Here is a 487,587-nt window from a genome sequence, read left to right as displayed (position 1 = left end):
AATTTCCCTTGGTCCAAGCTGACAGGTGTCCCACATGTGCCTGGAACATTTCTTGGGTACAGGTTCTTCATCTGTATGCTGATGTATTAACAAATAAAGCTGTTAGCAATTTCAGAACAGTTTCCAGTTCATGATTTGTACAGGCATGTTCTTCAAATCAACAGAAGAAACAGACTTAAATATCCCTTTTCAAAATACCCACCAAGCTATTCAGTTTTCTTCAGTCAGCATAAGAAATGCACAAACAGATTTTTTTCTTCTCCAATAATTTTCATTCCTGTTTTCTGAAGAAATGAGTTTGCTAAGCAGAGAGTGAAGGAGAAATTCACATCAATTCCAATATGTTCAGTATTTCATTCTGATCAACCCAGCCACATCGGCTATGTCGATACAATTTTCCTTACAGATCCTGCAGTTAAGTGTGTGGACAGAGGCAGCTCTGCTTTCGTCTCTATTGTACTTAACATCCTCTGCCTACTGAGTTGAACTGCAGAATTCCCAAGCGAAGGACAAGAAGAAAAATATTCTAAGGCTGGAATTAGTAAGGCAGGATAAACAATAGGGAGATTTCTTTCCTTTACAGGAAACTTAAGGAAAATTGAAATTCTGGAAATTAAAAATACAGTATTGAGGGACATGCTGCTAAAGTAAAAACTCAGAGTCTCTGAAAACCTTAGGAAATAAAAATTCATGACTGAGAAAATAAACCCAAATTAAGAAATACAAACTTGACAGGTGCTTCCTGTGGATACAGAGATGAGGGAAGCAGAAGTGGGTTTTTCAAGTAAAGGATAATGAAGTTTCAGGGAATCAGTAATTTGTTTCTTCTCTCCAAGGCAGCTCAGCATGGAGGGGGGAACGTGGGCCCAGCTAATCAAGCTGTACCACCTGCTACTTGTGATGGGTGCAGCTTTCGCAAAGAGGTTATGTAAGTGAGTCTCATTTTGGAAAGCTGCAAATTACCCTCCTCAGATTGCTGCAACTTTCTTCATTCACAGGAGACTTTCAAGTGGATCAGTCCATTTCCCTGCTTTCTAGCAAAAAATACGAGTTATTCAGGAGCCCCTATTTAGCTAGGAATCTCAAGAGGTAAAAGACATGTTTAGTTCATCTCCCCACTGATACAAGCTAGTTTCTCGTAACATTCAATGTTTTGTCCCGTCTCGTTTTGAAATGTGTCCGGTAACAGGCTCCCTCCGCTTCTCCTGGGAGTTTAGCAGCATTCACTGCCAGGAAGTTTTCACTGATACTGAGTATCAGTTTTCCTCCAAGTCAGCACTTCTTTCTTAGTTGTATTCTGATAAATTAGGTTCACTAATTCCTTCAGTCTTGGTGCTTAAGTATTTCAAATATTTTTTACTGGAAAGTAATGGTCCCCTTACCTTAAGCCAGAATTGTTAATATTAACATGTTGATAAACACTGTTATGTCTGTTGTCCTTCTCTCTTAAATCAGCTGGTCCACTTATTAATTAATATCTTCTGCTGTTTTCCTCAGAACTCCCTGCAGTCTTGTTATACATTACTGCTATGCACGAGGACTTACATTTTGGGCTGCTTCATCTCTCTAAACTGGGAAATGGGACACCACACACCTTGAAACATATAATGTGAATGTCTGGGTTTTGCTGGCCCCTAACGTAACACAGGTTTATACTTACCGATGGGGGCTCTCTGTGGAGAACATCCTTCCTTTTTTCAAAATCTATTACTTCAGAGAACTGTTTATTTTAGAATATAATGAGATCCACCTCTTTTGAAAATGAGGATAAGTAAGTAGGGTACTCTACACCTTTCTCCATCTTCCTACAGGCTAACACTTTAACAGCGTTCACACATACTCTTCCTTCCTTTCACAGGTTTCAATATTTTTCAGTATGTAAAATGTTTAACCGGAGCGGGGGGAGCCATACAAATCCCTACTGAATTACAGTGCACTAGAGCAGAAAGGCAGAAGCAGCAAGATGTATCTGTGTTATCAAAGTTACAAGACACTTTTTTTTTGTTATAGTTTTCAGCTCCGCAGTGCTATTCTAGCAGATTTCATACCACTAGCAGCACTTATTGTAATAACTAGCAGGAATTTAATGAAAGAAGAGTTCAGAAAAGCACAAAACACACACACCATCGTAGCAAGGGCAATTTAAATAGCCCTGCCGCTTGGTGAGATGCTAAATTCCATGATGCATCTTTCTATCATTACAGATCTGACTCCGAAAGCAATACTGGCAACCTGTCCAAACTTGTAAAATTTAACTTTTCACACTTTCCTTCTTCTCTGACACCCCCAAGAAGCTTATGACACCTGAAAACTTTAATCCACCATATGCTTCAGTTGATTCCTAAATTATTCTTCAATTCTCTTGCTCATCCTTCAAACAGAACCTCAGCCAATAAAGGATGCATCAGGAACATATGAGTTTAGGCCAAAACAACTCATACGAATTGTGACAGATTCACTTCTCTGAACATTAATCCACTTTAATCCAATTGGATCACATTCCAAAGTAATACAAAAATCCTTGAGGCTTTGACAGCACCAGTACTGTTAATATTTAAAGGTTAACAAATTCAGCAGAACCTGTACTACTTTTATCTATATTGAGAGCTTTGACTGAGATTCCGTAAAATGAGTTAATGAATATGAAGTAGAGACCACACACTGATAGGACTCTGTTTTTCTTTCATTAGGATATATTGGAGCCCCAACATCTTGCATCAGAATGCAAGGGCTGTAAGATTATCATGCTTCAATAATCCAGTGATTTCAAAGATATCAATGTTAGAGAAAAATACAAGAATATTCAAAATGTGCAATTTTGATACAACTCCCACACTTCTTAAAGAACCTAATTATCCCTAAATCTCTAAATGCCTCACACAAGCACCTCAAATAAACATTTGTGGTGGGAGATGACAATCTCTAAGACCCAAGAGAACAGGGTAAAGATGCTGAGAGCAATAAAGAAACTATCAAGTGTATCATCTTGCTGTTGCTCTCTTCTTTTAAAGATACAAGAGCACTTGCAGCTGTTAAATACTGAAAAGGAGAAAAGGCTTAACATCCAATGTAGCCCTCAAACTGGATCTCACAGAGCAATGAGATTTTTAAAAAGCTAATGAAAAATTGAAGGACACCAAAACCAGATTAGTTTTTAAGAAAAGATACCCAACAAATACAATTTCATAATGTATAAAAAATATATACCAAAGTCTTCTTCAACGGCCTGAAGAAAGAACAGATGCTAATTCATATACATGACATTTGTATCCAATTCAATAAACTAATGTTGTGACTGAGGCACCCTGCACTCAAATGCAATAGAAAACCAAGGTCTTGACCTGCTGCAGTCTTGAAAGATAGTAAGGCTCTCAAGAAGAGCAGATATCAATCTGTGTTCGGGATGACTGTACCCTGGCTATTTCCCTTAGCTTCAAATTTTCTGTGCAAGAGTATGCTAATCCACTCTGAGCCCTGCACAGTATAGTACAGTACGGGAAACTGGTTTATTCCAAAAGATGCTGCAATGACAGAAATAATAATAAAAATTAAAAAAAATATATCAAAGGACCTGAGGATCAAAGGCATGATGTAAAATGTGAGACCATGAAAATTTAACATTTTCTGCTCTATCTCATCCATACAAAACCTATTTTGGATTCTGTAATAATATAAGCAGCCGTTTCATTTAAATTAATTTATTTTGAGAATGTCCCTTTTAATCCTGCATGCAGTTTTTAGCACAAAAATTGGATTTTATCACAACCTCCTTTGTAAAACTTAATTTTGTATGTTTGGTAATGTGACTGTTTCAACAATTCCTCATTGGAAATCCCATAACTGTGAAACCTTGGCAACACTGTCAGTCAGTGACCTACACAAAGTTCAATAGAAAAATTTTACTGAATATCCTCTGTTTAATGTAAACAAGGCAGGAGGCAAAACAAGGAGTATATATTTTTATACAGTTACACTATTTTACAGGGCACAGAAAGTATTGGGGATCATGGTATGAAAATCCTGTATGATATGCAATACCTGATACAGTTTTTCATATAACCCAAAGTCTGTTACATAATCCATAGATTTTACCTAGCGCTTCGGTTTTAGCAAGACAAATAGTGATACTAAAATGGTATCTGTGAATTCATACTGCAAGTTATGGTAAGAAATTACCATGCATTCACAAAGCCATTCCATGACTACTTGCGCCCTGTAAAATCAAGTGCGACAAACTTTACACTACTAATAGTGTAAGCAAGCTCGGGATTCTGGTCCTTATACATATATACAAAGGTGATGTACAACCAGACTCAAGCTGTGTATCAAATCACAGCTTTTATATTGCACAGACAAATACATAATAAGAACATTACATAGACAGGATCTGAATACTAGGAATATTACAGTCGTAAGAGAACTGACTGCAGACAAACTTGTTCTACCAGAGCTAGCACATTGCTTATTATGAAATGTTCTCTATCAGACTCTAAATCAAATACATACAATAAATGGAAAAAAGTAAAAATGTGTCTATTTACACACATGTGCATCAGGGTTAAAATGCAGTTTGGATCTGCTTTTTGAAACCAAAAATTATTCTAGTATTTCCTCTCAAGTATTTCAACCTAATACTAGTGGCCATACTTTCCAAAGTGGCAAGCACTTGCATTTCCCACTGACATCTAGAGGATCTGCATATGCTGTGAACTTCAGGCCATATATTTCTCAGGTGTCCACCTGTGGGTAATAAATAACCACATACAAACACAAACACACAGAAACAAAATGGGCACCTCAATGACATGCATAGATTGGAAAGGTGAAAACATGGACTTGAACTACCTTTTTACCTTTTTTCAAAAAAAGTGCATGAAAAAAAATCACAAGACAAACTTAAATGAATTCCATCTCTTAAGGAACATTAAATCACCTTTACAAAAAAACCTAAAGGTCACTGTCATCATGTATGGTAATTAAGGGTTTTTAGGCAGCACTCATATTAGCAGTTTAGGCAAAAGAAAATTTAAGCATTGTTTCACTTGCTATCAGGATGGATCCATATCTTACAAATTTATCAACTGAATAACATTTGGTTTGCAAGACATCACCAATGTTTCTGAAAACTGAACAATTATATCCTGCATTTAAGAGTACTTATTATATCTACTTATCTTTTCATGGGCAAGCTTTAAGGGATTGTGCTTGCACCTTGGTAGATGGTTCTGCGTTAAAATGCCACAGACGTTGCAGCTCTCCTAGAAACTGACTGATACCATTCCTTACAGTGTAATGAGCTCAGGTACCAATGGCAACGTCAAAAAAAAAAAAAAAAAAAAAAGCCAAAACAAGCAAAACAACCTCCAAAAACAGGTGATGTTAATAATTTCATTTGAGATTGGTCATCTCTTGAATGGCTTTATAAATTGTTATATTACTTGGAATGCTCTCGTGTGAGTTTTGTTTAACATTTCTCTCACTTTCATTTATAGCAGTATTATCACTTCCAGTTTCCACTGAAATTGGGACATTAGAAATATTCTAGAACATAGACTTTTAAAAATAAATAAATAATGAAAATAGGAATTCTGAGGAAAAGGTAATTAAGCTCAAGCAAAAACAACAAAGATCCAAATTCAGTAAAGCATCAGTATTTGTGCTCCACAGCTTAGCTTCATATATCTAAGTGACTGCGATTTAGGAAGCTTCTTGAAATTAAGCTTATGTTTAACTGCTTTGCTGAATTTGGACCTAAGTTATCACAAATATATGTACTAAACATAACTCTGCATAGACGTTTACATGTTCTGAACTATGTGTCAGATATGTTACATTAATGAAGCTTCTAATACGGACTGACCGCAGTACAAATGACTTTAAAAATTATTTGCTACTTTCAAGGTATATTTCTAAAAAACAAAAATGAAAGCAGTGTCATTCTTTAAACTTTATCCTACTATGTTACTTTGACCAGAAAACATTATAGGGCTAAATTCAGGAAAAAAAGGAGGTGGAGAAGTAAACAATGCTTTTGTTTCCCAGCGAAATCAAACAGTGTAAATAGAAGCCTCTCAGTACAGGGAGCCATTCAATACAGATTTTATCTGCAAAAATATTTCCTCAGTTCCAGAACTGCTCTCAGCTAGCCTTCCTTCCCAGCCTAACCTGTACTGGAAGCTTTTATGGCAGGACTCTCTTCACTGTCGTGACAGGAATAAATTTAGCCCATTAACTGTGCCATTGTTCTAATTAACCTGCTAATTTAAAAGGCCTCGCAACATCCAGATTCCATAAATGTAAGAAAAAGGTCTCGAAGTCATGGATTCAGGGCAAAATCTGATTCCAGGTACAGTCAAGTACATCCAGAGGAATTCTAGTGACTGAGTAAATTAGTCTATATTTGCATATGAGTAATCACATATGAAATGGACACTAGCTGTGCAAATAGGACATTAGGAAAGACAAACAAAGAAATACAATATAAACACAAAGAACTAAGCTCTACTTTGCCTGCCTATGCTACAACGTCCGTAAGAGAATAAAAAGGTACTGTGCAGATAGCAGGGCAGGTCTCTCATCAAAATCACTAAGCATGATTTGAAGGTTAAAGCACAGCCTGCTGAACCTGCTAGTGCATATGCGGCAGTGAGCAGCAAGTACTATCTGAAGTGCAGGCTGCCATCAGTCTAGAGAAGTAGAAGCAAAGCATGCTCAAGTCAGAATGGCACTCAGCTTGCAATGCCTCACCTGGCTATAGCATCCATGTTGAAAAAGATTCACTGAGATACACTTCTGCATCACAGCACTATGAAAAAGGGTGTAAATTTTGGTCCTACATATGGTATCAACGCTTTAACTGAACTGACATCAGTCAGTCTTTTGTTGGGCGCTACCGCTAGCGTTAGATAAGCAATAAAAACATTTCTAAAAATGACAGAACTTTTATGCAGAAAATTTTCAAGGCACAGAAGATTCTTAAACCAATTTAGCTATTTAAAAGGAGTTAAAAATACTGTTTCAGTAACAACTACTGATGACCTCTAATTAACTTCCCTGTAAAGATGCTGTGAGTCAAGCAACTAGAATTCACATGCAAAAACGTAAACCAAATCTTGTTACACAGATGATCTGAAGAGAGATCATTTGAAAACACGGACAAACATGCTAGAAACATGTATACTTCGGATATATTTTTTATGGATGCAATGCTGAATCAGGCTTAATTCCATTAGTATCGATTTTATACTGATGTATCTCCTGGAGTAATCCACTGGGGAATCTAACTCAGTGTTGTCTTTACAATTCACCAAAATAAAGATGATCCCTCATGAATACGTCGTACATCATGAATACACGGTATATGTAAGGGTGGATCTTCTCAACCTCTCTTCATTTTTAGTAGTATCCATTGCAACCATGGTTGTGATTTCCTTTTATATTTCCAATTGAAAAGCAAAAGAGTTAAGACATAAAAATGTTACAAAATTAACTTGCCATTTTAGAAGTAATAAGGTCACAAAAAGCGGACTGGTGCAAGTGAACCCAAGAACACACGAAAGACCCAGCTCCCTAAACATTGTCATTACAACAGAATGATAACCAAGGTCTGATGTCTGTGGTTCTTCATACAGTCTTTGCAGCTCTTCAAACAATGGCTAGAAATGCTATGTATTGGTTTCTCCTGAAATCCCTTCACTTGTATTCTAGGTCCACTTGAATCCATCTCTCTTGCAAGGTGGCAAACACCAACAACTGGCAAAAGTAACCTGTCTTCCAATTCTGCCAAAATGTCAGTTGACACTTCACCAGGAGGTGCCACCTCTTTTTAACTAGGTTTTTCAATAGTCTTTTTAACTGAAACAGGCTAGGTGATTTTACAGCCCCACCTCTCAAGGCTGCTTATGGTGTAGACGAGGCATGGTACTTCACAAATGCAATCGCTGCCAACTCTTTGCAGAATTCTTCCAGCACAATCACGCCCTCTAGCAACGTCATGTGGTCAATGCTGAGAAAGGGGAAAATAAATCAGCAGAGAAATCAGAACTGTCACACAAACAACAGCAGTCTTGGAGAATATGCAATGTATTTACTCACATGGGCCCTTCAGGCTCCAAGCCCAGCAGGCGTTTTCTGACCAGCAGAAGTTTGGGAGTGAAATCTGGGATGCGCTGGATTCTAACCATGAGGTCCCCAACAACCTGTAAAGCACGGTGCCATCAACACTCAAAGTAACATCTTTGCAGAGTGGCTAGCAGCATGGATTAAAAGACAGCCTTCAGTGCCTGAGCTACAGACTTATTTCAGAATTCTCACGGACTCATAAAACAATATGCAGACTAGCCATTATGTGGCAAAGAAGAGTAAGAGGTCATAAACACTAAAAATATTAACAGGCGCCAAAGATGTGGGCACAGAAAGTAAAGATACAAAGGGACAGGAACTCTTAGGCCTTACTTGCTGTTGCCATAAATGGGTATTACTCACTTACTTTAATGACGCCAATGATTAGTTTGTCTTAGTAAATGTTAACGAAGGCACACTGACCAGGAAACTTGTGGGTTTAGGAAAGCACAAAGGGAGAAAGTGAAGATAATAGTTTGAAATGGAGGAGGCTGCTGAGAAAAAGGGAGCTAGGCCCTCTGTCAGTATGGGGTAAGTTAGCACCAATAACAGGCTCCTGACCAACTCAGTAACAGCTGGTGCGTGGGGAAGGCAAGGGATCTCTGACTGAGAAGACGGCAGTGTGACAGGCAGCCAGCCAGCATTTGTAGGATAAAGGCCTGACAGGGAGTGATGATCAGAGAGCGAGAAGAAGGGGACTTTTGATAAGTCCAGGATTTTATTACTGAGCAGACTCTACAGGAGGCCATTCGAGAACAGCCTTCCTCAGAAGGAAGAGGCTGGGCAGAGGCATGCCATCCAAGCAAACTGTGTTTAGGAGCGTCATTTGCTTTTTTGGGAATCAAAAGCCAACTCTTTCCCATTCAGGTGCAAACCTGTACTTTGCCTGTATTTATGGCATTAAGTGGCACTGCCTGCAAATGACAACAATGTGACCAAGTCAGACTTAAAGTAACATCATTGCTAGTGGGGATATTTTACATCTACACAATGAAACTAAGCAAACATGGTAGGGGAAATAATTTTGAAGGCAGGCATAAAGAAAATGTGGGAAAAATATTTTCCAAAGTTTCTGTTACAAAAGTCATGGTTCTGATTTTCAAATCAAGATCATGAGTACCTATTTTCAGTAACAAGTCCTTTGCCAACTTCATTACATTACAATATTCATTACAAAGTTACTAAATTTATCACTGCTGTATAGCCATATGTAAATATCAACTGTGTGTTTACTCACCCTGACAATAACAGAGAAGAGAGACCTACAGCCAGAGGCTAGGTTTACATAAGGATCCAAAAGGTATTCATGTATATGAGGATGAGGAAACAAGGAGAGTTTGGACAACACTGACGTAACTTGTAAATTTACATCATAGGGCTGCAAAAAAACAAAAAAAACAAAAAAACAAAAAAACCAACAGAGTTTATCTATTTTCATGCTGGCTTCTTCTCATCTAGCCTGTATTTATTTAATTACTAGAACCTTACATACTAGGTTATGATTAGATAACGTTAAAAAACTAGACCAGAAGGCAGGCCCCAAACCTGTGCTTTCTACAACAAGAGTGAAGAGAATGACATGGCAGCTAGGTATTAAATATTATTATCTGTATAATTACTACAACCACATGAAGTACTAAAAGTTTCCAAGCAGGGCTACTGGCAAACTTCTAGTTTGTTGAAGGATAAGTCTTTTTGCTACAAAATACTTATTCTGCTCAGTAGCTAAACAAATAGCATAGGATCGACCTAGATTAAACATCTGTTTGCTTCTCCTGGATAACTGCAAACTATATGAGCTCAGGGAATTGAGAGAGACAAATCCATGTTTGCAGCTAATATGGTGTATGTCTTATTTTCAGTTTGCTTGGAAAGAATCATTGCAGCAGGCCTGGTCATCTTGTGGCAGCATGCAGTAACTGCTATGGGAGATGAGACAATCTTGGCCTGGGAATGCAGTATGAAATATTCTGAGCTTCTTCTCTACCTCCTTTCCTCAGATCAACTAAATGCAAGAGGCAACACTGTCAGATGTCAAAAGAAGCTGCATCAATAGTAAGGGCTGTCCAGGAAAGAACAGAAACAATACCTTGCTTAGCGGTTTGCCCCAGCCTAGGGAGAAACTCATTTCTGTAAAAGCAAACTATTTTCATCACAGCTTCTTTGTGTTTCATGCCCTTTTTTTCAGCTTTGATTTTCTCATCAGGATCACAGTGGAAACAAACTGACATTTTGGTTCAGCTCAAAATCTCCAGACTAGTGGAATTTCTCTCCATGTATTCAGTGGTGGAACGGACAGTGTAGACAAGACATGGACAGACATTCCCTTGTTATACGGCTATGCCTGTCTCTCAGGTGAGGTACTGGACTTGAGTAGCTCTCAGAAATGAATTTTATGATACTGACTTCTCCTGTAAGGTTTTCTGATATCTGCTGATAAAAGTGGCTAAATAATAACTAGCTAGAGTATTATGACAAAGTAAAAAGGACATTGAACACAATCTGCAAGTAGTACTGTTTCCCCAGTGAATGCTTTTCTACATTTTTCACTTTGCCTGGACATTTACATTAGCACACATTATGTCAAATTTGTCATGTGAACTGACAGGACCTAGCTCTTTTTTTCTTTTCCTATGTGATTTACCTGTTTCACTATAAATAACCCCTAGGAATCTCAGTTTGATTTTTAGGACGAGATTTGGACAGGATATAGTAAGAATTTACCCCTGCTGTCTGATTCATGCAGTTTGTTTTAATTCTTCTGGAATCCAGTTTCATTTTAGAAACCACAGACATTAACATCTTGCTTGACTAACTCAGAATTTCTATCATGCTGACAAGGAGTGTATCAAAATGGGCATTGTGCTTCAATGCCAGATGCTGCTTCTGTTATAATCATAAGTATCTGGTATTTCTTGGGAAGATATAATTTACTTTCTTTATTTACATATCATTGCTCAGACAAGGCTTTCATATACATGAGGCTTGTCTTTCCCAAAAGTTGATGATACTCAGATTTCTTCATGACTCCAATCTACAACCATTTCAGCTAGTGAAGTATGCAATACATGTCTACTGGAACCAAAAGCCTGAGAATATACAACATAGCAATGCAAGCAATTGGGCTTCTCTGACTTCTGAATTATATAAATTGGTATCTCAAACATCCTTTTCCCCTAAGCACTCACAAAACAGTCCTAGAGGCTACTGCTGGCTTCCTGCCATGTTTCCTGAGCATTCATACGCTCTTTCTGTCGTCTTGTTGTGCTTATCACCAGGAAATCTGACACCACCACAGCTAAATGTTTACTCTGTAGATAGCTCCACATGTAAAACTGAATGAAATTGTACAAACTTCCCCAAAACTGCTGCTACTGCATCTACAGCAACTTCAGCTGGCATTTCACGGAGGGCAATCTAGACTTTCAAGCCTTGCTTTCATTAGCAAAAAAAGTTTTCTTGATCTGAAGCAGCAATGCTGACTTCGCGAACTTATGGCCAGAGTTTAGTGAAGACAAAAAACAGGAAGTTTTCACACAAGGTGATCTCCTTTGCACCTCCCTGAACCTTCATTGCTCTTCTCCCCAGAAAGACTAGGTCACGCAGAAAGACTAAATACAGAGACACAGAACAGGCAAATTAATTTTTTTTTTGAATTCCTCTGCAAATCTGCTAATTTGGATCTGCTATGTCACACCTTCTTTTCAGAAAGAGAAACCAGTCAGATCACATCTCATTTGTTTGCCCTTCTCAGCTATGTTTTCATTATTAGAATATAATGAAACAGAAGAAAGAAAAACCCTTTGTTACATTGCAGATGGAAAAGGATACCCTCTAGAAACTTTCCAGGCATCACTCATGCAACGATAAAAGTTTTTTCTAACGGTGAAAAAATTGAGGGAAATGTTATAGTGATACAGTAAGTTTTTTTCAGCTTACAAAGTGATGTAAAGTGCTTCCCGAACAAGATTTCAGACTGAAATTTATTGAAACATTGTAGAAAGGAACTGTAAAGTATTTTATTTACTGAAAAATCTGCATGCCTTCTAAGCGTAAATGCTGGAAAATGAAAACAGAACCAGTGAAGCTAACACCCAAGGATTCCTAGGATACTATTTTATCCTCATCTTTTACCCTAAGGATATTCCTATTGTTCACTATATTTAGTAAGTTAAGAGTGCTGATCACTATAGCTTCCTGCAATCTACAGAGACATACACCAAGCACGTGGGACATTACTCAATTACTCCCTGCTACAGGTCCCTAGACACCTGAATGATAGGCTTTATGGGACCTTAAGCAGACTAGCCATTTAGCAACGTTTAAAGCATCAAAGAATTCATAATGTGTTTTTTTTTTTTTTTTTTTTTTTTACCTGATCAAGAATCCTGCCCATTCTTTCAAACAGTACTTTCAAGAAGTGTCCTTCAAAAAATGATGCTTCTAAATTGCACTTTTCCAAAGATCTGGGAGATCCGGGCCACTCCCATCGTAAGCAAATGGCACAATAATCCCGGAACTAGAAAAAAGTAGGTAGGAAAACAGATTCAAACAACTTCATGCAAAATATATCGGGGGCAGAAAAAAAGATACCAACCTCCATGGAAACCATTTAATTTCCTTTTATTGGCCTCCAGTCCTTAAGACTATAAACTGTAGCTATCTGAGTACTCTGAACTCAAAAAGAGCAGTCATTCCAAAATAAACATCATCAGTCTCTACGCAGACACTTCATTTTCTTCTTGAATTTCACGCTGTTAAGGGGGTTTCAGAAACACAATGAGCAGACAACAGAGCTCCCAAAAAGCAACTGGGACCCAGACACAAAGCAAAGCCAGCATTATACACATCCTGATCAGAATTCTTCTAAAGCAGGAATTGCATTCCTATATGGTGGTGTTGTAAATAAGTTATCACATTTTTATCATAGGACATGCAGCTTATCTACTCAACCCCAATTCCTCCTGAATTCCCAGGACAGGGAAGACACATATATGCACAGGTGGTACAAGTGTACTTCAGGGCTTCCTCGTCCCTCTCCACGAAATACTCACTCTTTCTCAACAGCCTGTCAGCTTCTGCCTCTGATTTGTTTTGGGCTGCCTGATGTCTCACTTTCAAGGAATTACACCTTGAAAGGAGCACAGGTTATAGGAGTGAAAATATGGAATGCAGGAATAAACTGTAGCAAAAGACAGGTGAAATAGGCTCAGAAATTCTTTACTGCATGCAGCTTTCCTATCTGCGCAGGCTTTCAGGAATAGGAATACGTAAGCAGAATAGCTATTTGGATGTAATAACAGCAATAGGCAGGGCTATTCTTAGGGGGAAATGTTTTAAGAGTAGCCATATCCTTGTCAGAAAGTGACAGAAACCCATTCTGTTCTCTAATAACTCCCAGAATACTCTTTTCCCTAAGGCATGAAAGAAATACCAAGATGATATGAGTTTTCTGGCATCCAAGAATAGAACATAGGGGAATTTTACATGAACCTTTGTTTCTTTATTCTCTACTTTCTATTCTCTTTCTTTTCAGGACAGACTACAGGTAAAACCATATAACAAATGCAGAAATCCAAGCTTCCTATTTCAAACTGCTCATATCATAACTCAGCGATTATGGAACTTTTCAAGTGCCTACTAAAAATAGTTCTCTCCATTATCCTACTGCTTTCCATATTTTTTCTATTATAGAAGATTCACAGGGCCTCATTAGGAAAGCTGCAAATAAACGGTGATTGTCCTCTGACCAAGGAGACTTTAGATTACACTTGTAAAAACAAAACCTGCATTTATTTCAAAATAGTAAACCATAAAGCTTTCCCACCAGAATTCTCAACTTCAAACCTGAATGCCTTAGGCTGCATATTCCCTGTGATGAGCCTTTATTTTTGAAGTCCCAGATTGCATAACTCCTATGCAGCATTTTAATTTCCCTTTAGTCCTTTCAAACAGCTTGGCAGGCAATTCTCCAAGAGAATGCAGATAAATGAAAAAGCAAATTAAGAACCTATCTGCAGTTCAGATTTTCTCTCAGTGTATTTGTTATGTGAATGTTAATGCATTTAATGTCATCTATTATTCCTGCTAGAATAATAGAAGGTGGATTTACCCTCAAAACTCTCTGAAGGCAAGTTTTTATAAGAAAATAAAAACTGAATTTTCCCATCTTCCACTACCAAAAACTACATATAGTAGGACTATTTATAGAACCATTTATACATTCTCATAAGCATTTCAAGTTCTCAAGGACTGATTAAAGAAGACTTCAGTGACTTACTTGTCTGTGGGCATCTCTGAGGTAAGTATCATAACCTGTACCCTCCACGTGGTATGATGACTTAGCTTCATCAGGTACAAGACAGAGAAAACTAAAAAGAGATAAAAGTACATTAGTGTTTAACCATAATCCATGGAGCAGCAGGTCAGTACTTTTTCATCATCTGTAATAGTGGACACAGTACTGAATCAGATGCCCAATTAATCCAGGCATTTTACTGTAACTTCATATGAAGAACAGAGAATACAAAATCTGCTTATGCAAGTCTGTTATAACTACTGTTTTAATAACAACATATATACTTCAGAACATGTATAACTCGCACTAGAGGTAAAAACATCAGTGGAAGGCTAGCAGTTTCTGAAAATGAGCAGACAAAATGGAGATGAAAAGGAATAGTCATGACCAGTACAGATATTTACTAAAGGTCAGACTCCATCTTACCAGACCAGATGGAAAGTTAACTGAGGAATAAATGAGTTGAAAGAGGAGAATTATAGTTAAAATTCTTCCTAATCTATTGCATAGGCACTTTTATTTGCCACAGTTTGCTGTGGCAATAAACACGCAGGAGCATACAAGAGTATTTGTCCCAGTTACAAATGTCTTTGTCTTTATCAGGTACATAGTGCAAATACTGTATGTCCTTATTACTTCACTGATATCTGGCCTAACTAACACCTGGAAATTCTAAATTTTATTAGAGAGAAACTGCCTGTAAAAAATAAATTCAGAAAATCAAAATTTCTGGAAAGCAAAAGACCATTCAGCTTTTGGACCCCCTTTCCAAAGCTCAGCTTTCTCCACACACAAGGAACTGATGAGGCTCTTGAAAGATTTTTATATAGAGAGTCAGAAATACAGAGTAGTTTTTTCTTATGTTCATATCATCTGAAAAAATAAATTTGCAAAACACTGCAAATCCTGAAAACATTTCTGTTCCCTGATGGAGATTATACGGGGTGAATTTTGGAGACTGTTCTTTTTGTCTTTGCTCCAAACCATGTCCACCATAAACTATACACAGCATTACTGAGGGAAGAGGACAAGAAATGACTATTCAGTTCTACGCTGACAGTCCTTAGGCTGTTTGCTTCCTTTGGCTAATGCTGATTATTTCTGGTTAAATAGGTAGGTCAGCAAAGAAATACCAGTGCTGCTTTGCTAACGTATTAAGAGAGCAAAGAGCATCTGTCCTCATATTAGCAGCTAAGAGAATTACCATCACTAAGTTGCCTGGAGCAGAGACTGTCCTCTTTGTGGTATAAAATTTGCAGTATGCCTAACATGCACAAATATATGTTACAGGTGTTGGAGGTGCCCCTTGTGTTCCTGGGAACAGAAGGTTATCTCTAGCTTGGCAATTATTTCATTTTAAATACGTGTTTAAGGAACCCTGGGAAGCTAGCAGTTCTTTCCCCCCATGAAACCATTATGGCAACACTCCCCAGACTTCTCCAGAAAGGTCAAGCCCTATATAAGACTAGTTTAAACTTAGCAAATGTTTTGAGAAAAGAATGTTTTATACTCAATTAGGCTTTCATCCAGAAGTCTGAGTAATAGACTGGAAAATTAGCTGTAAAGTTTTTCTATTTTTTTAGTTTCTGTTGAATTCTTTTTAGTTATTGTAAGGTCTAATCCTTCAGGAGTAGCTTTCTGGTAAAACATCACATAATTTTCTTCCATGGATTCATTTTGCCAGCTGGCAGAGAACAACAGACCTACACCTGTTACAGAGTTCATTTAGTTCACATAGTGTGTGCAGACACCTACACATTCAGAGATTTCTTAAGTATTTGTTTCAGCTCACCTATTTACAATTTTATGAACTTCAGTCTTCCCATCATTTTTTGGATGTTCTGGACTGACAGGTGGAGAAGCACTGAGCCACTCTTGAGCTGACAATGTGTTGTCTGGAGACAGATCAGTAAATAATGGATCTTCCTCTAGGTCTCTGTGAGATTATAATAGACACAGACAAAAATTTACAGAACGTTCTGGAAGGCAGGAAACTTTCTGGATCAAAAGACGTACTTTCTATTTTTCTATTTTATGTAAAGTGCCCTCGAAATGTTCTTCCATCCAAAAATATGATTCAAGAACATTAATGTAAGCAAGATACCTAAGTGACTGACTTCAAGAACAATCTCACTGAAATCAATACAAATATGCAGAGACTCAAGCTAGATAGACATGTAAGTAAATTACTAAATCAAGACCTTAGAGTGCCTATTGTTTAGAAAAGAGATTTTTGTTAATTTTAGCTCTTGTTACTGTTCTAACAATTTCCATAAGTTGCTGATGGAATAATTTGTGCATCACTTTATAGATGCTCATTATGTTTATAGATTAACAAACAGAACACTCAATGATGTGCTGTGCTGACTTTTCTTTCAATTAATGAAAGAAAAGACTGTTTTGTTTTAAAAACAAGAATCCAAGTTAGCTGTTGTGAAAACTTTTCTTAAAAAAGAAACTTACACTGCTCCTGCAATCTGTCCATTCTCTACCACATCTTTATCTTCTTGACAGAGAGGCTTGTATTCCATATAGTTTCTTTCTTCTAAATTTCTCAGAACCAAATTATAAAGAATGTGCTCATTGGGTTTTTGCAGAAGGTGCTCAAACATTCGTAAAGTCATTATACTGATCTACAATGTAAAAAGTAAAAATTCAGTGAACTCATGCACAGTTGCCTTCTGTTACACGTCTTCTATCTGTGTTTGTACAACCTAGAACGTTGCTCTTATTTATTTACATTATAGTAGGAACCAAAATCCCCAGGAAGAATTAGAAAATCATTACGCTGTGTGGTATATAAACATTGCTCCAAATGCACTTGAAAACCAGCACGTGCACATATTTTTTCCTATAACTTCATATAGTACAACTCCGTAACAGAAAAACTTCTAAAACCTGCCAAAATAGCAATACAAAGAACATTCAAAGAACTGACAATTTAGCCTTCTGTCTTACAATCAGATCCATGTTGGAAGATAGTTATCACTGTGCAAACTAGACATACAGTAGGACTTAAAGGTTGTAATTCGTATCCAGAATAAAAAATAATAATACTGGGATGTTATGGCTAGAACTAGAGGCTAACAATTTTACATGGCGATACTATGTAGGCTTTTAAAAAGGGCCTGACTTTAAGCAACATAGAGGCCATTTTTAGAGACAACTTTAGAGTGCTCAGCTTTGCAAAGATCAACTAATTTATACAGTTATCTGATTCTGAAAGAGTGAGTAGGTAAGCAGATTGAAGAAAACGGGTATGTCAAGGCATAGATCCGTATTTCAGGCAGGCTTGAGGATTTTTTGAGAAAGTAGAGGGTAGAGGCTATTTCATGGAAAGACTGGTTACACAAGCAGCTCCGTAGAAGGGATTTCACTGAAGTCAATTATTTTTAACAAGGTTTATGGTGTGTAAAGTGCTTAAAGTTACTACATCATCTTTTAATTGGCACTGTGTATATTCTCTAGCCAAACCTACTTTGTGTAATAAAAAAAAAAAAAAAAGTTTTTAACTACCCCTTAGGTGATAACATGACCAAATTGGCACAAGGAAAACAACAGTGATGCAACACACAACATACTGCCAATTAAAATGCAATCACACAAACGGATTTTGCCATCTTTTACAGATAAGCAAGCCCAAATAGATATGCATAGATTGCAAGCAAATTTAGCACAGAATCTTTATTACTAGAAAAAATGTACTAGTTGGATAAAACAGTTTGATTTACACTTTCTAAGAGGAATTTCCAGGACTGGTGGTCAGAACTCTTTTCCACGGCTAAAAGAAAAAGTTAGCTGACACAAAAATGAGATGACCTCACAACGATGTTTTTATAGTCTCTATGCAAGATGAAACTGCCCAGCAGACGTTCTGCCATTACTATTTCTCACCTCGTCAGAAATATGATCACAGTGCTCGATTAGTCTGTGTCGCAATGGATGTCTGTTGATGTCTGTCAAAGTTTCTGGCTCTCTGTGTTCTCCAAGCATAAAATAAACCATTTCCTGCAGCAGGACATCTGAAGTCACTTGACGAACAATGCGATGCAATAGTGCAGTTGATGTGAGGATTCCAATCTCCGAGCTGAACAATAAATTTAACATTAGATATACACTGGATTTCAGCTGAAAAATATCCACCTGATTCAGATTCTGTTCTGTGGCTGGCTCTTGTAGAAGGATGCTACTCACGTTTGCATCAGCTGGGGTTCCATAACATCAACAAAAAATCGATCCCGCACAGCTTTTGCCATAGCAACAGCAGCAGTCTGAAACAAAAATACAAAATGGTATGTCTCACTCTGAAAAGCTAAGAAACAACTTGAACTATTTATTTTCTGAATATGTTTGTATCATCTATAAACATTTCAAACCTTTTGTGCTTCTTTGATGAGTTGATCACAGTAGTCAAACCATGAAAGAAATGAAATCAGGGCTCTTTTCCCTGGAAAAGCAGATGCATCTTCTTTGTGGCTGTAGGAATCCAAACTGGAGAACACAGAGAAAAATATTATTTAGTCTATTTAGGAATATTTGAAGAACATTGGATGCTCTCCTTATTAAACTTAACAGCATAATTAATGATCTACCCACAATGAAGTGAACATCAGAAGAGCTTTTCTGCACACAAAGGTTTTCAATGGCATATTAAAGGATTCATAGCATGTCCAGTGGAAGATTTCTGTGTGGAGATACTTAGCTTAAGTATTTCTTAACTCAGAAGGGAGTAATGATCATCTAGTCTGTTCTCTCAAGAAACAGAGACCATAGAAACTGAGTCAATAACTCCTGTAGTCAGAGAACCATAAACTGAAGGGAATTGTTCTTCTCTACTCTAAGTGACCTCAATCAAGATCACCGAAACCACACAGCATATACCTGAACTAGATTGCACCTTTCAGAAAAAAACATACATCTCAATTTGAAAGCTCTAAGGAATGATAAATTCACCATGTTCTGTGCTACACTGGCCCAATAATTATTTATCACACTATTAAAGCTTGCATCTTTTTTTCTAACTTCCAAATCCAGCCACCAGAAATTAAAATATTCTTTTTGCAAATACCTGCTTTTTGTCTAAGTACTAATAGATAATGATCAATTCAAAATAATGAAGGCAGAGTGCAGAACAGTATTTAAATATATTTAGAATCTAACACACAAGCAGGTAGGATAACAGATACATGACCTTTTGCTTTGTGCTGATGAACTATGCAACAATTCTTTCTTCTTTCTTCACTGCAAAAATGTTGCAAAACAGTCTGCTATCAAATACACCCTTCCTGCCCTTTCTGGTAGCTTAGAGCTCTATGCTCACTGTGTACAGTGAAAGTTTTATGCATATATTTCCGATATTCTTGACATCCAAACAGAAAAATAATCTGTGTCTGATATTACAGCTATATCAGCACAAATTGCTAACATAATTCAATGGAAAACCTTGCTTCCTGAGGAATCTCTGCAGTGGACTGGCAGTCAAACCTGACCTGATGTCAAAAATAATGAATACATTGGATGTCTGAAGTCTTACCACTCTATTGCAGCTAGTATCTAAACTCTGCTCTTGAAACTTTTTTATGGGAATGTAAATGTATTTTACATCTTATCTAAGTACAAAAAATGAATTTCAAAGAGAAGTGTAAAATTACCGCAGGTATCAAATACAAAAGTAAAATTCTTACCCCCAGTTAATTGCCTCCACTGTTTCAATGTCTAAAGGATCCAGTGACTGAGGCAGGGCTTTGTAAAGGGTGGCCAGCCTGTCTGTCAACAGCTCACATAAACAAGTGCTTTGAGTCAGGCACTTGGCAGCTGCTGGCTCTGGCAAACTCACCAAGAGCATGAGGCCTTCACAGGCCTTCACTGCTATCCGGCCATCCTGGCAGAAGGGCATGGAAAAATTAATTAGAAGGTGAATGAAGCTCACTTAAAATCAAGAAGCAAATATCTCCCAAAAGAAACCTCTCCCCTCCCCCAGAGTGAATGAATACATTTCCTTCTGTATCTTTTTCAACCATTAAAAGTTATTTCTCCTGAAATTGGATGGTATGAAATAAAGAACCTCATCTGAATCCATGTCAAATACTAAGAAAGTAACTGCAAGCTTAAGGCTCATAGCCCTAGTGCCATAGGTCAGATTAAGACCAAGACATTAGACAATGTAAACTATCACTTAACAATTGCAAGGTACATAGATATATAAAGCTTTCTGCTCTCAACAGTGCTGTCATAATTACGGGCTTATCCAACTCTCCTTTAAGTTTTTGGAAAGAATGTCTCTGAGTATGAATTCCGGGGTGGAGCTGGGTAAGACACATAGCAGTTGTTCTGAAAAGAAATCAAATTCCTACATGTATGCCAGTGCTTTTACAAAAAAAAGTGGGTTTGGTTAAGTCAATATTATAGCAAGTAGCTTTTAAAAAATCCTCTTGTGGTATATTCAACTTAAAAGTTATCCTATTCAACTTGTTTGTGAAGCATGCAGAATCCCACACAAATTGCTCCAGAAAAACTTCATGTTACCAACAATAAAATGAATATTAATTTTCCAAAAGAGTCCTTTAATTTTAATCTGAATTTGCAAAGCAAATTACCAATTTACAAAAGACACCTGCAAAACAAATCCTCATCTTACTCTTTATACTTAAAATACAATGTACATATATCTATATTCACTGCCTCTCCCTGCTTCACACAATATCCACTATATCACATTAAAGAGAATAAAAAGAAAAACTCACTGGACTTCTAGTGAGATTTAGCAGAGAATTCACTAAATTATAGTCTTGATTTGGACGAATGGTTGAGGGCTCAGATGATGATGTGACATTTAGTTCATCCAGACTGAAAGACAGATCATCTGCCTGTCGAGGGAGGTCATCTTCTTTCTCCATTTGCTCTGCTCCAGCAGCAGTAGGTATTTCTTCGGTTTGAATGGGCTGTCCTGTGTCTCTTGTCAAAGAGTCTTGGCCTTTTAGCATGTCCTCTGTGATTACACTCGCTGATCCTTTGGAAGCCATTGCTTTTAACTTATTCTGAAAAGCATTTTGTTGGAATCATGCAGTTGAAATTAATTCATTCTAAAGCAGAAATTTACTAAAAGGAAATTTTGTACATTGACATTTGAAGCAGTTCTCTACGAGGCTGGATGCAGTAACAATGTAGAATGAAATCGGCTGCAAAAGCATGCGAGTTTTTAAGCTTAGTACATTTCTTAATCTGTTTAAATTTTTCTTAAACCCTAAACCATTTTGGTTCAAGGCTGAATCCACCATTCACAAAGAGATGGCGTCCTTTTATCTCCACCAATGGAGGCACATATTCACTTGACGTGTCCAGTATCAGATATGTATTTTTCATTTTCCTTATGAGGGCACCTTTTGACCCTAGCACACACCACAGAAAACGTTACTTTCCCTAGAAAGGCCTCAAATTCTTTTAATTTTGAGATGCTATTTCCAGTCAGAGTCATACAATGAAACTCATTCTTAACTTCTGAAGATTTTACCTTCAAAGGAAAGGGGGGGGGGGGGGGGAAGCAGCTTTTATGACAGTAGGATAACTCTTAAATTGTATTTGTTATAAAGAAAAAAAGTCAGTAGATTTAATGGACAGAAGACTGCTCTAAGCACTGGGTACTGTAACAGATCATAGTGGACCTTCTCAGAAGCTGCAAAGCATCTCTACTTAACCTGAAAGAAAGCAGCCCATTCATCTTTCTGTAATATAAATCTGACTCCAGCACATAAAGAGACATTTAGAGTCATGCTCTGCAAGACCAAGAAGAAACTCACAGTAAGGCAACAATTCTCTCTTCTTCTGGCATAAGCACAGGTGAATAATACTGTATTAGAACCATAAATTAGATGTCAGCACAAGACTCATTTTTTCAAGTACAGTAGTGAGTTTAAAAATCCCAAAGGTTTCCCTCCTGTATGATAACACCACAACTGTTACAAACATATATCTCAAGTATTAACAATTGAAAAGAGTAACCATTCGGAGTTAACAGTGTTTAGTACATACAGACCAGCAGGGACTAACTACATGACAGTCTCAGGCAGCAAACTACAGAACTGCTGCGAATGCTTGCTGAACTGATGTGTGCTCTTTGTGGAGAACCTGCACTGAATGCTATGATACATTCACGTAACAACGTCCCTTGAGGGGTAACCCAGTGGTAAAAGCAGCATACTGCAAGCTATAAAATAAGTATAATTTTTGACTACAGTAGAAGAATCACTCATTCAACATACACCTTTTCCTCCTATATATCTTACCAACATACAGGAACAGCTGGATCAGAACTGTAACATTCGCGGAAGAAGCAGAACTCCCATTATGGCTGTGGTGCATCTAAAGGTTGTGCTACCTCCTTGTATTTTAACTATTTTTCATTTATAATGAAGTGCAATCAAAATGGCAAAGAATGACTCAAATACTTGTTTTTTCTTAGCTGCTACGGCTAAAACTGCATTTTCAATCCTGGATTAGGCACTGTTACTGGTACCACTCATGTACCAGGTAGGGCTGCCAAAGATAAAGGCTACTTTTTGCAAAAATTATATATGATTTTGCAAAACATTCATTTTACATTGCACCAGCTTACTACCTCATACACGGACTCTCCTAGCCACAGTTTACACTTCAGCTAAGGCACCGATGAGACCTAACAGTATAAATCCCCCTTTAAAATTGACCACAGCTCGTTATTCTTACATTGGCAGGTGACACAAAGCAGTCTGCACACTGAACAACACATATGCAGAGTTTCTCACGTATTTAAGCTTCCTATTGACTATTCATGCAATTCTGCAGCTTAGCTGCTCACCTGCCTCCTGTAAAGGTGCAAGACAGGATCCTGAATGACCTGACAGAAAAGGTTACATAAAATACACACTCAGTGTTTTCTAGGCAAAGCACTCCTTTAAGTGAATTCATCAGCAGCGAAGAGTAGACAGTATAAAAATACATTTTTTTATTTTCATAATAGGCCGCTATTTGAGTGTCAAATTCTGTGGTGGGTGTTGCCACATCAGTCTATAAACTCAAACAGATTTAAAGAGAATTCTGTGAAAAATCAAGTGGTATCACAGCTAATGAAAAAATCCACTCAACTCATGGTGAAAAACATAAAGCTGCTGCTTTGTAGTAATTTAAGTAGAAGTGAATAGTGAAACTATTGTTCATTTGATAAAATGGGGGTTCTCATTTTATATTATCTTTTTAACGGATGCTGTGTTCAAGCTTCTTTAAAGAGCAGAAACTGAATCATAGGGAAGCAAGTGTCCCTTTGCATGGAAGGATGAGTTGCAAGAATACCTCTCATAAGATGAGTTGAGATGTGGCTAGCTAAAGAGGAAACAAATAAGGGAAAAACATGAGTTAACGTTTAACATAAAATAGTGACTATGATAGAGGTGGTAATTGAAACATTCCTATGTATGTTCTTTCTCTATACACCAGAACAAGGAAAACTCAGTTTAAAAAAAGGAATAAATTAAAGCCCAAATAAAATTAGCACATGGAACTCAGTGCACAAGATGCTTTGGAAGCCAACATCTGAGTCAGGTCTTAAAAAGAATGTGGTTCTTCCAATTCTTATTTCCTTAAAAAAGTAACTTTCCCAAGAGATACCGTTATGTCGTACTGCCTTATTGGTTAAGCAATACAGGTGAAAGATTTAAAAAATATATAAATAGCTTTGTAATAACAAAGAACAGACTATTTAACGTGGAATCATATAGGGGACATCTTTGGGGGTTTGTACCTGCTCAGTTTTCTAAGTTCATGACATACTGTAGAAGCTTATCAGGAAAAGTCAAAGGAGGAAGCAAAGTTTACTGTAGAGATACAAATGGACTGTTTTGGAGAGATGTACCTGCATTTCCGTTTGTAAGTATTAGAGATAGATGACAAATGCCACAGAGTTCTGTAAGTTTACCCTTTATATGCATTTGAAGGCCAGAAGCAGATATCAAGTCATGACAACAGTGCCTCCGAGAGGCTTGGATGCAAACGACCAGAATATTGTATCCTAATAAAGGACAGTTCTGCATCCCAAATATGTTATATGAAAATTACCATCAGAAGTTGTAAAGACATATGTCTTAGACTACAACATTTAGAACAATCTCCTGATGAAAACAGGAGCTACAAGAATCTTCTTTGGCTTCTCTGAACTCTACAGTCAGCACTTTGTGAAACTAGAGCTCTTGCTGAAATTTGGAGTCATCTGGTTTTCCACATCTGATTTTTAATATTGTAATTTTGCTATTTTGAAGCAAAACACTAATGTTTGACAAAATACTTCCACTTCTTACAATTGGTGTTCTCAGATTTGATTTCAGGGGCATCACTTGAGTGTAAGACCCATTCAGAGGGTCTTATTTGCTCTTTTTAAACCATACGATTTACACAAATACATTAAAGGTTACCCTGGTGTGGGCCTATATCATATTCTGCCTGTAATATAGCTGGTAGCTTGCTTCTGAGTGCCTCTAATATTTAAACACTAACTGTTTAGTCCAATCATTATACCAATCTTCTTGCTTGTACAGCTACAGTGGATACGATGGCAATCTGGGCAATACTTAATTAGGTAAGAATAAACTGAATGTGGATTTACTAATGAAAGTTTAAGCGACATTCAGAAACTTACAGGAAAAGATATCTTTGCTGTATAGAAAAACAGATTCTCATTTTGGGAAAGCCTGTAAAATATTCGTGGAGTATGCTATATCTACATCTTTTCACCTACATATCATATATAATAGATAGCATGCACCATAAGAAACATCAAAGCAGGAGCAGGAAGAATTTCTAAATGGATTTTTATAAACTAACCTTGTATATGTTCCTCCTAAATGGGAACAGAAAGTCAGCCTAGAAATTCTTTCTCCTCCCACTCTGATTTCATCAATGCCACTTGTTAAGTTCCAAGAAGAGAATAAAGATATTTGGCTTTCTTACAGATAGAAAATAGTCCCACACTGTAGACTGTGAGCTGGCACTGCAGCTAGACCATATGTGCCACTACCAAATAAGGGCCCAATCCTGCAGAACACTTAGCATTTTGCAAAATTTCAGTGCCCCATGCAATCTGTCCCTTAGCATTTATGGGGCTGAAGACAAAACAACTTAAGAAGTCCAAAGTCTCTCTCTCACAATGTTCTAAGTTAGATCTATATCACTATTACTCCCCTCAGCTAAAAATTCTTGTTTTCTGATTTGGAGAGTGCCCTCTAAAGGCTGTACAATTAAGGACCTCAAGCAGGTAAATCTGTGAGCCCTGAATGAAATTCTAGTAAAAAGAATTAGATGTATCAAGTATCTAGAAGCAAAAGAAAAGACTTTCAATACCACAGGAAAAAAATGACAAAGTGAATTAAAAGTCATCTGTGAATCTTGCTACCTCAAGTTTTCTATTAGATTTCGTGTGAGACATAGTCTTTTAGAGATAAACTCGAAAAATGCAGATTTGATTTACTCACTTCAAGGAAGAAGTTGACCAGGTATGGATCCTGTTTCAGCTTTGCACATACTATACAGAGAAACTGAATTTCTTCATTTTCTGTTGGTGTTGCCAGAACTTCACCACATAGCCTGATTAATTTCTGTCACATAAAGAAAAGTAAACAATTAAGACTGGAAGTAAGTAATAGCTTCTTCTAGGAATGATGGACTGATTTCTACAATTATTGACTTAAACAGTTGCTCTAGATTTAGACTGCCATGAACAAGATTTATTTATTACTTACAACTTGCATTGCAGTGGCAGCTCAAGGCTCTAATCAGCAATACACTAAAACTGATATTGCACTGCAGCAATAAAAAGAACTGGAAACAGTGGAGTTTTTAACTCTCACAAAACCAGAAAAATTTAAGAAAAGATGCCATTAGTCACAACACACTAAGAGAAACTTGTCATACGAAATAACATTTATTTAAAATTCAAACAGTACCTGCACTGGCCTGTGCACATTTATATGGGGAAGCAGAGGCTGTCGTATTCTTCCTAGGAGTTTTGTATAAAAAGCCAAAACCTGCTGTTTCATTCCTGGAGGACACTGAAACAAAAACAGATGAACAATAATAAAAAATAAAACAAATGTGAAGGGAAATGAATATGCAAAATTGTCTTTTAAAACTAAGATTAAACAGCAATAATTTAATCAAAACTATTTTAAAACATCATCTGTTAACAATTACTTTTATCAATATTAATTGAGCCCAACAAAAAATGTTGCATCTCACAAACTGTTTTCTTTTTAAAATTATCTATACTTTCAATTAATTACTCCAGTACACACTTTTAAGTCATTCCAGGAAATATGCCCTACCAATATAGGTAGAGGATAGGGGAAATTAACTCTGAATTAATTGGCTATAGGCAAACTGTCTTTTATGGTACTGTACCATTTCATACAAATATTAACTTTTAGCCAGAGTTCTCACAAAATCTAGCAAATCAGTGTGCAGGTACCTACAAATAGATGCTGATAAACTCATCGTTATAAACACCTCAATGTCTGCTAAGGGGTTTTTTAATTGATGAGCAATTAACCTCAGAAAAAGTGTTTATAAGTGCACAGATGTTCCAGGACACAAAGAAGCCATTATTTACCCCAAGATTCAGCAGAATATAAATCACAGATGTCTATGGAACATACAGGTCCATGTTCTACTCTCTCTCATGCACTATGCCACATGAAAGTACTTTCTCATCTCCACAAGATCTGGTGGCACATGATCCTGTATGTACTAGCCTTGTTTCCGCCTAAATTCTCCCCCAAGCCTAATAGTTCTAACACGCTAATAAATGCTGTTATTCCAGAGGTTAATTTTAACCCACATTAATTCCCTGATCTGGTTTACTGCACCGGCTTACCAATAGTTCTACCAACAGACACAGGCGAATGGAGCACAGGTGGCAACAGCCAGGAATGAGAACTGCCTAACCTGGTTCTCCTGACAAGGTAACTATCCCTAAAGCTATAGCCTCATTATTACTTGTCAAGTAATCTGTTAAAAAGAAACATAAGAATTGTACCATCAGGGTGCATCTACAAGGAAGTAATAAATCTAAGTCATTGCTGCAAAGAGGTATTATTCATTTTGCGACAGATCTTTGCAACATCTTGCAAGCACTGAACCCTGTGTTTATTTCAGATGTATCTACTCACAAGTGGCAAAGTATAAAGACAGGCTGTACAAAAATTGCTTGTACAGGCATATTTGAGTGCAAAATGACTTCTCTCAACTCTTAGAAACATACTGCTAATTACTCACTTCACATATCTCTCCACTTCAGCCCAATTTCTTGACAGAGTTTGCAGATTACTGACCCAGCTGTATTTCTGAAAAAAGTGAGTATTTTCAATACATTTGTATCAGGTATCTTAGCCTGATGGAAGGACAGCTGGTATAGCAACAGGAATATTAGAGGTCTGGTCCTTCCAGAGCAAGGAGCATCCCAGGCTCAGACAGCTAGTATCCTACATTGTCTACATAGGTAAAACCAAGCAGATTAACAACTCATGACAACATGCAAGAGTCTGGCTGAGAATGAAACCATGGAGAGCTCCATTTATCCATAGAACAAGCCACAGCATGCTTTCCTTACTGCACCTGCACCACAATATAAAAGTTCTAGCACAAGGGCTGACAAGTTAATTCACCCCATGATCCAACCATTCCCTTACCTTTCAGCTGATATGTCTGCCAAGAAAGATATCAGTAAGAACAAATAAGATTGCCTTGAAGATGCTGTCAACAAGAATGCACCAAGACCATGAAGCTAATTTCACACGCATCACAAAGCAGACATGAGAACTAAAGAAGATTGCCCTGGGCTGGATGCATACAAAAGACCAGATGAGAAAGCTAAGAATCAGCTTAAATCAATGATTTTTGACATGTTAATCTTACCACAGTCAGAAAAATTAAAAAATAGTTGTATTTAATATGACTGTTTACCAAGAATCTCCAAACACTTTACAAAGCAAGGAGTAATGTTACTGTCTTGTAGAGGACAGCAAACTCTTAGACAGAATTAAAATGTTTTCCTGCTTCTAGCTTCACAGTCACCATCGGAGTATCAAATCTCAAGCTCCTGCTCTAACTAGCATACTCTCTGGTTGTCTCATTTTGACCACACTTGTACAAGACTGTTATTTGTAATACGTTGGTAACATAAGCAAACAGCTATCTGCTAGAGTTCAGTGTCCCACCCTACCACCTACTGTACAGTTTCAGTCCCTACTACAATTAGGAGCTCACACCAAAGATAATCTGTTCTAACGAGAAGTACATACATCAGCTTTCCCTAGTGTGTAGAGTGTCTCCAAAATCTTGTGATGCAGCAAATATTCCATACATGGCCCTGTTTCACCTGATTCCCTCTCATTTTCTTCTTGAACTAGAATATCCAACATCTGTTCCAGGTGAGAAGGAATGTTGGTGTCAGTAACAGGAGCTTTGTCATCTAAATAGAAGAGATGTGCAATTAAGAATGATAAAAATATCTTACCCGTTTTTCTTAAGTTCAGTTACACATTTAAGATTTAAAAATATGACTACTCATTCAAAGAATCTTACATATATAAGTACCAAAATAATGATTAGGATGCTAACAGACAATTTATATGTATGCATATATTTACATCTATATATATCTCTTTCAAGCCTATATGAACATATATCAGTCCAAATTTTTAAAAGACATTGGTGGTTTTGGATGCTCAGCTTAAGACATCTTACTTAATTAGCCAAAATTGCAGAGTACCTGAAAACCAAGTTTTTTAAGATGTCTTAAATTAGTTTTTCAAAACAACTTCTGAAAATGTAAACTGGAGTATGTATTAGGCAGATATTTAACCTTATAATGGTAAAAATGTGAAACGCTAAATTACAAAACCTGTATTAATTACACAGTCCAAAAGGAAAACTTTTGCAGCCAGAAAGCAAACTTAGGGAGAGAAAGATTCATGTCACAGTCTTTGGTTTAGTATCCACCCTGCTTTGGTAATTTCTTCTTTGCCTCTTCACATACTATGCTGGAATTTACAAACAGCCTCTAAGATCAGATTAATTTGCAATTGATCAGTTCCTTTACAAACTAGATAAATAAACAAACAAACAGCTTTTCTAACAACAACAACAAAGTAAACCCAAACTCTACACTGCTTATTCTTCAGAAGATTTTAGATTTGGCTTTTATACTTTCTGCATTAAGATAGTATGCTGTCAAGCTTTATGAAGGAAAGAGTAAGACTGCAATCTCATTATACTGAAGTCATGAGACTGCTCTGAATTTATGCCACTGGCAGTGGGAGCTGGCATTAACTCAAATGTTGCACAGCACCTGTGCAAGTGTAGAAATTTTGCTTTATATTTTCTTCGGCTAAATTCTAATTGAACAAGTATCCCACTACGGAAATAGTTACTTCTTCTTACGCAATAATCTAAAAGTAACTGCCCCTTGCCTGCAAATGGCAAAAAGCTCTTAAAAGAAAACAGCTGTATCAGAGTGTTTTTTGTCTCTACAATGTCCAGTTAGCTTACAGTGTTTTGTTGGAGTTTCCTGGGCATAACGGTGCTCCTACTGTAGAAGAGGGAAATATATTCTGCTTCAAAGGTGGCACAGGCAAACCACCAGTTCTGAAAATTTCTGACAGGGTTTTTTGGGCGGATGTCATTGGTTATAAGGAAGAAGCAACAAAGAAATTGGAAAACTGTTTTTCACAAGACTTATGAAAGTCTGGGAGAGAGATCAGCCTTTTTTTTTTGCATCATGTAACACAGGTATCAGTTTTCCTCTACCACTCTGTCATTTCTACCTTAGGAAACATCACATAGCATTCCGAAAGCTGGCTATTTAGAACCAGGGGTCAAGTTTCGGCCTGCAAGAGTAAACATTGATATAAATCAAAAGTCCCAGACATCAACAGAGATTCAACAGCTACTCTAACAAAAACACAGAACTAGTAAGCTTGAGGAAAGCATGATAACATTCACTTTTAAAACTATTAAACTGGGACCAAAAATTAGAATGGTAATTGTTGCATAACTATTGTAAGAAACCACAGGAAAAGTTAGGAAGGAGCCACTATAGCCATAACTCAGAATACCCACTTTTTGAAGAAGAACAGAATAAGGTCTGGACAAGTTTTAATAAAACATGGTTTAAATATGCTCACAATTTCACTTTTCGGAGCTATGGTTTCAAAATACCTTTCACAGAGACAATACACTGAAAAAAAGCACACAGAGTTCAGATATGTCTGGTCAAATGTATGGCCACAAAATTACTTTGTGAAGGCTTTTGTTAAAAGCTTGGAAATAGAAGGAAAATCCCTGATGCAAAACAATAAAAAAGGTTATCAGCAGGGACTACATTTCTGTAGATAACTGTTTAGATTAAACAGAATAGACGAAGATAGAAATTGGGTCCGACTTAAAAAGAGACAGTTCTCCACGTGGTACTCAGGAGAGAAGACCTTCCTTCCATCATTGTTCATGCTCAGTTTTTAGGGATGAATGGAGGTATACAATACTTTTTAATCAATAACTATTATTGTTGGCATTTTGATAGAAAAAATAACTCAAGTATGACTATGTAGTATTTTCTTAGTCTTTACTTTTTAACAACACTGAAATTGGGAATTCCAGTTTTCACAATGAAGAGATAAAAGGTTTTTTTTCTTTTACCTGAAGTCTCTATGTAGTAATGGGTGATTGCTTTCCAGTGGTAAACAAAATCTTCTTGTAATGGGAGGGAAGGCGCGAGCTGTGGAAAAAAGAAAAAAAGAAAACTGGTGAGTAATGACATAAATGTATTTTCTCAGGGATTAAAGTGAATTTTATCTTACACTTTGAACAAAACTGCCAGCTGACTAGTGCTATTCTGTGTTCCTTTACCTTCAACAAGGACTCTATAAATTATTCATGGCATAAGCCTCATGCCATACTGACTGGCTTGTGAACATCACTAACGCTCTCTGGGATGTTTCCATGACCAGACAATCTACTTGAAGCAATAACAGCAATTGATCACACAGGAAAGTAGCACTAGTAGCACAAATGAGGTTTTGATTCATTCAGATTTCATAGTTTTGTCCTTTAGGAAACAAATCATGTTCTTTTGCATTTGCTCTTGATGCCATCACCCTTTCAATATATGCTGTTCTCCTCTCTCCTTCTGCTCCCTCAAACATACTGTTTAGCTCCTTGCACAGTTCCCGCCAAGATGTTTTTTTCCTATTAGCTGCAACTTTTAAAAGGAGATCTTTGTTTCCTCCTTTCTGCACAGCAGCACCATCCCCAGAGTCTGACAAGCTATTCCCCTTCCTTGTAAATGTACAAGTAAATGTCTTTTTTAAGAAATGAGAAGGCTAGGAACTGGGATGGTCGGTTGTGTGTGGCTGGCATCCAGCAATAACATACTGCAAGAATGAAACACAGACTCCCATCCGGTCAACCAAAAGTACTTGCTCCTTCCTCACTGAGCTTAGTAACTCGGTGCTCTACAGGCTCCGTGGCCCATTACACCACATGCACACAGGACTGCTACACCACAGACAACAGGCGAAAGCAGAGAAGGCCATGAGCATTTTACCACTCTGCTCTCCACAGCACCTTAAAAAAGCTGAGGGAAGCACTGAATCTGTGAGAACAATATGAAATGTTCAGATCCACTAAAATCAGGAATCTTACAGTGAAAATTCTCACAGCCCCACAGATAATAGGACCTGTTATTACTGAGGCCTAATTCTGTATGTTTGAGGGGTTTTTTGAAGAATGGAGTCCCCAAGTCATTCTTTTAAACTCAATCCAAAAATAAAAGATTATTGCTTAAGGCCATGACAGTGGCAATGAGATCATAGGGAAAGAAAAAAAAACCCTGAACCCTGTATAGAACTAGGCATGCTCACGTTAGAAGAACAAACAGCTGCGCCATCCCCAAAAGTGATGGCCTCCAGTCCTGCAGAAGCAGATCTCACATTCGAGATTAATAGTCCTGAGCTCCTCTAGCATCTACCCAGGGCCTAAACAGTGCTGAGCTGCCTAAGCTCTTGGACAAAGAGAAGCAGAGGGCTCAAACTTTCGTTTACTCTGTATCACGTAGTGCTGGTCTCTTTCAAAAAGCCTTGGAAGTTTTGTACTTTTTTTTCCCCTGAATTTAAAGACATTTAAATTCATCTTGGTAAAGACGTAAAGCCCCGTCTGTGAACAGCAGGCCACGTCCTGGTAAGCAAGCAGAATTCGAGTTGTTACTGACCCTTCGCACACAGGACTTTGAAATGCCTGGTAACGATCTATGCCTATATCTTGTAGTGAAACGTGCCCTCACAAATGCCACCCAGGCAATCACATCTATATGGTTTATCCATTCCCTAATACTCTGTGGACTGATTAAGTTTTCCATATTTCCATGGCTGGGCACTGAGAGTAACATTTCAGCACACCAGCTACCACAGAGTGTCAGGACACCTGTCACAGTGGACAAAACTAATTTATTTTACTGTTCAGTTTACTAGTTTACTGAAATTCAGAAGAGTAACTGAAGAAACTGAAGCCGGAGAACAAAGATATTTTGTATCATGTCACACTTGCTGTAGCTGTGTATTTCAAGCAATGTAATGATCATTTTGCATCTTTCTATAATAAAACTATACTGAAAACTCAATTTTGTTTCATGAATAGCTCAGAGTCCACTCCTGAGGAATACCAGGCTTTTCAGACCACATTATTTCCAAAGTAACACAACAGATAACAATAAAAATTTATCCTTGACTGATGTGATTTTGCTCTCCACTTCTGTTCTAGCGTTATCTGTTTTGAGATGAATTTAGTGCCTCTGAGCAGTGCCAGGAAAAGGATTTCACTTTTCAACACCATCAATAATTTATCCACAGAGATAGAGCAGTGGACACTGACATTCTCCCGCCCCCAAGGAGCACCTCCAGGGACTGCTCTCAGAGGGGAAAAGGTAGTTCAGGGACAAGTCCTGCCCTTTTTTATTAAAAATACTCAGTGATTTCAGAGTTTTGTCTGCCCAAGGACTGCAAGACCTGTTGTCAGCAGCCAGCCTCGGAGCTCCTGAGATCCTTTGCTCATTGTCTCTAGAGCTGTTTTTTCAGACACTTTCCTATCCTGCTTTATTTAAGGTGCTTTCTTTGGCTTCACAAATGGTTCAGTGTTTACAAAACATAAAGTCACAGAAAAGGGATGAAAAGAACACGCTAAGGAGTGAATATGTGATAAAGCAAAGCAGCATCCTACGGGCAAATCTTTCTCTTTACCTTCCCTTTTTCTCTCTTTTTAAAAAGCACAGCTTTTGCACTGACAAAAGGTGCCAGACTGATGTCCCAGGCTCTGAACATTAATACATATTAGGTTATGTGATTAAAGGCTAATCTCCCTAAACATGAAGGGGCAGAGGACCAATGAGAGGCAGAGGAACTCCAGTAATCTCATCCATGCCCTGGAGCGCCTGACCCAGCTCTTCCCAGGCTGGCCAGCACACTTGCTTGCTCACGTGCAGTGCCTATCGCTGAAGTATGTCTGTTTTCTTAAACGAGATTTCTACTAATTTTCCTGGGTGAGGGCACTCCATACTCTTTGCACGTGTGCACGTATGGTGACACACACTGGAGTTTGGGGTATAGACCCATATGTACAGGGTCATAGGATATCGTGTGCCAGGGTGCCAGCAACCGGAGAGGCTGGAGCCTGTGCATACTACGTGCAGGTCTGTGTGTTGGTGCGTGTAATCGCTAGCAAACGTCAGGTTAGATGCAAGCTCCCAAGCACTTGGTTGACATGCTTTAACCCTACTAGGACAGGTCATTCTAGGATGCAATTGTAGTTCCTAACTTAGGACAAATTATTAACCACCAGCAGAGATTAAATAAGTATTACAGTTGCCAATCTGAATAATCATTCTTTTCTAATAGCACTTGTATGTATGATTCTGAAGCAAAACAGAATTTATTGTGATTTCTATTAATTACTGCCATTTGACTAATTTGAAGAAATTACCTTAAAAGTGCAGTTACTTTCTCTGTTATATTCATGCATTTTGATGTAATTACATATGTTCTTACTAATTTTGAGCTACTGATTCCTAATTTCAAAGTCAAGTTCTCCTTTGGGAAAAAAAAAGAATCTCAAAGATTGCAGTGTGGGTGTAGGTATATCAAATAGCCAAAACTCACTGAACACTACTAAAAACAGCCCATTAGAGCAGGCATTGATTAGCTTATTCCATCTGGTCTCCAATTGCAGCAGTCAAGTGTCCTGGGAGTGAGTGAATGAGCGTTCTCATGTGCTAGCTAAACTTTTAACACACGTTGCCGATATTCTGGATAACAACACTCGTGATTGAACCTCATCCCTTCCAGGAAGACTGTTGTTCTCAAGAGAACTATAGACCTTTGATCAAAACTATAGTCTGCTAATTATTAAATATGTCTAAAATACATTTCCATGTAGTTTCCAAAAGCATACAGAATTTCTGTTTAATCAGAAAAAAATTTCAAGATCAAAGAAACCTACAAACATTCAGTATTTAATAAAAATTTCTTTATGCTTTTAAAAAATAGCATTGCATTTTCCATATATGCTTCTCAGAAGTGCAACTCAGATCTAATAAGAATGAAGTTGGTGATATCCCTCAGTATCATTTGGACAAGTTCACAAAGTAAAGAAAACACTGTACAAAAGAATAACAGGTACTGCTTGGTCAGATGCCAGAGTAAAAAGAAAGAGGAAGCTGAGTCAAAGAGGAAGTAAACGGAAGTGCATGTTCACTCCCCTTACTGCTAATTGAAGCAAGGAAAACCTACAACAGTCGCTTGGTATTTTACTGTCTTACTGCTTTCCTTGCGTGAATGCTTGCCCCAAGGGAAGGTCTGAGAAAGGACTAATGCTTGATGGTTTATTTTATTTCTTCAGTTGATGAATGCACGGAGGTTATAACAGCCACTGATTTCAAGCGTAAAAATTAAGACTGCATGTGTTTGCAAGCCATACATTAAATTTTATCCTTATAATTTTTAATAATAGCACAATGGTAAAACAACCAGTAATGTGAGGTGATTGCATCAACTAAAGTGGGTTCAAAAAGAATAAATCTTGTTCTGAGTAGGTACGCAATTAGGGATTCTGGAGCAATAATCCATAACAAGTGACTTGGTTTCTTTCAAAGCTCAGTTTTGCCTCAAAACACGAACAGAAAAGAAGCTAGTTAAAAACGAGTAAGATATCAGCCTAAGATACACAGTAGAACGATAGGCTTGTAGAGAGAGGACCCATAAACGTAAACTCCTGCATCTAATGCCACTCCCAGACGTCACTAGAGGGATGCAAATAATCTTGTTTGGCAGCAAAATTCAAAGCAATCCAAATCACAATTTTCCTGCTCAACATGCACAGCTCAAAAAGTCTCTTCGAATTCACTATGGAAAAGAAACAATCTTATGGAAGCTCTATTCACACACAAAAGTCCTTTAAACACCGAGTGATCATTTCATAGATGAGCAATTTCCTCTAGGGAAACACGAGTGAAGAACACAAGATAAGAGAAAAAGTAAGTCTAACTTGCAGCTTTGTTATTGTACACTACAATTTATATCTTCCTGAGATTGCAGCACTCCTGTGATACTTTTGAGATAAAAGTATATGAGAAATACATACCTAAGCAAAACATCTCAGGGATAAGCCAAACAGAAACTGTTGCAGATTCAATAATATTAATCCCATAAAGTAACATTTCTATTCTGTCCTAAAGTAACCTAACAGAACAAAGACTGCAGTCCCCTCCAGCACTGTCACCAGCCTTCCCAACACAACTGAAGGGCACCTTTGTCCTTGGCTGGTTCCACTGTAATTCCATACACTACAGATGATCACTCTGTCAGAACAATGTATGCCACAATGGTGCTTACTTATCCGGAGGCTACGCTTTTTTGTGCACAGATCTGGAAAAAGAAAAAATACCCGAGATACTGGCAGGATTCACATATGATAAGTGGTTACAAAAATTAGGATTCAGTTATAACAAAAAACAAGAAATACAGAGATATCCCACACTTGGATAATTTGGGCAGAAAAGACTGAATTATTCACAATAACAGAAAGTCTTAAAGGAAAGCAACTGGTCCCTCATCACGGTCCTCTCATGAAGGCAGTTAATTAAGAAGCAGTACCTTTGAAACAAATGACAGGCAAATATTCCTACACGTATTAAACCGCCAACCTTTGGAACTCCTTGCCACGGTTCCAAGAGTTGGCATACCGAAGGTAAGATAAGAAGGATGAATAACTATTATCCAATAACATATAAACTCTTACTGTTTAAATACATGTCTCTGAAGTCTTTTGCCTTTAGGCCCTGAGGGAGGGCAGGAGCATTACGTAAGCGATGTGCAGGGGAAATGACAGGGCAGAAGGGCTATCTGAACAATTCTAATTTAAAGTAGTCCTATCAAGGGAAGCTAAGCGTTGACATGTCTTCAAGTATATTTAAGCACCCAAATCTGCTGAAAACTGTTCAGCTGCAACTGAATACCTGTGGGAGTTAGGCACTCAAAACCTTTGAGAATTCAGATCTTAGTTACCTGTTTGGTTGATGATATTGAGAGCTGGAACAGAGTCCAACTGAGGCTGCCAGAGCTTTACTTGCTCTGCAGCAACAACGGCAATTCAAAATGATACTCTGAATTATCTAGGTTCTAAAAACAGCAGACAAAATCAAGATGAACTTAATTAATATTTAGGATTTATATCAGTTGTCATTTCATAGCTAAGCTAAGCAGCCCACATACTTAAAAAGAGAATGAAGCAATGATCAAAAGTCATGATCAGCCCCAGAACTGGTTCTCAGTCCTATGTTTGAATTACTATGTTATAAATTTCCTGCAGATAAAGCAAAACTCATTCTTAATATCCTCCTGTTTTTGTGATTCCTTGTTTCATTCTTCATGTGTGGTGCTCAATATTTGTCTCAAACCTGTAAATACCATTTAGCATAGCATTTATTATCAGGAAGCCCATCACAGTGGTGTTAGCAGGCTGAGGCAACTCTAAAAGGGACACTAAAGTTGAGCAAGGATGTGTAGAGTGTTGGCCCACAGCAGTCACTTGCAAAATGATGTTTATCATTTTTTTTTTTATTTAAAAAGATTGTCTAGTCCCTATTAATTTTTACTTGTATTCTTGTCAGTGGAACTCATAGATTTTTCCTAGATGTAAGCATAGTTCTATGAATAACTTCAGATATCTTGAATTAGTAAACCTGAAAGAATAACTTTTCTTCCACTCTTGCATCACTTAGTCATCTGTTCTGATTCAAAATATGGCACAGCTCACCTTAACAAGATTTCTTTAGTCAGGTGGCCACTAATTTCTGTTTATCCTCCAATGAAAGTGCTGTTGAAGGTGCTTGTATGTGGTCACAGACGTTCAAATAAATCATTTCATTGTTATTTAAAACATAATTTCTCTTAAATTGCCACTCTACCACTGAAAGAGCAAACTAGGATGTAGAACCTACAAATAACAGATGCTTAATTTTAGCATCTGAATAGTCTTGCTAAAGATTATGGAACTGCAGGCATGGATAAAGTTAAGCATATGCTTAATATTTGCAGCATTATGGGCTGCACTTATATATATATGTGTATATATATATAGGATGCACCTCACACAAGACATTAGTTCACATGCAGCCTTCTTTTTGAACTGTTAGGAAATTCTGAATTTTCCTTCAATACCTTCTACATTCATTTCCACATAATTTCACTGCCAGTTTTTAACACCTAATCAAAGTTGTACCTCTTCAAACTCAAGGTTGTAGATGTCTCGGTTCACTGAAAAAGCTGGTGCTGAAAGCCAGATACATGTCTATCAGGCCCCCAGCTCATTGAAAAACAAAAGCAAATCATGTAGACAGTAAACGGGTCTTGATAAACAGGCGGCCAAACGCGGCCTACAGAAATCGCAGCTCTAGATACAGGCCCTGCTGCTCTCTTTGCCCCAGAGCAGCAGTGGGCACAGATGTTTCACTCCCACCCCAACGAAATCTAATTATGCATACACAGCTTCCGACCACCTCAGGTTGCTTTTTCACCCTACCCCATTAAGAGAGAAACCTCTGATGAAAAGCATCAGTGTGGAAACTCGCACATCACACAGAAACGCCGGAGCCGGCCAAGGCCGGGGCCCGCAGGCGGGCAGGCCGCGGGCCTGGTGGACAGGCCCCCCCCGCCGCGGGGAGCCCCACGCCGCCGCGCGCTGCGGCCGCGGCCGCCACCCCTTCGCCGCGGGGCCGCAGCGGGCGGCCGCTGCCGGCGGTGACGGCGGCTCTTCGCTGGGGCGGCCGGGGGCACCGCAGAGGCCTCCGGGCCGCCGCAGCGCCCGGCCTGTCCCGGGGGCAGGCGGGCTGGCTCGGCCCGGCCGGCCGCCGCGCCCCTCGGGGCTAACCGCTGCCTCGGCCGGGCGGAGAGCAGGCGGCCGCCGGCCATGCCCCGGGCCCGGGCTCGGGCTCGGCTTCGCGGCCCGCGGCGGGGACGAGCCGAGACCGGCGGCGCCCGGGGGGCGGGCGCTGTCGCGGCGCGGCGGTGGCCCTGCCGCGGCAGCAGGCCCGGCGGCGGGGCAGGGGCAGGGGCAGGGGAAGGGGCGCCGCGGCGATGGGCGACGGCAGCGAGCCGAGCCGAGCCGAGCCGAGCCGAGCCGAGCCCCGCCGCGCCGCCCTGCGCCGCCGCGACAACTAGGCCCAGCGCGGATCCCCGGCGCGGCGTGGCCGGGCCCGCCGGCGGCCTTACCGCCTCCACGGCGTGCTGCAGGATGGAGGTGAACTTGGAGAACATCCTGTCCCGCGACTGCAGCAGCCGCTGCCGGGAGCACCGCGAGAGCTCCTCGATGCGCCGCCGCCGCTCCAGGGTGAGGGCTGCATGCGGGGCCTGGCGGCGGGCGAGGGGGCGGGCAGCCGCCGGCGCTGCCTGCTGCTCCGCGGCGGACACCGTGGCACTGACACGGCCGGCTGCGGCGCCGGCTGCCGAGGCGCCGGGTGTCCGCCCCGGCGCGGCCTGCAGGGGCCGCCACCCCCCGCACGCAGCCAACCGCGCCGCGGGCAGGCCCGGCCCGGCCCGGCCCGACCTAGCGCCGCGCAGCGCGCACCGCCCCGGGTGAGGGCCTCCCGCAGCGCCCGAGCGGTCAGCGCCTCTGCGGCGCCGGCGGAGCGAGCGGACCCGGAGCCTGCGCGGGGGCCGCGGCGGGGGCGCCCGGCGTCCTGGGCCCGGGCCGGTGAGGGGCTGCGGGGATGCCCTCGCCCCCGGCCGCAGCGGCGGGATGCCGCGGCGCTGCGTCCGCCCCGCTGCGAAAAGCTGCTGCGGACTCGCCGGGCCAGCCCCGCTCTCCGCAGGCGGCCCCTGGGCGAGGAGGGGAGGCGGGCGGGGGAGGGGGCGCTGGCCGGCCCCTCCTCGGTGCCCACAGGCCTGACAGACGCCTCGGCGTTCACTGCTCCGGTTGACGCGGCGGGGAGGCTGCCCCCGCTTGCCGGGCGCGGTAGGCCGGAGGCCCGACCCGCTGTTTCCTGTGGCAGTCGGGATCCCTCGGTGCCTGCTCGGACTGGGAGAGGCCCTCGGGCACGGAGAGCCGGGCTGGCCGCAGGGCAGGCACCCGTGTGACTGGGTCGGGTCGGGCCTGCGGGCTGGGGCCGAGCACGGCCCGGCTGCCCCAAGCTCTGAGGAGGGGGCTTGTAGCCCGGTTCTGGTGCCGACGCCGTGGGGAGGCTGGCGCGCGCTGGGTGGCCGGGGTGCTGTGCTGGGGCTGGTCCCCACTGTGGTGATGCGAATAGAAAGTCGCTGACATCTCATCGCTGGATGACAGGCCGGACTGGGCTGCCACCATGGTCCTGGCTGCCTGTGCTCCCTCTGGGGCTTGCGACCTACTGTGGGGGAAGAGGGCTCGTCACTGCGTGCAGCTGTTCCACTGCTGGTTTTTCTGGGAGGACTGATGGCATGGGACTGTTTTTCTTCTCTTCCAAGGAGACAAAGGGTGTCTCACTTTACCTCCAAACTGGATATTGCAGACAAAAAGATCATCATTGCCATCTTCCCAAGGCACAGGAAAACCAGAGGTAGGGGAGGATGGGCAGCCTTTATAGGTGCAGCTGGTGGGCATTATGGTATTTGGGAAACAGCTACCATTCACAGGATAGTGTTTGGGCACTGGGCAGATGGGGGTAGGGGGAGCAGGATCGATTTGGACACTGGGGAAGCTAAATGAAATGTTGGGAAGGTGAAAAGAAGGTAGGGGAAGAGCAACCTGTAGTTGCAAATGGGCAAAGTTTTCTCTCATGAATTCCAACTTTCTCATATGGTAGGAGCAGGCAGAGGAAGATAAATCAAAAGACAGGACAAAGTACTATTTAATTACTGTTTTAAACTGTTTTTTGGGAAGTCTGACTAGGACTGTTGATCTTGTCATAGTCTTACTCATGATTCTGGTATACTGACTGTTGTTACTGCCTTCATGCTTTGCAGGCATAGAGACCTACAATCAAAGCACTATATAGAAGTAAATACTAGTTGTATATGGACAGCTTTGCCAAAGTGGTTGAGGAACAGAGTTACCTCCTTCCTTTTCAGAATCCAGATATATCAAATAACATAGATTTAGAAGGTTATAGATATATTTATATTTAATACTGCTTATTTTGGGTTCATCAAGTTATATTCTGTAGCTATTCTTACGATATGTGAATTCTCTATATCTCTGGGTGATAATATGATGAAAAGTTTGTCCCACCCCTACATTTAAGCAGTAAATCCATTGGATGGATGTGTCAATGTGCTCTAGGAGGCAAAAACTTCTTCAGATGTGTTTAAGGGGCATCTACTATGGTTTTGCCATACACCTAAATATATTATTAATAATTAAATATATTTTAATATAGGAAGTACAGTTGGAGGGCCAGATCCAGGCTGCTTATATTGTTTGTATTGCAGGTGTAAGCTCTGCTTTAACTGAGAGAAGAAAAACAAATGACTGGAGTCGTAGGTTTGAACGCAATGTGTTGCCAGCAGGTGGGCTGAGTAGTGGTAGGATGCATACCATATTAATGGGGACCTTCCCATTCTCCCGCCATAGACTTCCTGTTTTGGAGCCTGCATCATTTCTGAAGAAAATGTGGATCTAAGGCACATATACTTGACTAAAGTGTCTAGGAGAACATGGTAATTTCGAATGCTCTTTGCAATCCATTTGTTCTTGCAAAAGTGTGTTTTGGGGTATGTCTTGACCTTCCCGTCTCTGAGCAACACAATGAATAAAGAAACAGCTGATCTGTTAGGTATCATGGAGATATGAAAAGGAGACTGTTTTATAACAGTGAGAGTATTCCTAGGTGTACCTCACAATTTATGAAATCACAGATCGCTTCTTCACAGATGGTGAAGCAAAGCTTTTCTAATGTTTGAGGGCTTATTATTCTATGAGTGCCTGAGGCACATGAAAAGAGTTTTTAAAACAGAACATTTCAGTGTGCAGAATTCAGTTTTTGGTCATGCAGGTGACTTCCTATTAGCATGCTTCAATTTTAAATGCCTTGCAGTAAAGAAAACAATGAGAGTATCACAGTTATATGATTATCATAAGCCTATTACACATAACAAATTGAGTTAGTGTGAATAATTCTGCATTTACTCACCAATATATTGAGCTTGAATTTGTAGCCATACTGCAGAATCTAGTCTACGGTGCATGTACGTATTGCATATTGTAGGTATGTGTGGGTTTTTTATATACTCTCCTAAAATAGTCTCAAATCTATCAGGTATCTGAAGGTATTTCTCAATGCTGGAAATACTAGACAAATACTAGCAGAACAATATTTCTATAGTAATAGTTCTGTAAGTAATGGGGAGGAGGGAAATGATTTCATCGATGCCAGTGCAAAAAAACTCAACTGAAATTACATCCTGTTCAGATACTTGATGTTCTCACTGGAGATAATTCAATTATAGACAGAGTACCAATGTTGTATCATACAGCAATACATTTTTGCCTGCTCATGCTTGATACTGTTTCCCCTGAAATAAACACAGGTATTACTACCTATTTTAATACTATTAAGAAAGTAACTCTGCTGTGTTATGTTTGTAGACAAGGTAGTTGTTGGTTTGTGGGTTTGGGTTTTTTTTTTTTTTGGTGACACATGCAGTACTTTCATGTTTTGCTTGAATGTGAGTTAAGACACAGCTTGAAAGTCTGGGTATTTAAATTGATAGAGTGTGCTTTTGGGAACTAACTTTTCTCCTTACAAATTAATGAAATTGGCTAGATTAAATCAATTTAAATGGAGTGAGACAGTGAAATAATGTGCTAGTCTTTCTATCTGAAGATCTCTATGCTATGTAGATTGATGGCACCAGGCCAGCCTTTAATGGATATATCTGTCTGCATTACAGAAGAACTTCCTGCAGTCTGGACTTTTGCTTAAGGGAGGTTCAGGATTTGGAAGGTACGTTGTTGTACCCCGCATGAAAACGTGCCAGTAGAGCTGTGCATAATATCTGTTTATATTCTGCACAGGAATTTATTGTGTCTCATAATAATCAGATTGACATATATGTCTGCAGTGACTACTTGGATGAAATAAAGAATGAAATGTTAGAGGCTCATCGTGATCTCTGCTTTGGGGGAGGGCTAAAGAAACTTTAAATAATCTTCATACCCTTTTTATTCTGTGCTTTATGGTAGAAAGCAAGTGTTCTGTGTATTGGTTACCAAGCAGCATGCACTGGGATTGAAGTCCTAACTATAGTTCTCCTAAGTTTAATCATCTTCTATCATGAATTTTCTGGTTGTCTATGCTATAAGCTTCAGGCAACACCTCCCTCCTTGCTGCTTCGCTAGTAGTAACATGTAGTCAGCTCCTGCTGTATTTCTTTAAATCACATTTTTCAGAATTTCCTGGGCTTAACATCCTTTTACACATCTGCACATCTACTCTTTGTGTAGAGATACTCATTTGTCTTCTGATGGGTTACAGATATCCTAGTCATTAGTCTATTTTCTAACTGCTACCAGTCATACCCACAGGTTCGTCTTTACTTCATCACTCATTGCTACTGTTGAAGACAGAGTACTGGGCTAGATAGTCTTGCCCAACAGGGTATTTCTTGTGTTCATACTTGAGTTGTCCTGTCTTTGCAGCATTGTTTTAGGTTACATAATGGGTCCTAAAGGACACCACAAGGAGGTCAGAAGTTCATATTGTCAGTGAAATGTGACATTTATTTTTCAAATATGTCATGTCTTCCTCAAATTTCTGTTCTACTGGGAGTGTTCTGATCCAAGCTTTTCTCTATAAATAAATATATGAATTTTCTGTCATGTGGTATCTGCAAATATTAATATATCATAAATTATTGAAACCAGATAAAATACTCTCAAATATGATCTGCTGGCACTTAGCCATTTTCAATGAAGTATGCAGGTTAACATGACCACAGGTTTACTTGTTCCTGTGGCACTAGAAGCTGAAGCAAAGTGATTAAGGATAAACTTCTAGGTGTATGTTATATTGCAACTACAGTCCCTGAAAGAGCTTAATGCAGTGTAAGTATAAATAAAACTGGAATTTGCCCCAAAATAATAGGAAAAAAAAATTGAGCACTCCAGCTGCTATAGGCTGGCTCTGTCAATCATTTGCCTCTGTACCTGCAGAGATGGAAGTCTAGCAACCAGAATCCGCATGCATTTCAGGGGAGAATATAAATGCTTAGTCTTGACCCTGTTAAGAGATTCCTGACTAATTTTAAGATCAGCTCCGACTGTATGTATTTGCTTTCTAAGGTGTAATAAGATTTCTTTGCTACTTTATCTTTGGATTTAGGGCTGTCATCTGTTAATCCCCAAAATATTGTCAGATAATCTGTTTAATCATAAGCAAATGCTGATCTGGATAGTCAATAAAATATAAATCATGCAAAATAATTCAGGCTGGTTTACTGCTATGCAAGTTTAGAAACTGTCAACATTTCTCTTTTACTGTTAGTCCACAACTAAGAGTAAGTTTTTGTCTGAGTTTCAGTTCAGATATCTTTGTTCTGAGACATAACTGAAATCTTTCATGGTGTCTGATACAGAATTTTGGCATTGTAAAAGTCTTAATTCTGAAACAACTGTCTAAAATGTTTATGATGTGAAGTATTTGGCAGTGGCTTCATAATTAATATTAAATTATTAATGATAGCACAATTTTCTAGAAAGACCCAAATCTTAGCGTCATAAAACTCTCTAGTGTTCACTGTCCATAGAGTTACATGACAGAAGTCCAGGTGTCCTTTAATAGTTCATACATAGTAGTTATTATCACATAGTTCTTGTAGCCAGGGGTATGGCAAGTATCTCCTGTGAGTTTATTTCATGGTTTGTTAATAGAAATTGTTCTCAGCAGCAGAGGGCATCGATGACCTGATTTTATCTATATTGCCTACTTCTATCCGACATTAAGCAACGATGTTCAAAGAAATCTCATATCTTTCTTTGAGGAAAAAAAGAAAAGAATAACCCTGTGAGTCCTGTGTGAATGAACTAGTATACCAAGTAGTAATGTTACCTCTGGGCTCGACTGTTGTGTGTTACTTGGCTTGTAAAAGCTTTGGGTACTACACATGACAGCCCCATCACTTTAGCACTTCACTGTCTCTGTTGGTTCTCAAAGGATGTTTTCAGCTATAGGACTGGTTTGAGTTCACTAAGACATTGACTCATCTCTGAGGCCATCACATCCCACATATTTACGCCTTTGGGACAATTAAACCCTAATGTATTTAGGGAGAGGCTTGGGTTCAAAGACAGCCCCTTCTTGGGAACTCTAACCAAATTCTTGTGTACTTCCTGAAGAGATGCAATTACTACATACATCACCATTGCACTATTTTACCTATAGGTGAGGATAGAGGGAGTCATCTTACTAATTCTTGTTAGAGTTTCATGCTCAGAACTGTACTCTGAGCCAAACTGCTTTTTTAGAACAAGTGTGTACAATTGTACTTCTTTGCTCTGTGCTTCTAAGTCATCAGCCCTGTAGAAAAGAGCATCTGCAGTCGGATGAGGCCTTTAATGAACTGAGCTAGAGCCCCTACCAGCAACAAGAAAAGAAAATGAAATCCGATGTAGACCCAGGGTCATTCAGAAATGTTTCTGTTGCTCATCTCTATTCTTTTGCCTCAGGCTGCTTTGGACTAGTTTGGCATTCAGTCTGTATGTTGGGAAATGCTGAAGTAAGCAGATCTGGTTTCGCAATATGCCTCATATAATGGAGCCTGTTCCTGATTAGATCTTTGAGTGGTGCTGTAATATGCTTTGTTTGATTCCTGCCTGGCAGCTGATGTGTCCAAATTAAGTATTTCCATATTTTTTTTTTGATTTTATGTTCAGAAGCTGTTATTCCCAATCTCTAGGTATCTTGGGAATTCTCAAGTGGTATCATACCAAGCTGTTCTTCACACTTGGGGTGCTTGACTGCTGAAATCAGAGCTGTGCAGTCCAGCTAGGTTCTGTGCTTGGTTAACATAAATTTCATGTTTCTAATCTATATTTCATATTTCATATATTTCATGTTTCTAATTCTTGAAATATTTAAGGACAGTATTTTCTTATCATTGTAACGGTGATTTCTTTTTTCTTTTTTAATGGGAATTTCTTAACCATGTCTGAATAATTGAAATATAGGAAGACAGCTATTGTTAACCATTGTTATGGCTTAATAATGGAAAAACAATGAATATCGATATATTTAAGTTTACTTGGGTTTCTACACAGCTGGCGTATATATCCTCATTTCTGACCTGTTTGTTTTGATATTTATTATAGAACTTTTTTTTTCTGTATTTCCTCCAAGCTCTCCAGCAGCAATAACCAGGGAACAGAAAGCAAGTGTTATATACAGCATTACATGTACACGGTACATAGAAATTGTATGTTCAGAAATAAAAGTCTAGTAATAGCATGGATCAGTTTCCGGGCACTGTTGAACATGTGCCATCTGCCCTAGTGCTAGACCTTGGCCTGCAGAGGGCAGCCTGACCTAGCGTGTTACTGCAGCAGCCTGCTGAGCAGGAGAGTTCAGTAGTGTGCTGGCATCTCTGGCTACTACTGTGGCTTTATCGAGAATAAACAGGAACATATTGGGGGGGAATTAGTGTCAGCCCTAAACTGAAATGGATTCAAAAGTGGACCACCCCCTCCCCAAACTCTTGACTAAACCTTTTGATATTTTTTTCTTTAAAAGCATATTGAAAGGATAAAATTACATGAGAAAACTCAGCTGAGTCTGAGCTTTAAGTACCTCAGATAGGCAACATGTTGGTTTCTTGGTAGGTATCAGTAGGTAAGAGGAAGGAAAATATCTGCAGACTACAGGTACCTGCATGTATTGGACAAGACTAACAGGGGAAGAGAATTGTCTTTCTCTTATTCCAAACCTCTTCAGGAGTCTTTCGAAATTCATTTAAGCTACTGTTAACAGGACTGTAAGAGTGTGCCTTTGCTTGAGTGGCCTATATCCTTTCCTTGGTCTGTCCTGAGCCCTTGTGAAACAAACAGCGCAAATTCAAGGGGATTTTGTTGGACAGTGTGTGTCTATGCACAGATGTGTGCCTTATCTGTAAAACGGATCAGTGCAGGTGGGGTGCTAGGGGCTGCTATCCTGACATAGTATGACAAGGAACAGGGCATTCAGTTCCCGAAAAAGAGCCAGTACTTTGTGTCTCTCAGATCAAATTTCATCCAGCAGCTGATTAAGGAGTAATCTTGATGTGCTCTGAAGGAAGTCCTGTCTGTTTCTATATTTTTTAGCCAGAGGGCCCTGCAATGTAGTCTTCAGTGTAGAAAGTAAGTATAAAGAAAAAGAGCATCTGAGGAATTAAGACAGCACTGGTAAGGTCTGAATTCCAGGAGTATAGGAAGAAACTTAAGTATCTGTTATGATCAGATATTAAGTTACTCACTGATGCACTTTTACATTGATTTAGGTAATTAATTTCTTTGGGTCTGAACACTCTACCCCACATATGCATGGCTATTCATAGCCAGAGTTTGGTTTGGTTCATTTTAACTGTTGGTGAATTTTTGCCTCTGATTCCTAAAACCTTCTCCACGTATAGGAGTCCTGAGAGATTTTGATTCTGGTTTATTTGTAATGTTCTTGGCTATTCTTTCTATGTTTTCATAAACATCCTTTGTAATGTGAGCTTTGACCAAGAAAATAGCTGTCACAGTTTACACTGATAGTGTGATGTAAAAGATACACTATGTAAAAATGCTAGCACATTTAACCAACATGTCATAGAGAACTATTTATTGTATGCTTATTAAAATCCTGTCTTGTTTTAGAAATGTAGAGGTGTGCAGCAGAAGAGAGAAATATTACTTGGGCTTGTATCCTTTTTGCTTTATGATCTCTAGAGAAGGCTTAGAATAATGCTCTTTGTTTCTAAAAACAAAATCAAAATACAGAGTGAACAAATGCACACGCAGCCTTTCTTGGTTGTGTTGGGTTTCATTTGGCTTCTGAGACTCGAAAGAACGCTTACTTCCTGATTCCCTGATCTGTCCTAAAACAATGATGCCTAGAAACAGTTTTAGAAGCAAAGCCAAAATTCTCCTGGCGTCTTTTGATTTCAACAGTTGCAACTTTTAGAAAAATATCTCCTATTGCAAAACACCTGATTAAATTTTAAGACGTAGCAATACTGTAGGTTTTGTCCCTTTTTTAGTATGACTGCTATAGATCTGCTTTTCCTAAGAAATGAGCTAGAGGAATTACAGTAGAACGTATGATTAAAAGCTTTTAGAAAAAATCTATAGCTTCTAATATTCTTCAGCACTGTAGTATTAGTTCAATGAAATACAGTTAAGTAGCTTATTCAGGCCATCCTCGCAGTTTCCTTTGCCCACAAAAATTTTATAGTTTATAAGGATTTTTCCTTTGTTCTAAAAAAAACCCCAAACCCCTAATTTCTATCATGATGATCTGATTTCCAAGAGGGACATGTGTTGTGCAAAGACAGATATGTGCTGACTGACCTGTTATCTGCACCAAACAAAGGTTGATTTCTATCTGCCTTTTCCTCAGCAAGTGCACTAAGTCATTCTGTCCTGGATTTAATGAAAAACTAATTTGCATGCAACTGATGCAACCTTAATTGTATTTAAAATTATCATCCTGCTGTGATATTTGACAAACTGGTTCAAAAGTGATGAGGAACAGACAGTGAAATTTATAAACTTCATTTTCCTAGGAATCCATGCTAAAAATAGTCTTTTCTTTTTTGAAGAGGTGGGGTGAGGATGGGCAGAAGGGCAAGGACTGCAGGGACTGGTATCAACAAACCATTGGAAAGCCAAAGCACAAAACTTGAGGCGATGTACTGCACGTATATTGCATATGACAAAGATGGTACACTGTCTGGCATTAGGTATATGGGTCTTGGTCCAAAACTTACTGGAAAAACAAAAGGAGAGGATCTCACCTGTGTTACTGGGCAGATCATGAATGGCACAATGTATTGCCTATAAGAGTTCCAGTACAAATGATTAATGTGTTCACATTTCAAACCTGCCTAGTCCAGCCATCATTGGATTAGCTGGACTTTATCATTCTTCTAAGAATTTTCTCTTTGTCTAAACAAAATTTACTTAATGAATGGAAAATTAAATCTTCTTTTATGTTAGTGGCTAAGTGACAGCAAGGTATGTTGTGCAAAGAATATAGTCCAATATATAGGATACTTCACTTGGAAGATGCAGGTCCTATTCTTTGCTCTGAAATAAATTTTCCATGTGACCTTAGACCAACAACGTACTTAGCTCTTTAAGGGTATTTAGGCATCTGAAAATACCAACAGGGGATTTGAAAACACCTTTTGGTTGGTAAAATCCTTTAATCTGTTTAGGCACCTCTAAAAAATCCCTAGGTGCCTGTTTACATCTCTCAAAGCCCGAATACCTTTAAAAATGTTGACCTTAATGGAGCTTTTCCTGGTATCTAATTTGAGTTAGAAACCAGGACTGTCTTTATAGTCAACAGGAAAGTGTAGGAGGTAGGATCTTGTTCCTCAGTTGACTAATTCAGAAGCCTCAGGTAGATGCCTGCAATAAAGCAGTGTCAATCACGAGTCCTTAATGGCCCTCTAAGGCAGTCAAGAGATGGCTCAGTCAACTGAACAGCTCAACAGGTTGCTCCTGCTCAAAAGAATTACCTCTTTTCCCTCTCATGGTCACCTGTCTCTCCTCACCCCTTCCTGACTGGGCAGTTCTGCACTCCCCTTTTGACAGCTCCAGTGTTTATCTAGGCACTTGGTTTCTTTGTATACCCTTTAGTCTCCTTAGCTGGCAGAAAACTAACCCCGCAAAAAGAATATTGGGCAATTTTCTGCTGATTAAAGAGCTAAGCAGTTTGTTGAGGGTCAGACCGGTGGTGATGCTGGTGCAGTGAAGGGGGCAGAAGCACATGGCTTGGAGTAGAAGAAAAGAGAGTACATAGGAGAGCACATGACCAACCCTTTCAGGAGCAGCAGCAAACTGTTGGATTTGCTCATCCATTTTGTCTTGTAACATTTCATATTTAAGTATCTGACTTCTTCATCTCTAAAATAGGGATAATCATATTTACCTTTCTCTCAGTACCTCCCTCTTCCACCTTCTGCTTTCTCTTCAGTTCCTTTCCACATTTGCTAAGTATTGGCAGGATATGAGACAGCAAGCGCTGAAGCTAATTCAGCTACGCGCATGCTGATTGCCTGACTGGTACTCGTGGCTAACGAAGACCTGGCCTCCAGAACTGGTAACTGTTGAGCACCCACTGCAGCTTTTCTCCTTAGGTTTAATTTCTCTTCTTAGAGAGATTTATCCAAAACTTGTAAGGATGTAATGTTTCTGAGTTCTGTCTTTTAGTCAAATTTGATTGAAATTCTCCAACTGCAAATTCTAAAATGGCTGGAGGGGAGTTGGTGGATGGACAGAAAAATATAACTATCAGCCTCAATTCCTTAGGAAAGCAGGCTAAAAAGCTCCTTTTAACAAATGGGTACTATATATCTGCTCCATGTTAGTGTTTTCTGATCAACATATCTCGTGAACTTCTCTGCCTTAGAGACTTTACACAGTGAATGGAATAAATTCTTTGTTGTACTATACAAAACCAAGTTACAAATGCTTTTTCCCTTCCTACTTCCTAGGAGTATAAAAAAAGGAAATTTTTAATTAAAAGGCTAACTTCTGCATGTTCCTGAACTTTCTTTTTAATGCCATCTATTAAATATCACACAGGAGAACCCTTGATAATGTTAGTCAGAAACTCGCCGAAGGAAGTGCACAGGAAATGACTCAATTAAAAATACAAAATGCCATCACTACATTGACTGAGGAAAACCTTGGTTCTTTTGGTAGAAGAAGGAAAACTTGAGTTGTTTGCAAGTGGAGAACTTTACTCATTTCAAAAAACAAGACAGGGAAAGGAAGTGTTTTTCAAATGGATGTCAGATCAGTAACTGGGGATAATGCCCACAGGAGTTGGGAGAGAAAACAAGAATTTGATATTTTTTTCATTCCTGCTGCAGGATTCGGAAACATTTGCCATGGACGAGAAAACAGAATGACATAATGAGCATGATTGAACTGAAATGTGGACAACAATGGGGGAACGCGTGGGCAATAGAGCTGGATATGACTAAAAGTCATTGCTGCATGTGAGCATGAACACAATATCACAGGAACAGATATGCTAATTCATTTTATGTACATATGTCATCTGCTGAGGATGGATGTGTGTGTTAGCCATTGTGCTGCTGCTTCCATGTTTTCTTGCACGTACACACTCCCTACCCAGTTAACATGATGGTGATCAGCAAAGAAACAGTGCCAGAAAGTTAGTCTCAGATAAAGCAGATATATTAGTTAGGCTGCACTTCCAGACTGCGCTGGGAACATGTTTGATATTCATATGTGTTACTAGCATCCATGTCTACTCTGTGGACTTAGTGTGATGCAATCTCTATTACCTCCCTCAGATACCAAGATTTTGGTAACTGTTTTGTCGATAGAAAAATCCTGTAGGATTCTTGATAATAAGATGCATCGTGTATGGTACAGCAGAGTGGAGGAGGGTGATTCAGTCACTCCTGTCATTTAGTTTGCCTGCTGGCTCCCCAGTGACCATAAATTGTGCTTTCTAGCTCTTAGTTCATAGTTGCCCATTCTGAAATTGATGACTCTGCTCTAAGATTTTAATTTCACTATTGCAATGTGGTATTCTAACCTGCAATTCTTGATAAACTGGATTGTTGTTTTGCTTAACTCTTGCCAGCATCTAATAAGCTGGTGGCATAGGGTTTTTTTTAGTGCAGCTTGGAACTATTTGGCCCCATTAAATTGGGGGCTAGAGCTACAGTGGGAAGGGGTGTCCACTGGATACTAACCTGGTTCTTCAGTGCTTTGCAGCTGGTTGCTTGCTGCTCTTATTGAGGTGCCGGAGGAAGCAGAGTCCTCTTCTGTATGCTAATGACAGCACTGTTCTGCAGCCAAAATTGCTGTTGGTTCTGTGTTTATATACTATTTACATACAGATATTCAGATGTATAGTTACTATGCTCTGTTGTTCAGGGGATGAATTTCAAACTGAATCACAGACTTCACTGTCAGGTAATAAACTAAGTTAGTTGAATTACTGTCGAATAGTACTGTCAATGCCTCTAGAAGAAGATTAATCATCTATGCAACAGTTTAAGGAGCAGAAGCTCTGACACTGCTTTCTCTAGCAGCATAAGGTCTGGCAGTGCTTTCTCTTCCATTGCTTTTACCGCCCATGTGCATCTTCCCAAGAGCATCACCATGTGACGAAGCACGCATTGCACAAAGCATGGGAAATGTCCCTGTATCAGAAGTGAAGATCGCCTTATTTATCCCCCCCCCCCCCCCCCCCCGAAGGAAGCAGAGGACGGGCGCCGCTTCTGCCGCACAGTCACGCCTCGCCTCACCCCTCGCTGGGGCGCACGCACGGCAGCGCGGCGGCCCCGGCAGCTCGGCACCGCCGCCCGGCAGCCCCGCTCCGCAGGGACGCCCGCAGCCCCGGCCGCACCGCACCGCGGCGGGCGGGGGGGAGCGGGGGGGCGGCGCGGACCCGCCCGGCCCGGCCCGGCCCGGCCCAGCCCAGCCCAGCGCGCCCCGCCCGCCCCCGCATTGGCCGCGGCGGCGCTGAGGGCGCAGGGCGGTGCGGGCCGTGCGCCGCCGCTCCGCGCCCGGCGCCGCCGCTCCGGCTCGCCGCCGCTCCGGCTCGCCGCCGCCTGAGCCATGTCTGCCAGAGGTGGGTCCGCGCCGGGGCCGGGGCCGGGGCCGGGGGCCCCGCCGCTGCGGGAGGGCGCGGTGCGGGCGGGCTGCGCCTGACCTTGGTGCGCGCTGCGGGGCCGCTGCTCGGTTCAGCCGCGCTGCGCTGGGCGGAGGTTGCGCGGGCTCCTGGAGAGCGGGGTGAGGCGAGGTGATTTTTATTCGCCCTCCCCGCCGCCGTCTCCTGCCCGGTACCATTTTGCAGCTGGGCTGTGGCAGTGCTCCGGGCGGGCTGCAGCAGGGTTCAGCGCCGCAGAGCATCCTTTGGGGAGAGGCAGCGAGCCGCACCTGGCAGGCGAGGCTTAGTGACCCCGCCTCGCCCTTTGGAGAGCCCCCAAACTGGGGGGCTCAGCCTCTGGGGGCAGGGGAACACAGGTATAAGGTGTGGCAGCTTGGTGGGGTTGTAATTATAGTGGGAATACATGCACATGGAGAAAGGAATGTGGTGGTGAGGATGGTTTCAGGGTCAGAACCCAACATTTATTATTATTTAGGAAATATTAACTGATTAGTACTTTGTGTCTGCTGAGCACTAGTAAGGGATCTGGCCTGTTCTATCGCTCATAAAGCAAGTACGCATGTTAGGGCGTGGTGTGCAGTCATCAGGCTGTACCTTTTGTGGACATTTGTTTCTAGCTTGAAATGAACATTTTGCTCTAAATTTGCATTTGTTTTAATAATGGCCTAAACTTGAATAGCCTTTCTCCTTTGCATGCGTTTGTGCATAGGCTCTGACTCCTATGTTTGGTAAATCTGGACTGCAGGTGAACAAATAACCCTCATTAAATGCAGAGCATACCTTGTCCCTAACTTCTGCTTGTGGTTTGATAAACTGATGCAGGCATGGCCTAAAGACCAATGGTTTCAGTTTGTCTGACTACAATTACTGACAATTAAAGAAACAGAGGAATGAAGGTAAACATTTTCTTAATGTTGTCATAACAGAGCAAAAATATTAATAAGCATTTTTTTTTCTGAAAGGAGAAAACTATCTGCACAATAATGGCAAGTCAAACACTCCCTGGTTATCTCTGCATCAAAAAGTACTTTGTCAAAAATACAGATTGCAAATGAATGAACCTCACAATGTAGGGATGCATCCTATTTGTTCATCCCCTTATTTCTCTGCATCTTCAGGTATATTGCTAGGCATGGACCAGCTCTTTTATTTCCTTGGATTCCTATTGATGTCTAAATGAGCTTCATGCACGTGGAATGCATTGTGTGACTACGCTGAAAGGTTATCAGTACTTTGCGGTTATGACCATATTCCTAAAGCATCACACCCATTTTAGATATAAATAATAAATGGTGTTAGATAGCAGAGTTCTTCATGGCACAGTAGAATTCTTGCTTTAGGAAGACATGGGATTCCAAAGAATCCATTTCTTAAAGAACTCTAATTATATCAGGATTCAGTGCTATGGTAAGGCTACGTTAGTACCTTTGGGGAAAATCCTGACCTCACTGAACTTTTATAATACAGATTATTTTCGTTGTCTTTAAAGGGGCACCTGGATTGAGGAGGTGATGGAAAAACTTTGCAATTTCAGCTCTGCAGGTGACTCCCAAAACTGAAATGTAGAGAATGGGAACCCAGGGAACATTTTCACTGGCCATACCCATTCTGCTTCCCCCACTGTCCCTCTTTCGTATTTCATCTGCACAACATGCATAACATCTGATGCCTGCTTGATAGTGCTGAAGAGCTGCCTGGAGTTGAAGGGTGAATTCTTTCTCAGCCTTTCCAGTGCCATCTAGTTTTTTCAGAGTAATTTATCGGAGAGAGAGAGCATTCATAGAGAGGTACTGAATAAGATTCATAAAAGAGATTAAGATACTAATTTGTATCGTTACAAATTAGTTTTAATGGATGGACTTAGTTGGAAAATCAGCATGTCTGTGCAAGTAAATTGTAGAGTTACTCAGTACTGACCAAAGGCTGTTTTGGTATAAAGCAGTACAGAACATTTTTATTTGGAACTGTTTTAAACACTACTGCTGTTAAAAACTTATATATGTATTTACCTTTACATACTTATGTGGTATAACAGGTCTTAATGAGGTTACTCAAAAGGATGGAGCTCAAATAAGAAATATGTCTTTGTGGGATCAGGGCTTTGTTTAAATGTCATATATTGACTCTTCGCTTCATGAAGGCGGAATTACTTCATGTGCACGGAGTCTCATTAAAGCTATTGTATTATTGGGGTCTGCATGTTCAGCTAATGTTGATTGTTAATATTTTATGTTGTGCTGGCTGTCTGAAAGGTGACCATTATTATTCTGAGTGTGTCAGAGACAGAGAGCCATCTGCCTGCTGATTATACACCAAACTTAACAAGAATAGCAAAAGAGTTAAGCATTTACCTGTGCCATTTTTATTACTAAACTGCTGAAGATATCCAAGACATAGTAAAAACCATGACAGTATCAGCTGTGTTTTCATCTGTGCAGCAATCTTTATTCATCACTTCTGCTCCAGGAGGCAGCATGGTTTAGTGAACTGACTCCATCAGATGACAGACGAAACTCCTGAAATCTAGCAGTAGCTCTGTAGTTTTGGGCAAGTCCTTGTAACTCTTCTGCTCTAGTCCTCATTTGTTATTCAACCATAAATACTCATATAGTCGATGGTATTATGGTAAATTGTAAAACAATATGTGAAGTATAACTAATAATTTAAATTAACATAATTTTGCCTTAAATGGAACTCTGGATGAAGATTTTTTACTTCCCTACTTGCACAGTGGAATTAATGGTAGCTAACTTTTCAGAGGGGTTGTTCTGAGGACTAGTGCGTCACTTGTGTTTTAAGATCAATTTTTTGAAGTTTTCCTTTTTTTTCTACCACCCTTCACAGACGCAGTTGTTGCAGTCCGACACTCTTGTCCAACCCGCTCACTGTTATGAAAATCTAAGGCCATTCCTTTGCTGCTTTCCTCATCATACAGCTCTAGCTGATGTTTTAACCAAATGCCAAATGAAGTAGTTGAGTATTCCCAGAAACTTGCATGAATCATCATTTTGGAAATGGGGCAATTTAACTGGGAGCTGAACTGAACTTTGAAAGTCCCTTTTCACTTTCCTGTCTAGCTGGAGTCCTTCCCAGAGCACTCCCCTGAGCTCTTTGGAGGCCTGTTCGAGTCAGTGGAGGGCTGCCACTGACTTCAGTCGCGCTTTTCAGTTTTGCAGGCTGCAAAGGTCTTCGTGCTCTACTTTCCGCTGCAATGGTACTGAGAGTCGTTACGTAGTTACTATTAGTACTCATCCCTGACTGAATTTGGGTGTTGGAGTAAGCCTAATAGGTTGTTACTTACCTAAGGGCTTGTTTGTAAAGAGCTGTAAATTCTCTGGATGAAAGACAATTTTCTAAAGCCAAGTATTGCTGTGACCTACTTGTGCATGTTATCTCAAACTGCTTGAAAACTGTCAAAACTACTTGTTATCACAAAGGTCTAAGTTAATGGAAAAACGGCTGTTTTTAATTCCTGTAATCTTTAGTTATGCTAGGGCAAACAGGTATGATTGGTGGTACTGTTTGGTGTGGTCAAATAAGATCTTTGCTAATATTTTTTTTCTAAATACTGAAAAAATTAGCATGAACTATTTTTAGTCCAGTGGGCAACTTCTTCAGGAAAACAAAGGCCCATGAAATAGGAGTTTTATCAATAGTGGCGTCTTCTCAGCCTTTTTTTGTGCCACAACAACAATCACTAGATTTTGACAGAAGTCAGTAGTAAAAAAATATTCTTCTTGTCTAATAGGTTGTATTGTGCTACTCTGGTGCTGTGAGTGTGGGTATTGTAGAGAAGATAATTATATTTTTTAGCCTACTCAATAGTCAAGATAGTAGGTTTAGTTAGTTTGAGAATTTATTTTGTACAACAATCCTTGTCTTTACCTTTTCCATTTTCTAGCAAATGTAGGTCAAACACTTCTCATTTCAGACAAATCGCCATAATACTGATGGGAGGGAGGTTTTGTCCTCATTTTGAGGACAAAGTGAGAGAAGAATTGAAATTTTTTTTGTTTTCATTGAGTCTTAATGCTCGGGTCAGAACAGGGGAATTCCTGTTGTCTGGTCTTGTTCTCACACCACTAGTTTGTAGTCGTACAAGCTGCTAAGTGAATTCTAATAGAAGATTAAAAACTTTATCTCATTATGTTTGCTCTAGTACTGGTTCTTTTCCATAGGCATTGCACACATCACTTGATTGATCTGTCCCACAGCTGTGAACTTTTGCATGAGGAAATCACAGGTCTTTCAGTGAGAAATTAAATACTAAGGCTTGAGCCTTACATTCCACAAATTACTTTTCTGTTTCTTTTTCAAGTGTTCTAATCTCCCTCTAATAAGCACTGCTGTTGCTGGCAGTGATGGTTCTGCTAGCTGCTGAACTTTTGGTCAGCATTGTATTCTGGTCTGTGATTTTCACAATCACTTGCTCATATCTAAAGGAACTAGCCATTTAAGAGGTGGCAATGTTGTCTGCCATATCCTTCCTGAAATCAGTTGTCATGTTTTTCTACTCGTTGTCAGAGGTGTTTCTTTCAAGCATGTAGCTGCTCTCCCTAATAGCTGTTTGTTGTGTGACTAGTGCATGTCTATCATAAAACACTCTCAGGCTGAGAGACCTGCTGAGTGGGGTGGGCAGAAACATGTCATGGGAGAAGGGTGGAATATATACTAATCATATCCTGAGATCAAAATTGTTTCTTGTAAACTCTCCAGTTCTGCAAGGGAAGAAGAACTGAAGCTAGGCGTCACTGATAATTTACACACTCTCACCAATCTGAAAAGGAGTCAAATGCAGGGTGATGGGTTTGGTGTTTAACCTCCACTCCTGCTGTCTGGTCCATAGCGCTGGAGGCTTTGTACCGAGGAGCATAGCAGTAGTGATTTAGTAAAATGGAGGAATAGGCTGTTTTATGGCATTGAGATCCCATTAAGTTTATTTTCCATATATACGTTCTGCACAGGTCAGTCCTGGTATGCTGTTTGGTTTGTGTGAAACATTGCTTTTTTGTTTAAGTCCCACTAGAAAAGCATCTGTGTTTACAAAGAGTGTACTTCTGTTTTCAGCATTACGTCCAGGTCTTTTTTGTGTACTTGATGCACCTGTGCAGCCTTTGGAATGACTGCAGTTATATAGTCTATGCTAACTGATCAGGCAAGTACATAAATGATCTTTTTTAAGTTACATTTTGGGACTCTACCTGCGCCTTTCAGTAATATTAAATGGCACAATCCTATTCAATTATTTGGTTCGTCTTCCAAGCTGACTAGACATTTCCTTAATTTTAGTATGTTTGGAGTAGTAGTTATTCTAGCTTCAAGTGCTCCTATGGCTAGTGATTTCCACCATTTTCCTTGGGATAGCGCTCCGTAGCTTGAAGGAAAGCACACTTGGCCGGATTCAGTGCTGTGCAGCATTACCTGAGACAAAACTCTGTGGAGTCGTGCCAACACAACTGCTTGCTGGTTTTGATACCTACACAGTGCACTGTATAGAACTGGCTGTGTTCTCTTGCTAGTTTTCACCCTGAGTTTCTTCTGTATTGACTTCATACTGTTATTTAATCCGACCTATCCTTTCTGTTTATTTCTTCCTAATACAGGTAGTCAGTTATGTTTTTCCTTAGTTACTCCTTTCAGGGCTTGAACCTCAACTTAGTGGTTTAAATAGCTGCAGATCAGGAGCTGGATTGTCACTGTAAGCTGTACTTACTTGTCTGCACTTGGGAATCTGCAGCCTAATCTTTAGGCCTGGTAGCACTTCTGTTCTGATGGGGAAGAAGAATATTTTATTGAGGTATCTGACTTAAAGAAAAATCTCTCTTTTAAGCTACTCTTATGTAAGTTTTGCCTCCCCTTCCATCTTTTTCCCACCAGACAGGATTAAAGTCTGTGCTGTTTAACTTTTAGGATTAATGAAAATTAGTCCTGAATGCATGGAAAAAGTTGCATAGGCTAATGGCGACAACAGGAGGAAACTGGGACAATGAGGCAGAATCTATTTTAGATGTACAACTTTGAATGGAGTTGCACAGAAGGAAAATAAGCATCAGCTTATGGATGGAAAAGCAGACAAAACTGCTTTAAGTGAAAAACACCAGAACCTCATGTGTTTTGCAATCTCTGAAGACACTTTTGGGGGGAATTATTTTAATGGGTTTGAATTTAATATTTTGAATAATTTTAAATGAAACCTGTAAAATATTGAAAATGAAAACCAGATGTGGTTAGTTCACATACTTCTATAATATTTCTGATATTTTGCAGTGTAAAAGCAGAAACACATAGTAGAAAGCAGATGTTGATCTGTAAGCTCTGAGACCAGCAAGTAGACCCTTTTTTATTGCATGCTATTTATGCTGTGATGTCTTTATGAGTAGGTGTTCTTCTTAACTAAAACCAAATCAAAATTACTCCTAGACATTGTAGAGTAATAGAGGAAAAAACTCAAGTGATATTCTCTTTTTTTTTTTCTTTTTTTTTTTTGATGTTCAGCCCTTACTGTAGCATGTTTTCAGAAAGGACTTGCTTGTTTGAAGATCAAACCCAGTTAAAAGCTGTAATCTGGTAAACATTATTGAGCATTATATTCATTATGTTTACTAGTCCCATATGTTATATAAAGAAGTCCTTAATTCGTGAACAGAGTTGGACCAGACAGACTTCAGTAGGATACACCTACAATGAAAGATTCTTATATTCTCCTTTTCTCGTTCGTAAGCTAGAATTAGTGCTTTCATTGAGTCAGGCTGCAGCTATTTCATGTAAATCATGAAACACATCCACACTGCAGTGCCTGCTACTTATGTGCACACAGCTAAGTTAGACTTAAACTTCGTATGGCCGTGACTGCATAGAGCTCAGTGAGAGCTGAACAGGAGCTGTCTGCCCAAGTCCCAGTGCAGCTTCATGTGCGAGCTTTGCCGTCTCTGTAGACTGCTGTGCTGCTGTGGTTGGTTTGCTGTAGCCAGCCCAAACTCAAATGTGTTGATGGCTATGATGTAATTATATAGCCTTGAAGTTACTTCCCCGTGGCTACAAACGATTGGTTGCACTTCACGTTTGCTGAAAACTATGAATCTGTTCATGTAAACTCTACACTTTAAAGTGAGGGTCTGTTGTCCTGACTGTAAAAAGCAAGACTGAAGTGCGAGGTAGTAGAGCGTTTGGTGGCACTGGTATGCTTCCTGCCTGCAGAGAGGAGGTGGTGTGCTTTTCCTGCTGTATTTGTATTACTGCTGTAAGAGGTACATTGGAGACACACCTGCTCTGCACAGCTGTCGCTGAGCGGTGCTCTGGAAGGAAGCATGAAGCATCCAGAAGACAATGCACTCAAAGGTGAGGGGGAAATGTATTTCCTCCCCCCCCCCCCCCCAGCATATTTGCAGCTCCAATTTAGAGGAGGGTGGAAGAAGAACAGTCCAAGCAAGTCAGTGAATTATGAGGTTCTGATTCACTGAAGCACTTAGACTTGTGCTTAACTCTTTTTGGAGTGTGCTGAAAAACGCAGTGAATGTTGCTTTTCAATGGCTAAGTCTTTTGTGGCTTTTTCTGTTTCATGCACATAGACTTTTTCTTGATAACTTATGGGCATAGCACTTAAAGGCTGTCCTTTTGGAAAAATGTCAGAGAAGTGAGTGGCCTAATCACAGTAGGCTTTCAGAGGACAGCATGATAAGAAGCTTTAGTTTACTGCTTTCTTACTAATAAAGATGATAAAGATGATATGGTCTGTTTCTGGAACTGCACAGACAAGTAATGTGTTATTGTAGAAATGGACATATTTTAATCCAAGGTGGCAAGCAGCTGAACTAGAAGAGTTTCTGTAACTTTCTTTTTTTTGTACTTATCATTCCCTTTGCTATATCTGAGACCTTAACTTAGTCATTTTTAATGTGCTCTCATTTTAAGTAGTTTCCTCCAATGTAAGTCTTCTATGAGTAAGGACTGTGGGATTTCACTCAATGAAAGGATTCTGCTTTAATTATTGTTATTATAAAGCTGATTTTGTTTCTATCACATCAGGCTCTTACGAAGCATCTTTGATCAAGAGAGAAATCAGCAAAACTGCTGTTCAAATTACAGTTTTCTTTTAACTAGTGATGAAAGCTTTCACTTTATTTTTGGCATTAAAAATTCTGGCAGTCAATCAGGTTAGATAAGTGCTGAAACTTAGTCTGACTGTAATGGAACATATAGCTAAGAGACAATGTAATACAGCCCTAAAAAAGGTGCTTGCTCCAGCTCTAACTCTCTTTGAGCCTACTCATACAGAAGATGCAAAACAGCTTAGGTTAAAGTACTGTCTTTCTCTGGTGTCTTAGGTTTGCACTTTTGTTAATCAACGTTTGTGGAAGAGCTGTCTCTAATAAATACTATGGAAGGTGAATGAAGTTCATAGAATTAGAGTGTAAAAGAAGAGATGGATCTAGGACTTGGCATCTCACTGAAGATTGTAAATCTCTTTTTCAGTTTAATAAGAATATAGCTGACCCTAACTATGTTCAGTAGACAGTGTGGAAATGAATAGTTTTTTCAGAATCAAAACCAAAGGAAGAAAACACCTTCTTTTCTATAGAGTGAAAACTATGGAATTTTGCTTCAGAGGTTGTCTAGAACTCGGACTTCCTGAAGTGTGCAGTCTGCTGCTTCAAGTGCCTGTGAGACACAGAAGTGAGAAATTGGTTACTGCCCCACATGCAAATTTTGGGCTTTTCAGCTTATGTTCTAGAGTCTCATACTTCAAGCCATCACTGAGGGTCTTTAGTTTGACTCCTGCCATCTTAACTGAGATGTTGACTGTGCATGTTTAGCACAAATCTAAGCACCACAAGTTTCACCTTTAAAATTAGATTTAGTTGCAAAAGGAATTGTGGTGACACCCACAAAGTAATATTTTATGCCTATAGATGAAAGCTGACATAGTGTAAGTATAGTAATTTTGCTGTCAGAGAACTTACTTTCTTCCAGTCTGAAGGGCATGTACATGCATGAACATGTAGTGCCAAGGGATATGTGAATCTTTCTGTTCCACAAAAGGAAACCTACAGGTGTTTGAGTGGTTTTTAATGAGCAGAGCTTTAAGACCTGTTGACTTTCACAGGAATTGTGCCCAGTTTCATTTCTTTAATCTTATTTTCACCTGTACTTGTTAATATTCTCTTCATAAGAATGCAGAAACTCAGGACAGGATTTGAATGTTTCTGTGGCCTTTTGCTGCTGTTGTATAATTTTTTTTATTGCCATAGCAAGCCAATAAAACAATTAAATGATAATCAGGCAATCCATTAAAAACATGTGACATGTAAAAAGAAAAAAACTTACTACAAGAAGACAATATAGTTATATAATAATGTAGTTGTCCAAAACTAATGTTTGTTCTACTTTACGAGCTGGAGATAATCCTAAAATGCTGGTCTTTGATCTAGAGAAGAATGATAAAACTTTGATCAGCATTGAATCAACAGCTACTATAAAAAGTCTATGTCACATTTCTCTAACACAGGCTAAACCCAGAATAACTGATAAAAGAATTTGATGATTGCAGCTTAGGGATGCTTTCTGACTTGACCTGAAGTAACCTCTGTCCAAAAATGTCTATAAATATTTTTCTATTTCCTGTTGCCAGATGTTTTGTTATTTGAGATGAATGACAAAAATGTTTTGTGTACACACACGTGTAATGCACATTTGGAGTCTAGTGTTTCAGAGAAAGAGGCCCTAGTTAACTGATTATGTTCATACATAACATAAGATTAATTTATAATGAAGTTCTGATGCCATGATCAAGATGCCATTAGCTTGCTTTCTATCTTTCTGAAAGTCATTTAAAATCTTAAAATAAGTGGCTAATATCTGTGAATATATTACAGTTACTGCAGTGATGCTGTAATTCGCTACATGCTTGCAACACAGTAAATATTTTCCAAAGTACATTTGTGGCACACTTGTGATGTCCTTCCTTCAGAATTTCAGCTGGACAGTGGCAATTAATTTCTAGGTTTAATATTGTAAAACTTAAAAAAAGAATGTGAAGAAAAGCCACCTAACCTTTTACTGATCATAAATTGGGCTTTTTTAAAATTCCAGAGTTGTATGGATCATCAAAGTTCACAACCTTGTAAAGTTTCTTTGGTACTTCTGGAGTTCTACCCATAGTATACTCAATAATTAAAATGGCTGAAAATATAGTGTCAAATGGCAGTTGATTTTTGGCTCCTTATGATGATTTGGACACTTAAATATAGTTCCTTCACAAGCCCTAGATACTGTCAGGGATCTTTAAAATCTGTAGGTAGATCTGTGTGGCAGGGATGCTGTGAGGTCAATGTAATGTTTTGTATAGTGTGTCAAGAGTAAAGTGCTATGAAAGGGCTTAGTATTGCTCTCCCCTCCATCAAGCTCACAGTACACCACATTCTGTTTGCTTTGTACAACGTGTTGTGGTTGAGAAGTTAAAGCAGGACAAGATTCAACCTTACCCTTCTTTTGCTTTGCATCTTCCTCCCATCTGGCTCTCCTCTTGGTGTAGATAACCTGCGGATCTTCAGTTTTCTTTAATACATGGGCCCTTTGTCTTGGACAGTAAATCCTATTGCATTAAACATGTCAAAAATCTTGGTTTGGGAGATTTTGGGACTTTTTGCAATAGCAGTTTCCCCTTCCTCCTATTCTCCTCTGGTGACAGTTTTTGCAGATACTAGGAGTTCTCATTTTTCCTTTCTGCAAGGCAAAGAGACTAAACAGGCCAGTGCTGTGAGACACTCTTTATTCTCTGTGCATTGTTGCCACTCAGTATTTACCAAAAGCAAAAAGACTATGTGTCCCAAGGGGGATTAAGAATTCTTCCCATCTTGCTATTTGTGATGCTTAGGAGGTATTTTTAGTAAACATTGTTGGCAATGATGCCAAAGGGTACTCCTGATGTAGATTAATTCAGGAGGCAGCCAGCTGAGACTCAGAAGTACTGTGGTTGGAATTGCAGGGAAGTGGTAACAACAGCAAAGACCCTTTTGGTGGTTTTGAGTGTGTGCGTGAGTATGTATGTGTACACATATGTACACACAGACATGCACACACACGCTGTAGTCATCAGTGTTCCCTGAAGCCATTTGAAAGAAGAGGAGAGGGGATTAATTCATACTCTTTCTACCTGATACATGTTCCTGAGAGATTATCAGAGTTGCACAGAATGGTTTTACAAGATATTTAGATGCCATACCTGAATCTTCCCACCAAATATACGGATCCAGCTGATCTGATTTCTGTTACTCTTCTGATCTTGCTAATACAGGTTATGACTCAGTTTTCTAAGGGAGCAAGGTCAAGACTGAACTTGTTCTGCCCTTGTTAAATTAGCTTTCTACACTTTTCTTCTGAAGACTGAGAAGTCATAAGAGCAGTGGAGTAAAGGACTGAGTAAGAACTGGAGAGAGTGGAAGCAGAATAAAAGGTTACCTGAGAACAGTGAGCAAAAAGGAAATCTTTAAAGCAGAGTGAGGAGAGAGAGCGTGTGTGTGGGAATCCTCCTTCGAGATGGTACAGACAGATCAGAACTGGCTTTGAGTATAAAAAAAGTGCCTTAGAATAAAAGAGATGGAAGTAGAGAACATTTGGAGAAGTCAGTTACAGAGACATCTCTTGTGAAAGGAGTTGTAATTGTTCTGAAGTCAAAAAGTTTCTTGTTTTCTTTTGTTTTGGGTTTTTTGGACACCCCAAACAGGACAGCAGTGCATCTAGGGGAGTGTGTTCCAGAGTAACTGTCCATTGAATTGCTCCAAATATTTTGGTGTTTTTCTGGAGAGTGCGAAAGGAAGTACTGTTTTTTAATAATCTGAGAAAAAAGCTGCCTAAAAACTCTGATTTTTTCACAAACTCCTGTAGGTGCCTGTGCTCTGTCAGATCATATTCTTAAGCAATTAGTTTTTTTTCCCCTAGCTTTCTGAAATTAATGCTTCTTTAGCGCTAACACACAAGAGTGGAGCCAGGGGAGGAGGGAGTGCTTGCACAAGCACATGACTCTTGAGAAAAATATAAAACTTCTAAGTTTGGTAAATCAGGCTTTGCATAGCAAAGAGCTAGTCTTCAGTTTGACTGAACAGCTCCAGTGCTGGTGTGTATTCCTCCTGTAGAGTTATACAGATTTTGTTGCTACTTAAAGGCAAAATCCACAGTTTTCCTTGAACATGTTTCTCCTAATGCTTTACTTGCACTGAAAGTTGAAGTTTCAAACAGAAGTACTACGACTTCCCTGATGAGGTTTCCTGGGGCAATTAGGAAACACCATCAGCTGGGGCATGTAAAGTAACTGTGTGCCAACAGAAGTCCAGTGTTAACTCATTGGGAGTAGGTAAATCATTAGATCATCTAAGATGTCTTTTTGCTTTCTGACATGTCTGAAAAGCCCCACCGATGCAGCCAGAATAGACTGTGTTTTTGTAAATGTCACAAGTAGTTTTTCTGTTTGCAAAATACACTTCAAGTAAGTAAGTAAATGAAATTGGAAAGACAGAAAAAAATATTTGGAATAGAGAATAAAGTCTACAAGAATCACCACTGCTGTCTAAATGCTAATAATGCTATTAACAGTTCCAGACTTAACAGTTTTAGTCAGAATCTCTTCCTTCATTCCTGCAGGATAGCTCAGTTTACCTAGTATGTTCTAGTTTCCTGCTTTCCAGCAATACATGTTGTATTGAAAGTGTGGCAAATGATTCACACAAAGATTGAGTGCCTGAGATTTTTCTTGGTTCTGGGAACAATAACGTCTTGAAACCTACAGAACAAGATTTTGGTGAGGCCAGTATGGGAGATTTTTGGTCCATTTAAAATGCGTGTTTGTGTGTGTCTCCAAATTTCTTTGAAGTGTGCAGTTCTTAGTAATGCATTCATTGATATTTTTCCCTAGCCTGTATTCCAGAAACAATATTCATCATAGACTGAAATAAAATAGTTCATGGCTACTAGAATCTATTACGTTTCATTTTGCCCCCTGCTTGACTTCTCTAATGCAAGATAACCTGATAGGAAAGCTTTAATTCAGTTTTAATTCTGTCCATTATTTACTGCTAATATTGGTTTGTTCTGGAGGTGTGTTACGCTTAATATTGATAATTCGTCTTGAGAGTGCAAAAGTTTAGAACCAATTTCATTTTCCAGTAGGAAATTGAAGTAAAAAGCCTTTCTAAAATGGTTATTTTCCTGCTTCATATACATTGAAAATGTCAGTCAGTAGTGTTGGCGACACTTGAGCATAGTATTCTGCAATATCAGAGGGAGAGACAGAGGCATCAATTTGGTCTTTCCTTTCATAAGTGCTTTAAAAGTAATTAGCATGCATTTTATTTCTCATCTATTTCTGGGCTGAATGGCTATTTAGAAACTGCAATACTTACTTTATGGACAAAGAATATATTGAGGGCAAAAGCTTTTTCTTTGTAGCAGAGCTCTTTGAAGACAAGCTATACTCTATTGTGTTGTGTAAAACTGGAATAACTGTGGAGGCTGGCAGAGTAATTCCAGATTTGTGTCAGTTGAGAGATGAATTGGCTGGATTTTGGTAATGATTGGAAGTAGTGGAAGACATGGAGCAGAGGGGATAGTTCATCCTGCCTTGCTGCAGGAAGAGGCACATAGCTTTTTCAAGTCCCTTTCCCCCTTACTATTCTGTGGCTTCTGAGGTTCTGTGCTATTGGACATAAGGGCTTATTCAGCCATGCTCAATCTGAACCCCTATTTTGTAGACTTTGTTTTTAAAAAGCATTTTTTATGCATGTACATTAGTATATGACAGCAGCACAGATAGCCTCAACTTGTTAATATGTATATAGTTATTTAGCAGTTTAATTGGTAACAAAGTTGGAGTTATCCTTTGGCATGTATAGAAGACTGTTAATTGTATATGGTGTATATTAATTGTATAAGCTACATGAAGCTGAATAAGTATTCCTCTCATTTGAAAGTAGGAAAACTGGTGATTTGGGGGGAATAATTCGTCTTGACAGTTAGAGTTGGTGTAAAATCTGTATTTCATCCACAGAAGAGTTGGTGTAAAATCTGTATTTCATCCACAGTTGCGTGCTTTAACTGATGTGGGACATGCTAGAGCACATACTTTTCTAGAAAGAAGGTGTGAAAATTGCTTTTAGCTGTTTCTAGGGTGTTAAGTCAGGTGTCAGATATAAGCTGGTGCAGGGAAGAGAAGTTGTGCAAAACTGGAAATTGATGCTATCCCTAATGAGTTCCAGTTCTGTAAGTTAATCAAAATACTGCTCACCCTCCTTCCCTCCCTTTGGGCTAAACCTGCTCTGAGCTGAGTAGCTCTAATGAATTCCCTTGCCATCCTGGCAGCTACGTTGGTAAATTGCTGGAAACATGAGGAACTCTGCAAATTTTAAGTGCTGCTGGTGATCATGATTTCTGGATTAGCTGAACTGTAGGCAAGTACCTCTTTTATTTTCTGCTTGGGGGGTGGAGGGGGGACAGGCATTGCCTAGTACACAGTTTGTTTTCCAAGCAGTCAAGCTTCACCTTCTCTAGAGAAAGTGCACTATCCAGACATTGTTGTTACTTGGTTTTAATACCTCTTTGGAAGAGCTCGCATGCCTGAAGTGGTATAGAGGGTATTCTGACAGAGCACGGTGGCTTTCTGTCTTGGAGGACATAAACACTCTTAGCAGGATGAAGTGAGCTGCGAGGTTGTTCAGTGGCCAGGGACAGAGATCTATTGCATCTTTTCATTATTTTTTGCCTTATAAGCTATGAAAGGGAAGGCAGCATGTTGATTATATTTTCTGATCCTAAATTCACATTCCCTCTGCTTTCTTCTGTATTCTTTTTTTTAGCAGAGATTTGGCAATGGTTGTATTTTAATTTATTTGACGTTTGGCCATCTGGCGCTGAGCAGGGCTTTAGTCACACACGTTAGCTGTGTTAAGTGGGGCAGTGTGGAAACTAGGGGCCAGTTTCAACTCTAATGTAAGCACAGTGGAATTAGCAAAGTTACATCAGGACTGGGCTGGGTCTTTCAGGTGGCCATTTGCTGGCATATTACTGAGAAATTTCATCTTGTTTTCTGCAGTCTGAGGCAGCTTGGTGTGAACATGCTTGCAATGTCTGTGGTAACTTGGCTGACAAGTAACCTGTCGGTACCAGTCAAATAATATCCAGTGCCTAGGTTCTGTTCAGTCTGAGTCAACTGCAGTTAAAACGGATAATAAGCAATTCTCTCGGGGTAATGCAGCATGCTCTGTAGGGCACATGGGACCTGCTGACAGCCAAAGAGCTAGCGCTTACAGAGCCTATACTTTTAGACTGCATTTAGAGTACATCTTATTCCCTGGATTTCTCCCCAGGCTCTGTGCTGCTGTAGCTCTCTGCCTCAGCTTTCCCAGGAGGGATGGCTCCCACTGCAAAAGAGAGTACATGCAGCCTTACTAGCTTCTCGGATGATTTACTGCTGTTGGTGGGGGGTTTTTTTTGCTTTTTGTTTTTTTTAAATTGAATTGTATGTTGAGCACAGGGAATGGTATTGGAGGCAATGGACAAGCTCCCCTATATAATGGTATTTCTACTTCCTTAGAAATTAGGCTGTCAACACCTTTCTGGGCAAAAAGTTTAAATTTCACAAACGTTATTATTGGTGATTGTTTCCTTCTTCCATAACTGTGCTGTCCAGCTTCCTTCTGGGGCTCCATTAGGAGCTCATAACAGGTTTGTGTGCATCCCATAACAAGGCAGTAAGGGATAAAAGTCTCCAATCTACCTACTTGAAGAAAGCATGTATTTTCCTCCCTTTATGTTATGATCCTGAATCCTTTGGTATCAATTCTGTGTTTCAGGTATATCTCCATGTAGAGCAGAATATTACTTTCATGACATTTCCCCTCACTTAGTAATTAGCCTTGTGAATGCTTGGTTAGGACCAGAAAGAGATTGTTGTGGCTTTTTGAAGACAGGTATTTAGGGCAGTTAAGAGTAGCTATATTTGTTCTCATTCAGAAAAATAATAGCCTTATCGGCGTAACTTAATTTTTCTAACTTTTCTGAGCCCTTGTGTGGAAGTCATCTTTGAAACGAAGGTTTCTTTAGAGTGTTTGATCAAATTGCTTTTGACATGTATGTAATAGGCCAGTTACTGATTTTTCACATTGGGCATTGTGCGCTGGAGAAAGCAACTTGGTCCGTCTAATGGTGCTAGCCATGAAAGGTGCCTCTGCAGGTGCAGGCACAATGAATGGTGTCTGGAGGATGGCTTCTCAAAAACCCCTTTGAGAAATCTGGTCAAAATACGGGTTGTGCAGTAGAGGAGAGCGGTGTATCAAGGCTGAGCCTAGTTAGCAGTCTGGAAATGGTGCTGTATACAGGAGTCTGTGCTAGCTGTGTTTGTTGCTGAAGTACAGGAATGTGGAAATCAAAGCCTTCCGTTGCTTCTTACCTGCAGATGAGGGGTGTGATTACAGTTTGCTGTATAACATGATGTAACATCTTTAATTGGGATCGTTTGGGTACCAGTATGAGGGAAGTCATGGTGGCTTGAGATTTAGGGAGGGCAGAGGGACTCTGCATGTTTTGGTGGTTAGCCTGAGCTGACATCCACGTCACTGTGATTTAATTGTTGCTAGTTCCCAAGCTAAAGATGAGTTCAGCTATGGCTACTGCTGCTGTGGTCATGCTCTTGACGTGGTTTTAGACAAGCCCCTGAGACTGATCTTAGAATTCCTCCATCCTATTTTGTTGTGTTGCTGCTAATTTCTTGCCACTATGTTGCCCAGCCTCTTGTTGAGCTTTTCTCCTTATGTGGCACAGCTGGAAAGAATTAAGGTCAGCGGGACTATAGATGTATGTAGCTTCAGGTACTATCTTTCTTTTGTCAACATGTAGTCTAGCTAACACCTAGTGACTTTATTTCCTCTTGGACTTTGGTTTCTATGCTGAAGACAGCTGCTCACAACTGTGTTGGTTCATTTTATAAAGCTTTGATGATTAAAGATTTTAATGCACAATACAGTCAAGGGACTACTTTAGTGCTCCCCCATTTGGTGATCAAGCTCTTTAATACCTCAAGTGATTGCCCATGGTGGGTCTCTGCCTGTCCTGGTGTCTGGACCTGCTACTTGACACAAGTGCTTCTCTTGTTATGCAGGTGAGCGGAGGGCTGAGCCTCATAGCTGGCGCAGGGCGTCGTCAGGAGCTGCCCAACAGCCTCCCTTTCAGCTGCTCTGGGAAATCTCCAGGTGCATAGTGGAAACTGGTCTGCAAAATCACCTCACCTGTATTTACAGGATTTTCAGAGCTGGTATAGGAGAGATAGTTAAGAAGCACAAATTATGGGAGATCAAATATCACATAGCCCACATGAAGAATCACTCAGGGAGAAAATGTGCTTACACTTGTGTTACTGTTAGTGAAGTTCATTGTAAAATGTTTAGTTAGCAGCTGTTTTCTGAAATGTACGTGCACCATAATAATTTGATTGCAGAACAGACTGTGCGTAGAAGCCTTAAAATGCATGAATTGTGGAATGAAAATAGAGGCGGCAGTCATGGACCACATTTTGAGTTTGACTTGTTACCGTCCCAGCAATCAATTGTCACCTATAGCTCAGTCTTCTTATTTAAGTGCAAAGACAAAGTGTCATGCCGATTGAGGGGACTGGACTTCTTGTTGAGGGCATGGGACAAGTGAGGCAGCTCAGTGCCCTGTTTGGGATATTGAGGAAAGCTTGGCAACACTTACAGGTAGTCCAAACTCAGACTGGATTTTGCTGTGTGAATCGCCTTGCTCGAGAGCAGAATGTATTGCTAGATTTGGGGGATTTTATTTCAGAAGCATTTATTCCTTAGTGCTCTTCACTTCCTAGATGAGTCTGGAGATGTGGTTTACTAAGCAAGTTTGTAACTTAAAATAGTTGGGGTTTTATAGTAACTCATTGTTGTTAGTGTGTTTGATGAGACTCAGAGCACTAGAATTGGGAAGTTTCTTGCCTTTCAGAGAGATTCTCAGAGCTAGCCCCAGCTTTGTACTTCTCCACTGCTAAGTACAGGCTCAGACTTTCGTAGTCTGCAGCTTCTCTTCTTCTCTGTGATGCCACATACCAGGTGCCAGCAGTCAGCGTGAGCTATGACGGCAGGTGCAGGTCATGATAGAGGAGAGGGTATGTAAGATCAGATCCTTGTAGTCAAAGGGACTAGAGAGCACACATGATAGCATAACCTAATAATACTATGTTGTTCCTTCCCTGTCATCTAGTTCAGCCTGCTAAGCATGTGTCCTGTTACCTAACCCAGAGTGGTGCTGTCTCGTTTGTGCAGGAAGAACGTTAATGGTATTTGGAATAGGCTCATGTAGGATGCAGGTGTCATGCAGGTATAGGCTAATCCTTTGCATGGGGTTGTAGTGAGCCTTTTATGCCAACACATAGTTAGCCTTTTTGTGCAAATGTAGACAGGTACAAAAATTAACAGTTCTGAATTACAAATCCAATTCTTTTAAGGCCACATGGTAGCCCAGGGAGTATCTCAGTAGCTCTAACATACTGTCCTGAAAAGAGGTAGCAGAAATTTACCACAGCATTTCAGGATGCAGCTCTAGTTCTAGTTAAGTGTCATGTGATTACAGGGTAAAAGAGAGAAGTTTTTTTGTCTTTGAGCAGGCTGAGTTAAAAGACAAAACCAAGTTTTCCAACTTTGCTGATTTAAAAGAAAATATCATTAGGAAAATCTCTGTAAATGGTTGTTTGCTCTTACCCACCCAATCATAAATTGAAATACCAGATGATCAACTTGGAGGAAAAAAGGTACAGGATAACTTACAACCAGAGGCTTATATTGAGGCTACACCAGGGAGCAAAATGGAGCAGGTTTAAAGCTGTGTTTGGATGACCTTCAAACCCCATCTGCTGAATTCTTTTTAGCTTCAGATTTCAAATGTCAGCTGCAAGTAGATCATTGCACCGGAAACTCTTAGGCAATAAAAGATCAAGGATGTCCTCTCTTTGCATTTGTTTTAGAGGAGAGAGAATTGTGTTGCCCCATTAGGAACTGCTGTCCACAAGTAGACTGATGTCTCTGGAAGGAATTGGGAAAACTTGCTCACTGGGTTGATGCATTAATCAAGGGTGAAAATGGCAACATCTCCACCAGGTAAAGCATAAACCTTAAAAATCCACCATGACTGCAGATTGCTCAAGTCTGGTGTTCGGGTTTTGTGCCATGAATTTTTTATCAGCTGTTGCTGAAGAAATGTAAGGGAAATAATTCAATAATTCTCTGTTAACAACTGCCCTTGCTTCTTAAACAGGGGTTGTACTAAAAAGAGCACTGTGTGGTCCCTGGTTTCGCCAATCAATTTCCAAGTGCAACTGGCTCAGTTAAAAGCTCTATAAAAGCTAATCCTTACATCTCCACCTTGGATTACGGTGTTGTTTGATTGCTCTCCATTGGCTTGAATATCTTTGTCAGTAATAAAGTTGATCTAGGCTTAGTTATAACATTAAACTAAAAAATCACCCTTTGTAACATTTGAGTAGTACCAAAGACAGAAATTGGATGAGACAGACTTTTGAAAAATGGGGTGACTTTTGGGACATGGTGCAAAAATGAGGACGCAAACAGGACAAATTCAGTGGTAGATGTGAAGCTGAGGGTTAAGAAAGTGCTTTGTGGAAAAATGCATGGTATGAGCTGTAAAGATTGAGAGTGTGGATGCTGGGGGAAGAAAGCCAAAACAATATGTATAAGGTATAGCTAAGTGTATTTAGCCAGCACTATGATCTTATGCTTCCTTGAATGACAGAATTTACCAACAAATCTGAAAGGCAGGCTGAGGGAGGAGGTCCCCCTGTTTCAGCTGTGGACTTTAAAGGGAGAGTATATCTAAGATACTGTTACTTTGGAAGCAAAATGTTAGCTCAGAGGTTTCTGTCAGCTGGGATGTTCTGTGAGCCCAGTAAAAGCCATACAGAGCCTCCAAGGGGCCTTTGGCAGAACTGAGAGAACAAGGATTTTTCAGAGAACTATGAAGCCTGTTCAGCAGCACTGTAAAAGCTGCAGGAGCTTTAATTGTTATCATTGCTGTCGTTCAAGCCTGAGTCCCACTGGAAGTTCCTCTGCATTAATTATGGTCCTGAGGATGATAACTTGGCAAACGCAGCTGCAGCATTGCTGTTGCATCACTTAATTAATCATCCAGGCTGGACTGGAGAGAATATGTGTTTCTCTACCCTCAATACAAACAGCTGTACAAAAATGAGGGCATGGTTTTGAGGGCAAAAGGTCCTTTTTCATCTGTGTTAGGGTGTGATGGCTGTAGGATCCTAATATTAGTGTGCAGTTTTGGGTATGTTCATGTTTTTGAAGGGGTAGTTGTGCTTTTTCCCCAAAAGGAAGTATGAAATGCACCAAACTTGCAAAAGCAGCTCATTTTCAACTACGCAGTACAGCTATAGAAAACCTTTGTGTTTGAAATTAATCCAGAAGTAATCACTTTTTATAATTTCACAGGTACAAGGGATAGATCATATTAGGAATAAATTGAAGATATCCAGAGTGGCTTGCTTAGACAAATGCCCAGAGATTATCTCTGAGATGGCTTTGGGAATAATTTGTGTGTTCTGGTGATATTGATTTCGGTGTGGGGTTATCAGTCTTTCTTTAGTGCAGCTCTCTGACCTGCTGCTGAACAATGCAAACAACATTTTAAATATACAGTTCATAGGATTCTATAGCAGAGCCTCAGCTGTAAGAACCTGGCCTTTTAAAGGACCTCTGCCAGTTTACGCCTACCAATGATCTGAACTTCTCTTTATCTGTTCCTGTTAATCATGAGGAATATTTATGGAATTTATTGTCTGAAGTGCAAGCTATAGTATCTCAACATAGCGTTCAGCTCAATGTTGGAGCTAGTGAAGTGGCATGTACTTAGCATAGACTTGACTATATTGCTGAACGGAGTCACTCTTTCTGTTTGTGAAATCTGATTCTGAACCTGCTTGGGAGCAGAGGTAACCCTTCTAACACCATTATTTTGTTGTTCGGGCAGATAAAAGTCTCAAACGGCTTTGCCTAACCTACCTCATGGATCCCTCATGTTGGCTTTTTCTAAGGCAAAAATAACTTACAGAAATGTCAATAGCGATGACAAGAGGTTATTCTGGAGCTATTAAACTAACTGCACTGAACACACTCCTTGTACATGATGACAGCAAATACACATTCACAGTGATAAAGTTATCCTGTAATTTGTAACTGTATGATTCCTAATTCCTAATAAACTTTTTTCTGTGGAATTTGTGTGTGTTGTGAGGGGATGGGTGGACTGTGTTATCAGTAGGCCTTTGCAGAATTTGGGTTGTGTCCAGTGATTTTCAGGACAGGCTTATGGCTAAAATAATGGTTTACACTGCCTGTCTTTAAGGAACAAGCATGAGACTGGGTCTGGAGTGACCTTGCTGGTATTACCGTGGGAGACCTCTTGCTGTGCCCTGTCCTTGGAGTATTCCCCAAGGTGCACTTAATCATACTGCAGATGACCTGCCTTTGTGGTGATAAATTTAAATAAAAAATGGCCTGGCATCTTGTCTTGTAGGGTGCTGAGGTACTTGCTAGAAAGGCCCTGGTATCAGCTGCTGTGAAAGAACAGTAAGATTTGTAAGAAATCTGTATTTACGTTAAGTTCAGGCTCCCAAAAGAATGGGGTGGACAGCTGGTGCTGCATATTGGGAGCACCTTGGAATACACAGCTAACTCAGAAATGCTCACCCTGCAGCCCTATTGCTTTAGCTATGCCTCTGCTTGGAACAGTAAGTGTAATTTCAGTGTTTTAAGATGGACATAATCAATCATTGTCCCTTCCTTGACACTAGTCTGATCTATGAAGGTAGTGGTTTCTTGAGCATTATAGTTTTTTTTTTTGTTTGCATCCAGTCTAGAACACATTTTACTAGATCAGTAGTAAAATTGTACTTTATGACAGACTGAAGTAAACCTGCCTGCCTTTGGCTGCATTCATAGCATCACAGAGGTTATGACTGGGCAGTGTGAGAGAGCACTTGTCCAGCAAAGATGAGGCTGAGGATATGCACTGTGTGAGGATGTGCACTGTGTGAAAATGTTGCACAGATTGCTTTATCTGGCATGGTCAGGCCACCTTGAGAGCCTGCAGCCACATATGCTCCATGGTGGTCCTTTGCCTGAGCAGCGTTTGGAGGCATCGGTTATGGTCAAAAGTGTTGCTGCCAATCGTGTCTAGTCCCCTAGACTTTTTTTTTTTCCTGCTTGCAGTAGCCTAGTAAGGAGAATGGACTGGAAAAGCTTTTCCTTTTGCTCCTGAGCCTACTATCTTAAAATGTATTTTCTTTTAGTCTTTTACTGTAGGCTGCTTTATGGTTTGTTGTGTTTCCTTACAATAAAAACCATCGAGTCTGAAAATGTCAGTTGCTGAATGGAGAATTAGTTGCAGTGATTAGATTTTAAAAAATGGCTTTTTTTAAAAGGTCTGGATTTTGATCAGCAGAAATATGTTTATGATCATGAAAAAATTGCCTTGTGATTTAAGAATTCATTACAGAGAGTTGGGGAGGAATAACATCATTTTGCTGGTGTCACAAAGTTTAGGTTTCGAGGAAGAACAAGCTTGTTTTGGGAACATGATTTAAGCTGATTTAAATCTGTCAGAAGCCATTTTTTTCCATTGTTAAAACTGTAGAGGTTCTCTTTAACAGTACTTGTGTTGAGTTAACCTAAGGCAAGAATTTAGGTTGGGGGCTATAATAATTTAATATGTCTGGTTGGAGCAGTTGCTGAGAAATAAAATGTGGAAGTTAAGTGCTTAAGACAGGGGGGATGAATTGCCCTCTATAGATACTTTTTTCTGCTGATTGTAGAGAAAGCCTTGATGATTAGCATTGAGAAGATGCTTATCTTTTGGTCAGCTAATGACAGGTAAGGCGAATCTTGCTCTAAGAATAAATTCATATTATTAGAATTAGATTAGCACTGGGAAGGCCAGCAGGACTGGGGCGAATGATGGGCATTGTGCCAAGCCCGCTTACACCTAGTGAAAGATCAGTGTCTGAGGAGTTAGTGATACAAAAAGACAGGATATCTAGAAGGCAGAAACAGTTTGTAGCCTTTTTTTTTCCTTTTTAAAATCGATGTAAAGCTTTTTTAGTAGTTCAGACTGTTAAGTTATTGTAAAGAAGCCAGATTAGCAGGCAAACGGCAGAGAGTTCATCAACAAGACACAAACACACACAGTTCATCAAATGGATTTAACCATGACATATATACAGGTACATGTAAGATGTTGAAAAATGAGTGACAGACCCAGAATCAAGTTAATAAAATTTGCTTTGCATGGCAGAATAATGTATTCTTTGTTCTAGATAAACAGAGACATGTCAGTTTTCAGGGAGTACTTTTAATCGGAGGTACATGCTGGCATTACACTATATTTGGAGGATCATGAAATAGACTTTAATATCCATCTGACGCATTTTTAACTTTGTCCATTCGAGCCTGATACACAGAGAATCTATGTAAAAAAGGTATTTTAAATGAGTCTTTTTACTGACTTTTATTCATATCAGAAAGCTGAAATAAAGCTACACCTCCCATGGTTATAGCTATGGTGATCTATGCTAGCTCTTTTACTGAGATCTAGGGATCTTTATCAAAGCTGTAAGAACCTGAATGACAGGATTAAGAGCATCACTTTTAAAAATATTTTCCATAAAAACTGAAAGCTGACACTGGTGAATGGAGGCCTTTTACAGTCCCTGGTTGGTGGCCACAAATCTAGGTCACTTTTGAGTGCAAGGCTGTCAAGTTTTTAAATATTATTTGAACTGTCAGCAGAATGGGCAGAGAAAACTGCGGGGTTTATATTAGGTGTATTGCAGGCCAGCTTGTGTCGTGTGGTGTCGTGCCTCCTTCAGGTGGACGCTGCGGTGGGCGCAGGGGGAGAAGGGCCACCGGGACCCCGAACGGCCGCCCCGGGAGCGCTGCCGCGGCCGTTGCCGGGCTCCGCAGCGGCCGCTGGACGCCGATGACGGGTCCCGCCGCCAGACGCGTGGTGCCGCGCGTGAGAGAGGGCTCGGGCCGCCGCTGGCCATAACCGCGCGGCTCGCACCGCGCCCAGCCGAGTCTTAGGGCCGTTTTTGTCGTGGTCTTAGAAGGCGGGAGGTGAAAAAGCGCGGGCTCGGGGGCTTTGTGGGTGGGAGATGAACGCAGCGGGCCTCGGAGCGGGCTGAGACGCCGCGGCGGCGGCCCCTGGTGGCGGGAGGCGGGCAGCGCGCGTGGCCGCGGGGCGGCCGTTGGGGCTGTTGGGGCGGCGGCTGGGGCCGGGAAGGTGCCGCCGCCCTGCAGCTCGCACGTCGTCCCGGGCCTGTCCTGAAGGTCCGGGCTTGGCGGGCGGGCTGCGAGGCAGGTGCGGGGAGGGCGTGAGGCACCGGGCAGGGTGGGAGGTGGAGGTGTGCGGTCCAGGGGCCGCGGATGGCGGGGAGCCTGCAGGGGTGCAGCTGAGGGGAGCCAGACCTGCGGCCCAGTCTTTTACTTCTGCTGGCTCTTTGAAGATGGGGCTCACAGCAGGTTCGAGCTTCCCTATACTCAATGCGATGGGTGACAGTTTAGGACATTACCATTGTGGCCCTCTAGACAGAGCTACACAACTTGTACAGGCTCTGAGTGTGTTTGTTGCTTTTTGTTATTCAGATGGCTTGCAGGCGTGCGGGGTCCCGTGCTGGTGGTAGTCAGCCATCCTCTGCTGGGATGCTGTTTGGTAACCGAGCATGTGTCTGTGATGCCCCCACGCCTGAGGAAGCAGAGGGTGGGAGGCACTTTGTTTGCTTGCTCTGGATACTACATCACACTTACTGACCTCTCCGAGTGCTAGATCAGACTTTTGGACCACTCCTTGCTGGCTCTATCTGTGGTTACTCTGAATAGGCTTTCAGGGTTGAGTACTTACATAGATCAGTATGGAGCATTCATATCTAAGATGGGTTTTTTTACCCTGGCTTTCAGTTCAGATTCCACATAGTTTTCTTATGTTTGTATTGAGTCTCAGCCTCCTCTGTGTGAATCTGCAAGGTTTTGAGATCTCTTGATTTCACTAAGTAGTTCTCTTAGTTTATCAGATTTGGACTTCTGAAACTAAATAGTTCCAGTCCTGTATTTCTATTTTCACTGAATTTAATCACCTTGCTTTCACACTGTTCTAGTGTGTAATGAGCTTACCCCTTAGGGGGTAAATAAGGACCTTTGTTGATGGTTTGTTTGTAGATACTGATTTGGCTGGCATTAGCCATCCCAGAATTCTTGTGAGATAAAGTTTTGCTTTCATAGTTGTAAAATGGGCTTGAGTGAGACAAAGGTGCAGTGACTTAAAGCTGCTGTCACTCATTCTCATGTCCTAAGGGTCTTGCTGCCTGTAATTCTGCTTGCAGAGTCTTTTGGAACCACATCAGCAGCTCTCCAGCCATGGGCCTAGCCCTGGAGCAGGTAAGCTTTGGAGTTTTTTTGAAATTATAGAGTGGCTCCAGACATCATAGCACCATAATTATACTGTGTGGCCTCCCAGGAGCACCTTTATCCTTCCAAATGATGGCTCTGGAATCCAGGCTTCACCTGTAAAAAGAGACAGGCAAGTCAATTCTTCCAGCAGTAGGTTGGTTACGTTTCACACTTTAGGTATAAGAAGTTTTAGGCTCTTCAGATCTTGGTTAGTGTCATCACAAGTTCAATTCAGTCACAGAGTGGAGAATCTACATCCCAGAAACTTTCTTCAGAACCATACTCCCTCTCTGCCTCTCCCAACCTTTTTTCTCGCTTTTCATCTCCCCTGGCAAGGGGATCATTGTCTAAAGGTAGTCGTCTTCTACAGCATCTCTATTTCTTGTCTGTACCTAGTTAATATTAAGTGTCAGTGGCGAGTAGCCTGCCTGTCTGGGGTGGATTGGTATATTTAACTCTTCTTGGTTGTGAGACTTCGTGTGCTCTCAGGGGAGAGACTAAGGGAATTGCAGTGAACTTAAAGCCAAACGCTAACATACTCTTCTATCCGTGCTAGACACCCTCAAGGCTGTGATATAGAAATGTGTGTGAGGGGAGCTGGGAGTGGGGGTAGTGTTCGTCCTCTGCTCTCCCAGTTTCACATGTGCTGTCTCTTTAATGGTTTCCATCATCCTGAACTATAATGCTTTCACAGACCAGTTTTGGGGAGGAAGTATTGACACTATCTCTCCTTACATAGTTTTGAAGTGTCAATTATATTTACCTGTAGAACTTGGTTCAAGGTTATCTTGAAGGTAACTGGAGTGCATATATTGCAGCAGTGTTACGTGAAAATCTGTGTACTCAATAATACAATGAATTACATTAGCTTTGGCATGTCCTGTTGTACCATAAACTTTCTGACCCTTGTGTGCTGGGAATGAAACTCATGCAACTGCCTTTTCTCTCATGGCCTCTGCTTTTGTGAGGCCTGGCTATTATTTATTAGCAGAGCAACTTTACAACCTCTTTTCACCCCGAGTCACCGTGCATCGTATGCAGTTGATAAGTCTGGTCTGCAATTTGACAGGCAGTCATACGTAGTATGTGGGGTCCCAGAGCAGCAGTTAGGCTGTGGCGATGCCTTGCCGCTGCAGGAACGCCACATTGCAGGACCTGTTCAGTGAGCGGGCATGCCTGGTCAGCAGCAAGCCTTACGTCATCCGACTGCACGTTCCACAATCTCTCATTATTCCCCTGCCCCCATCCATTTGCCAGTCATCCCTTTTCTTCACCCACTGAGTTTGTTTTTAATGTGCTGAAGTAGATCTGAGATACCAGGTAATGTCATACTAAAACAAAAGGGGAGAGAATCAAAGTGTCTGCTTCTCTGTTGCTGCTGTTTTTTTTTTTTTTTTTTCCTCCTTGTACCACTTCCTTTTTCCTGTTACTGTTCTTTGGAGGAATAAAAGTAACTGATCTTCAAGCAGAAGAAAAAAATCCTGAGTTTAAATAAATAATTTAAAGCAATTACAGATTTGATTTGGATCTGTGTGCATCCAGCCTCTGCTGCCTGTGGCAGAAAATAGTGTGAGAGGGATTATTAAAACCACACATGGTGCTTTTTCTGTAGGAATGTATGCCATTGGCCTGCTGGGATCCTTTCTGCTTCCACAGCCTCAGTCCTATGTTGTGGGAGAGAAATAAACAGTATTTTTTTGGATCCATCAGTTTGGCCAAACATTCTGGAATGGACAGTCTCCCTTTTCCCTGTTTTGCAAGCATTTAACACTAACATGTTCTTTCATTCCTCTCAGCAGTGCAGCCTGAAAATCTCCAGCTGATTTGTCCTATTTTCCTGCCAGCATGTAATTTCAGTGGCAGTAAGGGAACAGGTCCCTCTTTGTTTTGGGTAGGGAAACTCAAACTGCAAGACACTTTCACAGTAATATGTTACGTAATACTGCGCAAACCGAAAATTAATTAATATGTAGGTGGAAAAGATACCCTTACTACTCAGTGTAAGGCTGTTTTGCCTTTCTGACAGAGATAGTTACCTCCTACCTCTTCATTTCTATGAGACTCACGCTCAGTATCCCAAAGATGAGAGAAAATAACTAGAAAGTTGTCTTTAATCTTTAGCAGAATCTGGCAATACAAGCAAAAGGTGGAGGCTACATTATTCTGTCACCTTAGCCGCTTAGTATTTGGAAACAGTGAGCAAATAAACAGCTAAATGAAAAAAGACAGAGTGCCCCCTCCTCAGGGCTGTGGAACACCACATTTCTTATCAGACCAGCCAGATTACCATTTCATGATGCACTTGTGAAAATTCAAAGTAGCCTAGTGAAATTAATGACTGCCCAGAACAGTTGAAATCACAGGGTATAAAACCTAGCAAAGCATCAGACTAGCTCCATTTACTACTGGCTTAGCTCTATTATTGCAGAGTGTAAAGAGATGAAAATCTCCTGCTTATGTTCGCTGCCCTAGAAATGGTAGGACTGCTGAGTTTTCCCTGTTACAGCCTTTCTTACATGGCCCTTCATAAAGATTTTTGTTTTGCAGCACTCTCAAGTTACATGAGAATATGACAACAAGAACATAGTGTGTCTAACCTCCTAAATGATTTTCATCTTAATTAGACAATGTGTAGTCATAGATTAAAAATACCGAGCTTGGTTACATCCTAAAAATACTATTCAAGGTTCTTAGCCACTGTTACTAGAAATAGTTTAATATTGGGTGGGAAGTACAGTAGAAGCAGAAAATAAAAAAACTAGCTTTTTTTTTCTCTCTTTAATATTCATTATGACTTAAATACTCTGCATTCAGATTAATATCTTAAGCACTTGCTCTTAGATGGCTTGCAAGGACTAAGGGGGCAAATGAAAGGGGATAGAGAATGTGGCATATAGAAAATACTGTACATTTATATTGATAAGTGATGAAACTTTTCCTGGAATATTTTACAGTTCTGATTATTCCAGCTCAAACTAAAGACAGTTCAGAAAAGGGTGACTAACATGATGTATGCTGGAAATCTATATGATGAAAGATTTAAAAAAACTGGGTTTATTTGTCTTAGGCTCCCTTCTTCATCCCCTTTTTATGTCATGAGAGTAGCTAACATCATAAGCAGTATAGAGAAGATAGATCAGGACTGTCTACTTTTTCCTCTTTAACAAAAACATCAGGGCACTCGGTGAAATATAAATCGTGGGAAATTCAAACTTCTAGAGGGAAAAATGAGGGTGCGGTTAGACTTTGAAGATCATTGCAACAGGCATTTGTTGAAATAGAAGAAAATAGCAAAATGGTGAAAGAGAATGAGCTCCTGAGAAGTGTCCAATTTTATTATAATTAGAAAACTTTGCTTCAGAGGTCATGGGTATAAGATAGGTGGGTTGAGGGGGGTGCCTACATATTGCATCACAACAGCATTGTGAGACTGAAGAAAGTAGATGAAGGTGCTATAACTATATGTGGCAATGCATTTTTTCTTTTCTTCTTCTTTTTTTGTTTTTTTTTAATTAAGAACATATGCTGGGAAGCAGTTTTTAGATGCCTCTACCATGACCAGCACTGGGCACAGCACTTCTAGGACCGTATTCTTCCCTGGAGCCATCTTCACATTAGCTTTCTTGGTGGGACCCTGAAAACTGCGCAACTCTCTGCGTCACAAAAAGTGCAGTCCTAGGAGTGTGTTTATTTGCAGAAAAACTTTGTGTCCTTTTAAATGTACAAAGAACTGTCTCTGTAGTATCAGCATCTGAATAGTATTTTATTTTGTCTGAAAAATTCCATACATCTTGCTTTTCCCTTGAAAGTAAGTCTTTGCTTTTCATTGCAAGAACTTTCTTTAAAATCCAAAAAAGCTTTATGTTATATATTTACATATTATTGCCTCTTTAAAAATAAGTTTCTTTTTTTGTAATTGTCCCTCAAGACAAAATTACTGTATATGTTTTGCAAATGTCACCCCATACAATTTTTCTCTCATGCTGTATCTTTTAAAATGCTATATACTGTTCACACGTGTGTGTGCGCGCGCGTTCTGAACGCAAATTCAGTGTACTAGTAGACTTCCCATAACCCTCTCACTTGTCAACCCTTTAAATATTCTAAAACAAATCGTATTTTGTGGAAGTCTTGGCAGAAGGTGCCTTTCATGTGCAGTAAAAGCAGATGGTGGCAGGCATGCTAATCACCTTAGAGAACATACTCATCAGTCAGTGTTTTGAGGTATTCTGAAGAACAAACTTACCAGGAAAACCCCTTGGTTTTGACACACTGTATCACGCTTCAAGAATGTGGTAGTCATGCCAAGCACCTTCAGTCCTTGAGTATATCTAATCTTGGAGTGTTGCACAGAAAACACTGCCAAAGCCAGACATGCAGATTCAAACGTATAAAGAAAAATAATTTGTCATTGTCTTGCTTTAGGTGATCATTTGATTCTGAATATTAGAACAGAAAAAAGAGCTATAGTTATCTATATCTTTTGCCTTGTCAGGGCTCTTCACATTGTGCATGAGATCTGAATTTTCTAACCAGTTTCACATGTGTCTCCTGTCAGGAATCATGAATGCAGTGCTTGGCATTTGTAGAATAAAATGTGTTGTTATAGTACTATTTCATTGTGCTTTTAATATGCCATTTTCGAATTACCTCATTGAAAGCAAACACAAAACCCCGAAAGGTTCATGAAATAAACAAGAATCACATGCTTGCTTACTTTTTCCTGCTTGTCCTATTAGGCTACATTTCGCTTGAGATGTAAAATACTTCCTTTAGGATCGTTACATTTCCTATTAGCCTTTTTTGAAGGAGTAGCAGCATTAATCTTGTTATCACCTTCAGATTACATTCTGACCTTTTACCGATGGAAGAGATGCTTCTGGTTATAGAACATAGACGTGGTGTGGACGTGAATGTGGCATACTTCACATAATGATCTAAGTGGTTGAATCGTATTGCTTTGTGCCATTAAACGACTGCTGTACAACAGTCTATAGGCAGCTGCATTTGCCCTATGATTTCTCTTTGGGCAGGAGCTGTGAGAATGATGGTGCTGTGTGTAAACAGGGTGCATGGAAATTAGAGATGATCAGCTGAAGGCTTGTAAGCCTCCTGGCTCTTGCTGACAGTCTAGACTGTGTTTTGGCAGCTGTTGCATTCTTCAGTCATCTCCTATGTCTCCTTTCCCTTGCTGTGCAGTGGGAAGGTATGCTCCAAGCTATGTGAAACCTTTAATTTAACCTACCTCCTAGGATTAGGAAACTCAGCAAGCCCACCTTAGATAGTCACTTGTGCTTTGAAACAGAGGTGGAGGAACGCTGTAAGAGTAGATATTTTCGTGGGTTTTTATTGCTTCTGATTCCAGACTAGTCTGAAAAGTATAGGAGACATGAACACTTTCAAAAAAGGAAAAACTAACATAACTGTTCATAATCTCAATATATGTCTAGCTATGACTGGGTAGGTGGAACAGGCCGATGCCTATTTTTGCTCAGACATAATTTCAGTGTGTTCTTTCAGGTGTAGACCCATTTCCCAGTTCTGTCTGTGATTTGCCATAACTAGGTTTATTATTCTTCTAGTTTTACTTGCACTCTTTCTCTTCCTCAAATATTGTTTTAGTTCTTCCTTTAAAGCCTTCCTTAATCTTACAATTTTCTCTTTAAAGTATTTTGTGAGTCTTTGTAGAGTGCACTACAGAAAATAAGCTGTATTGGATCTTGTGCTGGATGCTCCCTGAACAGTAGGTACTTCACTGAAAATCAATATCTCTCAGTGACTTCATTGTGTTAGTAGCATTTGAGAGTTTTTCATGTAGGGATTCTGAACTTCCACATGCAGTCAAATCAAAAGCAACTAAGAGCTTAGAAAAAAAATACAAAGTCATTTTCAGTCAGTTATGCGCTCAATTAGAGGATGAATCTTGCTGGAATTGTTATGTGAAACTTGTTTGTTTATTTATTTTTTTCTTTTAGCTGTTGATCTGTCTCTATGATAATGTAGATTGTATCATATGTCAAATAATTGATGTTGCTAATGGTAGAGGTGAAAAGAACAGGCTTGGAAATGTAGATATACCTTTGGTTTTTGGAAGGAGTTCTTTTGAATCCAAGGGGTCTAGAATTACAGATATGTAAAGCAGCCATGTAAATTTTTGGTAATCTCTTATTGGTGTTAGATTAGTAGAAGGGAGCAGAGAAGAATGCTTTTATCAGGGCTATTTCTGATGCAGAATTATTTCTATATTCATTCCTCTTTCCTAAACCCAGTCAAGTGTTTTAGTTGAGTATGTATTCACTTTAATGTGGCATATGTTAAGGTCTGTTACGTTGTCATACTGTACCTGTACCCCTTGGCCTGGAGGAAGCCTTTAGTGGCAGATAGTTTTATGTTTTTATACCAAAAGATGGCTAGCAAAATATATGCAAAATTTGGGGCATTGTTCAAATAATTACTGAAATTTATAATGCTTTCTGGGATTCATTTGACTGAAAGAGTATAAGCATTACATCCTGCATTTATATATATTCTTTGTCATTGCAGTTTATTTCTATCTTTAAAGCAGAGTAGAAGCTTCATGACAACTGGGACCATGGGAGACCTATCTCATTATAAGTACCTGCAATATCTTTTGTCTAATTATTGTTATCTAAAGTATATTAATTAATAATATCTAATCTGTTCTTATTTTTAACAGTATTGAGATTGTATTTTTAAACTATTGTGTTTTATTTTGCATTCAGATGATAGCGAGAAGATTAGCTGCTTTATTTTTGCAGCTGCATGCAAAATGAATAGTAATTCCTTTACCATTTGTAAAAGGGATTTGGTGAAAGGCAGAGTGGACAGCAGCCAGAGGGTCACCGGCAGCATGCTTAGATGGCAGCTGAGACTGACCTATTAGGGAGAGATACTGTATTCAGTGGTTTTTTTTTTTTTTGATATATTTATAACTTTGTTTCACTTATGTCCTACTTCTTCATTTTAGCTTCTGAGTAATTATCAAATTTGTAAATGAAAGAGTTTTAACCTTGTCCAGTCTCTTTACAGCACATACTCTATAGCTGTAGAAAACTTAGGACAAAAAATAGCTTCTCTTTTAAAGACAGTAATCTTCCTGCCAATATCTTTTTCAAATATAACTTCAGTAATCTGTTCCATTTTATAAGCTCAAAAGTCTGGGAGTTGTGAAAACTGTGTTTAGTAATTGCCTTTCTGTTTTGAAAGCTATACTGTGTTACTGCAGTATAAAAACCAAACAGAGTAGACAACAACAAATGTTTTAGTATGTAGTCAAGTTTTAAAAAATTCGTAAAAGAAGCTAAGGTAAAACCTCCTTACAATTCATACAGGAAAAGCAGTGCACTAAATAGGCAAATAGATGGGGTCAGCTGAGGAACTGAAAACCAGGAATGCTCAGAACTGTTCCCCCGACTCTTGGCTGTCTGGTTAAATTAGGCCAATACTGCTTATGTGTCTTTGTGTCTGCAGTGACTAATGTTATTTCATCTTGTCTGGGTAATTCACCTGATGAGTGAAGATGTACAGGTTTAATGCCCACATTTATAAGACTTTTCTTTCTGATGTTAGAATTCCCTTTGCTGCTGCCCCACAGAGTTCTCAGAATGCCTGTAGCTGGGAAGGGGACTGGGCAGTTCCCTGTCAGCAACGCTTTACTTCATTTGAGAATGACTGACTTGCTGTCGTTGATGACTGACTTCTTCCTCTCGTTCTGAAAATTTAAATAATGGGTGGCTTTTAATTAAATTAACTGTCTTTGTTCTCTGGATCGTGTGACACATATAGCGACTATGAAGTGTCTAACACTAATGTGTGTGTGTGTGTGTATATATGTATGTATGGGGTTTGGGTATTATATATAAGCCTGTTTATATTTTCTCCAAAGATTCTAGGTTATTTTGCAGAATTTAGATTAGTATTGAATGCTGCTTTGAACAAATCTGGGTTCTATGGTAGTTGGATACTGCAGTGACAGTGCTATATGAAGCTGTAAGGAAGCAGAGAGGAAAGTGACATTTTACGAATGAAAAAAATGGAGTACTAGAGAGTTTAAATGGATATTTGAAAATATGTTTCTGTCAGTATATGAGCTTTTTTGCCTTGAATTTTGATATAACTGAAATGTAGTGCAGGGAGAAAAGAAGTCTTTTCCATCCCTTAAAAAGGCAAAAAAACTTTCGAAAAACACTTCTGGCTAAATTTTTAAGGTACCTACTAATTTTAGGTACCATAGTTTTTGGGTTCCTATTTCTGATGTTTAGAACTTCATTTCTGAGAGGTGATACACAGATCTTTAATCAGGCAAAGCAGGATACTCTGTGTGAAGAATTAGCGTTGAAATTCTTTTCCTCAGTTCTTTGGCATCCCTGTCTTGTTCCTTTACCACCTTGTACTGTCTGTTTTAAGCAGTACCAGGGACTACCCCAGAAATATGAATATTGTGTTATATTTGGAATGCTCTTCAGACAGCCTTCTCATCCAGTCCTAGTTAAATAGTAATTTGCATAAAGAAAATGGTTTAAATCAAATCAAATAATTTAAATTAAAAGTTTCAAAAATATAGCCTAGGTATCTGGATCTGCCAGACTTTTCTAAATAAATAATTCTCTTTCCACTGAAACTTTCTCTCAGAAACATCCTAAGATGAGTCTATTCAGGTGAGCAGGTTTATTTGCCAGGTATGCCTGAGTACTTGCTGAATGCTTACAAGGGGGAAGAAAGAGCAACATGAGATCTGTTTTCATTATGCAGATAGACCCGATGCAGTTTTCCTTTTTGCCTATGAAGGTGATAAGAACAGATGACTGATTTTGAAACTGATGATTTCAGCAGTGCTTAGAAGAGCTTTTACAATCTGAGAGTCATTAGGAAATTACTAATGCAACAAGGTGGAGGAAAATAAAACTTACCTTCTTCTCCTGAGGCTGCATGACAAACAGCATTTTAGTTTTTCCAGACTTTCTTTTCTTTCTTGTTTAGTCTTTTCAGAAGAAGAAAGTTACCATAAAGTACTAGTGCACCAAAGCCAGTCAGTCTGGAAGCAATACTTTTAGCAACTGTTTGCCTGTTGACAAGACTAGAAATACAATATAGAATAATAGAAATAGAAATAGAAAAATAAACAGATGTGATAGGGGAAGGAAGATATAAAATTCATTCCACTAAGCAGAATGTATTACCATGGGCTTTTTATTTTTAGCTCTCACCAAGAAACTGCTGTCAGTAAGAAGTATGATGGATGTTGGCCTATCAGTGACAGTGATGTTGAATATTTTTCAATTATACACTAGAAGTTTTGAAGATGTTTTCTTCTGTGTTCTGTAGATCTCTGCTATCATGACCCTTGTCAGCACACTGCTTCTTCTACAATTTTTATAATGTAATGCAATGCTAGGTTTGTATCACCCTTGAGTGAGCTTGGGCAAAGGAGTAGGGAGCTGACTGCCTGCAGTTCTGTGTGGGTGCACTCATATCCCATGCCAGGGCTGAGATGGCATTGCAGCATATCAGTATGTGAGCTCATGATGACGGTGCTGTTTCATACCTCATGAAATCAAGGTTCTGACCTCATTAAAGTGCCTGAAAGCATTTTAATAAGAAACAAAAATTAGATACAGATCGAATTCTGATGGAGTAATTATTATTTTTCTCTCTTGTCTTACAATCCATGTGTAACTGCTTGGTGTATTTTTAGATACAGAACTGAATAAGCTTTATTTACAGATATAATAGCCTCTGGTTACTTGGTTATGGTACTTTCCACTTCTTGTGTCTCAGTGCTGCATGAAATTGTTGCATTCCATGTAAGAGCTTCTAGTCTTAAATGTTACAGTTTGCTTATGTAATTGGTTCATGCTCCAGTTATTTTCCTGTTGTTTTGTTATCATTTTACTATTAGAAATCATCCTACACAAGACTGTCTTCACTAAGCAAGGTGTATTTGAATATGTGTGGGTAGAAAACTAAGCAAAGTAATGTCATTCTTACTTCTTTTCATCTCTGCTTCCCTCCCTGGCCTGTCTTCAGGTACTTTTTGTGTTGAAGGAGTTTGGACTACCTGCATGTTTCTGAGAGTCAAGATTTCACCTCTTTTCATTCAGTGAAAAAAATGTAGATGGTTAGTGAAACAAAGACTGTGCAACAGTTCAATAGCAAAGGGAAAAACCTGCTCATGGCTAAAAGCAATTCTTTCAATCACGCCTTGAAATTCTCAGGCTTCAGACAATCTGCTGTGCTTTTGGGGTTTAGGTTTATCCTCAAGCAGTTCTACTGAGTTTGGCATCAGTTTGAAAATCCTATCCAGCAGATTCTCTGAATGTGAAACCTCCTATTCCAGTAAAGGTTGCAAAGTGCTCTGAATCTTCTGGGACAAATGGTGCTACATGTGTAGATGTAGCACAGTGTAATTTAGAGCACAGTGTGAATGGTTGTCATACACTGTTCAATACAGCTTTAAGTTTGGTCTGTTCTTCATCTCCTGCATGGGTGTTACAATAAGAACTTTCAGGAGATCGACAATTAAAGAAGCCAAAGCACTCTTAAGGATTTATAGTTTTTGTCAGAGTCTCAGTGTTAGATCTAAGATAAATAAAGACAACCTTTGTTTTCCAGTGAGCATTCATTTAACATGTGTGAGAGAGAAGTGATTTGTCCAAGATTTCTCAGTAAGTCTGTGGCAGAGATGGGGTTTAAGCTCAGGTATCTTGGGTGCCATTGCAGGCTTTTAGTTACCACCTCCTTCTTGCTCTTTCATGCTTCACTTGTGCTGCCTTTCTTTTCAGAGCTATGTACAGATAATATTGACATTTCCAGAGCAGGGCTCAGTGAAGTAATGATAAAGACAGAGAGAGAGAAACACAGTCACCCCCTCACTCTTAAATATGTACTCAGGCACGCACACCACTAGTAACTTAAATAGGTGTTGATGCAAGGCCAAATTCTCCTGGGTTTGTGCCATTTCACGTTCCACTGGCAGAGGAACTCAAGTCTCTGGAGTCCAAAAGGTTTATATTTATCATAATTGCAAAGTACCTGGTGAAACCTTCATTTAACACGCTGCAGATTTTCTTTAGGCAGGTCAGTATCATGCTAATTTGATCAGTGAAACACTGCTCAACTTCTTTGGTGCTGACTGCTTTACAGAGATATAGGACATAAATACAGATTAACTCTTACCCTTTGTAATCTTGGTGCTTATGAAAAAGCTACTCTTCCAATTAGTGAAGGGCAGAAAGGTTGTCTGACTAATTCTGATCTTTTACTAATGCTGTATGAGAGTAGAAGGCGATTTAAAAATTGTGATCCTAGGAAAGATGTGATATTTTAGAAAGTAGGGAATACTGGTTACAGCTTGTTGTGGAAAATATTAGGAAGAGGCTTGGCAAGCAGAATGCGTTTCTTCTCGGTTTGTTTTGCCTCCCATCTGTCTGCTTGACTTTTTTCTCTGCACATGTAACTTCCTTGCATTGTTGACTGGAGAAAGGGTGTTGTTTGAAGGAAATTGGTCATAAAAACTCGTTAAAGGTTCAGGAGGAAACAGCAAGAGGGCTTGAGCAGTAAATCTGTCAAAACAGGTTATTCCTGTCCCCAAATGAGACAGCTGGCAACCCTGGTTATGAGGGAAAGTCTCAATACTCAGTGACTGCTGCCTGATCCTTGTGCCTATTTCTAGCTCTGAAAACTTCAGTAAAACGTGGGCAGTTTTGAGTCATTCGCTTTGAGCTTCTTCTATAGTCTTTCTGTCTAGTCTGCACTTGAGGAGAAGCTGAGGGCTGTCAAGTGCAGCTCGAATCACAGTTGGCATTATCCACAGCACTCAGTTAAAATTGCCTTTGGAGCAAGGCCTGGCAGATGCTTAATTTGCTGTTGCTGCTTTGTCTGATGTGAAGACATGGGACCTGTCGCTTCTGACACCCTATGTTGATCGTCCCGCACTGACCTCCAGCCATAAACTGCAGTAACTTTTTCAGGGCTGTAGGGGTGAGAGAGAGGCTGCTTCTAGCTATTGCTGGGGTTGCTCTTCCAGAGTATGCAAGGCTTTTGTTGCCAGGTATTCATGGGGAACATAAAAATAAATCCTGCTTTTCTGTAATGCTGTAACCACAGATGGTACCTAGATGGCAGTCCCACACATGCATCAATATAGTCACCAGTATAAAAAACAGCTCTGGTAATGGGCTTGAAAGGGTGGTGATATTGGATGATAGTAGGATTTTAGATATAACAGCTTCCTCAGCTGTTTGCTGCTCCTGTAGTTGGTCTGAGACCTTCCTGAGAAGCTTATCAGCTTCTCAACAAAATAAAACTAAACAAAAACTTGCGTGGATGCCAGAGCTCTATAGAAGAAGTAATGGTATATGAATGGGACAATGATTGTATTGTGTCCAAGCAACCCAGTAAGTGTTGAATCCACAAAGCAGCAATGTGCCTGTTTCAGATATCACTAGGAGATTTTCCCTTTTCCCAAACAGTGAGTTTTACAGTCACAGTTACTTTGGTATTAGAAACAAGCATGTAATAGCCTTGTGCAATAGGATGTCATGTTACAGGCGGCTCACAGTATGATGACCAGGAAGAAAGCACGGGAGTATTTGTTTCTTTCCATTTGCTCTCCAGTCTCAAAGTTTGACACAGTCCGATGGAAAGCCATAGGAACAATTAATCCAAATTAAGTAAAGATGTGAGTGCAGAGTTGAAGAGGCAAAGATTTATCATAACTTATTCCTGTAACAAACTAACTGAAATTGATCAAGGTCACTCTTATTTATGAGCAAGTGTGTCCACAGAAGGCTTTAAAGTTGTGTACGTAATCCATTTCAGAAGTTAATTTGAAATTTTTCTGAAATGTCTGCAGGCAAAAAACCCATTAGAGTCTGTGCTTGAAGACTGCAAGTACTCAAAAATAAATCTGCCTGGCTGCATGTCCTCACTGTTGTAACAGATAATTATTACAGAGAGAGTGGCACTGTAGTGTCCCAGTGGGTTGCAGGTGGCACGATATTACAGCACAATGCCTGGTCTCCAATGCTCAAGTCTCCCTTTGCAAAACCTTTGCCTCCAGCCTGCATCAGGGACTAAAGACTCTTAGTAAGTCTGATAAATTTTACCTACCTCCAGTAATTTATGGGGTTTTTTTACCCTGGATCTGGTGTATGTTGCCTTCACCCACAGCTGGGAGAGCAAGTCTTTAAACACTTTCTCCAACACTTAAGCCAGAATTATTCTGCGGTCAGCTCTTGGGTGAGACAAGTGCCAGGTCCCCGAGGAATGAACGTACCACCTGGCCAATGAGCTCCAGTGGTCTGGCTGTGTGCCTCGAAGGCTTCCTGTGCTGCCAGATCCTGCCAGTTGGTCACAGCATGTAATTTTTTGTTGTTGATGCTGTTCTTATTAGTGACTCAGACAAGATTGTTTTTAAAAAGCAATATCTCCCTTTTAAATTCAGGAAGGTTACGAAAAAAGAGGAACGTGGGCACATGGGAACTGCTCTGAGCTGTTTGTAATGTTCCTCCTCTAAATTACAGCTGGAATATCGCTTTTGCACTGTGCCTGTGCTACTCAGTCACATAGAAAAATTGTTCGAGACTATTCTGACAGCCTCGCTGCTGCTTAGAGCAGCATGTTTGTTGGAACTTCTCTTCAAATTCAGGGCTCTGTCATATGCTACTATTATTAATGGATTGTACTATTCACAGGCACTAAATCAGCAGCCCATGAGATCCCTTTTATACTCAGAACTGCCTGGAAAAGGCCTGTGCTTTTATGGGGTAATTCTAAGGTATATACAGATTGGGGGCTTTTTTGTTTTTGGGGGGTTTTGGGTTTTTTTTTTTTTTTTTGGTCATCTGTCTCCTCAGATGGTAAGTAAATTGCTTCCTCAAGAGTAGCAGTTCCTTGCCATTGAATTAGTTGTTTCTACAGTAATATGGCCATGGAATATGAAAGTAATGAGACATGCTGTAATAAGATGGTGCATTAGGATCACCACTGAGTAGCAGATCTCCATTGTGGTAGGTACTAACAAGTATAATAATGCTTCGATCCCTTAAAGCCTTGCTTGTGAAGCAGTAGTTACACTGGACTAGAACAGAGCCCATACATAGAGTTATATGTGGAAATCATCCAGGAGGTGAAGTCAGTGTAGACTGTGGCTGCCCACTAATTAAGTTGTTTTCGTTACTGCAGTACCCAGGATATGTGCTGGCCGGCTGTCAGCAGCTGCTCTGTGCCAGCAGTGGTCCAGGCTGGTTAATGCCTCTCTGCCTCCTAGCATTCTCCCAGAGCTTGTCAGTGCTTGCGTAGGTGATTCTCATGCCGTTCTGTGGCCTGCCAAATCTTATCTCACATGTTTCAAAGGTGGAGGCATTGATCCTTGTTTCTGGAATAGCTACTGTCATCTCTGAACACGGTGCTGTCTTCCTAGTTCCTCTGGTGGGGCAACAGGGGACATAACTTGGAGGTCACTTGCAACCTGGCGTTGGCAACAGTGGAAGCTTGTTTGTCCAGCCTTGTTCATGAGTCTGTGAGTATTTGTTTGCAGAGATCTTACTGCTCCAGTGTGTAGTGGGGATTACACAGGGAAAAAGTTCTTAAAGTGGGAATTCATTTCAGGAAAGATTTGGAGCCAGGAGTAGTTTTTCCTTAAACTGAAACTCATTTTGCTTGAGCTGCAGGCAAGAGTTATCACTACAGGCAGGTCTGGAACATGCATTTCAATAGCTTTGAAATAAGCATCTTTATTTAGTGCTAGCACAGGACAGTTTATCACATCTCCAAAGCACTGGAGCCGTATAAGATATTTCCAAGATGTTTGCAACTCTTATCTCCCTTCAGATTGGCCTATGATAGCTTTACTCACAGCATGTATTTCAATTTATGAGAAAATACCTTAACATCTTCTTATGTAGGTTTGTGTTGGAAAGGAGCATGTGTTGTCATATGGCAGAGCTGAGTAGGAAGTAGTGCCTTCTAGAAGTGCCATGATTTTTCACCTACTTCAACTGCATGATATGCTAGCAGTTTTTTTTTTTATTTTTAAACGGCTTCCACAAGACCAAAAGAAAACCTCTTAGGTTTTACTTTGTTTTTAATGTGGTTTTACCCAGAGGCAATGCCACTGGCATGGCAGAGCAGTGTTTTTAATTTCTGGCAGTGTGATTAAAATGCATATCAGGGCATAGATACCATTAATTATTTCCAGGATTAAATTTACTACTTTTTGTGCCTGTGGTTATAATTAAAGAACAGTAAGAGTGTTTTTCTGTGGCAGCACAGCTCATTCATTTAGTTTAGAAGCTGCTTTGCACTCTTAGATTTGCAAAAGCTGACTTGGAAAAAGAAGGGAACTCTCATTCTGCAGTTTTTGGAATGATTGCTTTGCAAATTAATTGACAGTAATAATGGAGCCTATGTTTAAGTTTGTTGAGACAAATAACTAGGAAGGAACAGGGTGGGGAGTGGAAGAGGGGAATTGGTACAGTCAGATCTGTTGGAGGTTAAATGACAGTTGTAGAATGCATTCTGGTGCCTCTCAGAGTAGGGGATGGATGTCCTGGAGATGAGGAAAAGCAAGTCCCTCACTTTTGATACAAATTTATCTCTTTTAAATTTAGAGTCTAAGACTCAATGCAGGCATTAAGGTTTTTTTTAGAATTGATGGGTAACACCATGGCTGAAGAGTGTTTTAGACTGATGAGAAAAGAACAGTCATTGTAAATTTAGTCCAGGGGTCACCAGAATTTTCCTGGCTCTGCAAAAGTGTGAGAACAATCCAAAATTAATCTTTACGTACACAGTGATTTTAAGCCTAGCAATGAGCCAGAGCTTAAGATGAAAATAGCATTAGATCTAAAGCTGAAAATAGTTCTGAGCTGGAAAAATCAGTGACACTATAATAAAGCTATTTGGAAACTCAGCTTCCAAGAATTTGTGATCCATGTGAAGGTGTCTGCATGAAATGGACAAATGCTCTAAGAGAAAGGAATGAAGGATTTGTGTTTCCAGTGTAGGTGTCTGTAAGGTATGTGTTATCCAGCCTTTCAAATCTCTAATCAGAGACACATACTGTAGGTGGAATTTGTTTTGAACTGCCTTCTTTGGCAACACAGTTGACCTTGAGTTAGGCTTCTGATCCCTTTAGCATACATAAACAACCTTCTAAAAGGCCAAACAATTTGTTATTTTTTTCTAAACCATTAATTTGTCATGGAACAAATGTGGAACTCATGACAGAAATTAGTGGAATTAGCATGTGGGTGTCAGCATTGCTGACTAAGTGTTCGGTCAAATGCCAGCTAAATCTCATTGGCTTGTATTAATTTCTGTTCATAAAGCTGTTCCATGAGTTCTCCTCAGATGCCAAAAGGTGGAATTGTTTTCTGATTCATCTGGGATGGATGGGTATCTATAACAGCTCTTTCTTTAAATAGAAAAAAACAGACTGAATCTTAGCTGCTTTCTGTTCTTTGCAGGATATCGGATAAATTAATAACAAGAGAATAAGGTGTTCAAGAGCTTGCTAGTATCCTTTTAGTGAGTATAATAGGAAAAAATAAACCAAAGAGAAAGTTGTTCCTAGGAATATAGGAGGAAAGGAGAAAATTGCAAGTGGTAAGCCAAACTTTAATCATTTCCATTTGGGACAGGTGCATGCAAACATCTTGAACTTCTGAAATGATGCAAGAGGTTTTCTTAGAGCTGAGTTTCACTCAGCTTCACTCCCTTATAGCTGTTCTGTCCAGGCATGGGTGTGTAATAGGGGTGCAGCTTTGAACTTGCGCATGCTTGCTGTTCTCCAAGCCAGTACACAGTGGAATTAATCTCCCATAGCATTTTTGTAGTCAAAGTGGGAGGATATAGACTGAATGGCTGAACTACAAGGTGTGTGATAAAACTGGCTGTGCTGTCAGGCTCAAAGGATCAGTGTCTAACTAGCAGCCTGTGTACCTCAGAGTTTGATACTGGAGCTGGTACTGTTCAGCATCTTCACCAGTGACCTGGATGGTGCCTCCTTAGCAAGTTCACAGATGATATCAAACTGGAGGGAACAGTCAACACACTGGAGGGCAGGGCTGCCATCCAGAGGGACTTAAGCAATCAGGAAGAATGGACAAACAGGAACATTATGATATTTAGCAAAGATGAATGCAAACTCTTGCACTTTGGATGGAATAACCAAGCAGACGGGGAGTGACTGGCTAGTTAGCAGCTTTGCAGAAAAAGACTAGTGAGTCCTGATGGACAAGTTGAATATTAGTCAGTAGTATGTACTTGTGACACTGAAGGCTTAGGGCACACTGGGATTCATTTGGAAGAGTGTGGCCAGCAGATCAAGGGAAGTGATTACTCCCCTCTATTCAGCTCTGGAGTCTTCCTCTGGAATACTGTTTCCAGTTTTGCCCCTCTGAACGCCCCTCCCCCCCCCCCGCCCCGCCCAGTGCAAGAAAGATGCTGAAAAACAAGCAAATCTAGCAGAGTGCTACCAAGACAATGGGGGAGCTGGAGTATGTGACTTGCATGGAAAAGCTGACAGAGTTTGGTTTGTTTAGGTCTTTGTTTCGCTTTCTCCTTAGGAGAAGACAAGACTCAGGGTGAACGTAGTTGCTGGCTTCAGCTACCTGAATTCATCCATCTTCTCTGACTCACCTTGGAGGTGCACAGTGAAAGGGCAAAAGGCAACAGTCAGAAATCGCAGCAGGAGAAATTCCAACTAAATACAAGGAATTTTTTTCAGAATGAGTGTGCTTAAGCCCTGGATCAGATTGCCCAGGAATCTTGTGAAATCTCCATCCTTGTAGATTTTCAGAAGTTGTCAAAACAAGGCCCTGAACAACCTGATCAAATTTTGAAGGTAGCCATGCTTTGAGCAGAAGGTTGGACTAGAGATCTGCAGAGGTCCCTTCCAGCTTGAATTATTTTGTGATTCTCTTCATGAATCAGTGATTCTAATCACGCTGGACTGTGAAACACAGGGGCTCCTGCTCTTCAGTCACCCAGTCCACGCACTGAGGTCTGGAGTAGGTAGACACAGGCTGTTCTTTTTTTGGGCTCAAATCTTTTCATCCTTGCTCCTATCTTAATGTACAGTAAGGTATCAGTGGGCTGCTTGTAAGACAAAGCGCTGGAAGAGTTTCAGAATTCATATAACTAATTATTTCCTCCATCCCCCAAGCATTCATTGCTCTTGCTTGTCAGGGCTCTTCCCTTTAAACTCTTCTGATGGTGAATGACTTGACAAATTAATGATGCGCAATGTGAATTACCATATCCTGAGTCTCTTGACCCACATGTAAGTCCTGGCTAGCATTCTGCTTACTCTAGCTGAAAATTTTGGCAGAAAGGGGAAAATAATTGTACTCAGGTGAGCTCTCCGTGCTCCCAGCGTGTGGTTTATAATGCATGGAACACTGAGTAGTAGAAATAGCAGTGTTGACTATTGGTTAAATATTGCGTATAGCAGGCCTTTGAAATAAAGATAATTAATAAATAAATAAATAGAACAGCTGATTCTGCAAGGAACACCCTTACGCATTTCAGGTAACTAGATGTAAATGTTGTTTCCTCACTTCTACATAAAACTTGCAGATAAAAAGGCGTGTGAACGTGGGTTAAGATAAGAATAACTCTCCCTCCTTTTTGACCCAACAACTTCTACTGATTTTAATCCTGCATGTTTCTGATTATTTAACATTGTTCATCATTTATTTCTTGGATAAATCATGTGCAGGCACTCCTGAGGCTTACTATACTAGCACTTTCTGTTTTTTCTACTTACTATAACAAAATGTATTATTTTCTCAGATTTGCTAGTGGTTGGCATCATAGTATTTTCATAAAGGCTGTTGCCTAGACAGCTGTTGAAGTTAAGGTTGTACTTACATTTCATGCTCTTTTATAGGTGTCTGCACTACTTTGCTTTAATCATTGCAATAAGAAGGAAACTATTTTTGGTCTAGAGTCACATCTCATACATAGTATTTTCAGTGGTAATAAAATTTTAATGAAAAAATTTTAATACAGTCCAGTAGGCTATGATAAAGATTGCCTTGCAGCAAAAAAATAGTTTTAAGCTATCATTTGATTTTTTTTTTATTGATCTTTTTTTTTTTCTCCCCTGTCAACTGTGCTACATACTTAAAGCACATGGAGTACTATAAAGGCCTTTTAACTGTTTTAGATTTGCACCTTTAGCATATTTTTGAATCTTGGTTCTTCAGATACACTTGCAATTTATTTAAACAACACATATCATGAAGAGAGACACAGAATTGTTTTTTAATTTTCCTATATTATTCATTTGTTGTCATTTTTAGTAGCCACATCAGACGCATCTGTACTAAAAAAAAAAGATAAATAAAATTGTCTAGTGGGTTCCTGCCTGGAGTGTTCTAATATCTAGGTTCCCTTTCTGACTTTGCCTCTAGTCTGTGGTATGCAAATTCAGACAAATTAATTTTTTTCTCTCTCTCTCTCTGCTTGATTTCCCCTCCTGTTATCTCACCTGTTCAGATTATGAATTGATACTGGAATGTTACAGTGTTACTGGCCCTAGTCCAGAGGTGTCTTAACTTCAGTAGGAGCCTGTAGGCATTACAGAAATAAAGATGAAAGTGGCTACACTTCTTGTTTTCTCATGAAACAATGGTATGGCTATTCTGGAAATGTAGAGTATGTCACCTGAATTCAACACTCATTTGAACAAATTCTTAATGACCTAACTTAGCTATTGGGTTTTTTTTTGGTTTTTTTTGTTTTTTTGTTTTTTACTGTGGGTACAGAATGCTTTTGACCGCAGTTGAACCAACAGAACAGCTTAGTGCAAGAGTGACTGATGAGGGGTGGTCTTTGACATGCTAGTATAAAACAGGGCAGATGGAATACAGACAAAAATCCCTAAGCTTGAATATTCGTTATTGAGACATTACTAGTTAAGGTGGAAGAGACTGAGGTTCATATATGAGTTGTGAGGCGGGCAAGAAAAATAATAGGGGTCTGCTAATGAAGTGTACAAGTGACAGAGTTGGGAGGCACATTCAGTATAAGTGGAGATTAATGTATTATACAGAGGTGTTTAGGGCAAATCATAGAAATGTAATGAAATTTGGTTGTTCTAAGAGATCTTTGTATACTTGAGGACTATGAAGAATGATTTTTGCTGTGCAGTAGTTCACTGGTGTGGGAATGGCTGTGGAGAAGAACGATGATGCCTTGTTTGTTGACAGGATGGTGGCAGGTACATACTTCTCTAGGTCTCTAAACAAGCATGTGTTGTTTCAGACTAACAAAAAAGATGCTGAGAGATAATACGGTACCTCAGTATGTAAATTACGGTAAATCAGTACATACATCCAAAAGTATAAACACTAGTGAGGGGAGAAGAGCTGTTTTAACTAGTGGATGGCATTGTCACAAGGAAAAATGCTGAGGAACAATCCATTAATAATTTAATATGGGAGCTAGAAGAAAGTGAATTCCTAGCCCAGCCTTCCAGTGGGAGTTGCAGAGGTTGCTAGTTTTAGGTTGGAACTTGATCAGGTAGTGTAAGGAGCTGGGTGATGTGATAGATTGCTGATGGCTGAACTTGATACACTGGAAGGTTGCATCCATTCCTGCCATCCTGATATGATATTTTTCTGTTTTTTTCTATGCTCAGATTTCTTATAAAGAAGAATAGTGGAGTCTTTTTTAGAGTTTATTTTATTTTATTTTATTTTATTTTATTTAGAGATTGGAATAGCATATGCTTTACATTCATGCAAATGATGTAATATCACAAAGACACTGGTAAATTAAGTAAGACCCCCCACCCCATTTTAAAGACTCCCACCAGGTTGTGGGAAGCCTGATGCTGAGAATGGACACAGTGTCAGGTTCCCAACTTCTGAATATTGTTCACTTTCTGGTATATCATATCACAGCTTGCAGAGTTGAGTTTCTGAGCTGACAGATCTGTTGTATTGTACTAAAAATCCTGACATTGATAATGCCGCATGTGTTGATGCTGAAGGAGAACATCTGCAATACTTTCTTCTGTCTGTCACTGTTTATGCTATGGGTTAGTAACCACTACATTTTCATGCACTTTTTTATATAGAAAGTTGACTTTGCTTCTCTATTTTTCTGTGTCTCTTTGGAGTGCATTGACATAATCCTGCCTCATTCCGAACAATACTCTCGGACCAGAAGAAACCAATTTTTGCTGATATAAAAGGAAAAAAACGAATGGGGAAAATGGAAGCACTCTCTAAATTCTCATCTTTTTTAAAAAAAAATGCTCTTGTGCTTGCAGTGATGTATATCAAAAGTATTCTGTTGCATTACTCGTCTGTTTTAGCTACTCTAGCAAACATTCACAGGTGCAAAATTCATGCATGAGTGTCAGTGAGTTTCCTTTCATGTACAGTGCTTACAGGCCTAGGCTTTATTTTAGTGAGTGCAACTGAAACCAATTTTTGCTTTCTGTCAATCTAATTTCATATCTTTATAGCTATTCTTCATTGTAAATTAATCCTTCAACAGTTCCTTTCATTTAGACATCAGCTGACTTCTGTGGGAGTTAAATAAGAGTCATCCTTGAAAAAATCAAAAATGTAAATATTCTTCTGTCACTGACAGAGGGTCTTCCTTGAGAATTGTTTGGAAGGTGGATCAAAATTGCAACCAGATTATGTCAAAATTAGGACCATTCAGGAAGATCTCTATAGTAATTTTTGAAGGGCAAAGATTGAAACAACAGGCCAGTATTTCACTACTGTACTGCAGCATTTAGTAACTCCCCAGAGTGAGTAAGTTGAAGGAAAAAGACTGGCAAGAAATTAGGATTCAGACTCTTAAGTGGTGTAAACTGATGCACTGACACCATGTTTCTCAAAGAAAAAGGTTATTTGTTAGTATCAAGGAGCAAAATCAACCATCACTAGCTGAGGATCTGGCCCCAGATTATTTATTGTAGAGATCTGTTAAATGCCAGCTGCTGGTGGTAATAAATGTCATTCCTTAAACTAACACACTTTTCTTCTGAAAGAAAAAGCATTTGCTTAACCAACACAATGCCAATAAAAAATAGAGTTATAGAAGATTTAATTGATGAGATGATTTTAATGGGTCCTATTTTGTTTCTTGGCAACAGAAAGCGTATGACAGTCAAGTGGCTGCCAAACGTTTTATCTGCATGTTATCCATTTGTAATCCGTTGCTTGGCGCCTGAGTTCAGAGCCAAGTCAGGGGAAAGTAATCAGTATCAGTGAGTTCCCAGGCTACATATGAGTGTGGAAAAGCACAGAGGGAGGTTGCACATTATTCTAGCTTTGCAAACACTTAGGTTAGCTTAAGAAAAGACAAAATTGTTAAGTAAATCTTTAAATGAAGCGTAATGGAAGACTGACATTTTAGTCTTAGGAACTATTTAAAGCTCAGCATATCACAACTGAAATATTTGCATTTCTTGGAAGTCTATATTGAAATCCCAGTAGAATTGACTTGGCCTCCACCATTTTGCATAGATATGTTGGAGAGCGTGCAGTTTACTCCCTCGCTTCTTTGCCTTCTGAGAAAGATTGTGGTGTCCAGGATGCCTGGGCTCTTTCATTAGGCCTGTCACTAGCTCAGTGTGTGACCTCAGAAAGTGACTTGGCTTCTCTGGGCGGAATTTTTAAAGCTAGGTGCCTAAGATTAGGCATCTAAATATAAACAGCTTGTCTTCTTGCAGAGGACCCAAATGGCTGCAGCTTCTGCTCACTTGTCTTTGCCTTTCACTTCAAAAATACCCCAACCAACCAACTAACCAAAAAACCTTAAAAACAGATGTAAAGGTCTTGTTTGAGATTATTTTGTTGGAAAAATTTGGCTTCCATGTTTGTTTACCTATATATAGAATTGCTCAGTGTTGAAAAATATGATAAAATTTTCTAAAATCTTGGTTCAGAGAAAGCATTTAGTGAATGAGTATACATTCCCCCTGCCCCGGTGTAAGATTTGTGGCTTCAACCTGATAAAATCAGCAGGTAGCAGGCTTAAAAATAAACAAAGTTATTTTAGAAGTGTTTCTTTATACAGCACTGGGCTACAGGATGGAGTTCACTACTGCAGAATGTAGGGCAATGAAAAGGAGGGAGATAGTCCAGCAGGAATTAGAAAGAATTGTAGATAACAGGTGCATCGGTAGTTGTTAAACACGGGTCTGGTGGCAGTCTCCAGCTAAGCCACTATTTTGCTGCAATGTGGGAGAGAATCTACAAGGATCACTTAATATTTGTCCTAGTTCATATTCTTTTTCCCCAAGTTAGTTAATGTTTTTTAAACATTGAGACCATCAAATGAAATGGATATGCGGGAATTTCAAATGATATCTGAAGGGGGAGGGAAGGTCTTTTTCTGACTACAGAGATTTGCAGTTCTGCTGTTGGCCCAAATAGCTTTCATAATGTATTTATCTACGGGGTGCTGCACTGGATATTAGTAGTTCTGTATTAATGTAGGCCTGCTTTTAAATCCCTGTGACAGTCTACAAAGTGCTGTGGGATATGTTAGGATGAAAGGTGTATAAATGCATGTAAAATGCTATAATTAGGATGCAATTAGCAATGCAAAAGAAAGGAGTGTTTTCCAGGGTGCCCTTTATGTCTATAAAGTTTCATTATTCTGAAGCACAGAATACATGGCATAACACTTGTTCTAAGCAGTTACTGGAAAATAATTGCTATGCACAAGCTCTAAGGAAGCTATTGTAGATTTGTTTTTGGTGTGAGGCAGAGGCACTGACAGTGATGCAATAGTTTCACAGGACGGGGAAAAGAAATCTAGAAGGATCATCACTGGAAGCAGTAAATGAAAAGGAGAATTACTAGCAATCAGGAGTCTCAGGCCAGACTGGGAGGTGAGGGACTTGGTTTACTGAAGTACCAAGGAAGACTCTCCTTGTAATTTTCCTCCTGTGACCTGTTGGTTCTGCTGCTGTCACTTGCGAACCAGCCCTGGTGAAAAGACTGCATCATCCACAAGGACTGTGTAGGTGCAATTTCTGTTATGTGGAACTTGAAGTGAGACGAAATAAGGAGGAAAGCCATGAAAGAACAGGGTAAGTTAATTTCCTTACGATAAGAGCTCGTTGGTCTCCTTCAAAGTCTCATTTATTAATATTCTTCTTTAAACAGAAGGTTGAATGGTTAGGCCACTGGATTGGGACTCAGGAAACCTATGCTCAGCTTCTAAGTTGGACACGGGTTTTTGTGATCATGGACAAATCACTTTGCCCAGTGTTTTGGTTCCTCATCTGTAATATGGAAATAATATCTCAAGAAGGAGAAAATCTTCCAGGGCTCCGTGAGCCCCAGCACACTGAGCTAATATGGTCAGTGTTGTCTGCTAAGAACTGCTTTGGAAACACAAAGAAGCAACAGAGTGATTTCTTGCTGTCTCCCCCTAGACGCAACAGGAATTTGCTGCTTCATGAAGCTGTGGTGCTCTGAAGAGTTGCTGGTAACACTCTTGATCTGTATGTTTTCTGATAGCAGGTAGTTTGTGATTATGGGTGCTTCTGTTTGGATTACATGAAGTCTGAAAAAAAAAGTGTTAAAATAAAGATCATGCAAACAAGCTCTAAATTTAAGCTCTAAATTTAAGAAATGTCAGGTTGTTTGCCTTGTGTACTGTAGTCATTAAGAGCACTGTTGCTTTTCTGTTTTTCTGACACTGGTGTAGGTCTGCATAGCCCTTGCAGCACTGGGACTGATTATGCTCAGCCACTTTGGAGGAACTTTGGTAGTCATGAGAACTGTGTAGGATAGAGTAAGCTAGGTCCAGATGAAATTGTTGGAAAGCTTGTGGAAAGCTGGCCCCATAGCCAGCATGTCTCTGCTGAGCTTTAATAGCCAACAAAAACATCTCTCTGCTGAGCATAATAGACTGTAGTCTTTCAGAGTCTTGTCACTTGGAGAGATTTGCATGTTTTTTCATGGGAACAACGTGCATGGTGTTTGTGGCAGCACGCTGGTGAATTTCTCATTCTTTCTCCAGAGTCTCTAGAGGCTAGACCGTCAGCATGGGGAAGGGTACAGAAATTACTGGGAGGAAACTTGGGACTGCTGCAACATGCAAGGAATCGTTGATCACTTCTTACATGCTGTACTAAATTACTAGCTAAGATCAGTTAATTTAGCATAGATGAAAATCAGCATATAGTCAGCTTACATTACAGAGGGGATGTACATCGATACATAGCCATGTAGAACACTTATGTTAAAATGTGGCTCTAAAATATAGCCTCTAATACTATGGCAACTAGTAATATAGCTAGTGCGAGCATGCTGACCCATACAATATGTAGATGCGTATCGAATCATTTTCATCTTCTCTCTCATCTCTTCCCCTAAGCAGAAAATACATAAATGTGGTTAACTGCATGCATCACAGTGGCATACTATGTAAATGTTTCTTAATGATGATAGAAGAACTTATTTCTGGATCTACAAAACTCCTCTTTACAGTTGTATCTGAGACTTCATTCCTAGGAGCAGAGTAGCTATAAATAAATGCTAGTGGCCAACACTTCCTGGGAATGTAGTGCTTTAATTTTTTTTGTCTGTAGAACCAGAATAACTATATCTGTCTACCACATGAGAGTGGTAATAATGGTAATTAATATGTGGGATGCTTTGATTATTAAAAAATACAGTGGGAGCAGAGAGAAAGCAGTATTTCTGATGAGCTAATCATTTTCAGTCAGATGTGTTAAAGTCCAAAGTGAGTGAATGCCCTGTCCTGCACTAAGCTTAACTCAGCAGCAAATAAAATGTACAAAGCCAGAGGAGGAGAATGCCAGCCTGACAATAAATGCAGAGACACCAAATTCTGTGCCTGTATATCTGTCTGTGTGTGTATGACAGTGTATTTTTAACAAGTTGGCTGAGAAGGTGGCAGTTCAGTGTAGAGAAAATGAAGTCGAGAGTTCAGGAAATTAAATGTGTGATCTAGTCCTTGAAGCAGAGAATTAAAAGTCATTGGCCAAAATTTGGATCTAGCTCTTCCTACGCAGGAAGCCAGCATGTCATGCATATTTCAGGCACCTCTTCATACATGTTTAGAAGAGAAGTAGTTTTTTTGTTACTTAAAGTAAAATCTTCGGGAGAAAATGAGATTCTTGATACAGCAGCATCTCTTGGTCCGTAAAATGTACAGGCTACAGTAAATGTAGTCTGCAGAGGTCTCCAGATTGCAAGTTGTCAGCTTCTGTGTCTTATGCTTGGCTTTTTTTTGGTCTCATTTCCTAGGACGTGAGGCTTACACAATTCTGTCGTTTTTCCTTCTCTCCCTCTTTCATGCAAACAACCTGTGGGTCAGGTTGAACCGTGGATCTGGCAGAGGGGAAGAGAAATCAAAGATACTCACTGGTAGCTGGGGTGCAGGGGAAAGCAAAGAGGGTAGTGTGCAATTTAGGAGGTATGGGAAGTAGTCAAAGATATTGAAGCATTTAAGGGAGACAGCTAGGCATCCTGTGGAAGGATTTAAAGGGCACGGAGAGGATCTGGGAAAGCAGATGAATGGAAAGGAACTGAAAGTGTTTCTGGGAATGGTATTGCCCAGGGGATGTTAGGTGGAGGTAGGGCAGACCTCATGGGTGTTGAGGATGTTGGCTGCAAATCTGTCAGAAACAAAGATTCATTAATTCAACTGCTTATGAAACAGTTTGTCTCTTGATAATATACAATTGTGTAGAAGGAAATGCCTGGAAGTCTGCACTTATGGTCTGCCTAATCATCTCTGTCAGAGTGGGGCATTGCGGGAGCCTAGAGAAGATGCATGGGGCTTTGGCTTCCCTGCCATGGGAAAGAGGGAACTGGGAAAGTGAGGACAGTGTTTCTTTTATCCCCATCTTACACGGGCTCTTACTCCTTTACTTAGGCACAATAAATGCATAAAAGAAAAGCAGTAAAGTGGAGACACAGATTAAAATAGAAGTAAACAGTCATAGGGCACAAGTTTGTTGTTTGCAATCAGCTTTTGAGGCAGGTTAGGATCTTTTTGTCTGAAAAAGAAAGTTATCAGTGATAGCAGCTGCTTTGAGATGATCGATATATTGAAAAATTTCACTGTTTGAAAGACAACGTAACATGGTCCAGATGACTAATGGGATATCTAGAGGAAAATACTCACTCTTCCTTTAAACTATTTGGGAACACAGGCACACCCAGTTTACCAGGGCCACTCCCTTCAGTAATGCTCAGCCCAGGAAATACTAGGAGTAAAGCCATAAAATGAGCCATTGCTGAAGGATCTCTGTTGTTCCTCCGGCTTGTCATCTCCTTACTCTGAGAGGCTATAGCTTTTGAGGTCCAGAAACTTTACAGCTTGAGAGCACAAATGGAACTACAAATACATCAGAGCTCTGCAAACAACAAAGGTTTGTCCTGGGCTAGTTCTGCTGTATAAATCTCTATAAATAAATTATATAGGTTAAACCATCCACAGGACATTCATTCTAGGATTTACAGAAGGAAAACAGACTGAGGAAGTTCAGTTGGATTGAACTGGGGATGTCTGGAGCAATTTCTTTATTTTAGTTTGTTTATTTTTACTGAATGAACAGTGAACCACCTTCCCAACCTGGTGTTTTTTTATGAACGGTGGACTTTGTGTGGCCAGACAGCCTGTGTGTACATGCACGTGTTTCTCCCCTGAACTGAATTTTTTAATAGGGGAGCATAGCTCAGTGGGATAACAGCTGAATTCTCTTTAATCCAGCTCTGACTCCATGTGTATTTTTGTAAGAGCTACTTCACTGCTTTGTTTTGCAGTTTCTTTATTTTTTGAGTAAAGATAATGACAGTATGTTGTTGGTGTGATCTAGTTTCTGTATATTCTTAAAGAGTTCTTTTGTAATGGAAGGTGATGTAAAAGTTCAAGGTATTGTTAATTAATGCTTCGACTGAAAAGCTGATAACTGAGCAGCTTTCTTTGGAATTTATCCTGAGGAGACGTTGTTATACAACCTGTGACTTACTGACTAAGCACACCTACAAGCTCTTGGCTGTCGTAGGACTGTCTGTCACTTCTGTTTGTTTTTTGTATAGAGAGGGAGGTTGCAGGATGTTGAACAGCGATTGCTGGGAAGCACTGCTTTTTCCTTGTTCAAAGGTGCTGCAGGTATGACTGTATGTACAGTACAGAATGCCAACATGTAGCAACCTGCAAGCAGTTACTAAGAAATAAGACTGAAAGCACCTAGCTTCTGAACACCAGAAGAACAGTCAGCAGAGTTTTGGTGGTAAGTTACAAAAAATGATACAAAGGGGATGCTCCTTGCGTCCAAGAGGCCTGCAAATCTTAACTCACTTATTAATTATTTCTCTCTTTTAATATCAGAATTTTGAAAAAAGCCAGGGGCAGGGGGAAAGAGGTGTAATTAAAAATACATATTTAAAAGATGTATTTAAAAGATGTATTTAGCTTTCTTGGTAACTCAGGTGTGGGTAGTTGCTGCACTTGCTTGTTCTGTTCTGCTTGCAGAAGTAAATAAGACCTTCAGGGACCCAGTTGACTTCAGGGGTTAGAACTGGCAGAAGTAGAACTTTATTTTTGCTTTGTATTGTCTAATCCAATGCTTGCTGCTTAAAAATAACATCTTACACAGATCTATCTTTATAAGTCTGGCACTTTAAGAATGTGTAGGTGTACATATTAAAGAGCTCTGTGCATCTGCTTCTGAAATGTTTCACTTTACCTTTAAAAAAAAAAAACCCTTCTACCAGCTGTTTATAATAGCAAAAAACCCACATTTTTTTCTATTGCTAATTAGCTTTTTTAGACCAAAGACATAACATAATATTGAGCTGGATACAACAGTCCTGCTTTTGTTGTTTCTTTTAATATGTGCTGGATTAGGCACACAAAATTGTTTTTCCACCCTATTTTTGTAATATTTTCTTATTTTAACTCCATTTCAGATTGAATGAATATAAATTTATCCACAGAGAAGTATGAGATGTTAGTGTTCAGTTAAAACTGGATATTTTTATGCTGTTGTGATGTGGGAAACTGCGATACTATTACGTGAACATACTAATCAAATGAACATTTGTCCAAGGCCAGCGGGGACTAGACTGAATGTCTTGTTCTCCATTCCTGAACGCAGACGCTGAGAATGGGGGAAGCCTTGGTTATAGCTCTGCCTGCTTTGGCTCGTGCAGGTGAACTCTTGTGTCGAGATGGAAATCTGTTCTGTTGGGTCCTGGCAGATAAACTTCTGACTGCCACATTGATAAAGAGCAGGAGAGAATGATTGCCTTTCACTGCTACTGAAGATATTTGAATTTTCTCTTTCCTATTTCCTGATTTAGCAAGAAGTTGAGAGTCCAGCCATTTTGAAATGTAATATACACAGATGCTCTTTGTGAAGCTTGTTCGTCATTTCATTAAAGTAATGAAAACAGATTTTTTTTTACTTTTGTTTTTATTTCAGTTTCATGTGCTGCTTTTCACACTGTAGAAAAATGATTCGCTGCTTGCTTTTGTCAGATGTCTATTTTGAGTCTAAAGGCCAGACCTTATTTTGATGATGATCCTGTAAGCAGCTGGAGAACTGAAATTTGACTTCAGAATTGACTGACTCTAGGAAAAGTACTGGGAGGGTTTAGTTTCCAAAGAAAGCATAAATGTGGAAAAAAGCCCCAAACAAACAGAAAATCACTACAAAATAATGGATTAGCTTGTAACTCATTCATAGTTAAAAAGGAAATAATTGGAAGCTGCCAGCTGGTTTCAGTCTGAAAATATGCATAACACATGTTTATAACATAAGGTTTTTTACTGATAAATCCCGTGGTGGTCAACACCTGTTTTAACTGATTCGTCTGAAAATGCTGCGCATTGCTGCTAGAAGTTCATCAGTCAATTTTCACTAGCACAGCCTGACAGGCTGGTTGGCTTGCCTACTTTTTTTTTTCTTTTTTTTTCCTCTTTTTTTTTGCTCTTGTCAATTACACAAATATTCCTAAATCATATCAGGGAAAACTCCTACTGAAATGTATGAAGACCCTTAGAGAATGTAAATACTAGAGGGCATGATGAAGCTGAACTTGGAAAGTTTGTACATTGGAAAAGAATTTTTTTTTTTCATTGATCTATGTCAGTGATAATCTGTAAGTTGAAGAAGTACCACAGTGATAATCATAGCACAAATAAAAGAAAATTAAACTTTTTTCCTAGACTAAGGGAGTGCTTACACTTAAAAAAAAAAAAAAAAAAAAAAAAAAGAAAAGGAAAAAAAAAGAAAAAAAAGAAAAGAAAAAATTCTAATCTGCACTAGTCGTAGTCCTTTGCACTCTACGTAAAAACTGAAGAATCAAAGCTCTCCTTGTGGAGTGAGTAACTGTATGGATTCAGCATTTAACGTCTCTTAAGTACCAGGAGGTATAGAGAGACCGTGGTGGTGACTAAGCGTGCAGCAGGAGTAGATTATCTCTCAAAGATGGCAAGGGCCATCTTAACTTTAAATTATGTTTTAGCTATAGACTATTTCTTTTTTAAAAAGTCCCTTTGTTGAATATTCACCTGGGACAGCTACTTTTTCAGTAACCTTAGGCTCACGTGACCTTAACTGGCAAAAAGAAATAGCCTTGTTAGATGGCATCTGGTCAGGCAGTGACAAGATAAGATCAAGAATTTATTACTGAAGAAATACTGCTGCAGATCATTGTTGTATATATAATAAGGTAAATATCAAACAAGCAGACTGCACAGTGATCTTAGATTTCTTTGTAGCTATTCCAGTTGACTCCTTCTCCCTTCCCATAGTTTATGATATCACTAGGATGACTTTCCTGATCTGGTGAGACCTCGTTTCCTGTCTTTTATTCCAAAACTGTAAACTTACTAGAGGCTGAGTGCCCTCCACTTCCACTGCTGGATCAAGACTCTTTTTCTGATTTAGTGTCATCTGGGAATAACTCTCGCAGTATTGGATAGGCAGAGCTGCACAACACTCTGCCTGTTAGGGAAACAGAGTCAGATAAGGCCTGTTTTGTGTTGAGCACCACTGGTAAGAAACAAACCACTGGTAAGAAACAAACCAGCTGTATCTATGCCTTCAAGTCAAGGGCATGTTTCCCCATTTTAGTGTCCTGTCAGCTCTGGAAGTTTTGTGTGTTTCTGTGATTGTTGCTTTTTCTGTTGGTGTCAGTTTATAAACTTTATTTGAGTAAAGACTCCCCTTGTCTATCAAGATAAAACAGACTTACATTATCATCTCTGCAAAGGCCATGGAATACTCAAGAGGACTAAAACCTCAGTTTGCCAAATGCCACTAGTTTTTTTTGTATGTAATGTGTCATACTGCATCAGGAACTGACTTGAACTAAATTCTCGGAGTCTGTCTTCTGTTCCATCGATGTGTTTGAGACATAGAAGTGTCCAACCTCATCTCTGCCCGTACAGAACGTGATGCCTGTTTAAGCATGAGCTAGTAATAAAGACATAATTTTGCTTAACTGACAGTCATTTAGTTTATAATACGGCTCTCAATCACTTGTGTGTGCACGCGCTGCTGATGTGTTAACCAGAGGATAGTGCTGACCATGAAAGGAAGGGTTCAGCAGTGTTGTAGGATTTATTTAATTACAAAGCAAAGATTAGCCAACACAACATATTTAAAGCTGCTTTTAGTAGGAATGTTGGCAGTGATGAACTGATCTGATGTCATTTCTGGCATCCTGTAACAGTGCCATACATTCCACTATACTGAAAGGCAACCTCCTATTCTTAGTTTTGTTTTTGACGGACATTGACAAAAAGTTTGTACCAACTCCTGTTAGGCACTTAAATTAGTGCTTGGAGCACAGAGAAAGAATCTGTTTTAGGGCTTGACTGGAGCTGGGAGCGGCAGTAAGGCTGCAAATGTTCGCCCTTTAGGGTTATGCCACGCTCCAAGAATGGCTTCCATGTTGGAGACGACGAGAGTTTGATGCCCCAACAGAAGCACTTAACTCTTTTAAGAGCATGTGTGCTGGTCCTTCACATCTGCAGTAGAAGATCCACAGTGGTGAGAGAATGACGAATGTTTAACTAAGATGTTCAGCAAGTTCTGCAGTGAACTGAGACACCCTTTTAATTCTAATGTAATTCTTTTTTCAGTGTTTGAGTAAAGTTGCTGTGTACACTTCTGTAATCATGAGACCTCTCAAAAGAGAGGATACAATAATATCCAGGTTATTTTAGTACAGAACAAGAGGAGTGGTGCTTTCTTTGATGTCATGCTTATAGCACATCACACTTTAAAGAGGTACAAGGAATAAATATGAGGATTGAAAGAACAGTGAGCTTTCAACTTCGATCTCTTTGCTTCCCAACTTATTTCTGTCTCAGGTACTATGAAGTCTCCATTATGAACACAATATCACAAAGAATTTCTTCTCTCAGCTGGAGACAAAAGTGTCTGAGTTCAGGAAATGAAAACTGAAGAAAAGTCTGATTAAAGGAATTACATTTTTCTTGCATGTCTGTGTTGAGTTGATGCCACCTTTGTGATTGTCTGAAAAAGCAAGATGAATGTGAAACACAATGTAGTGCTATTTTAATGAACCGTCTTTAGATCTTGGGGCCTCTAGCTAACATAATTTAGTTTCAATTTTTGGATTTATTTTGATTGTTATTCTTTAAGTAGGTCTTTACAGGCTTTACCTGTTAAATAATAATGACCACAAGTAAATAGAAGAAAATTAAACATTTTCTTCACTATAAATGTTCTTCTGTAGTAAGTATTTTCACCTCAAGTATCTGCTTAAATAAAAGACATTTCAGCATTGTTGATGAATAGAAAAAATTAGTTTCATACTGAATATCTGAAGGAATGCCAGCTTTTGCCATGATTCTTTTTGCTAATTATTCCCTAGGGTTGCTTAAACATCTGTTCAACTTCAAGCATCGTGAGTAGCCCTATGAAAGTTGTGGGCTAATTTATGAGCCTTGGGATAGGCAAGCACTTGAATTGTATTGTTGAGTCAGTTGTTCAATCGTAGAGACTCTTGGGAGTGCAGCGGTTTTTATATTTGTATTGCATATAGCTGTGACCATATCCTACCTACAAAATTGCATCAGTTGTCAGCAATTACAGTTGTTTCTTTTCCACTAATAAGTACAATGGATTGCTTTTGCTATAAGAATATATGGTGCAGTATGCTTCACAATATAGATTAATAGATTAGTCTTTAATTGTGCTGCCAGGAAATAAAATGCTGAGCCACCTCATCTTGTAATAATCCAATAGACCGAACCATTAATGCACACACTGACATTTTGTGTCTGAAAATAGTTGAGGGCAGAGATATTCTTTTCCCAGACTAGTCTGAAATACACTTCTGGATTGATAAAAAGGAAGATAAATATCCTTTGGCTGAATCACACCTATTGCCATAACCTGACCAACTGTGCACGCTTCTAGTCACAGTAATCAGACTACCAATGATTTTGCTGTTTGGGGCAAAAGAATTTAATTTTGATAAAAATGGAATTCCTGGATCAGAGATGACATACAGAATTAGTTACATTTGCCTTACTGATAACATGTTTTTTTGCTATTTATTTAAATGGGGTAGAATAGGAAGTCCATGAGCTGTTCTGGATGCAGCAGTAATTCATTTGAATGTTGGTGATAGTTTTCACCAGTACTTACCTTAATGGAGCACCCTACCTGAGGCCTTTGATAATTAAATAAGATAAAATAAAGTCAGCATTGCAGGTGCAGTGTCCCAGAAACAACACCTCATTTTTGGCTAATGGCAGCAGGCAGTGAGGAAGCTGCATAGTAGTGAATGGAGTGGAAACCTCAACAAAAAATCTCTATAGGCATAGGTGTTAGAAAACATCATGGACTCTTAAAATTTGGTCAAGGCAAGTATGTGATCTTTGTTATGGCTGAAGGATGGCTGTATCCAGAATTCATTGCAGTTTTGCATGAGAGTCAAATGATAGAAAGAAGATGATGAAGTCACTTAGCTTGGTTCCTTTGATGGACCCAGCTGCTGTTCTCAGTTTTTGTTTTTGGTTTTTTTTTTCCAAGTTTCACAGTACTATAATGTAGAATGAATAAATATTTTGTTACATGTTAGTGAAATCGCAGTTTTTCAAAGAGGTTTGTTTGTTGCTTTTAAAGAAGCAGTAATAACTGCTTTTTAAAAACAATTTATGTTTATTTATTTGTAGTATTCATAATAGAAGTGGATTATCCAATACAGAAACAGTGTAATTATGAAACTGATTTAAATCATTCTTTCATATCCAATGGATGTGTATCTGATCTCTGACAGTGGCCAATACCTGGTGCTTGGGAAGGATGTTTTAAGGCCTGCAAAGGCAGCAGACAGTACTAAGCTGACCAACATTATTATTATTTTTTTTCCTAACATCATGCAAACATTTCATTGGGTACTTGATTTTCTGTGTACTGTTTGAGCCCAGCTAATAATTGCACGTGATGGAAGATGGCTCTTGATCTCCCTGTTGTCCCACACAAAAAGGTGATTAGCTGTAATCTCAAGCGTATTGTTTTGGTATTTTTGTATGTTTAATCTTTAAGATGCACTGCTTCACTGGGGGATAAACTTGGTGGATGCCCGGGTTTAGAGAAGAGAGTCAGATTCAGTTTCTGAAACTACAGCAAAGGGAAAAGCATTCCTAAAAGCGTGTTTTGCTGCCTGTCCAGCTTTACAATGCTCTACAAAGCTGATCTTTTGTTATCAAGGGCTCATGTGCCATGAAAGTTATCATACATAGTTGGTAACAGGAAACTGAGCACAATGCTTTAATTCAGCTGAAAGATTTTGCAAATGTCATCAGTTAGGAAGGGAAATTGTCACTGTGTGGTCTTCAGTTAAGTCCTGAGATAAAAATGTGATAGTGTTTTCCTTTATGTTTTCCCTTGATAATAAATTTTACAGAAGAAATAAAGGAAAAAACAATGTTACATGTGTTTTGGAATGAACACCAAGAAAAAAAAATTAATAAATTCACTTACATATTTCTGAATTAGTTTAACAAAATGTAACATAGTTTGTAAATATATAAAGCTGATAGCCCATTTGCTCTATGCCTTGGGAGATCCCAAGATGCTTTTTCAAAGAGTTAGTTTGATGCACTGTAAGATGATATAAACGTGGCTCCATCTTATTCAACCTTCAAATTTAATTCAGTTTCTTGACTCTTCCTCAGTACCACATTTTGCATGTGCGTGCCCCGCAAAGAAAGGTGCTTCTAATGGAAGCTGGCTAACTGATTAGCTAAATGTCAGTTGTAATAGCAGTGACAACAAAATCTTAGCAGCTTGATAACAAGCCTTTAGAGGTGGCTAGTGCTTAACTGGGTTGCTCAGCTGAGTTATAGCACAAATTATTTTACCTTTGATATCACTTTAAGCTGAGTTAGCCCTTTTCAATAAACCATTCTTAGCCAATCTCCATATTTTTTGGTACTATAGACACCCTTTGTCTTTGTCTGTGGGCTATATGTTTCTCCTATCACAGGCAGTAGCCTAGGTTATCTTACACAAAGTTTACTTTTCGTAAGTTTGGATGTATCACCAAACTCCTGCTACCTAAGGAGTGCCATCAACACTACCGTAAAAAGCCAGGAAAGATCTGTAAGAGTGTTGCTTTGTTTTCTGTTATGTGGATGGAAACCAATAAACTGACTTGTTAGAGATCTATGGTCTGTTGGGCTTACTGCTTCCTCTGTCTCCATAAGGTAGGAACCCCCTATGCTGGAGAGCATTTTTGTGATGCTTGTTGTTGATGCTTTTCTTTTTAAGATTTGTCTTCAATCTGATTTTGAAAAAAAAGGTGGAAAATACAAATTCAGAAAACTTACCTACGATCAGTAGTCAGGAAACAAAAATCCCTGGCAGAGCAGAGATTGCTCTTAAAATGACTGTCAAGTGAAATCACTTTGGGAATATGAAGAGTAATTTACTGTGGTTGTTAAAGTTGGAATTACATGTTTTAGTTGGCTTCTTGTTAATATGGATTTGGTTAACTCATATTAGAGTTCAAAAAAGTGACTGTGTGATGTATAAGTCTGTTCTGAAACTATACTTTGCTAAGTTTTGGGAGAGTTTGGGACAGTTGTAACTGAGTATAAAATAAAGGCAAATTCAGACATCATAACTGAATAGCAGTAAGATACCATGCATTCTTCTGGGCATTTTTTTCCTCCTCACTCTAAATATTTTGTATGATTCCATAGAGCATGTATCATTTACTCCTTTACTCTACTGATGTCCACAGGTATTGTAAAATATCGATCTTTTCCTACTTGACTTCTTACTTGTCACCTAGACACTTGCAAATCTCTGATTGTTTCATTATATCCCACTGAATAACTCTTTGTACTGATAGCTGAATTTGGCCACCTAACAGTATAATAACTGTTCCAGAAGTAGCTTCACAATTTCTAACATGTGGCATACAACTTAATACTAAATGTAACAGAAAATAAGGTAGTATAGTAAAATCTTCAGATCAGAAAATCTTCTAGAGCATGGAGAGCAAGAACATGGAGAATTGGACAGGTTATTCCTGTTGCCACTTCTCTAAATAGCTAATTCAGTTATCTGTTTACTATGTTTATGTTCATGATACAGCTCCAGCATTGTTCAGAAGCTGTAAAATTCGTATCTGTATGGATTCTTGAGAGCTTTCAGTGCAGTAAAATATAGCAATGCCCCTGAGTGCTTTCTTAGATGTATCTTTTGCTTTTATAGACAAGAAATTGTTGAAGTAGCATTAAATATAAAAAAGAACCCTAGGATTTTTGATCTGTTATGCGTAAAATTTGCATCTTGATGTACTAACATAGATCTTTTCCAAAAGTTGCTTGAGAGTAATAATAGTGCTTAATATGGTCATTATATGACTATTAAATATTTTTTCCATGGATGAATGGGATCTTGGTGAAGAAGCAGCAGGCACTGAGAGGAGAAAGAACACTGTGGTGTCCAAGGAGCATATTTGTTACAAGGAACCCCTGTGCTTCGCTTGTAATGATCACCTGAGACAAGAGCATATACCCAAAGCCTTTCTGTAGTTATTTAGCTAGGCAGACATCATTGATTGGGTGATTTGTAGAACACTTTCTCACCCTCTTCTTCTTCTGGTTAGGTTAGTCTGATACTGCTGTGCCTTTGTGGGAAGCGAAACACAGATGGGTATATGTGGTCTGCCATGGCTTTTGACCCAGAGGAGGACTGCGGAGTCAGTTCTCATTTATCTTCTTCCCAACTTTTGACCATTCCTCTTATTGTTGAGGTCAGCCCACCTCCCCCTGCTTGCCAGTGGAAACAGCAAGGATCCCGAGTGTGTTCTTTGCAAATTTACACAGTGGGTTGCTGTTTCAGTTTCTCCTTGCCTAGCACGTGTTAGGCAAGCTGGGATACCCAGAAGGTTAGATTAGATTCATGCTCCAGTGCATAAGCTGACACACAGTACCCTCTTTCCTGTTGTTCAGGGCTGTGGTACCTTAGTTCTTTTGAAATACCTTGTGCTGGAAAGTACCAGAAAATATGATGATGCTAGTACTTGGGCTCTTTTGTATTTTTAATCCCCAGAAAATAGACAACATTTAGGATTGGGGTATGGTATATATGAGGGACTAAAAATCCTTGTACAGTAGTGGACATGTCTGCTTTTTGGAGTGTAACACACTTTCATAATGGTGGTAATTTTGCTCCTGGTTTTGAGCTGGGTGAATATGTTAAATGTTTCCATGAGCTGAACGTTAGCCCAACTATATTTTCTGTTGTGCAGCAAGAGAATGGATCTTGTTGCAATTTGAAAATACTGCCTGTAAACTATGGGAGTATAATAACCTGAGATACTTTCTAAGGACTAAGACATAATTACTTCAAAAGCCACAAAGTAGCTTTGCACTACCAGTTTTTAGAGCTCAGCAGATTTTATGTAGTGCCTGAATTATTAATGGAGATAAACTGGAAGAGAAAGCTCCGTAGTCTTATCTCTCAAGCAAGCAGTAGCTGGTTGAGTTTGCAGAGACCGACAATTCCCTCTGAAGAAATGAGTGAACAGGCACCTGCTGAGGAATCCTATGGTGAGAATGGCTTGTGTCAGTATGCCCAGAAGATGACTGCCTGTTTTGGACATTTAGGTAAAGGAATTTAAAGATTTGCATATGAGATGCATGAAAAGGTGTTTTTGAAACAGTATTAATTCTGATGTGCAAAAGCTGTGAGTTATGATTTAAGTGTGCTTTTTAATCTCTATTATACTAATGAGCTGTTTCTTCTAGTTTACAATAAATAGCAAAGTATTTTTGTACTTCAGCCAGCAGTCTTCAGTAAGTAAATTGCATGTGGCAAAACTGAAAAATGTAGCTGTGTGTCAGACATATATAGAATCATTTTACCGTAACTGGAAAGTTTTTGTTTCTTTAGTTGTGAAAAATTGATTTTTAGAATGATCTTTCTGCTCTCTCTTGCTGTTTTATTTATTTATTTCTTAGAATCACTTGGATAACTGTGTTTCTCGGTATTATGGGTGCAGTCCTTCCGCAATTTCCATCTGTGTCAAGGGTTTTTCTTTTTTTATCCTTGGTGTCTGTGAGAACTCTTACATGGGAGAAGAAGATAATCCTGTCATCTTGGATAGCTCCATGAAATATTATTTGGGGCTGTCTAACTATGCAGTAAATGTGCTATCTTCTGAAGTGGTATGAGGAGGGAAAAGGAAAATTTGGTTTGGTTTGAATTTATTTCCTGTTTGCTTTTTATTTTTATTTTTCTTTGCAGCAAGATTTCATTGAGTTGGGGTGATTGACTTCAATTTATTGATTTTTTTTTTTCCAACACCAAATTAAAATTACACTAAAATGCATCTGCGGAAAATTTGATTCTGATGACAGAAGCAATTAAGGACAGCATTATGAGTGCACTCTGCATTTCTGTCTTTTATGAGCTAAAGGGCCAGTTTAAAGTTGCTGGAGAGGAGGGTGAGAGATTTCTTCTGCTATGACTTTAGCCCTTGGTGTGTAATCTTTGCTGTTATTCAGTGAATGCTATTCTGTTGTGCAGTTTGTTGATTCCACAGTAAAGGTTTGTTGTTACTCCTTGTTCTCGTAGCACTAGTATAGAAGACTCTATTCCTGGTTGTATACAAAACATGTATGTGCTTCATCATCTGGCCAGTTGGTTGGGTTGGTGAATTCAGAAGGGACTGAATATGAAAAAGCTTTGAGACGGATGAAAATTTTGGTAGGATGACGGTAGGCCCTTGTGAATCTACCAGTGTGGAAAGTGGTCACATCTGAAAATGCCTGTGAATCCCATGTGTTCTGTAAAGACTGGGGCACCCTGTCCCGACTGTTCAGATCAGCCATGGCTTAGAATCTGCCAGGGTTCAAACATGCTGTGTTACTTGGCAGACACTGAGAAAATTTCCTCAGTGCTGCTTCTGGGTTGGGCAGGCTGCATTCCTCAGGACATTTTTCAAGAATTTTTCTTTTCTCTTCAGTAAGCATATTAGGAATCAGCCTTTTCCATTTGATGGGGTGCTTGATTTAAGTGATCGGAGATTGCCACTGTCTTTTTGTTTCTGGCTAGTGCTAAATCCTAATACTCGGTAGCAGTTTGTTGTACAAGGCTGCCTCAGAGCCTGTCCTTTACGTTGGACACAGGGATCCGATCCTTAGAGCCAACTGCTCTAAACAGCCCTTAGCTGGACTAAGAAAACCTCTGTGATGCTTCCTGGTCTTGTTTTGGTCACTTCTACTTCTTGTCCTCTTATATTACATGTTGACAGGATGGAGGCTCTTGAAGATACACCTTGTACTTTAAAAACACTAACAAAAAAATCATACTGCTTTGCATTACAAGCAGTATCTAGTATCCGGCCCTTGAAATTGAATTGAATATCAGACAATGACAGCAATAGCCAGGGCTGGAAAGGGGCGTCAACACAGCAGGCTCCCTCGGAGCAAGGTGGCATTATTTGAAAAAGATTATAAAACAAGATGCTTTTGTGGTGCCATGTTAAAGTCACAAAATGCGCATCTAAATTGAGCTGTCCCCCAAGAACGCTGTGAGTCTTAGTGGCAGAAGGAGACTGGATTACACGTAACTATTTGGAATAACATTTGACCCTCTACAGCAGTCACAGTCTGACTCTGCTCCTGTGCTGGAGATGCTGTGGAGAAAGGGCGCTGACCTCTCTGCTTCTGTTCAAGTTAGCACCAGGGGCTGCTCTGTCTGCTGAAGTCTTGCCTAGCAAGTGCAGAAACAGACCCCCTGCATGGGTAAAAGCAGGTTCAGCCTCTCGTGCCTCAGCTCTGCCCCTTCACCTGTATCCCGTCATTGCTCTTCTAAAGTCATCCAAGAGTTAGATGTGCAGGGACAAACTGCAGTGTGTGATTAAGGGAGTTAATAGAGCTTTCATACCACTATTGTGGTGTGTGATTATGTGGCAGAAGACTGCAGCTTCTTCTGATAACTGCTACATAACAGATCTTACTAGTTTAGTACTTTCTGGTGTAACTGCTGTCTAGATGAATGTAGCTGGAAGGTTGGAATTAGCAGGGCTAGAAGAGAAAACTGTGTGTCAGTCTCAAATCTGTGAATTTGAACTCTAATAAATGACAGGCTCTTCTGCTAGGGTTCAGGCAGACAAGCTGTAGCAAACCTTGTTGCAACAGTTGAAAAAGTCACTGGCACAGCTTGCTGTTCTGCATTCTAAGCATTAACTTCAGCGCAGTTAACTTTTAGGTCGTGTGTGCTTTTGCCTCACCTACTTCAAAGAGCAAAGTCCAGTGTCCAGCGAAGTGCTGATGAAGTTGGGTAACTGGCACTGCTGTCGTCACATGTTCTGTAGCCTGTCAACATCCTTTACAGATTACCCAGCAATAAATGACACTGTTACACTAAACTGAGATACATGTGTTAGAGAGGGTGCATCCAGCCATCTCCTGTGAGTTGTTATCTGTCTACTTGAAGCACAGATTGGTGATCCACCTTCAGCTGAAGTGGTGGAAGCTTTTGGAGTTTAAGGAGCTCTGCCTTTTCCACTGAGTGGCTATGGTGTGCAGGTCAGTAGGCTGTGAAATCTGGGAGAGGCTGAGAAATGGCTGCAAAGCTTCATTTCTGTGGGGAATGCCGTGAAACACAGCATTTGCTGAGATCTGTGATCTCTGATCTGGTAGAATATGCTCTAGGACAGAACTCTTAATTCTTAGCTATTACACGTATTGAGCCAAACCCTCTTCAAATATAGATTAGCTTCACCCAGTTAAAATCAGCGCACTGGTGCTGATTTATACTGGCTTTGTCCCACGGTGTGTATGATTGGTTACAAAACCAGTGGCTGTTTAATAGGAACCATGGTTTCAGGCTTGTTTTCAAGATAACACTACTTAAAAAATAAAACCCAAATGATCTCACAGGAAAGGAAAACTGTGTAATAATAGATGATCCAAGACTGGATTGGAGAGACAATATGTTGTCTTTAAAACAGTAAAAAAAGCAGTCTTCTCTTCAAACCCTGTCACCAGCAGTAGGTAGTACTTGAACTCTATCTGGGTTTTGAGGGAAGAGTTAAATGATAGCTTCCCTAGCAGTTTCTCACTGTGCTTAGTAAGCTCATTATTTTGGTGTCTCTTCACCTTCTAATTTAGTGAAAGCCTTACTGGAAGCAGTGCATTTATTACCCATGGTCATTTTGTGGTTAGATATAACTTCTGTATGTTAAGGAAAACTGAAAGCCTGGGCTGAACATTGTCTGTGCTGTTATCGTGGAGAGTTTGGCTGAATAAGGATTCTGAAGTTGTCTCTGAGCAGGGGCCCAGTCTGGCTTCTACCAGTAACTTCCTGTTAGAGAGGATAATTTTTTTTTTTTTTTTTTTTTTTTTTAATGTTTGGCTTTGGAATTTCCTGTGGCTTTCCAGTGCCCAGTTGATGATTAACTCTGTCTTTACCCAGGGAGAAATATCCATTAGATGATTAGATTAGCTAGTTGCTAGAACTGGATTACTGTAAATACTTCCTGTGAGTGAAGCAGTGAGAGTTGGCACAGTGTCTGTGAAGCTTCTCCTGTCAGCCGTAGAGGTAAGTGGAGAGGAAGAGAGCATGAGGAAATCAGTCCTGTCAGCCGTAGAGGTAAGTGGAGAGGAAGAGAGCATGAGGAAATCAGTCCTCAGTATTTAGGGGAAAGCTTAAATGCTTCTGTTTGTAATAGACAGTGGAAGCAGCAGAACGGATTTTGCCAAAGAAATCTGCTTATGAAGTCGTGCTAGTCCGTCTTTGTGCATGCCTCAGAAAGGAGGACAAACATGCTCTGCCTTTCGTCTAACCTTTTCTCCATAATAAATACATACCTGGCATAGAACAGAGACATGGTAGATTAAATGCACAGGTGTACGTGTATAGCTTATGATGATGATTCTTCCACAATAAGATTTTTAACACAGCAAGGTTTTTGTTCTTGTTTTTAACTAATCCTCTTATATACCTCAGATATATTCTTTCTCTTGCCCTGTATAATTAATCCGATTTTCAGATACCCTATGTGGCTCTGCTTCAGGTTTATGCATTCCCAGGGATGAGTTGTAACTGATTACAATAGTTTTAGATGGTGGTCACCTGACCAAGCATACTGTCATAATCTCTTGAAGATAATCAGTAAAAATACATCTTCTTTAATCTCCTTTGCTGGATAAAGGAAAAAGAGAAGGATCTGTAAGGGCAGTGTGCTGTGAGTAGTGCCTGAATACATGCACTACAGGTTGCTCTTCCTGGCTTCCCGCTCGTAGAAATGCCTTCTTTCCCCAGTTTAAATACCTTTGGGAAGCTGTGTGGATCAAGTAAAAGTAAAGAGTTGGTTTTGGAAAAGGTGAAGTTCAGAAATTCAGTCAAAAGGATGTCAGTTATTGAGGATGGGGACATTGCAGAGGTCTTATATCTCATTCCCAAGAAGAGCGTACTGAAGCAGCTGCCCTACTTGAATCCAGATGACTACTACTTATGTGAGCGGTTATTTGACAGTCCTAAGGATCTGGGTAAGTGAGGACTGACATCAGATCTTGTTTTTTCTCAGTGTATAGATTGGATTGCTTTACAGCTAGCATATTTTTTGCTTAGCAGAAAGATGTTTATGACAACAGATGTGTTCAGGTGTGGATTAGTGACTGACAGGATGGAAAAAGAGTAAAAAACAAATCAATCTAAACAGTCAAAAGTAGCTGATGGATATAGATGCATCTCTGTCTATGGGGCCATCTTGAAACAAAGAGGATCTTAATCCGCAGAAGTACTCAAGCTGGAAGAACAGCTTGTTGGAAGTACAGCATCCTGTGATAGTGTTTTCCAGAGCCCAAGTGTGTGTTTTATGAAACTGTATTCCCTTTTGTTTGTTTTAAACCTGTTGCCTGTTAGTTTTGTTTGAAGCTGCCTAATTATTGAATCAGAAGAGACAATTAACAATCATTCCCTGTTCACCTTTTCCTTGTCACTTGTGAGTTTTAGAGCTCTGTCGTATCTCTTCTTTCCCAGGATAAGCAGTCATAGTTTATTTAGATGCTCTTTGTGCCTCTAAAGTCCATGCCTTTGACTACCCTTCTTTACCTTTATCTTTCTAGCTCTACTATAACCCTTGGAAACACGGGGAATAGAACTGCATACAGTATTCGAGATACAGCATGATATGGATATGTGCACAGTCATAATAGTCCTCTCTATTCCTCCCTGTAGTTCTTAATATTTGGTTTGTATTTTTTATTAATATTGAACTTTGTTTTATTCCTTAATAGAACTATTTATTGGTGGAGAGACTGGTGTATTCATCTGTTACGATCTGTTAAGAATTAAAAAAAAAAAAAAATTCTGAAAATGCCAGTCTATGAAATTGCTTATATGTGTTCATCTAAAGCTTGCATGTAAACTTCAAAGATATTGTCTTTTGTGATTTGCATTATGGACCTCAGTTTTGATACCCCAAATTGCTTATGTGCTGGCATTTTGCCTGTCCCTTGGCAGATCAAGCAGACTGCATATACTTGTCATTCTGTTCAGCTATTAAAAATACTAATAACAAGTGGCTGTATATGGCAGGCAAGTATTTTTCAAAGAACTGCTTTCAAGTTTATTACTCCTCAGTGATAGATAACATTTTTTGTTCTGTGCAAATAGTTTTTTTGCTAGTTAGCTTTGTACCCAATTAGCTTCATGATAGAATAGTAATACTGGCAAAAACCCACGTACTGTTTTGGATAGTTACTGCTTCTGAGTAATCAGTTGTGTTAAAAGGAAAATTTTAATTAAGCCATTGCTAAAACATGAGGCAAATAAGTAATACAGCTAGCTGGTAGTGTTTGCCTTGCCAGCCCCTCCAGTGTTGCACATTGGTTTTCTGGAGAAAACTTAGACAATTAGTCATTTTTATAAATCATAACTCAGAGTAGAAAATAAATTGAATGAACAGTGACAGGCTATATTATTGATCCGTGGAAGAACTCAAAAGAAATTCTTTGCCAGGGTAGCAGACTGGGAGTCCCCTTTTTGCACAGGTGCAGTTTTCTTCTAATTCACAGGGGGGTTATAAATCAGTCTAGAAATTTGCAACTGTGCAATTCTTCACTCATTTGTCAGCAAGCACAGAGGTAGTGGATCAGGTTCTGACTCACAGTATGCTGCTATAGATCATGCATAAATCCTTTGGGCCTAATTTTTCTTTCATCCATCAGTATGGGTGTGTTACCATTTTATTGGATGGTAATATGCTCCTGCTTTCCAGTGGCGTGAATAAGGCAAGCAGAGAAGTTGCAAGGTGTCTGGCCTCTGAGGTTTATTTAAATTACTGCAGTGGAATCAGAATAAGAACCCCAGCTACTTAGAACAAAAATAGTGAAATGTTTACTGGAAGTGAGCGAGAGTGTGCATTTTTTATTGGCCTGGTTGTAAAAGGTGCATGTGCCTTTAAGCTACAAAACGCGTGAATCCCTGTTTTAGGCCATTGGCCTGCTTGGGGATTATGGTGCCTCAAGTACTACAAGATTCAGCAGCTTATATATCCTGCTAGGAGAGAGTGTGTTGTCTGCATTTGATTTTACAAACAGGGATTAGAAATGACCCTGTCCAAGGCATTTGGAGACACAATAAATATTTCACTTGCTGCTTACAAGTGGAACGATAATCATCAGGAAAGGCCCATTTTTCAGATTTTTGGAAGGTCAGAAATTTTCTCAACAAGTGCGGAGCTATTTAATATTCAGGAAGTGAGTCTTTGAGTCTCAGGTTTAACCCTTGACACGCAGACTTAGGGCTCTTATCGTGAAATTCCATTGTTTCCCTAAGGGTGAGATTGGAGTGTCCTATCTCAGGCTAAATGGTGGCGTGGTGCCGTCAGTTAAAAGTACTCTGGAAGTTGAAGAAAACTTCAAAAAGAGAGTTCAGAAGAGTATTGCATCAGTGAATGGGAAAGACGGAAGGGTTGTCCTTGGGCTTGTTTGGCCAGCAAAGACTGATGGAGCAGTCTTCATTCCCGTTTCAAGGAGAGGTGATAAGCGATTGCTTTCCACGTGGCAAACTGCCGATCAGATAGTTTGCTGCAACCAAATGTGTGTTAGCCAAAAAGGCCTGATTTGGCACGTGGCTTTAAGCCTCTCAAGGCCAGACTCTGGTACAGGGGAGGGTATGGAAAAATGCTTGAAGTTCAGGACTAGCAAAAGTTGGAAGCTGGTTGCAAAAGAGCCGTGGATTTTCAAAGAGAAAATAGGCTTGTGAGCTGTGTTGCTTCTTGTATGTGGTACTGTCATCTATTGCCTCTGCATGTTTCCCTACGTATCCCTGCTCTGTTCCTACAAACCGAACGCTGCTCGGATGGCACAAGGATGTATACCTCACAGGGAGAAGTTATACACTGTATTATCTAAGCCAGCTGCTGTATGAGTTCAGTAATGTTTTATGTAACAGTCTTAATTTAAAGCAGGGCTTGTGAGAATGGCTGCTTGTGTTGGATCAGTTGGACATAAAGGAAGACAGAAGGTATCTGTGAGAGGATCACAAGGGCATGGCGGGAATAGAGAGAGCGTGGAAACGCCTCCGTGGGGAGCCAGGGAGCAGCCTGTGCTGGGGCAGGGAAACGTGCAAAGCCTTGAGACGCTGACGAGCGGGGTCCTGGGAAAAGAAGATCTGTTTTCTCTGTATGCATGTGTGCAGGGAGGAGGGTCCGAGAGATGAACAGGGTGACATGAGGGAATGTGAAGAGGTAGGGTGGGTTTTTTGAGAGGAATTGGTGTTACAGATTTGGAACTGGAGGTCTGGCTGTCAAATACTAGCTGCTGCATAAACATTTGAATCTTTCCCCACTATTTTATGTCTAAGATCCCACACATCCTCTTGCTCCCTCATCAGTAGGATTTTCTTGCTGTGCAAGAAAGCTAGAGGGTGTGATATCCTTGCCATCAGTCCCCAGGTAGGGAAAGGAAAAGGCATTATGTGCCTCATTGCCATTTTCCATGCTTTGTACCAAGAAGTGCCCAAGATCTCCCTGAAGTCTGCAGCTTCTTTAACAGCTGCCCCTGTTGTTACCTGGACAGAGAGAAGGAAGGCCCAGTGGAAAAATAAATTTGTATTTTAATCTTTGGTCTTACCCGCTAAAGGTGTTCATAGTAGAGGCCCCTGGAGTAGGTGTTCCCCACAGAGGCTGTAATTGCTGTGACCTACAGCCATAGAATTTTAATGGTGCTGTATGAGCGTGTGAAGTCTACTAAACTAAGCAATCTTGAGTGTGGCAAGTGGTGATATAGGAAAGAGAGAAATCCAGGTTTTGTTGATATTTTAGTAGGTAGTACTCTTCCTTTAGATGCTGAGCGGTGCTGTATAGACTACTTGTGCACTTCAGACAAGGTAGTTCTGCTTTTTGGTAGCCCTTCAAATGAATTCCTTCAAATGGTGATCTCTGCTGGCCCTAGTCCTATAATATTTTTAATGCTGACTTACGTGAAGAAACAGAGAGCATGCTCATAAAATTTGTGGTAACCCAGGTTTAGAAGTGTTGTGTAATTCTTCTGCAGGAGAAGATCTGAATTCAGAATGATCTGGACAAGTCAGCTAGATTAGATGGTTTGACATCATACAGTTGAAATTCAGTGAAGACAAGTATAAAGTGCTGGACTTGCACAGATAAGAAATGGAAAATAAGTAACAGTACTCCAGAAAAGAATATAGGGAATAACAATGCTTATCACAATGTAAATATGAATCAACAATATGATGCTGTTGCAGAAAAGTTGTTCTTATTCTGGGATGTGTTAGCAGGAGTGTTCTTTGTATAATAAGAGAGATAATTTTCTACTGTGCTTGTTACAGAAGAGTCCCCTGCTGTATACTGTCTCTGGTTTTGGATATCACCTTTTAAGAAAGCTACTAATAAACTGGAGGCTAACTAGTAGAAGGCTGTGAGGATAATGTGTTACTGAAGAGATTCCTAGGCCTACTGTGCTGCATGGACTGAGCATGTTATTGAGGTTAGATTTCCATCCTGGAAAGAACCTGTCTCTTCCAGCATTTCTGGAAACTGGTTGCAAACCCTTTGTGATACCCATGTGCAGCTGGGGTTTAGCATGAAAGGCCACGTGTCCCTGGTAGGGATCAGCCAAGCATAGCAAGCTGCTCCTTCCTGGGGCACCTCTGCTCACAGCGCCGTTCTAACCACCACCATGACGGAGAAAGAAACCTTATTACCCTAGTGTTAAATAACAAGGACTTTCCCACAAACAGCACTCAAAGGTAAAAGCCTTTTCTATCTCCTTTATTACAAAAACTGCTTTCTTCTCTGCCCCTTACCACAACATGTGATTGTGATTTTGATCCTGCAATGACTGAAAGATTCTACATGTATTGAAGATGTATTTACTTATTTCATCAGCTTTAACAGGATGGGGTTGTTTTTCACTGCTGTTCCATTAAAACTTAAATGTAAGCAAATGTTTTCGCTTGTGTTGCTCCAAGAGTCACAGAGAACAGCTGCAGTGGGCAGAATTCACCTGATGCAGTTGCTTCAGCATTGTCGCATGAGGAATAAATCTGCCTTTGAAACAAGCTGAGTAATGGTTTCATGTTTGAGAAAGAAGTGTAGATGAAACTCCTTGTCTGTGTATGGCCCTAAAAATCTTTGCTCTGTGAATGTGCACAGTTAGTTCTGTTTACAAAAACAAAATACTTCGAAATCCATAGGCTTCTCAGCTAGAACTAGTGCTTCATTTTCTGCTTATGTCTCTGCTCCCATTTAATCACTGATGGTACTACGTTTTTACTTAAAGTACCTGAACATTTAATGTCATCTTAACCCTTCATTTCCTGTTTCTGCCTTCTAGGCGCTGAGGGACAGGTTGTTGCTAGTGTCTTGAGTTCAGTCCAGACTAACTTGCGTCGTACTTCAGTGGTTAAGCATTAATCTCCTTTAAAGCAGCATGGTTTAGAGCAACTGGGTTCACCTCTGTGAGACTCTCTACTCCCTCTCTGTCTAAATTCTTTGTCAGCTGTTTCATGCAGTAATCAAGAACACAGTTGCAGTTCCTACTGTTACTAGATGCTGATGAGAAAGATTAGCTAAGTCGGATTTGAGTAGAAGGAAATAATGAAAAAAAATTTTTTTATACAGTGCATGGGAGTGTACATAGGTAGTAGCAACAGTGTGAAGATAATTAAGGGGAATTTTAAGCGAAGAGCTCATTTGCTCTGTAACTCCATAATACTGATGGGTACAGGCAGCTCTGGCTGGAAACAGCATACAGTGGCTACACATCCCCCACTGTTGTTTACAGGGAGTCCTGCTTTTATTCTGTATCTGATTACAACTTCCTCTCCTGTGTCCATCATTTGCGGTTGTATAATCTTGGTATTTTTATCAAACCACTGAGAGAGAAATGCAGTCTCCTTCCCGGGCAGGGTTGAAGTAGGAGAGCATGTTTAGCTTGCCCTCCACTGCTTAAAGTAGAAAGAGAGCTGTCCCTCTTCTGTTGGTTTGTGGGTGTTCAGAGCCACTACTCCTGCCTTCCTTGTAGGCGGGAAAGAGGAAGGCAACCTAGACAGATACATCTGAAAATGGAAGGTGGTTTCAAGCTGAGGAAGCCTTTCTGCCAATAGGTAAAGTACTAGCAGCACCGGGATGGGGAAAAGAGAAGCGGAAAATGCTCATTCTTCTGCTCAGAAAGCTATGTCTTGGGCCTACTCTCCTTTTCCAGAAAATGGAGTACTGAGGCAGACTTCAGAGCAGAGAGAAGGGAATAGGAAATGGCTGTCCTCACTCGCCCTGATTTTAACTTGGTGCAGGGAGGTCATGGAAGAGGAGAGTACATGGCCTTTCTTCTACTCCATCATGTTCCCATGTGCTGGTGGAGGAGTGGGATAATGCTAATTCCTGGTAGGCCCCTTCTCCTCCTTTATGCGTGAGAGGTGGGGATATCACTAAGTAAGCTTTTGTATACAAGGACCATAAAAGTGTCTTTTAGTTTAGGAAGATGACAGATATTTGGCGGACATCTGTGGGTTTTTTTGTTAAAATGGAAGAGAGCTAACACAAGGATAGGGAAGAAAGGAAAAGCAGGAATGTTCATCACCCATTTCCCTGAATGGCAAGTATGGGGACAAGCTTTTGTGAGGCTATCAGGGCATATTTCTTCTCTGCTCGAGTTCTCTTCTCCTTATACACATGGCCTCCATATGATGTTATGTCATGTCATGGTAAGATTGATAATGACAGTTGTCAAAACTGTTAAAATTCTTTTCATTTTATCTCACATAACCATAATTCTTGAACTCTTTTCTGCATTTAGGTGTATGTCATGTTGGCTTCTTGGGCTAGTAAACTTGTGTTTAATAGAGCCAACTTATTTCCAGATTTTGGAAGATGTACTAACAGGAGAGATTAATACTACACTACATAGCCAAGTTGCATCTACTCGGAAAGCATATTTTTCTCTTTCCTTTGAGAGCCTCTGTGGTTCTTTTGACAGGACACTGGATGGGGAAGTAACTGTTGGGAGTGAGATACATTTGCAGCACAGATTAGGTGCCTTTTTTAGATAGTCCTATTTATAGTTTAATGTGGAATCAGAGGAGGAAGCTATCATTTGACATAGTGAAAAATGATTAGTCCAGTTTAAATATAAGGACGGTATATATCCGTTGTCCGCATGATGGATTACCTCATCTTCAAGGATAACAGACTTGCGCAGTTATATATTGAGGTCTACACTAAAGGTTAATGCTATAGTGAGGTACTCAGTCATGTCTCTTGAGCTTGCAAAACAAAGAGATTGCTTCTATCCTCTGCACATTAACTGATTGTCAGGAAGCTGCTTCGATCTGTTATTTCATGGACCTCTCACGGAGCAGCTCTTCAGACTAGAGAGTCTTTACTGCACTCCTGCTGATTTCACTAAGCCAAAAACTCCCACGACAGGCTGTAGGAGCTATTCTGCAGTTAATCCAATTCTGAAGTGGATTATCAATAACAAATCTCTTTAACCTTAGGCATGTATAGGAAAGCATGACACTTGGATATAGGCTCTCCTGAAAGGGATTCCTGCCTTCGTACAAGTTATTTGCAGCAGTCAGCAGCAATTATCAGATGATTGCTGACAGTAGACTCATATTCCTATCTACAGCAGTACTGGTTGTGATCATGATTTGTCTAGACTACTAATTCAGATTTTAGCAGGTGGATAGTGATGATTTTATATAGTAGTTTTTAATTTTAAGAAAAAGTGTAAACCACTATCACTAGAGCACATTATTGTACTGTATTTCAGTTCACTGGGTGAAATGTAATATCAGGTATGTGTGTATAGTGTAAAAGTTCATGGAGGTATTAATAAAGCATAATCTCCTTTGTAAGGATTAACAGCAGCATAAGCAGTTTGGAAGCCAGTTGTTTTATCAGTAATATAAATCTCTATTCTCAGTTAAACATTTGTATATATTTACAGTAAGGACAATACCTGGCAGTGAAATTCATGTATTTTGGGGGCCACTGTAAGGAAATATAATGTAACACTCTTTTCTCATCTGTTTATAAAGGAAAAGATGATCTAGGGGCTTCCACTACTCTTTACATAAGGTTGTGTGTTACAGACTTCTGAATGCTTAGAGCAAAGCCAGATGTCCTGGTTTCTTTATTTTGTCTTTTAATAAATTAGGCATTACCATTTTACTATTTTATCTGTATTTTTGCAGACTACTATTGCTGTTCTTGAGAGTAGTAGCCTACTAACAAAATCTTGCTTGCAAGTACCTTCAGAAAATAAAATTTGTTTAAACAATCCAGACCTCTCAAAATCTGGGAAATGTTGTTATTCCTGAGGAATTTAATTTTATAGAATATTAAATGATTCTATTCATGAAAACAGTAAGCCCCCAAATCTTGATGGATCAGAATGAAATAGACTGTGTGTTTTGATGAATCATATTTGGTAAATTTTAATTTCATTTCATTTAAAAGAACGATGCCACACAGTTGTAAATACCGACATTACAGAATGCTTGAATTCAAGGTAGCATGACATAGGCTACAAAGAGAAGCACAGCACACTGAAAAAGTTATGGATAGGACCCAGCCCATCAGGCATAATTTGCCTGAGTATCAGTAAGGATAATGTGATCGTCACAGGATGTAGGATTACAGGACTGCAGTGTGTACCAAGGAGGAACCATGCTCCTCTAGACTGTTTAAAACTTGTGATAGGGCAATATAGAGATTTTCAAGTGGTGAGGTCGGACTGTGGGGTCTTCACAGCTCTTTGACATTCTGGTTCCACGTAGGGCAGTGTGATGAGGAGATGGGGCTAGAGGGAGCTTGGCTGCCTGAGGCCACTGGATACGCTGCAGTGTGAAGTCATCAGAGAGGAAAAACTGCGTTGAGGATATGGAAAGATTACGGAATGGAATAACTGCCACAGAAGCACTTCCTCTGCTGCTTGCCTACAGGTTTGGAAGACTAATACGTTTGCTGAGGGATACTGTAAGAACCTGCAGAGGCAACAGCAACTCATGCAAGAGCGATCTTGCTAAACACCTTATATCTTTCTTGAGGAGTGAACACCCAGCTATTCAGACCCAGTATGGGGGACAGTTTTGTGTCAGGTATAGGCTGAATTCTGTTCTGCAGTCTGTCTGGGTGAATCTGAAAAACTCCACTGAAGTCAGCTGTCTTCCTTCTTTTCTGTTAGAATCAGTAAGAAGCACTGCTGCTTGTGCTGGTTTCAAAGGATGGAAAATGTGTCACTTGAACAAGTGACTCTGGACACATCAGAGGAATAGCTATGTTCAAGAGGAACAGAAGCCAGGAAATACTTACCAGTATAGCTTGAGAATGCTAAACCTAGAAACCATGAGTTTTCCCTCGTGCTCAGAGCACCGAGACTGCTGCAGGGTGATGTGCCTGTTGCAAGAGATCACTTGTCGACATTAATGCTTTTCCTCCAAGCAGGTGCAGTTAAAACAGGATAATAACTAAAGCAGGTCACCTTCTGTTTAAGAGTGGGGGCGGTGGGGGATGGTGGTGGTGTTCTTGGAGGAGAAAGGATTTTGCCGAATGCCGGAGTCAAGACGTAATAGAAGTACTGGCTCTTAATTAACTTAGGTTGTACAATGGTTAAGCCTGTGGCAGGCTTTGTTGTCAAAACTTTGTGCCACGTTTATTGCCAGAAGCAGAAGCACATTAAATAGAGGGTATTTTCCTGGATGACACTTGCTAAAACAACTTCCACCCTTTCCCCTTTGTTTTCCATTTGTGTTTTCTGATAGATAGTTTCCTTCACTGGTCCATTAGCAAGAGATCTCAGTCAGTTGTGAAGAAATTGTGTAAAAATCTTGCACTGATTTGTATAAACCATGGTCTCATCTGTGAAGAATGAGACAAGGTAAAACTATGAAAGCCAGCTTTTAAAATGAGAATAAGAAACCTTAGATCGTCGTTAAGCTGCTTAATATCTTGCATGTACTTTTTCAACATGCAAGAAAAAGCAACACAAACTGGTTAAACTCTTTCCCTTTGTGGAGTAATCTCAGTATGATTCTCGTGTCTTTTGCTGAATGCACAGAGTATTTTTCACCATAAAGTAGGAGGTTTTGGTTACTATTCCCATAGGCCTGTTGTTTAGCTATTGTATACTCATTGTGACTCACCCAGATTGTGTTAAAAGAAAACTCTTTATTAGATTAAAGTTGTACAGTGCAAAAGGTTATTTAAAGAAAAAGGTTATTTTTCTTTCCTTAAAAATATACACCATTAAATAACAATAAGTCCCAGGGGCTTGTTTCCAGAATTGCTAGTTATTGCTCTTCCACCTCCTGTTGATACGATATTTGAATAGATTCTGAATTGTATAGCAGGGTGAATTGTAGTCTTCAGGATTAAAACAATGAGATTAAAACCACAAATCATTCTAGTGTAAAAAGACTTTATTTATAATGCCAGCATTTGATTTTCATATTCTTTTACTCAGGAGTAAATGACAGTTGATTCCTAAAATCTCCAGTATAATTTACTGCAGTCTGTATTTTTTACTCTATTTTTATGCGCATGCTGCAGCCTAACATTGCAGCTTTCCCTGGCTGAGTGATGTAAGGGAAGGCTTCCATCCAGCCAAGGGTGAGATGAGATACAGCAGTGCTAATCTCTAGCACATGTGAAAAATGGAGGTAATGAACTCAGAGAACAGAAAGTCCCGATACCAGCAGTCAGCTTCTGTTTCAGCAGCTGCTGAAGCAAAAAATGAATGCTAATCATTGATGCAGGCCTTCTGAGGGTGACTGAAGATCACAGAAAGGGTTAACAGTATCCATGCATGTAGAGCATAGACTGTGTAGCACATCAGAGCAAATATTTATGAATGAAGGTCAGATGCGCCCCTTTCAGGACCCTGTCATCTAACTGTTTACAGAATACCATGTGATTAAGAGCACGGCTAGGTTGAATTGCAGCCTGACTTTCTCTCTAATGTGTCAGAAATGTGACATTATGTATGATGTCCCAGCATTGGTGGGTTTTAGCCCAGTTCCACCAGTTGACACTCAAATGCTATTCTTAGTAGCAAAGTGAGTCATAGGAACAAGAATGTCAGGCTGCCTGGGTTGTGCTTCTCTTACATTAGACTGCTAACAATAGAAAGCCAGCCTAGATATGTTAGGGAATAGCTATCTTTCCCATGCATGTGCCTGAAAAAAAAAATATATATATATAACATACATATATACATGCACATACATAAATAAGTATAAATATAGCTCCCTTTTTTTCCTTAAGTAAAGAATGTCAGTAAGAAAAAATATCCTCTTATTGGTGAAACAGACTGGTTTGTTTAATTTCTTTTTTTTCTTCTGGGTGACATATATATGAAACACTTCAAATTTATTTACTACAAATATTTTTAACACTGGATGTGGGATCTGATTTTCCATCATGTATCAGCCATCTGCTGCTCTGAGTGATGCCTGTGGCTTGTCTGTTTACAGTAATTTCTCTCTCTGCTACATATAGTAGATTTGAGGAGGAATCCCCTTATGGTGGTGTGAGTTCCAGTTCAAATCCAGCTCTCAAAAGCCAGAGGATCATCTGCCTCTGGGCTGAAGATAGCTTTTGCTTTAGGAATAGGAATTGTGGTGCTGCGTAAATGCAGTTGTGCCTCTGTCACACAACCTACAGCACATGTTGCACTGAGTTGCGGTCGGGTTGAAGCAGTAGCCTTTTGAGTCTGCCCTTGATCTTGCCAGGAATACCATTGTTTTGAACTCAGTTCTCTTCTATGGATGACTGCTCTGTCCTCAGCAAGTCGATTCTTTTTCCTTTCTCGTTTTCTCCATCTCTGAAACACAGATACTAAAATTTACTGCCCAAGAAAAGATGTGATGGGGTTGATTAGCACCTGTGAAGTCACTGGTAGCTAGCTACAGTTAGAAATAGAGTCAGTTATAGAAGAAAGAAGTGGCATATAAATACAGTAGTGTGAACCCCAAATGCTTAAGACTATGACAGAGACTTCCCAAAGTCTTGATACTGGCAATATATGTATTTTAAAAATAATAAACATTAAGTGGCTTGTAGCGAGCATTCAGAGTTCTGAGAAACCACATTTCCAAGCTTTTTTCCATATCTGAACAGAAGGTTTCTTGGAAAAGCTTTGATTCTCACCTGACTCTGGGAGATTCACCAGCGGTGCTTCGTGTCGTCAGAGACGCGTCGGAGGGCGCAATTCACGGCAGCGCGGCCGTTTCGAGATACGGCTCTCTTCTCAGTTCCTTGAGTGCTCGTGGCTGTCGTCTCAGAAGGAATAACGTAAGGGGAGTTGGAGTCTACATTTGTTTGGTATCTCAGAATACAGTGGTTGCTTTGACCCACACCAAGAATTTCATTTGTTGTACTCCCTGATTATGCTTCTAAACGTGTTTGATTACTGAGCAGTTACAGTTCTGATTTTTATTTCTATTGTTATTTCAGGGTAGTGAATAGAGTCAGTATTCCCAGTTTGCACAGATTATGTAGGTTATTCTATTCTGTACCATGGTCAGAAGACATTGAGAGACCGTTTCTTAGCATGTTTTAAAGTCTGGTTAATGACATGTGATAACAGTCTTAAAGTAAAACCAGGAGTGGATAACCAGTGCTCACCAGAGAAAATCCTGTGTGCTGCAGCCTGCCTCCACATTTGCCTGGGTTCCTTGCGTATTTCCTGTTTTCATCCTGGCTCAGTTTGAGTAAATAAAATAATAAGAAACTCATAAATACCACTTTACCTGTGTGTGTGCGAGTGAGTTGGAACAGCCCTCCTGCTTTCGCACTTGTCCTCTCCCTCGCAGTCTGTTGTCAGTCAGGCGGGAGCACACCTCATTGGCGGAGCAGCTCGGCGAGGGCAGAGCAGTGCAAGGTGGTGTCAGTGGCTGGAAATTAGGGACGGTGGAGGTCTGCATTTGTTACACAGCAGCAGCTGTAGCTGGTCGTTTCGGCACACGGGGTAGAGTCCACAAGCAGGGTATGAGCTGCCATTAGCAATACGAGAAGATCAGAGTGGGAGAGAAGAGAAGAGACACAAGGCAAAAAGACAGTGACGAGCAATTGGACCGTATCAGATCCTGTGGGAAATCTAACCGAGGAAGATAATTCTCTGGAATAAGCTGCCTCCCTTTCCCCCGTCTGCTTTCATCTCAGCCAAACAGTGCTGGAAAAGAGATTGTGTTTAAATTACTTCAGCTAATCCTTGCTGCTTCCTCTACAAGAAGAATTTGTTTGCCATGGTGAAAGAAAAAGGTAACTATGTTTGTTGATAGGCTGGAGCTGAAATGATCTAATATACCAGCCATAATCACTCGAGGTTTAAACCTTCAAATTTAAAATTAAGCCTGTTTTGACTGACAGTTGCTTTTTTCTCTCTGTAAATGTGGTGTGCCAAGAACTGCAGTGGATTGTGCTGAGTATCTTTGTACCTGTTTCGGGAAGGGTAGAAGCTGGGACATACCTCGTTGAAAGTATTTGCACAACACATACCTCATTCATCTCAAGCTTGCCGTTGACTGTTTTTTATTTATATTTAATATGGTTCCAAAAGCTTTGACCACCAGAGCAGTTAGCTTAAAATTTTTAGTATAAACTTTAGTGTATTTAGCAACTCTGGATTTGAGAGGGACATATCTTGCTGTTTTTCCTTTTTATGAAGAAATGAGCTACATGGGATATTGTCTGATGTTTGAATTCTGCAGCAATAAATTAGATATCTGTTTCAGTTACTCTAAATAATAGTTTGTCTCCTGCCCAAACATCATCTAGTACAAGAATTCAGAACTGCTCATGGAGTCTTTCCTTGCAGTAATAGTGGTCTGTATTTTTTGTTGCATTATGAAGTTGTGAAATACATTCTGAATTGTATTTAAGTAGCTGTTTGGATTTAGTTTTGGAGCATTATATTGTCATAGATCTATTCAGAGTTAGTCTCTGCTTTCTGAAGAGGAGAATCTGTGTTCTTTACTTTTCTGAAGGCTCTGTAAAAGTTAATGTGGAGTAAATCAAAACTAAGGAAGAAATAGAAACAAAAAGTAGTCATGTTGAGCTAGAATAAGTAGATTTTCACCTCTGAACACCCACATTAAGACTTGATTAGTACTGTAAAAGAAATAAATGGAGTGAATTTAACTTCATCAGGTTTAGATTCAAGTGAACGTGACAGAAGCCTCAGTAGTCATCAGACATACAGAGAGAGTTATAGTCGTAACCATCGTACAGTCTACTGATAACTTTTGTTGATGAAAAGCACTTGTCCAGCATAGGTGCTCTTAGCTGCTTACCAGGTTTGAGGTCCATTATTTTAGATTTGCAGGATCTTTTTTATAGATGTGATAGATATAGATTTTATAGATGAGAGCTGTTGGCCTGCTATCAGTTATCAGTAAGCCATACCAGAGATGGGTGAAGAAGCGGTTTCACCCCAGTTCCTTGAAACTGTACGTCTCAAAATCATTTGTGTCAGCTGTGTCCCTCATCTTGCCTGAAAAAGTGTATTATCATTCAGCTTATCATAATTGTTTGCTTGTCTTTGAAGTTAAAATTTAAAATCAGACTGCCGATTTTCTTAAAATGTACATTAAATTTCTGTGGCGGTTTTAGCAGTGCATTCAAGTTTGCGTACATTTGATGTGTTTCCGCTCCCCGTGCAGCTGATGTTCAGCTGGCGGGGCTCCCCGTGTGTTGCATGGGGGGCACCGTGGGAGTGCTCTGTAACTACAGCTTTGGCATCGTGCAGCATGAAAGGTGCATACACTGGTAAAAGAATTTAATAAGCCTTAATATTTATAGAAAATGGGAGGGGGGAAACATGCTAGAGTAGTGGGAAAAGTTGACAATAAATGAATGGCTGAAAATATGCAAAAGACTTGAGTTTAAATCACTTCCTTTCCTCCTCCCCCCCCCCCAAGTTTAGCGCATTATTTACAATAGCTATTAAAAGTGATGTTAGATGTACAATTTGCCTTCAGTTCAGAGATTGTAGACTAAGAGCTAAATGCTGTCTTTAATTTTGTGATTCAGTTACTGATATTTTATATCTCAGGGCTGCAGAGTGAGAAGGATAATACTTTTTAGTATCTTGTTTTTATGCCTTACTATTTTGAAATAATTTCTCAGTCAAAGTTGGGTTTGTGTTTTGGGGCTTTTTTGTTTTGTTGTTGCTTGTTGATGTTGTTTTGTGCTTAAGCCAGAAGGTCAGGAGTTGCTGCTGATTTAGAGCTGCTATAAATGCCATTCTCTGAAGTGGCACATTTGCAAAATGCCAGGCTGGTATACTACAGCTGGTAACTTCGCTTCCAAGCATTGCCTGAATTGCCTGTTTTTAACATGCTGAAGATGCTTTCAGTCCAGTAACAGTTCACAAGCATGTTAACTAGGCACTGGAGAGGCTGGTCACAACTAGAAAAATGCAATCCCAATTCACTGAAGTGCAAAACAGTTGGTAACAGTTTTTAGCAAATTATCACGCTTCATTATACTCATATTGTAGAATGATGGCATTGTCTGCTTGGTCAGTTCATGTGCAAACAAAAAAAACTCCTGAGGCCAGGGTGTTTTCTGCTGACACCAAATAGTGCTTGCTAAATTGTTTGACTGATACCACATTTTCATCTCTCTGCGTACATATCTAATTCCAGTTATGAGCCCTTATTATCTGGTTACTCAGCTAAATTATTGTCACTGTGTTGCATCCAAGGACAGCCTGCCTTCTGTATCCTGTAACAAAAAGAAGGTTTACACATGCACTATCTGTTTTCCGCTATTTAAAACCCATAGTGTAGCCTGTGCATTCTTAGTGCGTCTGTGTTGAAAACCACGTTGTCTAATGACATAGATTGTTAAAGCTTTGTTTTGACCTCCATTAATTTACAGCAGCTGAGGATTTAGTCCTGATTCTTGATTTCTTGACCAACTGATTAGAAGAGCCTGCTAGTTTATCAAAGCATATTGGGAAATCGGCTCTATATGTGATATATGTGATCATATGGGCAGCTCTATATGTGATCATACATGGGCAAACTTACAGAAGGGCTGCTATCAGTTCATGCCAGACTCCTTCCTGCTTGGAAGGGTAAGAGGAGGAAAGAGGAAGGTTTCAGGACTTTTTGGGTTAAGGAAGCGGGTCCAGAGGCTTTAAGATTTCTATTCTGTTCTTCAGTTACTGTTCTCTTGATGGGTAGATTCTGGCACCTACTGGGTATCAAGCTGCAGTAAGCTGAGTTATGTTTGCATGTTCTTACAAATGTCAGTGTGGATATTCAGTTGGTGGTGGCTTGCCCAGTAGGCAACACAGGAAATGTTAAATGTATTTCACTCAAATGTTGACAGTATTTTCTGTATAATTTAGCTTCTCATCTAGTTAAGTGCTGCAGAGGGAGATTTAGTCCTCTGTTGCTTCTTTAATGCTTATTGACAAGATACCAATATCCCTTAGCTTCTTTCATGCCTATTGACAAGATACTAATATCCCTTAAACTTAAGACCAAGAAAACTCTTTATGCTTGGAGTAGCTCCAGTCTTGTCTTCTCTTCCATTCGCGTATCCCAAGAGCCAGTAAGTTTCAGACCTTTTTCCTCTTGAAATAAATTGGATTGCTTTAGATGGGGTTAGCCTTGAAGACCATGCAAGATGTTAGCTGTCTGTTAATGAAAAGGTTTTATATATCTGGCACACCATATCCGTAGTGCTCAGTGTACTTCCACTCTAAAGGTTGGTTTCCAGTGTGAATCAAGAAAATTTTGAACAATGGGATATGGGTGCTGATGTTGTCTGGATGTCATGGATGTTGATGAAATATAAGCTAAACTCATGACTTCAGAACTTTTATCCCCAGGTGACCTGGGAAAGTCTCCAAGTGTGTTGCTTTTGGAGCACATGACGAGATTGGGCCATCACACTTTGTCGGGGGAGGGAGTTTTCTTTTCTCTCTTTGGCTTTGGTTTATTTTGTTTTGAATTTATTTCTGCTTGACAGTTTGATTTTGGGGCTGGGCATTTCGGGTATTGTTTTGTTAAGTCATTGTGCTGCCTTGTAGAAGCCACAAAAAAGGCATTTTATAAATATGTATAGTAGTAGAGGTTAAAAGATACTCTTGTAGTTAAGTACTAAACTAGTGAACAGTTATAGCTGTGTTAGACTCTTAAGGTGACCTTGGGGAAGTAATCTGATCTCTCCTTGTGTTTGTTAATATGTAAAATGAGGATAAGAACATTCCTCTTGTCTGCCTTGATTGTTTGAATTAGAGGTCTTCGGAGCAGAGATTTTCTTTTACTTTGTGTCACAGCTATCGCAAAGAAATCTTAGTCTTGGCTTTTAACTACTACCACTTGACAATAAAATCCTAGAGTATGTGAGATATCTTATAAACATCTTATTACTTTATTAAGACAAAACACCTATAAAAGAATTATTTTTTTTGTTGGCAAATATGTGATGTTGCTTGTTCTCTACTTTCTCTGTATAAATTTATTTTTATTATTATGTTTCAAATTGCAGCTTTGGTTTGCAGCACTGATACTGAGAGAAACCAAAATAACCAAGAAGATACCAGCTCAGACACTTTGCTAAAGATTGTACTTTTTCTAAAATAGCACTTAATTCCCATTGGGGTGTGAATATTCCAATCCCAAGAGCTGGGCAAGCACACTCTGTGGTCCTGCCGTGCCTGGTGGCTTCCCATATTTCCCAGTAGTGGAATTCCATACCATCCTTGAATCCCAGCTGTATGTAAATGCCAGTACTCTCAAGAGATGATGGCAGCTATTTTGTGTGGAGAAACATGGAGAACTTTTGCCATTTATCTCACTGGATAGGAGGGTTTAATGATTTTAGTCATTAAATTTGGAACCCCCAGAATTCATGGGTTCAGATAGTGGTAGGAGCCTTTAAGCTGCTGCTCCTTCCAAAACAGATAAAGCGAGTAGAGTGCAACTGGCATTGTTGAATTTCTTGAGCGAGAATTCAGAAGATGCGGGTTTTAAGTGTCCTGGCACTTCCGGTAATAGAGCCTTTGTATATTGAAATTGCACATGTTTAAAGTATGTTAAGCTGGGGCAAAGAAATATTCTTCTGAGGGGAACTAGGAAGTGTGGGGTTACTTACTGTTTAGGATAATATTTTGGCCTGCCACTTTATAAGAGTCAGGTGTCCTTTCTGTGGATAATTAATGCATAGTGGAGGGAAAGACTGAGTTCTGGTAAGCAAAATGTGTTGTGTCTTTTGGGTGGGAGAACCTGTAAGACAGGATTTGTTTATGCCTGTGTCCCTAGTTATGTCCATAACTAATTTAAAAAGGATTATTTCTGATCAAGTTGGCTATCCACCTAGAGAACAGTCAGTATCCCCTAAAGGATGATTAGTCCTTGCCTTGGGTGAGCCTGGATAGCTTTCAGGCTCACTAGGCACCTGGCTTGAGGAGAACACTTAAGCATTGTCTTAACCCTATTCTGTTCAGCAGAGGATGTCATTAAGTCTAACTGAATCACTGGGATTTAAATTTAAGTAAGTGCTTCAGTGCTGTCTCAAAATCAGACTCCAGTTTTGGGGCTGTATGATGTTTTTGTAGCAAAGTCGTGTATTTTGTTAATGTCAGTTATTTTGTGTTGCTTGTTAGCTGCACTGTTGTGTAAGAGACAAAAATGAGAGAAATAATACTTTTATATGGGTTTGTTGTAAAATGCTATAAACCCAGAAATGATAGATTCCTTGTATACCTCAGTGGTGTATGTTATTATTTATAGACAGGGAAGCAGAAGCAAGGAAGCTGAGGAATCTCCTCAAAGCTGCAAAATGAGGAAAGTGCTAGAATAAGGATCCAATTAAGTAATGCACCAAAATTTCACTTCTAAACAGTGTACGGCATTGTACAAGAACCTAGCTGACATTGTTCAATAAACAGTGTCAACGGGCTAGCTCTCTACAGCCTTATCCCCAGTGCTGTTAGCACCAGTTCAGTATCAGGGATGTTAGCGTAATCCACATGGCAGTACTGTGGATTTATGTATTAGCTTAGGGTCTGGTACAGAAGCAGGATTTTAAAGTGATGCCACATTAACAAAGTGATCCAAATATAAATAAAGCTTTGCAGAACAGTGAGGACTATATATATTTTTTTACTATAGTGTTGAACAAGAATTGATCTAAGTGTCTTGTTTATTCAGCAAATTACATTTGTATTTTTTCTTTCTCCAAGGGCACCTCAAAGTGACATTGATGTATCTGGGATAGTCTGCTTACTGTCCACTACCTGTAGCGCTGACCAGGGGAACAGACTATGTTCAGGGCTTCTGTATCAGTCATTAGTATTTTCTCTACAATAGTCTATTTACATTATAGCATTGAAAGTTGATAGGCTTTCAGAGCTCACCATTATTCACTGTGGAAATAATATATGTTAAGGAATTGATCTTTCTGCTGCAAGTATTCATAAGACCTGGGTGCCAAGGAGGGCAATTAATCACAAGGCAGGACCTGTGAAATGTCTGTTTTATCCACTTTGTGCATAGAAAACCATCCAAGGAGTCAGAAACCACTTGGAGACCTGCATTGCTCAGAGTGTGGTTCTCTTTAGTTTTAGTTTGACTCTGTGGAGTTAAATGCTTGGCAATGCATGAGGTAGGGGAGGTACTGAATGATGGGACATATAATATCCTTAATTGAAGGAGAGGTTCTAAGTGTGATGAACAGAGCTTCCGTGATAAAAACTATGGCTGCAGACCCTTGGTGTGGTTGCTGGATGTAACTGAGGAAGATTATATTACATATTCTGTTTCAGTAGACCTGCTCTGTCATTCCTATTTCTATGCAGGCTTTCCTCTGTTCTTGATGTGCACATCAAACTACAGCAATAATATGCTGCTGCAAAAATACCAAAAGTTATTTGGGAGACCAGTGTATTAAAGGAAGTCAGTGGCTCAGCTCAGATGCTCGTTTCATGATAACCATTTTTTAACGTTAACACACTTAAATTGTATTCTGAGCTAGGTCAATATAATTCCTTTCGCCCTATGAAATACCTTTGGCAGCCTAAAAAAGGAAGCATAGAGGAACTTGACTGCAAGTTTATTGCTGCTGAGGGTTAAAATCCATAGGTGGATAAAATTGCTGTTAAGGTAACTATAGACCTGTTTGACGTTTTAGTCCTCTAACAGTTAAACACTGTACGTTACTAAAACAGATTTTTCATTCTCTGTGGAAAAAGCAATTGTGTTTTCTGCTAGCTTCAGCAACTTGCTTTTGTGCAGCCACCTTGAGAATCTGCAGTGAATAATTTGACCCTTCTTTTTATTTGATGTCCATACCTAAATCTTCCTCAAAACAAGAAGTGATGTGTATGAGATGGTGGCTCAGAATGCTAACAAGGGCTCTTGAATTTCTAATTACCCTTGTCCTGTGTTAGGCAAAAAGGACTGTTTTGAGATAATGAGCGGTTTTTGTGTGTATGATGTGTTGATGAAGTATATTGAACAAAGTGATTTTACCAGTTATAAGGCTGGTATGATTGGTGTGTGCTACAGATATGCAGATTTTAGGTGTGAGAAACATATATTTGCTATGATCCTCCAAACCTCCAATCAGGAGTTGTGAAGGGTGGATTATCTTGAAATACTGTCTTTTTAGTAAGTCAGTTGTATGAGTAAATGCAGACAACTTCTTGCTGATGTGGTAAGGATAAATAAGGGTGCTCTCACTATATTGGATTAGACAGTCTGGGTTCACTATCTTTGTATCACCCAATTTGTATCACAGTCTGTTTCATGAAAAATTACTCTGTACTAATGTAGAAATATGGCAGAGTAAATTTACTTTGTGCCTCTGCCCTTTGGTTTACTAAGTACTTACCAAGTAACTCCTCAGTTAACAATCATGTTGAGTAATGTAGTTTTTAATTCATAGACTGGCTTAGCTTAGTCAACATTTGTTTCAACACCGTCTGCTTCACAGCAAGTCTTAGCTTGCTGCTTACTTCATTGCAAGATCAGTGCCTTTTCATTACTGAAAATTGTATAAAAACGGCCGATGGCTTTTCCTGTTTCAGCTTCAAACAACACCTAATCATACTTAGTTAACACGTTGTTCATTAACTCGTCTTTGAAAGGATAGTAATTTTTCTTAAACCTTGGTTGTCAGATAGGATATATCATGTAACAAATCGAAATAATCAGAACAATTTGGTCAAGGCTTTGTGTGTCCGCAGTGTAGGCCGTGCTGTGGAGCGTGCTCTTGGGTCACTGGCTATCAACTCATCGCAAGCGGCCGAAGGCAAACATGTAAGGCCCTGTCTTGTGAGCTGCGATGTGTAGAGGGGCACGGTGAAATTTGTTGCTGCCCAGAAGATGAAGGACAGTACTACTGCAATTTCAGAGAACGTTAAATTCTTTTAATGTTGCCTCTCTGCTTTTGGATTGAGAACAGCATAGCGTAGCTGTTCTGCTTGTGTGTCGAACAGCCGAGGATTTGGCCCATAGGCTTGATACTACTTTTATGGTTTAAATGTGCTGTAGTGCTGAGTTAGCAAAAGCACGTGCTTGTACTCCGCAAGCGGAGAAGTGCACAGACTGCTGCCAGTTCAGAAGCAAGAGCAGAATTTTTGAAAAGGCCTAAGTAGTCAGGCATAAATGCGTATTGAAGGCCAGGAAGATTTGTGCTTTGTCGCTGAGAAACTGTTGCAAATTGCACAGGTAAGTTATATAAGATCAGAATCTGTGGTGTAATTGTTAATGAGGCCAGACGAGGTTGTAACTCTTAAGTAAATACAACCAAATTTTCTTAATCTCTCATAATCGTTACAAAAAACACTGTCAAACCAGATCCACCAGGCGCATTTATTCCAATCGCAGCTAGCACGCAGCATTTGTGTATGGTGTAGAAGATAATCAGGTTTCAGGTAGGGTCAGGCAAGTACTAGTATTGAATATTTCTGTTAGTATTGAACTGTTCATGTGTGTAAATCTGAGAGCCAAGGCCCAGCTCTTGCAGGTTGTTCTGTGTGGAACTGATTGCAGTATCAAAGTTTTAGGTAACAGAAGAGAGATGGGAGGAGGATAGGAAATAGCATGCAAAATACAGAGAAAATGAGCATGTTTTGCTCCATAGTTTTAGAATGCAACTGAAATATGATTTTTTTCTATTATGTTTTAAAGCTCATTATTCTCTAACCATTTTACTTGTATGTAAGTATTTGAAATAAACCTTTTATTTTTGTTTGTAAATAGCATTGGAGTCTCCTCAGTTTATTTCAAGTTATAGTTGTTAATTACCTAACACTTGTCTCTCTCTTTTATTTCATCCTGCAGCTTGCATCTGCTCTATCCATGTGGTATGCACATTTACAAATATTTAAGAAAATATTTCAATTCTGGCATTTTTATTTAAAAATAATACACATACACATACTCACCCCCTCTGTCTCACCCTCTCTCTCACCCTCACACGCACAGTTAGCTCACGTAATGCAGCCTTCTTTCTTGGGCTGTCCTGCTTGCTAAGCTCTGTCACCCTACACAACACCTCCCGAAAGGAGGGAAGATTAACGAGGGGGAGCGAGGCGGGTGCCTTGCCCTGTCAGTAGGAATGCATTGGCCAGAAAGTGTGCTGTTACATGTGTGTATGTACCATGTATCACCGTAATTAGGACACTGCTTTTTACTGCAGCAAAACATACTGTCCTACTGTCATCTGATTGCTACTGCTGTCCTTCCTGTCGGCGTCCACTGTTTCCAGCAGCATGCTAACTGTAATGGGAAACAAACAACCATTTTGTGGAAAATATCAAGAAGTAACAACATACATTTAAAGATCATGGCAAACAGAAATAAGTTTCAGGGTTTCTTCCCCCGCCTTTTTAAAGACAGCTAATCTAGTTATATGTAGACTGTCTCTTAAATTAGTTTTAAGCCAAATTGGCAGTCTATGGAAGTAATATAGATATATTTATTTACAGTGAGAGAGCATCTTAAATGTGACTCTTCAGATATGATTTGAATGGCAATAGCATGAGTAAGCCGCTGCCTAGGATTTTGCCTTCAGGTTTCGCACACATGTGTAGGCATGGAGCTCAGCGGTGTCGTCAGGGGAGTGCCGCCTTCAGGGTGCCCGGAGTTCCCGACCGTCCCTGTCTGGCAGCTTTAGCTAGGGACTTCAGTAACTTCCCTGTCTGTTCCTGATTGGGGGCGGGGGGGGGGGGGGTGATTTTACTCTCAATCATTATTTAGACCCCTTAGCTATAGGATTTTCACAGGACTAAGATTCTAGAGCTGAATCTGCAGATAAGCAGAATGATGCTGTATTTTCACCCATTCTGTTTAATAAGTATTTCAGTAACTCCTCAAGGTGCCAGTATACTTACAAAAGAGGTATTCTTCAAAGAGCTTACAGGCTATAGCCAGCCAGGCTTTACAGAACAGAGTTTACAGACACTTGCCTCTGTGAGAAACACTAAGGATGGAAGGTTACTCTTTCTCCTCTCTTTATAAGGAGGAATTAGAGGTTAAGTGATACACCAGACCTGGTTCTTGAGCTTGGGTCTCTGATGTCTCTCTAGTGCCTTTCCTCCCAGAGCAGCTTTTTCAAGCTCGTCGTCATGTGCACAGTGCTTACCTGCCTAGCTCTGTCTTGTCCCGAGCAGCCAGCTGCCCAGCTGGAGTTTTAGGACAGCTGCTGGACAACATCAGAGACTCGAGGAATTTTGGTTTTAAAATTTTAAGTTTTCAAATCCTGTAAATTAATTTTAAAACCACCAGACTGTTCCCTCTTCTCACCTGCTGTTTTCCTGAAGAGACCTGAACAGAAGACAGTAAACAGGTGCCACTCCTACATGTCCCTAATACCTTCTTTTCACTATCGGGTACTGATAAATAGCCGGTTTGGTGGGCTGATGACCAGTGAGTCCTGGAGCGGGCCCTTCTGCTGTGCTCAGAGAGACTGAACTGAAACAGTGTTCAGTAACAGTTTACTCTCAGATACGGCTATAGTCAAAATTTTCCTGAAGGACATGTTTTTTAGGTTTAAGATGGAGATTAACACTATGATTACTGAGTGCTATTGTAGCATAAGAGTAGCTAGGTTTTTGGTTTGAGACTTGTTTCTTGTTACAATTGTGATTCTGTCAAATGCACCATAAAGGAATATTCGTTTCCTTTATATGTGTAAATATCTGAGGAAATGATGGTCTGCAAAGCCACTTCAGGTGTTACGGAGAGAGAGGGCAGAGCGCACTGCTGCCTGAAGGAAGATTCGGTTGCATTTAGTGCTTTGGCAGTGCCTAGCACCGTCCTCTTACCTTAGTTCCAGGAAGTGAAAAGGAATGGGGCTGGGGAAGTTTAGAGCGTGTAGCAAAAAAACCACACAACAGTTGCACACTGTTAAATCTTTGCTTTATTTTTCCTTATTAAGAGTTCAGTTTTTAGCCGGAAGGGATTATTTTGCACAGCAGCCACTTGAAGAATAGTATTTCAAAGTGTGCTCTCTGAATGAGACCCATCTTAAGACATAAATGTGTCTGTGAAATTCTATGCAAAAAAGCCCAGAAGCTGTGGTGGTAGCAGTCATAAAAATTGTAAATCCTAGCATGAGGTTAAAAATTATGCCTGCCACAACATGGTTAGAGTTAGCTGAGCATAGCTCCAATTTTATTTGTGAGGCTGAGCATGTAAATATGAAAACTACAAAATTCACCTTTTAAAGAACAATAGCCCATATCCTTCTCCTGTTTAATTTTAGAGGAAGCTGCTTTTTCCTTCAGTTGGGAGAAGCGCAGCATATTTCACTGTGACCCCTCCTCTGCAGCATGCTCATAGCCAGGCGTTTCCCAGAAGCTTCTTCCTGACTTGCAGTAAAGAGGCAAAGTGTCTTGTGGCTTGCAGCAGAGACGTGGAGCCTTGCCAGGGAGACTCTGCAGTGTAGTCAGCATTGCCTTAGCTTGGGGCTTTGGCTTCCCGCTACATCTGCATTCAGGTCAGGTTCAGGGAGAAAATCATCAATAAGGGAGGCTGCAGTTTTTATTTTCTTTCATTTCTTGTATTCAAGAACTGGTACTCCTCAGGTAATAGCTGTAATTTCCATTTCAGAAAGGTTTGATATGAGTACTGAGGTCCTTTCTTTAGCTGAGACAGCAAGGCATACAATTACTGTAAAGCCTTTGTATGATGATCTGCTCCTCAGAATGCAGCACTGACATTACAGATTTAAACTTTGCATGGCAAATGAATTCTTTAGTTTTACTCAGAAAGTGCTTTAGGTTTGTCATGTGGACTTGAACTTTGGGTTCACTTTTTTTTTTTTTTTTTTTTTTTTTTTTTTTTTTTTAAAGCCTTCCTTTCTCTGTGTAGGTCTGGGATTATTTTGGGATGCTTCAATAAAATGCAGTAATGAGTCCTCTCAAGCCCTTGGAGCTGCTTTGAATTTACATCAGTGTAGTAGAGATGCAAAATGTAATGAAATCAGTATTGCATGATTCACAATGGAATGTGAAGAATGATGTGAATTACGATGATATACCTGTGCAGTGAGGTTAGCACAAATCAAGAATCCAGTGACAAGGACTTTTGTCTTCCTCTTACAAAAGGGTGCTATTGATTTTCTTAATGAAGCAATGCAATCCAGACTTCTCAGTTGTCCCAGTGAGTGTCCAATGCTACTTTGGGTAAATGAGATATTTAATGGGCCATTTATTTGTATTACTGGAAACCCGAATGAATGGAAGGAAGTGTTAATTATTCAGTTAAGCTGGTCTTGTAAGCAAGAGTGGAAGTTTTAACTTAGCCTTTCTTGAAAAGTTCTTCTTTGTTTGTCTATGACTACAGATTTTGTTCTTCATTTAAACAACCAAAAAAGTCCTTGCACAAGTCCAAGCAAGCTGCAAGTTGAAACTGTTAGAAAGCAACTTGAAACTATGAAAAAGTTTTATTGGGGATCTCTTGTAATTAGTCTCTGCAAAATTGTAAAGACTGTAACAACTTAGACTTTTACAAGTACCACAGCCTTGATAGTTAATCTTGAAAAATGTAGAAGGAATAAACAAGAAAAATATTCAAAGAAATTGTCATATCTTTCTTTGTTCTGTATGCCTGCTTCCAGCATCTCTTGGGGTTTGTTCAAACATAGACATTGCACTAATTTAACTAGAGCCAGTTTAAAAAATAGTGCAGTAGGAGTGGCCTAGGTGCTTTTGAGGAAATGATGTTTGTTTAAAGCTAGTTATATTGTGTTAGTAAGTATCTGTAGCTTACTGATGTGAGCTAGAGAGATACATTGTGTTTAAGCTTATACCAAAGAATGCAGGTACTTTGTAATAGTGGTTGGACTAAAGTGATACAAAATCACATCTCTAATTACTCTGGCATGATTTGTATGTAGACAAGTCTCAGTACACATTGGTATGCTGGAATTGGTAAATACTGCAGTTGCATTTCTATTGCACTACCTGGGCAGTAAGTATGCACTTTATGATATGAGGGCAATTGTGAGCCCCAGTACTGAACCAAGAATGCATTGCTCTAGTGGCATCTCTGCCTCAAAGTAGTTAGTTTAAGTTCTTTTAATTTGGAGGGGAAAAAAAAAACATTTCAGAGAGAAACTGCATAGTATCCTGAAACGGATCAGGTGGGTTTGCTCCTAGCTAGTGTAGATGGAAAGGAAACGTTAGTTTCCTTCTAGAGAGAATTATTTCCATCAGTTTCTACATAGGTATTCACTAAGGTAGATTAACACTTCTGAACAGCAGACTATAATTTGATTGAGATTTTGGTGACCTGGGTCTGCCAAATGAAGAAGCTTGAGCTGGCCAGCACCAGTCTTAGAGCTTGTGCTCACCTGAGAATAGATTATCGTTAGGACATAGCCGTTCTCAGTCATTTTGACATGCACATTGGTAGTCATGGTATGTTAATATATTTGGGTTTGAGACTTCATTAAAGCTGACACGACTCCTCAAGTGTTCTGTCATTCACTCACGTTCCAGTAAATTTTCTTCCAGAAATGTGGAGGGTGTATGTAAACATCACGACTAGCTTACTGTCTTAGGTGCTTATGTGAGTCCTTCTCCCCTAGTGTGTGGGAACTCTGTAATGTGTATTTATTCTCACAGTAAGGTGCTGTTACACTTGTTTTACAGCTGGGGACACTTGAGACAGAGAGAAACTAAAGACATATTCAGATAACCTAATTTTAACCAAATAAGATACAGACTGAGGGAATGAGTTGAACTTTACTCTGACTTTAGTCCTTTAGAGGTAAGAGCTTGCCATCCAAAGAGCCAGGATGTCTGTCGTGGAGCAGGGATTGGAACCTGAGTTGTTCAGATCCTAAACTGATGTCCTGTCTCTAGTCTCTGATTACACTGGCTGGAATCTTATATTGCCTCGGTCATGATTTAGAGTTGCACTATTCCTGCTAGTGCATGATGCCTGAAAATAAATCCTCTAGCATGCAGTTGATGTAGGCAGGGCTGGTGCAGGCAGAGCCTGAAATATTCAGCCTGTGTCAAGATGTGAAATGCCTGTAAGGAGATGAGCCTAGCTCCTAGCTGAAATCTCTGCTCGGTGTTTTCAGACCAAAAGCAGCCCACAATTTACATGTCCAGTAAACTGGCCGGACTGCAGTCAGAAACATTTAAGAAGAGTTTCTTGTAAAGGTATTTCCCTTTCTATTTAATTCCCTGTTCTGTCCTCATTGATGACTATAAAGAGTCACCTCTGGCACTGAGAAGCCTTGCTGTGTAATGCTTATATCCAAAAGCTTTTAAGTAACTCCATGCAGGAGAACAAAAGTCGATTACTAAGTCTTGACATACAATGCTAAATTGAGGCCAGTAAGTCAAGGACCATAATCAGCATCACTAAATAGATCGGTCTGGAAATAGCAACTGACAGTATTTGTAGCCATTTAAATGGCTGTAAAGACAGAACTTGAAAGAAGTAGCATCATTGGACCAGTCTTGAAACCATTTATTTACTTCCAGTAAAGAGCAAAAACTTGTCTTTTTGAAAACCAGATGATCTGGATGCTGACATGCAGAGTATGTTAGGATGCCCTTTACGTGTGAACTTGAGAGAGCAGAATATTGCAGGGTACGTATTTCCCTCTGCACCAAGTTCTAGGGAGCGTTTGTCCAAATCCTCAATCCAGTTCCTCCTTCGAGCAACTTTGAAAGTCCGTTCTGTTAGGTTTATGTTCAGTGGCCTTGGGATCAGGCTGATTTCAGGCTGTCTGGGTCTAAGAGGGAATTTTTCTCATAATAGTTTAATTTCCAGGCAATTGCCTGTATGTTTGTCTCTTTTTTTTTTCTTCTTGCTACATAAATAGTGTGCTACCTTGGTTACAAGTTAATAGTTAGTAGTCTTGCTTGAAAGAATAACAACCCTGCTCTTTACTCCAGAAATAGTATTACATTGCTGATTACATGAGGTTCACTCAAGGCAGCGCATTTCTTGGAGCCATATTTAGAAAGAACTGCTAATTAAAATATTAGTTGGCGTTACCAAGTGCATTCTGCTTACTCATATGGACTGAATTACTGCCCAAGGGAAATAGTTGAAATGAGACTACTGGAGGAGGAGATATACAAAACTTCATATTTGAGTAGATTAATCCAGGCATTTTTTCTGAAGGTTTTGCGGGGGGAAGGGAGTGAAAAAAATAGCAGCTGCCACATTAGTTTGGCTGAATTTAACAGCAGAAAATATTGTGTGGAATACTTACTATCCTCTGTGTTCGATGCATTTATTCCCCTTAACTCGTATTAGTTTTTTATTATTAATCTTGTATTTAATGTATATAGTGCAGATTGATTGCAGCATTTTTTTCACTAAGGCATTTATAAGGTATTGTAAAAGAGAAGACCTTCATGAAATTATGTTTTTGGTTTTTTTTTTTCCTAGAAATTTATTGAGGGAAGGGAAGAAACTGGTGCAGCAAGTATGAGCGAGGTATCTGTTCTGTTGCTACATGAGCAGTAACCTGAAAGAAAGCACAGTCCTCTTTGGGGCAGTGTCAGCAGTCAGGAAAGGACACTAGAAAAGGTGGGAAAAACAGAGCTTCAGGAAAAGCTGGGATGTGAAAATGGAGATGATTCTCAGTGATAGTGAGAATGGTGTAGGTGTATCAGCAGTCAGTCTTTCGCAGGCCAGGAACCGGGATGGCAGAAAGGTATCTGTTATCATGTTCTGATGAGTACCTCTACTTTGTAAAAAGTATAACAAGGAGGACAGCTGGTTCAACGTTTCTTTTCAGAAGTCAAATGTGGAACCATAAAACTTTTATTACCACAACAAAATATACAATAAAGCTGACACAACTCTTTCCTGTTCCTACCCGAGGTCTACTCAGGACTGTGGGGTAGCTGGTCATTTACCAGTACCTGAATCCTGTCTCTCTGATTACTCAGCAGATGCTTTGGTCATTTCTGTCTATTCGTAAAATCTCTAATTTACTTTTAGAAAGTTGTTTCTGCTAAAGTTTGTTGGGGGTAGAAAAAATAAATTCGTTTCTTTTCTGTTCAGACATGCTTTTCCTGTGCTAAACATGAACAAAAAGGAGATGGTTGTAGTTTTAATATTGTCATTTGCATGCAAAGTCAGGTTGCCTGGTTCATCTGTTTTTCCAAGTCATGTTTTGGAATTACTTTCTCTTCCTTCTTTTTGTTTGGGTTGTATTTGTTCCTCAATTAAAATAGTTCAGTTCTTTCTGCCCTTTGTGCTTATTGAGTGGTTTGCACACAGTCATGTTCTTGAAAGAAATTCTTACGGAGTCTGAAACACTTCATGGCACTGAAACTTTGAAGGGAATTTTTCCTTTTCTTTCTTGTCCATGACAGCCTGAGTGGAAAGAGACAGTAGTTGATGCAAATGGCTTAAACTACTGGTTTATTAAAAGGTTGTATTTAAAAAAACATTTGTGAGTTGTTAGAAAAGCCTGAAGCCTAAACAATGGAATCTGTATTGTGACTTAAAATGACTGAGAGCACAGATTTACGCATAGGAGAAAATCCTCTTTTTGCTTGGGGTTAAGTCATATTTTTTGTTTTGCAGTGGCCCATCCTCAGGAGCCTCACCACCCCTCTGAAAAGCCAGTCATCCACTGCCATAAGTGTGGGGAGCCATGTAAAGGTGAAGTACTCCGTGTTCAGGCCAGACATTTTCACATCAAATGCTTCACCTGCAAAGGTAACACCTTGATGTTCATCTGCTGTAAATGAGTCAATTTGTGCGAATGAACCAGTGAACCGCTTAGGAGAGGTCAAGCTTCCTGCGACCTGCCAGTTAGAAGATATTGTCATTGTTCCATATGTGAAGGATTTGTGGGTGGGGAAGGTAAAGAATGGATGCTGATCAACACCACGCAGAGCAAACTCTCTGTGTAAACAGCTATATTTTAATAGAAAAGAAAAACTATATGAAACATTTGATTCTTGTTGTTTGGGATAAATTGGCCACTATGAAAAGACTCAAAATAGCACGTTCTGCTCTGAATACTTACATATTTGTTCATTTTTCTACCATTCACTGGGTACAAGCTACACAATAGATAACTATACCTCAAAGAGATGAGAGGAAAAGGTCTTGCCTCTTTTTATTTTTTTTCTTGTTTTTATTTTTATTCTTGTTTTTGCTTCATACAGTTCTGTGTAGAAAGTCAGTTTCACATTTCTCCCAAGTGGTCACTTATGCCATACTTGGAATCTGAATGCTTCTACGATTTTGTCTGTTTATGTGGGAAGCAATGGAACAATACCAAGCACCCAAAATGAATTGCTTTATACAGAGTTACAGAAGGTAGGAAGAGCAAGTATAGCCCTAGCAGCCACCCAGAAATCCTGTGTAGATAGTGTACTTGGGTTTCAAATTAGTTGTGTTGTATATATTTTCTGTTATTTTCATATGTGGGACTAAGATATCTTCACATTGTATTGTGTGATACAGTAGAAGAGAATATGGCATAAGAATACTTAAGAAATTTCTGCTCTTTCATTGTTTTTGTTCTAAGTACTTTTCATGGATTTGTATAAATGCTTTTGAACGGGTAAGTGCAACCACTGCACTTCAGTAGGGATAGTTATGAAAATTAAGCTCCTTTTAACTGAATTGGTTGCTGAACAGTAAGTACCTGCATTCAAAAAGCTGGTGGATATGACATGCAAGAAAAACATGCAAGTGTGCTGGTTGAGGAATTTGAGCTGGGGGGGGGCCGAGGGCTTAGCCACACATTTTAGGAGAGATGCATTCTCTGAGAGAGAGAAGGGTAGTTAATCATTACAAAAGGAAAAGAAGCAGGTGACAAGGGACATCTGTAGCAGCTACACTGACACTATGACCCTGAGAAAAAGCCTTTAAGCTGAGTGGTAGAAAAGAATTTCTTTGCTTGTTCCAGTAGTCTGATTCTGCCCAAGTTCAAGAAACAGCAATACATTTGTATATATATTACCCCTAAATAAGTTGTCTGGTGCAGAAGATCACTGCCAGAGCTTTACCCTCATTGTGGTTTATTAAAAAAAAACAAACAAACAAACAAACAAAAAAAGGGTGACGGAGCATGGCTTCCTCCTGTTTGTAGTATCTGTGTACCCCAGTTTGAACTAAGGGCCACTGCTGAATCTTAAAGAGACCTCTCTTTGCTGCTCATTCAGTCTATGCTTTATTAACTGGGTAGGCCAGCAAGTGAGTGTCTTTTTGTGTGTATTTGTTTGCCTTTGAGAGGAAGGAAGAGTGTGTGTGCTTTGCTCCAAGACCTGGGTTGCAACTTCTAGGTCGTTTCAGGTAGAGCTGCAGAGCTTGTTTATTGTTGACCTCCCATGTTTAAGTGAGTGCACTTTTTATTATACCACAGTTACATTGCATGAGTTTTTTACTGTGTTGGTCATACAAGCGAGACATAGCTGTTCAAGTAAGCATTTTTTTCCTCTTAGTCTAACGGAATTTTAATTTGACATGACTGCTACTTTACAGGAGGTGGAGTTAGATGCCTTTAGCTTATATAGTATGTTGTTAGCAAGGGGAAGAGACTCTTGATACTGGGCACAGAATTCATTAGCTACATCTACAGGTGGTTTGGTTGTCTTCCTGCTTTCCGTGTACTGAAGTTTGCTCTTGATGCTGTAGCTCATACATTTACAGTGTGAAAGACCTGTACAATCTCATACTTGTCTGATTGCTGTCATACCTGCTAAAAACATTTAAGCTTTTACTCAGAGACTTTGATAGTCTAGTGGAGATGTGAGAAAAATCTGTTTCCTCATACAGCTGTCACACTTGTGTAGTAGCAGGGTTTCAGTGGGATTAATTCATTCTCTGTAATTTCGCTGTGTGTGGGGTTCCTTCTTTTACTCTTGTCATGCATGCTCTCAACTTTGTCTACATCATACTGTGGATTATATTTGATGTTATGGTAATCCTGCTTCCCTAGATTAAGTCAGAGAGGCATAGGCACTCTGATTGCCTGGCCTGCGTGCGAATGGTGGTTGTTGCACTGCAGGAACAAGGGGACTTAGGGCTCCGTGCTGCCTCAGCCAGCTCAGTACGTCATTATGTGCCGCGTACTGTGATCGGACAACTTTCTTCCCATGTAGTTTGGTGCTGCATCCATCTCTGGAATCTTTCCTGGAACAGGGTAACTGCTTCCTGACAAAGAAGACAAGTAAAACCTCTAGCAACTGATGTGTTCCCATACCCCCAAGATAATATGCAGCCAGCGGTTATTTCATGCCCATTGAGAACCAAATCTGTACAGCTCTTCTCTCCTATCTGCCCAGCGAGGCTGGCTAGTTCTATTTGTGGCTCCAGATAAGAACTAATAAAGGAGCAAAGCTGAAAACGGTGGTGCTTATCCTGCAGAAGGTGAGCTCGGCAGGCCTCTCGATAGGCCAGGAATCTCAGCAGTGAGCAGCTGACTGCGAGCTGCAGTTAACCAGAGAGTGACAGATGGGGGGAGGGAAAGGGGGAGTTAAAAGACCTTTAGGAGTGCGACACCGGTAACACTCTTTAAAGCAGTTGGTTTTTTCTGTTTTATAACAAAATCACTTGCCTTGCTAAGGAATTAAACCATCTTGGGTTACACATATGAGTTTAAATGGATTCTGCTTTGTCTCATAATTCGTTGATCTCCATTTTCGATAAATTGGTTTTAGATTTTAGTTTCTATTATACCAAAAGTATGCAGATCTTACAGTACGGAATTGTTGATGGTTACCTGGTAATGGAAGCAACAGGCTGAGTGGAAGGAGGGTTAGATGAGATGGCTGGAGGGAGAAGACACCGAGCTGGAGACATCTGTGTTTTACTTTTTGTTTTTAATAATCATTAACAATATCAAGAATGGATTAGCAGTTTATGAAGAAGTAAAGATTTGTTCTTGTGAACACTTATGCATGTGAATAACTTTTCTAGAAGAACTAACACTATGTCTGTTACATATGTAAATGTGCGTGGGATCTGGCCCTTAATGACGATGTGCCGTAGCAGAGATTTTAGTATCTCAGTTTAGATGGTGATGTAATGGTGATCTGTTATGAGTGGTCATCTTCTATCATTGTCAGTTGATTACGGTTCATTTTACCCTATTGCAGGTAGTAGGAGAGGAATCTTTGATGCTAGTAAATTGCTATAATAAGACTCAACAATAAAGCAGCCTGTGATTCATCCGCTGGGTTAGAAGGGAATGCTGGTTTCAGTACACAGAGTATTGTTTAACTGAACAAGCTTTAAGCTTTGCTAGTAACAAGGTAAAAGTTTACACAGCTTGATTCTGGTACATGTAGAGATGTGTTGCATTATCTTAGCAAGGTAACATAATATGTGTGATAGCAACATTTCAAGTAGTGGATAGTTTCCCTGTTCTTGATGTTGAATATAAGTTGGAAAACATAGTCAGCTTCTGTACGGTAGAGTCTAAACTAAAAAATCTCATAGATAAACAGTCCTGCCTTGTAAATATGGGTAGTACCCTAAAGTTCTCTTGTCCGTAGTACATGGCATGAATGGAAATGTTTCAGTGTGTGTGAATTTTTCACATGCAATAGCAGTATCAGGGATACCTGGTAATGGCAATTACCAACTAATATTCTTGTTAATTATAAGAGAAAGCCTAGTCTTGGCATACTGGAGGTGTCCCACAAACCCCGAGTATCCAAAGGAGAAGCAACTATTAAAACTTCTTCTATTAAACCATTGTTATAAGTGAGTGTGAAACAATTTCTTAATTATGGAACAAATAGGCTAACTATCCTCTTTTGAGTCAGATGTCTTTCAAGCTTATTGAGGAAAGGCTGCATCAGTACATACTGCCAGAGTCTTTTACGGTATGTTTAGGTTCAGGCACATGCCTCTTTCAATTACGTTATTACTTTTGTAATGCTATGTCATCTGTAGTTCAAAGAGCTTGACTGGGAGGGGGGAAGAGTTCCTAAGTTTAGATGCTCTGTAATCTTTGACTTTGAACTGAATCTTCCCCCCTTCAAGGATTGGAAAGAAGTTAGGGTCATGTTAAGCAGACACTGTATCAACCAGCTGGAATGTGTTTTAAATCATTAGTTCTTTGACCTTTGATCTGCTCAGATTCCATCAGTGGTGGCAGGGGAAGACTGCAAACCAACTACTGGATATTTTGTGTTATTAATAGCTCAATAGCATCGGATGGAAAGTTTAAATATGAGGACATTCTTGTAGCAGGTTTCCAGTGCACTGTTTAAAAGATTTTTGCTTTTTCACAAACATTTCTGAAACTTTGTCTGTGGACAAGGTAACATATCTAGTGTGTCCCTTCCCGACTGTCAGGAAATCCTACAGGGCCCCTTGATGCCCTGAATGACTGAATTAAAGAACCTTCTTTTATATAAAAACACTCTGGGCTTGTAATTATCTTAAAAATAAGATGGTTGTGTTTACAAGCTTGTGAACTCCCCTTTTCCGTTTGGTTATTAAAACAGCCTTTAGCATTATTAAGTTTGATTTTTCTAAAGGTTTTGTGTTTTTGTATACAAAAGTATATTTCTAGACATTGAAATACAAAACATTGGAGAATATGAACCTGAAATGCTTTAACATCAAGAATACAAATTAAAAGGGCAGAAATGTTATAATATCCTGGTGTGGATGGTCATGACTTTTGGGATCTAACTTGTGATCATGAAGGATGACGACTTTGCATCCTTCATCCATGGTAGAAAGTCCCATAGGAGGAGATAAGGAAGAGAAACTTGAGATTTTTAGCATGAAAATTAAAGAAAAGAAAGCACTTGTTGCTGAGAACATTAGTGCCTAAATCAGCAAGATCTGAAAAAGTGAAAGGAAGGCACCCTGTTGTCTATGTGCACTGCGAGACTTATGAGGGACAGAGAAAACATGTTTAAGGACAGCCAATCAGTTTCGAGAAGAGTTAGGAAAATCTGTGAAGAAATGGTATTCTGCTGTTCGTAGGAAGCCAATGCAAATTGGAGGTGAAAAGTTCTCCCGTGACAGGAAGTGGCATTCACATGTGAATTCAGGTATTCAAGTAGCATGATATGAAAACAAACCTCAGTTGCAGCAGTAGGAGTAGCTGCTGTTTCTGTGTTTCCGTATCTTAGCAGCTTTGTCTTGAAGCCTGTTCTTTTTCTTGAAGTGATTCTCAATACTGTTTCACTTCAGGTTCAGTGAAGGGCCTGGGAATTTTGCTTTAAGGTAGCCTGGTTTCTTGCAAAATGTTCATGGGAGAGCTTTACCACCCTGACAGGCTGTCCTTGTGGGAGTCTTCAACTGATGATCTGCTGGAGGATCAACACAGCACAGCGCATGCAATCCAGGAGGTTTCTGGAATGCATTGATGACAACTTCCTAACACAGGTGATTAAGGAACCAACAAGAGGAGATGCTCTGCTGGACCTCATACTTACAAACAAGGAAGGACTGGTCAGGGATGTGAAGGTTGGGGGCAGCCTTGGCTGCAGTGACCACGAAGTGACGGAGTTCAGGATTCTGCAAGGAGGAAGCAGGGCAAAAAGCAGGATCACAGCCCTGGACATCAGGAGAGCAGACTTTGTCCTCTTCAAGAATTTGTTTGGAAGAATCTCATGGGATGTAGCCCTGGAGAGAAGACGGGTCCAGGAGAGGTGATCAATATTCAAGGATCATTTCCTCCAAGCTCCAGAATGGTCCATTCCAACAAGCAGAAATTCCAGCAAAGGCAGCAGGAAGCCTGGAAGGATGAACAAATTGGTCCTGACAGAACACAGATATGAGAAGAAAGTGTATAAGAGGTGGAAGCAGGGACAGGTGACCCAGGAGGAATACAGAGACACTGCCTGAGCATGCAGGGATGGGGCTAGGGCCAAAGCCCATCTTGGGTTCAGTCTGGTGAGGGACGTGAAGGGCAGCAAGAAGGGCTTTTACAAGTACATAAGCAGTGAAAGGAAGGCTAGGGAAAATGTGGGCCTGCTAGTGAATGGGGCAGGGGCCCTGGTAACAAAGGACACTGAAAAGGCCGCCTTTGCGTCTAGTCAGAGGCTAGCCATTAGTGGTGTACCCCTAGGGTTGATGCTGGGTCCAATACTGTTTAATTGCTTCATTAATGACCTGGATAATGGGACTGAGTGTACCCTCAGCAAATTTGCAGGTGAGATGAGAGGCTGATACACCAGCTGGTTGTGCTGCCATTCAGAGGGACCTCAACAGGCTGGAGAAGTGGGCAGAGAGCAACCTCATGAAGTGCAGCAAAGGGAAGGGCAAAGTCCTGCAGCTAGAGAGGAATAAACCCATGCACCAGTACGTGCTGGGGGCTGACGGGCTGGAAATCAGCTCTGCAGAAGAGGACCCTGGGGGTCCTGGTGGAGAAGTTGAGTATGAACCAGCACTGTGGCCTCACAGCAAAAAAGGCTAGTGGCATCCTGGATTGCATTAGGAGGAGTGTTGCCCGCAGGTCGAGGGAGGTGATCCTTCCCCTCTACTCAGCCCTGGTGAGGCCATATCTGGAGCACTTGGTACAGTTTTGGGCTCCACAGTACAAGAAAGACATGGACCTACTGGAGCGAGTCCAGCAAAGGGTAACAAAGATTATTAAGAGACTGGAGCATCTCCCATGTGAGGAGAAGCTGAGAGAGCTAGGGGCTGTTCAGCCTGTAGAAGAGAAGATTTGGTGGGGATCTTATCAACGTGTATAAATATCTGACGGGAGGGAGTACAGAAGACAGAGCCAGGCTCTTTTCAGTGCTACCCAGTGACAGGGCAAGAGGGAACGAGTACAAACTGAAACACGAAATTCCACTCGAACATAAGAAAACACTTCTTCACTGAAGGCTGAACACTGGAATAGGTTATCCAGAGAGGTTATGGAGTCAGCATCCTCGGAAATATTGAAAAACCCAGCTGGATGCAGTCCTGGGCAGCCTGCTCTCGCTGACCCTGCTTGAGCAGGGGGGTTAGGCCAGAAGATCTCCAGAGGCCCTTGCCAACCTCAGCAAACCTGTGATTCTATGACCATAACCCAGAAGTAGAGGGAAAGGCTCTTTCTCATGAGTGGCTGCAGCTTCTGGGTGGCAGTGGGCTGTTTCAGGGATTCAGCAGATTTTAAATAGCATTCAACACATTGGCAATGAAATGGGATTGAAAATCAGATCCATAGGCTGAAACCAGACCCACAGTTCTGCCTCGCATTGTTCTCCTGTCCTCCGACTCCTGTCCTCTCCTGCCCTTCTGCAACTTATTTTCAACAGTAATGTCCTATTTTGTTTGGGTTATGGGTTTTTTTTTCCAAATGATTCTTTCCAGTTGATTTCTGGAGAAAACACCAAATTGTTAATTTTACTCTCTTTAGATAGGAAAAAAATCCCAAGGAGTTTCATCCCACTCTGTAGGGGATCCCCATGTTGCTCTTGGGGATTTAAAGCTGTTGATGGCAATCAGTTGACAGTGCTTAGTCTGGGTAGACCTGATGTTTCTTTCAGCAACCAACATTGACAGGAAATGGAATTAATTGCACTATGTGGCTGATATTAATGAATGTTGACAGATGCCATATCAGATTTTAGTAGACTACTGATCCCTTTGAAAGCAGAAGGCCAGCAGGATGCTTTACAGGTGCTTGATGAGTGAAGCACAGCATCCTTATGAGAATACAGAAATTTGCTTGGGTTTCTTGTCTCAATGAAATTTGATCAGATCCTTATTAAAAACATAGTGTAGAGAATATCTCATTTAGATAGTGCTTTTTGATGAGACAGGATCTTCTGCAACAATAACAAGGTATTAAGAATCTTTATTGTGGAGTAGATTTTTCTAGGTTGTAAATTTTATAGTATACATTAACTCAAAGTTTTATACAGTACATGGCCAAAGAATGAAATGATGGAAAAGAGCAATATTTAAATTGCCCTAGCTTTCAGTGATTTTTGCAAGAAATATTTCTTGATGTATCTTAGAATTCTTGACAGGTCAGAATAGGCAAAATATTTGTCTTCTCTTGCTGAGTACTTCATCTCACTTCCTAGCAGCCTTACCCACAAGTGTCTTGGGTCCTCTAAATGAGTTGTGTTGAAATCTGTGAGAAGGAGCAGCAGTCTTGCAGTGAGAAAAGAAATGTTTGGGAGAGAGTCAGTCTCTGGAGTATTCGATCAATGTGGAAGTTCAAACGGATTAGAGGACATCTGTGTAAAAAGCCTATTTGAAAACATAGAGGAAGTGAAACATTAACATCTGTAAGTGCATAATGCTTTTGTGGTCTTCACATGCACTCCTACTACAGTGCATTGCAGAAATCCAATGCAGAGATCACTACAGTTGTCCATGCCTTTGCCTGTATTGGAAAGAAAACAAACGTAATACTGGCCTCTAAACTATCTGTCCCAAGTTTGCTTCGTAGTAAAACATGCAAAGCCAATTGATAATTATATGTGATAACATGAACTTCTGTTTACGAATTTTCTCTTAGTGGATTTAATAGAGACATATTTATTACCTCCAGAGATAATTGCAGTTGTAAATATAGGAACACGTTATACCAGTAGGATGGATCTGAGCCTGTGTGGAATGAAAGGCAAAATACAGCCTCATATATATTTCTACATTTCAAAATATTCTGCGTGTGCACATTTCAATGCTAGTTTTACAGAGGGGCTTATCTAGAAAGTTAACACTATGTGAATAAATCTACATTTAGCATCACAATAACTAAGAAGCATATTCTGACATTAGGATCTCATCCAAATTCAGTTTACTGAGAGCTACTCAGTGGTATTTCTATTTTCTTGTGGCTTTAGATTTAGTAAGTCTTGCCCTCCAAGAAGAAAGGGTTGTACTTGTAAGCAAAATGTCTGTATTAACTGACATGTTAGATTATGTTATGAACCAAGTACTGCAGAATCTATCCAAGATATATAACCTTTTCTTATGGCAAGAAATAACAAAATAGGTTGTTTTGTTTTTTTAATTAAAGGATTGAAGTTAGGTTTGGCTTTGCATTCAGCATGATTTAAGTAATCATTTTCTCAGAAGCAGGTACAATTTAGTAACAGATTAGGTCTATCCAACAGGGAAGTCCAAAATTCTCTGTAATGAGATCTTTTTCTTTTAATGCTTTGTGCCATAGACTTCGTTGTAAGTATTGTCTTAAAAGCTTCCCCCATTTTTTAAATTGAAAAGTATTGAAAATTACAGCATTTTCCAGCCATTTTATATAGGTTTCTATACTTATGTTATTAATTGAAATGAAAGTTAGTTGTTTTTTCAGAAAGTAATAGACTTTCTGACTCTATCTGTATTTTTGGGTTCTTAAATCTTTAGGTCTTAGAGTAATAAGCGAATGATGAAATGACATGAATCCAATCTTTCCATTTTCTTTATGCACCTGCTATGAGTGTTTTGAATGTCATTGACTTCAGTGCTGTTAATTCGTGTGTCTGTGTTTAACATGCCAGATCACTGCTAACGATGCTGAGTCAGTGGAGCAATATAGCTGCTTGTCAAGCCTGAAGGGCCTCTGTCAATGTCTCCTTCATTTTCCTGGCTTGTTTCATAAGTTTAGCAATGAGGTGGATTTCTTTTTGTTCTATTCTTCTTGCATCCTTGGCTTGCTTATTTATAATCTTTTGTAGAGAGATCTCTCATCTAGATAATTACAGCCAAGCTATCCCAGGCTGAACTTTGACATTTTTCCACTGATTGCATTCTCTTCAAGGTTCATTTCCCACAGACCCAGAAATGACTTTGATCTCCAGCTAGTGCTTAGTTTAATGTGAAAGGTGTTTTAAATGGTTGAATGATTCTTGCCATTGTTCCCATCCTGGTGCACAAAACATTGATATTTCATTTGGGAAGCTGTCACATTGCTATATTACACGTGGCTGTTGTTTGCTTGCTGTTGAGTTCAGGTACCAGCTATTCCCTGTTAGATTGCCAGAAAGCCTGAAATACGTGAATGTCAGAGGAAGGCTTCTCCTGTGCAGCGTTAGGTCATTTGAAATATTGTATCTTCAGTGTTAAGGAGAAAACCAAAGAAAACTGACTGAGTAGGACTAAAGACAGCGTCATGGTTTTGATTGGGCAGCTGATTAAATTAAAGGTTAGAGCTCATCTGAAATTCAGTCATCACAATGGTTTCAGTTGAGTGAATATTTGCATTAAATGTTTGGGGGTTTCGCGTAAGTACCTAGCTGAGAATTATTTCTGTGATAGTAGCAGTTGGCTCAAAGTAGTTGTGTAGGCAGGATATCTGAAAGGGAGGGTCAAGATTTTTCAAGGAAAGAAGAGAAGGGCCTGGAGGGAGGCTGAGGGATGCTGGTCTAGGGGATCATAGACCAAGTTAGAGGGAGAGGAGAAAAATGCAATCTCATCCTTTGCTCAGGAGGTATCTTAGATACTGAACCTTTCATCCTATTCCCCTTGCGACTGACTTTAGTACTAATTGATCCCAGGACTGCTAATCTCTGCAGAGATCATCCAGAACTAAGGTTTCTAGAGACTAAATTTCCCTATCCTTTACACAACATCATGGCATGCTGTCTTGAGGATATGCCCGGGCAGTGTGGGGAGGCTAGCTTGCTGCCGTCTGTGTTGTCCCTCCCCTTTTGGAAACAGAAAGATCTCTGTGGCCAGGTTCTTCAGACAATACTCAGCTACATCACTGGAGTTGCATGTCTCTCTGCTGCTTTACTCCCAAACCTCTGAAGTGACTCTTTTATCTAAACCCTCCCCTGGATCTCTGGTGTGAAGAACTCTGGCTGTTGATGATGTATGCTGCTTTCAGCAGCTATGCAGAACTGAAGAAGCTATTCCAGCAAACAAACCTCTGGGCCTTCAGTTTGTCCTTTAAGGAGGGAAAGGACGGAGGAAACTGTCACTAGTTCTAGATTCTATCAAACGCTTGCGTCAGGGTTGATATGAGAAACAAGCATAAGCTCAGTCACAATACCTTGTAGAACAAAATACAAGGAACTGAGCTGTACTGCAAGAACAGATGACTATTTTTGGCACAAAAGAAATGAGTGAGAATAAGCTGTGGAATGAAATAAGAGACTGGCAGAAGTTTTCAAATGTTTGGGTTATACTTGGGCAGGAAAACATCTCTGGCCTTGATCTCATTATTTACAGTTTTTAATCAGTTTTAAATAAGTCCAAATGTATAAGTTAGAAATTAATGGCAAGTCAAATAGAATATACAGAATAGAAAACCAAAAGAAGGCACAGTTCAGTTCAATAGAAGATATAATTTATAAGAAATCACCAGTAAGCACTGGGAAGGAGATAATGTGAAAGCTGCAAAGAAAATAAACAAGAATTAGAGAAATTTCACAGCATCGTAGAACATATAGTGTGTGGGACACTGAGATTCCAGAACTATTGGGAATGCTGGTCACAGTTCCAAATAGCTTGGATCAAAATGCTTCTATCATCTCTATATGGTGAAGGAAAATCTAGAGATGCAGGAGTGTGAGAATCAGAGCCGTCATGATCTCTGTTACAGTTTTTGCAAAAAGCTGTGTGCTGTTTCTTAATAGTGCCTAGCAATCTTCTAGTAATTGTGATGCTGCCTCATGTCTTCTAAGATTCACCATCTTCATCTGGTCTCCTGTTGCTTCTTACTTTGACATACATTCATTCCTTAAATAACTCAAGGAACAGAAAGTTATGCCGTCAAGAAAAGTGCTGATAAGAGGAATGAAATAAAGATAGGGAAACAGTTCATTTGAAATATGGAAACTTTAATAAAAACATGAACCATACTTTCATCAATACAGGATTTATTAAGCACTGTCTTAGGAAAAAAACAAGAAACATTTTTCTGTGCATTTGCATAGATGTAAATGATAAACTGATAAATGCCAAATTCCTTTCTCCTTCAAACAACAAATCCATTATGTCATAAGAAATAAAGCACGTATGAGCATTTCCCTGCCTGACAACAGCACTGTTTTATGAAGCCTAGAAATATAAGAAAGGAACAAATTCCCAAATGGAAATTGCATTTGCATCTTGTTTAATGCATGGTGACGAAGGAGATCATTAGAGTTCTTAATGAATAGCATTCATATCTATAGATTGAGAGCTCATGTACATACAGTCTGTGTGGTTTTGTTTCTTCAAAGTTTTTAAAAGTTTTTAAGCAACTTTTCTTTACCGTGAACACAGGATTATTTCACTAAGGGCCCAGTTTTTCAGCTCTCACTGATGATAACCCTGTAGAAATTCCACATCATGCTGAGTAGGATCAAACCCTACTTCTGTTCACTTTTAAAAATTCTGATCTCCTCATTTTCACCATCTCTATTAAAGCCTAGAAGTAACTCAGCTATTCACTGAACTCAGTTTAAAAATGATCGTGGTCCCTTGGAGCCTGCAGGCAATTGGATTGCTCTTGAGCAGCTACATTTTGTCTTAATGGTTTAGGCTTGTATACATACACCTTGTAGCTTTGAAAGCTGACAGCAGCACTGACTCTAGTCCTTTTGTGTTCCAAGTATGTATAAGGGCAGCTCCATTATAGCTGAAGAGAGAAAAAGGTTGTAGGTCTGTGCTCTCCATACAGTGTGAAGCAGGCTCAGCTCACTCCATCCACGAGAGAGGCAGGATCCTATGTTCAGAATGTGTAATCCTTTGAGATACAAACTCTGAGACAAAGGCTGTTTGCCTCTGGGAGCCTTTTTTTTTTTTTTTTTTTGCTAATTTTTTGTCACTATGCTGTGAAACTCCAGGGAATAGATTTTAGTAGAAATGCTTCTCAGTGTCATCTCTTTCAGAAAGCAGATTCTGGTCATGTAAAATCAAATTTCTTCCATCCTGTCAAGCAGGAAAGGTTCTTAGGGGAGTGTTACTTATTCTGCTGTAGAACTGCTTGGCTGACATAATTCCTGATCACAGAACTATTTCCAAATGATGGATGCCTACAGAATGCCTGTTGCTTTTTGCCTTCTCAAGCATGAGTTGTGCATCATTATTGGTTCCGCTAATTAATTCCTTTGAAGATGTTTTTCCCATCAGCATAAAAAAAACCAAGGGAACATAATTTGATGTTTCCTATTAACTGTCATTGTCTTGGAATTCTTTTTTCATTGATGGCATGATATTTGTATCACAGTAATTGCCTAGATCACACTGTTGGGATTTGTTGTGCATATGTATTGATCACAGCTGTTTTCTCTTCCTTGCCTCTGCTGATGTTGGTGGCATGAATGATGCTGGGCAGATGGTCTTTCTTTTAAATAAAAACAATGACAAGCAGTCCATCTTTTCTGTGATATTTCTACAATGGTCATAAATAAGTGTGCTAAGGCATTATTTTTGAGATTGAGGGGATTTGTTGTCAGAATCATGACTTCAGCACAGCTACCAAAAATAAGAGTTGCTTAAATCCCCTCCTTTTTTCTACAGCAAATTGTACAGCAGTCATGGATACAGTCATGTTTATTGGTTTTGATCCAATCTGTCTATGACTGAAAGTGAAGGCAGCCTGATGGAGCAATGTTTTTTGACCATGGATGTTAACAGTCTGGGTGACCCTTATTTGGCCCATGTAGCCCAAAGCTGTGATTAGTGCTAAATTGTTTGATCAGATCTGTTGTGTGGGGTTGCCAGGACTTGTCCTCTATTCCTGCAGTTTGGTGTTTGCTTACTGTTGTGAGTATGTCAAAAATGATGAGTGAGATGGTGGTTCACATCATGAGCAGTTCTACCTGTGCTTGAATTCATGACTTCTCAGTGTGAGAGGATTTAACTCATTCTCAATTGTTCAAACAAAGAGAAAAAGAGATTAAGCTGAAAGGAGCCTTCATAAAGGGTAAGAGAGGGAGCTGCTTTTTAATAACCGTGATGATGGCCTTTAAAAACTTCCCAAAAATTATATCCCCCTTTTTACTCACCAGGCTTGAATCTTTGTGACCAAGCAAAGAGAGAGAGCTTAATAATTGTGAAAGTGTGAGCGCTTTCATTTCATGTTTATGGTGTTTTTTGCAAGCACTGATTTATCTGCCCCGGACCTCTGTATGATACATTGAAGCTGGATTTTCAGAAGAAGCTAACAGAGGTTCCGTTGAAAGTCACTTTGAATCATCCTGCCTTATGAGAGCAATTGGCTAGGCAGGTAAAGTGAGCCATGATGACTAAATGAGTTTTTCAAAACTCAGTAACTCAATGGTAGAACTGGGAACCATAGTAAAGAGCCAGAGAGATCATATATACAGCTTATGAGACAGATCCAGTAGCATGCTGAGTGCCTTCAGCTTGAAGCTGAAATGTATATGGACTTTGACTTTAGCTACAAGCTAAAATAGAAACTAAAGGAGGTTAGGAAGAAACTTCCATGTAGATACATTAGTACTTCATAGCTCTTTATGAAATTTAGCACCTTCTGAAGCATCTAATATCGACCACTCTGTAGGCAGTAATAATACTGCAATTCATTCACTGTAATCACACTATCTGACAATCTGAATACTAAGATAATCCCTAATAGCTTTTAGGCATTAAAGTAATTATTCTAGGTTTCTCAAGGATTTAATTGTAAGGATCCACCAAAGGTAACTTGGAAAAGCAAGTCAGTGGTCAGTAGGCTTAGGCTTTGCATCTGGACCTTCAGTGGAAAACGTCTAGATGGTCCCCAACTCAGGAAAGGTCTAAGACCAAGTGGTGATGTGGAGTAGAGGCCACATTATTTTCTGCCTAATGTTGTTACATAATGTTGTGCTGTTAATTTTGTAAAGAATATTTTAAACAGAAAGGGGATGCATAGAAAAATATGGAAGAGTGAAAGAGGTTTTTCTTCCTGGAGGTATACCTGAAAACCAGCTTAGAGCATTTTGCAGCATTATAACAGAGCGTGAACAATAGTTCTCTGTAATTCTCCTAAGTCACTGATAACTCAGTTTTGTCTGCTTGTGGATTCAGTGTGACCGTGAAATGTAATTTGTTTGCACATAAAATATTAACTCTGTTCTATGGAGAAATGTGAAACCTGAGGAGTGCTAGCACGGTACTGCTTCAATTCTAACTTGCATTTTAGTGCATTCTATTTATTCGTATTCTGTTAATTATTGTTACAATAACACTTATTAGACCTTTGGGGGCATGGCATTAAGCAAACAAAGAAAATTTGCAATTCCTGCTCCAAACATCTTGCAATTTTAATTTTCAAGACAGGTAACTAGTAGGGCATTAGCCCATTATAACAGGGGAGAGAATGATTGTTGTGCTCAAGATTGCGCTTGGAATTTGTGGCAGAGATGGAAACTGATCCCAGTTCCCCTGATAATTTTTTTCTCTATTTCTTATTCTAATTTTTCAAGGACTTTATAACTGCAGGGATCTAGAATGCTGCTGATTTATTTATCCCTTAATAATCAGAATTTCTGATATATGATCTGGAGATACTCAAATGTTATGAGGAAGGACATGATGAAGTATCTTGCAGAGTAAGGCTTAACATCCTACGCCATTGTGAAGAGTAGCTTCTCTTACTGAGTTGCAGACATTCAGCAATATACAGTGGCTGAAACCAAAGAGCCTGGGAACTGCCATGTATATGCGTTTGTATATATTTTAAAAAGTCATCCAAAAGGTGTTATTTATGCTCTCTCAGAGAAGTGAATAAAGGTTTTTTTTTTTTTTTTTTTTTTTAAAGCCTCTGATGAAGCAAGTAGTCCAGTATTTTTGGTGCTACTGTGGGATGTTGAATAGGTAGATTCAAGTCTTTTGTTCAACCCAAGTTAAAGCAGAAATGTGAAAATCAGTCTCGTGTCTCCCATGGCATTTTCCTTCCATGGGGACTGGCTGTCCTGGGATGGAGTGCTCTCTGTCTCTTGTGTTGACCAAAACAGGCACCTGGGTGTGATCTGTTTTGGTAGGTGAAAAAGCTTTAACAGTGAAAAGCTATTTAGCCAAAGAAATTCTTGACAGGTTCTTCATTGTTTTAACAGTATAACTGTTTTTCCCAGTAAAGTTGTACATGACTAGCACTGTATATGGCTACAAGCCTATATTCAAGTATTTGAGTTGTTTATCTAATCCGTGTACTATGGTGGGTATAATATGCCTGGTAACTAATACAGAAGACTAATGTAAGTGCAGATCAGCCACTGAAAGGCAATAGCAGGTCTTGGGACATTAGCTTGTCCAGAATACAGGCATTTCTCTTTATTCCCATTTGCTTTATTCAGCATCCAATATGCTGCTGTGTAGTTTGGTTGCCTATATCATAAAGTATATATGGTTGGGACATGTCTGCAGTACTACAGTCATCTGAACTCAAAGGATTTTTAATGGCTGACTCTCTTCACCACAGCCTTCTCCCAGTGCCTATGTCTCAATAAGTATAGTAAAATTACCCCGAACATTTTGAAAGCCCGTACTTTCTAAAGCAATGGGAAAAGTATTGATGCAGTGGTGGTGGAACAGCTCAGCATTATCTGGGGGAGTGGAGATGGAGGAGTTAACCTAGACTGTACAACATTTCCAAAATATTCATTGTTTCAAAATGAAGCACCAGCATGCAACTTCTTAAAAGAAAGCATGCAATTGCAGGAAAAATGTGTGTAAGTATATGAAATTGTAATATCTGTTCTATTTATAGAATCATATTTTTTTCCTCTGCTCATCTCCAGTCCCTGAAGTGAAAGCAAGATTGCACTGGTACAAACTACTTCTTTCATGGACAAGTGATGGGGAGAAGGGCAGAGTCCCTTGTGCTGTGGATGTATTTATTTTATAACCTCCTGGAGGCAAGCTACTATATTTTGCCTTTGAGGAAACTAAAGCACATACAACCCTCCATTAAAGACCTGTGGGATGATTTCAAGACTGAAAGGTTCTTCGTTTGTCCTGCATTGGTTGACTTACACATACACCTATTGCTTTTCAAGTATAAGGCAATTAGCACTGTAGATTCACAGCAACATGAAAATGGGGTAGAGGAGGAAATATTTCATAATAATTCCTAATACTCTTGTTCTCCTCTTTGATAATTTAATCCAATATAAGCTTTAACAGTTCAAGTTGATATTCGTATTTAAAATACTTGAGCCAGGAAGCTGAGTAAAAAGTTAGGTTCTGCCCTGTTGGCTGTACTGTGATATTGCAGCCTAGACCAGAGAGTGGGTAGGACCATCCTGTTTGTGGTCTGGAGTTAAAGAGATTGCTTCAACCCAGACAAAAAGTAGTTAATGCATTCTTAGCTTCTTTATGAGACTTTCCCACATGCTCTTAGAAGAAAGAATTGTAAGTGATGGCTTTGGTTGCCGTAAACCAGTGAATACCTCTGGGAAAATCCCCTCTAGTCCAGGTGCTGTGTGGAATTTGTCTCTTGGGTGGATTTTTTTTTCCTCCTGACCATTTTATTTATCATCTACAGCACTGTATTCCATGGGAAATCAACTGGCTGACTTATTTCTTTGCTGTGTAGTTACAGTTTTTGATACTCTTGTTGCTGTAGGCCTCAATATTACTGCCATCTGTCCTCCAGAACATTGGGACAAACTGGAGGACTTGCATCTGCCACCTTTGATTGAGTCTGGGGGTTAGGGTATTTGTCTATACAGCGCAATACAACATTGTAAATTGAGTTCTCCAAACGAGTAGGTTCATTCACATACTACAGTGTGGGACCATGCAGAGATTTTGGCAGGATAACTGAGCTGGCAGGGTGTTGAACCTGAACTAACAAAGCCCTGCCTTACAGCAAGACTTATGAGTTCTGCTGCAGCCTATCACTGGGGCAGTAAAACTACTTCCATTTGCAAAGCCAGCTTGGGGATCTTGACATGTGCAGGCCTTTTCACAGGAAATAGAAGTGAAGTGATTTGCATGATGTCGTATAGCATGATGCTGCCATTATCTTGGGAAAAGGATTGGGTGCCCAGCCCAGGAACCCAGAATTCTGTCCTGTGGCTTAATCTCTTCCTCCATCAGAAATACTCCTGTAAGCACTTCAGCTTATTGAAGGCAGACTCTCACAATGTCCAGTGGTGTACAGAAGATGTGTTGAAGTAAGCAGATTCCACAGATATTGGAAATGCTTTTGGGATTGCTGCAAAGTGAATAGGAGCTCCTAGAATAGGATCCACAGTTCCATATCACTGTAAGTTCATGCTAAACTTAAGCAACATCTCTGTTGGGAGCATGGAAGGAGCAATGGCCACTGAAGTTTGTCAGATAGAAAGATTAGGTCCTTGTGCATGTGACTGAGACCTCCTCTAAGCCTTGATTAAAGATCTTGGTGAAAATAGCTTTCTGCTGTAGGGTTTGGTTGTTTTCTGTGTGGTTTTGACTGGGTAGGTAGAACATATATGTGGACAGGCAAGTGGCAACATGCTAGAGCTCTTCTCATTATTTTCATGCTATCTTTTGTCCTTAAGCTCTGCATCATAAGTGTATGCAAGAATAAGAAGTCTGTAAAGCTCCCTGTTCCCCATAACCTGTGAAGTGGTGATGATCAGGAGCAAATGCAATGCAAAATGTATCTTAAAAGGCAGGCCTTGTTTATTGAAGTCCTCTAAGAACATGCCCATATTTACCACAAACTTGCTCTGATAGGATATAAATGTACTTGACCTGTCTCCGATGTCTTTCCTAGGCTAAAACATGCATCCACTGTAATTCTGGTTGCTTTGAGGCTATGTTTTCAAGATTTTGTTTCCCCCAGTATAGGGGCAGTGGCAGTTATTGCAAGTCCAATAGATGTTCGTGCTAAGGAGTCCTAAGATTCACCTGCTCAGAGAATGAGCTTTCTAGTTTAAGCCATGATCTTAGAATGAGATCAGAAAGGCAGACTCAATACAACAGACAATCAGTGGAGGCCATGAACCCTAAGCATTTGGGTGGGAGTTTTTTTGTGAGGGTTTTTTTTTCTTTTTAATGTGGTATGTGTCCCTTGTAACTCCAAATTTAAAAGAAAAAAAGAGCAACAGAAAGAGTTCTTAGTGACTGGAAATCATAAAAACAGTTACATGAGAGCTAGTATCTTCTACTCAGACCTAATCTTCTTCTCAGGCCTAATCATATCTTTAACAGCATACCAATGAGAATTTCAAGTTCCATTTTTCTATATATATTAACTGGATGGTGTGAGGTAACTGAAGTTTTGGCTAGGATTAAGGGCATGAAGTTATGGTTATGCAGATTTCTCCAAGAAACTTTATTACAAACTCTCTTGTAGTCAGAGAATTTGCTGGGATGTCAAGGCACGTAGTGACAGGACGAGAAGGCAAAAATCTGGTGGAAGGGACCAAGACACCAGGCTCATCTCATTTGTTGGCAGCATGGACTTGCTGACCTCCTTACTAGGTATACTTTTCCAATCTGTCTGAGTTTTTTTCTTTCTATCTTTTCAGTGTGTGGCTGTGACCTGGCACAAGGAGGCTTTTTCATTAAGAACGGGGAATATCTTTGTACCCTGGATTACCAGCGCATGTATGGTACCCGCTGCAACGGTTGTGGGGAGTTCGTTGAAGGAGAAGTAGTGACAGCTCTGGGAAAAACTTACCACCCAAACTGCTTTGCCTGTACTGTTTGCAAGTAAGTGATCCCTTTCAACTAGCATTGCATTAACCCAGTACAAGAAACACAGGGAGAATGGCATCACCCTGAGACACAAGTCTCAAGGCATATTTCGCTTTAGGATATGTTTGGTTAGAAAAGTTCTGCAGCAAGTCTTCAAAACACCACAGATTTATTTAGGACACAAAGCTTTTCTATTACATATAGCTCACTGTTCTCAGATAGCGATATGTGAGGGAATTGAATTGAATATTGGGCTGACATGTTGAGATAATAGACATGTGTTGAGTTGAACTGAGGTGATCACCCTAGTATGATGGGAAAAATGAGGCAAAGGAAAATCCTGCATAGTACAATTCAGAAGTTGGTTGGGCTATAAGAACAGTTAAACAACTGAAAACATACTAAGACTCATCTGAACATCATGTAAAAACACATGGCTTGGAAACAACTGTGTTCTCCCTCTCCTCCCCAAGTACTATTTCCTGTTCCCAGTACAAGAATCAATCTTCAGTTCTACAATGGATACAAAGAAGTTAGCTGTATGGATGGGCCAAAAGGTGGGAGTTTTAACTTTTATTTTTGTTTTAACTTTCACTAAGATATTATTTCAGAATTTAGGGGAGACTATGGCAAATCTTCCACGTGATCTCATAGCTTGTTCATTCGAGCAGTTCCATACTTGAAAATCTCAGCTGAGCTTTACAGCCTATACTCTATCCGAAGTCCCTAGGTATGGTGGTCTCTATTAGCTGGCTCTAGGCACAGATATTAGGATAGAATTTAATCTGTCTTAGTATGTGCCTTATTGCTATGGAGACCAGTATAGTGTTTTGGATATACTTGAAGAAATAAAGCTTTCGTAGGTTTTTGTAGTAGGGGCACATTTTTTATAGTAGTGAAAATAATCTAAATATCAAGTGAAAGCAAAGTGATACTATGGTGCCATCATCATTCTGCAGAAAGCGAACTGTACTATTCGTACTTGCAGTTTACTAAGCTGAAATTATTAGGGCTATCAGGCTGTTCATTTCTGCAGTTCTGAGCCCTGCAAATAAAACTGATCTTTTAAGTAAGTTTGTGTTTTACATGAGGGATGTATAAGAAGCATGAGACAGAGATATAGATAGATTTCATAGAGAGGGAGGACCCAAAAGACAGAACCTGTTGCTTTGTGGTCTTGGGGAAGACTAGGACAGTGGAGTTCTCCAGAAGTCAGAATGTTTAGACTGGAAGGAGCTTGTCTCTCCCAGTAATTAAGAGCAATTGAGTTGTCTGAAACCTAATGCAGGAGGGATGACATGAACAAGAAAGGCAAGAATCCACATTCTGAGATAGCACCTTGTTGGAGATACCGTCATATGACACTTGCAGATACCTGTGGCGTATTTGTCAGGTGCTACCCTAGTCTTTCATAGATGTGTCTGACTAGTAAATTAAGTACTTTGGCCTGTAGTCTGGTACATTTTTAAAGACTCTTCCATATAAAGTATTTTGATCATTTTTCTATTTGTTTTTAAATACTATGTGTGAATTGACTGCATATTGGGGATTCATATCCTGTGTATGTTACAGATTTAGTTCCCAAATACAATGTGAAAATAGATGATATGGGTGTGAAATATGGCATCAATTTTCTGTATATTGTCTTGCACCAGCCTTTTTATGTTGAATGAACAAAAGATGAGTCATCTGGATAGATTCATGAAAGGCAATATTGCTGCTGATTTGTTTATGACACACTTAGGAATGGCAGTGGAAGGGAAGCTAGAATTATGCCTTAAATGTTTCCTTTTGTGAAAAGAAATGATGTTCATTTGCTAAGCACAATTTTGGAATGAGGTGTGATATAGGGGGTAGGTACTCAGAAGCTAAAGCTTCTCACCTCTCAAAAGATTTGTACTTAGGGAAGTTTCTCATTTTAGGAAAATGCTCATACAAAACGTTGTTTGTCTTCAGTTTTATGCACCAAATAAGAGTTAAAAGCAATGTCAACTTCTGCCTGGCATGCATTCTTAAGATTTTGTGGGGTTCAGCAGATAAACTCATCTTCCATAGTCTGTGCAGCCTTTACCTTTCTCCTGACGCCATCTGCACAGGTAGCAATTATAGCGATGGTTCTGTAATGTGGATACCTATTTTAAAGCTCTAGGAAAAGGAATATGGATAACATTTCATTTTATGTGAAGCAGCGAATCCACTGCAATATGATGATAGCTTTCATTGCTCAATACAGATGAAGTCAGTGTATTTATCAGTGAATAGTTCCACATTCCTTCACTGGCCCCAAGACCAATTCAGACTGTTCCTTTGAATACTTTTCTGTACTGTTTGCTACCTACAATGTTGAGATTATCAAAAATGCAACTGTTGTGTCTAAGAGGATTTTACTGTCTTCTCCTCTTCAGATAAAGTATGTATGATAACTTTTTGAAACCAAAATACTAGGCCAGTCTAACCTCTGCTCTGCTTGAATCTGTGGATTGGATTTCTTCCAGTGCCTGCCTTTGCCAAGGCCACACTGCAGAAATCATTTGGCCTGAGTTTCTGTAAAATATTGATTGTACTAGGGGAAGGCAGCAAACTCGAGACACAGGGAACAGAAGATGATTTCTGGCATAACCTTGGCTAAAATACATTTTTCTCTTTAACTCTTCAGGCGCCCATTTCCACCAGGTGATCGGGTTACCTTTAATGGAAGGGATTGTCTCTGCCAGATGTGTGCTCAGCCCATGTCCTCCAGTCCGAAAGAAGTGTCTGCCTCAAGCAGTAAGTATGCCATCTTCTTTCTGAAACCTATCGCTTGTTGAGGCTCATGAACAGTTGGTTGAAACTAACTAAAATCAATTGTATCTTTTTAGAACTGTGGATAATCTCTGTGAACCATCTTTGCTTTTTTTTGCGCGTGTGTATCTGTGACTGGTACTGCAGATGAGAAGAGACACTTTCACATTTTAATATGAATGAATGACTTTTCCCCAAAGACAGGATTTTTAAAAGGGCTGATTTTCCTTTATAGGCACTGAGAAAGTGTCTGCTTGATGAAATCTGAGGTTTCAAAGTTAGTAGATTCCATTTTCTCCATGTATAATTGCACAGGTTTAAGTACTCAAAAGAGGACAATGTCAGAGGAAATTAATTCTTTCTGCTACTCTCTAACATTTTAATTTAATTACATTATCTTTCAAAAGGAGTACCACCAGGCTTGTGCCTCCAGTAGATTGATCAGACAATGATACTGTGATCAGAATCACAACAAACTTTATTAAAAAAAAAAAGAAAAAGAAAAAAGAAGAAGAAGAAGAAGAAAAAGAATTGAAGGGAAAGAAAGAGAAAGAGGAAAACCAGGGAGGAGAATGAACTTATTTTATTGTTGAGTTTTAGTGCTTTTAAAAGAGAGCTTATAAATTACTGATTCACTATGGGTACTCATCTCTGCCTGTGGTAGTTTTAAAATCTTTTGAAATTTCTGATACTTCTCTGGCTTTTCTGGATTAGCCTTAGCACTCTAATCTTACAGAATCACAGAGTAGCTGAGGTTGGAAGGGGCCAACACTCCTGCTCAAGCAGGATTACCTAGAGTAGGCTACCCAGGACCCTGTCCAGATGGCTTTTGAATATCTCTAAGGATCTCTGCAACATCTCAAGGCAACCTGTTCCAGTGCTCTGTCACTTTCATGGTTTAAAAAAAAAAAAAAAAGAAAAAATTCCCTTAGATTCAGACAGAACTTCCTGTGTTTCAGTTTGTGCTCAATGCTGCTTCTAATCTATAATGACTTACCCAGTATAGTTCGAAAACTCAAAATGGCTCCAGATGTCCTTGTACCACGAAATAGTTTTCCACCCATGTTCGTTTCCTTCAAGGAGAAATTGTATGTTTTGTACTGGTACTTAGCTTTGAGAACCTGGGATTAAAGAGTGCAATGTAAAGCAAAGTCAGATAATGTTTGTGCTCTGTGGATGAGTCAAGTGAAGCTCAGGTTATCTGAAATCGACTGAGAACATGTAATCAGACACATAGCGAAGTGGGAAAGGAAAAGCAGATTTTTTGAACATCATGCCTTCATGTCTGCTAGATGATACTATTCCGCTATAACTGGATTTGGAGCTGAACATGCACAGGCCTGATCAGTTAAGGAAGAATCCAGGAACCTCTAAAAAGTCTTTGAAGACTTATAAACCAACAGAGAGATCTGTGAGGTACTTCAGGCACCCAGAGGATCCTTTTGAGACAAGAGAATAATCTAGAAATCCAATTAGTTTGAATTACTAATATTTTGGGGGCATAATGAGCGAGGAGCTGCAAGGCATAGGGACCTTGGACAATACATTGACGTCGGGCATTGATGCTGTTTTATTAAGCATGTCGCAGCACTTGTTTCTGAAATAGTGGTGTTCCATGATGGAAGTGTCTGGATCACGTCAGAGCTGGTTCTCAGAGAGTGGCACAGTCGTCTAGCACTGTGGCCTCTTTCCTGATATGTGACTCAAGGTCGCATATTGTCCCCTAGAAAATGATAGGTTAAGGTTGTACATTAGTCATCAAGCAAAAAATCTAGAGAGTCACTGCTTTATAGCCGTAATCTCTGCTAGAATTGCTTCTTAGGTTCCAGACTGAAGCCATAGATAATGTAGATTTTAATGCATAATTTAATCTGCTACTTGTGCCAAGATGTTTTCGTCAGAATTGGGTTCTGCTGGGCAAATTGCCTTACCAGTATACAGAACAAGAAAGCTCCTGCTCTTAACAGTTTATTGTGCACTGATTAGAAATCTGCAAGTACTTGTCACTGTGTATACTGTTCTTTTGTGGACAGCTACTTGTAGGTAGATACAGCATGGAGTTTCTGGTCATTTTGGAACAAAACTCCCTAAAACAAAAAAATGAAGGTGGGACCAGCATGTGTTTATAAGTTCAGATGAATGAAACTAATGAAGCATTCTCTTTAATAGAGTGTCTTCAAAGATAAAGCAGTTGCTGCTTTAGCTTTGTGCAAAAGTTGACTTAAATACTGCAAAGTCTTTCTTGCTGGCACCGAAGAGTACATTTTAATTAGAGTAAGCTGTTCCATATTGCTTTCACTTCTCTCCTGCTGACTGAATCAGACACATCAATCTTTTCTAAGGCTTTACCTTTCTTTGAAAAGGTGTTTTTTTAATGCAAGTTCGTTTAGGAGAGAATCACATTCATACTATGCATCTATTTTATGTGATATATTGCTGTCAGTTTCCCATGATTACTTTCAAGTAGATTGCTGGAGGAAGCTTTCCTTGAAACAAAGAAAGTTGGAGGTGAGGAAATTTGATAGACTAAAGTGTATCAGGTTTGGTTGATTAATATAATGTGAAAGGAAGCCTTGTACCCACTAAAGATACCTGTTGTCTGCCTTAATATCGACCTACAGTATTCTCATTTCTTTTACTTTAAATAAATAGGAGGCTTGTTGGCAGCTTTTCTTGGATGATTTAAAGGAGAATCAAATGCCTCTTAATACAGGGGTTAAACACTTTGCATAACATGAACCTGAATATTGCACTCTTTCCTTTTGCACACCCATGAAATTCAGAAGAAAAAATACTTATATACTTAAATACTTAAAATAATTGATTTCCCTTTTTTGTTGTTAATATTAGTTGGGTCCATGATACTCCTCTACCTTATTTATGTTATTAAAATATTTCCTTCACTCCACATACATTACCTGGAATAGGTTTACAGATTATTTTTTAAACAAACATTTCAGTCAGTGCCCTTTTATTATGATTTTATAAGACAGCCTTTTTCAATATGCAAAGGCTACAGAGTTCATAATTCAGTTATCCCAACTCCTTAGACACTGCTAGATGAGCACAGTGCATTAGCTTTAGGATTTAAATTGAAGTCAGTGGGAAATCTAAGGATAAAATGCCTGTAAATAGCTTTGTAGACATGAAATGGGTGGTGTTCGTGTTTTCATTTTATTTCATATGGCAGCTTGATAAATTAGATGTGATCTATAAGGCAAAATGACCAGGATGGATGTAGAGCAGCCCCAGTGCAGGGGACAAGTGGGTGGTATTTAAAAGTCAAATCAGAGAAAAGTGAAGGTTTTGGAAGATGACAAGACTGATGTCAATGGCTTGGATTGTTAAGAGTTTTTAAGATCCTGTCAAAGACAGGAAAGTTATTTTTCTTGGGTCACAGTAAAAGAGTAATGTGAATAATATATCTAGTTCATTAGTCTGAGTTTTAAACAGTGTCAGGTTTATTATGTAACATCATGATTGCCTGCTTTGACTGTCTTAAGCTTTCTTTGCTCTTCATTGTGTGCTAACTAGATAGTAACACATTTTATTACGGTTCATATTGTCTTTTCAGACAAGCAGTTGTGTAGACATCTATTATTTGTAAATTTTAGACAAGTTGTAACCTGTGTGCTTGGCTGCTTAGCGATGGATACTGTATGTTTTTGTTTCATTTTTTAAATTAAGATCTCCTGTATCATGTCTCTGTTCCATATATGATAGCCTCATTTCACCCTCCCCCGGTATTTTTTGAGCACCTATCCAATGGACTCTTTGAAGGGTATCTTTCAAAATCTGCAAATTGTACCTTATTTCTAAAATCATGCTATAATTTAGAGTCAGAAAAAGTGCCTCATACTTCTATTTTTTTTTAATTATTTTCTGTCATTTTGGGTATTCATGATTTATTGTTTCCATGTTGTTAGAGGAGTGATTATTTAGTGGTTACAGCTCTCCCTTAGACCTGGGAAATCTGAGCGTGGCTTCCTGTTCTGTCGTATGTGTTTTGCGTATTGGTGTAGGTACGTCAGTCTCAAGGATCTGTTCTCTACCAGTAAACTAAAATAGTAACACTGCCCTAGCTTACCAGTAATTTGTGGTTATAAGCAAATTGAAGATGGTGTTGTGCTTAGATAATGCAGTCCTAAGCACTGCATTACTACCCGAGTCTTATCTACTGCTGATAAAGTCATTATAAAAACTAGAAAATTTGAGTGATTTTAACTTGTGTAAGGAGAAATTCAAGCACCTGTAGTCTACCGAATCCTTGTTCTTCACCCCTGAGAGGGCCAGGTACCTCTGAAAGGGTAGTATTTGGCTTTATAATACGTCTCTTCAGCCTCCAACATCTCAAACTGCTTCATTTACAAAACAGCCGAGTGGAGTGAAGACTGAGAGTAGGCGCTGTCCTTGCATTTCTGTTAGCATTAGTGTGTGAAGCAGAGGCAAGTAAATGGGCCACAGCGACAGGTTTTTACCCTCTTTGTTGGTTCTCCGTTGGGGCATTTCGTCAGTGAATTCTCACTAGGGCTGCTGAAAAGTAAACTGGTGTGGATATTTGAAAATAAGCAGCCTAGTTTAGTCAGACCTTGATTTTTAGAAAGTACCGTGCTGGCTTGAATTTCTACCTGAATGCACAAGAGACCAAGTGAAAAGTCTCTCCGACAGCGAAGCAGCCGTAGGGATTCCCCACCCTCGAGGCGGGCGCAGGAGGTGGTGCCTTCGGTCTGCGCTGATGGAACTTGAACCTGCAGTCTTCTGGCTCTGAGATCCTTCTTGAAAGCCTGGAGAGACTGTGTGTCTTTGAACGCAGTTTTGGATTTCCCTTTTCCTCAAAGAGATTTCCTCTTGGGTATTCCACTTCAGTGCTTCCACTGTAAAGCACTTCAGGAAGAAGAACGTTATGGTATTTCACTACCTGAGATTCAGCTCTTTCTCTCTTCATTCATTGTGTGGTTACTTGTAAGGAAGTTTTAATTACCACTGATCACCTTTTCTTCTGAAGGGTTGGATGGTTTTAGTGAAGTGCCTGAACTAACTGAGAAATTGCATTTCAAATGAAAAGCAGGCTTTCTAGGTGGATAAGAAAAAAATCCCTATCCAAAAGAAACTGAAGCATTACAATCACCTAGCAAGAGTTTTCTTTTGGAAAATGCATCGTTTTTTAACGTGAGGATGGAGGCTTTCACAGTTTCCTCTGCTTCAGTGAAATAGGTACTTGTGTCCCACATATGCTGAAATATCCAGTGAAACTGCTTGGAAAGAAGCACAGAGCACACATGCTCAGTCCCTGCCTTTGTGATGGTCTCTGCTGTGAGTTAAGAAGGTTACAGCACAGACAAGACGTGGGCCAGCATTTCCAAAATGCCCAGTGTTACATGTGCGTAAATAATCTTCGGTGCAGCTGTTCCCCGAGCAGCCGGCCTCCGTGTGGAGATCTCACAATACTGTTTTGTATGTTTGCCCTTGTCTGCTTTGCACGTTATGTTCTGCTTCAAAGAATGCAAGTTCTCTGGGACAAATGCTTTCTTCTTTCATGCCTATCTGTACCGAGTCTAACAGAATGGCATTCTGGCTCACAACTGGGGATCTGAGCTCTATTGTGTTATAAATAATAAGCTTAATGCTTAATGAACTCGTGGGAGAAAGATATCTTTGTTAATTACTCAATATCCTTATCTCTTCAAATAAGAAACAGTAAAGCTCCCAGTAAATATCTGAAACTTCCAACAGAGCTTGTGGTAAAACTGAAGAAGAGCCGAGCTGACTATCAGTTGAAGAAAAAGGTGAGCAGGAAAAAATTAGAATCAGTATCTTCTCTGACTGCCCAGAAAACTGCTGGGTTTTTTGGTGGCACAGGGGGATTTGGGGGAGTTGCTTTTGAAACAACAAAGCAGCAGAATCAAGAACAAGCAAATTTGCTTTATAGTCCTCTCTGAAAGGCTCTCTAACTGTTAATGCAATTTTATACTCGGGACGTAACTGTTCTTTCATTAGATATGGAGGTGATTGTCACTGGTATCCAGAATGTCTGAGCTGATTTACAGACTTCGCAGACTTCTTCGTAAGAAGTTAGCAGGATGAATAAAATGGATGTAAAATTCCTTTTAATCATAGTTCTTGTAAAAATCCTACAGCTAGGATTTGTTACTGTTTAGCCACCTTTGACTCAATTTCCATTATTTTCCAAAGGGAAAGTGTGGTGTGACTGTTTGTAAGCAAGCTATCCCCAGTGATTTTTGGCTTAAAGAGATATTAAGCAACATCCAACACATGATTTTGAGCTCACTGTTAGGAAATATATTACAATTTCTTACTGTGTGTCAAAGATACATAATATATATAGTATTGTACAAATACTTGGCATAGATGTGAATAGGCCTTAGTGTAAGTCACAGAGCCCAAGTCTGCCTCCAGTGACACACACTCAGAATTATCCATCAGCTTCAGTGAATGCACTGGGAAACTTCAAAAGGCTCAAAAACTTGTTTTTTAAACATGAATTTTTAAATCAGTAAATCAACTTTTAAAATTCTGTATATAATTTTGGAGCTTAAGGGATTAATCTTTTTTGTGTGTATGTCATAACACACATTTCTTGTTTTGTAATTCCTGGCTTATCTGTTAAAGGTACAGAAATGCACAAATCTTGCTGTAGCATCCTAGACATCTCAGTTTAGGTGCTGGAGATTCAGATGAGGATCTTTGGGACTTCACAGAAAGGAGTCATGTAGTCCTATAGGTATTTATTTTGATTTTAATAATTGAGACATATCGCAGACATTGTTGTGGACTGGTTTCAAATGCTGTGATTTAAATCACTGTTTTTAATCATGGTTTTAGCTAGGGAGCCAGAAAACCTTGATTAAAATAATTGATTGTAACCTGCCTTACATATATATTTTTCATTATTTTCCTACAGAAAAGGCTAATTCATTGGTGTAATATAATTTGGCACTATATTTTTGATAAGTATGAGAGTTCTTCGTATTGGTACATATTTAAACTAATACAGCCCTGCATAACATCTGTATTTTTATGTAATTAGTGGTTTTGCTCATGATTTATGTCAAGCTCCATTTGAATGGAAATTGAAATTCAATTAGAATGCATAAAAATGGCATCGTGGATTAAAAAAAAATTTTTTTCAGAAGCTCCCTGAAATCTGCTATGAAGAAAGTGAATGCATTAAAATGTATTTTAATTTTGGAACTTGTGATTTGTCACGGGTCTGTAGCTTATAAAACTGCTTACTTTGGATTACCATGTCCTTAAAGATGTTATACCTGATTTTGTTCATAGACTGGAAAAGGAGAGAGCAAGTTTACTTTCTGTGTTTTTAGATCCCATTTGGATGCCTAACTTTGATTTAATTTAAATTTAAAATTTTAAGTGAAATCCTTGATTTTAAAATATCACTATTTAACACTTCTTATTTTAATTCAAATTTGATTGTAATAACCTTGCAGTGCAACCACCTTTATGACTTCATATATGGAGAACACAGTGGGTCTAGAATTTTACTCACCCACCCCCCTTTTAAAAATAAGATAAGAAAAGTGCACAAAAATAGTACTAAATTCAGATAAATGATGCAAATTTCGAGCATAGCTGCTTTCTGGCAAGAGCCAGTATGATCTGGTGCATTGATTATGGCTAAAGAATACTCAGCTCTTCCCTTGGTAAATCCTTCCAATGACTTTGATGTCCCATTTGTATAATTAATGCAGGAAGATCTATTCTTTTCAAGACTCTCTGAAATTTTGGAGGCATTTGCATCATTTGAGCCGCTTTCTTGGATTAATTTTAGTCCTCACTTATGTTTCGTAACTATGACGAAATTACTTGAGTACTCTCTATTTACCCAGTTATTTCTTATTTTATAAGGATTGATGTTTTAACTGCTTCCTTATGAATTGTCTTATATTCTTCTATCGAGGGATATAAAGCATTGTTAGAGGCTAACTTTGGGGGACAGAAGACAGAGAGCAGCTGTGTTGAGAATAAGAGTCTCTATACAGTTGTGGCAGGGCAGGAAGTTTCGACTTACTATTTTCCATCAGATAACATTCCTTCATTAAAATAACTGTTTTGCAGGAGGCTGTTTTCAATCCAGTTTATCCATTTATTTTGTATACTTTTATGGTGTACGTAAGCAGGGCAAAAACAATTGTGAATTGAGTAAATATAGTAAACAACTGCTATTATTTGTGTAGGCATAACCCCATCTTAAACTTTGGATCAAAAATTTTCCATCTCCTGTGGTTTTACCAGTGAAGGACTAATCAGAAGATCATCCCAAAGAAAGTTCTGGGGGAAGTGCAAGCAATAAGGGATGTTGCATTAAGTGATATCACCGATGTTGTACATGCAGTTATAGGAAGAGTTCCCCAGAGACAGAAGGATTTGGGAATTGTCGTGTTCAGAAAGCCTGCCAGGTAATAAGTTAGGAACCACAGGTCACTTAAGAAGAATGTGAAAAGGGAATTCGTTTTTAGGTAGACCTTACTTTGCTGTGGATTATCAGGGCATAAAAACCTTCCTGAAAATTGCCGTATGTTTCATTCCTATTGTTGGAGATTGTACACTGTTTGAATTACTTGTTCTCCAAGAGTAACAATGGAAAATGACCCAAAATAGTCTGCAAATGAAGAGACACAGAATGTACTATCCATGAGCTGGGCATTAGGCGGTGAAGCTCATTTGCAAACTGTGCAGCTCACTTGGGTACAGTGAGTTGGAATTGTGAATTTAAATTCAGCTAGAGTTGTGTGAGTGCTGAAGTGTGGTAAAAGAGATAACAGAGTAAAGACTCGCCTCAGCTAGTAGTAATCGGTGCTACTGTTTGTATATTTTGCAATACTGATGAGCTTTTTGGACACGGCTCAGTGCAGTCCAAGGTAGCTGTGGGTAGGCTGTGGATTCCTTATGCCTGTTCCTCACAGTAACTTGTCTTTCTCCAGCGGATTTGGTCTTTATGGGAGGCTGAAGCTTCTCACTGGTGAAAACAGCTGCAAAGGTGATGTTGGATCATGGCACTCAGATGCTTGTTAATGTGGACTTGTGTTATAAGCAAATAATGCCAGCTTGTGCTATTTGTGATTTGATTCCATATTTAATCAGCTGAAAGAATTTTATTGAGGTCTTTTAATACTTATTTTGAAATTATCTTTTTTCTCAACTTGCCATTTATAATAAACTTCCAAAGCTGTACTCCACCTTCCTTGAGAAATCTAGTTTCCTCTATTGTGTGTGCCCAGCCTCTTATTGTTAGATTATTCAGGAGTACAAGGCAGCCAGCATGGGTTTGTTGTGCCTTTAGCAAAAAGCAATAGTGTATTTAGTTCTGACAAACGTTGCCTACCCTTGCATTGGCAAAGAGGAAGTGTCTGTGGCAGCAGATTTGATTGCAAAATTGCGAAATGTACTCTAAATCCTGGATCTAACAATCCGAATATTGTATGGTATACTCTGAGCTTCTGGAACTTATTGCTGCCATAACGATCAAATGATTATGGCTTAAACTTTGAAAGCATTTTATGTACTATAAACAGATGAAATGAGCTTGTATTTTTAGCTTTTGATAAAAATATCTTGATGAGCTGGAAAAGCCTGCATGATAACATCAAAACTTTTAATTTTAAAATAGGGTTTTAAATGGCATTGTCCTGTGGTTAAAGGGTGATCGACAAAAACTTATCTGTGATCTTCCTAGCTGTATGAGAAAGGATAATTGCTCAACCTTCAAATTGCCACAGAAGCATTATTGGGTTATAAGTGCTTTTTCCAGGTGGCTAGGAGTCATTTGCAATTAGAGATTTGCTGACCTTGAATTCAGTGGTATCTTTTGATCCTTTCTTCACCACAAAATCCCTGTTCATCATAGCTGCAGTCCAGCAAAATTTTTAAAACATACGTGTAATTTTAAACCTGACTGGCTTCATGGCCTTCACTAGAGCCATTTATGTGCTTGAAGTCCTATGTACACTTGAATACTTTGCTGAACCAGATCTGTATCTGCTCTTTAGGTCTGAATGTCTTTGATAATGTATTTATGTGTGAGTCCAATTAAAACTGGTTTGTTTCATCTTCCAAAAAAATGCCCACTGTTTTGCCCTCTTTTTATCTGTTTCAGAGCAGAAGCCTGCTGACGCTGTGTCTTCATACAACTAATGTATTTGTATAGAAAGGGGAACAATAACGAAAGGAGTACAGGAGAGTACTGCTCCTGTGATCTGCAGGCATTGTGGCAGCTTCAGATTCTATCTAGGCATGTGCTAACAGTGGCCATCAGCATTAAAAGCAACTTTTTGGTGACTTAATTATACATTGTAAAGCCAGACTGCTGTTATCTCAGTTCAGACCCCTGCACAGAACAGGTTTGATATATTCATGTAAAAACTCCCTGCAAATAGTTTGTGTAATTGTATTCATTGGGACAAAAGCAAGTAGGGATGGTTTCTCTCTCCTAGTTATGTGGGGTGAGTAGAGAATGTGAGGATAAAGATAAAGTTGGTAGTAAATTATCAAAGTAGCTCAAATGCGAGTGGGTAAAGTCATATGCTTTAGGGTGCTTAGGGTTAATACAGCTGTATCGGCTCAGAGCCCACCGCCTGTGATGTGATCAGGCAGTGGGAGAGCTCTCTGCTATTGGTTGAAAGGGGGGGAGGGAGGCAAAGGAGGAAAATCCACCGCTTCGTTTAGGCAGTGACGAAAGGGTTGCTGTGCGGGATGTTTCACTCCTGGATGTCTGGGGTGATACAGACACTAAAAATGGAAATGCATTTTCTCTCAGGATCTTTACAAGCAACATCTTGTGGATGGCAGCTCCTCCTGGCCTTCATCTTCCAGTGAGGCCGCCTGAGGGGCTTGGAGGCTGGAGAACTTAATCATACATAATACTGCAATTTCACAATACTTTCTATTGTCCTACCCCCCCACTCTTTCCAGCTTTTGGGCTGGCTGACTCCACATTCAGTTACAGCCCTTTGTCCTTATTGGCATTTGCTTTTGCTATCTGGACAGATCAAATATGACACCCTTTTGGACTATTTTATTCCAGACCAATAGCTTATGTATGTTAGGATATATCTGCAGGTTGAGCAGGCCTAGTCAGGCTTTCAGTACATGAAAGACACAAAGATAGGTTAAGCATACTGGGCAGAGAACTATGCAAGAAACTTCTGCTGGGCTAAGAAATGATGCTGTCAGCTAATGGTGTTCAGAAAGAGGGTGAATTCAATTCTTCTACAAAATATCTGAGCAACTGGGCATTGTTTGTGGAGGCTATGAGGGAAGGAACTGCAGCTACTGGTGTCACAAACTGCCCAGGGAGGCTATGGGTTGGGTAAGGTTACTGTACGCCAGTTTTCCCAGATACAATCTCATTTTTTTCCATTTAGGATGGATTTTAGGATGGATTTTGGTGGAGTGTGTTTTTTCCTGGAATTTCTAGACATATATTAACTTTCTTCTGATTGGGTCCTTACTGAAGTCATACTCCAGTGCTTTCATTGCGAAACGGCTGCCATACAGCTGAAATTCTGGGCATGGCCACAATACATGTTAACATGCGTTGCTTTACATTTCTTATGAGAATTAGTGTCCCTCTAGTCTGAGGTTTCCAGTCTTCCTTCAGCTCAGAAATAATTCCATATAGTCAATGTTTTTGTGGTACACTTTTCTTTACATCATATATGCATATAGGAACTGCACTGGCCAGTCATGCATCTTAACTGGTGTACACTGCACTGCACTTCTTCTCTCCTTCATTATGCTGGCTCAGCTGAATGTGTGGCCATGCAATGAATAGGAGTAGGGAAGAATGGGTTGTATGAGAAAAAGAAAGACAGTAAAAGGGAGCTCCAGTGGCTAGGGGTGCAGAGTGTTAGACCCAGCTGTGTAGCCAGAGGTAGGAATGGTACGAACCATTACACCAGATTTTTGGGGAGGGTTTTCAGGATTTTGGGTACACAAATTTGCTCTTGCATATGCTTGTGAACTGCCAATCTTACCTTGCAGCCCTTTTATTTCCAGCATGTGCTGTCCTATTGTTCTATTCACCAGCTTGGGTTGGTGCAGATCATGCTTAGTGTGATATTAAGATCCTTCCTGCATATGGTGTGTGCTGATGAAATTCAGCCAAAGGCTTTAGTGTGTGTCATGTAAGCCTGAGAACATAAAAGGCTTTTATTTGTGGATTTTGGGTGAACAAATGGTCTTCTTTTCTCAGCCAAGTCTTTTCTGCTTTCTATTTTAGGAGGAATATAATGATAATTGCTAGGTTTTTATGTATATACTTGACAGTTTTGCCAGAGGAAAAGCCAGATTTAGTTAAAAGCCATCTTAGCATAGTAAGACAATACTGGACTGTTAGCTTACTTTGATTTTAGACATTCACCATGTCTGTGACATTAGCAGAATGGAGATGACGTTGTTTACTCTTGCAAAACACTTCAGGAAACCCAGAAAGAATAAGTAAAAGTCATTGTTGCTATAGAGGAATCCATGCATGTTATCAACTTCTTGTATAACACACAAGCACAAGAGTGGTCAGTCCAGAACTACCACCTTTGGCTTATAAGAAGCAAGTAAACAGGTAGAGATAACTTCATGGATTCCTATTTCCTCTGTGTATCTGCTTTTGATATCAATCAAAGACAAAGATACTGGGCTAGGTGGACCTTTGGTGTAATGACAATCTTCTATTCTGACTTTACTTCAGAAATGTGATGAGAAACCAAAGTGCTTTAAAAAAATCTCTTTTTTGGTTCTGTAGCTGAGAAATTTCAGCTTTACAAAAATTTCCTGGATAAAGCTAAAAGCAACATGGAAAACACTGTAGAAGCTTTGGAGGGATTGTTGTAACAGTGAATGTAGCACAGTTTGGCAGGACGCAGGTCAGGAAATGTGGAAGTTGGCACTAGAGAGAAGCATTATTGTTAAGAAGCTGAGAAATGAGTGCTGTTTAAAGGTGCTCCCACTGCGATTGGAGGAAAGATCCCATTCGTTGCCACAGTAGGTAAACTGCATGGTTTCAGAATGAGTATAAAAAACCTCAGGCTGAAAGGGACCTCAAGAGATAGTGTAGCATCTTCCCAAAACCAAAGGCAGGATCAGTGTACCCAAGCCATCCTGACAGATGTTTGCCTCAGCCCCGTGCTGGAAATTCCAGAGCATCTCTTGGTGATCCGTTCCAGCATTTGCTATCCTTGCAGGGTGGCACGAAGCCTTGAGCTGGCACAGAAGAGCAGGGAGATCCATTACATGCTGTCAGTCCTTGTCATTTCATGATTTCAATTTGTAACATTTCTTCTCTAGAGCAAAGTCATCCTGGTATTAAGACATCTCAGAGTTGCTTTGCAACTCCAAGTCATGTCATCAGACTGTGACATGCATTTTACCACAGGGTACCATAAACAGGCTTTCAGGCTCTTTTTTAACGGTTTAGGGAGACAAAGAGTGCTGACCAAAAGAGGGGCATGCTGCAAATGGTGACCTGGATAGCAGGAATGCACAGTATATATTTGGGACTTGTCTTGGCCTGTTATCCAGCAAATGAAAAGCTTGCCTTAGCATCAGTGGGCTTGACTCTCCTGTCATTGTTCTTGTGATAATAAATTTGAACTAGATTTTTGCAAAGTGTGGTGCTATCTAGGCTATAAAACCATGAGGAGGAGAGGGTTTTCAGGCTGTACCTGTTCAGTGAACTTCAGCAGTGAAGCCATGATGATCTCTTTCCCTGGTGCCTGGGCTTGAACTGCCCAGCTTGAATGTTACCTTCACCAAAGGAACATTGAGTTTGGAGATAGTAAGATGGGGAGGAATTTAGCACTTTAATCCAGGCTGTCTGGTCTGTGGCTTTCCTGTCTGCCTCAGTTTGTGAGTGTTCCCTTTCTGCCTCACTGATTTTCCAGGCCTTTGCTTCCCACAGTCCCTCTGTCCCCAGAGGCTGGACACAGAAGATGTAGCAGAAGGCCTGTAGTTCAGCGCTGGCCCCCACATCAGTCTCCTCAGATCTTATCGTGTATTGAATTGCCCCTTACCAGGAAATCTCTCAGTATTTTATATTTGAATGGAGAGGAACAGCAGCTCGGGGCTGAGCCAGAGGTTTCTGATGTGACATAAGACACTGTGACATCCTCTGAGACAGAAGGCATTCAATGTTTCTGGCTTTAGGTTTGATTTCTACCATCAAAGGGTCTTTCAGAATCACAAGGAAAAGTGAGCATTGATTACCTGGAGTGAGAATGTTTATGCCTGTTAGAAATCATGAGAACTGCTGTTTTCCACGCCTGCAGGTGGAAGAGAATGCTGTCACACAGCATTTACTGCTGTCTTACTGTTGTCACCCGTGCGTTGGACCCTACCTGTGAAGACCCCTAATCCGGGGCTGGGATGGACCAAGGCCCAGGAGCCGGGTGACCAGCTGGGGCTCTGCTGCCACCCAGTGGGCAGATGCAGCGCCCGACGAGGGTGGCAGCCGCGCGCCTGATGCCGCTCGCCCAGGCCTGCTTATGTAACTTCCCTTAAGCAAGCAAGACCTTGCCGAGAGCAAAAGAGGAAAACACTGATTCCTTTTGAACACAGGTACACTTCTGAGTGATGGTTTACGTAGCTCGTTCCTAACACAGTCTGAAGTTTCTGCAGAATGCTAGGCAATCTTTCAATCATAAACAGTGTGAGAGACAGAAGAAGGGCTTTACCTCCTCTGTTGAATATGTCTGCAGTGGTGAAGACTGCATCTTCATACAGGACCTGTGAACTGTTTGAGGGAAGCAAGACACATCTTCGCATTGCTGTGTAATTCTCCCTTCTGGCTACCAATTGGTAGGTGGTTAATGAGGATTAATGAAGCAAGTAACTGACAACAAATACATTTGTCTGTTTATTTGCAGATTGTGCTGGCTGTGGAAGAGATATAAAAAATGGACAAGCATTGCTAGCTCTGGATAGGCAGTGGCACCTGGGATGCTTTAAGTGCAAGGCCTGTGGGAAGGTCCTTACAGGGGAATACATCAGCAAGTAAGTAGCCTCTGCCTCTCTTCTGCTGTCTTGGCGTGGAATGCATAGTTGGATGAGTTCGTGTTGCCAAGGGGGAAGAGCTTGCAGCAAAGTTCCCCTTTGGAAATCCTGTTTTCACCACCTTTACGTATACACCAACATCTGTGCTCTGAGTTGGGAAATGGGGGTAAATTAAAAGAATAAGTGAAAGGTGATGTTTAACAATAGGAGGCTATATTTAATACCAGTACGAAAGGCGTATATCTCCATGGTCCTACAAAGGGTTGGATGAATTCTTGCATATGTTTCCTGTGTTGGCCACATACAGCTTTGTGCTGTTTTCTCTAATTACTTTGTTTTCCAAGTTGTGATCTTGAGAAGAAAGTAGTGACCTGTCCATTGCTTGCCTCTGCTAGAGAATGGAATAAACATGACAGTGTGATTGACCTGTTTCTCATCTCCAGATAAGAAACTAGAGAAGAGAGTTTTGAGCATAAGGAGGTGTGGAGGAGGAAAATGGGGGAAAGTGTTTTAACAATGAAATAGGTGGAATGAAGCTATAGCGTCTCTTTCAAATACATAAGGAGAAAACGTAGGGAAACAGAGTCTGTTTCACAAACCTGTCATTAAGTGTAGTAGTGGATACAATATAAATAAAAAGCTTTAGCATCTATATTTTCTCAGAAATACTTCTGTGTTGGTGCCTGAGAAATTCTCTAAGCTGACTACAGTGTTTCTACTTACGTGTTTCTCATGCATACCAAAAATATCTGTAACCTTAGAGTTAAAGCGACTGCTTTTGCTCCTTGCAGACTACCAAAAATTTCCTTACTGAAGCGAACAGAAAATATATGCCTATTATAAAGACCCTGATCGCCACTCATCCCCATGGACATAGTTCCACTGATTTCCCTGGAATTACACTATTTATAGCTGTAGAGTGTCAGTTCTAATGAACAAGATTTACTCCAGTGGTTTGTGCTGGATGCCTTTTCTTGATGGCACTTTAAGGAATAATTCTAGGAAGCACTGATGAGAATATGATTTTTTTTCTTCTTTCTTCTTCTACACAAGAGTTCCCTGGAATTCTTTCCCTTTTGCCCCTTGCTGTTGGTAGGATTTCCAGTTAGAAGACAAGGGAAGAGCACAAGTCATGCTGTAACGTTTATTAAAAGGTGATTTGTATTTTATGGATTTTCTTTTTCAGAGATGGTGCTCCGTATTGTGAAAAGGACTATCAGGTTCTTTTTGGAGTCAAATGTGAAGCATGTCACCAGTTCATCACTGGAAAAGTCCTAGAGGTAGGTATTTTGTAAACTGGAGCTTAAGAATTGGCCCATGTCCTGTTCTGTCCTCATGCAACTGCAGAGAACTCAAAACTTCTCACAGGAGAGTTTTACTGTTGATTTTAGAGCAAAATTGCTAATTTTCAGAAATATTTTCAGTGTTTTAGCTCAAGTGACAGGTAAAAATATTTGGTAGGGAATTAATTGCACTAGTTTCTATGGACTTGTGTTTTCTATTATTTTTCCTTTTAATGTTGATGTACAAAGTCTATTGCATTTCTGACTCTGTGCCAGATTTGATACATTTATAGAAGTTATTTGAGTGTCAGAATCACCTTTGGAACCATAAATATTCTTAGGTGTATAGCTATGAAGAGGAGTTAGTAATATTAGATTTCTCTTCTCAGATGAGGCCAGATGATATGAATGATGCTGAGAAGGTGACAGGGAGAAATGTGCTTGAGAGAGAAATAATATGTTCAGAAATGAGAAGGCGCGAACAGAAAATGTCTGAACTGTCTGTTCTGTTGATTCTTAGTTTAGATCCTCATCCTTCCTATTGAGTCTGGACAAATCTTTTTAGAGTTGTATATCTTTTGTTGTCAGCACTGATCTCCATCTCCCATGGCTGAGACTAGTTTCCCTTTGTGCTGGGATCCTTGAACTGTGCATGGATCGTCATAGAAATGTGTAAAGGGCAAAAATGCAGAGGACCTCCTTGTCCCATTATCACTGAGATATGAGAAGCAAAACTGTTATCTCCTTTCCACATACAAAATTGTGTTCCATGGAAAGAACCTGAGCTTTGGGCTCAGATCTGGAGCCAGATTGCATGGCTTGGCTCCAGCTTTAGTAATGTTTAATATTCCACCTTGCCTGGAAAAAAAAATCACACAATAAAGCTTGTGACAGAAGTGGAGAAGCAGGAAGATACAGATGTATTTTTTGAAGAAATGGGATGTTCTGTTCTAGTGAATAATAGAAAACAGACCTTATAGTCTTACAGAGATGAAAGCACCTGGAATCTACTAATGAGTGTGTATTAAAGATTCTCTTCTCTGTGCATCACTGCCTACAAATATAAGACTGCCTCATTTGAGAAGTTTTATATTTGACGTCAAGTGGTAACAGCTTGTCCTTTTTAGCTCTAGAGGCTCCTCTGGTTCAGTATCCAGGATATTAGCCAAGATGGTAGCCACCAAATGAGCGACTAAAAACACATTTGGACACCCAGAGCACTTGTCACTGCTTCTACTGAAAGGAAGTACCATTTTTCAATTAGCCAGGCTCTTAGTCTGCCTCCTTTGCAGTATATATCTAATTCTTTTAGAGACCCGCATAGATAATTAGTGAGAAAAGTCTGGATTTTCCCTAAAGTAGGAAGACTGCATGCCTGCCTTTTATCTAGTGGTCTGCTCCATCTCCTTATCTACTCTCATCTACTGATGAATTTTTCAGTTTAGTACCATGTATTGGTGGAAGCATAGTTGTGATGGGAAGCGCTATAGGAGAGAAATAATTGCATTTTTGAGATCAGGAAACATAAAATAATACTAGAATGACTTTAGATGCTATTCCTGCTGTAACTGTATTATATTGAATGCACGTGATAAGTGCTAAAGTGTACAAGCAACACAGTCTGTTCAGAGGCATGGAGATGAAAATGATAAAAGAGAGAGTTACTGGAGACTGTGGAGATCTGATAAGAAATGAGCTATTTCTATTCAGAGTAGAGCCTTTTGAGTAGTGGCTGTGAATGCGGAAAGGCCACACTCTTGTTAATTTGAAACAATCTTGAGCTGTATCCTTTCATAACTGAATAATCTGAGACTAAGAAGAAATTAATTCAGTTGAACTAGGGCTCAGCTGTCCATTGTAACCTAAGCTAAAATTCAGGTCTGTCTTTGTGTCCAAGACAGAACTTTGACGCACAGTTGTTTGGCCTCTGAGGCTGGTTTCTCACCCCATGTTTTTTTTCTCTTCTGATGGATATTTATTATCAAAAGAAAAGACAACATTTTGCTAAAACATAGAAATGAAACAGGTGTATGACCTCTTCCAAGGATCTACCTTTTGTAAGGGTCAAAATCAGAGAAAATAAGATCGATAAAGATTTTTCCATTTGACCTAGCCCCTGCAGAATCAGAATGTATCAGTGAATTAGAAAGAGACTCTTTGAATGGTCTTGTAAATATATGGAAGTATTAATCATGCTAATTTCCAGGCAGGACAGTAGAAATTTTTGCTTGAATAATATTTGTGGCTCTCATTGAATATCAGAGGCACAACCCGTAAAAATACAGTAGAGGGCAGCACTAGGTCTCAATATGCAACCGAGACAAAGCTATAAAGCCTGTAGGAGTTGAATTACTCATATACTGCATCTCTTTCCTGATCTGTTTAAATGATATTTGAAGGCTGACTGCTGTCTGCAAGGTGCAGACTGGACAAGTCCCTTCACCAAAAAATTAGTGCTGTATTGTCAAGGAGGCCAGTCAGAGATTGGTTTAAATGAACTACAGTATATTTTAGCATCCTGGATAGTCCATGAGTTCTCCAGATACCATATCAGAATGCAGATGCAGGAGAGGCATTCAAGCACTGTTTGTCATTAGGTAGCACTTGGAAAAGATGCTTAAATGATAAAGGTGAGCAACTAACATTCAATAATTAGAGGACTATCAGAACCTTGGGCTCCTCCTTGAAATCTTTTACACTGTCAGATATTCACAGTTCAAAAAAGGGCAATGTTAATGCCTCTATTTGAGAACGAAGTAGCTAATAAGTGGAAACCTAGGTTGAGAAAATCAGGTGTCAGCATATCTGTCCCTTTGAAGCAGAAAAATGTAGTTTAAAGGATGGGGTCAGAGCATGACATGAATCCTCTGGTAAGAAAGGAGATGAGAGCTCAGAAGCGGTCACAGAGCCATAGAAGAGAGTTAACAGGGTAGAATGCCACAGTCCATGCAGTGCTGCAAACCCTGTTGAAGCAGGACAGTTGACAGTCTTTTAGCCTGTACAGGAAATCACATGCAACCTTTCAGTACCCCCTGAAGTATCGATTTAGATGAATCCTGAGACCCTCACAGGAGGGTTACTATTTTCCCCCTTTGTTTTCTTAAGCAGTGTTTCTTTGGGAAAGCTGGATATTTTTTGGCAATTCATATAATGTGAGTTGTCCCTAGTCCCACTGTCTCTCTTGGGAAAACAAACCATATTCTTGGTGTGAAGTAGCACAATTACAGAAATAGTCTCAGCAGAAGTTATGTCATCACTGACCAGCCAGAGCTCTACCTAATATCTGGTGAAAAAGAACACATTGTATATTGTCTTTGTTAGTAGAAATAATATTAGTAAATTCAGTGATCCATAGCTTTCATTTTATTTGTCAGTACAAGAATTTGTTATGTCAGAACATAATTCACTATTCCATCACATCTGAAGAGATTGGATAGATTAGAAGAGATTGGAGGAAAGTATGTAATTCATTGTATACAGACATTTCCCTCCAATGGATCAGAAATAATAGGGAGCATGCCCTTGTAGTGCTGCTTCATTTTCCACTAATTCTTATTATATCTGGGACAGTTTATGGAAAAACAGGAAAACCAAAGAGAATGAAAACATGAAGCTTAGTTTTGTTCATGGAGGCTGGTGGTATTTATTTTTTCAGTAAGGCATTAATTTTTTAAAGGAAATTTAAAATATTTTGAAAATATTGCAGGTTTGCAGCTGCTGTTCATTTTAGTCTATTGGTATTGCTTGGCAAATGAAAAATCAGGCCTTTAGTGCTCTACATTGAGTAGCCAGTGGCAAAGACATCCAACACTGAAAAAGTTTGATTTGGGCCTGAGCATCCTCATCTCAGAAGGTAGCTACTTTGTGCCCCTAAAAAGCATCCCCAGCAAGCTTTGCAGAAAGGCCAAAGTTAAGTTGAGAAAAAAAGTTGAGAAACCTTGGGGTTCAAACCTCGAAGGGATGGAATTTCTCCAGCCTTCCTGTAAAAATGATCTCTCTGGTCAGTTTTGAAATGCTTTTCTAGAACAAACAGCACTTGCTTTACTAATATCTTCATACCATAGAATCACTTAAAGAATTTTTTTTTTCTAGGCTATAAATGTGACAACTTTCAATAGCCATAGATGTGTGAAAGAGAAATAACACGTGCATTTAAGTCAGCTTGGATATTTCTCATGTATTATTTTGCACATAAGTTTCTGTGACAAATGGTCGCAGATGATAGATAAGCCTGCATGCCAACATAATAAATGTGATAAATGTCCAATGGGAAATAGATCTTGCAGCTTTCTTGACTGTTCCGGATACTTCTGTACTTGAGTGTTTCAGGAGACTGTTGTCAAGGCAACAGAGGTCAGTGTTCTTCCTTGGGTTTCTCTAGCAGAAAGGAACCATTATTTATGAAAAATTAGTCATTTCCTGTTAACTCCAGTGAAAAACTTTTCTTATCAGACAATAATGATACGATGGGAATGTGACCTGGCACGTAGACTTTCCCCTAAGCTGTTGCTTTCATAGCTTTGAGGCTTGCCTGTTGAAAGATGCCCAGTTGATTCTAATCATGCAATTTCTTTGTAGCTATCTACGTATCGACTCTACATATCTGAGTAAAGTTCAGCATATATTTAGCTTTTTGAAAAGCGATGGCCTAAATCATGTTTGTCTAAAATGGATATCATACAAAATAATAGTTATTCCTCCAGGACTTAGTTTAAAATGTGTTCAATCAATGAGAAGCTTTCCATTGACCTCAGAGAATGGTGGATCATGCCTATATGCATGCATTTCATCCCTGCTTATGTAAAGTGTTTTACAGAAGTCCGAAGTAGTAGTCCCTCAGTTTGGCAGAAAGAAAACACCAAGGCACAAACAGGTGAATCATTTGACTGAAACAATACAGAAAGTCTGTGAATAAAATTCAGGTCTCACAGTTTTCACTCCAGTGCCCGGCTGGCTTTTTGGCTACTACTGATCTGACCGTGGTTTGATCCAGTGATCTAAAGATCAGGTTGTATATATCTACTAACAAATCCCTCAGCTACCTGGCTTCTAATATACTGCTTGCTTGATTGGCAAATAAAAAACCATCATGTGATTTACCCTGGCCCTGCACAGCTCAAGTTCCTGTTTGGATGGGATGCTGGCTACTCTGTATTTGTTTCCTGTGCGCTGCTGAAATTTGCACAGCACCTGGTAAGTAGTGGCATAATGCCATTTTAACAGATGGACCTGAAAAGAGAGATGTGAGGGAACCAGACGGCTCCTTTGACTTCAGCCTGCAAGATCAAGTTCTGACTGTTTCTGATAATGTTATTTATGCTGAGCTTCCCCTCATTTTAAAGAGGAGTATAGTTAAGAGGTTATCTTTAATGAGGAGGAAGCTTATACTGTTTAGTACTTGAAGATACTCTTATTATAATGTGACAGAATTTCAAGATGTCTCATCTGTGCTGCGCCTAATTCAGAGACATGCCAATTCTGAGACACTTAGACTTCAGAAATTAGAAGTAAATACAAAAACAATAAGAAAACCTCAAAGATAGCTGCTATGGTTGTATAAAGAAACAAGGAAACAAATAAATAGCACTAACAACATTGCTGTTTCTCATACAAAGTGTAAATGATGTATGTGTAATGATGTATGTGTAAAAGAATAATGTCAGCTTAATATATGTTGTCCAAAGGTGTGCTTCTGTCAAAATTCAACCATGCAAGCAACATTGCTGATGTGGATATTGTTATTCAGATGCTTCAGTACATTGATTTTTGGGGAGACTCAATAGCCTATGTGCAGAAGTAATTTATTTTAGATTTAGAAAAATTAAAATCTAAAATTTTATTTTTAATTTAAATCTTCATTTTAAAATGAGACTTAGGCTTATAGGTCACAGGAAAACATCACTCATCTCTGCAAAGATACATACAGATACTTAGGTACTTCAGTACTTTCATGCCTCTGATCCTGTGTCCTTATATAAGTATGCTTTCTAGAGTAAAGAACCATGTAGAGAATCTCTTTAAACACAGATTTATTTTAATTCCTTTCAGAAATGCTAAATGAAAGGCTAACATGTATTCTCTTTCTTCCTGCTGAATTTAATGTTTATCAGGGCTGTTTTCATAGTGGTTAACCAAGAAATATCACAGAGCATCTGATTTACTGGATGTTCATGATACAACTTCTACTAGTAATACAGGTGGTTTAAAATAATAAACACTTTTATAATGTAGAAATTGATAAATGCAGAGGAAAGATGGATGATATGATGGATCCAAAAGGGTTAGTTTTTGGTGGTATGTTAAAGTTGTTATAAATAAAAACTCTGAAGTATGTATTACCATCCTGTTTTCATGGCACCAGAGATCTACTAGTTTGGGTGTCTTATAGGCATGAGGGGAGACTTTGCTTTCAACTAGCATCTCCCAGTCAGCAGTCGTCATCACACACAACATAAAAAAGCAGAGGAAAAATGCTCCACAGCATAGCGAAGCAGTGGAGTTTAGTGCATGCCTTGTGAACTCTGTGGTTTGCTTTGTTTGTATTTAATTTTACTGCTGTTATAATAAATGGAAAACATAAACAGGTAGCCTAAATGATACAGGTGAGTGATAAGAAAAGAGCAGAAGCACATTGCTGTGAGTGTTTGCTCTGTGTTTGCCCTCTTAGTTATAAATATTGTAGAGCAGTTTTTTCTGATTATGATACCTCTTGTCATTAGAGAGATCAAATAGAGTCGGTTTACAGGGCCCAGCATAAATTCATCAGGTGTTCCTGGACTTTGTCTGAGGCACGGTCTTAGCCAGAGTGTACCGACAATATAAAGGGATATATGAACCAGTGTGAGAAGCAGCCTCAGCACTCTTCCTGCATTAACCTGAATTGGGGGAGAATACAATCTCAGTGTAAGTAAATGTTTCTGACAAAACTAGACTAGCAGCCAGGGGGCTGCATAAATTCTTCAGAAGCTGTAGAAGTAATATTTAATGACTTCCAGAGACAGAGTGCTGATTTCAGACTCAGCAAACACCTCTCCCTGAGGGAAATATGTTCTGAGTTGTGTCATCATCAAGTTATGACATACAAATGCTGAGAAATGGTCCTGTTCCTGCCTGGGTCATTATTTTTCCCCCTTTCCTGTTTTCAGAATGGGTTGGCCCGGTTACTGCTAGAGTGTGTTGCCTGCACAGGGAGGACTGTTTGCTTGTTTTGGTGGGTTGGTGCTGGAGAGTCAGTAAGAGCAGAGGAGGACTGAGGCTGAAGGCTATGTGCAGTCAGAGACACTTTACTGTGAGAGCTGGTTCAGTGACAATATAAACTGTCTGCACATCCCTTCTTGTAATGTTCCTAATTTGAAAGAGATAGAGGGACTCCGCTCACCAGACTGAGGAGGGACTGGACTTAGCCTGAGGAATTCATATCCGAAGGTAAACCTCTTCCGCTGAATCCCGATCTGGACAGGGAGGGGGTTGTGGCTTTCTTGTGAGGGACAGGTTACAGCTCTGTGTTATGGCTGAATAGCTTGCAAGTGATATCAGAACAGGATGTTTGTACTTCTATTCCTGAGCACCAAAAGGACTTTTTAAAAGGCTAAGTGTAATTCTGTTTTTTAGATAAAGAGAATGTTGCTAACACATTTTTAAGTCTACATATTATGTGAAGCTGCCAGGAAGAGAGAATAATAGGACAGAGTTTGGGCTGTTTCTGATTGCTGTTGATCGCTAATATATGGGAAATGATGCACTACTTTATCTTAAATAATTCTTAGTATAATATGTTGGCCCTGATTACTTTCTGATTACTTCTGGAGATTTGTTGCATAGCAAAAAAGTATGAGTTAATTTCCAGTTTTCCTGCCTTTGAGCTCAGAAACTGGTTTTATAAGTTAAAGAGCACTGATTTTCTTGATGGTAGGGTTTGTTTGCATAAAAATGGGGAAATGAAAAGTTTAATAATAACTCAGGGACATGACTAAATGTTTCAGACCAGTTGTTTATGTAGCAGAGTAGAAGCATAGATTTCATTTTACTTTGAACTATCCTTCCCTGATGAAAAATGTGCTAAAATAATTCACAGAACACCACACATCTACACGATCAAAACTCTAGAATAAATATGCCTTCAGAAAAATAACCAAAATTGTTTGATGTAAAGAAAATCTTCCTAACAGGATCTCTTGGTGACTCCTCCTGCCTCAACTCAAAAGATTGAGCTTGACAAGAAGGATGTCTCTAATCGGGAAAGACCTGATCTGTAAAGATGACAAAAGAGAATATTTGATGGTGACAGAGCCCTAACAGAAGTTCAGTTGCTATGGTAGCATAATCACAAGGCATTAACTTCCCAGCAGAGGTTTGGAAACCATCCTTCACTCTGTTTGCACATCAATAGTAAAGGGAGGAATGTTAAGAGGATAAAGGGAATGACAAATAAGAAAAGCAGGCTGTAACTAGTAAACTGAAAAATAACCAATTAAAGTGTCATTGCTGCCACAAAGGGGCGTGTGAAATCTTGCAGGTGCTTATAAAAATACTGCTTATCTGTATAAATTGCTTTCTTGAGTATGGTGTTGCTAATTAGAAATGTTTTCTCTATCTCCTAGCACAGCATCTTCAGCTTTTACCTTTTTGTTTTAGTTAAATATTCTCTAGTGTGTTTCTTGCACTAAATATTCCTGGAAAACCTTAGTAGGCTGATTAACATACTTTGGAATAGCATTTCAGTAGAAACATTTATATCAGCATTGCTAAGAAGTTAATTGCCACTGACAGCTGCCTTTGTGATATATAGTCATCGCATGTATTCCAGTAACACATGACAGGTACTTAAAACAAGCAGTGTTCCCATCTTAAGGGTACACCTAACCTGTATCAGTTTTTTAGTGGAAGGAACACTTATGTGGGCTACTTTAATTTTCCCATTACTTAACTGTAGGAATTCCATTGCATGGTTGTCACTGCACAACAGGTGTTGATTTCCTCTTGATATACCCTATTTTAGGGAAAACATCATACTGTATTTCTGTTTTGTAGCTTCTATTGTTTCTTCTGTTATTCTTCATCACTTAAACCTTTTCATTGTGCTAGTGCTACCAACCCCAACCACAACAGAAATACAAAATTAATAATGGTCCCTGCATCGAAGTGCTTACACTGAAAACAAAACTGCTTCCAGTGTCACAGTCTCATGTTCAGTTGCAATGTAGTGATAAGGGAATGCGAGACACTCTGTGGCAATGCTTCTTGTTTCTCCCGAACTGACTCTCACCTGTCCTCAGTAAAGAGTAATTATTAGGAAAAATACAGCAAGACCCTGTCCAACATTTGAGAGGTGAAGGAGAACCTGTTGGTGCAAGTCTATAGTTCTCACACATTTGTAACTGGCTCCATCTAGGTTTTATGCTTAATGTTCACTCTACCATGAGTCAGTCCATTCTCTGGTTTGTTAGGGTGCTTTCCTGACCAAAAGATATGCCTGGAATTTGACTGGAATTCACACTTTGAAGTCCACTGACTTAACACCTGAGTCTCTTTCCTGAGAAGGTGCTCTACAAATGAAGAAATATGATATGCATGAGTATTTTGTGATCATGATGTTTGAAAAGACCACCTGGAGCACAAAGTGGGTAGGTTTTAATTACATGCTTGTGCTACATTGGAAGATCATACAGGTCTAATAGTTCTTTGGACAGACATCTGGGATGTATGACATTTATTACAAGCCTTTCCCTTTGTAGGACGGAAAAATAACACACAGCAAGAGGTGCACTCGTTCTTAACTGGCAACACGGATACTCTGGCATTCAGTTGGTCTGAAATTGGCGTGGGATGTTTTGTGGTTTGCAGAGGTCTCTGAAATGAGTATCATAAGTCATTTGTGTATGACCTAAAATGTTAAGAATTTGACTTTTACACTAGGATTTCGAGAGATTTGTTATGCATACAGATGGATCTGTTGTTGCTTTGAATTCCGTGAAGTAGTTGCGTCTTGGCTGGGAAATGTTGTTTCCTAGCAATGTCTGAAGCAGTAAGAACTTTAAGCAGAATTATTTCAACAGCACCCTTGAGCTACCACTACTGAGGCACCAATTCTGGAGACACTGTAGTCAACTGAAAATTGAATGGCGGTGAACGATGTTAAGTCTCCCTTTCTACTTTATGCCCATCATCTCTTTCCTGTTCATCACCATAATAATAGGTTGCGTCATGGTTATTTTGTTGGAATCATTTTCCCATGGTACCTGGAAATCTTGATTTTACACAGCACTGAAGAAAAGAAAGTGGGGAATACCTGTATGTCTTGTTTCTGACAAAAAGTAATCTCAAGTGAGAGAGTAAGCCAGTTAAGATTCAAAAGTATGCCTGCTTAGTTTTTCCTCCATCATTGAAAATTCTACATATCAGCAGGGAGAAAACTGGCAGATAGAAGAAAAAAAGTACTACCACAAAGAATAAGAGGCTCTGCTTTTAGCAGAGTACCTAATGGTGGTCTGATAGTTATTCTAAGTTATTCTATTTGAAAGAGATAGCTGTTTCTCTGCATTAACTATTCACTGGGTTGACTGATGTCCTTTCATATTTCCATTTTGAATTTAGTGTGATATAAACACTTTGGCTAGAATTAAAACCAGGGATTCCTGAGAAATGACTGGATGTAGTCAAATCTAGGCTTGTAATTATGTATCAGTGACTCTGGAGTTGAGCAATATGTTTAGGAAGAACAGTCGAAGAGAACTTGTCCTGTCCTTAGATTGTCACTTGTCGCTTGTTGTGACCTCCTGCTGGAAGAGATTTACAAAGGTACCAGGTAGCATTGTGGTTAATCAAGGACAAAACCTGATCTTTATACTTTTTAAAGCATTAGGATCAGAATAGTTTGAATGACAATGACTTTTAGGATTAGTTTGCTGCAAGAGCAGACTGTAGCCACCAAAAGAAAAAAGCATTCTCTACTCAATGAATTCTTAGCATGTTTTCCTATGTGCTCCAAGCAGTCTGTGATCTACCAGGTATTCACTAGCATATACTGAGTGCTTTATTTCTAGTTTGCTTTTTGTAGGCTACCTTTGTTTTATGTCCTCTTGTTCTTTTATACTGACATGTACTTCATATGACCTCATGCTTAGTTTCTTTCCCTGCCTCCTTTGCCCTTTGCAACTTTTATTTTTGTGTTGTTATTGGAACATGCCCTCTGAACTGAATGCAGACATCAGAATAGAGACCCTTTTTGCCAAATTGCATGCTAGAGGTTGCACAGTTCCCGAAACAGCCTTCTGGCAGAAAAGTGGAAAGAGTGTTATGTCAGACTGACAAGAAAATCAGGCTGCAGTTATTGAGATCTAGTGGTGTGCTACTCAGAGGTCCTGCAGGGCTGGGAGTCAGAGGATTAGAGTTCTGTGCTTGGCTTTGCTGCAAACGCTAGTATAGATTCAAGGTGAGTAGCTTAATCTCCCGCTTTCTTGGTTGCTTCGTCCATAAGAAGTGGTGTGTGCTTGTCCACTGAGCAGGTTAACAAGAGTTTTGCCCTAGTGCTACCTTGAGCCGTTTTCTCACACCTTACATATGCTGCAGAGCCCCTGTTGCTATAGCAGTTGCTATACCATGTAGTAGAAATTCCAGTGCTCATGCAGCATATGCTAACTCCAGAATTTCTCCTGATGTTACAGTTAAACTGCCTCACTGAACCACAAGTCACAGCAACAAAAGCTCACTTCTGGCAGCCAAGCTGCTGCTATACCATGAATTTTGCTACTTAACCATGGCAGAATTAGGAGTAAATCTTTCATGCTGAGCTGATTTAACTGTACCAGAAAATTGCTCTAATTATTCTGCTGTTTTAGTCCAGAGCTGAGCTGCCTAGGAGCAGCCTGTTGCATGTGTAAAAGCTTCTCTTTCTGTAAGGCCCATTGGAATGGATTTTAAGGTCAGAGAGACTGCTAAAGTCATTTTGCTTGACCTTCTCTTTTCAAAGCCATAGAGCTTTTCCCTGGAAACCAAATAAAATCATATTCTGTTGTGATATTATCCTGCCTTTTCATGAAGACTGCAGAGTGATTGTAAGGCTACAATTTTCCTCACTTGTGTTTAAATTACCTTGACTTCTTAGAAAGTTCCATCTTATTTGAGGTTAAATTTATCTTATTGAGCTTTCTAATCTTGTAACTTTCAGTGGGGTTGAAAAACTCACTCCTCCTACCCTTACTTCCTTTCTTTGACCTTAATTACCTGTCCGTTGTCAGCTAGTCATGTTTGAAACCTCTCTCTCAATAAATGATTCAACTGAGGCCCTTCAGGTTCACAGCCTAAGGCTCACATTGTTTTATGGTTCCCTACTGAACTCTCTTCTGTAAATCCACGTGTATCCACTGATCAGTATTAGAACAGTGATTTTGCCATGTCTACGGTCAGAAGCAAAACCTTTTTTCCACTTTTCCTTTATATTCTTCTCATATATCAAATGATCAGAAGAGACAGCCATTTCAGGTAGTATGAGAGCTTCTTCTGGGAGAGTATTAATGATGTTCTCAAACCACCTCTCTTGGTTGCTGTCATATACAACATGGCCTTCAATTTTACAGCGCCCCGTTTTCTTGATCTGCAAACTTTTTGTATATTACATTAGACTATTGAAATATAATTGTTGTTTTTTGACAGCTTTAGCAGGCATTGTCTTTGAGTCATTGGCAGACTTGCCAGGAAAGAGTTTATGCTCTTGCCTGGGCCAGTAGCAAAGGTACCTCATGCTGTTGGTAGAAGGAAATAATCTCTGAGGTATCTGGCTCATTAGTGTCCCCCCTGCTAACCTATCCATCTGTCAGAGAACTGCCTACCTGTCATTTTCTTTAGATTCTTGAATACAAAGTATTGAAGTCTCTTAATTTGTAAATGTTGACACATCACAAACACTGTTTTAAAAAGTCTTACATAATTCACAGTATCAAACAGGAAAAACATCTCTTTTGGCTTTGTTAAATACATATTAAAAAGATACACCTACTGAATATTTCTGCCTTTTCTATATCATCTTCCATGATTTTACCACCTACAATTCAACATTGCCTGATCAGTAATTCTTTTTTTTTTTCTTGCTGTGCTTTATTAAAGGCTCTTACTGTCTTTAAACATATTGTCCAAAGTTATTTCTTTGGTACTTTAGCTTTATTATCAGTTACCTTCCTTTCTAACTTGATGATGTACTAATTGCCATTCATTTCTTCTTTTTTTCCTCGTTAATAATATCTCCATTTTTATGCTTTTTCTGTGCAGAAGTATATGGACTGGTGTAACTATTTTGTTTGTTTGTATTTTAGAATACTGATTTTGGAGATACTAGGATGTCTTAAAAATTCCTAGATTTCTGCTTTTATGGTTACTTTAAGGTCTAGGAATATGTTCCTTAAAAATGTTGTATATGGACATACAGTCCATATACGGACAGTCCAGACATGTCCATTCCATGGACAGTGCAGACATGTAGTCCACCTATGCACATACAACACTCCACTTCTGTCTATCTATAAATGCAATCAGATCATGATTTGAGGTAACTGATAATTTGTAGAACAGCAAATACCCTTTTTATGTTAGAATGAGGTCTAATATTTATTTATCTGCTGTCAGGTGTGGGACTGTCTGATTTATGAAATAATTGGGAATTTTTAGATGGAAAGGAGATTTCTTACTGACTTCTTCCAGCAAGATTTCAGTAGGTTGAAGTCAGCTATAGTTCTATTGACTGAGAAGGTTGTTTCTAATTGAATACAGTGTACTAGATATTATCTCTGGCTTCCAGAATACTTCTCAGTGTTTTGGAGGCATTCTTGAAACACTACATACTGCACTTGAACTTCAGTCAAAACGATCTGCTTAACATGTACATGTCAAGCTTTGTTATTAGAAGTTCAGCCAAAAGGACAGGCCGAGGGAGTAACAGTCACCTTGTGCAGAGTGTTAAAAGGAGAACTGTGTTTTTGTTTCACTTTTGAACTCATGTATTTTTGATAACTCAGCAGTCCTGTTATCACCTAACAAAAGAAAACACGAGGGTTGCTTGGAAAGTGTGAGATTTCTGGTGTTACGGAAGATCGTAGATCTGGGACATTACACATCTGGTACATAATCCGTTTGCAAGACTTCATGCTGTCCCTTGACTTGTGCCATATAACTAGCGCTCAGCAACAGACCAAGCTAAGGGCTTTACTTAGTTTCTACATGCTAGAAGCTGCTACTGCAATGGCTTTCTTCACCTTGCTGCCGAGAGGCTGATCACAGAACTGTCAGCAATCCTACAGAGCAGCCCTATTAGTCCGTAGTAGTATTTTGCTGGCTGGTTGCAGAAAAAAAATTAGTTATACCAGAATTAGGCAGGCTACTTTGAAAAGGGTCTTGGCACTAGGCTGAAGTTACTGTAAAGTAGTTTTGATTCTTATTGCTTCCAAACTAATTTAGCAATGTGAATGTGGCTGTAATCAGGTTCTTTATGTGAATTAGCTTTTTATATCAAAAGTCCTTGCTGGACAAAAAGCATACAAGATGAGGGAGTATTTAGGTATGGAATGCTTTGTGAAGCCTAAAGGTTACAGAAGACAGAAAAAGTCTACATCTGTACTTACGAACTAGAACTGCTCCAGCAGTGTTAATAAATAGAGGAGAGATTTGTATTAGACCTTGTCCAATACTTGCTGTTGGGAAGTTCAAAATAAAAGCATCTGTGCAAGGAACACACTATAAGGGAGAATTGAATGGTGATGTTAAAGATGCTGGATTTTGCCCTTATCTGCACCTAATATAACTGTAATGAAGGCAATGAATTCTCACATTTGTATTGTAATTAGGTTGGAATATGTTTTGTTTGTTGCTACAGCCATCAAACAGCTGGTAGGATATAATTTCAGGAGCTTGAAGTATATAAAAAGCGTTTGAGTATTGCAGAACTTTTCCAAAATATTACCTACCTGCTGATGGAAGCTGAATGGGAAGGAGCTGGTGCATTGCTTTCAAACTATTTATTAAAGCACACCTGTGCACTGAGGAACAAGTATACAAATGGCATTGCTTGGTTCACAGATTGCTATTTCTCAGTGAATCAACAGGAGAGAAATTCTGTTTACAAACCAGGGCTTTTCCTGAAGTTTTGGCCTCTTACCTCTGACCTGAAAACATGTATCTGCATTACCTTCATCAGCCATAGTGACTGTAATCATTGTCTTAGCTCTTACATCTCTGATGGAGATAGGCTTCATAAATATACTGTCCCTCTAGATCCTAGATCCAATCAGTCTAAGTAGAGCAGAGGATTAGAAGACAATGGGAGAACACTGATGTATAAATGAGATAAAGTAGTGAGGTGAATGAGACTAGATAGAAAATCCTGTTGATGTGTTTACCTGTTTACATCAAATCAAAACATATACATTAAAATAAACACTGCATGCATTCAACAATTAGTCTTCCCTTTTGCAGAATATACACAAATATTAATAAAATATAGTTCATGTATTTCCTCAGAATTCTCTGATAAACTTGATGTTCAGAGATTAGGTTTCTTTGTTCATAAATGCAACCGCAGATTCTAATAGAGACAGTGTTGAAATCCTGGCCATAGGCATTAAAGCTGTGCCTACTATTGCTTTGTTCCTCTGTTCAGACCAGAATATTCTAACTGGCCACTTTGGGCTACTGTGGGCACTTTTCTTAGGTGAGCAGAATTACCTTCCTTGCAGTGCCGACCTCTTTCTATTAACTGTGTAGATAATACAAGTTCCTAATTTTGGTCCTGTGTATAACAATAGGTGGGTTTGCACCATGAAGACGAGGTGGATGTCTCTGATAAAGGGCGTAATTTGTAGCTAAGCGTGTTTCACCTGTGTGTGCAACTTGCTTACCATTGGAGGTTACAGGAGAGTGAGAACTCAAGACTCGAGCTGACCGTACAGACACAAGTGGCCTCTAGGACCTTACTGAAAAGTGATTTGAAATGATGGCCATATCTTCAACTGATGTGAGCACTGATTCTTGATGCCAGTAGACGTGTTGCACAACTGAGGATTTAGCCTGAAACATGGTTCACATCTTTGCTATAAGGAAAAATGATACTCCAAACATCTAATAATTGCATTGCTATGAGCAGCAACTATTGGGCATAACAGTATGTTGACCTAATTAACACTAGTAAGTTGCAAAATATAATATAGCCCATCTGTTAAGGAATGTGTTAGCAGGACATTGGCAGCCACTGTTGGGATGCTGGAAGTATTTTTGTGTAATAATGGGAAACCATGCATGAATTAACAGTGCAAGTGTTCATAGCAGCAGGAGAGCTGTAGTTTTGGCATACTCAGACAGTGCAGCAGTCAGTGGAAAGTTCTGAGGGTCTTGCATGTCTCTTGCCTGTTGTCTTTTGGATTTAGAGTCATGGCTGGACACTCCATTTTCCACTTTCCCTCTAGTGTGGTGTCTTGCAGCCCTGTCAGCCTGGGAACTGACAGTGTGTGCTTGAAACTCAAATCCAGATCCCCAGGGAACATTTCAGTAGTGGATGAGCAATTTGCAAAACAGAATTTTCCCTTCTGAAACTGTCAAAGGGCTGATGCAAACTTGGCCTTGAAGCTTGAGCAGCACACAAACCCTGGCCTTTCTAATCTCTAATGAAGGAATCACACCAAGCAGATTTGGGTTTTTACTTGAAATCTTATTGATATGTCTTTCTTTTGTTTAGAGCTCATGTGAGATATCCATACCTGTGGAAAAAAAGGCTAAAAATCTGGGGTGATGGAATATTGACATCATTTCAATTCAGCCACCTTGGGAGATGGGGCTCATGTCTGTGTAGTCAGTGTGTCTATTAGTGGACAGAGAGGGAGCTCCACTAGCAGGTGATTCAGGACACAAGTTAGGCTGCTGTCTTGGCTTTCCTCTGAAAGAATTCATTTTTCTTCATCGACTAGGAAGGAAGGTTAGGGAAACTGGTCTCCTGATTTAGGAACCTGGGTAGCTGTCCATAGACCCCAGAGGTTGATTATCAGAATTCGTTAGAATGGAGAAGAAACCATACAGTATGAGTCTAGAGTAAACCAATAAGGACCAGCAGGCAGATGTTCAGTCCCATCTTTCATTGAACAGAAGGAGAGACTGTGCTAAGAGATATTTCTATTGATATGATGGTAGTATTAGCACCAGCACTAGAAGGTCTTAGTTTTAAAGGTATATATCAAACAAGGATTTAGCCTACTAGAATTATTTTTAAGGCTTAAATTATGTTACACTTTCCTTGCTTTGGTATGGAATGAGCAAATTAAAGTTGATTCTGGCATCCTTTGTGAGGATCTGCGCTTTTGTTTTTGTATGTGAGCACACATATTTGTAGTGACTTACTAAGCAGATAAGAGTCTCAGAAAAACGAGTGGACAGTTTGAGCCAGGATGACATTAAAGGCAAATTTTGTTTCTCAGAGTTTGTGCTGTTCCACCCGCCTGTGAGATCAGTGAAGCCTGCAGAGAAGAAAACAATGGGAGTTGATATTGTACTAAACATCAAACAGGGTTAAAAGTTCTATGACCTCTGCAAGTAATTAAAATAAAGCTTCACTGCAAAATGTAGGCTTCTGCTACAGTTCCCATTTTACAATTCATGACATTCATTAAGGGGTTTAAAATACAGGTCAGAGTTATTCTTTGGGCTGCTCCTTCGTTCTTAAGAGAGTTAAGAAATCAGGTCACCCTCCTCAGAGTCGTGGTAGAACTAAATGTTTGATTAGATTTGGTTGTCAAACCAGAGCCATTATACCTGTTTATTAAAAAAAGAAGGGCTTACAAGCGTTCTTAAAACTGCATAGCAGTTTTTGTGGCATTTAAATACTGCTTTGAAAGTAAAGCTTTCTACATGCTTAATAGATGTTTGTCAGGTGATTGCTTAGATATCTTTGAATATTGGGAGTGAGTGCAGCTGTGCAAATGTAATACAGCAAAAATGCACTTTAACGGTGTCTCTTGGCCAACAGAAAATATCTGTTGGTAATTAGTTCTTCTCCCAGACCTGCTGGCATGATAGCTCTCCTAGCGGGATTCTTGTTATTGTCCTTTCTGGCTCTCATTCACTGTTGTTCTGGAAAGAAGGGCAGAAGTGAAGGCATGAGTAATAGATCTTAAGCTCTTACACTCACAGAAGAGGAAAACATTTACATAACCAGATCAGAGTTCTACAAGCACTCGTAGAATAAAAATTAGTCTTGTAGGAAATGGGGACAGCGTAAGGGGATGGAGTCTGAAAATGCAGTTGTTGGCTTTCAAAGCACCATGATCATGGGGTTTAAGCTGTATGTGTGCTTACAAAGTGGGTACTTTTTATGCTGGGTTTCTGGGTCGCATTACATCAGCTTGCATGTAGCATGTATTTGTGTCTTTTGGGTTGGAATCAATCTTGTTGAAAAGTTCCTGTGGTACCCACCATTGCCTTCCCTGACTCCTGTGAGCAGCAGTGCACTTTAAGCTTCAGGAGGTCCCCAAAGGCATCTTAATAGAGTGAACACAAATCAGTGTTTTGCGCGTTGTGAAGAGGCTTAACTGTCAGCAGCGTAAGAAGGGGTTGTATGGGAACACTGTGCATTGCGTTTAGCTAGTGCTTCAAACAACTCCCTACCTCTCAGCCTTACAGTTTGCCTGTTAGACTGCAACAGGTCTTGTAGGCTTGATGCACACAGGGTGTAATGTGATGACTCTGTTCTGTGACCTTTCCTGTTCCAGACCATTGGTAAGGATTATTACTTCTCCATTAGAGGGAGCCTTCAAAGCCCTCTGAAAGCAGCACAGAGTATCTTTTAAAATGGCAGTGAAGACTGGTTTAATCAGCTAAGGAGGATTTGTATGCCTGTGTTGACGTTATTTAAGAGACTAAGGTGCTGCAAAAAGGCTGACACTTGATAGCTGCTGAGTCTGAAAGGGTGAGCTATGAATTTGGTCTTTTGTTGTTAACTATCATTACATGTCTTAGTATTATTAAAATACAGCTTGCGCTTTTGCTAATGTTACCTGGGACATGTTCTCCTTTCTGCAGATCCTACACATCTGGCTTCCGGTCTAGCACATTATCCATGAATCCTGACTACTGACAATCCAACCTTCATTCATGACCCTTAGAGGAGAATAGGAGAGATGATTATGAAATCCTTTTTTTTTTCTTTTTTTTCCCTTTTTTTTTTTTCTCCCCTCCCTCATGACTGGTCATTGGGAATACATTTCTGTAACAGTTTTTCTTGGTAATGTTTCTTTTAAACATTTTATAGAGGACATTAAATGTTATTTAACCTTATTCTATAGATAGGAAAACGGAAGCTCAGTGTTGCTAAAGATTTGATTCCTGTGTAAGTCTTGAAATTATCAAAACAAATAGAGCCTTAATACTAGGTAAAATAATGTTAAAATCTATTTTGTCTACATATATATACATATAAAGCATTTAGTGCGTATAGTAGATATATATAGTAGTATGTAGTAGATATGTAGCAGGCGTACATCACTGGTCAGCCGTGATTCAGGGAGAATTGCAAAACCATGGTAAAGTATTCAAATTTAACGTATATGTTTATATCTACATTTATAATGGCATTTATAATCATATGCATTTGGCTATTGTTTCTTCATTCTGCAATTCTAAGGCTCTGGAAGTATTTGGTGAATGAGTAAAGAATACTGATTTTTTTTTTTCAAATGTAAATTTTTATGTCCACTGTGTGGAAATGGGATTTAATCTGAGAACCTATTTTAGATTTGTCAGTATGGATAGAAGATAAATAAAAAAGTCAGAAGAGATGGTACATTGCTACAGATTGATTACTGGTGTTCCTTACTTCTACTGTAAATGCAAGTGCGTGTTGATTTAACAGAGGATTTATAAGCAGTAACAGTAGCATATAGGTTTAATGTTTCATCTGACAAGAAAATTTCTTTAACAATTTGTTTAATTCTATTTAAGAATTTGTGTGCAAAATAATAGTAATAATATCCAATATTATTTTAGTTATTTTTAGCACTTCTAGCTAAGCAAAGCCAGGACAGTCTTCTAATCATAGTTTGCACTTGATGGTTTGGATTGTCCTGAAGACCTCAACAGTGTTCTGACCTCGACCAAAGCTGAAATAATTCAGAGGGGACCAGCTCAACGTGATAGCTCAAAACCTAGCTGCTGAATAGTTGTATTTTGAGCAAGAAAGTGATTTGTTGCTGTTGCCAGGATGCAGGATGCCACTTGAGAAGTCCTTGTGTAGTAAAGCTAGCTGTAAAGGTTTTCTGGACATGTACTGAACTAGAGAAGGGGTAAGGAGAGGTAGGCGTAGTGGGAAGGCAAGCGAGTTTATACCTAATGTACCTTGGCTGAAAAGTCTTCAGGGCAGATAGGCATAGAAGCAATGCTACTTGGTACTGCCAACAGCATTGAGCTATAAGCCTTATAGTCCCTGGTATAATAGCATATTACACAAAGCTGCACGTTGACCATACTGAGTGAGGATTTAGTAACCTCAGAGTTGGGGCAAGACCAGATATCCAGAAAGGATGAGCATTTGATCCCCTTGTAGATCCAAAAAGCTTTCTTAGTACATTGTAGCTGACTGATTTTTAGAACCAGTTTTCTTCAGATGATGACAGCAAGTCAGGCATACTGGGATTGGCCCCGATTTGGCTCAGGTGCCGATTGTTTTCCCGTGGATACCCACTGAAGAAAGGGTTCCACTCCTGAGCCACAGAAATGTTCTAGAGGTGGAAAACTCATGAAACTGATTTTGAAGCATTCAGCCTCAACTGCAGCTGATGGCAGCTGTGGTATGCAACTCCCCCAGGACCTCTCTGGTGCAGGGTCTGTTAGCACTTCCATTTAGCAAGCTCTTATTTTCTGGGGCGTCATGTTCATTCATCATCACTCACGCTAGGCTGAAATTTGGCCAATCGTTTCAGCCTTGGGGTAAAAACATTCTTATAAACTTTAAATCAGTCATTTTGGCTGTTTTGAAGAGAGGCGTGTGCATCTTTTAAACTCTGTTCTCTTGGCAGTAGCATATTGGAAGTTTTTCCTCAAAGAGGCCGGAGGTTTACACATAATGTTGTGATGAATCCTGGATTTCTTTCTCCTAAAAATAGCCTGACTTTTTAAAACATGTAAATTGTGTAGAGCAATTAACAGAAAGTACTTGAATCCAGGTGCCCTCTTCTAAAGCAGCCCGAAGAAAGGTCTTGTGATTTGGAGAAAACTAAGTGGAATATTTATCTAATGATCACAGCAAGTGAAAGACCCATTGATACTAGTACTGGATAGACCAGGTACAGATTGTTTGAGGACAAAGGATGGCTCAAGCTAATAGAAATAACTGGACAAAGTTGTTGTGAATAGACTGCAAAACAAGGAACAGGAATGTCAGAAGCCTGGGTTAGGACTGGCAGGGTTAGCTGCACAACGCCCAAAGAATTGACACCTTTTGCTTGTGACAATGAAATGTGGCATTTGATTAAAACATTGGGGTAATACATCTTTCTCATTTCCAAAAAACACACCTCAAGGGCCAGACTGGAAGAAGGACAACAGTTAGAACTGTACAAAGGGGAATGTGTGATTTCTGTTGTCCACACATCATTATAAGTTGTGATGCTCTCACAATATATATATCTCTACTGAATCCTAACTACCCTTCTTAAAACTACTCTCCCTTAGTTTAGCATCAGGATCTTCAGTAAGAATTAATTTTTTGGTAAAATCTACTTCATCATATAATATTGATGTACAGACTTTTTGGAAATTAACTGAAATTAAGAAAACTTTTTACCACAGGGTTGTTTCAGTCCTGGGTTTCTGGGAATTTGGATAACATCCAACACGTAACAGGCCCTGTACTCTTTCAAGTCCAGACTATGCAGGTAGTTCTTAGCTACCCTGCAGAATACCTTTCTGGAAGTTATAAATTTTGTTTCAGAAAAATCCATATGCCTACTGGAAATTTGAGCTGTGTTAAGCAGCAGCACAATTATGTAGTAGAGATGTTCTTTAGTTGGATGAGACAGGCAGAACCCAAGAAAGATTCCTGTTTTATTATTCCTAATGTCCTTTTTAAGTTATTGTCTTCCTGTTTGGAGAAGATCCTTTCCAGCAGTGATTTAGCCTTCTTAGAAATTTTTGTATCTCATTAACTGCGAGCAGTTCCCAGGACACAAGATTTGGCCGCATCTCTAAGTCAAAAATGCCTGGAATCACTTGTGACAAGCAGCTCTGTGGGCCTCACTGTGCTGAAGAACTTTAGGAATGCTCAAAAGGGATTTTTTTTTTTTTTTTTAGCAGATAACCAAAAGAATTGCTGTTCCTCGGTATATACAATATTGTTTCTGTAGTATGTCTCAGAGAAAAGCAAAAAGTGAAAAGTAGGATTCTCAGCTTCTGCTGAGTGTTGAGCTGTCCAAATTGGAGATGTATCTTTGAACCCCATGCAGTATTCACATCCCTATGTTCCATAAATATGCGAGTAACTGTTCTCTGCACATCTATGTTCAAGATCAGAATTGCTGTGACTTGATTCCAGCATTATGTTTCAGATACATACAGAGTTTCTTTGTTGTCTTTTTCTAAATCCTAGTCTTGAATGGAACCAATGGGACGTCTCGGAGGTTAAATCATTGCTACAGGGAGTCAGAGGCAGAGAGGACAGCCAATACTGAAAATAGTGGAAAGATAATTAGCAATGAGTATGTTTTTCCATCTCAGTTCAATATTGTATTTGTTGCTGCAAGTCAGGCACAATACTGTGTCTTCTCTCTCCTTATCTAATCTTTCTTTAATTGGCGTATCTTGTATTGGCCTCTCATATTGTCCCTTTTACCAGACCCCTTTTGGCCTGATAGTGGTGTAAATCTGTGGTGCACAAAATACCAAGGGCAATTAATCTTCCTGTTTGGCAGATGCTACCCTCTAAGGAGCCGAACCAACAGCAAAGATAGTATCTGTATAAGAGAAGTGCAGGTTCATTTGCAAATGAAGGGTGGCTGTATAGCTAAACTAACAGCAAGCTGACTCCTCTCCCCAGACCTCTTGTGACAGAAAGTCCTAGAAGGGAATTGTCCTGAAAGAGATCATGACAGATGAATAATATCTGCAAACACCACAGTGTCTGTGAATAGTTACCTTTCCTGACAAATATATTTTTAGTTTGCCTCAATAGATGTAAGTAAAGATTTAATTTCACAATAAGTTACAGTTACAAATATAAAGAAATAGGAAATTATTTGATGACATTTTACAAGTCAGCTACAGAGTAAACAGGTATTTTGTGCATATATTTTTTGAAAAAGGATTTGAGGTTAACTTGTGAAGAAGCCACGATTTTTAAAACCTTTTAGAATTCAGTACTTGTTACTATTTAGGGGATTTCTTAGGGTTAATTATTTTGTATTTAAAAAAGCCTGATGTGGGCTTTGCATGTTTAGTTTCTGATGCAAGGGAATTAGTATATTGATTTCTTTGTTCTTCTAAGGAGAAGAAATCACATTAATATCTGTATCCTTGATTTTCCCTATACTCATTATAGCCCTGAAATCTGATCAGCCTATTTGACTATGAGTATCTATTTAAGAGACTGAATGACTCAGAGGATTTGGATTTGGGTAATGGGATCTGGAGTATTTAGCACCTTTAGGTCAGTAGTTCAAATTCAGCTCAAGCTGTCTGTGCGAGTGTGCCCTCTGAAGTCAGGCATATATGAATTAAGCTAATGGTCCCAGAAGTTGCCCTAGAGAGCCCTCTCTTCATTAATGCCCCTATCAGCAGTGTCAGGAAGAAGGCCAAGGAATGAAATGGCAGGTTATTCATTGTCTGGATTCATCTATAGCAAAGGGACAGAAGAAAGTACATGTTGCTGGTGTGCTATCTTTACAAGGCACCTGACAAAATGAGGAGACGGCAGGTTTACAAAAATGCCTAATTGCATTGTGACCTTCGTTACTCTGGATTCTGAAATAGATGAAGGTTCAGAAAGGTAATGGGCAAAATCATGGAGGGTGGATAGACTGGGACATAGCCTCTGACCCAGGAAATCTTTAAAACACTGCTCACTTGAACCTGGGAAGTTGTAAAGAGGAAAGGCTGTTCTATGCTTGTCTTATTTCTTATAACCTTTTTTCCCCAACTAGCTGCTGCCGGTGTCTGCTGTTGAGGACAGGATAGTGGATTAGGCAGACGTTTGGACTGAAGCCGTAGGTCAGATCTTACATTCTCATACCTACTGTCACATTATAGGGAAATGTTATATCATTGCAGATGAACTAGAAGAAGAAGAACAGTGTTCTGTCAGCAATAACAAGTGTTCACAAAGCAGTGTAATGTATTGGTCCCTCATTTCCCTTTTTTATTTTTGTTTAGGCAGGTGACAAGCATTATCATCCAAGTTGTGCACGATGCAGCAGGTGCAACCAGATGTTCACGGAAGGAGAAGAAATGTATCTGCAAGGTAAGGATGTCTCCAGGCCCCAGCTGCGTCAGAAATGGTAGGCCTAGGCCTGCAGCTGTTCAGACAGCTGGTGTGGAAACAGCCCATCATTAGTGGCCTTCTTAGTTCTTTGCCTGGCGACAGAGGAGCTTGTTCTCTTACTAAACGCAAACCAGAAAATCAGACTTCTTAATTCTTCTGTCACAGAACTCAGCGGTTTATAAACCATCTGTATGTTATACAGGCAAAGAGGGCGAGAGCCGTTCTGGCTTCATTACAGTGTTTGATACTTTTTCACGTGCGTGTGCTCTATTAGGGGCCATAACAGTGACTTCACAGTCCCTCCACACCTTCGTTGCCCCAAATTGTGTTTTCAAAAGGTGTATAGCAAAAATGAAATTTATTAGGCTGCCTCTAAATTTGATATCTCACAGATAGCTTAGCACACAGACTGCTGCATGAGATACCAGACAGAGTCAGTGAGTTTCATGTTCTTTTCCTCTTTATTATTTTGATCACTTTCTCTCCTCTTATGGACCAGCCTCCAAATAGTAAAAGGCAGTGGAAAGACTTCCAGAGATTGCAGAGAGCTTTTTGAATGATGGAGATCTCATTCTCCACGCACATTGTTAGATTGTGTCCTCTGCTTCTTACTCATATCTGTTTGCCTAGCCTATTTCTCTTTTATCCGTTCACGTCTCTCTTTTCATCACCATTTATGTCATTTTTGTTTATTATTTATCTTTAATTTACATTATTTTTCTCTCATTCCACAGTCACTTTTTTTGTACACTCATTTTCATCCCTGCTTTCTTATTAATATTCTCACACTCACTTGCAGGTGTTGCCAAGCACATATTTTTCCACAATCTTTTCATTTCACAAAGAATATGCTTTCTACTTGCATTGAAAAATATTTTACCCGGTCTTCCAGAAGGCAGCACTTCAACTATTAGGCTACAGTTATTTTTCTGACTTGCTGTGATTTTAACGAATATAGGTAGAAAGACATCTAATTGATTTCTCGTTTACATAAAAGCATAAGAGAAAATACAGCTACATATTGTGATTTCGCCTGTTATACTTGTGTTAGAAAACTTGCTTCATGTACCTGAAGAGACCGTAGAAGAACAGGAAAGAAATGATGAAAGGGTGGAGGCAGTGGAAATAATGAAGAGAGATTCCTTCTGGAGGAATCCCAGAATAAGTTAATATTGTTAAGAAGCAGAATTCCTTTGAAGATAACTTGTATTATTTTATAGTTTGTCCTCTGCAGCCCATCTTTCTCCTCCCTCACTTGTAAAGAGTTGTATTTTCATCATCTCATTCCAGCTGTGCACAGAATTGGATATAGAGTTGTTTAACAGTACTTTGTTGCAAGAGCAAATAGAAACTGAAAGAGGGCTGGGAAGGAAATACTGCTTTCTAGTGGTAAATTAGGAAAGACTAATTTGAAAGCAACAGGGACAGCACCTGACAATAATCTTCTTAGTTTCCTCACATCATAGTAAGAGAAAATACAGGTGGAGTTCAAGGTGAGCAGATTAATTCAGTAATGATATTAATAATAACAAGGGATGAACTGATGCAATTTGCACAAGCCTAGTAAAGAATAGAAGTCCATGTTGTTCGGGCAGGCTGTGGTGTCAATGTCTGCAGATCCCAATAAGACAGGAGGTACTAGCTCCTACTTACCCAAGGATACACTTGTGGGGGTGATATGAGAGAAGAGAGATATGTGGCTCCTTGGTCTGCCATCATTCTCTTCCTGTCTGTGTCTACTTCTGTATCTCTTGTCCTATGGCCGCAAAGCAGTGTTCTTCAGACCCACTTAGTCTCAGAAGAGCAGCACAAGTTATATTGCTTTATTACGTCCAGCTGTTTTCTGACCAAATAATGTTATTGCTGAGTGTACCCCAGACTGTCCAGCCAGAGCTTTTCCTGCTGAATTCAGCATGCTCATGAGTGTAAGGGACCTAAAAGACTTCCCCATGCAAAGCGCTCAGCTTCAGCTGAAGTGGTTAACCTGACTCCATCTAAATTGTTTCCCGTAAGGAGCAGAATAACAGCCTTCTAAGCATTTTGCTGAAATAAAAATGCAACACCACAACACTAGAACTAGAGCCAAAATCACATGATTGATAAAATAAAGGAAAATAGACAACTTCCTTCTCAGTTGTAGTTGTCCTCTCCACTGGGCATGAAAGCACCATGTGGGTATCACCTTGTGTAATAGAGGAGTGAAAGCCTGGCATGTTTGTGGTAGCTACTTCTATCAGAAATGTGTAGGAAGCCTACAAAAGGAAAAGGTGTGCAAAAACAAGCGCTGTATCTTGGGACTTTCTATTTTAAGGACGGTTTGGATAACGCTGGCAGAAGTGCTCTGGATCTCCTCACCCCAACCCATTCCCCCTACCCTACACCCCAGGAAAGCGACAAGGAAGCAGCATCATTTTCTCTTTCCCCTGGATTTCCTAGTAATATATTACATACAATATGGACTGCCCCAGAGGACTGTTACCAAGCTAGGATGTTGCTTAGCGTTTAGAGGGGTGCTTCACTTGATTCTCACACAGGCTTTCAGCCTTATTTATTGTATAAGTAATAGACTGAGTTACTGTGTTTTAGAGAGTTGTGTGTTGGATCAATGATATATGCAGAGTGAAAAGTTGCATAAATGAATATGTTGGCTGGGGCCTGCCAAGTGAGCAAGCAAACATATATTAAGAATGGGTTTAACCACAGTTTGTTGAACTATTTCCAGTAGGAAAAAGAGAGGTGACACAGCTTGAATGTTTCGAAATAGATTGGCACATTTAAGTGGATGAATTTACAAGTTGTAGTTGGCTCAGAGTTGAGGATCATGCAAAATACTTACGTTTAACTTCTCAAGCCTACTCTGTCTTATTTGGGTTTTAAGTTTTCACATATTTCAAACCACTTACCATTTTCTGAAAGGAAACTCACAACTGTTAGCTCAGTTTCACCATGAAAATGGCATCCAGACCCTCTTGCATTTCTTGTTCACTTTCAGCAGCTCCAGAATTCTCCTGGGGTGTTTCTAAAATTAGGCTGATTTGTATAAAATGCTGCCCAAAAACACAGCGATAGCTTTTGCTTTGATGATGGGGATGTTTTGGTAGAAAAGAAACCAAGGTACAGAGGAACTGAGAGAATTTTTATCAGGGCAACACAGGAAGTCTGCAACTGAATTTGAGAATTGAGCCTAAACCTTCTGAGTCCTAATTCATTGGCTTTATAGCATGAACTCCCTTCTTCCTGAGAGCTCAGTTTGTCTGACCTCCTAACCAAATCCCCAGAGCATGCTTCTCTCCTGACCTTTGCAGACTCTGTAGGGTCTTGGCTCTGAGACCGCTGTTTGTTTGCAGTGAAGGCTGTTCGTTGTTGTCTGATCGTTTCCCCCTGCCAAGTGCACAGTTTCTTCTTCCTCAGCTTAGACTGAAAGCCAAACATCTCAGACCCTGATCCAGAGTCAGTGTTCTCTCCAGTCTCCTCATGACGATGATCATGTGCTGCTGGGAAGCAAAATCATTCCTGCTGGTCTTTACTTCTGTACTGAGTCACACAAGGGCTTGTTGGAATAGTCTCCAGGGCCCCTGACCCTTACTTTTCAACTGTCTCTGAGGGAAGGGTTTCCTCTGGCTGCCCTTGAGCTAATATTCAGCAGTAGGAGACCTGGACTTGTGTTTGTTTGTTTCTTTGAGGACAGAATGAAGAGGAGAAGTTCCCTCCTGCAGACAGGCAAGACTCAGTATTGGCTTTGTGGTAGCTGGAATGAGCTTTGAGTATGACCACAGCAGCAGTCAGTATTAAAAATCAGCATAAGCTTCTGCTCAATTTCAGTTTGCTTAATACCTGCCACCGGTGACCACAGTTTGCACTCTATTCCAAAAGATAACTGAAATGGGATAGAAATACCCCTTGCCCTGACACTGCTGGGCCCTCGGGGGCAGTTGAGTGTTTACATTTTTACAATGTAAGAGAGAATCCTGTGTTTTGGGACACAAACAGCAGAGCCCTTGCTTTTTGCAGCTGCATATGCGGCTGAAAGCTGACATGAGGAAACCCTGGTGCAACAGATGCCACTGATCTTGCAGAGCACGGCGTAGAAATGATGCATGTGCCAATGGCAAGTATGTCACACTGTGATCTGGGGAGAGGCTTCTTCATGTACTGTTTTGTACTGCCTGTGTCATACTGGCCTCTCTAGCTTAGTGTAGTGGGTGAAGTTTAGCCTTGACTCAGCTGTGTTGTGAATTTTCTTATTTTTCTCCTAATGAGCTGCTTTTGTTGCCTTTTTGATTGTCGCAGGGAAGGGATGATATGAGCAATACTTTGCACTAACTGAATATGGTTAGGAAATTATAGGACCTTCCCAGAATTGATGGACTTAAAATCAGAACTTCCTTTTTATACCTTCCCTTTTTGGTGGGGTACATAAGGGAAAAATAAGTGAAGTAACCATGGCCCAATTCTTTTGCTCTAGCCCTCCACCCTGACCAGAAGAACCTTCCCTCTTTCAGCTCCAGCACCTGGTTCTGCCGTGTTTCCAGGCTGCTTGAGGCTGTTTGAGTTTTAATTAAGACTGTGCGCTAAGTGCTTTGAGAGTCTCGAACAAAGGCTGCTCTAGGTGGGTCAAGGATTTGGATTTTTGTGCTTCAGCTGTATTTCTCATGAGCTGGAATGAAATGTGAATACTCAGGTTCATACAGATCACCATTTGATGCAGTGAAGGGGTTCTCTTTTAATACCTGACTTTTTATGACCAGGGGTCATCCATTTTACTCTGAATAATTTTTTTTTTTTCCTCCCCCAGGTTCCACTGTCTGGCATCCCGACTGTAAGCAATCCACTAAGACTGAAGATAAGCTACGGGTAAGCTGAATTTGTGGCAAAGACACGCCAGACATTTTTGCACATGCAGTAACTGAACACTCAATTTTTAAGAGAATGATTTCTCATGGTTTTTATTGCATATCTGTGACCACTCTGGCAGAATAAAAAATAGCACCACTTCACAGCTATCAGTGTGCTTTTTAGGCTTGTTACCTTCACATATCTTTCAGTGAACTGCTCCAAGGACTCTGAAGTCCATCTCTTGGCCTTTGATTTCCAGCATATAGCATTATGTCATCTGGAGAAATTGTGTTCTCAATGACCAGCTTATCACTGTGTCAACCAGCTTTAACTTTACTATGTGAGACAGAATTGCGTTCAGAATGGTTGTAAGGATATTGCATCACCCAAGGAACAGACAGATTGTTTATAACAGGGCTCAGTAGTTAGAAGATGTATGGAAGGTATATATAGAACCGCTCTTGGCACCAGGCCTATATTTTCTGGTGGTTCTGCAAAAAGCCAGTGATATGGTCTCTTTGCTCTGCTGGATTTCCTTTCTCTGTAGAACAGAACAAAACAACCCCCCCTTTTATCATTGAAGCCGCTTCAGAAGTTTTCAGCAGGCTCTGTGTTCTCTCAGTAACTGAATTGTGATATAAACTAATGAGCGCTCTAGGTGGTCAAGATCTGAAGTGGAGTTCATAAAAACAGTGGTTGCTTAAGATCTTTCTCCCACTGAATATTTTGGTGGAGGATTATGAAGCCAAACCAAGGAGAAAATATAGCAACTCTAAATATCTAATGAGAGTATACATTGCTTGCCTGTTTTTTTTCTCCGGCTGTCTGGCAGTTGGTGATTCAGCAGTGAGCAATATGGAACATATATATTATAATGCACAATTTATTTTCTAGCAAGTAGGTATTAGTAAGTTGTTGGAAAAGAGCTTGAACTCTGGGTTGGGGGAAACTGCTTTCCTTTTCACTCTTCTTTTTCCCTTTTATGTTTCATGACAGCATTCCTCATCTGAATTCTTTTATCCAAAGAGTCTGGTTCTGCGCAGGCCACGCTCTGCAGAGGTTTGCTGTTGTGTTTTCATAGTATTGTTAATAGTCTTCTTTCCTGAGAAGATATTATTCTTCGTTATTGTCACCTGCTGCTCTTGCTACTACTGCCACACGGCTTTCCTGCCATCACGTGCCACTCTGGGCACCAGCGCTGTATTTTGTATTGTGTAGTGCAGTGTTGTTTGTTAACTCACACATTTTGGTTTTATTTAATGAAATGCTGATTTTTTTTTTGTTTGATTTACATGAGCTTTTGGGGCTGCAGTATTTGTCTTCCAGGGTTATAGAAAGTTTTTTTCTGAAACAAAAAATAGGTGCAAGTGTGAAGCAAATGAACATGGTAAAAGCACCTGGATTTGAAGGGATGGATAAAACAAAGTCATTTTTCATGAACAATGGTTGATATTTTTCAGAAAAAAATGCCATTAAAATATCAGTTGTTTTTTTAAGTGTTGACCAACTACAAATCAATGTTGTAGTTGAGGAAATAGTTACAAAATTTTGGATTTGGACATGTTCTGTGTACTGTCCAAAAGTATTTACCTCCTGTAATCAGGGGCATATCCATTTCAAAGTAAGGAGGTCCTCCCTGTCCCCTTCTTTCTAGACTGTCTTTCTGTTTACTTCTTCAAGCTTGCTTTGTGTTCAACTGCACTACCTCCCTCCGTTTCTTCTCCTTCACAGAAGTACTTATTTATTGATTATAACTGCTACGTGAGGGGACATATGGCTGCAATGCATGTAGGCATACCTGAGGTAGCTTTCACCTGATAATGAAGTGAAAATATGCTGAGATGGACTTAAGTGCAGACTAGCAGCAGGCAGACAGGCTGACAGTGTCCATGCCACTGGATTTCCATTATGCCTACTCAGTGCTACCTTCACATCTCTAATTGCAGCGTAGACATAGCCATATCACCAGTAAGGGCAGGATGTTTGTTTTAGATGCAGTCTGAAGAGTAGTGTTACATGGTTGAATCCAACACTGTGATTCAGTGGGAGCTAATGCATATCCTGTCCCCTTTGTCCTGTGCAGTATTTTGCTCAAAATTAACTTTGGAAGTTGCAATGCATTAACTGCTCCTAGATGTTGGTCTCTCTTTTAGCTACAGAACTATGTATAAAGTGACTACAGCTATGAGGATGCATTATCACCCTTTCTAAGGAGGAAAATGTCTCTACTGTCCTAGGCTTTATGGAATCAGATATTGGAGGCAGAGAATAGCAATCTGTAGAGCCTTTTCACTAATCTGTTAGGCCAGCTTAATGACTTTTGAAATGCTATACAAACGCTCCTTTGGCTTAGGGTGCTGTAATTGTGAGCTTTCAGTGTTGAAATACAGGAGCCTTGGGATTAAAAAAAAAAATCCTATCCAATACATTAGAAAAATATGCAAGGAAAAACAGGAGTGCCCCTTGTCAAAATAAAGGCATGTTCTCTTTCTTACTTTGTAGACTGCATAGGATACAGGTAGCTTAGGGTTAGGTGATATCCTCTTGTGTAAGCTTAATCAGTGTTCAGTTCTGTCTGGATTTACATGCTTGTTATGCAGAGTGTAATTCAAAGCAGAGTTTGGCTTGAAGTGTTCTTCTGTTCAGTAGACATAAAGATACCATCATTGCTGTTCTGAAGTACCAAACCTGGGTACTGCAGCTTCCATTGAAATAAGTGGAAGTTAGGCATTTCGCTAGGAGTTAGATGCCAAAGGCTATGCAAGAAAGAAAACAAAAAGAACGTAACAAAAATATACACTTGATGCATTATAATTGCTAATCTTTTGCTATAGGCGGCTATCCAGGGACTTCAGACTTACATTTAAAGGTATTAATTGTTTGCTAAATGTAAACAGGAACCCAGCAAATTGGCCTAACTAGTTTGGGGGAGAAAGTGTGTCTTAAGCTACGGATAGACTGTAGTCTTTTTAAAAAGCTTTTTTTAAAAAAAAAAAAAAAAAAAAAAAATACTTGTAACATATTTTGAGAAAATTGTGCTCTTTGAAAAATTTTGAGAAAGGAAGTGAAGAATAATTGAAATCTGTGAGAATTTTGCCATTGAATACAGTAGGTTCTGGACTTCCAACTTTATTTTTCTGCCTTCAGCTTGACTTACTCTTGGGTGAAGAATACATTTGCGTAAGCACTCTTGTAAAAGAGCATATGCTTTTAGCAACTGGCCTTTAATGATTATGTGCTGCAAATTGATTCTCCTTGCCTTTCTGTGTAGGAAAGGAAGAAAAATATGTTGTGACCTATTAGTGTGTCTGTGTGAGTTTGAACTAAACCTGATCACTAATTTTGTCTTGATATGTACATATGGTAAATTTTTTAGGAAGAGAAATAATGAAAGGCTGCATGCATTTGAAGGTAACACACTTGTAAAGAAAAAGGTGCAGTTATTAAAGTAACGGGCACAAGGAATGCTGTAGCATTAAGGTGCTTTATAGGTCACTGCTACTGAAAATTATCGAAATCTGCAAGACTACTGAAATCCATGCAAATCCTGTCTTTAATAAACCGTGGTTCCAAGCCCTAAGTAACTTCTCTCCTCTGTAAAATCTGGCAGTTGATTAGGCAGGTAGTCAGAGTAGCATGTGTTGTACTATGGAAGCCAAAGTCCTTGCTGTTGCAGAATTGCTTCTGCCAAGTAGAATAAATTACAGAAGAAAACACAAATTTCTAGTAGCTTATTTATAAATATAATGCACTTAAAGTAGCTGCTGAGGCTTAGAATATTTGCTTGAACTGTAATGTTGTATGTTATTAAGTGAAAGTATATTCGTTTCTCTGCAGCTACTATCACCGCCTTGCATAATGAACTCTATCAAAAAACTAAGGCAGGTACTGTAAACAACGTTGGTGATGCCTTTATTAAACAGTAGTGCATCCAACTGGCCAGATGTTCCTGGGATCACTTTTGATCTGGTTGCCTGCCCTTGTAAGCTTTTATAGAGCATGATTCTGAACATCTGTACTTTAGAAAGCCATAGCCACCACATTACAGCAGCATCTGAATGATGTGGATGGCTCTAGTGTGGATTTTTTTTCAAATAAATTACTTGTTTAGATGATGTGCCATGCATGATGAAATGACAAGCTGAGGTAAATCCAGATGAACATCCTAAGCTTTGCAAACTAATACTAAAATAACAATCAATTTGGAGCATATGCATGGGTGATATGATAATCGGGCATTGAAATTCACAATGACCCTAATAGGATGGCCATCAAAAGCATGACAGTTGGTGTTACCTCCTCCAGTCTGCAAATGAAGGTGATGAAGGACTTTTGCATTGAATACAAATGCATGAAATGAAGAACAAAAAAATAAGAGGTCTGCGATAAAGTGGAAGATAGTGAGGAATCTTGTAGATAATTTAGATACTTTGTGATCTGATTCTTTCTTTTGGCTCCTTAAATGACATGCGTGAATTTCTATTGATTGAATTTCTATTGATTCTTCATATACATTCATAGACTTCCTGTATCTAATAGACATCGCATATTAATATATTTACTACTGTTACATCCATTTGGGTGGAAGAGGAAAGAAAGAAGAGATGACTCTTGTGCTGTGAGAAAATGTGGCAGAAGACCACGCAAGGCATGTGCATGCATGCATACGCACGCACACACAGATTGATTGTAGTACTTAATAGAAATTTGCTTTAGCTTTCTGTGAACAAATGTGGTATAATGAAAAGCTCTGGTCAAATCCTTCAGGAACAAGCGTGGTCGTATAAAGGATGTTCCAGATCTGTCCAAGAAATCTGTACAAGACATAAGAGAGCTTAACTTGCTGAGTTGCTTGAGAGTAGAACAGGTGTCATATTCCTATTTTAACAGAGAAGTAAATACTATTAAATAAATGCATACATATAAAAGGAGGTTTCCTCTAATTTCTTTACACATCTGCTTCCAATAATGTATGCAAGAGATGCTCATGTAATATCTCCACTGAAGGTTAAAGGTTAAATCAGGGATAGCCATTATCCTTTTCCACTTTCACCTGTGCTCTGATTAGCTCTCCCCTAGTGCATAATATCCACCACATTGCAATTACGTCAGTAGAGAACTTGACCTGCAGCATGTCTCTTGCCTCCTGTTTAGCGTATAAAGTCACAACAGTGGTACATAGGGTCAAGGATTCTTGACTGATAATAGAAATGTAATGGGCGATGTAATAAAAGCCATGCCCAGTCACAAACTTTCAGTCAGGAGCTGTAGGCCTCCTAAGACATGAGCCAATTATGGGAACTGAAAGTATGCCAGAGGAACAGGTTATATCAAAGCGTATTCAGTGTAGGTTTGATGAGGCAAACAGCACAAATGTTTTTAAGTGTAGGGCAATTGTCTTTAGGGGAAGGTGCAAAACTGTGAAGGATTCTAGACCATATGGGAAACGTTCTGTGACAGAACAGAAATAGTAGGAAATAGTTAGCCATCTGCAATGGAAACAGCCTGTGTAATTCTAAATGAAAAGTAGGTCAAAGGGAGGCAGGAAGGGTGAGAGTACATGTAGAAGCCCTCTTTTTCACACGCTGTCTTCAGAGGCAAGTCGTAAAACTAGGCAAGACGTAGGGTTGGGAGCGAGTAGAGGAGCCCCAGAACTCCAGCTCTGCGTGGATTAAGCTTCTCAGAACAGGAACAATGTGTGTTAAGGCAGTGGCCAGCAGCATGGCATCTTGCTCAGGGAATGTGGAGCTTGGCCATAATGCGAAGGTAAAATTGATGCACACAGGAAGAATTTCAGAAAATAGAAAACTGGATTTAAGGAGGGTCATGTCTGGTTTATGGCCACACTAATGGGACGATAATGAGGGACTTGAAGCAGGAGAAAGAGCACATTGAAGAAACAGGGAAGAGGTGCTATGACTTCTGTGTCCATCTGACAACACCCACTGAATCCTGTGCAACTGTTCCTGTACTACAGGATTAAGAGCACACAAGAAAGTTAGCAGGCTTTGGTTGTCTTCTTAGAGTAAAAGACTTTACTGAATAAATTCACTGAAGTGGTTAGCACAGGCGAATTTTCCTTTGCCGAACAAGTTCTTATCAGTGAAACTAAGAGATGAGGTTAAGAGTTGTACTGGGAGCTGAGAATTTCTGATTTTCTGAAGCTGTTATGAAAGGACAGAGAGAAGAGCATTTCAGAGAGTGTGCCAGCTCAGAAGAAGACGTAACTGCCTCTAAAGCTTTTTTCCTACTAGAGAGAAAATTAGGCAGACAAAACTCTTGAAGAACGTCTGCCAAAACCAGAAGGCAGCAGAGACACCCCTAACAGTACCTCAAGTACTTAACATCGTTCCTGATGTTCTAATGAAAACAACTGAAAACAATTCTTTTCCATAGCAACTGCAACAACATGTTACATATGTCTCCACTCAAAGCATCAGTGGTGTGAAACAGCAGAATAAAAGGGGGAATAAAGGGGTTTCTCAACAACAGCCAGATTTTCCTCAGTTTAAGTCTTTTAACATTTCCCTAAAACAAGCATTTTTTTCTTTGACTGCATTATGGGAGGAGCTGAAGGGCAGCTGAGAAATTCCTGTGCTCCCTTTTGGGATGTAGGATTTTGCTGCTACAAAGAGAAAACCTGAGAAACTTGTAAAAGTCCAGCTGTGAAATGTTCTCAGATGTGCTCTGTAGAGGATTTGTGGCTGTGTTATTCCATGGCCACATCTGCTCTCTGTTTGATCTGAATCTTCCTTCTTTTGGTGGGACGTGTTCAAAGGCCTTTATTCCCCTGACCCTCCCAGAGTGCGGTGGTTTTCCTTTACCGCAAATGGAGTGAGGGAAAACTTTATGTATAATCCACAAATAGTCTTCAGCATTTTTATAAGGATAGTTCTAATAGCTTTCCTGGCTCTGAAATAAAAAGTAGAAAGACTCTGGGGGTTGCTGAAGAATCCTTTTAGGAAATATACACTGAGAGATAAGAAAGCCCCAGTAGCCTTGCTGTGTTCACGCTAGATATTTCCGGAGCAAAATCTGGGAGCCAGGCTGTAAAGCTTTGTTTCCCTTCAGTGTGTTGCTGAAGGTCCCTTATTTCAAGCTGACAAGAGGCAAGGACTGTTTACCAAGATTTAATTTTCAACGGCATTAAAGTGTCCCACTGCACTTGTGTCATCCGAGTCATCTGCTGGTGTATTGCTTTGTGGTAGGAGCTGGTTCTTTGGAGCCGATTAGGGAGCAAGAGTTGTTCTCCTCTGTGGTGATTTCCCTGATTACCCTTTTTAAAGTCTGTAATACCTAGATTCAAATACCTATTTAGATATCTAACTGCCAGTAAGAGCTGCGAGCCGAAATGCCTGGATGTGGTGATTAGCCCCTTTCCGTTACCTTGAATCATGTTCCTTAGGTGATAATCTTTAAGTGAAAACAGTGTGCTTTACCATTTTTATTTACCTGTGTCTCCTGTATGCTAGATTTAGGAGTAATTACCCTGATAGACTGGGTGACTTTTGATTGAATTAAAGGTTTTCATATTTATAGAGTTTCAAAGACCACCACATCTCAGTGATAAGTTACTTCATCTTCTCTCCCAAAACTTTCCCCAGAGAAGTAGTGACTGTTTAGTACCGATGATGTGTTGGAAAATCTGCTAAATGTATAAGAGCACTCGCTCTGTAAGAGCCTGTGTGTTCTCATGAATTTCCGTTTGCAGGACAGCATTATTAAACATCAGGACTTTGGGGAAGTATAGGGAATCATGAAATTTCAACCAATATTTTAGCTTTGGTCTTGCATCAAAATTGTGCTATAGATGTAGGGAACAGTTCTGAGCCCAGGATTTGTGGTTAGAGGGGCTGAACTCAGTTTGGTATTTATAATGGAAATCCAGTCACTAAGATGGAATATTTGGAAAGTGATGATGTGTGTGCTGTGTTCCTCTCAACAGTTTTGGCTGGGCTACCGCTGATATCTCTAGCTGTTTGTGAACTAACATTTTGGTAAAATCACCAGCAGAAGTATCTGAACTGTAGTTTGTATGGCTCCCTGCAGTGTATCTGGCAGGTGTTGTTTTGTTCATTACTACTGTCAGTCTTTTACACTATATGCTTTAAAAAAAATCTCTTTTCCCTCTCACAACACTCCTTCCCCTGCATACCTGCCTCACAAGATTGTGAAATTCGCCAGAACATGTGCATTTGTGTTGATATTTTTTTCTGAATACAATTAATTCTACGATGTATTAAGATTTCTTCATTTAAAACCCAAATTACCGATGTTAATGTCTTCGAGTGTCTCTGAGAAGTTTCCCTGTTTGTTTTTCAGCCTACAAGAACATCATCAGAAAGTATTTATTCCAGACCAGGTTCCAGTATCCCTGGCTCACCAGGCCATACTATCTATGTAAGTACTCCTTCTGATGAATAAGATGGTGATACCTTGGTTGTAGGCATGAAATACTCCATACTGAAATAAATCACTTTTATACTTGCGCTAATGCCTTCATTCTAGTGGTTAAATTGACAAAATTCTCATTGCCTTGACAGATGTAGTTTTTATCACTGCAACATTTCATGAGCAGGGCAGGCCACGTTCTCTTTAGACAGGCCTGGTAGATTTCTCTTAAGTCACTTTTGAGATTGTAAAGAGCTATAGAAGATGGGTCATTTCACTTCGTATAGATATTGAAATTATGTGAGCAAGTATTTGCACCTCAATATGCAGTTCTTGAAAGGTCTGCTGTCTGCAATTGTAGAATTTGGGGGAGGAGTGTCAGCCACATCGAAGGAATCTTGGCTGATAAAACACCTTCGGTTTCAAAGGTCAGATGTTTTGGCTGTGGAAGGAAAGGTTTTTGGTGGTGGGGAGGGTTGGTTGGTTACTTTGAAGAAATAGGAACACTGCTGAAAATAGTTAGGCAAATGCAAAGCTATTGTTATGCTACTTTATTTGTAGCTATTTGAGATTTAAAGGATAATATGATTCCTGCAGTAACCAAACCTCCTTTTTCAGTATTTTAGATGATCTCTTTGACTTCTTGGCCTTGTTATTAGTGCCTTTTGAGCCCATGAGATCTTGGAAATTAAAGATGGAAATACTTTAGCATAAGGTTGGACCAAAATTTGTAAGGGAGCATTGGGGGGAGGGGAGGTTCCATTTATCATGTATCTTCAGGAATTTCAGCGTTGTAAATGTCAGTGCCTTCTTTTTTCTTCGCAGAAAAGTCCTTATGGTCAAAAGGAGTCATCTTTTTGGCTGCACTACTCAGTTCTAAGCAGGAAGAATAGTAAATCTTGGTACTTGGGTGAATAACAGAGCAGCTCAGATTTGGTGTCTTTTTATGCATATAACCTACACCTCCAAAAACTCACATCCCTTTAAAAGTCCTTTTCCTTGAAAGTCTGTATAACCTGCGTCCTCATATAAATCACACTCGCAGATAACCTGCACAAAATCCAAAGCAGAAGTGGAAGATAACAGCTAAGGAAGGATATCATAGGAAAGCAAGTTAGTGAGAGAAAGAGAACCCATTATGAGGGAATCAAGGACAAAGGTATGTTGGGAAGAAGAGGCAGACTATAGGGCTGACTTTTTCTTCTATTATATATCTGGTAGAAGAGTTGAAAAGGAATTTGAATATTCTCTTTTATTTTTAATAAAGAAAGGCATTTCTGTAATGCAGGTAAGAACGTACAGTGATTTTTAAGTAAACGTTCTTTTAAGCAAAGAGAAGAATTAACTATCTAAAATACATGTAAAACCTATTTTCAGCTCCTTCTGATGGGTACAGCTCTCTTTGGAACTGATTTCCTATTTTGAGCTTCTGGTTCTGAATTAGTCAAGACTTTGCAGTTTTAGTGGAAAAACTAGTTAATGTTAGTCCTATGTAGTATCCTGTTAATAAGCAACTTATGGTTTAGCCAGAAGACTGGGTATAGGTTGAGTGTTGAGGGCGATATAATAATTTTAGTTGGGAGTTTGACACCTACTCCTGGCAATTAATCCTGTTTGCCTTTTGTTTCCTTTTATTAAGTTGTATATCCTCTCGTGTGCAAGGTTATAGGTTGGCTTTCTGTCTGTAGACGTCTGCATGGAATCCTCTCATAATCTCTATGATCTGCAAACTAAGGTGATGTTATCACATATTTTGCAGATGGGCAAACAAAAGCAGAGAGGTGAAAAAACTTGCCTGAGGCCACAAAACGGGTCATTTGCAGAGCTGAGATTTCCCGCTCAGTACTGGGGATTATAAATTTTTGTATTCAATCTGTATATGCAATGTTCTTTCTTTCCTAAACTCAGAAGACACTGTATGCTTTTGAAGAGGAGGTCTACTGGTGAAGAACAAGAAACGATTACTTTGTATAACATAAATTGTATAAAATAGAAACTACCAGTGCTTTCGTGTAAGTTAATTTATCTTCTGTCTTTGACCTTTAGGCAAAAGTAGACAATGAGATCCTTGATTACAAGGATTTAGCAGCCATTCCCAAAGTCAAGGCCATTTATGACATTGAACGTCCAGACCTAATTACTTATGAGCCATTCTACACTTCCGCCTACGAGGACAGACAGGAGAGACAGAGTCTTGGAGAGGTAATGAAATGACAAGCAAGCCATTCTGCTATAAGCTTTATTCAAATCCTGCTATTCTTCTATTCTCTTTTGAAACAGTTTCTAGTTGACACACCTGTTGCTGCTGCCGCTGCTGTTCAACGTGCTTTTTGTCTATTTGATGGGGGTTTAAACGGAAAAATCACGATGATGCCTTATGTGGGAAACTGCAGAATTAAGCACAGAACTCCATTTCTTACCTACCTTAACATCAGCCACTTAGCAGAGGAATAGGGGGTGCAGGCTGTTGGTGTGCGTTCTCATAACTCACATAAATATTCTGGTCTTTGGGTATAGCCAAGTCCAGAACATGAGGCAAAACCAGTCTAGTGTTGTGCCGTATACTAGGCATGTTGCTTTAAAGCAGTGATACTCACAACTGAACATGAGGAATATCATGATGTTCTGTGGCAAGAAAAGGATTAGTAGCAGCCGGATGCACTTTCTCACAAATATCAGACAGAAATATATTTCCAGAGCACTTTGTCAGACATACTGGGTAAAATATGCAATAAGTCTGCATGAACTGCTTTTCCACCTGGAAGAGCTGGTTAGTTGCAGTATGGAAATCGTTGCCTACCATTTTAAACTGCTGCCATCTTTTATCCTGCAACAATAGAAACAATCATCTGATATATTTTCTTAAATTTGTATTTAAAGATATCTTTCAGGTTGTAGGGCTTCTCCAGTTTTCTCAAGGGAACTTGCATACTTGCAATGGACTGCTAATATGGTTCCAGTGCAGACTCTGAAGCAGGTTTGGAAGTGCTGTCATGTCATTCCATCTGACAGTAAATCAGGCTTCCAGAATGGAAATCTAAATGGAAATGGAAATGGACTTACTTCCTTGTAGTCTCTGTGACTGTGCTACTGTACTGAGAGTAACTGAATTGAGTATGAAGGTGAGCTGGGGAAGAAGAAAGTACAATAAATCATTCAGACACCAGTGGTCTGAAGATGCCCAGTTTGGTGACTGATAATCTCCTCTCTTAGCCTGGTGTCATGCCCACCAACAGATCAGCAGCTTGTGCTTGTGAATCAGGGTTGCCTCAGTTTTTATATTTTGTTTTTCAGTGTTTTATAGGATTAGTCTTTTAAATTCTAAAGTGAGCTGGAAATTCAGGAGACTGTTCAGCTTAGAAAAAAGATAAGAGATTAACTAGTCAATATGTCAAAGAATTTTCCCCCTCAAATTCAGGTCAGTAGTCAACCCAGCTGATATCTGACTGGAAACCATGGAGAGATACATTGGTGACCTCTGACCAGCTCCAACAGATCTAAGCCATTTCACAAAACCATCTACAGACAATTCTGTGGCTGGTCACAGAGGAGGAACTAATCTCACTCAGAGAAAATTTGTTAATCCTAAAGGGAATGTTGCTTTCTGATAAAGCAGTATGTTGCAAGCTGCCTGCAATTATGCTTTTTGGGGGGACAAGCAAAAAGGCTTTGAGGTTTTCCTGCCCCATGTTTTCACCAGCATTGCATTCAATTAATCTTCTGTGACAGCACTATCTGGAACAAAAGGGCTCTCACCTTCAGTCCAGGAGATCTGAGTTTTCCATCAAATGCTACCACTGATTTCTGTGTCCTTGGGCAAGTCACTTCACCTCTTTGTACCTGTTTCTCCTCCTGTCCCTTGCCCTAATGAGAACACAAGCCCTTCTGGGGCAGACCTATGTCTTAGTTTGTGTTTGTACTGTGGTAAACCCAGTGACACCTTAATCTTGGTACAGCTTACATCAGTCACCATCATCTTTAAAAAGCAAAGGAGATGACATATTTAGGCATGCCAGGGAATTGCAGACCTTAAGGAATAAGCCAAGTTTACAGCCTTTTGTGTGAATTCATAGTTTGCTGTTCCATTCACAAGCAATGTATACTGTAGAGCAGTGAATTGTATAAGAATTGTGTGATTTACTATTTATAAATGTTATATAAACAGTGATAGTTTAGATTATAAACAGATCCCCCATCCATCAATACCCAATACATCATTGTATTAAATATCTCTTTTTAAGTTGTGGAATCCAGTTTATACAGACTTTGGTTTTGGGGCTAAAAACTGTGGTCCCTAACAAAGCCAGCTTCTGCTGACTTCAGCTAAATTTGTGCTTTGTTTTACTGAAGTAAGCAAAAGAATAATTTTGGCTAGGCTTTCGTTGTAGATTTAACTCACGTTTGGCACAAAGGCCCAAGAGTCTGGACTAGTATAGCCCAGATACAGGGAGACATACTCCACAGTCAGGCCCAGTTAGTGTATCCTGTCTGAAGCTGTCTTGCTGAAGACTTCAGGATCTTGTTGCATGGTTCTTCGTTCCATGGTAGGCTAAATCTCACTTCCTGTGGTCCTTTCTCAGCAAGTACTGGAAAACTGTCTGTCCTTCTGGGACCCAGAGAGCTTTGTGGTAAGGTTTTGGAAGACTAAAACCATTGGAGTGATTTAGCCTGCATTCTCTTTGCAAAAAGTTTGCCTGTGGTGGCATTAAATAAAAAAAGAACCTGAGCTCTAATTTGTGCCCCAGAAATGCCCTTCACCTTGACTAAAAAAATCACTAAATTCAGGTAATTCCTGGGTGTATGAGGGAAATGTGCAAGAGCTGCCAAAGTTAACCCAGTGGTGAGGACATACCCAGACTGCAGGGACACTTTAGCCATTGAAAGTGAGGAAGGACAGATATAGACGCTTTTCTTTATTGCAAAGAAAAAAAAATGCTTTGAGGAGTTTCTCACTGACAGTCTCTCTTGTTCAGTTAAATCACAGTGTTGTTTTTCCAGAAGTCTGTGATGAAAAATGCTTTCATACAGCACCATCTGGTGGGAGCTGACATGCCAGATGCTGCGAAGGTGCCGCAGCAGTTAGGGGGAGAAGTGAAAGGAAGCTCGTGAGGAGTCCTCTGGTACTCTGTGGTTGTTTTAGAAGATCTGCTTTCTTGGGATCACTAAATAAACTTTCTCCTACTGAGGCAGGCACTTAATCTACTGATTAACTTTCCAAAAACTGTCATTTAGGTCACAGAATGACAGGTCCTATTACCTCTGCCCTGCTAGCAGCCTGACCAGCACAGGAATCGAATCTTTTTTTCAGCTCTGACTTATGCTGCAGAAATATTTAGAGAAGCAGTATTTTACCTGCATCTTGTATTCTGTCAGTTGAAAGCACTGGATGTCTGTAACAGCCTCCTGAAAACAAGCTGTTGGAAAGTATTTCTTCTGACATGATAGATGCTTCAGGACAGAGCAAGCACCCTACCTCATGCTACAACAAAAAGAATATTAAAATGAGATGAGTGGAAAATGCTAGAACTTCTATTATAAAATGACACCTGTAAATGTGGCCAAAATAGTGTTTGCCAAAATTTCCCAGAACATGAAAGGGTCTATATGACTTCAAGTATCTGAGCAGTCCCTCAGGTCTTAAAAGTAATAGAACATTGAGCCTGTTGCAGTGAGTTTTATCATAAATTTGGTCAGAGCAGGACTTCCACACAGATTTTGTTCTGTTTTCTTTTAATCCAGAGTCATCACTTTGTATTTTCCCTGGCTTGCTATTCTGGAAGTGAGCTTATCCTTCTCACTTCACTTGCACAGTGTGTTTCAAAATGACTAGTTTCTGTGTTCTGTGATAGAACAAATTTTAAAAGACCTTACAAACAGCAAAGAACCAAACTTTCTCTGGCCGACTCAGAATTTGAGATAAGGTAGTTCACCTGTGTGTGATAGAACAGTAAGTTGGCTGTAACATATGGTTCCCTGTCCCAAAAAGCACAGAGGGGAGATGTCAGACAGTGGTGAAGTAGAATTACATGAAAGGTTAGTCATGGAATCAAGTCACTCTCTGGGATGTTTTCTCAGTCTTAGAGTCCTGTGACTGCCGTTTACAATAGATAATTCCTTTAGCATAGCATCTAGGCAACCACAGCACATTATGGAAATTGGTCTATTTATGGTAAATACGTAAATTATTTGTAGAAGAACGTGGGAAAACACATCACAAACTGTGCTTTGTTCATTTATATTGCAAGCTTTAGGTTTTCATCATTGTTTTTGCAGAGAATGATGCTACAGAGCACTGTATATGATATATTTCATGAGGATAGTAAAGTTTTTATGGCTGCTGCTATTCAATCTGTAATAAAATGGTGGTTTTCTGTATAGAACTTGTGCCGTTATACGGATTAGGAAAACAAGAATGTAGAAGAAGGCTTTGATAGACAAGCTTTTAAAAGCTTTATTGCTCAAAAGGAGGTGTTCTGTACCCAAACTAAAAATGTCACTCCCTTGTTTGTATATAGTGTATTGCCAGTGTCACCAGATCCTTTTATGGTCTCTCACCACTAAGGGTATAGGTGGACATTTATTACCAGAAATTCTGCATACATTTTACATGACTACTGTTGTACTTCATTGTAACAGATAGAGCAGAATTAGCAGTTTTGCTTCTGAGACATTATCTTAACAGCTATATGGTACTATAATTATTGTGGCCTTATTTAAAAGCATCAGCTCTTGCTGGGTTTACGATGGCAATGGAATAATATTGAAGTTTAGTGCATAAATGAAATATTTTAAATTCTGATCTTCCAGCTTCAAAATGTCTTGTAATTAAAGGTACATAACTGAGAATCATGCATAGCCTTTATTCTTGTTTGTACTACCAACTAATGCATGATCTTATGCTGCATTTTTAAAAAGTATTTCATGCCTCAGTTTCCCCAGCTCTGTAGTAGAAGCTATTCATAAGTATTATGCCCATTTGCTTTTGCATAGTTCCTCCAATTTAGATGCTGGTAATTCCTTTCTGTTCTCCTTGCATAACTGTGGAAGAGCCCATAGCTAATTTAAAGAGAGATCATATCAAAGAGATGTTGATGATAACTGCTTACTGCTTTGTAAGGATAGCATATGAAATGTAAGGCCTTGAGGAGAAGCAGACTTTTGCCAGTGTGTGTGTGTTGGAGGAGAAATACGCTTCATCCTGAAAGTTTTTCTGTATTCCTGACGCCATGCAAAGCCCTGAGTTAGGACTATATACCTTTGATTTCCACTTTAAAGATTTCTTCATAACAGGCACGGTTATTAAATTAATAACTCTTTCAGATTTTGATCTTTACAGCTATGTTTTAATTACCATAATGATTAGATGGCTCAGAGATGTTGTTGCATAATATTTGATTGATTTATAATCTCACTTACTGTTATATTTCTTCCAGAAACTTAAGTTGCTTCAGTGACTTAAGGAACAGTTCCAAAGCAATGTAGAAAAATAGGTTTTCAGTGTTACAATGGCCTCAGTTATGTCTACACTGCCATTTTATACTGCCATGGATCATGCAGCAATGTTTAGATTGCCGTTTTCTGGCTCAGCACATGCAAGGTTGTTTCTGTAACCTTATTTTTTATGTCTTTGCAGTCTCCAAGGACATTATCTCCTACCCCTTCTGCAGAAGTAAGTTTGGTGGAACCTTTGGGGGTGGTATGTTGCTATGATTAGTTATTCATTTCAGGAATGAAATGCAGGTACTGATTTTGTTACCAGTCTGATCCATCTCTGCCACATAGGCACGTTTTCTGATAATTAAAACTTAAGGAAAATTAAATCTAAAGAGAAAGCATTAAGTTCTCATTGACAGATTATACAGTAAATGAAACTACTACTCTAACCGGTTTGTTTTCTACAAAGCAGAGTCATTTGTCCAGCAGAGGTCACTTCTTGTGTGTTCATCTTTCTTGTGGCACAGACAGGGACTCAGATCTCAGGATCCAGTTGATCTACATGACCTAAAATGCTGCTCAAAACATCTAAATAATATGTCATAGTTGCTACTGAAACATTGGCAATTTTGTCTTGAAGAAAACAGAACTATGGCCTTGTTTTGTTTTTTTTTCCCCTAGGGGCTTTTATTAACATCGCAGTAACATTAAATATTTGTAAAGTCATTTGTCAAAATTGTGTAGGTGCCATTGCATAAGCATTACTGTTTTGGGAGTGGGGGCTGTTACTTGTTTGTTTAACTAAAAATCACTCTGATTGCTACATGCTAAAAAGTTACTATAAAATTTGTCCCGTGTTTTCATGCATTCAAATCACTCCTGTCCCATTTGTTCTGCTTGGTTTGCTTTGTTTTGTTTTTTACAAGAAATCGAGTAAACTGTGCTTCACTCTACAAGCAGGTGTCTTGTTTTCAGATGCAAGGGGAATCTAATTTGGATACTAAACCCCTTTGCTGTAGCTAGTTGAGAAACATGGTAAATTAAGCTACAGAAAACTCTGTGTTGCAGCTATTGAATTTTTGCTGGCCTCCAAGTTAGCCAGTTGAAAGCTAGCACGTTCATCTGTACAGTAAGCTACAGGACAGATGTACTATGAACATAGCGTCCCTTAAGGAACCACAAGCATGGGGAAATCTAGGATAACATGGAATTTAATAGAAGTTACCCTGAAGGACAGGTGCAGGGTTCCAAGACAGAACCCTGGTAATGACTGTAAAAATGGACTGGAATCATTGGCACAGATCATTTGAGAAAAAAAAAAAAAAAAAAAAGAAAGAAAACAGTAATACTGAAGTAGGTTGAAAGCTTAAGGGATGTTTTTATTTCAGTAACTTCTCTTGATGTCTTCAGATCCATGAAAGTTAAGTGCTGCTAAAAACTGCGTAAGGTGCATTTACATGTATTAGTGAATTCTTTTGAAATGCTTCTATCCTGCAGGGTTATCAGGATGTTCGGGATCGCATGATTCACAGATCTACTAGTCAGGGCTCTATTAATTCTCCAGTGTACAGTCGCCACAGCTACACACCCACCATGTCACGTTCCCCTCAGCATTTCCACAGACCTGGTAAGGGCCAACTGCATTAGAAGTATACATAAAAGTATTGTTTCTTTATTATGTCACTGAATAGCATAGAGAAGCAGTTGTTTCTCTTAGTAGTGAAAATTTAGAATTGAAAAAGTGTTGCATATTTTAATGTCCTTTTTTCTACCTGCTTTTTTTTTCTTAAGGCAGTCTTTTGCACTAGATTAATGAGTGTGTCTTATATCATAAATAGTGATCTTCTGGGTTTGTTTTTAATTAATTTTTTAAACATTTGCATGTTTCTGAAAGTAAGCAACAGTTTGTAGTGGTGAATCATGAACTTCATTCTGGCATTTGGGGAAAGTATCGCATCTTGAGGAAAAAAAAGAAGTTGTAGCTTGACTATACAGAAGTAACTAATGTAGGATTCCTCCCTCCTTAAAAATCCTTTTGATGGCCGTCTTTTCAGGAAATGCTGGATACATACCTTTTAAAGCTTGGTGCAACCATGGAATCTCGGGTTAAGCACTCAAAAACCCAGATATTCCAAATTGCTGGTCATTTTTAAAAGCATGGACTTGTGGTTGCCAAGATAGTTTTACTTATTTATTTTTTTTAACTAGAACCAGAGGCAATAGCTAAGTAAGTTTTAAAACACATAAACTTCAGTTACTCATGTAACAGTAGTAAAGTTGCATGTACAATATAGAAAATGTACAGGGCGTTCAGATTCCCAGTGCATTCAAAATTACTGGTTGCATATATGAAAGCAGTACTTGAACTTGGACTGTTCATCCACATACAAACTGCATTAAAAATGTATCTCTCAACACTGTTCATTGAATACTGTTCAAGACTGATCTTATTCTTTATATTAATGAACTGAATCTTTGTGATCTGTTTTTAAACTAAGTAATACAATCATGCAGTTCCATCTTCCGTGGTCATTACAGATGAATGGTTGGGATGCCAAAAACCCATACACAATCGGAGCTGCTTTTTTAAAATTAAAGATTTATTGTAAAGCCACCACTGTGGAACTTGAATGCTGTAGCCATTTCCTAGTCGGGTGGGCTGAAAGCAGCTAATTGTGTCTGTCAGTGAATGCTTTCTTTAAAGGACCCAAGGGAGGTGGGACAGAAGCAAGTTGTGTCTGATATTTAGTGCTGACAACATGGCTGTGTTTTGAGATGACACTACAGCTGAAACCAAAGGAGACTGACAAATTGTGAAAAAGCTGCAAACTTCTGTGTCTTGATTCTGGCAATCCTGTGGGGATTTTTCCATTTATATCATTTGTAGCAGGGATATGAACAGATTCAGGCCGTGTTCCGGACTTCAGTGTGATTATGACTTTTACTCTCTCTGTTCCGTCAAGAACCTTCCTCAGAAGCAGTCTTAGTTTGTATAATTCTTGTAATGGACAGATGGGTCCAAGCCGCAGAGTTTGGAGCCAGAACTGAAATCTTCCAAAGTTTGCAGCCTGTGGGATATTCTGGGAAGATTTTTGTTCAAGCTTATTGCTGTTCTGATGATCTCATCTTTGGCTCACCTGTTTCTGTTTCTCACATAACACAGAAGTAATTCTGTAGAATTCATTATTTTGATCTTTGCCACCCTGCCTTGGGGTAGTTCTGAATGTTACTCTGTAATTTTCCTATGCTGTTATTCATGTTGAATAATAAGACATATATATTTACCATTTTTCTCCTAATGACACTTCACTTTCACCATGTTATTTTCAAGAGTAATTTCTCTCTGAATAAACCTGGTGGCCCCAGATAACTTCTCTTTGGCTCCCACCTAGCCCTTGAGAGAGAAGTGAACCACTATGTTGATGCTGTCAGCATAAAGTTCTTGAAACAATTTGAGCGTTGCAAGTTTTGAAAAAGTTTGCAGCTTTTTCCTCCCATGGTGCCCTAGTTAATGTTGGCAGCATTTTTGGAATGACTTAAAACAATAGAAGGCAGCTTGCGTGCCTCTTGACTGACGTTTTTTGGTCGGGCTCTTTTCAAAACAGCTGCATTCGGAACTAATTGAGCATCAATGTTTGTGATGTTTGCATGGTGGTAGCAGGCTACTTTTTAATAACAAGGCATAGGTCAGAAGCTCATTAAGCCAATGAATGTTATGCTAAAGTAGCAAAGAATTACAAATTTGAGCCTCTCTTCAAATACTTCCTGTAACTGTCTAACATTTATGAACCCTTTGGTACGTCTTTTAACCTTTTCTTTCTTCCTACTTTTCAGAATCCTAATTGTTCAATGCTTTCTTTTCTCTTCCTTTGAAGCCTCCTTCCCTGCCTTTCTCTTATTCTTTTTCTTTGTTTTCACTTTGTCCTGCCCCCCGATTCCCTGCTGCCGCAGAGCTGCTCTCTACTGGTGTGCAGCGGTTGTCACACCTGCGCACTAGCAGTGTCAGCTCCACCCACCATGACTCCCGCCCCAACTCCCCCTTCCGACACCACTTCATCCCCCATGTCAAAGGTAAGGAGCCAGGCCTCTCCAGGCAGTGCCCTTGAGAGTGGAGATCTGTTAGCGTTCTGGCAAAGCTGATAAGGTGCATCTCCATAAGGTCGTCATTGGCTGTGTAGCTGAGCATGCCTCGAAATATGCCGTTACACTTACAACTATATTAGAGTAGACATAACATCCTTTCTCAGAGGAAATATGTCATTTCTAAGGGCCCTAGTTGAAGAGTCATTAAGCGATTACATATTAGAAATAACAGGAAAGCATTTTCATTTACTATTTAGAACCCATATGTGCTTCATTTAGGTTCTTTCTAAAGCAGTACATGGCAATCCATACAACAACTAGCATATCAGATTTAAATAAAATGTCCACATTTTTAAAGCATGAAGTTACAAAGTGACTACAAATATTGCCCAGATGGAATCAAGGTGATCAAAAACACACAAAAAAAATCATATTGTATACAGATCAATGGCAACAAGAAAATTCATCGTTATTAATTGTATTGGCAATAATTAGTGCCCCACAAAATGTAATTGGTAGGCCTCTCCTCAACTAGTGAGAATCAGCAAACTCTGCTGAAGGCAGTAGAGTTGCACAGATTTATACTAGCTAAGGATCTCATCCTTTCTGGTTTTTTTAACCTTTTATTTTTCAAAGTTTGATTTTTGTGGGAGGTTTATTGTTCTCATGCTGTGTCCCTTCAAAGAGCTCATTCAGCTCATTAAACTTTTAGTTCTGTTTCGTGCTTTCTATGAAGGTGGTTTTGCCTTTGCTTCTATCGGAGCACTCTCTGGCTTTGTCCTCTCTTCTGTTGGGGGAGAAGGTCATAGCTTATATTACCTGCAAGAGCTCAGAAAGAAGCAACTGAGTAAGCTGAACATAGTCTCTATTCTGGCACCACTGATTAATGCAGACAGCACTGGACATCATTAAAAACAGTTGCAAAGAGGTTGTTGTCATGGACTTCCGAGAAATGTTAACAAATTTCAACATTTTATCTCTTCAAACACTCAGATCACCATTACTGATTTTAGTCTTGTATTTTACCTGATTATTTTCATTAATATACACTTCTAACTTTCCTATTATATCGCTATAAAAAAATCTCACTTCGAACTTAAAAGATTGGGACCCTTAAAAATAGATACAGTGCTCATTTTAGCATGCAGTTAATCCATAAACTTTGCAATTTCAATGTTTCTTTGCTGTAAATTTAAATTAATGCTCACATTCTTTCAAGTGGCATTTTCATCCTTTTTCTGTTGAGAAAATAGCTTCTTCAACAGATGTATCAGAAGAACTATTTGAAATCCATGTGTATGGTTTTCAGATTTCAGAAGAGCACCTGTTGTGAAGATTCGGTTTGTGGCTCAGTTATCAGTACAAATGGCCAAATAGGATTACAGGCACTGTAGTGAAAGGGGCGGGTGTGTTTCATTTCAGGTAGATGCACGCAAAACATTATAAGAATCTACTGCTTTCTAAAAATTGTACATAAAGGGCTTAGGCTTGGACAGGATTCTTTGATCTAGTTTCAGCTGTTACATCTTAACAGACCTCCCCAAAGCTCAGTTTCATGTCCCTGTGACAGTGTTCACCAACAAAACAAAAATACACTGTTATGTTTCAGCCTAGCTTCACTCAACATCACTGCAAGCTGAGTTCCCTCAAAGCACTGAGCCAAACTCAGACATTTATAAAACATACACAGATAAAGTGACATTTTGGGCATTTTTATTAAGATCTGGAAGAAAACATGCAATAATATTCTAGAGTTTCCTGAGGATATAAAGACTGTGAGAATAGCAGTCAACAAAGAACATCAGTTTTCTCAGTGAACAGTGTGCAGGAAAATAACAGCCATTTTCTTTGTAACCAAATGTAAGTCATGCTTCTAAGGGATGTTGTCCATCTGTACAGGCCGAGAACAGTAGCTCTGTAAATGACTTGATTGCTCTGGTGGATGGTAATCAGGACAGCAGAAAGAGATGCTGCAGCTAAGAGAGCTGTTGTAGTTTTTGGATGGATAAACAATAGAATGGCAGGTACAAGTAGAGGTGTTAGATACTTGAATCAGGCATACAGCAGCATGCTAGTTCCACAGTCCCAGCAGGATGGGTGACATAAGAAAAATGGCTGAAGCTTCAGAGAAGAACCATCAAATAATTCCAGATCTTGTAGTGAAAAGGTTATGGCTGTTAATTTATTAACGCTATCAAATGGAAAGATTCGGTGGTGAATTTTTCACCGTGTATGTACCTGTGTAAAAGAAATGTGTGGTAGCAGAAGGCTCTCCACTGTACCAGGCAGATATAATAAGGTCCTATAATTGGACATTGCAATTAGGCAAAATCATCATCATTTCTCTGACTTGTTTAAAGTGGAGATAGGTAGCTTTCAAAACAGCTTAGGAAACGGTTTTTTTCTTCACATCACTTAAAAATGTTTACTCAGACAGGAACCTTTTCTTAAAAATATGCATGTTTAACCTGCTCTCAGTAGATACTAGTCCTTTTGCCTGAACTTGAGGATTATAGTGGTTCCTACTGTCTTAAAACCTATAATACCACACAAAAGGCAAAATGTTGGATGGAAGGGTTTGTAGTTGAACTAGTGCATTTCAGACAGTTGTATAAATTGTTTCACTGATGCAGAGGCAGTATAGCTAGAATAAATTATCCAGCATGCAAGCGATGTATGATATAGACGACAAATGTAAAGCGTTCTCTGCATGCCGGTTATTGTCTTAGGTCAAAATGGCCTGAAATCCTGTGCAATTTGTCCAGCATGGAAATGATCAGCTAAGTGCTCACAAAACCCAAACATAAGGCAAAGATTCATAATGTTCCCAACGCTCTGGCTTGTCCTATAAAAAGATTATGATGGAAAGTAGTTCTTAATCAAAGGTAGTCTGAAAGCACACATATTGTGTGTACACATTTATGCACCACCAGTGCACATGCACTTAAGGAAAGACAAGATTATAGGGAGAGGTAATATTTTTGTTAAATAAACCCTACTATTGTTACAACATGTAAATATATATGTTTTCATAGGAAGAGATGGTGTAGCTTGTCCAGTGTATGATTTCAGGGTTTTATTTGGTGTTTTTTGACATTCAAGTAGTGTTGGGTGAAGTTCAGTTGCACTGTATCATATGTACCTTTCATTATTCCATGTTTGTAAGTAGATATTCTGTCATCCACTGATGAAGTTGATCTGAGTGTCCCACATGGCGCTTTATTTGTCCTCCCTGTATGTGGGAGGACATGTCCAAGTACCTCCTTTTTACATCTGTACAGCAGAGAAGAAAGATTGATCTGGCTGCATCTAATGACTCCTTGATGTTCTTATCCGTAAGGGGATGCCTTGGGTATTCTAGGTGTCCTTTTCCAAAGTTTTTTAAAGAAGTCCTCTGAGGAGTAAAGGGGCTAAATATTGCCAAAAAAGTCTTGATGGAAGTTCATTGATGTAACATATATGTTGAAAGGACTGGAAGAGGGTATGATATCCATCAGCTTAGACTTAGACTTATTTGGGCTCTCCATTGAATTTGGGCTTGTCTCGATAATGTACTGTCTCTGCTATGAAAGAGTGAAAGCAAGTCCATGAATGAAGGAAACCCTGACCCTAATGAACTCAGAGACAAAACTCTCATTTAGAGCCAGGATTTCATGTCACATGCCTAAAATTTTTCAGAGGCATTCAGAAATACTGCAAAGCCCCCATAAGATTTCTGAGTAAAAAGAGCTCTGAGTTGAGAGGCATTTCTCTGCTCACAGACCTTCCCATAATGAATCTGCCCACTTTCATAGTGAATTTGGGCTTGGTTTTCACAAATTCCTGCTTTGCTTACATAATCTTCCCTCAGGCAGGTCTCTAAAATCCAGTACTCTGTGTGTGAGAACTATTTCCAGGGTTTTGCAGATGCAGCTGAGAGCTCTGCTCTGGAAAACAGCCATGCTTTGGCTGTTTTAGGGCTTTCTGTTCTGTGTGGAAAATATGGGCTATACATCTGGGCAAGCTGATGAATGGTGATTTGACAAAACCTAAAAGGGACTTAGGCTTTCAAGTGCTGTTGAGCTCACTTTTCTGGGTTGGTTCAGAAGTACAGCAACTAAATCACAAGTTGACAGAAGGCTCAGTTTTGGTTGCATACTGGGTTTTTTTGGCCCAATTCCTTAAATTCAGCTTGTGAATTACAAGTTGACCCAGTGATGAACACTTCAGAAAGGAACAGGAACCTGCATTAGGTTGTGCTGTATGTAGTGAAGCAGTTATATTCCTGACCACTGCAGGTCATGATGTGCTGCATCATTTTCAGTTGAATGTGAATTTTCTTTGAACTTGGAAACATTTATTCCCCTCAGCAAGAAACCCAACAAGATGTTTCATATGCTGGGGTCAAAAGAAAAACAATGCCATTTTCCTGAAAGGCTGAGCAAAGTGTGATCAGTTGTTTTTATTCACTTCAAAACCCTTTCTTTTGATCATCTCCTGTGATCTCCTACAAAGATTAGAATCACCTGTAGTAGCACTCTTTCATTCTCCACTAAGTTACTAACTTCTATTTTAATTCTTCCTTCTCCTTTTTTCCTCCCCTTTTTATGTTTTTCTTCTTTTTCTTGCAGCTTCATTCTGCATCACTATGTTATCTATGCATGACTGAGGAAGAGAAAGAGGAGGCAGTGCATCCATCTTCACTGTCTCATAATCTGCACAGCTTCTTGAGTGTTTTCTTGTATCTTAAATGCTGAAAGAGTGGAGGTATGACTACCAAGATGGTAGTTAGATGCTGTGCTGTTTTTGGCCACTGTTCAAAACAGTTTACAAAAACGTTGGCCACAGTGTGCTTCTCTTTGCCAGAAAAATCTAGTTTTTTATGCCCTTCCCCCTCCTCCATCATATATATCTCGTTTAGATCTATTGTGATGTATGTTACAGTATTTACTGGAGCTGTCCGTCATAAGGGACTTCTACAGAGGTGGAAGAAAATGGGAAGTTTGTTGCAAATTTCATTCACTACTTAAATTTTAGTGTCAGGCAGCTGCCAGCTGCTCCCTAAGGGAAGGGGGCCAGCAGCCAGATGTGATAGCATGGCTGTCAGGGCAGGAGGCTCGCCAACCAGGGCCCAGGCCCACAGCCCTGAGCAAGCTGACCAGGGCAGGCCCAGGGATGGTAGCCAGGTTCACCCAGTAGTCCACATCCCCAGACAAATCTGTGGTGACAAGGCAGGTCTGAGGTTAAGCTGGAAAGGCATCAGCCAGTTAGGCTTAGGATCAGGTCCGGTGATGTTAACCAGGGCAGACACAGGCCAGTGATTGCCGTGCAGGTCCATATTGATGAAGCAGGTCTGAGGTCAAGCCAGGAAGTCAGTCTGCAGATCAGGGTCCAGATCAATGAGGTCTGTAGCCAGGCATAGGCATGGCTGTGATACAGTCGGAGCTCGGGCAAGGCCCAGCAATAGGGCCTTAGCTTAAAAGCAACTCGCAAGGGAAAGGGGGCGGAGTGGCCTTGTTGAGGCCTTCCAGCAGAACTGTCTGGCAGAGCTCTTTTCAAGGTCACCAGAGGGAAGAAGGTTGCCCTCAGCTGCACCATCACTTACTTAGCCCTGAGCTCAAGCAGCAAAGCCCCCAGGAGGGGGGATGCTCTCAGGGTCCTTACATTGGGTTTGATTCCAAATTGGTTCTGTACCAGGGTCCCTCATCCTGGGGGAAGACAGGACCAAATCTAAACCTAGACAGACTAGATACTTGCATAGACAGTGGATTACTGGAGCAAATCAAACAGCCATGTTTACATTATGTACTTTGCTTGTGTCAAGCCTGGAAAGCCAGATGTCATCTGTGAGATCCAGTGTATGGCAGTGCCATTTTCCAACAAAATCCAAAGAATTTCCAAGCAAACTCTAGAATGATGCTCCTAAACTTTTATGCTCGTAAGAACTGTTGTACCTGGAGCCTTAAAGCTGTTTAAGATAAAGCTGTACAACTCTTCTTAGCAAAGTTGAGACTTACCTATTTTTCTTTAACTGATAAATGGATATTTGGATGAACTGAAATCTTTCCACCTAGATTTTACAGATTTGTTTCAGTAAAATAAATACAAAAAAAAAAAGATTTAGAAAAAGATTTGGTCATTTAGGAACAAAACATTTTGGTTTTCTGCATAACTCGTAGTGATTTTTAAGGATTACAAGCAAACTGAAAGAATTATATTCATGATTTTAGGCAGAAGCAGGTTCCTGAACATGAACTTTAAGACAAAATTCTGCTTTCATAAACAGTGGGTGTTTTTACAGCTGCTTCTGGAGCACTGAAGTCTCATTGTGAGCATGATCATCAGGAGATCTAATGAGAGTCTAAGTAGATGTACCATTCTCTCCTGCAGTGGTTAATGAGCCTGCCATCTTAGAAAGTGTGAAGAAGAGTTGTTTTTCAGGAGTAGCTGGAGTCAGAAAGACAGACACTGTACAAGAACTCCAGGAAACACAATGCAATAAAAACATCTGTAAAGCGACATGTACAGGATGATACCAGGCTAATTGTGGCTGTATGCATTACTGTACATAACGTTAGAAGTTCTCTGTAAACAAGTTCTCAGTGTACCAGATGTGAGATTAGCCATTATACGTTTATGGAGTTGGTTGTGTCTAGCTGAGATACAGAGGAGGTATAAGAAGTGTCTCTTCCCTGTATTTGCAGTGCTGGTGATAGAAGCCTTGTAAAATTAACATGTCCACGTTCTAAGAAAAGAAAAGAAGGTATCCATTTTGACTACCATCTCCCAGCAGGTGAAACATGCTTGTGGCTCCTCTGCTGTGACAGTCCACACAGTTCAGTAAATCTGGATTCTTCTTTTTCATTGAATTTATTCATTGCCAGCAGAAGCTGGAAGGCAGAATGACCTGTGTGCATAAAGGTTATAAATTTTGGAATGAGCTGCATCTTCAAGCTTTCTCAACGTTGGGGTTTTTCTTTATTAAATAATGGTTTTGCTGAAAAGTAACTCATAATCTCTTCACTGTCAGGGTGTTTCAAAGGATGGACTAGTAGAATACAAGGTTGGAATTACCAAGTAAAGGACAATAGACTGAGATATGACAATGTTATTTAAAATAATCATTCATTCTGCTATTCAAAGCTAGTAAATCTAGTGTTGACTGTTATCTGGCCAGAGACTCAACATCACAGGACCCAAAATGTTCTGTGGGTGACAGAACATCATGTTGGGGGATATAATGTACAATAAGTCACTCAGGGCCAAAATATCAAGGTGGTAAATACAGAATTGTGCACATGCATTCATCTGGACAAATTGTACAGCCAAGCTCCCAGAACTGTGTGTGTATGTAGTTTTTAAAGAATGTGCATGTAGATTATTTAACTCATACACTGACAGAGGATATGTGACACATGTCCCTCAGCAAGATATGTAAAGAGCATTGTTTTGCCCTTCCAGTGCCTTTTAGATTAAAAGATGACCCCTCTAGTAGAAGAGGAAGAGTGCAAAAAATATTTTCTTTCCCTCCCTCCTCCCCCAAACAACATGTAAAGAAGAAGTGTGCTGAGTCAGGGGTTTCGGACCCTCTAATGGGACACAGGAAATCTACAGCTGAAAGAAGGCCTGCAATTTCTTTTCTGTTGTGTTTTATAGCCCTCTTGTACTTGTCTCCTACTTTTTTCTTGCTTTGTTGATAAGTTCTGCTTAGGTTTTTTATTCCTTTGTGCATATCTGCAAAATTGAAGGGGTTTGATGCTCCCCTACCGTTCATCTTTGTGGTCACTCACACCCATGCAAAATGAGAACTCGGGTAGAGTATTTCTGCTTACGACAGTTTGCACTAGTTTGAAGAATGGCACAAAGTAAAAGGCAACATCGTTCTTTTATGGTATATACACGGTCTTGTATTTGGAAATCTGGCTTTTAAGTCTTAATGCTTGGGGATCAACCTGCATGGTTCTGTAACATGCATGGTTCTGACAGCCAGAGGATCTTTTGGGGCTGTTGGATTAATATGGTGGATTGTTAGGAGGCAAAGAAATAGTTCTGATAAGAATAATCTTATAATTAAAACTTTATCTTTTAGACATTAGATTTAGATTTGCTGAATCAGCAGTCATGAACTATTGTTATCAGAGCAAAATTTGGCATTGACAGAGATTTGGGGTGGCACCAGTGATTTTGGTGCCACCATTAGGTGGGCTGCGTTACGTTACAAGTTATTTTGCCATGAGATACCAAAAATTTACTATCAAATGACTAAACCAATGAAAGAGTGTGTAAGGAACAGTTATGCCTTGTGATATGGGCCAAGTGACCTAACAGCTATTTTCCATCTCTAGCTTCTGTGATCTTTTGGTTTAGGGTACTGTAGTAGCTGCCAACATCTGCTTCTACCTGCTTGGAAGTTGGTTTCATTTTGAGTTTGCATATGAATTACTATGCTCCATGCCTGTGACTTTTAACTCCAGATGTCAGTCTCCATACTAAATCATTGTCGAGTAACCTTCCATTATTCTTTTCCACCTTGCACATCTAACCACCAGCTGCCAGCACACAGCTCCTGCCTGCATGCTGTCAGAACGAGTGGGAGCTGCTAAAACTCAACTCCAGTCTAAACATGAAGCTTTGTCTCTGCAGGAACATCAGAAAGCAAAGTCAACAGGGCTACCAGATCTTGTTATTGTTTGCATTTATATTTTTGGTTCAAACTTCTTTCCTCCCTGGAGGTTTTGATTCCACCGATTTTTGGTTGGGTTTGATTGGGCTTGTTTTTTTTTATTGCTCTCCCTCTTCTCATTTTGTTTTCTCCATTCTTTCATTGGAGGCAATGAGCCGTCCAGCGGTCGGAACTCCCCTGTCCCTTATCGGCCAGACAGCCGCCCTCTCACTCCAACTTACGCTCAGGCCCCTAAACATTTCCATGTTCCAGGTAGGAGCTGGCACTGTATGTGTCTCGGTGTCCTGTCACAGTGTAGAATGTAGCCTTTGTAACTTTTGTCTTGTCTCCATTGTTTCACGCTGTTTACTGTGGGATGCACACTCAACGCTGGGAACTGTCTGCTCCTGAGCTTGCTGAGAGGAGTATTGTGTTAAGAAATTTTTGGGATGCATCATGGTTTATACCTTGCTCTGTCAATCAGGTGTTTAACTGTTAGAATGCCTTGTTTTTCAGGGTCTGTTAACAGCCCATGAGCTGGATACGGGTTATGTAGGGCCCGGTTCTTCTCCTAGTTGCACCCGCTGAGCACCAGCAAAACTATGCTAACTTTGGAAGAATTGGTTTTGTGTTACAGTGGCATGCAGGAAAGAGCTACCAGTGAGCAATTACATATGCAGTTCATTGTCTGTCCTGTCATGACTTGCTTCAGTCTTGAAGCAAGCAGTTCTAGTTTAGTGTTGTTTTCTTTTTAACTGGGTGAGGACTTTTCGGTACTTGTTTCGTGCATTGGCTTGGTGTCCCCATAGAGACCTGCAGATCTGCAAGGATATGTATGAATCAGGATGCCCTTTCTACAAAGGGCAGTCTCTGTTTTAAAGTCATCTGCACAATTCTTCCAGACTCTGAGAAGATCCTCTGTTCCTCTGTCTTTTATTTTGAGGGGAAGAGGGTAGGTGTCCCTCAGGCAGTGGACATACATCTTCTGACTGCATCAGTGCTAGCTGAAAGCCTTACTATATCCAGTTATTCCTCAAGCCACCTTCAGTCAGTACCCTTCAGGCTGCCAGAGATTACTACTCCTCCTCCTCCTTTCCTCAGATCTGGCAGATAAACTGTTGTGTGAACTCTCCCTTTAAGTCAGTATGAGCTGGCTTGGCTAAAGCAGGCTATTTCAGCTGCTTATGCTAATGTGGCTCACCCTGACGTGCGTAAATTAAGGCGCACTTGCATGAATAGCTCTGTTGAGTGATGATCCCTATCTTGGTGGGAGTGGTTGGTTGCTGGGAGAGAGATCCTCTTCAGCTGGCACAGTGTGGCCGCAGAAGGAGCTATGTTCTAGCTTCCTGGCATAGGCATGCACAAAAGTACTGCGTGACTACCCTTGCAGTGTTTATACCTATTTGCTATTCAAGTAGGCACAATAGATTGCTAATGAGAAAGAAATACTGTGGTGTCTTTGTGTGCAGTGAATTTGCCTGTTTAGTCAAGGATGTAGGGTTCTGTAGAGTAAGATTTGCCTCTATTTCCATAGATTTTTACAGTTACCTTTCCTTAAAACCAAAGGTGAAGTTGTCTCCTGTAGTACTTTAATTGGATCTGTGATATATAGCATGTATTTCTAAAATGTTTTTTGATCTTTTTGCTACTGTAACTGAAAAATTTTTAGGGAGTATGAAGTAGCAAAATTGGTTTCTGCACTGCAGCACTAGTTTTGGATTAACTTTTGTATTTTTAGCTGTACAGAATACATGAAGTGTTGTGAGGTTTTTTTAGAGCAGCTTCCTCTCTTAGACGACATTGTTTTGGAAAATATTAGATCTTTTAGATATGCTGTAGATTTACTGCATTAGAGTTCTGGGAAGTGCTTTTATTCTAATTTACATTGATAGTGTGCAACGTAGTGGTCTCTACATAAAAAAAAATTATAAAGAAAAGATCTGTCCTTGTGGTTGGAAAATTAGCATTATATCAGTTAACGTCATGTAAAGCATCCCTTTGACTCAGTGAAGTCTACCTGTTGCTGGCTGTTCGAAATAGCATATTAGGCAGTAATTTTGTTCTCTGGCTTTTAAAGTGAACTGTAGGCTCATTGCATTCCCCTCAACTCAGTCTGACCAGTCAGTTGGAAAAGAAATTGAGCTGTTACAACTGAAGCACAATTTCCCACAGAAATTATTTGGAGTCGTTTTCCTCAAATTGTTTGTATCTTCAACATTGAAATTTCTTGTTTGTTTGCATTTCCACTCTAACTTTTATCCCAGTAATAGTCTTCTGAATATTTAAAATAGATTTTTCATGACTTAGATGCATCCACATGTTACAGAATAAGCTCCAAAGGACTTCATGTCACATCTTTGACTTTTCACTTGTTCTTACATTTTCTTTTCATCAAATAAACTGGTTCTGTGTAAAACTAGGATTAGTTTTCTGGCTTTTTCTTGTGCTACATCCTTGATTTGGCCTGTCTATTGTTTCAGTGTTGGAGTTATCTTCTTCTATAGCTAAAGTAGTTTCTATATTCACATTTTTCTTACTATTTAATTTCACAGATCAAGGCGTCAACATTTACAGAAAACCACCAATCTACAAACAGCATGGTAAATGATCTATTTATATTTCAAAGTTGGAGTGTCAAGTAAACTAAGATACACAGATTAGTGAGAAACATTCAAAATTTAATGTATGAGCATTAAAAATGAGAAATACAAACTTTAAGCCACTTTTATTGCATGTCCTGCTGAGTGATTATGTTTTAAAGCGTATTGTTTGATTCGTATCATATGGTTTAAATACTGGCCACGTTGATGTTAATAGCAAAATTGCCACTAACTGGGATTTTATTGTCTCTTTAGCATTGTAATGCCTTTCTGTATTTCACTTCTTTAAGTTTATATTTTCAGAGTACAGGTATTCATCATGGTAAAATGGATTAGCAACAGTCCATTCTCTGACAGGAACTTCACGGAAAGTATTTATTTTAGACAGAAAAAGTACAGTTCTTTATTTCATCAGCAAAGGTGGACATGTTATCGTCAGATTGGAATTCCAGATGTACCTGTGCTTTAACTAAGGATCTTCAGTTTATTGAAGATAATATAGGTTACTTACCGCTGACAGGGCTAATTTGACTGTCAAACCCTGTAAAACAGCTCAGGTAGTATACTCTGTTTGTTTTTCCAGTGTTTAGATTAGAGTTGGACAATAGTGTTTCTAGTCTGGAAAGTTTAGAGCAGTCCTCATTTTAGCAAGCCTGAAATAAGAAAGGCAAAGGCCAACTGCCTTAACAGTCTTTAATACTGCCGAGCAAGGATTATAATTATGTTATAAGTAAATGTGTCCACTTTTGCCTTCTGTTGTGATAAGAAAACTTTAAATAGGAGATGATTTTTATATAATTTGCTAAAAGACAGATGTGTCTGCTTTTTAAACACCTTGAGTTTGCATCCCTTTGCAGACTCTTTATCTAGTGAAATTTATTTAGGATTAAGTAGCAAATGAGTAGTACTATACATTTTAGATGAACAATGGCTGAGAGCCATTGGATTGAAATGATTAAGAAATACAAGGAAATCCTCTTTGTAGACAGGAGTGAGCATCCAAAGAACACTACTATTGTGGTTTTACATCATTTTTTTTTTTCCTTTTTAAGTTTTGAAACCATATGCTCATTTTACAAAGTCTTAACATTATTTTTGTTTATTTTTATGGTTTTAATGTATCTCCTCACATCCCATTAACATGTGAATGTTTAACCACTGACATCACCAATTCTAATATGTAAGTACTGTTTGAAGTCATGCTTTTGTAAACTCTGGCTAGCTTCTTACATGCTTGTAATTATACTTAGAGTTTCCCAATCAGAAACTTCCCAAAATTCCCAATGACATCTAATACTGGTGTTTTTAGACTACCTTGAATGGATTGGATAAGCAATGCCCATAAATTAATGTCAATAAGGATATCTCATTCCTTTGTGTTGCTTGGAAATCTCAACTTTGAGTAGTAAACATTTTACATGTTAAAAATGATTCTTCTATTGAGAACCTTTTGCTTCTGTGTTCTGCATCACTGCCTTAACAGATGTTTTTCTATTAAAAAAAAAAGAAAAAGAAAAAATTGATGTCCTTGTTTAAGTTAAGGTGATTTGGACAAAGAGTTTGCAGATAAGAGGTAATTAAGGCTATTTTTATTACAAACTGAATTCAGTTGGATTTTTTGTGTGTCAAGAAGTGAAAGCCACAACGCACATCCCCACATGATTTTAAGACATGATGGCTCAGACTGGAATCTTAAATGTGTGTCACACTACTGAGCTGTGTTATTGGTGAGGTTTATTTCACTGGAAATGCCTTTCCTTGCTGAAGTGATCTGAATGGAGTTTAGTATTTATTAATAAATTCACATCTACTTTTATTACTGCATGTTAATTACAAAATACATTAGCAGAAAAATTCCAGTGGTTAAATAAATGTATCTATCTGCTCCAGGTTTCCTCTTCTTTGTTTTTGTTTTACAGCTTTTCACAGAACCTCAGGAAATAATTAGCTTTAGTGAAGTTAGTGCTTCCCTCTGAACTGTTTCTGTTTTCTTGCCCTACAGGGAATACAAACTAGCACATTAGAGCACTTCATTAATAGTCAGATCTCCTCAGGAGATATTGGCACACACTGCTAGCTTGAATTTTCTTGCTCTTGCTTAATCTTTCTAACAATGTAAAACCCTAGTAAAATCCAAGGCTGATTTGGGGTTGTTTTGAGGTTGGGGATAAGGGAAGGGAGGAGGGTTTGATTACAAGATACTAGTAGGAGGAAGATATTTCTTTGCTTCAAATTGCAGTTAAAAAGGCAAAACATAAAGATGTTCATTTTTGAAAATGGACTTGTTGTGAAGCATAAAATTTTGGCAAAATAAGGAAAACCTTTACATTGATACAGATTATTACATAGCTAAGTTCCCTGATTGCCATCTAGATGCAGCTGCTTTGGCAGCACAGAGCAAGTCCTCCGAGGATATCATCAAGTCCTCCAAGTTCCCAGCAGCCCATGCACCAGCACCCAACGAGATACCAAAGATTGAGACGGACCACTGGCCAGGTCCTCCCTCCCTTGCGGCCATAGGTACGCAAAAGAAAGATGGTACAAGTGATGCGGATTTAAAGGTACTGGAAACCAAAATAGATTAATATTGAATCTGTAAGATCCAGCAGCGAGGACTGTGTCCACCCCATATCTTCACTGCAAAGTGTAGTCCTTCTGGTGAGACCTCTGGGTGTCCGTGTATTTATAGCTGTTGAATAGGGCTGAGGAAAAGACATTTTGCAAAAGTACATTGGAATTGTTCACACAGATACTAACCCGCAGACAAATTATGCGACTCCCATGAAGTAGTTTACAAACAGTATGATGTGTCATGCAAGCTTGACTTCTTTCAGTTATTGTTTATATAGTCCGTTAGTCCTAAACTAATAGTAAATATTTAATGGAAAATGTCATTGCTTCTGGCCACATGGCTCTTTCTGTGGCCAGAAGCAATGACTGCAGTGGAACAGTTAATAGGCTAAAAAAGTCATGTTTTTTTCAGAATCACTGTTTCTACAGACTATATATTTTTCTTCTGTGTTGTTGCACTGCATGTATCTTATTTTGTTTTCTTTAAATTACATACATGATCATTTCTTAACTTTTTTTTGGTACTGTATTTGTCTTCTCTGTTGATTTCGTTGACCCCAAGTAAAACACCGTATAAAGTAAGCTACCTACCCTGGGCCATTCACAAAGTCACCTCAGAAGCACTGAAGGTCTTGCCCGTTTCAGATTTCTCTGTAGGAGTTTATGGCTTTCCTTGCAGCGGGGTTTTCCTGGAGGGGCTGGGAGAGGAGGCCCAGGGTGGCAGAGCCCAATGGTTTGTGTTGACATGACCAACGGAAGAGTCTGTACATGCAGTGGGGACTTCCAGGACTTTGGGGGAGTGTCATTTATATAGCACTGGAACCTCAGAAACCTTATGGTCACGTTGATAACGTACAGGTACTTAAAACTCTCCTGACAGTGTCTGTGGTAACTGCAGCATTATTTTGCCATCTGTCTGAGGTGGAGGCTTTGTTAAAAATGAGCTCCCAGCTCAGTCTCCAGGCAATGGATGACAACTTCTGATTGTTTCCAGTAAAACTTCTTTGTAAATTGGCTATCAGGTGATTTTGTTACACCTGAGAAACTAAACCGGTCTGTTTGGAAACTGTACGGTAAAAATGTGCTTATGGCCATTTTGCATTTGGAAATAGAAAGACACTGTACAAGATTAATCACTAGAAAACAAACCTTCAAGCCTCGGGTTTTTAGGCTCGTTATCTGATTGTCTGATACTTTCTGTACAGAGCTAAACTGAACTCTGCTATCAAAAAAGGAGTATTCCTACTATTGTACTGAAAAATTTTGCAAAAGTCTGAAACACCAGACAAAATAATACATAATTTAACTGCAAAAACTTAATTTATCTGGAACTTTTTGTGTTTCCCCTTATTAGCAAGTCTTCTGATAATTTAGCTGCAAAATCTAGTCTTCATTCAAAGAAGAGTTTGTCTCCTCTAGGATTGTTGCATAACTACCTCAGGGTATAGCCTGTGAAGAAAGAACGTATGTAGTGTCTAACTGCCTTCAGCAGTATCATAGTCTATGTATTCATTAAAACGTCCTGGTGTCTTAATTGGACCATTTCTCATAAATATTCAAGAAAATAAAGATTAATCAATAAAAAGTGAGAAACCAAAATTTAGAACGCTTGTTCAAAAGTAAAGTGGTCTTAATTCATTTTAGCTTTATCCGAAGGATCAATTAAATTAGTTCACTCCATTTTAGACTAGGAATAAGGCCATGCTCATTCAAAATATGAGTATTTAGGAAAGTAATGTAATTTCATTTTCCACTTGAAATGTTAATTCAGATTTGCATTTCTGAGCCTAGATAAAAGCATAAATGTAGATCAGACCTTCTGTTTTCACCACTGGTACATGTACCAGTGCCCTTAAATGCCATATTTCTGTGACTAGCTAACTAAACTCTTTTTCCTTATTAAGTTGATGGGTAACTTTTGTATCCCAGAGTGTTGCTTGGTTGGGAACCCATGTACAGTGTAACTTCTTGTTAATAGTAGTAGAGGCCTGGCAGCCATAAGGCAGACTGACTGAGTGACTTCTGTTAAGGGTGAGTTTTGAAAAAGGCTTTTGAGTCTGCAAGAAAATACTGCTTTCTTTATTCAGTAAATCAAACTGACCAGTACTTTAAACTAGTATTGAAGTCTTCAAGGTATGTTAGAACTGATGTAAAAAGCTTTCTGTGTTGTGGTTTTATGGAAGCAGGAGCTGACATGAGACGCAGATCAAGTGGAAGAGAGGAAGAAGATGAAGAACTACAGAGACGCCGGCAGCTGCAGGAGGAACAGCTTTTGAAGGTTATTATAGCCTCATCTTACAAGTGTTTCTGAACACCAACCAAGAAGTGCCCTTTTTTCCCCATAAGCAATTTCTATTAATACCTCAATCAGTTTTGTTTTATTGCAATATTTTTAATTGCCATTTATAGCTCAACTCTGGTCTGGGACAATTGATACTGAAAGAAGAGATGGAAAAGGAGATTCGTGATAGGTCATCCCTTTCTGCCAGTCGTTACGATTCTCCAGGTAATTCATATAGGCAATAGACCTAATAATGAACAATGATTGGTTCTAGGAGACCACTTAAAATGTGTGTATGTGGTGTTCTCCTCTGAAAAGCATGGCCTAACTCATTACCTGGTTTGGGGGAGGGGAGGAGGGTGGGTTTTTTCTTTTTTTTTTTTTTAGTTAGAAGAAATATGAGGCTCAAGATTTTGAGGCAGTTTCTGGGAAAGAGATTTTCTAATATAGATAAGGAGGGAAGTCAAATATAGCAGTAACTATTAGATCATGCATATGCCAATAGACCGGGTTATTAAATTACAATAACACATTTTCTTAAACTGGTGATTGCCATCACTGCTGAGTCTCTCGTCCCAGGAACAGAAAATGAGCCCTGTTTATGAGTGGGGCTGCATATTCCAAACACAGCCAATGTGTCTGTCCTGGCTGGCATTTCGACTGGGTGTATTGTGTTCCACAGCAAAGGCAAAAACACCAACTTTGCTTAATGGCTAGCTTAGATTCTTGACCTCATTGTAAGCCTTGATGCATATCTGTGGCCTTCTCAGAACTCCAGAGGTTTTTGTGGTTTTATTTCACTCTCTACATCCACAGGTCCTTGCAGTGCAGCAGCTGTACTTCAAGCCAAGAAGGTAGAAGATGACTCTCCTTGGAGTCATCTAGTGGAGCAGTTGCCAAGCAAATTAGGATTTCCTTGTGTTCCCTGTTATATGAGTCCATTGCCTCTATTTATGGTTTGGGAGAGAACATCTGTGGCAAGACTTGGATCAGTGCACTCATTAGTACCACAGATGCCTTTTGTGGAATCACCGATGCCTTTTTCCAAAGCTTCTTATTGCCAACATGTATTCTTTTGAATGCCTTAAGTTCCACATCCCATACCCTCCTGTGCTAAAAATAATGTTTAAAAGGTCAAAAATGCATTTTTATATGGAGGGTCTTGTCTGAGGGGCCTGTAGTAACTGTAGAAGTGCTGTTGACCCTTACACTGACAGTCTCTCTATTTACCACATTATCTTGCACATGCAATTTCTGGGGTCAGTGCAAATGCTAAACTGAATGTCTCCACGCACCTTATTTCACTGCTATTTCAGTGGAAAGCAGGAGTTATGGAGATCTATTGAATCATGTCATGTTCTCAGAAGTATCATGCCATGTGCAGGATAACAATAAATTCAGATTAGGTTGCCACATTCTCAAATTTGTTTAAACTCAGTCACCACTGCCTGTTCTGATTCTCTCCTGGTGAAGTCAGTGCTCAGACCTCTGTCAGATACATTGTTGCAGGACGAAAACTAATAACCCTTCCTTTTTTGTAGCAAAAAAAATTGAAAGCTAGAGCATGTGAATAGAGAGACAATGAAGTGTGCTAGTCACAACGGCGAATGTTGGTTTCTCCCTGTTAACTTGGATTATGCAGCAGCAACAACTGGGAGTATGATTTCTATAAAGTATTATGCTTTATACTACTTGCAGTATGTAGGGTAGAAAGGAAACCCATGTAAGATTCAGAGGGTGCAGTGAGATGCTATAAACCATGTGGACCACTTAGGAGAGGGCACTACCATCCCAGGACACTAACAGGGAATCTATACTGTCAAACAGTGCTAATCTTAGATTTCCCTTGTCCTTTTCCTTGATCCCATCATAAGAAATCACAGTGTACCTAATCAACAAATCTGTAATACTTTATCTATCTAAGGACTAAGAAGTTACTCTGCTCTGTTCTCTAAGCATTACTTTCAACACGGTGGAGACCACCTTTGATTTTGATAACAGCAAAATCAGAAGTCTCCCTTCTTGATGACCTGCCTCCACGACACGACAATGCTGCGTGTAACTTGTAGAATGTATGGAAGGATGTCATGAATTTGGGGCTGAGACATTAGTTTCTTGAAGCCAATGTGTCTCCATTGGTTATGTATATGGTTAGCTCTTTTAATTGTGTTTTTAGTACCAGTTGATTCCTCAAATGTTCTTGTTTTTGAGTTTCCATGGAATTTTTTCCAATAAAAGATTCTTCTCTTCCTCATTCAACAGCACATGCTTCAGCTTCCAAAACCTCTTCTCTCCCTGGCTATGGAAGAAATGGGCTTCATAGGGTAAGATGATAGCAATTTTGAGAAGCAGAAGGTGTCTTTAATCATCTGTGGTATTTATTTCCCTGCTAAGTGTATTGAATTTCCAGTTTGATCAAGCTTGCTTATAAAATCTGAAGTCAGACAAAACCTAGTTTCCCTTCCCACAAACCAGATTATTAAAAATGCAAGAAAGACTATAAAAATTGGGGGAAAAGAGCTTAAAGCAATTTGTTACTCTGAAAATACCAAACCATTTGTGAAGTCAGGAACTGTGAATTTATGTGCATGTCCCCTTTTCCTGTTACAGCCGGTGTCTACAGATTTTGGTCAGTACAACAGTTACGGGGATGTGAGTGGCGGAGTTAGAGGTAAGGCTGAGGAGCTTTTTTTACATGCCACTTTATTATAGAACATGTTAAGATATTTGATCTTTTCAGCTGTTCTTTTTTAAAGACATGGTTGCTTTGTATTTGCTCAGTACATTTTAACTTCGTCTGGTAAACTCGACAGATAACTCGAACTCTGCAAATATGTATTAAAAAGTTCGGGTTTATTTTGGTAAATCTGCTGTGTAGAGCTGATCCTTGTTTATGCCAAGAGACTACTTTAGCATTGGTGCAAATGGAAAGCAGGTAACCTGTAGCTAATTAGGAAAATGTTTTGAGTTCTGTTATGGTGTTTTCTTTCTCTGAAAATTATCAACCACTGCACGGTCTGAAGGAATGAGCTGCAGTGAAGAATGCAGGATAATGCATAATAATCCCAGCACTGCTTATGATTTGCTTTGTGACTTGGAGGTGATCTGATACCAGTCCTTGCCTCATTTTCCCCATCTGTAATAAAGTGACAATTAATATTTATCAAAGTTATAAAACTTTATATCAGTTAATGTTTTGAAATGGTTTGAGCTCATAGAGATGAGAGAGACCAGTTACCTCACAAATGAGACTGATCCCTTCTACCTTAGATACCCTAAGATCAAACATCTTTTGTTCATGCTTCTGTTGATTTATAGACTGTGGAGGAAGCCTAGACAACTACCTGATGGCAGAGGCTAGATGAGGTGAATCCTCTGTACTTGTTAAAATATTAATTTACTGTTTATTTACCTGATGGTGGTTTTGTGTGTCTTAGTATCTCCAAAGTGACCTGATTTTCTTGAATGAGAAACCTTCTTTAAAGACAAAGAACTGCAGTGTTGGGAGAGTTTCATTATTTACAAACTAAGACTAAAAGTAGGGAGGTTCACTGGCCTTAGAGAATCAGGTGAGATTTTGAAATGATAGACCAGAAGACACAAGGATTCTCTGGTCCATAGTGATCAATTCCTGTTATTCCACACTCCAAACCTGATAAGATTTCTCTTTTGCTTTTCAGATTTCCAGGTAGAGTACGGGTTTTCGTCCATCAACTGACAACAGAACTAAAAGCGTCTGCTTTCTTACTCAAGTCTGAATTTCTGCTACAGGGAAGGGTTTCTTAAGACATTAGTTTTGATTTATCCGCATGTTTAAGCATAAGCAACAATGTAGACTCCTACCAACAAAACACAGGCATAGCCTCAGATTCCTCCTTGTACCTCCCTGGAGCTGCAGTGCGAAGGCTCATACCCCAGTTCTGTGACTTCCTCTGTAAAATCCACTGTCTGTTGAAATACAAGTTATCTGCAATAGTTCTCTCTGGACAGCTAAGGGTGGATTTTTTTCCAGCCTCTCTAGTACTAAGCCCAGAGTAATATAGAAACACTCTTCTGGAGGAAATTTTCTTCCATACCAGGAGCCCCGAACTCTTTGTTTTTGCCCTGGAATTTGTCCTCTAGAAAAAGATGGCTGATCAGTAGCTTTCTGCAGTGCTGCCATCACAGATTAGCTAATAAGAGATCCTTGCAAATTCCAACCCTTTCCCCCCAAATCCTGATTCCAGGATTTTTTTCCAGAGTAGTCTTGAGTCTGGATGGCCCCTCAACACAGTCGCAATATGAAATGACAATATAAGAAAGGGTTTAAATACTTGGATATATTTGTTAGTTGCTGTATCAAAACTGTGATGGTTGGGAAGAGAATGACAAAGTTGTGGGAGCAGAGAGGGGGTTGTTCTGTGTATTACGGTCAAAACATTGTTTTGTTCGGAACAGTACCTGTGTAAAAATAGCAACTTTTAATCAGAGCGCTATCTCTCTTTGGGTTCATAGTCAAAATTTCCCATTGTAGAGACAAAAAGAAGCTTGGCTGAGAGGGCCCTGGCAATTGTAAGTGACAGGAAGGACAACCAGAGGCATGAGTGCCTTGTATGTGATGTTGGGTGGGGTCTGAATTAATGCTTCTGCATATTTGTCCAGAGAAGAACTCTAACGTAGTCACTGGAGTGGGAAGGAACCTACCACTCTCTGGGGATCTTCTGGTTCACTTGGGAAGTGCTGTTGGTAGGCTCTGCAGAGAGCTATAACCAGCCTTAGCAGTGAGCAGAAGACTGTGGTGGCAAAGGAGGGGGTGGAAGGATTTCACAGCATGCCTCAGAGAAGCGATAAGCAGTAGCTGTGGCAATGTCCTGTATGATAAGACTAAACCTTAAGACCTGAAAGAACTCTCAGTGTAAATTCACCTTTGTTTTCACCACTACTTGAGTGCCTTTACCCTCTGTGTGTGTAACCCACGTGTCTGATGTGTACCTGTATCTGATGCAGTCCCTCCCGGATGGTCATGTCCCTGGAATGAGAATGGACAGAGGAGTATCTATGCCTAACATGTTGGAGCCAAAGGCAAGTGCAGATGTTATTCACTTTACTTCAAGGCAGTGAAGATTTTACTGTGAAATGCAGGTGAAATATGGGAAAAGTCCTGATTTCCTTGTTTTTCTTTACCTCACCCCAGTCCCTGCTCCTTATGTGCCAAACCTCTCCCTGTGCTCTGGACTTTGCCTGTTGTGGGTATTAGTGCTTAGGCAGGCTGAGGGCAGCCAAAGTGTGGTCTTTGGTTAACCTGGTTAACAGGTCTCCGCTGTTAAGGAGGTCTTCCCAGAGAGAAAATGAAGATACTGAATGTGCTTGATAGCTACTCCTGTTAAGCTTTTGATAGCCCAAGTTGCAGGCCAAACTCAATGGGAGAGTCTCAGTCCTTTTAAGTTTGAAAAGCGATGCCAAATATTGTGGCTCACAACATGCTGCTGAGGCTGTCTTGTTTTAACAGTTAATGAAAAATGTGGATCTTTGTCTCAGATAGGCATCTATACATCTTTCTGTATCCGGTCTTCATCTCTTAGCATTATTAGCCTGACATCTTTCAACAATGTCGAATTACCTATATAAGAAACTGTTCAGGAGATTTGTTGAAAAAAGGCAATGTCAGCTGAATATGAGTTAGGATATAAATTAAGATGCTTTCACAGCTGTCTTCAGAGATGTCTGAATCAAAAATGAACAGTAATATATAGAGGGGTTCAACTAGGGCTTGTGTTTTAAATCTTGTAACTTTCTCTACTGCTGGTGAAACTTCTGAGAAACCATGATTTTTGCCAAAATGATAAGGATCAGCATTTCTGCCAGTAAAGCAAGCAGCTCTTTTTGCAAACCAGATTACTACTTGTGCTTCCGAGTCACCTCCAGACAAACTGTACAAGGCAATAATCATAGCTTTATAAGCTGAGACCCCAATGTAATGTACATTAATGAGTGTTCATATATATTATGTATATATAACCTTGGGCACATCCCCAACTCCTGAGATACTGTTTTTTTATTCCAAACAATTCCTTTCTCAGTGCAATAGAAATTCTTACAGCCACCACTGCTGTTGATGCACCTAGTGATTTGGAATGTTATTTTGGGTGACAAATTCTGTCTTATTTCTAGTGGTAAAATTTATGGGATTTTTTGTGAGACAGTAGGTCACTTTTCCATTGATATTTCAAAGGTTATGCTTTAAAAGGTTATGTTGTATGAACTGGCAGTAGTTCTGTTCATTTCAATGGTACAGGACCAACTTAAACCTGCTAAGGTGAAAAAGCCAACTCAAATTCAGTACGAAAAACATGGGAAGTGAAAATTAGTAAACCTTAGCATGATCAAAGCTTACAAAATGGTATTCCAGAAAGGACAGAATTTGTGCATCCTGACAGTCCAGACTGAAAAATGCTTTGTTCTGAATACCTAAGTATAAAATGTACTTATGACCTCAGACCTTCACTTAAACTCTGCCTGTTTAAATATTATGAAAAGTTACCTTTTAGTTTACTATGATGCTGTATATGGTAGCCATTTTCAGTATAGAACATAAACAATGTAATTCAAAGTAGAGACTCCATTGTACAATTGTGAGAATGTCAGAATCTAATAAGAATTCTGTCTTACAATGGGTATGTAAGTACACATTATTTAAATTATTATTACTTACAATAAACTCAGTGGTGTGTTCATTGATGCCTGAATCTTATTTGTTATATTTCTGAAAAGTTTATTGGGTTAACTGGTGACAATGGAATGAACTTCATTGCCCAGTACCACACTAAAGTTGATTAGGTGGAATTTCTTCTGTTAGAATGACAATGGAATTAACCACATTTGAGGATCGCTCAGGTGCCTCTCCAGGAGAGTTTTGGTGGTCTTACTCTTGTTCCCAGTGGCAAAGTATCTGAATCAGTAAAACAAGACCATAAATACCAATAAAGGCTAAGCCAGTTCCCACTGAAGTCTGTGGAAAAACTTTCATTGACTTCAGTGAGGCTTAAATGAGAACCTCACTGAAAATGCTGTTGTCCTGCTCTGCAGGGAGACATGAAAAGAGAAGGGCTATATGGAGGTTCTGTCAGATGGGACAGGAGCTCTCTAAGTCTTTCCAGGCATTCATTGAAGTCTGGGCCTGAGGAAAAAGGCTAAAACAGAGAATTTTATTTACCAGTGATGGTTCCAGAAACTGATTTTAGTCACTGGATTTTCTCAATTCCTTTCTAGTCAGCATTGTTTCTGTTGGGTTAGACTGATCCAAGACCAGCAGACAGTAAACATTTTACCTCAAACAAAGAACCTGTACAAGTAAATGAGAACTGAATCTTTTATGCGTTCACAAATTATTTATTAGCCAGTAACTGATTTTGTATAAGTTCTCGGCATTCTTTGCAATGTAAAGGGAAATCAAAAGGAAATGTTATTGGGAGATGTGCTGGATGGATGCTGAAGCAGATGAAGACATGTAAGATAAATATGTCTACAAAAACTTGTCCTTTAATCCATCCGTGTATGTCACAGCCAGCAAGCACAGTGGGGGCTTGTTCAAGTTCTGTAACTGTCCAAAAAGGCAAGGAAAATAATCTGATTAATTCCATTGAATGCAGTGGCCCACACTGATGAATGTCTTGCTTGTTCAGATTTGCTGCTTTTTCTGATGTACTTTTATGTGGTACTCTCATGTACTTTTTAAAAAGTCCTCTAAGCGTCTGCTTCCTTAGAGCTGTCCATGTTTTGGCAACCATCAGTCAGACCCATGAGTGCCAACTATATTTACCTTACTGAACTCTAAATTCACCCATCAGTGGATAAGAAGGTTTAATGACTAGAGAGGAACTCTGTCTGATCACAGCCAACCTATGCATTGTACACTCTGTAATAATCAGTGGGGTGGGCAAGTACACAGTGGCTCTACAAAACGAGGGAGTTTGGTGTTGGTATTAAACAAGTTCTTGTGCTATCCAGATTGGCTTCTCTTTCATGCAACAATTAAAAAAAAAGTTCTGATTTCCTTTGAAAAAGAAAGCAAATGTTTGTGTGGTTATGAAAATAAGACACATGTTCTTTCTGCTTTAGAATGTAAATACATCTCTTTTTCCCCCCTTTTATACATTGTTAACAGATTTTTCCATATGAAATGCTCATGGTGACCAACAGAGGGCGAAATAAAATACTAAAAGATGTAGACAGAACCAGGCTTGAGGTAAGAGAAGCAAATTCCTAAATGCTCTTTCCTACTGAAATTGTTTGTTGTTACACACTTGAAAGCTCAAACATTGAAGTGTGGGTCCTTGCTAGACTGAGAAGATTTCTCAGCGTTAGACAGAGAAGCAGGAGTCAGACAGTGGGAGGAAGCAGCAGCTTCTCTGCGAGCAGTTCCAGGCCAGGAGCTCCATGTCTCCGACTAGGAGTGCGTGTGCCTCCCCGCTCCTGGACAGAGCTGCTCAGAAGTCCCTTATGTTGTCAAGCAATTACTAGGAGTCAGTACCAGCTATTCTTGAGGAGCTGAAGTCCACCTGCCCCTAACTCATCCATAAGTCCCGTGAGTTTGTTAAACTGGCTGATAACCAAAACTATGAGGATTTAAATCTCTACTAACAAATAAAAAATGTTTACAGTTTTGTGGATTAGAAAGATTTAATCAGTCCAGCGGAAGTACTTGGCCGGGGATGTTTAAATCACTTGTAGTTAATTAATCTTGAAGAAAAGAATGAAAGGAGCCACAAGAATTCAGATAAGTACCCATTTACACGCATTTTTAGACAAGCAGATATATATGATCGCTAAGCAGAATTGAACCTTGCCTTGTGTTACATTAGTGCCGCAGGAAGAGACTTTCCCTATCCAATGCACGCTAAAGCAGCTGAACAAGACACATAACCAGTGCACAAAACAGCACCAACAAATGTTTCATCCCCAGTAGTGCAGTGTGCTTGACAGTTGGGCTGGCTGGACATTTTCCTTCTCATAACTTGGGCTGTAGCATGTCCAACCAGCAGCCCTTCTGAAAAGTTCTCCTGAAATCCAGTGTCTGTTTGAAATCCCGTATGTGGAAGGAGACGACTAGCTAAAGCCTGGGACGGGGCAAAGAGCAGCTATTTTTGTTCTCTGTTCTCCCATTGCTTGCTTGGTGACTCCAGGCAAATCATTTTCTTGTCTCTCTCTTATCCTGAGACTGAAATAGTGGTCCTAATCTCCTTTGTAAACTTCTCTGACTTAATAAAATTGCTACATGGGAGCGAAATGTTACTGATTCATTAATGGTCAATGAGAACATGGATGCCTGGGTCACCAAAGCATTATTATTTCATCAAGCTCCTATCACTAGGTCCTGCAATGGCTCTTACACGGTGAAATAAAATCCCTAAGGCACTCCTATCTCCCGTTGTGTCTATTTGGCTTTGACTGACCATTGCATTTTCTCCCTTTTTCCCAGCGTCACTTGGCGCCTGAAGTTTTTCAAGAAATATTTGGCATGACGATACAGGAGTTTGACAAGTTACCTCTCTGGAGACGCAACGACATGAAGAAAAAAGCAAAACTCTTTTAAACTCCCTTTTAACAAACCAACAAAAAATGATGCATAGGATATTGTATCATGCAGTCCAAACTATTTGGAAACAACTGCTTATCCACCAAAAAGGGAAAATCACATAGTGGCACCTTTATGCACAGCAACTGAACAAGATGAACATTTGCCCTCCTGGAGCATAGGGAGAAAATATCTGTGCTCAGAAACAATGATGATGGTTTTCACAGGTGTCAACCTTTTACATGATATTATACAAGATAGGAAACTGTTCTCCCTCAATGATGTTCCTCTTTTCTCCATAATATGATGGACTTAATTGCTAGAGCCAGGAAGTGCCCTTAGGATGCCTTGTAGACTAAAGTAGTTGTAACCACACTATTTTATACACACACACACACACACATATATGTGTGTGTGTGTGTGTGTGTGTGTGTATATAAAAACATATATATGTATGTATGTATGTGTGCGTGTGTGTATTTATATCTATCCATCTATCTATCTATATATATATCTGTGTGTGTAAGTATGTATATATATGGAAAGAAAGATAGATAGATATTCTGTAGTTAAGAAGAAGCCCTTTGTAATATATCTGTATGGTTACATTAATCCTTTTGCACAGCTGTTTCTTAATTGGCACTCTTTTGAAATGGCATCATCTTTGTGTGATAAAAATCTGCAAAGCTGGGCTCTCTGCTCACTTACACTGCATACCAATTGAATTGTTGGAAAATAGACTCCTTGCTTACACTTGTACATATTTGTTAGGCTATAGGTAGTGAATTACAGTGTCTGTTGTCAGTCTTCCTTCTTCCATACTTTCTGCTTGAATTAATAAGGCTGGAGCTTAACCAGTCATCTAAGTAGTTCAAGATCATTTAAGTAATGGGAATGACAGAGAAGAGTCAGTTTTCTTGTTATGTAGTCCAGGAGATGGGTGGATGGGGGTGGGAGTGACAGAGTAAGAAACTGCATTTCTAAGTGTGCCCTGGTTCACACCCAGAGATTTTGGGACAGACTCCCTGCTAGTAATTACTAGTAAAGCTCCTCAAACTGCAGTGGAGTTGCAGTGTTTTGTATCAGCAGGGAAATAGGTTGTCTGAAAACCAACACCGAATTTCATCCCTCTTGGGGAGGAACATTTATGAGTTAAAAGGTACCATCAAGGTGCCATGTTCTGCCAATAGAGGCTCTTTGATTAAATCGCAGTTGCTGATGTCAATATAGCACAGTGCATGGGGCCAAGCACTCTCTTTTTAGTCAATGTAGTTTCACTTGTGCTTGGAAAAGGGGCACGAACATTCTTTCTTCTCTCTTGATGTTTCAAAGCTCTAGCCTTGGTTATCTTTATTTCCCTTCGTGCCTGACATAGTTTGTGAAGAGAGAGAAATTATGCAAGATAGTTTCTGAGCTGCATTGAACTCTTTATTGCTTTTGGTCTTCTTCCACTATGCTGCAGCTTTAAGAACTGCTTGTACATACCTTAACTGCTTGTAGGGAGGTCCTATATAGAGGAGGATGAGCACTGAAGTAATTGAATGAATGCTTTGTGGCTGCAAGGTCAGCTTTTTTCTCTTCCTTGGTGCTTAACTGCCAATGCATAATGCACTAATTAGTACATCTCCTGATATGGGAGAGGGTCATTTAGGTTCTGTGTCTGTCGAAGAATATCAAATTTTCATTTTTAATGCAGAACTGTTGGCACAGGAGACATCAGAACCCTTGTATTTTCTGTTGCAGGAGACATTGATGTTAAAATCTGGAAGTCAGGAAGGGGAAATGGTCCTGTGCAGTTGTGAGATTCAGTATCGCTGCGTTGACTTCTGTACATCACCAAATGGCATTTCACTTCCAATGGCAGCCTAACTAAAATGAATGTACAGGACAGCCCAAATCCTGCCTTTTCTTTGCTGGTTTAGGAAGCCCTGTTGCAACATATCAGTGTGGCTCCTTTGATAAAATCTGGGTTAAAGATTCAGTATATGAGAGATTGATGCAAGCGGTCAGCACCTGCCCAATGTCCCTAGAGGTAAGGGAGTGGTGAGTACAAGGGATGAGCTGGAGAATATGCTGCTGTGCATATCTGGCATCATAGTCTCCATTTAACAAAAGTCCTCAGTGAACACTGACACACAGTTGTGAGTAAGCTCTCTGGACATTACTGAGATTCAGCAAGGATCAGTTCAACATGCTTTACTTCATTTTTCAGAACAAGCATCTGAAATGGTTTTAGAGCAATGCCAAAAAGTAAACAGGAACGTTAGGGGCACTGGCAGTTTGAGATGCATTTTTGAATGACTGCTGAAACCAAGTACATATGATGAAAGAGCAGCAATGTTTTGCAGTCACAGACTTTGTGACTGTTGGAATCTCAGAAATTCAGTGTTTGTTACCTGCAAGTGGTGGATTAATTTTGAGATGAATGTTTGAGTTTTAATATATTTCAAGTATTAAAATTCTCCAAATTTTGTCAGCCCTCATCCTACAGATGATACTGTGCTGCCACAGCATCTTGGACCCTCCTGATCAACATATTGGGTATTCTGGGTCTTTAGCCCAGGTCACAGTAAACCTTCTTGATCCCAAGACTGCTCTGTGAAGGATGTGAGCTGCAGGTGTGCATTCTTCTCTTCCCATCTTTAGGTTACTGTTGAACTTCTCACAGGAGATAAAAATACTTAGTCATTTCAGAAATGGCTAAGCCAAGTTGTCTTCTGTTCTGGTGGTCTCCCCTTTTTCTCCCCCTGCCCCTCCAAAACCAAAAAGCCTGTGAAAAATGAGTGGATAATTTGTATCTGCCTCATCAGCTGAGAATTTAAAGCTGCAATTGCAGCATGGGAAGGAATGAAGAAAAGCCAGCTTAGAAGCCCTAGATAAAATTGCTCCAAATGGATTTTTGGGCCAGTGCTGGTTCACCTCTGGCTGGTGAGGAGTGTAGTCAGAGGCAGCTCACAGCTCTCTGCACTAGACTTAATACTGCTTTACTTCTGATTGAGAACATAAGGGTTTTCTGAGCTTTAACTTCATGCCTGTAGTTGATTCCTCTTAGCTATCCCAACCATCTGCATGTAGACACACCCCAAGAGATCTCATGTCCGTGAAACCCATCCTGCTGCTAGCCACAGGGTATGTGTTTGTTTTCTGCAGTGGGCTCTTAGCAATTGTTACTACATTTTCTGTTCTTTCATCAGCTTGTCCCACCTAATAAACGCAGAAATGTAGCCCTAGGGAGAATTTTCTTCCTAAGTAGTGAAGCATTTTCCTAGTAGCAATCCAGTAGCATTTTGCTTGTTGGGCAGCTCTGCCCTCTCAGGCAGTTCTTTGTAATTCCCCTCTTCAATATTCCTGTGAGACAGGTGGCTGATGATTGAATTGAATATTGCAATATGGCACAGAATCAGATTTTGTTTAGAGCTTTGTAATAAGGCTCTGGTTCAGTAAATACCTAAGCATGTGTAAAGATGTGCCTTAAGTATATGCTTAATTTTCTCTGTGTCCTACAAAGCATTTGAGCTTCTGATAAAGCTCCATTGAACTCAGTGATGTTGACAGAAAGTCACTGTCATAAGCGCTGAAAATTGATTGCTTTTGCTCTTTTTTCTTTTTTTCCCTTTCTGCTTTAAGAGCAATATAAGAGCAAAGGTACAGTGTCAAAGCAGGCATTCAGGATGGAACTGCAAGATAAATATGCATGTGTGCAAAATGGGATTATGTGCACATGCAGGTTTTCAAACACAAATGCACACATAGCACATGCTCTCCATTTGGAGTTGAGATATCATGTGAGCAGTTAACCTGGAATTTCCAAATAGTGCAAAGTATTCAATACATAGCAATCATTAGGTTATGACAGCTGTCATTTGTATGTGTGCATGTATCTGCCAGGCATGTGGATACCTGGTTCTGTGCACTCTGTATTGAGTGTAAAAAAGACAGGGTCAGTTTCCCACATTGTCAGAGTGCCAAGTTGGCCATAGGCAATGTTATTTACAAGACCTTTTCTGGCATGTGTGAATAGTTGCAGCACCCATTCTTGGCACTGCTTAGATGAAAGGGTAATACCCTGTGCAATAGTCTTCATATTAATGAGGAATCCAGTGATTTGACTACTAGTTTTTGTCCCCTCTCCAGATACTGGTGTGAAAATTCCCATGTAAACTAGTGGAAAACAGTTCTGCCTTAGAGTGGGAGCAGCTGGCCACACCCCATATCCTTGCCTTCATTTAATGTAGGCTCCACCCTATTGAGAGGCAGAAGTTGAAGGTTTTAACAATGTTGAAATAAATATGTTTTTCATTTTATCTGAAGATAAAAGAATTAAGTCAGCTTGAAGAGTAGATTTGGAAATTACTTAACTGTCCATTATTTCCCAATGAAACAATTGTGGCTTCAATCAATTAAGCAAGCTGAATGTAGCATCTCAAGTCTGCCAGTGTCCTATCCCAAACTTGCTAAACTTTCCCTACAACTGGAAAAGTAAGTTCTTTTGAAGCTTGCTCAGATAATTTCATGAGTCTTTGTTTGTTTGTTATCATTTCATGCTGGTGTCGTTAAGACAGTTTTTAGTGGCATAAGTCTCAGAAACATACTTGCTTTCAGTTTGGTTAGTAGCTTTTCATTAAATATGACTTGTGGTGAGTTGTAGACTCCAGCTAGCTGCAGTGTGCTGTGAAAGGTTGGACTGGAAAAGCAGTAAGTTTGTTACTGGCCATATGTGGGGCAAGACAGCTCTATGGCTCAAGCAATGTTTTTACTTCTGTCGAGACAGGTTTCATCTCTCCTTGTGAAGCTGCATGGTCTCAAGTCTGTGTGGCTGCATGCTGAGGTGCTCACTGTTCTTTCCCTATTGCAATTTGGAAATCTTTTTTCAGCCATACGGTTCAGAAGCCCCACTGTTCAGGGAAGGTCACTAGGAGTCTCTTGTAAAATTCTGTTACACTGAAATTAGATATATTTTGAAGTGAAATCCCTTTCGGTAAGCCACTGCTTCTCCTGATGTATTTATGCCATGGCAGGTAATACTGATGAATGGAGAAAGGTTAAGTTCTGGTAGAGAGATGGCAAGTCTGTCTCATGGGAAAGAGGAATGCTGGAGGAGGGCTTGATTTCTCCAGAGTTTGCCAGGGTCAAGTTTAGTTGACTTAGGGAAAATAAACATGCCAGCCTGAACCTGTGCTACATGTTTCAAACCCTGGGGAAGTCAAGTGTGGAGCACCTGTAAATCATGAATGTCTGTGCTGAAAATAGTGGTATGAAGATGTTATAAGTGACAGAAAAATTAATCCCCCAAACAGTAAGAATATGAACATCCTCTAAGGCCGGCATGGAGTGATTTATCTTGGCTCCTTCTGACTTTAATAGCAGCTAGGATATCTTGGCACCTTTGAGTCTTAGCCTTATACAGTGCTGGTAAAGTCTTTCTCCCACCCCAGGAATTCATTACTTTCCTTCAGAGTTTATTTGTGGAGGAGGTTGTCCACATCCTGAGAGTTACTGGAGGTGCTAAAAAACAGTCAATGATGATGATAATGCAATAAAAAACCTTCAGGAAGCACGAAAATCAGCTGACCTGTCCTGAGATGACACTCATCTTTCCATGGCAGAGAGACACTTAGGGCTTGATCCCACAGCCTCTTTCCTCATTCGGTTAGCTCCAGGTCATGGTTTAGTTCTTTGTGCCCTGTCAAACTTTTTGGTCCTGTCAGTGCCCCTGCCGCAGTGCACATGTGCAGCATAGCCTTCAGGGCAGACACACAGCAAGGAGTGGCCTTGACAATGTATGGTATGTTTTTACCCCATTGCTGTGTAATGAAGAGCTAGACAAAGCTACTGAACACGGTGATGGTAGAACAATATGCCTTTTTCTTTTAGTTTGGAAACACCCTTATCACTGTGGGTTGCAGGACTGCTGTGGCTATGGTGAATTTTGCCTTCTGTTTTCTGCCACACACCTTGTTCGTGCTTAATAAAAATAAGGAACAAAAAGTCTAGCTCAGTGCAAAGATACAGAGTTCTTAGACAACTCTGCTGGCAGGAGTTATTTAATGCCCACATTTGGCATGGAGGGAATAAGTATTATTAATTTTAATGTAGGCATCAGTGCAGGAAGTGGGATTGTAATTGGCCATTAATGTTGTTTGCCTGTATGCAAAATAAATTATTTGTTGCCCAAAGGGCTTCTAACAGGGAAATAGATTTCTGCTAATTGCTTCCAAAAACATGCTTGTCCATGTGAAGAGGTAGTACTCCCACATGCGTTGTGGTCTTTCAAGGTAGAAGGAGACAACTCTGAAGGCAAACAACAATCTGTTTTGTCAGAATCACTATAGTTAATCAAAGTGGTGCTCCTAGGGCTTCAGAATCTAAGGCCCACAGAACCTTGCTCCTAGGTGTCAGCAAATGAAATATTTAAAGACATAATGATGCAGAAGCAGCTGTGTGGATTCTAGTTGTGCCTTTACAGGCTGAGTTTCTAACTCATTTAGGCACTTTGACAGATCCTCACGGACACTTGCCTGGACTTTTGTCAGTGACCTCCTTTCAGAAAACGCATCCCCTAGGCCAGGTGCAAAACTGTTGGAATCAGAGGAGCCTGTCATTGACATCCACACGCTTTGGACTGGGCTCTTTCCTGGCTGGACCAGGGAAGTCTCTGACTGCTGTGTATGCCACAGCAACAAGCTCTGCATGTCACTAATGGATCTGTCCTGGCCGAGCGGTGTGACTTGGTAGGAGTTCCTGACAACTTTTCCCATAACGGGGCCTTGCAGCTGGGGGCTTTTTTTTAAGCTTTGGAGACTGCAGCTAATTTTTCAGAAGTATGTTTTCTTTTAAATCAGTAGATTTTGGCAGTAGGAATTTTTTATTTTATTTTTGCTTTCTCCTTTCTCCATATATGTTAGAAAATGGCATTTTGGGGAAGTGTCCTTGTTTTTCCATTTGTCTGTGAGACAGTCTCTTTCTGAGTCTTTCTGTAAAAGTAAATTAATGTCTTGTCTATACAGTAAGTCTTCTTGAAAAGTTGACCTGGGTTGCAGTTCTGTACAATTAGCGTTTTCACTGTCATACTGCAAACAGCACATATTGCACTCCTGTGCCACTGTAATCTGCATCACTGTTGTACTCAAGTCAATGAATAAAGTTTGGAGCTTTATTCTTAATGGCTGGATGCATGCTGCCTCATTTATTTGTTCTTCATCTTGCAGATTTATATGAAAGTCTTCTTACAAAGCAGGATGCACTCTCAAGGGCGGGGGGAGGAAGAGAGGGCGAGGGCGAGAGAGAGACAAGTGGCCAGGTCAAGACAGACAAACAGAATTACGTGCCTTCAGTAAAATTCTGACCAATGGTATGAGTGGGAGCACAAGGTTTCCTGTAACAAAGACACTAGAAATATATATTCATACAAACCACATAGGAGTGATAATTTTGTGGGGTTACTTTGTGGTTTAAAAGCACCTGAGATGTCAGGGATGTGGGCTAGGTCACACTGTTATATCAGCTTCACCATCTGAATGGCTTCCTTTCTTTATCTCTGTGAGTTTAGCTAAAGTTCAGTCCCTGACTTGAAAAGGTATTTCTGTGTCTTAGTATTTAAAGTTAGGTGTTTGCTTAGTTAGTGGAGCTTTAAACCTGCCCAGCCTTAGTCTGCAAGTAGAAAATAGGGGGGGCGATGTCATTCGAGGAGATAGGGCCATAAAACACCTATGAATGTGCTGAACGCCTGTGACTCCAGCAGACCTTAGTAACAGCAGAGTTAAGCACACTGCACGTCAGAGGAATCTGTAGTGATTCCTGACACTGCCTCAAATGTTAAAGGAAGTTGCTCATTCTTCCATGCAGATATCCCCTGGAAGAGTAGCCACACGTGTGCAGCTCTCCAGATGACCTGCTGAACATCTTCACGGAATTAATTTGAGCCTCCTGCAGTTCCAGGATCCAGAGCAACCAGAGCTGGAACTTCATTAGGATTGGTCTTGGGGTTTGTTTGCCAAGGGGTAGGGGGAGGTTACTACTTGACGTAAAGTCCCAAAATGGGATCAATCCTAGAAACATGTAAAGGGATGGGGAAGAATCCCAATTCAGACCATTGATCATCTGCATTGCAGCCCTCTGTGCAGGGGCAGGAGGAATGGTACAGCACAGATTCTGCTAAGTGTCCTTGAGCCTACAGGGAGTCCCTGAAAAATTGAGATCTGTGCTCTGCAGCTGATGTGTTCCCCATCTTCTCTTCTATTCCTCGTTCCTCTGGATTTCATCCCTGCCCTCATCCCACATCAGTTCTCTTACCCTCATGGGTTCTCTCTCACAGTGAAGTTAGAGCTTCCCTCAGGGTTTATTTCAATGAACTATGTTGTATTTATCTAAGGATTGAGTCTCAGATGAGGTGAGCAAGCAGATTCCTGCTTGGAGAGCAGCAAGTGGAGAATTCAATGTTCCATTCACAACCTAGGCAATGCTGAGACCTATGTTTTGCTATACTTGTGCTAGAACTTACAGAAGAGCAGCTTTTCTATGGATGAAGCCACCAAAGATACCAAGTGGCGGTTCCATGTGCCCTTTTTTGAATGGCTTATTCCAGAGATTATATTTTTGCTGTAAGTGGGTCAACAGAAAATAAGGTTAATTTATTGCGAGTGCTGGAAATACGACACGATGAGAGGCAGAAGCACCACTTCAGCAATGTATTTAAACCCAGATTTTTTGTTAACTATGTAGCTGCAGTGCCCAGCTGAAAGAGCCCTAATTCAGAACTGGACCATTTATAAGCACGGGCCCAACATGCCTGTCCCAAACACTTCACAAGCCACCTTTCAGCAGGCATGTAGGCCCATGGACTTCACGAGGTCTGTGCATATGTTCTGGTGTCCCTTGTTTCTCTGTGTCCTCCATGTTTATAGTCATTTTATTTCCTGCCACTTCACAGCCCTCAGAGATATGTCAGACCATCAAAAAGGAACTATGACATAATAACTCATTTTCTTTCCTCTCCTTTTTAGCGCCAGCACTGAAAAACGCAAGCTTCAGGTTTATTAGGAAACCATACTCTCCCGTGGGCAAACCTCAGCCTGTAGCACAAGGTGAGTGCAGGTTTCTGAATGTGCTGGGCAAACCCGAGCCAGAGAAGAGTTGGGAAGACGCAGGGACATTTGTAAATGGATGCCTATTCCTCTGGAAGGTGAACACACGTCTAGCAGAGGCCTCTCTTCAGGGAGATTTGCGCTGCTTATTTCCCTTTCCCCAGACAACCCAGCATCAGGGAGGTTTTCCCCTGCTGCTCTGCAGGGCAGCACCTCCCTTCCCTGCCTGCCGCTCTGCAGCCCCCAGACAGTTCAGAGTTGGGTACCGGGGAGTGTGATAGCGTCTCTCGGCATTTCCACACACTGAGGGAGAAATGCAGGTCTGTGCGTGTTGCATCTGCTTACACAAAAGCACAGCTCTGTGATTTGGACCCAGAATATTTCTTGAAAATTTACCAACCATAGAAAAGATTTTTTTTTTAAATCTCCCTTTTGAGACAGTCTCCTTTGCTCTTGAGAGACCTCTGCTTGGCTCTCCGCCCCCTCCTTGTAGCAACAGTTACCATCCAGCGCGAGGCCTGGGACATGTCCTGCTCTGTGGTTCTAAGGAGCAATCTGGGCCCCAGCTGGAGATCCTTCACCTAGCAGTGTAACAGACTCTTCCTCAGCCCATGGGTGCTGGGAATACTATCTCCATGAATGTACTGCTGTTCGTAGAGCAGATATGTAAGGATCTGTTCCAGTTGTCACCTCCATAGTGTGACAGTGCCAGTCAGCCTAAGGGCATTTTTAATTTCTCTCCGGTTAAATATAGAAGCCCAGTAAAATCCAAGTCCTGCGTTTCCTTTTCTTTTTCTTTTTTTTTTATTGTTAGACCATTTTCCCTGTTCCCCTCCTCCCCATAAATAATGTGAGGTTTATGACCCCTGAGTAATGACTGTGGAATGCACTACCTCCTACAGCAGAGCCAGGCATCTGGCAATGGGAATCTTCACAGCATGTCAAAAATACACAGATAATACCACTGTAAATAGATTAGATCAAAACAAGTCAAATGTCAGTGCTAATTTGCTGTCAAGTATACAGCCCAAGACCACTTCCTCCTGCAAAAAGAAACCCAGTTCCCAAGTACGATTTGCTCCACTGTCACAGGAAGCTTGTTCCTCACCAAAAATCTCCCTGAACTCTGAACGAACAAGACTGTTTTTTTCCCCTTGCTGTTTTATTTTTCCATAGCTTTTGTGACTGTCTGCTGCTGGGGTTCAGTCTGAGAAATGAAAATTCAATCTTGCCTGCCATTTTTTCTATTGTAAAAAGGGACTCTTGGGAGAGATATTTACTGTTTTCTATGGCTCAGTTGGAGGGCGAGAAAGAAAAATTGTTCCAGGAGTTCCCGTTACAAAGCTTTTTTTTTTTTTCACATAGACTCACTTTTATTTTTTAAGGACTTGGAGATTAAAGCACAGGCAGCACTGAAACAGGAAGCTTGCTGTACGTCCAAAGGTCAGGTGGGTCTCAGACAGCCACTGCGTCCAGTTCTTCTTTGTATATGCCCTCCAGAATAAAATGTATAAGTAGGACTGGATGTAGTCTTGGTGGTGGGGGGGGAGAGTTGGCGGGGAAAGGAAGAGAGGGGGAACAGGAAAACAGCACAGTTCAGCCTCTCCTCAGGCTGTGGTTTCATAATATGAAGTATTGGGCTGTCCAGTGAGCTTAAGGTATTCCCACGCCCCCACAGCTTTTTCCTGCCATCACATATGTCAGCATGACTGTGGGGTCATTCTCAATGGCATTGGGGGACAGATCCTGCTTTTAAAAAAGTACTTTTTATTTCTTTGTATAGTTTTGTTTCCCTTTTAAATGGAGTCAGTTCCCTGCTTTGACTTATGCAGTGGCCTCACAAACAGTTGTGCTGGCATAAAAAATGGGGAAGGCTCAAGTGGCACAAAGGGGTGTGAAGAGAGAGGTGGAGCAGAAATACTTTAAACTGCTATAGCTAGTTCATACTTTTTGTCATGAAATCACAGTTTCAGTTCCATGGCAGAAAGGGCAAGTGGTAACCTCCCTTAGTTCTTTCAGTTCCAGCAATACATTCACACCTTCTATTATAAAGTAATTAAGAAGGGTATAATTGTCTCCAAGATCTTCAAGGTTCACATTGCTGAAGTCCAATGTTTTTGCAAAGCCAGGAGCCTTTCAGTTGTCATCCCAGACTGCAAGAGGGGGAAAAAAGTGCTGGACTAAAACCCCTTTCAACTTGAATCCTCCAAAAGAGAAGATGGCCGTCCTAGTGTGAGAATAAGCCAGGTGCAGACTGGCACTGCTTGCAGAGCCATCGTACTGGTATGTTTTCCTGTGTCCTGACTATTCCACCCACACCAGGACTTTGTTCCAGCGCAAAGAGATTTAATAGCGATGCCTTTTTTTTTTCCTTTTTGGTATTCCTCCCTGTCCTATGACTGGACTGCAAGTCAGGAGCCCTGAGTTCAATGCTCTTAGCGTCCATTTTGGCCAGAGATAGTCAACATGCAGCCTGTGGCCTCAATCCAGCCCGCAAGGCAGTTTAATCACTGCTACGGGTTTTGGTTGGACAACCCATCAGCAAGTGTGGCTGGAAGCTTCCGCGTCCTTCTCCTCCTTACACTTATCCTCCCGATACACTTTGGTCAAAGGCCAGAGGGTTAGGGCTCAGGTGGGATAGTTAAGCATAGAGGACTCTGAAGATTGTGCATTGTCCTTTCATTATTGTGCCTGCAGGTGGCTTTGTTAAGCTATTTAAGCTTTCTTAAGCTACTGTTAAGTTTCCTTGAAGAGGATATTGGGGGTGGAGGGAGAAAGGGTTGAGCTCTGAGACCCACCCAGTCTGTGATAGGTTAGCATTCAGGGAAGAAGATGAGATAGTCTCTGCCAGGCACTCTTGCCTTGGTGGGAGTTATGCGGTCTTTGCTAAAACTGGGGCAATATTGTTTGGACATAAGTCTGGAGAAGGCAGTCTCCACAGTGTGGAGCCCCTCTTAACAAGATTCCAAGTCTTCACAGTTGGCAAGAGTAAGGGGTTAGGTGTGGATTAGTAACATGTCCCTGGGCAGCCCAGCGGAGAAGCATCTAATGACAAGACCAGGTCTGGCAGAAGCAGGACTCACTTGGAGGCTGACTCTTTGCTGTTGGAGGTCTCCACATCATGCTCGGGAGTAGATCCATTATCTGTTTTACATTGTCTGGGATATCCCAGCCCACATAGTACCAGATACTGGAGAGAAGAGTTGATGGTAGAACCAGCCCTCTTTTTCAAGAGTATCCTAGTATAGCTTCCAGAAGAAAACAGTGCTCCCTCTTGGCTGACTCTTCTGAATTTAGGCTAGACACTGCAGAGAAAACAAAATGCAGCTGATCCCATTCAAGGAATTCATTGCTTGATGCATGCTTTGAGGTCTATATGTAAACCAAAGTGTTTGCTGTGAAATGGGAGACAAGCTAATAATTGAAACAGGTTTTGCAAAAAATGAACCACTGCTGAGAAATGCCTATTTTATGACCTTGATGCCATGCTGGATGTTAAATGACTGCCAGCAGCAAACTCTGTGGTATCTCAGTTAGCTCTTAGCCCTAATTGTCATTTGCAGAGGAATCTCAGCTAGATGAATGAAGACTGCAGTATAAAGGACTAAAGTTAAGATTATTAATGTGACCACATGAATAATTCCCTTAGCAATGATGCATTTAAGAGCAAAGATTCCGTGGGAGGAGAAAAGTCAGCATTTGAGATTTTGAATCATTTAAAAGCGTGTGTTTTAGTTTTCATGTTTTGGCTTTTGCCGGTTTCCTCCCTGCTGCCTTCTGCTGCTTCCCCATCCCAGAAAAGATTTAATCCTCTTACTGCCCAGGGTTGTGAAAAAATAGCAGATAATTGAAAAAAAAGTTATGCTGAGGCCAATAAATATTGGACCATCTAAATACCTGTCATTGTGCTCAAACAACCCTGAGCATGCCACTTCAGGAGAGTTTGGCATTCAAGCACTGGATTTTCCACAGCTGACTAATTCTTCAGCTTGCAGAAAAGTACATTTGTGTTCTTTCTGTCTTTGGAGCAATCTCAGCAGAGGTCCCTTAGGAGGCAAATTTGCCTGTGTTCTGCCAGTGTGAGTGACAGTGGAGGGACCCCAAGGGATCCACCTTGTGATCTATCTGAAAATCTAGCTGAAAAAGTGACATCATAAGAAAAAAGTGAGTAGTTTTCAGCCATAGCAGCAAGCTGATCAAACTCACCTACAGCCACCCTGTTACTAGTGTTGATACAAGGGAAGAGGTGAGGGAAGACATTACCTTTCAGTGGCAACATATTTTTAAATATTTTGAAAACAACTCTAGTGGTGCAGGGCTGTAGAAACATAAGCCAAAGTCATGGCTGTCACAGTCCTGCCCTCCCTCTTCCTCCTGCCAGGCGGTCCTGGCCCTTCTTGGGTCCTGCTGTGGACACTGGGGTGCTCTGAGTCACTGTGACTGCAGGCAGTGGGAGGGCCCTGTCCCATGGCACGTCCCCCCAGTGACTGTACTGCTGAGCCATCTTGGTCTTCAAAGGAAATTGTAAACCATTCATAGAAGACTGGAGTCAAGAATAAGCCCTCAGAACATTTCCCTGGAGACAAGCTGCCCTGGTAAGACCTAAGGCTGCCTGAAGGATCCTTGCCTGTTGCTGCCCCCGTTTTGTTCTTGCAGCTGAAGTCACCTCCCTCCGAGGAAGGAGATTCCTGTGACTCCACTGTCTCCATAACCTCTGCTCTTGTGACGTCGTCTTTCTCTCTTTAATCAAATTGTGACATATGGACAAACACAACCATTGCACTGCTTTATCTTTGTCTGGCAGACCCCTAGCAGTCTGCATCTGCTCTCACAGGCTTGACCTTGTCCCACCACCATTCCACCAAAGCAGGATTAACTCCTGTACAGATCCTGGCATTCAACTTAGCCTTCTCCCCATGGGAACACTCAGGAAACTTCATCAAAAATTAACTAAATTTACTAATCCCACTCCCCTCTGGGCACTTTCATCTTGATATAAAATCTCCCTAGTCAGATTATCTCACTGTGGGATTGAAGTAAACTAAAGCAAATTAAAAGCTCTTAAAATCTGAAGGTAAAATGTGAAGGACCTTCTGTGGGTCTCATGGGAGATACTGAAGGCATTATTGCTTGTCACCCCTTGTCAACTGGATGTTACCAGCTTAAGCTGCAGCGCTGGAGCAAACGAAGGTGTGAGTGCTGTGGTTCGGTCAAGCAGTCTTGCTTGATGGTTGAACTGAGGTGGCTAACTTTTCACTGAGAAAGAAGTGCCGTAATGACAACAGTGCTCGGTGGTGAGCGGTGAGAACTGAGGAAGAGGCTGCTGCCCGGAAGAGGCTGCTAGATAAGATCGCTCGGTGTAACTTCAGCACTGAGAGCTGCCCTCTTCCTGCAGCACACACCCACACGTCCCCTTACTGTAGCTATCTTGGGGGAGGACAGGAGACACACGTTGTAAGACGAACTATGCACCCTTATGGTCACCTCCCACAGCCAGCCTGTTGTGGCCTGTGAATACTAGCTGCAGCACTGTGCTCCCTGGGGAAGGGCAGATCGAGGCCTGGATGGATGGGGGCCTCGGGCAGAGTGGGACGCTCTGCTCCTGCCACTTGTGCTTGAGGTGATGTGCACCCTTGCCTAACTCAGCCTGTGGCAACCCTAGCGGCCTGTGCCCCTGGGCGACTGTCCCAGTTGCTCCCCCCTCCTCCCCGAAAAACCCATTTCTGGGCACCTGGCCTGCAGAGTGAAACAGCCTTTGTGTGATATTTTGTCAGCTACAAATAATTGGAAAAGGCCTACATAAAGTCCTAATTGTGTCACAGAACAGGCTCTTCAGTCATCCATCTTCCTATTAAACTTGTGAATTTCAGCTACTCAGCCCTGTTGGAGTTATTTTCCCCTTCCCCTCCTCTTCTTTTAAGCTTCTATTTATATTCTCTCAGTTGTCTCTGCCAGAAGATCTCATGTGGATACATTAGGCCTTTTCAAAAGGAAAGTTGGATTACAGCGATTTTTCTCCCCGTAGGACACAACAGCTTCATCCTTCATAACAGAGGAATACACTATAACTTCATTATAGATGGCATGAAGCTGGCCTATTTAAATAGAATACTTAATGATAGTCAGGAAGGCAGGAGAAATTCAATTCCACTGGTCTACGTGGGAAAAGGGAAACTGTGCTTTTGGTATTTGCCGATGCTGACTTCTTGACTCTTAAATTCTCCTTTCACAGGAAAATAAAGAAAGTAAAGATGCAACAGACAGATGAGACCTGTAACACAGTGGTTGCTTCTGCTTTGGCAGGTAGTTTGATATATCCTGAGAGCTAGTATTAATAGCAGACATGGGGGCTGGGAAAGAAACTTGAACTCCTCTTCAGTAGTTAGTCTCCACCGAAACAAATTCCATTTTACTGGTGCTCTCCTGTATGGACCACAGGTTCTTTTTTATTATCACTTTTCCACTTCTGCAGTGCTGACCTCAGAAGTGTGCTCTGCTTATTGACTTTGGCTAGGTAGAAGTGGTTTAGGCCTAAAGAAAAATGCAGGACTAAAAAAATCTCCTCTTCGGGAAAAGCCAGAATAAACAGCCTTCTGTGAGCTCACAGTTGACATCAGACCACAGCTTGTGGTGATGATGGGGAAGGCTTAAAAAAAGCTTAAAAAAAGGCAAGATGCAAAAATTAATGTTTTCCCATATTTTGGTAAAACTAGTTTTTCCTCTCACCTGGGCAAGCCTTAGTGGTGCTGAAAAGTGCCAAGGGTTCAGCGCTACTGAGGCAAGTCCTCCACTGAGGGCTTCACAGGCCACACAGGTTTTTTGTGCCAACCTGGGAGCAATATTACTCAACATTGTTTCACTGGAAGAATCCATATGGATGAAGTTTTCAGTATTTGCTCAGCTGACAGCCATGATTTCCTATCCCATCCCCTCAAAAACTAGGACCATGGCTATTTATGCATTTGCATCACAAACTCTTAGGAGGCTGAAAGCCATCTCCTGTGGCTGCTGTGAGTGTTACATGATGAAATACAGTGTATTGATACCCAAGGAGTTCTGCTGGTTTGAGGGTCCCCAGCACTGAGCTTGGAAGGGAGTGGATGAACAAATGCTTTCTACTTTAACTGGTGTTGAACACTGTCAAGGGAAGGCTTCTTGGAGGGGGGGAAGAGGGTCTGAGGTTGAAAACAAGTATAAGGAAAGAACAGCTCCAGCACGAACATATGTCGAGGTTGTTGAGCATGCTGTTGTGTCAGCATGTATCACACTTTGGCCAGAAATAGCTACCCTATCCAGCATCGGAGAGAAAATAATTCATGCTATTAGAGCTCCCTGTAATTTGTCCTGGAAGCAGTTTGGACTCAACAACTGAAAAGGAAATGTGAAAGAATGGGGAGCCAAGAGAAGCTCATCAAAAAGACATCTGGTCCTGCTGCCTAAATGGGAAATCCCCCCCTTCCTCTAGCCACCCTCTTCCCAGCCGTGATCTTTTGAAACAGTTAATGTCTGAGAGAATCCAAAACATCACTGGAATGTATCAGCGATGAAGCTTTTGTATAGCTGAGCAGCTAAACAGCTCTGGTTTTGTTTGTACTAGGGCTGATTGTCTTGCCTTTCATTGGTGAAAGTCAGAAGTAGCTGGACAGCAGTCAGTGGAACAATACCAGCACAAGGACAGTTTAAGCTGTAAGAGAATGTCCCTCTCTTTTACATGAAGCACTTCACGAGGAAGCAGTAAGACTTCAGAAGGAACAGCATAGACAGGATGCTTGCTAATCTTCTGAAATGAAGGATTCATGTCCTGTTCTCCAAAAGAATTCTCATCCCACTTCTACCGAGACCAGGCTACCTTTCCCTGCAACAACCGTGCTATCCCAGACAGTGACCCATCTGCCTCTCTGCTTCTTCTAACCCTTCCTTCATTGACTTAGCCCTGGCAGTCTCCCAGTTCCTTCCTGGAACCAGAGACTAGTCTGGTCTGCTATAAAGCACTAGTTATCTCTGGGGAAAAAGTTTCATTACTGTTCACGCTCCAGAATGAGTAGCCTGGGATTCTTAGCACTGTTCTGCAGTAAGTCACATGGCAACATCATTTATCACAGCTTGTTTCACAAAATTGTGTTCTGGGGGTCTGGGTGGCTAAGGGTTTTGTAATGGGGTGTAGAGTCTCTGATCGTCTGAATCGAGACAAAGTTAGCAGAGTCCAGCAGAGCTATTCAGAACTCCCTGGGGAGTAAGTGGAAGCCTCAGTTCAGCTCCCCAGCACCAACTCTCCCCTCAACCCGCCAGAAAGAAATTCCAGAAGACAGGCAAGATTCAGTGGATTAGGATCAAAGACATTGATGGGAGCTCCATAAGCATATTGAATGTCTTGTCTGTGTTGGCTCCTGACTAGACCAAGGAGGACCGTCAACATGACAACTGAGCTTGCGGTTGCTGAAAGTCCCTCTTACTTAGTCCTGGCTGTGTGGTCCCATCTGCTTGCTTGGACCTGCTGTGATGCTCATAGAGGCACTTTCTTCCTTTCAGGTGCAGGTGCTTGCCATTTACCTGGTACCAGCACCAGGTCTGCAACGCTACTCCATTTTCTAGCCTGGGAGAAGAATCTGCCATTTTAGTTTTCCACCACTTCAGCACGGAAGTTGGTCCAACAATTTTGAAAATGATACAAGGAAGAGGGATCATGTGAGCAGAAGCAGGGAGAGGAGAGGAAAGGAGATCTTCCCCTTTCAGATACAGCAATGTTGTTATGTTGGCTCAGCTGCCCAAAGGTCCACAGTCTTGGTTGCTATTCAGAAAGATCTGAATATAGACAACAGTAACAGTATAACATCGCTCTGTTTGGCAGAAGTCCTGTGTAGAGCCCCTGTACTAGAGGGAATTATCCCCCTGCTCAGGTTATGGCAGCATTTCAGCGTGGCAGTGCAGCCAGGGAGGCCAAAGTGACAGTCAGGACCTTGCCTTTGACTTCTTCGTTTCTTGGTGTTTCACAGAGCACACCGCAGCTCAAATCTCCACTCAGAACTGTTACAAAACCCACCTTTGCTCAGATCTCTCACATCAACTGGTCTGAAATAGTTTTATGCCTGCTTGAACACTACTGTCCAGAAGGATGGTACACCTTATCTAAATAAGCATGTGAGCTGGCATTTCAGAGAAAAGAGGACACTGCGGCACAGACACCACTGATCTGAGCACTTCTTAGTGGCAGCCCTCGTCCGCAGAATCACGAGCCACCATCTTCCTTCTTCTCTCGTCCAGGTGCCTGCACACACAGGCACAGTATTTAACATGGCTCTCCATCTTTCAGAAACGTAACCAGGACAAATTAATTCTACTTCTGGCTGAACTTGGTCTTGCTGTCCTGAACAGCTTTGATAAGGGCTTGGGGAAGAGGGAAAGGAAAGCCCTGTGAAAGAACAGATTTCCTTGAAGTGTGGAGGAAACTTCTACCTTTTGTTCTGCCAGTTGCAATATTTTCCCTGAGGAAGTGGCAGTTTGCTGGTGCCAAAGGTAAGTGTAATGGCAAAAATATTAATGAAGCAATGTGCACCTGCTTGGTCAATATTTGGAAAAATATATATTTAGCATCACCCTATGAATAAAAGAGAGGACTGGGATCACACTTTTATACGAGGTATTTAGCAAATCACTTAAATTGTTGATACAGTTGGTTTAGGCTTCTAAATTTATATTTGATCCCTTTTCTGCTTCACAGCCAGCATAAGTGCAAAAATGATAGCATCTAAGGCCAGAGGAGCAGAATAGGTGTGGCTCATTAAGGCACCCGATTAATTTGAGACAAAAGCACCTACCACAGGGGTTTGAAACCTGCAGCAGGATATTTGAGATCTTTAGCCAAAGGGTGATAATCTCACTACCAGTCAGACTGTCTATTAATGCAACATTAACATGTAGCAGTGAAAGAAACATTAAAATTATAATCTGTAGTATGATCCTCTGCACTGAAGGACAGGACATCAGCCACAAAAAAAGGGAAGACTCAAACAGAATGAGCTTGGTCCTCAAGGCTTGTCACAACTGAGTCATCACTCATAAGCAGGAAAATAACCTGAAATATGTGGACACGCAGATTGAAATATGTGGTTGCCTGTTATTTTATTGGCTCCTGGGAAGCTCAGATAGGAAAACCCGTAAGCAAACATTTACTCTAGTTGAGCATGATGGTAAGCTTCCAGATTTCAGCACCAACACCGGGAATTTTAGCTCCTTGCACTAAGAAGGGTCTGTATATTTCCTAGTTTGATCAAAGCCAGAGAACAACAGTCTGTTTGAAAAAGAGAATTCCAAAGCATTTTAGGGTAGGTAATTGCTACTGCAAAACGAAGGGGACAAACAGGAAGAATTTGAATTCCTCTGGCATTAGTATTTGTCCCATTGTCACTAACTCAGCAGTTGCCATGGGCCTGGCCAACAGTCTTCGGATTCCGGAGAGTCCTTATCGCCGTCAGGAGGGGAAGGGAAGGGACACGGCAGGTGAGGTAAGGGCTCTGGGGCCTGAAGACAGGAATCTCAGGTATCTTAAGTTCTTGATCTTTCAAATCATCTTTAATTAGTTTGTTTAACAGGTTTTATCCTTACATAGTACTGCTGAGTTCAGAATAACTACTCACTTCAAAATACATGCACACTCACAAAGTTTGCGAGATCAGAGCCTACATTGCTAAATTTTGAAAGCCAGAGCCAAGAACTAGCTGGAAAGGGCTGCAAGAAAAGTACTGCTACATGACAGATGTATTTTTTTTTCACCTGTTTCTTCTCCAGTCATTGAAGATTGATACCTGCTTGCTGCATCTGATAGTTCAGAAACGTGGACTGCCTGTCTTTTTATGTGGTAGTTACGTACCAGGAACAGGCCAGGTGGGCTCCAACTTCAGCTGCTATGAGTGGCAAGAACTCTTTATCAAAACTTCTCATATGGAAAATTTCCATAAGCTGAAAGTCACTTTCTGGTTCCAGCTGGCACACAGATTCTCTGTGAGGTGTCACCCCCCGTCAAGCACAGCCTCAGAGGATGGCGAGCAGAAGGGGCACGAGGGGACCTGGTGGGTGGCAGAGCAATGCCATTCCAGCTGGGCTGCTCTCTGCCCGCTGAACAAACATGCCACTTTCTTCCCCTCTGTGCTGAAGGAGCCTGCTTATTGCTATTTTTGGAAAATGTGAAGAGGGCCATATCATGGAAGCTTGGTTCTTCCTATATACATGGCACTTAGATTTCCCAAGGCTGCCTTAGACCACAGATGTGAACAGTCTGTGTGCTGACAGGTCCAGAAATTGGGATATATGGATTCTGTGAGCCTCTTGTTTGGCTTTGTCTAACTAACTCCTCTCATCTTCCTGACCCCATGACCCAGCTATAGCACAAAAATGATGATACCCCCCCCTCCGTCTCACTCAGATGGATACGTGGAAATTAGCATTTGTGAGTACTTCAGGCTCTTCAGATGTGGGCGGATGGCCAAGAGCTCGGCTTGCAGAGCAAAGTCAATGTGCAAGGGGCTGTGCAGTTTGGAAAATCCACCCATCTGCCCCACTGCCTGCTAGAAGAGATTCATTTCCATCGCATCCAGGCCACACCACCCAGCCTTTACCATCTTCCTGTCCACACTTAAAACCCTAAGCCAGGCCCAAGCTCCCTCTTGCCCAGACCTCAAAGCCTACCAGTCCCTTGAGGATTAAGGCAGTGGGATGAGGAATAACCTCAGAACAATGTGACCTCATTGGGACCTCATCCTTTGGTGGAAGGAGAACTAGAGCCTCCCACAGAGAGCCAATGGTTACAGAGGACAGCATGTACACTCTAGTGCATGATGCAGAGTTGATTTCTGGTGCCTTATTTTTCAGCTCTTGGGGATATAACAGTTGTATTTCTTTTCACGGGAACAGTGAAACTGCCCTTCTGGATCAGATTCCTAGCTCATCCTCTTGCTACAAAGATCCTGTACGGACATATGTATGTATGGCTTCCCTGTCGCCACAGGCTTAACGTTAATCCCTAAGAGCCTTCTCTAAAACTTGTTTTTTTCTCTTCTATAACTTTTGTGTGCATAAACTATTGCAACTTCGGATGTTCCTATTATTGATACAAACACTAAATTCTTCCTGTAATCTCTCCAAAACATTGGCCTCAGGCGTAGATTTTGCCCTGGGCCTTATATTGCAGGCAGACTGGGTGCCTGCCTCTCCACTTGTTATTATCTGACACACTTTGGCCATGCTAGCTCTCTCTGCTGTGGGGAAAGTCAGGTAAGAAAAACGCTGGGATCCAAGGACAGGCACACCTTCCTGTGAGATCTGCTCTGTCCAAGAAGCAGCTCCTACCGGGAAGCACTTAACAAGCTACTGAAAAGGGAGAAGGCAAACTGGCTAGCTCAGGGTTACAACTGGAAAATCCCCAGGGAAGGTGGGAGGAGCACCCCACTTTCCTGACTGCCAGCCCTGAGCAGTGCAGGCAGTGGGTCCCTGGCTGGCTCCCGCCTGCAGTCCTAGCACGGGGGGCCACTGACACCACACACAAAGCTCTGCTGGGATAACCAAGGTCTTTCTCTGAAGATCCCCAAGCCCCACTGCAACCACAGCAACCCCCCTCCATCCTAAAGACAGGGAGCAGACAGGGCACCGCCACCACGGCCACAGCTCTGGGAGCAGCACGGAGCCCATCCCCACACCCTGTCCTGCCCGGGGGTCCTGGGCCTCCACAGCCACCCGTGGCCTCAGCCCAGAGCTCCGCACACCAGCTCTCCTCCTCCTCCTGCTTGTGTCACCGGCCCTAATGCCGCCGTTTTCCCTAGGGACCGGCACCCGGAGAGGCCCCACACGCACGGGGAGGGGGCCGGGGCTGGCCGCGCCGCTCCGTGCGGGGTTAGCGCGGGGGGCCGCCAAGACCCCCGGCCCCGACCCCAGACCTCCGTCCCGGACCCCCGACCCCGGCTCGCCGGCTCCCGGCGCCGCCAGCTCCGCCGCTCCCGGGGCGGGCCAGGGCAGGGCGGGCCGGGGCGGAGCGGGCGGCGGGGCGGGGCGGGGATCCGGCGCCGCCGAGCGAGAGGCTGCAGGCGCGGAGCGGCCGCGCGTGTCCCCGGAGCCCCTCGGCAGCCGGCGGGCTGCGGCCGCCCGGTCCTCATGGATAAGTACAAAGGTGAGGCGGGCGCCACGCGTGTCTGTGTCCCCCGGCCCGGCCCGGCCGGGGCTCGCCGTGGCGGCGGGGGGAGCCCGGGGACCCGCGGCGGGGAGCCTACCCAGGCCGGCTGCCCCCACGCGTGGGCAGGCGCGGCGCCTGTGGCGGGTCGGTGGTCTGCTGGGCAGGGGCGCTCCCGCGAGTGGGGCCAGCTGGGGGGCGGAAGGGGGGCTCGTCCGTGCCCATGAGTGGAGCCGGGGCCAGCTGCGGGCCAGCAGCGCCGCCGCTCCCCGCGAACGGGGGGGGGTCTGGGTCCCCGCGGGGGGGGCCGGGAGCCAGCTCAGGGGAGGGGTCGGTCCCCGCGGGGGGGGCCGGGGGCCGGGTCAGGGGAGGGGGGCGGCGAGCGTCCGTGGTCGCGAGTGGGGCCGGCGCGCGTGGCGGCGGAGCGCGGCGAGCGCTGGGCCGGGGCGGTGCCGGTGCCGGTGCCGGTGCCGGTGCCGCCGCGGGGCCCGCGCAGCCGGTCGCAGCGCTCCCGTGCGTGGGGCCGCGCAGTCCCCTGCGGGCACGGGGCAGGGCGGAGCGCGTGAAACGAGGTTTCCCCCCGTCTGGGAACTAAGTGCTTTCTTGCTACTTAGACAGTGTCGTTTCGTTTGCTGTGGCCGCCGAGTTTCACTAACGTGTGTTCTGTTTTTCTCCTGCAATTGCTGTTTGCATAGACTTCCTACCCCCCCCGCCCCGGCTTAGCGGCACAGCGCTGCCGTGCTCTGTTCTCCAAGTGTAAAAGGGCTTGGTGGGTACGCGGAGAGCAGGCGAGGAGAGAGAGTCTCTCTGGCAGAGCCTGTCCAGGCCGGTGGCCGTCCGCAGCCCTTCTATTCCCGTATGGTCAGTCACGCTGGCGCTTCCTGCGTGGTGGTACTTGGTCGCTGAGTACGGTTAATCTGAAATACACCGCGCTGTGGGCAGCTCTTAAACTTCTCCAGTGTCAGTGCTCGCTAGCAGAGGCAGGAGAAGGCAAGGTGGACTGGACTGCTCGGGCCTGGGACGCTCAGGAGTATGTAGGTACTTCTCGATTTCTCCCGCTGATGTATTGCACTTGCAGGGCGCAAAGTCTGCCGTAAATTCTACCTGTTCAGAGAAAGCGTGGCTCTCCGGAGGGGAGAGTTCAAGCTTCCCAAGGAGGATGCTGTCCCCCTTGGGAAGCTTGAACATCCAAGAAAGGAACTTAGTGCTAGACGAATATGTTACTACCTGACCCAATTTGGACCTGTCATATTGGCAAGATTTGGTTAGAACTGAGCAGATGCACTCAAGTTACATAGCTCATGTTCATTATTTTTTCTTTGATGGGGACTTAATATGCTAAGGCATCATATTGTTCCCCCCACTCCCCCAGCATTTTTTCTTTTTTTTCTTTATTATGCTATGAGAGTAATTTAGCATTCAGATATTGTTGTTACTGCATTGCCTGTTGCATTTTGGTCTGTTCCTTACAGTTGATGCTTTACAGACCTGATAACATCATTTCAAGAGCAATAGTAACATACTGGTAAAGGTAGTAATATGAATCAAATACTGCGTAGTGTTATTTTTTTTTTCTGGCAGGGTCTATACAGTCCCACTCAGTTCCAGTAGCATAGCAGTAGATTCATTAAGATTCAGCTATGTTTTGTATATTGTCATCTTAAACACGCACACTGCTCCCTCAGAGCAGTAAGGATGTGTTCGGCACATGTGTAATGAATAGCAAGCGCAACTGATTGCAGAGGCTTGCCAGTGCTTTCTGTGTTACTGGTAACGAGTACGTGTGGGAGCCAGCACGCATTAATGAGGGTACTGAGGCATCTTGAGCTCTGCAGGGCAATTGCAGATGATTGCAACAGCTCGTTTAGTGGGGGGAAGGTGAGGGTAGTCCGCAGCCCAGTGCAGGCACCTGGTGCTGAGGAGGTGGGTAGGGGGGAAGGGCCGGGTTAAGAGTATGTGGGAGCTGGGAACCCTTGGGAGCAGGTGGAGAAAGCAATTAAGTTATTACCCCTCATCGAGTACAGGGAACCTGTGGCTATTCCTGGTGATCACCCTTAGCGCATGGTGGGGATCTCCTGCTGCCGGCATGGCTAGCGTGGGATTCTTCATCCTTGCCACTAGCCAGGCTGAGCTCTCGCGCAGCAAAGTCCTGTTATGATAGGGATGGATGGACTTAAAGAGCACTGTCAAGCAATATGCTGGTGCTTCAAGAGGGAGAATTTGACTCTTAAGATCTTTCCTGTTACTTAATAAGTAAAGGTTGCAAGCCTCGACAGCACAATTTCTTTCCTTTAAACATAGTCAGGGACGTACTTTATTCCGGCCTCTTAGCTGAGGCTCACAAGAGGAGGTGTCCCACCTCCTACTTCAAAGGCATGTTGAAATAGCCAGAGGAAGACTGTGGAGAACTGGAGGAGGGTGTGGGGGGGTGGCCTGCAGGGTGACACCCATGGGCTGGGAAGGGCTCTAGGCAGTTGGACTCCTGTGGTAGGAAGTGAAGGAGGGAATGTGAGCTCTCCTGGGAGTGAGTTTCCTTTCCTAGTCTCTGCAAATGGAGATGCAAGGCAAGCTGCTTAGGAAGAAACTCATGTTAGGCTACAGGAGCTCTGAACGATGGTCTTGGCGTGTGGCAGCCTCTCTTTCCTGCCAGACCATGGTAAAGAGTTTCTTCTCCCATTGGTGAATATGTTATTAAAAAAAAAAAATCCGTGTTCCCCTCATGACTTTTTTTAGAAGTGTGTGAGGCATGAAGAGCATTAGACACAACAGCTCAAGGAGATGAGAGGGAGACTTGCAGGGAACTGAGGGCAACGTGTGAGCAAGGGGCAGTAGCTGCACCCACAGCCTGGTACTGGCAAGGACAGAGCTGACCTCTTCTTCCTTCTGTTCCCTGCAAGTGTTCTCCCTCCTCCTTCCTCCATGTTTTGCCTTTAAATATGAGATTCATGCAACTGTCCCATTTTGTGCTCACTGGTGCAGCAGCACTGTATGCTCACTGGTGTGACCTGTGACTGCTTGTCTCCAGAGCCGTGCTGGGGGAAAGAGGGGCTGAGAGCACAGTGTTACTGATGACGGGTGTGTTGGTGGCATGCTTGTCCATCGCCCACCTTGTGTTGAGTCCTCTCAGACCAGCCCCTTGTCACCGTGGTCACAGGTGATTCTGCTGTGATGGGACTCCACACGTGCAGTCTAAGATGTCAAATGACATGAACCGTGAGAGGTTTTTAAGACTGTTATTGTATTTTTAATGTTAGAGCTCTATAATGGAAATCAAAGATGCATTGCAGTCCAGTTATTCAAAGAAGGGTAGTTGACATTCTTGTTTTACTGTTTCCCTTGAGCAAAGGCACAAGCATTGCATTTCTCTTCATCTGAGGATCTCACAGGGCTCTGCAGGGTGTCACTGGTATTTGCAGTGCTCCCTGTAAGGAGTTATGGAGAGGTTGTTGTCTTAGCAGAAACGGAGTTTAGTGTTGATAAGGATTAAAATGGCAACCTGGTAGAAAGATGAAGTGCTAGCTTGTTGGTTAACATGTTTTACCTGGGGAGGTGGGGGAAGATGTGTGGGTCTATCTGGGACTTTGTTTTTGTGCACAAGGTTTGCGCACATGTTTTTTAGCAAGTTCTTGCAAATACAAGGGATATGCTTGGGATTAAACAGCAAAGCAGAGACAAGAATACGAGAAAACAACCCTGATAACAGTCTGAGGCGCCTTTTTAAAATCTATTTAATCTGCAGTTGATTCATACTAACATGATCTAGGCTATCTGTAAACATGTGATTTCTCCTAGGCTGAGCATCAACACAGCTCTAGTGTTTAGTTAATTGTCTTGGAGTAATTGGCAACTAGAGAAGACCGGGGAATGTATTGCCCTGTAGACCGAATCCAATACAAAAACAAATGAAAATTAACATCCTGAGTAGCTCTGTAACAGGTATAATAACTTGCTCTTATGTGAAAGTGACCCTGCTGTGTTTTGGAGAAGGGAACGGACTCTGCTGGGGAAATAGCAGCAGGAGTGCACAGTTGCTTACTCAGCAGAGACCTAGGGGATGAAACCTTTTTCTGTGGCTGAAACCACAGCCCATTTCAATTATACATTTACCGTGTCCACCCTACCAAGCCATCCTACACACTGTCACGCTTGCCAGTATATTATTTCTGTCTCTCCTAGCACAGCTGCATTTCTTACGTAAAGAGGGCACCCAAGGATGCGCTGAGTTGTGCGGTGCGCATGTGCACCTCTGGCACTCCCCAGACCAAGACAAGCTCACCACAGATGGTCAAAAGACCATATGCATGCTGGCTTCAGCCCCGTTTTGGTCAGCTTCAGTGGCTTTTCTTGTGTGTGTGTATAACTGCCAGGCCTGGCGATGTTCCTTTTGCTACCTTCCAAAATAGTTGCTGGGACTTGCTCCTGCACTTGAGACTGAGGTGCAGGAATCTGTGTGCAGCAAAGGGCAGTGGATGCAGCAGGCCTTTAGTCTTGCTGCTACTGTATCCATGCCTGGTTTTGAATGCTGAACAAAATTGCTAGGAAACTGCTCCTGAAGCTATCAGTGCTCACAAGCTCTGAGCCTTTGGGCACCTGTTGGAGGCAGGGCATGAGCTCTGTGGCTTTTGCTAGTGTGTCATGCAAGTCTTCCTGTAACTCCTGCACACCTTTGCTGCTCCCTTTCTCTCCCTGCTCCCTGAAGCATGCTCTGTTTGCACTGTGCAACTGGGGGACCAGAGACAGCATGTGAATGAGCTTATTGTTCAGGGGCTTTCACTGATCGCTTCCATTGAACACCCACAGCCAAGGAACACAAGGCGTGTCTATGCAAAAATGCCTGTACTGCTCTTTTTTGGAGCGTGGCTGGCTCTCTCTGCTCCCAGCAGCAGCTGTGGACGGGGGCAGTTGGACAGCCCACGCTCCTCCAGGCTCAGCTAGGCTGTACATCAAAGCACTACAGGCCCTTGAATCTGAATTCTAGACACCTGATGAAGTGAAAAGCCTCACTCCAAAATGTTTCTGTCTCAACACAGAGCACATGTTAAGGATCTAAATGACTTGATGGATGGAAGTCTTTAAGACTTTATGGTAAACCCAGAACCTAAACCCCGAGCTCCCTAATTTGTGGCCAGTGCCTTCCTTACACATCCATCCTGCCTGGATCAGAGGAAATTAGACATGCTGTTCACTTCAAAACTCCTTTTAAGTCTTAAAATAACTTGCTTTCACCTCTGGAAAAGCAGCAGTACATATGAGGCAGGGAAAGTGTATCTTCAGGCAACAGCAACCACAGAGCCCAGAGCAGTAGAGAACCCCTCAGAGGACCAAAAATCAATGAGGTGCACCTGTGAGTAAAGATGCAGAGCATGAACATATGGGAGATGGGTTTTCCTCTATGCAACTGCCTGGCTGAAGCACAGATCCAAATCTAGCAAGTAAACCGAGTTCCTGCGGTCACACAGCCAGTTTGATAACCTGTGTGGTGGTGTTTACTTGTCTAGGAAGCTGTGTCATCTGAGCTTTTCTCTCAGGTCAGCAGACAAGACAAACCAGCCCAGTCAGTGCTGCAGCACTGTCAGCGCACCTCTGTCATTCAGTGTGACTGACATGGCCTTGCCATGAGGAGCTGCAGGTACAGAGGCCAGCACTGCTGGTTTCTGGGCTGGAACCACTTGGTTCTGGTCTGGGGGTGAAGGGATAAGTCCCAGTGAATGGATAAGCCCCCTGTTAGTAACTGGGAGAAAGCATTTCCATTGCAACACCTGTATTGCAATTTGAAGGAGAGTGGTTAAACTTGAAGTTCTTGCTGTGAGATATTGTAGATGGTAAAGCTTTGCATGAACTGAAGGAATGACTGTACAAGCTCACAAAAGAAAGCTGTTTTGAACTCTTCAGTAGGAAGATGCTTCTTTGTAACTGAAGTTCTTAAAAAAGAAAAAAAACCTTAAAAATAAAGGACAAGCTGAGATTTGAAACATAAACACAAGTTGCTAATGTTGGTAAAATGAGCCCTTTCTATATCTCTCAACTATTCCTCGTGTGCCCAGCAGTTGGCTGCTTAAACCTCTGCCAAGGCACTGTTTGTGCTTCACTGCAGAAGTTGCAGGCAAAGCGGTGCTCGCCCTGTGCCTGCATGTGTCCCTCTGCAGAACTGAGTGGCTTTCTGCCTCCGCAACAGCAAAACGAGAGAATAACTGGGGCTGTATGGCATTGAGGCCAAGGAAAAAAAAAATGACAGGGATAGTGATTGGAGTAGTGTAACTTGTGGCTGGTGGGTCAGGATCACTGTGAGAACAGCTGTTGCTTAAGGAGAAGTGAGCTTTGTAATACTACTGGCAAGAGAACTGACTTACTGTCCCTGCTGCACTGCAGGCTAGGAGGTGGCAATGGAGTTCAGCTGTGGCAATGCAGGACCCGCAGTATAGCAGGATCCTACCCGGGGGAGGCCCTGGGAACTGCACTGGTTTGGTCTAAAGTTCAAAACATGAGGGTCAGCATTCACTAAAATACTTTTTTCTTTTCTTTCTTTTTCTCTTTTTTCACTGACTTATTGCCTTCTTTGTGGGCAAGATTCCATAGAAAGCCTGTCTGATGATGGTTTGGTGTATGGCAACATTGTCTTCAGTTATAAACAGCCATGTCTGGAAGTAAATATCTCAGAATTATGGGATCAGACTGAAACTCCCACATAGCATACAGATTTGGCTGCTTGAGATTTAATAAAGCCAGTATTTTTTTCCCCCTTGGGTAGACTGTGCTATGTCTTGCATAGGGGTTTCTCCTGATACATTTCCACTTCCTTCCCCTCCCCCCCCATCTTTGGATCTGCTTAGGTTAAAAACGTAGTGGAAGGCTTATGAAAAGCCTGGGAAATAGAGATCCACAAGCCTTAGCTGGCAGTTCAGCCTGTGGGCTTCTTATTTCAGTGTGTGTGGGAATTTGAGTCTCTTCCTGAGATAACCAGGAGCAGTAGCAGCCCCCAGCACAGGGGTGATGCACATGTTTTTCCAAGTGCTCTTGTGACGTAGGAGACTAAATCTTTAAAAAAAATGTCTTCAGACTCCAAGTCTGACTAATAATTAATGGATCTAGGCTTTTCTGAGCCACCATTAGGTTTGAGTGAAGAGGTGGGCCGCTTAGCAGTTTGGAAGCTTTTTGAAAATGTTTGCATAACACTTTGGCAGCAGTGCTTTGAAAGAGGTGGGCCTGAGCCAGGAGAGTCTTACAGCTCATGCTCAAATTGTGGCTTGAGACCTTCTGTCTCGGGCTGAGTTAGATGGGGAGCAAGTTTTGGGTTGCTGATAGGATGGGATCTCCTTCCTGGAACTTGCATGTGCACCAAGGCAGCTAGCTTGGTCAGGTGTGTGTGCGGGCTCCGGTGTGCCGAGATAAGATACCTGCAAACAAATCTCTGATCCAAAGTCGCTCTGCAAATCTCATTGTTATTTATCACTACAAAGTATGAAAACTAAGTCTTGGGAAGAAAGAGCTGGCTCACGGGGAACATGAGTTACCCAAAGGTTTTGCCATGACACTGGTGGCTTTAGCAGAATGTCTCTCCACAGGCATGTTTGAAATTTGGGTCTTTCTTTTGCAGAGGAATGTAGCTGGGCCAGCTGCAGCCCCACAGGCTTCCAGCAGTTCCATCAACTTGTCACTTTTGTGGAACAAACTACTGAGTGTGTCCAGTCTGTCCCAGCGCCAGACAAACCCAGCTTTTGATGGGCCTGTTGCGAATGGGCTGAAATCAGTAATAATGCAAAGGGTCACTCTCTAGTATCTGCTGGTAACAGGTAGGCAGTCACATGGGTCAAGTGGCCAACGTTTACCGTGGCAAAAGACTGTAAATGCAGAAGTTGGGGCTGCCTTTGAAAGTAAAGATGTGGCAAGCCAGACTTGTGCAGTGGCTTGTGGTGACTGGAGGCACTCTGTCCCGTCCATCCCATCAGCAGCCTTATCCCTGCTGCTTGGCCAGGGAACATGTCCTGTCTCCTCAGTTTAAATCCAGTGTGTTCAGAGATATTTTGCATTCTACTGCAACGTCTAAAAATGTGCTTTGTAGTCTTGGATGGTGGGAATTTATGCTGCTTTTACATGATGCTTCTTATACCCCAGGGCAATGGGGAAGTCTACAGAATCAGGCAAAGAGCTGGGATTATAATGTCCAGTTCCACATCTGTTATAGGATTGCCTGATTTTTGGCAGCTGGTGAGGTATGATAAAGCCCTGTATGAGAAGAAAATTTTTAGAGTAGTTGTATTCAATCTACAAAGCAGCTAAGATTTCTTTACCTTGCTGTAGTTAGCTGAGCTAAAGGATGGAGTGTAGGATCCACTTCATCTAACTACAGCTGGGTTTTTGCTCTCTGCTGGAAATTCAGTGTGTGTGCATGTGCCTGTGTGTGAAGGCACCTCTTTTTGTTCAATTTATTTGAGAAGTTTTTTTGTGGGGAACACAGCAGCTGTCTGCTTGGTGCCTTGCTTGTGAAGCTGAATGAGGGGGCTAAAGTGCTCAGCAACTTACTTGACTACCTTGCGGCCATATCGCTTGCTGAACCTTGCTCTTGTGATACCTAAAAAGGGAAAACTGTAAAGCAGTGAAGATGAGCTGTGTATGAAACTGCATGAACGAGATCAGAGTGCAGATGGGATACAAAGCCAGCCAGTCTGGCAGGCTTTGCAACTCCCTGTGGGCCGTGAACCATCCTTCCCAAGGCCGAGACCACAGCAGAGCCGGCTGCACGCTGGGCCGGCAGGCTCTCACATCGCTGTCTGCTGCTGGGGTCTGGGTGCTCATGTTTGCAATGCAGCACTGTCTACGTGCTTCTCCTCCTGAAGTTTGCAAGCCATGCAGGTGGTTTGCCTTATCTGAGGCCTGTCGTACTTGGTGCCTGGGGCTGCAAGTGCGATCAATGCTGGAGCTGTAGTAGCTTTTCGAGTTCAGTAACCTCACCCTCGTCTTCACATTAACAGTCACCAGTATCCCAGAGCAGTACAACATCTGCGGTGAACTGGGGGGAGGCTTCCCCTCTCTTCTGGTATCCGTGCTCCTGCCTTGCTTCTGTGTTGGGTCCTCTTGTGCTGAGCAGCAGTCAGGGCTGAATGCTCTCGTCACTGGCGTGCAGCCTGTGCGCGGTCCTGGTATCTCTAAAAGCCAGTGATCTCTGGAACAAGCCGTCTCTGCAGAGCAGCTTCTCATGTGTGCAAAGTCTCCTTCATCCTACCAGTTCCTTTGGCTGGTCTGTGAGGAAGCTTCAGGAAAATGGAAGGCAGCACTGGACTAACCTTGTTTGTTATGATGGTCCTAATCAAGTGTTACTGGATTTGTCGATAACTTAACCTAACAGTAACACTGGGGAGTTAAATACCATGCTGTTTCTGCACACCAAACAAGTGTATTGCGTTTCAGCTGATAAGGACCCACATTGTTGCAGGCTGAGGGCTATTTGGGATAAGGAACGACTTAAGGGCATGCTTAGAAGGTACAACCCAAATGTTCTCCAGGGTTATAGAGAAGATGTGCTCACCTTCATACAAAATCAGAAAGCTGAGTTTCTTCTTTCTTGTACAAAACAAAGTCAACTTCCATGCCATTTAACAAAGCGTAGTTTGTAAATGATTTACTCTTGAGCTAAGCACAGTATAATTTTATATAAACACAGGTTCTCATTACTACTTTACCTTTATTCTATCTTCCTGTTTCCAGTCATATTATTTGATACATATAAGCGTGCATGGATGCACGGTGTCTTTCAACTTTCTGCGATGAGCAATGCCTGCTGATGATAGTACTTGGTTGCCTAGAAGCCATGTCAATTTAATTTTCTTGCTGCAGGTAAAGCTTTGAAGTTGTTCCCCTAGTGGAGACATGACGCTCCTTTGTGAAATTAGGTTATCTTTCAGGTGCAGAAAGGAATTACTTGCTTGTTTGGTACCGGTCGCCCTAATGCAATACCGTGCCGACGCTGTGATTGATTCAAGCCCATCGTAAATGTAACAAGCATTGCAAGCCAGGCCTGGGTTACAGCTGATTCCATGTGGATTCTGAGGCCTAATTTAGTAAATCTATCTTTATGTATGTATGTATTTACGCTAACCTATGCTTTGAGTTTTCTGGGATATTGAGTTGTAATTCCTTCTCTGATCTTGATTAACAGCATTTCAGGATCTGTAGATGTAGTCTGTCATCTGAGTGCTTAGATCATGGTAGATAGTCACCCTTTTAGCTCAGCAGGCTCTTGTGGTGTGGGTGGTAGTTTTTTTGTTTTTTTTTTAATTGCCTGTATATGCCAAAATACTGATCAGCCCAAATATATAAGCCAGAGTAACCCGTTCATATATTAAGTTAGTGTAAACGGGTAATATAGGAAGCAAAACAGACCTGAGCGAGGATGTAGTTGGTTTAAGTCTGTGTCTGTACTGGAAATTTGTACTAGTTGACTTCAGTGAATTTAATTTGGTTTTCAGATCACGCTGTTTAAACAGATGCATTCTTCTTGTAGAAGAGGTCTATTTCTGGAAATTGAAGTGGGAGTTGGGGCAGGGGGTGGAAAGGGAAGGAAAATGGCAGTCGGGATTCTCACAGGTTATCACAGAGCCTGAATTCCCATGCCTGGCTGAGAAGGGAAGCAAATGCTTTCTAGACCCAGGAGGCTCAGCATTCCCAACAACAGAATGACTTATTTTTAATTCTGATAGCTCACTAGACCGCTCAAACCAAGACTAATGACAGTTTTATCATACTGTTTTGAACTGGATATAGCAAGCTTTGGGCAATGCTGGGGCTGAAAAACCTGTGGCTGCTGCAGGGAGGGAGTACAGGCACATGCACCAGTCAGGTGTCTGCGCCTCCAGCAAGCCCAGCCTAGTCTGAGCACACTCTGGCCTGGGTCCAGGGCCAGCACCCATGGTTTGACTTCAGTTGAAATTCTTTTTCAAATGGCATGGGATTTAATTTTCATGTTTTCTTCTGGCCTGGCTGCATCAATGTTCCCTCAATTCTTTGGCCTAAATAACGTCATTCCCCTTAGGTTATGTGCTTTTCCATTTGCTGTTGATATCATTTTGGCTATGGTGATTCTTTTATTTTTGTGGCAGTCGGTTACAAATACCACAGGAATTTCAAAGCGCATGGATAAACAAGAACGCAGCCAGTTGTCCAAGCACGGTGTGAGAGGATTTGAAAATCATATGTAGGATGTCCTATTAATGCTGTGCATGTAATAAAATGGAGTATCCTTTCAGCTACAGTAGGTAGCTTAGTGCCTATCTAAAACTAGAGTGTTGCTACAAAACCAGTATAAAAACAGTAGGCTGTTGTGTATCACTTCCAAAGTACACACCCTTCCATCCTTCAGCTACCTGGCGTCTCCGTGAAGAAATGTGTATCTGGAAGATGCTCTGTTTCTGAGATATTCTTGTTGTATTTAACTCTGGTCAGACAACCTCACACTAACTCTCCCGATCAGCCGTAAAATCTTTTCAGTTTGCTTTTGTTCCCATACTGGACTGAGTTTTTGTTGGAAATGCTCAGTTTTCAGCATATGTTCTTGTTTTTCCTGATAAACATGAATGTCTGTTGGCCCATACTTAAAGGGAGTGGAAAGGGCCAAATTCATTCCTGGTGTCACTCCAGCATAGTCAATGAACTGACCACAAGGATCAGATTGGATCTAAGATTTATTAGGTTTACTGCAGGTCTTACCAATTTCATTGATACGTTACTTAACTGTTTCTGTTGCAGTTGATAAAGATGCCTTTGATGTGCCAAGAAATCTAATTTTTAACATAACAAAAGCTGACTTGTGATAGAGCAGGAATGTAGAGTTGGCTACTCATTAGCCAAATGAAAATGCTAATGGTTCTGGGTGCTAATGGAACAGACATGACTGACCCTTGCTCCAGACATGATTACTTGGACCATGAAAGATAGGGAGGCTCTAGCACCCTGGAGATGTGCTGTATTGAAATGCAGCCAAATTATCTGTGGAGACCTCAGCAAGGGCTGAGGGCTCCCTGGTGTTAAGAGCTGCAGAGCAGATAGCGGGAGAACCTGCATAGACCTTGTCAATACTCAGCATCTTGAACATCTTGAACTTCTCTGAGGTCCTGGGCTGAAGGGACTTCTGATAAAATTGTGCTCCTGAGGATTTTTCCTAATCCCAAATTCTATGTTGCCTTTTCAAATTTTCATTCTGAACTGAGTTATGATTGCATTTCCTTGTGCATACATTCAGGTCTTGTTTGTGTTATTCCCAAACGTGCAGGCCTGCTCTGGACATGTGACAGTACAGCAAGAAAGTAGTAAAATATTCTGTTTTAAACTTGTAAACAGAGTTGCTGCTTAGCAGAGCTGTTGACTCTTCTAGATGAAAGAGTCAAATGGCAAACTTTTGATTTGAGGTGGATCAGGAGAAGCTTTGATCTAGGAAAAGATGATTCGGTTAGCAGCAAGGAACAATTCTTTTATAGTGACTTTAGAAATAAAACCCTAAGATTTAGGCTGTGGTGGCTTCAACATGTCAGTTGTAGTGTATGTTGCAAGAAAATGAAAACCATAGCTTCTGAAATGAGGTGTGGAGAATTTTCTGACGTTAGTGGCGAAGAGTTTTCCTTGAAGCTAGAAAGGATTGCAGGTGGGGAAAGGTCGCTCCTATTGAGATAGGAACAATAATCCATGTGGACAAGCCAGAAAGGGGAAAGACTTCACTTCAGCATCACAACTCAAGACAGAGGTGGGGCCAGGGTTACAATTCAGGTCTTCTGGCGCTGAGTCAGACCCATAATCAATGTACGCTGCCTCCTGTAATGCTCACTTGATCTGTCATATTTGTCACTGCTTGCAGCTTACTGGGTGAATAGGCAGAAGCAGTCAGACTTGGCTCAGTAACAAAATCAGCTCCAGTTGCATGGAGCAGGGATGGCCAACTTCTTGCTACTGAGCTGCTTGTATTTAGAGCCAGGTGTTCAGATGCAGATCAATACAGCTGTGTTTGTGTGGCACTGCAGCTGACCAAGTAAACACAGCTGGACCCAGTCTGGGTCTCTATGCCAGCCACAGCACACATGCACACAGTGAGCTGTGTAATTTGTTTGGTGTACTGCACAGCCAGGGTCCTGGGGATGTGGTGAAATTTATCTGGCTCCCAAGCCAGCTGTTGGCAATACTCTGTACAAAAGAAAAGTGTCCTCAGTGTGCATTTCTTCCGTAGCTTTATTCTCCATCCACCCGCTGGCCTCTGTTTTGTTCTGTGCTACTGTCCTCTGTAGGCTAAGAACAAATGGATTATCTACCTGGAGAGCATCAAAGAGCATTTCTTTGTTCTTTTTAGTGACTGTATGCAGTAGGTGTTGGAGACTTCATTGGCACTGTCACCTTGTGAAAGCTCATCCATTTAAAAGCTTACTCCTGCTGAGAAGGGTGGTCCAGCCCTCAGCCTTACAGTCCCACCTCCTAACCTGCACCATCCCTGGTATTCACTCTCCTTCCCACCCACTCGACTAGCAGACAACTATTAGCTTTTTGCCAGGTTATTATTCTGCTAGCTTGACTCACTGAGAGACCAGAGGGGCAAGGGAAGTGGGAGCAGCAAAATTTCAGTGCTGAATATTGCAAGTGATGTGGCTTCTCTCAGCTCTCTTGAGAGATTATTGCATGGTTTGGGAGATCTCATTACTTCTAGGAAAGTGATGTAAAAGGATTGTGAATTATTAGTACTGAATGTATATAATGGAAGAGTAAGACAATTTCTTGGCATGGCAAAAAACTCCCCCTTTCGCTAATGCCAAAGAACAGCTAGTGCTGTGCTGAGAGCTGGAGAAAGTGTCTGTTCCAGGTGCTGCACTGAAGACGCAGCTATCCACATTGCATGCTGTCCCCTAATTGGAACCATCCTGGCTCTCAAGTGTCTCAGCCAACCTGTGCTCAGAAGACAGCTGCTGCCCTCTTGTAACATAACTGTGTGGTTAGCCAGGCTAGTATAAGTGTGAGTGCAGAAGTTGTTCTTGTAGATGATTCAGAAGCCCAAGGTTTGCAAAAGGGAAGTGGGGAGAGTGTGGTTGGAGGGAAGCAAGATATTCACCTTCCCTTGGGAAGACTGGGTTGTTGAGCTGGTCTGTGGTCAGGCAGTGTGGACAGGACAGCAGGAACAACCTTCGCTGTGGCCAGGAGTGCTCCTTAAGCTCATTGCCATGTGGTGGGGAAGGCCAGGGCAGCTTTGCCTGCCTCTAACAGTGTGCGTGGACCGGCCCTCTGCAGGTGAGGGACCAACTCTTGCTGCTGCAGAGCAGGGCTGGCTGACTGCATCCTTTGCTTGAGGAAGGAATAGGGTCACATGTCCTACCTTCACCTTTTTCCCCTGGGGGTATGTGTGGGAGGGAGATGGCACCTGCTATCCATTCTTCAGCAGAACAGACTGAAAGCTCCCGGATGTTGTCAGATCCCAACTCTTCTTCTTCCAACTTCTCTTTGTACATATTATCATATTGTTTTGCTGATGCGTTTCCAGGTGTTACTCCCATTTTCAAAGTTCTGCAAAGATATACAGAAGGAGGTGCCTTCTCTGAAGGCTTGAGCTGGAGATGGTCCCATTTATTTATCTGAAATAGTGTCAACTGTGGCAGCGGCCCCCCTGCCATGTAGACAAGACTTTGTCAACCAAAGAATCTGGCCTTTACGTTGTGTCTCTGCCCTAAATACTAGTCTCTCTAATAAACTGGTTCTGAACATATATAATGAGGTTAAATGGTTTTCTAGAACATAAGATAGCTATCTATGTTCCGAACTAGTTTATTAGAGACTAGTAGTTATGTTAAAGGTGGAAAATGAGTTCAATGAAGCTAGAAAGAAAAAGGGATAGTGTGGGGATGTGAATGGGGTTATGTTTGGTGTTGGAGATTAGGACAGAAAACTAAACTGACTGTCATGTATAACCAAATGAGAAACCTGATGGACTGAAAACATGTCACAGTTCTGGTTAATCCCAAGTAATCATCTAACAGTGTGTAGCGGGGCAATACAGGTGTACTCCTAGTTATTGGTGGTACTTTTGCTCTTGCCATGCTTCGGCTCACTCCTGTCTTGAGTACATAGCACTACCTTTACATGGAGCAGTACTGTGAAAATTAGTGACTTTACCCAATGCCACCCCACAAGTGTTAAGGGAATCATATATTCCAGCAAGTAGCGTTGGTTATATGTATGTTAGCAAAACATATCCCCCCATAGAAATGGGGATTCCAGTCCTCCAGGGAGAGGCCTAAATGGGACTATGAATGAGGCCACTGGGAGCTCATGCTACTTCACACTGGATGAGGCTTTTAATGTTTGACAGAGAAGTCCTTTCTCTTGAATGGTCATTGGGTAATACACAGTGAGAAGATTCATCTACAGCTATAAAACTATAGCCTTTGAAATCCATTGGTTTTTGGACAACTTCCAGGTGTTTATGAATTATAAATGGCAGTTAAAGTACCTGAGAACTTTGGTGCCATAATGGTTATTAACTGCTCTTAATGTATGCTGTGACAAAATATAACTTCAGTCCAGAATCAATGACAATCCTCAAAGCTATAGGTGTATTTAATATTGTAATATTGTTACGTGGTCTCTTTGAAGTGGAGGGAAATTGATGTGATAAACATTGTATCAGAAAATCAAAACAAGGCTGCAGAAATTCCTGTTGGACAGCAAAGACCATAATATTTAAGTAGTAGGGCAAAAGGATAATGAATGCAGTAGGGAACAAGGAAATCATGTAGTAACTGCTAAAGATTCAGACACATGGAAAATTCAATTCTATGGAGAGTTAAGTCACTCTTATGTAATCAAGATCAATGGCAATGAGCTGATGTCAGTATTGGACTGGCTTAATGCATGGATGGAAAATTGTGTCCTCTCAAAGACCTGCTAATAGAGTGGAAGTTCCATACAGACTGTATTTCCATTACTGCTCTTCTACCTGTGAGGGGCCTGATCTAAACCCAGCAGAAATAAATAGATAGGATTTCTACTAACCTGAAATTGATTTGGGGGGGAGGTCTTATTCTCAGAAAGTCAATAAAAAACAGCAAGCAGTAAGAACCTGCAATGAGTATCTGCCCTCTTACTGGTTGTTCAGGGTGAAACTCATCTCTTGCTTTCCATCAGACTGAGACTTTTGCACTAAGGATCATCTGCTCGTCACTCCAGGTAGGGCTTCATTGGCCTAGCAGCCTTGGAAAACCCCTGGGCAGGTGGGAGTTTCCTTCCTGGATCCACAGCTTTTGACCGAAAGGGGCTGTACCTGGCCCCAGCCGGGGGGAGGTGTGTCCCCTCTGCCCCAGAACCAGAGGAGGGATATGGAGACTGTAGCAGCATTGCAGAGTGACAGCATTGAAAAAGTGTCTGCAGGTCTCCCAGCCTTCTTCTGGCATGACTGTCGTCCTGTGAGACAGAACACATGATGAGGAGGAGGTGCAGGGCAGGAGAGAAGCCTCTGCAACCGCATGAGAGATGCGTGAGGGGAGCATGCAGCAGAGGCACCCAGGGAAGATCCTGCACTGACTACTGTGCTGTGATGGAGTTTGATAGGAGCAGCAGTCTTGGAGCTTGTCCCTGAAAATACGAAACAATTAGCCTGGCAGTCGTATAGGAAACATCAGAGCACTCTTTAGCATGAGCGCACTGTGGTTAATGTTATCTGAGGATTATCTTTGCAAGGGGTGGTAGTAATGCATAATCCTGGAAGTGCATCGCTGCTGTGAGGGAATATGCAGCACAGCAGGAGGAAGCGGCACAGATGGTGCTGCAGGGCCTGACTCCTGGAAGAGCTGTTTGGGTTCAGCGTGACTCGGAGCAGTCCCCCTTTGGCCACCTCGAGTGGTGCTGGTTGTTGGGCAGTCTGCTGGACCCGAGAATGCAGCCAAGCATCCTTGCTGCTGATTCCAGACCCTGGAGGAGGTTCTGGGGTGGGTGGTGGTTGGTGTGTGTTTGTTTTTTTTGTTTTTTTGTTTCCCCTCTCGTTTCTTCCTCCTTTTTTTCTTAGTGAGGATGAAGGAATAAAGTAATGAAGTATGGGATGGTTTAGTGAGAAGATCATACTCTGGGTACCTTGGATACTCTGAGGTGGTGCTCACGGTGTTGTGTTGGGACTTGCTAAAGATGTGTTTCAGTGGTGAGCATCAGCCACCCATTGACTAAAAGGGAACTTCTGGTGGGAAACAATGGTCTTTGGGGGACTCTTACCCAGATTAAATGGGTTTGATGTCCTGGACTGATTGGTGTATAAGAAAACATGCCTGTGAATCAGCAAACTGGGGAAAAATGTCAGCTGTTAAATGGAAGTGGATGGAGCTGTCACATGAAGTAGAATGGGTGGATAAGTATTAACAGAGAAGTGTCATATTTGAGGAAAGAATGAGAGAAAAAGGGATGGGATAATCTGACCTTTGACAGTTTCCAGATCAGCAAAAGACTTAAGGGAGCGGATGAAGTGGCTGTGAGGTGTCTAAGGGTGTTGTCACAGGAGAGGACCTCAGCTGATCAACACCTCATCCCCATCAAGAAGGGGAGCTCCCACATATATCTTTAACTTTCCCTCCTTCAGCTACTTGCCTTATGCCAGTTCTGATATTCATTCCACCCTCTCCTGTGCCAATTCACCTGGGCAACCTAAAAAGTTGTTTGTGTGTGGGTGGTGGTTGTTGTTGTTTTTTTTTTTTTTTAAAAAAAACCAAACTCTGCTGCATTAATCTTCTGCTGGATTAGAGCTGATATGGCTCAGTGCAGGGTGTGATTGAATACTCTTACAAGTGCAAGGGATGGCTGAAACTGTGGCCAAAGGCAGGGAAAAGGAAGAGGAAAGAGGAGCGCAGAGGTTATCTGTAGTGCTGTGGGCTCCTCATGCAGAAAGCTTCTCGGTCATTGAAATAACCTTGGTGTTCCCCTAGGTTACCTGTGGAGAAACAAAGTATGGAAAGGATATGGAGGAGGGTATGACATAAAGGCAGCAAACAAACTTTCTCTTCAGTGCCTTTGACATTTATTCTGCATTTCTTCTAAGCCCCTTAAGCTTAATCAAATGTTTTCTGCACTATGGAATAACCACTCCTAAAAATGGTGCTAGAGAGAGGAAGACATCCTTGGCTTTGAGAGCAATGCATCTACTTCCTGCTCTGCAGATCTGTTGGAAGTTGGCTTATGTCCTCCCTGAGAAACAACTGCTCAGAAATTGGGGAGGAAAAATATTTTATTCTTCACATTCTGGCGGATTTGAGACCCACCAGCTGGCTGAGGAGCCCGCCAAGGCTCTGTACTGTTGTGGAAATGTACAGTAACTGGGCATGAGTAGCTGTAAGCCCCTTTTGGACTTAAGTGAGAAAATGTCTTAATACTGGGAAGCTGCTGAATGTCTCTTTCAAAGTAGAAATAAATCAGAAGGGAATTGCTATGTCTCTGCCAATAAACTCATTCTGGGGAGTTTACTGTCCGTCTTTCCACAGTGCCTTTTAGGCCCTGCCTCTTGGCTGGAGCTGTCCAGGCCCTCCAAGGCCTTCATGCTGCTAATGTCTATACTTGAAATAATGATGTTCAACCTAGAAAATCAGTTCTTAAATTGAATTTTTTGACTGATTGTATCCATTTTGTGCATCAAATTATTTGTGCTATTTCAATCTGAGGACAAAATTTTGGTAGTATTGAGGAAAATCTACCACTGACTTCAAGAAGTTAAGCTGTAGTCCTAACAGATTGAATAAAATGAGCAGAGATGGATGTAAAACTTTGCTATGCAAACACAATTTTTGTGAGAGATATATTTTGCATATATATATATATTTAATATAGATGTATTTAGGTAAATACTCTGATTTGCTTTTCTCAATTTCCCCCCTGCCCATGTGGAGAAAAGTTTAAATGAAGTATTTTGACTGCTGTAAGTCAAAATGAAATATGTTTGTCTAACCCTATCGGGGGCAGAGGTGGAGGAGAAGGCCAAGAAAGAAAATGTGTGATGCACTAGTGGGAGGTGTCCAGATACTTGTAGGGTTGTGTGATGTATCTTGACACAGTGCCAGTGTTTCAGTTATAAACTGAATGCGGGTGATTGCTGATTAAAATGAGCCTGCACAATATCAGACTACCACATCTGTTTGGTTTAGGTAGCCTCTAGAAATACAGGTGAGGGAACCAGATTCTGTCTGTCTGGTGATATATATGTATTCTTATCTCTGTATTTTAGTTCTAAAACAAACACCAACAATCCACTGCTATGCTTATGTTGCTCTCTAAGCTTTAAAAAGAAAACCCAAACACACCTTACTGCTTATGTTTAGTTTTTGGAAAAATGTTCAACTTGCTTGCTACACACTATCATCTTAAAGTTTTAAGTGTAAGCCTCTCAGGAGATGACTGGCTTGGTGAATAAGGGAAGAACAGTGGATGTTGTTTAAATTGACCTTAGTAACGCTTTAGCCACTGTATCCCACAACATCCTGATAGACCAACTCATGGAGCGTGGGTTAGACAAGTGGACAGTGAGGTAGGTTGAACTGTTGAGCTCAAAGGGTTGTGATCAGCATGAAGTCCAGTTGGAGGCCAGTCAACAGTGGCATAACCCAGGGATTGATACTCAGGCCAATACCACTGAACATAGTTATTAATGATGTGGATGATGGGACTGAACGCACCCTCAGCAAGTTTGCTGATGATGCAAAACTCAGAAGAGAACTGATAAACCAGGTGGTTTTGCTGCCATTCAGAGGGCCCTCAACAGTCTGGAGAATGTTGCATTTCATGAGGTTCCTTTCTGCACTTAAGGGCAAAGTCCTGCACGTGGGGGGAGATAACCCCATGCATCAGTACAGGCTGGGGAGTGATGGGCAGGAAAGCAGCTTTGCAGAGTTGTTTGCAGTTTGTGGAGTCTCCATCTATGGAGATGGTCAAAATCTGACTGAACATGGTCCTGGGCAGCCTGCTGTAGCTGACCCTGCTTGAGCAGAGGGGTTGGACTAAACAATCTCCAGAGGCACCTTCCACCCTCAGTCATTCCGTGATTCTGTGACTAGAGAAACATTGTGGTTAGCAGCACAGTACATAGCCTCTTTGAAAGGATTGCTGCGATCAGTTGGAAATCTGGGACAGAGCATGCTTTATTCCAGCCATAGCAGCTGCTGATGCTAGGTGCACACTTATTTACAGAGGAGAAATTTGTAAACAAAAGATGCAGGCCATCTTATGATGTTTCTTCATGGAAGAGTTAGCTTTGTGTGCAGGGCATATTCCCATAACATGTTACACAGTTGCATGAATGAACTGCCATCCTATCTAGATCACATTGGACCTACTTTTGGCACACTCCAGGTATCTGAACTTGTGGCTGTTCAGATATCTGACGGACAAAAATCTCAAGTAAATGTTGAGTGTGTACTGTTAGGGCTAGGAAAAGAGGCTTTCCTGTGCTAATGGACTTACTGCCTCTCTAATTTCCTCAAAGAACCCCTAAATGTGTCATGCAGAAAGGTGGTTTCATCAGCAGTTCTACTTGGCTGGAGGAAAAATGATCTTTTGTTTATTTTTGTTCAGCATGGGGTCTCTTTTCAGGTCAGCTGCTTCCCATGCACTTGTAGGTTGCCCTTTTCGGTGTCTTTGCCATGAGCAAAAGGTGAATTCATACCCCTGTCAAGCAGCGGAGTTGATCTGGGGAGAGCCTGTAGCCAGGTTGTTTTCCAGCCCAGCTGAGTGTGGCTGTTTGCGATGTGGATTCTCTTTGGCTGCCCTCTATTTTTAGATGTTTGGAAGTGCGGCTGAGATGCTCCTTGCCAGATGATCTGGCATGTTGGATCTCCTACGTGTACTGGAGTTCAGCTGAGCAGAAGGGATTTCCAGTGTAAATGCACATCTGTTGCTCCTTAAGTGTGACCATTGTCAAGGTTTCCATCTCTCCAGCAAAGCAGTTTTTAGCCAAAGCCCCAGCAATCTTTGAATTTTTTTCCTTTTTATCCTTCAGGAGGAGAGAGGAAGTCTTCAGGATAACTTTTTTAATTGAAGAGATGAGTTTTTTGTATAACTCTTAAGTTGGTGTTTGTAACACCCACAGCTGCGCTGGTGGAAAGCCGCTGGAGGATTTGTTTGGGCAGAATCCCATTTTGTGGCCTTGAGGGATGCACCTTGGAAGGTGCCTTGCTTGTCACACAACTGCTCAGAGCTGACATTGCAAAGCTCCTGGGCTTCTCTTCTGTGGGAGCATTCCTGCCTGAGGGGTGGGAGTCTGCCCAGGAAAACAAGTGACATTGTTTTCACATGGTGTAAAACTCCTCCCTCCACCGTCTGCGCCGCTGCCCGTATCTCGCCTTTAAATCCTGAAGGGAAGCAGCAGGCTGAGTCATCTGGCGCTGTGCATGTATTTACAAAACAGAAAGGTTGGAACATTGCAGGGGCCGGGAGGAGAAAGTGATGCGCAAAAGACCTTGGCCACCTTGGCCGAAGATAGTGGGTTCCCCTCACTCGTCTCCTGTGTTCGGGCTTGATTGCAGACACAGACTGACATGTTTGAAGTGTGAGGTGATCAATAGGAGTTGGTTCAAGAAAACCTTTGACAAAGCATCAAACAACTGAGCTAAACTTGCTTGGATTTTCCTTGCAAAACCTCATTTGTGAGCACAAGGGAGGGACAGAAGGGTGGAAAGGTCTTTGAAGATTTCTGATGCCAAGATAAGAGGACTGATTATGCTTTCCCTCCTTTTTCCACAGCACCGACTGTCATGGGGGAGGCTTAGTATGTAGCACTAGTGATTTCAGCTGCTATTTGTATTAGTTACAGCCTGTGGCAACCTGACTTTGATCTTGCTTACGCAGGAGTGAGCGCGAGGGAGTGCTGGAGCAGCTCCTCGGGGTGCTTGGGAGCAGCAGTGCCCGCTGTGGCGGGGTTTGCCCCGGCTGGGAGGACCCCGTTCTGGGGCACCCAGCTGCGGACTGCTCCCGCTGCCTGCCGGCTGCTCAGCTCCTGCTAACGAACAAATCTGCCCAGAGATGCCACTTATCCAGGGGAGCCAGTTCCTACCGCACTGTTATATTGATTTGTTGTGGTAACTGCGCATTAAACCTCACTTGCAAGTGCTGCTCATCTCGCTCTGTGCTTTCCCTGGAAAAGCTGCTTTTCAGCAAAAGGTAGTTGTGTCTGCAAGGTTTCCCCTTTCTGGAGGGGGCAGGGTGAAATGACCCTTGGTTGGGTCACCGTATTATGGGAGGTGGAGACAGGGAAAATTTGTACAGTGGAGAGGGATTGCTGCTTTCCTTTCTGTATATCCCACCCACATTATGAGAATAGGGAGTTAGCTACTGAAACAAATGGGCAGGAAATGGGAAGTGAATAAAGGAAAGGGCTCGTTTGCGTGCTGTGAGCACGACCTGGGGGACAGGCTGCTCAGGCCAAAGAGTCAGTGCTATTAGCCTAGCTTTAAAGAGGGCTTGATAAGTGGATATAACCCAGATCTGCCAGGCCTTAAGGCACTAAAAGTCTGCATTGCACCTTGTGAGTAGGCACAGTTAATCCTTATACCCACAAATCAGGTATATTGTGGACTCCTTGGGGGGCTTGTACAGCAGCTGACACTCAGCGGCATGGGCATCCGGGCACACCTGGAAAGCCTGAGCCTGTCCCTAAGCAAGGCAGTGTATTCCAGGGGTGGAAGAATAACTCTCTATATAAGGTGTGCTACAATATCTCAGTATTGACTCCCTGCCCTATCTGGGCTGGGGCCTGTTATGTGCCATGCTGAGACCCTAAAACTCCCACCTAAACCCTCTGCCCTGCCGTTGAGCCCTGTGGGCTGTTTGGAAGGCAGGCCGCTACTGTGGAGGAACTGCTTTGCTTTGGAGGACCAAGTATTGATTTGGGCTCCTTGACTGAATGGTCTCCACTATTTATTGCAGCCCCTACATCCCCAGGGTCCTGGTCTGGGGTCTGAGGCCAGGGGATTCTCTTGTTTAAGAATGTTTTGCTCATTTATTCCTAATCGCATACAGTTCTAATCACTGTCCAGGCCATGGCTTTCAGCTGTCTTGAAATGAAAAGAAAATACATGGTTGTCTTCCAGCACCTTGGGAGCCAAGGGAAGCCTTAGCCAGGGCCAAGCTGTAACGTGGCAGTACAAACACTAATATCCAATGTTTCCCCCAAACTTGTAATTAAGAGCCGATGTCTTTCCCAAGGTTACCAGAAGGACACTAGCCTACAGGACCCACTTGTCTGGCTGCCACAATGCTAAGCCTGTTCCTATGGCAAGGAGCTGATTGCTGTTTTCTGTACTGATTTTAGGTTTATTTCTTTTAATGAGTGCTGCTACATGTCTCCCTTTCTTTTGCTTCTGGCTAAAACCAGACCGAGCAGCTTTTAGGCAAACCTTGCTGTTGCCTCCACTTGTCTCTGGCAGCGCTGAGGAGCTGCTTGGGGGGATTTAGCCGTGGAACCGGTGGGGAGCGGTGGGTGAGGAGGCATGTGCAGAGCGGCGGGGAGGGCAGGGCAGGCGCTTTGTGCCCTGCCTGACCCGGGCACCTCGTGAGTCTCCTCTGGATCTGGGCTTTACTTCTAAAACTCCCCAAAACAACAGACACTGATTTATTTTATTTTATTTTATTTCCCCCCTGGCGTTTGTGAGCCCATGATGCTTGTTTGCTGTTCCTCTCTCAGCCCAAGGACCTGCCTGCACATTCTGTCAGGATCTCCATGTAATTTCTTGGTAGTGCAGCAGCCCATAAAGGCCACAGACAGTGCCAGGCACCCCATGGGGACATCATGAGAAGCAATCCTTTTCCCGAAGCGACTTTCAGTCTGAGTGAGATCATGTAGTGAACAAGGCCTATGTAGCTCCAGCGACTGCTGCAAAGAGCTGAGCTGGGTCTGCTGCTCATTCATTCTTTCTCATAGTATTTTTAGTGGAGGAATGCACCTCCTGACCTGCTGATTGCTGCGCTGCCTGTGAGAGCTGAGCAGTGGGAGGCCTCCGCTGTGCAGGGAAGTGAGGTCCCAGGCATGTTCCAGCTGCAACTTTCCAAGCTGCTCCTATTTTGGGAATGGCTGGGTGTTTCCAGGTCCCCTGGGTGCTCTCTGCGTTTGTCTTCTCGCCTTTGTTAATACTGCTTGGATGATAGCAAGGACCTGGAAAACAGCTATAACTTATTTTCCTTTCTTTAACTGTGTAAACAAGTAACAATGCATCCTGGCTTACCCGACCCTTTCTGAGAAGGGGTGTGTATCTTGGTGGGGAGGTGGATGGTGAGGGCTGTATTTGTGCAGGTATCAGCTAGTTTTTCTTGCTTGATTCATGCTGTCAGGCTGCATGTAATGTGGTGAGCAAAAGAAAGGAGTGTTTCTATGCTATTGAAAAACTAGGTCTTGATTCCTGTCTGCACTAAAAGGTGAAATGTTTTGGGAATGAACGTGGTCTATCTCGGGGGCCATGCTCCTTTCTGTCAGCTGACCGGGATGCTTTAGGAGGGCTTAAACTGGCTGCAAACTGGAAAAGCACAGGCATGCTCCTTCTTGCCTGTCTTACTGCTAATACCTCCCTTCCTCCCACCTTCCCAGGCCCGTAAGCATGGGCTCAAATCCATTACAGACTTCCTTGAAAGTGAATTGTGGTGTAAGAACACACTGTAAAAGGATGGAGTTAACCACATACTCACTATCTGTTGCTCAATGAGGGCCATAAATAGGCCCGTTGCAACAATGCTGTGTTTTGTAAATGTCTGCACTTTTCCTGAGTTACTAAGAAGATGGGCTTATTAGTCATGGATTAGGGGTATTGCATGAATTTAACACAGCCTTCAGATCATCAGCCTATTGTGCTTGGCTCAAGCTACTCACAGGCCAGACTGTGCTTCAGGTTATGTCTAAGTTCAGATGCTTTGCTGAGTGGGGATGAATGTGTGGACTGGTTCCTCACGGTTCTCCAAATCCTTGAGCAAATTTAAATTCTCCTTCTGGAAGCCAGATGTGTCAACTCAGTAAGACATCCTGTCTAAATATTTTCAAACAGAAGTTAGGGTTGCCTCATGACTCTTGGTTCTGGAGTTGTTTGTTTTTCAGTGTTAGTTTTCTGTCTTGTCGCAGAGAAATAGCCACAGGGCCAGATTCTGATCTAAATTCTACCAGTGGGACCCAGGAACAGCTCTTACTGAGTTAGGCTGCAGAAGAGGGAGGTTGGAGCAGGCTACTTGTTCCCAGGGTCCTCTGAAAGACGGTTAAGACTATAGCAACTGTTTCCTAACCCAAATGTCAGCACGGGACAAGCTGTCCGCAGAAGTAGCCTGGGTCTCACCCTAGTAGCATGCACTTACTAGAACTGCCGTCAGCAGCAGGAAAACTGATGGAGAGCAGGCAAGTTATGACATTAATTTTTTTTTTCCTTTTGGATAGAGGAAAAGGAGATTACAAAGCAACTTCTCTGCAGCAGCCTGTAGTTTCTGAGATGGGCTGTGATGTGACGGGAAGAGGCTGGTTTGGGATTTAAAATTCCCTCTTTGGAAATCACCATTCCTGGCGGCAGCACATGCATTGCGAGTGTCTCCACAGGAAATACGCTGAAGCATGTCTCCCCTTGCTTGGGGACCTCGTACTCCTCCCTTCAGGAGACCTGCATTCTGGAGATGGGTGCACACTGCCCATGCCGACTCTGGGAGCTGACCCTTTTGTGGCAGGAGAGAACAGCCTGGGTCCAGAGTCCCAGTTTGGGTCTGTATTGGAAGCTAACTTATACTTTTAAGCTTTTCCTGTCACTGGGAGGATAAGGGATCACAAGTAACTCAGCTAGTGGGCCAAATTTATTGGTAAGTTGCAGCTGCTTGGTGCTCTTGAGCTAATGCAAGATGGCCATAAACCTAGTTTATTAGTGCAGTTGACTGAGAATTCTACGTGATTTGTAGCACCACTCTGGGATGAAGTTGTCAGAGCCACCCTAATAAGTTTGGCCCAGGAGAACTGTATTGGCATAAAAAGGTCTGATCTGTGTATCCTTTTAAAGTTACAAATAGTAGAAAGCTTTTCTGCTAGACTCTTTTTGTCAGAAGCTGCTGATCCACAGGGAGTCCCCTCCCCACATACACCAAATGAGGATAGACTCAAGTTATTTTTCATGAAAGTTCCTCAGGTCCAGGTCGGAATCTGTTGTCATAAACCTCCTTTCTGGTGGTGGCACTGCTCAGGAAACCCCATCCTGGGGCCTGAGCCTCACAGCTGCTCCCTCCATTGTCAAGCTGCTACTCCGAAGAACAGCGGTAGTGTGTGCATATAGGGGAATGACCTCAATGGGAGAGAGCTGCTCAGAGGAACTAGGGTTTGGGGTGCAGACGACTTGCCTGCAGCACTGACAAATCTGAGCTCAGTTTTGATCCATTCTGGAGGAGAGCCTTAGCAGCCCAGTGGGATGATTGGCTATCAAGAATGCTGGATTCATTTTCTTTCTTTTCCTAAAAACAGACACCCAAAGTTTGGGCTTCCCATTGAACACAGAGTGGTTTGTGGTTTCCTCATTTAAAGGAGATGTGGTTTATATTTCTTTCAGTTTTGTCTTTTTTTTGCTGTGGTGCTGTTTTGGGAACTCCAGAGCTGGTCATCTGGACCTCTGTGAAATGAATTGGGAAATTTCTTCACTGTTTGCTTTTTGCCTGCATAAAATTGAAGCTTCCTTGTAAGATGGCATCCTTCTCTGCTGAAAACTTTACAGCCCCACTGAAGCCTACCAAGTATAGACTATACCAAATGAAGATATAGCTCAGGTAGGTATTGCTGGTGATTGTAAAGCACAGTGAGATCTTTGTATGCTCAGAGCACTTCTGTGTTCTCAAAGGAATGCTTCTTTTGGAGTTTAAACATGAATTGGGTTACATTTAAGTCCCAGATGTTGGAGGCTGTGTATTTAAACTCCTGCAAATGACTGTGACTTCACAGCCTTTGGGGGGTCTCTTCCCTGCTGGCTGCTTGACAATTCAGGTTTGATCTTTGGATCGGGTACCTGATGTTGCCATTGTGTTACTGTGTGTGTTTTCATGCTTGGTGAAGGAGGAAAGATAATACTGGATCTAGCCAGAAGTTAGAGCAGTGGGATTAGATGACACCTCATCTAGCCTACAGGCTGCTGCTAGGAAATTAAGCCATTGGAGTTCTCTGGACACCTTTGAGCCCCTGGAGGGAAATCAAATCAGATCAATGCCTTTTGCCATGTGGCTGGCCTGTTTTTGAGTCAGCATAGAAACACTGCTGCTATATCTTCTTGCTGTGGCTCTTTAGGGGGTTAAAATGGACTGTTTGGGGATTGTTACTGGCTGCTTTTACTGTGAATTTACTGTGTTCCTGAGCCAAGAACATCAGCCCCTGGACAAAAATGACTAGTTCTAGCCTCTCTGGTATTCAGAAGCCACCAAAAGATTATTCAGGCATGAAGAGCCAATGTGTTCTAGAGTTCTCATTTTCTGTGTTGGCAGATACTGGCTACAGAGAGCTAACTACTGCAGTTACGTTGCTGAAAACTAGTGGCAACTGCCTACGTGTGGCTCTGCAGAAGGCAGAACCGGTACTCTGCTGCCTGCACAGAACAGCTAGCTAAAGCCCTTGCTGGCTTCTCACCACGCACCTTTCCTTTCCCCACCACTGACCGTTTGAACATTGTCAGCAGTCTGGTAACCCAGCAGTTAGTTATAAAAAGCAAGCATGGGCTTGGCAATACTTGTGCTGGGGCATGTTTTTATATGGGATACAGTAATGTGCATGGATTTCTCTTTGGCGAGAGGTGGCCAGATCTCCAAATGCTGCTTTGGACACAGCGTGCCTTGGTGTGGCGAGTCAGACCCTGGGCTGTGACCCACATCTTGTATGCAGTGGGGACCTTCCCAGGGATGAAGCATGCAGACGTGGTAAAGGCAGCAGTGATTCAGGCGGCCCCTGTGCCTTTTCATTTTTAGGATGCCTCATGATGTGCAGAGGCCACAGTGTACACAAGAAGCAGCTTGCTTGTCTGCCTCGCAGACTGCTGTGGTGGGTCATGCCCTCCATGTACTTCTCACAGGCAGATGGGGTTTGTGAGGCAGTTACTTGAGGATAATGTCACTACTTTTGCAATGCCTCTGCTGGGAAAATCCTTCTCTTGTCAGATACAAGGCTTTTAGTGTCCCTTTTCCTCCACTCTAACCTTTTACCATAGCAAATAGGGCTGGCCTGCTGGCGTTACCTGCTATTCTCCATGCTCCCTTGCATCCCCGTAAGTTAGCCCCCTTTGGGGGGGGGGGGGGGTGTAGAGATGACATTCTTGTCCACACAACTGAAGTCTCAGTGTAAAAGCAGAATTGTTTACTTGAATTTTCAGAACTGCAGGTGGGGTGATGCTCTTGAGCAGGTTTTATTTTTATTTTAGATAAATGTGCATGTTCAAATGTGATCACACATGTGCACAGCAGAAACAGAAACCAGCAGCTCTGCAATAGTTAGCCGTGTCCGCTGTGCTGCAGAAAGAGCTGATGTGTTGTGTCGTGTTGTGTCCTGCCCCCCACCCCCCATTGCCCCACCCCATAGCTCTCTTTGGGCTTTGGTGTGACTTGGGTCTGCTGTCCCTGCCCAAAACAGCAGCAGGAGGGTGTCAGGATAAGCAGGGAGGAAGAACACATCTATGCTCTGTTTTAGGGCACGCACCTTCGAGGCTCAGCACTACTGCTTGCTTTGTGTATAGATGTGGGAGCTGTGGATTGCTTCTAAGGGTAAGCGATGCCCAGGGTAAGGAAGAAAAGTCAGCTCTTGGTGAGAGTCCACGCTTCTACTCTTAGGCTTTTTGTCATATGAATAAAACCACTGCTCACTGCAGATCTCTTCCACCCACTTTGTCTAGAGCATGATACTGCTCTGTAGGCACCCAGGTTTCAGGTAGGACTTGACAAATACACTGGTTTATCAGCCAGACTTGTTCCATTATGAAATTGTGTTGCTGGCTTTCCACTGTGATTAGTGATGTGCTTACATCCTCTTGGCCTAAGCTGCTGAGGGTGGTGATACTTTCCCTCTGAGACAATTACCTGGGCGGAGGACTGAAGCAAGCCTGCTCTGGTAATGCCATATCATTTTTCAGTTGATTGTTGCTGTTATGCTTATTAAGTGTTCTTGTCTTTTTTGGGTGGTTGTTTTTGTTTGTTTTAGTTTTTTTGTTGTTGTTTAAAATGCAGGAGTAGACTAGTGTAAAGGGTAAATTCAAATCTGCTTGCAGAACTTCTACTTTTTTCAGTTAGGTTTCCAGTGCACCTCCCTTGTCCTGAGGTTCTGGTCTGAAGCTGCTGTCTTGCTCTGGTACGTAGCAGTGGCTGTGTCCCAGGGTCAGAGCAATGCTCTACACACCTGTCTTGGGTAAGGGTCTGGAGCAGATGCTGAGCGTGACAAAGATCATAAGAAACATGGCAAGTATGGAAGGATAGTTCTTCCATTATAATTTTCCAACATTCAGTGCAAGTCCAAAGGTCCAAGTAAAGCTATCTGGCCCATTGTGCTAATATAACTAAGGAATGCCCATTTCTAGCCAGTGACTACAAAGGTGAGCATGGTGAGCAACATGTCTAACTACCTTTGACTCATGGCCCAAATGACCAGGTGGCTACTTGCATCTGGGTCAGGTTGATGTTGCCATTGATACCACCTGGGGCAAATTTTTGCAGTGGTTTCTGTGGTTTTATAGCAAGATGCCTTTGCCAGTCTGCTGCTGTGTCCTGAAGTGCTGCATCCTTAGTCTACCTTCTGGCAATGAGTCCTCTTTCAGAGGTGGTTGTTCTTGTGCAAAGACTATCTGTTCCCCTCACAGCTATGTTGGGAGTTTTTGAAAGACAAGCCCTATGAGACTTGTGGGGAAAAGTGACCTAGGAGGGAAACTTTCATTCCTTTGAGATTACTGATTGGGTCTACCAGTCTGAAGCAGATGGGATCCAACACAACTTGAACTAAACCCACGAGAAACATTTAAATGCGGAGACAATTTTCAGTAAATACTTTGCATTATGACATCCTGTGAGCTTCCTCAGAGTGTTACTGGAAGCTGGTTTAAGCTTGCCAAATTTCCAGCCCTTCTTTTTTTCTTTACCCACTTGACAGATAAGCAGCTCCAGTGACTTAAGCACAGTGACCCATTCAGCTAGGCAACTCTTCTAGCCTCCTGAATGTCCTTGGCCTCTCTTCCCATTTGAGCAGCACTTAGTATTAATGCTAGGACATTGTTGTGGGTACCCTGGCCTGTATATTTTTGAAAAACAAAAGTTTTGGCAGACAGATCTGATTTGAAACATAGCTGCAGGCTAGACTAACATGACTTGAGAGAGGCAGGTAGGAATTACTGATGGTGAAGCGTTAACTCATGTCAGCTTTCAAGCCTTAAGCCAGAACCCTGCGGTTCTACTTGTTCCCAGTTCCACAAAGTTGTTTATCCTAATTTAATTTCATGCCTCCTACATATGTATATAGTTCAATGATAGGCACATCAAGACCGACAGCTCAAATACAAAAAGAGTTAAGGCTGAAAGGAACACAAAAATCCCTTGCTGAGAGAGACACAGCTTGGAGGGATTGGCTTATGCTAGGTGCAGTTGCTAAGAGTTTATTCCTCTGGCTTGACTCTCAGGATCTCACTCGCACCAAGTGAGATGCTCTGAGCCTTTTGCCTTTGGAGGGATGTTGACTCACTCTAATAGTTTCTGTCTGGAGACATTGAGTAGAAGAGTCTACTCAATCTTGTCTACTGCATGGGAAAGCATCAAGGAAATAGTCATTAAAGCCCTTGGATAAGGAATAGATCATAAGAAGAAATGGCCCTGGTACAAATCCTGCTTTGGCTTCTTTCCTGAGCTCTACAAATCTTTTGCCCAGGCTGGGTCGGGGTATTATTACAGATCTCTAGCTTTTTGGCTCTAGCTCTCCCATATGTGCAAAGACCTCCTGGTAAAATGGGCTGAACTTCAAGTGGCCTTGAGTTGATTCAGTTAGCGGAGGAAAACCAAAACAAACATGGGGGGTTTCAGCTGAGTTTTTGCTATTGCAGGCTCAGATTCTTTTGAATCCCTAATTTAAAAACTCCAGTGGCATACCACAGGCCTTGAAGCAGGAGAAATTTAGCACTGATCCTCGGTGACTGGAAACCACCAAGTGTTGCATTCAGTTTAATCTCTAACTAACCTCCCACCTCTTAAGCTGGAGTGGCCCTCCTGATCTAGTGGGTCACTTGCCAGCAGAGCCAGCATCACTGCTCCCAGGCCTTGGAAGCCTTTGAAGCCTTTGCTTCGGAAAAACCACCACCCTCAGAATGGTGATCAAGGGCAATGAACTGTGCTGTCTGTACAAATCCAGACCTCTAAGAAATGTCTCTTCTCTGAGGGTTTTGCAGAAACCCTGTCCTGTTTGGAAATGATGGATGCAAGACAGCCATTAATAAGCTGAAAAGCGAAATGGGAGCAAGAGTCATCTAGTTCTTAAGCGTGGCTTCCTTCTCATATCTGCAGCAATTGCAAGGGTGTTTTTTCTTAAAAATGTTTTGAGAGACAGATATCCATGAAACTGCATTTCCAGTATGGTCTGGGGAGCACTGGGAAAGCTAAAGAAACGTTTCTGGCAGCAGTTCAGCTTTCTTAGCATACTGTACTTACCCAATCTATGTCCCTTTTAAATTCTAATGACTTCCTCAGGCATACCACAAACACTCTGGCCCTTGTCACTTCTCCCTTTGAAGTTTGCTTTTCATAATGCTGCCTTTTCTGAAATGTTCCTGCTGTCAGTCAGCTAACTAGTACAAAATTTCCCCCTTCTTCAAAATCACTTAATTCCTTTTCAATTACAAATAACAGCTCTCCTGTTGCTGGCTGCTGACTCATGCAGGAAAGGTAGCACGCCTCGTGTGAGTGCAGAGAGCATGCTCCTGCAGCCAGCTAAAATAGGGCAGGGAAATCCGAGTGAGATGGCTGAAGCAGGAAGGAGAGGTGCGGACGCAGTGAGGTATGTTAAGAGGAAAGTGTCTCCGTGAAGCCAGAGTCTGAGCAGTAGTTGGTGCTGGGTGCGTATCCTCACCGAAGCTTTAGAGTATCAGCCCCATCATTGAATTTTTGTGCTTTGGCCTAAAAGGCTGCCTGTGAGGAAGGGTGAATATTGAAGAATGTGCGCTTCAAAAAAATGGCTGCCTAGCCATAATGCTTGTCTCCTTGCTGCTTCTCTCTGACTAGGTAGATCTGGTGTTGCATAATGCAAGTCTGCAGTTTGGCCCAGAGACGCTTAAGCTAACAGAGAGGCAGCGCTAGTCAGTACCATGCTGTCCCACAGCACTGTTTCCAGGATCTGGGCAGAGTCTCTGCATGGTGCCATGTTGCGCGAGAGTGCCAGCCTGCTCTGGGCTAGCTGGAGGCTCTGCCCTTTACCCCATCAAGGGATACAGACTGTTGCATTTTCCTTGACTGACCTTTCCTCCCACTCCTTCCTTTATTCTTCGCTACATCTGCTTGTGCCTAGCCAGAGTTAGACTCATTAGTCCAAACTGGAGTGTCTTGCTCTGCACCAAGAATTTCACTTGTCTTCTGGTGCTTTATACCAACATACAACCCATCCTCAAATGTCCTTTAGAGAAGTCACCCTGAGATGGTTGTACAGAAGGCATGGGTAAAACATGCTGAAGTACTACCTCCAAAGCGCTCTAGATGAGGACAGCTCGTCATGGGTAGGGAGACTGCAATGTATTGCTGTGTTGCTAAGACAGGTTCATATAGATTCAATTTCTCTTCTATGAATCTGTCCCCTGCGCTTTGCTTACCATGCAGGAGGGGGAACTCGTATAAGTGTGAATTAGCATGTCTCATCTGGAAATTTCAGCCAGATATTATTCAAAATGGCAATGAGGCTTAGGTCACGCATGTTTTGAATGCTATGGAAGAGAGCTGAAGAGCTTGATAGCTTGGGCAGCCCTCAAGCAACTCTTGTGCCTGTAATATTCATTCTGTATTTCTTGCAATATGTAACCTCTTCAGCAGCTTACCCAGGCAGCTGTAACAGGAGTGGCCATGTTAAAGGCTGAGACAAAGCTAATCTGTGTTCCCAATCTTGTTAGTCTGGCTACCAGGCCAAAGACATGACCCTGCCTCCCCACCTTGGAGGAAATGGGAAGAGAGCAATTCTCCTGTCTCTATGAATCCAGCCTACCCCTACCAACATGTCTTTTGCTGCTGAAGCAAATTAGTGAAATAAAAATTACTGTTATCTTAAATATCACTTTTTAAATCAAACAAAATCAAACATTTAACAAACATGTTTAAATCAAATAAAAATACACCTGGCCCTAAAAATGGAAAATGTTTTCCGATTCATCTGCCTTTCCCTTTCTTCACCTGTCTGTCTGCTGCTTAGAGAGCTGGGACAAGCAGATAACAATAAAACAAATGGAACTGCAACAAGCCACAACACAAACAATCATTATGTTTTTTCCTAACCCAGGAAGATTTAAAGGCTCTGTGGCTTTGTGTTCTCTGGCTTGCCTTGGCTTAGCCTTTGGGGCTGGAGCGAAGAATTGATGGAAGAAAAGTCAAAAGTTGAGTGAATGTTTGTGGTGGCTGCCTGCATGGGAAAGGGCTGATGCAATGGGCTACTGGTGTCTGGTGTGAGGATTTTGGTAGCCTTTACGAGACAAGAACAGGGGACAGTAACTGATAAGATCCTTCTTTAAGCAGTATTTGAAATGTACTGCTCCTCAGACAGGTAGGCAAGTCAACATGGTGAGGTGGGAGATCTTGAGCACACAGCTAGGTGCTACTCTCCTCTCTGCCTCGTTCTCTAGACCATCAGCAAGTTGAATGCCACCATTTTTTTTGGTACCTTCTCTACAAAACTGGATTGCTGCTACCCCAGTTGTGGCTTTTTGTTAACATCTATCCAGCAGTTTTAAAGATGTGTGTCTCTGTGTTTGTGAGTACTAGAAAACTATCTCAAGGGCATTTCCTGTTTGCAAGATGATAATCATGTCCTTGACTGAATTGATTCCAATGCTGGAGGCGAAGTGGTTTATTAGCCAAGCTGCCCTTACTACTGAGCTAATAGAGAGTTCCCTCAAGTTATTACTTTCATTAAAAACTATTAATTTCTTAGTGCAGACACTTAAATATGTTACCTTCACCTTTTGGATGGAGAAAAGGCAGCAGTGCTGGCTTTGTGCGAGGACAGCATGGCCTGCCCTGGCAGCAGGGAGCTGGGCAGCGAGCTGCTGCTCCCAAGCTGCTTCCAGCTGCTCACTGCTGCTCCCTTAACCCCCTGCCGCAGCTGTGAGCACGACTGCTCCCCATGTAACCCGTGTTAGAGGTCCCCTCTTCTGCAGGCGTGGCCCGGCCCATGCCAGCTGTGCAGGCTGGTTGTACCAGCAGAGCTGAAGAGGCGGGTAACCTCTGCTGGGGAGGTGGTGAGGAGCAGCTGGGAGTGGTGATCCCTTGGGTGAGAGGGACGGGATGTGGGACTGCAACCACATGCAGAGGGTAAATTGCTGCGAACATTGTGCTGTACCTGTTTAACTGGTGCCAACTTGGATACTTGTGCTCAGGGCAAAGGCATGCAGTGGCATGGTCCTTTGAAAGAGAGAAGTGTTTTATGCTGTGTTGCATTTCTCCTGTTTCCAGACTGCCCATGGAGCATTTCTCCTCACTGGGGAGAGCTGTGAGGATAAGTTAAGCTGCACAGTGTCCTGGAAGATGCAGAGAGCCATATAAAGGCTGGAAGAAATTATTTGTTGTGATTTGTTGTTAGCCTTTGTACTGGACCTGCTTAATTTCAAGAAAAGATCAATCTCTGATCCTGAGTCAGCACCCTGAGTGACTCCAAACTGGGCTAAGGTGGACCTGTCCTGATACCTCCCTTTTGCCCTCTCCTGCTACATCTCAAGGCTGCTGACATGTGGGGAAAGTTCAGCCATGCATCAGTGTCAAGCTCAACCTCTGCTGATCACTCTAATTTCTAATTGCAAATTTGGAGGGTGGAAAAAAAGGTTTGAGAAGGAGATGTTTGCAGAGGCAGCAATGTCCGTCACTGATGATGACATAAGTATTCATTAGAGTGTAATGCTGAGAAAAGAGAAATAGCCCAACTGGCTAAGTTAAAGCCAAGGTACAAAGATCCCTTAAAAGTCTGTTAAAAGGGAGGTTAGAGTCGAAGCATGAATTTAAAAAAGTTTCAGGGAAGCTGAATTTGCTGGAGGGGCTTGAACTTGTTCATCAGCAGTTTCTTGTCACGGATTTTCTGCTGAAGTAGTAAATGAAAATAATGATCTAACTCTTAAATCTATGATAGGATTAGTGATACCTTTGGCATATTTATATAATGGGTTTCAGAGGTTTAATTCGGAATATTATTCCCACTCTGAATAACTGGCTCTCATTCATGTAAACAAAGCACAAGACAGACTAAGTAAGAAAATCTTTTTTTATCTGGTAAATGGTAGTTTTGCTGGTTTGGGAGTTGTCTCATTTCTTATGCCTCATAGTTTGGATAGAAAGGGAGGAGCTTTCCAATTCACATGGGAAGGAAAGAAATGCAGATCTTGGTCCATGTTCTGTGCTGCCACAAAGCCCCCAGGCCCCTGAGGGGACCTGCTGGGAAGAAGGCAGAGTGACATGAAGTTAGCTTGTCCTGATCCTCTTCTTTCCCACCTATGCACTTCAGGTAAACTTGACTTCCTGCTTCTCAGTGACAAAAGGGAGAGGAGACTCGAGCCCAGTGGTGCAGGTGTTTGCTAGTCTTCTGTGACCCCAGTGGATAAAACAAGACTTATGTTTCAATCTTGGCAGCTTTATGTCAGTGACTTCCTCTCCTAGTAAGAGATTCCCCCACAGAAGAGCAAAGCAGCTGTGTGCAGTGGGACAGGTCCACTGCCTTGAGCCAAGCAGAGACTCATCCAGGTCACAGCAGACGTTGCTTATCTCAATTAGTAACAGCTGTCCTGTAGCAGCGAGCTCAGTGGAGGAAAGAGTAATGCTCCTTTACGTGGCTGCTGCATGTGGGTCATCGTTTTCCCTTTTTTGGGGAATTTTCTTCTCTGATCCCTTCTCCATGAGCCTGACCATCAACACTATGTGGGGCCTGGATCCAAAGGAAAACAAATGGGAGCTCGCGTTGTGTCTTTCCATGCAGTGAACGGAGCTCCACTAGTTTCCATGGCACTGGCATACTAGCCCTGGTGCTTAACTGGTTCTGCACTGGTTTCAGAATTACTGTGCCATTTACCCCAGTACACTCCTGGCTCACCAAGTATTTGGTCACCGTTTTGCCACTTTGTCACTTGTGTGTTAGCAGGGCATGCTTCTTTCACACAGTAAGCAAGCAACCTGTGTTGGAAAAACTGACACCTATGTAATAGGCACCTGCATAAATTGGGTGGTCATTTCCCATGACTGACACTTGTTTTCCTGAAAGCAACTGATAGTCATTTTTGTAAGTACTGGGCAGAAGTCTCCCTGAAAGGTTCTACTAAGAGAATAAGTTTGGCAGTTTCTTGGGCAGCATGAATTAACAACATGGGCACAAAGTGGTACCAAAAGCTTGAACTGCATTTGAAAACCTGATGAGAGGTAAGGTGAAATTTGGGGTCTGGAGCAGGGCAGAGCCTCTGTTTCTCTAGAGCGTCACTGTAGCATTAGGACAAGACTGGTGTTCACCCACAAGGCACCAGTGTCTCAGTGGCTTACATGGTGCCCAACTGCTTTAGGGAATGGATAACTAACAGGGCTGCTGCATGCTCCTGGGAGGCTGCCGTCCCACCCAGAATTCAATGACGTATCATGTCTGTGACCACTGAAGTGGTGCAGAATAAAGATGTCATCTCTTAATTTCCAGAGTGGGGACATCCAGTCCTGCCCTCAGGACACCTCCTGGTATCAGTGCCCTCCCTTTGTGGGTGGGTGGGAGCTGTGGCCTCCTGTGCTAACAGATGTTGGAGCCCTGCTGGGAGATGCTAATTGAGCACTGGTGACTAATTGCAGGAGGCAGTCTGCAATTTGACCTCTGAAGTGGCTGTTTAGTCATTCTCAAGCCTCCTCTTCCCACACCTTTTAACCCAAAATTGAAATTTAGTGAATGCTGGTGTGCTTTGAATCCTGCTGTTAAGAGGGGTGAGTTTTGCTCCTGCGTGATGTCTGTAGACTTTTAAACAAGTCTCTGCTCACGTTTACGTAGAGGGATTCCAGAGGAAATACCTGGTTTTCACACTGCTGTGTCAGTTCTGCTCAGTGCCTCAGCTGCATGGTCCCTCCTGGCTTTTAGGCTCCTAAGCTACCCTGAAGAAGAGGATGGATGAGGACTGCATGGAATATTTAGACAAGGGATTGCTGCGTTTCTTTCTTAAGAATCTTGCTCAGTCAACAACAGCTGCTATAGTGTCTGTCAGCCTACCTGATCCACTTCAGGGTACTTCAAAAGTCCATTTTTTCCCCTGCACTAGTGTGATAGTCTTGTGTAGTCTGTTCTGTTTTACAGCTGTGGAAAAAGAGGCTGAGCCCTGGTGGTTATGGTCAGCTGACATGGCTAGAAGGAAACAGTGAGGAAGACTGGGGACTCCAGTTCTCTGCATCTGTCTATCTCTCTGACACTAGCCCTCTTGCTTTTGCTTTATCAAACAGTTGCTTTCCCCTTCTGTTATGTTTATGTTGTTCGTTGGAGAAATGATGCCATAAAGTCAGAGGATGGTGGGAAAATGCTTCGACAGGAGGTGTTCAGAGGGTGTGTGCATGGGTGTATGTGCATGTCCTCCTTATAAAAAGAAAGAAAAGACCTCTGCCTATCTGGCAGCTTCCTTTAGTTTCTTTCTTGCCTGCAATAAAGAAGTCTATCCACATGTTTTTGGCAGTCAACCTCCCTTATTTGCACTGATGTGGCACAAACTGCAGGATGTTGTTCCAGGGCTGTCATTTACCATCACTGTGATAGCTAATCTCATTAGGACCCAGTTGCTGTTTGCTGAACATAGTACCCTAGGCTTGCTTTTTCTACAGCAAAGAGTAATCCCATGGCCAAGGGTTCTGTCAGGCTTTAGGAGAGCAGCGTGCTGGTCAATGTAGCCACTATTTTATTTGTGGAGAGCGATGGAATATAGCCATCTGGATACACCCTGCCTTCTTCTGGATGTAGCCATGCAGGGTGATGAATAAGAGCAACAGGCACAGTCTGCTTCAGCATTTTGACTACAGTCGTGCTCAGGAGTCCCTCTAAGAACAGCTGATCTTTCTCCCCAGATGTAGAGAAGCCCTAAATTTGGGCTGCTCTAGAACCTTTTTAGGTAGGAAGGCCACTTTTGAGAATCAGGGTCTGGCTGTGATGGAGAGGCTCTGGTTTTCCCCCAGCATTAGCAAGAAACTGAGCTGAGGTGCAGGAACATATGTCGCCACCTCCATGGAACAACTGCTGCGTTGAGAAAGTGAAGAACAAGCATGTTGCAAAGGCTGGGCTGAGTGGCTTGCTGTGAGATGCCTCTTTACCCTGGATTTGAGCAGTGAAGCCCCGTGCGCTTGTACTGTGGCGTTTAGTTCTTTGCATGGTTTTTGTCTTTAAGCAGCTGTTGTACTTGATCAAGCACTTCCTAGTAGCCCCTTCCTGGACATAGTTATCTGTTACATAAGATACCAAACAATGGATGTCCTTTAAGTTATGGGTCAGGTTGTCACCAAGCCCCAAACAATGCAGTCTGCCATATGGTCTTTTAGGGAGCGAGGGATGGAGAGGGGAGCAGAGCTTCACAAGACAGAGGAAAGAGGGGGAACCCAAATCTTAACAGAAAACTGAGGAAGTAAGGGAAGAAGCAGCAGAGAAGACTGTGGGATAAGAAGGGAATCAATGGTGGCAGCTTTAGAGGAAATTGTCTTTTTATGTCACACAACTGTAGGCTTCAGTGCTGGGAGTTGGCAGCAAACAAGAACTCTGCTTCATAGAACTTGAGATTGTTTTCCTCGCCCCGGGAAGGGAGCCAGCTATGGCCTGTTCTTGGGGACACTTACCTTAGGAAGAAGACCCTAGTTCACACCCTGACCTACCAGACATGGTCCAAGTTTTTCCAATTCACTTTCATTTCTGATTTACTTTGATCCACATCTTATTCTCCTGGCTCCTGTTCTGATTTTTCCCCATTCCAGTTGCTTCCCTGATGTTCTAGCTTGATTCTCCTCCAGAAGGAATTACTGTGTTATGCAAGTGATATATGACTCTTTCTCACTCGCTCACTCACTCTGAGATTCAATGCTTAGCACAGCGACAGTCCAGGCAACTCCAGGTCCCAGTACAGTTCTCCACAGTACTTTGTTACATGACTGCATTCATTGATGCTAGCTCATATTGCTAACAACCTGAGCACAGACATGCAGTCTGTTGCCTAATAAAACTCTGGGGACCTTTTGAGTTTGAGGGACACTCTACCAGTGTGGCATGTTATAAATGGATGAGACACTCACTCCTTTCAGATTTCATCCAGCAAATTAGATGGGCAATGTGAGACCTCCTATGACTCACCAGCTGGTCAGTCTTGGAAAGGCTGAGACCCTTTGCAAAGGGAGATGTCACTATATTCACCCCCAAGTTTCACGCATGTGCTATCTATTGCATATAATAAAGCGCTGTGGCACAAATAGATAAAAGATTGCTCAGTGAAAACTCCTTATGACAAAGTAATTTTCACGCTTTCCTTTATTTTTTTTCTTGGATGCTGTTTCTCATCTTCCAGCGGAGGGGAGAGAAGTCTGTGTTCAGCAGTCTGAAAAGCTTTGTGTGCATTTTCTGTTGCCGCGTTGTTAAAGTTCAGAGTTCCTAGGTTGGAGCTGCCAGCTTCTCAATGCGATTCTTGTTCGAACTTCCAGAGCAGCCCACGCAGAGCCGGTTGGGTTCATCTGTGCACTTCACAGCCCACAGACCCCATGTTTGCCCCTCTCTTTCCATGATTCATACTTTGCAACAAAGGCAAGCCTAGTGCTCCCAGCTTGAGTGTGTGAAGCCAGGTGGTACTGGATTTTAGGTACATCAAAGAAGCTGTCTCTGCTTTTTTGTTTGTTTGTTTGTTTTTCTTCCTTGTAAGCACTCATTATTTCTGAAAACCAAGCAGCTTTGTGGCAGTAGTCATAACTGTCTAACACAGCATGCTAAATATGGGAATTATGGTAGGAGTTCTCCAATTTTACAATTTTCCTATATAGAGGAGTTTGGGGTTGCCTCAATTTTGTGACTTTCCCCTCTTATTTTTTTTAATCTAGCAGTGCTTCTCTAATGCACTGTTTACTAAAAGCTTGGGTTTTTTTTTTTCCTTCTTTGCTTTGATAAGCACAGTACTTCTCATTTTGCTGTGGGGAGGCTTTTCCCCTACAGGTACTTATGAAATACTCTTCCATGAAAAATGAAGAATTTTCAGCTGGCCAGCAATGGGCTGCGCTCCAGTGACTGCAGGTTTAAGTGAGAGAAGTGAAGCCTGGTTTCTAATGATAAAAAACAAGTTAGTAAGCTTTAGTACACACATGCTTGCATTTCTATGCCTGCCAGCCAGGGTGAACGCTAGCAAGGTTTCAGCATGGTGGAGGTGTCTCAAAGGAGCGGCCCTCTGCGGTCCAGCAGAGGTGTCAGTTCTTCCTCTCCTGCTGCTCGCCCTACGCGCGGTGTATGTTGCGTTATGGCCATCCTGATGTTACGCTGCCTGAGCGTGCTGGAGTCGAGGGCATTCAGAGCACGGCAGAGGAGTGTTAATGCTTTGGCCTTTCTGCAGCAGTTATTTCACAGTTTTCTTTGCTCCTCCCTTGCAAGACTCTGAAGCAGGCAGGATGAGGAGGGTCTGTTTGAAGAAATATCCGCTTTGTTGGTTTGGAAGGCAGCCTCACATGAGGGTCATCCAGCTGTTACAGCTGTCACTGTCAACACATCTGTCTTTCCTCACAGTTAGGGAGAATAGGCTTCTTTAGCTGCTATCATAGCTGACTTTTTCTCTCTTCCAGCAACAGTCGGCCTTTGCAAAGCTCTAAATTAGCCTAGGAGGCCTGGGCTGGGTCCTCCTGCTCTGCTCACAACACTAGCTATTCAGCAGTCTGAATACTCTCTCTATCCCAGCCTGTCCTCATTGCACACTCATCAGCTGGCCTATTGATTTTATGCAGGGAAGAAAAAAGAAACCAGGGCAAAAAAGTAACTGCTTTCTGCCAAAGCAGCCCCTGGGGAATGCCAGTGCTGCTAGCCTAGGCTGTTCAGGAGGGGAAACTGGGGACTGAAAGGATGCCGCAGGAAGTTTCCTCTCGGCACCCTACTGCATGGTTCCCCTCTAATGCTGGTTGGCAACTCCTGCGCCCTTGTGCCCTTCCGAGAGCCCTGGCGCGGTTACCGGTTCCGCTGTCCCTGGGCTCTCCGAGGCGTTAGAAGCAGGCTGCGGCACTGCAAGTGTTTACAGGTTCCCCCTCCCTCTGATGGAGATGCCGGAATCTGTGCTGCCTCCCAACAGCTTAACTCAGTCCCATGTAGCAGATGTGAAGCGAAGTCCTAAATCTGGCTTCTGCTTTTGGCAGGAGTGTGGGAAATCTCCCAGTGCTTCAAGATTCAAGGAAGGGCAATTTGGAAGTGAAAGCTGCAGACTGGGACACAGAAAAACTAGGTTGCGTTCCTGGTCTGGTGAAGAATACACACATCCTTGGACAAATAGCTTAATCTTTCTGCGCCTTGGTTTCCTGTTAGTAAATGATACTCCTTATCTTCCACCTCTCATCTCAATAGAGGAAAGAATTTGTCTTTTAGTATGTATCTTATTACAGTTCTTTGTCCAGTGGCTGGGGCCCCTCTACCTTGATAAAATAAATAATTGAATGTAGATTAAATGGTCTAACATAATCCTGCCCAGTGGTTACTAAAACACTTGAATGAAAGTTCATTCAGAGCCTGTCTTTCCATTTCCTCATAAGGCCAGGACATAAAGTAATTAGATGTAGACATAGGTTGTTATTGTAGGAAAATGATGAAGATCAGTGGTTATTGGAAGGAATGGTTTTTATAATCTAGTTTAATGGTCATTTACCTTTCAGTGACCTTGGTGTCAGGCAAAACTGGCAGCTCTTTTATAAGGAATGTGCTCCCCCAATGGAGGCTTTGCAAGCTGCTGCATTTTTGGCTCTGGCATTACATGAACTGGGGTAGCTGCTGCTGTAATGCAAGAGACTTTCTGTCTGCAAAGAGTGGCTGTAGACTTGTGCCAAAAGAAGTCCTTTTCACTGTCTTACTGCCACTGAATTGCCGTTGAAACAGATCAGACAAGTTTCAAGCAATTCATTGCTTTTTGCTTCAGCCAAAGTTGCAACCTTTGTACAGAGCGTTTTCTGTTGTCAGAGTGCTTCCTAGGAGTTTCTGTAAAGGGGGTTGTGTTGCATTGGAGTGAAAGGCAATAGAGTATTTTGCTGATGTGGTTCCCCAATCTCTGTTTAAATGCACTGAAGGAATTGGTGGTTCTATTTGTAACCTCCACCCTGTAAGCTTCCTTCCTACCTCATCAAAGATGTGTGATTTCTATACATCTTGAAGTTTGCTCCTTTTGGTAATGATCATCTGCTCATTGCAAGTGCAAATCGTTCAAATTTCAGATGCAGGAGCATCACGGTCAACACATCTCCGTACCATGTGTTGGGAAATCCTCATGGTTTTATGCAGCAACTGATGCCTGTGGCCATAAAGAGGGAGAGCATGGTATGAGCGGCGTTGTGCTATCTAATAGTACCACCTACTTGTGGACCTTGCCTTGTAAGGAGATAGAGCAGGTCATGACCTAGGGCTGGCTTCAGTAGAGGTTTCCAGGATGAACTAGGCTAAGTCTGTGTTTTCCTTAACCTTACTTTCCCTAGGCTTAACTTTAGAGATAACTTCCTGTTTTTCATGAAGTAGTTTTGTTGTTGTTGGGTTTTTCTTAAGTACTATGAAGGTATGCGGTTGCAGTACCGTCAAAAAGATAAGTTGAGTCATATTCTATTTGGGGGTTCCTAAAGAAATGTTATGAAACTTAGAGCTGTGTAGCTGTGGAAGAAGGTTATTCCAAAGCACTTCTGAGAACTGCACTGACGTGCTTCTGTCTTCTAAACTCTCATCCTTATTCTGCTGCTCACACTCATTTGATTTTGCAAACATGTTCCTTGCATCTAACCGTTGCCCTGCAGGGCTGGCAAACAAGCCTAGCTATAGGAGTCATCCCTTTACGTGATAGTATTTCTAAATTACTGAGATAAGGAGGGCAAAACAATGCAGCTTTGAGGGAGGGCCGGCCATTTCAGGCTGCTTTGAATAACCACCAGCCTCATTTTGCTATTAGTGGGTTCAATATACTGTCAGTACAGTATAGCGTGATAGATTTTTAGGTGATACCAGGTAGTAGTTGCCAGCACTCAGAATCCTGAGGTGGTTTGATATATGTGGGTTCTGAATAGTTTTTAGTCCCGTTGACCTTCTGGAACCCTGCTGTAGTTCTTGCTTGCACAGAGAATCTTTTAGACCCCTTCGTATTCATCCTTCTTCCTCTTCGCATTTGTCACTGTGAGTATTAGCGTGTTCTCCTGATAGGAGAGAATGAATGGTCACATTCATTTCAATGGCAGTTTATTTTTGCAGGTATCAGGTTTGGCTAGGGAACGTCCAGCTGAGATCAAAGGGAGATTTGCATGGAAGCAGATGGTTTATATACTGCTTCTTGCTGAAGAAGAGCAAAATGACTCTCTTCAGTCCCTGAAGTCTGAATCCACTGAAATCTGACAGTGTCTTTCCACTGACCTTTGTGGCCCCAGGATCACATCCTAAATGAGTTGCTTTGAGTCACTGGAAGCCTCAATTCAGCTCTGGTGGGCTGGAAAATGTTAACCTACTGTATGGGCTGTGTTATTCACAAGAGCTTGGTCCTGTGTGTGTGCTAGTTGTGTATGCTTGGGAGAAGAATGAAGTCATTTTCTGCAGTATTGGGGGTGGGAAAGGGAATTTTTTTCCCCCCTTCCCCAGAAACTTGATAGCGTGACTTCCATGCAGACAGCTGTTGGGAGCTGACCCCCTTCTGAAGCTTTGAGTTGAATTCGGTGTTTCTTGTGCTGCATTTCTTCTGATATCATTTCTGACAAGTAAATGTCCTGTCCACTAGTATGAACTAATAGGAATGAGTGAGTATAAGTCTGTGACTTACCCTAGTGGGAGTTTCTTTCCTTAAAGTTAGAAGTATGGTTCTTGAAGCTCAAGGGAAACGGGCTGTGAGTGTGTTTGGCATAAATTTTTACAATTCATTGTTTAATGGTACTTATAAGGGACATTCAATCTTATTGCCACCAATTACTACCTCTTTCCTTACAGCTTGTGAAAAATGCTGTTGTTTTTTCTTGAAACAATTCTTACTTTCTGTGGGTAGCAACAGGTTATAACTGGGTAAAACAGCAGCTAATGAAAACAGTCAAATTTATGCAGCGTGATATAGTCATTTTCCATTCTCCACTGGTCCTTAATCAGACCAAAAGAGAATTGATTGGGCATAGAGGGTATAAAATGAAGTGTGCAGGACCAGTTGATAGTTTCTTCTGGAGCCATTAATGATTGATCTGGACCCATTAGACTGTTTACAGTCAAGCCAGTGAAGAGCAGTAGCATGTTCTTGAATTGATATCTAGCAGCATAAAACTTCACAGTACTTTAGGCTTTATTTATCCATCTGCTGAAGTATACTCACCTTAGGAGAGCAGGAGTTGCCAGGTCGCTAAAGATGGGGAAATAAGAAGGTAACAGCTCTGTCCTGCTCTTACACAAATATTCTTTGTGACCTTGGAGATAGCAGCACTTAAAGTAGATATGATTCAAATGTTTTACCCTATAAAGCCTGGATATTACCATTTTACTAGTTCATTGGTATCTACTGAGAGTCTCATAGATACCATGGTAACAAACAGCATGGAAATGCTGTGAGTAAAGGGAATGGAGTACTGCCCTGTTTAAATTATCTGTATTTCACAGCCACATGCTTCTTGATGGTGTGGTAAAGAGTTGCAACCTTTTTTGTAGCCTGGCTGTGGAAAACAGAAGCTTACTACTTCTTCTACAGCTCATTAACATTAGGAAGTGATTAAGTAACATACCGGGGAGAGTCCAAAGAGGAGGAATGGCCAGAGTTGGCGTTCTCCATGCTTTTCCCACACGCCGTCATTCTTACGCTGCACTTCCTTTCTGCACATAATACTCTGTTATTTCCCCTCTGGAATGGTGTCCTGCCACTGCTGCTTAATTAGCCCATGACAAACTTAGGAATGAACAAAAGCAAGCAATTAAATGCCTGTTCCTTCAGTGCGAGTCCTGTCAGAGAAGTAATTTATCAACGGCAGAGTTGAGTAGCACCTCCTCAGAAGGAAAATAAACCTATTAGCCTGGCTTAGCCTTCCATGCTGGGGAGCTGTGTATCTGAGTTGCTCTTTGCAGGTATAAAGGGATGTCTTTGGTGTAGCAGGTTTTCCTGAAAGCTGTCTCACGTAAGTGTTCAGTTTTGGGATTATCTTCAGTTTCACTGGGTAGAGGATCACCGTGGTCACCATTCAAGCGAGATAACCCGAGAAATTACTGAATTATGAATTATGTTAGTGATTTTTTCATGGTTATTTGCGCAAATGTTTCTGAATCATTACAGACGGAGGAAAAATAGGAAGAAGGCCTGAAAAGAGGAGCCAGAAAGCAGGACTTTTGGTAGATTCCAGTCCAGATAAGGTCTGAATGAAGCTTGAAGGGACTCAGACTCCAGAGTCAAGACCTTGCCAGCTGCTTTCGTGGAATCTCAGCCCTAATGCTCAAAATCTCTCCGTACTCTCCTTGAACAAAAAATCCTGTAGGAAGACTCTTATAGATATTTGCATAGTATTATAGTGGTGTCTGAACAAACTAAGGGAAGTTGGAGTTTTTTTGGTTGTGGGACTCAATTTCTTCTCCAAACAAGAGGGATAATTCAGGCTGGAAAAACTAAATATGAATTATTCTTGGGCAGAAAAATCCAGAGGATCTTGGAAAATACAGAATCAATGTATGTCTTTTCTTTAAACCTCACCAAACTGCTTTGCCAACTGCTTTGTCTCTGTTGCTATCCTAGCTCTTGAGCAGCTGCTCACAGAACTTGAAGATTTTCTGAGGATACTGGACAAGGAGAACCTGAGCAGCACGGCTGTCGTGAAAAAGAGTTTCCTCTCTGACCTTCTGCGGGTGTACACCAAGTCCAGCGGTATGCGGAGGGCAAACCAGGAACAGAGTGATGGGCTCTCGTGAGAACTACTAAGGGGTCCTGAAGCAATTTTTTCCTGGAGGTTGAGAGGGAGGGAAGACATGAAAATTGGAAGGAGAAAATTAAATGGAGATTATTTTTGCAGTGACCTCTAATTGTTTATGTAAAATTACTATGGCTATGTGTCCAGCTTTACAAGCAAAAAATTCCCAAGATTCCTGATCCTTTCTGTTTTTCTTGTTAAACCTTAAGTTTATTTAATCCATTCTGTAAGATACACAGGATGTACTGTTTGGCCAAGTTAATATTGAAATAGAAATTTTAACTTATGGAATTTCCTGGCTATACAGCATTTAATTTTTCAGCTTGTTATTACTGGTTGGGGATTTTTTGCACGTAGCCTCAACCTACATGTGTCCTTGCAAATGCACACAGCTGACACTTTTTGTATCTGTCTTCACAGAAAAACTTAGCAACATGAAAGCAGGAGGTAGATAAAGAGCTTGTTTTTCCCTTTGGTTGCAGGTGGTGATGAGGAATATATTTACATGAACAAAGTGACCATCAATAAGCAGCAGGGTGACCACGAGAAACAAGACGAAGGTAGGGACCTGAAGATTAATGATTGCCTCATATCTAATGGTACAATAAAGGGTGTGTGTGGTTAGATCTGCCTTTTACTGGGATCGGTGGAGGCCTTTCCCACAGCTCTGAGGGCTGAGGCAGTTGACCATGTGGAAGGACTGCCATTTTTGTTACATTCCCCTGGAAATCATGGTCCATGCCAACACTGTGAGGTTATTGCTGGAAGTAACCCTTTGGAGGGTGTTATTTTGGGATTAAAAACGTTGCCTTCTTAGGCTTGCAGCTCCAGTGCCTGAAATATTTAAGGAAGCCCTGGTGTTTCTTTTGGCCATGAAACAGGTTGCCTCACCTCTTTGAGACTGCAGAACTGTCTGATTAGCCCACAGGATCTGAGCTGTCATGACCTCGCAAGGCGAATTCCCAGGGCGCGCAGTCTGTACCCTCGCCATCTGTGCAGGCAGAGCAGCTGCTTCTCCTGGGGGATGCTAGAATTCTGCAGTGCACAAGCCAGGAAATTAAACCTGGATAAAATATTCATTTCCAATGTATATTCCAGGTTTTGAATTTGTAACATGGTGAAGAATATCATGACTCTTTAAAAATGCCCTTTCTCTTTGATATTCATCACAATTGTTGTTTTTGGTAAATGTGTGTCAGTAATAATCTGGTTCTACACAATATTTCATGCACACCTAGTCAGAGGTGGACCCTACCCCAAAATTTCCAATCTAAACAGACCAAACAGGAGAATGCATCAGTACAGCCTGCAGTTGATGTGCTGGTCCAGCAATAATCAGAATAGTTCTATTTTGAGAGTTGTGGGGGTTTTTTTTCTTTTTTTTTTTTCTTTAAACACCTGCAGCTGAATTTAGGTTAACTTCAAACACTCTTGAAAACAGGATCTCCTCCCAGGTTACACCTGCAGCCCCAGTGTGACCTCTAGGCAGGGCCCTCTAGGTAATGCTGTAATGCTCCGTAACAGGATTACACAGCCTGTTGGTAGCTCCTGGTAGCTGAGTAGTAACAGATAGACTTCTTTATATAGGTTCTCACTTGTGTAGATAAAGCAAGGCTTGCATACTGAAACTCAGGAGCAAATTTCAGACAACTTATTTTTAGAGTTGCTTCTCTTATTTCAGACTTTTTGCTATCAAGGCCACGAGCCTACCCACTCAGGCACTCCCTGTGGGACCTGTTGCTTCTCTTTCTCTGTTTTCAGCAACTTTCCTGGTCCAAGTAAAACTTCTGAGTTAACTGGAAATGTTGAAGTCAGTCACACACATGTATGGGATCTCAGCCATAGTTACAGCTGGGTGTACAGCCCTGAGCCTTTCCCTGCAATTGGATAGAGAGGTCTGTGTGTGCCTGCTCAGCAGTGGGATCTGCAGGTTCAGGTTTAGCAGGCGGAGAGGGCCATAGTACCCGCTGATGTTATGGGGTATGATTCAGATCCCCCAGTGATTTTACAGCTCCTGTCTCTCACTCCCGTTATCCACCATAGCTCTGCGCACTTTGCTTCATTAAATCCTGTGGTGGGATCTCATGATGACTCTCCTGTGGCTGAGATCATCTGGGCATCTCATTCTCTGCAGGGTTTCTTCACTGCTATATATGTGCTCTAGCAACACAGGATGAAATTCTTCCTGAAATCATAATACATCAGCTCCAAAAGTTCCCTCAAAACCTTAAAAATGCTATTACTGCAAAAAAACGTATTTCACTGCTCACTATGTCTACTTTTGATTCTATCAGTAAGGACACAAGCTGAACCATTCAACTCTTTTGAGATGCCCCTTTATGGCACGGTAGTTGAATTGATTGCAGTGAGTGATGAAGGCACTTACTTGAGAAATACAGCAAGTCTCTATGCTGCAAGTCCATGGGGTTCTTCAGTGAGCCAAATGCCATCTGCCTTCTGGAAGTCACTCCAGAGGCAGGAGTCTGGGAGGTGGGACTGTCTGTGTGGTATAGGGCTCCTGGCAGCACACACCATGATCCTTTTAGCTCAGATACTGGGAATGATTCACTTTGTCAAAGAGCAGAGAGCACAGACGAGTAACAAAATTAGTACAGATGTGAATTTTGGCAGTCATTTTGTCCTTTTTTTTCCTCCGTTCTCTCTTCTAAACACTCTCCAAATTCCAGGGTTTGGGGAGATGTTTTTATCAAAAAATACTTGGAAAGTGTTAATGCTTGTCTAGGAAAAAATACTACTTCCTCCCCTATTAAGGTAATTGTTTTGTTATGTGGTGCAGATGTCCCTAGCAGCAGAAAGAAGGGATGTGTACAACACATGTTGTGTAGACTCTTCATACCGAAAACGTGTATTAGGTACTTGTCCTTTATTGCTGGGTGCTGAGCACAGTGATAGCTGCCCGCTCTAACCTCAGAACAGAAAACCCCGTAACATCTCCCAGGGGTCTTGTCAGGAAGAAGGCTAAAGGCATGGTTCTTGCCATACAAAGTCCAACAATCAAAGCTCCATCGCATCCTACTCTGCTCCTCAGCTGGAGTGTGTGGGCATGGGTCTGTGGAGGTGGGATGGTTTTCAGCAGGGTGAGGACTGAAGCTGTGGTCTCTGTGCTGTGCTGAGAAGGTTGGTGGGAGCAGGGGGAACCGTTGGTACAGAACGCAAACAGCCTTTTGCTGGCACAGTAAGGTTCAGTGAGATGACTGCTAGGTATATCAGTGATGAATGGATGGCCACCACTTGCAAAGGTTTGGCTATAGTTAACACTGTTGCAATAGTTTCTCTCCTGCAGAGCTGGGCATGGGAGGTTTTGCCTGGAGCAGAAGGATACACATTGGCCTGACTGTTTCTCTCTGCTAGAGAAGCACTTTAGAAGTGCCCTGTATGCACAACTGTGAGTGTGGAGATAATCCTCCCTTGGGGAGTAGCCCACTGGGGTTTTAGGAAATCTCAGCCTTGTTCCTGATCTTTCCAAAAGCAACAATGGCCTCATTTGCTATTGATGGAAGATGTCTGCCCTGAGAGCATCTTCTTCCTGGTCCCTTACCGAGAAGGCCAACCTCCAACAGCAGCCAGTAGGTATGACTCTGGCTGTGTAGGGTATTTTGGTAAGTGCATCTCCTCATGATGCAAAGAAACACTGTTTAGTAGGGCTGATGAACAGTCTGTCCCACACTCACCTGCTTTAATATCAGTTTGAACTTTACAAGATACCCAGCAGTCCTTCTTGCAGGGTGCAAACAGCTACCTTCAGTTGGCTTCCATTGATCCATGGGTCTCCGTGACCTCCTGGCTTACCGAAGTTAGCCAGCACTGGAAGACCAGGAGACCTGTGTCACAGGGAGCAATCTGTCACGAGAGACGTGCTTTAGCCTCTTGTGCCATCAGGCCAGGAGCTCATTACAGGACAGAAGTGCAGAGCTGTCATTGTGGCTTCTGAGTCCCAGGCTTGAACAAAGTAATGTGGTTTCCAACTTCTATTTTTAAAGCCCAGAAATATGCAGCAAAGTTTATGCCAGTGCCTTCTGAGCACAGTGGTAACTGCTGCTGGGTGTTGCACAGTGCCTTGGCTATTTCTGTGTGTGTACAAGGAATGTGGCTGAAGTGTTAGCAGGTGACGAAGGGAGTTAGAGCATCAGCTCAGTGTGGGTTTTGGACCTAATTCCCATGCTTAACTTGCTGCATTTGCGATACCTGAATATCTTGGCAAATATCTTGGAAGAAATGGAGCTAAGAAACACTGCCTGTGAAAGGGGACTTCTCTACTGCACAGGATAATGCCATCCAAGTTCTAAATTTTTTGGCAGTTTGGTGCCTCACTCCCCCTTGTTCCTGAGTATTGTTGTGTTGCGCTGTCTCTGAGGTCATGGGATTTGGAAACTTGTCTGAGGCCACCCAGGAACTTCTGGTGGTGGAAGAGGGACTGAACACAAGCTTTCTGTGCCTTAGATTAACCCTTCAGCCACTGAGTCATTCTGCATTCAGCTGCTTAGAAAATCTGACTTTCCAGAGCCAGGCTTGGATAGCCTGGAGCAGTTCTGCAGCCACACACCCTTTCAGATGTTCGGCCTATGCTGCTTTAAGAGCATCTCATCTTTAGGTAGTAGATTCACTAGCTATGAAGTGACAGTTCTTGGCTGATTTTGAGAACTTGTTTTACAGCCCAGTTATGTAGCAGCCATTGCAGTTCACAGTGGGAGCTGAGCGCTATTAGCTCCGGTTTTCTGGAAAGGCAGTGGAGGTGGGGAGAGTTAGTGACTTGTCTGGTCACAATAATGTGTCAGAGCTGAGCAAGAACTGAAATGCTGAAGAATTCCAAATACAGTTTGCTGTCTTCCCACTGGGTAACACTGCTTCTCAAGCTCCTTTAAAGTTTCAGCAAGTCAATACTAAGGTTTAATTCTTCAGCTATGGCTCGCTTAATGAGGTTACAAATTCAACAGACACTTCTTATCGTACAAACTAAATCCACTCCTCCCACTGCAGCATCGGACAGACTGTGTAAGCAAACACCTCTGAGGAAGGAGCTCTGTCCAGTTTCACTTTTGAAGATCAGGTCACACTTTGCGCTTCACTCAGTGGAGCACTGCTAAACATCATAGGGCATCTCGCTTTCAAAGGTGTTTTGAGTGGTGCTGGGAGCATGCCTGCAAGTTAACCACGTACAGCACAGCAGTAAGAGGGAGGCATTTAGAACTGCCCAGCGTTAGTCCGTGTCATTGCCACTCATGATATTTTTGAGGGAGGGGAGAGGGTCACCCTATTTAAGACATTCTGGGCTTCACAGAAAAGAAAGAAAAATATGCCTAAAAAATAAGGGCTGGTTCTTTTGCTGGATCTCCTACTGCAACATTTCTGGATACAGCCTGAAATGACATGGTTGTTCTGCTGCACTGTCTGTAATTATCACCCTGCTTCCGACTTAAATAGCACCTGCACAGCACTGGGCAGCAAGGGCTTTGCTGGGAAATGCCACATGTCATCAGTGTAACTATTTCTGGCTTGCAGTGCTGGACCGGAGAGACTCTTTGACCAATGGAGACTTAGGATTGCATTCGTCCCCTCCTCAGAAGAGCCTGCCAGACCTTCCCCCTCCAAAGGTATGTTTTACAGCTTCTTTCCTTTTCACTGCCTAGCCGTTAGTCTGGGAATTTGAACCTCTGAAGGCTTCAGGGCCTTTTTTATTAGGTAGTGTGTAGCGTGGCTATTTGGGCCGAGCTCTGCCTGCTGTATGTTAGTGAATTATGCCCGCTAGCATTAGTTATATATTCCTAGTGAGTTTTTTTTTTCCAAAAAAAGAAAAACTAATTAAAAAAATCAATGAAGGTCCATCCAGCGTATGGGTTTCCTGGAACATGTCTCTCTCTTCCCCTACCTGTACTTTCTGTCTTTATAAAAGGTGTAGGTCTTTGTGCCTGGTGCAGACCATGATGATGACTGGCAGCCCAGGCAGTGTAACTATGCTCAGCAGTGACTGGACATCCAGAAATCCCTGTTGTTTCTAAAGCTTGCGTACAAACTGGCCAGAGAGCATATGCAGCACTTCTGGGAGCCTTGGGATTCCTGTGCGTGTGGAAGAGAACTGTGCAAAACAGTCTGTATTCCCAACCAGAGAAACCCAGACTAGTAATACAGTGATCCAGGCTCAAATAACAAAGAGGATTTTGTTTTCAATTCTTTGAAATCATCACAAATGTGATATTGGCTCTTCATTGCTGCTTTGGAAATCTCCCAGAAGTGTAAAAGTATCAGCTATGGTTTGTCTGCCTGGCACGAACTTACAAGGGCCAGAAATCCTTAAAGTCTCAGGCTGTGGGGTGATCCCTGTGCAATGTCAGGTTTTCCCTTACTTGCAGAATATTGCACAGTTTGGTTGTTAGCAGGGAAGATGGGGTTGCTTTCAGTTGCAGCGTCTGGCATTGTCTGTGCTTTGAGTGGCTGTGCCAGGCATTACACCCAGTTTTCTCCCCACCTGGCCATTGCACAGCTCTGCAGATCTGCGAGGAGGGAGCGCTAGTCGCTGGTCTGGGGAAGGACCCTCGGCCTGTGCCGTTCCTCTTCATCAGGCTGCCCTGCCCTGGCTGAGTGTGGTGCACAGTGGCTGGAGAATGGCAGCATGGGGGCTGGGTTATACAGCATTACGCAGCCTGTTTTCCTGCTTTTTTTCAATGCTCCCTGTCTGTTTGAGAGATGCAGTGCATTGCATTGCAGCTCCCCTAAGGCCTGCTGCAAAAAGCTACAAACAAAGTAGCTTTAGATTTTTCCATAGGGCAGTTATAAATCTAATCAGGTACAGTTCAACATAATCAGCTTTCAGTGGGATTTTGCTTTTGTGCTAGAAAGCCAGCCTGGATATCCTTGCAAGACACTGGGCAGGAGCGGGGGATGATTTACTGTTCAGTGGTTGATTAGACGTGGAAATCACAGTAGTTGGGATTTCTTGATGTAAAAGGAAAGGAAGGTGTGAAGTGTCATAGGGAGGAGGTGAGGAGGAGAAAGCGATGGTGCGTTTGGGAGCCTTCGAGGACAGTCTGCTCTCCTGGGAAGGAGGACCGGGAGGTGAGGCCCCACGAGTACTGTACAGAAGGGGCTGGGTGGCTCAGTTGGTGTTAGCTAGAGGTGCTGGGAAAAATGAAGGAGCAGGGCTGGACGAATGCAGCAGTGCCCCCGATGCAGTGCAGTTGTCTGCAGGGAGCTGTTCCAGCTCCCAGGGAGGCTCCCACCCACGCGGTGGGGTTGAAAATGCAGAGCTGGAGCAGGAATTGTCTTGCACTGCATTCCTCAAAGCCCGAGGAGGGCGATGGGCTGTGGCGGGGAGGTGGGTGGAAGAGACCACAGTGTGGGCTATCGGAGCCGCCCCTGCAAGCAGAGAAACGCGCCTGGCTACCAGTGAGCAGACGCCGCTCCTGTCAGGCGGCTGGTGCTGGGAGCAGAGCCGCCGCAGCTGTGTTGCTGAGGCAGGAACCGTTGGCTCCCGCTGTGGGAAACTGCGAGGCGGCGTCTGCTGCTCGTTCAGTGGAACGAACGCAGGAATGCGCTGCAGGCTGGCGCGGTGCGGGCCTGGGAAAGGGGCAGCCTCCTGCCTCTGCCAGGTGTGTCCCAACGTCCGCTTGATCAAGCCCAGGACAAGGGCACCAGCACAACTCTTGACTCACTCTGTCGGCTCAAACCAAGTCCCAAAGTGCATGTCCTTCCCTTGCAAGGACATGCGTAATGTCAGTAACAGACCTGCCCTGTTCCTCTGCAGGGCCCAGTGACCTCAAAGGAATGAGGATGATGGTTGCTTTCTCTATCTTCTTACCTGCATCATCTTAATTAAATTCAGTCTGTGCCTCAAGAGAAGCCAGTCCTTGGAAGAGCAGTTATCTGAGCACAAAAGCATGGTGCTCTTCCAGGGCATGTTCGTGTGCTGCTTGTCTGCCTTGAACCTGTGTGGCCTCTGCTGGATTTCTGGGAGCCAGCGCATCCAGGTGGATGAGGAGCATGCAAGGGAGTGACCGAGTCTGAAATGCGTGGTAGGAGCAGGGGGAGAGCTGACCCTGCCACCCAGTGCAGCAGAGTGTGTCAGTGCCTACTGGGCCCCAGGATATCTCCAGCACATCTGCTTCCGCAAGCTGTGCTGGAGCCAGGTGTCGAGGTGGCTGCTGCTCTGGTGGGGCAGCCTCTTCTCCAGCCCAACACCTGATTGATACTGAACTTTGAAAACAAAACTCACAGCAAAATCAGAAAATTAAAAATATTTTTGTCTATCCCTGTCCTGGGAAAGGGAATGGCTGAGCTAGTTAGACTCCTAAATGCACTGCAGAGAGCTTTCTTGGGGAGACATCAAGCAGCCTAGGGTCTGAAAAGTCTTCTCCAAGCAGTTCAACCCTTAGATGCTTCTGCCCTGCCCCTTTCCAGGTGTTGGGTATCATGGGATGGCTCTAACACACCTGTTATCTTTCCAGTATGCCAGTCAGAAAGTCAGGTAAGGGGACTGGAAGAAAACAGTCTTGGATGACAGCTGAGAAGCTTAGCTCAGTCAGTCCTCTGCTCCAAGGCAATCTGCCTATACTGGGAACTACCTTTTCCCCACCACTGACCACTGGAACTAACTTCATTTGAATAAAATGATCAAGTACCTGCAAACTGTGAGCATCTGAGGAGCCTCAGCGATCTGTTGTCAGCAAAGATATCTAAATACTCTGATGTACTTAAATATTTCAAGGAGTGTGGCTGGGGAGAGCTTTAATGGGGTCCCAATTAGCCTGCAAAAACCACTGCTGGGGGGAAATGAATCTTCCCTGTCCATCTTTGCTGCTCCAGGTTCAGGCAGGATCAATGTCCATCTAGGCTGTGGGGAAGAGAGAGTGCAAATCCCTGCCAGGAGGCGTCGAGAAGACCTGAAAAATGTATATATTAATGCTATGGAGTTTTTTGTTGCTCGGCAATGTTAAGGCAGTAAAAGGTTTTTGAAGGGTTCTCTGATGTGGTATTTCAGTTGCTGGCAACTGGGCTTGTGCTCCGGTAAAACAGGATTAGTTTCTTCAATTTTTGATTTAAACAGATGTTAGCCAAGTGTGCTCAAAGGTGAACTGCAGGGTTAGATTGGGGTCTTTCGACCAGCCTGGGGTGAAAGACAGTGAAGTGTCATGGTGCCTGCCAGTAAAAACCCCAGGAGTATGACTCTGTTATTTTAAGTGTCTGTGTGTGTGTGAGAGGGACAGAGAGAGAACATCAAACAAGTGGAAGACACCATCTTGCAAAGAATGCAAACCGTGTCACTGGGATTTTCAGTCAGAAGAGTCAATGACTAGAGAGAGCTGTTCTTCTAAGGGCTCTGAGTTTAATGGAGTGAGACCAGTGAAACTTGGTCTTCTGAAGCTTATCCTACTGCAGTCCTCAAACAGGGGCTGGGGAAGTTGTTTGTCTAAAGAAGAGGAGACGTAAGTCTGCATGTGATGGAGGTGTTTGGACCCACGAGAGTATTGAGTGGTTGTCAGATTCTTGTGGTGTTGCTTTACGTTTCCCTTTTGAGGTGCAGGAAAAGTTTGGTGATGAAGCTCTACAGAACAAACTGTCTGCGGTATTCACTGACACCAATAGTTGCCCATGTGCTTGGGTACCATAGGGGGTGGCCTGGCTGGATCCTGGTGTTTCTGAATTTCTTTGGTATTGCCCCAGAGCTGCCTTTAAACAATGAGTCCCTTGGGCTATGACTCAGACCTTGATGTCCTTTCATTCCCCCATAGCCCTGACAGCTCTACCGCTTTCCGTAACCGTAACTGTCCTCTGAGAGTCACACGGCATGGACGCTGGACTCCAGGATCATTCCCCTGAGGCTCACACAGTATTTATTTGCATGCTGTGTTGTGCCATAATGTAACAGGCAAATGTTCTGTGAGGACCGTACTGGGTTAGATAACGCAGCACATACACTTTGACCTAAGTGAGAGACAAAAGAAGTCCACGCCTTTAGGGAAAGAGAAAAAAAAACTTGTGGGGCAGCTGAGGCACAGTCCCACCTAGTCCCTGTTGGTTTCTATTGTCTGTAGGAAACAAAACAGAGCAGCCCCTTCCTCCCTCCCCTTCCCTGACACTTGTTGGATGGTGTCAAAAAAACCACAGCATTTCTTTGTGTAGGCAATTTGTTTATGCCTGCAATACAATGTGAGCTGGCTGCACATGCGAGGCTACTACAGATGGCAATTACAGACAGGTTCCGTGGCCAAGAAAGGGGTTTAGTAAAGCTTTGGAGTGGCTGGGTTTGGTTTTGTTTCTTTAACACATTAGGGTAAATTCTTAGGCCTTTTAAGTATTTGGAGGCAAGTGTTTTCCGATGATGTGTCCTATGTGGCTCTAGAAAGCAAGATGAAAGTCTGCTCACAGCATCTGTCAGTCCCATGCAGAAAGGAGTTTTCATTGCAAGATACTTGCAGTTTGCGAGGCTGGCAGAGCCACATGTAGCTCGCGGATGGGGGAGTGGAGGGGTGCATGGTTTTGGCTGGAGCTGTGTTTGAGGCGTGCTCAGCATACCAAAGTCCCAGGGGCTCAGCCTGCATCCCCTTCATGGGCAGTTATTGACCAGAAAATCTTTTCTGTCAAAGCTTCCTTTCTGCTTCTGGTAGGGCAGCAATATCTTTTGGTGGCAACACGCAGGTTCAAAGCTCTCTCTCCTGCCCAGCATTTGATGATGCTGGCATGACCTGCAAAGGGACTGATCCTGCCTTAGACTGCTCCATATCTTGGTGACGCTGGTGCACAACTAGCCACTCTTCTCTGGGGTACCCGGAACAACTGTGGGAATAGCCAGGAAGGAGCACGTATGCTCCATGACCTTCAAAGGGTTTATGTGAATCTTTATCAGAATCCAGCTCAAGCACCTGTGAGCCAGATCCTACTGTTATCTGATGACTGAGGGAATGATTTAAACTGGGTGATGAGAAGGTAGCCTCACTGGGGGAATGGTGGAGACAGTATGGTCAGGTTGTGATGGGCGAGACGTCATGCCACTATGTAGTTTGGGAACAGCATAATCTCTGGGCTCATCCTGCTGTGATCTCTGATTCTACTGTCTCACATTTGACAGCCATGTGAATTACTTGAAAAGTAGAAAGCTTGTTTCTTAGCTTCTCCTTTTTTTCTTATGTGCTGGTATTTCTAAAGGATTAAGGCACTGTGTTTCCTGCTAGCTCTTGCTTGTGTTTAGGGAGGGGTTTGGCAGGCACCACAGGGATTTTCCAGATCTGGACTATTTTCAGAGGCTTATTTTCCATCAGTGTTGTTTATCTATTTCCTTCAGTTTTTGCTCAGAGCATAATTAAAGATTCCTGATATAGTTCCTAAAACAGAGATTTTTAGCTGCTGAGTTTGCTACTAGCCAGGGATTCCGAGATACAGTGATTGCTTGGGCTATGACTTCAACATAGCCAGGATTGCACCAAAAATCTGCAGTTCTGATTCCCTCTTAACATTCTCCATAGTGTAGAGCGTCGTCCCCAGTTAAGATGAGTAGCTTAGGAAGCATCTGTATGGCAGGAAGACCTCCCCTTTCATGGCAAGGCCCGTGGGTTAGAATTGCTGCTTATTGGGAAACATCCAAGTTGATCCTCCCAGGATTTTCAGAAAAATTAAACAAAATAATATTTATGGCACAGTTATATGGTAGCTGATAAGCTCCTTTATGCTTAAACTACCTGCACATTGGAAGCCTTCACCAGTCTAGTATTCAGTAGTCATTCTTCCCTTACATCTCAGCCTGTTCGCATAAAAACACTGATGTGCGCATCTACAAGGTCTCATTTGCTAGGATGCATCCTGATGCTTAAAAATGCGCCATCGTTGTCAAGCATCTGTCTTTACCTAAAATCACATTTCTCTTATTTATTTGCTCTGCAGATTCCTGAAACAAAACAGCCTTTGGTCCTCAAGATCGAATCCCCAGAAGGATATTATGAAGAGGCTGAGCCATATGACGTCTCTGTAAATGGTATATCACTATCTAGGGGTGTTTGTGTGGGACAGAGAACTTGAGGTTTATGAGAACCAGTACACAAAAGTGTGTACAATTCTTACAGCTTGCATGATGAGTTTATTTACTGATCATACTCAATATTACAGATCTAATGTTAGTTGGAAAGAAAAGGCTAATGAATCACTCAAAGTTTTAAGCTCCCTGCACAAATAAGTAGTATATCTCAGTTAACACAACATCACTGTAAAATATTGCAAGCAATTGTGGATTCTTTGTGCCTAGATGTTTTTCTAGAAGACAAGCTTTAGTCAAATGCAGGAGTACTTAGGATTTTCCTTTTAGGAGTGACTGGTGAAATGCTGGTGGCTTGCATTTATGTGCTACTGGTCTAATGCTCCCTTTGGGGCTCAAAATCCATGAATCTGTTGATCTGTTAGAATTAATAGCAGTTTTTATAACTGATTATTTATTAAAACAACTGTCTCTTTTGATAGTTTATTAACCATCTGTAAACTGGTTTTAGAAGCCATACTTTATGTAAGAGGACAGTGTGCGTGCTGTTACACTCCTTCTTACCTCCTATGTCTGCAGCTGCCAGTCATGTCTCTAGCAGCATCATTAACTTCAGTCACCTATGTATTCCCCATCGCCTTCAGGAGATTAGTGCATGTGGCTTGAGTTTACAGATGCTCACTCCTTAAACTTTATTCATGCATTCTCCTTTTGCTCAATACCCCTTTTGTGAGATTATCACCCTCTGATCTGATAGCAGAGCTGATCTTGTCATCGCTGTAGAATCCATTTGAGTGAGAATGTGAGAGCTTATATCACTTCTCTGGAAAAGTAGATCCCTGGTCATCAGCCTTGTCTGCAGCAGAGTAGGACGCATTCATGTGCACAGCGCAGGGGCAGGTTGGAGTGGGGAGGCAGGCAGAGAACGGAGAGTTAAGGGGGAGGGTGGGTTTGGATCTCAATGCCTGGCTTTTGTGTCTGAGCTTATTCGTGAGAGAAGCGGAGTCCTCTCCGGCCCCAGTAGGCAATGCTGGGCTTTAAATTTCCCTGACATAGAAGCACTGGTGGTGCCACTGCTGGAAATCACATGGGGTTAATTTAGCACATATGGACAGCTTAGAGAAAGCTTAGGAGTTATAATGCTAAGCAAAAAAAGAGCAATGTAGAAATAACTTCACTTTCCTGAACCATCCCATTTTGGCAGCAGCTAAATTACAGTGGTGAACAGGAAGATTGCTACTGGTTTGGGTGAGAAAAGGTGGAGACATGGCCAGGGTGAAACGTGCTGGTTGGTGCAGAGGAGAGGTCGAACTGGAGCTTGCTGCCCCCCAGATCTGCCACATATTGCATGCCAGCTTGACTTTGCCAAAATGGTCTGGGTTGTTTTACTGAGGAGGACGTGGGGCAGGGCTGTGACTAGCAGCAGGGCAGGCAGGGCTGAAGCCTTCCTGCAGCCAGAGCAGCACATGTTGCTGCAGCCTCACTCTCTGGGGTTTTCCAGTTGCCTGCAATGTAAGATAAATTGACCTTTTCCCCCCCCCCCCCCCTTTCCCTGCTGCGTGTTGGAAAGAGAATAATACAGCTAAGCTAAGAACTGTGGCATGTAAAGACGTGCACCGGATAAGCTGGGGTACAAAGACAGATCTATGGGCTGGGTAACCCAGGTTGTGTTATCTAGGCTGCTCCATAAACTCACATTGTATTGAAAGACTTGGCTGGCAGGAGTGATAAACTGGAGCCCAGCTTAAACCTCTGTTTTTTCTTGGTAACTTGCTGCTTGGAGATGCTCGTATACCTGCCCTTCACTGAAATCCAGAGCAGTTAGATGCCTAAGGAACTGAGAGATGAGCCCTGCAAGTGTGGTAGAAAAAGCTCAAATGACAGGAATGCTGTCAAAATGAGGTAATTCTGGGTGCTGAGGGTGCAGCCTGTGGCTGCTATTAATAGTTGTTTGACCAGCTGGCTTAGTGTTTTACAAGTATAAATGTGCAGTGTGATGCTACTTATCATGAGTAAAAGTACTGTCAGCTGACCTTACAGTGCCCTTGGCACAGTGTTAATAGGAGTCTTAGAGAGAGGCATTCCCTTTGCTCTGCATCTGCTGCTGACTGGATTTTAAACGAGGTTATTCTGATAAAGCCAAACTGTGATGAGTAGGACCCAGGAACAGAGTCTGGGAGCTCGTAGGAAGAAAAACATCAGGGAACAGTCTGTGCTGGAGTCCTGTTCCCCCTGGCTTTAGAGCCTTTTGCTGGTATATCGCAGGCCCCATACGGCTGCCCACGAGGGGATCCTCCTCTCATTTACCGCTAGAGGGGCAGGATCTGAATGCTACTCCCTATTCACCAGCTGGAAACAGTGATAGCTACCTGTCTCCAGGGTGGAAACAAATCCCAGCATGAAATGAGAGCCCTGTTATATCTGGCTGCTGCTCTGAACTGTGTTTGAAGGCGTAGTTAAATGAAATCCTTTAATTTCCAAGCCCGATTTCTCCTGTGCGGCGGATGCCAGGCACCGCTGGATGCTAAGTGCAGCCCTGAATAGTATCACAGCAGTAGAGAGAGAGACGAGCCTCTAAGGTAAACCAATGGAAACATGCAAGTTCAGGCAATCCCTTACTGCCAGAGTGTGTGGTGTCTTTACCCTCCTGTTAAATGCTAAACCACAGGTCCCTGCTGCAGGTCCCAGCAGGTCCCTTCTTCCACACAAAACCACCTGGTGTATTATCATGCGGACTCCTTTTAAGGTGATTTGCGCGAGAAGGAGAAAAGGCATTGTGTTGCTAAGAGTCTCCGTGTCTCTTTGGTAAAATCATGTTTGCAGTGATTCCTTGGGGTGAATGGGAAAAAGGACTAGGCAAAGACTGAGCCACAGTGATGTGAGAGGAGCAGGCAGCAGAGTACAGGAGGGCACAGGCAGTGGTATTGTGAAGCAGCTGGTGCCCCTGTTTGACTCAAGAAGTCAGAGCTCAAATCCCACGGCACGTGGGTCTAATCGTAGGTCTTGGTTCTGCCTATTTGGCACTGGTTTAACAAGTACAAAACTGGAATCTCTATCCTTCCCCCCTCGCCTTAGTAGATGGTAACAGCGCCCATTGCCTGTCTTATGTGGAGTGATGCTTGTTGCTACCAACCGCTGTGAGATCTTCGTGTGACTGATGCTATTAAAGGGCAGTTGCTAACACACAGGGGTTTGCCCAGACCTTTTCTAGCCAGATATGCTAAAATATGATCCCAGTAACCATCCAAGCCCTCTTTGCTCCCCCCGCATCTCCCAGCCCTGCAAGCTGAGTCAGAAAGAGTCAGGCAGTCTGGGGAGCTGCTCTTGGCATTTCTAGCAGAGCTACAGTGTGAGCCTTGGAAGACAGCAGAGTATCTCCAAACAAATGGGCGTAGTAAAATTAAACAAAAATAGGAACATTAGTAAAATTAGTAAATGCACTGCCAAGAAAGGACATCAAAGCAACCCTCCAGACGGGCTGAGGAGATAGAAGAGTCGTACAGCATCAGAGCTGGGACTGCAAAACAGTATAACAAACCATGGTTGAATTAATTAAGATGATCCGGGACAGGCAAGACTGGGTCTTGGGGTCCCTTGTTCATCATCGGGATTCCTGCCTCTCCACTGAGGATGCCTCTGCCCTTTATTTTCCAGCTTCAGCGATTGCTGCTGCTTCCCTTTTCTCCTGGGCCGAAACATATTAAACAGTTATCATTCTTTCCTGTGCTGCGTTTGCATAATCGAAGGGTGCGATAAGAAACAGAGTGAAAATGCACAGGGCAACGTGACTGCCGACTGAACAATAATTATTCCAACTGAAAAAGTTCATCTGCCCTGTCTGATTTGAATTATGATGATGATTATCTTTTTTAAAAGGAACTGCCTTGTTCAAATAGACTGGTTGAAAATGTCTCCTGGTCCCTTGTCACTCTTTGAAGTTTCATTGTACAGCATGCTCCCTTCACTGACACGGGAGGGGAACGTGGGCCTGAGCAAGACTGACTCACTTGTTCTTCGTATTTGTTTATCTGTGGCTTTCTCTCTTTGTCTCTCTCTCTCTTTGCTTTTGACTGTGCAGGTCTTTTTGGTAGGACGGCTGCGGCTGGACCAAAGCCAGGGTTGCAGGTTACTGAGGGAGTTATTTATGCCACAATAACGATGGGTATGGCGTGTTTTCAAAACCTGATGTGCCTTTTTTGTGGGTTTTTTTTTGGTAGGTTTTTTTTGGTTTTTTGGGTTTTTTTAACTAGCATTTTAGCAAAGATGGTCAGGTGCCTCCCACTGGCATTGCTCACTGTGTGCCTGGAGAGTAACCACCTCTCCTGTCTGTCTGTCCTTGCTGCATATACACAGGGCAGCTATTATTCTTTGCTCTGTTTCTGCATGCTCGGGACAACAATGAAGAGAACTTTCTTAGCCTTTGTTTCCCCATTTACAGTGACTAATGCGGAGCTGATGCGTGGTAATGTTAGCTATATCGACAAGTAGTGGTTCAGCGAGCATCGTAGATGCTCTGCAGAGGTAGAGGAAGCTCTGACCTGCTGGATCGTTGTAATTTCCTGCATGACTATATTGATTAAATTACTCGGCAGCCCATGGTAAGACCAAACAGGAAAGCAGCATGGTGGATCTAGATAAGGACATCCCAGAATGTGTCTGAAAGCCTCCTGGGTGTTTTTGTTTCAAAACCCTGTCTGGTTCCCAAATAGTTTGCAAGTGTCATTTTGCAATGCTGACAGTCTGGAAATCTCAATAACTCTAGAAATCTTGAGAGGCGCAAGAGTCTCTTTTCAGAAGCAGTGTAGGGAAATAGGGAGGGAGTGAGCATCTGTGCAGAGGGAGTCAGAGGATTCCCATATCCATGTAACAGGAGACTTGAGGGGAAACGCAATCTGGTTTTGCAGAATGTGTCATCAGAGCATCTCTGCACTGTGTTGGTATCTGACATGTTAAAATGAAGGTCTTGTATTGAAGCGTCTGAGTTATATGACTCAGGATGGAGTGAGCTCTAGTAGTGGACAGCTAATGACAGTGTTTTCTCAAGCCACCTAAGCAAGGTTTGTCCCCACTTGCCAGCTATGCAGCCTAAAAAATGCCTTCCTATCGTGAGGCTGGACTAGTGTCACCGGGTCAGGAACACCTGCAGCTCTTTAAGTACAGAAAAGCTCCTCTCCTGAGGCAGTTGTGGTTGGTGCACAAAAGAATGCAGCCAAGGCACCTGCTGTCAGCATAGAAGAAATTACTTCTTACTGTTACTTGATCAGGAGGAAGGTGGCAGCCTGAGGCCTAACGCCTAGGTGAGGGGCACCAGAGGCACCCAGAAGGGGCAGAGGGGCAGTTAGCAATAGCCCCGTGTTGATAAGGAGGGAGGTTTTAAAAGACAAGGTGCACATCGACATCCTTGCTGCTGCTGTGTAGGGAGGAGTCCCTGGCAAGGCAGAGGCCCGGCTCCTCGATACTCCTAGGGATGAGGAACCTTGCTGCTTTTACTCCAGCTGAACTTCTGCCCTTGGTCCCCTGTGAACATGGTCTGCATATTGATAACGCATTATGGGGGAGAACATTTTCCCATAAAAGATGGCCTGCCTAATGGGTTGAGGGTAGGGACATGGTGAGAGGAGTATGCTGTAAAGGGCATTTTCAGAGCCTTTAGATGGGGATATTGGCTATTTTAAAAGTTTGTTTAATTGGTGCAGTTTTGTGCTGATCACTTGAAGGCTGCTAGAGTGTGAGATTTTATTGGAAGAGATAGCGTAAGGCTTTGTTACTGCATCTCAGTTCCTTTTATTTTAAGAACAGAGAAACGCAAATTAAGACTTGCTCTTCAGTGAAGCTCCTAATGCTTTTTGCTTTTTTCCGACTGTTATTTTTCTCTTTTTATTTTGCACCAATCTGATACTTTTACTTTTGTGCAGATATTAAGTTCTGATGAGAATCACTTCAAAGCCCCTTGCTGTCCATTAGATGCTGAGCAGAGAGATCTATTAGCCCAGCATGGGAAAGTGGAATGACATCTCAAGTACAATAGATCATTGCTTGTTGCATGGCCTTGCAAATATCATTTTTACTTCTGACATTCAGAGGACAAGGGCTGATTGTAGCTTGCAATTGCCTTAAAAATTTTGAGTATTTGGCTTGAAGTGGAAAGTAGAAAAAGCATCTTGGGGAGAAAAAGCGGCAAACATCAGAAAATGTCTAAGGGAATATTCTCAAACTTGTGATCAACTGGGAAGTGTCTATTGAGTATTTGCTAATTGAGGCAATTAGGAACGAAATGTTACAATGAAATTAATATTGGGCCAGAAAGGAAAGAGTTTATGAGAATTATTCTCCTGTTGATTATCCTCCTGCAGGAAATCTTCAAAAGACACATCCCTGCGCTGGGGGCTTTTGCATGTGTGAGCATGGCTGAATCGAGCAATAGGCCCAGAATTAGCCTAGAAATGTGCTTAGTGATAAAGATTTACTTTTGTTGTAGAAGATGGTGAAGCTGTTAGTAGCTCATATGAATCTTATGATGAAGAAGAGAGCAGCAAAGGCAAGTCAGCCACCCATCAATGGCCATCCACTGAGGCTACCATTGAGCTGATGAAGGATGCCCGCATCTGTGCATTCCTGTGGAGGAAGAAGTGGCTGGGACAGTGGGCAAAACAGCTGTGTGTTATCAAGGACACCAGGTTGCTGGTAGGTAAATCCTCCATTTTCTGCCTAAAACAACCTGTTTTCTTGAGCTGGAGAGGGAAGTGGTCCCTCAGGCCATGTTAACTAGCTGCCAAAGCAAAGTACTTTTAGAAGTAACACTTCAAAAATGTCAAAGGAACTTGAGAGTCTCAGTTCTATTTTCTGAAGTGATGTGGGTACGGGGCTGCTGAGGGACAAGGGACACAAGGGCACGTCTGTGGCCAAACTTCCAAGGTATTTGGGTGCCTGGAGATTCTGTCTGGGGAAACTTTCTCACATGGTTAAGCAGAAGGGATACTTAACCCACAGGCTAACTGCTTTCGTTACCTGTAGCAGTATGTGAGAGATGTATTAAGACTATATGTATGTATGTAGGTATGTGTGTCTGCATACATATACAGATAACCTGTGTGTAGTCTGTGTAGCTAGAAGACATTGCAGCCTCATAGGACCTAAGCCTTCTCATGTTCAGTGCACTTAATGCATGTGGTTGCATTGACCACTTCTAGTGGTGAGTTCATGCTAGCAAGCAGAAGGAAAGCCTTCTGTTCAATCTCTTATTTGACCTCTTTTCCTTTCTCAGTGCTACAAGAGCTCCAAAGACCACAGCCCTCAACTTGATGTGAATTTGCTGGGCTGCACTGTCATTCACAAGGAAAAGCAAGTGAAGAAGAAAGAGCACAAGCTGAAGATCGTCCCCATGAACGCTGACGTCATTGTGCTGGGGCTGCAGAGTAAAGACCAGGCAGAGCAGTGGCTCAGGGTCAGTGGAGCCCTCTGGGCTCGCCCTCTTGGGGCTCCCCGGCTTTGCCCTAGCTGGGGCTATGTGGTGTGAGGGCCTAGCTAAGCAGGTGGTGGTGGCAGGCACAAGTGAGTGTTGCTGGTCCAAGTGCTATATGGCCGTGTTATGATGGGGCTCTGCCAGAGGCTGTAAGACCTTAGGGAGGCAGGGAGCGTGCAGCCTAGCCAAAGCAGTAACTGTGCCTGGGCACAGTATGGCACTAACACAACTGTGCTGTTTCTGGACTGGAGCAGGCTCCAGTCTGGCTGGTTCAGACCACAGGCAGTACAAGGCAGCATCTGTATTAACCCGTCTGTGTCGACGTACCCCAAGTTAGTCCCTGCAGCTTTGGTACATGAAGAAGATAACAAAGAACATAGGATTTAAATTCTGGCTGTTGGGGAAGGCAGGTCCCTGAGCTGCGTTTCCTTCAGGCTTTCCCCAGGGCTAAACTGCCGCGTGTGTCATAGCAGCCCAGCGGGAGTCCTGCGTGCGGAGCGGGGAGTTCCTCCCTTCCCTCTCTGAGCTTCGCAGGCTGCGTCTTCGGAGCAAACGCTGATGCTCCCACGTGTGGAGCTGTGGCTCAGGCTGTGGGAAGAATAGGTAACCAGAGAAAGAGGCTTTTGAAAGAATCCTCTAGAATTATTTTTTTTGACCCTCTGCTAATGCAGAGGGAAAGTGAGAAAGAGGGGACAGAGAGGGGGAATTGTGGGAGCCCTACATGCCCCCAGTTCCTGTGCAGGGTTGTGCATCTCCCAGAGGTGTTCCTCTGGCTAAATCCCAACAAGCTTTGCTAGGACTCCATATCTCAGTCCTGTCCTTGCACGCTCCGGCTCTGTTCCTCGTTACAACCCCATAATACAAATAGACCACTTCATTTTCATGTCCTGGGTTAGCTTCCTCCTGCGGCTCTCTGCTGCTTTCTGTTTGCAGGAGGCTGCAGAGGGACTTCCCAGCCCAACCACTGCAATAGGAATAAAGACGGTCTTTCAGCTAAAGAGCACTGAACTCCCTGCACCAGCCTACATGAGGCTTCTTGGGAAAGGCTGCAGAGAGAGAAAGAAGCCCGTTTCATGTCGCGGTGTGGGGGGCTGTTGGGAGGAAGAGTGCCAGACGTGAAGTGGTTGTGGACAGCACAGGAAATGGGGCCCTTTCCCTGCGATGGCAGCAGAACAAAGAGCCTTTACAGAGCCCGGGGATTAACTTGGGGTGCAGAGGCGCTGGGTGCCTGCTCCAACTCCACTGAAGTCATCAGGGTCTCAGGGAGCATAAATCAAAGTGGGATTTAGTTTGCAGTATTCTGACTCATTTGAGGTGCTCGGGTGACAGGCATGGGGTGGGGGGGGGCCACCTGGTTACCACACCCTTGGTTTTTCTGAGGTTTTATGCCAATGACAGTGAGAGTTTATGCCTCTCTTCTCAGCTCTCCCCTGCCTCAAATTTCTGTTCAGCCAATTTATAGCCCTGCAGCCTTGAGGCCAGTTCTGCCAATGTACCTCACTCCACCCGAATCTGTGTCGGCATCCCACGAGCTGGCCTGCTTTATCCATTTGCTTTCAGAAAGTGCTAGGTCTGTCACTTATTCTTGGCAGGCCCTCTTTTTGCTGATACTTGAATGCAAGCTCCACGTCCCTGCAGCAATCTGGCTCCAAGCTCCGGTGCTGTAACATGGCACAGTGAAGGTGAAGTTTGCCAAATTTTGCCACGTGTCTCCTGGACTGCCGTGGTTTTGCCTGTTTTGGGAAGGTGAGGGGGAAACTTGGTTCTGTTAATGCAGCTTTACTCACAGGCTGTGGCTTTGTCTTCTGCACAGGTAATCCAGGAGACCAGTGGTCTCCAGTCTGAAGGAGGCAGTGAAGGCAACCAGTACATTCCAGATTCGCAGCGTCTTCATTACCCAAAGGTACATCTTGTCTCTACAAAGAGGAGAAATAGCACTTTTAGTACTTCTTTTCCACCCTGTTCCTATAATAAATAACAGAGTTGTTAAGTACAGTAATTTTATCTGTGCAGAGACTGATACAAGTGTAACCAAACTCTTATTCTGCTGAAGGGAGCTTTACTGGAGCAATCTTCATTTTCCTTTGCGGTCTTAATTTTGTTGCAACATTTTCCCCCCCCAAACTGACTCAGCACTTGGACTCTCCCCTGCATAGAGAGCAGCTGTTATCTCATCCAACAGGACAGCTGTGCTGACCAAGAGTTTTTTGAAGGGAAAATAAGCCCTTAGTTGCAAGGGCTTGAGTGAGTCTCTAATTCAGGTTAAGGCAATACTCCTCTGGGGGCAGCTTATGGCAAAATAGTCAGAGCAGAAAGAAATCGTCTAAGTCTCTGGTGGACACTGGAAGTAGGACTGCTCAGGCACCTGGCCGCTCCTCTGCTCCTCCCCGTGCCCTGATGTGAGGACATGCAAATGTGCCCAAACAGGCTGCAGGGCAGCTCAGGACACGCAGACTTGGAGTGGGCCCCAGCAGCGCGACTGCGGCACCTCAGAGGTGAGCACAGCTGGGGCGCGTTGCCTACCGGACTCTGCCCGTGCCAGGCGTCCCGGCCTGCGCTGCACGGACACCCACGCCTCCGCTCAGAAACAGCGGGGAGGGGCGCAGCGTGAGTGGACAAGAGGAAGGTGCAGCTGGAGGTCTTTGTGAATGCAGTGGAGAAGGTGGGACCCTACCATTTAGGAGGGAGGAAGAGGTGCTAAGAACCACAGGCCTCCACCGATGCAGCTTAGGGGAGATCCTGAGCTGATGTAAGTCAGCAAAGGTTCGGTGATTTCTGTGGAAAGACATGGATTTCTGCCAGCTGGAGTCCTCTACCTGCATGTTTGGCACCCGTGTGTATGAGGTACCTTGGCGTGCACAGCATTTGTGGCTCTGTCCGTCTTTCTGTGATGTGTGCATGTTTGTGATCCCAAATCTGTACCATGTCTGGCTTTACTGGTGTCAAGTCCTAAGCCTTGGATTTCCTGCCCAAGCACTTCCTGCCAGAAGACAAATTCCTTGCTGGCACTTGCTGTGTAAGGATGGGTTACATGCATCTCTGCAGAGCTCATGTGTGCTGCTTGTTGACAGGTAGAGCTATCCGAGAGATATTCTGCAGCCTCAGAGAGTGGGAGCAGCACAGATGGCCACCCAGAGACGACTGAAGCAAAAGATGGTAAAAACAAAAAAAACAACAACAAAAAAAACCCCAATTCCCCCCCCCCCCCCCCACCCTGGGGAAAAGCTGAAAACCAGGCCATTAACCCTGCATGGAATGAGGGTTTCTGTAGCTTCTCTACAGCTGCCACCTCTCCTCCCTGAACCCCAAACTGCCCTGATGCAGAGCCAAAACTACATGCGAGTTCACTGTCTGTGAATTTGATTTCGTAGCTTTTTCCATGGTGAAGTGACAGGTGGACGTTGGTGTTCTCAGCAGTTGCAGAACTAGCGTTAGGGCTGAAGAAACCTGGGCTTGATGCCCTGCCCTACCTCATAGCTCCTGTGTGACTTTGGGCAAGCCATTTCGGGAGTTTTGGATAGTATAAATGCTATCGAAGTGACTTTCTGCATAGACCTCTGTAGAGCAAATTGGAGTACCTATGTAAAATGCTGAGCTGTCTCCAAAAAGAAGAATTAGACCCTCACGCCAGGCCATCTGACTCTGGGCTTTAAGCTCCATTCCCCATCTATAAAATGGGGCGGGTAAATACATTAAAAGAGGAGTGCTCTGTTAGAAGGATGATGGGGCCCATCTGCATATCAGAGAGGGAGAGATCTATGCTAAGGACTCACTGCAGCTTTCCTAGCCCAACAGATGGACCCAGGCTGCTGAATCCCTCTACCTTAAGACTATGTAATTTTATTATGATAGAGATGAAGAAAATCTGGACTAAAAAAATCAAACTTGACTTCCTACCAGGGTTACCTGATTATTACACAGCCACATCCATGTTCACGCACTGACTGATATTCCTGCCCGGTGCATAAATGCTGAAGAGGCTGTTTGGAAATAAGCTTTTCCCCTCCCTACGCAAAGTCTGTCTCTTAAAAGAGGAAAAGAATTATCTGAAGACAGTAAATATTTATGTATGATGATTTTTAATTTAATTCTTTCTCATGTAATAAAGTGAAGGGAGATTAGCACCTGCAGAGCAAGATCTGTATAGACAGTCTTCCCACAGCTTCAGCCATGACCAGTGGTTTTTGGCACTAACCCGAGTTTAAAGCAAAGTAGGCTAAGTGTCTTGCTCTGCCAATGATAAGCTATGTATTTCTGGGACATTACTTAGCTGTTTGAATTTAATGGTGCTAAGGACTGTGCCTTCTTGCTCTTCATCTTCCTGTGCCTTGGACTATTACAGCATGACCCTGAGTTGCAGGTTTGCAATATGGAGAACTTTGCTACGGGGCAGAATGGGAGAGACTCAGATGCCGTGGGAGGGCAAGGTGTGGACATACAGAAGCTGGTGACTACGCATGTGATGTATGTGCTGCAGTGCTGTTTGGGACATGACCTAGCGCAGGCAGCGTTGGGGCAGGACATCCAGCTGGGACATCAGGCTGTGTGTCTGGGTGTGAGTCAGAAGAGCTGTGCCTAAGTCTGTCTGTTTGTTTTGTTAGTTAAGAAGAAAGGCACAACTGGCCTAAAACTAAGCAACCTGATGAACCTTGGGAGGAAAAAATCTAGCTCCATGGACAGCCCAGAGAGATCTCTGGAGACTTCAAGTAAGTGACAGCATGCACCCCATGCAGTGACTTGTTTCAGGGCTGGATCTTAATGTGCAGTGAGGGCTGACTATTCATCATCTCACCCACTACACACATGCTCCAAGTTGCCTTGCTAGGGGAGGGATAAAGGCCACAGTCCATTCAGTCCCTGCCAGTAAATCCATGCAGATTATGGTACCTCTTACATGTTAAGGTGACTGCATTGCTTACAAGGTAAGAGCTTGCAAGATGACCCAAGGGGAAGGGGGGATAACATCAGACATGTACACAGAGGACACCTGTGCTGCTCTTTATAGATACTGGGCCAGGATGTGGGATTAGGCAGGGAGAGGGTTATGTGGGTAGACTGGAATTCATCTTCTGGGACCATCTTTGCCAAATTATCTGCAGCCAGCTTGCTGCTCCAGACCTGACTGGAATTTCAAGGGCCCCATTTTGAACAGATATTCACCCTTTTCACCTATTTTTATATGGCCTAGGGCATGTTTTTGCATTGTCTCTGTGCTTTTGCCCTTTGCTGCTGCTGAACTGACTTTGTGTTCTCCAGTGATCCCAGAACTGACTTACTAGTCAAACGTCCTAGTACGTGAAATGAGTTTGGATTTCCTCTCACAGTGGGGTTGAAAATATGACGAAGTGACCTGTGCTTGCTTGCAGGTTACCTGAATGTGCTAGTGAACAGTCAGTGGAAGTCCCGCTGGTGTCAGATAAAAGATGGTCACCTCCATTTCTACCAGGATAAGAACCGAAGTAAACTGGCTCAGCAGCCCCTGAGTTTGGCGGGTTGTGAAATTATCCCAGAGCCAATCCCAGATCATCTCTATTCCTTCCATATCCTGCACAGCGGGGAAGAACGGGTCACTCTGGAGGTAGGGTATATATGTCTCAGCCAGCTCGGCTTTAAATCATCAGCTTGGGTGTCTTAGCAGGCCTAAAACCTCTCACTGCCTGCAGGCTAATGCTGGTAAGATCCTCCAGAGAAGCCCCCAATCCAGCAAAACAGAACCTGAAGCACAGGACTTCAGTTCATCTGACTTTGGTCACCTAGAACGTGTCTAGCCTACGCTGATAATCCAGGCTGCCTCTGATGCCGGCATCTCCAGAGGACCATTCAGCCTTCATCTTAGGCACTCATCTTAGGATGGGATGAAGGGTCCTCTGGAGGTGCCCATCTCTCTCCACTGGCTATAGGATAACCTTGGATGATTAATTTATATGGGACACATTTTAGATGGTTTATGTCAAGTGAGAGGAATCCCACTGTAGGGATTTAAGACTGTGGTTAAGTGAAATAGAGAACTTTTTCCTTTATCTCGTGAAAACAGAGACCCAAAGCCATAGCTGATGGATGCATCCCGCTTTAGCCAATCACAGATTTGCCTCTGAAAGTGCAAGTAAATTCATCTCCATCTGTTACTTTCCTTTGCCTGCATCCAGGACTGTTTATCTCTAATCTTAGTTCTCGCTGATGACAGCCTGATTACAGCAGGAGGTGGATAATGTGAGCAATTTCCTGTATTTTTCCAGTGGGTGAAATATTTACAGCTAAACAACTGACTTCAAGTGCTGACCATCGAGTCCGAAGGTGTTTTTGTTTAGCTTGTGAATCAGGTTATGTCTAGGTCCAAGAAATTTCACCTAATTACAGATGTGAAAAGAGATGCTGGGAAAATTTACATTTTGTGAATGGGAGAAACCACATTTTGTTAGGATGTCAGACTCAATGCACAGACTGACTGGCTGGCTGACTTCCCAGGCACTGAAGTTTGTGCTAAATAAAACAAATTGGAAGCTTAAAATATACTTTCTAGTTTGGGATTCACTTGCACTGAACTTTATTTTGTGTTTCCTGGTAGAACTCCTAAAATCAAAGCAAAACATGGGCTTCAGCCCGTTTTTTTTCTTGCTTCAGGTAGAAATAATTTGCTATCAGGAAGTACATGTGGCTGTTTGCTAGAGCTAACTTCAAGGCACAATATTTAACTCTTAATTTTGCATACCCCAAAATGTCAGACTGTTGACTTGCATCTGGGAATGTGGTATTGACCGTGGTAAATGTGGGGGCTCGCTTCAAAGTTCTTCTCTGATCACACTTTCAGTTCTCCCCTTGCCTTCTTCCCTGTGCAGACACCTGTGGAAGAGTTTTAGGCTCTGGCATAAGGAACTTAACAAGGTCTCTGATGTGCTCGGGTCTCCTTGCAAGTCTGTGTTTGGAAATCACATTACTGCACTCTACTGGTGCAAAATAAAAATGTACTCTTTCCTCTCCAAAGGTGGCTCGCCTAAAAAATCTCCAGCCACGGAGAGAATTTTAATTGCGTAGGCAACTGAGTCCTTTCACCTTTGAAAGGAAAAGGCAGACTGACTGCAAGTTTCAGCAAGGACTTAAGTGAAGAAATGCATTTAGATATCTTCCAGATTTGCAAATCAGTCCCACGCAGAACTTTTATTTCTTTCTTTCTTTTTTTAACTTGCTCTTAGGCTTAATTTAAAAATCCTGCAGTTCATCTTTCTCCTTGCAGGTCAAGAGGACTGTCAGCTTACTTCCCTACCTCAGGCTTAGTAAGCGTTAGCCTTGCTAGTCCAGGAGAACTGCCACTGCCACCTTTAATGATCTGTCTGATCACCTTGTAGGCCAAGTCCTCGGAGGAAATGGGCCATTGGCTGGGCCTTCTCTTATCGGAGTCAGGTTCAAAAACAGACCCAGAGGAATTTACCTACGATTACGTGGATGCTGATAGGGTTTCCTGCATTGTAAGCGCTGCGAAGAATTCCTTCTTGTAAGTCACAGCGGTAACATGTTGGTCCCTGCGTGGGTGCCAGAAGCCGGTGGAAGGGGAAACAAATTAGAGGGAGGAGGGGGGTGTCCCTCCGTTTGCCAGAGGCTGGCTGCAGAGGAGATTATGTAGCTCATTTCAAAGCTGCAGATTGGTTGCTTTGAAGGCTCAGTGCCAGATCGGAGAGTACTTGTCTGAGGGTAACATGCCTAACCTGAGCCGTAGCTGCCACGGGGCTTGGGGCACATGCCCCAAGGGTCCAGTTGATGGAGCCAGGCTGCTAGCTGGTGGCGGGGTGCTGCGGGCGTGCAGCCACGCCGCTTGCAGAGCTGCTGTGCCACTGCGGCAAGCTAATCACCTTTGTGCAGTGCAGTACTGAAGGACTGGGCAGGAAAGGAAAGAGCTATGGGGAAATACAGTTCCCTTCCCATGGATGCTGCTTAATGTGAAATGAGAGCAGTGATCACATTGCTGCATGGCTCTTCCTTCTCCTCTCCTGCATTTGGCCATGTGGCCCTGTCCAGACCTCAGGACCGCTGTGCACAGATGCCTAACAGACTGATGTGCCAGTGGAGAGTCCCAAATTCAGCACAGCAGCTGGCCTGACGTGGCCATGCAGCAAGACCAATCACTTCTGATAGGATGTCCTGCTAATTGTTCACAGCTTAATGCAGAGGAAGTACTCTGAGCCCAACACGTATATGGACAACCTGCCGAAAGGGAGGATTCAGCAGGAGGAACTGTATGATGATGTGGATCTGCCAGATGTGCCTGTGGTAAGGTCTCACGGCTGCAGCACCTAGCATGCTTGCAGAGATGCTTGTAGCCTGCGGGTAGCCACCCTATTGCAGTGAGCTGTGCAGAGACTGAGTTTTGCTAGCAGTGCAACAGAAAAATTCAGTGATCAGGGTCAGAGGTGGCTTGAATCAGGGAGGCATGTGTGAGTCACAGGCAGACATCTCCTGGCTGGGGAGAATCTTGCTTCAGCAGTGAAGGGAGAGGTCTTTCCAAAGCCAAAAACAGCTGGTGGAAAAGGGAATTCCCAGCCTGTGGGAAAAATCCAGGCTTTTGCAATGGGGCAGAGGTGGTGAGACAGTTTTCCAGGGGGGCTCTGGAAGTTGAGATGTATGTGAGTTGAGTGAAACTTCATGGTCAAATTCTGCAAACAGCAAAAGTTGGTGGGAAGGTAGAGAGGATGAAGACAGAGCTGTCAGTGAGTGACGTGGCTTGTTGGTGATGGATAGTGGGTTGTTTGGAGGCCTTTCTAACAAAATTCTTCCTGATGCGTGGTCCCATGTGTAAGGCAGGCTATGGGCAGAGGGGATTACCCTGGGGAAATGCAAAGGATCTGGCGGGGGCTTCTAGAGGTACAATAGCATGACACCCTAGTGAGATGCTGGTGCAACCTTTGGAAAGGTCTATTGAAGGAGAGCAGCAGACTTCTCTTCTGTACACTGAAAATTCCTGTGAGGGAATAACTTAGAGAATGGGGTTCTTGTTCCTTGGTCACTTAAGAGTTTATGGAAAATATCCTGGATTACCTGAGACAATGCTGCTCTCAAGTGAGACTTGGTCTGTACTTCTGGGTGCAGCAGGCCCCTTTTCAGCTAAACATTCCCCTTTTGCAGGAAGAAGTACCCAAGAGTGAAAACAAATTTGAAGGGGACCATGACAGAGTGTACCTGGATCTCACCCCAGTGAAATCATTCCTACACTGTGCTGGCAAGCAGTCATGCCAGCCTTCACCTCTAAGCTCTCCATCTTTAGAACGGGCTGACAACAAGGGCTTAGCAGATACTGTAACTGAAACAGCCCTTGTGGCTAAGGAAGCTGAACCCTCTAGAAAGACAGTGGAAATCTTGGAGCAGGTACTGTCCTGAATTGTGGTCCACAGCCAAGCTTCATCAGCAGGGCCAATTTCCCCTGCCACATCATGCCATCTCCCCTTCTCTTCTGTCCCCAGAAATACTCAGAGAAGCCGGAGCCTGAAGAATTGCCACCAAGGACATCCACCATCAAAATCCAGACCCAGCAGCAGAAGATTGCCTTTCCACAGACAGGCCCTGAGATCACGGCCTGCACCACGGTGGTGGGCAGCCCGCAGCTGATGCCTGCACACAGGGACAGGCTGGAGCGGCCCAAGCAGGCGCTGCCCAGTGAGTTCATGGGGATCCCACCGTGCGTCAGGCTAGAGGGAGCACGACCTCCCTAGCTGCAGGCCTGAACATGCTAAGTGGGAGCTCTCTGTGGCTGGTGGGGGTTACTCTGCAGATGTGTAATGGCTGGAGCTGGGAGGTGGCTGCTGCAGGGCACTTCAGTCACCCATTTTAGCCCAGGTCAGTGCTTTACCCTCCAAAGAGAGCAAAGTGGTGACTTCAGCTGCAGCTGGGATGTGCCAAAGCATGGTGAGGAGCTGCAGCTGGTGTGAGCTTTGCCCTTGGAGTTTGGTCTGTGTTTGCACTAAACTAGCTTTGCTGTGCTAAGGCCAAAGTAGCCTGATGAGTTTTGTGGTTCATTATTTTCCTGAGTCTCATTAGTTTTGGTTCCAAGCATCTGAAAACATTTTCCCCTCAGATTGTGCCATGGCTAAGCTTGTTTTTGTGGATTGCATTTGCAGCGGCAGCAGTGGAAACCAAGCTGGGCAAGAACAGGACGGAGGCTGAGGTGAAGCGATTTACAGAGGAGAAGGAGCGGCTGGAGAAAGAGAAGGATGAAATCCGGGCTCAGCTCACCCAGCTGCGGAAGGAGAGGCGGGAGCTGAAGGAAATGTTAGCTGGTTGCACAGGTAGAGCTGGGCAAAAGGCAAAGTGTTGAAATGAGCCAAGGTGGGAGTAACGGGAATGGTGAATGGCAGCTTTTTCAGGAGGGAGGGTGATGAACTTGGCCAACCTGGGAATAGAAAGGTGCTTTGCAGCTCTGACACTACATGCAGGACCACAGGCACATTAACACAGGTCAAGCTGCCAGGGAAATCAATGCTGAAACAGCTTTGAACTGGACCCAGAGCCACCCTGAGCCTCAGTTCCTGTTCCACAAGATGGGAGGGACAGGCTCACCCTGCACCTCTTGTGCTGAGAGAGCGTGGCTTGCCTATGCGCCACGGCAGTCTGGGCAGAGGTGGTGCTCTGGGCCAAAACATGCAACCCAGACTGCGTTAGCGCTTGCTGTGTCCCGGGCATTGCTAATGGGCACAGCCTCTTGCTGTGGCTTCTAGTGAGGAGGAAGTAGCCCAGTATTATGTGTCAGTGTTAGGTATACTCAAGGTTTAGGCGTTTATATCACACGTCTCATCTCTGGCACGGTCCCTCTTGGGACAAGCTACAAGATAAACCTATGTGGCAGTAATATATGCTGTTTTTGTTGCTCCCTCCTGCCCCTCACAAGCTCCCCCAGTCGTCTCTTCCCTCACGGCTGCTCCAGGGCCTTGCACTGCTGCCCACTGAGGAGCTGCTGTGCACAGCTCCCACCTCTGCCTGGGCGCTCGCCGCTGGCGCCTCAGCCGGACGCCCAGGAACCTGCTCAGCAGGAGCGAGGTACTGAGTTATTCCTGCCTTTGCAGATAAGAGCCTCGAGCAGAGGCTGAAGGAGATAGAAGAAGAGTGCAAAAAGAAGGAGAGCAGGAGGGTCGACCTGGAGCTGAGCCTGGTGGAAGTGAAGGAGAACCTGAAGAAAGCAGAGTCTGGCCCTGTGACACTGGGCACCACTGTGGACACCACGCACCTGGAGAATGCAGCCCCCAAGGTCTGTGGAGGGCATCCCACTGGGAGCCAGCCTGCCCCAGGCAGCTGGCCTTCACAGCAGCTTCTGTGCAAAGCCAGGGGTTTGCACCTCACCTGCAGAGCCCACTACCTCAGGAACTGTAGAAACAAGATAAACAGCCACGCTACAGGAGCTGAAAGGTGGCTGGACTCACGACATCCAGCTGTATTTCTCTGTGGGACCTTCAGCAATACACTCAAGGGTCATGCAGTTCTGGGCCCAGCTCCTACTGGGCTTAGCTGACCAAAGGGGTAGTTTTCTCAGGGAGATTTAGGCACATACATTCCTTTCTGAGGATTTGGTTCCTGTAAAACAGAAATACAAGCCTTTCTCTTACAGAACAGGCAGGAATTATGGCTATATCAAAGACTGAAAGGCCTTCTGAGGCTCTAAAATAATGTGGGAAAGATGACAAACTGCAGTTCACCTCTCTGTGAAGCCCTTCCCTGTACTTCAGCTTATGTTCCTCAACATGCAAATACACTATAAATGTTACATTGTGGTGTTGTTTCAAATTTGCATTTCACTAAAAAATGCCTCTCAGTACAAGTGGGCTATGGCTATAAGTGTTAAGCTATTTTCTAGGAAATGGTGATGAAAGGCAGTGATCTTTGTAGTCTGAATTTGTCATAATTTTTATTATTTTTATTGTAGATTCAGGTGAAAACCACCAGTCCGGCAAATAGTGCAGAGAGCTCGCCAGTCAATTCAGCGACAGCTTTAAAAAACAGACCTTTATCTGTCATGGTAACAGGAAAGGGGACAGTTCTACAGAAAGCTAAGGTAATGCACCATTTTATACAGGATAAAAATCAATATTGGCTGGCTGCTTCTTTTCTGTCATGTAAGGCCATGGTGCTGCAGGCTGGGGCAGTCTCGTGTCTTCTCTCAGTCTGGGAAGGAGCCAAGACTGAGTACAAGTCTTTACTGCTGGTCCCGTAGCTCAAAACAGGTCAGCCTTGTTTTCCTTCAGTAGGTCTTTTCACCTGGGTTTGACCTGGCTGCAATTTAAATTAAGAACTGTAAATGTTCTCCTAAGACTGGAGCTGAGCCATGCTGACTGTGTTGAAAGCAGCTGGAATAAACTAGAGGTTTAATTTCACTGAAACAGCAGTGAAATACTTTACAGGTTTAATTGCAAGGAAGCTTGGCCCAGTGGCAGCCACAGCAGGGATGATCTTATTCACCTGGGAAAATAACTCAGCCTTTGTTTCTATTCCTACCAGCATAAGCCCCAGTTATGTGGCAGCCTTAGTCCCTTGAGGAAGCAGCAGCACTGTAACAAGAGTTTTATTCACTATAGCTTTCACTTCTGAAAATAAGATATCTCCCTGTTTTCAGAGGCTGGCTGTGGATAACTTTCCATCAGGTAGTCTCCTCCTGAGTACCCCAGAAGTGTGTGGATAGTGCCTGAGTGGTGTGCAGGAAGACTACTTCCACTCAGCCTGTAAAATGCCTGGCCTGCTTTAGGGCTCCTTCTCTTCCCCAAGAGACAGCTCAGCACAGGCAGAAAGAACAAATCATCCTTCTCTGCTTTGTTCTTGATTCTCCTTATTATGATCAGTCTTTGTAATGAACCAAGGAAGCTCGCTGAGCTTTTCTCAACCTCTCCTTCAAACATCCCACACGACCCTCCAGCCCATCTCATGGCTTCTGCCTGCTTGCCTGCTCCTTCATTGGTAGTGCCACTGCTGTCTGGAGTATAAACTCTATGATGAAAGTATTGCTTATGACGGGGAGATCCCTGACCCACCCTGCCCTGAACACTGGCTTGGGGAGTCCAAAAACACTCCAGGTGGCAGATGTCATTAACTGATCTGATGCACATTAAAGCTACTGCTACCTGACAGACTTGCCTTTTGACTAATTGATCTTTGGTCTTTGGCAGGAATGGGAGAAAAAAGGAGCTAGTTAGAACTACATTTTTCAGCGATGGACTAAAGACTGGAATTGCCCATGCATGGAAGGAGAATTCAATCATCTGGAGATAGAGGTTGGATGTGAAACACAATCGCACACCTAGCACCTCCTCTATGTCATGTCAACTGCTCAGATGCAACAGTGGAGCTAACAGCTGCCAATACAAATGATCAATCAAGTGATCCTGCTCTTCCCACACAAGTCCCATCATGTAGCTAAAAGAATAACAACTAGTGGCAATCCTTGCATCAAATTTCTAACCCAGTTGATGTAAACAAGAATGTTATTGTACATAGGGATGTTTTGTGTATTTCTACTCTGAAGATTTATCAATGAGTTATTAAGGTTTCTATATTAGTGACAGTAGTGGATTCAGAACAGGCCTCTGCTATTCTTTATACCCCAGTGGTTTTCAATCTGTCATAGTAAATTACAGTCCAGTAAAGTCTCACCTGTCTTCCTGCCTGTCATCATACAGCTGCAGATGATCCAGCCTTCAATCAAAGGCAGGCAGGAGAAACTCAGACTGGAGCGATGGTTGAAACACAAATGAGAAGCACACAGCAATGTGTCCAGTGGGGAGACTCCTCTCAATTAACAGTGGGAAGCTATACATACAGATGAAGCAGATATTTTTAATCAGTGACCAGATGCTTCATACCATGTACTTATTCCTACAAGGCTATCAGTCTGCTGCAAGGTTTGATCTTCCAGAATATCAAGAAAGATCCCTGCTCACTTTCTAGCTCTGTAGGATGTGTTACAGTCTGCTGGCACTAAGAGCTCTGGACAAAGGAAGATCTCCCAAACAGATTCAGTTAATTTTCTTGAAGATACTGAGCTACTTCACCTAAGGAACTTATTCTGAAGATCGCATATGAAGGCTTGTTGCTAAATTGTCAGTGGCCTAGGCCTGCCCACCTTTCAGATGAGGAAGCTGCATCCTGATGCACTCTTTCCAAGGAGAGGAAGAAAAAAGCTGTCCTCAGGCTCTTCCTCAGGCTCTGAACACTGCTTTGCTGATGCTGACCTCTGCTCCCCCCCACAGCCATGGCAGGCCAGCTTGACCCAGCCACAGCTGCGGTCTCTCTCATGGACTCGTCCCCAGCCTGGCACGGCCCTCTCCTGTGCACACTAGCCCACTGAACCTTGGGCCATGGCCTTTGCTGGTCCATGGCTGAAGGTGCTCTGTGCACCTGGAGGCCTCAAGGATCCTGATTTGACTTCTTGTCACAGGCAACATCAGGAGGGCTCATGGCCCTATACAGTCTGCTGCATGTGTCCAATGTGAAAGGGGCCCTTCGGAAGCAGTGGTCTGGCCAAGGGCTGGGCTCAGAGGGGTGTAGGACCTGTTCTCCCCAGGGACTGGCTGGAGAGTTTGCACTGCCACATCTCTGGCTGGGCCACAGGCAGCCTTGGTGCTGTGGTAATGCTGGTTCAGCAGCAGTTGTGACGAAGTCCTGGAGGGTTGTGATCCTTATATCCAAATTATTAAATAAAATATAACCTTTAAGCCCAACACTATGGCCTGCAAAGCCCAGCCCTCTGCTCCGTGGCCAAGCTTTCTAATGACAGATGTTGGACATCTGGCCTCCTAAACTTAGAGACAGTGAAATAGAAAAGAGTGGGTCAGAAATCCATGCACCTGCTTCCTTCTCCTCCCTGGGACTTGCTGTCACATCTCATGGCCTCTGATGTTCCTTCAGACCTGGAGTCCAGGCTCAGTAACTGAGTTCATCCTGGCGGGGGGGGGTCTGCAGCTGGTTTCTGGCCCTGCAGAGGCTAGAGCAGCAAAGGTAACCTGACTGGGATATGTGAATTGTTCCAGGGGCCCTGTGGATACACCGATGAGCAGTACCTAGAGCCAGGATAAGAACAGACAGGGAAAAATGCTATAGCTTCCTAACCCAGATTGCTCCTCCCAGGGCACTTCCCCACTTGTAACCACATGGCAGTCAGTTCTGCAGTGCTCTGCACTGCTCAGCAAAGGGAAAGGCTCTGCTAGACCCATTTGGTCTGTATGTTTTTAAAGTGCCTGAAAACCTTTGAAAGGCCTGACACATGAGCCATGTCTGAAGGGATGGTCCTTCTTCTAAAGGACAGGAATTAGGTACAAAAGCCCAAAGCAGGGCAGGCCTGTGCCTCCAGGAACCACTGTGGAGGTGGCTCTCAGGGGAGTGAGGATGTTCTGTGGAGAGGCTCTGGGCTTACGCGACTTGGTCAGAGTATCCCAGAGGTGAGAAAGGTGACCTCCCTCCCATTTTGAAAGTCTCTGCTGAAGCACAGACTGAGTAACATGCTAATGCTAATCCCAAGTATCAGAAGGAGTTCATAGGCCCCAGCTGTCAAGCCTGTCCCTATGTACGGTCTGCATAGGGGAAAAGCTCTTGCACAAAACCACTGAGCCTTCCGGCTCAGGACCCAAGGAACTTTACTCTCTGAACCACAAGGAAGCCACAGGCACCATGAAGCTTTTGTTTTGACGCATAATGAGCTGGCAGGAGAGCCTCTCTCTACCCTAAATATCCTTAGTACCATATCCTCACCATACAATCCCTGGCAGCTGTCCTCTGGCAGCAGTTGTCCAGACATTTCACGGTGGTTTCTGTCACTGTCAAGAAGAGAGCTGCTCTGCTTTCCACTCAACAGGCTGCTCAACATCAGTGGTCCTGCTGGGATATCACCATCAGGGAATAGTAAACACAGACAAGTCCTGAACAATACACTTACCCAAGACAAGAAACGTTAAACAATGTCTCTGTGTCCCCATTGTTGTCCTAACTCAAGGCATTTCCTTTGTTGTAACTGTGACCTATAAAGTGGCTCTTTAGAGAGTTTTATAATAAAATGTTGAGATATTATGTTACCAGTGTATTTTGTATGTAATGTGGCTTATCCTTGCTTTACTTTCCAGTAGGTTTCAAGCACATCAAAACCCAATAATGTTACTTCAGCATTCCTCAGCTATGCATTCAACAACTGCAATGGACTGTATTTTAAATGCTTTAGTCTGCTGTAAAATGAGTGCAACACCAACCAAAAACTTTTGGGCCAGTAAACCTACTGAAAATAGCAATAACCCTAGTAGTTTGCATGAATATATGTGTAACATGCTCTTGCCTACATCTTAGACAGTCCTCTTACATAAAATCAGCAGACAAGGAAAATGCACCTACTACTCACGCTGTCCACTAGGTAGCAACTTTGTGCTATGTTTAGTACTTGCTGAAGGGAAAGTCAGGAAGAGGTTTATCTGGAAAGGAAGGAAAGTGTTAGTAAAGAAAGTTGCTAAGGCCAGTCTTTACAGAACAGGCACCAAAACATACTCATATATGCATTTGTGAGGTATTGTTTGGTGGCTGTACCGCTAGTAACTCCACTCCATGGGAAAGCTCAGCAAAGCATAGCAGCTACAGTACAAAGTCCTAGGGAAGGTTTGGCTCTCCTTCCTTTCCTTACCCATCCATTAACAACAACTTGCCCTCTAAGCCCAGGAATCCCAAAAGAGTGACTAGACCCAGGATTGCTGTGTGAAAGAGTGTGAGTAGAGTACATGTGAGAGTGTGTGGAAGTCGAAGGGGCAGCAGCAGTTGCATTTGTCCTTCCATAGCAATTCTTATCATTGCCTATGCCTGTTTTTCATTGCCTCTGTAACTGCTCCAGCTGTCTCCAGCACACACCGGCCTTTCAGAGCCCTGTAATGACTGCAACTGCCAAGAACCGAGAGCCAGGACCAAAATTAGAGGCTGGCTCACCTGAGCACTTCAGTTCTTGAGAAACCCTACAACAGCTACCGGGGTAGCCCACCTTCCTACTTAGTACATCAAAGTGTGCACTTTTTTTTTTTATCTGGCACTTTAGTTAGGTATTATTTAAAAATCAGTCTGTCTCTCTAGATGTTTTAAGGTGAATAGGCAAGGGTGACCAAAATATTTTTTTATGCACACACATTGTTTCGGACACAAAAAGTATATTAATATACCTGTACTGTAGAGAATAAGCTCTGCAGGCATTTTGCAAGATAAAGAAGCCCGTCAGCTTTAAGGAGCACGTCAGCAGACTCGGCACCAGCACTAGCCCAAGCTCTTGGCTGCCCCACGAGTCTGCTGCAGCAGCTCCCCGCCCTGCCCCAGCAGCTTTTGCACTACTGGCGTTGAGCAAGTTTACTAGTCACAAAAGGGCAAAATTTTGCTTGTTTTGTATGAGAAACTCAAGAGCAGAGAGAGGATAAAAATGAAAGCAGGTGAAATTTATGGCACTCACATAAATTCCAGTTTCTTAACTGAGACCCAGGTGCTCCCCTGAGGTCAGTGCATGCACAGGAGCAGCCAACAGCTCATCCAGCAGGCCTGCAGTGAGAGCAAGTCACAAGTCCGTTAGCTACAACCACCAAACGTCTAATGCTAACCTGGCACGCGTGCGTGTGTGTGCGTGCGTGCGTGTGCACCCTCCCCCCCGCCCCCAAAGCCTCGCTGCCTCAGCCTTCCCTGCTGCCAGACTGGATTAGCACTGCCTCTGCAGGAGCCCCCCTTCTCCCTTCTCCCCCCCCCCCCCCCAAACCATTACCATAGCTGCAATAGCTGCAGCAGGCACAGACATCACCCCCGCCTCTAGGGACTGAGCACCAATCAGACACGGGCTCGTTAAATATGTTTGATTGAATACAGAGCGTGAGCTTAATAAAGGCTCACCTTGGTGTCTTAAGCCGCTTATTCTTTCTTAATTAAAATTTGCAGGTGAAAGGACCTAGAAATTAGCCAGGATTGTCTACTTAATTTTTTTATAAAGAAAAACAAGGAAGAAAGAAAACAGGAAATTGCCACTGAGTGGGGCAGACACACACATCATATGCAGAAACTTAAAGACTTTCAGTCTAAATTTTCAACAAGAAACACTGTTCCCCTGGCCTCTTCTCTCCTGGGGAAGAAGAGGCCTCCCTGGTCCCACAAGTCATTTCCTTTGTGCTAAAAGCAGTCATTCCTCACAGCTCTTTAGTGTCCTCTTTTAGAGCGTCCCTGACACAATGTCATTCGTGGCAGTGCCGTCAGTGGGGCCTCCTGTCTCTTTCCCTGCACTGCGACCATCTGGTTTCTCCTTTTCTCCTTTAGGTCGTTTCGAACGTCTGCCTCGTGCCAGGGGCTGGGCACCCCCCCACCCCGGCTGCAGACGGGACCTGCCCTTCCCGCTGCTCTCGCTGCGCACGGCAACCACCCGTGGCCTCTGCCCAGGCTGCTGGCCCGCCACTGCCACTGCCACTGCCACTGCCACCGCCACCGCCACGTGCACAGGCTCGCAAAGGCTCTGCCTCAGCCGGGCTGCAGCACACCTGCTTGCGAAGCCACTGACAACCCAGACAGCTGAGGCCTGGGTAACGCAAGGTAAAACTGAAGGTGGTTTTCATTACTACCCCAGGCTGCAAGCAGTGGGAATCACCAGCAGCCTCGCAGGCCGATCGATGAGGGAGCTTGCTCTGAGGAGAGCAAGGCACAGAAGTGACAGTCCGCCTGTGGGAGCTATCACTGCCAGTGAGTCAGGATCCGAGTGGGCCTGGCCACCAAAGCGTGCCAGAAACCCCGGCCACCTGACCTGCCCTGACTGCCAGCTCCTGGGCAGAGGGCAACGGCCAGGACTGCTGGGATCCCACATGCTCGCGAGCATCAGTCCAGCCTGCCTGGGGCTTTCCTTGTGCACTCACCAGGCACCTTTGCAAGAGCACCTCTCGCATTTAGCTGCCTGGAGGGCCGGTGCACGTGGTCTCAGTGAAGCCAGGGATCAAATTCTGCATTCATTTACATCGTCAGTCCTGCCAAGACAAAAGACCTACGAGCTAAGGCAATGCAGCCTGCCTCGTTGAGAGGCAGTTAGGTGGCAGGCCATCACCTGAGCACAAGTTTTCTTTGTGCCCTAGCAACTGCTCAGTAATGTCTTTCTTGCCTGTGGGATTAGCAGGTCTCCTTCAGACCAGTGCTCTGCCACAGCATACGCCCCCATCTTTGTTATCAGGTTGGCTTTTCCTGCCTCCTCCCAGTACCCCGACACCTTCTTACCTTACAAAGAGCTTGACCTTGTAGAAAAGGAGAGCTGCTGGGGTGACGCTGTTAATTTTTGTTCTCCTTTGACAAAACGTCAAGGAAAGGGAAGGCTGAGGGTGCAGAATTAAGCATTGCAATATGAGGAACAGACATCACCTGAGATCAAGCTGGGTTTTCCCAAGGCACGTGCATTATTGCGTATCACTGCCTGCATGATTCCTGGACTGCTCCCGAGGGCAGGCGGCCGGCTCCCAGCTATCTGCAGCGGCCAGAGCTGCTCATCAATGCAGAACACGATGCAGAGAGGCCAGTACCTTGAGGGACGCTGGAGGCAAATCCAAACAGGCTCTGTGGCACATGTCTGAGCCACATACAAGGCTTCAACATTCAGCCACACTTAAAAGCAATGTCACAGCAGCAGCACATGCAGATCCCTGACACATAGGGCAGCCTCCCACCAAATCGCCAAGACTTTGCGCTGCTCAACTATAGTGCTACAGTAGTTAAATTCAAAGGCAGAAGAACTTCAGCATGACCTAAAAGCAGCCCCTTTTCCCTGCACTTCATGAACAGCCATAAGTTTTTAAATGAATTCATCCCAAATTGCTCAGACTGGGCCAAAAACAATAAACAAACTGGAAAGAGGGTCGTGCAGTAGGGAGCAGGGGTAAAGCTAACCAGAGAGCCCACAGATGGGTGCTGCTTGCGTAGCTGCTGGGCAGGAGCCTCGGGGAGGCAGGGACTCATGGAGGGCAGAGCCAACAGCCTTGCAAGCCTCAGGGCTTCCTTAATGCTTATGGGCACCTTCAGGAACTGATGCAGAGGGCCAGACGCAGCCCACCCAGCATGAAACTGTCATGCCCAGCACCAGAGTTCAGAGTCTGTGGTTCTTGCTTCACACACAGCAGTTTCCCATCTGTGCTTAAAATGCAGCAAAGGATTTTCCCTAGTTCACTGCCAAAACAAGCATCTTTTGTCCCAGTAAAGCCCATACACTCTAAAAATGTTCTTATTAGCTATGTATTAAAATAAAGAGAATGTACACACAAAGATTACGATTAAACTATGCTTGCCACAAGCCAAAGTGCTCAGCAGCACTGTACAAACTATCCTGCAGGCAACACACATAAAAAGGAAAAGGCTTTAAACAAACACCTGTATGAGGCAAGGAAAGCATGTCCCAGCTCCAGAGCTGTGTGCTTAAAAAGGAGAATATGTTTCAGTTTGAGAGGAAGTTAGATGAAGTATATAAGAGAAACTGCCAGGGAGCTGCAAATCCAGCAACATGACTGGGCAGCAAGGGTAGGAAGTCACAGTCTCTCTGAGTCGTCACACAACAGAGGATGCACAACGGGAGCAGGAATAGTTTTCAGGGCAGTTTGGCTGGAATTTAGCCAGCTCCATGGGCAGTTCTACATCATACAATACAAATCACACCTTTGGATTTTAGCTGTGAATCTGATCTAGCCCATTCTCCCTACAAGAGATGACTGACACTTTTGCAGCAGAAACAATGCATAGCTACAGCCATGCCTAAGTAAGTAACATTAATGGAGTAGTTGCTATTTCTATCCCAAATGTCAGCCCTTCAGTTAAGCCTCTGTTTTGCTGTGCCTTAGGCACCTAAGGACACAGACAATCTACCAAAGTGACAGTGAAAAGAAAGCGGAAATTCTCTTTCCTCCTAGCTTGCTTTCTCCCACAAGGTACAAGATAGTGTTACTCTTGTCTCCGTGCCAGCTTTTATCCCCAGCAGTGCTTTAGACCATTGTTCCTTCAACAATGAACCTGAGGAATAATTTGTCTCTCTCTTTGTACATCTAATGTTACCATCCAAACATGGGGCCTGGATATCTGGGTGAAGGGATTTTTCTTCTTCTGGGAACAATAGACGCTGTTTTCATGAGTGCTTTTAACACAGTTGGTGTCTCTGCCTTCGCTCTGTCCAGAGCTGCTTTGGTCTCCAGAGGTGAGGGATGCCATGGGAAAAGCAGCAGAAAACCACACAACAGTGTGAACCAGGTGGCCCTGGGGGAACAATTATGTAAGTTGAATAGTTTCATGGGCAAATTGATCTAGCAATCCAGTGAGGCTGATGTTCTCAAAGATGCAGGCATGAGGCCAAACTGTGTCTTTGTAGACGCATGTGAAGCATCACAGCCCATGAGAGGTCCAGCTAGCAGTGCAGAGATCACTCCGTGCTGGGGGTGAATCAGCTTTAAACAGTGAGGGGAGGCAGAAGTGCCGTTTGACTCTCTGTTCGGGTTCAGGTCAGGTCAAGCACCCTACTCTCCACAGCCCACCTCCAAAAGGAGAGTAAGGTGACGTGGTAAAGCTGAGAGCCACAGAAGAGCCCTGAAAGAGGGGATGCTCAGAAGGATCAGAAAGGACCATTAAGGATTAAATCTTTCATTAAAAAGACCCCAGACCCAGCTCCCAAGCACCTGTGCCTCATACAGTGGGACTGGGGGTACGTGAGGAGCCAGGGGGACTGGCTGCCCTACTCCTCTTTATCTAGCAAGGATGTACTAAGCTGTAGCATTAAAAAAATATAGGCCAGAAAATTTCACTCTCTAATTTTTCCATCAAAATTCCATCACTTCTGGCTGAGCTCAAGCAGTCAGATTTAGAAAGACAACCAAATCTTTTTGCTGGTCCAAAAATTAACATCAAGATTACAGCTGACTCACAATCTGATCCAGCCTATGGTTTCAGTAGTTTCAATACTCTCTTAAAAACATTTGCCTTTGCAGCTCTGCTTGCCAGCATGTAATCCATATTACCTCCTTTCAGCAGGAGGGCCAGAATTACTCAGACTTTTACTGTATTTTTAGACTAACTCAAAGATCTGTCAAGAAGTCTGCTAAAAAAAAAAAAAAAATCACACAGCACTACAGCCTGGATGAGGAAACTCAAAATATCAATAATAAATACTTAAACACAAATATTTACATAATACAAAAAGAAAGAGAGCACTGGGAAGCTCAGCTTGGGTGATGCAGGAACTGGGAACGGCATCAGCGCAGTCTCTGGGCGGGGGTAAACTGGTCACTGCAGAGGACAGCGGTGGCTTGTCAGATCATGCCCACAAGTGGCCATAAGCAAGCATTCCCAGGAGGAGAACCGGTGCATTCAGTGCATCTGTGTCAGTGCTTCCAATCCACATGCTTTTCGGTGTGGCGGGGAGCTCTGGAGAAGTGCTGCAACCCACGTGGACTCTGCTGCACATGGGAGTCTGGAGGAAGGACCAGGGATCTCGGCGAATCACCCCTGACAATTCCTGTTGCAGAATAGAAATGCAGCAGCAGAATAAGGGCTTTAGGACCAAGGAATTAACTGATGCTCAGTTCCTTACCACCCAGCAGGCACACCCTTGGTTTTAGGTGACAGATGTTAGAGGCGATAGGGTGGAAGTCAGAGCTCCTTGGCTCACATAAATGCAACATCGGGGGTGGGGGGGGACAGGACAGGGGATTGGGGGGGAACTCTCTTAACTGAGAACTTCCTGCTGTGGGCACAGCGCCAGCTCTGGGGAGGCTGGAGGGTTACCACCTCCTGGCCATTGCTGTATTGCTGAAGAGGCAGAAAGCAACGGGAGGCTTTTGCACCATGGAAAGTATTGAAAGCCAATAGCAACACAGGGTCACACTCCAAGAAAGACAACTCCCTCCCACTAAAATAAGGCCAGACCCAGAGCAAGGCAAGGCGAGTGTCTCCTACCAAGGTCCGTGAAGAAGGGGAGCAGAGCAGAGTGGAAGAAGAATATCAAAATCATTAGGACCTTTTTGGGCTTCTCTCAGAGTCAACTCTCTTTGTGAATGTGTAAGATAGGATGCAGCTTCTTGAGAGATGTCCTCATTTCCCCTAATGCAGCAGGGCCTGGGCAGAGCAAGCACTGACCCGGAAAAGAGCACCAGACCAAACCTCTCTACTTCCAGTGACATGGAGACCATGTCAGCACCAAGGCCCGACCCCCAAACAGCTATCGGGGAGTTACTGCCCTGTCCCCATGCAAGAGAGTGGTGCAGATTTGGGAACAGCATGGCAGATGACATCTGCCACAGACACCATCTGCTGAGCCTTACTGCTTTCACAGTGAGGTCCTTCCCAGCCGTGGCATTTGCACCGGTAGCTCCCAGGCCCAAGGATGCATACACCCTGGTTCATGCACGGATTGGGTTTGCACAGGTTCACGGGGCTTTTTGCTTCTGCAACAAACACAAGCAGAACAGCAGGCTTAGGCACATCTACCGAGCGTTAAATAGCTAGGACCTGCATCCATCGCGAGTGCTGTAAAAATGGCAGCAATTAAACACTCCAGACCTCAGAAAATGTCATCTGGGGTCTCTGGGCTGGAAAAAACACATTAATATGGGGGCAGGAGGCAAGCCCACAACCTCATCTTTGTAGGCAAAACTCACCTATGTTTAACCTAGAGAAGAGGAAGAGAATAGCTTTGCTAGATGTTCTCATCTGGAGGCTAATATAAAGTTTGAGAGAGTAACATCCCATTAGGCTGAATGTCAAAGAACAGCAAAACAGCATCTTCAGAGCTGTGCATTGAACACGCGATGATCTCTAAACCCCTCAGATCCAGACATTGCGAAAGCAGAGTAAGACACATCCCTTGTTGCAACCAGTTTACAATCCCAAACACCACTGCTCCAGCTGGAGCCCACCCTGTCTCTCCCTGGAGAGAACCTGAGGTCGCATCAGTGAGAAGCAGGGACAAGTCAGCTGGAGTAGGGATGGCGTGAGTGGAAAACAACGCAGGAAAAAATTCTGGCCCTCTTTCTAGTGGTTTTGAGAGAAAAGCTTGCAACCATAACCAAAGTTGTTATTAGCTCTGTTCTTGTGAGATATGTGACAGCTTTCCCTACACTCTTGATGCAGCAGACCTCAGCTGTCAGCAGGGCTGGGAGTGTTTTATGATGCCTTGCTGTGAATATGTTAGGTTAAGTAGCAGCATCCCAATAGGATCTGCTTCCAAGTCTTTCGGCAATTCTGCTGTAGCATTGCTAAGGATGTGAAATTCCTTCACTGAACATCCACATGGTATAGAGTTTGGACCTTCTAACCTTGCCCTTTGCTCTCCAGTAGCAAAAGGAAACAGAGAAATTCAGAAAGGAGGAAGGAGGAAAAAATACAACTCTACACCCTATCCATCAAAATGATTACTGTAGACGACAGCAGTTTATTCTTGCTATCTCTGTAGAGATAATGTTGACATGTGCACATCAACTCTTAACCTATACCTAAAATAGGCAAAACTATCATTGAAATTCAGTTTCTTAGTAGCCAAATGCTAAGTCAGAGGGACCTCAATCTTCAGTTCTTGTTGATTTTATATGGGCCCAAGTTTGTCTTCAACAACTTTTTTGTCATCTTGAGACATCCTGGATAGTGGGTCTCCACTGAGAGTGGATCTCCAGGGAAGGAGGCCTTCACTTTCATCACAGGGTGGTAGAGCCACTGGCGATGAAAGTGGAAGGGACCTTGTAGACCCACAGCTTGGCTTCCAGGCCATGGGCTGTTGCACAGAGAGCTTTTCCTGGTGCTCTGTTGGGTCCTGTTCTTTGCTCAACATCCGATACAACTATCACTTCCCTCCAAGACTGCCCCACAGTATAACCTAGTGTTCCCTGTTTGGGGGGAATCATGCTATTCAGCCCAGACATAATTTTTATAAGCTTACTGTTAACACAGTGTCATCTTAAATAGGCTTCTCTCACTTCAAGGATTTTGCCCTTTGATGATCCCAGGAGCCTGTATTTCCATTAATCACATATCATATATATTTAATGCTTGGGATCTTTTCTTCTAGACCCCTGGATCATTTTTTACTGGTCTCTTTTCAACTAGGCATCAGAATAAATACAATATTCTAGGTGTCCAGAGCCAGGGTCTGTTTTTCATATACTTTTATGACAAGTCATAATTTTTAAAAGTCATAGACAATGATTCTGTTATTGAGTCCTGGACTCAGACTGTCTGGAAAGGTCTGCTAGGAGACAGACTTCTCATTCAGAAGAGACAGTTCTCTAGTTCTTTCTAACCCTAAAAGAGCCGGGGCATGCCAAAAGATAAAAGGGATCTTTGTGCTCTTACTCACAGCACAGCTCAACTTGCCTTTTCATTTGATCTTACAAAAGGATTAAAACCTAACAAGACCAAATAGCCAGATGTTAAACTCAGGCTATTTTGAATGAGAAATAAGGCATAGAATTTTTGAGTGGGGAGAGATTAGCTGGTGTAACAAGCAACTAGACGCACTTTCTCCACCAATGATATCTACAAAGCAGGGCTGTTTACCTTTCTGAAAAGCACACTTAAATCAAACAAAAGCACTCACACTTGGCACACAAGTATTGCAAACTTGATTTCAGAGACTTTTTTTTTTTTTTTTTTTTTTTTACAGTGGGGACTGGCCTTGCAGACTTGAAGAAAATGCACTTTTTTAGCACAAACATGAGTAAAAACCTCTGCCCTCTTGAATGCTTTGGAGATAAGAATATGGTCCTGCAAACAAAACTGATCACAAGTTGTCTAAAGACCTCCATTTACTTAACAGTCTGCAGGCTTCAAGTCCAGGCAGATTCTGCTTTTAGGATTAAATCCAAGGCCTACTTGAAAACTTCAGTAATGGAACACTAAGCAGAAGCAGGAGTGATGAGGCTGAAACAGAAGTTTCAGATCTATCACTTTGCAGATGCTCAAGCACAAACCTGTTGAGGGGAGCATCAGAACCCTCACTCCAGGAACCAACACCATCAGCTGTGGAAACATGTCCCCTTAAACCTCCTAACACACTGCACGGGATACAATAATGCACAGCAAACTATACAGGTTTAAAGCAACATCAGAAAACAAACAGACTTGTACTTGCAATGAATGCAGAACCTAGACCTGACAGGCCTGGAAAGAGCCAGTCACACAGAGCCTGGATCTTAGGAAAGCTGGTTCCTACTGCTATAGGATTGCTTTGGGCAATCACCAGATACCGATGTCATGGATTCCCCATCTGTTAAATGTAAATGATAATACCAAACTTGCTCTACAAAGCATCAGAAAATCTATGATTACAAGGGTTACAGAAGAAAGTCCCCTCTATGCTTGTTTTACAAGGTTTACAACCAGCCAGTGGCAACAGTGTAAGCAGTGAGGATGGGATGTTCTTACCTTCACAGATTCTTTCGATGATAAGGTCTTCATAATGCTGCAGGTCTTTATAGGAGGAGATGTGGAGCAGGTAGTTGGGAGACCCAGCAACCCTCAGCAGCATGTCCCTCTGTGCATCTCCAATGACAACTACAAACACCAAGATGCCATTGTTCCTCAGCTGCCAAGCTGGGGAAGCTGCATCCTCCATGCCACCTCCATTTGTGAGCATCACCACCACCTTGTTGACACCAGGCCTTGCTCCTTTCTGCACAGTCATCACGTCACCATAAATACGCAGCAAGGCACTGCCAGCAGAGGCTGAGCCTCCAAGGAAGGGAAGCTGGTTGATGGCCTGGAGAAGAGCTGAATTGCTAGTGTGGGTGTCCAACGCGAACACAATGTGAGCTTTGCTGCCATAGACCACAAGGCCAATTTGGGTGACATCCCGGTTGATAGTGAAATGGAAAGAGCAGCTCCTGACAAAGTCTCTCAGCTGCAGGAAATTCTCCAGGCCAACTCTGGCTGAAGCATCCACTGCAAACACCAAATCAAGGGACTGAGCCTGGCAGCCTGGATTAAAGAGTGCAAACATAGTGTTTTTCAGAATATATATACTCCTTCCTGACCAAAAAAACCCCAAAAACCCAAGTATGGGGCAAATACTAGGCAAAATTCATTATTGCTGATCATTGACTGTGAAGGGCAATCTACGATCCTTCATCACCAACAGATACAGCTCCATCATAATAGGCAGCAATGGAAATTTAGTCCCTGGATCCATGACTAACACAAGCAAAACAAACACATTCAGTCTTTTGACCTTCTCTCCTCCTCAGCAGAGTTCAGAAACACCTACTCGCAGTTTGACAAACTTCTCCCACAATGCACACGCCACAGCCTTCCTTACCTTCAGGATTGTCTACACTGCAGATTCTTTTCTGCAGCTCTGGGATCTTGTTAAACAGATCCTGCGGGCTGGAGTAGACGATTGTCTGCTTTGGATTGCCAGTCACCTCAGCCAGCTCTGCTCTCAGGAAGCTGCTGCCTATGCTGATCAGGAAAAGACCTCGGTCCCTTGCATACTTAGCTGCTTCTGCCACTGGATCTTGAGACTTGGAGTCAGTGAGCAAGACAACTACTCGTGGGAGATCATCCTGTACATCTGCGAAGACTGGGGTGCTCCTAAAGCCGTGCTGTGCAATGTACCACAGGGCTCTGCCTGTCAGAGTTCCTCCTCCACTGAAATTCAAAGCCTCAATACTCTTCATGAGACCAAACACATCCTTGTGCTGCCCCACTTCAATGGGTATCTTGACATCAGTACCATACTGGGCCACTCCCACATTCATTGGTGAGTCCTGGCCCATCACGGCTTGAAGGAACCTCTTTAGAAACGCCTTGAAACATAGGAATCCCTCCAGCATGATCCCTGCTGAGCTGTCCATCAGGAAAAGAAGATCCACCCTGCACTCAAGGCTCAGCTTTGGTGCTGAAAAGGGAGAGAGTAATTTGTTGTATGCAGGGTAAAAAGACAAGCATGTTGGGCACCTCTGCTGGGGCCTGCTGGAAGCGCTGTGACATGGTTTGCCAGGCATTGCATGAGCTGGAGGACAACTGTGCAGGAATGCTCTCTATTTTGGTCACATAAGCCTTTAGAGACAGGAAATATTTAGAGGATTCCTGGTATTTCAGATGGAAAAACTCTGCTCTTCTAGTATTCTGGGGAAATCACTCAGAATTTCAGGATATCAGGGAGAAAAGAGAGAGTCTTCATCTGATACAATCTGAGACAATTTAAAGGGCCTTGATTTGAGGGGAAGTAAGTGCTCAACATTTTCTCAAGATAGGACCTTCTTAGGTTTCTCATGCTGAATCTCCAAATCTGGAGCCCCTTCTGGGCTGATGTGTGCAGAAGGGGAGCCAACACACACCCTTTTGCTACCTCTCTCCCAGTTTGTTTATTTTGCTGTTCATGTGGTGCCTTTGTTTAGAAATAAAGGTAGACACACCAGGGCATGACTTTCTGTTTTGGTGCTCTCCATATCCATAAGATTTCTGGGCAGCAGGTCTGAGTCACTGGGCCTATCAGTGACTAGTCAGTGATGCTAAACCAATGGGAGAGAAAACTCAGCCTGTATCTTGGAACAAAGCCTAAAGGCAGGCTACAGCCTAACCCCAGCCATCTGTATGGCAATAAAATGGGCACTGCAGAGACAGGACATAGCCAAGAAGGAAGAAGAGAGAATGCAGGTTCACACCTACCACAGTGGATGTCTCCTCTGTGCCTCATCGGGCACAGGCAGTGGTATTTGTCCAGTCCCTCTGGGACACAGGTACCCCCATTCTGGCATGGCTGGGAGTCACAAGGGCCTAAAAGGAACCAGGGAAAGGAAAGACAGGGAGTCAGCAGGGAGTCTGCCCCTCCCCATCCCGTTCCAGTGTGAACATTGGCATAAATTGAAAAGGGCTCAAACTTTAGCCCATCGTGCTGTGGAGTTCAGCATATACGACCTCAGTCAACTCAAGGCAATTTCATTGTTACTGGTAGGTCTCCAAGCATTTCCCTATGCAGGTAATAGATGACAAAGCAAAACTGTAAAGTTTCTGTAGATATGCTAGAGTGTTATTAATTAATTAAATTGCAAAAGATAAAATGCAATTTCTCAAATTTAGCTTGCTTGACCTGAATGAATCCATCCCCCATACAGGCAGCTCCAGCCATTAAGGAGTCTGCTTAGAAAGTGCTATTTGATAGCTCTGTTGCAGTTCACTGTCTGTTCCTCAACACTGTCCACTTCAGAGTGTGGGATGGCTCTCAAATAGGTAGCTGTGAAGAAAACAAGTCAGACTGTGACCTTACTTCATTTTCTTTGGAGTAATGCCAGAGAAGTTACATTCATGCAAATATAGAATAATTACTAAGGCTAATGCAGCCCTTCCAGATTTACACTAGCAAAGAAGGAATCAAAACTTGGTTTCTTGATTGCTCATATTTTGTTTGGACAAGGTGCACTTGCACCATTAAGAGCTGGCAGGTTCAGCATATTCTATTTTTCTTTAACCTTTGGCTTCTCTAAGACACTCCCTGAGGAACTGAACCGAATTTTGAATTCAAATGTCAAAATTTGAAGGGATATGGAGTTCCATGATCTTGAAATTTTTAAGAAGTGTAAACCACAGAGTTTTTAAAACAAAATGTGCTCTACCAAACCTTGCAAAGACTGAGCTAAGGTGAAGTAGCTCTGGTCAGGTGTTTGGCACATAGGGAACAGCATCATTGAAATGTTCAGTTTCGCTCAGAATAAAGAAAACTGGCTCCTTAAAGGCTAATGCTTAAATGTAACACCGAGTCAGTCCAGTTAGACAAGCAGCTGCTAGTTAAAACTGGTGACAGCAGTGTGATGAAAGACACACAGAAACCCTCTCTCCTTTATCCTCATTTTACTCAAAGCTTCGTTATTCTCTATTATTTTGAAGACTCTTTGACATTATCAGCTGTAATTCAAGATTTCGCTTAATGGTGCTTGGTGCTTAAGAACACAACCCTCCCAGAGCCTGTCTTGCCACCTGCCCTGGCAGCAGAAGCCACCATCTGTCCCAAAAGACCTGCCTGCTGCCTGCCAGGAGAAAGCAGCCCAGGCATCCGGAAAGCCAACAGTAGTCTGTATCACAGGATAACACTGCATAACAGTATATTAGGATGGCAGATGCTACCCGGCCATTTTAGGGCTCCCCAATGGGGTCTGGATCCTGGCTCAAGTCCAGGTTCTTGGGAGAAGGAAACTGGGGTCCAGAGAGCACAAGTTTGACACCGAGGAGCCCTGATGCCTGGGCACGGTCCTGCTGGCTGCAGTGTTTGGGGAGCCTGCCCAGGCTGGCGGAGAGCCTGCAGGGCCAAGTACCCATACTGCCAGGCAGGGAGCACAAGAGTTCACCAAAATTCCTGCTTGTGCTTGACTGAATTTCACAGGATATTTGATTTCAAGCAATCAACACTTCCTGACCAAAGCCATGTTTCTGATCATCTCTTGCACTGTCATTGAACATCTTCCCTCCTACCCTATTCTGGGCATACCCTAACACACACCTCTAAAGCCATATTTCTTGTCAATGGCATAAGTAGAATAATTCTGAAGTGATCCATTTCATTCTCAATAACCAATCTTTAACTCACACACTATGTTCATAGCAACAGAAGTCTGCAAGAGAAAGGAAACTGCATATCCTCTCCAAAGGGAGCCTTGACAATGATGTACTGTCAAAGAAAATAAAGCCATTTGAAAAAGCAAAGAGAAGGAGTTAAGAGCAGAACTCAAAGAGAGTAACTATTTCCACAGTCACAAAAAAACATTGACAATTACCAAGTGTCAGATTCCCTGCTAAATTGATGATGCCCACAGTACCAAGTGAATGGATGGAGGTGTCTCATCCCACACTCCCTTAGCTGGAGAACATTAAATCCCTGCAGACATCAGGGAGCCGTGAGAGCCTCGGTCACCAGGAATATGAGCTGGTAACAAGTGAACAGCTCCTCAAGTGAAAGGACAAATGATGGGGAGATACTTTAATCCAGAAGAATTCTGGTCATAAATAACAGTGAGGCAACAAACTATGACATAATATCAACTTCTTGCTATGGATGACAATCCCTCACTTAGGAGCAACATTTTTAGAAGTGAGAGTAAAACCTCATCTTTTTATTCATTATTTAATACTTTTCCTGTATTGTAAATAAAATTTCAAAGAAAGGTAAGTCCTACCTGGACATACTGTTCGGAAGCATCTGGATGGGTGTTTTATGAAGATCCTTTTCCATCTGAAATGGGAAGATTAATAATAAACAGAAGAATAAAACCTATCATGAATTTAAAGATTAACAAGTTATTTTCAAGGTTGACCTCACTGTTTTTTCAATGGAAAGTTTTCCCTGGAAAAGGCAATTTTTCAAAACAAATATTTCATAAGAAAAATGTCTATTCTGAGTGGGATGGCAAAAGAAAAACATAATTTCATCAAATTTATTCTTTTGCTTTTGAATTTTACTTTAACATTTTACATTTAGATATTACAGATGTGTTCCAGTGCCTCCAAACAATTTTTTTTTAAATTTGCTACAGAGATTTTAACTTTTTGCTCTAACTTGGAATGAAAATAAAGTTTTATTCAATGTTAATTCTGGCTTCCAACTGATACAACTGTAATGGCTAGTGGACAAGTAAGGTTTAGACTGGGAAGAAATTCTAAGACCTAGAAAACCCATGGCACAGAATACGTAACAAACACGTGTGCAGGAGTGTTTGCCGCAAAGCGTGCTGGTTGCACAGGTAGGAAATATAACAAGGTAGGTGCAACCAGGTAGGAAATATAACCCCAGTTCCATTTCTAATCTCTTTGGCCTCTTGTGTAAATCATTTTCTGCTTCTGTGTCTCAGTTACCCAGCTTACTGTTTGCCTCTCAGATCTGCCAGTTGTTGGAGCAGGGATGGCCTCTTCCTAGGCCTACATACTATGTTTCCTTCGGTCTTCCCTAGGCTTTTTATCTCAATGGAGTCATGGTCAGGTATAAGCCTCGTTACTATCTCCTACTTCTCCCTGCCCCGCTCACTTTTAGAGATATGTGTGCCCATCTCACCTGTAAAATGGGCACAATGAAGCATGCACTGCATTTTGCTGCTTTGAACCTTTCCAACATACATAGTTTCCAGCCAGCTCTTCCACAGTCTCCAGGGTCTTGCGTTCACAAGGATGGGATTCAATTTTGCAGTCTGTAGCAAAAAGAAAATCCAAATCCAAAGCAATTGCCTGAAAGCACAGAGTTTCTAAGGAACTGGAGCACCATTTCTACAACCAGGTTGGTTTTCCTCATCTTCCTGCTAACAAGCATATAAGACAGGTCTACAAACAGCCCTCTGTGAGAGCCCAGAAGAGAATGACAAACTCACTACTCTACCCCACCTTCTGGGGTACTCACTCTTTAGCCTTCTTTGCTTTAGTGTAAAACTTGCACTGCTGAGTTCGGGCTCCACCAGTGCCTTAGGCATTCATGCATTCAGCTCTCTTCTTCCTTTGGATCACTCCAGGACCCACGTGGGTAACTTTGCTATCTCTTATGAGTGCTATCTCTTATCAGACAGTGAAGTCCATCAAAAGGTTTAAGACGACTGTGTTTATCCCTCTGCCTACCATGACATGAGCAAGGACCAATATTCTCATTTTCAGGGGCAAACCAAGAAAGATTTAGGGTACTGCAGCTTGCAAGAGAGGTAGTTGTCAAGCAAGCCATCCCATTTGGGTACCAGAAGCAAATTATGTCAGAGTGCAACACCTACTGATTCCCCTGTAAGTTCAGTTAGAGGTGAGCTGGTTGGTTTGGTATCACACCACAGCCTGTAGAGCAGCTCTATGCTACGTGGCTCCTCCAATTTGTTTGCTCCAAGGCAGGGAATTCAGCCTTCCTGAGTCTAGACAAGTATTTCCGACACCACCTCACCTTTTCTCACTCAGAGACATGATCAAATTTCAAAGGGCAGGTTTGAAGGTGAAGGCAGGACAGGGGGTTACCTGGAGACGGGGTGCTGCAGACACTAGAGCCAGTGAGGGTGCTGTAAAAGCCATTGGCAGCATCAGTGGCATCTCCAGCGAAAAGCACATGCTGCTCAGTGGGTTGGCTAGCCAGCGCGTGCAGCTCCTCCCACCTGTGAACCCAGGGAGCTTCAACTGTTTGTATAAAGAGACCCTTAGTCATACCCAAGGAACTAAGTGTCAAAACAAACCCCATGCAGCAAACAGAGAGCTGATACAAAACCATGACACACTTCAAAGAGTTTCAAGGCTCTGGTGTGTTTACTCCTACATAGTAGCATAGCTCTACTCAGCAGAAGAGCTTCCCTCACCAACTCTGGTCCTTCTTCTACACTATTCACGAGATTAGTGACTCCTCTATGCCTGTGTTACACCCCAATTTCTCCTCTTCTCTTCCCGAAATTCATATCTAGCTCAAGACCTCTCCACCATCTCTCACTGACTAGGTCTTGCCATTTGATTAGCTGGACCTCCATTTTCAACCCTGCGAGAAAGTATTGTACCTTGGAAACTTGATTCCCACTGCAAAAACTGTAGTCCCCCTCTCCTTCACCTGCATTGCAGGTATTTCAGTGTTGCCCTGGGACTTTCCATCTGAAAGGATGATGAGGATTTCAGGCACAGTCGAGTTTCTGCCACCAGGGAATCCCTTGTGGAGAACGTATTTCAGAGCCAGACCTGTCTCTGTACTCCCACCTCTAAAAAGAAGTAAGATAGAAAAGCAAAATCAAACTCTTCTTCAGTTACTGAATTTACCATTTGATTTCCAAATTTCTACCCTGTGGTAGCAGGGAACTTAGCATATCTCTGCATGTTGCCACACAACACATCCACAGAGTTGCCTAATGCTGTCATTCTTGTCATCTTCCTATCCACAGGTCCCACCTACCTACCCTTAGGTCCCCCTTCTTCAACCCATAGTTGTTTCCAGAAGATTCCTAGCACATGGTGGAGCATTCCTGTAAGCTGAGCAGGAACCTGTGCTCTAGGACATTTGAATTTTAGTTCTATCTTGGGCAAATGACTTGATTGCTTCAGTTTCTCCATCTGCAAATTGCAGTCATTTCTTTAAGAATTGCATGGAAGAGCTGGTTAACAACCAGCGTCTTGTAGCCCAGTTGGAGTCAAGCCAGAAGTACAGTACAAATGGACAAAATGAACAAAGACTAGCACCTCAAAACATTTTTCTTTCTCCTGACATATAAATGGGTCATATATTCCTGTTGCATACAATCTCTTTCCCTCCACGGGTTTCTCTGCCATTCTCCGACCAACAGTCAAGGCAGGGGAGCTATACGTTCCAGCCTGTAACTCAGTCAGAAGTCTGCAGTTCAGCAGTGTGCAGAAAGTACTTGTCTTTCTCTCCCTGGTTAATCTCTAGTTAAATTGATTTTTCACAAAAAGTCATTTGTTCATCCTGTAATAAAGCTCCTGAAAATGCAAATGCTGAGAGCTTCTTAGCATATCCCTGCGAACTCAGGAGGACCAAATACAAGGCAGGCTTTCTTCAGGGCTTCACCATTATCTTTCATGCTACCAAAGTAAACATTAAGAAAAGCTGCCCGATGTTCCAGTTCTCTAAATCCATGCTAAACTCAATCAAAAACAATACCCTCATTTGCTAGCTTGCTCACCAGCAGTGCTGGTAAGATAGGAAGGCATACCAGCTGCTGGTGTACACACCAGTATACCCAGTACCGTTTGGTCAGCCATCCAGTTTTCTGATAACTGCCACCTGCATTTTGGAGATGGGATCACCCAGACAAGAGTAAGGCCATTAAATACATAGCATAAATTATCCACTTCAGTTCATTTCCAGCTCAGACACCAAAGTTGCCTTACTCCCTGCACTGTGGTGGTGTCCTAAAGTCCTGGAAGTGACTGGAAGCCCTCTGAGCTGGCGTCTGGGCTGTCATGGAGCGGGAGGGAGCCTCTGCTCTGAAAAATTTATTCCAATACATGCAACTCAGAGAGTGGGATGAAGATAGTCCTGTCATCCTTTGCTTACAAATAAGTGGGATACCAAGAGATGAAAGGCCAGACTTTTAAAAGCTGCAGACAAGGTCTTCTGAAAATCTGCACATACCCACCTGCCCTGATGGGCTGATTGATGGGCTTTGTTCTGAGGAGTAGGTGGCTTACGGGGCGGGAGGGAGGTGTGTGCAAACTGACTTCCGAAATTACAAAACCTAAGTGTGTCATCTTGGACCAAAGATAACTGAGGCAGATTTGAGAGCTGAACCAAGGGTCCTCCCCACAAAGCCATCTGCTCCCCCTCTTGCCTGATCCTACAAAAGCAGTTCCTAGAGATGCAAGGAGCCAACTGCCTCAATATTTTGGCAGTACTTGAAATCTGCCCTGGAGAAGGGAAATTTCTGAGGTAGAAAGCAATTAATATAACATAAAGCTATTCTCACAGCAGCAAAGTATTAAACTCACACCAAGACCCAAGTGCCAAAGGGGGCACATTCCAGTGGTGATATAAATTACCTGGTAAAATGGGCTGTTGCTAAGTATTAGGGAATGGCAAACTTTAAGCCTTGAAGCTGTGCAATGACTCCCAAGGAAAAGGAACCTTGACTGCAATTTTAGTAGAAAATAAGGCACGGCTTGCCAGAGAATGCCATTAATCAAAGATGCTCATTTCTTATGATATTATTAAAGAATAAGATTTGCTGAGTGTGATGGGAGCTGGATGTCCAAGAGGTAGGTTGCACATCAGCACAAAGTGCTCTTCCCTGGAGGGAAAAGGGAAGTTGCTCTGGCTGTAGAGTGCACTCAAGACATAGAGCAGCTCTCTGCAAGCAGGCGGAGTTACAGACAGCATCTCTGCACCGCACTAGGGTCTCTTTGGTAATGGCACAGTGGATGTGGACTGGGAAGGAGCCCCTCTTTGCAGAGGGTGCTAAAAATAAAGCAGAAGGGAATAAAAAGTGGAACGTTACATATACAAAAGAGATCCAGCAAGGGAAGGACAAGTTTCGGTTGTTTTCACAAGCTGCACCATTTTTGCTAGTTGTTATCTCTTGATGGTGAGCTCTGTTGGGCAGGGACTGTCCTCCTGTGCTTACAAGTCTTAACTTTAAATGACTGTAACAGATGACCACTCAAGACTGGGTCCTATGTTCTAGGTACTGTGAAATGCCATTTAAAACAATATATAAAATAACAGTATCTGCCAGGCTGAGGCAGGAAATATCACATTATGAGTCAAACAGCAAAGACTTATTTAAGGTAGAGCCATAGGTAACCTAACAAAATCTCTCATCCCCTGGAGAGGAGGCAGGGGATGGTTCATAGGCAGCAGATGGTTATGGTCTCATTCTTGTTTGCAGGGTGAGGTTTAGTGGACTGAGCAGCTGGATCTGAAGGTGACTTGGTGAAATCAGCCCCAACAAGCACTATTCCCCAGCTTCCTCCCGTGCTCAGAGGCTTAGACTACCGAGCCACCTCTAAACCTGCTGCCAGCCACCTGACACAACTGATTCAAGCTTTAATTTAACCAGTGGCATTCTCCACATGGCTCAAGAGCCACAAATTGGTCATCACTAGGCTAAGACCTCACTGCAACACAACACACTGGGCAAAAGCATCTCATCCCCTGTAAAAACCAAGGGCAATCTGCATTTCAAGTTCTTCAGCTATTGTAGCCAACCCCTGCCTACAGCAATTCAGTCTTTTTTGTTGTTGGAGGGTTAAACATTTGTCATGGCTTACATCAAAGGCTACAATCCTGAGCAGACATGAGTCTCCTTCTACTTTTCTTGGTAGTTGTCCAACTGCACAATGTGAGAGCTCTGTAACTTGCCATTCCTGATTGAACATTGGATACCAGAGAAAGCCCAGCCCACTGGGAACATGTTCCAGACCTTTTCATAACTAATCCGCTAGATCAGAGGAGACATTTCCAACTGTCTTCTAATTCTGTCCAAGAAGTTGTGCTATAAATCATTTCCTGTGATTGCCTTTTAAGTTGTTTATATCTTCATCCAAAGCAAGTAAGGGGAAGCAAACTGGAAGTATCATTCCTTTCTTGGAGGCCTAATGTTCTCTTTCAGCTGTGCTGATGCTAACACACTCCCCCCCTTTGCTTTCTGAGCATCTTTCTTTTGCTTTAACAGCTCATTTGCTTGTTCTATAAAAATATTTGATCATATCCAAATTTGTTCTTTTGTGTCTACCCTCCGATTTTCACAGAAGCTTTTTAATTCAGTACCTACCAGGCCCTTTCACTTTGAACTTTTTCCTTAAGGTACTTCCTTCTCTGTGCTCCACCATTTCAAAATAAACTCAGTGACTTTATTCATTGTCCAGAAGCTGGCCTCTCTCTGATGAAATGTCAGTAGTTACCAAATGTTTCCATTTCTGTCCATGCTGTCCACACGCACTGAATGCTGCACCGTGCTTCAAATGCCTGCTAGAAGAGATTTCATCAGTTGATTGCTATAGCTGAAGTAGTACAGTGCTACCAAACTTGTTACATGGTATTTCTTTTCCTAGGATTGTGGCCCGGATTCCAGGCTGGGTAAACTGGCACACTCCATCTCAGGCAACTGGTGACCCCAGTTCAGGACATGATCTTGGCAGCTGCAAGATCTGGTTTTGATGCAGGAAGGACTGCGTAATCCTGTTGGTTGACTTCTTTAGGTAGCTGGATGATGGGAAAGTCCCCTTATCCCTCCAAAACCTACAGGCCAGTTCAACCTCCCTCGTATGCATACAATGATATTGTTACATATTTAAGTTGCAGGTGTGTTGTAATGTTTATCTATACAGGTTAACTAATTAAATAATGAGATGCTTTAGTGAGAGATGCTGTGCTTGAGGGAGAATGTACTCTACATGTTCAGTTTGATGACTAAATTTTGATGAACTCAGTAACCTGTGCTCATGGGAGCCCTGAGGATTAGAAGTTAACAAATAGTCTCTCTGCACCAAAGCTTATTAATTCAGTTTCTTATGGATGTGCATTTGGAGGTTCACTGGCTTTTGACACAGTGAATGTATGTTTAAGGCTCTCCTCTAATAAGAGGAAGGAGATGTGGGCTTTACCTGCTGCCTTTCCTCAGAAAGAGCACTAAGACAATTTCTCTCCTGTAACCAGCCACAGATGTGTAAGAAATAAATTTGTCTGAAACTTATCTTCTGAGATAACTGCCAAATTTGGTTGAAATTGGCCAATGGATTCAAAAGCTATTTGGATGAGATTTACAGAGAGAGATTGGCTGCTTCAGAATAAATCACAAAAGCTTCACTTCAGTCTGGTAATGCATCTTTTCAGGTGCTCACAACTCTGAGGCCAGTGCAGAGCACTGAATTCAGGAAATGTCTCACTGGCAGGAACAAGACTCATCAGGATCTCATGGAGGAGGCGCTCAACCAAAATGTCTAACGTTATCTTTTTTCGGAAGCCAAATGCCTGGAATCCATCCATAACAATTTTATTGACTTTGACATGTCAGCTTTTCATTTAAACTACATGAAACAGTGGAGCACAAGGTCATTATTTCTATTCGATCTGTCAGCACCCATCTGTTGTCATCAAGGAATTTCAGTGCCAGATACTGAACACTGCTTCACTTTTTCTGCTCTCACAGACTTTTAAGTAGCTAAAGAAATAGGAGTGCATCTTGTTTTCTGATAAGATTTCTCTATAACAGTATACAAGGGGTTTTCTTGATCTGATAAACTGTTATCGAAAGCAATGCAAAAAAACCCCAATCAATTGATCTTGCTTGAAAAAGTCAAAAGTGGACAAATTTGCTTGCAATTTATACCTTATGCTGAAAGCAGCAGACATCCACTGAGAAATGCTGAGCTAACCCTTAACCCTAAGGCAGAACATCAGAAGAAAGGGCAGGCTCTTGCAGCTGTACTGATACATCATCTATCACCAAAACGTTAGGTGTTACTTGGGATGGTTGTCAAGTCCTTTGTAGATCCAAATGCATTTCTCAGAGATTAAAAGTTTGGATTTTGAGAAGCTCAAAGACAGTGTTTCTTTGGCCTTCTGGCTCCATTTCCTGGGGTCATGGGAAGACATCCAAGTCTCAACATCCACGAAGAAAAAAGGTTTCTGGCTAAAAACCTGATCCTCTTGAATTCAGCAGACACACATGCACAGATTTCAAGGGAACTAGCAATTCTTCCCTACCCCACAGGACAAAGGAGGATGTAACCACTGAAGAACAAAGATACATGTCATTCTGCCTCTACTCGGCGATATGGGAACACTACATCTGGTTTTCCTTCTAAAAGGCCAACTCAGTAAATCTGTGAGTATATCACTCATGAATAGCCCAGAAAATGTCTGAGATGCACCCCAGAAGAGCTCTGTGGGGAGAAGCTGGCTTAGCTCTTCTCTGTCAGCTGGAGGAAGGAGGTAACCCACATCCTTGCATGAAGGGCCAGAAAGACTTGTCAGAAGGGGGTATGGAAAACTTTCCCCTATGCTGTCATTAATCACGTTATAGCGGGACACTGAAAACTTTCTCCACACAGCCTGTCAGCCTTCACTAACAAAAACAGACCAGGATGTATTTTTTTTAGCAGACTGTGGATTAAAGACCTCACTGACATACACTGTTCATTCAGCTCCCTTCCTGGGGACATCACGTTGGTAGAAGTGCTCAGACCTCAAAAAGCTCTCAGGCTAGAGATCATTCACAGCACAAAAAAAAGAGAAGAGCTGTAAAATAAACTGACCTGAACATAGTCTTCTTAATTCTCTCTTTCACTTCTTGTTTAGTTCGATACGAATCCAGTGAGAATTCAAGGCGAGGAGTTGAGCTAAACTGTATCATTCCCACACGGACCTAAAAGAAGAGGTTAAAGAGTATGAAAGAAAGGTGCCTGGGAGAGTTTTGCTCTTTTGATCAATTTACAGATTTGGGAACACTGAATTGTTTTGAGACAAACACTATCCTGAACATTGAGCTACTGGCATTTTAAATGGACTTATTCAAAGAGAACATACACCACAGACTTGCCTATGCAGACTATATATAAGGCAAAAAGTCCATCTGCAAACATCCTGGGAGCCTCTGTTGCAGTTACAGGCAAGTTCAAGATCTATATTTATCCATTTAAAGGATCTAGTAGCTTCAAGAACAGTAAAAAGTTTATAAATAACACTTTTATACCAAATCATTTAGGCACTATGCCTGCAATCTTTCCATTATGAAAAGCAGCCCCCCCGGCATTGAGCACAGTAGGCAACACAAGGCAATTATTTTTCCACTGCTTCTTCTAAAAACATTTTCTATATTTGAAAATGCCTGAAAAATGTAAATAAACAGAGTAAATGACCTGTACTGAGCAGGACATCCAGAATATTTCACTCAAGCCTTACAAGAAGTTTAATGGAATGTGACATGATCAGAGGGAAAAAAGGTACTGAGTTTAGGTCCTATCTACGTAAGAATTAACAGAAAGAATAGGGGAAGGGACAAGAGAGGATGATATTTAAAAATAACAAACAAACTCAAAAACTTGCAAATATCAAATATCCAAATTCTACATTTGCCTAAGTCTGAGTTACAGTTGTTTCCCAGCTGCAAGTCTCTACTTCCGATCAATTTACTGTGTGCCGAAAAAAGGCAATACCCATTTAATCTGAGTCACCAAACATCTGCCAAAGCCTCAAACACACACTTTGACTTATTACCATCATCATCCAGTCTGTGGAAAGCCTCATATGCTATGTAGCTGTTACCTGAGAGCCGAAGGCTGAAAGATTTCTTTGAAGAGAAAGTGATGGGTGGAACGGTGATTTCAACTTCCAAAAGAAATTGAACCCTGCAGTAACGAGCAAAGCAGCAGCTTTTGGTTTTAGGGCTTGGAACAGTGATGGTAGCTGGTCTGGAGAAGATTAGATTTTAGGTGCAAGTCTAAGCATCTCTTCCATGGGAACCAGAAGCAAAGACAAGACTTGGCTCTTCCTCCTTCACTCCTAGACCTCTCTGAAGAATCGGACATGGACTGGAGGATCCTCAAAGCCCCAGCATGCCCTGAGACCCACTCCTGACCCCATCTCAGCTTCCTCATCCTGCTGCACAGAGACCTCATGCCCCTGATATGTCCTTCCCCAACAACCTGACATTTATTCAGAGAGGCTCCAAGTGGGAATGAAGTCCAGCAGTCATCACAACCCACTCCAAGACCCCTGGCTAGGGACCGCAGGGGGCTGTGAAACCTTGCCCCATCAGGTGCCCCAAATCTGTGTAATGAAGGACTGGATGCGCAGCTGGAACTGCAACCAGGTCTGGCCTGAAATCCACTCAGATATATCCCAGAACTTGTTGATTCAGACACAGAGGAACTAGAGGTTGGCTCCAAGGAGTGGGTAAGACCTGAGGGCGCCCAGACCATGGATGTGAGGATGCAGTGCAACTCCTATCAATCCCTTCAGTTGCTCAATGCCCAAAACTAGACTTTGATTTGAGCCAAGGTCCAAAACAGGAATGGACAAGAACTTGACCTAGCCACATCTGCCCATTTAACTTATTTTATATTGGGTATCTGTAAATAACATCTACTTGGACTCTAACTTAAAGTCCCAGCTAGTCAGTCCCACACTGTCTCTGTGGACCACCGGTATTTAAAACATTGTGCCGCAGCCCTTCCATTCAGTGGCAGGAGCCCTGGCATAAGAAGTGGTGCTTGTAGGCTCGTTGAGAGAGAAAGTGTCCAATTTTTTATTGAGGAAAGAATTACAGCTGCACTGAGGAGGGAAGCAATGCAGAGACAAAAGAACAGGGCACCCAACTGTGACCTGCTCTTAACTGTGTTGTAATGGAAGATCTCACAGGAGTTTAAAAACATCCGCTCCAAGGCACTCATGTTAGCCACAGAGACTGTAGTCCCACTGCCAGGTGGGGAGTGCAGCAATATCTCAAAGACCTATTGCAGTGTACAGATCCCCAAATGACATCAGTGCGTGGCTGCTGCCTTGCGATGAAATCCTTCCCTTCCACCCTTTTGGGCTTATTTTGGAATAGGAAAACCAGGACAAACAGACTGTATCATTTACACCTGTACAGAGAGGGAGTTAACTTCTTTCCATATGGCTTAACTTTTTTCTATATTTGCCTCTGAGCATCCAAAATCAAATAAAAATCACTTAAAAAACACAAATTATATTCTTTAACCAGAAAGATTACATCCTTTTTCAAGACCAAATGGAACTATTTATATCAGTGAAGAGCTGAGAAGTGCCATTGAGCTCCACCAACTCATAAACCTTCACTATATCTTTCTGAATAAATATTCTGACCCCACAGTAGCTGCTACGTTGAACTTTGGGATTTCATTCAATGTGTTATCACTGGTCTTTACAAAGAGTGCCAAGCTGCTTCGAACTAAAATGAGACATTCCTGACACTCACCCTGTCTGGACTGATGTCCAAGGCATCACAGAGTTTGCCTGTGAAGTGCTTAGACCTCTCAAAGCTTCCTTTGCCAATGCTGTAGGAGCCATCCAGGAGGAAAAGGATATCTACCGAAGCTGAGCACTGCATCACTAGGAGAGAACAAGATATATATACACTGTCAGACTGTGTGCTCACATTGGGACTGCACTCACAGATGACTGCAGAATTCAGGCAGGCAGATTTTATAGAAAACAAGCCCCCCGAAAAGGGGAAAGAAAACAAAGTAAAAGCATTCGAATTTGTTAATCTCACTCTCTGCAAGAAGAGAGCAAACAGCAGAAAATCCAGAAAAATGGATTTACAGAGCACACGCCTGGGCATCTCCGTGTTCACAACCAGAACCCGGAGTTTGGCGGTTTGTCCTGTGCTGGCTGAGGAGTGGGAATTCTCCTTTCGGCAGCTGCACAGATATGGCCATGAGGCACTTGCCCGGGCCTGGTAAGTAGCTACAGAATAGACTAGTGAGCAGGATGTCTGTAGCCCATCAAAGGACTCTCGATGATCTGCGTAAGTGAGAAACATCCAAATATAGCACAGCAGGATGAAAAGTCTGAGTTGAAAGCATGATGCTATGGAATAGGGCTGGAGGGCATGTTTGGCACAGGAAAAAATGTAATTTATCACTTGACAGACAGACAATAGAAAATGATGGCTAACAGGAGAATGCACGATACTGTTTATAAGTAGCTGATTGCACGTACATCAGGGGAGCTGCAGATGCGTGTGGTCTGCTGGCCAACAGGAGCCCAGTGAACAGTGCTAACAGCATAATGACCAGTACTGGCTTTAAAGCCTGAAAAAATAAACCACACAACACGTCTGATCTTGACTTGAGTCTGTAATTAAACATGACTCCTTGAATCAGGATCACTTGAAATAGGTTCTGAAGGAACCGATAAAAATACCAGCTGGCTGACAAATGGCCAAATTTGGGGAAAAACAGGGTGGGTCACCATCCCAGGAGTGCTAATACTGATCGGGGAAAAGCCAAGCGAGGGCAGAAGCAGCCGTAAGGCAGTGCTTGCTAGAGCATTGCTGGGAACTTTAAGGCCTGCGTGGGGTCTGCTAGTGGTGTTGCCTGGTCTACATCCTTCCCCCATGCAGCCCAGAGCATGATGTGCTATGAATAACAAAAAAGGTGGGCTGCCCACAGCTCTCACCCCACCTCACACAGGAGATACCTGCTAGAAAGAGGTGTCAAACTCATACTATGTAAGGAAGGGGAAAATACATGGCTTCTATCCACCTGGATATGCACAGCAGTCTAATGGGAGCTCTGCCCGTAAAACACCCTGTCAGCTGTGATGGCCACAGATAACAAACGCATCAAGGGTGCCAGGGCCCTGGTCCCCCCGGAAGAGCACTCCTCGCTTCAGCGCTTACACTCAGTGGCCGTGCCTGCCCCAGGGATGCTCCCCACACTTGGTGGCTGCTGAGGGAGGCAGAGTAAAGGATGCAGCTCAACACCACCTCATCAAAACCAGCTGCTTTCTTCCTTTACACCACAGCAGTGGTGTATTGCTTTTTCTCCAGCATGATCCAGAGTAGTATTAAGAAAAAAATATAGACAAGAGCAGATGGAGAGCATTCCATCATTTTTTCACTTTCTACATGCTGGGCTTTACCACCTGAATAGCAAGTTGGGCAGTGGTTACAACCGTCTTCTGGCTACAGATGTAAGAGCTGGGCATGTCGCTGCTGTGGGATATTGTTCATGACTCCTCTGCTTGAACTATCATATTGTCTTATGTCAAATACATGATTCATTTTTTGTGAGAAGTGAAAGTTTATTACACTGAAATACTGTTTGGAGTTTGGAGTAGCTTTTGCAAGACAGTAAGAGGTGGCAGAACAGAAACTAATTAAAACTAAGGACCCATGAAGGACTAAAATTGCATGGCCCAGAAAAGCCAGGGGGCATTACTGGAGTAAGTGTTACAAGTTATGGCCTTACGAGTAGAGATTTCATAGAACAATAAGCAGAAAACAAGGGAAGAAGGAATTTAGAGAGTATAAGTCTTGCTTTTTAAAAACAAACTTACATTGGCCAGCAGCTGAGATCTTGACAATCATCTCCTGGTCAGCATGAATTTCTTGTATACCAAACACCAGCAAAACTGTGGGATCAAACAGATAAATCACCCATGAACCTTAGGAAGTGTCTTTAAAAGAAAACAGACATCCAGGTTTTAATCTAAAGCAGCAAAAATGCTGTTTTGCTAGTGTTTTTACACTAACCAAGAATCACTTAATGACATAGCACAGCCGTGTATCTAAGGGAAGAAAGCACTTCTGGCAGGCACACAGACAGCATGAGGCCCTGAAAATAGTCAAGGACCTCATTCCAGGGTAAAGAAAGGACAGTCCCTCTGCTCACTACATGTGGGGACATACTAGTACTAGAAGAAGAGCTAGGCCAGACTTAGACTCTGAACATTATAGTCATAAGCACAGGACACACAAAATAATTGCATTGGAAAAAACATTGCATAAATTATCAAATTTTCCCATATAAAATACTCTTTTCACATATGAATCAGTCAAAAGTGTCTGAATTCTCAGAAAATCTGTTTCTTCAGATATTATTTTCTCCCCTCCTGTATGAAACTATGTTTCAGGGGTTTATATTTAAACCTCCTGGAAAAATACTCAGCTCTTCTACCTTGGGGCAAAGAACTCCAGCTGGAGACAGTGGAAGTGCCTAAGACAGAGCCACACTGATGCAAAAAGGCAATGTTAAACATACCTTGGGGAAGCAGAAGAATGCAGATGGACTCAAATGACAGCAAGAGATTCATGGTGACAAATCTGAAAGGGAAAAAAAGAGAAAGAAATATTAATTCAATTCCTAAAGCAGGTTTTTGTAGCTGCAGCTAATCATGTCCTTGCTGGTTGTCTCATGAGGCAAGTTCATAAACATTTGATCTAAGAGGCAAAAGCACTGCAGGTACTCTGGGAAGAAGGGTGTGAAACAGAAGGAAAAAAAAACCATGAAAAGGGAAGGAATGATAGGAAAGAAAGTTCTCCCTATATGCTGCTTTCTCATCCTCTCACAACTGGAGAAGGCAGGCTTTGCAGGCAAAGGAGGGACCTGCCCAGTCTCCCCTCCTCAACTTCCCTCCACAGCCACCCCTGGACCTCTTCTCCCTCCCTCCTCCCTTCAGTTTCTTCCACTTCTATACACTCCTTTTTCAAAACGAGCACCACCAAGGCACCCCGTGCTCCCCACCACCCCTGGGGGAGGCCAGTGGAGAGCTGAATGCTGTGTCCCACTTCTCCGGGGCTTTGCACGCCTCTGAGCATGGGGGCAGAGCTGTGCCCGCCAGCACCTGCCACAGCTTTGGCTGGGCGGACAGCTGCCTCAGGGCAGCGGGGAGGGCTAGGACCTGGGTCCCTGGCTGGCCACCTCAGCATGGCCTTACCCCACCTGGGGGTGTCACCTCCCACGGGGCTGGACTGCAGGCTCCCTTGGGTAGAGACCAGATTCAGGCTGGGTTTCCCTCTCTCATTGCAAAAGCAGATTTTCCATATGTAAAGACAAATAAGTGCATTTCTTATGACTAGCTCTGTTGAGCAATTGTTTTTCCAAGGAAATAGGGGGGACTTTTTCACAGGAAAGACTTGTCTCTGCAGCAAATGATATATTTAATAAACAGTCAGGAAGAACTTACACTTGTTAATGAAATCACCAAAATAGGCTGTTCCCCATCAGTCCAAGTGCCAGTTATTTGAAAGCATAATCTGGCAAGCCTCACACTTCAGAGAAACAGAGAGCAGGAAACAGCTTTCCTAGAGTTTCCTGTGTGGTCTCCCAAAATACCTGTCCGTAATTCAATCTTTGACCATTATTAGTTTCTAACACACAGCTGTAAGAGCTATATTACCTCCTACAGGAAGGAACATACTGTAGGAGTTAGAGGGAGGAATTGAATATAGGTTCTTCTCTTGGTCTTAGACTTAACTTGCTGTTTGATCTTGGACTTACTGTTCAATTTTAGTTTCCTGCTTCCTCAGTTTCCTCAGTTTGTGAAACAGCGTGTCAGCACCTTGTATTTAGAAAAATTGTGAGAATTAGCACACAGAAAGTGCTTAAAGCCACTAAAAATAAGTTTTGATTTGTTTTAGTGACTGCTCTACTTAAATGAAGTTACTTCAAAGCAGGAAAAAAGCTGAAATTACAGGTCATCTTCTAATGGTAGAGAAGTTTGTGCTTATCTTCTAGAGCCTAGCTGGTTCTCTAAGTAAGAAAAAACAAAAGCCAACATCAAAGTAGGCAATAATTTTTCTTTCAGATGGAAGTTTTTGGAGGCTATTTCAAGCCTGGAGCAGGGCTCTTGCTACACCCTTGCCATCCAGAAAGGCTCTGACTATGCAGTGCAAGTCCCAGTAGGAAAGGCAACGTATCAGCCTGCAGCAGGTGGGGATGCTGGAATAGGAGACTCAGCCCAGGCTCCTGCCAGCATGAGGCTGGGGAGCTGGCTCAGGACAAGCCAGGCTTGCAGCGGGGAGGGAGCTAAAAGTGAAGGATCAAGCCTGAGGCAGTTGTTAATAGTGCAGGAAGAGAGGGATGCAGGAAAGGAGCAACAAAGGGAGTGAGTCTGTGGCATTTGTGCTAGGTACTATTTTTAAGCAATTTTAAAATTAGAGGAAGAAGACAATTTTTACAGCGCAAGGCACCATGCTTTGCTGAAAGCAGTAGTGAGAAGACATATACAATAGCTGATTATTTAGTACAAAAAATACCAAAACTAGGGAAAACTACAACTCCAGCTCATTTTTTTTGAGACAGTAGAAGACAAATTCTAGCAGTTGAAATAAGACAATGAGACTATCTAAAATAACCATTTTTAGAAATGAAATGAAACATCTTTATCACATTTCAGTCCTAACCTTGCAAGACTGGTTAACAGCAGCTGTAGCAGGACTCTAGAAGCAGAGCTGATCTCCAGATCGTGAGTTAGATCTGACACTCATCAGATGCAAAAGGAGTTTTCCCACCAAGTTCAGCATGGCTTGAATCAGCTCTTGCAGCCTGCTAGGACAATCCCACAAAGTCAGTGCTCTCTGAAGAGGCAAAACCTTTACTCAGTTGGAAGCTTACAAATAGCGTTGGCCAACAGAGATATAAAACAAAATACTGTTATTTGTGCCTAAAGAAAAGGCCCTTACTAAGATTTTCAGTTGCTCTAACTACTTAATTTGCACTACAAACATCAAATGCAATAAAAAACAGCAGTAAAAATTACAAGGGATGGCTGATTGTTTTCATTCAGACAAAAATTGGGGACTGGGATGACTGGGATCATTCTCATCCACAAAAGACTCAGAGGCATCCAAACACCTTTGGAAATCCCTCTACCATACTGGGTTGCCTTGGGTAAGTCCACACACATTTCTGGGTCTTGATTAAACCATATGTTGAGCAGAACAGTGCAACTATTGTCATTTTTCTGTCCAAGGTGTAATTACTTGTAAGATGCACTACTTCCTAGCTAGCAGTGGCTAAGAAATTAGTCAGCTTCAGAGAACTTCAGGTTTGCATGAATGGCAAGTTTACATAGGTGGGAAGATCCTGTCAACGCAGAAGCATGCAGCCAGGAGTCTAGGGACCTGTAAGGCTTCAAATTCCAGGACACAAGCAAAGCTTTAAGCCATAGAAACTTCTCCTCTGGGCAGGCTGTTCTGCAGTTTTTCATGTCAGAAGAGTGGGTGAGAAACCCAAAGTGACTGGTATTCTGTCTTACACTGCACTGTAACTCTCTAATCATTACCTCTGTTGGAAAAATCTGTATCACTCATCCCAGACCTACCTGGACAGACCAAAAGTTCTTTATGCCCATGCAGCTGCCTGCACCCTACAGCCCCTCACACCACAGCCAAGGAAAGGTATCAGCAGCAGAGCACACTCAGTTACCTACACAGGTCTGTACCAAACGGGGGGTTAAAAAGTGTCATTAGGAATTATTGACGCAATAATCCTCACCCTTACTGCATTTTGTGTTTCTTTATCCTGTTTCAGGTGCTTTACAAGCATCTTCCTTTAATGTATCCTCCCAGCACACCCACCAGACTGCTGTTGCCAAATTAACAGATCCCAAGTTTGCTTAAATAAAGGAAGGTAAACACAAGCTTCATCAAGGAAGCTGTTGTGTCCCTCAGTAATTTCAAGCGCAGCACATGCCAAGGAGGTTAGGTTACACTTTTGCCATTCCCCAAGGGCATGCTTCCTTGGAGCTAATTCCAGAGCACAAAATACTGAAAGCAGGACAGGCCTCCACTTGCAACCAGATGTGACAGGGGTGGGGGGATTTCAGGTTCCTTTTGCATGGAGCACTGAAGGACTGAGATGTTTCTACAACTTGGTCTTACCTTGGGCTTAAATCAACTAATTTGCAAGATGAATACTTTACCTTTCAGCCCGCTACACTCTCACCAGCTGAAATCAAATGAAGGCTTCATTGTTGCCAGCTGCTCATCAACTCTAGTCCCAGGATTAGCAACAGTCAAGCAAATTTAGACAACAGCTTTGCTGGGGGGAGGGGGAAAGATGAGTGAAGGACCTTTTCATTTCATCTTTTTGTGCATAAAGAAAGAGTATTTCAAAAATGTCTGCATTAGTACTGAGTCAAAAACAATCATTTTTTTAAAGACATGCAGTAAAAACTCGTATTTTTTGTATGCAGATTCCCATGTGGCCACATAGGTTTGCGTAAGTGGTCATCATATTTAAGAGTGTAACCATGCCTACTTTATGTGGAGGAGGGAAACAGGAGATGGGAGAGAGGAGAGACAAGTTTTTCTTCTTAACAAGAGAATCTTATCAATGTATCTTTCACCATCCATCAAATACCTGAGTTAGCTTATTCTTATTGATGAGAGGGATCTAAATTGTGATCTGAAAACACAGTGAATTCAAAACCACTGGCCACTATGGTCAGGTGGATGTGGAATCAGATCTGAACAGCACAGCCATGCCCCAAACTGGCTAAGTGCTTGGCTGAGAATGGATCTAAAAAATTATCTGGGCTGATGTTTCTGTAAGAAAGCGAAACAAGCTTGCAGTTGGTTGTGATGTGAGCTGATAGCTCATTGAACTTGCCTGGCATGAAGCATCATCATCAGATGTTATCGTATGTACACACACATAAACAAACACATACACGCCATTTCTACAGACTTATCAAAACAGTTAATATCATGTGTACTCCTCTGGGGCAAATGTTACTCTTGTACTGGAACAAGAAGAATGATATTTAAAAGTATCAGTCAGCTGCTTTAATTAAATACCACCTCTTTTCATCTCAGAGATCTGGCTTGCAATAAAAGCATCCTCCAGCTCATTCTTCAAACTCTCCTCCTTTTATTTAACAGTAAGAGAAAAAGTAGAAAAGATTATGCCACATTTTCATTAAAGCATAATCTTAACAAATCAAGCGACACCCTATCAATGCATTTATAACACTGTGGTTCCTTACAGAGCTTGACTGTTGGACAGGACGTGACACCCAGCTTGCTGAAGGGATCCCAATGACCTACTGGCACAAAAGAGATTTCCTGAACGCTGGAAGTCTCCTTTCAAAAGGGAATTTGACTTTCTAGGGAAAACATTAGTTTTCTCAGATAAAATAGCAGCTTTTCTGTTCAGTTCCCCCGGAGTCTTTTCACACTTCCTCCTCTCCCTCCCATTCTCCTGGGGAGCAAGTGGACAAATACCGCATTAGCTCTTAGAAACAAAAGCGCTTGGACATGAGACAGGGATGTGCGCGTTTGCTTTGGCTGCCAGCTTCCTGTCTCAGCTCAATCTAGGAGGTCAGTCTGAAGGGACAGTCCCGCTGTGTCACCCCGTTTGACAGCTGCCACAGACACAGACCTCTGGAGCTGAGGAGCCCAAGGTTAATCACAGCTCACACATGGCTGTGGAAAGACCCCAGATCACACTCCCAGTTTCCACCGCAACATCCCTCCCCAAACCAAAAACTAATCAGAAGCAGCATCAGTGCTGACACATCCTTTGCTGGGCTGTACAGAAAAAATAAATAGTTTCCCAAATGAGTAGCTCATGTTTTATGTTTGTGTGGGGGCACAGGCAGGGAAGCACAAGCAGTGAGACAAACTGGCTGTAGCAGCTTCTTGCATGCATAAGCACCATGGACGTGGGACGCTCTGAAGATACCTGTGGGAACAGAAGGGATAAAGGCAGGAGGACAAAAACCAGGAGGGAGAAAGGTGAGCAGGGGCCTCCTCCACCTCCAAAGCTGAGGGCTGCTACTACTCCACTGTGACCTATTTCTTTGGCACCTGGTAAAGAGGTCCTGAGCACATCGATATTAAGGGCAATGCAGATACTGCCTCAGAGCGAGGACAGTAGGTGTCATCACATGACTCAGACTCTGAAAGGTGTCACACCTCTGCCAATAAACCAGTCATTTTTATTTGCTTCATCTTTTAAGGCTTGTTGCTACCCAAAGTTTTGTAGGTAGCGGGACACGTTCCAGGTGTCCTCTCTGCTCTAGCTGAATGCACTTCCACAGCAGAAATGGGAGCCAGGATTGAAGGGGGAAGGGAGAGAAGATAGGGAAATGTTTGACTTTTGTTCAAACCCACATCAAAAAATCTCAGTCTAAAACTATTGACTTTTTTCTTCTCCAAATGATAAACAAGATGCAATTTCCATAAAGTTTTCTTCAAAAGTTGTTTGTTTAGTCAACCCCCCATACCATCACCTTTGCATTAAATAACAGTTTTGACAGGCTCTTTTTCCAAGTGAAATGAGGGTTCCTGTTCATAAAGACACCTTGATCCTGATCACATGGGGTACTGTCAAAGTCAACATACTGCAGATCAGGTCCCGTAAGACCAGAGAGTTCCTGAATAAGAGACACTTTTCTGACCTCTGAAGTTGTGCTAAACTAATAATGTAGTTTTTTCCTGACAGAAGTGCTCGTGCTATTGACTTTGCTTGTGGCTAGAGCAGCAGGAGGGTTTCCACAAAAATCTGATCTGTTTTATCCTTTGCTGGATGTTGTGTGCAAGGCCACCCTAGAGAGTGAGAGCCTGCCTTAGCATTTCAAGCACTGAGAACTCATTTGCAGTAGCAGATAGCCAGTATGGATACTGGGAAGAAAAGCTTTGCAGTGTGTTTGAGCCAGGGGGGTAAGTAATCTGTGTGAAGATGGTGTCTTAGGATAAACCAAGGAAAGCATGAAAAAAATGACTAGGCAAACAACATAAGTATCTTGAGGTTATGAAAACATACAGTTGACTTGGTCACATACGCTGCTGGGGCTACTCATTCAAGGCTATGGATTTCAGTGCAATTAGTGTTAACTGTCCTGTGTCACCTTCCCAAACTGTGCATGTCTGAAAAGTTTACAGGTGGGTGCCTGTCTCAGGACCTGATCTCCATTGCCTGTACCAGCCAGAAACATTCACACCTGAGTGCAGGCTTTCCAGTCAACTAGCGATTTACCTACACCATGAGCAGGTGTAAATGATTTCCAAAGAAAGGGGTGGAAAGGGGTTTCCTGCATCTTTGCATATGTATCATCAAGAAGACATTTTTTTTGCTTAGAAGTAAGAATCTGACTTTAAAAGGTTTCCAGACCACACAAATGTGTTTGTCCAAAAGCTTCCCAGTGGGACAGGAAGGCCTTAGATTTGTCACCTCAACCTTCAAGATAAATTAACTTCTGTCATTCTAGTCAGCAATATCAATGTCCAGAAAACCTTCCCAGCAGACCGACAGCATAAAGGCAATACATTCTCTAGCCATGAGAGGAGGTACACTAGCCACCATGGGAGAAGCAAATCTTTTGCCAAAGAGCATCGATCGTGTCAAAGACAGATTTCAAACCTCAGGCATCTCACTGGCTGGCTTAGAAGGACCAAACTCAACTGGTATCACCAGGAAGAATAAGGAATTAAAGACTGCTATGATGAGTCTCCATCTAGAGGAAACAGTTCCAAGCTGTCCTTCTCCAAATACCCGATACTGCAAAAGAAGAGGCGTTCTCCTTTTTTTTAAAAACAGTCAGTTGTAATGGTTATCTACAACAGAGGTTGGAGCAAGGGAAGAAAAATCCTCTTTTGACTGTTCTGGTACGCATTTTATTCTCAGAACATGAGACTGACTGTGCTGATCTCGGCCTGTATGATGCCAGGATGTTCTCGATCATGACGTACCCATCCCCTTTTACAAAATTATCAGCAGTTAACACCTTATCCTTATACGGCATCTCTTTGAGCCCCCAGGGACAAGCCACAGCCTGAGAATTTTCTCCATAGCACCACTCCTGCAAACACATACAAGCTGTTGCCTGCATGTATTTTCAGGACAGAAAATACTGTGGGCCGTTCCTAACAAAGTTTTAGAAAGTAGGAATCTTCCACAGTTTTTATTTTTTTCTTCTGCAGAACTGGAGTAGAATTCAAAAGAGATTTTTTATCATCTCAATCCTGATTCCTCTTAGACTAAATCTGATTAAACAGACATCTTCAGGAGCACACACTGAAGACAACGTGGTGAACTATCACAGCACACCGTGTATGAGAAGTGGGCTCAGCACATACCCTGCATGCCCCAAAGCACACAAAGGCTCTCCTGCACACCCCTCTCTGAAGTCTGTGAAGTGGGAAAATGTGGTTATATGTGGGACTGGTCTCCTGCTGATGCCTCACCTTCACTAAGCAAATTAAACAAACAAAACAGAAGGCAAGTTAGCATAAGCCCCCATTAAGCTATTTTCACAATTTCCAGCTCACATTTTTAATGTCTGTTCCCATTTTCCCCACTGACTTAGAAGCAGGGCTCTGCTAACTCCCTCTCTCCTTTCCATTCCAGGTCACAGTAATGTTTGCATCTCATGACTTTCCAAATAGCAGCTCCAAGGCCTGCATCTTCATCCCTATTTAACCTACATGGAAACCAAGATACAAAGAAACAAAGTGACTTGCTCATAGATGCATGAGTTTGTAGCACAACTAGAAACCAGACACTCTGCCCTGCTCTAGCTATTAGACCACAGCAGGAAAAAGTGCTACTGTGCATATTCAAAGATAGGAGTTATTCCAGTTTCTTTAAAGAAGTACAAGTGTCCGGACATATTATGGACATCAAGTCCCTCTGTCTTTGCTGAGACTTGATCAAATCTTTCTGCCTTCTGCAGATAGGTTTTAACTAAGGACATCAGATACGGCCTGTCCAAGAGCCTGCCCTGGCAAGTTCAGCACTTCTGTTTTGGCCACACCCCAGAACAACGAGAAACCAGTCAATTAAAAGCATTACAACATTATCTATATTTTTGTTATTTCAGTAATACAGTACAGCACTGTTTATTCACTAGAGTGAACAAATTCATCCTTCATTCAAGAAGGGCCTGACCACATCCCCCTTCAGTAAATGCAGGGGCAAAGCTTGTGCTCCTAGTGGCACTGTGCAACTGGGCAAGAGGCACAACTTGCCCAAGCTGGGGCAGAACCTGGCCTTGTTGCCAGGTGTTTTCCTGACCTGTGAAGAGATCTCAGCAGAGTTTGAGGGCTTTTTTTTCCCTTTTTCTGCTTTTTTTTGCTATTTACAAAATTTTTCAAATTTCGCAAAATTTGCCCTTGTTTGCCATTTGCAAAACAGGCCTCAAGATCCCTCTCGCAAAAGCAATGCCCTGTCACCTCCTGTTCCACCAGCAGCACCTGTGGGATCCTGACCCTGCCGGTACCTCCTCCCACCAAGCCGAGGAGGTTTTGCCCAAAGATACCCGAGCTGGAAATCACAGTCTGCGTTTCCGAGCGCAAAAGCAGGGCACGTTTTACGACCCCCTTCCAACCCTGCCCTGCGGACAGTGGTTCGCGCCCGGCCCGCCGCAGAGGGGTCCTCCCAGCCCCGCTCCGCACGCAGCGCCCACCTCCTCCCTCCTCGCAGCACCCTCCGCAGGCGGCCGCCGCGGCTTCGGGGAGCGGCCCTCCCGCTGCCCCCGGGCACCGCCGAAGAGAAGCGGCAGCGCGACCGCGGCAGCCGCCAGCCGCGGCGCAGAGGAGCCCCGCCGCCTCCCGGGCACCGGGGAGGCCCTGCCCGGCCGCTGGGCTCGCGGGGGTCGGCCCGCCGCTGCGCCCAGGCCCGCGCCCGGCAGCCGCCCCGGGCCGCCCCGGCGCCCGGCCGAGGGGAGGCAGCGCCGCGCCCCTGGCCGGCCCCGGCGCCCGGGAAGGCGGTGCAGCCGCCGGAGCACCTACCTCCCGCCCGCTCGGCAGCCCCCGCCGGCTCCGCGCAGCGCCCCGCGGCCGGCCCGGCGCCCCGGCAGCGAGGGGCCTGGGCGCCCTCCGCGGCAGCGGCGGGAGGAGCCGCCGAGCCGCCGCTCCTCGCCCCGGCAGGGCGCCCCGCGCCTCGCACGGCCCCGGCCCGCGGCACGACGGCGCGGCCCGGCGGCAGGACCGCGCTCCCGCGGACGGCGAAACGGGAGGCGGAGGCCCCGGCGCAGTGGCCGCGCTACCTGCGGCTGAGCTGCGTCCTCTCCTCGGTGCCGGGCGCCGCGGGCGTCGCTCGCCGGGAGGAAGGAGGAAGGTGCGGGGGGCGCGGCGACACGCAGCGAGCATCTCTGCCGGGGGGAGGTAGAAAAAAGTGACTATGAGCTTTTTGAAATTATTAGTGTTCTTTGCTATGCACTAAAACAAACAAGATGACAGGTAAAGGCAGAGTTTTTGTCAACAGGAGGTCTTAACTTATTTGCTAAAAGCAGCTTTGCTTCACTGAATGTTAACTTATTCTCGGCCCCTTTGCTTTCCCACATTGGGTCGAGCACAAGCACGGCGACAGGCCCCTGCAAAACAAGGCACAGAAGCAGACTGTAGCTGTACCTTGTTTCTGGCTTCTTGCATCTCATTCGGTGCACGTCCTGTGCCCTGATTTACCATTTTGCTCACAGCTGCCTTTAAAGCAGAGAGGAAGCAGTCACAAACGACAAGAGGCACGAGTGACAAGAGACCAGTCACGCTTTTATATCTACCATCAAATAGACTAATTTCAGCACATCTAGAAGCCGTTTCGGTGTGCAGCTAACAGGCTTCGCTGCAACACTGGACATAAGCATAAGCACAGACTGCTTTTGCACTGCCAGCAGCTATAATGTAATTTATTTAGGAGTTAACTTTCTTTAAAAAAAAAGTTTTCTTTAATGTTTGTTCTTGACAGACAACTACTATCCACATGCATGTGAAAGCACCATATTCACACCCATTACAACTAGAGGGATACTTTAGGGTCAGTTTTAAAACTTCTGTAGTTCTCACAACTGAAGATGTGCAAACATGGGAACAGAAAAGAACTCCTTCCAGTTTATTTGAAAAATGTTAACTCCAGGTATTTCAGATTGGAGTTATAAATAGCCACATTCAGAATAAACTGGATTTTAAGTAAGATTATTATTAAAATTATTCCACTAACAGAAGCTATACTTGCATAGGCAGATTCCATTTCTAGATCAGCTTTTCTTACTCTGCTTTTCACTTACTCTTTCAGTTCTTCAGCAGTCACATGCAACACCCTATTAAACAATCCTTACACTTAAAAGCTGAACAGCACAGAAACTTCATATATGAACATCCATATAGCAAGAATAAGGATACAAGATGAGCTGTACTATGGACATGCAGCTTGGTGTTTGCTTGGTGTTTAGCTGTTCTGTATTCTGCAAAGGTCTAAGTAAAGTGAAAGGATATATAATCAGGTATAATCTTTTCCCCAATCAAGAAGCAGCTCCAACAACAGCAGCCAAAGAAGAAAGCAGCGCAGAGCAATTAATTCTAAATGCACTGGCACTGTAGGATGGTCCAGATTTGGAGCGAACATCTCAGTCTTACATGATAGGATTACTACTGCACAGCTGCTACAAACCTGCAACTATAAAAACATTAAGAGGATCACTGTTACTGTCCTGTACTTTCATCCTTTCCCTTAACAGGTAAATTTAAGAGATTAGAGTACTAATTAATCTAAACAAGTTTTTAACTATTGTCTTGAATTTCTTTTTAGAGGGTAATGCAGTTCTCAAAAGGTTACAGCAACCTAGTTGGATCTAACCAGACATGGTCTAGCATAGCCTGTCAGGTGCAGAATTCCTCCATGAAGTTCTGCCCTACCTGTCTCAAGTTTGCTGCATTGCAGTCAGAAGTAAACAGTTAACCACTGGGATGCATATGCTATGACTGAGCAATGCTCTTGTACATGAACAAAATATCTTCAAGCTCAGTAAAGATAAATTTAGGAGGGAAGAAAGTGTCAGACTCCTTTACGTTAAGTTTTAAAGTAGACAGCAAGACTTCAAGAGTCCAAGACTCAAGACTCTTTAAAAGATTTTCAAAAGCATTCTATTGCCATAAATTGAAAGGCTTAAACAGCATCTCCAAAATGTGCAAGTAGTGGTAGCTGCCTAAGATTAAGCCCTTTAGTTGAATTAAGTTGCATATCTTTCACATGCAAAACTACACGCACAGATCATTAATTTTGTAATCTGCAAAGAGAGAACGCTGTCTTGTAACTACATCATGGTACTAAAGTTAGAAAAGGAGTGCAGCATCAAACACCCCCAAAAAAGTGGAATTTGTAAAGAAAATTCTAGCTCCTACAGTGATCCATAAATGGGAAGCAAATCAAAGGACTGAAATGAAACCCTGTTGTTTTTCAGTGCTGTATTATTTTTATTAAACTATTTTACTTCCAAAAGTGCTGTTATTGCAGAGTTCCAGTCCATACCTCTTTTTTCAAAGAGCACAGAGAAGATTAGGGCATTTTATTTACAAAGAGATTGGATGTTACAGTTTTGAAGGTGTCTAAGAGGTTTCCACATTTCTTTCTGGATTTGACCTTACACCATTGTTCCAGAAATTTTTGTCTGAAATTAAGCAGTGAATTAACTCTGAACCATTCTAGGTCTTTTAATTCTCCCTTCCTCCCGCTATCTAGAAAGATATTGCCAAATTCCTTTGCACCACACCACACCTGCATTACTAAGTAAAATACCAACCACTGCCTTCCAGGGTTTCTGATGCCTGCATAGGACAAATAATCGTTTCCTCCTCCAGAATTTTCTTTTTCCTGCTTTTCAAATGTAGACAAAGTGACTACTTCTGACTATTGCTGTGAAAGTCATCTTTTGAAACAGCACGACTGCTTGCTGAATATTAGTTGCTAGGAGAGGCAATACGTGGAAAATTGAACAAAAGCTGTGGGAGGACTAAAGCAGCAGTACATTTTGTTTTGCATGTGGACAAATGCTTTTAAAGGTCACAGTTGTCCCAGGAAGATAAAGGACACTCAAGACGGCCACAATCTTGGTTCAGAACTGGGGAGCAAAAGAAGAACTCTAGAGAGCTAAGTGCAAGATTTAGTCTAATTATTAGACACTGCAAGTGTTAGAATGCAAGAAAAACTAAGAAAAGGCAGGAAAAACTGAGGCAATTTATAAATGAAACATTAAGTCAAACAAAGACATTTCACTTTCAGAACACGTTTAATCTCAAGATCGTTCCAATTTGAACAAAACCCTATGTTAACGTATTTACTTCAAAAGAAAAAAAATGTCAATGCAGCTTTAACAAGCAAATATCACTGTGCTCTGTGAACAGTGATTTCGAACCCACTAGTATCATTGCCACTGGATTAAGAGTCAGGAATAATGACTAGGTATTAATTATATTTTTGAGAAATACTGAATCAAAGTTTATTAATGGACTTTCAGTACTTTTGTCATATCCCAGAATGTGATCTTTTTATTATGACATGAAAAAAATTGGCAGGGTACCAGTCTTAAACATACAGCTAACTGTAACACAGACAAAAATCAAGAGATCTATTAGAACTCATTTCAAAACAACATTCACAGGTCCAAATTAAACAGCATAATTGTAAATAAAGAGTTGTGTGCATCTAAGTGTTTACTGATTGTAGGGAGAGAGAACTATCCATATACAGTCCAAGATTTAACTTTTAATGATACTGAAACCAAGCTTATAAAGAATGATTTTCAGTCTAACTTCAGATAGACAAGAAATTAAGTTGAAAGATGACTATAATCAGAAGATATCATTTTTCAAGTAAAATGAAAGGCATTAATCAAAGCTGAAGCAAGCTTTATGATTAGAATTGTTTGAAATTCAGGTATGCAGAAGCCGATTATTCTATGGAATGCCACTGCATTGTAGGTTATGCACATTCAACAGCTAAATAAAAGCAAAGCGCTTATAAACACATTGTATCAAACAAAAACAGAAGAGAAAAATTAACTTGCAGCTTTGAAATCCTTCAAGGTTAAGTAGTTATTTCACAACAATAGTCCATACGTGCTGGTATCTAAACAGCAAAATTTCTACAAAGCAACTCTCTCCTTTATAAGCTGATGCATACAATTGCTCTTCCAAAAAAATGAATTGCAGCAACCTGGTATAAATACAAATGAAATTGCACATGTCAGAGAGACTTAATCCAACAGTTTTTTCATTTCACTGAATCCATCACAATTTCCATATTTGTTTAAAAGAAAGAGGAGAATCTGTTCATGCTTCTTAAGCTGTGGAATAAGGAGAAAGAATTAGCATCAATATTTTTTATATTTAAAACACACACATATATAAAAAAGTATATATATATGTGTGTGTGTGTGTGTGTGTGTGTGTGTGTGTGTGTGTGTGTGTGTATATAAATGCATATATACATATATATATATACACACACACACACACACAATACTCTGTGTGTGTGTTTTTTAACTGCCAATTTCAAATTAGGGTAGATACCAAAGCTAAACTCAGCCAAGTCCTAATGCAATGAGTATAGAGCTCCTTCCTGTATTAAAACACAAACAAACAAGAAACCCTTGTAGCTGAATTACAGCTAACACTAATTTTTTTTTTTTGAACAGCCTTGAACACAATTGACGAAATACTTAAATCAGGAATGAGATCAAGATGCTAACAGACTAGTGAAGCTATCCTGTTATCGAATTTTCTTTGCCCCACCTGGCTCATGCTTATTTACACCTGGCTATTTCTTGGTATCTTCAGTTCTATTTGGAATTGTCTGTCTTCTCTTCATCTGTCAGGGGACTTTGAGCCAATCTCGTTGGAATGAGGAAGAATGGCAAAAACAAAGTGACCAAAGTGAAGTCAGACGAGATCAGATGGATCAAACCCCAGAGAACTGGATGATCAAATTGATACTGAGGGGGAAGAGGATAGGAGGCTCAACTCCAGCGTACAGTGGGACAGCGGGGGGGTGGGGATCAACTAAACTCAGGAACAGCACAGTTTTACTACCTTTCTGTCACTAAGCAACTAGTAACTATGCTACCTCTGAAGCTGCAAAGTTCTAAACCACCTTGAACAGAGATGCTTTTTTTCTGCCTACAAATATCACAGTGCACATTTTTGCTTTTGGTCTTGTTGCCTCTGGCTGAAAATTAGGAACCCCCAAAGGTGGTTTGTCCTTAAAATTCAAATTTGCTTATTACTCTAAGACCGACCCTCATTTTGAGAAAGGCTGATGGATCTTTCTTTTTTTTTTTTTTTTTTTTTTGCATACTTTAAGTCACTTTTTAGCAATCTGAAGTTCTTTTCAGTATTTCATAAATAGCATCAGTTAACCTTAAAAACAAGATTTAAAAACAAAAAATTCAAAAATTACAGGAACATGCCATTTCTGTAAGTGACACTTCATTTTTTTTCCAAATAAGTTGTTGTTACACATATTTCCATGATTCCGTTGAATTTACAGATTCCCAACCCTAGCTCCATGACTGAAACAATTGCATATATTAATATTCACCCGTGCTACCCAAAATACACATAATTTCTTAAATGTGCAGCTGTCTGCCAAGTTGCAGCCACAGTAAAACACTGCCATACAACTGAAAAGAAAAAAAAAAAAACCTCTCTATCCTTTGCCCAAATGATGCAGCTTATGTAAAACACAGCAACTACTTTACAACAGACAGAAAAGCAATATTCCTGAGCCTTCATACTAGGGAGTGGGTGTGGGGGGGAGAGTAATCTAGCTGTTATGTGTGGTGAAATATGGGCTGACCAAGACTGTGTGACCTATTTCCTATCCTACCTCAGTTTCAGGGTGTTCTAATTGTTACCAGGTAAAAAACGGAGAAAAATAAAATGTCAGGATATTTGCCTTGCATTTCTTTAGTGTTTCAGTTAGCTATTATTACATTCCTATTCTCCTTCCCTTCCTACTTTGGGTTGCATTTAAATTCTGGGAAAGTAAAAATACATTAACATTGTTTGGACTGAATCTTACTTGCACTCTCAATTCTGCGCAGCAGCATTTGGTCTCACTCCCACAGCCTACAAAAACAAAGTAAATGAATGAGCAAAACATGTAGGACCACTGCTTCCTTCATTTAAGAGTTGATGTGCTGAATTTGAGACTTTTAGAAGGAAAAGTCACTTAGGCGTGTCACATGCATACACTTCTTCCAATTAAGTTTTAAATTAAATTAGTGAAAATAAGTACCTTGATGTAGAGCACGTGAGTTCCCAGTACTGCAGTATTTGACCAAGCCTTCCATTACTAGTTTGTCAGCTACATTCAGAGTACCATTTTCAGAGAGTTTCTCCACTATTACTAAATTAACATTCCCACTAATCCCTTTCACTGTAATTGTGACATATTTATTCAATAACATTTCTTTTAACATATCTAGTAATAATGGAGGCCACTCAGCTTTCTTTATTCCTGGGGGGGAAAAAAAAAGAAAAAAAAAAGAGGGTACAATCAACTTGTTTATGCTATAAACAGTTCCTTTATGGTATCACTTGAATCTTGCACATAATGCCGTCACATTTTTGAAAACACAAAGGTTAACTTTTATACTACTAGCTCAGTTAATAGCTTAGATTTTATTTTGTCTTTTTCCGTGTAGATTTTTCAGATCATTAACTAAAAGCATTCTTTCTAAAGCAGCTTTCACAGTATTAACCAGTATACTATTTTAGCAGATCATCTTATCTATCAATAAGAAGGAATGGACACTATCATCAGAACAGATACAGATATATATATATGTTCGAGAAAACAACCCGTCAGGTTTTTCTACCTGCAAGTGAACATTTAATTATCTGAAAAGGCAGCTTCAAGTAGGAATCAGTGATTGGCAGCACGCTCGAAAGTGGTAAAGTTTCTGTATTCCCATAGTCTGCATATAGTACTTTCACTAAGGACTGAGAAACTTTTAGAACAAGAGCTCTGTACCAACGGCCATCACCTGAAAAGATCAAAACAAAAAAGTCTTATGTGAAGCACTATTTTAGTACAGATTATCCTGAGAACAACAATCTATGTTCAACTGCATAGCTGAACATATTGAAACTGAATGTGTCAACAGAAACATTCCAAGAATGTTTCACATTTGGTAACTTTTTAAGTACTCAGATATATACAGAAGGCCACTTCACAAGAAAATCCACAGAACAAGGAAATAGTTTCCAATTGCAATATTTATAAGATTTAACCACTGTTTTTAGAATTTTGCCCAAGTGATACAGATAGGATTTTTACTACAACACTGTTTAAGGATGTCTACACACAATATTTCTAGTTCCTCACCTTTGTTTCCCCACACATATTTCCTTCCAATATATAAACAAAAATTTTTTTAAAACTATTTCCTCTCCCAATTATTCTGAAGAGCCAAATAAATAAAAGTTAAAAACAAGAGCTGTTGAACACCTAAGTACATGCACATGTTCTGCCTAGCATTTTTCAATTCATCCATTATGTTTTCTGTGAGCTGTTATTTCAGCTAGCATCCACCTAATTTATTTTACAGTATTTACTGCTTTCAAGCCTGTTCAGCACTTAGCTAGATCTCTTATAACAATCCACATGGAGACCAAATTCAGTATTTGTTAGTCAACACTACCTTTTTTTAAAAAAAATAAAAGTAGTGAGCTAATATATCAGCAGACTATCCTCTGTTCTTAAGGATCAATATACTAATTTAAGTTACCTAATAGTTAAGAATACTTCTGACTTAACAGTCCACCTAAGCCTGGACAGCTGGTTAGGCTAACAAAGCTGATTGATCAGTTGCTGTACCCAGTGGCACCGCCACCCCAAAAACCTACCCACAAACCACAAGTGTTTGTGTACAGACACGGATGTACTATTGCTCTGCCACAAGTTTCACATGCCTGTGATACACAGCAGCACGAAAATTTCAGTTTTTGCAGTTACTGGCTATTCTCCCCTCTTAAAGTGCCATACATTTTGCAGTGCACAACATACTCCTTATTTTCTCTCCTAGACTGTCAGATAGTTTATCTGCCCTAGAGACACAATTGGGCTATACTTTGTGACAGAATAAGAGATCTGTAAACACTTTAAAATTGGAGTCTTTCCTTTTTCTAAAGGGGGAAAAAATTGTGTTTTATACTGGTCAAGAAAATATAAAAATGAAAAATTCCCTCACCTGAAAACTTTGCACAACAGACTTCACCCACTTTGGGTTTAAAGGGCTGCTTGTGACAAGATTTGCAATACTCTTCCAGGTCAATCAGCTGCATATGTGGCGTCTCTAGATCTACTGAGCAAAAGTGTTTGATGATTAATCAAGTCTGGGTATAATGAATAGCCTACTTGCTCTCAACCTGATTCAAAACCGCCTCTCCCCCACTCTTCTGCATTTTGTATATTTTTCTACTTTCCAAGCTACATTTGCTTCAGTTCACTACAGGCTTTCATCTGCTTAACCAGCTTGTAGCAATGACTTTTTACTGATATTAAGAATAGAAGATACTGTTTCTTACCTCTAGTTTGAACTGGCACAGCATAGAACAAGTCTGGACTTATGACTTCCGTTACACAGACAGATAGGGTTTCATCTATAGCCAGTTCTACTGACTTCCATTGCCCAAGTGAGATTTCTAATAGAATCAGAGACCAATAAAATACAGTGTAACACTTTTCTTGAAACATATACAGGTTATAGGTGTCTATTACAGAGTATCACTTTGAATTTTACAGACATCTGCATGTCTTTACTGCACAAAAAAAAAGCTAAACCAAAATATTCTTGCTCAATTTTTTGTTCACTAGCTAGTTTTTAATATGCTAATAGTTTATGTAAAAAAGACTTCAGAAAAAGAAGATATTGGTAAGTAAACACAGAAAAAGTTTCAGTCATGTAGCAAATTGATACCTCTCCACTGTCATATATTCAAATAGTGATCATTTAAGACAAACCCAGTGATTTTTCACTTTTTTTTGCCTACAATGCCACCTGCAGGGCAGCTTATGTTTAACTGTAAAACTCACTATACACTCAAAATTAGGCATGCTTATTAATGATCTTAGTTAAGGTTTAAGGCCAAAACCATGGTTAAAGGTTGATTAAAGGAAAATTCTTTTTCAATCTAAAAATTAACAGTCATTTTAATTACCTTTTTTGTCAACAAATTTATTTGGACACTTATTTTTATCTTGTAAAACTTCCTTTACAGCCAACTGTTCATAAATTAACATCTCATTGATCACTTTAGGACAACTTGTGGAATTGTCAATGAGCTCTACACCTGCCCCATCTCTGGAAAAGGAAACTACTCTGGCTTGAAGCTTTATCCCTGCCGCATACATATGAAATCTTGCTGTAGCTTCTGGGATCCATTTGCTGTTAACAGGCTTTATACCTAGGAAGTAGAACAGCTGTTTAAAGTACCTCCATTATGCAACTTTTTCCAACATTATACATATTTTCCTTAAAGCACAACTCTTGATATCAAGACTTTCACTACCTCTGGGATACACATTCTGTTTCACACTTGATAACTTGTCTCCCCTCCTCCTTCCTTCCTCTAACATAAAAGATTTCCTCAAGATACTCAAGTTTTTTTTTCCCCCTACATTTTATGATGTTCTACCAAATTAATACTTGTGCTTAAGCACAAGCAACACTATAAACACTGTTTATGAAGCAATTTCATATATTTTTTTTTACCAAAGGAACAGAAAATCAAATTGTCTTGAAAGTCAAAAAGAAAAGCAGAATATGCCCTGATAGAATACTTTTGAGCTTTTTGCTGTTTCCATATATTTTTTAAACCAAGGGGACTACATTAAAAAGGACCAACAGCAATTTTGTAGGATTTTGAGTGCTCTGGTGTAGAAAAAGGAAGAGAGAGGAAATACGGAGAAGATGGAGAAACAGCAGTACAGTGCCAGACTCTGCAAGAATCAAATGAGACAGCCCTATAGAAAGCTGAAAGACTAACTTGCTTCATAAAAACATAGACACTCCTTTGACTGTGAAAATTTTGGGAAAATCACCAAGTTGCACAAATGCAAAATACAACCCTTTACTCTTAGCAACCAAATGCCAGTAAGCACTGCAGATGGATTAGCACTGAACTACAAATTCCCTTTGATTGGTAAATCAGTGAATAACTTCCATGCTAGATCACTCCACAACACTTTCAGGAGCTCAGAGAAGAACAAATGTCTCTCTGTTAAATGCCAATCTGCTGTGTATTAAGGCTAAAACAACGGTTCCCACATTTTCCAGAGTCTGGAAGCAACACATAAAATGTGTAATGTACAAAAGAGTTGCATAAGGTATACTGACCCCCCTGCTCCCTGAAGTCCCTAAATGCAATAGTTTTTATAATGAAAGAAGCCATAAAAAGATGCACCTGAAAGCCAGCATTTAATCCCTTGAAATGGGAGTTTTAGGAATGAGGATGAAATCTTACGAATTTTATCCAGTGGTACTTCCTCAACATTTCCGTAGTCCACAAAGCATACTTTAACAGCTCCATCTGAAGCAACATTTTGCACGAGAGCACGGTACCAGTTACCATCAGCTGATTTAAGAAGGTTAAAAGAAAGTTCTCACATTTAGTAAGTTAATTATACCAGCAATTTTTTTTTGTTAGAGAATAAATCCAACTCCTTGTTATCTTCTGCATTACAGACTAACTTTTTTTTTTTTTTTAATGTTCACCCTGTACAAATTAAAATATTCTAGTTTCTTACGTACCAGAGAAAAAAGCACAGCACGGATCTCCATTCTTAGGTTTAAAAACACTCGGTGGAGTTTTTTGACAGTATTCAGACAATGATTTATTAAGTGAGTTTAGAGCAAGTAACTCTGAAAAACAGAATAAAAACAAAAGACAAGATCAATACAACAAGCTGAATGAAACTTAATACTGTTCACCTTATAGCTCACTTTTAAGAGACCTGGGAGATTTCAGTGAAATTTAGTATCTCATAAAATAACTGTTTGAACTGCTCAGTTAACTTATTAGGCACATTCATTAGCATGAAGTGAGAAAGCTGAGCTTATCTGATGAATATGACAGCAAAATGACTAGTAATTCTTCCTACTAATCCAACAAGCACCTTTCACTCTATAATCTAAAGTGTATGTTAAGACTAGGCAAATTTATGGGGATTAGCTAGTTCAACCAATGCATGACAGACAATGGGATCTGATCCTGCTCTTTTGTATCAAACTCTTTAGTATGAATTAAGTCTCTTTTAAGCAGGCATTCACTCATGTTTTAAAGTGGTAAGCCAGGCAAAATCTACACTACCCTGGAAGAGTCAGGTAATAGATTTCCTCCACTTTTTAAGATCTGCCCACTATTGCTAGTTTGAATGCATTTGACTCCCATTTTCAACCACTGAATTTTATCATGCTCTTTCTACTAGATTAAAAAGCCAGTGATTATGAGAAGTTTCTCTCTATAAATAGAGAAACGAGATATTTTGAGCCCACCCAAGAGAAAGTGAAGTCTCAGAAGCCATATTTTCTAGCCTTCACATTTTTTATCTCTTCTGACTCTCTTGAAAGTCTGCCAGTATAGCTTCATAAGTTTTTGCTTTAGAACAGAACACAATAATAGAACAGGACTCCAGTAGTTCTGTACATGCACAGGGAATGTTTCTTTTTCTCTTACTTGCTACCTTCTGTTTAGTCATCCCTTGCTTAGCTTACGTTAGCTCTTTTCACTTTCCTCTATATTGTTGCATTGAATTTTACTCAACTGCTTATCTTCATTAGTTTGAGAATTCAGAGTCACTACATACCATAATCCAATTTCTGCAGCATTTTACTTGTACTCTTTATGCTTAGATGTACAAACTCAGAGGTAAGCCTTAGTACTCTAAACTCACTTGAAACAGTGATGCACTAGAACTACATTAATAAATGAGAAGTCAGGAAGCACAGTCACTATGCAGAAAGATAAAGGCTGAAAAAACTTACCACTGCTATTTGAAACCTGACAGTAGAATTCTCCGGGGTTGTACAGGGTACACACTATGACATCCACTGTTTGTTTAAGAGTTAATTTACTCCACATCCAAATGTTTTTGTTTGCTGTATTCTCTAGAGACATAGGTGGAGGGGGAGTAGAGGAAAAAAAAGAAGTTACAATAAATTTGGGGAAAGTTACACGTCCTGAATGCTCATTCTTCATGTCCTGAGATTTCTTGTTATAAATAATCTAAGTGACTAATTACCAGCGATAGCCTCTTCACAGACTAAAAGCACATAAGAGAAACATGCCAGTTGCTTAACATATTTGATCACTGCTGATAGGGACATAGGGACAAGATGGGTGGGGAAGAGTAATTACATAAAAAGATGAAGACTAGATGGCAGTAATCTTAACAAGGGGGACTTTGGAGAATTTTAGTTCCTAGTAAACAGGGCAGAGGACACGGAAGAGGGGAATAACTATCACAGAGTGCTGGAAGTGGTCTAAGGAGAAAAAAAAACCAAAAAACAAAACAAAAAAACCCCCAAAACACCAAACTAGGAAGATTAATAGAAGGACTGATTGCAGATATTTGCAATGTACATTATTCTCTTATACTGCTTAACATAGGTGTAAAATATATGATATGAAGACTAACTTATGACACACTGAAGAACCTCTTGTCCACTCCTTTAGCATATTACCAAAATTTCTTGTATTTATCATAGGTCTTAAGTTTGTCATAGCCTGTGGTAGGCTACAGCATGCAGAGAGATTCTGTCAGTCCTTCCAAAAACTCAATTCCAAGTGGCTGGCCTCTGACAGATCTTTCCAGTCACAGAACCACAGAATGGTTGAGGTTGGAAGGGACCTTTAGAGATCATTTAGTTCAACCCTCCTGCTCAAGCAGGGTCACCTAAAGCAGGCTGCCCAGGACCCTGGCTTTTGAATATCTCCAAGGATGAAGAATCCATAGTCGAGCATCCTTCTGAAAAATGAAGCTCCAGTAAGAGATCTGAGTATCAAGAGGGCTGCATTGGAATACTGCATGATCTGCCCAGGATTCTGTCTGATAGTAGATTACTTGAGGAAAGAATATTGCCTACAAGCAAAGTAAAGAAGTCTGGCTCTCACAGATATCTTCTTTATTCTCAGCAGAATGTAAGACTGTCTTTCATATAGTAAAAGACTGTCAGATCTCTACTGGAAGGGACAAAGAATAATCATTGCATATTGAGAAATATGTTCAAAGATGTAGAAGCTGAGTTTAATTTTACCACTCCAGAAGGAAGAAAGGTTGACGAGAAAAATAAACAGATGGCTGAAAGTTCAGAGAAGGTTTTAGGATGCTTAACAACTGTGAAATATAACTGTTTGTTCTTTTATGTGATGGCAAGATATCTTTGAAATAGCTCCCTAAACCAAGAATACATTGTTTCTTAATTTCGGGTAAGTTAATCAAGATCTGCTTTTAATGCTGGATCCAGCAATCACAAGTTTCAATAGTTTGAGTTAAACAAAACAAGCTAATGAAAAATTATTTTGCAAGTTGCCAGAAAAATACGTGTGTTCAAATTCCAATAGATAACACTAAATTTTAAAAGGCTTAAGACAAAAAGAGATTATCTCTTTTTAGAAACCGCATTCAAAATGTGGAGGAAAGACCTGTAGAGACTTGAAAGGAGAGACTTGTATCTAACTCCACAACTGAAACTGGAAGAGATAAAAAGTAGCCAAAAAAAGTACAAACATAAACCCAGGATGATGGCCATACATCAAGATGTGTTTGGATATAAACACAATAACAAAAATTAATGTTGGTTTAAATTTTATACAGGGTTCCTTAAACTTCTGAACAATGATAAGGGATAACCACGTCCTATTCATGAACCATCTGGTGAGGAAGGTCAAAATTAAGGGACCTGGATATGGTCCTGACACAAACACTTTCCCCCAGTTTTCAGTACATATAGATGTTACAGAACAGAGATTAGGAAAGAATATAGTTTTACTAGAGACGGAATGGAAAGGAGGAGCTTAAGGTGCTTTATAGCAGAGTAGCTGGGAACCTTCCCAGAACACAAAGCAAGCTGACACAAAGTTGCAAACCTCTTAAATTGAAGCTTTAGTTGCTAAAGGCAAAAAAAAAAAAAAAAAAAAAAAAAAAAAAAAAAAAGCAAGCAGCAACTGGTGCAACTTTCCCAGTAAAGTCTTATGGGCTACTTCACTTCAAAAATCTTTGAATGATTAAATATACTGTTTTATGTGTAAACTATAGGACAGCAAGGATGAAACACTACTTGAACTAAAGAAGGGCAGTAAGAACAAGATGGTGCTAACTAATCATGTACTACTTCAGCTGGAAATTAGGAGGCTTCTAGTGAGAGAAACTGGAAATACTAGTACAGTGTTCTAAAAGTAAGTGATTGCCACCTAACTAATAAAATATATAAATAAATAATAAATAAATAAGAGGGTTTTTTTTCCCCTCTATTCATGGAGAAGTTGCAAAGGCTAGACTTGATGATCCAATCCAGAAGGTTCTTGTGTGTAAGAACAGGTATACTTTGTACCTATTCTAGTAGGAGGTTAAATAAAGCCAGCACGGCAGGACCAGCTTGCTGTACTCACCATTTGCCTCCTCAACATCACTCATTTCAATTGCTGGCAATGCCATCTTTGATTCCTCAGCAGCACAGCCTTTTTCTAGGAGATAGTTTGATACATTTTGTACTGGAGTAACTGATGCATCTACGAGCTCCACCACAAAGCTATTACTCTTTTTATCAACTACTTTTACTGTGAACACTTTGTCTTGCACCAGTTGTTTCATGAGAGAAATAGCTTCTGAGGTCCAGGCTCCCATCAGTGGCTTTACACCTAAAGAGTCAAATTGTACCGAAAGATTCTGAGAACAGTCCAGGCCTTAACAATATGCAGAGGGGTGAAACAAAACTAAGACTACGGGTCAAACAGCAGATATACCAAGGAATTCCCCCCACTCCTCAGGCTTATAACAAGATTACAAAACAAAAAATTATTTAGATTCTGAATTTTTGCTGCTGGATTTAATAAGAAACTCAAAAGGGGTAATGTACAACTAGTTAGTAGTTTATTCCATAAAAACAAATGTAAATTCAGATTACTTTTACTATGAACATCCAGGTTAAGTGTTGGCCATTGGGTCTCAAGAATACAACCTAGCTTTAAACATACATTCAGAGTAACATTAATGATCTCTCAACAATGAGGTATCTGCTATAGTAACTATAAGCTTCTTTCTCCTTATATTTTTACTGTTTACATTGTTAAATTTGTTTCCAAAAATTAAAGTTATAAACAGAACTTTATAGTCAGTGGTCAGCACAAGTGGGTTGCATTCCAGAAAGATATACTTTATGCAGCAGTAATCCCTGACTTGAATCAGGAAACATCTGATTGTTTTTTTTTTTTTTTTTAATGTCAATATACAGGCCTTTTGCAATCCTAAAATATGCATTAGCAGTTATAGCCAGCATGATTTGCCCCAGAAGGGAGATTTCTTTAGGTCACGTTCCATATTCATTGGGGAAATGAGGGAGGCATTGCCTTAGGTTCTCCTCCAAAGTAAAAAGTGAGAACTGAGAATTTTGGAAATAATGCCTGCTCTTAACTCCACCCTTTCCCTTATTTTAAAAGATGCTAGAGGCACGTGATAATTAGATAAATCCACTTATTCTGTCTCTATCCAGTCTGAAACAGCTTATCATTTATTTCATACCTGCCAAAGTACATCTTATTGCTTGAACTGGAAACTCCATTAGTCTCTGAATCATAGGACGAAGTCTAGTCAGGTGAAGAACTTCAAAATTACCATAATCTATATAGCCCACCAGAACAGTATCTTCAGAAGTGTATGCTAGAATGGCAGCACGATACCAAAGATTGTCTTCTAGAAAGGAAGATAAAGATGTTCATGGTACCTTCTTTTAATTCCTTGGAACAAAACTATTTCTTGGGCATACTCCAATATAAAACACAATGGCAATCTTAACATAAACTTGAGGCAGCAGTACAGTTCACACAAAGCTTCACGGAGCCCTCACAGAAGACGGCATCTACCTCCTTCATCCCTTGTGTGAGTTAAGTGTTGCAAACGGTGACTTTCCATACAGACCTTCCCCTCCTTCAAATATATATTGCATGGAAGACCTACATTACATGGATGAAGTGCTTAGGTTCAATATATTTAAACAATGAACAGCATCTCAGCCATCAGACCCCAAGGACACTCAATTCAAAAGCCACACAACAGATCTAATCATTTAAATTCAATAAAAATACTTGAGAAATACAAACTGACTGCCAAGTTCATGAAACGAGTTTGAACTAATGAACTGAAGGCATTTCTTGGCTAAGCACCTGAAACCACTGTCCACTCAAATGCCAAGACAGAACATTGACTGTACTAGCTTTTTCTGCATGTGCAGAAAATGAGTCTTTAATTCAGCTTATCTGTCAGTTCAACAAGTAGTTCATACAAAGCAGCAAAACCACATGGAAGCTGAAAAGGAACAAGTGAGTGGGATTGCTCACCTATCACACACAGCCATAGCAGCAACATTTCTGACTAGAAGAAAGGCTCAAGAAGAGCAATGTAATTTAAGAGCTGAATGAAAAAGAGACTGACTTACAAGGAGACAAAAAAAAAAAAAAAGACTCATTTACATCCTACTGCACTTCATGTTCTTATAAAGCAAAAGATATTTCTTTGATATAGACATCAATTTCTATCACAAAACACCGCTTTATACAGAATACTAACCTATGTTTAGGCAAAATTCATGAGATTTTATCATGAGATTTCTAGTTATCACTTATGTCAAGTGTCTAAGTTCCAAACACACAATTCAGAACTATGAGGTCTTTGTTACTCTGGTAGAATTCATTCTCTCAGTATCTATGTAGCAATGCTATATATGTATAATTCTACTTCCCTTGTTCCTTTTTTTTTGGTCTAAAATTAGAAGTCTATATTTATTTCCAGCCACAGAAAATAGTGCTCAGCAATAGATAGCAATCCAATTTCTTCATGGTATTTTGAAAAGCTACTTTATACAAAGTGACCACAGTGCTAGATGTTTGCTCAAGAAGGTACCATCTCATAGTCTTTTTTTAACTAATATTTGTGTGCTGTCATATTTACCACTAATAAAACTTAAAAAAATAAAATAAAATCACTACCAAGCACTATCTACAGCTAAAAGTAGATACAAGTAACAAACTTTGTATGAAACATTTCTAAACGTAAGTAATTCTAAATTTTGTAATCTGGTAATAAATTAAAGTGACTTAAATTAAAAGTCTTATTTTCACCTGTTCTTTACCTGTGAATTGGGCACAGCACACATTTCCAACAGCAGGATGGAAATCTGGGATACTGGGAATTTTGTCACAATATTCACCAAGGGACACTTGAAGCTCAGCAAGATGACCTGATGTTAAAATACACAGGGCTTGGAAACCTTAGAGTTTTGGAAGCCTTATAGTTATTACAAAAGCACTAACACCACAAATCTTCAGTTCAAAGCCTGGAAGAAAATCTTGTACTATAACGGAATATACACAATTTTATTATTCTACATAACGTTTAATCTAACTCCAAAACAATGATTGATCTGATCAGACTAGGACTCTTCCTTCAGTCTATAATGCTGGAGAGAGTCAAGACACAAGTCTGAGGAATCACAATGGTGAGGAGAATGCACAGGGATAACCATTCACAGACTCCTTCAATACATGAACATAACTGAAGCTCGGAAGAATCAAAACAAAGCTAGTGGAGCCAGGTTAAAAAGAAACAGAAAACAACAGTTCTTCGAACAATAGGTAGATGACCAGTGTAACTTCTTGCCAAAGGACAGTGTGTGCTACCAGTCTCCTGAGGATTCAAAGGGAGGCTGCAGATGTTCACAGAAGAGAAAGCCACCGACTTTTATGAGATGTACCAGACCACATCCAGCTGAGGAAGCACTTTTAGGGGAAAATAACTGCAGGTCTGGACAGTGTTATGGGGATACACCACACATGCTTACTCTGCTTTTACTCCTTCCCAGACATCTGTTTACGGCCATTGTGGGAGACATACCAAAAGTCCAGCTTAGTACGCTGATCCGTTGTAACCGTTACTTACAGTCTTATGTTCTAGGGTACCAGAAGACATCAAAGCATGATTTGGGCATTATTATCTTGCCTCCTCATACTGACATATTTTTTCCATGTTATGATACAAAGAAGCTCAGACCAAGCACCTAGCCTACAGGTAAACCCTTCTCCCCACTCACAGAAATCATGCCCTACAGCAATAAACAGAGTAATCAGAAACTGGCACACATTTCTAGAACATGTAAAAGAACAGATTTAAACATCTAGAAATCTGTGATACAAATTGATTTCACCTGACTGCTAAACTCCATGCCATACCATCTTTCTACTTCAAATTACTCAGACTCCCCATAGGTTATCATCTTACTAGTTAATAAGCAGTATTAAGAGCTAACTGCCAAAACTTCCTACCCAACCCTATGGCTCTTAACTGACTGAGGCATGGCCAAAAGTTAGAGAATCACAAACTATGCAACCAGCAACATCTCCCTCTAGCTACCTTCTACTGAAGGGGAGAAGAAAAACAAAAAACAAACATACTAGACAGTTCACAACCCCCGTTTTCAACAATTGAGTCACTTACGTCCATTGTGCATCTGCTGACAGAAAAAATTTTCTGGAGTTTGAACATGGGAAACCACACCAGAAAATGCATCTCCAACACATATACAGACACATTTTGCAACCGAATCAGCAGTGTGAAGTGGTTCTTCACCTTCAGCTATTTTTTCTTCACTTCCTTTAGAATGGTTTTCTAACACACACACACACACACACACAAAAGAAAAAAGGAAAATAGGTTACTGATCAAGAACTAGATGACTCTGAAATGCACATCACCACGCAGCATTCAGAATCACTTAAAGTTACGCTAAATTAAGCTACAAGATCTAAATATGCTTAAATGGTTTACTCATTTTGCTGGATCCTTTAGATTTTTAGGGCTCCTGCTATTTTTTCCATGACACATAACCATCACTAAAAAAGTATTTTATACCAGTAAAAAGCATATGTGCTAGCGTTACTAGTGAACTCAAGGTAGCTCATCTAGCCAATGTTTTTAAGTAGAAGGTGAAGCTACCGAACAGCTGGAATATTTACTACATTCACAGTATCATTCAGTGTGGAAGGATTTAAAACTCCCGAAACTTTGTCAGTCTCCGACTTAAACCTGACTTGCTTACTCACCTCTTGGAGAGTCTGTTCCCGTGGCATTGTTCTTTGGAGTTAAATCAGATCTCACTTCTAACAGTACTGCATCTAGACATTTCCCTAAAATACAGATGTATGAAACAAAGTAATTAACTATTAATTAACCGTTAATTAACCAATAGGTAGTTGTAATTTAGTTTAGTCATAATTTAGTGTTGTTTTGGAACTGTTTTCTAAGCATAACCTGTCACCATCACATAGTGAAATGAGCACATTCTACTTATTTCTTGAGCACATAACATGCTTAGAAAGCAGAAAAACAGTAGTTTCAAAATAACTCAAGTACTTGAGCTTCCTGAAGACATTCGTAGTTCAAAGATTGTTACTGCTTTGTTCATTTTGTTTACTCAAACAATCAACATTTAGGAATTCACTACCAGTAAAGACTGTTGGCTGAAAAGCTGATTGCAACAATTCAAATATAAAGACTCAGAACATATCGCCAAACTTAACATCACTCGGTATGCAAGGAAATAGCAAGATTTACAAGGAAATCTTGAGTTTCTTAGCAATTATGTAGTCCACTTCAGATGCACCGAACAGCATCTCAAGCTTCCAATACAATTCCTTTAAACTGAAAACTTGTGTACAGATGTTTAAGTTGCTTGTAACTACTCTTTCATTGTTTGAAGTAGCTACATCACACAGTTTGTTGAAGTCACACTATTCTTAAAGAAAGAGACATCCCCAAGGGACTGGGTACATCCCCCCAACACCCCGCCAGTCAAAAGGCTTTTTTAAGAAGATGCATCAAGATAGTGTCTATTCCCACCGTCTTTATGCTTCTCTCAAGCAACTGAGTGTTGACCCACCCTGGTTTCTATCAGTTCTTTCCTGCTAAGGAAATCACAATTGAAAAAAAGCCAAAGGAGAGAAAGAAGATCACGTAATAGATGCATGCAAGATTTCAGGCAGACCATGAGATTTTTGTGATCTCCTTTCTAAGAAGCTGGTAGGTTATACAGCTTGGCCATCAGTACACTGTAAAGCAACAGAACATGAAATCCGCCTACTATAACCCTGGATCAGTTATATTTACATGGGGCTTTGGTCACACCATCGTTCTTCTGACTGCAGGAACTATGACACGGAGATAAGCTTGCTGCCTGTCAAGAATTCTATTAAATCAAAAATATCAAATATTTCTTCCTTTAAAGTTTCTGTGGCTGCATATTTATGAGAAGAATATTCTTGAATCACTATATTGTTTATGCTCTGCATCCAGAAAAAACACAAAACAGTCCTCCCAACAAGGACAGCAGGCACACCTTCTGTATATTAAGCTGGTTTCACAACCACAGTTCCCTAGCTCAGCTGAAGATCTAAAATCCAGACTGCTCAGTAAATCTCAGTTGCTGTGCTTGGCCCTACCAGGGGGTGTTTCCAAGTTACAATTTTGACTTATAGTTGTCAAACTAGATAGAGATAGCAATAATCAAGTGGTAGCAGTGTCTTTGGAATTCTTCTTTAGTCTGTATGAGTACGTATGAAGTATAATAAAAGCTGGTAAAACACTTAAGAGTTGAACTAGAAACTGATATTATCATTTTTAAGGGTCAAAAATGCATGAGAGAGAAGGAAAAACATGATCCCATATCCTTGTGCATCACATTAAAGCAGATACAAACAAGAAAATTCAGAAAAAGTGAACTGGTTTTAAGATTCTACTGAAAAGGTGAGCTTAAAAGATCTTTTAAGGTTATTAAGCATGAGATAAGATAGTTTAGGCACAGATCTTTTTAAATGACCTCTTTATTAAAGGTAAAATGTAGGCCAAAAAAAAAACAGAAAGGGGGATGAGAGGGAGCAGAGAAAACACTTCTTTTAAGAGTACTGGGGAGAGAGAACGCGAGCACGAGAGCGAGCACGAGCATGAAAGACTTGTCAGTTGTTTGTTTTTCCATATGATCAAATCTGCCTTACCAGAATCTGGAAGAACAACATCCACAGCAAAATTGAGCATCATTTCTTCCTGCAGTATGTCAACAACAGTTACTGAACAGTGCTTTCCCATGAACTGAGGAGAAAAGCTAGTGATGCCTTCATTCCATCCTTTTTGTCTTGCATCATAATTAGCAAGGGAACACTTAATGGCCTGGAAAGAATTACGGTTAGAGTACGCTTTTTTTGTTTATTTGCCCCTTTAAAAAAAGTGATTAAATAATTAAGGCCCTCAAAAATATCATCTGGCATATAAAAGTAAAAACTGCTGTTGGAACTTGAAGCACTATCAATTCAAGAAATTTGTTTACAAAGCACAGTTAAGAATTAGGACATTAAGTTCAAATTTTAAACTACATTTGCCCTTTGATTCTCCCACTATACATGCTGTCTTAGGTAACCATGGCTGTATTACACTTCAGCCTCCGTCTGAGCAGAGGCGTATGCCCTAACTTGTCCTCAATTGACGCTGATGGTTTTAAGACAAGATTCAAAGGCTCTCAAAATCCTTTATGAACCCAGCAGAAGACAGTTTGAACGAGCTCTGAATGAAGTTTTCCAACAGCTGCTACTCAAGACTGTCACTGGTTTAAAGACCATTTCTCTATCCTTCTATGTGTAAAGTCAAACATACTAGTTTAATTAATAGATTAGGCTAGGCCATTTATTTTGAAATGAACAACATTCACACAGCACAACAATGAACTCAGCTAGATGACAAACAACTACCACAAATCTTGCAACTCAGGTCAGTAACTGCCTTCTTCACACCAAAAAAGGTTCGCCCAAACCACAGATTGTTTTGTCACCACTGGATTAGAGCAAATCAGAGCATTCAGGAAGGATGCCTCCCCTGCTGCCCTCTAGAATAGAAGGGAAATGTGGGCCCAACTGTCCTGCCGTTACTTCACAAGCACAGAATCCAAGGATTCTGGGACTAGGAAGAAAAAAGACAGGTCTTTCATTTTTGTGGAACATCTCAGAAAGTTAATCTTACTACAGGACAGTAGTTCTCATGCACCACTTTCACTGAACACATAAAACACTGTGATAATGGCAGTTATACTGAGACATGAGTTACACTCATTTTGAGAGCTATTCATTTAAAATATCACAACTATCATTAGGAAAACAAAACTCACACATGGAGGAAACCGTTCAATGTCTTTGTGGAGTGCTTTAATCCTGGACAGTGAAATGTCTTCTTGATTTCCATAATCAATGTAGAATATTTGGGCTTTCTTTTGCAATATATCCACATCTTTTACCAGTGCTCTATTCCAGGTCTGTACAGAAATAAATGATATCCTCTTCAGTAAGAACACAATGTAGTGAAACAACACATTCACTGCATTCCTCGTCAAAATGCACACTTCAATATTTATTTCATCAGGTTTGTTTTTAAGAAAAGGCAACTGAGCAATACTGAAGCAACTCAAATGAACGCAGCCCAGTGTAATGTTAGCTGCTGTGAGGACAGAATACCACATCTGCTGACACTGGCTGGCAATCAAGAATCTGCCTACAGCACAGGAGAAAGAAAGGTAAGGAATACAAAAAATGCTGACAGGAAGGGAAATGGGAACAGTTTTACTACAGGTGACTATGGAAATGCAATCAGGAAAGTCAGATGAGAAGTGAAGTAAGAATAACTTCCTTAAATAGGCAGAATCATATTCTAAACTCTTTCAACTGTAGTAATATAAATTTACTAAAAACACAGAGCCTTTAAACAGCAGTAAGACAGACCACTCCTACAAGCTCTAAGTACTTGAAAATACACAGAAGTAAAGCTTTTGGAGAAAAACTCCAGTGTCTTAAACTTGTGTTCCACATATTAGAAAGTTTATTATTATGTTCTCCAAATGCCATCATAAGCGGATCTCTAATTTCACTGACAGAGGCACAAAAGCAAAACACGCAGTTCAATGGGCTCAACACAGAATTATCATTTCAGGGACAGTAAGTTGTTACCTGATCCAAAGAATATTTTGCAACACAGACTTCCCCTTTCATAGGAATATACTCCTCTTGAATAACTGTATTAGCGTAACAGTCTTGCAGTTTCACAGAAATTTTATTGATACGGTCTAAAACCTCCGGAGAACTTATCAGGACATAAAATTCACTTGGACTCCTGAACTCTGTTACTATACCCTACAGAGAAAAGCCATAGTACATGAGAATTATGCAACAGCAACATCCAGTATATCATCCAGGATCATTGTGCATTTTAATAAATGCATTACACCTTATAGTTGATTCTATTTTCTCATATAGCAGTAGTAACTCTAGGGAACAAATACCACTTTCACAGAAACATTTTTCTCCCTTTTCCCCCATTGTATTTACTCATCTTCTCAAAAAGACTATCAGATTTTATAAGCAAGCAAACTCAGGCAAAGAGCTGAACTGACATATGCAGATAGATATGCTTAGCAAAACCTCAAAAACAATCTAACAAAGCATCTCAGTATTCTCTCAAAAGAAAAGTACCTTTATTTCCATAGCTTTTTTAAGCCCTAGAGTTTGGAGATCCGAAAGCATTATTTTCTTGATGTGCTCTTCTATCTGGAGGGAATCCGCAGATGCTGAATTACCCTATTTAAAACAGCTAAAAGTTATGTTTAAGTTGAAGTTGTTCAGATAAATGCTCTTGTAGAACCAAGGGAAGAAAGAATAACCTTTAGCATCTCAAGTAAAATTTATGAAAAAAGTGCTTTTATCAACAAGATAAAAGTCTTAAACACTCCTTATTATATTTGAAAATATAATCCTTAAAACGTTAGCACACAGATACAGTGAGCATGCAATGAAAAAAATCAGAAGTACTGAAGTACTTACACAATGGCAGCAGACAGAGGCATGAATTCATCTGTTCCTTTCATACCTGCTTAAACACTGACAACTTCGAAATATTTCCTGCTTATGATGTTCTCATAAGTGGAATTGAATTCCACATGCAGTCTTGTAACTTTAACACCGCAGCTAATAGGGTACATAACAGCTGCTACTGCTTTAAAAGAGGGCATACTTTTTTTTACTGGAAGTTTTAACATTTAGTCTTAACATATCCAATGCATAGCATCTGTGTCTATGACACCCTAAAAACATTAGAAAAATACTCTCACACATCATTAGAGAAAGTCTCTTTCTCTAACAATTATTTGGATCAACATACTTCAAAAAAAAAAATGCACAGCGACAAATTTCTGTTGTAGTTACCAAATTATTTGTTTACTGGCAAATATCCTTCTAATAAAAATGCATCTGATGGTACAATAGCAAAATACATTAAACATTCCTCAATATACAATGATGAGCTTATCTCACCCTCCCTGCTAGCTCACTTGAGACCCAGAAGATGAACCAGGGAGAAATAAACCCTTCAATTATTTCAAAAAACAAACTTTTTATTCATATAGTATTTCCACTTGATATAAAGGCCCCCTCCTAGAAGTTATTCATGGGCATTTTTATTCAATTGAATACCCTTCTACACATGGAATAGGTACTACAATTAAGACCTTTAACACGAAGACTACTATAGGTGGCTTTCGAAGCACTGTACATAAACAGAAAAGGGGGATCAGTTTCGTTTACTAAAATGCACGGACACAAGCACAAACAGCAGAAAGCTATCAGGATGAACTAACAGAAATGTCATAACCTAAGACAAAGCCTCCTTTCTAAATTCCTTCAGAAAGTCAAATAGATGAATGAGCTACCTCAAAGAAGTATATGAAAAGGGAATTTTGTTATACAGTGCAAGCATGGAGCTAATTGGAGGTATGCATATTTAGTTGCTTCCACAAACATGATCCCAGGAAACCAAGATGACAGCAAAATGATCTCCTGCATAACAGCTCATAGGAAGACTACAGGAAGAATTGTTTGGCTAATACTGAGATTGAGAGAGGCTAGAAACTTAAAAAGCAAAACCGCATCAGGTTTTATTTTGCTAGAAACTTAAAAAGCAAAACCGCATCAGGTTTTATTTCTGTTACATTAAGGAAACAAGATTTTATCTGTATTTGTTAACACACAATACTGCATTAAATGTATTTCTCATACGATTAACACAGGTCCCAGCATCAGCTTGTGATCGAGGCAAGGGAAAAAGAAGAAAAACCCCAACGCACTAAATTTTTTCTGAATTGGACAAGCTAAGGTTGTATGATGGTTGCTAGGGAAATATTTTAGGAAGGATACATGTCCTGATTTTTAACTTTTTCACAAACACTTTTTTTCAGCAAATAGTGAGCTCTGTCACAGTCCTGCTAAGAGCTTTAAGCAGTAACATACTTTTCACTGCTTCTCTGGTAACTTCTGATTTGAAGCACTAAGTTTTTCTAAAGGGAGTAAAAGACTAACTTTGAAATTTGTTCCTTTCCTTCACAGGTTAAATTAAACATATTGTAACTAGCTCACAGCAGGTCCATTCAAGACACAGAACTCATTAAAACCACATTCTATACCTTAAGGTAAACTCTCCTCTTGGCTTTAGCAGGTGGCTTGCCTCCATTGTTACTGCTTAAACTGTAATCAAAGAAAAATGTGTTATTTTTGAAGAATCAAAGGCAGGCAAGAAACATCAGTAACACCCACCTGCAAATAAAACAAAAAAGCTGTGTTCATTGTATGTGGTTCATGTCAACACTTATTCTTCCTCTAAGAAATGGGGAATGACAAATTTGTTAGCTCCCTGCCACGCAACACTCGGTATGCTTTTCCTAATGCCACCAAAACTTAGAACGTAACAAAAACTAATTTAAATTTAATCAAATTGGAGAAGTAATCTCACACTGCTTTTGTGCAGTTCCAACACTGTAATCCTAGGTAAGCCTTCAAAACTGTAAAAGCATGAAAAAGATAATTTTGCTATTTCAGTTGAGAACATAAGTAAAATTGAAATAACATGTGCCAGCTCAATTATTTAAAAAAAAAAAAAAAAAAGAAGAGTCAGGTTCAACCACTGCAGCAAAACCTAGGGGAAAAATAAGTGTATTCTCTTGTAAACTTTGATTATGGGCACCTGGCTGCATATTTGCTGAGCAATGTACTATTTCTTCAGACTGCTATCATCAACTCTTGCTAGAGGTTGCCAGCTTAGGTGCTCAGATCATTCCCAAAGCATCGCAGCTGGCAGGTCAAAGAGTGATAATGAGCAGCTAGACAATGAGCTGGCTGAGTGAATTTTTTCTATTTGCAGCTGTCTTGACCAAAGATAAAGTATCAGTGAAGTTCACCAAGGCTGTATTTGGACTCAACGGGTGCCTTTTCAGAGCCTGTTTAAGGCAATACATTAGCTGTGCCACTCATTGTCTCAGTTCTCTTCCCTTCCCTGCATCTTCAAGAGCAATAGCAAAGTCATGCAGTAAGCTGATATTTTTACTGCAGGTTCACATAATTCTGAATATGGACACAAAGCAGAACCATTTATTTTGGCTTAAACCAACTGTGAAACCACTTTATAGAACATTCTGAGAAACCCAATAACATCTTTCAAGTCATCCTTCTAACACAGCAGAGCTGAGCTTTCTGACAAGTATCAGATAATACAATACTAACCTAAGAATAATCAACATTTTACTGTAATATTGTATTTACATTGCAATTTAAGTTGCATTAGCAGGAATATTGTCTTTCTGTAAACATTATTTGGCAGAACTTTTAACAAACGTACTTCTGTTTAACTGGCTTGCATACAACACCATGCGTTTGCCAATCTTTCTTCTGGCAGTCTGTAGAACAATAGCATATCTGCTTACATTGTGAACACCTCAGGGATCCTAAAAAATATGAAGTCAGAGAGAAACATCTATGTCAGAAGAGATGACAGCTGTTAAGTTACAGATTCTAGGTATTATTTAATGACTACATTACAAGAAGGTACCACTACAATTCCAAATGCATACAAATTGGTATTTTTACTCATCTGCAGCTATCGGATACTGCCGCCCCAGTTGACCAAAGTCTGTCTATATTTAAAATTGAAAAAGATAGTATTAAGTGAAGCAGGAAATTACCCTCTGTTCATTGATTCTGTAACTCCAACTATGTTCTAAATAGTTATTAAACTTGCATTTGAGAGACGATAAAATACATGTCCGTTTTACAGCAAGAGTCTGGAAGGTATGTTTCTGAGCAATTGTTCTGACCCAGTTTCATTAGTAAACGTACTCTGTATCACAGACTATAGGGTAAAGGAAACTTACCAAATAAACCACAATGATGGCATGTCATCTTTTGTGGGGGTGATACTAGCAAACTAAACAGACTCTGATCATAGCCAATAGAGAAAACATTCTCAGAGGAATATTGCAACTTCTTTGGCTTCTCCTGAATCACATCAGAATGGGGTACCTACAAGACAAAAATCTCAGGTGATTCTTACCAGAAAATGCAGCCCTCTGGGATAGAAATATACTAATGTATCAGAGTATGGCAACAAAAAATGAGTTAAAATTTCAAAGTTCCAGCAATAGCAATATATGCTTGTCATTTCTGCTATCTAGAAATACTCAGATTATTAGGGGTAATTATAAAGTACAATTACTCACAGAGTTTCCTTCATCAGCTGCAGCTGTCAACCGCAGCCTCCTGCTATGAGTTGCACCTTCCACTGAATTTCCTAAGAACAGAAGTATTTGAAAAGTGATTTGATTTAACAACACTAATGCATGCCTGTGTTAGGGAAAATTTGCAGTTAAATATGAAACATTTATCTATTCCTATTCTTTTGCTATCACATTCACTTCTTGTTATTACTCTGATACTAGACAGTTTCAAATCTTACCACCAGTGATAACATTAGAGTTACAGTTTCACTGCTCTGTGCCTATCCCTAAATAAAGGGGGTTAATGCCCCCATCCATAAATTTGTTCCAATTAAAGCTGTTCAGTGTGAATTTAAAAAATTATATACACACACACAATTTCCAACATCCAAAGGGAGAAAACTCAGAATAGATAGTTGTACAATAGCTATAGTACAAGGTAGCCTTTTCTACTTTCTTCCAGTATTGTTGAACAGGTGGTCTATGTTCAGCTTATATTTACATATAGTTTTGTCACATCGACAAACATTCAGAAACAAAATATTTTAAAACAACTTAAGAGCGTCTGATTTTTTAAATGAGCACCTTATAAGCAATGTGGTCTTTCCAGTGAGCTTATTCTTTAGCCAAACACTTTTACCAGACATACAAACTTTCGGGTAAGTCTGCCTACTGACATATCAGAAACTACCTTTTTTTACAAATGGACAATTCATTTTCCCACAAGTAATTTGTTGCAGTCAGACTACATATGCCACTCTGAGTTTGCTCTGGTCTGACAGGCTTACTAGTCCAAATTCTCCTCTCAGCCAACACAGCCATACAGCTTACACGGCTTTTTTAGGCCTTGAAGCAGATTAATCACTCTTTTGCCCAAAACGCAATGAAGTTCAATGACTCCTTCAGACTCAAGACAGCTACATACCCAGATATCTCAGATCTCCCAGAACAAGTTCTTTTCATTAAGGGTAATGGAGAGCATGAATCAAACAGCACTGAGATGGTGCTGAAGGCACGAAATGTTACTGAAGCAACTCCAACTCCCACTGCATGTATCTGCACTGAATTCCCCAGTACCCAATTATCCAGGTTTTTCAATTATCTAAGGCATTCCAGCCCACACAAGCCTGGATAATAACAAGTTAACTGTGTTTATAAGCCATAATCATACTGATGATCTTTATCAATAATCAAGCATACATACAGCTACAAAAAAAACAAAATTAAATACCTTTGCCCACCTTTGACCGAGTCTCTTTTTATTGCAGTTGACCACTCTAGTGCTGCAGCTTAAGCTAGCACCTTCCATACTGTTTTACACCTGGCAAAAATCTGTTCAGTTTGTTCACAGAATGCTGAATTTCTGTTAGATGATTCAGAAGTTGTGCCTTCAAACTGAAGGCTTTTTGACAGGAAGCTGAGAGCTGTGATTCTGCTACTTAAACCAGCATCTGAAACGTTATTACCTTTGTTCTTCACGTGAAGTGGCTGGGCCATCATAAAAATGTTCACATCCAAGTATGACAACAGGTGTTAATATGGTCATATGCCACGTAACTACAAAAGCATGGATTTAAAAATTAATTCATGCACACATACACACTAATTAAGTATTTTAATATCTTCAAGTTTTGAAGTTATACTGAAACATCAATTTTGGAAGGATAACTCTCCACTATTTCTGTAATTTGCACAGTAAACAGTAAAATATGTGTTAAAGATACCAACAACAGACCCTCCAGATTAAAAATAAATAAATAAATAAAGGTTCTGTCCTATAGGAATTCACTGACAAGCAGGAATAGCTGTCACAAATAAACTGCCGAGTCTGTTGAACTCAAGAGAGATCTTGTTGAACTATTTTAAAAAGTCACATCTACATTAAAGCATAAGCTATATGCGTTTGCTCTTCAGTACTGGGGGTAAACCACAAGTAAAGGCTCTGAAGTATTGTATGCTGACGCCCTGAAAAGACAACCAACTCCTGATGTGACAATGCCATTGTCTGAGGGAAAATACTATACTGGACTTTGCCAAAGGGAATTTTCAGCACCTGCTTTCCAGAAGTTAATACACAACATTAACTATTTTAATTATGAAAAGACTCCTACTACATTATGTTAAAGAAATGAAATGAACTTGAAAGAAAGCTGAACAGTCTTTGAATATATTTATACGGCAACCAAGTCAACCAGGAGCCAGCTATCCCAACTGCAACTGAGTAACACCAATAGCACTATTTCAAATAGCATTGCTTTAAATACATAACTTGGGACGAAATTAAGTATGTCAGAGACCAGAGCCAGCAACCTGAACCCCGTGGCAGGCTGCTTTCACACATTTGTCTCACAGACTGCCAAGGCCTTGCCAGACCCCAGGCCGAGCCTGCGAGCCCACTTCTCCTTGTCCCCCTCCCCTTCCAGCAAAGGCCCGGCAGCTCAGCGCCCGGCGCGGCCAAGCGGGCAGGGAGCCCCCAGGGACGAGCAGCGCCCCGCGCCGCCGCGGCCCCCCAACCCTCCCCCTCGGCGCGGCGCACCGCTGGCCCCGGCACCGCCTGCGGGGCGCCGCACGGGCGGGCTCCCGGGGGCCGCAGGGCGAGAGGCTGGGCCGCCCCCGCCCGGCGACGGACGGCCCGGAGCGCGTGCCCCGGCCCACCGAGGTGAGGCGGCTGCAGGGCTCAGAGGCGGCGCGGCCGCACCTTCCCGACACGAGGCGACAGCGCGGGGCGCGGGCCCGCCCCGAACGCCCGCCCAGGGCCGCTGCGCGCGGCGGGCCGGGGCGGAGCCGGCCGGGGTCGGTTTGGGCCGGTCGGGCGGCCGCGCCAGGCGCTGCGTGGTGCCGCGGCCCGCGGCCGGGGAGGCCCTGCGCTGCCGGGCCGGGCCAGTTCGGCGGCGCCTTGCTCTGGGCTTGGCGCCCCGCCTGCGGCTGGCCCCGACAGGAGCGCCTGGCCCTCCGGAGCGAGCTGCGCTGTGCACGTGCCTGCCGGCCAGGAGGTCCTCGTGCATCGTTTGTTCCAAAGTAAAACGCGTTGTTTCTACACAGAAATGAGCGGTGTAGGGCTAAGGAGGGCCCGAAGAACAGGCAGGTGGCAGCAGTGAGCGCGTAGGACGGGTTAGACCTGTGGTGCAGGTGAAAACGGTAACGAATTACTTGAATTTGTGTAGGCCTGGCCTGGAGCGCAGGGGGAAAGCCCTGGCAAGGAGTTGCAGGCACACTAAGGAACTGCGCGACCTCCTTGTGGCTGAGACTGCCTCCACTGCCCTGAAGGGAGCAGAAAGAGCTGATGGTTGGTGCCTGCTCACATTTGCTGCTGGGGTTATGTCACTCTCAGTGTGCACCCTTGAACCACTGCCTGGCTGTCCGAGCCCTGACTAAAAAACCTGTCAGTCGTGAACTGTGGTACGTAGGCCGTATTGCAAGGTGTTCTCACGCTGGCCTTCCACAGAATTCTGTGAGAAACAGTGAAATATCCCTGGTTATACCACTAATCCTGTGCGTCTTCAGAGAACTGCGTAGTGTACTGCTTTTACTGACACAAAAAGATCCAAGTAATTCACAGAAAATAATAGCTACAGAGAGCAGTGTGTACCGCTGTCTTCAGCTCCACATTTCAGACAAGTTTACAGGTTACATTCGCACCTCTGCATGTGCCTGAACTACCTTGGGCTTCTCCTCACTGGGACTGCCCGTGCTTCACAGTGACAAGCATGCCTGCGGCGGGTGCCAAATGGTAATAGTTCAGCAGCAAGTAAGGTGTCTGACAACCGTGTGTAAATCTGCTCTATATATTTTCACCAGTAAAATTAAAATCCTCCCAGGCCATCAGGTAGACAACCTTGTTGCATAGAAATTCAGAAGATGACTGTAAGAGCTATGCAAGAACTATGAAATTTGATACATGAAATCACTGTATTTTTATTAAAAAAAGCAAATTTTGCCCTGCAGCCTAGAAAATACTTGTATTGTCTCCTATTTCCACCCCATTCTCTCTCTTCTTTCATTTGCCATTTCTCCTCTTTCTTTTCTATACAAGGTATTTTCTCCTTTTCCTCTTTTAAATTTTGTTTCTCTTGGCGGTATCTAAACTGAAAACATACCACATCTTCAACCCTGCTGCAGTTACGCACTATTTCTGCTTAAGCAGACATGCTTTCAGGTGTTTCCAGTGTTGTGCCATTATACTTTCATCAAAAATGGATGAATCTGGTCTGTTTTAGTGCTTATACTGTTGTACTCATTATTGAAGTGTATATCGAAGTATATACAGTGGTGCATTTTATTCTTAATACAGTCTTGTGGGGCAAGGAGGAATTATCCTTGTCCACAGAGAAGAAATTGAAGGATAGCTATTTTACCTTAAAGTCAATTGGGATCAAGCTGAGGTGGCTTTTCTGTCTGAGTCTTCTAAGTGCAGGGTTCTGTCCCTTACACTATTGTCCCCTAATACACTACTGAATAGAAAAGGGAACAATACATCAAAGGCTTGCTCAGTTTTTTTCTGGGGCCTTAGGTATGACCTACCAAAGTGAGAGGAAAGACTCTTCTTGGCTCCAATGGACTTTCAGTCCACAGCTGCAATCTGAGTAGCAATAGAAGCTGACTGTATTGTAGGCTGCTGTGAGAAGAGGAATAGAAAACAGGTAGGATTAAGTGGGATTTCAGGAAATCCATGTGCCAAATTGCCCATAGTTTCATACCGGAGTAGGCCTAATTTCACACTGGAGGTCGAAGGGAGACAGAGCAATCCACAGTCATGCAGCCTCCATTACCTGCTTGCACTGTGTTCCTCAATCCCCAAGATTAGCCCCAAAATCTTAGTGCCTAAGAGGCACTAGGTGAGGCATTAAGAAATGCTTCTCTCTCATTCAAACCTCTGTAGAAAAACTTAAGACAATCTTTATGACTTAAAACATCCGGATGTTTTCAGAGGACTTAGCTGGCTAACCAGTTACAGCCCTAAGGCCTGCCTGAATGAAAACAACACTGGCAGTCTGAACAGTCTTTTGAAATGACACCAATGCTATAGACTAAACTGGAAGTATCTGATAGGATGCAATGAAAAGGAAAATCAAGATACAGAACTTCATCACTATGTGAAAAGGCACGAAGGTTTTTTTTGCAGTTAAATTTTTCAAAGAACGATTGAGTCAGGACATTGTTTTTGTTTCTTAAATGCTATTCAGTCGTAGGGGACTTTCCATACCCTAGGATACCAGAACCAGTATTACTCATCCAGTTCCATTACCAGACTGGGAAATGACACCAGTAGAAACTAATTGTAAAAGAAAAATAACAGGTCTGGCTGTAGCACTGAAAAAGGATAAATGCAAAAGAGTGCCAGAGGTTACTGCAGAGAGTGCTGTCAGAGAGGTTACTGCAGAGAGTGCTGTCAGCATGGAGGATGATCAGGAACAATGTCAGAGTAGCTGCAGGAGTTTGATGGGGCTTGCCTGCTGTTTCCAGTCAGTGCTTTGGGCTTGCCTGCATGCAGGTTTTGCAGTACTCTACTGGTGTATCATGAGTTCTAATTTGTAGGATCTAAGAGCCTAGGAACTAGTTGTGATACCACACTGCTACATGCTGGACAAAGAACAGTCAAAACAACATGTGATGAAAATAGTTTTTTCCAGATATAACTTATTCAGAGCACTCATATAATTAGAGTCACGCTAAGGATTTACTATACCAGACGTAAATTAGGCATGACTGTAGTGGCAAGGCTGAAGCACCGGGAATGTACCTACAGCCATGCAGCAGGAGGCTGCGAAGTGATGCTGTCCCTCCCTGACACCAGGAGCGAGGACATGGTTCCTTGGGCTTTTTTAATGGTGTTCCCTGAAATTCTCCTGGTAATCCATGCCTGCTTAGAATAAAATAGTTAGCCAATGAAGGTAATTCTTAATAAAGACAATATTAACCCTTTTATAATGTTTCCGTGATGTGAAATGCAGGAATCAAATCAGGCTGCAGTAATGGCATTATAGCAGACCAGCCTTCTGATGAGCGCGGAGGCTGGGAGTTGAACCACCTGGATTCAGCTCCCAGCAGCCCCTCGGCTGTGCCAGCTGTGGCACTCGCAGTGCCTGTGCTCCCAGGGAAGTCAGGGTGCTCAGCACATCTGCTGTTTCAGCCACCTGTTTGTTCATTTATCTCTTAAAATGGAGATACTAGCACTTACTAGTTGAAGGACAGTGCATAGAGTTTTAAGCCCTTCCAGTTGGCAGAGCTCTAAAAATGCTATGTATAATGAACAGTTCTCAGCTGGAAATGGAACAATTATATGAACATTTGTTTTTGTTTCCCTTGGGTAACAACTAAGAACCAAAAGCCCAAATTACAGCCTTTTGAAAATACAGGTGAAGTTCTGCTTCTGCCTCTGCAATGCTGACCTCATGTCTGCAGCAGAAGTCTGATTGCACATGGCTGATTGCACATATTTTGGATGATAAATTCTCTCACTTAGAAATTGTCTTTCTCTGCGTTTCTACATGCCAAATGAGAGCTATCACTGCCTAACTAACAGGTACAGTAATTTCATCAGTCTTGTTTAATGCGAGCAAGGCAGTTTGGGGAGGTGTCTCTATGTCTTGCCATTGTATCATTCCCTAAGTATTTGTGACTGGCTTCTGGGGATAAGATACTACTTAGATGGGAATTTGTCCTGAAAACAGGTATTATAAGAGCATGCAGTTATCTGAGCCTGAGAATGCTGGAGAGTCTAGGTCAGTACAAAGAAGCCCTTTTTGTCTGCCTCCAAGGAACAATTCCACTATCCGGTGACTTGGGCTTGATTTTCTTAACCCGATTTCAGTCCTGCTGAAAACCAGGTCTAGAATGAAAAGCGAGAATTGGCTGCAATCCTGCAAAGTCTGATGAGACACTAAGCCATATGCAGTGACATCAGTGGGACTGCAAAGTGTACAGCAAAGCTAAAACATAAAGCTTGTTAGGACTGAGGCAATAGTACGCTGGTGTTTCTGCAAATGCATTTAAATGGCTGGAGGAGAAGACCAAATAGGAAGCATTTGGGAACTGAAATGACTTTGTGACAGAATAGCAGGGGTATGTGACCTACAGCATCAGGATTGGAAAAGAAGCCTTTCTGAAACCAAAACTTACCTTGGGCAGCATGACAATTAGCAAGTTAGTCTTGCATGGCACTGCTTACTGAAAATGATCAAATTTGTTTATCTCTATCCCTATCTGTCAGATTTTTTTCTTTTTACAGTTTTAGCAACTGGGAATGTGCAGCATATTACAAGCAAAGCAAGGGATAGATTTTTGCCTTCAAAATGTTATTTGGAGGTTAAAACTGTGGCCTGGAGTTCTCTCCACAGCGACTTTAGTTTATGCTATCAGTTAAATAATGTCTTTAGATAGATATACCTTTATCTGACTCCTTCACTTCCTTAGAGGTGACAGTTAGGATATCAGTGTTTAATTATTTGAAGCTATATTTTCATTCCCAAAATAACATGCAAAAACTTACGGTTATGATAGCTCTGAATGCTTTGTGATTGCTTTTTTTCTGAGAAACCAGTGTTTTTAAGGATCTGTAAAAAGATTTCAAGGGAACATTTTCTTGGTCCTCAAAACTTACATTTGTGGTTTTGAAATTCCAATTTTACAAAAAGAATAAGGAGAAAAATGACTTGCTCTGTAATAACCTTCCCAATTAATCTTCGTAAGTATATGTGTGCGTTACATTCTATTCCATAAGGCCTCCAATGTATCAACTGAAGAAAAAAGATCATTGGGTTTTATATGTTAGATTTTATCTGTATATAAAAATAAGTAAGGCAAAATAAAGGAGCAATTTGTTCTAACGGCAAAGTTAGCCCTGCCTTGAGCAGGGGTTTGGACCACATAAATTTCTGAGGTCCCTTCCAGCCTAAATTATTCTAGGATTCTAACTTAGGTAACTGTCATTACCTTTAAGAAGTTGATAGCTTGCCCTGCAGGAAAGATGCCATTACTTACTTTAGCTGATCTGCTATAGTAAATATAACTATTTTCACTTAGAGCTTGTCTGCCAAGGTAGCTTCTTCCATTTGTTTTTTATTAGATAAAATAAAATGGCACTTCTGTAGTGCTCTGGATTCCAGAAAGCCTTGTGTTGCACAGAGAAATTGCTCCTTCCACCACTGAAACATACTCCAGATTTTGGGGCTTTTTTGATTACCAATCTCAATTGCACAATCAACCCCTGGCACCTAAATTTTGATGCCTAGAAATTTTACACAAAAAAATTACACCAAAAACAATTTAATCCCATCAGAATAAGTAATGAAGCACGAACAGACTGAAGTTGAATTATATTCATTAATATCCCTGGGTTTTACTCATACATGACATTTTGACTTTGTGTGTACGGGTTGGTTCTAGAAAAGTAGATGTCATTTCCTTAGGGAAGAGGAGACCTTTATTATTTATTATGATTTATTTGCTTGTGCAAAAAAGCAGGTATCTGTGTGACCATCTCTTTAAGTGTGTGTGTGGGGGGGGGAGAATTCTTCCTGTATGGTTCCTTCACAGGGCTGTGGTCTTACGTAGCATGATAAAGATGCCAGACACAAGACATCACTTGCCCCAAAGGAGTTGTACTGTATGTTTAAATAATAAAAATAATAAGAAAAAAAACCCAGCTCCCAATTTAAATAATATTTATACACATGCTCAAAATTATCTGCTGTGTAAAAACGGCAATTTCAGTTCTTGGAGCTGTTAGCACATTCAGTTAATGTCTTGTTTAGTTTCCTTAAATCTGTCACTTGTTAGCACACTTCTAGGCAGCAAGGTTTTTAATATAGTGACAACAGTAAAAGGATCAGAGAAAAGGTGTCAGGAACAGGTGGGAAGGATGAGCCCCGAAGAAAAAAAACGTGCTCATCCAGCCACCGGGAAGTTACTGGACTATGCCCGAGGGGCGGTTTCCTGCGCCCCCCAAGGCAGGGACGTAACCTGATGAATTCTGGTTTGGCTCTGCTGCCTCTTTGACCGCGTGGGCCTGCGCGGTCTTGCAGGGGACCCTGCTCGCGGGACCCCGCCCGCCCCACGAGGGGTTAAAGCCCCTCGGGGTAAAGCCCCGCGCGCCGGCCCCGCCCACTGCAGGCAGCGCCCCGGGCTGGCCCCGCCCCCGCCCGCCCCCCGCCGGCGCCATCTTTGTTGATGTGTCAGCTCGCCGGGGCTGCCGCAGCCGGCGGCGCGCGCCGACGCCATGGGGGAGCTGCCGCCCTCCTAGCGAGCGGGTGAGGCGGCCCGGGCGGGCGGGCTGCCGGCGCCCCTCAGCCCTGCGCGCCGCCCTGAGGCGCCGCGGGCCGGCAGTGAGGGGGGCGGGGGCCGGCTCCGTCCTGCCCCGGCGGGGAAGGGGGGAGGCGGCGCCCGTGAGGCGCGCCTGGGCCGTGGCGGTGAGCGCCGAGGGGGCCTGGCGGCGAGGCGGCGGGCGCGGAGGCCTCTCGCGCAGCCCCCGGCCGCGTGTCGGCGTGGGCGGCGCTGCGCGGCGCAGGAGTGCGCGGTGCGGGGGGGAGGGGGGCAGCCCCGCTGCAGCCGGGCAGCGGGAGGAGCGAGGCGGAGTGCGGGGGGTAACGTCCGGCCCCAGCGGCGCTCGGCGGGTCGGGACCTCCCAGCGCCCGGCTCGGGCTCTCCGTTGGCTGCTGCTCCCTTTGTTTCTTGGCAGCTTTCTTCTCCGCCGAGTTACTAACCGGGTTGTCCTGCTTGTTCTGTTGTGCGTTGCTTTCACTGTGGGGTTAAGTAGTTTAATGACGAAAATGAGCAGCTGATACAGCGTACACAGTAGGAAGGTTGTTTTTAAAGCCTGCAGCGGTGTTGTGGTAGAGGAGGTGTCCTTGTTTTTGCACACTCGATTTGTGAAAGCAGCTTACCCTTACAGGTTTGAAAGCAGACAGCTTTATTGCAGCTTCAGTGAGTTGGTTATGATGTAGGCATGCAGATTTTGGCTCTTTTCCTGGAAAATATTCTGCACAGGTGGGTCTGATCTTGTGCATACTTCCAGTGAGGCTCTGTGTAGACCAGGAGAGGGTCTGTTGGAGGAGTGAGAGCTGTATGTAAGATCAGGAATATGGTAGTCTTGGTTTTCTGTTACTTGGCTTGCTTTATCTTGTAAAATTGTCTTTCAGAAATTAAAATATGACAAGCGGAATACTACTAATAAACATACATGACCAGAGTCCCAATGTCTTTTTTTGTATAAAGAAATTGTTGAAACAGCATGAAAAACAGCTGCATTTTTATATCAAAAAGGAAATGTAATCACCCCAATTACTAGTTGCCATGAATGTTTATGTTACCGTTGCCTTTAGGAGGAGAAGATTAGGCTCTAAAAGTTTGAGGCAGAAGTTCTGAAGCTGTTTCAAGAGACACTCAATTTGAAATGTCCTCCTTTTCATAAAAATAAAGCGGACTAGTTCTGTATTACCTTTTGAGGTCTCTTCCTCTTTTTTTGAAATTTTCCAATCATTCTCGCTTGGCTTTAAAGCCTTGGCTTTAAAACAAAATTTTGTATTACATTGATGTCTTAAAAGACTTACTTGTTTAGGGGTTGTTGATGGATGTTTGTTAGCGTAGCAAGGTTCACTATTTCAAAGTGTTGAGAAAGGAACTGAAAAACAAAATACAGAGAATGGTTTCTTTGGTCCTAACTAATGGGTATGTTGTCTTTCGCTACCATAGGCTAATTGTGAATTTCCTAAAGATGGCTTTATAAAGAGCTACGGAAAAAAAGCAAATTCTTTTCTGGATGCAATACTCTTATTAGGCAAAATGTTATATGCTAATTGAGTGACCTACAACTTTCCTTAACAGGTGGGCTGCGGTATTTGGCAATATCCTGTACTTAGTTCTTGGATGGCTTGTTCTGAACTACTGCTTTTCTTACTGCAAAAACAAGCAAGTTGTCTCGGTCAATGGTTTAAAGACAAGTTGTCCTTAAGACCCTGATGCCTGAAGTTGAGGCAAAAATCTCATGAGAAACAGATTAATGTCAAGGCAAAGGAGATGCAGGAGAAAATCATGATCCTACTTTCATGAAATAGATGAAATACTGATTTTTTAGGTGATAATATTGCATATAATACTACCTCTTACTAATTAACAGAAGTCTGTATTCTGTAAAGCTTACAGTTTACCTGTTCAGATTTTTAAAGCATTGAAACTTTTTTTTTCCCCACTAGGAAAAACTGCTGGAGAAACAGTGCAGGAAAATCAGGTTTGAACACAGTAGCGCCTTAACAGTCTCATGAATGGCCTTTTCAGTATACAGTGGTCAGGCAGACAGTCTTGCCATGCTTGGGATTTTGCAATCCTATTGCATGTTCTGGATACAACGTTTGAAAATAACCTGTGATTGCAAATATGCTGGCATCTTTGATCCCAAATATGTCAAGACCCATACCTTGTTCTAAGCAGGTTGAAGGCATGATGGCTAAAATGCTGAAGGTTACAGTAGTGCTATTGCCAGTGGAACACAGATTACTGAGTAGTGTAGGTGAGAGTTTTCTTATTTAGAAGAATAAGGTTTGTTATCTGCTGAAGAAGCTCTACCAATAAAAGATTACAAGTCTGTGCATAAACCCTTAAATGCCAAGCATCATTTGAAGTTCACTGTAGAAGGGTCCTGTTGCTAGTGCTTGTTTTGTCTGCTGAAATGTGAATTTTAACCTTGGGACTAGTCTGACTGAAGAGTAACACCCTCAGGATACCTAGTGATTTGTGTTATGATAGGAACAAATCCAGTCCTTCTCGTTAAGCCCTAACTGTTAAACTTTATTTTGGAGTTGTGCTGTTACGTGGCTCCATGACGTGATGTTAATAGGATCATACTGTTAAGCACTTGTATGAGATCAGTAGAAACCCTACTGATGCCTTGAAGGAAATCATACAGTACTGCTCAGCTATTTAACTTGTGACGTAAGCAAAGAAAATCAAAGGTAAAGAATGAGTACACCGTATCTTGTAAAGCACTTGACTCATGTTAAAAGAACTGATAGTAACACTGAGCTTTGCACCTTGGCATTGACGTGGAGCAGTGTGCAATTGGTGTTTATATAAAGTAAGATTATAGATGAGCTTGAGTATTGAGCTTAAGTATTAAACTGCTAAAAGGAAGGAAGTCTAGCAAATACTCACTGTGTATACCGACCCTTCCTTTCCGTTCTTTCTAGCATTTGCATCAAAGCAGGTTGGTGTGTGAGCTCATTCAGGGAGCTATGTCAGGTTATGCCTGGGCTAGTGCCTTGATGTTTCAGTACACGGCCAGCTTTCCCGCTTGTACTATGAGCAAAATTTGTTCTGTCTGTACTGTAGTCCTCTACCTTTTCTGTGTAGGCGGACCACATTGTGTTACATCTACCTTCTTAGCACAACCAGGTGATATCCTAATAGTCCCTATATCTTTTGTCAGATTTTGAGGCATTCCTTGCATTTGATTTAGGTCAAAAGTGAGTTAATACCGAAAGAGCTGGTGTAGGTGGAACTCAACTGGTTCTATATTTGTTTCCTAAATGTGCAATATGTGAATAGAGGAAGGGTATCAGTGCATTACACCTCATGGCCGTTACCTGGTTATGATCAACACTGTGTATTTGATACAGTTTCATCTCTTCTGAAGCTGTTTTCTCCTACTTTTTTTGTAGTGTCGTGATGCTTTTCAACGTGATTCATCCCTTTATCATGTTTCATCACTTACAATTTAACTTGAGTGGCTTGCTGCTGTGGTTGTCTTCGTGTGTGGAAATGTAACTTAACCATATTTCAAAAAGCTCTTTTGGCTTCATGTTCAGACATCTCATTGTAGAGTATATAAAATGTCTGACTTTGTGGACCTTTCTCTCTCAGTCTGTTTTGATTTGGCTGAAACTTTTGCTCTGTCCCACTACACAGCTGGTATACAGTAGGCTGTTTTTCATATCTTGTCATATAGAACAGAATTTCTGTAGTTGCTTCCTCATTTATTTATAAATCTCAGTTGAAAACACAATTCTCTCTAGGACTTGAGTTCCCTCTTTTTCTGTTACTTTTATCTGCTGGTGTAATACTTAGTTTGGGAAAGTCATCTGAGGTGGACTTTTTGTGAAATTTATCATACAGATACACTGGGTATTGATTTGGAAACAAGAAAATTTGTTTTCCTAGTCAGTGTGATGAACAGTAGACAGCTGAAGATCTCTTCCTTCAGAAAGCTTAAAAAAAAAATAAATAAAATCCAGCAAGTGAAGTACAAAGATGAGTTTGGTTCTGTTCGGTTCAGTTTAGGCGAAGGTATGAATGAAGATTACCCTACAGCTGTATACGAATACAAACTGTAAAATTTCTCTTACATTTTATTTCTAATTTTGTCATGCACAAATTTTAGCAAGAGTTCTGCTGCAAGGGCAGGTTGTCACTGATTTGGAAAAGCATTCTAGTTTACTCATATAATTAAATGATTATTGTGTAATAAAGGTGTGAAAAGTTCTTGAAGGGATACATCCTGGTTTTTACAATGAATACCACAACTATGCAAAGAAATATAGCACTGTCATATTCCCAAATCAATTATTTCCTTAGTGTTGTTGAAGTCATTGTGCATGTGATAGTGTCAGCTGTCTTACAGCCTCATTACCTCTTACCCAAGTGTAAGAGACTGAAAATTAAAGCAGAATTAAAATTAAGTGTTTGTTTCTGTGAGTCTACAGTTGCATGATTGTTGACAGTTACTGTAATGTCTCTGTCTTACAATAATCTGTTTAAAGATGATAGGATGTATTATTTTACTGTGACTCACCTAAAATTGTTTCTAATATGTTATTTGGTAGCATGGTACTAAAAGGAGAGGAATGGTTCTTTGTAGAACAAACTGTTCAGACAAATGGGTTATGGTCTTGCTAAATGCCGTGGTATTTGTGAAGCTTTTCTGCATATAATTTCTTCTAACCTTACTCTGGTTGCTGGTTACTTCATATTGTTGGGACTTGTCAAGACAATTCTAAAAATCATTATCATCCTACTTCAGTATTCTTCAGCCAATTAATCCTCATTAACTACTTCAGATAGAATCCTTCTCCCATGTTTTATGTTACACTGGATTATCTTGCACTTCATGCGTTAGTCCTTGAATTTGCAGCTGAAGGCTTTGACTTGTACTGTGGCTTTTTGTTGTCCAGGAACTTGCAGGAGACAAGTGGTCCTCTAACTGAACTGTTCAAATGATGCTGATACAGCTTTTGTTTTTGTTGAGTCATCTGCTGAACATTAGAGCATCACTGAGAAAAGCCTTTTAATTACTGAAACTTCAGCAATATGCCTACACTACATAGACGTACAAGTCAAAATGTAAGATAATATCAAAAATGTCTTTAGCAGAGCCTTTGCTCTGGATTGCAGTGATAAAAAGAGACAATGTTATCCAAGTATAGATGTGGTTTTGTTACAGTTACATCTATGTCATTGTTTTAAGAGCTTTAAATAACTGTTTGCATGAAGAGAGAGGTGCAGCTGAGTTGGGATTCTGCTTGAGTGTAATGAATCACTTGTACAAATCACTTGGGACGAGATCTTAATATTTTGATGTGCTTAGTAGGAGTGAATGGAAGGTAAGGGAGAGTTCTTTATAAGATGATGTACATATTGATTATGCATTGACATGTACGCTATGTCATATTATGACTTTTTAAAATTGCAGTTATTGTAAGATCACCATTTACAAGGGATGGCTGTGAACCTGCTGTTTCGGAATATACTTAAGATGTTGGTGGCCTTTTCTTAAGGGAATTTTTGAAAATCATGCTAGAGAAAGGCATGTATTAAAATGTATTTATTACTCAGTATTACTGAACTGAGATCAATGCTCAATTGCATGGTAAGTAAATGTTACATTCTATCCTGGCAAAAGGATGTGAGATTCCAACCCCATGTCCTCTGTGTCTTTGCAAAAGATGGGGAGCTTCTAATACTCAGTACTTTTAAAGATCAAGTTACAGAAGTGGTATAAAGACATAAAATGAAGTTTTGCCTGTAGTTTAATCCAGGAGAGCAGTGTAAGCATGCTGTGCATATTATACAGAGCTCTAATTTCTGGTTGGAGGGCTGAAGTAGTGGCAAATTGTATCACTATGTGTCAAGAGGTGAAAGTATGAATCTTCAAAATAGCTGTAAAATGCATGCAGTTTGCTCATGGAAGTTGAAATTGCAGCATTTTAATTTATTGTTGGGAGCTTTAGAAAAAGCCGCAGAATGTTTTCTTCAGCAGCTTTAATTTCAAGAGGCTAATGCCTTTTTTTTTTTTTTTAAGTGAAAAGTCTACCTTTCAGTTCCCCAGAACTAGAATTGGCTCTCTAATGTGAATTTTTTTAGTAGCCTTTTTGTTGTTTTTTTAATTAGATCACATTTGAAAGGTCACACTGCTCAGTTGATAGTATTTATGCCTTTGGATATAACGTATATCAAGGAACAGATCTTCTTGATTTTTTTGGAGAGCTATCAGAAAAATAGAATAATGAAAGCAGGAGATGGCTTATGAAACCTGTTTAGATCAGCTACAATTTCAGGTGCTTCAGTGCTGTCTTTGATATGCAGAGAATTGCAGGTGGATGTTCAGTGCAGCCATCATGAAAATATTAAGTCCTGTTTCTAACTGAGGTATTGAGCTGTATTCATTTAGTGGTTGGCTTATACAGAGATTAAAAGTACAGTTTTCTAAATGTGTAGGCATCTGCTTCCCTAAATTAAGCTTTGCCAGAAGTCGAATGATTCATAAGTGTCTGCAGCTGGCACCTTCTTCAGTATAAAAATGCAGCTATCCTTTCCCCATTTGCTCCCACAACACTGGGGTCTGCTGGCAAAGAGTCTGTCAGAGTAGAAGATCAAATGAGCATTTTTTGGCTGAACTGGAGAGGACGACGCGGAGGAGCATAGGCCTTTGTAAAATCAGTTGGAAACTGGTACAGAGAACAGTAGTACAGAACCTGGGATAGACAGCTGGTTATTTGAGTTACATAGTGCTGCCCAAGGCTTCTGGCCTAGTAATAAGGAAAGGAAGAATAAGTGGCTTTTTTTCACTGAACAGGATGAGGGTATGAAAAGAGTAATAAGAGTAAAACCCTTTTCTAGCTATCTTCATAGGATGCTGTCAAAAAGTGAAAGGAAATGCATTATCCCTTCTCCTAGTTACTGACAGGGCAGGCTGCACATTCAACCTGAGATGTATAATAAAGGAGATATTGTTTCACTTAGTTTGTCATGAGTTTGGAAATAGGAGCCAAAATGGAAGGTTAGTGGATAGTGCAGGTCATTTTAAGGGATTATTGCTTAAGGTGTTCACTTATATTTTTATCATGAATTTCCGATGGAGTTTACCTTGAGAAGGTGCTATCTTGAAAAGGAACACAGAAATGTACTGCTGTTACTATTTAAGTTATTGATCAGAGCAGAGTTTGAGAAAGGATCAGGAAATAAGGTTCTGAAGTTACAATGTGAAGAGAACTGGTCTGAAGCAATTTCACTGTTCTGTAGGTAGGTTTTATTTTTCCTGTAAACAGAATGACTTTGTGTAGAGGTATGCAGTGTTTGCCTAATTAGTTTACAATACAGACCATAGTGGCAATATATGAGTAAAATGCTTAGGTGACATCCATATGGGAGAGGTAGGGACCTCTGGGAACTTTTGCTACTTGTGTCAGTGTTGCCAAATTTTTCTGCTACTCACCTGCTGGCCTTGTCTGGATCTGCTTAGGATCCTAGAAACACTTTATCCCTTGCTTCCTTGTCCCCCACCTACTTTCTGAAGAGTGTTTTATCTATATAGCAGCTTTTGGTTGTTCTAAGACTTCAGCATGGTGCTTAAAGCATTTAGAGATTTGAGCCTTCTGCTGTGACAGATATGAAATAGAAGGGAAAAGAGGATGGCATTGTAAACTTCCATTGTACTTTATCTAAAAATGGGCTTGTTTCAGATCCTATAAAACTTGTCTGGATGCTTTCACATTTCCAGAGGTCAAGAGCATACATGGTCTTAGCTGATGATGTGAGAGAACTGTGGTTTGACTAGCGGGGATGGGTGAAGGGACTTCTTAATTCATCAGTGGCTCTGCTACAAGGTTTCTCCTACAAGAATGTATGTAGCTGGGAAGATATACATAGGGGAAAAGATTTACCCAAAGACAATGTGAACTGGTTCTTGTTGAAAGGAACTGGCATAATTGACTGCTACTCTCCAGTATATTATTTAATGCATGACTGAATACATCTGGTAACCTGTATTTAAATTCTTATAAATATGGTTATAGATGAGCTACCGCTGTTTAGCCAGCCAGCATCAATGGGACCAAGTGGCGTTTTACAGTGGGCTTCTTTTTAACAGCTGTGCTCTCTCAGAAGGTTATGCTCCCCAGAGCTACTTGCCTCAACTCTTCACTTCTCTTTTTCCCAAAGTCCGCCCTGGTTTCAACAAGACTTCACAGGTGTGCATGCACACACACCTCCCCATCTCCTTGAAACATTAATCTGTCTTTCCCTTCTTTGCTTCCCTTCTCTCCAGTACCTTTAACCTTTGTAACTTAAAGATATTTTTCTCTTCTAGTGGTGATCTTAATCTTCCAGGACCTTCACTGTCAGTCCATTTGCTTACAGTACCGCCCTCCCCCCAGGCACACGCTGTCATTGGTTGCTCGCTCTTTTAAAAGATCACAGATGTGACAGTTATTAGGTGACGAGACATAATTTTTTTGCCTTATTGTTAATTCTTCTAGGCAGCCCAGTCTCAGAAAAATGCTTCCTATGGTTTTGTCACTTGATGTGTTTCTTTAGATGCCATTTTCTTCTTTAGATGCCATTTCGCATGGTTTGAAATTGGCTGAAACAAAGCTGCTTCCTCTTTCTCATCCATTTATAATGTAAGTGTTAAATGGGTCAAACTACCTGTTTTGTGACATTAAATGCTAGCATTAACAGTGCATCTGCTTAGGAAGTTCTTTATAGTCTGGGATTTAAAAGAATCATGTTTGTGCTTTGTAAGATGACTGAAAATCAAGGCAGTTTGAAACAGCATCATACTGAATTAAAATGTACCAGACTCTCAGTGCATGTAGGGAAGGTTATGTGCCTAATTAGATCTGTGCGGACTGTAGGAAGCATACCAGGAATTGCTTTCATCATGAGCTACCTTTTAGTGGCTGGGAATTAGCAATGCTGGAATGGTGACTAGAGCTTTCTGAGTGATATAATGGGTAACCTAATGGACAGCCAAGGGGTGAATCTGTCAGGAGCATCCTTGCGGAGTAGGGGGTGTGTACTCTTCTGCAGAGAAACAGGGAGAGCTGACACGAAGGGAAGTTCATTCTTAGTGAATGAGCAGTCTGAGGTAGGAATTTACTGTTTAAAGCACATATGGAAACAACATCAGTAGTCAGTTTTTCTTTGTTCTCCATTTTCAATCTTTACTGTTGTATTTCTTGTTGCTTAATACTTGGTAATGGCAAGAAAGAGAGAGAAGAAAATTTGAGTACAGGAAGGAGAAAAGGCTTAAGCTTTGAGGTTAAAATGATAGGTTTTAGCTGTCTGCAAACAGAGAAAACAGTACAGTCATGTGTTTTCAAATAAAATGTTCTTGTAGTGAAGTTGAATAGAGGAGTTAAGTGGTTTGATGTAGGTTTTGCTTGAAATTTTTTTATCTCTAATCTTGTTTCTAGAATTCTGTCCTTAGAAGCTATTCACTGCTGGCTTATGTTCGGACAGCTGTGCATTTAATGTCCTGTCTAACAATATATTTAGAAGAATGATCCTAAAACCACAATTGTTGCTTTGCTATTACATGAGAAAATTAATTCTCATAACCTAATTTATCATGAATATATATTTGTATTTAAATCAGAATTTGAATTGGAAGAACTTTTAAAATAAGTGATATGTCTTACATCTATTAATCAGCTTTCTAGTTCTGCAGGTAATTGCTGTGCTTTTAGTTCAGTAACTAAATATTAATGTCTAATCACATGATTCTTACTCAGTTATTTTACTTAGCTTAATAAATCTTGGATTCATAAGCAGTCAAATTAGTGTGCAAGCATGATGTCACTGGTCCTTCTGGAATTTCTGTTTTCATTTCACTATAAAAATAACATTATAGACAAGTACCTGATTATCAGTATGATAACTTACTACGGTATAGAATGCTAATTAGAATTTTTAATGCCAGAAATCAAGCTAACAGGATGTGCCGTAGTTGGCACTCAGTCTGCAAGAGTGAAAGCAAGTCTTGGATAAGAACAGAAGTTGCTTGACTTGTCCACTTACTGAGATTAATTTAGTAGAACAAGTCAAAGCCTTTGTTACTTAGTGATAGTCTTCAGAAGTTAGCCTAGTCTACAGTCAAAGTAGCTAAATTTTAAACATTTCTGACTTAAATCTTAAGTGGTTTTAAGCTGTGAGATAAATTACTTGCAGAGAATAGAATGTAAATGGAACCGTCCAAATAAATCCCAGCAGCCTGAACATTCTGCTCATCTGCAAGTTTTACCTTTTTAAAAGTAGTAATTCTGCAAGCATTTCTGGGTGTTCTTTACTTTATAGTCACGAGTAGCCCTTTTAAGTAGGGGATTGAGGCCAGGGCTTAGCAGGCACTTAAAATAATCAGTACTGAAAGAAATTAGGAGGCTTTTTTTTTCATTTTTTGGCCTTTAAAAGGACCATGTATCAAGATTTTTCCATTTTCCCCATAGATGAGTACTATGTTATATCAGATGCTTAACTAAAGAGCTTAAATGAATCACTGTCATAATATTTGTATTCTTAATCATTCAATTGGCAGTAAATAGAGGATGTTTTTATTCTGTTCCAAAGAAAGCTAATAATAAAAATAAAAGATCCTGCCTATTTGCTGAGATTTTGTTTTCCTTGATATGTATATGTAAGGCATTTTTGCCTTAAAAAAAAAAAAAAAGTTGGTAGGCTGTCCACTTACAGTGTCTGCAGGCTGTCCTCTTCCTGCTTTAATTCTGGTCAGTTTTCGTATCAGCAGTTTAGCAGATTAGCACATCTGAGTTAAGTAGTGTGAGAAATTGTTGCATCGTTACCTGTACTAGCCTTAATGTTTTGTGTCTTCTGGGTGGAGGCTGGAGTTAAACTCCTTCCCCAAGTATTAGTGTAATACTTAAAATGAACATAAACTATATTACAGTGTCTGTATGCAGGAAGGGTTTCTTCTTTGTTTGTGCACAGTACCCAGAGCCCTTTATGGATCTAAAGGAATCATGACTGAACTGTATGTTGGTATTCCTCATTGTCCTCTAATCATGCAACCAGTTTTTCAATCTGTACAATTCTACTTACTTTGTGCTATTGCATTGTGAAAAAAACAAGGGCAGCTGTCCCCTTAGCCTAAGAACAAGGGCAAGAACACAGCGAAGATGTGTGTCACGAGCAGAATGTCAAACCAGCTGTGAGTTATAAAACCAGAATAGGAGAAGGACTGGTCAAACCAGTTGTGCCTGTGTTAGAGTCCTGTCACAGCAACAAAGAAGTGTTATAACCTAGTGACAGGAAATTTTCCACATGCTGCAGCAGACGCATGACAATCTCAGAAGATGGCTGGTTATTCAAGGTATGCAGACGGACAAGCTTAGGCTAATCTCGCAGTGATAATTTGAGAAGTTCCTAGCCTGGGCGTTTTGAGTTGACTTGGTTGTGATTACAGCCTCCTGTAGCATAGGCAACAGAAGGGAGGGAACACATACCAGCGGACCTGCAGTGAACTCTGTGTGGAGGTGACTGAGGTGCAAGGTACTCTTACCATACTGTTGGGGGGATGATTAACTCTAAGGATGATTAACTTAGAGGAAAGTAAACAAATTTTGTTATATAGAGCAACTGGTAATTAGAATCACAACTTGCCTTTTTTTATGTCTGCTTCTGACACCTTCTGAAGGCATCATAAAAGACACTGAGTTATTTTGTTTTCTTGATGCAGTGTTTTGTAAGAGAATGATACCAGTAACTGTTACTTGCTTGATTTTTGGAAGACTTGCTCATAAAAATGGGTAGGATAATAAAAGATGGATATAAAATCTGGAAGAATGTGAAGCTGCTCTGAAATATGTCTGGTGTCTGCATACTATGTGGGACCTGCTGTATTTGTGTGTTCAATATCCTGAAGCAGACACTACTGTTAGCATGTTTCATTTCAGCTAGCAACTGTTGGTCTGGGGGTGTTGATCTTCTTAAGGTAATTACACATGAAAAAACTGTTTTGATGACAAAGCAGGAGCCTCTTCTTTACTCTTGTTATTGCATTTTTCTGCCTCCTCCTTTACAAAGGAGGTACTTGCTATACTTAGTTGCCCAGGGTAAATGCAACAAACTTTTGAGTATGCAAGAGACATTTGAATATCAAGATGAACTTGCAATGACAGTTACTCCACATAATTTTTTGGCTAGATATTTCTGATGTGAAGACTGTGACCTTATGACAAATTGTTAGGTTTTATTTCTATTTAAAAGTTAGCAATTAGAACATGGAAATTAGTACTATCCTAGCAATTAGAACATGGAAATTAGTACTATCCAGCAGCAGCGGGGAGGGGGGGAAATCCTTCTGCTTAGGGTTCAGATTTGGGCAGACATTTAAAATTTAATGTTTTGCAATCAGGAAGACTAGGAACATTCTTAATATGGTAAATTGTATTCTGGGTACCATTTAAATTTGCAGCAAGTCTGCAGGGAACACTGAATCCTCTTAATTTTCTTTTGCTTTAATAGATTTGTTTAGTCACTGTTGAAATTCCCATGTGTTTGCTGTGAAACCTAGGTTCTTTGTTTTCAATTGGTACTAAGTATAGGATCTTCTGGGTATGGAGTTGGTAGCATTTTATTCTCTTAATAGTAACTTGAGTTATGCAAATAGTTTTATTTCTGCTTGCAAGTAAATTAATCTTACTCTTTGTAAATAATACTGTGACTTAGTATTAGAAGAAAGTAATCCAGAAAAATGAAAACTTAGACAATACATTGGAAAGAAGGCAGTAGGCTGTATTTTTCACCTGCTGCTTTCAAATGAAGAGAAACGGCATCCAGTATGCTTCTGACTGTGATGGAGATCTTGGGTATGGTAACCAACATGGATTAGGAAGTTCACATATCTGATTTTATCAGTTCTTTTCTTGTGGGAGTGGTGAACTCCAGCAGCTAGGCAGTAATGAACTACTTTGAGCAGTAGTAGTACATCAAACAACTACACATTTTGGGGGTTTTATGACACTTTAAAAAGTACTTTAGAAAAAGCTTAAAATGAGCCTTAAAAATCCCTCTGATCATCCCAGAGAAAGTATCTGCAAGAACTTGGACTACAGTGCGTACTACAGAATAAACTCACAACTCGGCTATATTACTAATAAGGTCTCTTTCTACAGACAAACTTGCTGAGTGTGTGGAATATAAGCCACCTGCGACAAGAGGGAACAAATACTGGAAGGTGAATTTCTATCTTCCCTCTTAACTGCATTATTTACATATTGTCTTATTGACTGTGTTAAATACACATTCTCAAATTATTTTTAACAGCTTTTTAATTAAACAGAACTACTGTTCTTTTACCATCAAATTGGTTGCTTTCTCCTGCAGTTATGTTCATTCTCTTCTATTTGCATGCGGATTTAAATGGTCAGTGAGGGCTGTTTTGTTGTAGTTGTTTCATGTAGTACATTGTGAACTTTTTTACTGGAAGAAATTATCAAAAAGTCATTTGGTACCAACAGAGCAATTGTTTTGTCTGCACAAACCAAATGAGAGGCTAAGAGTTTTGGGGGTTATGGATTTGCTGACTCCAGTGTTGACGGAGCATAGATTCTTTGAAGCAAAGGGTATCAGGAGTTTTACAAACAGATCTTCTTTGATGTCCGTAAAATTGAGAGCCCTTGTAAAAGTTTCATGTTGTATGTTGTGCCTAAGGTCTCTTATTCACCACATCCATTCTAATTTACACTTTTACTTACTATTTGCCTTCTGGTTCCCATTGTTTAATACTGTTTTAGATGCTATAGCATTCAGTTTTTGCTTTGAAAGTGAGGATGACAAGTGCTTTGCTTGTTACAGGTACTTAATATAAATTGTCACTTTTTCAAAATAGCCACACATCTTGCTGTTTTCTGTGGGTGTTTTTGTACCTGTTCTATGTACCTGTTCCATTTCTCTGTCTTGCTGTTTGCTGGTGACTTGTGAATGTTGTCCAGCCATGGCTGGGCATGCGTACACTTGTCCTTATGCCCTGTTTCCTTTTATATTTTCCTTTTGTTGTTTAACTGGCAGTTGCAGCCTTACTGTTGGTTTCAGTTACCAGTGGTGGTCTTTGTTGATTTGTGTATGTGTATACATGTGCGTGTGTGTGTATGTGACTACTTCCTTGTAGAAACAGCTGGGCTGAGGTTTCTTCTGTCTTCCTTACCTGACTCTTATACCTTAACGGTGGAAGGTTGTAATCGTAGTGGTTTGTCACAGATCTGATGGCTTTCATGAATCCCTCTCTGTTTTAACAATAGTCAAAAACAACGTAAGCCGCAGAACAGTATGTTGGCTAATAAGGAAGGGACTCTGGAGAAGTGGAGCCAAGTGGCACAAAGGGTTTCCTTCCAGACTGAATCAAAGTACAGGGCCTAGAGCATGTAGTTAGTTGAATGACTGGGATTGTGTGAATATGGAGAGAAGGCTAAACGAATCAGAAAGCAAGTGTGCAAATGTGCTTGATGCTGTAAGATGGCAAAGTCTCTGCTTCCTTTGAGAATTACTGGGAAAACAAAGTTGAATTCCTACACAATGAATATGCCTCCTGTTTATAAATAAAGGTACATATAAAAAATATTTTAAATTTTATATGTTTATATTTTAAAATATAAAATATCGATATATCAATATTTTAATAACTTATTATTCAATAATTTAATAACTTATAAATAGCTTCTCCAGTGCCAGGGGCACAGGATTGCATCTGAAAGTTATGACTGCTATAATGATTTTTTCCTAGGGGAAATAATATCTCAAGGGCTTCTTGTGTTGGCTAAAAATGCCAGCAGTTTTTCTAGACACCTGACCATCTGGGATTCGTGAAACAGAGAAACAACACTGTAACCAGGCTCTTCCCTAAATGTTCTGGCTGTCTGGGTTATGATAGGATGTACTCTGCTGTAAGAATGCTTTCTACAGAGCTTTTTGACTCTTCAGATGTTTGTTCTACAAGCTACTTTTGAGGGAGCAAATCTGCCACAGACCATCTGTGCTCTTGCAGCAAAGGATTTGTGCTGCTTGTGAACGGATGGGGACTAGATTTTTTTTCTCCCTTTCATTCCTTCAGGTTGCTGGGTATAGAGGCATTTTGCTATATAAGTATATGTGGGTAGTTGGTCTGGACATGACAGTAAGGAAGTTATATGTATATTCTCATTGGTTGGATGAGTAACCCTGTGTTGTAAAAATGCATGTCAAGGCATATTGTTCCTTTCAAACAACCTATTAGAAAATGGGCTGTAAAGCTGTAGATTCTTAGATATTTTTGTTTTATTTATCTGAAGTATTTTCAGAGGTGATCACTTGGACTTTTTGTGGATTTAAAAAGAAATAAGTTGGTTAATTCTGAAAAGCTCTGCTATTTTTTAGCTGCCTTGTCGCTTACTGTCCAGCTACTTTGTGTTTGCTATCCCTGTTTTTATTCTCCTTTTAGGAACTTGCATTGGAGCATTTATTTAAAAGTCAGGCTGGAAAATTGACAAACTCTGCATAAAACTTAGATATCTAATTATTTCTACCCTTAAAATATTACTTTCCAGTAGCCTTTTTCTCCCCTCTCTCAATCTCTATTTAATTTTGACTTTGAATATAATGCTGTGTAATGCGAATTTTCCTTCTAGATTTTCAAAAGGAGATGATGGAAGAGTATTTACCAGAAATGCAAAGCACCCTGGAGAATGTCAATCTGTTGGACAATGCCTCTTCCAGCTCCCCAGATAACAAGAAGCCTGATAAAACACCTGAAATGAAGGACTGCTCAAACATCTGTTGTACTGGAGATGATGCTAATACCTTGGAAAGGGAATCTAAATTGTTCCCCTTGAACAATGATTCAACAGCAATTGACACAAGCAGCGATGGGACCCTGGCAGAAAGACAGGAGCAGCATTGTATGCCTGATCCTGGTGGAGGTGGGGACTGCTGTGCCAATACTTGCTTTGAAAGACAGGTAGAAGGCCCCATGAAAACAGGGCATTTCCCTAGTGGAGAATCTGAGCAACAAGATCCAAAATCTAATCAGACAGAACAATCCCTAATGGAAATATTACAGGAGCTAAGGGAAGAGTCTAACTTTATGAAAAAGCCTATCAATAAAATCTATTCAGAAAGCCCTTATGACACAGACTGTACAAAGAAGCTTATTTCCACAATACATCAGACTTCCTCACAGGAGGATTTGCTAGAGGAAATAGAATCTGAACTTTTATCTACAGACTTTTCAAAAGAACGCAAATTCCCAAATGGTGTGAGAAAGGGTGAACATGCCTTGGCTGTGTTTGAAAAGTGCGTGCAAGATAAATACTTGGAGCAGGAGCAAACTATAAAGACGTGAGTATTTGAATAGTCTCGTCATGAATACAGAGGTGTATGGTGAATGAGTTCAGTTGCATATTGTGTGAACGCAGTGTTGTGGTATGTTACAAATAGTAGTACCTTGTGAGTTGTTATGAAGACAGTTAATAAGCTTTTTCTTTTAAGGAAATGGGGAATTACTTTTACTCACGGTATGTACTTGCAAATAAAACTGTGTGCATGAATTTCTGAATTCTTGTGAAATTTGGCAGAAGCTGAATAGCTAACTGTTCAGTTGAATAGCCTGCCAATATCTAGAATTAGTTAAATACTGTGAAAGTAATGGTAATATAAAAATAATCCAAGATTCATTCAGTCCATGTATTTCTTCGGAGGAATGAACCTTTGAAATTACTAACTCCCACTAAATGTTTACTTTGAGTTTGAAGTTGCTTGTTTCTTTTATGTGCTTTTAAGATTCAGTCTTTCATCATAATTCAGCAAAGTTAGAAGGTATTTTTTGAGTTGGAAACTACTATCTGACTGTCTTAACACATTTTACAGGAAGGCTTTTGAAATGCAAGGTTTTATAAACTTGGCTGTAATAAATTGGGCTTGATAGTTCTACCATACAGTTTACTAAATGAAGAATATTTCTTTTTGTGGAAAGCCATTCTTTTCAGATGACTTCTTGATTCCCCACTTGGCCTTTTATATTTTCTTACCACCATTAAAAATGTTTCTTGCTAACAAAATAGTCTCAAATTTATTCCTGCTATAAGAGCTGGAAATGAGTGCTGTGTACTGCTTTTCATAAAAGGCACTCTGACCCCATGGTAGGGGAGAGTATATCAAAGGGAGGGAAAAATGGAGGAGAGACTCCCAAAAAGCAGGGTGAGGAAAGTGTTCCCTACTGCCTCAGCAGCTAAGCTGTGACAGAAATCATACAGATGGGAAGAGAGTCACTTGATGACAGCAAAGCTTGGGAATGCCTAGTTAGACATTTAGCAGGGAGGAGGAGGAATGAGACTCTGAAGTGATGGGTGTATGGATGGCTGTAAATCCAGGAAATTGTAAGTGAAAATGTTAATTGGGTTTTATTTGTTTACAGTAAATTCAAAGGCAGGTCAGTACTGTCAGCAGTGGACCAAATACTTCTTTTAGATACAAACATACATATATATAATCTCTCTCTATAAATATGGGAGCACATTTATATATAGATATATTCCCCCCCACACGCACACAAAGAGTTTGTACCAAATGTCCATTTAGTCTTTTTTCCCAGCTGGTATCCCTAGAGCAGTGAGGCCAGCTGTTCCCCTTTGCCTCCTTGGAGCTCGTTTCAAGAGTGTAAAACTACTGTGCAACATCTTGTGTGGGTGCCAGGTTGTGGGTTTTTTGTCCCTTGTTTTATGATCAGCAGAATTTCCTGTAACGCTGCTCTGGAAATAGCCTTACTTTTCTCCTGCACTCAGATCTAAGGTATATAGGTGAGCAGCAAGCATGAATCCTGACTGCCGTTAAGAATTTGTGATCTGGGAATATACATTAATACATGCATCGTTTAAAAAACAACAACAACAAAAACCCACCACATTCTGAAGTGCTGAGCTCTTTCACTGATGGTTTTGAAGCCTTTGTAATTTAGGAGCCTAGTTTATTCAGAGAACAAATATTTTTTCAAAGGGTACTAAAGATATAAGTATATGTATAACAGGATTTTTAAATATCCTATTCAGGTTAAGTACTTGATTCTCACTGAAATTCATGTGATTAGTGGCCTAATCTGCTTATGTGCTTTTGAAAATATCCACCATCTAACTATCTTTAAGCATTCAAATGCATTTGAAAATGTAATAGAAGATGTACATAAACCTCAGAAGTCATTGTCAGAAGTGCTGAATAAACACAATGCTGGAAGGTCAAACTATATTATTGTTGAGGCATCAGCTCCAGCTTGGCCTTCAAACTGCTGAGCTGTGAAGGAACAAACTATCATAAATTCAAACTTTGCAAGGCGTTTGAGCATGGCACTGTTTATAGATATGTACTTAGGACTTAGGAAATCTGGGTTCCATTTCTTACTGAGTTATGGATATCATGGGTTACTGAGCAGTTCACCCCATTACTCTTCCCACTGTGAAATGAATATAATATCTGTGTTTTCAGGCTCTTGACTAATGGAGCCATCTGACTGGGCGTTACTGTCTTATAAATACCTTAAAATTGTTAAGAAGTACAAAGCTCCATACTAATTCTGTAAGTTGCATAGATTATCAAATGTCTCACCTCACCACTGAGAGTAACAATGCAAAATCCTGGAAATAAGCAATTTGCTTACATGGAAGATGCTGCTTGCCGTTTTGAGAGTTAAGTTTCACATGCATGGTGTATTTCTGTTTTGTTTCTGTAAAGCCTTGGTGAATTTCTTTAGTATTGCTGGCTGTATTTCCAATGGAATTTGCAGATCAACGAGGAAAAGACATAAATCTCAAACTAAAAAAAAAATAGTACTGAAGTACCTTATATCTTGCTTCCTTTTTTCTTTACAGATTGATTAAAGAAAATAAAAAACATCAGGAACTGATTTTGGAAATCTGCTCTGAAAAGGACAACTTAAAAGATGAATTGAAAAAACGAACAGAAACGGAAAAGCAGCACCTCAACATTATTAAACAGGTACGGATAACAAAACAGATGTGTCAGTGTTTCACCTGTGTTTGATGCCATTATTGCCTCTGTTTAATAAGACGTCTTTGAAGGCGTAGGGGAGAAAGAAGGAATGCCCATGCTTATATCCTGAGCATTTTGTGAGGTTAAATCCACTTTTCCATTCCAAGAAAATTACTCATCGGCTAAAAGCGTTTACTGTCTTTGGTTAATTTCAGTTTCTAGATTCAAATCACTTACATGTTCAGTATCTGGAAGTCTGTTTAGAGTCAAGTGATTTCTAGTTATGCAGCAATATGAGGATTAAACTCTGTGGGTAGCCTTGATAAGAATGTTACCTTGGTTTCCTGTTTAAGACTGTGTGTTGAAGGCTTGCTAGACCTTTTTGCAAAATTTCAGTTTCTTACTATGATAAAATTTATTTTTTGTACATAGACATAAAGGGAATCTCACTTGAGAATTTTATCATATCTGATTTCTTCTTGATCTGCCTCCCTTATTTTTCATTATAAACTGCTGCATCTGCTGATAGTGAGTATGTGTAGTTACAGTTATAAATGTTAATATAGGGAGTGTATAAAGAGTAGAGCATATCAACTGTGGTATTGCACATTATTTTGGTATTACCGTTCCTATGTATGGACATTTCTTCAATGAATTGGTCAGAACCATGACAGGCCAAAGAGGAGCATCTATAGCGTGTATTGGTGTAGGCTAGTGTTAGTCTGGGAAGGGAAGGTATCACATCAAGTGTCACTGCTTCAGAAGCAGTCACTGATACTCCTACAGTTCCTCAGCCTAGTTTTAAAAGCTGCTTGTGGCTTAGAAATCTGGTGACAGATAATATTTAAACTCTTAATTTCTTTGTATTGAAGAACTGGTGATATCACTCTAGTTGTCAGATATTTTTCTGTTGTCTGCATCACGCAGAAATCTGCTCCCCAAACAGTATGTCAGGCTTACTGTGTTCCTGAAGAACACATTCAGACTGAAGAGCACATTCAGACATACAGAAACTTAGTCTGTCTTTGGTTAATTTCAAAGAATCACTGAAAATCGATGATGTGATTGAAAATTGAATTGAAAAGATTTGTGTGTGTGTTAAACTACAATTTGAAATCACATGAGCCTGAATACATCAGTATGAGTAGTTTGCTCATGATCTCTTGTCTGTGTTTCCATGATATCACCCAGATTTCATGAAGATGTACCATGCAGCAACTGCTTTATCCCATTCCGAAAAAATACTTGTGGGGGAGTTTTTCTCTGGTTTCCTGTCAGATCAGTAGGATCTGTGTTTGATATCACTTGTCCACAGATGATTTTAGAAAATACTGGTTTTGGGTGTAATGTTTTGATATTGTAGTTGGATAGCAACTGAAGTTTTAAGGTAAGTTTCAGTAAAACACTGATTGTTTTTTTTCAATGCCATGTGAGTGTTTGTAATGTGATAATTTTTGTCTCTTCAAGTAAATAAAAGCTCAACTGCAAGCAAAAAATGCATGTGTGCTTGCACATGTGAATTTTTTTTGCATGCTAGGCAGTGATTCATTTGCAAAGCTAAAGAGGGTAGGCAACAGAAGTATTTAACTTATTGCCTTTGATGCAGGAATTTGCACAAAAATATAACATGCTAACCCTGATATCTTTACTCTTAAAACTAATGAAAAAAATCGGACTTGATGAATTGACTTTTCCCTTGGACAAGACGACAGTCATTAAAGCACAGTTTGAGCAGCCTTTGGGCAGCATTACAGTTTCATAGCTACCACTTGCTCTTGTGCTAGTGCTGCTCCTTATTGTTGCACTAGTGCTTGTGTGGCTGTGCAGTGAACAAGCTCTGGGAAGTGTTCCAGTTATTATTCTTCAGCTGGATCAGTTCTCTGATCTGGTTCACTGGGCAGCTAAAGAAACATGCCAGCACAATGACTGAGCACCCCTTATTTGCTGAGCTATTTTTCAATGAATTAATTCCTGGTCCAATTCAGTATGGATGCATGAATACTTTGCTGGCACACAGTGGAGGAGGTGGCCCAGGGGTAGCAAAAAAAGGGTGGAAGATGAAGCAGCTTGAGACAGCAGCCAGCCCTCCTTTGGCATCTCATCACTTGTCATTAATCTCTCTTTTTAATGTAGTGGGTTATTATGCATCATGTCTTACTTGACTTCATACAGTTGTCTCATTGCAGATGAGAATTGGCTTCTTTCATGCTCATACTTTAATACAAAGCTAGATGTTGATACTGGCTGTTGCAGCTTGAAAAGTGTAAAATGTATGTAAAGATCTGATGTAGCATCTGCTTTTGTGTGAAATGTTCCTATCTGTACAAAACATGATCAAAGTCTTTTTTCCTATAATTATATCATAATGTCTTCTTTATAGCTAGAAGCAAGAATAGAAGAGCTTAATAAAGAAGTGAAAACTAGTAAAGACAAACTTTTAACCCAAGATGCAGCAGCCAAAAATGCTATTCAGCAGTTGCATAAAGAGATGGCATTTCGAATGGACCAGGTAATGTAGAAAACTTCTAATTGCTGAGCATCTCATGAACAAACCTACTTCATGTAGGAAACATGCAGCCTAAGTTGTTAAATCATGAGATTAGTCAAAATTTTCCAAAACTGGAATTACTACAGTTCAGTTATGTATGCATTTGGTAACTAGCATCAATTTCCGAATAGCTGTTAACGTTCTAGAGTGACTGATACCCTGCTTTTTAAACATATGTGTTTATATAAATACAATTCAGTCCTCAAAGACATTTAATTTTCCCTGCCTGTAAACTGATCTGAGTTTAAAAGAGGCTAAAAGCTGGCAGTTGCTATTACTTGTCAATTAAACTAATACTTTTCTCAAATGGAACACAAAGCTCTTATTTTTGTCTCATGGGTTGTTGAGAGCTTTCTTTTTTCCTTCTTAGTACCATATAATATAGAGGAAAAATACTTAATATTAATTCTACAGCTCAGTTTCTGCTGCTTTTGTTTATATAAAGTGAAACTTAGCAATCCAGGGCAGGAGGGAGCCCCATCTGATAATGGATAATGATTGTGCAATTCATATGTGGACAGAGGAGGAGAGAGGACTGATACTGAGTATTTGCAAAAATACTTTGTTGCTAAAATTTATCAGATGTACTACTTTCTTTCTGAAACAACGGATTGTACTCAAAATTACTAATATGCTGATAACTCAAGATGTTTAGCTTTGAAACTGCAGCTGCTTGGATATATATTTACTGTTACAAATATGAATAATTCCAGTTGAATCAATTGGACTCATGATAGTTATGTAAGGGTCTAATGTTGGTCTTTGCAAAACTGAAGCTTTTGAGTTCCACTTTGTTATGCTACTATACTGCAGTGCTGAACATACCCAATATTGGCTTATAAAACCTAAATACTAGTGCAAGGTTAACTCATTCTATTTAAATATTTTCCAGGCAAACAAGAAATGTGAAGAAGCACGCCATGAAAAGGAAACAATGGTGATGAAATATGTTCGAGGGGAGAAGGAATCACTTGACCTCCGAAAGGAAAAGGAGATACTTGAGAGAAGGATGAGAGATGCAAACAAAGAAATTGAAAAGCATACTAATAAAATCAAACAGCTTTCTCAGGAAAAAGGAAGATTGCACCAGCTCTATGAAACCAAGGTGCTCTAAGCATTACTATATAGCTTAAGTAAATAATTAAAAGCACTCTCAAACAACCTGCTGGTTTGCTATTACACTTGGTGAAAGAAACCTGTTTTCATTTGTTTTTGCTGTATAGCCATGAAAGAACCCCTTTCCTCTGGGGAAGGGGAAGAAGTAACTTAACTCTTTATTGTCATCATTTTGAAATCCCCTTTTATATTTCCTTGAATACTAGTTTGTAAAGCAGTACTCCCTTTTGACAAAATTTGAAATTCTCTGTTGCAGGTGCCTGGATTTTTGGGGGACTTTCTTTAAGATATTTGTTTTGTTTGGTGTTTTTTAAGACTGTAGTGACATTAAATTATTGCAGTCTATTGCAATTTTTGCAAGTTTTTTCACCCTTTAGTGTCCATTTTGTACTATATTCCTTTAAAAAAAATCAATAATAAAGCAATAGGATTTTTCAGGCCCAGTTGCAAAAATTTGGCACTTTTTTGTAAGTTAGTAAGAGATTTTCGTCAGTCTCTTTAATTATCCAGATCTCCTTATAGTGTGCTGCACAACTGTATTTCATGTGGAAGATCCAGCAATTGATGAATTGAGGTCAGACTTTGCTATATTGATTTGCTCTCCTTCTTTTGAGCAATTGTACCATGCACTGTTGACAAGAACAGATGGATCAGAAAAATACATGTTATTGAAAGTCCTAAAAATTATGCTTCTGATGCAGAAAATCACACTAGTGTCCTCCCCCCCCCCCATGAATGGAAAGTGGGAGCACAAGTTAGGTTTCCTAAACAAAACTTAACCTGCTATATATCTTCAGACTAGAGACTTAACAGGGATTGTACTGCCCTCACACGGTGCTTCTGCAAACTTCTTTTTGGTAAGATAGACCCATTACTACAGAAACACAGTGTGGACTTTTGGCTTACTGCAGTGGTCTGCAGATACTGGTATAAAAGATCAGTCCAGCAGCATGCTTCTGTTAACATCATCTTTTGGCACTGACTTACAGGTTGGTGATTTGAGCTGTATACATCTTGCTGTCAGTGCTCCCTGTAGTCTGTACCTGTAGAGTAGGTAACACCCTTCCATTGGTGTCACAGTTTTAGTCTGTAGCTGTCTATAATTTTACGACCTTGCCACTTCGAACCTGCATCTTTTCACCAAGTTGGCAAAAAAGAGCAAAATGGGCCTTTACAGCTGACCCAGGAGATGCATATTTTAGACCTGACTACTTTGTGCTTTTTAACACATACATAATGTTAATGTATATAAAAGCTGCATTTTAATGCAGCTTTATCTTACTACTCAAAGCTGAATGCTTATATTTTTTACTGGATTAAGGGCTAAAGTATTACTGAATGCTGTTAATTGTGTGCATGTTTTTGCAAAATCACGACTTTAAAAATCCTACACTTGGCACTTTCATATGAGTCTGGTTGTTGTAGAAGCACTGGATGATTTAAATCCATAAAATAAAACCTATGCTATTTTCTTTTCTTAGGATGGCGAAGCCACTCGACTGAACAGAGAAATAGAAAAAATGAAAGAAGAAATCAATTCTCATGTTATCAAAGTAAAATGGGCTCAGAACAAATTGAAAACAGAAATGGATTCACACAAGGTTAGTGAAGTGGTACTGTGACATGAAACTGCAGTCAATGAAATGTAGATGCTATGCTAGTTCCTTTTTTTAGTATCGCTAAAATCTGCTTTTAAAAGGTTTTTCTTTGATTTGACCACATGCAGTAGAATATAGTAGTGCTTCTAAAGATACTGATACTGAAGTGAAAGTGTTGAAAGGGTGTGATGCAGCATTTGTGGGGCAGGGGGGATTTTGTTTTATCCTGATGATCACCTTTTAACTTAGTTTCTTGTATGACAGATTTAACTCAATCTGTCATCTGAAAATGTGCACAGCACATAACCAAGAGGTCCTTCTGTACTTTCAGTGTTGGAACAAACAAAATTACGTTAACTGTTGAATGGAAGCAAGAAGAAGAAAAATACTGGATATAGATCTCTTGCTGTTGATTTATTTCAAATGTGAAATAGGAAACCGTTGCTATGAGAAATGCTTTTACCTAAGTTAGGCTGGATTAATAGCTGTACTGATTATTCATTGCTATTTGTGGTTGGTTGGTTTTGTTTCCTTATTTTTTAGGAAACCAAGGATCGCCTCAAAGATGCGACAACAAAATTAACTCAAGCGAAAGAAGAAGCAGACCAGATAAGGAAAAACTGTCAAGAGATGATAAAAACCTATCAAGTAGGCATACTTTCTCAGGAGGTGAAATTAATGTTTAGCATCAGGTCTCTCCCTCTCCCCCTTCTATCTTAAACTGCAGTAGGGGAGAATTACCCAGTGCAAGCTACAAAGCTATGAAGACCAGTCACAGATTTCCTTACTTGGAAAGCTTCTAAATAAGAGGAAAGATGTTCATCTTTATTGGTATGCAGTGGGGTGGTCCTGACATGTTCAGAGTTACTAGATACACACCTATTGGAAAGAGGTTTGGTGATGCAATATTGTGTACGTGTTCCTAAAACAGGAAAGGGGAACATAAAGCTCTAAAACTGCACTTACATATCTTGTTCCCTTTTAGGAGTCAGAAGAAATCAAATCAAATGAATTGGATGCAAAGCTGCGAGTAACAAAAGGAGAACTAGAGAAACAGATGCAGGAAAAGTCTGACCACCTGGAGGTAAATACATGGTGATATCTTTAGATGTCTTTAGATGATTTTGGCTTAATTCCACATCCCAGATGCCTGCCTCCAGCCATGATTTTGGAAGATATTTTTGGCTATTACATTGGATCTACTTCTAAGAACAAATTTATGGAAAAAAGGAGGGTGTTACAAGGACAAAACTGCTTTTTCATTTTATAAATATTAATGTTAGTATGGTTTAGAATGCAAATTCAGCTGATAGGCAGGATTGCTTTTTACCATCTGGTATTTTACCAAGCTGTATGGTGAAAGGGAGACAGGGAACAGCCTTTATTCTCTCACTCACTGTAGAGGTTTGCTAGCCCCAAAACTAGATTTTGTAGTGATTCAGTCCTTGTCTTGCATGCTGGATCCACTCACAGTTCTCGTGTATGTCATCTTCAGTGTTAACCCAGTGTCAGTTTGCCTAGAACTTCCCCCTGAGGCAGTTGTGATGTTGGTTTGTACAATTAAAACCAGAGTGCATAATCTCATTTTTGCTTTCTGTTCTTCTGCGAATAAAAAGCTTTTATGCTTTGCTTTGTTTTACTTATTAAAAACAAACAAACCTTTAGGGTATTTGTCTTGCCTCAAGCCCTCTCAGATGTTAGGCCTAAATTCTTTTGGCATCCCAGGGTGCCAGTGTCTGTTTAGATTTCTCAAGCAGTTTTTTACCCTTTAAAAAGGTGCATCACGCAAAAATAAAAGAACTGGAAGACCTGAAGAGAACGTTTAAAGAGGGCATGGATGAGCTTCGAACACTAAGAACAAAGGTAATGTGTTCTGGGTTGCTATGGAGCTAAGGTGCTATATTGAATTTTCGAATGAGATTAAATCGAATCAATTCATTATATTTTTACTACTTTTTAAATAGTGTGGCATGGAGACTGGCTGACATGGGACCAGAAGGATACATAACTGTGACTCTGGGCAGCCTTTCTTAGGGAATATCAGTTGATCCATAATACAGTGCTCTTTTGTTTCATGGTGTACACCTCATTTGACTCCATACTTTTGGAAAACATTTTAGTAAACACCCAGTAGAGTTAGTAACTTGATAAATGAAAAATGTTAGTAAACTTTTTCCATCTCTGAACCTAGGTTTGTGGAGGTCATACGTGTGGCCTGTGATGGCATAGAGAATATGCTAACCATAACTTCTGAATGGTCTGTAGATCAGCCTGCTGGCCACTCCGTTCAGATCGGAGATTTAGCAGTGTGGGACCTTCGTAAAATGGAGGAAGACATGATATGCAGTTGGCTTGGCTAACAGGGAAAAGATGATGGCTTTGAATTTTTGGTCCATCAGGCCCATATGTTTGAGTATTTTGGAAAGACTAATGTTAATCCTGCTTACTTCATTTGATGATTTTTGAAGATGTTATTTTTTGCCTGTTTATTTTTTTGACTTTATTTGGCCTGTGTGATATATTTTGGATTTTATCATTCTGAGCAACCAAAAAAAAAAAGCTTTGTACAATGGTCTAGACATTTGATCAAAATAATTCAGTTTGAAGTTTGCCAGAAGAGTAAATAGTTTCTCATTTTCAACTTAGGTAAAGTGTCTAGAGGATGAACGTTTGAGAACAGAAGATGAATTATCCAAGTATAAAGAAATCATTAACAGACAGAAAACTGAAATTCAGAATTTGCTGGACAGAGTCAAAATTGTAGATTGTCTGCAGGATCAACATCAGAGGTACAACTAAGTACTTTGAGGACTGATTTGTCAGATTTTCTTGTCATTAATGTTTTTCTTTATTGAAATTACTGATGCTTTAAAATATGTTCTAATTTAGAGAATCTATGTTCTAATTTAAGCATCTTTTCTAATCTAATTCAATATTGCCAGTATTGGAGATAACTTTGGCCTTTTATAAATAAGCCAAGTGGATTGAGACTGGTAAATCTAATTTTATATCTCTCACTATCAGGATAAGAAGTGCTTGCTTTCCAGCATACTCTAAGGGAAGTTGCATCTTCTAGAATTCTGCTCAGTGCTCATTTTATTGACAGACTGGGGGAAAACAACTGAACTGGAAAAGCAGATCTCTTTAATTATGATGGATTAATTTAAGTATTTAACAAAAACAGCTTAATATCTTTGGCCACTGTTGTATTCAGATAGTCAATGTTAGGAGCACTTGTATTTCTGAGGGACTAGCACTGGTTCTGCTGTGTTGAAGTGTCCTCATTTAAGAATGTGAGGGAAATAAAGTTTTCTTGGAGAGTTTGGTTCACAAACTCTTTCAAATGTCTAAACGTAGTTTTGTTTCCATATGGTACATATGAACTGGACTATAAACAAATGCTGTCCTCTTCACTGATTCAAGCAGTGTTGCTAGGTTCTAACAGAACCACCCACGTGTCTCCCCTGTGCTTTTAAATAATTATTTGTTACTGAAAATTATTTCAGCAAGTGTGCGCTTTCCTAAGTGTTCAGAGAATGAAGCATCTTCCATTTGCAGTGTGCTAGTCAGCTGCATTGGCACTGTCATAAGTCTTCCTAGGGAAGCTGCAGCTAGCTATCGAGATAACTGAAGCTTACACCTTGATCAGTAGTGTGTGTTTGTTTGTTTGTTTGTTTTTTTCACTTGGAATCTTTCCAAATGAATTAAAACTTCAAATGTGTTTTCCAATTATCTTTTCATCTTAACAATAGTAGAGAGACATGCTAAAATGTCCATGTCTCTTCTATTCCTATAAAACTTGGATCAAAAGTATTTTTAAAATCTCTTTTCCGTACAACGTTTTATTATCCCTACATCTGTCTTTGTATAGTTCTATATTTCTCTTTCAGAATAGCTTAAACATGTTTTTGATACTCCCTAGAATGTTTGATAAAGCTGTGGAATCTCAAACAGAGTTAAAACTTGAATCAGTAAGTTCCTGTTATCATCTGTGAAACAAATTTTAGAATCTTGACCTCTGTTATTTTTGTTTACAATAAGCAAACCTACTGCCTTTCATTTTCTTGAAGTAAATGGAAGGAATTTTCTCTTAATTCAAGCAAAATGTTGTGTGTGTTCTCAGAAAAAGACAAAAGAAGCGGATTTCTTCAGTCTAGCGAGAAGACTGAAGTGAGACATGTCCTTAAATGCATGAAACACTTAAAGGGAATGTTCAGCTATTCTTCATATACACAAGGAAGGATAGAAATAGAGTTTTGTAGGAAAGATGATATCAAATTGAATGCTAGGAAGCACTTTATGACTGAGCTAGATACTGATTACCTTCAGTGTTGCAGGATCTCCTTCTTTGGAGAATTTTAAGGACAAACTAGAGATCTCTTCCAGAATGGTCTAAATATGTGTCCTGTCTGGTTCAGCCCTGATTGTTAACTAGAAACTTCTCATGTTGTAATGAAACAACATATTTAGAAATGTAATGTAGATTTTGACATAGGTTTTCAATGGGAGCTATGGATGAGGTTTTTTGCAGCATAAATAGCTGAAAAATTCACATCTACTGTAGTTGTTCAGTCTTCTGTCTTCTGAAAGATGGAACTAGCTTAGAGACTGTAAAGATGGGATGTATTACGTCTCATGTTCTTTGGGAGTGAGATGCTAACCATACTCCTGTTGTCACTGTATTAACTACATGAGATCTTCATTTTGGTAGTTGGAAGGATGTAACTTACAGTAATGGAGATCTAGTAAAATTCAGCTACCTTGTTTTACAAAATTGTACTTTATTTTCAAAATTACTAATATTTGGATTGTCTGAGCTCGTCTGTACTTGAAGGAACATGTTGATGTGGGGTGGGTTGTTTAAAGTGAATTGAGCTTCTTAGTAATTGCGCTGTCTGCCAAGGAATTAAGCAAGATCTGTGTGCTTGGTTTGTGTATCGTTTATTTTATTTTTGAATCTGAATGCACACACTGCATGTCAGAAAGGGAGGACTTTTTCCCTGAAGTCAGAATATGAGGTTTTTAAAAGGTGCAGAAAATCCTATGACTGAAGAACTAATGAAATAATATTGCAAGAACAAATGAGAGAGGAGGATGTTTTTAGTCTGGTTTATAAAATTTTTTCAGAATTAATTTTAATCACTTTCTCTAAAATGTTGATCTTAACTGAAGCTATGGCATTCTACCTTTCTCAAATGCATTGCAAGTGATATAATTAGTCTCTTCTTGGGAGTGCTTCAGTGGAAACAAGAACTGGTTTTGTAGAGGGTGGGAGAAGAGGGAAGGGAGTAAGAAAGTTCCTTTGAATCAGAACTGCACAACTTGAATAAGGATGTTTCAGAAGCTGCCATACTGCTTTCTTGGAGAAGCTTAGAACTGGAGTATTTCTCTGTCTCTTAAAGACAAGAAGTCCTCTTCCAGTATCACTACCTGTTTTGTATTTGCAAGCCTCCCTCCCATTTGCAGTATCTGTTTCCGAAGGTTTTGTTTAGACCCTGTACTGAAGCTCATGGAACTGAGTACAGAAAGGTAGTCTTCCTTGAGGAAGCTGATGGCTGTGTGCCCTTCTGTGGGGTGTGGGATCTCTTTGTCACTTTGGCATGACAGTGTGTCATGAAAAGAAATCTGCAAAACGTCTTGGCCTTTAAAACCATCCAGTGACTGGCAGATTCTCTAGGGTGATGAATAGTTCATTTGCCTTATCTGATCTGGACCTTAATGCTTTTATTTTATAAATGTTCTATATTTGATGTTTTTAAACTCAAGCTGCACTAATAAGATGCAATTGTTTTGACAGAGACGGGCAAGAAATAAGTGCTTTAAAGGAAGAAGTAGACTGTCTCAATTCTCTAATTGCTGATCTCCAAAAGGACATTGAAGGTAGTCGGAAAAGAGAGTCTGAGCTATTGATATTCACTGAAAAATTAACCAGTAAGAATGCGCAGCTTCAGTCTGAAAACAATTCCTTACAGAGCCAGTTGGATAAGCTCTCTTACAGCGAAAGAGAGCTACAGAATCAGCTGGAATGTGTTCGACAGACTAGAGATGATCTGGTGAGTACAGCATACAGTGTGTTTTTTGTACTAATAAGATGTCTGATACTAATAAAGATGTAGGATATGAATCCCACCTTGTGTCCCTGCTTATCTAAATGTAGGGCTCTAGTGCTACTTTAGATGCCCCTGGGTTTTGGAGATTATATGTGGAACAGGCCGCTATGGCACAGGACCTGCAAGAGAACCATGTCCTCCTGGAATCCAGGCAGGGTGCTGCAGGGCTTCTTGGATGGCACTTAGGTGTCTTCACCCCAAGTGAAGGCAGAATCTTAGGCTTTCCTGAAGGCTTTAAATAAATTTTATACTGATTGCCTGGCTTTTATTCCTGACCATTTGGTCTGAGTGGTTAGCCTGGGGCAAGTCAAGCTTCAGAAAACTTGTGAATACGTGGTACAAGCCCTAGAAGTGCTGTAACTTGGCTTCAGCGTTGACAGATTCACTTTTAGATGTGGGGACAATTTTCTTACGCTTTGCAGTATCCATCTCTGTGCTATTTACTACTTTCTCAGCTTTTCAAATGCACGCACCACTCATTAGTTTGCACTTGCAACAGGAAAAGCTTAAGCTTGGAGCAGACTGTAGCTACTGTTTGTTCATACATCAGTGGCTTGCATGTGACCACTGCAGTGTCTTGAGTTTGCCACTCCGCTAGAGTAATAGCAATGGAATATGAACACCTCGTGTTTTCTTGGGGGAAAGAAAACCAAGGCACCCTGCACTGATTCCAGTGGGTGTTACTGTGTTGCTATTTCTGCCTTTCTGGGAGGACAGAGTTGTTCTCTGTGCTGTCATTGAAACAATCTAAAGGTTTTAATTTGTGTATGAAACTTATCACTGCAAACTGTTACTTAGGTCACACTTGTGCTGTGATCATGAGGTAGATAAATGTCACGTTTAATAAGCTTGGTGCGTCACAAAAGTTAATGTGACTTTACAGCACAGCTCTGCATGGCACTGTACTTTGTCACATAAGTGTTTTGGAGGTAGTTCAGGAATCTTACTGCAGTGTTGCATTGTGCAGCTAATTCACAGTGGTAGTGATCAGCCTAATAAAAAAGATGAGATTCTCAGGTAAAAAGCGAAGTGCAGGTTTAGAGCTACTGAGCGTACAGATAGGCTGGACACTTTTTAAAAAATGATTTAAAAGAAAAAAATCAATTTCAGGCCACCAAGTTGCAGAAGGAGGAAGACCTACGAAAGCTAGAGGTTGAGACACTACAGGCTCAGCTGGCTTCAGAGCAGAAGGAACTAGCAGCAAGGAAGATCCACGTGGATGAACTGAGAGATGAACTAGCTACCCAGAAGCGCAAAAACGCAGCAAACCTGAAAGATCTCACCAAACAACTTCAGCTAGGTTGACATTATTTTCAGATATAATAAGTCAGCCCAGTTTGTAACCTCCTTCACACAGTCTGTTAGAGACTATGGTCCTGTCTGTGTTCATGCACTCCTTGGGTACAACCCGCGCAAGCTCTCCGTGACCCTAAAGAAAATAATAGTGAGTGGGCAAGCTGAATCTTACAAGTGGGAAACTGTAGTTACAGTAAAAAGGCCTTAGAGTTAGTCTCAGCTATAACTTTTGAAATGGGCTTATTCATAAAATGAAAGCTTGATTTCAAAGTAGCTTATTCTTTATTATCCTATATGTGACTACTGAAATGTCTCTGTTTCTGAGTATATATGAATCATGGTCTGTGTAGGAGACTGCCAACAAATTTTGAATGTATTCCTAACTGCTGACTGTGTCAGGAATTATGGATGGTGATTATTATCTAATGTACTAAATAAAGCACATTAGTTATTAATGATTGATATGGAGGGACTGTTCTATCAGCAAATAGAAATCATTAAATACCCAGGAGTGCATATACTCTGAATGCAAGCTGATTTGAATATAATTAAATCTTTGTTGTGGAACAGATACCTATTTTTTTGTGCCTGCATTGTGCAGGAGGAAGTTCTGTATGCTTTTTTGTACATATATGAACAGTTGTACATTTTCTTTCTTATCCTTATTAAACGAACGGTGCTTCTGGGCACAAGGCCTATACTCGACTACCATCACTATTGGGAGGCATGAGATACCATAACAGAGCTGCTGTTCTGTCATTCATTAGTTACTTACATAGTGGTCCTAATCAAAAGTAAAATCAGATTTAAGCCTTACTGTTCCCAGTCAGCCCTACGAAGGGTATTACCCCTTCAGTTGGGAGCTACTGCATTCTTTGTGGATGTGGCATCCAGGTACTTCATGGTTGGGGGTGGGGAAAGGAAGAGGGACTGTTTGTTATTTGTCTTTGTTGATCATAGTTGCTGACGTTTTTTCAGTTGTCAGACTGTTAAATTATTGCAGATCGTAAGGGTTTGGATATGCTGCATCCTGGATTTTTTTCTTTAGTCTTCTGTTGGTAACCATCATTTTATTATGCTTTCAGCACGGAGGAAATTGGATCAGATGGAAAATGGTAATTATGACAAAGAAGTCAGCAGCATGGGGAGCCGTTCCAGTTCATCAGGTAATACAGCAGATAGCAGGGCTGACAGAACCATCCTTTGCTCTTAATAAGGTTGCCATGGTGTGCTGCTATGAGCCTTGCTCCTTCTATGACTTGCACACATGTAGTGTGTGGGCAGTCTCCCATTAAAGCTGACAAAATAGCCTTTAAGCACAAAAATGCAGTTGGCTCTGAATGCAATTGCAGGTGCTTATTCTTATTACAAGATTAAAGTTCAATGTTTATATCTTTTTTTTTTTCCTTTTTTATTTTTTAAATGACTGCCTTTTTGTTGCTTTTATGTTTGGAGGAAGCTCAGAGGACTCTAATGAATAGAAGACCCTCTTAAAAGCTGCTTCCAACATTGCTTAATTGCACTATTGACAGTTGCCACTGTGTAAATGGTCAATCAATCAGCATGTTTAGAGGCACTCATATATTTGTGCAAAATTTGTTAACTCTTTTACTTCTAATTAGATAAAAAGTATCTTCAGCACTGAAAACGTCATCTATTTTCTTCAATATGTTTGAGTTTTAAACTAGTTTAAATCTGTCCAAGTATCTTGTAATCTTACTATGTAAGAGGGACTGAGCTTGAAATACTTGCTTTGCTCTCTGTTCTCCTTGCTATTTCTAAGTGATGGATGCTGCAGAGTGTTTATATATAAGGCTTTTGCTAGTCTGTACGCAGTTTTCATATGTTTGTAATTTTAGTAGACTCTCTAAAACTGATCTGTTTAAAGTCAGCTCAGTCTTGTATAAGGTGTAATACTAGTATGAAGGCACTTAGGAATAAGCTTTACTGGTGTAAGCACAATTATACTGGTGGAAGTATGTTCATGCTAGGGGGCTATACTACTGTTTCAGCATGTATAGGTAAAGTTCTATCAGTATTGCTTATATAGAAACTCAGTAGCATCTAAGCGAGATTGACATTTGAAAATACTTTATTTATCCTAAACTACTGAGAATGTAATGCACTGGTGGGAGACATTCTACCTGGTGTAATAGCAAAAAGAGCTTTACAAATGCAAATGTATTGGCAGGTTCCCTTAATGCTCGCAGCAGCAACGAGGATCGGTCGCCTGAGAATACTGGATCTTCAGTACCTGTGGATAGCTTCCCAGAAGTGGACAAGTCTGTCTTGATTGAAAGAATAGTAAGACTACAGAAGGCACATGCTCGAAAAAATGAAAAGATGGAGTTCATGGAGGATCACATTAAACAACTAGTGGAGGAAATCAGGAAAAAAACTAAGTATGTTTTGAGTTAGGTTTATATGATTTCTCAGTTTTCAGCTGCTGCACTGGACAGAAGTATTCTGGATTTTATTTAAGACAAGTAATTGTCTGAATGAAAGTAGTTACGACATTATTTCAGTGACAGTAGACCTCAAAGATATAGTTAATCCTAGATGTTTTTTTCCCCCCTTATCTATTCCCAGCTGTTAATGTAATTGGTGTCTGAGTTGTTACCTTCCTATCTATGTCTTGGGTCCATTACTACAAAAATTTGTTAGGAGGAATAGAATAGTGCAAGTTTTTTGGTAGCAAAATGGTCACCTGGTTCCTGATTTCAGGTGGATCATTGGCTAACAGGAGTTCAGTCTCTGTATGCTTAAAAGGGTGCTGATTGTAAGTATATTTTAGAATGAGAGACTGCATAATTCCAGATTAGTCTGGCATTGCATGCCAAACATATTATATCTGAACAAAAGATGGTCTGTATTTAACATGTGATGCAAGATTCCACTTGCATGGAAACCTACCCTTTGAGTGATGGCTGGAACATGGAGGAAGAAATTGTGGCATATACCTTCTTCTGAAAAGTATTGTTGACTGCTAAGTACAGCCCCTTCTTAACCTGCCTATACCCTTCTACTCATATGGTACCATTTTAAGCGACTAGATTACAGCTTGTGAAGACTCTTAAGCAGAACATCTGTATTTATTATTTCATCTTCAGAAACCTTAAGGCCTCGATTCCATGTCTGGAGTCTGTAAACACTATAACAAGAAAGGCAAAATAATTTAAATTACATAGTCTAGGCATTATTTTTAATCTTTACATACTTTGTCTGGTGTTTTTAATTACCTGATATCAGTCGTTCATTAGAGGCTGTACAATATTCAGGACTTGTTTCCTTTAAAAGTTCATGGTGTAATTTTACTATTGTCAACTTCTCCAGCTCACTTCAATGAAAGTTAAGTGATAGCTATGAGCTGGATGAACAGTGTTTCTTCAATAACTGTTTAATAACAGATGATTTTAGCTCTGGGTCCAGGCTTAAAAGTGCTAAATATTGCTGCCCAATTATCTCAGACTGAAAACATTCAGGATTTAATATCACTTACCTCAGTTGCTACTGAGAACTGTCAGTATTGCTGCAAGTCTAACCCCAGGGTCTCAAGTCAGGCAGAAAGTGAGGCATATAATCATAGCCATTGCTGGAAAAGTTGGTTTAAGCAACATTTCTTATGTGCATAAGATCTCTGAACATGTTTGAGCACAGTACCTAGATGTGCAGGTTACCATCCTAGAGTCCTTCTAGCTCTCATGGTTTACTTAATTTGTAGCACCATTTCCAATTTCATCATGCACTGCTACACTAATGGAGCAGATCTGCCCTGTGTGGTGAGAAGGGCAGTTCTTCTGTGGAAAACTAATCTTAAAATTGGAGATTGTGTCATATTTCATATGACAGACTTCAACTGCACAGTGTTTCAAATTTTGGGGTAAATTTAAATCGCACTTAAGTGGGATTGTCCAGCATGTTTGACCTTTCAGGAAAGAGAAGTAGATAGGCATCTTTTAAGCACCCTTTTTGCTCCAGCAGCATGAGTACTACTTCAGATTCCTCTGAATATGTAGTCCTTGCACACTCTTGTAGACAAGACACACACGCACACATACACACACAAGATACCAGGATTTTGAAGTTACTTCGTCTGCCTTTTCACTGCCTTGTAATGCTGTGATGTCTTTTTTAACTTTTTTTTTCCCCCAGAATTATTCAGAGTTACATTTTGCGGGAAGAAGCTGGAACACTTTCCTCAGAGGCCTCTGACTTCAACAAAGTACATTTGAGTAGGCGGGGTGGGATTATGGCATCTCTGTATACATCTCATCCTGCAGATAGTGGTCTCACATTAGAACTCTCCTTGGAGATAAACAGGAAGCTGCAGGCTGTGTTAGAAGATACCTTACTGAAGAATATTACACTGAAAGTGAGTAACTATGTTCTTTCAGCTCATTGTGAACTGGTGATGTTTAGTACTGAGTAGTCAAAGAGCACGTGAAGTAGATGACGTGGACTGTAACATGGTCCAATCTGAACCTCTTTTTTGGGGTCCCATAATATGATGCACTGATGAGCTGGCTCTCAGCAGTAAATTTTGGACTGCCTGCACAATCAGGGGAGAAGGGCCCTCTCCATACCCTTTTCCCATCATTGGGAATCAGTGACTTGTGCCTGGCCCTGTGCTAATAGCTGGGTACCATTTTGAGCTGTTGGGACAGCATGTCTGCTGTGATGAAAACATGGCAGGCTAGAAAATGTTCTGCAGGCTGCCAGCTGGGCTGCAGTATTGCAGAAGTTGGAAATCTCTTCCTGTAAGTATTGCTCCCCTTGAAGTGCTGTATCTTCTAGAGACAGCCCTTAGAATCTTAACTGCCTAAGACTTGCTCAGTTTCACATCCGTTATTGAAATGGGTTTGGCTTTCCCCGCTCCCAGCTAATCATTTTTTTGTTCTGGATACTTGAAATTTCAATCTGCTGACCTAGATACTAATTTTAACCTATTAGTACGTTTTGTGTCAATTGTCTCATTTTTCCTGTATTATCTATCTTTTTTTTTCTCCCAAAGGAAAACCTTCAGACTCTAGGAACAGAAATAGAACGGCTTACTAACCACCAGCATGAACTGGAAAGAAGAATGAAGCCAACATAACTAAAACTCTTACAGAATAACCAACACAAAGATGTAGAAAAGGCAGGTGCTACAGACCATTGCTTTTTTACAGTTTTCCTGAAATATGGTTACCTGCTAGCACAAGCATCCAGTACTTTACATATACAGCCTTTAACTATACAGGCTGTTCTTCATGTGAGAAAAGGTCTACAGGGTTTGGCATCAGTGTGGTTCCGTCTACCCAATACCAGCCTGAGATGTTGCTGAATTTTACTACACACTACACTGAGATAAAAAACTTTGTTTGAAATGACATACAGACGATTTGCAGTGTATACTGTGTTTTGAGTGAGTTGCAATGAGATTTTAATTTCTGCACTGTATAATTAATCACTTTTTTAATGATGGAGCTTGGAAAAATAAAGCTGATTATTTTTTAGTTGCTGTTGAACATATCCAGTGTTACTGAGCTTTTAAGGGCTTTCAGACATTACTTCCTCCCTTGCATATTTCTGGTATTTAGGTTGATTAAGCGTTTTTGACATGTGCATGGAAAAATGCTTTATCACAAAATTTGTTTTTTAAGTGATAGCCATGGTATTGCATATTTTCTACTTTAGGTTAATATTCAACTTGGTGTTTCCTTATTTAAAAGAAGTGAAACAACATTAAAAATAAGGGATTAAGAAACTTGCTGGTTCAGTTGTTGCATATGTGTGATTGAAACAAGCGTCAATTCAACAAATCCTATAAACCCCTGATCTTTTACATATATGATTCTAAAAAATTCTGATCTCAGGTAATTGGTTATTGAAGTTCTCTGCTTTCTAAATAATGAATAACATTTAAAAAGTAGGCGTTAAAATTGCCCACTATTACATGCGTAGAGAGAGACCACCTGATTCAATCTGTTTTCAGAATTTAAGCCTGCTGAGTTTTCTCATTTACTATGGATAGACCAGCCAGTGAAAGCAACCGTAAGAAATGGGAAATGTATTTAAGTGGGTTTGCAGTCTATTGGTTGGACTATAAAAGTGGCACAGAAATCTGTGAGACTCTTTAGTTTTCCTGTTGTGAAGGAGACTGTCAAAATGGCATAAACTCAGATCTGATTCTTAATCCTTCAGTGACTGTGTATGTGGTAGAGGAAGGATATCAAGATGACAAGATTCTAGTTTGTCACAATGTTATTTTCACATTTTAATTCCAGGATAATTTACAGGAAATGGAATGTCTTTATTCCAGCAGTAAATGCATAGATTTATGTATTTGTTGCCTTTTGATCAAAATTTATTGATCAGAGCCAGACCAGGTCCCAGTGTAAATATATATTTTGTCTTTTTATTAAGTATTTGCACTTCGTATTATCATGAAAAAAATATTTAGTGTGCACTTAAAACAGTAATGCTTCAGCTATTTAAATTAGAAAGGACACTTGAAATTTTTCTTTTGTCTTATCCCAGTTGCCATTCACATCATATATAAGACAAGAGGCCTGAATCCTGTAGCACGAGGGAGAAAAATTTATCAAAGCACCTAGACAACTTAGAGATGTGTGTGTGTGCTCTGTCTTCAGGTGCACTGAGTCACTTGAGCAGTTTTGGGGCTTTGTAATGAACTGAATTGAGCATAAGGGCCTAATTTGGTTCTTATGAGTAGTTTGGTGCAAGACAGTGAGACTTCCTTTTTATTTTCAAGATAGGCATCTCTGAAGGTACTTGCAAGGTTAAGGCCTAGTAAGTTGTCCAGAGAGCCTCTGGAGTCTTGAATAGCCAGTCCTTTTAGTGTAAGAGGATAAAGTAGTTTTTTAAAAAGGAAGGATAAAAACAAGTGATTTAAAACCTGATGAGCACTGTAGGAACTGTGACCCTTTAACCTGGATGGGTTTTTATACATATATCTTTTTTTTTAAACTCCTGAGAGCACTGGTTATACAAAGTTTTAGGGAATTTTGACTCACCCACTCATGGGACTCCTGCTTTGCTGTTTAAATGACGTGGAGAGGAAAATTTCAGGTTCTACTGAAACAGATTTGTCACCATCTTCCAGAAAGCTCAGAGCTCACCTTGAGCAAACAGGCAGTTGTTCCTCACTGAACTAGACCTTCTGTGGAAAAAAAGAATTTTAGGAAGAACAATTCGTATGTCAAAACGTAGCTTAGCTCTTGTATGTTTGTGTTTTCATGCTTTAACGTAACAGCTCTCTGAATACTTTCAGGCATTCAGCTGAATGACTCCATTATTTTAGATGCCATGTTAATATTGTAACCATCTATGTTCTTCAGGTGTATAATGTGAATGAAGGAGAGGTGTGGTGCAGATGGAATAAGTGCAATGATATGGTGGGAATTTTTACTACTTTTTGGCATGTTGTTTCTACTTTTAAGTTATTTGAGAAACCTTGTTAGTTGTCCTCCTGCCCTGCTGAAAATGCTGCTTCCTCTCTGTAACACGAGGTAAATTTTCAGACTTTTTTTTCTTGGTTATGGAGACACAAAGCAGTCCCCCCCCCCCCAATCCACTTTTTTATTGCATACTGTATCTATGTGGACCAAGGTTTTCTTCTAGATGCTTTATTTTAAACATACCTGTTAAAGATGGAAATGTCATTCTAGTTTGCATACTGGCAAATGACTAGAGTAAGCCGAGAAGTTTAAGTACATGACAGGGTCAGTTAGCAACTTTGCTTAGTAATGTTACTCATTCCTGAGAGGGAATGCTGTATTATCCATATAAATGTTGCTGTCAAGCCATCTGCCTTTTTCCGTGGGCTAGCCCATTAAGTGTCGGGAATCTAATATTGTTGGTGCACGCAGCAAGGATACTTTCTCTGAAAAGCTGTGTAATGACGAACAGGCTACTGGGTTTCTGAGGGATGGTTTCATATCACACAGGTGAACTCTGGCTGCTCTAGAGTAGATGCAAGACTTGTGCAGCAATCACATTTCACTTATTTTGGAAACTTATCATTGTGTTATGAATATTACTGAACATTGTCCTCAGATAAACTGGTATTTTGAAGACTGCCTGGAGCAGTTAGCTACATATGTGCCATTGAAATGCAGTGTCAGTTAGATACCTAATTGCCACAGGCTTTTTTTGGAAATGCCAAGCTTGTAGCTGGTTGCATCCTACAGGCAGGTGTCCTACATCTGTTTCTTGAATACTCAGGGTGCTCTTTTTAATGCAAACATCCCACATCCTGATGTTCTTAGAGGCCCTGCAGAAAAGCTGCCTATGCTTTTCCACCCTCTGTAAAATCCAGCACTGAAGTTGTCTAAAGCCAGACCTTCCTAACTGAAGGGTACCACTTCATGCTATAAAAATCACTGGTTTTCTGCACATAAACTTGTGCAATATTTTTAGTCTCCCAAAAGCAGTGGGGATCAACTTATGCTTGTCAGAGGTGTTCTCATCTTCTTCACCTGTTGCTGGCAACAGCTGCAGTATCTCCAACTGTTAAAACACAAGTTACTCTTTGGAAAACTCTTCATTAAGAGATTTGGTTCATAACTAAAATCAGATCTGTGGCTCCCACTGAATCGAGTTTAAAGCTGAGTGCTGGCATACTATGGAGAACTGGGATCAAGTCCCAGTGGTCCAGAGAACAAGGCCTGATGCATCCTGTAGGAATAGGCTCCTTTACTCTTTCAGCTGTCATTGGAAACAACTGTGATAAACGTTAACAGTAGGTGGCACTAGAATTCACATTTACTGTGCCTCCAAAACAACCCGAAACCTTTCAAAAGGCAAATTGCTGAGTTAGAGGGAGGAGGGTGGTACTTAGAGCTTTTTCAAGGTGGATGGGGTTTCCTTTACTTCCTATTTTTGTGTTCTGACAGTGAAACTATGTTGACTCTTCCAATATATGTATGTATGTTGTCTGAATATACACAAATGTCTATTGATTTAATTTTGTAGATACTTGTTTCTGTATAAAATTTTGGAAGACATCACTATACATTATGTATATATTGTACTTTGAAATAATAAACATACAAATATGTGAGTGTCTGTTTTGAGTCTGGTTTGCACCATTGCCTGTTTACCACAGTCTAACTCTAGATTGAACAGAGACCTGGGCTGTAGCTCTAAGTGAAGGCTTACGGTGGTGGCAGCGTGCCATGTTGGGTGGTAGTCATCTTTTCTGAGGGGGAGTTTTTCTTCTCATAGTGCAGAAATGCCCTCATGTGTGGCTTGTAAGCATGTACTCTGGGCTAAAAGCAAATTCATTGCTAGCTAATTGTTCTGGCTAGTATGGTGACTGGGAGTGCACTGTAAAATCACCTTCTTGTTTTCCTCCAGTAGGTATAACTATATATGCCAATATAATATCATCTGCAGTTGGAGGGCTTGCTACCTACAGCCTGGCAGGGCAAGTCTTGCAGCTGCCTGTGCTTTTCTATTGCACTATCTAAACAAGAGATGGCAGTCCATCTTTGTTGTATACCTCAGATATTGCAAGACTGTCCAACAGCAAAGCCAGGGGAAATAGGCCTGCACACCCTTCATATCATGCTTCAGAAGCTCTTGGAAATGGGGGTGAGATTTTTCCATCCTAAGGACTAGTGATAGGTGTGTTACAATTAAGTACTGCTGTGATTTACTATCAATTCCAGTAAGTGGCCTTAATACTGGAATCCTGTTTTCCCTTGTGTAATGTGAATCTGACAATCTCATACTCCCAGTAGCAAGGGCCAGTTCCCTTGGTCATAGCTCCACATTTGGCACATTGAATAAATAGAGTAGCAAGTGACAGTTAGAGAGATCTAACGTAGTATCTTTTGGTTTTAACCATAATCATTGTAGAAAAGTGATGCTGTTGTTGCTGGCTGTTTACTATGCCTATATTAAAAGCCCAGGAATCGGTTTTGTAGGGACTGTCTTGCCCATGCAAACTTAACTGCAGGGGGACAGGGAAGAAGGAAGACTGAGAAGGGGATAACTTGTGGACTATATTTTAGTATCTCCCAGAGTGCCTTAAGCAAAAGAAGAAGGGGTCATATTTTCTGTAAAAACTTGATGGCAAACTCCCACTAGCTGCTTAGGAGCAGGGTAAAGGCTCCTGGTGTGTTTTTTTAATTACTATTATTTATATGGTCATATGCTGGAGTTGTTTTGCAGTTCACTACTGTTCTTTCAGCTTTTCCATTGGGAGCAGATGCAGCTCTTGCTGATAGATGAGACCAAAAATCAAGATTTATCTGTGCTTCCAGTACTTTACACTGCTGTTTGGAAACAGCAGCCTAAAGTGAAGTTTCCTCAAATACAAATCTTGGCTTTATTATTTGCAAGTAGCCATTTGGCAAACAGCTTCTCATCCCCATTTTACAGGTAGGTTTGCACTTCAGACTGGAACAGCACAACTACATTTGCAGAGGAAGGGTTCTCTCAGCACAACAGTGTTCGGTACTCAGCCTTGAAGCAAGCCAATCTGATACTGGAACTATTGGGTAATAAATATAGAACTTGATGTTAGCAACTTGTCTAGCTGACTGCAAAAGAGAAAATCACTGCTACTTTCTTTTCTCACTCCCTGCCCTATTTTAAGATTTTTTTTTTTTTTTTTTTAACAGAGATAGGGTGGGGGGTTTGTTATTGCTGTTGTTTTTAGGCCATTTTGCACTAAACCACTGTTCCAGACTTTGCAAGATTTTTGCATGCATAAATGTAACTGTTGCAGTAGAAGTGTGAGCACTTCTGAACAAGTTGTTCTCATCTAATGTTTTTAAATAAGCCATTAAATATATTTGTAGCTGTTTTGCCTTAGTTGGGTGCACTATAGTTGGGGAAATGTCTGGCCTTCCAGTTTTGCTGGGTTCTTCACCATGTGCAGCTGCCCACTGATCTCAGCAAGGCTGCTCTAATGCCTCAAGTGAAGCACCTAGCTGACTAAAGGGCTGG

At 41.3% G+C, this 487,587-nt stretch overlaps 6 protein-coding genes across 26 annotated transcripts; 3 read left to right on the top strand and 3 right to left on the bottom strand.

The window, feature by feature from the left end:
- Nucleotides 1-3,682: 3,682 nt before the first annotated feature.
- On the bottom strand, nt 3,683-39,384 carry FHIP2A (FHF complex subunit HOOK interacting protein 2A). Of its 2 annotated transcripts, XM_064514268.1 has the most exons (17): nt 39,250-39,384; nt 31,133-31,211; nt 28,738-28,907; nt 26,386-26,490; nt 25,915-26,037; nt 21,163-21,456; nt 20,104-20,300; nt 18,796-18,910; nt 18,614-18,690; nt 18,314-18,506; nt 16,883-17,052; nt 16,212-16,355; nt 14,402-14,492; nt 12,497-12,640; nt 9,359-9,499; nt 8,095-8,198; nt 3,683-8,005 (listed from the first exon to the last, which is right to left on the bottom strand). In XM_064514268.1, exons 1-17 carry the CDS (start codon nt 39,292-39,294, stop codon nt 7,900-7,902), a joined length of 2,298 nt encoding a protein of 765 aa, XP_064370338.1. In that variant the 5' UTR covers nt 39,295-39,384; the 3' UTR covers nt 3,683-7,899. The 2 variants fall into 2 exon arrangements, with proteins under 2 accessions (XP_064370338.1, XP_064370339.1); XM_064514269.1 differs by lacking the exons at nt 3,683-8,005; nt 8,095-8,198; nt 9,359-9,499; nt 12,497-12,640 and adding an exon at nt 12,647-12,875.
- On the top strand, nt 39,272-272,475 carry ABLIM1 (actin binding LIM protein 1). The gene is made up of 25 exons (XM_064514270.1): nt 39,272-39,612; nt 40,474-40,565; nt 151,428-151,562; nt 171,173-171,356; nt 173,998-174,107; nt 189,020-189,146; nt 190,333-190,426; nt 214,814-214,901; nt 219,718-219,776; nt 228,081-228,158; nt 230,196-230,351; nt 235,783-235,818; nt 237,081-237,210; nt 239,535-239,654; nt 248,476-248,580; nt 250,860-250,907; nt 253,281-253,427; nt 255,665-255,756; nt 255,888-255,984; nt 258,022-258,083; nt 258,370-258,430; nt 259,440-259,447; nt 260,746-260,820; nt 263,903-263,983; nt 265,217-272,475. Exons 1-25 carry the CDS (start codon nt 39,272-39,274, stop codon nt 265,328-265,330), a joined length of 2,640 nt encoding a protein of 879 aa, XP_064370340.1. The 3' UTR covers nt 265,331-272,475.
- A 14,950-nt stretch (nt 272,476-287,425) lies between these two features.
- Nucleotides 287,426-369,279, top strand: AFAP1L2 (actin filament associated protein 1 like 2). 6 transcript variants are annotated; one of them, XM_026096182.2, is made up of 20 exons: nt 287,426-287,551; nt 333,643-333,771; nt 334,297-334,374; nt 339,335-339,426; nt 345,704-345,794; nt 349,870-349,953; nt 352,270-352,475; nt 353,056-353,235; nt 355,067-355,156; nt 356,325-356,409; nt 357,855-357,959; nt 358,620-358,831; nt 360,597-360,742; nt 361,404-361,515; nt 362,368-362,607; nt 362,703-362,895; nt 363,357-363,524; nt 364,299-364,480; nt 365,153-365,281; nt 366,387-369,279. In XM_026096182.2, exons 1-20 carry the CDS (start codon nt 287,536-287,538, stop codon nt 366,411-366,413), a joined length of 2,565 nt encoding a protein of 854 aa, XP_025951967.2. In that variant the 5' UTR covers nt 287,426-287,535; the 3' UTR covers nt 366,414-369,279. The 6 variants fall into 6 exon arrangements, with proteins under 6 accessions (XP_025951967.2, XP_025951969.2, XP_064370320.1 ...); XM_026096184.2 differs by lacking the exon at nt 349,870-349,953; XM_064514250.1 differs by lacking the exon at nt 366,387-369,279 and having other exon boundaries at nt 352,273-352,475; nt 365,153-365,455.
- VWA2 (von Willebrand factor A domain containing 2) lies at nt 365,118-408,144 on the bottom strand. Of its 13 annotated transcripts, none has more exons than XM_064514256.1 (20): nt 400,515-407,473; nt 399,610-399,670; nt 398,371-398,432; nt 397,667-397,741; nt 395,580-395,713; nt 392,899-393,008; nt 386,697-386,891; nt 386,173-386,306; nt 385,244-385,376; nt 384,372-384,427; nt 381,874-381,981; nt 380,519-381,100; nt 379,630-380,181; nt 376,536-376,658; nt 372,114-375,730; nt 370,682-370,767; nt 369,595-369,671; nt 368,064-369,090; nt 366,871-367,026; nt 365,118-365,499 (listed from the first exon to the last, which is right to left on the bottom strand). In XM_064514256.1, exons 3-15 carry the CDS (start codon nt 398,420-398,422, stop codon nt 375,597-375,599), a joined length of 2,388 nt encoding a protein of 795 aa, XP_064370326.1. In that variant the 5' UTR covers nt 398,423-398,432; nt 399,610-399,670; nt 400,515-407,473; the 3' UTR covers nt 365,118-365,499; nt 366,871-367,026; nt 368,064-369,090; nt 369,595-369,671; nt 370,682-370,767; nt 372,114-375,596. The 13 variants fall into 13 exon arrangements, with proteins under 13 accessions (XP_064370326.1, XP_064370327.1, XP_064370331.1 ...); XM_064514257.1 differs by having other exon boundaries at nt 366,871-368,276; nt 368,965-369,090; XM_064514261.1 differs by having other exon boundaries at nt 366,871-368,200; nt 368,965-369,090.
- Nucleotides 408,145-410,383: 2,239 nt separating this feature from the next.
- TDRD1 (tudor domain containing 1) lies at nt 410,384-437,404 on the bottom strand. Its single transcript, XM_026096180.2, has 24 exons — nt 437,197-437,404; nt 435,734-435,804; nt 435,389-435,536; nt 434,857-434,962; nt 433,649-433,709; nt 431,667-431,771; nt 431,145-431,327; nt 430,313-430,456; nt 429,153-429,324; nt 427,206-427,289; nt 426,601-426,771; nt 425,240-425,347; nt 423,634-423,804; nt 422,505-422,753; nt 419,879-420,001; nt 418,646-418,756; nt 418,359-418,469; nt 417,054-417,299; nt 416,421-416,537; nt 416,084-416,197; nt 414,710-414,877; nt 414,127-414,348; nt 413,911-413,957; nt 410,384-412,174 (listed from the first exon to the last, which is right to left on the bottom strand). The coding sequence occupies exons 1-24, from the start codon at nt 437,228-437,230 to the stop codon at nt 412,085-412,087; spliced, it is 3,156 nt and encodes a 1,051-aa protein (XP_025951965.2). The 5' UTR covers nt 437,231-437,404; the 3' UTR covers nt 410,384-412,084.
- A 7,468-nt stretch (nt 437,405-444,872) lies between these two features.
- On the top strand, nt 444,873-485,692 carry CCDC186 (coiled-coil domain containing 186). Of its 3 annotated transcripts, XM_064514248.1 has the most exons (17): nt 444,873-444,978; nt 458,125-458,186; nt 460,612-461,320; nt 463,840-463,966; nt 466,341-466,469; nt 467,401-467,613; nt 469,106-469,225; nt 469,766-469,870; nt 470,208-470,306; nt 470,999-471,085; nt 471,869-472,011; nt 475,020-475,275; nt 476,443-476,632; nt 477,714-477,794; nt 478,820-479,030; nt 480,781-481,000; nt 481,640-485,692. In XM_064514248.1, exons 3-17 carry the CDS (start codon nt 460,626-460,628, stop codon nt 481,721-481,723), a joined length of 2,760 nt encoding a protein of 919 aa, XP_064370318.1. In that variant the 5' UTR covers nt 444,873-444,978; nt 458,125-458,186; nt 460,612-460,625; the 3' UTR covers nt 481,724-485,692. The 3 variants fall into 3 exon arrangements, with proteins under 3 accessions (XP_064370318.1, XP_064370317.1, XP_025951934.2); XM_064514247.1 differs by lacking the exon at nt 458,125-458,186; XM_026096149.2 differs by lacking the exons at nt 444,873-444,978; nt 458,125-458,186 and adding an exon at nt 458,213-459,552.
- The last annotated feature ends 1,895 nt before the right edge of the window (nt 485,693-487,587 follow it).

Source organism: Dromaius novaehollandiae, chromosome 6, assembly GCF_036370855.1.
Source record: "Dromaius novaehollandiae isolate bDroNov1 chromosome 6, bDroNov1.hap1, whole genome shotgun sequence".
Classification (NCBI taxonomy): Eukaryota; Metazoa; Chordata; class Aves; order Casuariiformes; family Dromaiidae; genus Dromaius; species Dromaius novaehollandiae.
Note: the sequence above shows the minus strand (reverse complement) of the source record. Positions and strands in the feature narration are given on the sequence as shown.

Bases quoted from the DNA above. Each gene is read 5' to 3' on its own strand.
- ABLIM1 (XM_064514270.1), top strand. From the start codon at position 39,272: ATGGAGGTGAACTTGGAGAACATCCTGTCCCGCGACTGCAGCAGCCGC. The intron at 189,147-190,332 runs GTAAGTAGCCTC...TTTCTTTTTCAG, and splicing joins ACAGGGGAATACATCAGCAA to AGATGGTGCTCCGTATTGTG. The intron at 248,581-250,859 runs GTAGGAGCTGGC...TTAATTTCACAG, and splicing joins TAAACATTTCCATGTTCCAG to ATCAAGGCGTCAACATTTAC.
- FHIP2A (XM_064514268.1), bottom strand. From the start codon at position 39,294: ATGTTCTCCAAGTTCACCTCCATCCTGCAGCACGCCGTGGAGGCG. The intron at 26,038-26,385 runs GTACTGTTTGAA...TTTATGTGACAG, and splicing joins ATGTGCACAGGCCAGTGCAG to AAATTAATCAGGCTATGTGG. The intron at 14,493-16,211 runs GTGAGCTGAAAC...ATCTCTTTTTAG, and splicing joins GTTCATAAAATTGTAAATAG to TTTTCTCTGTCTTGTACCTG.
- VWA2 (XM_064514266.1), bottom strand. From the start codon at position 398,422: ATGAATCTCTTGCTGTCATTTGAGTCCATCTGCATTCTTCTGCTTCCC. The intron at 384,428-385,243 runs GTGAGATGGGCA...TTCCCATTTCAG, and splicing joins TCATTGTGCCCATTTTACAG to ATGGAAAAGGATCTTCATAA. The intron at 380,182-380,518 runs GTAAGGAAGGCT...TCTTTAATCCAG, and splicing joins CAGTGTAGACAATCCTGAAG to GCTGCCAGGCTCAGTCCCTT.
- CCDC186 (XM_064514247.1), top strand. From the start codon at position 460,626: ATGATGGAAGAGTATTTACCAGAAATGCAAAGCACCCTGGAGAATGTC. The intron at 469,226-469,765 runs GTTAGTGAAGTG...CTTATTTTTTAG, and splicing joins CAGAAATGGATTCACACAAG to GAAACCAAGGATCGCCTCAA. The intron at 471,086-471,868 runs GTAATGTGTTCT...TTTTCAACTTAG, and splicing joins TTCGAACACTAAGAACAAAG to GTAAAGTGTCTAGAGGATGA.
- AFAP1L2 (XM_064514249.1), top strand. The intron at 334,375-339,334 runs GTAGGGACCTGA...TCTGGCTTGCAG, and splicing joins CCACGAGAAACAAGACGAAG to TGCTGGACCGGAGAGACTCT. The intron at 360,743-361,403 runs GTAAGTCACAGC...AATTGTTCACAG, and splicing joins GCTGCGAAGAATTCCTTCTT to CTTAATGCAGAGGAAGTACT.
- TDRD1 (XM_026096180.2), bottom strand. From the start codon at position 437,230: ATGATGGCCCAGCCACTTCACGTGAAGAACAAAG. The intron at 433,710-434,856 runs GTACGTTTGTTA...CTTTGATTACAG, and splicing joins TGCAAGCCAGTTAAACAGAA to TTTAAGCAGTAACAATGGAG. The intron at 412,175-413,910 runs GTAAGATTCAGT...CTTATTCCACAG, and splicing joins GCGCAGAATTGAGAGTGCAA to CTTAAGAAGCATGAACAGAT.